At 47.7% G+C, this 562,203-nt stretch overlaps 22 protein-coding genes and 5 long non-coding RNA genes across 74 annotated transcripts; 15 read left to right on the forward strand and 12 right to left on the reverse strand.

Moving 5' to 3' along the window:
- Positions 1 to 306: 306 nt before the first annotated feature.
- On the forward strand, positions 307 to 9,330 carry LOC102084380 (C-signal). The gene is made up of 6 exons (XM_005514299.3): positions 307 to 549; positions 6,581 to 6,632; positions 6,877 to 7,064; positions 7,279 to 7,434; positions 8,273 to 8,383; positions 8,586 to 9,330. Exons 1-6 carry the CDS (start codon positions 409 to 411, stop codon positions 8,697 to 8,699), a joined length of 762 nt encoding a protein of 253 aa, XP_005514356.1. The 5' UTR covers positions 307 to 408; the 3' UTR covers positions 8,700 to 9,330.
- An 872-nt stretch (positions 9,331 to 10,202) lies between these two features.
- On the forward strand, positions 10,203 to 12,509 carry AURKAIP1 (aurora kinase A interacting protein 1). 4 transcript variants are annotated; one of them, XM_065037920.1, is made up of 4 exons: positions 10,203 to 10,237; positions 10,754 to 10,842; positions 11,350 to 11,798; positions 12,348 to 12,509. In XM_065037920.1, the coding sequence occupies exons 2-4, from the start codon at positions 10,791 to 10,793 to the stop codon at positions 12,453 to 12,455; spliced, it is 609 nt and encodes a 202-aa protein (XP_064893992.1). In that variant the 5' UTR covers positions 10,203 to 10,237; positions 10,754 to 10,790; the 3' UTR covers positions 12,456 to 12,509. The 4 variants fall into 4 exon arrangements, with proteins under 4 accessions (XP_064893992.1, XP_064893990.1, XP_013226559.2 ...); XM_065037918.1 differs by having other exon boundaries at positions 10,213 to 10,271; positions 10,752 to 10,842; XM_013371105.3 differs by having other exon boundaries at positions 10,229 to 10,292.
- Positions 12,510 to 12,727: 218 nt separating this feature from the next.
- MXRA8 (matrix remodeling associated 8) lies at positions 12,728 to 37,057 on the forward strand. Of its 2 annotated transcripts, XM_065037909.1 has the most exons (11): positions 12,728 to 15,791; positions 15,930 to 23,635; positions 27,896 to 27,916; positions 28,336 to 28,644; positions 29,170 to 29,271; positions 30,380 to 30,838; positions 34,447 to 34,605; positions 34,755 to 34,785; positions 35,218 to 35,294; positions 35,696 to 35,773; positions 36,667 to 37,057. In XM_065037909.1, the coding sequence occupies exons 2-11, from the start codon at positions 23,587 to 23,589 to the stop codon at positions 36,690 to 36,692; spliced, it is 1,311 nt and encodes a 436-aa protein (XP_064893981.1). In that variant the 5' UTR covers positions 12,728 to 15,791; positions 15,930 to 23,586; the 3' UTR covers positions 36,693 to 37,057. The 2 variants fall into 2 exon arrangements, with proteins under 2 accessions (XP_064893981.1, XP_005514354.2); XM_005514297.3 differs by having other exon boundaries at positions 12,728 to 23,635.
- Positions 31,610 to 44,856, reverse strand: LOC110355802 (uncharacterized). Its single transcript, XR_010467481.1, has 2 exons — positions 44,709 to 44,856; positions 31,610 to 39,341 (listed from the first exon to the last, which is right to left on the reverse strand). It is a non-coding gene; the product is annotated as an uncharacterized LOC110355802 (long non-coding RNA).
- Positions 44,305 to 94,230, forward strand: DVL1 (dishevelled segment polarity protein 1). Of its 3 annotated transcripts, XM_065037898.1 has the most exons (16): positions 44,305 to 44,827; positions 66,065 to 66,134; positions 70,804 to 70,925; positions 73,270 to 73,382; positions 76,458 to 76,596; positions 79,977 to 80,070; positions 80,696 to 80,765; positions 81,490 to 81,629; positions 81,953 to 82,029; positions 82,467 to 82,534; positions 83,064 to 83,213; positions 86,150 to 86,281; positions 87,034 to 87,201; positions 87,644 to 87,850; positions 88,692 to 88,738; positions 89,763 to 89,795. In XM_065037898.1, the coding sequence occupies exons 1-15, from the start codon at positions 44,658 to 44,660 to the stop codon at positions 88,700 to 88,702; spliced, it is 1,731 nt and encodes a 576-aa protein (XP_064893970.1). In that variant the 5' UTR covers positions 44,305 to 44,657; the 3' UTR covers positions 88,703 to 88,738; positions 89,763 to 89,795. The 3 variants fall into 3 exon arrangements, with proteins under 3 accessions (XP_064893970.1, XP_064893968.1, XP_064893969.1); XM_065037896.1 differs by lacking the exon at positions 88,692 to 88,738 and having other exon boundaries at positions 89,763 to 94,230; XM_065037897.1 differs by lacking the exon at positions 88,692 to 88,738 and having other exon boundaries at positions 83,064 to 83,141; positions 89,763 to 94,230.
- A 1,159-nt stretch (positions 94,231 to 95,389) lies between these two features.
- On the reverse strand, positions 95,390 to 101,525 carry TAS1R3 (taste 1 receptor member 3). The gene is made up of 6 exons (XM_013371107.3): positions 100,844 to 101,525; positions 100,030 to 100,330; positions 98,792 to 99,571; positions 98,311 to 98,514; positions 97,891 to 98,011; positions 95,390 to 97,650 (listed from the first exon to the last, which is right to left on the reverse strand). Exons 1-6 carry the CDS (start codon positions 101,020 to 101,022, stop codon positions 96,725 to 96,727), a joined length of 2,511 nt encoding a protein of 836 aa, XP_013226561.2. The 5' UTR covers positions 101,023 to 101,525; the 3' UTR covers positions 95,390 to 96,724.
- A 135-nt stretch (positions 101,526 to 101,660) lies between these two features.
- CPTP (ceramide-1-phosphate transfer protein) lies at positions 101,661 to 104,076 on the reverse strand. Its single transcript, XM_065037917.1, has 2 exons — positions 103,919 to 104,076; positions 101,661 to 103,582 (listed from the first exon to the last, which is right to left on the reverse strand). Exons 1-2 carry the CDS (start codon positions 104,047 to 104,049, stop codon positions 103,060 to 103,062), a joined length of 654 nt encoding a protein of 217 aa, XP_064893989.1. The 5' UTR covers positions 104,050 to 104,076; the 3' UTR covers positions 101,661 to 103,059.
- INTS11 (integrator complex subunit 11) lies at positions 103,941 to 113,137 on the forward strand. Of its 4 annotated transcripts, none has more exons than XM_065037904.1 (18): positions 103,941 to 104,188; positions 105,449 to 105,625; positions 106,423 to 106,520; positions 106,765 to 106,838; positions 107,036 to 107,264; positions 107,368 to 107,466; positions 107,555 to 107,589; positions 108,265 to 108,403; positions 108,865 to 108,929; positions 109,557 to 109,746; positions 110,324 to 110,407; positions 110,603 to 110,692; positions 110,910 to 111,072; positions 111,162 to 111,269; positions 111,682 to 111,743; positions 111,885 to 112,027; positions 112,115 to 112,244; positions 112,981 to 113,137. In XM_065037904.1, the coding sequence occupies exons 2-18, from the start codon at positions 105,598 to 105,600 to the stop codon at positions 113,044 to 113,046; spliced, it is 1,803 nt and encodes a 600-aa protein (XP_064893976.1). In that variant the 5' UTR covers positions 103,941 to 104,188; positions 105,449 to 105,597; the 3' UTR covers positions 113,047 to 113,137. The 4 variants fall into 4 exon arrangements, with proteins under 4 accessions (XP_064893976.1, XP_064893978.1, XP_064893977.1 ...); XM_065037906.1 differs by having other exon boundaries at positions 104,160 to 104,230; XM_065037905.1 differs by having other exon boundaries at positions 104,164 to 104,238.
- LOC135575238 (lysophosphatidic acid receptor 6-like) lies at positions 107,916 to 114,476 on the reverse strand. 2 transcript variants are annotated; one of them, XR_010467480.1, is made up of 2 exons: positions 112,912 to 114,476; positions 107,916 to 108,199 (listed from the first exon to the last, which is right to left on the reverse strand). XR_010467480.1 is itself a non-coding variant. In XM_021281799.2 (2 exons), exon 1 carries the CDS (start codon positions 114,474 to 114,476, stop codon positions 113,415 to 113,417), a length of 1,062 nt encoding a protein of 353 aa, XP_021137474.2. In that variant the 3' UTR covers positions 107,916 to 108,199; positions 113,405 to 113,414. The 2 variants fall into 2 exon arrangements, 1 of the variants encoding a protein (XP_021137474.2); XM_021281799.2 differs by having other exon boundaries at positions 113,405 to 114,476.
- PUSL1 (pseudouridine synthase like 1) lies at positions 109,849 to 136,332 on the reverse strand. The gene is made up of 10 exons (XM_065037916.1): positions 136,159 to 136,332; positions 134,994 to 135,051; positions 130,186 to 130,373; positions 125,870 to 126,019; positions 124,148 to 124,321; positions 120,909 to 120,963; positions 118,372 to 118,534; positions 116,709 to 117,674; positions 116,165 to 116,270; positions 109,849 to 114,626 (listed from the first exon to the last, which is right to left on the reverse strand). The coding sequence occupies exons 1-8, from the start codon at positions 136,215 to 136,217 to the stop codon at positions 117,601 to 117,603; spliced, it is 921 nt and encodes a 306-aa protein (XP_064893988.1). The 5' UTR covers positions 136,218 to 136,332; the 3' UTR covers positions 109,849 to 114,626; positions 116,165 to 116,270; positions 116,709 to 117,600.
- A 1,701-nt stretch (positions 136,333 to 138,033) lies between these two features.
- Positions 138,034 to 200,851, forward strand: ACAP3 (ArfGAP with coiled-coil, ankyrin repeat and PH domains 3). Of its 7 annotated transcripts, XM_065037888.1 has the most exons (27): positions 152,762 to 152,801; positions 156,862 to 156,898; positions 167,975 to 168,032; positions 170,984 to 171,103; positions 171,587 to 171,640; positions 176,335 to 176,393; positions 176,682 to 176,865; positions 177,289 to 177,333; positions 177,725 to 177,820; positions 177,919 to 177,993; positions 178,181 to 178,192; positions 184,162 to 184,274; positions 185,261 to 185,312; positions 185,543 to 185,643; positions 186,084 to 186,195; positions 186,622 to 186,830; positions 187,097 to 187,166; positions 187,294 to 187,388; positions 187,638 to 187,852; positions 188,420 to 188,524; positions 188,955 to 189,056; positions 190,593 to 190,685; positions 190,827 to 191,047; positions 191,196 to 191,305; positions 191,926 to 192,036; positions 192,151 to 192,212; positions 199,894 to 200,851. In XM_065037888.1, exons 1-27 carry the CDS (start codon positions 152,777 to 152,779, stop codon positions 200,049 to 200,051), a joined length of 2,694 nt encoding a protein of 897 aa, XP_064893960.1. In that variant the 5' UTR covers positions 152,762 to 152,776; the 3' UTR covers positions 200,052 to 200,851. The 7 variants fall into 7 exon arrangements, with proteins under 7 accessions (XP_064893962.1, XP_064893966.1, XP_064893961.1 ...); XM_065037890.1 differs by lacking the exons at positions 152,762 to 152,801; positions 156,862 to 156,898 and adding an exon at positions 138,034 to 138,477; XM_065037894.1 differs by lacking the exons at positions 152,762 to 152,801; positions 156,862 to 156,898 and adding an exon at positions 142,188 to 142,207.
- A 343-nt stretch (positions 200,852 to 201,194) lies between these two features.
- On the reverse strand, positions 201,195 to 223,767 carry SCNN1D (sodium channel epithelial 1 subunit delta). 5 transcript variants are annotated; one of them, XM_065037902.1, is made up of 14 exons: positions 222,605 to 223,767; positions 222,273 to 222,504; positions 209,255 to 209,586; positions 208,301 to 208,553; positions 207,405 to 207,598; positions 206,718 to 206,821; positions 206,163 to 206,326; positions 205,699 to 205,797; positions 205,151 to 205,268; positions 204,819 to 204,897; positions 204,223 to 204,280; positions 203,185 to 203,240; positions 202,771 to 202,846; positions 201,195 to 202,526 (listed from the first exon to the last, which is right to left on the reverse strand). In XM_065037902.1, exons 3-14 carry the CDS (start codon positions 209,569 to 209,571, stop codon positions 202,116 to 202,118), a joined length of 1,929 nt encoding a protein of 642 aa, XP_064893974.1. In that variant the 5' UTR covers positions 209,572 to 209,586; positions 222,273 to 222,504; positions 222,605 to 223,767; the 3' UTR covers positions 201,195 to 202,115. The 5 variants fall into 5 exon arrangements, with proteins under 5 accessions (XP_064893974.1, XP_064893971.1, XP_064893973.1 ...); XM_065037899.1 differs by having other exon boundaries at positions 223,624 to 223,755; XM_065037901.1 differs by lacking the exons at positions 222,273 to 222,504; positions 222,605 to 223,767 and adding an exon at positions 216,031 to 216,796.
- Positions 207,543 to 211,797, forward strand: LOC135575966 (uncharacterized). Its single transcript, XR_010467482.1, has 3 exons — positions 207,543 to 208,188; positions 210,160 to 210,233; positions 211,627 to 211,797. It is a non-coding gene; the product is annotated as an uncharacterized LOC135575966 (long non-coding RNA).
- A 1-nt stretch (position 223,768) lies between the features above and the next one.
- Positions 223,769 to 231,863, forward strand: UBE2J2 (ubiquitin conjugating enzyme E2 J2). Of its 4 annotated transcripts, XM_065037910.1 has the most exons (8): positions 223,830 to 223,994; positions 224,138 to 224,218; positions 225,493 to 225,623; positions 225,838 to 225,878; positions 226,716 to 226,818; positions 226,933 to 227,071; positions 227,551 to 227,631; positions 228,473 to 231,863. In XM_065037910.1, the coding sequence occupies exons 3-8, from the start codon at positions 225,493 to 225,495 to the stop codon at positions 228,755 to 228,757; spliced, it is 780 nt and encodes a 259-aa protein (XP_064893982.1). In that variant the 5' UTR covers positions 223,830 to 223,994; positions 224,138 to 224,218; the 3' UTR covers positions 228,758 to 231,863. The 4 variants fall into 4 exon arrangements, with proteins under 4 accessions (XP_005514350.1, XP_064893982.1, XP_021137471.1 ...); XM_005514293.4 differs by lacking the exon at positions 224,138 to 224,218 and having other exon boundaries at positions 223,769 to 223,994; XM_021281796.2 differs by lacking the exon at positions 224,138 to 224,218 and having other exon boundaries at positions 223,935 to 224,118.
- Positions 231,864 to 232,016: 153 nt separating this feature from the next.
- On the forward strand, positions 232,017 to 253,213 carry C1QTNF12 (C1q and TNF related 12). Of its 3 annotated transcripts, none has more exons than XM_065037913.1 (10): positions 232,017 to 235,100; positions 235,217 to 235,537; positions 235,850 to 236,109; positions 243,114 to 243,233; positions 243,843 to 243,954; positions 244,217 to 244,398; positions 248,348 to 248,456; positions 248,809 to 248,899; positions 250,113 to 250,191; positions 250,800 to 253,213. In XM_065037913.1, exons 3-10 carry the CDS (start codon positions 235,939 to 235,941, stop codon positions 250,896 to 250,898), a joined length of 963 nt encoding a protein of 320 aa, XP_064893985.1. In that variant the 5' UTR covers positions 232,017 to 235,100; positions 235,217 to 235,537; positions 235,850 to 235,938; the 3' UTR covers positions 250,899 to 253,213. The 3 variants fall into 3 exon arrangements, with proteins under 3 accessions (XP_064893985.1, XP_064893987.1, XP_064893984.1); XM_065037915.1 differs by having other exon boundaries at positions 235,220 to 235,537; XM_065037912.1 differs by having other exon boundaries at positions 232,017 to 235,537.
- A 33,591-nt stretch (positions 253,214 to 286,804) lies between these two features.
- B3GALT6 (beta-1,3-galactosyltransferase 6) lies at positions 286,805 to 291,214 on the reverse strand. The gene has a single exon (XM_005514366.3). It carries the CDS (start codon positions 290,894 to 290,896, stop codon positions 289,862 to 289,864), a length of 1,035 nt encoding a protein of 344 aa, XP_005514423.2. The 5' UTR covers positions 290,897 to 291,214; the 3' UTR covers positions 286,805 to 289,861.
- A 510-nt stretch (positions 291,215 to 291,724) lies between these two features.
- On the forward strand, positions 291,725 to 303,057 carry SDF4 (stromal cell derived factor 4). Its single transcript, XM_005514291.3, has 7 exons — positions 291,725 to 291,925; positions 292,259 to 292,625; positions 296,160 to 296,296; positions 296,769 to 296,882; positions 298,353 to 298,511; positions 300,082 to 300,257; positions 300,798 to 303,057. The coding sequence occupies exons 2-7, from the start codon at positions 292,318 to 292,320 to the stop codon at positions 300,972 to 300,974; spliced, it is 1,071 nt and encodes a 356-aa protein (XP_005514348.1). The 5' UTR covers positions 291,725 to 291,925; positions 292,259 to 292,317; the 3' UTR covers positions 300,975 to 303,057.
- Positions 303,058 to 303,200: 143 nt separating this feature from the next.
- On the forward strand, positions 303,201 to 310,283 carry TNFRSF4 (TNF receptor superfamily member 4). Its single transcript, XM_021281837.2, has 8 exons — positions 303,201 to 303,753; positions 303,837 to 304,042; positions 305,599 to 305,721; positions 306,000 to 306,101; positions 306,536 to 306,602; positions 307,041 to 307,270; positions 307,579 to 307,704; positions 308,340 to 310,283. Exons 1-8 carry the CDS (start codon positions 303,401 to 303,403, stop codon positions 308,405 to 308,407), a joined length of 1,275 nt encoding a protein of 424 aa, XP_021137512.2. The 5' UTR covers positions 303,201 to 303,400; the 3' UTR covers positions 308,408 to 310,283.
- Positions 310,284 to 316,431: 6,148 nt separating this feature from the next.
- On the forward strand, positions 316,432 to 322,671 carry TNFRSF18 (TNF receptor superfamily member 18). Of its 2 annotated transcripts, none has more exons than XM_021281971.2 (6): positions 316,432 to 316,920; positions 318,710 to 318,841; positions 319,355 to 319,442; positions 319,896 to 319,984; positions 320,432 to 320,572; positions 320,829 to 322,671. In XM_021281971.2, the coding sequence occupies exons 1-6, from the start codon at positions 316,746 to 316,748 to the stop codon at positions 320,966 to 320,968; spliced, it is 765 nt and encodes a 254-aa protein (XP_021137646.2). In that variant the 5' UTR covers positions 316,432 to 316,745; the 3' UTR covers positions 320,969 to 322,671. The 2 variants fall into 2 exon arrangements, with proteins under 2 accessions (XP_021137646.2, XP_021137645.2); XM_021281970.2 differs by having other exon boundaries at positions 316,449 to 316,920; positions 320,807 to 322,671.
- A 2,872-nt stretch (positions 322,672 to 325,543) lies between these two features.
- On the reverse strand, positions 325,544 to 338,641 carry TTLL10 (tubulin tyrosine ligase like 10). 7 transcript variants are annotated; one of them, XM_021281847.2, is made up of 12 exons: positions 337,912 to 338,641; positions 335,952 to 336,053; positions 335,517 to 335,682; positions 334,941 to 335,059; positions 334,739 to 334,859; positions 334,047 to 334,132; positions 333,688 to 333,859; positions 332,409 to 332,580; positions 330,648 to 330,788; positions 330,020 to 330,136; positions 326,836 to 326,929; positions 325,544 to 325,903 (listed from the first exon to the last, which is right to left on the reverse strand). In XM_021281847.2, the coding sequence occupies exons 2-12, from the start codon at positions 336,040 to 336,042 to the stop codon at positions 325,602 to 325,604; spliced, it is 1,581 nt and encodes a 526-aa protein (XP_021137522.2). In that variant the 5' UTR covers positions 336,043 to 336,053; positions 337,912 to 338,641; the 3' UTR covers positions 325,544 to 325,601. The 7 variants fall into 7 exon arrangements, with proteins under 7 accessions (XP_021137522.2, XP_021137525.2, XP_064893995.1 ...); XM_021281850.2 differs by having other exon boundaries at positions 335,961 to 336,053; positions 337,912 to 338,636; XM_065037923.1 differs by lacking the exon at positions 337,912 to 338,641 and adding an exon at positions 336,624 to 337,232.
- Positions 338,642 to 341,361: 2,720 nt separating this feature from the next.
- LOC110355826 (uncharacterized) lies at positions 341,362 to 350,753 on the forward strand. Its single transcript, XR_010467483.1, has 2 exons — positions 341,362 to 346,064; positions 347,961 to 350,753. It is a non-coding gene; the product is annotated as an uncharacterized LOC110355826 (long non-coding RNA).
- Positions 350,754 to 387,004: 36,251 nt separating this feature from the next.
- C21H1orf159 (chromosome 21 C1orf159 homolog) lies at positions 387,005 to 402,889 on the reverse strand. Of its 4 annotated transcripts, none has more exons than XM_065037933.1 (12): positions 402,822 to 402,889; positions 401,281 to 401,382; positions 400,272 to 400,400; positions 397,899 to 398,041; positions 397,659 to 397,749; positions 396,632 to 396,707; positions 395,031 to 395,135; positions 394,069 to 394,134; positions 392,971 to 393,105; positions 391,163 to 391,188; positions 390,818 to 390,848; positions 387,005 to 389,558 (listed from the first exon to the last, which is right to left on the reverse strand). In XM_065037933.1, exons 5-12 carry the CDS (start codon positions 397,728 to 397,730, stop codon positions 389,461 to 389,463), a joined length of 609 nt encoding a protein of 202 aa, XP_064894005.1. In that variant the 5' UTR covers positions 397,731 to 397,749; positions 397,899 to 398,041; positions 400,272 to 400,400; positions 401,281 to 401,382; positions 402,822 to 402,889; the 3' UTR covers positions 387,005 to 389,460. The 4 variants fall into 4 exon arrangements, with proteins under 4 accessions (XP_064894005.1, XP_064894004.1, XP_064894006.1 ...); XM_065037932.1 differs by lacking the exon at positions 402,822 to 402,889 and adding an exon at positions 402,626 to 402,758; XM_065037934.1 differs by lacking the exon at positions 400,272 to 400,400 and having other exon boundaries at positions 402,822 to 402,862.
- Positions 402,890 to 404,970: 2,081 nt separating this feature from the next.
- Positions 404,971 to 406,331, reverse strand: LOC110355832 (uncharacterized). Its single transcript, XR_002408796.2, has 2 exons — positions 406,207 to 406,331; positions 404,971 to 405,291 (listed from the first exon to the last, which is right to left on the reverse strand). It is a non-coding gene; the product is annotated as an uncharacterized LOC110355832 (long non-coding RNA).
- A 1,272-nt stretch (positions 406,332 to 407,603) lies between these two features.
- Positions 407,604 to 407,950, forward strand: LOC110355834 (uncharacterized). Its single transcript, XR_002408798.2, has 2 exons — positions 407,604 to 407,737; positions 407,815 to 407,950. It is a non-coding gene; the product is annotated as an uncharacterized LOC110355834 (long non-coding RNA).
- A 4,733-nt stretch (positions 407,951 to 412,683) lies between these two features.
- Positions 412,684 to 416,956, forward strand: RNF223 (ring finger protein 223). 2 transcript variants are annotated; one of them, XM_065037931.1, is made up of 3 exons: positions 412,785 to 412,925; positions 415,322 to 415,451; positions 415,790 to 416,833. In XM_065037931.1, the coding sequence occupies exons 2-3, from the start codon at positions 415,400 to 415,402 to the stop codon at positions 416,635 to 416,637; spliced, it is 900 nt and encodes a 299-aa protein (XP_064894003.1). In that variant the 5' UTR covers positions 412,785 to 412,925; positions 415,322 to 415,399; the 3' UTR covers positions 416,638 to 416,833. The 2 variants fall into 2 exon arrangements, with proteins under 2 accessions (XP_021137543.2, XP_064894003.1); XM_021281868.2 differs by lacking the exon at positions 415,322 to 415,451 and having other exon boundaries at positions 412,684 to 412,925; positions 415,790 to 416,956.
- A 1,786-nt stretch (positions 416,957 to 418,742) lies between these two features.
- LOC102097440 (tyrosine-protein phosphatase non-receptor type 11) lies at positions 418,743 to 454,123 on the reverse strand. Of its 6 annotated transcripts, none has more exons than XM_065037928.1 (16): positions 453,992 to 454,123; positions 434,150 to 434,272; positions 428,777 to 428,971; positions 426,333 to 426,525; positions 426,116 to 426,235; positions 425,713 to 425,826; positions 425,219 to 425,315; positions 424,548 to 424,627; positions 423,732 to 423,887; positions 423,057 to 423,188; positions 422,712 to 422,866; positions 422,116 to 422,183; positions 421,405 to 421,556; positions 421,109 to 421,209; positions 420,500 to 420,595; positions 418,743 to 420,072 (listed from the first exon to the last, which is right to left on the reverse strand). In XM_065037928.1, exons 1-15 carry the CDS (start codon positions 454,003 to 454,005, stop codon positions 420,511 to 420,513), a joined length of 1,785 nt encoding a protein of 594 aa, XP_064894000.1. In that variant the 5' UTR covers positions 454,006 to 454,123; the 3' UTR covers positions 418,743 to 420,072; positions 420,500 to 420,510. The 6 variants fall into 6 exon arrangements, with proteins under 6 accessions (XP_064894000.1, XP_064893999.1, XP_064893998.1 ...); XM_065037927.1 differs by having other exon boundaries at positions 420,476 to 420,595; XM_065037926.1 differs by lacking the exon at positions 453,992 to 454,123 and adding an exon at positions 444,430 to 444,665.
- A 2,814-nt stretch (positions 454,124 to 456,937) lies between these two features.
- AGRN (agrin) lies at positions 456,938 to 551,880 on the reverse strand. Of its 7 annotated transcripts, XM_065037940.1 has the most exons (40): positions 551,304 to 551,877; positions 544,361 to 544,622; positions 517,037 to 517,057; positions 505,897 to 505,944; positions 493,927 to 494,142; positions 492,388 to 492,612; positions 491,096 to 491,320; positions 490,753 to 490,959; positions 485,718 to 485,939; positions 484,063 to 484,257; positions 483,298 to 483,498; positions 481,819 to 481,964; positions 481,556 to 481,661; positions 480,995 to 481,108; positions 480,400 to 480,564; positions 479,898 to 480,041; positions 479,597 to 479,721; positions 479,222 to 479,327; positions 478,167 to 478,550; positions 477,901 to 478,035; positions 476,712 to 476,839; positions 474,953 to 475,067; positions 474,214 to 474,333; positions 473,612 to 473,968; positions 471,735 to 471,927; positions 470,998 to 471,213; positions 470,125 to 470,354; positions 469,390 to 469,524; positions 469,154 to 469,250; positions 468,281 to 468,445; positions 467,580 to 467,691; positions 466,780 to 466,791; positions 466,147 to 466,263; positions 465,555 to 465,744; positions 465,196 to 465,283; positions 464,558 to 464,581; positions 462,715 to 462,747; positions 461,105 to 461,329; positions 460,095 to 460,198; positions 456,938 to 459,698 (listed from the first exon to the last, which is right to left on the reverse strand). In XM_065037940.1, exons 1-40 carry the CDS (start codon positions 551,811 to 551,813, stop codon positions 459,541 to 459,543), a joined length of 6,576 nt encoding a protein of 2,191 aa, XP_064894012.1. In that variant the 5' UTR covers positions 551,814 to 551,877; the 3' UTR covers positions 456,938 to 459,540. The 7 variants fall into 7 exon arrangements, with proteins under 7 accessions (XP_064894012.1, XP_064894007.1, XP_064894009.1 ...); XM_065037935.1 differs by lacking the exons at positions 462,715 to 462,747; positions 464,558 to 464,581 and having other exon boundaries at positions 551,304 to 551,875; XM_065037937.1 differs by lacking the exons at positions 462,715 to 462,747; positions 464,558 to 464,581; positions 517,037 to 517,057 and having other exon boundaries at positions 551,304 to 551,874.
- Positions 551,881 to 562,203: the final 10,323 nt, after the last annotated feature.

Consider the following 562,203-nt stretch of genomic DNA (forward strand, 5'->3'; position numbering starts at 1 on the left):
AAATCGTTTCGTGAGCCCCCTCTTTCCTTCTGTGGGGTGGGGGATCAGGGGGCAAAGCTCAGCCCGACCCTCCCGGCTCTCGGGGCGCTCCCGGGAGCCCAAACCGCCCCGAGCCGCCCCCTCGAGGGCCGTTTCCCGCTGCAGCCGCCGGGGATCGGGAGCCGAGCCCGGGGGCTTCGGGGCTGCGGGCGGCCGGGAGGCGCTTTGGCTGCGGCCAGAGGTAGCGGGAGAGGCGCTGAGCCCAGCCCAGCTGAGCCGAGCCCAGCTGAGCCGAGCCGGGCGGGGCGGCGGGGGCGGGATCGGGGCGGCGCTACCGGCTCCGCGCCGCGCAGGTTCAAGAGCCGCGTGGGGCCGCGCCGGGAGCGGAGTGAGTTACGCTGTACCGAGCTTAACTAAGCCGAGCCCAGCATGGCCCAGCCGCGCTGCCGCTCGGTGCTCATCACCGGCTGCAGCCGGGGCATCGGGCTGGGGCTGGTGCGGGGACTTGCGGCCGCCAGCGCCTCCCCGGACTTTGTCTTTGCGACCTGTCGGTACCCCGAGAAGGCGCAGGTAACGGGCCGGGGGCGGCGGGGCTCCCCGGGCGGGGGTGCTGGCAGCCTGCGGGGAAACCGCGCATCCTCCAGAAAAGCCGCGCATCCTCTGCTCCGTGTGTGCCGGGGCGCCCCGGTACCGGCGGTGCCGGAGCTCTCGGGAGAGCAGCTTGGCTGGAGCTGCAGCCCGGAGAGCAGATCCTGGCCTGGGGGGGTGATGGGGAGGGGAAGGAAAAGGCACTTGTGGAAGCGCAGGACTGGTCGGGCATCTCCATGCCCAAGAGCAGCGAGTGTCCAGGGTGGGATGGGAGCCGGAGCTGAGCCCACCGGGGGCGGGTGGATCGGACAGAGCCAGTGCTGGGAAAGTCTCTGGGGCTGGAGGTGAAATAAGCTCGGGATTTTGCGATTCAGGCGCTTCTGTGCGCTCTCGGGAGGAGCGGAGGCAGCTGTAGCATCTCAAGCCCCCGCCAGCCGCTTCTTCCAGCCCCCAAGTTTCTTGCTATATTTGCAGCTGGAGTTGTGCATGTCCCGGCCTTCTGCGGTTTCACATGGACCTTTGAACCTTTGGGGGACAAACTGACAATGAAGGCTCTCAGTCTGCTCCCTCTGTGGCCACCAGCGTCCCCTGGTGCATCTCTGGTCTGATCCCGGCTCTCCTGGGTCGGGCAGACGCTGCCAGGGCCGCACGGCCGAACATGCAGGTATCGCCCTTTTCCTTTCCTAGCAAAGCTCTGGAGCTGCAAGAATCCAAGCTCCCAGCTCTGTGACGGTCTCAACCCCCTGCGTATTGCTGTGGGCGTTCTGTAGGAAATTATACCTAAAGCCCCATTTCTGCATCTCCCCTACTTGAAGCACAACACGGGGCTGCCTTGCAAAAGGCAAATTCCCTGGTGTGTGCAGAGGGAAACGTCTCCTACGTCTGATCCCTCTTGGTGCCTTTTACTCTTTTCAGTGATCACACCATGCTACTGATAAACAAACCGTAGCAACTTTGTTTACTACTTAGTCATGCCAAAAAGACTCTAAAAGCTGGTGCCGAAGCTCCTGGACGAGGGTGATGGTTCAGAGTTGGTCAGAAAACACCTGCGGTCTGAGCACTCGCTTCTCCGGCAGAGACTTATAAAACTGAAGGAAAAGGTCTTCATTTTGTTTCTTGTTGTCAAAACAATCTCTCCGGCACAAAAGCGCATTTAGGACGTTTCTAAATGGAATGGCTGAGTCCAGCAGGACTGAGCTGCAGTGCACAGAGCACCTTTCAGCCCCCCCAGCCCCACCTGAACAGGTATCCACTACCTTTCTGTTCGCTTTTAACTCCCCTTACGCGACCTGGCGTCTGTCCCAGGTGTATTTCCTATTAGCGATTGCACAACGGTGCGGTGCAGGAAACAGCAGAGACATCTGACCTGGTGTGCGATAGAAATCTCCCCGCTGCCTTGTTTGTTCTAAAGCTGCTTTAGCCGGTGCTGAGGGAGCTTTTTCACCAATTAGCCCTTATGTTCATCAGTGATTTCTCATTATAATAGCCTTGGATCAGTTACATGGAGAAGAAGAAAGGTTCCTTCAATAGGAAGAGCATCCTAGGAAACATTATACGGATGTATCTTAACACAATTTGAGAGGCTTTTGCATGCCAGTGCTTAAAAATCCTGAGCAAAAGAGCTGGGAAACCTGCACAAGAAGATGAAATAGCCTTCAAAGAGTGGTGTCTCCTTTTGGGGGGGGGGATGACAAAGTTTGTCCTTGGTGGATGCGGGTGGGTTTTTGTTCTTTGTAAGGACCTCCAGGCCACGTGCTGCGCGCTGGCAGGACATCAATAGAAACCCCTGCAGCCAGCTGAAAGCAGATTTCAAACAGATGCGTTTGGAAGCTCCACAAGGAAGAGAAATCTTTACGAAAGGCATTGCAGTAGTGTCCCCGGTATAATCTGCCCCGTCTGCAATGCAGGACATCGGCACAAAGCTCCCTGGCATTCTGAGGTGTGTTTGCCGCTGACCGTCCCAAAGTTCGGACCAATTTGGCAACGTTGCTTGAGTGTGGCATGGTAAGGAAAGACAAAGCTTCCATGATTTTATTTCATTTGATATTTTTTCCCCCCTAGAGATAACTTTTTGCCTTGTGGTCGCATCTTTAAAGCCCTGAGTTCCTGCACTCAGAGCCTGGTGCTGCAGCCGGGTCTTGGTGCACGTGGAATGGGCTTTGCCCACCCAGGACCTGCTTGTTGCCCGTGCAGACTGGGCTGTAAAGTCGAGCGACTTGTTCTTCCTCCACACGCCCGAGCTGTCAGCATTTGCTTTTTATCTTGACAGTGATTCGAATGATCTGATTTTGTTTCCTCCCGTTTTGCTTTGCGGTGAGCGACCACCTGAAGAATCCTCCTTAAGACGAGTGCACTGCCCTCCGCTTCCTCTCCTAGACCGGAGGGTGAACCTGGAGAACAGCAACTTTGGACAGTTCTCTTGAATTCTGCTCTCATCTGGTTTGGTAGAGCAGAATGCAGGGAGTCGGGGAAAAGGATGGGGAGAGCTTAAATGAAAAGCCTTTTAAAAATAACCTTCCGTTTTTCAGAGGAAAAGTGGCTAAATATGCTTAACTACTGGCAAATGCAGCGCTCATCTTGGGGACAACAGTCAGCAGCAATTCCCCAGTAGCTGGGCGTTATCCAAAGAGTCTCTGCTGCACAGATGACTTGCATACGGTGGATTTCTCCAAACAGACAAGAGCCCCAAAGGACCTGAATTTAGCCGGAGATGCTGGAGCAGAGTCTGGCTTTGCTTTCCTCCCCGCAGAAAGCAGCAGCTCTCCCGTCCCTCGCTAACCCTGGGATGGTGCCCAACAGCTGCAGGCGTTTGCATGTGAGTCTGCGCTGGCACAAGTTGTAATAATTTGGGTTCTTGTGCCGAGCAGCTCCTAGGTGGCCTCCCCAGAACATTTGCCTAACAAATGGGCTTTTAGATCGCACGATAACGTGCAGCAGGGCCCGTGGGCCATCGAGATAACCACTGCCCCTCCTGGAAAAGTACCGCGTGAGACTCCTCAGCCGCATTCGGGTTCTGATCTGCCTTTGCTTGGGCTGCTCCGGCACTGAGAGTGGAAGCAGCTACAGATCTCTCGCACAATAATCCTGACTCCCCGCCTTTGCGCTCCAGATGGACAAAACCACAGCACGGTTATGATCAGGCAGCCTGGATGGGCTCGAGGACCCGTCTGTAATTCTCCTCCCCACCTGCTTTTCTTTCTTGCTCTTTCTTCCCCATTAAAGGGAAAAAACTCTGACCCAAGGTCTAAGCCTGTGCCTAATGATGGTGCTGTAGAGCCCCTTTGAATTCCTGAGGTGTGGAAGGAAGAAATGGTGTTCTGGGGAAGCTGAAGGGATCCAAAGGGCCACGGTGTAAGTCTGCTCACAGTGCTTCCCGTGCTGAGCTTGGCTCTGCTGTGCTGAGCTCGGCTCTGCTAGGCTGAGCTGCCAGTGGGACCCAGGACAGGAGCATCTCTTGTTCCTCCTGTTCCCCCCCAGCCCATGTTCCCAGGTGAACGGGAAAGCGTTTGGTTCCTCTGCCAGGCTCTGGAAACCTTCCAGGGCTTAATGTGACACTGAATAGATATGGGCAAATCTGATCCATCCCATCCATCCCTGGCTTTGTCCCTTTGGGATGATGTGAAAGGAGAGTCAAGTACCTTTGCCTGACAAAGCTGCTCACAAACTACATTAGTTTGGTTGGATTGCTTCCAACTGGCCCAGTACGGCCAGGTCCTTTCCAAGAGCTGTAACCCAAGCCAATAATGCTTTCATAAAGAAAGTAAAGTAAATCTTGTTAAATGACAAAGACAACACAACGTTACTGGTTGAAATCTAGCAAAAAATATCCTGTGTACTGATGAATCTGCATCTGGAGTCTGGAGTGCCGGAGGATCTTGTTTAAACTGAAGTAGGCTGACTCCTTGTTAATCGTAATTAAAATCAGCAAGCAGGAAACAACAGATGCTAATCGGAGTTTAATTTTTTCTCGGAACCCCTTAGAGTTGATTCTCATGGGTAACTATTCAGGTGCGGAACACTTCAGAGCTGCCGTGCCAAACACCCCGTTAGGGTTGTGCTGTGGGTTTTGTTTGTCGTGTTTGTTTTTAAATGGGCTCTCACAGTACATTGACTCAAAATGACTTAACTAAAGGTGATTCAGTCTGGGATATGTTGGCTGTACCTATTGTCTTTAAATGAAACTGTGTAAACTGACACTAAAATATAAGCTGCGCTCCAAACAACAGCACCAGTGAGCTCACTTATTCTTAGGTCTGTGTTGGCATTATGGGCTGTACCGGCTCTTTTAGGCTGTGCTGGGGTCCTGCCTTCCCAGCGATTTAGCCTGTTTTTCACCTGTGTGTCCCTGGGTGCAGTGTCCCTGCGCTACTGTGTTGGCGTTAAATAAAAAGTGAGCACAAGTCTGCTGCAAAACCAACCCAACAACAAAAAAATGCTTGAAGACAACTTTGGTGTTGGGCTTTTTGTTAGTTGTGGGCTTTGCTTTGGTTTTGGTGGGGTTTTGTCTTGTTTTTAATGGAGGGGAGAGCGAGGCGTTTGAGAATTGGAGAGGTGACCACAGTGATTTATCCCTTCGGTGGGGAGTCAATAACCAGTATATACATGCACTGCAGTGATGTTTTCGGAGTTCTCTGCACATGGGAGGCTTTTGATCTCTTGGATCAAAACTACCTGGGACGGGGGAAGAGGAGAAGCAGCAGATGTGGCTGGTGGCTTGAAACAGCTGTACCCGATTGTGCTGCCATGAATCTGTCTTGGTTCTCCTCTCTGCATGTTCCTTCAAGTCACGGTAGGGAAAAGAATAGGCTTTTCTGCAAGTTTTGGGTATCCTAACTGGATTTTTCAGCTTATGTTGATATCAGGTGGAGTAACATTCTTGAAGACCAAAGTTGAGTTAGCTTTATGCCCAGGAGCTGCTTGTGAGGAACGTAAATCACTGAAGGAGGAGTCACTTGTTAACTAATTAACTAAATGGAAAAACCATTTAACTTTAAACATGATTTGCATTCAGCAATTGTAATTTCATGCTGTTTATGTTCTGGAGAATGCTTAATGCTACAGTGTTCGGAGTTCTTAATTGAACGTATTGCTTACTTCAGCAGCCTCGCAGCTGCTGTCCCTACACACAACATCTCTGGCCTTTCAGCCCCATTTAGTAGCTTGTTTCTGTCAGAGAATAAAGCAATCTGACTATAAATAAATGAACAAACCTCAAGAAGCGAGAGCACTTCTGGAGTTTATTATCAAGGAAAGGATGCTGTCAAACTCGAGTCCAGTGCACAGTCCAAAGCCATGTAATTATTGCAGACCTTGACATGGCAGAACTATTTCATGTCTGACCGTCAATAAACAAGATAGTGTGTTCTGGGCCTTTAATCTGTTCGAAACCCTCCCATTAATCTCCATCCAAAGGAAGGAACGTCTTCTATTTTCGTGCTTCTGACTTGTTCTCCTTCCTTCCCACTCCCCTCAGCAGCCTGAGCTGCGGTTGTAGATTGTCCTCAGTGGGAGAACAAACTTTCTAAACAAGCCTGGAGAGAATCCTGCGGAGTATGAACCGAGATAAAAGATGTAATGCATTATAGCCGGACAGAGGACACGGAGTTCCGAAGTGTCTCCAAGCGGCAAAGAAATACTCTTTCAGAATCAGCCCTCCTGACCCCTGTTCCCAAAGGGCTCCTGAAGAAAAGGGTTTGTTGGAGCTGGAATGTTAGTCCAGGGTCGCTCAGTCTCCTAAAGATGGCTGGGAATCTGTAACCCATCTGTTAGGTCTGGCCACAATTCCCGCTTGGCTCCACGGCACAGAAAGCGAGGTATTCCAGCTGGGACTCCCAACCCAATTTAGACACACTTTGTCCAGCACCACCACCAGTATAGTACACATTTACTCCACTTTATGCTTCTATGGCGAGGAAGTTACAGTTCTGGAGGTGCAGATCTCAAACTGTTTTATGTAATAGCTATGGAGATATATAGATATCTATGTATAACATAAATGATTTCTTCTTCCTAGGAGCTCCAGCAGCTTAGCAAGGAATACAGCAACATCAAGCTCCTCCAACTGGGTGAGTAAATGGCTTACACAGAAGTTATGTTCGACCAAGGTAAGAAAATGATCACTCTCATCTTAAAATAACACTGGGGGAATATAATCTGTGTAAAGACTTTTGTGCGTTGTCATCTCTGTGTGCTGCCTCAGTGTCCCCACTCAGACAATCGCCTTTGCTTTGGTTCAGCACGTGTTGTGTAGGGACAGATGGCATTTGAACCACACCGTTCACTGTGGCTGTTCTTGGCTCCTCCGTGCAGATGTGGTCTGTGAAAACAGCATCAAGAAAGTGGTCAAGGAAGTGGAGGAAATTGTGGGAGACAAAGGTCTGAACTGCCTGATCAACAACGCCGGCATCAACGTGGTGGCCTCCTTGGAAGAAGTCACAGCGGAGACAATGCTCACCATTTATGAAACCAACACGGTTGCCCAGCTGATGGTCACCAAGGTAAGAACTGGGAGGAATGCACTTGACCTATGGGACTATAAGAGACTTTTCCACCAGTGAGCTGGGCATGGAACTCAAGCGCTTGTCACCTTGGAACCGCACAGATACAGGTCCTAGTATCAAAGCTCTTCATAGAGCAGAACCTGAGAGTCTGGCTTGCTTGAACGGGCCAACAGCTAGCTGGCCAAATTAAAAGTAACCTTTGTTTTTACAGGCGTTTCTACCCCTCCTGAGGAAGGCGGCCCAGCTGGGCACAGGAATGGGCTGCCACAGAGCTGCCATCATCAACATGTCCTCTCTTGCTGCCTCCATGCAGCTCGTCCAGGCAAATGAGATGTTCCTCAAGGTCTATCCCTACCGGATAGCCAAGGTTTGTGGGCTTCCCCGGGCTGTGCTCGCTGGGTGGGGGCAGAACAGGGGCTTAGAGACCAATGTGAGCTGAAGATGATGCTCTGAGGTGTGCAGCACCTCCTGGGCCACACTGACACACGAACTGTTCTTGTTCTTCACGTGGGTGGAAACGGGACCTGCGAAAACTGTACATCTGGAGCATCTTAACAAATGCTCCATCGCTTCTTTGATATAGATCCATTTTGGAGGGATTTGGCATCAAGGCAAGACCTGATGCCACCCAGTTTGTGTCCTATTAGCTGTGTTCCTCTCCAGTCTGAGCAAGACAGCAGGCATGGAACACCATCAAAGGTGTGCTGACCTCTACGTGGCAATGCCAGTTAGTGAGAGGTGTTTTTAGTTTCGTTACATCCAGAGAATGAGTTTGTACAAATAGTCAAGATTAGAGACACAGTATCTCCTACACCGCCTACTCATAAGCTGTTAATGTGCTTGTTTTCCCTGTTCAGAAGTAAAAAACTAAACGTTTGTGTAGTGATCATCACAGAAAAACAGAGTCTTTATGTCAATATCCTTCCCCCCTGCTTTTCTTAGGAGTTTCAAATGCTACTTTACCTTCCATCATAACTTAGTTTCCTCTTTGGGCAGCGAGCTTACGACAATAGAGCTTTCGCAATGCTTCTCTGAACAGATATCTCTGAGGATCAAGCCCCCCTAAGTCTGGATAAGTTACTGTGATGCTTTTGCTGCCCCTTTTTGCAAGAGACAGCACGGTGGAAAGGAGGTGCCCATCAGCTTAATGCCTTGCTCAAAGTTTGCAGACCCAGCACACTAACAGGCGGTTTCCGCTCTTGCAGACTGCGCTGAACATGATCACCCGCTGTCTTGCTGCAGACTTGAAATCGGATGGAATTCTCTGTATTTCTTTGCATCCAGGCTGGCTTCAGACAGACATGGGCGGAAACATGGTGAGCAACAACTCTTTGAAAACATGGAATTATGTCTCCCTTGTTGTCCCAACCCTTGAGCAAGAACCCGCTGCACAGAACACGCTTCCACGTGCTGCAGAGGCATGAAAATACATCCCACCTGATCCTAATTGCTCCTTAAATGTATTTTATTTCTTCTGTAGGGCGTTCCCACTAATAATCTAAGCTTGCTTTGCTCCAGGCTCCCATGCAGGTGCAAGAGGCTATTCCGGGTATCCTCTCCGTTCTGGACCGTCTTGGTGAAAAAGAAAACGGCTCCTTCTTGGACTGGCAAGGGGAGACTCTGCCATGGTAGAAGCGCAGAGTTTGCTACAGAGACAACGTGTCCGTCACTATTTAACTTGTACCACTAATGTCTGTGTCTCCAGGGTTTTATTCTACACTAGTTGCAATAGCCAGTCTGATAGGCAGCCTCCGTCTAGGTGTATTTGGGAAGTGAGGTGGCTGACTCTTGCATTTGGTATCATTACTGCTCTGTTCCGATGCTTCCTGCAGATACTGCTGTGCTTGTAGTGATGGGTGTCTCCTGGACCCATCTAAAATAGATTAAAATGTGCAAGCTGAATCCAGGGAATAGCTCCTCCTCACTTCCAAAGCCAAAGTGGGGGGTCAGGTCATTTCCTTCTGCCTCAGAGTAAGGTCAGTGTCCAGTATGGTCGTTCTGCTGGAGACACGTTGCTGGAAAAGGTCCTTTGTTTTCCTTCAGCCCTGACTGAGCTGAGGCTGAAACTGCCCAGGTCTAAACGAGGTGGATTTGGTACTTTTGTAAGAAAGTCCCCGCTAACCGCGGTGTGTCCCCGGGCTGACAGCACACACGGGGCACACGCCTTGTTCCCAGTGGGTGACTAGCATCCCAATATTGGGGTGAGCATGTTGTTTTGTACATAAACCTCTAAGTGTCTTCAATAAAATCTTGTTTAAACAAATAGTCTGTTTACTAAGCTACTTCAGTTAATTTCCCTGTGTGTAGGTTTCTCTTTCCTGACCAGAGAACTGTACTTTGCAGGAAAAAACCTCTTAACCGTAGCTGTCTGCTTTGGGCTGGCTGGGTTGAACATGGTAGGGTGTACCCAAAACCGGGGCAGCCCCTTGCTCTGGTCTGAAATACCAAAAGCAGCTGGTGAAAAAGATCTCGGTGTTCTGGCTGGGGCCGGGATAAAAGCAAAAGAACCACAGTGGCTCTTTGAAGTGTGGGATTGGTTTCACCACCGCTCCCTCATGGCCGCTGAGTAGGCACTTTCATGCAGTGCCAACGCGGTGGGTTCCTGTACCCAGGGAGACGAGACAAACAGCCAAGTAGGTGGGACAGACAGACACAGGTGTGGCTGTTCCTGGACAGCAGCCACCATGAGACCTGCCCTCCGATCAGGGTGTGCGAGGGAGAGGTGTCTACCGGCTTTCTGTCATCCCCACATTGCCAGGGATATAAACTGCTCAACAAACCACGCTTCTGTGCTCAGGCCTGGTTTTAAGGATGTCCTGATGTGACTGAGCAGGTGAACAAAACGCAGCGATTTCCTACAGCTGCAAGATGTTGACATGCTATCAATGTGGCCGGCAAGGGGACAGCTCGGTTTGAACAGTTTAGTGTGAACTGAACATCAGGGGCTGCTGCGACAGGACAAGGGGCGGTGCTTTTAAACTAAAAGAGGGGACATTCAGGCTGGACGTCGGGAGGAAATGTTTTATACAGAGGCTGGTGGGACACTGGCCCAGGTTGCCCAGAGCCGCGCCTTCGCAGAGCCGGCGGGCGCCGCTGGGGGGCGCTGCCATGTGCGCGCTGCCCGGCGGCCGCCGGAAGCGGAAGTGGCGGGGCGGAGGCGGGCGGGGATGGTGAGCGATGGCGGCCGCGGGGCTGAGGGAAGGAAGGGAAGGAAGGGAAGTAAAGGTCGGGGCGCGGAGCTCCTGCGAGGCGCTGCCTCGGGAGAGGGGCGGTGGGGCGGCTGGGCGGTGGGAGGGAGCTGCCCGCAGAGCGCCGCGCTGCGGTGCGGCCCGCCTCGCCTCGCCTCGGTAGCGGCCCCTCGCTAGGCCGCTGTTCCTCTCGGCCTTTTTTCCTCACGCTTTGTGCTGTGGAAGCAACTGAGCTGTGCAGGAGTGTGCCGGTAGGGCTCGGGCGGAATTCACCTTATTTTTACACTCGGAACAGCGGAAGGTTTATTAATGAGCTGCACAGCTGCCTTAGCAGCGCTTTGGGCCGGGCCCTTGCAGTGAAATCCCACAGTGTGTTGGTAAAACGAGGAGGGTGCTTAGAGTGTGCCAGCCCAGCTCTGGGGGGTTTGGGGTTGAATTTGGAAGATTTATTTTAAACAACGTGTTTGCCTCATTGAATAAATGTTATTCTTTTAACAGTCATTACTGGTGCTGACGGGGAAAAAGGGGAATCAATATGTTAATATCGCAGCTGACTTCCCAGTTACTGAGGGCTTCACGAGTTGCAGGTAAACAGATGTTGTGTAACCCGGTTTTATTTTATTTTATTTTTTCTGGGGTAATTAGACTTACATAAATTTATTTTCCAGCATCTAGTGCAAGAGTGGTGAGGCTGTTGTTGGTTCAGTGGTTGCCAAATGTTATTATGTCTCTAATCTATTTTGTCAGTGTCTTGTAGCTCAGTTTTGACCTCTTTTTAGCTCAGGAGGAGATTCCTTAGCAGCAGGAAGGCTTTATGTAATGAACAGTTCCTTGCTATTCCAAATTGCACTCACACGGTTTACACAGTAGAGTGTTGTATAATGTAATTTTAGCAGATGGTTTTACAATAATGTAATTAAATTCAAATCAAAAAAATATTTGCTTTTGCGATGGGAATACAATTCTTGTAAGCAGCTTCTTTTATTAGATTATTCTGGCCACGGTTGCCTGGTGCTTTGAGAGCTGGGCAGAGCTTTTCTTAAGAGACTGTTTGAAAATTCTGCCTCTGAAGTGAAATTCTTTTCCTCTCCAAGGCCATTTGTTGCCAAGGGCAGCGTCTTCCTTTCCTTGCTGTCATTCCACATCTGTGCACTACAGCACGCAGCCGTCTAACAAGAGCGGAGCCCAACCTCAGCGGCGATATGCGCTGGACCCTGAACTGGAGGAGATGCTGATCCCCAGAAAACTTTCCATCAGCCCCTTGGAAAGCTGGCTGACCGTGCGGTACTCGCTGCCCAAAGCAGAAATCCCAGATGCTCAGGAAGAAGGGAGTTATGAACCTGTCCAGCGATACGACTGCCCCCCGTCTGACGAGGGAGCTGGTGTGGAGGAAGGAGAGGGGACACTTAGCAACAAAGTTCAATGTAAGAACATTTTGAAGATTCGCAGGAGGAAAATGAATCGGCACAAGTACAAGAAGCTGCTCAAGCGAAGAAAGTTTGTGCGGAGGAGGATAAAGGAGGGTCGCAAGAAGAAACGTCAGGTGAGTTCAGGGCAGAGAGAACTTTATGACCTAAATGCGTCCACTCTCAAACTGGCTTCTGTGCTGGTGTTGGGTGATGTTTTCAGGTGGAATTGATTTGGGGAAAACTTGCAGCAGCTCAGGGACCCTTAATGAGTTCAGTATTTACTGGTGTAGTAGCTTGTTCTGTTTTGTGTTTGACCTGTACATTTTGAGAAGTTGTAATTTAGGATATTTCTGTGGTTGTAAACGTATATGTGTGGTAGTTACTGGGCATAATATTTCTTGCATGACAGTAACTTGTATGGGTGATGGAGAAGAATGTTAGTGTTTGTGTGAAAGATTAATTCATGTGTCTGAGTTATATCAGGGAGATTAATTTCTTTCCTGTCTTGCCAGCATCCTCAGGTGCTTCCTATTGTTTTTTATATATATATGTCTATATCTCTATATCTTATATCTGGATTCTCACTGGGACACATAGGCCATGTCTGAATACTTGAGTGTTGCTTCTGAGCTATGTTATTGTTTTTTATTTCTTTTTTTTTTTTTTTTTATTTTCTGTTTTAGATAAAATTTGAGAAAGATTTGGAGCGCATCTGGAAAAGAGCTGGTTTGAAAAACCCTCCTGCGGGATGGCAAACACCCAAGATATTTCTGAAAAGTTCAAAGCGATAAAAACACTTGTAATAAAGTTCTAACCTGTAGTTGTAATTAAAAAATATTTAAGTACGTGGATTGCATTTAACCTTTTTCTGAGTGTGATGGAATTAGTAGGAGGAACAGTTGGTGAACAGTTTTCCAAGGGCAGACCTGAGAGCAAGATGCTTTTCTTCCCCAAAAGAATGATGTGAGGCCTTTTGTAGGTTCTGTGTGTGCGGCTCTGCTCGTTGTGTCGGTAGATGGCACTAAATTCAAAGCCTCTGAAACTCCCTGGCCATTCATGTTAGAGCAAGCTGCATCTTTTTGTCAGTATTTTAAGGAAAGGACGCACCCGCATTTAAAAATCTGTTAATCTCGTTAGTAAACTGTTGGCATTCTCAGAACTGTGGTGAAGTCCTGTAGAAATGTGTGGTTGATGCATTTTATAGGTCTCTTTTCCAGACTGTATGCTAACAGTAGGCAACTTTGATTAAAAAAATATTACAAAGACATTCCATCCTTTTCATGTTTTAAATAGGCTGCAGTTGCTTTTAACCGCGACCAGCAGGACTCTTTCATTCAGCCTCTTGTCAGGATTTCAGCCAAGGGCAGGATGTCTGGCATGAGCCTTAGAAACTCACCAAGCAGAAGAAGATTTGAGTGTTGATTCTGGCTCATAGGTTTGTTAAATATGCAGAGTGCATGTAGGTGTTTCTAAAATATCAATACGTGTTGCCTGCATGAAGATGCAGAGGTGAAAGGACCTGACCTTCAACGTCAGGTCCATGCTTTTTCTTCCATTTACTTTGGGATAGTAACTAGAACAGAGAATTATGGAGATAGTGGGAATTACAGGGCATAATCCTTCAGTACCTTGTGATGTTCCAGTACAAGTGAACCCTTGTACCATGCAATGATGGTGTTATATTAGGTACTTGTGTGGACAATTGCAAGTCTCCACGAAGTAGTTTATTACATGGTAGGCTCTATAAGTGCTAGTCCAGAGTGCAGTCTGCCAAGAGCAGCCATTACTTTTACATCTATTAGACATAATTACACAACCGTGTATAGAAGTCTGGAACTAATTTACAGAAGTGTCTGGAATCCATTCATGGTGGTTACTGCTGGTCTTAGTCATACAAAAGCTGTAGTCCTTTTTGCTGAAGAACCTCAGAGCTTGTCTCAGGATTTGTATCTTCTTCGTGGCAGATCCTGCAGAGGCTCTCTGTCTTCCCTGGGACTAATCAGATAATAGATACAGGGTTGTAGCAACTTGCTTGAGCTCTCGACCACAGGATGAGATTTTAAACTCGCTTTGCTAAACAGAGAGGATCAGAGAGAAGAAAGCTGCACCTGTTCTGTAGGGGGAGCAAGAGTACATAATACACTGTTCACAAAACTTTATTATGGGTGGCTGTTCCTCTCCAAAATACCAATGTACTTGTATATTTGGTAAATGTGCATATGTAGCTGTGGTAGCAAAACAATATAATCTGCAAACAGGAAAGGTTTGACTTTTTTTTATGGCTCTCAAAACATATAAGACTTGGAGACTTCTCCATCTCATTATTCTGCTGTTCTGAGAGGAAATGGTTGAAAGTCAGTAGGAGGTTGCTTGATGGATTTGTGTACTTTTTATTTATTATATTCTTTTTTAACATCGGAGAGAGGGCAGGGGTGATGCCTTCTCCTTTGCTGTGGAAGGAGTTCTCTGCATACCTGGAAACTCAGGTTGTTTTATGTCTGTATTATGGGAACTGTTCTTTCTTCCATCAATAAACTCAAGTAGGAGGAGTTTGTAGCCCATGGCAGGGAGTGTTTACAAGCATCTGGTACAAAACACCTTTTAGGGGGTTAATAGGACCTCGCTCCTTCTGTTACCCGACTACCATTGCCCGATAATTCCTGAGCAGAAACACTGTGTAACTTTACTCTGGTGAGCTAATACCAATATTAAATAGGACACTTTCATATTAAAAACAGTCCCAATGTTACCTGGGGTAGGTTGGTGTATGTACATTGGCTTCAGTAGCTCTGACTCGGTCCTTCAGTGGGTGTGAACCCTCGGCCCTATATTCCAAAGTTAACAAACCATGTTTGTTTGCACTCGCTGAAAATGGGGCTGAAGCGATCTTACTGCTCTTGCAAACAGCACCTGTGGATAACTAACATTACATCTTTTCTTTTGACCGTTCATGCTGTTCTGCTGTTGGCATTTCTGTCCTGACTCTGAAAACATCCTGGTTTGGGTTCGCTTGGGCTGAGCCCTGTCGGTTACCCTCCAAAAATAACAGTGCTCTGCTTAACCTGGAGCGTTGCATTTGCAGAACTGAAATGGTTTGGAAGAGTGGATTTTGCTTTGATTTTTTTAATAATAAAAATCAGTAACTGTAGCTCTTGTAGACATCTGAGGCAGCTTTAAGCAAACAGCATGCTGCTTTCCTGTGGAGGTTTCCATTCTTGCCTTTCCCTATAAGATGGAGGAACAAAACTGAAACAAGGAGCTCTGTGAGTCACAATTTAAGACGACCATCTCACTCCTGTGTCAATGCCCTGAAATAAGGCTGAATTTTTTAGTCTTGCTCACCGCATGGGCACTAATACATTTTTTGTTAATGCTACAAAACTTCTAGGAACTATAAAGCTATGAGACTTGTCCCTTACTCTCAAATGTAGGTGAAATCGGCTGTTGTGTTTCAAAATAACAGGAAGAAGGAGGAGGTTGAATGGACAGCGGGATCATTTAAATGCTTGTGCCTTGTCTCCTTAGGAAATGTGGCTAAAACTTTGTTTCAAGTAAAAAAATAATGAGAAATATTGGTCAAAAATGAGTTTTTTCACTTGTTCCGTAAACAAGATGTGGTGCTGATGAGGGACGGAGTTTTGTTGCCTTTGATATGTCCAGGTCTGGAGAAGACGCTCCCGGAGCCTCCGAGCAGCTTTGAGCACCTCAGAGCCCCAACACCACTCGCAAAGTGATGGGTGTTAAGACAAGGGTGTGGAGTCCTGAGCAAGGAGTCAACACATCAGGTAAAAACCTAACAGCTTGGAGTTTGTCAGGTTTATTTTAAGGGAATTAACATTTTGTGGCTGAGCTTTATCGCCAGCCAGTGAGGAACTGGTTAAACTTGAAGAATAAGCACTCATAGAAGAAGGTGCCAAAGGAATAAAAAGAAACAGCAGAAGAAACTCCAGCAGTTCTGGTCAGCAGTGTGACTGTGTGTGAACAGCACCGTGTTACTCACCAGCTCTGGTCCCTGGTGCTTTTGAGTCAGAGCCGTTTCCTCTATGGACAAAAGGTTTTCGCTGCTGTCAGCACCGAGTCCGTGGTGGAAGAGCCAGCGGGAGTCTGTCCAGCAGCAGAATCAGCAGGTACGTCCTGAGGGCAGAATCTGTGACCGATCACCCGGGCTTAGCCAGCCTTGATTTGGCTTCTCTGACCATCCATCTTGTTCCAGTTACAGACCAGAAGATGCTGCTGTGTATGATCTTTTCTGTTGCTTTCTCTAGGTCTGACTGGGCATCCTGCAGAGAACCCTCAGTGCCTCATTTTACGCTCTTTGTGATGTGGGAGTGTGGCCCATATTATTATTGGCATCCTGCCATCTAGGAGAACTTCTGCTGTAGGCCCAGCGGAAGGTAGGACAGCTGAATGTGTCCTACTTTCTGCTAACATCATCCGTCCCCTGGGAAGGGAAGAGGGTTGTAGCCCTCGGAAAGACAGGAAAAGCTTTTTCTCACAAGTAATTGATGCAAAAACCTGCGACTGTGAAAAGAAACTGAGCGGAAAATAACCATCTTGATATCTGCGCCTTGGGTGCAACGCCTTCTTGAGTGATTTCTAATTATGAAATAGAGCTGGGGAGGGGAAAGGAGAGCAAATAGAAATACATGTGTGTAGCTTTCAGTATAGGGACAGCTGGTTCTGGAGGAGGGCTGCCAAGCTAAAGCAATTTGGACGTTTCCGCATGGAATGATGGAGGAATGCATGTTACTGCGCTTGGTGTCATGGGGCTGCTCCCCAGCTCGGACTGGGAACTCTAAATAAGCTTTACTGTTTGTTTTTTGTTGGGTTTTGTTTTTTTTTCCCCTTTTTGAGATGGTTTGTTACCTGAGCATCCCCAGGCATGAGGGGGTTGACAGGTTCTGTGGCTCTACGGGCTTGTGCTGTTCTGCACAAATTCCGAGGGATTTCTAAAGGAGGCAAAGCAAGCAGCACCCTGTTTTCTTTAGCTCAAGTTATGGTTGCTGGAGTCCTCTTGGATTGTTCTAGAGCAAACACACAGTTTGCATAGACTACCCTTAAAAGTTGGCCAGGTTCCACGTTTGTGTGTCTAAATTTGGCAGTGGGATCATACAGCGTTCTGGAAAGCAACCTCCTTTCAGCCAAAATAGTTTTATTTTTAATGAAATGGCCTGCAAGCCTGAGGTAAATAGCGAAACTCTTGGGGAGGCAACCTTGGAGCACCCTCTGCAGAGCCAACCTGTTAATTTTCCCACTCTTTCCCAGGCATTTCTGATCTCAAGATGCTGTGCCTGGAATCCCACTGCTTAATTATTTTAGGCGGGTGCAACGGACGGGCTGCAATTAGTGTGAGGAGTGGAGTTTCCCTTCAAAAGCTCGTGGTACCCAAGCGCTGTTCCCATCGACAGAGAGACCGAAAGCTGTGGTTTGAGGCACATGCTGACGGTCAGAAAGGGGACGCAAAATGGCATCTCTCAGCTAAATGTGTCTGCTCCCCAAGTACTCCCAGAATTGTAGGTTCTTCACAGAAATAAACAGCGCTGTGTGCTTGTGGCTTAAGCTTTGCCTGTGTTGGAGAAACCTGACTTAGTGCTGCCTGGAGAACTGCTCTGGGAAAGGCTCCTTTTAGTCCTCTGAACCCAGTCAGTGCTGTTCCTGGGTGATCACTGCTCTTAATAGTTTTCTGGCATGGAAGCTTAGCAGGTTCCTTGTGAGAAAGACAAACAGAAATAGGGACAAATGCGACCCAGGTTGGCCTGTCTGGTGTCTCTTTTTTTTCTGGAATCCAGAAAGCGGATGAGTAAAGCCAGGTGGAATGTCACAGTTCCGAGCTGCTGCTTTCTCTCGCATTTTTGAAGGCAAACACACTGGCTGAGTAGCTGTTCAAAGGGGTGATTCGATCCCTCAATCATTTCCTCGTGAATCTCGGTGCCGTCTACCAGCTGCCAAATTGGAGCAGCACAAGGTGTCTGTTCCCTTGCGGGGAGCTCAAGGGGCCTGAGCGTGGGTTTGGAAAAGCGAAGAGGTTACAGAACCGCGGCTCCCGCGGGAGTGACTCAGTCCCTGCCACGGGCTGGATACCTCCTCGGTATTCAGAGTTAATTTTCAGGGATCATTTGTCCATATAAATTAGGAAGTTTTGGGGACACTCGGCTGCAAGTGGCAGCTTGTCAGGAGCCCTGAAAAAGCTTCCCAGCAACACGCGGTCGCTGGCTGCTGCTGTGAACCCTAGAGGAACATGAACACTTGTGTATACGTGCAGAGAGGCAGCTCCTGAAGTGATGATTGGTGATAACTCCAATGCAGATTTGCATGTTTTTCCAGCCCCTCAGGAACTTCGTGCTTCATGTCGTGATTTTGAGCTCGTACCTGCTATTTTTCTTTATTATTTTTTAAATTCTCGGTGTTAAAGACACTATCTCTCAGAATAGATCAGGAGATAAATAACAAAATTGAAACCAAATACAATTTTAAAGATGTAATTTCAGTGTAGTCTCCTGAAAAGAAGCAGCAGGTAGTGACAACTCGTTTGCTCTAGAGAACCAGAATACTGGAAATTCTGGGACACGAGGGGTGAAAAAGGCCATTGTAAAGTTAAAAATAAACAGGACCTTGCAAACATGGGTGAGGGAGCAGGGAAGAACATAATGTGTTTTTATGTGGTCTGTTTTTAAAGACGTTTTAATTGAAACAATCATGGCAAACTACTCAACGTTGAATCCTTTATTTTTTCCCATTTCTTATTTGTCTGATCAGGTTTTTTAGGGTGAGGACTTCGATTCCACATGTACCTTCTCTGTCACAAAGGGATCCCAATAGTGATTGGTGCCTGTGGATGTCATGAAATACAATCATCATTTTGATACTTAATGTCTGGAAAATGCTGGCTACACGTGTGGGATTCTGCCCCTGGGGCCGGCCCAGGTTCAGATGCTTTTTTGGAACAGTGCGGAATTTGATGCTGATTCAAAAGAACTTTTTACAATCAGGAGTATTTATTAATTACAGAGTTCTGACAGTGATTTTCACAGGTTATGAATGACGTGACACGTTGTATGAAGAGGCAAATCTATTCAGCACCAGAAAAACCTTCTGGTGCAGCTGTGAGGGATCTACAGAAAAGGCAAGATGAAAAGAGGAGACTCTGCAGTCTCTTTTCTTTTAATAAAAGGGTAAGCAAATTTCACCATTACCTAATGCTCTTTAGTGGCAGATTAATGGTATTTGTGGAACACACGGTTTTATGAGGAAGATTCTTAACAGGTGCAAACTGGTATAGGTCCATGGCAGTTAGTGTAAGATTGATAACCCGCTAAGTATCTGATTCTGATGATTTTTTGGGGGCACATAACTCTGTTTGGCTTTTCTCCTCACACTGAACCCAGCTCTTCGGATTTCGTGTTGTGGGTGAATTGCCAACATGCATTTTTATCTTGGAAAAATAATCTTCAGGCTTCAGTCTGGGGGAAAAAAAAAAAACAACAAACCAAACTGTGTTGGTTTCCTGGGCAATTTCTCTGTTTTTGTAACTGGTTTCTATTAATGGTTTTGAGATGAATCCCAGGAATCCGGAGCTGAGTGCTGTCCAACAGAAGGGGCTGTTTCAGTGGAGCGCCATCCGAAGATGCCTGACGGCAAGAGCTGCAGACAGGGCTCTCTGACCTTTGCCGAGGACAGCGGTGCTGGAAGAACAGAAACAGACACACACGTTAATGGTTCAGTAAGAGAGCAGCCTGCTTGGGTGCTACACCTGCACTCCGCATTCTTGCGTATCTAAGTTGCTGCTGGGCAAACTGCAAAGCTTGGTGCATTAAGCAGAAGATCAAAAACCTCTTAAGATTCCATTGAACTAAATATCTTGCATACCTGGACGTTCACGTTAATTAATTTATGCTCCAATGCCATTGGCACAGAGGGAAGTAAAGGCTTTCCAGCTGGAGATCCGAGACAGGAACAAGTTGAGGAATTGCCTGCAAAGGACAGTCCCCAAATGACATTTAATGTTCAATCCTCTTATTTCGCTTTGGGAGTGCTTGGGCACAGCCCAGCTTAGGCCATTGCAGTGACCGCTGTGCGGTGGTTTGGTGGACGTTGCTTTTCTCTTTGCTGGAAACCGGTTGTCCCTGGGGTATTATTGACTGTTGCTATGATATTTTATACCTACCCCATATAAGGGGCGTCAGGGATCTGCCATTCTCATACGCAGGGAGTGTAGATTTGCCTCTGCTGCCGGTTTGGTGATCGCAGTGGACTCCAGTGAAGTAAAACAAAGCAGAAAAACATCTGGCCAGACCCTCAGCTTGTCATTCTGAATGTGCTCTTTAGGGAAGGCAAATCAGGGGCTTTTGTGTTTATGGCAAGGGAACAAACGTTGTACTGCTGGGTCTGTGAGACGTACGCGGCGTGTTCCATCCCTGGGGTAATGACAGGCTTCGCTTGCAGCCCTGTTATTGTGGTCGCCTTTCAGTTTTGTCCTTTTAGTTCACAGCTCTTGCTGCGAGTTGGATTATTTCAGGCTTGCTTATGGGATTCATTGCAGCTGAAAGATTTATTTTAATGAGAAAAGCTTTGCAACCAAATGAAGCCTCCCGGGAAATGCACACCCTCTGGTAATTCACGTCATGCCGTGTTACGTTGCTCTTTTCCACCAGCAGGCAGCTCTGGAGGCTCCCCCAGCCACTCCAGCCCTTTCTCAGAAAGGGGGAGTGAATATGGGTGCATATTTAACCCCCGGAGTGTTACAGTTTTGTCACACTCCTGGCATGATGAGGGTTATCTGAGCAATTCCAGCTGGGATAAACGGTGTCAGTGTACACGAACCCTGAACTGCAGTACCTCTGCCTTTTTGCTGCTCTCTCCTTACAAACTTCTACCTCTGTTCATGGTTTTGGCTTTGCAGGATCCTTGCTACCTGTCAATTAGCACTCTATTCCCCAGCTGGAGCGTTCTCTACTACTTTTCAGTTGTAGGAATTAGCCTTGCTTCTGCTCATGGGTAGATGTTTTCTCCTTTGATCGTGGCAGAGTCCTATGGGTCCTGTGTTTAAAGAAGATCTAAAGAGGTTGTTGGTAATAAGCATGGAGCGTTGACAAATCATGTACATAAGGCCTTGTACTGTAATTTGTGTCTTTATGTCAACAGAGCATTAATCCTGGCATTCCTTTTTAATACATTACTTATAGCTAGGAAAATGGGGTGGAAGTGGCTAGTTCCACTCCAGCTTCCTGGGGTTTATGGTTCCCAAAATTGCAGTAAGAGGATGGAGAGTACCTCCTGCCATTAGACCTTCCCAATCTGATCCTGGCTCTGATTTTCTGGACTGGTGGCCTTCAATCCACTTTTATTGGGAGGTCTTTCAGTGCAGCCTGCAGCCACGGGAAACAGAAACGCTAAAATCAAAGAGATCGGGAAGAGGAAACTTCCTGGCAGACAGGGCTTGTCCATTCGTGTTTCCCGCTGCCTTGACTGTGCAGAATTAAAGAGTGAGCAAAAGGCAGAGAGCTGTGAAATACCCTCCTTCGTCCCTTTATCCTCTTGTTCTTTCCTTCCTGTGAGTGCTTTTCTTTAGGAGACTTCAGTAGGTTCAGCCCGAACTTGGCGTCTTTCAGTCAGGAAATAGCCCGTTCGTGACAGCAGCAACCACAGCAATCTGCATCCATCCCTGCAAGAAAACAGCCAGTAACCTCTGCACTGCCAAAGCGGGAGGCAGAAAGGTGGAAAAGCGACCCGGAATCGCAGCCTGGACGGTTCTGCTGCGGCTGAGGGAAACCAAGGGAAGCAGAGGGTGCTGGATTTGCTGTCTCTGCAATGTGAACGGCTTCTTGCCTCCCAGCCAGATGTTTTCCAGGCTCTGCTCTCATGCGGCAGCTGAACAAAAGGCTGTCAGATCTGAGCCTCTCGTCTGGCTCCCTGGCCTGACAGAGCCAGCAAAAAAGGCTCCTTCTGCCACTGGATTTCTGGCTCAGCCCCAGACCAGCGCCCCCGATGCTGTACATCAGTATTGGCTTTGTTGGGGTGCTTCAGAATGTGGCAGCAGGTTTGCAGTTTCGGGATGTGGTGCAGTAGGAGCCTTTGCATGCAGGTGGTTATAGAATTGGATTAATGCAAATATCGGAGGTTTGCAAAGACAAGGCTGTGCTTTTGCATTAAGGTTACAATTAGACTGGCCATGGGAACATTGTTGACATTGCTCAGCTGCTGAGTGTGGGAACTCGGGCTGTGAGGACCGTGTTTATCTAATTACCCACAAACTCCCCCACTTAATGTAAATGACAGAGTTAGAGTTTGCAGGGAAATTTTGTAGGGTTCTTATCTGAAGATTATTTTAGAACTTTTCACTAGAAACAAACCAGCAGTTAGCTGCATCTGGTTTGGACAACGTGAAGACCTGCTGGAGTTGACAGTAGGCTTTTTCATGGTCAAATTATGTAATAAAAATGGCTCAAGTTTCTGGGAATTTCTTTGGAAGTGTCTGGTTCTGTGCGGAGATGCTGTTCCCAGTGCCTGTGAAGGTGGTTGCCCTCTTCAGGTCAGGCTGGTAAGGTTTCAGGTGTTTAAATGATGCCATGAGGATGTGGTTTCGTTCCACGTGCTCAGCTCTGCTGTTTGAAGGAGTCTGTCCCCTCTGAGCATCCCGCAGTATCTAAAGAATTCCCCTCAAATGGAAAATCAGTGCCTGTCTCTGGTCTGCCGATGCAAACCGAGGTGATCTGAACTGCTCTGCGGGTGTTTACACATAAAGGGTATATGGAGATTTTATTTTGTGAAGCAGCGTTTGGAGCTTAAGAGTTTACCGCTTCTTTCTCTGCTGTTTGCCATCGATTATTTTCAGTAGCTGACTGCGTTAATACTCCTAATCACTGTGGGACACAGTGAAGTGGGTTAGGTAAACACAGTTAAACACATCCGCGCAGGCTGTAAGAACTGGTTGATGTAATTTAACCGTCTTTCCCTGCAGCAAAGTCAGCGTTGCTGGACGTTGCTGCTGTGTCTCGGCACCTCCATCAGCGCTGGTGTTCCCGCGTGAGGACACGGAGGACAGGAGCAGCTTCTCCGCACTCCTGGGGTTCCTCTTGGTGCCAGCCAAGCGACTACTGGAATAGTTCAGTTCTCGTACGAAGGGCTGGAAGCAGAAGTCGGAAATCTGACCCCGCTTTCCGTGTTCTGGCCTCAGCAATGGGGAACCGTGTTCCCCACATTGTAATATTCTGGGGCTTGTAGTTGCATTCTGGGCTCTTTTTGCCTGCACTGCCCTAAGCTCCCACGTATCCAGTCTTTGTCATTATTATCCTTTTGCTGAGATTGCTGCTATTAAGCCCTTGCTTACAAATCACAGGACAGAGTAAATATTGTTTTCTAGGTTGTCTTCTGAGACTTAAGCTTGAAGTGAAACCATATGAGGAGACAAAGATCAAAAAACCACCGAAGGCAACAGAATAAATCCAGTCTCAAGCAGACAGCTGGATGAGTGTCAAACAAAAGAAGGAACAGCTGGATCAAGTAAAACACAAGGAAAATTAGTTCCATCCCCAGGGGGAGGGAGCAGGATTGTTTTGCGAGCACAGAGCGATGTGGGACCAACTTACCCGATAGAACTTTTACATCAAAGTGAGGGGCAGACCAGAAGGTCCCAGAGGGAGGGGAAAGGGAAAAGTGGGTGTTGTAGTAACTGTGCAGAAGCGTTGGGGAGAGGAGGGAGGCGCAGTGCGAGCGTGGGGGAGAGCAGAGCGGGGAGGTGGGGAGCTGGAACTTCGGAGGTGGAGTAATTGTGCAGAATGTGAGCTGCTGTCCACAGCTTTCGGGATGTAAATTGATGAGGTCACAGTGTTTTCCAGTTACCAACCAAAAAAAAAAAAAGTTAAAAAAAACCAAAGTCTTCAACTTGTTTTTCAAGAGAGACGCAAACACGGAGAAGCTGAAGAAATGGAGCAGCTAGCAAAACTCCTTCTGTGGCAGATTTTGCTTCAGCAAAGTAAGCTCCTCGCTGGTCGGCATGATGTTACTTGTTTGTATTTCAGCTGCAGAGGACGGGGCCGGGTTAGCGAGAAGATTTTGAACTGCTGTCTTTGTAAGGTGGTGTTCAGGCTCCTAAGTTAGTTGTGTTTTTGCCTGTTAGGGGAGGGAATCGTGGATTTCTTTTTGGAAAGGCCGGGGGAGAGAATGGAGCAATATTTGGGATTGTGGAAGCGGTATTCCATTCAGCATGTTTGTGCAATCTATTCCTATCAGTTACCTTGATCAAAACCAATAAGTTTGAATGTGAGTACTGTAAAGCTTGCATAGTTCGATTTATGTGATCCAAGGTTATTTTATACTTTTGAAGAGGCAGAAACAGTTGTTGGGTGTGTGAGCATTCAGGATGGGGGAAGAAATTAAAGTGGTGGGTTTATTTTCCTGTCAGCATAAAGACAGAGACATAGGAATTCACGTTGGGTAAGGTGCAAGAAAGGGATGAGAACAAGTCTGACGAGCTTACAATAACAGAATGGCTTGTGCCTTTTCCTCAATCAGAGTTTTCTCTAAGAGCTGAAAGCAGATTTGGGGTCCTGAGAGCCTGAGCCCAACAGAGAAACCCCAGGAAGCCTTGGATGGCAGGAGAAGGTTTAAGGATTAATTGCAAAACCCCAGCAAATCCACACTGTCAACACTTTGGGCCCTAGGGAGGGCACCTGTAAGCAAAGAACCGATTACAGTTTAGGAACAGGATGGAGAGACTTTGTTCAGGATGCTGACAGTAGGAAATTAGGAGCGCAAGCTTTTTGGGGATCTTCACAGCCCTGTTAATGAAAAGCTGTGGGCAGGCACCTGAGCCTCCCAAAACTCCTCAGTACATAGATGGAATAAGCTGAAGAGCTCTCGGTTTGGTCCCTAATTACTCTAGTTTCCATGTCACCGCATCATCCCCAGTTTTGCGATGCCTCGAGGCATGTTTTAGGAATCGGGATCAGGGACAGAAGGGTTAAAGTGGCTCGGAAACGCGGTGTGGGTGGGTGGGTGACGCCTGGCGAAGGAGGAGAGGCCTCGGCTTGTATTTCGGAAGCACCAACCGGTCCAGCTGCTCCCCAGGGTGGTTTAGCACGTTGGAGCTCGGGGAGCACCGGGGCAGGCCCAGCAGGTCGGGATGCTGTCAGGATGCTGCAGAGCAAGGGGTAGCAGCTCAGAGTCACCTCATGTAGGGATGGATGATCTCTGACAGGCGTTTTTGAGGTGTATTTTGGACAGATAACCATCTGTGTGCCGGACAGCCCCGATGTTTGAGTCCTTCTGTCCCCACACCAATCAAGTTCCAACATAATGAGTGAAGACGGGACGGGGAGAAGGGAGGAAATCTGTTCCCTTCCCTGTTTGCTGAGATGATTCCCTTCTGGGCAGGAACCACACCCTCAAGTGTTAATGTCTGCAGGGAGGAACCGCACTGTGTTTGGAACGGCTCTGCAAACTATTCTGTGGGCCTACAGCCAGAACGAAGCACTGAAAGCAGAGAAGGGTTTATAAAGCTGAGCTAATATCCGAACTGTCTGTGAGAAAGCGAGGGCAAAGCCGGGACTGTGCGGCGGCCAAGATGGCGATTGGTTTCTTGTACAGACAGAAGGCTTTTTCCTTTCTGTCGAGGCAGCACATTCTTGCTTTTTGCTGATTTACAGGCATGTTCCTACCTGCAGTGAGAATTGGAATTGTCAGGACTAGGCGGTGAAGGGCTCTCTAGTCCTGACGTCCTTTTTGAAAGGAAAACACTCTGCTGTTGAGAAAGTTGTCCCAAGAAGCCTTTAAAAATAAACAAACGTAGAGACTTAGAGAAAAGCCCAGTTCAAAGTCTGGCTTGACCATCAGTTGCATTTGTAAGGGAAATGTTGTTTTATGGCAAGGCTTGGTCTTGTGGTCCCAGGGCAGCAGGAGCGGGTGGGGACCAGGAGGTATCCGGGTGGATCTGCATTGCTGTCTGTCTCCCTTCTTTGCATCTTTGAGACGGGCTCAGGTGTTATTCTCAGTTACTGGTCAGTGGGTTTAAAAGAAAAAGGCTACCAGAAGAAAGCCGAGCTCATTTGTGCAGCCGTCACCTTGGTGTTACTGCATCCTCAGCCATTATGGCCTCGGATGCTGGGTCAGCTCCCTGAAGAGTCAGGATGGAGCCACTGCCGTTCTCCACAAGCGTTTGGAAACAGCTTGGTAGCACCGGCTGCTGGTTTTTGCAATAATTGTGTAATGGCTCTGCAGAGACCATTAAATCCACTGCACAGACAATGGGATTGATGGGAGAAATAAGGACACACAGAGGTTTCGTGAAGAATGTGTCCTTTCTCTAGGACTCGATCATCTCCCTAATGTGAAGGTGATGTCGCTTCATTCTTTTGAAAGCAAAAGAGGCTGAGACAGACCAGGAGATGCTGGAGGTGATGTGCAAAGGAACAAAGCTGAGCTTACTCAGGCAAGCGGAGCATCAACCTCACAAACTGATGATTCAGCCCACACACCTGGTGGGTTATGGCACCTATTTCTCCAGTGACTTCTTAGTTTGTCTTTCCTGCCCAACACTACAACCTGGACTTCAGTGCTGCTTGTTGCCTGGAGAGCTCAGAGACGACGAGGTGTCTTTCAGAGCCTGAGGCTTTTACTTCTAGTTTGCCTGCACTTTTTGTGGCTGAATTCTTTACTTGAAAAGTGGATGGGATTCAAGAATGAAGAGCTGGCTCTGCCTTTTCCAAGGGATTAGGAAACACTTTTGCAGGCTGCTTTCCTCTTCCTATATTGTGGGAGCAGCAGAATACCCCTGGGATCCTGCTGAGAAGCTGAGTCTGCACACAGCATCTCGGGGGACAGCACACAGATGGCTTTTTGTTGTGTTTTTGTGGGTACATCACACAGAGAGAGGTCAAAGTGATTATCCATCACATGGAATTTGAAGTTTTAAAATGAAAGCTACAGTGAGTTCTGTGTTGACAAGTATTATGGTATTTTGAAGCTCCAGGTCCCGGAGTTCTTGTCAGTCTTTAGATTTATGATGCTGCGTTTGGGCTCGATGTTTTTTACATTAACTTGCAAAAGGAAAGGAGAAAAGTCAATGCATTCCTCTCGCTGAGCCAGGAGAGGATGTTTCTGTAGCACCAAATCAATTTGCTGTTCACGAGCCGTAACACAAGGCTCACAGACACGGCTCCTGAGCGCACAAGTCCCCATTCGCCTTGTGATATTGCGTTTTTCACTTGCCGCGGTGCAAAAACCAACTCAGACACGCGGCGTCGCGTTGTCACACTGGTGTGGGTGGGTGCTGCTGTGCTGAGAGCAGGTTGTCTGTTGGGAGACTGGCTGATTTAGTGCTGTAGAAGAGCTTTGTCTCATTCCTTTGCTGTCCTAAGCTAAATCTAAGTCTTGGCTTCCAGAGACAGAGCCTGGCAGCTTATCATATTATACTATCAGGCAGCCTATTGGGAGAGACCATCAAATGATGGCAATAAAATGTCTTGTCTATGTTGTCTTTTATATCCAGAGCAGTGCAGGCTTTGTGCATGATGTTTTTTAATTTGTGATGCTGAGATTATGAATGTAGAAAGAATAACTTACATTTGGAGCGTCTCTGAACTGGCAGTGCCACTTCTTTTTGTTCTTGGGTGTCACTGCCCAGTGTTTTGTGATAGGAAAAGGAAAGAGAGTTTATTCTCAGCCCATGCACTGTGGGTATGGTTAAAACAGCCCCAGCCTGGACTTAATTCTCTTATTCTCATTCTCTTATTCTCTTTTGAAACGCATTAATTCCAGGGCTAAAACAAAATACACCCTTTGTCTGTAGGACATTGTGCCTGTGACATTAGCAGGACAAAACATCTCATGGTGTTGCTGGAACATAGTTGGGCTTGACTGGTTAAAGAGATGAATGATGTCATTGTGTCCGGAATCCGAATCGTGATGTCAGGAGGCCTCCCAGACCCTCCTACGCCACAAGCAGGAGGGGCCGGACCAGAGGAAAGCGGGAACAAAGGAATTAGTTCACTTCTTGCAAAGTTCTTCCTGCGCAGATCTGAGTCACGGGAGCTGGAGAGAGTTGTGGTTGCGCCGCAGTAACGGCGCAGACCAGGAATGGGCTTAACCGCAATGCACGTGTTAAATAAGTCTAATAACAGAGAAGGGAGGAATAGATGCAATAATTATGGAGGAGGTGGCTGCTGACTGTTAGTGTATTTGAAGTTTTTTCTTCCTTTTATGGTCAGTAATGTTCTTTTTTTTTCTGCTTTGACAGGTTCTGTTTATTCGTATTCAGGTGAGTGATGTCTTTGCAATCTACCTGGTTTTGTCGTCATAAGAAGAAAAGAGGGACCCCAATTCCATGACTTTAAGTGAGGGTTTCATTGCTAACTTCCATAGACATGACCCATGTGTCTCTAAACTTCGATTAAACCTGGGGTAAGGATTAGGAAGAGTATGTAGGATGGGTCAGATCTATGATCCTGACAACAGACATCATGGCTGTTGCTTTCACCAAACAAAATCAGTGTTTTTAAGTAGCTTTCTGTTGTATTTCTCCACGAGAGAGCTCTACATTGATCCTGAAAGGTACTTTTATTTTGGGTGGAAGGTGTGTGGGGATTCTAGGACAGCTGAGTCCTTCCTTAGAGTCGTCTTCACATGCCATTAATCTGTAACTCTCTTTCTCTGTTGTTCTTTGCTGCTGGCTCTTAGTCCCAGCCGATGCCTCAAACCCGGAGAGCGTTGTGGTGTCGGTGTTGAACATCAGCGCCACGCTGGGCTCGCAGGCCGTCCTGCCCTGCAAGAGCTACCGCATGGTGTGGACCCAGGACCGGCTGAACGACCGGCAGCGCGTGGTGCACTGGGACGTCTACAGCACCTACTACGGAGATAACAAGATGGAGAGGTTGTGTGACATGTACTCGGCCGGGGACCAGCGCGTGTACAGCTCCTCCAACCAAGGGAGGATATTCATGCCCCAGAATGCGTTTACAGACGGCAACTTCTCCTTGGTGATCAAAGGTACTGAACGGCATCTTTGCTCCCTGTGCCCTCTGCAGAGTGGAGGGTTCATGACTGTTTTTCAGTGAAAATGGCTATTTTACTGAACATTTTCTATAAAAATGTAAGTCTAGTGAAGTTAATGAGATTCTCTGAAGCACTGCTGATAGTGAAACAATCCTGTTTTAAAAGAGAATTGGTAGCTCATTATTTGAAAGTCACTTGGGCTTCTTGCGGACCTTTGACTGTATTTCAGTTCCTGAACTCTAAACCCAAGATTGTCATTCTTCCTATGCCTGCTCTTAGCTAAACTGAAATCAGCTTTCTCTTTCTATCTGTTAATACAAATACATTCTACAGAAGAACAAATTATTAAATTAGGTGAGATGGTTCTTCTCTGTTTAGCCCTGGTGATAAGGATGGGTTAGAACGGAGTTATATAAAGACCCTTTTGCAACTACACAAGCATTTGGGAAGCAGCATAAGTGACAAAAGTCATCATTGTCTCAGTATAAAATGTTTAACGTCTCTTCCCTGTTGTACTAGATGTTGTGGAGAGTGACGAAGGCACATATTCCTGTAATCTTCACCACCACTACTGCCACTTATATGAAACTGTGAAAGTCCAGCTGGAGATCACCAAGAAAGGTGGGTGTGCTGGACAGCTCGGTGTTCCCCTCCACAGGGTCCTGCTCGGGCAGCCGGAGTCCAGTGGCCACCAGGACTCTGAATTCCCAGTGGGAATTGTGTGCTGGTTCACAGCTGGCCACAGAGAACGTGATCCTCACTGTGCTGTTTGTGATCAGGTTCCCTGACTTTCAGAAACTTCACACAATTTATGAACCTCTCTCCTTTCTTGGCATGTGTCAGTGCATGGAGCTGCTCTAGGCAGCCTAATTAGCTAATTGTCCTGTTACTGCTCCAGCAGCAGAACGTCCCTAGTAACAATCCATCGCCAGCCTGATGAGCCACACAGATCTGCCCTGTGCACTGGTTTGGGAGATTTCCCTGAGAACCCTGTAGTTAAAACCCTCCCCAAGTTACCACACCTTCACTCCAGCTCTAAAACCAAGTTTCTAAGGGCTCTTGGCAGCTGCAGCTTGTGCCACCCAGGCCACAGACGCATGGCTACCACGTCATTAAACTGACATTTGTATAACGCACAAGTGAAGCTGATTTTGATGGGAAGCTGTTGAAGGGCTGTTAGTAGAGAAGGGCATTTCTTCTGCTGCTCTTCTCGCAGCTTCCATGCTATAAAAACACCTGGGCAGGCCTGTGAGCCCCAATCCGCTCCTCTGTGTGTTGGTTCTTCTGCTATTCCTTTTCAAGAGCAAAATAAAACCCAGTGCTTCTTGAGCCTCTCCAGTAATTAGGGCATTTGTGGGTAGAAAAGCATTTCCTGCTTGGAGAATTGGGATATGGCATATTGGAGATGAAATCTGTTATTCTTGCTCCATTCTTAGTCTGTAGAGAGAATATACTTCCTGCTTTCTGAAGCAGGAGATTAACTCTCAGTTGTAAGGAAAAGAAAGTCTTGCTTAACATACAGATGTAGAAGATAAAGGTGCATTTCTTTACTAATTGCTGAAGTAAGTGTGAACAAGGCACGCGGCCCCTGTGGCACTTCAGGATCTTTGGAAGGAAAGTGTTATAGGATTGCAGGGTCTGAGAGCAGTCGTAGGTGTCCCTAAGCACAGGAAAAATGCATAAAGCTGCACTTACCAAGGTTCCACAACTTGTCTCATCTTCTCCGCAGCTGAGGATGCAAAGCAGTACTGGGATGGGGAAAAGCCGGTGATTGTCGCCCTGGAAGGCAGCACCGTGATGCTCCCCTGTGTGAACCGCAACCACATCTGGACTGAACGGCACAGCGAAGAGGAACAACAAGTGGTCCACTGGGACAGGCAGCCCCCGGGGGTTCCTCACGACCGTGCTGACCGTCTCATCGACCTGTACGCCTCCGGCGAGCGCCGTTCTTATGGACCTCTCTTCATCCGTCAGAAGATGAACATCACTGACACGGCCTTTGCCCTGGGTGACTTTTCCCTGCGGATTTCACAGCTGGAAAGCGCGGATGAAGGCACTTACTCCTGCCACCTGCACCATCACTACTGTGGCCTGCACGAGCGCAGGATCTACCAAGTCTTTGTGAAGGAGCCAGTGAGAGAGAAGAAGGTGGTGAACCTCACAACTCACAACATTGCGCCAGCCATCGGTAAGTGGCCTCTGGAGGTGATTCTCCTGATTGAGGAAGAGGTAAGTATCTACAGTTGCACCTCTGAGCTCTAAATTGCTCACTAAGCCACGGGACAGGAATATGACATGTTATCCTCCATCATCACCTCAGGAGGTCTTTGCTCCAAATGCCAAAATGTCCTTTTGTGTCCCTCTGCAGTGGTGTGTGGGGATCACTTAGTGTCAGCGGGAGGGAGTGTGGTCAAGGCAAACCTGTGTCCTGCTGAGGTGACGGTGCCACTAGACCAACGCTGAGGTTTAGTCCGTGAAGGTTTAACGCTGAGCTGCACCCAAAGTGGAGCGTCCCACCCGCCAGGGCTAATTCCCTGCTCCAGCGACATCACGTCCAGCTCCTGCTTGCTTTGCTCCAGGGCAGTTCTGCAGCCTGTTCTGCTCTGCACCCCTGACATGCCCTCAGGCAAACCAGCTGGTTTGTAACAGGCTCCCTTTCCCCGTCACTTTTATGGAACAGGAGGTGTGGGGCAGGGGTCGCTTCGGCTCTGCCTTTGCTGGTACAACACGCCACTGTTCTCACCAGCGTAGCTCGTGTTTCTCTCCCCTTTGCACGGGGGTTTAGGCTGTGCAAGGTGCCAGACTGTGCAGAATTGAGCACCAGGAATTTTCCTCCACCCTTTATATATATATATTTTTTTCTCCTTAAACCAATTTTGACATTTTCCACTGCGGTGAGCTATCATCCGACAGCCCGGCCAAACTCAAAACCATCATGCTTAGTTCAGGCAGAAAAAGGAAAATCAAAATCCCAAGTTTAATATTTTTTTAAAGTCTTTTGAATATAGCTCCTTATTAACATTTTCAAATATTTATTGGGGTTTGATATTTATTGACTGCTTAATACAGAATTTGGACGTGCTTCGTACATTTTTAAATAGGTCTATTCTTCTCTAGCAATTGGCTGTTTCAAGTCACAGAAACCTAAACCTCTCCCCTGGGACTAAGGTTGGTGTCCAGACAACCCAGGCGGGACTAAAGCGAGGTGGCTGTTGGGGCTGAGCTGCCACGGAGGCCGGGACGTCCAAATATCGGCCTTTCTGTGCTGCAGCTCAGCCCTGTCCAGATCACGTTGGAAATTAGATGGAAACTAGATCTTGTTTTCAGAGCTGCCCACCCAGGAGTTTATTCCTGTCTTTCCTGGTTGTTGCTGCCCCTAAGTTAGGCAGAACCCACAAGTAATTTAACTTACCGGGGCTGTCTTAGTTTGGCATTAGCGCCCTCGGTGCTGGAGGAACTTGCCTTCCTAGAAAAGCTGTTTCCAGCAAGAACAGCCTTAGAAGAGCTTTGTTGCCTTCGGGCAGCGAATGCTCAGCTGGGCTCAGAGCACCAAGCACAAAAATGTGCTGAATGCAGGGGAATGTGAAAGCAGCTGCGAGATCCCCAGTGCCCTTTTCCAACCCGCTGCTGCTGAGGAGCCGCTGGGACGTGCCCTGCTTGTGAACAGCAGGAAAGGCTGAGATATTTTGCCCCGTTCCATGAAAAACTCTACAGAAGTCTTCTGAGGATACAACATAAAGCAAAAATGAAACATCAGGAGATAACAAAAGCAAAGCAACGCGATTTTTCGGCACGCAGCTATAGTGTTTGTCAGAGCTCCAAAGCTGTTTCCAGACAGAAAACTTCGTCCTGTTTTGAATATGAGCGTGAGCTCAATTCTGCTCTCAGTCTCAGCAGTATCAACTAATTCAGTGCATTTTTACTCTGTGTTTACTTTGGAGCAAGTAAAAAATGGCATCTGTTGTGTTTCAGGCTTGTTGCTAAACTATTTTCAGTCCTTCGCCAGCCTTGGAAAGAAAACGGGCCACATACCCAGCACTTGTGAGCTCTGTTGGTGGAGAGCTCCACATTTGTCCCAGCAGAAGAATCAAACCCTTTGGTAAAATACTGTGAGGGCACCTCTGTTCAAAGTTGGGGTTTTTTTTTTCCCCACCGTTAGAATTTATTTTCCAGTAGTTAAACCAGATCAGGCGAGTGAATTGGATGCAGGTGGGCACGCCGTGTTGAGACGTATTGAAAGATGAGATCTTGGTTACAGAATAAACCTTCATCACCTCAGCTGAAATTCTGAGTCAACCAGTGACGCTTTGGCAAAGCACCAGCATGACGAGCATTTTTGGTATTACCTGATTAAGCCAAGGAGGCCCAAAGAGGCTGAATCTTCATATTCATTATTTGTTGTTACAGTGACCTCTCCAATGTTGACTGAAGTTTCACTCGGCTCCTACCCTATCCTGCAGTATTGTGGGAAAGCACAAAGCCAGGACTAAATGCATTGATGTTCGCTGACTTCTGGCTCAACCATCCCCTTGTGGCAGCTGCTGAAGGGGCCCTTCATAGTCCAGGGATTTGTTAAAGTACAACTGCCACATGTCCTGTTTGCAGCTTTGCAAGTGGTTTATTTGGTTTGGTATTTTTTAGCTGGGCAGTGGTGAAAAACACATGTTGGTTGTCAGCACACGGCATCCGGCAACGCCAATACAAACCAGAGCCTGTGCTGAAACCTCTCCGTTCCCTGGGACTGCTTTTAGCATTAGCAGACGATCATCTCTGGTTTCAAAGTGTTTATTTCAATCCACTGTCATCTTATTTGCTTTTATTGTTGGTAGGTTGGTGTTTTTAAATGCTGGAAACAAACTGCCTGATAAACTGGAACCAGTCACTATATCAGCAGCTCAAAAAATGTCAACGTTTCTCACATCTCGCATCTGTTCAATGGTACTGTGGCTTTTGGGATATTTTCCCCCATCTTTTCCCTTATTCTTGCCTGGTGCACTGAGAACGGTCCCTGTTGGGGCGAAGGGGTCACTTCCAGCTCTGTTTTGAAGAGAAAAACCTCCCCAGCACCGTCTGTCTTATGGGTTTGCTGGGTTTGTCTGCTGCTCTATTGCAAGCAGAGAAGTCGCTTCCTCTTTCTATGTGTAAAACATTGACCTATTTACTTGAGATCTACAAAAATGTTCCACGTAAAAGGTTTAAGTTACCCTTCCCTGTGCCGCGGAGCCGAAATACTGCTGCGCCCACAAGTGGAATGGAATCTTGGCTTTTCTTTGTGGGTTTTTATGTTATTTATTTTATTGATTTTTTTTTTTTTTCATTTTATTTAAAAGGAAACTCATTCTTTGGCATTGAAAATTCTTCCCACTCCGTAAATTATAACCCTTGGCAGGGAGAGGCTGCTTCATACTTCAGCCGTCTGGAGCCGGAGCAACGCGGTGTGTGTGTTGTAAGGGACCCAGAGGAGGGTTGTGTTACCCGCGAACGGCTCGGGGCTTCGCTTCTCTGCAATAAACAAGAACACACGGAGAGCCAGGCGGCAGCAAGGGAACGTCCAACACTCGCTGTCCGTACTTTGTGCTCTTGGGAAGTGTAACGCGCTGGTGAGGTGCACAGGCACTGACAGAGGTGCAGATTGCTGTAAATTAGGCAGATTGTTGTAAATGAGGCGCCGTTTGCCCTTCATGCAGTTCAGAAGACTTTCTCCCTGAACACACTTTTTGGGTCCACACGTGAACGTGCTTTGCTTAGGGTGCCGCTCACAATTCTCAGCCTGTTTTCCTTTGTCTCTGCCATCAGATCCAAATGTTGTCAGGGGCCACAACGTGATAAACGTGATCATCCCCGAGAGCCGGGTGCATTTCTTCCAGCAGCTGGGCTACATCCTGGCCACTCTGCTGCTCTTCGTCATCCTCCTCATCATCGTTGTCTTCATCACCCGCAAGCGCCGGCATAGAGGTAAGTGCCAGGTTTATGGGTGCCCAGCCATAAGAAGCTACAGCCATCACCACCTTTCCTTGCTTTCCATCTCCCATTTACTACAAAAATATTAACCAGCCTGGTTGGACTGGATCTGACTGCTCATTCTGCTTCTTCTCCTTGTTTAGGTTATGAATACAACGTGAAGAAACACGGAGAGTAAGTACATTTACAGGATCTGTTACCTAGAATTAGAATAAATAGAAATGAACTTATGGGCCCCAACTCTCAGCTGTCAGAGCCCAAACCAGCTGAAGATCTGGTTAATGCGAGTACAGCCATGTCAAGCATAGGCTGTTATAGTTTGTTTTTTGCTTTCCACCAGTTCTTTTGCAGCTTTAATTATTAGTGTAACGTTCCCAGGAACATACACTTGCATAATGCTTGTGTGTCAGGAAAAATCACCTGTACTTAATAGCAAATGAAATATTCTATAGATTTTTTTCAACTTTTCTCCAGGTATACAACAATTAAACACTGTAAATTGAGTTCTCTAAAGTAGTATTAGAAAAGCTGTTGTGAAAAGGTGTGGAAGGAGTCAGTTATTAAAGGATGTGACAATGCCATTTCTCACTGTTATTCCTTTTTCAGGAAGGATGTAAATCTTAAAGAATTTACAGTCGACACGACAGATCTGACTCAATACAGAAGTGAAGACATCAGACTGGGTATGCATCACCTGGGGACCATTCTCCAAACGGGGTCAAAACTCGTTATAACGGAGCCTTTTCTAAGGCTCCCGTTTGAAGTGACTTAACCTCCTGATTTTAAATGGCAGCTTTGGGAATCTCAGCTCCCAAGTCAGAGCAAGCGTGTTTAGTTTCACTTGGAGTTTTGGGGTTCTTTGACATGCACAACTGATCAGTGCCAGGTGCAAAAATGAAGTCTTAGCAGCTTTTCTTTTCCTGCCAAGTGGTTGAGCAACTCCATGAGTTGCTCCTGGAGAGCCGGGGATGCCAGACCTGCAGTACTTCAAGGAAGGGCCCATCACACGTCTGCCTTGTCTGGAAAGCTTTATTTTCTTGTAGTGTTCTAATGGCTGTCTGAATTATGCTCCTCCCTTACACAGATTACAAAAACAACATCCTGAAGGAGAAGGCTGAGCAAGCCAGAAGCTTCCCAGCGAAGAACATCGATTTAGACAAAGGTAATAATGCCCAGCTCACCCTAATTAGTGGCTGTAGGAACCTTGTGGTGGGTTGAAGGAGCGAGGAGGGGAGGACACGGCTTAGCAGTGAGCTGACCAAGCCACAGCCGACCGAGGAATGCTGAACATCATGACAAATGACAGCAGGAATGAGAGGCCAGTTCCCTTCCTTATCCTTTCATCATGGAGCCACAAGATGCAAGTAGTGATTAGGCTTTTAGAAACTTTTGGCGTGGCACAAGTAGAATTTTTCTTTATTGGAAGAAGAATGAGTGCCTGGCAGGGCTGGAATAGCTCATTCTGTGCTGGAACCTCAGAGAGATGGATCTCAAAAATGTCCTGGCATGGTGTTTGAGAAGAAAACACTGTGCAGAAGAGAGTGTTTGGAGTTGATTTAATTTATGGGTAATGGGCAGTCATTTACTTCATCCAAGAAAAGCAAATAACTCTCCCTCCCTAGGGCTGAATCTCCTTTTGCTTATCCAGTATTAATCCTGAGTATTATGCCTCAGTTTGTAGAGTTACACTTCTCTCAAGCAGTGCTGCTAAGAAGTTGTTAGGTTCCATGGCTTCTTTCGTATGAATTTAGAATATAATAAATGTGACTGAAATGATATCACAAAGGGAATGGTCTGGAGGGTCCATGAGTTGCCTCAGTCCTGTTGTTCTTGGTGCAGTTCTCATTATGTTTTGCCTACATTCTGCAGAGATGATCTGTGCAATAATTTATACACATTATATCTCACTCTGGGCTTCATGAAGAGAATATCGAAGCGTGGCTGACTGCAAATGGTCACTTGTCACTCCGTAGCCAAGTCCCTATTACAGTGTGCTGCTGTGGATGGTTTGAAATGTCTCTTTGGGTACTGACCTCCATTTCAATTTGCTTTCAGATTTCAGGAAGGAATATTGTAAATGAAGACATTCCCAAGCTGCTGGCTGGACCAGAAGCTTCAATCAAAGATAGATAAACGGAAGAGAGATGCCTTTTCTTAATATCATGTCCTTCTAGTTACCATAGATGTGTTTTTCATGTAGACTCTCTCTCCACTAAGCTCAAGGGTATTTGCAAATGCTTCTTGAAAGAGTCAGACCGTCTGTCTTGTGTGCACTTACGATGGGTTTGGGTTGCCTTTTCTTCTTCTGTTTTCCCAGTCCTCCATTCCCCTTTTCTGTCTTGATATTATTGTTGTTGGTTTTATGCATCAATGATTTTTATGAGCTGAATCAGCAGACCTTTTGCTTTGATGTTACGGCTTTAAATAAACCAACCTGCATCACTAATCTCGAGCCATCATTTTATCAGGCATTTTTCCATGTAGTGTATTCATCAGAAAAACAATAGCAAAGCCTGATTGTGATCTCTCGTGGGCTGGCATGAATCAGGAGGAGCAGTATTGTCACATAGCACTTTGCATATTCCAGGTGAGGTACAAAGAGTACGTCCCTTCACAACTGACAATGTAAATACCTCGTGTTGTGAGCAGGGAAATGTCAAAATCCTCATTTTACAGGGGCAAGGGGGGCACACAAATGACCAAGGGCAGGCTTGGGACCAGCTCTGGAGAGCTCTGGAAGCCTGACTCTGTATGTCTCACTCTGAGCCTGTTTGTTGATTTGTTTTTCAGTGCAGACCAGATCAAATTGGGCATGAGCAGCGGCTTTCAGCTGGAGTTGATGTAATGCCAGTCTCAGTTAGATCAGAGCCAGGGATATTATGGAGAGGGCTAAACTCCTGTGTGGAATCTGGAATGTGGTTTTCCTGCAGTCCCTGGGTGGATCCAGGCCACACATCAAAACAAAGGTATGATTACAGCACAGGGAGACAGATCATTAAAGAGTCGCTTCTTATGAGCAGAACAGGAGGAACAACACGTTCCACTTAATAGCCCGTCAGGAATTTCCATGGGTCAGGGTCTCAGAAGGGGAGTTGAGGAGGGAGATGAGTCTGTTGTGGATTTTGGCATTGTCGTGGGGAGCAGGCACCCCAAATAGTGGTGCTGTGGGCTGATGGGGAGTTCTCCATATGAACAGTGTGTCAAAAACTGGGAGTCAGTAATTCAGTGTTGGAACCCAAGCAGGTTAAAGCATCAGGAAAGCCAGAGCACACTGAGAGTTGTCCACAGCTCCTTGGACTGTTTGGGACATTCTGTGGCACTGCTCCCAAACCAGGGACACTTCTGCTCCTTGGGGCATGGAAGAAAAAGCCTTTCCTGCTGTTGTGTGATGGTAGCGACTTGTGTTCTTGTGTAAGGGGAAGGTGGCTGAGGATTGCCAGCCGGCTCCTCGGTGGGCCAACGAGAGTGGTGGAGGGAGGGACTGCACACGGGTTGGTGACAGAATGGGGCTGGGACAGGGTCTCGGGGTTGAGGGTGGTGGAAACCTGAAGATGAGTTTGTGTGGAACTACGTAAGGGTGATGGTGTGGTTCCAGTCTTGAACTGGTGCTCTGCTTGCGTGGGTTTCTTCCTGGGGATGGAGAATTCTGGGGTCTTTGCAGGTAAGGAAGCAGCTGTGGTCCAAGGAAAGCCACTTGGTTTACCGGCTAAACAACTGGGAGTGTGACCTGCTGCCCAATGTGGCTTGAACATCCGTACTTCAATGCAGGCTTTTTATAGGAGTGGAAAATAGACTGTGCCAGTTTTTATAGGTGTTAATACCTCTCTCTGTTACTAAGGTCTATGTTAAAGAATAAATATAGTGGGGACCCTTAGCTTTAATGCCTTCAAATGTTAAAAATATGAATAAGAGAATATAACAGTAGAGGTGGAGGTGAGCCTTCCTAAGCTACAGCTTATCTTTTAGTTTCCTTAGCCCTTCCACTGCTCTGGATGGGTGTTGTGATTTAAGTGCCTTTACCTTCACTTCAGATTCACCCCTACAAAAGAGCTCAGACTGTGCAGAGCCACGAATGGTGGTGAGGAGGGGCCGAGGTTGGGCCAGGGCCCTGTTTGCCCAGCCGGCCGTTCTGGGGCTGCCTTTGGTCAGATGGGGTTGAGATCCAAGCGCATTCCTGCAGGTGCAGGAGGCTGCGCTGGTTATTCCATCAGGGTGCAGAGTCTCGAGTCGTTGTCGTTAACGTCTCTCTCCCTCCCTTTCATGTCTGTGAGTCAAAGGTTGGAGATCTTCACTTGCCAGTTCAAATTGCTCAGCGCAGCTCATACAGACACCGGCTCAAAGTGGCGTTACTCATAAACTCCGGAGGCATTTAAATATTTTATTGGACTTCCAGGCTGCAAAATAGCTTAAGGGGAAAAAAAAATAATATGTTCTCTGAAACGAGCACTAGGAAGAGCTTTACGAGTTCCTCATCCTTGCTTTGATTACCAGTTTGAATTCGGGTGATGGTCAGACATGCCGGTATCACCCCAGGCTGATCGAGGTGATGGTCCAAGTTAAGATTATTGCCCTTGTTTCCTTCGGGACGGGCAGATGTTGTGTGGCTGGACTGAGGCTCAGAACAGTGGTTTGCAGAAGCAGCCTGCACATCCAGGCTGTGAGCTGGTACAGCGAAATCCTGGCTGAAAGAGATCCAGGCAAGTCTGCTGGATAACCCGTCGTGCTTCCGTCTGTGGAAAAAGAGAGAAAGAAAACCAAATGCTAAACTGAAGGGGTTTGTTTGCGTATTTATTAATACAGAGGAATTATCGAAGGCACTTTGACCTTAAATACTAGTGAGAAGCCCTTTAGGTCCTTTACGCATGCACTTTGTGTTCTGTCAGTCTTTGGCACTGGCATGAAGTCCACGTAGATGATTTTGCACATGAAAATGAGAAGAACCAACTTTAATTAACCACTGGGCGAGGGGCAGGGCCACTGCTTTCTGTTCCCACTCAGTGCAATTCTAGGCAGGCTGGTTTTCTCCCTCTTTCTCTCATCTCGACTTTTCTCTCCCTAATATGGGACAGTAACTGGCCTCTCATGGAGAAACTTTTTTAATGTGTGTAGCACTTTGGTAAGTGTGTTTTGCTGGAGTTATTCAAAGCCGTGTTCTCACTGTACTAATGGAATTCTGCATCTCCATAGACTTCTTTACTGTCACTTTGCCTCCTTAGAGCCTCCTTGGTTTCCTGAGATGTGCATTTTATGTTCAGTTAGTTAAAATAATAATGACCCTTAATATTTTTATACCAATTACTTCTCAGTGAGGGCGGAGAAACAAAAGTCTCTTTTAGGGTAACGTGTGGACTGCAAGCCCTTGTTGTGGGACAAGGAAAGGGTGCGTGGCAGAGACCTTAAAAGGGGTTGAAACTGAGACTAGGACTAAAAGCCCCCTTGTCAGCTCTGGGCACACTCTGCTTCCTCTCAAAAACGGGAGGACGACTTGTTCCATAAAGCTAGTTTTTCTTTTTTCTTTGTAACTGAATTAATTTTCATTATTATTGTTACTTAACTTTCACCATTTATCATTGTTGTGTAACTCTCCTAGCATTTAAGAAATAAAGGAGAATATAACAGAGTTTCAAGTGAAGGTTGATTTTATTCCTTGCTCTCTGGAGATGCTATTGAAGGTATTAGCCAGCATTAGCTAATTCTTCCCAGTAGCTGTGCAGTGTGTTTAATCTCAGAGCATTTTAAAGTGCTTGACAACGTGCAGATTGGACGCAATAAATTATTCCAGTGATCTTGATGTGGTTTCCACATGGGACATCATCATCTGACTCGGTCATGGGGCCCACAGACAAATTTTAGTGCTCCAAAAGTGGGGTATAATGACCAGGTCTGCAGCTGCAGATGGAGTTTGAACCATCTATCAGAGATGAAGCTGGTGGCTGCTGCCTAGCATACAATTCGCAGCTCCAGAAGGGAAGAGAACGTATCCTGCTGGAATAGTCAACTGCAGTTTCATACTTGGGTGCCAGCCCAAATTCCTCTTTTCCTCGCAGAACTAACACCTTGCAGAGCTCCTGCTGCACATTCTGCTCTTGGAGCGGAGGATCCGAGCTGGAGCACCAGAGTTCTCCCAGGGACACCGATGGAAACAGCTCGTGGCGCTGCTGGGATGGACGGTGCAGCTGCAAGAATCTGAAGGATCAAAGCAGGGTATGAAACTGAAAAGTGGCAAAGTGCGTTTAGCAAACTAAGATCATTGACCAGCTTGTCTAGTTCTGGTGACAGTTTTATCTCCTCTGCTACCTGGTTGGAAATCATCCTGCAGCCAGTGCCGTGCCATGTCACACCAGCTCTTTGCTCTTCCCCAGGTAACCAGAAGCATGAACATTGTCCTCTATTCTCTTTTCCCTTTCCATGCAAAGCACACAGCGCCGCATTCCTACAGACCCGTAGGACAATAACACCTTCCTCAGCTAGGGAGGTTTTTGGAAATGTCGTTGGAAATACCTTCTGTTATCCCCCAGGTTTCTTTGTATTTGAATCCGGTGGTGATGGAAGCTCTGAGGAGCTTTGCCCGGGAGGCTGGTGAGCAGATTGCTGGGCTGCAGGTCTTCTGCCTCCCTCTAGCGTTGATTTGTCTTTTAAGCTATTGGGACTGAGTTTTGCTATGACCTGACCGTGCCCAAGGTCTGCTGCACAGAGAGGAAGAACAGAAGGAATAAAACCTTGCAGATCTTTTAGACCAGATCCACCAGTAGCCTAAACCAACCTGGATTGAGTCCCGCTGAGGTTCACCAGCTTGGGGACCAGCTGCAGTGTCGTCATTTTAAGCCCATCCAAACCGTGTGGTTGTAGTTGTATCTTTCTGCTTCTCTTTCTCCAGGTGAAAGATGGTTTTGTTCTTTTACAAATAAATTCTTGCGAGTGGATAGAAAATACCCGTGAAATCTCCGAGTGGGTCCCAGCTCACAGCTTTGCTGAGCGCCACAGTGCTCAGAACGCTGGTTTGCTTTTTGTCGTGTCTTTTAAAACAAATACTTATTTGCTAAGCACCCAGAGTGTGATGAGCTTTTTGAATTCGCTGAGACAAGCGAACACCATGAGTATAATTCAAAGGATTTTTAAAAGGGCTTGGTTATCCTCTGTGTGGTAATGGAGTGCACTGCTATATAAATGAAGATAAATGGAGAGCGGCTTTTATGCCTCAGGACGCTGTCTGCTCCCTGCAGGGATCAGCGCGACCATTTGCTCCGTCAGGGAGGGCGCAGCACTAATAGCAAGAGATTTTGTGCCTTATATTTATTTTCCACTGAAGTGTTAAGGCCTGAACTCCGCAAGAAGCAAGATATTAGCCCTGACGGACCCGTGGTTTGTAAAGATGGTGTGTTCTGCATTCCTATGGCCGCTCTTTAATTGGATTAGCTGGTGGTTTGACTGCAACATGAAAGTGGGTTATCTCCTCTCTCCCGTTCTTGATGGGGACATGGAAAGCTTTGTGTGAGTCACAGACCCAGTCAGATCATCTCTGTTCCAAGGTAGTCATCTGACAATTATACAACTCGTTATATTTTCACTTGTCAAAAGTAAAAGCGAAGCTAATAGAGCAAGAACAGAGCTCCTTGCAGATACCACCCGGGTCTCTGAGGAATTCAGGAGGTCAATAAGTACGAACTGAAGAGACCAAAGGGCTGGATGTTAATATTTGGCAGAGTTTCATGCTGCAAAAACAACCTAAAGCTCAGACAACAGCTTGTACTAGAGTTGCCCTACAGTCCTGCCAAAGGAAGCCTTCCCTGTTCTTGCTCAGAGATTCGTGTGTGTGGTGGGACTGATGGATTCATACTGTACTTTCCATACCAAAGGTTCTCGTGTCTGTGCACATGAGGACAGAAAGCTGAATGCAGTTTTACAGAAACCTCCAGTACTTCTTGCCTTACTCTATCAGAATTCCAGAACTGAAAAAGTAAGCAATGACCAACCATCAGTGGCCACCACTCCTGGAAAATATTCTTGGAAATGTGCTTTGAAATGACTTAAAACAGTACATAGAATCATAGAGAAGTTAAAAAAAAAGCCAAACCCAGTACCAAATCACTAGTTATGTGATGAAGACTAAGGCTATACCTTTACTTTGCTATTTATCTTATATTGTTTGGTGGTCATACAGGCATTCAAGTTTAGCAGTGATGAGTAATATTAATGTCTGGAGATGAGCAAATCCCCAGCGTTGGAGTTGTCATTAGCTTGGGACTTTCCTCAAGAAGTATTTTTAATGAACAAAAGATTCAAAAGAAGTATTTTAATGAACAAAAGAGCGCTCTGTTCTGAAACCTTCATCTTCTTGCTGTCATTTTCCTGGCATTTCGAGAAAGAAAGGTGAACTCTTCCACAATATGTAACCTGCAAAACATGGCACTCTCTGGGCTCTGTGCTCCAAAACATACCTGTCTCACCTGGCAGCACTGAACAAGCGCTGCTGTTCGGCGAAATTCAGGAGATGATGGGTCTAAAGCTTGTTCCGTGCCAAGCACCTCAATGGGCTCTGTGCCCAACAGGCTTCCATCGCAGCAGCTTTTAAAAGCAATTTCTTCTGAGCCACAACTGCGTCTCTGCTCCCTTATTAGCATAAGCTGCGGAGAAGCCGACTGCACTGTGGAAAATTTGATGATCTGCAGAGAATCCATGAGCTCATCGCTTAAACAGGACCCGGCTCCCTTCTCGTGAAACACAAAGAATTCTTGAGGTACCTGAAACCCAGGAGTTTGCCTGTTGTTATAATGGGGGAGTGAGGTCAGTTCTCTGCCCTCCCCATCTCTCAGATAAATACATTGGAGAGAATGTATCTTGCATCTTGTAAAGACTGTTGAATTAGAATATTAAGCTTTATTAACCGAGTACACATGTAGTAACACACCCCCCTTTTCCTGTTGCTATGCGAATGGGGATCCTGACCACCTCTGTACGATGCCTGGGTGCCTGTTTCTGGAAAGTGTTTACTAATTCCTAGAAGCAGAGAGCTGCCAGCGGACTAACAGTGTTTCTGTGACCCTTGGCGGATGTTTACTCTATTTTTCTCAGGCCAAAGACTGATGATAATATGAGCAGAGCATCTTTTGTGGGTTGCCCTTAGATAAATCACCGCCGACATCAAAAGTACCCAAAGCAGCACTTCTGCACCTAAGCAGTTTGAGGGTGAAAGATGATTTTTACGGCAAGGAGCGAGCGCTCAGCACCTTCGCTCTTGCTGTTCATTCTCTTGGAAAGGACGGGACTGGTGTGATGGGGTTGGGAAAATCAGCCAGAGAGTCACGGAGCAGCGGGGCCAGCTTGCACCCAGCATCCTGAGTCACCACCGGCCGGGACCATGGCATATTTTGGGTCGGAAGGACCTTCCCAGCTCCCCCAGTGCCCCCCCTGCCATGAGCAGGGACATCTTCACCAGCTCAGGTTGCTCAGAGCCCCGTCCAGCCTGGCCTGGGATGTCTCCAGGGATGGGGCATCCACCACCTCTCTGGGATGCCGCAGAGCCGGGACGACAGCCCTGCCGAGCCCGGCCCGGTGTCCCCACGATGTGTCCCCAGTGTCCCCGGGCCGAACGGACCCGAACGGACCCGAACCCGTTCGCTGCCGCGGCAGGCGGTGGTGCCGCCACGCCGGCAGGGGGCGCTGTGCGGGATCGCGGCGGCCCCGCGGGCAGAGCGGCGGCAGGAGAGCGGCCGCCCCGGCCGCCCCGCGCCCCTCGCCCGCCCGCCCGCCCCTTCCCGCCGGCCTCGCTGCTCCGCCGGCCCGGGGACGGGGCCCCGCGGCTGCCCGAGCGCGGCGGGGCGGGCGGCGAAGCGGCGGCCGGAGGATGCAGGCGGGGCGGGCGGCGGCGGGCTGCCGTTCCCGGGTCGGGCAGCTAGAGAGCAGTGCAGGGAGCGGAATCCCGGCCGAGGAGCCCGTGCGCGGCCGCCGGGCGCTGGGAGCTCCCTTCCTGTCGGGGGCGGCTCTGGGCCGGAGGCCGTGAGAGGAGCCGAGCGGCGGCGGAGGCCCGGGCCGGCTCCCCGGCTCCCATGGCGGAGACTAAAATCATCTACCACATAGACGAGGAGGAGACCCCGTACCTGGTGAAGCTGCCCGTCCCGCCGGAGAAAGTCACTCTGGCCGATTTCAAAAATGTCCTCAGCAACCGGCCCGTGCACAGCTACAAGTTCTTCTTCAAGTCCATGGACCAGGATTTCGGGTGAGCGGCTCCGGGCCGGCGGGGCCGCGTGTGCCGGGGCGGGGGGGCGACGGTTCCTGCCCCTCCTCCCGCGCCCCTTCTGACAGCCGGGGGAGGTCTCTGTGTCTGTGTCTGTGTGTCTCTCAGCCCGGCCGGGAGGCACCTGCTCGGCTGCCGGCGCCGCCTGCCCCGGGGGTTCTGCCGCAGCCCCCGCCGGACGCGGGGCTGCGGGTGCGCGGCCCGGCCGGCACTAGGCCCCGGCGGCACCGCCGGACCAGGGGAGACGCGAGAGCCGCCGCCGGGAACATGGCGGCCCGGCCCGGCGCTGCCGCCCTCACCCCGCGGCCCGGGGGTGACAGCCCGGCCGGGTCGCCCCGAGGCGGGGAGGCCTCTCAGCTGTGCCCCGCGGCCGCTCCCGGCCCCGTGAGGCCGGGCAGGGGCGACCGGCCGGCGCTGTCACCGTGTCGGGACACGGCGTGTGGCTCCGTCGGGGTTTCTGAGGAGCCGAGGGGGGTCAGGCTGCGGCTAACGCTGGAAGGTGAAGCCTTGTTGCACAGGAAATCGGGTCGTTCTTCTGGGTCTGGTCTGGGCGTCAGTGGCCGGTGGTCAAAGGGCCGGTTCTTGGCAGGGTCTGCGCCCAGTGCTGGTGGATCCGCTCGCTGGGACAAGGGCCAGACTTTCAAACGACCTTTGTGGCCGTGTAGGCCACGTTTCCCGCTGGAACCGGGGATGTTTGACAGCGTTCTGGGCTCCGCAGGCAAGTGTGGGTTGTGTGCCACTGGGCTTGTTTACAGCCGTAATAAATAAACTGATGAACATCCATTTGACAGTTTGCCAGGCAGTAACTTTCAGAACGTATTAATCCTTTTTTGTAGCAAGTCGCTTCTCTTTGTACTCGCATCTGTCACTGGCAAGGCGATTTTACGTATTTAAATGCCTTGCCAGTAGGAAAGAGAGTGGGTTTGTGGGACATAAACTGTAAAACAACGCTATGGTCGAGGTGCAAATTTTATGTTTGGTGAAATATATCATCCCAAGCATCCTCTTACATATTGCGTAGCCTCTTTTTTATCCGTGAGACCTGAAGCCTTTAATGTTAATTGTGTTTTTATCCATGGTGGAATGTGGATATTGTTTGTTGACACGTTATTTCTTATGTGGCGAGTTGTTAGTATTGGCCTGTTACTGTAGGAGTGTTCGTGTATTGACTTCTTGTTTTTCCAGATTGTGAAATCGTTTATTTGGGAAACAACTATACAAACTGTTTGTTTTCAAAATAAGGTCTTTGAAATTGTCTACTCATAAATTGTTCTCCTTCACCCTCAAGTGACAGGGACACGTACCCTCCAGTTGTATAAATTTGTGGCGCAACCTCAATAAAGGCTGTTGGGTTTGTTGGGCCGGCGTCCGCGTTCATCCCGCTGAGACGGAGTTAGCGCTGGGAAACATAAACCGTGCTGAGACACGTTGGGCGGGCTGGGAAGATCTCGAATGCGTTTGGGCCGTTCTTGGTCTTTGAAAGGTAACGGGGTTAGTAACTGGAGTAACTCTTAGTCTCGAAACTGGGCTGAAAATCATTCTTCTTGCATTGTTTGGAAATGGAGATGATGGGAGATGAAGGGCTGCAAGTGGATGACGGCAATTAGGACCTGTAAGTTCTGTCTCTTATTTCAACAGTAGTCTCAAACGTAACTAGAGTGCATTAGGGCGGTAATGCGTTGCCTTGGCCAGCTAGAAGTGACTCTAGGTGGTGACGCTTGAAAGCCAAGGAACCGTCAGTCAGATTTGTCTTTGCTTTTGTTTGTCAACCAATTTTTTGTTTCTCTCTGAATCTTAATTACTTGTGAAAAATAGGGAATTAGGAGAAAACTCATATGAATCTTGGCTGTCTTAGCAAGTGCTAATAGTAAATATGGCCTTTTTTTCACCATCTTGTCTTCAAACTGACTTTTTTTAATTGTCGCGAATAGGTAATTATAGATGCAGCTGCCACTAACCATAACAAAATTATGTGCCTAATTTCTGCCTTATGTGCCTGAAAATGTCCTCCATGGAAATTCTTGTGTGTCCTCTAAGTGATACTTAGGCTTGAACTACAGCGACGTTTTTGGTTTAAGTGTGGTGTCCCGTGTTCTCCGCGGGGCTGCGGTTGGCGCGGTGAGCACCGCTTGGCAGGGCCCTTCGTGAATCCCAGCGCGGACAGCAGAGCTCTTCTCGCGTTAGGAGAGCCAATGTTTTCCTGGAGAAGCCAGCCATCGGGAACTGACCTCACAATGCTGCACATGTTGTTGTAATTAAGTCACAGCCTTTCCTGGATCCTGAAATAATGTCATAAATAATTGTGCTCAGAAACAGTGGATGTGTTGAATGGTTTCCAGCTGGGAAAGACGGAGTTGCTGAGGGTTGGAGTTGGGGTAGGGACACGGGGCCGTCTCAAGCCGTGTTCTGAAGTGAAGCCGTGTTTTGGGTACCTGTGCTGAGTTACCATCCTGCTTCCAGCTTTGCTCCTCGGAAGCTGCAGGAGAAGAAAGGCGTCGGAGTGGGGGATTTTTCCTTTTGAGCTTTGTTTTCAGTTTAACTTACTACTCTGCTTTGCAGTCTTAATGTTGTGCTTTAGGTAAAGCTGTGGAAAATAGATACAACGTGGAACCTTCATCTTGCTTTTCCTGTCAGCCTTACTTTGACATTAAAACACTTTTTCCTGTGCCATTTCGTTCTCAAAGGGTGACTTCTGTTCTGTCTCTTGATGGGATGGACCTGGCTTTATTCTGCAAGCCCAGGCTTTCCTGCTGGCTCCATCTGTAGGTACGACATTGGTTTTAAGATGCGGGATGTCTAACTGTTCTGAGTCTAACACTCAACCCTTGGAAGTGCTTTGTAGCTTCTATATTTGTTCCAGTCGGTGGGAAACTAAGCAGGGACATCACAGGATCAGACTCATTAATGTGATAATATCCACCAGCAATTAAATTTAGAAAAGGTGGTATCTGCCGTGTGCGTTTCGTGGCATCAGCTTGCTTGCTTACGGCAACTGATTCTTTCCTCTCAGGGGAAGAGCTCAGAGGTCACTTCCCATCACTGAGATTGTTGATTCTGAGCCATACACACCCTTGGAATAACGTATAATGCAGTTTTGTTGATTCTATGGTGACTGAAAAATGGCTGATAATGAATACATCTAAAAATAAAGCTGTAGCTTGTGATGCTGGGGCTCTTGTGGCTGAAACTCTGACAGTGGCATAAATTGTGTTGGATCCAAATGATTCATGAACCTGTGTGACAGATCCTATAAGAGGAATTCCTACCTGTCTGCTCTTAAATATTTGTTATTTTTAGAGCTTTTTTTTGTAAAATGCTGTCACTAACTTCCAAAAATACAAAATTACACATGTATGTGGTTCAGACACGTTTTAATTTTGCTGTACAATAACCTGCTTGGAGACTGTGTGCTGCTGCTTCCTCTCTGGTCAGTGCAGGGGGCTGCGCTGTGACGTGATTATAGCAGGAGAGATGCACAGGAAGGTCCGTACACATGCACCTATATAAATACACTCTCTCCTGCGTTTTTCTGGCTTCCTTTGCTCTGCCCAGTCACCACGTGGCTGGGGCAGGAGCTGCTGCTGGTGCCGCTGCTCGTGTTAAACTCTGCGATCTTTATCCACCGAATACCAGAATACGTCTGTTCTGCCATCCTTCTGGGTGAGGTTCAAGTCCTCATTCTTTCCATTGTGTGAACTAATACTCTTTTGCTTATGCTTCTTCAGGGAGTACGTTGAGGAGTGGCTTTGGAAGCATTCCTTTGGTATCAGCAAAAGAACTTCCTTTTCAACTGGACTTTTAGGTGCAGCTGTTTCTTGCACAGAAGTTTATTTTCTTGGTACTCGGTGTGTTGAAAACTAGCAAGCAATTGTGATTTAAAGCAGTAGGAATCTGGTTTGGGATCAGAATTATGGGCTGAGTGGAGCAATTTTTGATAGAAGAGTCAGAATTCAAGGGGATGTATCCATGAGGGTAGAACTAAGAAAAGCACATTTCCTGAAGATTTGTGTCCTTAACCCTCTGTATTTTCTCTGTTATCTCAGGCTGCTTTATCAGTTAGTACATATTCAGATACCCGAGGTACAGTTAGACTGAGAAAAAGACAGCAGCTTACTTGGACACGACTTTAAAAAGGGTTGTGGCTTCAACTGGTAACATAGACAGATAATTTACCATATAGATCCCTGCGAATGCCTACGGCGTGAAAATATCGTTTGGATCGCAAGTGTGGTTGAACAGATGGAGCAACAAATGCGTTTCGTTTAAAGATTTTTGTTTTCTTCTTTTTTTTTTAATCCCGTACCCTTTTTGGCCCCGTTCGCCTGTCTGTGGGCTAAAAAGGAGCGATTGCGTAACCGTCCACGTTGTGTTCGGGTCACGCTGGGCCAGCTGTTCCCAAGGATGTAAACAGGCACGGCTGAGCAAGAAAACCAATGCGAGGTGTGTTACAGCCCATGGCCGAGATCGGTGACCCTCCTGGGCTATAGCAGGACATGTGGCAGCCCGGGATTTCAGTTTGGGACCCATCCAAACCCCGCTGAAGTCACCACGAGTCTTCCCCTGAAACACACGGAACTTTGAGGCAGTTTCCAGTGAACAGTGTTTGTTCAAATGTGAAACGTGCAGTGGGAGGAGAATGCTGTATAATGAAGGCTTTCCTCAAAAAACCCACAGCTGGTGAAGTAGATTGAGGTGAGAAGATGCTTGGATTTTTATGAGTTCTTTAAGACAGTGAATAAAACTGCGTATGGGGACTCTGGCTTCCCGGTTCGGTGGGTTGGTCGTGGTTCTTTGCAGCTTTCATTCCACTCAGCAGGGTGTAAATAGTACAGAAGTCTTGGTCTGCTGTTGGTGGAGGAGCTCGAAAGTGAGGGCCAAGTTTCAGCTTGATCCCAACAAATACATCTGGAATAATATTGCGAAAATAGGGGTTACTAGAAGCAGATCTAGGCCTGAGTATCTGGATCAACAGAATTCTTGAGGCTGGAAGGGAGATTTCATTAATACCTGCAGAAAGCTGGAGTCCTGTTTTTCACAGCGGAGGCCCATGGAGAGGTGCGTAGTTAAAGCAGAAACAGAAAATAGATTAAAAAGGTATTCAGCCGCAGATTTAGGCTTGGCCTCAGCAAACTCCTTGGCCACGCTGCGGCGTAGTGCTGAATTGAGGCCTGTGTTTGCTGCTTGTCAGGTGAGAATAGCCTTTATCTCCCAGCTTTTCCCCATTTTCTCTGCTGAAATTCATAAACTTGCTGCAGACTCTGCGTCTTACTGCTTATGTTTACCCAGCCTCTTAGCACTGTGGCGCTTTTCTGTTTGCTGACATCAGAAAGCGCTATTGTAGTACAAGTAACAAAAATCTGTCCGAGAACAGCAGTCTGATAGGCCTCAAAGCTCATACTTTGTGGCCACACTAGGTTAGCTTACACATATTTTGCCAGGCTGATTTTGATAGCTGTCTACAGTACAAGTCACTGCTTATTTTAGTGTCCCAACTGTAATGTAAGAGAATATTTAAAACAACCACTTTTTCTGCTGGAACTCGAGGACCGCTCTGCTCCGAGGGTGGAGCACGGTATATTTATTAAAAGCTAACGCTATGAAAACACGCTGAAGGGATCCGTCAGGTTTGGGCTGCTTCCTGTGGCTGGTGATCTGCAGCGGGACAAGTTAGGAAAACAAGTTTACTACTGTTCGTTTAATGAACACCTCCACATAGTGCAGGCACAGTTTGGGTTTTCTTTTTTCCGCGCTCAGATAGACTTGTTTTGGCTCAAGAATACACACGCAGGCTCCACAGCTGTTGGAAACATTAACCATCTCTCTAGGATTCAGGTTCAGCAACTTACCTCTGGGCTTGCTGTGTCTCTAATTAAAATTTGCCTGTGAAGTAGTTTGAGTTGAATGGACATGGCACTGAATTGAGACTGGTTAATGCTACTTGGTCCTATAGTTATTCTTTTTTTTAGCTTGTTTGTGCCTCATGGTTCCTCTCTACTTTATCGTTCGCATTCTTTTTTGCATAAGGATTTCCCTCTAGTTTACTGAAGTCTGTAAACTACTATATTGTACTGAAGAGAAATATTTTCAGATGGAGTTTGGGGGCTAATTGTGATATCTAGGACTGTATCTTTTCTTTGGCTGTGTTATTTATAAAGAAAACAGGTGCCTCATCTTTTGCTAAATGTCCATGTTGGGTGCTTTAATGGTGTTATCACAAGGTGGTAATTAAGATAGTCCTGCGAGCAATGCTTGTGCCATTTGCAAATGAATCGTCTTCTCTGGTGGTGTTGAGTAAATGGCAGAGTCCTGTGGCCTTTGGAGATCCCTCTGCATGGAGCTAAGGAGAAGAACACGGGTAAATTCAATTTAAGCGCAGCTATTTGTTAAGAATTTTGCAAGATGTACTGTATGCAATCCCAGTTCCAAAGAACTGTTTGCAGACAAGATACACTGAGTCGGTGGATTGGGAAAGTTAAAAGGGGGAGTAAAGCATCCCTGACAATCTCTAATATCAGTTTTACTGTTTGTTTAATCTGTGCTTGTTTTTATGCACTTGGTTGGGATGCTGAATCTGGACAGATGAGAAAACTCGTCTGTTTTTCTTGTCCCGGCTAAATATGTTGTTTCTTCATAATCATTTAGGGTAGGTCTAAGTCCCAAGGAAGTTAGAGGAAAACCATTCCTGAAAATCTCCCTGTTAGTGTTCAGAAATGCAGCCTGGCCTTGCTTGTCCAAGACTTCCAAGACAGGATATTTGCCGCATTTTCCTTCTGTTCAGAGATTTAGCAGTGAGTGCAGGCAGTGTCCTTTTCTATTGGTCTGCATTGTTAGTTAGCGTACAAAGCTAGTGTTGCGGTTGGAAGCCTGATAGAAATTGAATCAAAATGTCAGTTTAAGAGCCCGTTGCTGACAATAAAATATATGGAAGTTGTAAAAATGTCCTTTCTCAATAGAAGAACACTCAGTCGGTCTTAGTCTTCAGTTCTCTAAGGACATACTTGGATTGTCCAAAGTAGTCTTGTGGAGAGTGACTCAAAGAGGTGCCTGGTAAGCACTCTGGAATTATTGTGGGATGGTCCTTGCCCTGTGAAGAAGCAGGACTGAAGAAGAATCAGCCCTGTGTTGCATGTTTGTAAGTCTAAGCCTTTATTTCTGCACTCGGCAGTGCCGGGACATCAGCTTCAAACGTGCTCAAACCTTCTTCATGTGTTACATCAACAGCCAGTTGAAGGATTTTGGAAGGTGTTTTCTCATCGTGAGCGTAGTTAGCCTAAAAATCAATGTGTTAAAACAGGCAAATTCATAAGGGGTGAGGCTCATCTGTTGACAGGAACATCTGATTTTGATTTTCATTTCCCTCCCCCCGAGTTCACGGCAGCTCCCACTGTTTTCTGACCCTCTTTTCCTTTGAGAGTATACAAACCCGAAAATTCCTCTCCTTACACACCCTCCAAAAATTGGCAGATGGATGATGTTCTTCTGCAGGAAAAAATGAAGAAGTCGTGTCTGCTCTCCAGATAACCTGCAAATCCGAGAGCTGCTTCCAGCTCTCTTCCGAGAAGATCCCTTTGGATATTAACTGGAGGTTATAATGAAGGTTCTAAGCAGAGATCATGGAGCTGGGCTGCTTTGTCACCTCGACGCTTTCTTTCAAGGGTTTCTGCTGCTTTGCGAATCTTCATTTTGCTGCTACTGCTTTGTATGTTGTTTCTGGTTTGGCAGTAGCAGAAATGCGTGTGTGTTTTGGAGCCAGGTGCTCGGTGTGGAACTGAGGAAATGTCTCTGTGGCCAAGTCGGAGATGGGAACAGGGGCTGTTCCTGAGGCCTCGTTGCTGTGGTGTCCAACCATCGGTTCATGTAACACACGGAAATCAGTGACACACAGAGATTTTAAACTGTAATTTAGTCAGACGCTTGGGCGCTTATTATTTAACTTAAATCTCAGAAGCAAATCCATTCGTATGTGTAATGTGCTCATTGCGGTTTGTCTTGCACATGGTTCCCAACAGGGGCCAGATTCAAACCGCTTCATGGTCCCTCAAAATAGTTAATGGTTAATTCTGATGGGCGTTGGGACAGACCAGTATATTTGTCCAGGTTTTGTTGGATACCAAAAGCTGTTTTGGATGGAATTGCTTCCACAGGTTCCCTTTTGTGGGGCTGCCAGTTCTCCTGAAAACAGTTTGAGATGCTCCAGGCTCTAAGACCCTGGAGCTTGGGTATGAATATGTATAGTACGTAAATGGCCCCAGATTTGGAAGCTTTTATTTGCAAGAAGAAAAGTCTTGTTGAGAGAGGACAAATGTGTGTGTTTAAGGGAAGAATGATCGTGGTGGTTTGTGGCTTCAACTCTGTGTCGGAATCAGAGCGAAGAGAAGATTTTAAGCGTCCATCATATGTACAGGAAAAGCTTTGCTGTGTGGGCTCTGCTTTTCCCATCTGATTACTGCTCGCCTTTAGCAAAGGACATTTGGATTGACCTGCCATTAGAATGCCATTTTCCAAATTAATTAAGCACCAACTCTCGGTTTAATGAGTGTGTTGGGGAAGAAGGAGGATGTTACTGGTGATTTTGCTGATGCTGCTTTGGGGTCCCAGTTTTCAGAGACGAATACTGGAGGCTTGTCCTCCAATTTCTGCTCTGGAGCTTAATCAGTTGAGACAAGCTGCTGAGCAAATACAGAGGAATTTACAGTGCTTGAGGAAGAAACGACCTAAATATTTGCCCCATGATTCTATTGTGGCGTATTTCCATCTGAAACGCAAGTAACTCAGGGAATGATCATTTTTGGTTGTTTCAGTGGCATTGGTAAGAAAAAGTATGAAAATAATTCGAGAGAATATTCAGAGCGTACAAAACATGATCTACTCCAATCAGTTCCTGGAGATAAAAATCCTCATTAAAGTAAGCGCGCAAATACTGTTTGTTAACAGCTGCGTTACTGTGGGGAACGGGGACAAGAGCTTGTATTTTAACAACTGCTGGGCCATTAAAACCAAGTGTGCATCACACAGAGTGTAAGAGGAGGAGATAGATTTGAAGGATGCCTCAAAATAAGAGTTTTGTGAATTAAATCCCATCTGAAACCTGCGATATTTCAATGACTTCTCTCGCCTTCCCTCTGCAGTGTGAAGAGCAGAATGGCTGTGGGTCGAGGCTCTGCTTTGGGATTTGAGGTCTGAGCGCAATTTTCCCTCTTCCAGCTGCTCTGTACTTGACCTTGAGTAAGCGATGTGGTCTGTGATATTAGGACCAGTTAAACTTGTACCCGGTGTAATTTATGTGCATGAGTTGTGCCTTTAGAGGAGAGTGTAAACATGTTCAAATTACATGCCTGGGAAACTTGTAAATAGGGGCTTTTATTTTTGGGTTTCAGTTCTGTTTGCTTGCTGCAGATGGGCATCAGTGCGGAGAATGGCACCTACAGAACTATAAATATATATATATATATATGTATATATATATGCAGAAGTATGACAGTGCAAGTGCACAGTATCCTTACCAGGTTTTTCTCTTCTTCTCTCTTCTCTTCTCTTCTCTTCTCTTCTCTTCTCTTCTCTCTTTCTCTTCTCTTCTCTTCTCTTCTCTTCTCTTCTCTTCTCTTCTCTTCTCTTCTCTTCTCTTCTCTTCTCTTCTCTTCTCTTCTCTTCTCTTCTCTCTCTTCTCTTCTCTTCTCTTCTCTTCTCTTCTCTTCTCTTCTCTTCTCTTCTCTTCTCTTCTCTTCTCTTCTCTTCTCTTCTCTTCTTCTCCTTTCTCCCCTCTCTGCCCATCACTTTTTGGCCATCATTGTAGAAGTTCTTTGCAACAACCAACTTCAGGGATTGTTCCATTTGCACCTGTGGAATGTTTTCCGTTGAAGTTACTGTTGCGGTTGAATTCTTGAAATTATATAAGTAAATACAGTAAATATAAGGAGCTACTAAAAGAGTGGGTTTACAAGACTTTCTGGAGCTGCCTTTTAAATATATTTCCGGTTGTAATTTATGACCTATTTTAGTTATAGACACAAGTTGAAAAAAGGTACAATAAGCAAAACTGTTCTAACTGAGCCCAGAGACTTGCCTGGTACAGCGATGAGGAGGGAGTAAGGATCCGTGACAAACCTTTTCTTTATTTGAAACAGAACATGCAAAGAAGTGTCTGACACTAATTACATTTTGCTCTTGCCGAGGAGGAAAGCTGCACGGTGATGGTGAGATATGAATGCTGCAGAAAACATGAATATTTGGGGATCTTGGGACCGACCATGTTGTTTCTAAGCAGAGGTGCTGGTTAAAGCATGGAGTTCAAGGGAGAGGTTGGATTTCTGATGTCATGGGGAAACCTGTGGGAAAACTTAGTCACTAGAGATGGTTGAGCAAGTGCGCTGGTTGTAGACACGCTCAACAAGTTCCTTATTTCAGGCTATGCAAAAATCCTCCCTGGCTGCAGTGGCACTAGAGACTAATCCTGAAATGGTGCAGAACGTGCCTTTCAAAGAGCCTGGAGTATTTGGAATAAAGGTAAACTAAGTAATGGCCCTGGAGCCCGTGTGAACGTGCAGCTGGAGCATGGTTAAGAGCTCTTTGGTGTTTATGTGTTTTGTGATGGCTCTCGCGCGATGTGTCCTGGTCAACTTCGAGCGAATATGATGAAAGTTTTCAATGCAGAGTGAATGTATTGGTTGTTCTCAGTGCTCTTTCAGGTCTCTGGCTTGTAAGAATTACCTGTAGGTGAATGAAAATCCTGTTCCTCCTGCGATATTACACCTGCAGCAGAGCGATCAAACAGTTAATGTTAAAAATCCTGCTTCTCCTGCCTTTCAAACTGTCTCAGCAGGGGTTGCATTTTGTGGTTGACATCAGCCATGCTGCTCCAGCTCCTGCTTCTTTCACATCCTGCTTTTCATCCCCCCTCCCTCCTCACTCTCTTATTCAATAAGGTTAATAAGCAAATTTGTCATCTGCTTATTTTGTCTTTGCTAACACTCCCCCCACCCTCCCGTCCAGCGCAAATGAGCATTAAGCCAGCGAATGGAAGATAATGCTGCTGTGAATTATCCTTTGCTGCAGGGCAGCTTTGCGTTCCCAGTGCTGAGTTGGCTTTGGTTTGTGTGACTAAAACCAGGCAACGCAACAAGAACTGGGATTTTTGTTCTGACAGGAGGGGCTCTGGGTGTGGAAGGGCAGTGACGGGGCTTAGGAGGCCTCTCCTCGACAGGTTCTTTTTGCTGGGGACGTCTTGGGCTGGGCCGGCTTGGCCGTGACCTGCGAGTCGCTGCGTGAATTGCGCTTGCTCTTCGCGTTTGTAAAAAGCGTCGGAGACAAATCTGCTTCTTGTTTGTGCAGCGAGGGATCCTTTGTGGAGATGGGCGGCGTGTGCCCTGAGCTTCTGGGGAGAAACCACAACTGAGGTTGCAGCCAAGCGAAAAGAAAGAAGCAGCGGGACCCGCAGCGCTGGGGCTCGGGGGGTGGAGGGGATTCCCCCGAGTTCATCAGCAGATTGGTGGCAGAACTGGGAATGGAAATCTCATCTCGTTGTTTCTAGTCTTACTTTTTAATTACTGGAGAGTTTTCCCCAGTGACTTATTTTTAATAGTCTAGAAGGCATTTATTTGTTTGTAGCTGTTTATTTTGTTCTTTAACTCTTGGGCATGTGGGTATAAATTGTAGGTGCTTGTGGAATCAACTGCACCGCTGGCAAGTAATCAGGACCTTTATTAAAGACACAGCACGGAATGGGACTGACTCCCTCTACCTGGCCCTTAAAAACTGCATTAGCTCTGAAAAACTTATTTAAATAGTCACAGAACTACGTTGACTTTTCCGTGCCAAGACTGGTGATTTTTCACATTCATTTATTCTTCAGAATATTTTGAGAACCTGACAGTGCCGCCTTTTGTTGCCGTGTTTTCTTATGGGCAGATTTCCTTTTGAAAACAGTGACTCAGGACGTGGTGGGGAGGTAATATCTGTGCTCAAAAGTTAGAACTGAGATACTGCCAAGGTGTCTTAGACTCTTTCGGATTCTGTAAAAGAGGTAGTTGCTTCATGTGTGTTTCTGATTTCCCCACCAGACAGACTGACTTTGAAAATGATTTTTGGTGGTTTATTGGATACTGGGTTTAAAAGCAACAGCTAGACCTTTGCCAGGGGATAATGTACGTGGCACGTCTTTGGGCAAGTATAAATGAGCAGTTTATGTTTCAAAATTTAATTCCCATCTCCTCCCCCCTTTTCATCCATGCTGTCTCCTTTTAACAGCTTCTTTTTCTCTCTTTAGACTCCAGGGATCAGTAATTAAGCAATCAGCCTCTGGTTGGTTGGGGAACCATTGGCAACTGCAGCAGTTACAGAGCTGCTGATCCTCCCGAGTGTCTGACACAAATGAGTGAGGACGGGAGCGCAGCTGGAAGAGAAGAATAGACAGATTACAAAACCGCGGGGACTGGGTCTCTCCTTATCTGGCTCTGCCAAACAGCAGGATATGTGTGTCAATGGAATCAGAGTTAGGAAGTGACAAAGTGGAGTTTTACTCTTGAGAGATGCTATCGGTGTCCTCCTGCAAAAATGGGATTTCGAACAGCTCCTTGAGCTTTCCAGGTTTATGGTGCAGATTGGTTGAACTGGAGCTGTTTAGACACTCTTTACTGTGTTTATAACAAAACCAGCAACAAAATCAAACCGTTTATCTGTTACTGTTATCTCTTGATGTTGGGTCAATGGGAAGTCTGACCTGTGAAAAACTGCTTTGGATTGGAGCTCAGTTGGCATCTGTGATTCAGGTGCTTGTGAACGCTACGATGTGAATTTCTATCTGACTTGGGATTTTGTGACAAGCTGGAGATCTGTTTTTCAACACCTAAACAAACTTGTAGGTCCAGTTATACTTTGAAGTGTGGGTGGAATTTATGACTAGGTCTGGCTGTAAGAGCTCTGAACCCGGCTTTTCATGATGTTGAAGTTTGTCTCGCAGCGCTGCTGTCCCAGGGAAGTGTTGGAGTTGGATCTGTGCTGTTCCTCGTGGGAGACTGAACTTGGAAGGGGTGTCGACAGGGACAACTGTATCTTGTGGTCTGGATTCCAAAATAATGTCCACAGGGAACGTCCAGGTTTGTTGAACGGCTGAGCTGGGTTCACGTTACACCCCTCCTGGGTGCCTTTGAGACTCAAAGGTTATGGGAATTGTTCATTAAATTGATCTCTGTGTATGATGCAGGACACTTTTTAAGCTTGCGCAAAGAACTGACTAATGAGGGCATTCCCATGGCTTCCCCCCAAAAAAAAAGGGAGGGGATATGCAGTCTTTTAGGCTGTAATGCCCTGGGAGAGTTGACATTTTGCGTGTGCTTTGAAGGTGAACAGAGATGGGAGTCTCCCCCTTCCCACCCGTGTTTTATAGGGGTCTGGAGGCGACAGGCGCTGTCGCACTCAGTACAACATGTGCCCAACTTGTCATGGGCAGCGAGTTGTACTTCTGGAAGCTGGAGGAGCGAACACCAAAAGACCTTATTAAAATAAACTCGATAATTTTCACCACATCAGTGACCAGAATTATGCCATTTAATTAAAACACGTCTAGACAAATAACCTAGGGGGGGAGAGATACTATCTGTAGGAAGTGTTGGAGGTTTCTGCACAGGGCCCACACTAAATAAATGTATGGATGGCTTCTTTTCTCTCTGCAGTGTCTGGAGCCTTGGAGTGCTGTAGCCAATGCTGAATAATGTGGTTGTTTCTCATGTAACCACATTGGTATTCATCTCTTCGTTAGCAATTATTTTAACCTGTCTGTAAATAAGATTTCTGTGCAGTATTGATTAAGACTTATGGTTATTTTTTGACCTAGCTTTATTATTATAATGAAGTGCTTTTAAGAGAGCACAAAAGAAACATTTCACAGAGGAATAAGAATAACTACCCGGGCACTTGGCCATTGTCAAATGTGTGCAAATACACAAAGATAAGAGACATCTGCTGTCTGTGGGCTCAGTTCTTATCGCTGCTCAATAGTTTGAATAATGGGTTGTTGCACAGTAGTCTGCTGGGATTTTGGAAAAGGACCCATGGCGCAATGGGCTGGATATCACTCGAATTTTCATAACATCCGTGGGCTGGGGGGTGGCTGTGTGATGGCAAAGAGTGTAGCTGTGTTAATTTGAATCTCGTTGGTGTGGGAAGCCCTTGAAATGGTGAGTGGCAGTGTGGGCTGGAGCGTGGCCTGGCAGCCAGAGAAGTGCCGGAGTCTGGACCGTACTGAAGTTTGGGTAATTACACTCCTGCTCGTGCCACTGCCTGAGCTGGCTGTTAGAACTAACTTGAGTTTGGATTCGGTGACTCAAAATGCTTCTCTGTCCATATTGATATTGAGCAGATGAGTTTCAGGCTTAAGCTGAGGCATCCGCACTTCTGGCTGGAGGTCCAAGAGCAGTGGCTGCAAAGTGACGCTTTTTGCATGTTGATGAATTAAAGCTATGTTGCCCCAAGACATCCTTAGGGATGATGTGAAATTTTGGGCATTCGTGAAGCTCTTAATGCTTCCCAAGTAAATTTGACAGGACTGGAAGCATAGCTCAAAGGATGTACTGTTAGAATCTCTATGTGCCGAGGGAGGCTGTATTGCTAAAATCAGTGTTCCCTTTGCACAAATACAAGTTTTCTTGGTAGTATACGGTAGGTGGAGCGGTCAATGACCTTACAAGTTGCGCAGCCTCCCTTGCTGTTCATCAATGGGGCCGAGAGCTGTTGAGAATCAGCTCAGATCACCCTGAACCTTGTCTTTCAGTTCTCAGCTTCAGGACTGGCTTGGGAACGGCGCTTGGACGGTGTTTCAGAAACCGCAGCGGCTCAGTGAGTCGGTGTGTGGCTCTCGGTGTGCGAGGTTATGACCCGACCTGAGCCTGCAGAGGCTGAGATATTCACCAGGCTGCATCTCGTGTGAATGTCGTCTCAAAGTGCTATTTTGAGAGCGTCCTGCTCTGGAGTTTTGAAGATAATTGCACCCTGGGGAAAGCAAAATCAGAGCCAGCTGTTTCAAATGGCCATTCCCCAACCAGCTCTCTTTTACAGTGTTTTTCCTAGGTTGTTTTGAAGAAGGATTTAATTTTATGGGGGCTCGTTAATATTTATTGTTTTGTAAATAAGACATTGGACTGGGACTTGGAAATCTGGGTTCGGGTTATAGTTGTGCTGACCTGGCCTTTTGTATTGTGGCTTCCTTGTCTTTTTGGCAGAGATGATGATGTATGTCTGTCCCGTGGGACAGCTGCAAGAATGGATTTACTAACACCTGTGAGACTGTAATATAATCACATCAATAATTTAGTAAATAACATGAAGGCGGAGGAAAAAGAGAAATAATAGAAAAGACAGAAAACTGTCAGTGTGGATAAAGTGCTTTGCTTGTTATGGACAGTTTGGTCAGTTCGATTCCAAACTCTTTTCACGGGAGTAGATGGTGTTGATGGAAACAAACGGTAAGGTCTTAGGACTCCAAAAGTCAACCATTTGCTTGGTTTCTCTGCGCATAATTAAGAGTAATCTTTCTTTTTCTTTTCTGCTAGGTTAGCTGATCATGGAGCGGAGGATAATACTGTGTACAATTGGGGCTATCGGTGCTGAAATCAAAATAGACTAATTTCTATGGACAGCAACTTACCAAGCCATAAATGCCTGTGTTTTAGTGGGATTTTCACACCTTGAGCATCAGCGCAACCACTGAAATATTGTTGATTAAGGAGTAGAGAAGCAAGTTGTATTCCCTATATGTCGTTGCTCTTTAACAGTCATAAATATTTTCAAGCACTTAATTGGAAGCTGCTCCTCAAAGATGCTACAAAGCGCACCCTGTTTGGAGACCCTTTCAAGACAAGGGGCAGAAGTTGTGCCGAGGGTCAGCAGCCAAACCTGAGTCTCTGAAACAGCAATGAGCCGGGTCTGGGCTGGGAGCACCGGTACCAGCTGCTTTAAAACACGTGGAACCTTTTCATGTGAGTCTCTGTGTTGGGCTGTTGCTCTTGGGAACCGCCGACAGGGCCTTCAAAGTGCTTTGGGTGCGATGCGGAGGGCTCAGCGGGGTTGCTGCGGATCAGAATCCCCCTGTTCGCAGTCGAGGCAGCTGAAACACCGGTAATTTCTGCTTGCTTCCCTTCCAGAGCGGAGCCTGAACAAATGTAATTGTCCTTGAGTCCCAGCTCATTGCTATAGTGATGCTTTAGGTTTGAAACAAAGGGCGGATTCAGGCCAATTCTAACTTCATGTGCTAAGCTTAAGTCGCTATCTGCTACAGGACCTAAATGCCAAAACTTTTCCAGTATCCTGCAGTTCTCCCAAAAGATGATAAACGATCCCTGCTGTTCCAGGGAATGGCACGGGGAACTGCTGGATGTGCCTCTGGGAATCGAGGTGCTGTGGAGAAACCAGGGAAGTTCTGTGTGCAGAACGTTTAGTGCGGTGATGAGAATCAGATGGGGCAGAGGATAGCTGGTGTGTAAACACTGGAATGCATTAACTCCTAATTGCAGACAGAACCACCGACACTGTGTTTGGATTTTTAGAAGTGTGAAGAATAACGTGAGGCAGAGGGTAGCGGCTAATTACATAAATGAAGACATAAGGGGCGGGTGTGCGTGGTGGAAGGACGGGGGGTTGACCTCGAGCAGGGCACAGGACCTGACTTCAGTGAATGGCTTTATGCAGAAGAGACATTGAACTTGTGCCGCTGATCCTCTGCAGATCACGCGGAGCCGCTGCTCAGCTGGTTTGTCGGGAGAGCCCTCGCTTCATGGCTTTATTTCTTGAAGAGGGTTTTGTTCTGCAGTTGGGTGTGTCCTATCATAATTGTGGGTAGCGTGTTCATAGTCATTTTTGACAGGTTTATGTGGGAGTTGGCGTATGGAAGCGCATAGATGGAAAGGCAAAGCATCGTCAGTGTTTATGAATAACAGCCTAAAAAGGAGAATACCGATTCCACTCTGGCCCGTGGTGTTTTGAGGAGCGATTGGCACGAGCTTTCCGTGGCGAAGCCCGCGGGTCAGCTGGGATCCCGCGGCACGTCCCTGCTCGGCGGGGTGCGGAGATCTGAGGCTTCCGCGCGTGGCAGAGAGCTGCGGATCTTTGTGCTGAGCAGGGCCCGTCGTGCTGCTCTGCGTTATGGTGCCTATCAGCTCGGCAAAAAGCTTTCTCTTCTTTCCAGAATCAACATGATATCCTAGCCAAGCCTCACCTGTAAATTCAGCGGGTGCCTTGATTTTCCTTCCTTTCTCCGGGTTGGAAGGGTGGCTGAGGGCTCTCTGTGTTGTCACCTCAGCTACTAAAGTTTTCATTCTGCATTAAAGATTCAAACTGAAATGCTAATCAGCTTCAGAAAGGTTATTTTCAGGGCTGCAGCCTTGGGTTCCAGTTTGATAGTTGCAATTTGTCGTGTGATCAGAAGGGTGAGAGTGGTGCTTTTCTTGGCGTGTCAGCTGTTTGTTGCTGGGTTTGCTGTGTGCATTCTGCAATTTAAACTGTCCTTAAAGGAACTATTTTACTTAGATTTTCCTAAAAGTGGCTGTCCTTTGTCACTTGGAAAGGAAAGGAAAAATCGCACTAATTCTGGACATGAAGTCGGTTCACAGGCATGCGTGATGCAATCAAAATGTGAGTGCAAGCAACGCTATCAAACCCGGTGTTTAATACCCAGTTGCCTAAATGCTTGTGAGTCAGAGTCATGAGAGGTTTGTGGGGTTCACTGGCAATTCTTGATACGGATCCAGCGTGTGTTCTGAGGCAGCAAACGGGTTGGCAGAGGGATGAGAGTGAGGGTGAGCCTGAAGAATCCTTGGGTTTTGGGCTAAGATCCTCTTTGGAGGAAAACAAGAAGCCAGGAGGGTAACCAGGAGTAGAAACAGGTGAGGTGTGCGGGGGTGAGCGAGGCTGCATTTGGGAAATGCACGAATACCGATTTGTGCCGAGTAGGGTGGTAGCAGAGTCGGAGGATCCAGACACAATTCCAGGAAGCCAGAGGAAGGAGGGGCTGTTGCCAGCAGTGATTGTTTCATTTAGTAATTAGTTCTTAAATCTCCTCTAAGCCAAATAAAGCAGAGGATGTGAGCTGCTGAAAACCGTTCCCCCCTCCCCTTCCCCACACATCCACACCCTTTTTTGCAGATAGTCTTTCTAAGTGAAGATGGAATTGATGTGAGATTTGATCGTAGGGAGTTTGCTCGCGGTGCGGAGCGGGTGCTGGGGGGTGTGCAGGGCTGTGGGGTCTTGTCACCATCAGTCACTGATGTGCTGGGTGACCTTGGCTGAGTTGTTCCCCTGTGTTCTTCTTTTACCTTCCTTTTTTCTGGTAGATACATTTGAAGGATGAGCTAAAGGATCCAGCTTCTTGTGCACCAAGATTTTTCTGGAGTGCAGTGAAGAGGAAAATGTCACAAGTCTCTGAACAGTGAAGAAAACCCTCTGTCTCCTTTGCAAAGGAGAATCGCGTACAGCTTTGCAAATGGCTCTGCGGATGGGTGTTTGTTTGCTTTCTTCTCCCCGACACAGGGTGGCTCATAACCCGGGTTAAGCAGAAGATTGTACGTGCTGGAATAAAACCTGCCTGCGTTCCAACCTCACCAGCAATTGCAGAGGAACCGGGTTGCCAGGAGGCAGGATGTGACCTAGGAAACAAATATCCCCTCTCTGAAGGCAAACTCTGAGGGTAGGGGGTGCGTTTCTTGGTATCAGATGGTCTTTGTTCTTATTATCAAGCAGCAAGTCCGGTAACGATTGTGTTTGAGAGCGCTGGTGTCGTAGCTCCGCAGTGGAACACGTCCGGTACCAACAGACAAACGTGGCAGAAGGTTCTGGCAGATCGAGAGCATCCCCTCTTCTTCCTCGCCGTGCTGCTTGGCTTGGGTCTGGCTTATGGATCCATCACTTAGGGCATTAAGAACTTGTATATGAGTTCCTAATGGAAGCAGACAACAGCAGAGCTCTCCCTCTGCCCTCACTTCTAAGTTCTTGTAGAACAAAAGACGTCGTCTTGAATACGAAGCTGTCCTCAGACTGAAGCATATGGCTGCAACCCTTCCCCTTCCTTTCTTGCCCTCCCTCCATTGCTTCCCCTTCCCGAGAACTGAAAGGAGCTGCGTCTTTACTACAAATAATGATTTGTAAACCAGTGATATTTGAAATTAGTGGCTGCTGCTGTCTTTGATGTTCTTGGCACTGCTGATTCCTCCCCAAAGCAAGCTGGGAATTAGTCTGTCATTCTCTTGCCTCATAGCTCAGGGCTATATTTAGTAGATCAAGTTGCAACAGATCCGAAAGTCGTTCCCTTCAGCTGCAGCAGAAGGCTCGCGCGGGGACGGAGCGCCTTGTTTTGTAAGCGGTGACTTCAGCGCTCTGCTTTTCCAGCACCAGGACACCTGAACCAGTCGGTGCGGTCGTGCAGGATGTCCTGACCGCCACCAAACGGGGCAGTTTTGGAAAGACCCCCCAGGCTTTGCTCTGCAGAGAACCTCACAATCAATGTGTTTTCATTGCTTGACTTCTGCCTAAATCTTAGAGGTTGGTGCAGAACGCCTGCATACTCTTTCTGGGGTGCAGTAAGTGGTGTGTCCTTGTGGCGGGGGGAGGAAAACAGATCCTGTCATTTAAAATGTGCAGCTCTCAAGATGAAATTATTGCAGCATCTTTATTTGCTGATCCTGCAGTTGCATCTGTGCTGAACGAGTGTTCTCTGCAGGATTCTATGGAATACGAAAGGTAATGTGTGAATTCAAGCCAGCCCGTTGGGGCTGGAGATCCATGCGAATCCTGAAACGTCTGCGCACAGTTTACAGCTCCAGAATTACAGGTCTGAGAGCCTCATTGAATTGTCAAAGGTATTTAAAGCACTGAGTGTCTGTTGGTTTCAATGGAGTTTACTCCTCATTGTCTCCTTAGAGTCCAAGTGTAAGTGACTAAAAATAATAATGAAATGACATCATCTGTTTCCTGTTGCCAAAAGGTGAAAGGAGGACAGATGCAAGTTAAATGGGTATTTTAAAGTGTTCTTCTTTCCAATGATAGGAAAGGGGTAAATTCTGTCTGATATTGTAGGGCTAGCCTTTAACAATGCGAATAAATGTGGGGAAAGAAGAGAATGTTCCTTCTTTAAAAAAATATATTCTAACATGCAAATGTAGGTATTAGTGGTGGTGGTATTTATGGCTCATTTTCCAGAAGTGAGATGGAAAGAGCCTCTTGGTCCATTTCTCTCTTCTCTTCTCTTCTCTTCTCTTCTCTTCTCTTCTCTTCTCTTCTCTTCTCTTCCCCTTCCCCTTCCCTTCCCCTTCCCCTTCCCCTTCCCCTTCCCCTTCCCCTTCCCCTTCCCCTTCCCCTTCCCCTTCCCTCTTCCCCTTCCCCTTCCCCTTCCCCTTCCCCTTCCCCTTCCCCTTCCCCTTCCCCTTCCCCTTCCCCTTCCCCTTCCCCTTCCCCTTCTCCTTCTCCTTCTCCTTCTCCTTCCCTTCTCCTTCCTGACCATTTTTCCCCCCTCATAACATGACACCGTTTCATGCATAGCCAGTTGCTTTGTGGCTATTGTGGTTTTTCTACACAGCAACAAGGAAGACAACAACATAAATAAAGGAAAATGTGGTTGAGGAACCACACATTTGTATTGAGTTTGCCAAATTGTCCCTGTTCCCGTGCTGGCGACTGGAGGCCAGGAATTCCTTTCTGTTTCAAGAGGGGCGTGTGACGGGTGAGAATGGAAGGAAAGCTGGAGCTGGTGGGGAAGGTGAGATGCTGCTCTGCTGAGCAGGAGATGAGGGTTCCATGTGAAGTTCAACCACAGCTCCTGCAGTGCCTGGGGGAAGGTGCTGTGTGTTGGCTCCAAATCCAGGCTCAGAAATGGAGATAATCGTCCTTTCTTTGGCCGACACTTGTGATCGGTGATCTCCGACACAGCGGGATTTTAATCCCCGTCAGCTCTTTAAAAATGGAGGGGAGATGTAAGACTCCGAAGTGGGGAAAATGCTTGTGATTACTTTTGTGCCACCCAATTTGGGGTGGTTGTCTGGAAAGGTGCTATTCCACCCTTTATTTTCACTTGCTCCCTCTTGTTCTAATAGTCGCGTATTTTTTAAAGACTTGCTGATACCAAGGTTTTTGTGAAAATCTGTGTTTTTCCTGGGCCATTTAAGAAAATGACTGTCCTTTCGATCTGATGTCATTTCAGACTCTGGATTTTTCTTCCTAATGTGTTGGTTTGTTTTTTCCCAGGGTGGTAAAGGAGGAGATCTCAGACGACAACGCCAAGCTCCCGTGCTTCAATGGAAGAGTGGTGTCCTGGGTACGTTGCCTCAAGTCTCTGGATGCTTTTGCCACAGCAGCGGGGTAGTTGGTACATGGATCCTGATTTTTTAGAAGTGTCTTGAATCTCAAATGACATGGAAGCAAAGGCTTAACGTTTCATTATGTCTGATTCTTTAGGTGAAGAATGAGCTCAATTTCCCTTTCTCCCGTAGGTGAAATAATGATGATGAATAGTGAAATAGTTTTTTTCTTCTCAATGCCAACCCAGGAACTCAACATACAAGGATCAGTTCGGTCAGAGCCGGTAATCAAGTCTCTAACAGTGGGAATGGTGCCGTTGCAAAGATCTAAAAGCAAAATTGAGATGTGTGCCTTAAAATGAATTGTTTCAGAGAATTAGTGCCGCAGAGCTTTCTGTGGGCGCTGAACCAGCGCGGCTCCGCACAGACTCACCAGCAAGTCCATAACGCATTAAAAACCCATTGACTGCAGCTGAGGCGGAGGCTGCGCATGTTGTTGCAGGTAGTATGGGCAGATATATCGCCTCCAAAGACCGGCCTCTTTCCTCCCTTCCCACCATCAGCTTGTTCCCAAATTTCTAAGCGCTGCCCCCAAGCGTGGGTGCAGTTTGGGGCTCTGTTAGAAATCACGCGGAGCATCTTGTGCGGATGGTGCTGACAAGGGCTCCTGCTCGCTCTGCTGAGCAATCAGCTGCAACATCTGGGGCTGACCTGCCTTATGAATTGCAAATTACTTTTTCCACACTAACACCCATAAAATTGCAGTGCTTATCTGCTTCTATTTGCTGCTAATTACTGGAGGAGTTTTATGTAAATCGTACTGTAAGTTAATTGTTTGCAGTTTCAAACCCTTTAATACCTACTCACTGGAACTTAACAGATAATTGTGTACATATATTTTAGGGCTAAAGTTGTTCTTTACCTTTTGGAAAAACTGTGTTTTGGGCAGATCTGTTTCATTTTCTGTTTCTAACATGATGTGCCTGAGCTTTCTTTGTCTCCTGTGTTATAAAATGTGCCCCAGCTGGTAGCGGACAGCTTGGGATCCTTTCACAAAACCATCTGTGATAACTGTCATCCTCACTGTAAATCACTGCAATATATATCTGTGTATTTCGCATCGAGATGATGTATTTCAATGCTCCGCACTTTCTCTGTTTAATGACATTTGAATCCTCCTGTTTGTCGTAGGTAGGAACTTTGATCCTGTCGTATGCAGGACTGATTTCCATAGAGGAAAATGTTCAAGGGGGGGATCTACGAGTCTTTAGTTGTTGCTTATTCCTGCTGCGCTGGGAACCCAATGTACAGCTAGATTAGTGTTGAATTAGAATCACTGCTCCTAATTAACTATTTAAACCTCCTCCCCACCCCTCCTGTTCTGCTTGTTTTTCTCCTCTGTGTCTTAGATCTTGCCCTTTTGCTTTCGGGGTGGTTTGTTTGTTAGGACTAAATAGTTTGGGACAGATGGCTACTACTTACTAGATTCCTTTTCAGTGGTTGACCTTGAGGTTTTGGAACAATATGGAGATTGGCATTAATTGCATGGCGTGAGTTCTTCATCTGGTAGTTATTGCTGTAAATGCATTTACACAAACGCATCTTGTGCAAAAAGCAGACGATATGCATGCGTGTTCTGCTAACACATAGACACGCATAAAACACAGGATACAGTTTTTCTCAAGGGATAATTTCTTTTGAGTTCTTTGGGACTGCTTACCCAAGTGATACCATTAGTGCATTTTTGGTGGGTTTTTTCAGGTTCAGGTCATTATTGGGCAGTTTGGACAAACAGCTTGAGCGGAAGAGAATCCATTCCCTTCAGGCTTTTGCAAAAGCTCGGAATGTTTTTGTGTGCTGTTTGCAGGGCCGGCTCCCGGTGACGCTGGGAATGTGGGAAGGATCGGCTTGTGCTTGCTGCCCAGCGGCCTCTGCCAGCAGCGCGCGGGGTCGCTTGGCTGTTATCGCGGGTTTTTAGGAAGGTTTTGCAACATCTGGGACCGATTCCCTGCGCAGCTGCTGGGCACGGGCACTGTGTGCTATTGGCTGGCACTGATGTCAGCGCCCCGTGTCACTCTCTCTCTTTTTATGTCTTTTTTTCTTCTCTATTATCTGGGTGCCAACAGATAACACTTGTCCTGTTTGTGAGCTTTTCAGACACTGTATTTGCAATTGCAGTTGAAATTGTCGAGTGGAACCGTTTAGTCTTCTACCATCTGTGATGAATCACAGATGGAATTGATGACTTCGACACCCAGACACTGAAGAAAGTCACCCTTTACCTGGCAGCCACACTTTGCTTAAAATTCTTCATTTTAACCTATTATAGCGGCTGATTTCCAGTCTATGTATCCTATATTCTCTGAGTATCCATGGTCCAAGGTTGGAGCAAACACCAAACAAATATACTGTAGTTTTCAGCAGGAAAGAAGGAGGAAGCCTAATCTACCCGGCACAGACAATTTCTCGTTACTAAAATAAACACAACATTCCTGATGGGCTTTTGCAGCCTTCGAGCAATGTGGAGTCCTCTTGCCTTTGACAGAATTCCTCATCAGCGAGTCCTTTTGTGCAGCGGGTCCTTTGGGAACAGCCTTCGCGTGGATAATGGGCTGTGTCTCTGAAGCTTGGACTTGGGATTTGAGACGCCTGTGACTTTATAGGAAGTAATTACTTTCAACTTGTAGATGAATGTGGCTGTTCTGAAGTCGCTGTTGAAAATACAAATGGCTCTTTTTGGGGTATTTCTTTAGTTATTATCAGTCCCTCACCTCTCCCCAAGCTGAGAAATACCAAGAGCTGCTGCTCTCAGTAACAGTGAGAATTTAAATATTGGAGTTCTCATGCTGGTAGACTAATAAATATGAGGGCAGAGTGCACCAGTATTCGCTCTTTCCCCTTTCCGGACTGTTTCTTGTTGTCTGGTGTCTTTAGCTGAGAACAGATTCCTGGAGCTGGCTTAATATGATACGTTTTCTCCACTTTCCAGGAAAGATTTAATAGTGAGTGCGATGGTAGCACCTCAGTTTAGAAAACCAGCGTTCAATATGAGGGGATGAACTGAACCAACAGTTGCAGTTGGTTCCACACTTCTTTATTAACTTATTCCATGTGCAGCACACAGATGACATTCCCTGGTTGGCGCTGAGCTGCAGCCCTTTGGGGTGGAACCTGCCAGCTGTTCTACAGCCACGGGCACGTTCTCCAACGCAGAACCGACACGAGGAGAGATGTGGATTGAAATGCTGCTGCCGGTCACAGCTCTGGGGAAGCTGGATGGGTGAAATACAATTATCAGGGCTGGCTGGTGGCCAGGGAGCTGGGGTTAACGCGGTTTTTCCTGCGGAAACACCCTGAGAAGTCTGTAACGCCGCAGCCCAATAGTGCGTTATCATCTCCGTTTGAAGTGCTATGATAGGGGAGAGTTGTATTCGTACCGTAGCTTGTCAAGGCAAAGGACACAGCTTATCTTAAAGGATACGTAATGATAGGATAGCTTATAGGCTACATAATGATCTACAGAATGTCACTCATTGTTGGAAGAAATGAGGAGCTCCCAGCAAATCGATGGCGTTTTGTGAGGTGTCTGGAGAAGGTCAGGGCTGCAAACTCACTGCGCAGCTGCAGCCGAGGCTGCTGTTGCGCTGTGTTAGGTGTTACATGGCCCTTTTCATCTCGCCTACACCCAGTTTCTTTTTCTCCTTTCTTCTTTTTTTGTCCCTCGGTCTTATTTTGTTAATGAAAGCACTTACACAGCGATTCCTCAGGGGATGAGCCCCGCTCAGAGATACTCTTGCACCTCCATAATGCCAACACGCTTTCTAAACACCTCCCGTTAACTTCCCCACCTGAAAGACAGAAACCTTAATTGTTATTAGGAAAGCTCATGTTATTTTTCCTTTCTTTTTTCCCCTGTTGCTCTTGCTTTGGTGATAAGAGAGTTTGAATAATGCAGCTGACTCTGCGTGGTGCTGGAGAGCTGGTTTGTCTTCGGGCGGTTCCTTTTTGACAGTCTGTGTGTGTTTGCCTTCTCATCTTTATTGTATATGCTCCTAGGAGTAAATACCCTGCATCCTGAACACCAGTCCCCTCCGATCCTCTTCCCTCTCCACCCCATCTTCAGCAGCCAGCACCTCTCTGATGATTATATTAGAATTAGTCCTTGATAAATTAACTAGTTATAGTTGGAATCTCTTATGTAGGGCTAGTTCTTCCACAGCTAACAATAGAGGAAAGCCGAGACCTTGTTTCCACGTAGTGCAAAGTAATAAACTCTATCATTATTTGGGCATTTCTTTAATTAAATACCTTCTAATCATATTGTTTAAAGAGACCTTGCAGAGTGATGAGATGTCTCAGCGGGCTGGTAATAGGATATAAACCTTTTCACCTCTGGGTCACTAGGTCAGGTCTAACTTGTGTTGTGTGTGGTCAGTGGGCTGTTGAAATCATGAGTCGTTTTTAGCTTCCTTTGGGCAAGCTTTCCCCCCCCCCCATTCTTGCCAAAACCTTCAGAATAAAGCAAGGAAAACATGGGACTAGATTAATCCATACAACACTAAGACCTTCCTTTCCTCTAACATCCCTTAGATCTCCCAGGATAGTTAGCAAAGCAGCGTCTGAGCCCCTTCCATCAGTGCAGAGGAGCCCATACGAATGTGTATAATTGTGGTTTTGTGTCGACAGCTGGTCCTGGCCGAAAGCTCCCACTCGGACACGGGCTCCCAGTGCACCGAGAGCCACGCGGACCTTCCGCCACCCATCGAGAGAACGGGCGGCATTGGGGACTCCCGGCCTCCGTCCTTCCAGTAAGAGCAAGTCGTCTTTTTTCACATTTTAAAACAAAAAACCATATTTCCTATCTGTTTCTTCCCCACGTTTCTCCCTGCTGCTCCAAACCAGCTATTTGTTTTTGTTGTTAGAAAAATAAGATACTTTCAAAGGGGAATGGGAAGAAAGAAACAAACCCTGTCGTTGTTGGAAAGAAATACATATCCTATATATCTCATTTTGAAACCCGTTGTGGAAGAGTTAAGTAGAGAGGTAGCTTTCCAGCGTGTATAGATGACAGCCTTTTATTACTGTGTTATGTATAATTATGTAGTATGCAGAGCCAGCAGGACGCTGATATCAAGAGTGAAAATTAACATGAGGAATAATGGCTCCTCCACGTGCGTACGAGCAGCTTGAAGTGCGTGTAGCCAGACTGGGAGCCATCAGATTGAATGGTAACCATGTTATTTCCCAGTACGCATGCAGAGCCCGTGTGTGTCCTCACGGTGCCTTCATTTTCATGGAATTTACACAAGGAGAATCTAAAGCAGGATCTGGTTCTAGCTGTGATCTTGGTACATGTTTGGAGAAGGAAAAGTGGTTTTATTTACCTGTTGTCACGTGTGTCCATTCCTTTCTGCGATGTCTATAGCCTGGAAGAGCCCATAGTGTCGTGTCTTTTACAGATAAATATCTTCTAGAGGGGACAAGAGATCTTGGGAAATACTATCCCTGCCCAAAGCTGTGTGTCTTCCAAGGGCTTTACTGCCCTCGTGCGTTCATAAATTCCTTGATGTTGGCTGGAGAGGCCTGTACGAGCGCAGTCACGTGCCCTGCAGATATCACTAGTGTTTAGTCTTCCCAACATACACCTACACGGAATAGCTGCAGGATCAAACTTGATCTAAAAGAATGATTACACTGGTAGTTGGGCACAAGTCTGTGTTTGGGGCTCCTCTCGCTGCTGCCAACTGCGTGTGCTCAGACCGGTGAAATTTAAGCTGTGCTGATGCACCTGCTGGAAATCTTTCTGTATCTCGTGACGTCAGGCAGCTGCAAGTTTCCAGAACTTGAATTGTGGCTGCACTTCTCTTCCGATCGCTTACAATTCTCCAGCAATTTTTGAAAGCGATGTTTCCTGGGATTTTGGGGTGGTGGCTGCAGTGTGTTAAGTGCCATTTCGATGCCTCCTTGGGTAATATTTCCCTTTAAGAGCTCAATAGTGCAACTCTGTAACTGTCACAGCTGTGATTCAGTATTGCTCTATACTCACATATCACCTCCCCTTCTGTAAGGGTGACTTGGCTTCTTGCTTCCTAAATCCCTGAGATTTGTTTTAATGACACACACACTACCAGAGATCTGTCATCTCCTGTCCTCCTCCTGCAGCGTTGATTGGGCAATTATTTATAGAAGAGCTGAGCTTGGTGGTGTGTAGTTGTACAAACAGAAATGTTGCTGAACAGCAAATAATACAAGAAATAGATGGAGCAGAGAGGTGGATTCAAGTGCCTCAGCAGTGGGAGAGCAAACAAGTCGGCTGTGAGGTTCCTTTACACCCTTTGTTAGGGTGCAAATCACCTTTTCTAGCCGGGTTTCGCCTCAGAAACTATTAATATCTAGTACTGGGAATGCTGGCAGTCATCACTGGTCACTAGATGGTGCTGCTGGGGTGTCCCAGAGCCTGGCGGGACACCCCAAATCAGGGGACTGTCACCCTCCTTCCCTTTTCAGTTGTACTGGACTGAGACAAATAATGCAAGCGTAGATGTGACAACGCTTAAATACATATACGTGCATTTCGGTAGCTTACATGTGCAGTCAGGTGTTTTCTGATTTCCCAATTTCGGTGGCGGGCATGTCAGGACATTTCGTTACTGCAAAGGCGGCGTGTGGGCGGGCAGGGGATGTTCAGCCGTCCTCCCCAAGGTCCCGCTACACCCGTGTGCTCACACACGCACCAGTTCTGGGTCCAGCTGCCACAGAAGCCCATGGCACCAGTTGGTAGTTTAATTCGCTGCATAAAATGTGCACTCCAGACTCATGGAATTCTAGGAGAAATATATTAATGATGCTGATGCTTTGGTTTAAGTATAATGATGGCCATTATGCACCTTTTTCTTGTGGCAGGTTTTTCAATGTCACGATGATACGACATGTACAAACAGCGCTGTGTATTGGGGGCTGGATATCAAACAGGTTTTCACCCTTTGGGTAGTTTTGGGGGAGCAGATCAGGCTGGGGGAGCTTGCAGGGCTGCAGCTGATCTGCGTTATAGTTCTCTGGATCCCAAACCAACGTGCTCACGACTGCAACTCTTTTTATCAAAAAGAAAGAAAGAGATGACTCCGCTGTTTCTTCCTATTTGTTCTCTAACAGCCCAAATGCTGCCAGCAGCCGGGATGGCCTGGACAATGACACGGGAACAGAGTCGGTTATTAGTCACCGGCGGGACAGACATCGACGGAGAAATAGAGAAGGGCATGAGGATGGTGAGTCCTATTTCATTTTCCCCCTTTTTCACTTAGGAAGAGCAATTTTTCTGATAACCTTTCAGAGCAACGACTACTTCTGCACAAACGCTGCGAAGAGCAGTGTGTCCGCATTCCTGTGCGCTTTCAGGGACTGGTATTATTTTAATGGAATAATTTGATGATTGCTTTGAAGCTCAGCATTTTCTAAGAGGTCTGGACGACTTACAGTGTAGTGGTGGGGAGATGAGTTTTTATGATATACAGAACTTTCTGTAGCATTAGAAGATTTGATTAGTTTGGAGAGGAATAACAAGCCCCAGTGCTGAGCTCCACGCTGTCATGGTGAGGCTGCTTCCATTACTCAGGTTTGTTAATTTAAGGTAAAACACATTATCTGGATGATGTGTTGGGAGTTTGCAGTGTAGACCACTGGGGAGTCTTAGTGTTTTAACATTGCAAGATCTGAGCCAAAACTCTCTGAAATAATTTCTGTTGTTTTCTCTAGGATCAGTGGTGGTATTTTATGCTATAGCACATTGGCTCTGAAGATCTTTTTGTATACATAAGTACACATATAAACTACAGAACTCTGTACATCAAAGTAAGCTTGTTTTTTTCATTTGTTGCCAGACAAGAATTTCCAGGCTTAATTAAGAATTAATAGGTGCCACCCATTGCATTTAAAATGGTCCAGAATATGGAGTAGTTGGGCCCAAGCGATGCCATCACAGGCTTTATTCACAGCTCCACCCACTAAAGTATTTGCCTCCAGTTAGAAAACCAGAGGTTGTATATACACTATGGGTTAGGAACAGGTGGTTTTCTGTTCATTGAACCTTTCCGACTTGTAATACCTGCCTGAGTGAAGGAAAACTCTGCGGCGGGCGGAGCAGAGAGCTGCTTCACCTGATCATGACTGCAGATTCCTTTGGGAAATCACAGGAGGAGGATCTTCTAACACTGTTGGGTTAAAAACTTCTTCCAGGAAGAATGTTAAGAGATTATTTTGTTTTTCATATTAATTTAAACTAATGCCAATACCTGTTTTGCCACTGACAGAGAGCTGGTTGTTGAATGGCTGCGCTAGGACTGAAATTAGTTCATACTTTTCCCTTTAGATAGAAATGGGATAAAATTTCCTCCTTCTCCTGTCAGTCTAAGGCAAGACCGTGTCACTCAGTCGTGCAAACATTGCCTGTCTCAACACAATTTAGGTTTCCTACCTGCAGCGGGCGATACATGTGAGCAAGAGGCGAGTTTTGTTAATGTACATAAAGCAAGGACAAGTGCTGTGTCGTTTTAATCTCATGAAATGTGCTATTTAATGTCTAGAATGTTTCTGTGGTCATAATATTTAACTTAAAAAGAAGCCAAAGCCGCCAGTGTGTTATTTTCAGTTGAAATGGGGGAACAATTCTAGGACAAGGGGGACAAGGGTGGAGGAAGGAGCGAGGTTGACAGCTGCTCCACAGCTTTCCAGGGGCAGGAGCCGTGTGCTCACTTGGCATTATGAAACGGTGGGAAATCCTCCTTTCCCTGCAGAGAGAAGAAAATGCAGTGAGAGTGTTTGATCTTGTCCTGTACAGACTTGTGTAAATAATACTGAAATTACAGCTCTGGTCGCTCAGAGGGAGTCAGGATGAGGGATCTTCACCGGAGCGCCGCGTTACTCACAGGGGTGTTCCATAGGTATGATATTATTACACAGCGTAGCCAAGACACAGGCACATCACTGCTGGCTCACCAAGGCGTACAATAACGTGTACCGCATGCTCTTTGTAACTGTTCGAGCTCATTATTGGGATAAAGTGAATGACAAAGAATTACCCACCCTGACAATGAGGATATCCCTGGATGCTCTACAAAGGGAAAGAAGTACTCGTTCCGCAAGAAAAGACGAACGGTGTATTATAGGCTTCGTTTCAAACAAGGTGAAGTGAGAAAAGGTGCTAATGAGGCATTTGGGAACTGCAGAGATGGGGACGCGTTGAGCTAAAACCTGGAGAGGTCAAGCAGAAATTTACTGCACCAAACGCCGATCGCTGTGGAACTGACAGGTTGAACAGGATGAGGTTGCACGAGGAAAGAGGTTTTACTGTGGTACCGCTGTGTGTTCTTAGTGAGGTGAATACAGTGATCCGGCTGAGAAAATGAGCCCTGTCAGCTAAGTGTGGACAAAGTGACCTTCTGTGTGTGTGCATCTCTCTCTCTCTCTCTTTCTCTATCTCTGTATTTTAAGATATTTTAATGCTTATATTGTGGAGACTACATATGCAGAGAAACAGGTTTTTTTGTATTCAAAGAAGCATTTGTATGAATTAGGGAATAAGTCTTTTCCTGCTCACCTTTCACACTTATTAGTAGCAAATGTATCTTTGGTATTAGCTTCATATAAAAGGAGTCTGAAAGAGCCGAGCTGTCAGCATGTCAGAGCTCCGCTTGCTCTCTTAAAGCAACAAAATCTTTGTTTCAACACAGAGTTTGCTTTGGGCTGAACCTCATTGTTGTGTAGCCAGCTGAAAAGTGCCCAATAATGATAATGGTCAAGAAAATCAGGCTTTAATAGGGCTGTACTGCCCAGACAAGGTGGTGCAGGTGTGGGGGCAGGAACATGTAGCGCAGTCGAGGGAAAGGTGGTTTTATGGATGAGATACTAATAGAATTAATCAAGGACCGTTGTGTAATGTTTCTGTGCTGCTGGGCCTATCCAGACCAAACTCAAATTGTCTTTTCTGCTGTACCTTTCATATGTACCTTCCTATTGACATCAGCTTCTCACAGCCATTCTAACTGATGGTGTGATACCGTTACTATCCTTGTTCATGCCGCGATTTCTGCCTTGATGCCCATGGACTGAACCACAGACAAATGCAAAAGTTGGGAAGAAGGGAGGTGGGCAGGCGGGCCAGCCAGGGCGGTTGGTTTTCCAGCTGCTAGATGAAATCACATCCTGCAAAGAGCTTGGTTTTGGCATAAAGAATCTCCCGCAGAGTTGTCCGCGCAGTCGGTGTGGATGTCGTGCTACTCACGGTGCCGTTTCTTCCTTGCGCTTCCTCTTTGCCCAGTAATAGTCCCTTTATTTTGTTTGCACAGTCCCTCGGATCAACGGCCATCCAAAACTGGACCGGCACCGCGAGCACCCTCCTGGCTACGACAGCTCTTCGACCATGATGAGCAGTGAGCTGGAGTCCAGCAGCTTCATTGACTCTGATGACGATGACAACACAAGCAGGTAGGGAGGGCAGGATAAGCCAATACATTTCTTGTATTCTAAATACTTGTTTTTAAAGCTGCAAATTCAATCAGAACTCATATTCTTCCCTTTCGTGGCTGCTTTCTCTGAACACTTTCTTTAGAGCTTTTGTTCATCCAAATGAGCTGTGAAAACCCATCGTGGATTTCTGTTAATTGTCAGAGAACAGGATTACAGATCTCTGTTGGTTCATAAAGATCTGTAGCTAAAATAAATGAGATGCAATGTGATGTTCTTAAATTCTAGCTGGAGTGGAAACAGCAAAGAACAACTAGTCCTGGAGATACTTAAACTTCTGCTATGTATACAGATTATTAACTCACTGAACTCAGCGGATCTGTTTGGTCTTGCAGTCAGTCATAGCTTAGAAACCTGTTGAAAAGCAGCAATTCCATCAAATTCTGTGCAAAGGCTGGATGTTTCCAAAAGGTTGAAAGGGTAACTAGATGTACATTTAAGAATGAGTTTCAAGAAGTTATTTTGCAGTTGCAGTGAAGTTGCCAACACCTGAAGATACAGAAAATTATCCTTCTGGGTGCTTTGTACTTCGCCTGGGTATTCATGTGCACAAAGGGCTGGCAAGATCAAATGTGAACCTGAATGCACTCCAAGCCTTCCTAAAGCCTTCAAGGCTTCTAATCCTCCTTCCCCCCAAAAAAATCAAGCCCATGGAAACAACCACCCTGCAGCTGATTTTGTTCCTTGTAAATAAATTAATCATTTCCATGGCAGCGAGATATGCAGCAGGGCAGGATTAGCACAGCCAGGGTGGCCACTGAAACGCATTATACCAGACCCAGCTAACATTTCTATATTAATAAAGTAAAGCTTCCTGCGCCTGGCCGAGAAGAAAGAGACTTTTGGAAGCTGCTGCTTTTCCTTTCCAGGCCAGGGCAGCAGCTTTTGGCAGCCGGAGCAGCTGCCAGGCCAGCCAGGCAGGCCCAGCAACTCGCTGGAATGCTCCCAGGTATGCTGGAGTCTGACGGGGACGATGTGCTGGAGCAGATGAGGGATTGTGCTGGCAGGGAGCAGTTTTCTTTAGAGGCAAATACAGGCAAATAGAAAATGGAGCACGTTCCAGATCTGCTGGAGCCAGCGGCCTGGGGAAAAAGCGGTTGAAGGGGTAAGTTTGTTTAGCAACCGCTGGTGAACTCTGGGGTCGGAACCTGCATCGTGAAGGAGATTGTATGTGAGGGAGGTGAGTGAGAGGAGAAATCAGGTGTAATGGGTGTTACTGGCATGGAATGGAAGAGGTTGTGAGGCTGAGGATGCTTTTCTAACAGCTTTATTTTATTCTAACTCAGAGCAGTGCAGCAGAGTTGGTTGGTTTCCAGTCCAGGGCTGTTCTGTTGCATATAGTTAGAAAGAATAGTTTTTAGTTTCAGTGAATTAGTTTGTTCACAAATGCTACAGGACAACACAGAAACCTTTGAGCAGCGTGAGTACAATAACTTATTCCCTTTGTTTTTCAAAGTGTGATATAATTTAACATTAGTATTATTTGTAGGTAATAGGTGGTATTTGGAGTACAGGTTGGTGTAGGGAGCCCATGGTAAACTGCACAGTAAGTCTTGTTTCTGTCTTCTGTTAAGCAAATAAAGGTGTAGCACATACGACAAGCTGTAGGAGTATTGTCAGCATCTTGCAGTTAGTATTTGCAGTTCCATGTAACTAAAGTCATTCACTGCAAAGAAAATGAATTATGTTTATTTCTTATTTAAGAAATGAAAAATTAGTTGTTTTCAAACTACATGGACAAACTTTCTTTAACAAATTGCTACCTTTTTTCCTTCCTTTAGGGAATGTGGAGTAGACAAATTATTATTATTGCTTTACAAAGCATCTCCTGTGGGATTTATTAGCCCTTCTGTCAGAAGTGCATGCAGGGTTTTGGCCAGTAGCTGGTACAGGAATTGGTAGTTACAGTTCCAGATTTGTTTTTAATCTTTGCACTTTATTTTTCCCCAAGGCTAAAATACACCGTCTTGTTTTGCTCATCAAATTGTAGTAATAACTTTTACTCATTTCTGGGGATACTTGAGAGATCAGAATGTTACTCCTCATTAGAACACATTTGAGCTGCTCTTTAGCATCCAGATGCTCCTGGAACGTGAGAGGTGCCGAGTTCAGGAACGATTCAGCAGGATAAGTTAAGGCTGTGGATTTAACAGGCATGACAAGAGGAGATGAAGTGTACCAGAGCGAGATGAAAGTACGTACAGGCTTGTCTCCTTTCTGAGAAATTGCAGAGACTGAAAGCTTTATTTTTACACAAACGCTTTTGCAGAGTGTGGGAGTCTTGCTGAAACAGGCTGTCTCCTCTTCTACTTACACACAGGCTTATTAAAGCAACTTCATTGTAATTGTCCAGCTTCTTCCAAAAAGGGATGAAACACTGAGTTAAGTGAGCTCTCCATTTATGGTTTTCTCCAGTGTAATAAGTAGTGTTTTCTAATGTTTATCTGTGTAGAAGCCGATGTGTAAGGACTCAAAACGTGTTTCTGCAGTGCCTTCCGATGGTTTTGTGCAACTGTTTAGCTCAAGAAGTTACTTCTCTGAAATATTGTCTGGCCTCTTGAACTAAACCTGGGCTGTGGCTTTTCCAAGGAACTGATTTCCATTCTTCCGGACAAATGCTGAGTAGAGTGAAACAATTACAGCAGAATTCTCACATATTATCATCTGGTAACAGATGTTCAGAGATTTGCCAGTAAGCTCTGGTTTTGCTGGCTGAATTGAAAAGGAAAATCCAAACTGTTCTCTGCTTACACAGGAATCTAAACTTTAGGTCATATGTTGAAAAGACCTCTTTATTTTTCCCGTTAAAAAGGTAAAGGCTCAGAAAACCAGGTGCTGTGGGCTGTTTCCACAGATGGAGAATTATCACATTTTGATCTCTTTTGAAAATACCACCTCTTGGCTCTTTTAGTCAATTTGCCTTGCTGGGAGGGGAAGAGGGAGTGTGTGAGGTTAACGTGCCTGAAATAGTTTTGCGAACTCAAAGAGAACGTCAAGAGCTTCACACTCTGAGCTGTTTCATCGGCCGGAATATTCAGCTCGGTATCTTGGACTCAAACACAGGATGGGATTCGCAGTGTGGAGGGTTGTAACCTCCCGACACCAACCTCCTTTTTAGGCTGCCGGTATCCAGTTTTGCTTGAGATGTTCTATTGTTCCTGCAGGTGGTTAGAACTTTGAACACAGGGACGTGGAGACTGGCACCGTTTTCCTTGTGACAGTGCCAGTTCAATTACTTGTGTCCTATAGGGCTGGATGTTTTTAATCTTGGTTAGCGCTGGAGCAGAGGAATGCAAAGGGCTCGGCTTTACAGAGTTGCGTTTGCTCTCCGTTTCCCTCAGGTTGAGTAGCTCCACCGAGCAAAGCACTTCATCCCGGCTCATACGGAAGCACAAGCGCAGGAGGAGGAAACAAAGGATGCGGCAGATTGACAGGGTAAGGTCGGCATCGTAATTTTCCGAGGAGGCGAAGGGTGTTTGAGTGCAGCGTGTGAATGAGAAGGGATCCAGAGCAGGTCTGTGATCTGAATTCACTGGGAAGGCTCCTGTGGCTCCAGCCTCCCCTGAACTCAAACATTTGCAGTTGTGCAGCACTAGAGTCAAGACTCTCTTTCCCATTCTCCTTTTACTGTTAAGCGATCGCATTTCTTGTTGTCTGTGTCCTCACCTCCCGCAGGATCACGTGTTGTTCTCTCCTCTCTTTGGGGAGGAGCTGTGGGTTTAATTCCCACTGCACTGGGCACTTCAGGATTTCCGCCTGTCAGTCACGTAGTCAGGAAGCAGAAATCATTCAATGCGAAGTTCAGCTGAGAAACCTCAATATAGGAACTTACTCCATGGATTTCGTAAACAAATCTTTGGAGAAAGTGCAGTTTGTGTTCAGGTTTTTTTTCTCCAAAGATTCTAAATGAAGAATAGTTTTGAGGAGGCCACAATGGTTTCCGGATGCCTGCCAAACAGAAACCTATTAATCAGTTCCTAATGAATTAATCCTTAATAGTTATTTTATTGTTTATTCCGAGCCCTTTAAAACCTTGGGAATTTTCTGTTGTGTGTTGCAGTCGTCTTCGTTCAGCAGCATCACCGATTCCACCATGTCCCTAAATATCATCACTGTCACACTCAACATGGGTAAGACCACAAGTGATGTTTTTTATGACGAATTTCAAGCGATACAGATGTATTTTGTCATAGTATAGTAATCTTTGGAGCCAGTAGGAAGTTCCTTGATTGGAATGAGATCAGTTGACCTCCAGGGAATGGCAGCTGCTGCTGTGCCTGGATTTTTAGTCCAGCACTGGCTAGTTCTGAGCCGTTTGCACAAGCAGATCAATATTCTTCCCGAGAAGCCCAGGGAAGAAGCTGGAACTCCAGGATATGGAGTTCTACTCTTATTTCTTGGGATGGTAAGGGCTCAGATGTTGTTCGGAGCAAGAGCAGAAGGGCGCTGGAGGTTTGTGTTTCTGCTGCTGATGCATTTCATTGTGTAGCCAGATAGAAATGTGCAGGGCTGCCAACTCAGCGCCTTTCAGTAGCACCAAATTCTTCCTGACACTCTGAGGTGTGGAAATAACATTACCTAATGCTGATTAGGTGCCTAATTCCTAGGTGTAGACATGACTTTTCAATGTCATTTCTCATGCTGATTTTTTTAATGTAACTTTTCAGTGTCCTATATGAAAAAATAATGTTATTAGCAGCATTTCCCTAGACCTGAGATAATTGTAAGTCAAACACGGCCCAGTTGACGTGTTGAGAGAACTCATGTTTCAAGACTGAAGTAGCCTGGTGTTAGCTCTTCACTATAATTCCAATCACTTTCTTTGCTTTTCTCCTCCGCTTTCTATCTGTCTAGAGAAGTACAACTTCCTGGGAATCAGCATCGTAGGACAGAGCAATGACCGGGGCGATGGTGGCATATACATCGGCTCTATAATGAAAGGAGGGGCGGTGGCAGCCGATGGCCGGATTGAACCAGGAGACATGCTGCTGCAGGTTGGTCCACATCCCAAAATATGCTCTCCTGGCTTGTATGTTGGAGGCTCATCTCAGTCGTCCCACCAGCTCCATGGACTTAGTAATCAGTTAGCAGAATTCCTTCATACTTGGAGAAATGCGTCGCAAAGACCGTTATCCCTTAAATCTGTAATCCTTTGTGAATTCTGCTGGATAGTTGGCGTGCTCTGAGAAACAATATTCCTGCAGCCGCTCAAAGGAGTGGAAATGGTTGCAAGGCAAATAAATTTGGAAATAAATACCTAAAATGTCTTTAACTTTCCTGTTGCAAAGCCTGACCTCTGCCTTTTGCAACATTTCAGGTGAACGATGTCAATTTTGAGAACATGAGCAATGACGATGCAGTACGGGTTTTACGGGAAATTGTCTCCAAACCAGGGTGAGCATCTCGCAAAATCTCTTGCTACTTATCCTCCACGTGCAGTGATTGGTATTGGGCAAACCTCAGAGAAATCAGCGTTTCAATCTCAGTAAACAGCCAGGTATCTGCTGATCTCAACTCTGAACTTCTCAGCGTAAATGGGTGAGACTGGTTCCAACGTACCAGCCAAAACCAACACAAATGAGGAGTTGCCTGGTTTCAGTAGCACTGTTTGTTTACAGGACGAGTGTTTTAATATCTCAAGAGCTGATCATTTGACAGATTTCACCAACAAGTGCTCATGATCTGTGCAAAACCAGAAACATACTGATGCTGCTTCATACTGCAAATACTTTGACAGGCATTCTCAGGGTTTGTTTCAAAGAGTTCATTGTAGCAATTAGAGCTTCTGTAGGGAAAGTTGAGTCACCCTGACCTGTTTTCTTTCTTCCCAGACCCATCAGCCTAACAGTAGCCAAATGCTGGGACCCTACTCCCAGGAGTTACTTCACCATCCCCAGGGGTGAGTCCATTTTTGTGCTCTTTGCTGGGTTCCTGAGGAGCCCTCAAGGTCTAGAATATTTTCAGCTATTTTGGCATCTAACAGATTTCCATTCCCTACAAGTTCAATACTTTTAAGTTTGGTTGTATGGTTCGTTTGCTTTTTGTTTTGGGAGGTGGGGGCAAAGCACTTGCTAGTACTGCACGTCATAGAAAAGTGAGAATCTATCTCCCTTTGTAGAATAATAGTGAAATATTATTACGGGATCGGTCGCTTCTCTCCCACAAGAGGAAATATTTCACTCCTACCGCACTTAGAGGAACAGGAGTGTCGTGGTTTTATCCTCTGAGGCTGGTGCAGCAATTGCTGGAGAAAACAAGCTACTCCTGACAAGGTGCTTTTTGTTCCCTCGTTCTGGGGCTGTTTCAGTTGTATTGTCAGAATGGTGAGGACTTGTGCATAACAAAATATTCCCTCTTTCTTTAGATTTTTGTGTTTATTGCAAATCTGATTTCATTTGTCTTTCTCTCCCTTTCTGGTTGTTCTGCAGCTGAACCGGTGAGGCCAATTGACCCCGCGGCGTGGATCTCTCATACCACAGCCATGACGGGAGCGTACCCCCGTTACGGTATGAGCCCCTCCATGAGCATCACCACATCTACCAGCTCCTCACTAACAAGCTCAATTCCCGATTCGGAAAGTAAGTCACAGTGCGGCCAGCGCAGGGCAGGCGGCTCCTGCTCGGGGCCAGCGGTGCCGAGCTGTGCGCAAATCCGACCCCAGTCCCACACACGATGAAAACGACAGCGGCCACACAACTCTTGAATGCTTTCTGACGTTTGTGATTCTGTTGGGGAGCATAAAGCCTTTTTCTCAATGTCAGAAGTAAATGCAGTGGTGTTTCGATTCAGGAAGAGGTGGCTTCTGGTCCCTTTTACAGTTACACGGCAGGCCTCCAATTTTACCCCCCCAGATAAATGTGTGAGCTTCCTCCTTCTATTCGAGATTTTTTTTGATAAATTCAAATAATTTACTTCAGATAGACGTCACTGGATAATAACGTTAGTGTATCATTTAGGAAGTCTTCCGCTGATATTCTCATAGCCTTCTTTTATATTTTTTGTACTTTTAGAAATTATTGAGCAAGGAGAAGACAAATGTAACGTCCCATGTGAAATTACAGCTAGAGTTCAGCCTTCTCTCCTGGTTTGTCTGTCTGTGGCAGTCCCTGCACTAGTTGTATCCATGTAACAAGTTGTCACGAGTCCTTATCTGGGACTTTAAAGGGCAGTTGTCCTTTTTGCAGGTGTAGTAGCTCAGTGTCCCTTTAGATAGAGGCAGCACCGCTGAAGGGAAATACACCCGCAGCAGGAAGCCAGGGAATCACTTACCCGATGACTTTATCTTGAGATGTGTTTTCAGCCTTACAGGTACTAAAGATTGTGGAATCGAATGTATCTGCTGATTGCTGTCAAACGAGAGTCTGTTACTCTGCATTCCTCTTGAACTACTCATGTATCGTGTGCCTTGATATGCAGTGATGTGATTGGGAAGTGCGGAATGCAGACGCCCTCTCAATCGTACTTTAAAAATAAAGGTTATTTGGGAGCAGAACCACGTTTCTGGAGACAGCTTCTCATTTCCGTGCCAGTGACTTCCAGCGTTTCCTCTCCTGAATGCAAGAAAATGGAGAGTACCCCAACATTAATTATCTTTTGCTTAGCACCTTCCTTCAGTTCAGTCCTATTATCCCCCCCAAAATGGCAATACTTGGCTGTGAAAGTGGAAGCAGTGAATTAACGGAGTCATCTTAGACAAGTCTGTTTCATGGTCCCTTGTTTGAAGTATTGTGAATATCTGCTGGTTCACTGGTTTTGCAGCAAGGCCAGAATAATGTAAATGGACCGAATAACCACTTTCCTTCCGACTGGCATCCTGGGCTCTCTGGGCGGAAAGTGAACTTGTGGTATCTTTGCACAGCCACCACTGCATTGGTGCTCGTGATTCAGGTAGCTGAGGTTTTGGGGCCGTACAAATCACCACCACACAGTGGGAATTATTCTGTGTTAGCTCTTTATTTTCTCAGGTGCATTTCTTCAAAAACAGGACTGTGCGAACCGAGGCAGACTGACGCATTGAATAGTAATTATTGCTTTGAAAAGTATCTCATTCTCCGGCAGTGTTCTGGCTGATGCAGGGGAATATTCTCTCGCTGTGGTTTGTGAGTGTTGGACTCGCTGCCTCAGCCGGTGCCAACTCTGCTCCTCGTTTTCTCTGCTAAAGGTCGATTTTTGCAGCCCCTGTTCTGCCGCTGCAGGATCCCTCTTTGCACCTACTGATGTCCCATTCCATGCAAGTAATTTCAAGTGTTTCAGTGTTCCTTGAAAGTCTTGCTGTTTCAAAATGCAGTCCGCTGACATTGTTGGAAAGTTCTCTTTTTCTCTTGCATGGACTTCAGAGGATTTTGAATTGAGACTTCAAACTGTTTCTGCTTAATAGTGTTCAGCCTGAGGTACTGTGTGATTTCTGGGGCCTTTTTGTTTGGGCAAAAGTGTACGGAAGTGCTGAAAGAAAGACACAGGTCAGTGGTGTTATTACATGTGGTAGGACTTTGTTTTGCTGGAGCATACACCTCTTTTATCACCAGGATCTGCTAAGGGGACAGAAATGCCACTCGAACCCAATAACCAAAGCCCTGAGGAGGAGCTTTGCGGTAGGTCTGGCAACCCAGAGCAGAGTTACGGCCCGTGCTGCTCTCAGCTCCGCGCACACCTGCAGTCAGGCCCACAGCTGAGCTCAGACTAAAGTGGGGGCGTTTTAGATGCATCTTAGGACTTTTCATATTTGTACAGCAGTAGCAGACTCAGAAAACGTTGATGAGCATTTGGCCAGTGTTGTTCTTTATATGCAGGTCTCCATGGAAACACCATTTATTGCTCCCCGCATACTTTACTTGAATATTGGTTTGTTCTGTTTTTCCCCAAACAAACATTGCTTTTTGCCACTAACCAAACTAACTTCAAAGCAAAAGCAAAATGGTAGTGTTTATTCAAATGTTGTAAGTATTTGAAACTGCATGCGTAGAGGTCTGGGATGTTTTCATGCATATTAGCAGTGCATTTTTTGAAAGAAGCATTTTCAGTTTTCATTGTTTCATGCTTGTTGGGTTGCTGGAAAAGGACAAAGTTGGTTCCCTTGTGCTGTTGAAAGGTGGGTGATACGGGGAGCCGGGAGAAGGGAAGGGAGGAGGGTTTTGGATTCCTGCTGGGGAAGGGTCTGAACTGCAAACACAGGACACGTGTGCTTGACACAGATTTTTTTTCTCCTTGGGTTTCCTTTTGTGCAAATCTCAATGCAACGAAAGAGCACAGGGCTGATCTCTGCCTGGTTTGTGAAGTCAAGACACGTAGGGACTCAGCATCTCAGTGGTTACACTGGTTGCACTGGGCACAATCTGAAGAAGTGGTATAAATTCTATAATTTATGCCATTGAGGGTGCATTTGGGAACCTTTGTGTCTTTTTTTTGCATCTGTTGGTAAAGCTGTGTCTTGAAACGCTTCATCCAAATTGGGAGCTGAGAAGCTCATTTCAGACTCAGTTCATTTCAAAGCAGCGTGTAACCTCCTTCCTTTTAGAGTTAGAAGAGTCTCCGTTAACTGTGAAGAGTGACATGGCTACTATTGTCAAGGTTATGCAGCTCCCAGACTCAGGCCTTGAAATTCGGGACAGGATGTGGTTAAAAATCACCATCTCCAATGCAGTGATAGGTAAGCACGTCAAAGGAATGCTGGGGAAAAAAGAAGAAACAGAACAGTGGCTTTTTGAAAACAGGTTGAAGAAACTATATGAACATTTTTTTCTCCTGTCTATGACCTATATTTCCCTTGATAGCTGTGACCAACTCCTCAGTGTGACAGGAAGTAATTAATAGCTCCTGTTTGAGCCTGGACAGCCAAAAATAGGGCACATTTCTCGTGCCCACACACAGCTGGTCCTTCACCTTTACTTGTTACATCTCAGGTTTTCCTCATAAGGACTTGTGGCTCTTGCAGTCTGCCCAAGTGCAGCAGAGCAGGTCCTTGTCATTCCAGTTCCAGACAGCCACGCAAGCATCTTTGTTTAAAATTACCGCCTCTTGAGGAAGATGACACTCTCAATTACTTTTGTTCTGTAAATGCCAGGTCATTTTCCTTACTGCAACTCAAAAGGGATCAAACAGTGTAACTATACAACTTTCCGTGTGCCTGTTTGCTGTCACCGTTAGTGTGGTGTTCAGCTGGATGCAAGATAACTCTTCGCTTTCTCTGTTGATGTTTGGTGTTAATTAATTTAACAGTTAGGCCAAGTTGTGAAAATAACATTTTAAGCTCTTTGCAGCAAGATTGCGGCGTATTCATATTTGCGTTCAGTACCTGGCACAGTAGCACTAGTGGGCTATGTGATAATGGGAAGATTAAAAAAAAATCACATCAGTTTGGCTGGGCTGACCCTGGGGCTGCTCTTCCTGTTCTCATTTTAGGAGCAGATGTGGTCGACTGGCTTTACACACATGTGGAAGGCTTCAAAGACCGACGGGAGGCTAGAAAATATGCCAGCAGCATGTTGAAACACGGCTACCTCAGGCACACTGTGAACAAAATCACCTTCTCGGAGCAGTGCTACTACGTCTTCGGAGACCTCTGTGGCAGTGAGTTCCCCACCTGGGAGGGCAGAGCTCATGTGTTGTCTCTTCTGTGCTCTCAGAATTTGTATGACAAGTGGGTGATAATTCCCTTTAGACTGAGCAGTGAGACCACCTGGAAGAGAAGGATGAATTCCTCGAACGGGGCGTTGTACTGAGGCTCGGGGAAGCAGGATTTATTTCTGGTGATGCCACAGGCTTCCTGCTTGGCACTCACTCTCAGCTCCCAGTCTGTAAACTGGGGATGATTCCTCCTTGATGTATGGAAGTGCTGCAAAGGTACCTTGGTGCCCAGTGGTGAATATCAAGATGACATTTCCAGTGAATTCTGGAGGCTGGGTCCCTCTAGTCCCTCACCACACTGGGTGCTGTGTCCCCATTATTAAGGCAGGAGCCAGCTGCAAGGTAAGGGTGCAATCTTCACCTTTTTTTTCCCCCTCTTTTCCAGATCTGGCTGCACTGAACCTTAACAACGGTTCTAGCGGAGCGTCGGATCAGGACACCCTTGCTCCGCTCCCGCATCCCGCTGCTCCCTGGCCATTAGGTCAAGGATACCCGTACCAGTATCCTCTGCCCCCTCCATGTTTTCCACCAGCGTACCAAGACCCAAGCTTTAGCTACGGCAGCGGCAGCGCGGGGAGCCAGCAAAGCGAAGGTAAGCTGGCTCAGCTGGTCTTTATTTCCACAGCCGTCATTCCCCCTGACCATTTGCTTGAGTTCCTTCGTACTGTCTGTGCTCCTGTCTTGTGGTTTTGGGTGCTACCTGCATGGATTTGGTGCGACCGCACTTAATCAGAACCGTTTGTGTCAGTGATGGAGTGGGTCAGCCTTTCAGCTCTGTATCGAAACTGCCAGCGATGTTTTAACTGGGTCAGTAGGACGTAAAACACGGTTATAGTTCTGCTGCAGTGCTGTTCCCCGTGCAAAACGCTGGTGGGGAACTGGAGCCGAGCTGTTTGTCACGTCCATGGTGGCATAAGCGTCTGCGCTTTGCTTACCCAGCAGCACCACACCATAAACTACTGCTTAGACAATGCTGATCAGGCCAACATTAACGACTTGATTGTCCACTATTCAACTGTTGCCCCCCTTTTTAGAGGTCAGAGCCATTGCCAACAGCGGGGCTGCAGTTGCTTGATATTACTAGAAATTAGACCATTTTATTGCTGGTGGAACAGGGATTAGAACCAATGTGCTCTTGGCTTTCTCTTCCAAACTCAGTACGAAAGGAAAATCGCTCTCTTTGCGTGAGACAAGTGTGAGGTGGTCAGACAGGTGGTTTACAGGGCTGAAACACTGCTCACAGGGAGGAGAGTCGCTTTGTCATAAATATATGACGGGGAAAATCTAATACTGCATGGATTAAAAAGCTGACCTCCTCCTTTCCTGCCCTAGGATAATCTTTCAACGCTTTCCTTGTTCTTTCTTTTGGAAACCACACTTCTGTGTTGTTTCTTGTTTGGTAACTGTTATTCCCTTGTTTTGTTCTGAGCAAGCGTTAGACTGAAGGATTCCTAGAGGAATGGCTGACTCTAGGGGATTGGTAAGCTGCAAATGCCTCCATAATGACAAATTCACAGCATGATCATTTAGACTCTTGTGACCCAAATGTTTAGCTGTATTTTTTCCTTTTTTTTTTTTTATTTTATTTTATCCTTTTAAATTGTCTTGGGCGCTGAACCCGTCTCAATGCACAGGAGTGCAATAGCGTGGCATTAACACATCCACCCATCTGGCCCGTGTCACTCTGCTGCAGCAGCTACGGAGTAAATGGCATCAGATGGGAAAATCCCGTCACCAGCCTCTTCACTGCTCTTCCCCAGAGAAATAAATCATCTCGGCTCCTAATTTATCAGTCTGATGTCATCCATATGGATTGGATTTATCCACCAGTGCCCTTCTAGTGCTCATTTACTGACAGACACTTGAGCACTGTGCCAATGTCAGTGCTGGGACACAACTGCTAGAGCTGGGTTTCTTTTATCATAGAATCACAGGATGGTTTGGGTTAGAAGGGACCTTAAAGCTCATGTAGTTCCAACCCCCCTGCCATGGACAGGGACTCTTTCCACTAGACCAGGGTGCTCAAAGCCCCATCCAGACTGAGACCATGTTCTGGTAAGCAACAGGATGGGCAGGAAGATCTAGCAAAGTTTTGGGAGATGTTGCAGTTCTGTTCAAGGCTCTGTTCCAATTTTGGTTGCTACTTTGGAGTCAAAACCCAGTTGTCTGCTGCTTCCTTCTTTCTTGTGCTGCTCCCGTCCGCAGTCGGTGGGACGCAGCGGAGCAGACGACTTTCAGCCACAAGTTCTAGGCCAGCTGCTGCTTTCACTGTGCAAGCTCCAAAGTTGTCTCTGTGTACCCGCGCATGGCACAACCTCGTCAGCCTTGTTCTCCCGACTGTCATTGCTAAAATCCCACAAACCACCAACAGCACGTTCAGGCCTGGTTTTGTCATTGTTGCCATTACAACGCTCATTCCCAAATCCGCGGGGTTTTGGTCGGAGCTGATGTGGGACGCAGTCGCGGACCTGAGCTCATTCTGCTTTTCTCTCTCGGGCTTTTAGGAAGCAAAAGCAGCGGCTCAAACCGAAGCAACAGCGAGAACAGCAGGAGGGCTCTTGGCAGAGAGAAGGACCGCAAGTCGGCTGGCAGCGGCAGCGAGTCCGACCACACCGCGCGCAGCGGCGGCAGCGCCAGCGTCGTCCGCCGGGAGAGACCCGTGAGCCAGCTCAGCCACCGGAGCCACGTCTCTGCCACCCACAGCGAGAGGAGCCACCACAGCCACCACTCGTACGGGCCGCCGGGAGTCCCACCCCTCTACAACCTCCCCAAACTGGGCTCCAAAGTGTACGGGACCAGCGGACCCCCCGGAGGACCCCCAGTAAGGGAACTGGGCTCTGTTCCCCCCGAGCTGACGGGGAGCCGGCAGTCCTTCCAGAAGGCCATGGGCAACCCTTGCGAATTCTTTGTCGACATCATGTGAGAGCAAGTGCCTTCAGACTCTGCTGGGGAAGGGCTGGGGCTGGGGGGGATCGTTTTGGGGGGGAATGGGTCAATTTGGTCATTGCTCGAACACTTAAGTGGAAGAAACTTGGCTGTCTTGCATGTCACAGCTTCCTGGTTTGCAATGGTGTTGCAGAAAAATCAACAAAACAAAACAAAAAATACAAAAAAAGCCTCCACAAAAATGAACAAAAAAATCTCCTGGGATTGTTAAATATCAGCAAATTGATGGCATCTTTTCTTCTTTTTTTTTTTTTTTCCTTCCCCTCTCGTTTTTGATTGTGAATGGCTGCTGTATATTCACATCTTAATGAGCTTTGGTAATTGTGGCACCTACTTCAGTGCAATTAGTGTCTCTTTTTTGGCTGATTCAAGGACTGTTATTTCACGTGACTTCTAAATTTCCAGTAACGCATAGGAGCACTTTGATTTTTCCCTGATTTTTCTTTTACAAGGAAAAAAACCCCGACCCGTGGCTGGTATCCGCGATGCCGACTGCATCGGTCGGCTCCGAGCAGACACGGCACAGACAGCACGTGCTTGGGAAGGAGCCTCAAACCAACTCCTGGCAGAAAGCAAAGTTGTGACTACCTTCTGCTGCGCGCTAGGGAGTATCAATCAACCTTTCTTCTCTCTTTTTTCTTTTTTTAATATATTATTCTATCGAGGGAGTGGTGGAGTCTTGCTGCTGTGTGTGTTCATTGTGCAGAGCGTGTAAAGCCGTTTCATTTCGTATCACGCCAATGACGTTGTAGCTGCGGTCTGTTCCTGGGCATTTCAGTCGCGGCCCTGCTGACAGATGTCTCTGTTTCTTCTGGTTATAACGCGCACTCGCTTACAGGTTTTAAAAGTTTTCACAGAAATAGGACAATTGCTGCTATGTGATTCTGTTAATGTAGCTGCAGCTTTTCCCTTCCGAAAGGGGTATTTATTATCCCATTCTAGCAGAGACGCAGGTAAATCCTGGCTCCCACTAGGACATGGCTCTTCGTTTTGGTCGCTTCTTTCTGCATCCTCAATTTCTGAGCAGAATCTTTCTCTTTTTTTCTGAAATAGAAACCTGAACACGTCTAATCCCAATTGCAGCATTACCCACCGTGTTCTGAACACGGATGGGCGCTGGCTGTTAGCGGAGAGGTGAGAGGGTGTTTGGAGAACAGCTCATAAATGGTACAATTAACAAATGTTTCTACCTGACACAGAGCGAGACCCAAACTAAAGCTCCTGCTGGGGAGCTTTGACTTAAGCAACTGCTGTTGTGTATCCCCAGGATTTCATTACTACGTATTTTTCGCTCTGAGGCTATGGACACTTGATAAAGTTTGTTCAGGAACCTTCTCTGATGGTTCAGAAGCTTTTTTAAAGTGTCTGGATGAGCTTTTAGGACAGGTGCTTTAAAATCAGTCTTTGCTGTATATAAGCATTTGCTTCACTGATACGAAGCCTCTTTTTGTTAACGTTCCATGCTTTATGGGTAGTGTGAATATCCGATATGAGTGTCAAAAGAGAACGTCTTTCCCACTCTATACGTAGTAGCTTCACCTTCCCTTGTCACCCTGAAAAATTACTCCTCAAACTGTCCGTTCTGTATGTCGCTCGTTCTGGTAGGATTTTCACCGCTTCTTTTGTTATGAGGGGTCTGTGTGTAAACACACCCCTTTTACAACATTCAGAGTAACGTCTGTGCTAACTGGAGACTTCAGTCTCACTTTCGGAAGGGAGCCGGGCATTGAGGAAACTGTGGTGCTCAGGCCAGATCCTCCACTTACTGCTTTCAGACAGTTTGCTTTCCAAAAGTATCCCAAAAAGCTACATAACGTTTCTGGGAGCGGTGCTCTCCTCGTCATCCGTCGGAAGGGCAAGCACAGATTGCAGAGTTGGTTCAAAAGAACAGCGCTACCTGAAGGTTGGCTGTGCAGCACTATCCTTTCCTTTCCTTTCCTTTCCTTTCCTTTCCTTTCCTTTCCTTTCCTTTCCTTTCCTTTCCTTTCCTTTCCTTTCCTTTCCCTTTCCCTTTCCCTTTCCCTTTCCCTTTCCCTTTCCCTTTCCCTTTCCCTTTCCCTTTCCCTTTCCCTTTCCCTTTCCCTTTCTCTTTCCCTTTCCCTTTCCCTTTCCCTTTCCCTTTCCCTTTCCTTTCCCCCACTAACCCAGCAAAGATGCTGAAAATGTCTTGAAAGATTGACGTTTAAAGCAATGAAAGTCAGGGTGAAATAATCCTGTAATTCTGCCGTGTCTGCAGGAGATACTGTTAAGGAGCCACTGACTTTATTGACAATCATCAGTGGTTCTAATTTTAAATCAGTTGTGGCTTTTCTGGTCTCTATTGATGTTTTTTCCTGGCCCACTTTGTCTTAAGGCAGAACTTACAGGGCTGGAGGAAAAGATGGTGATTTTCATGACATATTTACAAAAGGGATTAAAGCTGGAGGCTGAGCTTTCACCCAGGGTAAAAACCCCTTTAATTTCCTCATGTCTTTCCAAGAGTTGCAGTTGACACACCTGCTGGGTTGTGGGTTTTGTCTCGTCGTCATGCTGTTGGCAGAAACTGTTCTGTGTCTTGCTGGTCTTTGCTGCTGTGTCGAAATGACTGTGTTCTGTACTTTAGCATTTGTGGGTAACTCTGCAGTGAGGCTGACAGCCTGGAACATTGCGGTGCTGAGCAAATCCGGCGGCTAAACCCGGCCTGGACAAGCTGCACCTACAACCAGGCATCCGTTTCGGGCAAATAACGAGTGCTCTGAGTGCTAGTTGGTTAATCCTGTATCGCGTGTGGAACCTGCTGCTTACAGAGAGCAGCAGGAGAATGTAAATGACCCTCCTGTGAACAGTGCAATACGTCACGGCCACCGCGTGTACAACACGTGCTTAATTTCCTCGCCTTGTAGCGTGCGGTGGAGAGGCCGGTTCAAGTGAAAGGAAAGTTAGACCCTGAAATATCGCTAGCTCTTAATTTTCAGGAGGTTTCCCACATCCCATCCTTGGCTTCCAACACATGTGCGTGTGTCTTTGCGACAATAGGGCCGTGGGGCCCAGCTCTGCGAGTTCCTCCCAGTACTACCTGTAGAAAGAAGTGCCACCAATGCCAAGGAAGCTACTTACAATAGGGGGTACTGGGCTGGGGGGAAGAAAGTTTAAGGCAGAAGTTTTTCTCTGATGTTAATGTCGAGGAAGTGGCGCTGGCCGGGCTCTAGAACACATGGAGGAGTTGTGGGTTTGCTCTACAGGGCGTTGAAACAACCTCGTAACAAGAGCCTTTGAGTAGCTGATATTTTGATCCTGGAAGTGAGACCCTCGCCTCCCGGCTGAGCTCAGTGTTACACACACCTGCCACCAGCTTTTAACTAACAGCTATGCTTGGAAGATCGTAAAAATCCATGAGAAACCAGTTTGGGATGACGTCTCCTGTCCAAAGAGGTGGTGTCTGCAGGGGTAGTTCCCTACGCAGAATATTAACTCTGAGGAGTGAGTTTTTTTGGCAAATAGTCTTAAAAGCACTGCTACTGTCTTTTACCTCCCCATAGTAAATCCACTTGTCAAAGGTAACAGTCCCCTGGACACTTTATCCAGAGGTGTATGGGATGGCAAGCGATGATGCACAGACCTTGACTTTGGACGTGATTCGTGTTCTGTTCCAATGGGCAGTCCCGTCCTGAGACTTGACAGCTCATGAGTTGATGTAATTGTTTTTGTTTTGCATTTAACTGGATTGTAATAAGATTGACTTAAAATTATTAATTCTAATCAGTGATTAGAAATACATGTAAAGAGTTTTATGTACAGTAGAGGAACAAAGTTACATGATTTTAAATAATGAAAACCCAGACTATCACCTATTCTAGAATTGGTTCTACTCAAAGAGTGACCTCTTACTAGCATGGACTGCACTGTTCCTGTTAAATGTCTATTGCATAATTGAATTCTTTTTTGTAGATATTGTATTAAAACCCGAGTGTCTGTATAGTTAATATATAGCTGCTTATGTGTAAATGCTATTTTAAACACTAAAAAGCTTTTAATTTTATGTGATAACCGCAGTGTATGTCTTCAATTCTTTGCACTGTTTACCACGCTCAAGTTTTGTCCTCAGACAGGAGAAGATTGTTCAGAGCTCATGGCAGGCAGCTGGGACGTGTGTGATTTAATTACTGCAGGAGTGCTTCATTTACCCTGTAAATATTCACTGCTAAACTGGGTCACAGACGACTGAAGTGCAGAGACCAGACTCCTCCAGCAGGTTAATGACATCTTGGAAACATCAGAAGTGCCGTAGCTTTGAGCTAGTGACCAGTATATTGGTGCAGAAGTTGTGCTTTCCCCTTAAATTACCCCACTTCTTAATTACTGAGCTTCTCCCTCTTACAGCCTGGCAGGAGTAGGCGTGCAGGGGAGGCTGAAGGAAGTTGATGGAAATAAAAGGAAAATAAAAAGGTTGGTGCATTCATCCTGTTACAAAGACACGAGCTGGAACAAGTTTTTCCTGCCTGCACACCCAGGAGATGAAACTGCTGGTAGGAACCATCAATGTGTGCAGCTGTTCCATGTGAATATTCCCTTTTTCTGGACTCTGCTCGCATACCCCAGCAGGGACAAGCTGGGATTGTTAGGACAGCGCTTTGCAGCGTGATAGGTAAGACTTACACCACGGTGTATTCGTTACACAGCCTCCCCGCAAGGGCTGAGTTGTTCACAAAGAAAGAACAACCACAGCGTGACGAGGCACGTTCCCTTTTCACAGCTTCTACAGATCAAGCAGCAAAGGGAGAGACAAATTAACAGTCCCTATGGGCGCACCCGTTATAAACGGCACAATCTGCAGCAGGTTTATATAAAAGCCTACAAGAAATTCTTGTGAAGTTTCCCATATTCTCCCTTTCAAAGCGTGTTTTTATATGTAGGATGCAAAAAGGGCCAGCCAGCGTTATCCCAGTTGGGTGAATGTTAAATGAGCAGAATTTTGGACCCATCTGCAGCCGTTTATTGCGATGGGCTCCAGCTGAGCCAGGGTGAATTCTCTGCGGGTGACTGGAGCAGGTTGAGCTCTTTAACCAGCTGCTTTTCCCCTCTTTTCTCCCTTTTCCGTCCCACCCCGTACTTCCCTCCTAAAGCAAGAAACACCAGTGTATTGTGGCTCTAACTCTGCTGCCACGAAGAGAAGCAACAGAGATAAATTTAATTTGTCCTTCTCTATTTTTGGAATGATGAGCGAAAGTTGCTTTAATGCTTCTCTGCTATGAAAGGAGGATTTACTGCTGCAATCTCAGGCGCAACAAGTGTTCCCAAGGACTCGCTGCCGGCTCCGGAAACAAGAAGTTCAGTCTTCAGGTCAGTTTTTATTGTCTGTAATCACACCGGGGAGCGCTTTGGCCACGTTTTCACGTATTTCCTCAAATACGCCAGGAGAATTTAATTTGCAGGTATCCCAGAAATGTGGGACAGTTGGGTCTGCAATGCAGCAAAAGCCTTTTTGGTTTTGTTTTAAATATTCACTGCTTTAGATTAATTAGCAAATTCTTTGAGCTGAATTGATGAGTTAACTTCCAATAGCGTGTAGTGGGCAGATGGAGAAACTTTTATATGAGGAATGAAATAGCAATAGAGTTTTTTGGCAAAGTGAGTGGGGAAAAGAAAATGTCTTAGTGCTATAACTATAGTTACTTGGTACCGTTAGATAGGAATGTGAAACGAGGGGGAAGTTTTCACTTTGGGGTACTATTTGTTCTTGGCTATTTGCTTAATTTCAGTAACATAAAACTAGTTTTTTAGCAGTTGTATCAGAGTCCAATTGTACTTTTACCGGGTTTATGAACGGATAAGTAAGATGGCATCGGTTAGAAAGCGTTGGGTCCAGTTGTGTGTATGAATGCAGGGTGTTCTGTGCCCTTTGCAGATGAGATGGTTTCTCTCTGGGGATCTTCGTGTGGTTTTTTGAGGTGAGAGGAGCTTTTGCTGTGACTTTGGGGTATTGTGATTTGCACATTATTCACTTCCGTGCGTCTTGCCCTCATTTCCATGTTCTTTGCAAACGCACGTTAATGAAACACAAATGAGTGAATTGAAATTTGAATGGGTAATGTGCTCTTTATATCATGCATACAGCTGCCTTTACGTACTGGGGTGGATGTGGATTTTGTGACAAAGAAGTCAAGAGAAAAGTATCATTGGTTAATCACCAGGATTTCTAGTTGTGCTCTATAATCTCACACCTTTTCAGGTGATTCCCTCTGCTTTTCAAGTTATTAATCCTGTGCTGTTGAATATATTTGAAAACTCTTTTGGGTGCTGAAATGGGTGGTTAACTACAGAAAGGACGGATGGCTGGGAGCATTTTGCTTTAGTCCTGTGCTTTTGCAGCTTAAAATTTCTGGTCTTAGCACTCAGCTCACTGGATAAGGTGGTATTTTATATGGTGATTGTGCCTGGGACTGTAGCTTATAGAGTCATCATAAATAGAATTCTCCCATTTAAATACAGGCAGCTTCTATTGAGGAAGAGGAGGAGACAATGGATCTGGTTTATTGTCTGTTTATTGGGAGTCCTTCTCTGGCTCCTCCTTGATGGAATTCTGGAAATAATCCACTGTGTTCAGATCAGGCCTAAACAAGATGATGTAGCATTTAGGGATGTAGTAGGTCCCCAAGATCCCCAGACTGGTTGTCAAAACGGTCCCGATCTGGGTAACAGACCTGAGGACCGTCTTCAGCGTGGCGAAAAAAGCGACAAAGAAGATCCAGATGATGAAATAGCTGAGGACGGCGAATGTGATGCCCCTGGCGATGTTGTACGTCTTACCCACCGTCTGGACCATGAAGGTGCAGAGCAGACAGACCAGGGCCAGGCAGCCGTTGTAGCCGTGCACGAGGGCGAAGGCGACCCAGGACCGCGTGTGACACACCAGCAGCACCTCCGTGGGCAGGGACACGTAGTCGGACGCGGAATAGTCGGGTCCCAAGCGAAGGTAGAAGAAGCAGAACAAGCTCTGGGTGAGGAGGCACAAGGCGACGAGGAGCCAGGCCCGGCGCTGGGTCACCCAGCGCAAGAAGGTGGGGGCGCAGCGAGGGAATTCCGTCACCAGCGCGATCTCCAGGGACTTGATGAAGAAGGTGGAGAAGCAACCATTGAGGCAGAGGGCGTAGACCATCTGCTGCATCGCGCAAAGCTGGTCACTGGGCTTCCCTATGTAGAGGCAGCAGCTGAGAGACAGCAGCAGGAGCGAGAACAAGGCAAAGAGGCTCCGTTTGCCCCCAGAAACCTGCACGAGGGGGGTGTCGAGGTTCTTGTAGAAGAGCGCTGCTGCCCCGCCGCTCAGGGAGGCGGTCAGGGACATCAGCAGCAGCAGCGCGACTGTCAGCGGCTCGTTCCAGAACAGGTACCTGCGGCCGCGGTCGTGGCAGCGTGTGCTGCGGGCGGGCGCCCACTGGTGCTGCGGGCAGCGGGTGCAGCTGGAGCTGTCTGCGGAGGAGCAGCGAGGACACCGTCACCGCCCTGCCCCAGAGCATCCGCAGATCTCTCAACTCGGTTTCCCTTCCCCAAGAAGGATCACCGAAACATCCCAGAATTCCATCATACCCCTCTCTCCTACTCCTCGAGATAAAACTTACGTGTTGTCCTTGTGCGCTCTCAGCTCTGCGAGCTCACCGGCAGACAGACACAATACAGACAGTTAAATCCACTGGGTTTCTCAGACCTCACCTTCAGTGCTCCAGAAGGTGTTTTCTGGACAATCTGTACAGTCATAGCAGCAGAGCTGGGACCCTTTTATTTGTCTGAATTGTCCCGGTTCACAATGTCTGAAACACTCCGATGTCGGCTCCTGGGCAAAAGGAAGAATGAACATCAGCCAGACGCACCTTATCACCAAACAAACTAAGAGAAACTGGTTGTGCTGGGATCCCACCTGTGTCTGAGGCTTAGCCAGTGCTGGAAATACCTTTGTCTAGTGTTGCACAGTGCAGATGGATTAAATATTTGCAGAGGAGCAAGAAGTGGGTCCCACCCAAACCTTGCAGGAGCAGCGTGCGGGCTCGGAGCTCCTCACGAGCAGTCCTGCTGAGGCCGCAAATAACTTTACTTCATTTTGTGATCATTTATGCCTTTGCCCACTATCTTTACCTTTTGATCGGTGGTGTGAAACTGGATCTGGGACTTGTTGATGTACAAGGAATCTCCATAGTCACCTACAGGCTGATAGGTCAGCGTGCCGTTTTTCCATGACCAGAATATCAGCTTGTAGCCGGTGTTGATGCTGTGGGATTGATCAAACCTGAATCTCCGGCCGTTCACCTCGAACGGGAAGCTATTCATGAAGTGCAGCAGCTGAGGAGAAAAGGCAAATTGACAGTAAATATCGGTACAGTTGACGTTCCTGCTTGGGAGCTGTAAGCTAATGCAGCAAGCTCATTTCTGGCTGAAATCAGTTGTCCCTTACGTGGTCTAAAATTGCAGCGAGCAGCCTTCTGGCTCTATTATCTTCCGCTCTATTGTTCCAAGCCCAATTAGCAGGAGCCAGAACGCAGCCCTGCAGAGGGGTATGTGTGCAGAACGTAGAGATTGGGCCAAAAATTGCTGGTATTTTCCCCTGATCTTTCCTCACCTGCCAAGGTCTGACGGGTGCCCGGGGACACGGGGGGCGGGCGCAGCCCAGCGCGCGGTGCAGCGCGGACGCCACGCTGTAAACCGCGGTGTAAACCGGCTGTATGCGCGAGTGGCTCAGCACGGACGAGACGTTGGCCAGCGAGACGTGGTCGCACTGTTTGCAATGTGTGTCCGTCCCGTCGGGGTTCACGAGGCGGTTGGATTCGCGCGACTCCTGGCAAAATTCATCCTGCTGAACGGAGCTAAAGAGGTCGGCAACGTATTTCTGGAAGCCGGGGACTGTGCCTGCTTTCGTAATAAAGCCTAAAACTGTCCCGATGCTCTGAATGTTTGGGATGGAGGCGGGTATGTCAGACAATAGCCAGGTTTCGGTACCAATCCAGACTTTCTCGCTCAGTCCCATCCTGATGCTGTGTTCCAGCAGGGCCTGGGCTGCCTGGCTAAAGGCAAAAAGGACAATGATGTTGACTTCGCTCTTGTTAATTGTCTTAATGGTATCTTCCAGTTGCTTTTGGGCGTTGGGGTCTGCAAGGTCTGTAGGAATGAGCCCCTCAAACGCGACGCAGATGTTGTGATTTCCAGCTACGCTTACGAAGAGCCCCTGGGCTCCTCGGCCGTACTCGTTGTCGCTTCCGATGCTGCCGACCCAGTTCCATCCAAACTCGTTCAGCAGCAGGACCACGGCTTCCACCAAGCTCTTATCGCTGGGGACGGTGCGGTAGAAGGACGGGAACGACTCCGTGTTGCTGAGCCTCTCGCTGCTGGCTCCGTAGCTGACCTGCGAGCCAGAGGAGAGAGAAAGCAAAGAGTAAAGTCAAGGGAAGTGTTCATGGGCCAGATCACTCTCCACCTTCTTTGCTCAGTCTCGGCTGCATCCCAAGGTTCAGTAAGTTTAGCTCAGGGCTAAATCTTCCTGACCATTACACCTCTCTATTGCGGTTACTGAGTACTTAGTCACAGGTGTGTTTTCCTGGGATCCTCCTAGCTGTTATTCCCATTTCACGTGGGTCACAGGGAGCCTGCATTACCCCTCTGCTCTCCGGGAGGTTGGACACTCAAGTGTGTTCCAGAGGGGAGTTTAATGACCTGCCTGAGATCCCCCAGGAAACATGGCAGAGGAAAGACTGGACTCTGCGCTTTAACAGTCCTGGTTCTAAGACCTGAAGCATAGACAGTGTTGATCCAAACCCGTCCCCCGCCAAAAAGAATTCTTGCTTCTCCGGAGACTTTCTTTACCTGTGGGATCAAGAAGGAGCTGAACAGTTTGGCGGTTACGAGGCAGAGATCTGAGCTGCGTGGCCCGATGACCGCGGTGACGCGCGGCTGGTAGTCGGTGTAGTTGCAGAGGACGCCGATGCCCGTTGTGCCGTTTTGGGTCAGAAATAGCAAAGTGGGCTGCAGGGCCACCAGCGGCTCGGAGCAGGTGTCCGACACGTCGTAGCCCAGCGTCACTCCCGGGAGCAGCGACGTGGAGTTGTTGATCTGATCAATAGCGAACTTCATCCCGAGAGCCCATATCAGCCCTTCTGCAAATAACCTGCGGTAAGAGGAGGTGGAATTACGCGGTCTGTCGGTGCTGTTACAATGGGAATCGGCTTATTTCATATTCTCGAATGTTTTAGCATCCGTTGCCAAGCCAGACGTGCGTGGCACTGTCAGCAGAGCATCCGTGTCCTCATGGCCTTTGTACATTTTGTGCTGCGAGTGGAGGGGCTCTGAGCACCTTTCAAATCTAATTAATCTTGCCTGTCAGCAAATATATCCTCTGTGCATCACAGCAGAACAAACAGAGGTGTACTTCCATCAAAATGGGGTCATATGCATCTGAATTTTTACTGCGTAGTAGTAAGAACACAAAGGTATTTTCCATTTCAGGGTGATAAGGGGACGGTGCAGCTCACCAGCACCTCAGAGCTCGTCCTTGTTTCCATCTCACCTTTAACATTCACCCGTGAGACCCTCAGCTGCCATCAGGACCCACTTTTCCTTCCTCTGCCCAGCCCAAGTGACTCAATTCAACACGTACTAAGGAACCGAACGTTCCTCTTACCTTTCACACGCCACTAACGTGGGCTCGGATCGTGCCGTCAGGTTTCCCGCGTCCATTCCAAACGGGAACAAGCCCCCCAGGATATAATCCCCTGGCTTTCGGAACTGGGCCGACAGGCAGGTGGGTTTGAGCGCTGCTGCGTGAGCAAAGCTCAAGCACAGCAGCAGCTCGGGGACCATGATTTGTCTATTTTGGAGAAAACAGTTCAAAGAAACCTCCAAACGAGTGTGGGAGAGGAACCAGGGGCAGGGGATCCAGCCTCGTCCATTCTCTTTAAATACAACTTGGAAAGATTAAAATAATGGGGAATAATTTGTTTAGGAAAATGCATTGAATGTGTAACTCTGTGCTCAGTGGGCAACAGTCAAATACAACAGGCTGTGAGTGTGTGCAGTTGCAAACCACGGGTCTAATCCTGGTTTCTGTACTCAGCGAGCAGCCTTCACTTGAGCAGAGTGACCTGGACGTGGCCTGCACTGAAAGAACGTCCCAGGTTATTTTGAAACGAGCTCCAGAATGATACGTTGACGTGCCTGAACTAAAGGGTAGTGGTTAGAGACTTACACAGCAGTAATTTTTGTGTTAAATTCAAGGTCACCGCATCGTGGCGATAACCAAATCTGCCCCGGGGCGCCGCAAGAACTCGTCTGGCTGTGGCTGTTCCTGGATCGCAAGGTCAGTGATTTATTTATTCCTCAGCTACACGGCGATTCGTGGCAAGTTGTTATTGCCTGATCTAAATTCTTCTCACACTGAGCTATAACGTTATCTTTAGTTTAAAAGCTTTGGTTTAGGTACAATTTCCACAGGCCAGTAGTTTCGGTTGCAGCATGGTTTGCATTTATTCTCTCTGGTTTGAATGGCAAAGATCAAGTTCCTTTCTGACATTGTTTGTCTCATAAGAGGAATACGTTCCCCCAAGCACCACAAAGAAAACAAGCATTTACTCCTCAGAAGCATGTTCTTCACATAATTTAATGTCCAGTTAGTTTAACCTCCATGAGGTAATAGTGATTTCCTGAATAATTTAGTGTTACGTGAGGCCAAACTGCCTGAGATACAATCAGAACATGTTCCAGCCTGTGGGATTCTCCCTCTTTCTCCAAATATTCATGTCATCCTCAGCTAACAACGTAGTGCTTTTTCAGCTTTCAAAGAGCTAAGTAAATTCCATTGTGCATACTTTGGTGTGAGTATATATATATACATACACATACTGTCTATAATATACAGTCATTTGCAATAGAAGTCATAAATAAGCCTGGTAAAATAGTGACTTACAGTGCAAGTTCAGCTTTCTCCCCAGAGGGAGAAGACATTTTTGTAGGCATTTGACACATACATTTAAAATAAACCTCATAAACACGATGTAGAAGCTTGGCAGGAGAACAGATCAGGTGCAGCCTGCAGCCTTAGCTGGATATTTAGTATTTTGCAGAACACACTAAAAACTGTTCCACATCCCAAGAGGGATAAAATAGAGATTAACAGGAAGCGACACAGAAAGAAGGTCCTGCTTAATGGAACACAAAGGAAATTGGTCACTTACAGTAACAACATATGTCACCCTTTCCTTCTTTAATCCCAGGGGACACAGAATTAGCAGCAATCATCAGATAAGTGTGTGACCACAAGAAAAAGAGCTTTCAGATACACATTACTCACGATTATATTTTCCAGGTTAAAGCATAATGGAGGGAAACCCCTCCCAGATCTAATCAAGGGAACAGCTTGTAAACAAAAGTGGCAAAGTGAGCTCATGTGTCGTGTAAACGTGTTCAGGCACCACAGCTGAAAGTTGTGCTGTCCCGCAAATGGTGTAAATGCACAAAACCTGCTGAAGTTGCAGAGTTTGGCTTAAAAGTGAACCCAAAACCTCCTACTCCCAGCCTAGCTGACAGCTGAAGGTGAATCTAGGAGAAAAGAAATCCCTTAAGCATGATAAAGAATGTGTTTTTCTTATTGTCGAGCCAGGGCTCCACAGACACACAGTTATACATATATAGATACCTATTAAAAAAAAAAAGGTGCTTTTTTTTTCTGTTGTAAAGTGAGGCAACCTGAGTAGCTTTGCCAACTGCATCCTGGAAAAGGAAAGGGACAGAGTGACCAGGGACAGAGAACCAGACACTTGTGTGTTTGTGAAAACACACGGTTTTCACCTGCTTCACCCTTAATCTCTCAGAACCTGGCACGGCTCTTCCCCATCCCTCCCGTCACGGGAGGTTGAGCAGGTCGTGCTGGGCAAAGAGCTCCTGGGTGATATCGTAGACGTCACTGATGTGCGGCAGAGCCTCACCCAGCATGGCCACGGCCTCCTCGGCCGTGCCCACGTTCATCACCTCCAGGAAGGCGTTGCGGGACGGCAGCGTGCAGAACGCCACTGTGGCCGCCTTGCGAATGACCCAGGGGTGGTAGGCGGCCAGGGACGCGTTGTAGGAGTCGGTGCAGATGGTGGATGTGCGGGCGTCCTCCCCGGCGGTGCGCAGCCCCTCCAGGAAGAGCTGCAGCCAGCGCAGGGCCCGGTGCAGCCGCAGGACGGTCCGGCAGCCGGACTCGGGGTGTCCCCCGCGCTTCTGCACGTCCACCAGCCCGTTGGCCAGCTCGTACTCCACCATGGACTGCAGCGAGGCGTACCGCTCCCGCTGCTCCCCGCCGCTGTAGCCCTCCATGATCTGCACCTTGGCCACCGCGTCCTTGGTGATGAAGGAGAAGATGGTGCCCAGGCTGTGCAGGAACCTGCCGGTGGGGAGACACAGAATCGTGTTGGTTGGAAAAGCCCCTCAAGATCGAGTCCAGCCATAACCCACCCCTGGCACTGCCACATGTCCTGAGACCCTCATCTCCGTGTCTGTTCAACCCCTCCAGGGATGGTGACTCCAGCTCTGCCCTGGGCAGCCTGTTCCAATGCCCCACAGCCCTTTGGAGAAGAATTTTTCCTGATATCCAACCTCAACCTCCCCCGGCGCAACTTGAGGCCGTTTCCTCTGATCCTGTCAAATGCTACTTGGGAGAAGCGACCACCACCCTCCGTGCTACCGCCTCCCCTGGGGTCAGCGCCAGAGCAGCACCCACCGGATGAGCCCCCGCCAGCCGCTCAGGTACGGCCCCAGCAGCACCTCCCGCCGCTCGGACACGCACGTCTGGAACGCGGCGAGAACCTCCCGCAGGCTGAACGCGCCCGCAGCGCCCGCAGCGCCCGCCATGGCCGCGCACCCCCGCTCGCCTCACGTGACCCGCGGCTCCGTCAATCCGCGGCGGGCCTCGCCTCATGTGACTCAAGGCTCCACCAATCCGCGGCGGCCCCGCCCTGGCGGGCGGTTCTGAGGAGCCGGGGACGAGGCGGTGAGAGCGATGGCGGCCGGAGTGGGGCCGGGCCGGGCCGGGGTTCGCGGGTCCGGGGCCTGGGGGGTGTGTGCGGGGCGGGGTGTGCGCTCTGCTGCGGCTTGCGGGGCCGTGAGGGCCGAGGGCTGCCGGGAGCGCCGGGCCGGGGCCTCTGGGCCTGTGTGCGCCACACGCAGGTTTCCCCGTGAGGAAAGGCTGAGGGAGCTGGGGCTCTTGAGCTTGGAGGAGACTGAGGGGTGACCTCAGTGTTCCTAAATATATAAAGGGTGAGTGTCAGGAGGATGGAGCCAGGCTCTTCTCGGTGACAACCAGTGATAGGACAGGGGGCAATGGGTGCAAACTGCAACACAAGAGGTTCCACTTAAATACAAGAAGAATCTTCTTCCCAGTGAGGGTGGCAGAGCCTGGCCCAGGCTGCCCAGGGGGTTGTGGAGTCTCCTTCTGTGCAGACATTCCAACCCGCCTGGACACCTTCCTGTGTAACCTCATCTGGGTGTTCCTGCTCCATGGGGGGATTGCACTGGATGAGCTTTCCAGGGCCCTTCCAACCCCTCACACTCTGGGATTCTGTGATTCCCCGAGGGGTGGGACCGACGGGCCCAGCGGGGTCGGACCTGGACACGGGTGTTGTGGCCACTCTGAATAAATAAATAAACCGGGGAGCAGGAGCACTTTCCTCCCCTGCCTTCCCACCTGCGGGCTGGCCCAGGCTGCAGTGGTGATGATACCATAAAATCGGCAAAGTAACAGACTCGTAATCCCACATCTTAATGTTTTAAAAGTAGCATTTCTTATTTAGCACTGAGGGCGTCCTTCCGCAGGTCCCCCCACTCACCGGTTGGTCATACATGGCTTATATTGACAGAGAAATCTATATTCGTTACAGTTCTTGACAATCATTAAGGTATTCCCTGCTTATTCTAACACAAGCTGGCTGTTTACACAGTGCTAAGAAGCATCCGCATGTTTCTCAGTTACTTCTCAGTTACCTGTTTTAAAAGAATATGTTATAACTTTATGTCAACTTTAAGAACAGGGTGTGATTGCCAAGCACAAAGATTGTATGGTTATAAGGTTGGTTGATCTTTAAAGGTGCCTACCTTAATATCCTCCTAAACTATGAGTTCTATAATTCCTTATAATGCAATTTAATAATTAGAAATATAGATATCAGTGATGGTGACTACTGGAGGCAAACAGGCCTGAACTTCCAGCAGTTTTTATCCCCTGACTTGTGTTTTCTGGCTGTGTTCCCTCTAGGAAGAAGTTGGGCCTCTGCTTGAGTCTTCTGGCTGAAACACAGTTGCAATGGCGGGTGTGAAAACGGCGCAATCTGCGCTTCTTTTGGCCCCCGTTGGACTGGTTCTGGAATAATTTCCCACGCAGTTTGAGATTTAGAGTTTGTTAAAATGCCTGAAATAAAAGTCACCCCCTTGGGTAAGTCCAATCTAAAATCCTCCTGAGCTATAAGCAGTGAAAAGCTGTAGAATTTAGAATTCAGAGTAATATACTGCAATATGTGTTACATTTGTGCAGCAGCCTGACCTGGTTCTTTTCAGTTTGTCACTGTCCTCTTGTCTCAAGCAAGTAAGACTTGAACAGTCTGACAGCTCTATTTTGATTATGGGATTCATTAATAGTTACTGGTAAAAGCATTATAGTATCATATTGTAGTATTAGTTCACTTAACGGTGCTGAAGATCTAAAGGAAGCAAGTTTTTCTTTTTTGTGTTTTTTTTAAATGAGTTGCACAGAGATGCATTTGTGTCCCGAGATGGCAGAGGCTGTGCCGAGCAGAACTGCTTTATCCCAGTGGATAGTTGTCTGTCTCAGAGTGGACTTAATTAGAGCTTAATGAAGGTCTGTGCTTTCACTGAGAGGCAGAGAACCTGGGAACTTCCATGCTATTTTTTTCCAGATAAGAGATTATTTTGCTCTTACTAGAACCTGTGCAGCTGCGATTGCGCCGCAGCGGGCAGAGAACACGCGTGTCCTGCGTCTGACCTGTTGTGGGTTTGGGCACTTACTGTGGTTCTGCAGCTGGAGGCCCCGTCCTGAGCTCAGGGCTGGGGTGGTTCACATTTCCTTACCCTCTAACAGGTCTTGTTTGGCAGAAAGGATGTTGTCCTGCATCAGAAAAGGGCTTGGGAGGTTGCACGGACCTTTAAATGCTTCGTTTTTACAGATTGTAAATACTCGTAGAGATGTCTTACTTGTCTTTTTCTTGCGCCCAGGGGCTGGCCAGGACGTGGGACGCAGCTGCATCCTCGTGTCCATCGCCGGGAAGAACGTGATGCTGGACTGCGGGATGCACATGGGCTACAACGATGATGTGAGTAACAGTGGAGACACCTGAATGTTGCGTAGAGGTGTCGGACTCCTGCACGTAACTGTGACGGTGTTGCCGGCAGCTCTTGCCGCGTTGCCAACCCTGCTGCAGTCCACTGCATTATCGCAGAGTGCCTTGAGGCGCATCACAGTGTGTTTCCAGTGTTTTTGGTTGTTCATGCCATTGTTTTGTTGGATTAGTAACATAATATTATATTAATTGGCTTTGTTGCTTCATGTCTTTGCAGAGACGCTTCCCTGACTTTTCGTACATCACTCAGAACGGGAGGCTGACTGACTTTCTAGACTGCGTGATCATCAGGTGAGAACCCTTCAGAGCTCACACGGGACACGGGAAAGCTTTGTAAACCGTCCCTTGCAACCCAAACGTATTTTAAGTCCATCATTTATATTTTGTCAAGTTCCTCTATGTCATACAGTGCTTTAAAAAGCAAGATCTGAGAACCAGGCAAGCTAAATCCCCATGCAGCGTCTCTTGTATCCTTTGTGTCTTTGCAGCCACTTTCACTTGGACCATTGTGGAGCGTTACCGTATTTCAGCGAGATGGTGGGTTACGACGGGCCCATTTACATGACGCACCCCACCAAGGCCATCTGCCCCATCCTCCTGGAGGACTACAGGAAAATCACCGTGGATAAAAAAGGAGAAACCAACTTCTTCACTTCCCAAATGATTAAAGACTGCATGAAAAAAGTGGTTGCTGTGCATCTCCACCAGACCGTTCAGGTAAACGGTCGTTCCTGCGCACTCTGCAATCGGAGCAGCTGCATTGCTGTGGAAAGCAGAGGAATTTTGGTATTTTTTCTAAATGTTTGCGCTGTTTGTGCAGGTGGATGAGGAGCTGGAGATCAAGGCGTACTACGCCGGCCACGTGCTTGGAGCAGCCATGTTCCAGATCAAAGTTGGCTGCGAGTCAGTCGTGTACACTGTGAGTACTCACAAGATGTACAGATATTCCTTTTAATGGCCTGTCCCGTCACCCTGGGAATATTAATGGGTTTCTCTTCTTCCATCAGGGTGATTATAACATGACACCAGACAGACATTTAGGGTAAGTAGGAAGCTGAGTTTTTACGAGCTGTATGTATTTCTGGCAGAAAGGTTTTAGCACAGCTTCTGCTAATACTTGGGGCTTATTAGCATTGATTCTTTGTTAGCAGACATTTAACTGTGTCTTTGCTGGAAAGATAACGCAGTTTAGAATTACAAGGATGAACAGATTTACCTTGATTCTTCCAGAGAGACCTTAATGCGATCTTCTTCTCTATGCTTGTATTGATTTGTTTTTAAGACTGCATAATAATAGGATTTAGATATTTGAAATGTTTTATTGTCGTGGTGTCTTCTAAATGTATTTACTTTCTACGAGAGTGCCAATCACAAACTTTAATGTTCATTTTATTTTTACTAGCATATATATGAGAGATTTACAATTTTCATGCTATTTAGAATAACATTTTAATGCATTTAAAACAAGTAATAGACTGGAGAAGTATTGCTTTTCAAAGCCTGTAGTTTCCATTCTGCGCTGGATTAATTTAAAGCAATGAGAGGAATCCTGATGCTGCCAGAGAGCTCCTGGTGGCTTTGGACAAGCTGATGTTCACCTGTTTTCCTCTCTGCAAATGGGGACAGTGACATTTTCCACCCGTCTTTGAGACCTGCAGATAAGAAATGCCACAAACTATCAGTGGGATTGCCTTTTTAAAGATTCCTTCTGTTTTAGCGCTGCCTGGATTGATAAGTGTCGCCCGGATTTATTAATAACTGAATCCACCTACGCCACAACTATCAGAGATTCCAAACGCTGCAGAGAAAGAGATTTCTTGAAGAAAGTTCACGAGACTGTCGAAAGAGGAGGGAAGGTACGGCCTTTTCATCATCTAAGTAATGTGGGTTTTTTTCTCTGTGAAGCTCTCATTGGCTCTGTAGCGCTCTATAATTATTAATTAACTCGGGCAGCTGCGTGTGAAGCCGAAGATGTTTTTATATTCCTCACTCTGTGCTTTAAAAGAGAATATCAAACACTTAAACCATGCCAGGAAGAAAACCAAAGGACGAGTTAATGAGCCAGTGAGGGGAAGTGCTCGGCTTACAGCCTGCAAACGTGGAGCATAAAGGCAAGGCTGCCCAGCCAAGCAGATCAGTGCTTGTCAAATATCAGTGTTTGTCATCCCCAAACTGCAGACAACACATTCCTGCAGGGGGAAAGGTCGGAAAATTGGAAAGCGAGAGGGAACTGAGGGACTTGCTCAGAAATGATAACACTGCGGTACCATTCATATGCTGTTTGGGTTTCACAGACTAAATTACGCCTCAATTGCAGGTTCTTATCCCAGTTTTTGCCCTTGGACGCGCCCAGGAACTTTGCATTTTATTGGAGACTTTCTGGTGAGTGCAGGCTCTGCTGCGCAGGCGCCACCTCCTCCTGTCCCCTCCTGTTGTCCCGGCAGGTGTCTGTGATCCACCTGGTTAGCACCAGCGTTCTCATCAGTTTTCCTCTGCATGTCGGCCCATACGGGCCACTGCAGAATTACTTCTTTATTTCCCGTATATTTCCCAGTGTTCCTGACTAAGCAGTAAATGAACTGTTTTCTCTCCACATTCATTCTCTGCTCCTCCCTCAATCAATCGTCCTTTAAAATATTGGATCGCATCTTTGCCACAGTGTAAAAGAGTTTTCACGGGAGGGGGAGGAGAGATGAACAAGTATTAAACTTGTGTATAGGCATTGTGTGGAAATGTTCATTAGAATACCAAGTGATACTGCTTTTAATTACTACCCCTAGCGCTAATATTTGTATTGGAAGGAAGTTGTAGTGGGTGAGGAGAACTGGACAAAACCATCTTTGGAGTAAGTTAATGCGTAGTGTTATAGCATTATCAAAATAACTCATTTATAGCTCATTGGGAGCAGGATATGCACAAGAAAATCTTTGGCGCCTACTCAGGTTTATAGACTTGGAGTCAGGATCCTACTCAGGCCCTCACACGTATCTCAAATGTTTCTTTCTACAGGGAAAGAATGAACTTGAAGGCTCCAATTTATTTTTCCACGGGACTGACGGAGAAGGCCAATCATTATTACAAGCTCTTCATCACCTGGACTAATCAGAAAATCCGGAAAACGTTTGTGCAGAGGAACATGTTTGAATTCAAACACATCAAAGCGTTTGATCGGGCCTTTGCAGACAACCCGGGACCGATGGTAGGTGGGGGTTAAACGAGGTAAATAGCGCAGATGTGGGGTGTCAGGGGCTGGTTTCACCACACCACACATCCCTTTAATATCAACATCCCATCTCAACGCTTTTGTCTGTGTAACTATTACAGACCTTTATTTCAGTAAAGGTAAAATGCCCAGAGAGGGAAAAATAAAGATTGCATGTTCACAGTAATTTTTACAGTATATTATTTGAAGTCAGGAGACGGATCCTTTACAGCACCAGCTCTTGCTGCTGGTTTTATTTCTGAGTGGTTTCTTAGACAGTAGCTGAAAGGAATCTTGTCGAGTGTGACAGTACCACTATCAAACCCTTCAAAGTTGTTACCGGATGCTGTGGATGCTCACAACAACTTCCTAAAACACTTGTTTAATTTACATGAGAATTAGACAAGCTGGGAAAAATTAAGTAGCAAAAAATCTCCATTAAAGCTTTGATGTTTTAAGTGTGCTGTAATGTTTATGAGTGGATACCCTCCACAGGTTTAGGATATGTGTATCTTGAGTAATGGAAAAAATCCCTGTTTTCTGTGGTGGTTTTTAGTGCATTTTTCAATTCTAGGTTGTGTTTGCGACCCCTGGGATGCTTCACGCAGGACAGTCCCTCCAGATCTTCAGGAAATGGGCAGGGAATGAAAAGAACATGGTAAGAATGTGTTTCTTTGAGTGATGCTTTGTGGTGATGTGATGGTGGCATCGATACAGAAGAACAGAGGCTTCCCAGTGAATGTAAGCTGTGAAGAGCACACATTTCCATCAGTGTTTTACTGCTGTGTTTTTATGTTAACAACAGCTGTGCTACACATACAGGGTTTGTATATTTTCCTCGTTTCCTTCTCAGGTCATCATGCCCGGCTACTGCGTGCAGGGAACCGTGGGCCACAAGATTCTGAGTGGACAGCGCAAGCTGGAAATGGAAGGAAGACAAATAGTGAGTCTTATTAATATTTTCAAGTGGGAGGAACTTCAGGTGGTAAGTAGAGACCATGTACTTGTTACCGGAGTACACTGCGTACACTGAGAATGCCCAAGTAACGTTTTCTTTGGGCTAAACACAGAGGAGTTTGGGTCTGTGTGTGTGTATTCAGAAGCTACAGTGAGGCAAAGCGGTTGTGGGCTCATGAAGCTGCGCGTTGTGCTCCCTGCAGCTGGAGGTGAAGATGCAGGTGGAGTACATGTCCTTCAGCGCCCACGCCGATGCCAAGGGCATCATGCAGCTCATTCGCCAGGCTGAGCCGCGCAACGTGCTCCTGGTCCACGGCGAAGCCAAGAAAATGGAGTTTCTGAAACAGAAAATCGAGCAGGAGTTCCGTACGTATCGCGCTGGTAGTGAGGAGGGGAAGGCAGCAAAGCCTGGGCTGCAGAAATGCTCCTCCTGACGCCGTCTGTTCCCACTGCAGATGTCAACTGCTACATGCCCGCGAACGGAGAGACCACCACGATCTTCACCAACCCCAGCATTCCCGTCGACATCTCGCTGGGGCTCCTCAAGAGAGAAACAGCAACAGGTGACACATTTTTAATGAACGTATCGTCAATAATGTTTAAAAACAAGCATGGGCAGCTACCTCATTTTCTACTCATTGCCCGTTCATGATGAAAACACAGTCCGTGTGCTTTGACTGGCTTGGTCTGTGGAAACTGGAATTGCTTTTATAAACGCAATTCAAGGAAAATCTAAAGTGGTACGGGAAGAGAGGCGGCAGTTCTGTGTTCCTGAGCAGGGTCTGGTTTGTGTCCAGAGGCTTGATAGGGGTTTAAGCACCAAGTACTTTAACAGCCGGGAGAACAAAGCTGTAAAATCGTAGTCTCTGAACCTCAGCAGGGATCCAGAAATCCAGTTTATTAAGTCTGATAGCAGTGCTTGTGGGAGAGGTGAGCATGTCGTCGTTAACCGTGTCATCTCTTCCCTTGGTTTAGGTCTCTTACCAGATTCCAAGAAGCCAAAGCTGATGCACGGCACCTTAATGATGAAGGATAACGTAAGTAAAAAAGTTCTTGTGTTTGTCTGGTGTCCTCTTACTGCTGGACTTGTGCAGCGCTGAACACAACCTGCACGGAGGAACAAAACCTCAGAAGGCGCAGAGAACTGGCGTCTAAGGGCTCTGTGCTTTTCCCCGCAGAGCTTCCGCCTGGTTTCCCCCGAGCAGGCGCTGAAGGAGCTGGGACTGACGGAACATCAGCTGCGCTTCACCTGCCGCGTCCACATCCAGGATCCGCGGAAAGAACACGAGACCGTGCTCCGTGTCTACAACCACCTCAAAGGGTCAGTCTGTTCTTGGTGGACTTGAGCTTGGACTTCTTAGTGTGCGTGGCCTATCCAAAATAAATCATTTACCTTCTCTGTTACCAGGGTCCTGAAAGATTATTCCGTGCAGCATCTCCCTGACGGCTCCATAACAGTCGAGTCCATTCTTATCCAGGCCACGGCGCACTCGGAGGATCAAGGAACCAAAGTTCTGCTTGTGTCCTGGACTTACCAGGTAGGAACACTCGGAAATGGGCTTTCCAGCATCCCTGATCTTAACTCCTCACAGTCCCAACCTCTCCTACCCTGGCGGTTGCTCGGGTGCGTCTTTATCACTCCATTTTTGAAACAGGCAGATGCTGCCCTTGCCTTTATCATTTTAGGTTTAGTACAAATGGTTTTACAGGAGCTTTTGTGAATCACTTTTCTCTGGGACAACTGAACTCAAGACTCTTTAGTAACAACACTCACTACAATTACAATAACAATCACATTTGTGTTTTGAGGACACTGTAGTATCCAGGTTCTAAACTCCTGCCTGTATCACTACTCCAATGCAGAGTGTGGTATTTTACACTGTATTTCTTGGGTGTAAAAGTTAACCAACCAGCAGAAATCTCGTAACACCAATTGCTGTGAGATTAGACACTTGTTACCTTTTCTGTCTTTCAAAAGTACACATTCTAGGGCTCTATTTTGAAATGCTTTTACAGCAAGGAAATGCCGTCTTAAGTGCAAAGAAAAAAATATCAATAGTTCTTTATTGTTTCAAGGAAGAATTTCACTTTCCTGATTTTGAAAGCACACCCAGAAACGCATTTGTGTTACCGGCTGCCATTTTTGAACAGTGCAAACATCAGATTCTGCCAAACCCAAGAATTATTTCAGCTATTTCTAGGTACCTGTTGAATTTCTTGCCCCAGTGGGTAAGTGGAAGACGCGTCCATCCTGTTTCTCTGTGTTCTCTCCAGGACGAGGAGCTGGGCAGTTTTCTCACATCCCTGCTGAAAAAAGGGCTTCCCCAGAGCACGGCCTGAGCCCCAGCGCCGCTTCCAAGACACATTTTATTTTGTTTACATTGTCAATGTTTTTTCCTATTTTAATAAAGCGATTACGGCGTTTGTCCAATTACTGCAGTGATGGTCTGTATTGTTTAGCTGCGATCTTCTCACATTAGAAACCTGTCTGGGGGAGTCATTTTAAAGAGTCCTGAGGACTGTCAGAGAATACAGCTCCCCTGGTGCTGTCCCAGTTGGCTCATAAAAATACACAGCTAATAAAAATATACGGCACTTCCCTCCAGTCTTCCCTTGTGTAACACCCACTGCGTCAAAGGCACTGGTTTCCGAGGTTTGTTTTCAAATAAACAGTAGGAGAGATGAAACGTGTACTTACTTTAAGTAAATCAGTTGATGCCATCTCTGTGTTTCTTGTTTCCGTGTCTCTGGTGTAGTTTGTACACATAGGAGGTCTCCCTGTGTTTCTGGTCGTAGATCGTGTAAACCCTTTCGGACCTGAACCGGAGCCTGAGGCTGAAGCTCCAGCGCTTGCTGGAGGAGGTGAAATAATACAGGAGGGGGTTGAGGCAGCAGTTGACGCTCACGAGGGCCAGGGTGACCCTCCGCATTTTGTAGATCAAGCTGGTAAACGACTTATTCTGGATGACCCGGACTCTCATTAAAAAGTGAAGCAAGTGCGTGAGGTGATATGGGAGAAAGCACAAAGTACAGATGGCCAGGATGATGTAGATGGTGCTCAGCGCCTTCCTCTTGCGGACGCTGTGCTTGATCTGGGAGATCCTCTTGGCGATGAGCGGGTAGCTGATGAGAATGATGGAAAACGGGATCACGAACCCAAAAACCAAGGCCAGGATGTTGTAGGGAGCCATGCGGTAAGTCCAGCAGCTCGAAGGGAAGTTCTCAAAACACGCCGTCGCGTTCCTCTCGCCGCTGTTGTGCAGAGGGCCACCGAGGACCAGAGGAACCGCGACACTCAGAGCCACCACCCAGAGGGCTGCGACCACCGCCACGTAATGGGCGGCTCTGATGCGGATGTAGGTGAAGGGGTGCAGCACCGCGATGTAACGATCGACGCAAATGCAGGTGAAAAAGGCGATGCTGAGGTAGATGTTGATGTAGTACAAAGTCCCGGTGACCCTACAAGCCACGTCCCCGAAGATCCAGTTGTTTCGGTTCAGGTGGTAATGAATTTTAAAAGGCAACACGCAAACGAACAAGGTGTCCACCAGCGCCAGGTTGATCATGTAGACGTAGGAATGAGCCGTGTGCTCTGCTCTGCAGGACAGGCAGTACAGAGCCACCACGTTTTCTACCAGCCCCAGCACGAAGACGATGCTGTAGATGACAGTAAACAAGGAATACTGGAAATCCGCGTCCAAACTGGATTCTGAACTGGCATTGGCAACGGTCTCATTGGAGACTCCTCCAGGGCAGGACACACCTGCCATGATTTCTGCAGGGATTAAAGTCTTAAACCAGCCCTAACCTCAGTGGGCTCTGGAGGTTTATTTCATCTCGAGTGGGGAAGAGCTGAAGCGATGTTCAGTCTGGTGAAGCCCGTGCTTGGTGTATTTATTAACAGATGGAAAGTGCTGTTGCTGTAAAGAAAGAATAAATCATTTAAAACATGAGCATTTGAAGTTCACGCAGTAGACAGAGCATTTACTGGCCTGAAAATCATTGCGAGGTGACAGTGTTGCAGTAAGAGAGGTGGCAATTCCCCTGCTCCCACAAAAGACACGCAGTGCAGTGCAGTTTCCTCCATCAAATATCTAAAAAATAATAATAAATCTGAGCAACTAAGCCAAACACAAACACCTAAAGAGAAGCCTTAAAGGTGGTGGAGAAATTAAACCAGCTACAACAGGCACCGAGGTCCTGGAGTTGAGCCACTGACCACACAAAGACACAAAGGTTGTTGGGTGCTTTCCAAAGGAAGCGCTCAGATCACACTTCCTCCCAAGAGCGGTTTATCTAACGAAGTCAAAAGCACCCGAGATGACAATGGGAAGACGAGAAAGGAAAAATAACCAGTTTTGCTCTAAGTTGGCCAAGGACACGTCTCTGCTCACCTGGGCAAAGGGCTGTGCACAGACCAACACAACCCAGGCACGGCTCGGCCGTAACTCCACACAGCACAGGACTTGAAACAACCTTCGTTCTCAGAGTTTTGCCAGAGCAAAAGCCACTGAAAATCTCACTTTTCTAGGTTTTACCACCAGGTAAAAGCTCCACGACACACACAAGGAATTTCTGCAAATAGCACCTTAACACAAACCCATTTAAGCTCAACTACAGGAGCCGTGGAAAGGGGGGATAGTAAATCACTGCCGTGGAGTATCTTACAAGTCAGTTATAAGTTGTTCTTCTACCCAGTTCCACCCGCACTGCAGGACCCCCCGTGTACATCAGTGTGAATGAAAATATGCTCATTTTCTGCGAGAGGTAACAAGTGACAGAGCCAACAACTAAACAGCTATTTTCCAAGTCACTTTTCTCTTAGAATAACACACCATTTACTTATCTACCATTCCAAAAGCAGAGTCTGATCACATCCCAGCTCCCAGCGTTGTTTTCTTGGTTGGTTATTTTTCCTTTGAGGCGGGGAGGCTGTTGTTTCTGCCACCCAAAAAGCAGCAGCGAGTTCCTGTTCAAAGTTATTTCATTTACAAAAACACAGCAACACACACATCGAAGTTGCCACCAGATTTTGAGTTCATTAAATTATCAGAAATGTTTTCATATAAACTTAAGCTTGAGTCCTTCAACTCTGGTCAAGCGGGAGGTTTTTCTGGTTTTAAAGCGTCACTGTCACCCAAAGATCTCCCTGTGTACTGGGTGTCCAAGTGGAATCAATTGAAGAGAATTAGTGATGCAACAGCATAAAAAGGAGAGGAATTATAAATAACCCCTGATAAAAATAACAAGTATTAATGACAGACATAAAAAATGATTCAGATTAGGGGTACAGTCCGGAAACATCTACAGAAGCATCACGAGCAGGTATTTTTGCTCTATTAAATAAAAAAAGGCTGCAGCAACAGTCGGCTTGATTAACACCCCGACAGCACTAGCGTTGCTTTGGGTTCCTGCCCTGTAAGGATTCGTAATAAACTGAGTTAGAAAGCCAACTTACCAGAGCTCAGCTCATGGTCTCCTGCACAGCAGCTGCAGTTGAGTCTCCCCGGAGCGTCCTCAGACCCACGAGGTCGCGCTGAGCGGGGCTTTGGAAACACATCGCTCTGCAGAGAGAAACCACAGGAAGGAGTGAAGACGAGCGGCTGTCGCTCGGGTCCCGGGCGGAGGTGTCACCCCCCGGCTGCGCTCTCGCTTCCCCCGGCGCGGGGATGAGCCAGACTGCGCTGCCGCTCCTGTGCAGACAAACCACAGCCTAAAACTGTACGGGCACGTTCGGGTTTGATGCCACTCATGTTGAAAAATGGCAGAATGTTTCGGGTTGGAAAAGCCCCTCAAGATCATCGAGTCCACCCGTTCCCCACCCCAGCGCTGCCCCATGTCCTGAGAACCTCATGTCCGTCTGTCCAACCCTCCAGGGATGGTGACTCCAGCACTGCCCGTCCACAGGCACTCAAGAGGTCGCTAAAATTCTTCCTTTATTTATGTGAACGCGATAGTCTGTGTCACTGTGAACTGCCACTTAACAACCGACATCCCCTCACCAGGCCGAGCGGACAAACTGCCTTTCTCTGTCACTCTTCTCTCGGGGACAAAGGGGACGTTAATGACGGTGGTGCCAGGCACCTCAGCTGCACGTCGCTTCCACCACAGGACGGTGTTCAGACCAGCTGCTGTTTCTTTTGTGAACTTCAGTCAAAATCTTCATCCTCTTCCCTGTAACCTCGAATGGCCATTTTATAATCAAAACATCTGGCGTCATTCATTCACAAGAAATTAAAAACCAAAAATCACAAGTTACCCAGCGCGTAAGGAGGGAAGAGCAGGAGGTGGCGAGGAGCAAACCAGAGCCCAGCGCGAGGCCGACTCGCTCGTGGAGTCTGTCCCACCAGCCCAGGCTGTGACCACTAAAACTGGTTTTAAGTGACCTCAAGGGAACTTTGCTCTATAACACGCGGCATCTGAAGCGACGCGACTTTGTAGAAGGGAATGGGACAATGGAAAAGCCGCTCCAGCTCAGTAAGAGACGGTGAGGAGGAGGGGAAATGGACTTTCAAAGGCTGTTTCTGCAGGTGACAGCACCAAGCAGTGACGGTTGTCCCTCGCACCACGCGGTACGAGGCCGGGTCAGAGAGGAAACGCTGCGCTCTCCTCCTTTCTGAGCCTGCATCCTCCCCGCACACACAGCAAAAGGGGAAAAAACCACAATATTAAAAAACAAACCAAAAATGTCCTTCCTCCTCCTGTTTGGAACAGGTACCAGAACCTCAGAAAAAACAATAATTATAAAAAGCGGTTATCTGCAAGCAGCGTGGAGCTGTTCTTCCTTTCCCCAGAGGACAAGAACAAACGATGGGAAGATGCCTCCAGTCAATGATTTTTATTGAGACGAGCGCGTCCTGCGTGGAGAGCGCCTGGCGAACCTCCAGCGCGGCCTCAACAACGGCCCCTTGAGCCGCGGCCGCAGCCACAGAGCTGCTGCTCTCCCGGGGAAACTGGAGCCTCCAAATCTGAGCAGGGGGGAGAAATAAAACATTGATTTAGGGAAAAAGATGGAAACGAAGCCACATGAACGCACTTAAAACCTGGGGTCTTCATGTGCCACCTGGGCTCCCTCCCCACCGGCAAACCCCAACCCAGCAGCAGCAGCGGCCTCTGCAAAATTCCATGATGTCCATTTGCTACCTCCTGCAAATTTGCCCCCGAATTTACATTTTTTTAAGCTAAAAAACTTAAATAGTTTAGATCAGACGCTGCAGAATGAACAGAGCTGCCATATAAACAAAAGGATGATCTGTTCTCTGCGCTCCGGCCTGTACGATCCTCTCGTAAATACCAAGGGAGAAGCGAGTGAGCAGACAGGGATCTGCGGGCACCCAGACACCGCAGAACATTTGGTCTTTATAACATGGCACAGCACAAGAATTTATGAGAATTGAAAGTATGATTCATGTGAGACCTCAAAGTCATAGTCAGCACAACTTCTTTTTTACCACCCTGAAAGTAAGAGGAAATCTATCGGAAAAATAGAATTACACATTTTTTCCACAGCAAGCGCTGTAAACACCTCCAGAGTCTGTGGGTGTCAGCGAACAAAGTGTGAGCCACAGGTTGGACAGAACACGAAGGAAAACTGTGGGTGTTACCGCTCCCTCCAACATCTGACCTGGCTCCTACAGAAACAACGTCATTCCCATGTTCACCTACCTGCTTCATCATACTCCACGGATTTGAGGAAGAGCCCGGACGGCGGGGCCATGGCGTTGGCTGGGAAAGCCCGCGAATCTTTTATCTCCAGTAACTCCTTTATGTGCCGAGGTGTCAGCCTCCCCTGGCCAACTGCAACTAGAGCCCCGACCATTCTCCGGACCTGCAAAATACAGGGAACGTGGCTTAGGAGCTGCCCTTGTAACACTTAAAGAGATTGGGAGATTCTGTGTCCTGTGCCCGTGCTGTCAGAGCATCGTGCTGTGGGACAGCCCACGGTTACTACCGATCAATCCAGAAATCAGGGAGTTCAGTGCCCGTTGCTCAGGAAAGAACGATATCACCATGATTTCCTATCACCAGCCTGCTCCTGAACAGGGGTACATTGTTATTACTAAACCCACAGGTCCCAGAAAGCCTAATTTCTGGTGGCACCACATCTTCTAGTGACCAAAGCTGGTGGCAGGGAACAGAACTAGCAAAATCAACTTGCTGCCTTTAAGCCTTCCCTCCCTACAACTAAAGGCGTCAGTAGGAACGAGATGGGGACCCGTAACACAGCACGACCATGGAGCAGGGTCGTTCTCATCACCCGCGAGCAGAAAGCCGAGCAGAGGACGGTTTCTGTTCCAGAAACAGCAGCGCCCACGCCCCCGTCTGCGCAGGAAGCTGATGTGCGCAGAGCTGAGCTCAAGGTGGTTCTTAACACACAAGCGAGCCTGTTTCCAGCTGGGGGGCTGTGTAGGGGCTTGCTTCTCTCTCATAAGGCAAAAGAGAGAAAACAAAGGAAAAAACCCAAATAAGTAGGACAGCCCACAAGAAAGCGTCCCCCCAGTGTGGCAAACTGGCATTTTGGACACCTCTGCGTGTCACAACTTGTGTCCCTCTGCACTCGGGGGTTCCAGAACCAGCGGGTTAGCACAGATTTCACACCACGGTGCTCATGCCCCTCACATCCCGTCCTCCAGGCTCAGATTTTACCGCCAACAGCAGCACCAGCCCACGCGGGGTAAAGGGTCCAGCAGACACTGTCCTGTCTGGACACGGCCCCACTTGCACAGCCACCGTCAGTCATTCGGCCTAAATAAACATCAACTCTATTCAGGACCTTTCAAAGGCATAGCAAGCTCTCCACGAACTTAAACGTAGCGCTGTAATGAAACATCGGTCTAAGTTTCTGACCCATTAACATTTACAAAAGAATAAACCAAGGTCCACTAAGCAACCTGATCGCGTTTATATCACCGTTAAGAAGAAAGGTCCAACAAGCCCAGATATATTTATCCAAAGCCCTACACGCTCTGGTCTCAAACTGCACTGGGTTCCAAGAGCCTGTGAGCAGATGGCACGGAGAAGCAGCAGATCCCTGACATCTGTTATTTTATCCATCCCTCACTAGAGGTCATTGTGAGCTGTGACTTCAGCCTTGCTGAGCTGGTCTAAGTGCAGACTGAGATCTGAAATTGCCCTGTGTTTGGTGTCTTCCCCTTTCAGTGTGCTAGTCAGCAAAGACGTCTACATACAGCTTCTGGGGCTGTTTAACCCTTTTCTCTAACGAAACCATCCAGATGTACAGGTAACTACTCTCTGCACAATGTCACTAAGTGGCATTTCAGTTTTAATGCGCTAAATGGGTTACCGGCATTTTCCCCGTGTCACAGGAGCATCTGATGAGCTGTATATCGAGCCCTCCTCTCCAGCACGTTGTTGTTCTTCCCTTGCTCGTATCCAGACACCCACTGCCAGAGAGCTCACGGAGCATTACTTGGCACAGGATAAGAAACAAATCCGGTTTGTCAAAACAGAATAAAAAATAGCTGCTTGCCGTTGCCACAAAACACCCCCTCTCTCCTCTAAAAACAAGCCCTCTCTTGCCTGTTCTCCATCTCCAGAGTGTGACCACGGCCAGGGGAGGCAGACTGGGAACTGCCAGCTCTTTCCTAACGAGGTGAACCATTAAGCTGTGGAGAGAGTTGTCTCCCCTGAGGATACAGCGGCACAAACCCCGCTGGAGTTATTTCAAAGAAAACCAGGGGCCAGACAGCACGGCAGAGGGAGAGACCCTGCAGTCATGCCTGCGTAGCTGAATCAGGTCTTCCCATCCCTCCTTTGTGCAACGCTGAGGATCACTTCATGCTCCAAAGCCAGAAAGTAAAATTCCAGGCAGCCCTCGCTGGGCCTGGTGCCATTCAGCAGAGCAAAACCATATGTCTGTTGGTTTTTACCACTCAGGCTGCAAGGACAAAACTTGCGGAAAACAAAACTTTCCATCCTCCCACGTGGTTCTGTGATTTTGGACATTCATTTCGGACACAAACTTAGGAGATTCTGGTTCTACCAGCTCAAAGAAAGAACACAGAACCTCAGCTTTCCGATGGCATGTCCCTGTGTGTGACACGCAGCTGTGACACCATCTCTGTGACAGAGACAGCACTGCGCAGGGATGCGACATCGCTAAACCCATCAATGGTTATAGCGACAGCAGCACTTTGGTCCTTGGAGGCAAAGTGAGCGATGAACACAGCGCCAAACAGTACCTGTCGGTAAAGGAACGATCTGCTCCTGAACTTCAGCTCCCAAAACTCCAGTCCCCTGAAGAAAGAAACAAAAAAAAAGCATTTAAAATCACATTTCAAATGGCTCTTCTACCCACAAGGGAAGTATAAGTCATAGGTGAACACGAGTAGAATGAATGAGCAGCTGCACAGCCCCTAATTAACCTGAAACAGCATCGGGAGCTTTCCAACACCAGGCTGCTCGTTTGCCACGTGAACGCAGACATCTTCTGGGCAACTCCTGCCTGTTTTATATGTACCTGGTTTTACGGGGCTTGATCTTCCCCTCACCAGATCTGTCCATACAGATGCCATTTGCCAGGAAGTTTTATGGTAGTAGCCAATATTCCCCATAAGAACTCGACAGACGTTCCAACACCGACACTTGCATCCTCTGCTAAATCTTTACAAATTACTTTCTAAGTATTTTAGTGGTTTTGTTGACGTCCAAATACCAGCTCTAACTCTAAAACCCGGTGCAGACCCGTTCTCAGGAACAGCCCCACAGGGAAGAACCTCTACACACGTACAAATTAATAAAATAAATCTGATATGCATATTAGATATCTATAAAAACATACACACACACATATTGTACATCAGATATGCCAGCAGCATAAAAGGTTTTTACTTCAGGGCCTGCATCTCCAAACTTCCATGTGACCAAGCAACTCTGGAAGTCACTGATAAAAGCAACGACAAAATAACAATAAAAACTAAACAAACCAGCATCTTAAGTGCTCCTTATATCCCACAGCATCCCTACAGCAAACAAAGACAAAGGTTACCTTGCATAATCCAGAAAAGCAGCTATTCACATGCAAACCCTCTGCTGTTCTGCCTCACTACGAGCCCAGTGACCAGAGGACTATGGGGACTGGAGCACAGCTGGAACATATTGGGCTGGAGGGGCTGCTGGGAACACCTGGGCATCAAGGAAGGGATGGTGCCTGCACCACTGCCCTGGGCAGCCTGTTCCAGCCCTTTAGGGAAGAGATTATCCCAAATTTCCAACCTCACCCTCCCCTGGCGCAACTTGAGGCCGTTTCCTCTGGTCGTGGCGCTTGTTCCTGGGGAGCAGAGCCCGACATCCCCGGCTTCAAGCTCCTTTCAGGCAGTTCAGAGATCAGGTCTCCCCTCAAATATGGGCCGACATACTTGGGAAAAATATCCTGTACACTTTGTAAGAGAAGAAGATTATTTTTCTTTAAGAGTGAAACTTGCTTTTTCTTGTCAATCTCACAGCCCGTTTTGCTTACCGGCAAAAAATCCAGCTGTGTTTTTGCCCCGCTTGGCAGCACCAGCCAGCACCTTGCAATGAATAATACATATGCAGCTACCAAACAGGTGGGAGAGCAATTGCTCTCCAGGAATATGTGATGGGGGCTGAATTTCTGAACACATCCTGAGCATTCAAAAGCATTTGGTAGGGAAGGGACACGAACTCACTTCCAGTGTTGCTGAGCAACTGAGTTTGATGGAAGGAATCACTGGAACAGTCAGGCTTTGAAACAGACAAGTGGCCAATTCAGGAGGTTGGTTCAAGTTCAGAAAGGAAGGAACGAATCAGAAAGAAAAGCTGCATTATTTGACCAAGAGACCACGGTTTATCATTCTACAGATTCCTCCCTCTGAAGCAGAAAATAAATCTCCCTAGATTAGGTTAAAAAAAAAAATAAAGAAACTTATTTATAAGCTTTTCCTGCTATCCCAGCCCTTTCATTGCAGGAACAGCTCATTCTGCAAGCAATCCACATGCACTTCAGGGGTATCTGCTGTCTTATTTGCAAAATGAGCAAACAAACACAGAGCTCCATGTCTGCAACTGTTCCCAGAAGGAGAGTTTTACAGATTAAAAGTAACTAGGACACTGTAATAAAAAAAGAAACAACAAAACCCCAACACCACACCGTCTGTCACAAAGACCCAAACCCCACAGCTTCTTTTCTCTAGGTCTGAAAACTCATGGTTGTGGTTATTACTAACAAAGTATTCCAAGAGAGTTAAATGCCATTTATACGCATTGAAACTCAGCTTCTCAAAGCCATCCCCTTCAGCCTAAACATTCATTACATCAATTTATATCGACACTTTATAAAAATGACGTGCTACAAAACTCAACTTTGGATGCATGTGCCACCAAAAGCAAAAAATACTCCATCAGAAACTACCTTGATGCTTTTGATTCAGTTTTTAGGTTCTCTCTCATGAGCTTTTCTTGGCCTCGTGTGCCCAATGCTGAGCAGGAAAAGCAGGAACCAGACAAAATGGGAGGAACTGGGAAGAACTGAAAGACCAGGGTTCCTCTGAGCATACAGATCTGCCTCTGTTTCTTTTTGCAGCTCCCTTTCAGTTTTTGTGTCACTACTGCAGGCAAAACACGCCGTTCAAAGACACGGGGAAAGGAACAGTGGGCTGTTTGCAAAGTGCAGCGAGGTTCCAAAGCTTGGAGCATGGCACTTACTGTTACAGAGAGCTCAGCAGGCATTCAAATTGGGGAAAACTACAAAGAAAAGGGTTTTCTCCTCATCAGAAAGCCGGAAAATGTGGTTTGGAGACAGACAACAGCCACGTATCTGTGAAAGAAGCCAGCATGAAAGCAAAAGCCGTGTTCAGATAATAAATATCCATGATCTTTCTGGGAAAAAACTTCAGTTTCTGCTAGACAGAGAATATACCCAGCCACTTGATTTCCATACTTGCAAGACCTGGTACTGAAAGAACCTGACGCTCAACAATCCTTTGTTTATGTAATGACTGAGGAATATTGGACTTCCCTTCATCAACAGCCCCTGGGAAGACAGGAGGAGTTCCTGGTGTGAGGCGAGAGGATTTGCATAGCAGTGACCCAGGCGCTGCCCGGGTTTCTTCCTTCTATTTGCAGCCTTTAGGCAAAACCAGGACACCAGCGGGGGGAAAATAAATCCCATCCCCTGGCAGAGCTGGTCTTTAGCAACCGAAGTGCTGGAAGTACCTCACAGGTGTTGCTCTGTGCCAGATTCCATACATCAGTTTATAATATCCTATATAATAATGCACAAACTGGACCAGTTTCGCTGCCCTCCTTCCTGCTCAGGAGGGGAAGGAAAGTAATGTCCCTTCTGAGCTGTCACTGGGCAGAACGTGCTGACACCAGCACAGGACGCGGAGCACACAGGAGGCCAGTTCTCCAAGCAGCTCGGACCGAGCAGCAGCTGATCGGAGCTGATCTGGGCTCTCACCTGTGCTCGTAGTGATGGGAGAGGAGACCAGCAGAAGGCTGGATGTCCACCTGGCTGATGGTTCTGATGGGCGACTGGAGAGGCGTTTCAGAGTTCTGTGAGCGAAAGGTGCTGAAGTCGTGGGTTCCCAGCAGGAACTGTGCTGCATCCTGCATGGCCGGCACGTTCAGGGGGCTGAAATTAAACCAAGAGTTAAAGGAAAGGAGCATCAGGCACTTAGGTGGATCAAAGTCCAATTAATTGATGAGAGGCTCGAACCTGGCACGCAGATTTAACACTGCAGCATTGCAGAAACATATTTTGCAAGATGGAGTTTGTCTTGCAATAGCCCAAACCACAAACCAAGATGCCAAGCGGCCTGAGGTCTGAAGATATTCCAAAGGCCAGGCTGGAGGAGGGGTTGGCAGGCACAGGCTTTACACAAACCTTTATCCTGCTGTGCTGCTTCTAACAGTTCATTTCAAATAACTATTCAAATCGCTAAAATCCTTCACAGTATCTGGATCCTATCAACTGTAAAAGTTGTTGCCAGGTAAGAAAATATCAAACACTACGATGGTTTTCCAAACCTTGGATTTGTAACAGCCAGAAGATGAAATTAGGAAGTAACACAAATGGAATGAGTGAGAAAACTATCAGAGATGAAGCCAGTAAACCCAAGGAGATACAGAAGAAAGGGCCAAGGGTAAAACTCAGAATGTCAAGTGTCATCCAGAATTCTTCATTTGAAATATCTAGGTCTGCTCAAAATAGTCTCAAGCAAAGGAATTTATATACAGAAAAGAAAGTCAGCGATTTAATGTTAGGACAATATCACCTTTGTTCCTCTTGTAGGACAGTTGAGATTACATTTCTTTCATTACCTGCAATCACTATTCCAACAGTGGTGATGAAATTACCATAACTGGCTACAAACCTGTTCCTCTATAATGTGGAAAACTCCAGTATGTTTATCTCAGTACAACGTAAACTAAAGGACAATAACAAATTATCTTTTGGGGTTTGTTTGTTTTTCCCTCACCCACTGTTTATCAAGCCCTAAGTTTGGTTTTTTAAATGGCACTGAATTTGTTTTTCTTCCCTTGCATATACAAGCACTGATTTGTTATGACTCAGTGGCTACTCCAAGAACACAAGTGAATTCTGAGCTCGATACACTGGTTTGTTATTGTAGGGTTGCTCAGACTCATTGGCTTTCACTATTCAAACACACAAGCACTCGGGGAACGAGAGAGCAGATTTACGTGCAGCCATGTAAAATAGGTCTGGGGGAAAAAGAAAAAAGGCATTTTCATTCTTGACGGCCTGTGTGGTCACACCTAAAGCTCTGAGATTCGCATTTCTGCCCGTCTGCATCACATCAGAGCGCGGCTCCTCCAGCCAGCTGTCTGAATGGCTTTGCTGGATGAACGGGTGAGGTCGGCTGAGGAAACGCTCCTCGCTTCCACGGGGAGGAAGGTGAGGGACTCTACCCAGGGTTATGGGGCATTTGAGCAGCGCTAAGTGTGTTTATCGCAGGTACAACCAGCAGTACAATTAAAAAGAGCCGTAAGTCTCAGGTCTCTGAACACAACTCAGTGCAGCTGCACTGATTTCAATGGGGAAATCTTGTCAATATGAACAGAGAATGTGGCCTCACATGTGGAAATTACCCCCTTCCCGCTCCCCCAAATAAGCCAACCCCTTCCAGGGCGTGGATGAGGTTTAATAGAACACACTCACCCTCCCGGCGGAGCCCAGCAGAGATTCCTTTCGAACACGGGTATTTCGGAATGATGATGGCAGCCCATCAACAGCCGATAAACGTAGGTCCTCGACAGCGCCGAGAAGCGTGCGTGGAAGCTGCTGGCCACTCGGTAGGCGTTCAAAATGCTGCCGGGACAGAAGAGAATGAGTGTGATGGAGGGAAATTTCACACATTAACTCAAAGGCTTTCACCTGATCACCACATAGATGGGAAATGAAATGGATTATTTGAGAAACTGCACTTACAATTAATTAAATATTACGCTTTCCTGACCGTCAGTGACTGACCAGGGACCAAGGATTCGCACCTGTAGGATGTCACAGGCAGCTCTCAACTAGAAGAAGGCAGAAGCGCCTTGGCATCACCCCTCTCACCAAATACACGGTGAAACAGACTTTGGGTCATCTATCAACACGCTTTGGGGATGCTCACGCCATCACAAGATTGATTGGTCCTTCAGTTCAGAAATGACAACGGATAGTACTTGTTCTTTGTTGCAAAAGCACCTCCCAGCCCACCAAATTGTGCTGCATCTGGCTGAGTTCCCCCATTTTCCTCATCACACTTAAGCTGAGAAGCAGTGATTTCCCAATGCCAGCTGACTCCCTCCCTGTCCAGCTGCAGCGCACACCTTCCCAACACCTTCCCAACACCCTGCCCTCCTGCTTTTACAGAACCACGGTCCCAAACATGAGTGGGAAGGACTCCCCCAACAACAGACACCTCCGTGCTCCCTCTCCAAGGCGGCTACAGCGCATTGGAGCAGATGGAGATGGTTGAAACTGGGTCACTCCCCTCCCACCTCCCCCCACAACCTCCAAGACAAACAGGACTTTGCTGCAGCAATGAAAATAAAGGTGCATCCCGCCGTCGCCTACATTCGGTCTGTCTGAAAGCGGCAGAATGCGGCGCACAGGACGCCTCCTGGGAGATGTTTCACGTCTGCAGAAAATGGCTTTTGGGAACGTTCGTGTCTGCTCGTCTTCCACTGACTCTGGGCAGGTAACTCAAGAAGCAGCTTTCTAGGCAGCTGAACTCCCCTGTTTTTCTTCTATAAGCATCAGGGAGAATTTGCCTTGTTTCTCTAAGCCGACACCACCATTACCATCAAACGCAGACAGCCTGAAAGGCAGAAGGGAGGGTACAGAGGGAAAAACACCCCTTGTCAGAGGGGCAAAACACCCTTCCCTCTGGCAAGGGAGAAAGCACAGCTCCCCTTGGTTCTGCTCCTCCCCCAGAGCGTTATGACTGAGCTTAACCTGTCAAGCAGCAGTTTTTACTGGATTTGATTCTCCCTTATGCCAGAGTACTGGCTGCTCACCACGGTGCAGCAAGGAGTCACTACTACACCAGCATAATCCTCTGCAGGTGTCACTCTAGACAATATCTCTCTTTAGAAGGTAGTTTTTCTCCTGCCGTGTGCCTTTCTGTCTTTGGAGTTCGACATAGCGAGAAGGGACCCAAGGCAGCCAAAAAACACAACAGCATTTGGGGTCAAGTAATAGACAGAGCTATTTATTTGTTTTAAAAAGGTTGGTGCTTCGGGGATTTTTGCCAGCTCAAGCGCCGCTGGCTCACAACCCGCGACTGCCAACGCTCAGACCACAGAACAACAAATGAAAGCTGAGCCACAGGCCTCCACCGAGATCTGCAATAACAAGCCCAGGAGATTGCTGCACTGCTACAAACTCACAGCAGAAATGCAAACTACATCCCCCAGGCCTGCAATGGAGTCTGAACCCAGGACCTCCAGCCTCTTCTAAACACAGTAATATAATTATTACATTTACTTTCCTCTGTCTACATGCCTCCACAAGCATTTCATCTACCTTGAGCTTCTCTTGTTAATGCCTATGTAATTTTATTAAAGAACCATCCTTTAACTCTCTCTGATAGAGGGATTCTTTCAGAACAGCCTATTTGTGCTCACATGATTCTTCCAGGCAGGCATCCTTTCCTGCCTCTCCCAGCATTTGCTACCATAGGCTCTCTCTAGCTCAGAATGTTTTTCAAGCATTTATTCCAGCAGCTACATTTCAGGTCTTGTTAAGGTTCTATTTTTTGATAGACTGCTGGTAAATAAAGACTCTGGCATTCTTCAGCTTCTCAACAGAGCCTGAATTTCATAGGAGGTTGAAGGTAAAAAAGCCCAAAGACATCTAAGTAGAAATAGCAATGTATTAGACACAGAGATGTCTTCCAGAGGTACATCCTGCTCTCTGCACTGACAAGAGAAACTAAAGGCCAATTTGCAGGAGGTGGGAGGAACCCCAGCTCTGTCTTCTTGTCACCCGGACAGCTTTTATTGTGCGCTTACAAAACTGAAACCAGAAATAGAAGGTGCGAGTCTGCGCTATCACTGTCCCTACTTAAGTGACAGCAAAGTCCTCCTGAAGTTACTCCATCCATGCAACACACTCTGATCTTTGTGGATAATATCCTTTCGAATACGCTTTGCAAATCTAAAAGACAGATCAGTTGACAGAAGAGACCCATCACGCTATAAAGATGGTTATTATTGCTGATGATACAGTCAGCCAGATTGGAATCTTGTTTCCCTTCCAAGCTCTATTGACAATAACGTGTTCTCACAAAGATCCCTCCCTCCATCACTCCCTGCCTGCAACCACATGAAAGTGCTGAGTTTTCTCTTGGGCATTAGCAGAGAATTCTTCTTGGCAAAGTAATATTTGCAGAGGGAGGGGATGCTTGCTGAATACGCTCAGACTCATGCCCGTCACCAGGCTCCTTAATGGAAAGCAGCTGAACCATTTCTAAAAGGTTCAGCCCAAGGGAGGAAGGAGTGGAGCCGACTGCATCCTGATAGACTCTCTAACCGCTCAGGACCATATTGATTCTGTCGGAGAGATTCACCTCCTCACGTGTACCCGTCAGATCTCAGCGCGAGACCAAAATCTTTCGCTGTTTGTGAGATCCCACTGCTCCCTCCTTTTGGAGGTGCTCTCCAACTTAAAACTTCCTTCAGCAGCGATCCTGTTCGAGCTGAGAGTGATCAGTGGAGGTATCACAAAGCCAGCTATAACTATTTACCTGTACAACTACTATTAATAGTACAGAAAGCGGCGGGGTCACACCAGCAGCTTTGCTCTCCAGGACAACTTATTCCATTAAAGCCAGACAACACAACTCACAAAGGACAAGCCTAAACTCAGGGGAGAGACTGCAATTCAGCGGCTGGTGACACATAGAACAGACTCATTATTGCAGAGCTTCCCTCTGGCTGTAAAACCAGCTCGTTTTGACTCCTAAACAACTGCTTTAGTCTTTTAAGGAAGGAAATGAAAACGATGACCTACTTCATGTTCCCTGTTACCGCTAGAGCATCCAGAAAGGGTTTGACTTCCAGCGTGTATAGATTCTGACCTAGTTTTCTGTCTGAGCAAAAATAACCACCAAAACCCCACATAAGTCAAATGCTATTTCAGAATCTCTATTTTTTTTTTTTTTTAATTGACACAGCAGTCTGGAAAGAAATCATCCCCAGTCCCAGCCAACAGCAGCTGCATTAGGCTCTTTACACATATGTCAAAGAAGGTGAAAGATGTCAAGGGACAGTAACTCACAGATGTTCAGCATGCAACTCAGATAGCAAAAGAGAGAGAGGTCTGCTGTGTCCTGGCCTCTCTCTGCAGAGGAATCCAGCTGCTGCTTTAGCAGGGCAGCAGAGGAAATGGAATTGTAAGTGCAAAACCATCAATCCAATATTATCATGCTGATACTCAATCTCAGGTTTGGGATGTGTGATCTGGTTTGTTCCTGGCTGGCTGGCTGTGGGATGTGCAGTGAAAGCAGCGACATCAGTATTTGCTTTTCCTTCTGATAACCACTGTGAAGCCTTTGCTTTCAGAGGAAGACTCAACCGACTCTGCAAACTGCTAAAACACATTTTTGCAACTAAGGTGGGGGTGGAGAGAAATTTCCCTGATGGATTTCTGGGGACTGACAGTCATGCATTTCTAGTGGCAGCCAGAGAGGGGAAATGCTGTTCCCAAACCTGTCTGAGGGCTGTCAAAGCAGCTGTGAGCATCCAGGGAGAAAGGGCAGTAAAAACAATATAAACAACAGCCACTAACAGGAACTATGTGCCTCTAGTAGTGAGGCTCTCACAGAGCCTTCCTGACCTCAGATTCCAAGGATTTTACTCCCTCTTCCCCCTCTGATGACTCCCCTGGTGCTGGTTCGGAAGGGAAAGAACAGGAGATCATTGCTGCATTCCCTCCTATCTCCAACAAGCGCAAAATAAACAGATTTTGACTTGGCACCAACTCACCGGATTGGCTCAGGCTTCAGGTGGTGATTAAGACCTAGGACAAGCTGTTTCTCATTAAATATCGGCTTCCCCGGTGCCCTCTGGATGTCCAGGTGAGCAGCGTTGCAGAGCGCGTGGACGCCCGTGTCTGTTCGGCTGGAGATGTGGAACTTGATGGGAACGACAGGCCTCAGGTTCTGCGCTGCCTTCTGAAAGCCAAAATGAGACGGAGTCATGAATAGTGGACCCGCTTCGAGCTAATCAGGAAAAAACACCCTCCTCACTAACCGCACGTCTCCTTATTGCTCACACAGAGAAGCTATTGGGAGTTTTACCACAGGCTGCAAAGGGATGGGGAAGAGCCTGTTTGGGGGGCTTCTCCAGCACCAGTGGCTTCTCACCTTCTGTCCCAAAAACACCTCAAACAGAACATCCAAAAATGCCACATGAGCTTCCACACATGTCCAAAATAAAGGAAAAAATATTCATCTCCCTACTCTTTGCTTTAAATCATTGGGTGAGCGGGAAGGAGGACAGAGAATCACCCATTTAAAGGCAGACACCACCCCTGCAATCTGCTGCAAAGAACTGGGCTCAGATCTTTAAAGAGCTGCAGAACCCAAGCGTTAAAGTGATGGGAACAGCACACAGGGATGTCCGAATGACATCAGCCTGAAGGAGCTGGGGCTGCATCCTTTGCTTCCAGGGCAGGCCAAAACGGTGTAAAATATTATGGTTTATTGCTGCAGGCAGAAGTTCTTTTCCATCCATGAAGGGAGCAGGGTTGCAGAGGGCAACGTGCTTCCATTAATTGCTGAGAGCAGACAGGGAGCCAGGGGACCCGACGAGTAGTAGCGCAGCACTGATGTAATGCATTTATTAGTCCCGCTGAGAAACAGAAATACAAACAGATCTAAGAATCAAGACACAGATCTCATACAATACACCAGTATTTGAGGAGCTGACTCTGAGCTATTCCAGCAGGTACAAATAACCACCAGGCGAGCACACGACACTGACAGTCACAAAATGGAATTTCCTTATATTCGTTGCTTCCACAGTTGCATTAACACAGGACTTGGCTGATCCCCAAGAGTAGTTTTCTTCAGGAGCAAGAGCTGCCTTAATATTCAGGTGATGTCCCCCTCCCGCTAAGACCTCTGCCACAGCAAGGTTAAAGCAGAAAATGACAAATCATATTTATACCATCACAGACTTCAAGTTTATTGGAGCTAAAAGGCCCTAAAATCACACTGCAGCTGAGATGTACTTTAAAAATTAGTTAGAAAACTATTGCGACCAGATGAAACTTACTATTAACACAAGGGGAAGGACAGCGATTGAGATCCTGTAGGTTCCACATATGGATTTTGGCAGAGATTTGCTGGAGAATCCACCTGTGGCTACGATTTCTCTTCCCCTTTCCCACCTGTTCCTCTCCGCACAGCGGGGTTTTGTCCCCACACTGTTCCTGCCTTTCCTTTCTGCCCACAAACAAAGCGCTGGAAAAACAAATGAGTGAATTACCACAAGCTCCTGCTGGGAAAGTCAATAAAACCCCGCTAAATAAGTCATTAATACAGTGTCTTTTAATCAAGATGCACACACAAAAGAGAGAGAGCGAAAGAGATGCTAACACAGTTAATTAGATGCTATATATTTAAGGGTCAGGAAGTTGACTAGAAATGTTCTTTCCTGTCTCCACTCCTGAGTAGTGAACCCAGCAGTGGTCTTTATTCGATTTTAATTTGGTACCAATAGTGAATAAAATTTGAACTGCTGACTCACAAATACCTTCCAGACTCCGACTATTTGAGCAGACGGGATTCTGGGCTTTCAGAAACTTACCCTCAAAATGCAGAGGGAAGCCAGGAAAAAATGTAACTGAGCTGCAGGGGAAGGCCTGGGAAACAGAGCAAAAATGACCCCAGCCTTTTCCCCTTCCTAATCCTTCTATTTGGAGTTCATGTGTGGTTACAATGAAAATCTTTATTTATCACCCGTAAGCAGAGAGAAGCAGCCAGAAATTAAATAGTCTTCTGCAGTAGACCTCGGCTTGTGCCTCAGCAATTCATCTTAAAGAAGAAGCTGCATTTTAAGAGCAAAGTTTCTGCAAAGATCTGTTTGGGTTTTGCAGGCTCCACCCTTCCTCCACCCTCTTTTCTCATCAGGCAAAAACCAGCCAGTGAGAACATAGCGGAGTGAGGGCAGTGGGAGAAAAAGAACAGGACAGAACACGGAAAACATCCTCTTCTCTTGTTATGGGCTTGGAGAGGTTTGGCTACGGCATTCCCTTGGATCCCACACTGCATCTCATTTCCATCACTGCAGCTGAACCAAGCTGGATAATAAGAACAGTGGATCTCCTCTTCTCCATCAGCAGGAGCTGAGCACTATGGAAAGCAGACTGGAGAGGAACAGAGGATTGCAGACTCCAACTTTAATATTTCATTTACATCCCCTTCTAATTAATCTCCTTAAAGAGAGAATTTCTGGACTGCTGAGTGAGCTTGCAGCAATTCAGAAATTACCCCTTCACCTATGCAAATATATGTGTACCATCCAGATGGCCTCTGAGGTCTCAGCAGGCCTCCCAGCTGGTACCTGTTAGCACAAGCAACAGCTACTCACTTCAGCAAAAGGTGCTACACAGGAAATCCTCCTTTGCAGTAGGGACATTTGTAAGAATTGAGGCTGACGCACCAAGTTCTGCATCTCGTTAGCTTCCACAAGGAACGGGAGGGAGCCAAGTCACAGGACTCAAACTTCCCGATCTGGGGAACCAAGGTCTGGAATTTTGGTTTGGACCCATCTCTAGCAAGCTGGGCTTCCAAGTGCTTCCAGACAAATACGTTGCCTCCAAAAAAGAAAGAAAGGATTGTCTGCAAAGTTTACCCCCCTCAAAGATATTTTAAAAGCTCCTTCAAATAGCTACATCTGTCCCTGAACTAAACCAAGCCTCAATTTCCCCTAGACAGCCCCAGGGCTCTGTTACACAGCGGTGCTGTGGACTACAAGACTGTCCATGTCCCGTATGATAAAGTGCTTTATGGTGACAAAGGATTATGGACAGGCCTTCTGCTCCTGTCCAGCAATTTTACCCTGTCACACAGACACCAGCCCAGGACACGTGTAAGGTCACAGTTGTTGAAACACGAGGTGTAAACCCCACAGGTTATCTGCTTGTCTGTAACTGCAAACAACTGTCTGAACATATTTAGGATCTCATCGCAGATTTAATTTTGCCCTTCCTGGCTTTGGAAAGTTGTGAAGTTCAAGGCTGCAGAGAAATGGAAGAAGATAAATTCCTACAGGCCCCAGAAGTTTTCTATTAAAGTTACTTTAAGACTCCCCATGTGGTTCTAATAGACACAGCCCTGCTCAGCAGTGCCCAGCATCAATACCACCACATGAAAGCAAAGCACATATCCCAGAACTGGCCTGCAAAGTGCTGATACTGTGAAAAGACAACACCAAATAAGTTTATCTTTTTTTTTTTTTTTTATTCTTCTTTTTTCCTTTAATCACCCATCCTACCCATTCGCCTATTAAAACAAAGTTAGTCAGATAATGCAAAACAACTGCCGGGCTCACCCAAAGTCCGGCGCCTGGGGCTGAGACACTGGATGGTTCAGAGGATTAGATAAATGAGATAGAAAGTCCTTTGGGGCTCTTCTTTCAAGATCTGCAAAGTATTTATACACTTTCTCCACAAGGGTCTCAGGCAAGAAGCCATACAAACACACCCTGAGAACTCTTACTCAAACCGTAATTCATCACACATTCCTCCTGCAGACGGCTTAGCAAGAGCACGCAAGAACTATCACCCTCGCTCAGTAAAACCGGGCCCAGCGTGGAAACGTCTTGGCTGTTGTCACAGAGCGGCTGGGTGGGACAGCAGGTCTGCTCCCGGAGCAGCTCTTCAACAGCTCTGATCCTTCACAGGATTGTGGTTAGTGCACACCGAGCACAGACCATCATGTGCAAGCATGGTGGGTGCATCACCTTCAAACTGCTACGGTTTGTGATCTCAAGTGAGACAGTCTGACCAAAAATTAGAACACAATAACAAAAAGGTACGATCTAACCTAAAGCAAGCAGTTCCAACATCTTCAACAATCTCTTCTAAACAGGCACAAGCTTCATTTGTGATGCTTCTACGACAGGAAAGAAAAATCATGCAGCTTCCTTTTGATGGGATTCACCTGCTCTGCTCAAATAAATGCAGTTCAACAGCAGCTTGTAATTAATTACAGTTGCATTATCCAAACATCCAGGTGTGCTGAGCGTTTACGCTATGCAAGTGACGCACCATATACTCGGCAGTGTAACAGCGGCTGTTTTGCTCTCCTATTGCACACTCAGCCCAAGCCCAGACAGCACTTTGGTCCCAAAAGCCATTTTTACATCCTGGAAATCCCTGGGAGCAGCGCAGGAACAACAGCGATGACAGGATCATACCTTTTTTCCTCCAGCAATTAGAAGAACCCCAGAAGAATGGAAAGGAAGCATTCTTTTTCCTTTGGAACAGTGGATATCCTGCTGTGCTTTGTGTCTGAAAACATCTATCAGAAACATCCCCTCCCAGGAGCACACAGCATCCAGCTTCTAAATCTATAAAGGACCTAGACATGACCTAGACACAGAGCAGCTAAGCCTGCTCAGAACTGAGACAGTTCTACGAATGAGCAGAGGCAAAGCCACAGGTGCCAAAGAAGCTCACGTGCTTAATTGCCATCAGGTAATATTTTTCCTTGATAAAGCCTGTAGCTCACCAATGTGACCCTAGAAGTTTAATTTTAATGACACTACGATTAGCGAGGACCTACCTCCAAGTAATTCTGGACTCCAACTACTGACTGATCATTCGAAGTCTCCATGACGCCACTGCAGAGCAAAACAAATGCAATAATTACTGATATGTGCCAAGAGCCAAGGACTTGATACAGAGTCCACAAACACATCCAGAAGTTAACGGGAGACAGTCATCAAACTGCTATTGAGTCACCTGGATCTTTTTACAGAACTTACAAGGACCAAGCACTTTGATGAATGGACAGGAAAGGAAATGCAGCAGTTATTTGCAAGACAGGAGGATGGAAATAAAAGTCACCCTTCAAATGTTACTCTCTGGACTCGCCCTTAGATGGAGGGTGACATGTTGGGAAGGTAAGGCAGACAAATTACACTAGAAAAGAGTTTGCAGATGAAGTTATTTCGGGGCCAGTTGCAGGTCCCTTTCTTGCAGGCCCTGTGGATTTCATAAAGGAGCTAAAAGACCATGAATACAGATTGTGAATAAGTTCCTTCTCCACTGCAGAAGTCACAACCATTCCCAAAAGCTGCTGAAGTGCAGAGAGATACGTCCTGAGGCTAAACCCAACCTACCTTGTGAAGTAATTTAGGTCAGTACCCACAGTGCCACAGACCATGCACTACAAAAGAATTGTGGGTTTTGGCATATGATGGTATTATTCTGCAAAATCCTCATGAAGATAGGCACAATTCCATGAGTTGGAGATGCACAAGTTCTCCCACAGTCTTTTTTTTTTTTAATGTATAAAAGCATAGCAACACACTGGGGTGTTTAGGGCCTCAGGAAACCCAAGCTCAGCCAATTCTGCAGGTCTCTCAGCCCACACATCCCTTCACCAGCATCTCTGGAGGTTTCTGAACCACTGAGCACCGGCCACAGCACCGAGTGCCCAACAAACCACCCCCACTGCAGGAAATACAGTCACTTACCCACCCCCCCCGAGCCTGAGACCACAAGTTTCCCTTGTTCTCTGTCCTTTGATGTTTTCTCTTTGCCCATTTTATGTATTTCCTGCCCAAAATATCCCCTTAGAGACAACAGCACACAGTCTGATTCTCTGTCTGCTGTCCCCTACTCAGCCATGGATTTATCACCCAAAACACTCACCCACCCTTTCCCCAACCCCTCCTTGTAGCTCTCCCCTCACACATGGCTGACCAGGCAGCTGAGGCACCTACCTATATTTAGTGCCAAAGTACTGAAAGAACACTAGGTACCGGGTTTGGGGGGAAACCATATTTGCTCCCCACAGCCCTCCGGCGGCTAAGGGCGCCGGCGGGACCCCGGCACACACGGGCGGCCTGCCCGCCCCTCGGCGCCGAGAAGGGCAGGGCCTGGGCCGGCTTCCCGCCGGCGGCCCGCCCCGCTCCGCCCGCTTCCGCCGGCGCGCCGGCTGACGCGAGGCCGGGGATCCGGCGGTCGGAGCGGGCCGCAGGGCCGGGCCCCTCGGCGGGGGAGTCACCACGGCCGGGCTGCTCCCTGCCGGGGATTTTCCTTTTGCCTGGAAGGAAACAGTGACAGACTGAAGGTGACCCAGGCAGGGATCACCCGGGAACAAACCCCTCTCGAATCCTCGGCTGTGTGTTCTCTTCAGTTTCACTGCAAGCAGAGATTTTTCAGCAAGCGCCCGCTTTACCGTTTGCCATTAAAAACCACCTGAGCTGGTCGCCTCCTTTGTTTGTTTCTTGTCAATTTCTAAAGGAAATTGATCCCTTGGGCTGTTCCAGCGCAGTTGTGGAGGCTTTGGTTGCCCAGAGAATCATAGAGAACCATTTTGGGTGAAAAAGACCTTTAAAATCACCGAGTCCAACCCTTAACCCAGCACTTCAAATCCACCTTTAACCCACCGCTGTGGACCAACAGCACCAGCTCCTTTTCCCCTATAAACCAGTAAAAACAATCACCCAACTCATTAGCAAAACAGGGAGAGCAACAGAAAAATCCCTGCCCCCCTCGCACAAATCTGAGATCTGTTTTGAATGCAAAAATCCAACCAGCTTTCAACTCGCACAATGGCATCCAGACTCTATTATAATGAAACTGATGAGTTTCAGTTTTAAAGAGGATGGTAATTTCTAATCCCTGAGCTTGTGCACACACACACAGAGGCAGAAATATCCACACGCCTTCATCTGTGCTGGAAGAACCATAGAAAAATTGTATTGATCTGACTTTTATGAAGCAGAGGCCACAAGAGGTCACCTTGCCCCTTCTCCTGGACCAGGGTGATCAGCGAGGATAATTCCTTTTCCTCAGAACCTTCCAGTGCCTCATAATTGTGTTAAATAGGGCAGAATTTTGCTCTTGACTGTGCCTGACAAATGAAGCAGGTCAGGGAAATCAAATGGAAATGGGAAACTGGTCTAGAGGTGAATTTTAGCTGTCGTTTGTGTATGGAAATGGCACCAAACATGTCATTTCGTTGCGTTTCATCATGGTTCAGTCCACAGCTGACATAAGGTTTCATCATGACGTTTTGTCATGGACTCAGATGCCCCTGGCCCTTGTGTTCATCTGACTCTGCGTTAGGTCCGTATTACACAGGCTGCATTTTCTTAAAACATGGAGGTTTACACTTCAGGCCATTCTCCCAGTCTTTGATTCATATAGAACTTGAACAATGTGGTTTATACTGTTCTTCTGTCTGTGATGCTCGGTGGGCGCAGAGTCAGAACGAAGACCACTGTAATTAGCGTCATTTGTCCATGCCACATCACATTGCTCAGTCCTGCAGCAAACATGATCAGTTCTGCTGGACCCACAAGCGCAGATGTCTGTCTGTCTGCCTTCCTTGGGTGATTACACTGGCTTCGGAGGAGTTACTGTAGATTTAGTGCATGGCAGCAAATCCACTGCGCACAGAAAATTAAAAGCTAGATTAAGCAGTAACAGGATTGATGCCAATCCTTTTGACACTGCTGCTACAGAATCGCACCGGGACAGTTTGATGATTCTTTTTTTTCCTGCAGCGCACACAACCCCATGCCAACCCTCCGGTGCAAACGATCGGAGCTAATTGCTCAACCGCACCAATTAGCGTGGGTCGGTGCGCGCTGTCACGGCCACAAAACACAGGCGTCGGTGTGCGAGAACCCGTCCTCACCTACAAACAAAGCGGGACGCACCGCCGACCGAACGGCGAAGGGAGCCGGGGGCAGCCTGCGGGGACACGGCGACACCGCCCCTTTGCTCGGAGGGGACCCGCGAGGGGACCCGGCCCTGCGCGCCGCGGGGAGGCGGCGTTGGGCGGCGTTTGGCGGGCGGCGTTGGGCGGCGTTCGGCAGCGTCCGGCGGCGTTCGGCGGCCGCGCTCGCTCATCCCCGCCGCGGCGGCGGGCGCGGGGCGGGAGGGGGCGGGCGGGCGCTCGGCCGAGTGCGTCCTGGGGCCGCTCGGCGGGCGATGCGCTTCCTGCGCTGAGCGCTGAGCGCGGCTGCGGCCCGAGCCGGCAGGATGACGGTGGAGTTCGAGGAGTGCATCAAGGACTCGCCCCGGTTCCGGTAAGCGGCGCGGTGTCCCCCCCAAATCCCTCCACTATAATCCCCCGCCGCCCCGTCCCGGGTCGCGCAGTCCCTGCGGCGGAGCAGCGGGCGAGGGGCGCCGGCACGCTCCGCTAATCGCTTTAGGCGGCGGGGGGCCGCGGGAAGCCGGGCCGGGGGGGGAGGCGATGGGCTGCGGGGAGGAACGGCCTCCGGTGCCGCGGGAAGCGGGGGAACCGGCCCGAACGACCCCCGGTCCCCGGGCCTGCAGGCGGTGCCCTCGGTGTGCTGCATCCCGCCCCTCCCTGTCCCCCTCTCCCCCCCCTGATTTCGGACGGTTTTGCACTTGAAAAATGACTGATTGTAGCGCCCATTCGTGAACTGGCATCACCCCGTAGGGATCAGCTGGACGGTGCTGATTTAAACCGCACCAAGAGCCGGTGCTGAGAAATACGGTCATTTTTCCAGGCGACCACATTCCCATCTCTCGGAGGGTGGTTTTTTTTTTAGCGGTCTTGAAGGAATCTGGGCTCTGACAACAAAGACTCCGTCTTGCCTGTGCTGGGTTTCAATCAGGACGTTTCCCAAATGCCCAGGGCTGGAGAGGAGCCGCCACATTCTGGGTCCAGATGCTCCATTGTGCCAGGAGCATCCTGGTGTCTGGATGGGCTGTGATGTCCTGATGCTATAAAGGGCAGATCAGAGCTTCCATAAGTAACAATCTCCTGCTGCTTTCAATGCTGTGCCTGGATGGGGACAGACAGAAAGACAGACAATAGCCTGCAGAAGCAAGTTGGTAAAGGGGAAAGAGTTACCAAGGGGTCCCTCCTTCCCTGTAGACATTACTTGTCGCTCCTTCCCAGAACCTTTTTGTTTATTAAATAGAGCAGTTCGCGTCTTCCTTTAAGTGCATTTAAAAATAATTCTGATACGAAAGGCTGCCGTGGTGTGTTGCTGGGGCTGCTCGGAACTATTGCCCGTTTGTGTATGTGTGTGTGGTTGTGTACAGCTGCAGGTAACGCGAACACCTGGGCAAGAGCATCCTCTTACCCCGCATGTGCGAATCCGTAGGGCTGTGGAAAGGGTCCTCCTCCACACATTCAAATTTTAGTTGCGTGGTAAGAACCTGCTCTTTCTTGTTCCAATCCTGGTTCTGGAAGTCTGAGGGGCAGAGTCATGCGAGATGACAGGCTGGTCTCATTTGTGGGCCTGGCTGGCATTGGAATCACTGAAGTTTTTAATCAGTTAGATGCACGGACAGGTTGGCAGAAGGTACGAAGCTCCTTCGTTAAACCTCTGCTCACTTAGCATCAATTAGAATTCATCCACCCCTTCTTTTTGCCTTTTATTGACTGTCATTTTATCCTATTGTGCTGCATGTGAACTGTTCGGTGGCATCTTTCCAGAGCAGTGACTTCACTGTCCAGATGTCTCGCTCCACATGGCAGTGACCCTTTTCCTGGTGACGTCAAGATTGATTGATATGTTTATTTATTTATTTTGCCTTTGGTGTGTGAGTGTGTGTGTGTGTGTATGGGCTTCAGGCCAAGTCCCTTAGCATGCAGGCAACATCATTCTGCTCTGTCTGCTCCATCCGTAAAAACAAAACAGCTCTCAGAGCACTGTGTTGGACCTTTATCAAAAACCAGCTATTTAAGCATGGAATTATGAACTATTTCCCAAATGGCCAGACACAGTCTGCCTGTTACGGGGGGAAGAGGAGATTAGACTGGAGAAATAAGCCTCTGTATTTCAGGAGGGCTGATATATAGGTAGCAGGGGAATATATACACTATGAACACTTTGAACAGTGAGAAAATACATTAGTAGGCCCAGGGCAAAAAAGGAAAAAGAGCACAAAACAGAATTCTTCAGACTTTCTCAAAGGGTACAGATTTTAGCCTTCTTGTATACTTTTCTTCCTCCCGACTGTTTAGTTAGGTCTTCCGTTATGATTATTTGTTTGTAATATGAGAGAGAGAATCCTTATATAAGCGTAAGGCATAGAACTTCTTCCATAGTGCATGGGAATCTTACAACTGTGAAAGCTGTCGAACACCATACAAGCCAAACTATACACAAAAATACAGATAATGATGAGTTGAGAGGAGGTGGTGTGTAATCCACTTTCTCAACAGAGCCTGAGACAGGAATAGGTGAAGTCCTTTGCCATAGGAAACATCTGGAAGAGGCAGAAATTCAATCCATTTTTCCCATAGCGGTGCCTGAGCAGAACTCGCCCTCCCTTTCCTGCTGGCACCCACTGAGCCCCTTCGCACGTCCCAGCGCAGGGCTGTGCCACATTCTGCAATTGGCTTATTCCAAAAGCAGTGAGCCTTTGAGATAACCAAATCGTTTCCTTTTCATTACGTGCACCGAGAAAAAAAGCTTCCAAAAATATTGTACAGGCATCAACAAACACTGCGTCCCATAATAAGGCTACCAAACTAGTCTACTTTAGCAATCAAATCCAATTGCATGTCAAAACACTCCAAATCGGTGTACGCTCCATCCCTCGTTGCTTTTGACTTTATAGGGACCAGTTGCTACAAAGAAAACCTAAAAAAATTAGTTACTTAAATATGTATAGATCCTTAGATTGGTAGATAAGCCTTATTTCTGCAAGGCATCTTGTAGAGACGTGTATATTCAATCCCAGTAAACAAGTATAATCGCCTTGAAAGACCAGTTCTAGTGCATTTGAATGCAACCCCAACAGATACCGTGGCTTTCCTGTCCCGGCCACGCGGAGCTCCTGTTTGACTCGCAGAGCCCGGGCAATCCAGGAATAGTTGGGAATTATCCTGCTCCATGAGGATGGTCCGGAGTGGTGCCCATTGCCCTCGCACATCTCTCAAGCAGCAGCACTCGATGAGTAAATTTGGCTCCTATTTGCAAAACTGGGAGTCCTTGGGCATCCTGCTGACTCCTGGCTACCTTTGTCCCCTCCTTGCTCGGGGAAGACTTGGTGCTAAGGGACACATGGGGACATCGTTCCTCATTCTGGGCGCTTTAGGAACAATCAGGAGGACGAGGGGAAGAACAGGAACAAATTGCAGAGGTTGGAGTTTACTGTGGCACTCCCCGGGTCACAGAAAACCCCAAACGCCTCTGTGGTAATTCCCACGGGGGAGGGCAAGAAGCGGTTGTTTTCTTTACTAACATCGCTATTGTTGTTGGTGTTTACTGACCTTATTAATCGGGCTCGTTGTGGGGTCAGGGTTACCCGCTGTGGAGATGCTGTGACTGCAGCACGACAACTCGGGATGCTGGAATCTTCTCCCAAGAAGATTCTTCTTCTGTACAGAAGACCCTGTACATGCCCAGATTTTCACTCAATCACAATAAATTATAATGTAAATAACTACACCTGCAAAGAAAATGAACAGGAAAAACACTGAAATTTGGGTATTACTTGCCTATTCCTTTTTATCCCTCGATAATGTCCAAATTCTTTAAAATAATCATGATTCTTACCTTTTTTTCCCCATAGGAAAACACAGGCACATGTAGAAAATATTTTCTCTTACTGGAGTGTTTCAAACAGAGTGGGAAGAACTAAAGCCCTTGATCAAACTGATCTTGCTGAGTCTGATAACAAATCGAATTATACAAGCTTAAAGCTGGCAAAACCAGTTTTAATGCTTCCATGATGTGTGAATGCGTGGTAGCGAAGGGCTCTGCAGAACAAAACCCCAGTGGCTTCTGTGTGATCTGTGTCGGTTGACACCGCACACCATGGCAGGATGAGGTAAGCCAAGTTTATTAGCTTAAGTAACCTGGAAGCAAATTGAAATTACACCCAGGGTGGCCAAAGGAGGAATCTTCCTCTGTTTAATTTAGCAAAAAGTGCACACGCATTGATTGGAAATGGGTTTTTGTTGCACAAGGCTCCTTATGTAAGCGAGATCATTGCCGGTGGGTGCGTGGGGATGCGCCCACACAAGCTGCGCTTTGAGTCACACTGATGGGCACAATTGCCATCGCTCGCTGGTTTAGTTGCACGGGAGATCAGATATTATCACATAAGCAGCATGATACTATCCGTATCAATCATAATACCTGTCTTGATCTGTTTATTCTGTTTCTTCTCTCTTTATCACTGCACTTCTAAAGCTATTTTTTTTTCCCAAGATGGAACTGCCCAGACTTCAAAGCTGTGACTTTGCAGAGGATGATATTAAACTCTGAAATACAATCTCTCAGCCTGCTCGTGGGAGCTTTAGCTCGTCAGTTTGATGGCACAGCACAGGGACAAGGGAAATTTTGATATTTCATAATTTGGCTATTGACCATGTTACTGGAATAACATTCCTGTAACACACCTTGCTTGGTTACAGTGCGCAGCCTGTAAGGACACTTGCAAACTTTGAAATGTTTCTAGTCATCTAGCAGAGCATTTTCTGAGCTGGAAGTTGCTTGGTTTCATTTTCAGCAGCTGTTCCTCTCTGTTGTTCTGCTGGCTGGGACGTACGTGGCTACAGGGCGATGAAAATCACCTTTTTGTCAGTGATAGTCTGACATTCTCCCCTCTCCCTGGCTCTCCTGGTTCCCATGAGATGAATTTGAGGAGCTGTTCAACCTGAATTATTTTTGCAGGAGAAGTTTAATTAATACAAAGGGTAAAACTCCTGCTAGGGGTGGGAGTCAGGACTATGTGTCCTCAAAACCTTCCACAAGGATCCGTAGCCCTTGTGCTATTAGGACGGCCAGGAAAACCAAGATCAGGCATTTGCTAGTTGCTGGTTTTCTACCTGCAGTAAAGAAGGTGAGAGGGTTGGGAGTTAGATGGCAAAGCTTGCTAAAAGGAATAAAACCAAAAGTGCAATAACCCTGTGGTAATTAGACCCAGAGGTAATCCGGCTGAGAGACGCTGATGCCAGCTTATCCGTGCTGTTGAAATTATCTGTCGGAGAGTGGCCCGTTCCTCCTCGGAGAGTGCCACATGTCCTGATAATTGTGCTTTGCCGCTTTTCCCGCCACCACGCGGCGTCTCTGGATTGCAGCCCCGGTCCTCGAGGGGCTGCAGCGGCCAAGGGAGCGCGTAGGACGGGAGTTCAGTTTGCATTACTTGGCATGGCTCATTCGTGTGGACTCTGGGCAGGCTCCTGTTCATTTCCACAGCCCCTCTGTTGCATTTTCCTTAGTGAAGAGGGACAGGATGGAAGAGTCACGCTGTGTGTCTGAGTCAAGAGCCTGTGCAATAATTAACATTTGTGATGACAAACCACGCGCTTACCTTCATTTCTTTGTGCCTCCCAGAGGCAGGAGGGCAGCGCAGGCTCCTGGAGTTAAGCTGGGCTTTGTTTTGGTCTCGGTAGCATCACCAAGGCTGCTCTCCAGGCAGGAGCAGCAGTGTGGTGGAGAATCCCTTGCCCGGAGGAGCTTGGACCGTGTGTCTGGCAGCTCTCCCTGGCCGGCATCCCCTGCCAGACACTCTCTGTTAGTCCGGCTGCTTTTGGGAAGTTCCGAGCTGTCAGTAGGGCACTTCAGCTCTGACCTATAATCGCTGGATAAGGAATAAAGCGCTGTCTCATCTGCTAATGCACAGACCAGGGCATTGTAAATTCGGCTGCAGCTCCTGAGTTAGTCAGATACACACTGGGGGATCTTGCAAGTCTGTTTTGCAACTTAAACAGCATCTTCTGATTTGTAGGATACGTATCTTGGGGTACAGTGAGCCAAGAGACCCCATTCAAGTCTCATAGTGAATATATTGAGGTCAAAGACTTTCAGTTTGGTATTAGGGCTTAACAGGGTAACAGATGAACTCAGGGTGGGAAGTGTGTGCTGGATTATTCGGGGTCAGGAACAGCGTGAAGGTTGAGACCTGTAATCAGAGCTACAGGAACGACTTTGAGTCTGGATGCAGCCATCTCCAGGCTCCATTCATCCTGTCTGATACGGTTTGATGTGGCAAACGTGGTTCAGATACACGGGGCTGGTGAAAAAGCCAGTTTCCCCACCACCTGGCAATTTCTTGTAGACATTGCAAAATAAGTTTATGTTAATTCCTGCAGCTAAAAGCTCCCTGGAACTGCTCACCCTGTAATCGAAGCATCCTGAACTGCTCTGTTCTCAAGGGTGGTGGAAGAGCAGGGATGGGAGGAATAAAAATCACAAGTTCTTTGTAATCCCAGGCTTTTCTGAAGTGGCAATGGTCCCTTTAAAACTTACTTTCATAACACTATGAAATTTTAGCCATAATATTAATTTCTTTTTTGCAGCAGGAAGGCCAGTGGAACCATGAGCTTTTCTGGCTTCCTAAGCACTGGCATTACTTAAAAATACCAGGCTACTGCTAACTTTCTAAGTCTGGTTATCTGGGATAAAGAAAAGAGCCCTAGAAACAGACTTGCAGTCTGAGTTTGTTGAATTTTGGGGACAGGGCAGAATGTTTCCCTGGAGCCAAGCACGCTCGCTTGCTTGTTTGCTTTCTCCTCCACATCAGGGCTGTGCTCTGATTTTGGATGTTACACACACAGGTTCTTGGTTCTTCCCGTAATTAACGTGGTTGCTCTCTAATGCAAAACTTGCTTTATAAATGGGGCTGGAGGAAAGGAGGTGAATAAAATAAAGCAGTTTTGGCTCCATGCTGACACCATGCTGCGTTTCTACTTCTATTGCAAAGGATGAGAAAAGAGGACAGGGTTTGCTGGGGACTCTGTTCCAAGCCTAAGAAGGCTCAGAGTAGAGTCTTGAGGTGTTTCTTCTACACATGCTGGGTGGGGAGGAAAGCGGCTTTGGTCCCGTGTGTGTGAGCAGAGCCTGGGCATGCAGGTAGACCTGGCAAACCAGGTGAGACACCACCAGCACGGGGCAAAGACGTGGCGAGTAAACCGCACGTGTTGCTGCGGGAGCCGCTCGCTCCTCCTTCTCCCAAAAGAAGATAATGAGGCAGGATAATTGCGCCGACACAAACCACTTGGCAAAACGCTCTCTTCTTTTCACTTGGTGCCCTGGCTTGCTGGAGAGGGTTTGTTTTAAATGGGTGCATCTACAGATCTTTTTGAGTTTGCGTGTCTCGTTTTGCCAAGAAGATAATTCAATTCAGAGGCTTTGGTTTATAGGAAGGAAGGAAGGACTGGAAAAACAATTCATGGCAAGGTTGTGTGTGTTCTCAACAGCCTGTATGGATCCGCTGAATAACCCAACGCAGAGCAGTACATTTATAGCAGTGTGTCCACACACAACCTTGCATTCCTATTTCACCTTATCTGCAGGAGAAGTTTATTTGCTTAGGTGCCAGGGCTCTTCTGGAGGGAGCTGGAGAACATTCTGTTGCTGTGATATAGTTAAGCATCACTTAATTCACTGCGGAATAACACACACATACATGGTCTTGGAGTAAGTGTTCCAGTACAGAACTTTTGCTGGATAGAGCAAGGGAATGGCTGAAAAGCAAAGCGGCAGATTCATTACAGCGGATTAGAGGGATGATGTCAGAGCTCATGGGTGGCACGTCCCGGAGTGAAGTGCTCATTCATTCCTTAAATAAGCATAAAGTGGCACAGTCTAAACAGATTATATAATATCAGCGAGTGAGATAATCCGTTCTGCGTGTACCCAGTCCGCTTCATCACACTGCAGCGAGGCTTAATCATGCCTGCGCTCTTTATTAAATGCTACTAATAGAAACAGCATGTGTGGACATGTGTGTGGGTGCATATGTGCACATGCAGTGCTTCTAAGGGATAGACACATCCACCTGTCGATAAGGTAAGAGGATGTTTTATGGGAATAAAATTTAGCTGTATGGCCTACACATACATGCATTAGGATGCAGAGATACAGACACAGAGCTTGTAGTTGTTTCTCAGCATCCAAGCAGCTGTGCCTGTCTTTATTTAACTGTGCACAGAGGAGACTGACATATGGTTTTGTTTGCTAAACCTCTGACCGATGGGCTGAAATACACAGTATGCTACATGTGTAGGTTTTACAGATATGGTCCGCATGTATAGCTAAAGTACATCCATGGACACAGGGAGCGGCTAAAGGAGCTTTATCTGTACTCCTTTGGCAAAGGAAAATTAGGTTATGCACATATACACACTTGTGACTTGCTTTGAGGCTGTTTTATGCCCTACACTTGAGAAGAATACCAGCCTAACCATCAGCACAGTCCTGCTACATTTGCAGCATTGGGGTAATGCAGAAATCTCCGTAACTCTTGAAGAATGGCTGTTTAAGCATGTTGGCTGTTCCTGCTCCATTCTAGCTCGGTGAAACAATGCTGTTTCCCACGGCTCGGCTTCTCTTCAGAATCTCACCCCTTTGTTCTCTCTGATAAACCCAGTTTTTGGCAGGAAGGCCGGATTTGTCCCTGCACAGTGCCCCAGGATGTAGGAAATAGCAGGAGGCCCCTTTTCCTCTTCCCTTCCCCTCATTTCCCCCCCATTTCCTCCCCACTTCCCGGCTTTTCTTGCACCATCTGGAGGTTGGCGCTTGAGATGATGCTGTCAGATCTGCAGAGAACATCCTACCTGGAGGCTGGAGGAGGAGGAGGAGGCAGCAAGCTGACATTTGTAGGAAGATGCCTGCCTTAAGTGTTCGCAGTATAATAAAACCAGTTCTACCAGGTTGAGTTTAGGCTCTGGATGTGCCACTGACTCATCTGAATTCAGAGATAATGCATAAAATGATGGGATGATGCCAGACTGGTAAGCAGGACTGAGACACTGGAAAACTCCCAGCTGATATGTCATAGATGTTGATGAGATGAGAAAAGGCTTCTCTCAGAAGTCAAAATTCATCTGGCCTCACAGACTTTAATCTTTGCTTGTGTTCACCACAGTTATTCATAGTTTAATTCTCCATGCTTCTCTTTTACCTGCAGTTCTGAGCTGTGTGGGTTGAGATGAGATGTGTGAGATGCCAAGAAATCAAGAAGTGGAGGTTTCTAGGTAAATTTTCTTTGTGGAGGATGGATGTCTGTGAATCTTCCAGGGCTGGACCCTGTTGTTGTGACCCTTGACTTTGTTCTTCAGGGTTTTTTCTGCTGCTGAGCCCTGTTATGACAATGCCAGCTCTGTTCTCCCTTGCCTGGGCCACATCATTCATTACAGAGGATGTATTAATTATTACTCCAAGCAGCACTGGTCCCTGTTTCCTGCCCATTGATTCCTTCTACCTCCAGTATTTTGACTTCTTTGTGTGAGCTTGGGAATTTCCTCCTTGTAGATGAGCCTGAGCATCCTATCTCCAGACCAGGGTCCAAAATACCATTGGGAATGCACCAGGACAGTGAGGCTCATCCTGCAAGGATGATTTACGAGCTCAAAGGGCTCTGACGGTCCATCCCATGGGCACAGAGAGGAGAAAAGCAATCTGTAGCTGGTGAAAGTCCTGCTGGCTGCACTCAAAATAATAAAAATGTCCTTTTCCGCAGCTTGGTGACTGAGCCACCAATCCCTTACATGAGAACTGATTCCTCGCAACAGTTCTGTTCCCTCTGGGGAGGCGGAGGAGGAAGTCAGAGCTGGAAAAACGGGACCATAGCCAACCCTTGAGAGTAATATAATAAAGAAAAGTGAGGGATGAGTCGTGTCTAGGACACTTATATTTCCCCCAGCAAACATGCAGCACCAGCTCAACTAACAGAGCCATAAACTCTCATCCCTTTAGCCAAGGATTGTGCTACTGCTATCAGTACTCTATAGGAGAAAGACAAACCACCTTGTTTTATGGCACAGGAAGAAAACATTTGGCACTTCTAGGAGGGTGCAAGCGCTACCCAACCCTCCCAGGGCGAAGGAAGGGACAAGGACCCTTCCGTATCACCCCCAGGGTGGTCACAACCTCCAGCATTTCTGCTGCCGAGAGGGCAAGAGCTTTGCTGCGTTTGGCAGGACGCGACACAGGAAAAGCCTTTCAGACAGAGACAAAGGCAGCCCAGAGGTTGGGGAGCTCCGGTTCTGCGCCGAGGCCCAAGGGAGGGAGGGAGAAAAGGAACAAGGAGCATTTAGCGCTGAAAGAGATTCCTGCTGGGAGAGGGTGGATTGAGCTGAACCATGGGCGAGGGGAAGTCTCAACAAAGCTGCTGGAGCTTGTCCAGCCCTGGTGGTGAACGGATGCTGCTGAGTTCACTTGGGGAGAAGACAGAACCGTTTGATACAAGTGTTTTTTTGTTTTTTAATAAATCCATTTTGCTTGTGAAAGAAAGCAAACAAATGTCATCTGAGGAGTCGCATGCTCACATAATAATCTTCCTTTCTTTGGCTCAGAAAAGAATATTCCTGTGTTCGGTCATCGCTGTGCATTTTCCATATTGCCCCTAGAAAAGCTTGATGCTGACCCAGGAAGGGAGATGCTTTCTGAGGGGCAGACAAGTGATTTCTGCTCTGAAGTTGCTTAGCGAGCTGGATTGGAGCACGTAGGACGGGAAAACTGTCACTTGTGGGAAAGTGCAAATGGAAGTGCCAAGGTGGCATCTTGCAGCTGTATCATTCTTTTGCAAAAGAGATATCCAGAACAGAAAGGAAGGTAGAGAGCCAGGCACGTTACCAGCTCTCCGCAGCAGCGCTGTGCTCCGGTGAGCTGAGGGCGGCAGCTGCTGCGTGCTGGGTACCAGATGATCTTTGTCGGCCGTGTGGCTGATTCATCAGCGTTAGCGCACGTGGCCGCCCTGTGCAATGGTCTGCACGGGGAATCCATCACTTCGAGCTGCTCAGCTCAGCATTTTGGCTGAGAAATGACTTGCGGTGAGCTGAAGGGAACAAGAATGACGTTGAACAAGAAATGGGTAAAGTCCTGACTGCTCGGGCAAGCAGAGAAGCCCATTTGCCCTTGGGATGGGGCATTTTTGAAGCCAGCTGGTTTACTGTCAGTCAGGCTGTGGAATCCCCGTGATGCTGATGTTCCTTACTGGTTTTACCACGGTTTGCACAGCCGTTCCCATGTTGCTGGTCTGAAACCTCCAAAAGGGCTGTGCGGAGAAGAGACGCTTCAATACTATTCCCCGACCTGAGCTACCTGTCCTCACCGAGCCACTTTTCTGACGGGATTTTCCTTTCCATATGCACTGAAATTGCAGTATTGGAAGATCAAGGGTGCTGTGACATTGTGGGGCTGCTTCCCTTTTCTCTCAAGATTTGGGAAGCTGCTCATGTACTATGGGCAGAAGTGGGAAATAGTTTGTGGCATCTCCTGCCAGAATTTCCCCCCCGTGCTGTAATGATGAGTGGAGAAGAGTATAAACTGCTTTCTGTAGAGCATCTCCCCTCTGCTTTGTGCACGTGTTACGATCCGCAGATCGATCAGTGAGAAATCCACATGCTCAGGGTGCTGTTGTCTCCTTGAACGTTTGGCTGTGGGTTTCCAAAGAGAAGCTGAAGAGAAACCTGTTATCATGAGATACATTACATAAGGAATGCATTAAAAGAGCTAAGGGTGGATTTAATCTTTAAGCCATTAAATCCTAGAGTAATTTAGGTTGGAAGAGACCTCTGGAGGTCATCAAATCCAATGCCCTTCTCAGAGCAGGTCCAACTAGATCAGGTTGCTTTGTGCCTTGATTCTACAGCTCAGACTAGCAATCAGTGATGGGGAATTCAGAGTGTGGGGAAAGGACTTGGTAAACTCAAATAATAAATTCCTTCTTATAATTTGAAGATAAATGAGAAGCAGTACTGGAAAAAAAACCCAACCCTGTACTTATGTATATATAGCAGAGTGCATAAAAGCCGTATCTGTCATTGTATGTATCATGAAGAGAGGTGCCAGTTTTTGCTAAATATTAATGTCAATGGAGCACCATGCAACCAAAATACAAAGTCTTATTCATCTTGCTTCAAAACTCTGTCTAAACATCCACCTCCAGCCTCACAAGAGGAGGGCAAGAGCCATAAACTGACATTTAGCAGGTTTCAGACAGACACTTGGATATTTCTGGAGCTGTGTAAAATGTGCGACACGTTATGAAAGCTGTTACCAAAGCTAGAGCTAAGCCAAGCTTAGGCGCAGGAAAGGAGCTGAAGCTGATAGAATTGAGGACAAATTAATGTGTTTGAGCAATCATTAGGCTCAAAAAGGGAAAATACATTTTTTTTTAGTGGAGCCTTTGAAAAAAAACAAGTGAGAATATATCAATGAGGAGATGATGACCCTACATCTCAGCGTCATTTCAGTGTCACATCTTCAGAATCGCTGCTGTTCTACCTCAGTTTTTTACTACAGAAAACTGTTGTGTTCCCAGGATGAAAGAGCGTTGGCACATCTGCATCATGCTTATAGCCATCTGCAGGGAGATTTTAGTCAAGATTAGAAACACAGCTTATTCCATTATCCCGGAGCAAATACAGGAGACTCAAACCGCTAAAAACAGCTCTTCTATTGTCATTTCTCCATTAAGCAATTGGTCCAGTGGATCCCAAGACAGAGGCATTTTAATGATGAGTAAAATCCCCTCCACACTCCTGAGTTCACAAGAGTGACAGTAAATGAATTACTCTGTACAGAACACAACATGAACCTTAGGTAAGGTAATAAAAGCAATTAATGTATTTTTGAGAGGCTTTAAAATTACTTTCATAACCTGTTTTTGCCTGGGTTTCTCCCACTTATTAAAAACACAGCGCAGATGTGGGATTGAGCCATCAGTTTCCAGTGGGAGGAGATCAGCAGGAAAATGAATCCTATATGGTTCAGCGCCAAGGGAAGCGAGGAGATGTGCACATCTCATAGTAAGAGATGATGATCCGAGAGCAAAACGGCTGCTGGGTGCACAAAAGTGGTTAAAAAGAGGGAGCAGAAAGCATTATTGCTCCAGCAAGTGGATCAGTCTGGCGTACGGAATTAGCATCACACTTGCTATAAATAGATTTATCTAGGCCAGAATAAATCTCAGCTGTTTTGACCAGAATGACGAGTCACCTCTAAATGAAGCAGATCCTTGGAAATTTAGCTGTCCTGACCCCTCATTTCGCTCCGTTCTTCAGAGCAGAACCTCTCCCGGCCAAGGTGGAGCTGCGGCTTAGCGCTCGCCTTCTGGTTTTACTGATTCCCCATTCCCTTTCCCCAGCCCCACGGCCCATCCTTGCGTTTGGCCTTTTGCAAGTTCTCCCTCTGGATGTTATGCTTTTCTTCTGATTTATGGTTTCCTGTGGGCCCGGAGGAATGCGAGGCAGGAGTTGCGTTCCGCTTTGTCACTTCTGAGCAGAAAGGGAAACAGAGATTAGTAGCAACAGGTCTTGGTTTTTGCGGAGGTTTTGCAGGCTGATGGTGAAGCTCTAGGAAGGATCAGAGCTACCCTGTGGTGACAGACCAGAGACTAAAGTGCAGTAAATCCACAGGCTGGGCAGAAATCATGGCAGCCATTGTTCCTGTTTAGCAATAGCATAGACATAGGTGGTAACAAATGCAAAGAGCAGCCTTCTGTTTCTTAGTTCTGGTGATTTTTATTTCAGACAATCTGCCTTCTATTTCTTATTCCAGTTGATTTTTATTTTAGGCAATCTGACTGTGCAGAAACCCTCCACAAAACAGAGCAAAGACTTGGCAAGAAGGCGGAGTGAACCTTCCCTTCTGCTGCGGATCTGAGAACAAACGAGTCACCGCACAAAGAGCCTTAGAAATATGGAGATAAAGAACACAGAAAGCAGGATACTGTGTGTTATTCCTGCACATCCTCCGGGAGCATTGGTGGGTTTGTAGTGCTGCGGGATCATCCCTGTGTCTGGGATGGATGCAAAGTCCTGTTAGAGCATCACCCTGGGAGATGGTTCAGGGCACGAACTGCCAGATTGGAGCCCCTTTGGCTCTGGGTTGGGTGGAAAACTGGATTTAGGGCCTTTTGGGTTGGTTGGTGTGTCACAATCACCACGTATGAGGTTTTGGTCAGTTGTTTTCCTAGTCAGGCTTGGGTGATCTCAGTGATGGAGAATCCAGGCCCGTGGCTTGGCCTTGAGTCAGGCTCAGATCAAACCCAGGTGCTCCACCCCGCGTGATCTCTGTCTCCTTGGCCTCGTTCTTTCCAGGACATCTCATTCAGGGCTCTGCATTCTCATCTTCCCTTTGCAGTGGGATGTTGACCATATGAAAGGTGCTGACAAGACCTCCAGATCTCCTTCATAGACTTCTCAATGAGTTGTCCATGGGTCAGGATCTCTAGACACAACCTGTCTGTTATTAGAAGTCCTAAGCTCGTCCTTTGCCTTTCCTGTGCTAAGTACAGCCCAAAATTGTGCCAGGTGGCTGCATCTGTTTGAGGAGCATCCTTGGTCTGGCATGTGGTCAGCGTGTGCATGGCTGTTGGATGGCTGTTGGATGGCTGTTGGATGGATGTTGGATCACTGTTGGATGGATGTTGGATCATGGATGGATGGCCATGCTGGTGAGCACTACAGGTGGGTACCCAGCTTGGAGTTAAATCTTGCCAGCAGCTTGTATTAGCTGAACGCAGATGTGATTTTATTTAACCCAGTGCAGTTATCCTCCCTTTCTTCAAACAAGGCATGTGGTAAAATATTTCCCTTTTAGTCTGTTACAGAATTTTCAGAACAGAAATCCTCGCTGGGTGAGGGATCAGGCAGATCAATTCTATTCTTGGTTTGGGTATTGACCTTTTATTTTGACTTCTTTGGTCACATTCCCTCTCCCGTGCCTCTCTTCTGCTCTTTACCTGGCTTATCTACTTAAACTCACTGGAGGTGTGACAGTCTCCTTCTGTGACGTTATTTAATATCAAATATATAGAGTTTCAGTACACTTGGATGGTGCAGTTAGTACAGCAAGTAAAGCCAGCAATAGCATCCTTTTCTTTCCTTATATTTTCTGGGTGTGGCTTCTATATATATTTTGTAAGCATTAAGTATAATAGTAGCCAAAACAAGTACAGAAAGCATAGCCCCTGGCTTGACTAGTCATGTGAAGATATTAATAACCACGCACACAAAGGGAATGATTAAGGGCTAGGCAGCGTTCCTAATTGAATGCTTCTTCCCCATTCATGGGAGGAAGGGTGTGAAATCTTCCTGCTGCTTGCCAGCTCCTATTACAGAATCCGGTCACGAGCCCTGTTTGTGCGACAGGTTATTCTGCAACGCGGAGCCCGGTCACAGGGCAGGGCTGGGATTGCTGTGGAGCTGCCTGAGCACCTCGGGGTGCAGGTTTGCAGGAATTTATTGTCATTTTTCCCCCCAATTTTTATTGGAATGGGCTGAAAAATGGGTCAAAGAAACCTGTGCCATAGGAAATTCCAGAGTAGTTTTTCATTTGAAAGCAGTCGTTCCGTTTCCCGCTGGGTTCAGATCTTATTGTGAAACGTGGAGGTCAAAGGAGCTCAGGTTCAAAGTGCTGGAAGCAGAACGTACTGGTCCGTTTTTCCTTCCCGAATGGAATATTCCCAGTCTCAACACTGTCCCATGGAATGTTTCACTCTGATAAACCAGCACTTCCCAATGCCAAGGTGTTCTTTGAGAAAATGCTTCTGTGTCCAGAAAATTCCCAGGCAGCTCTATATTTAATGTAAAGTTCAGAGATTCCGTGCCACCCCAGGCTGCAGTGCAGTGCGTTAACTCTTGTCCCTACTGATGGCATAAGCAAAGCCTTTGATGTGTCATCCCTCCTACTCAGCCCTGAGCAGGAGAACCTGTTTCACAGGCAAAGGAAGCATTTGTTCAGACACATCAGTTCTAGCCAGTGCTTCTCAGAAGTTTCTTCAGCCTTTCCTCTCAGATTAGTGCATCGCTGTGTTATCCAGACCTTGTAAATAAGGATTGAGAGAGTTCTTCCTACAGTTCTTTGTTCAGGAATTAATCTCATTTTAGAGCTGGTGATCCAAGGCTACAGTTTTAAAGGCATTTGAGTGCCTATGGAAATCTCTTAAATCCCAATATTGAGTATACACAGGCTGAAGTATATAAAATATCTTATAAAAACAACAACAAAGGTAATTTTAGCTAGTTCTGCTGGATTTTGCACTGGAACAGAGTAGAGCCTTCAGTGTCGTGGCGATGACAAGATACAGAAGGGGAGGGTTACGTGGGTGTTTTGGTAGTTGCTGTTTGGAACAGGTATCTGGAGGGGCAGAGAGATGCACAAAGCACTGATTGACTCTGAGGGTTTGGTCGTGTAAGTCTGTCCTCACACAAAGGTCAGTGTGTTTAAAGAGTCGGAAAAGTTTAAGTTAAACCAAATTAAATAGCGTAGAACCAAACAAGAGCATTAAAATTTGCCTTTGTATATCAGTGTAGCTCCCAGTGGCTTCTGCAATGGTAACTAAATACCAGGCTGGGTTTGGGTTGTGTTTACATTTGTGGAAGCTTGCTGAATTTATTGGGCTGATGTAAATGCAGGAGGTTTAGGCTGGTGGGGGTAGAAGCGAATGGCCTAAAAGAAAACCAGAACAGTCACAAAAACAAGTCTCATTCAGTCCTGAGTTTGCTTTGTGGTTTCCTTGTGAATCAGAGAAGAAAAAGGGAGTGGGAGGAGGGGAGAGAAAAGACGTTCAGAACCTAATCCAAAACCAACCCCTTCTCTCCCCCTGGCCAATATCTCTCATATAAGACATTTGTTTCTTCTGGCAATAGCAGGAAACCTTTCCAGACATTGTCCTCTGAGAACCGCTCAGTATTTGCAGTTTAAAAATGCAGTGCACATGTAAATATGTGTGCACTGAGAAAGAAGAAAAAATAACTGTTATTGTAGCAAAAATGACAGTTTATATTAATGTTTTTTTGCCCTGAGAGTTTACACATAGGAAGTTTGGTTTCCCGATCTGCAGGGCTTTAATGCCTAAAGCAAATTAAAAGCTAATTGTGGTACAGGAGGAGCACAGTGCCCATGAAACTAATGGTGTTCCATGTCTTTATGGCTTCATGGCAAGACGGGGACTGCTCTGAAAAATAAGCTATCAGCCAGCACGTTCTTTTAAATGGCCTATGTGCTCTTATTGTTTCCCTTTAAATCCAGCGAGCTATAATGCATTAAGCAAAGGCCCATTAGTGCTGCGGAAAGATTGGGAGGGCTGGGGCACAACCTGTTTTAGTAGATATAAAAGAAAATTAATCAGCTAATACAAAGACACCTAAGAATGCCACACTGCCCGTTACCCTGGGATCTGTGGCATGGCTTGTTTTAACTGTGCTGCGTGTAAACCGGTCAATAGGATTATTTTGGAGGCCACACTAATTAAGGGATTATCCAATGAAAGTGGTAGATGCTCTCTCTGCCTTGGATAATGGGACGCTGCTCCTTCTGTGCCTGGGGTAGCGGTTCAAGGACTGCGTGTCTGATGGGAATTTGCTTTGAAGCCGCTGGTTTTAACTGGAAATGCATATGCCGAGGGGACTGGTGCATCGTGCAGAGCTGAAACATGGACACCCCATCTCCGTGTGGCTGTTTGAATGAGAGGCATTCCCAGTGAGCTAGAACTGGTCTGGAGCGACCAGCTGGAGGTTTCTGGTTTGGTAATACAAGTTGATTTGGTCCTAACTGTCCCTTCTGCTTGCAAGCTGCAAATCTGCAAATGTCATTTGGCCATTGATTTTGATGATTATGTTTAGCCTAGCAACCTTCTTCAGATTTCCCTGTTTTACCGGTATCATAGCACTTCTCTGCTTACAGGAGGGTTTGAGCAGCAGGACCAAAGACGCCTGAACCTCTAGGAGGGAGATTTTCCAAGTGGCTCAGCATGATGGGCAGAAAACACTTCAAAAGGCAGGTCACAAGTGTCAGTGCCAAGTGCCAGATAGATTCATAGAGTCATTTTGGTTGGAAAGGACCCTCAGGATCATCAAGTCCAACTGTTAACCCATGTCCCTGAGAACCTCATCTCAGGTCTGTTCAACCCTCCAGCGTTGGTGACTCCAGCACTGCCCTGGGCAGCCTGTTCCAATGCCCCACAGCCCTTTCCAAGAAGAGATTTCTCCTGATATCCAACCTAAACCTCCCCTGGAGCAACCTGCAAGTATAAAGCAAAACCCAGCGCTGAAGAGCCCAGCAAGGCTCAGCTTTGGCAGAGGGTTGGGAAATCTCGCCAGACGGGGAGAATCGTAGGGAGCTGGCCAAGGGGAACACGGCTCCAGTGTTGGGGCTGCACAATGGAGTTCCTGTGGCGGTGGCCACAAGGGAGGCCATTGTCTGCCCTCCCAAGTGTGCCCGGGCTCCACGTGCTGAGCCATTAGCAGCTCGGCTAATGAGTTCAAAATGCACCGGCAAGGCTGGGGACAAGTAGCAATCAGTGCAAGATGATACTGCTCCCGGAGAATGGGCCCTGTGTGGTTTGTCTGTTCCGGAGCTAATGGGAACAAGAGATGAAGTGTGCCTGTGTTTGTGTTCAGGAGGCCAGGGCGATATTTATCACTGCCCTTGAAGCAAAGGGACACCTGCCACTGGCAAATGAGGACGTTTCTGTGTGTGACTTTCTCGCCACAGTCCCTCTTTCTCTCTTGTTTGGCACTTCAGGCCGTCGAGGGACAAGAAGGGTTCGGAGCCAGGCCAGGTGCACCATCAATGCCCACGGTTCCCAAACCCCAACAGGCAAAGGAAGCAAAGGCACGAGCTAGTGAATCCTCCTGGAAAAACCCATTTTTGGCAGCAAGGATGGAGCCAGCGCTGGAGGATGGGCTCCCAGCTGCTGTAAATCAGCAATGCTTCACATCGGCTTTGGATGAACTCAGTCTCTGCCCTGAGAGAGAACAGAAGCACTTTCTCCCGCTTTCTCGCACTTCCTTTGCTAATCTCCCCTTGCCTCTCTGCACTGTTTTCTTGGTCCCTCTCCCCAACTTGCAGCTTCTCTTATTATTGCCAATAAATCTTTTCCCCTTCCTGTTCCCCGGCTCCCATCAATCGCTCTGCGATGCCTTCACGTTCCAGCTCGAGGCTTCAGCCGCACAAGCTCTGCATCCTCTGCATTGTGGTCGTGCATGTGTGAGAGGGTGAACGTTCAGGAGTAAGACAAAGTGTTCTCCGCAGCAATAACCGCGATAGACTAAACAAAATCTTGCACACATGTGCAGCCCAGCTCTTTCTGGTCGGATGCAGGAGGCTTGTGCAGCACAGCAGAGTCCACCCAACATCTGCCAATGGGGCTTTGTTTCCAAAATGGCTTTTCTGTGGAATTCTAGTGGGTCTACCTGCCACTCCACGCCGGTACCGGCCAGGTGCGAGGCTGCACGGTTTTGCATGAAACAGGTTTGTTTTCTAACCAAAAACCTGTTTAATCCCTATGGATGTCAGAATATTTCCCTCTGTGTTCTTACATGATGAATTCGATGTAATCAGCGACAGGGTATGCAGCCTTCATTTTCAGGGTCTAATTCATCGCTCGGCCAAATCCACCTCTCGTGCCATAGCGCTCATTCCGTTAGGTCACTGGGGGTTAGGAGTATATCATTAGTTTGTGGTATTTAATTTTTTTAAAGTTGCAGCCCTTGGTAATGTGATCACACAGGGCCCAGAGAAAACAAAGACTTAATGCTTCCAGAGAAAAGCCCAAAGGCAAATAAATAAGGATTTAGTGCTTCCTATTTTGAGATATGTCATGCATTTGAAAGTGTGTCTGCTGGAGTCACAGAGCAGTGCAGTTCCACGGGCAAGGACATCTGGGGTGTCCTCGCATGGGGCAGTGCCAGGAATGGAAGAGACACAACGGTCATGCAAACCTCCAAAATACCTCGGCCTCGGTTTTATGCCTGGTTTAATGTTTGTTTGTTTGCGTAAAAGTACAGTGAACATATTTTTATTTACATGAATTTATCAACCTGAATGTAAGCAGCTGTGGCTTGGGGCAGCAGCTCTTGTCCTCGCTCTGGCTGGGCTGGCCTGGGATGCACGGCTGCGATAGAAACTGGCTCTGTGTCTGGCATTTTGTGGGACTCCAGTTTGGTGGTGCGCACAGCCCTCGTGCTCTGCACCAAACTGCTCTTTAATGCCAAGCAATGTGGATGGAGCAAGCCTACAAAAAACAGCGAGTGCTTCACATTCCCACCTTAGCATGAGGCTCTTCCGTGTCCCACCACTGGGACAGCGAGGCACCCAGGGGTTGGAGGGCAGCAGTATGTGACATTAACTCCCTGGTTTGCTCCGGCATATCTCTGGATCTAGTTCATCCCACCGGCTATACCAGTGCAACTGGTTTTGCAAAGACGTTTCTTTACTCTGATTCCTGTTCCAGCTTAGCAAACATGTGCTGAACACGAGGTGTGTATGTGGAATCCCACTGCCTTTGGTGGGAGAGGCAGGTTTAAAACCAAGGACTTTGCATGCACGTACATGCCCCTAAACCCTCGCTGGCTCAGGGCCTTTTCCTCCAAGGCTTTGCCAGTGGAAGCCTTGATGTTAACCCACCTTTGGGAGCTTTTTCACTGGGCGGCGATTGCCATCAGAGCATAAAACAGTGCCCTGGGTGTCAGTGCACTCACACCTCTCACTGAATTGCTGCGTACGCATGTGTGGGTATTTATTTTCCCTTCCTTAGTGTTTCTGTGTGGCGCACGAGGCTATTAGGATGTTATGGACCTGTGGTGAGACCTCAAGCCCCAAAACCAAACTTTCTCCTCGGGTATCACGGTGCTACGCCAAGGATCCCGGCCAGGGGGTGTTTGTAATAAATATGGATTGGGCTGCATTCAGCCCAGGCAAGCGGGCTCCAGGCTGCTGGGTGGTTCATGCACATATTCATGCTGTGGTGGGTCCTGCGTGGTGCTGGAGCTGCAGAGGTGGCCGGGCAGGGGACATCTGCTATGCAGCAAAGCAGGGCTGCGGAGACGAGTAGCTGGAGATATCTCTATCTAATGCCTGTTCTCATCTGTCTCCATCCATCTCTCCATTCAGCTTTGTTCTTCCAGTCGCCACGCTCCTCTCTCAGCCTGAAATGCTGGATGGGACAAGTGTGGAAATAGCCCCTTTCAAGACCCTTCAAGTCTGATGGCAATTTAATTAGTGCTGCTGCTTCTCATTCATTGGACTGAGTGTGCTTCATCCGAGCACCTCGGAGTTCCTCCCTGACAGCAGCACGGCCTCTTGGCCGCCTTGCACAGAGCCAAGTGCTGTGAACTGGGGTTTCTGAGGAGCTATGGAACAAGGACCAGCACTCCAGGGAGGCAGTTGTATTCACAGGACAGCAACCCAGCGAATCCAGGTGCTGTATCCCACCTCTCCACACTTGCTGTGACCCCATAAACCCAGTAAGATGGTCCTGGGGCGTGCTTAGGGAGCATTTGATATTTAGCCTGTCTTACCTGGCTCCTCGGATGTTTATCATTTGCCACCTTTGATAAATTCCCCCAGAATAACCTGGGCACAGCAACAGAGGTGCCGGGTTCTGCCTATGGAAGCAGTCGCTGATTCATATTGTGCATGAATCTGGCACAGAAAGGGACGCATCACGCTGCTCCCCTGTGGGTTATAATGATCCTAATACAGTGCCAGGACTCTTTATGTTGGTGCAACACAGACGTCGGTTTGGGGATGGAAAAAGAGAGAATAATCTTTGGTCTGGTGTTGCTAACACCTTGGAACAGGATGGCCCTAAGAAGGGGACATCTCTGAAACTGCAGGTAGCCGTAGATTCTCTGCTTACGTGGATGCTGCTGCTTTGGAAGCCAGAGAGCAAAAGCATCACATGTGCCAGTTCCCGGCGTAATTACTCAAAATCTAGGTCAGCGTTTGCACTGTGTCGAGCATTTGTGCTCGGGAAGGCTATTGACTCGTCAGCACCGGGGACGCGTTAGCAAATCTCTGGCGATATTAACAGAAATCTGTTCGCCGTATCTTTGATCCAAAGGCCTTTGAATGCGGGGTGGTTGTCATTAAGTGGAGTTGGCTGAAAACAGCTCCGTCTTGCTTTGGGGAAGCCAAGGCAGGGAGCGACGATGAGTTATTTTTGATGACATGACTGAGCTGTTGTAAGGATACAACTCCAAGCACCGGCTCCCAGACTCCTGCTCCACGTCAGCCTAGTTAGACCCACCCTTGGAATACACTATTCCGAGGCATTAACTCCAGCTGCAGCAAGGCTTCTCTCCCGCGCTGTAAGCACAGCAGTGATATACATACCAAAGAACCAGATAAATATTTACTTTTCCTTTGTGTGAGCGCTGCAGCCAGCAGGGACCGCGCAGCTCCCTCCCCCTCTGCACACAGAGCAGGGAGCTTGCAGGGAGGCAGAAAAGGGGATAAATAACAAGGGAACAAGAGAACGCTTCCCAAGAATCTGAAGAAAGCAAATGAACCTGCTCGGAAGCTTAATAAGGGTGAGTGAGAGCGGGTAGCAGCAGGCTCAGGGGCTGATGTCTCTCTTGGTCCAGACTGGTAACAGTAAAAACAGGAACCCTCAAAAGTATCAGCAAGATGAGATTCCATCCTCCTGGTGCTAAATGTGGAGTTTTGCCGTTGTTCCACAGAAAGAGAAATGACGCTTGCACTTCGAGAACTTGCTGCTCTGAAGTTTAGGCATTACCGAAGTCTTCTATTCAACTGAGCTTGAATCTAGTTTGTGCAGCTTAATCCCAAATTAACACTTTTAGCTTTAGGCATCCCACTGCTGTGTGTGTCATTGGGGTCTGTGTAATTGTCAGGTGTGCGTGGCAGGGATGGATTAGTGCTCAGTGTAGTAAAAGGCACATTTAGCAACCGGATTTGGTGGAGATGGAGTGTGTTTGCCACATATTCTTGCTGGCTTCTGGTTGGCTTCACTCCCTGTTCTTCCCAGTTTTAGGTTGACTCTTCCAACAGGAGTCCAGTTTAAGACTGGGACCAGGACTCAGCATATAAGGCTCCGTTCATGTTTTCAGAGGGTTTCAGGAGGGGCTGAATGTGTGACGTGTGTGTTTGAAATGATGCTGAGCTGGTATTTAATGACACTGTCCAGTTTTATTACTCCTTAGAACTTCCGTCTCTAACACTATGCTGTACACTCTGCTCATTGCCTTTGGAAACCTTTGACTTAACCATCTTGTCACCAGTCCCACGTTATTTCCATGAGCAAATGCGCAAAGCCTTGCGAATCCAGCTCTCGTTTTGAAGGGGAAACCATCGCAGTGGCAGGATCCGGTTGTCATGGATACCGTCACCATGGAGCTGTTGCCATGGCGCCGTCTGCTCACATTGACACCGAGATGCAAAGCACACTTATTCTTTTGAAGAAAGGAGGAAGAGCAGTGAATACTAGAGGGCACAGAAGCTTTCAGAGGGGTATTTAGGAAGGTTAATAACTACTTTGTTTTGGAGATTTGCTGACTCTGCTGTCTGTCTGTGTCAGGTTCATTAGTTTTCTCTTTTGCATCTTGCAGTAAGAGGCAGCAGAAGGAAGTGAGACTAATGCGCTTGCTGTAGGCTCAGCCCAGCCGTATTTCACCCTGCATTGAAAGCAGCACTTTCCTCTCTTGCAAAAATTGAGTGACTACTAGTAATCAGGGCTTGGCTTTTACCCCATCGCAGTTTAAACCTCCAGAAATACTTCATCTTGCAGACGATGAGGATATGGAGGTGGAACTTGAAATCCCGTCTTCCCCGGCAGGTCCCCTTTCCTTGAAGGAACACACTCACCTTATTTTAATTTCTAGAGGGAGCCTCTGCTCCTCACAAAGGTGCTTTGGCAGCTCTTAGTGACCTTGTCAGGCTGCTGATGGTTCTGGAAGAAGGAGCTGGATGAGAAACGACTCGTGTCTGTGCCAAACCTCCTTGTGTTGTGAGGGCAGAGCTGACCCCACCAGGGCAAGCGCTGCTTTCGTTCCGTTTCAAAAAGAACGCAGGTTTAATAAATAATAATAAGAACAACTCCGCTTTGCACACCTACAGCTTCTGACTCTCTGAACGTTTGCCGCTGCTCTTTGTTAAATTCTCCAAACACTTCTGTGAGAGAGGGGAGGATTCATTTTCCGCAGTGTTTTAATAGCGATAATGGGGCACAGAGATTGCGGCGAGTGGCCTCCCGTGGGTGCTGTGGCTGTCAGGAACTGGATCCAGGGGCTCCTGTGTCCTGTCCTGAGCTCTGCAAAGCCCACGTTTCATTCCATCCCACGGCATTAAACCGACCATGAACAGCACCGCGGTGACATGTCGTGTAGGGCCCTTAGCAACCTGATTCGGAATTATATTAAACAGCGATCTGAATGCTCCAGGTGGCTGAACAACATTGGCTTTGAGCTGAAGGTGCCAGTGGCTCGCTTCCAAACACATCAGGCTCACGAGGCAGCCCTTTCCCTGGCCACAGAAGACGTTTCTGTGGAGGAGTTGTCCCTGCAAGGCATGGATTAGCTGTTTCTCTGGATTTCACAGGCATTCTTGTTGCTGCTGGCAAAGCGGGGCTTATGCACATGTGCATGCAAGCGCAAGGCGCGTTTTGTAGGAATCGCCCACTCGACATGTGGATCAGGTACAGCACAAGGTGTAAAAGCACTGCTTCACAGTATCACAGTATCTTTGGGATTGGAAGGGACCTCAAAAGCTCATCCAGTCCAATCCCCCTGCTGGAGCAGGAACGCCCAGGTGAGGTCGCACAGGAACATGTCCAGTCGGGTTTGAATGTCTGCAGAGAAGGAGACTCCACAACCCCCCTGGGCAGCCTGTTCAGTGCTCTGTCACCCTCACTGAGAAGAAGTTTCTTCTCAAATTTAAGTGGAACCTCTTGTGTTCCAGCTTGATCCCATTACCCCTTGTCCTATCATTGTTTGCCACCGAGAAGAGCCTGGCTCCATCCTCATGGCACTCACCCTTTATATATTTATAAACATTAATAAGGTCACCCCTCAGTCTCCTCTTCTCCAAACTAAAGAGCCCCAGCTCCCTCAGCCTTTCTTCATAAGGGAGGTGCTCCACTCCATTAATCATCTTTTTTGCCCTGCGCTGGACCCTCTCCAGCAGTTCCCTGTCCTTCTGGAACTTCGGATGCCATGCTCCTGTTTCATGTACAACTCGTCCAAGGCAAGGTTTGAACCCGAGCGAGCCTGCCTGCATCCGAGCCAACAGCTGGGAACAGCTGGAAACAGCTGGCCTGCAGGTTGGGCTGTTTTCAGAGTGCAAGGGCTGTGCGTCTCCTCTCCAGCTGGGGGAGAGTTTTGTGCACAGCAACACAGGCGGCTTGTGAGCTCTTTACTTGGGGTTGGGCTGGATGAGCTTTGAAGGTCACTTCCAACCCAAACCCTGCTATGATTCTATACTTGACCGGTTCAACAACCTGTAATCTGCACACAGGAAATAGCCCTGTGTTTTTCCGAACTTCGATACAGAAAATAAATCTCAGTCTGTGTATTGTTGTGCCTCAGTTTCCCTCCCGGAAAAATGATGAAAACTAAATGCACTTCCCAAAGAAAAATAAGAGCGTGTTTAAGTCAGCTTTGCGCGTTGCTTTAACAGCTGCAAGTGTAAGTAGTTGCTATTATAGCAGCTAATAATTCGCGTGACATTTTGTGTTCTTTTGTTTCTCTTCTTTGTGTAGTTGCCAGAGGTAACCAAGCATTTTTAGGTCTTTTTATTACATTTTAATAGCTAGTTTGCTGCTGGATTTCTGCCGTGCTTGCCCTCGTGTAGAACACGTGTGTGTTTGTGTGAAAGGCACTCGGTTCACAAAAAAACATGGAGAAAAAGAAATGAGAAGAATGCAGACAGAGAAATGTCTGCTGATCACGTCTAAGCTGGCTAATGACATGATACAGCTTAATGCTAAGGTTTACTAGTCGAATATGTGACTGATCTTTGCTGTAGTCAGCTTGTCACCTGAGGATCCCTGGAGTTTGCCAAACATGGATTAATCACTGAATACTCACAGTGCCACTGCAAAGCAAATGTTTATCAATTCAGCAATGGGGAAGTCAAGGCTAAAGAGATGCCTTACGTGGCAGCTAATAACAGCTTTGTTAGACCTGCTCGTTGCTCCACTCGTCATAAACCATCTGGTTTTTTAGGGCTATTACTCAGCAGAGTCAGAAGCAAATGGTGATTAATGACAGTCTAACTAAAAAAAGGGCCTTGTGGTGGACCGGTGCCCATCAGTCAGGATGTCATTGTCCCTCTGGTTTTGTCCATCCTCCTCTGCCAGCTCTGTCCTTCTAACTGCACCCCAGGCACAGCTTATGAACCGTATATCTGGGCACCCACACAGTGACATTCAGCCTGAGCTTGGAGTGATGCCAGCGATGTGATTCCTGCATCTGTTTGCCAGGGGCGCTTTCTTGCCTTGATCCCTTTTGAGATGCGGGCGATGATTCTCTTGGTGCTTGGCTGGGCCCATCCAATGGGTGTTTGGAGGGTCAGGTCACTGGAGGGGAAAGGCAGATGTGTTCTTCCCGCAGACCCTGTTCTCTGGCAGCAGTGTAGCTTATTATTCCCGTCCCCATGGGATGTAAAAATGCTTCTGGGAAGATTTTTGTCACATACAAACCATGCTTCTGAATGGCTTCTTTAAAGGACAAAGGAAAATTGACAATGCAAAACCCTCTGGACTCTTGGGAATTGCTGATTTCTCTGAGCAAGGAAGTTCAAGCCTCATGTCTCCAGTTGGAAAGGCTCTGCTTTGCACTGCACGCCGAGCGGATGAGCTCAACCAGCAGATTGTGGATTGTTTTCTCTCCCCTCATGGCAGAAATAGCCCAAGGCCTGGAAAAGCATTAGCAGGAAAAGCTCAGCACCAGGAAGCACGAAGGGCACCCAGCCAGGACATCACTACACGGCTTTTCGCTGCCCAGCAATCGGGACGTTGCGTTTTTGGGTGACGGGATTCAATTCCCTCCTGTCAGAAGCACTTGGTTTCCCAGCCAGATGCCTCCAGCATCCTCCCCATGCACCCACCACAGCTGCTGCCTCTGCCCGCGGGTTTCAGTTGGCGACAGAAATCGCAAGAGCTGTGGACACAGCAAGCATATAGATTCCATAGGGATCATATCTGCCTGCTCATCTCGCTCCTGTACCTGGGTGGGATGGAGTGGTGGAGGTGCTGGGGTGGCATTACTCATCCCCATGGAGTTAGTCCAGGTTCTCAGCTCGCTTGTGTAACTGCAAGAGTTTTGCCTTTTATCTGCGACGTGCTGGTGGAACGGTGGGAGGATTTAAATTTGGGAATAACATTGGTGGAGAATTTAGCCCAGTGTTTGTAAGTAGTTGCACTGAAACCTGGTATTTCTCCGGGGAAGCGTGATCCATGGGCTCTGCAACTGCATCACTGGGCAGCATAAGGACATTTTGAACCCCAAAAGCCTAGGGATGGACTTAGGCATGTTGTACCCTTGAAGGATGGGAAATCAGGTGTTAAAGAATCTGGTATAATCTCTTTCCCAAAGCTTTCTCCCTCTCTGGAACACATATTGGTCCTGTCCTGGCTGTGTGAAGCAGAGCCTGACAAGAGGGATCTCACATGGCTTTTAGCGCATCACCGCCTGGTTTGCAATGGAAAGGGTGGAAAAATCTTCACATTTGCTTCCTGCAATGAAGCTGGAACTCCATTACAGTCCTGGAACTGAACAGGTCCCTGAGATCGCTGTCCTTGAAACCACACGCTTGGAACCTTTTTATATCAAGTCTGTACACCAAATATAAAGCTCAAGTTTCATGCTCTCCTAGCCATGGTCAGTTATATTCATACCCTAGTGGATACCAGACCCAAAATGTCTTCGTCCTGCACACAGAGTCCAAATATATCAGCGCCTTTTCTTAGGCTGTGATAAAAATGGGGAGTAAATTATAGATGCTCTCTCCACCTCCTGGCAGGAAATTGGGTGCTCGACCGCCTTGCTACGGCAGCCGCTGGTGTCTGCAGGTTTAGCAATGGCTGCTCTCGCTTTCCTGAAATGAAAAGCATCCCCAGAAATCCCAGATCTCTTTTTTTAGCTGGTTATTATGTCCGGCTATCAGGAGCACGAAGAAACCAAGCGGAAAAATTGAATCTGGCAGTAAGAGTGCAATGCATGAAGGCACACGACTTCCAAACCCGGAGAACAAAAATAGCTGCAAGAAAAAAGTTTGCCTAAAAGAAGCTCTTTAATTATTCCTTTTCTTGCAAAAGCTTTGCCCCCGGCACAGCCGGGCTGCCATTCGTATAGGACAGCTGTATGTGTTGCAGTAAAGCTTGAGCACTGCATTATTAGAGAGAGAGAAGCTTATTTTTTTGGCTGTGTTTTCAAAGAGCCGGTAGCAGATCGATGGCGGCCAGAGCCCTGGGCATGGGGGGTTTGTACTTTGAGAATGAGTCACTGGGATTTCATTTTCGGTCCGGCTGATGCGGCGGTGAAGGAGTTTCCATTCCTGCCTGGGTTCCTGGAGGGCTGGGAGAATCCGCTGAATCCGTGTCTTAAGTCTTTACATCATTCCCCAGCACGTGCAAGTTGACGATTTTGAAGCTTATGAGGAGCACTGAGACTATTGCAAAGCTTTGAAATGCTCGTTTGTGCTGAAGGTGGCCATAACATACATACAAGTACCGTGCTGGTGGCAGAAATATAGATTTAGACCCCAGCTTTGTCACCTTTTGGGCTTTCTTCTTAAATTGGGGTTGTGAGTGTCCTCTCCTTTTGCTGAGATATCGGTATTGATTCCTGTGTCTCTAAGTCACGTCTCTCCCCTGTGCTCCTTCAGCTGGCTCGTGTTCAGTGCTGGATATTTTAAAGCCTGAGTGTGTATTTCAGGAACCAACCTTTTAAATTACGAGCCCACAAACTTAAGGAGCTCCTCACGGTGAAATTTGGGATGCATACCCCTGGTGCGTGAGGTTTACCACATCTCCAGGTGTGCGGTTAAAGAAACAGCTTTCCCCGTGTGGACGTCGTACAGCTCTGCGTAGGAACGCTCTCAGGTCTACAGCGCTGGCTGCTGGACTCCGGCCTCAAACAGTGTCATTTCATTCCACACGGCCGGGTCTGGGAATGCCGCTTGCACATGGCTGATGTCATGTTAATATTCCGCTGTGCGAGGGAGGCCCGGTGACCTTTGCAGCTGGATTCTAACCGCCTCTGACTGCCACATCTGTCCGGTGACGTGGAAAGAAAACAGATCCGATAATCACCGAGCAGATTTATCCGTATGCAAGCAAAGCCCCGCGTGTGTGAAAGAGACTTATGGGGTTCAATGACAAAAGGACCAAGATGTCTTTCTGCTTGAGGTTCAAAGGACATCATTTGCCATGTGGCTGTGCTTTGGGCAGAGTTATTAGGCTATAAAATGGGTTTTGGAGGCACTGTGCCTGGTGTGAATGGATTGCTCAGGTGTAACAATGGTTATTTCTGTTCCACTTAGCATTACTACCAATTAACAACATCACGTGCAGAATCAGAACAAGGCCACTAAGTGATTATTCTGTGTGTTAGTACCATAGCACACCCGAATTTCTCCGTGACACTGACAGAAGGCAGGATAATCTCCACCTCTTTTCCCAGCCCTGTGCAATTCATTCCTGATGAGGTGTGATCCTTCTGTCAAGTAATTAAGTCTTACATAGGAGTAGGAGTGGGAAGGATGGATCCCTCTGATCACCACCAGTACTTGTACCTTGGTCGCTATGATCTTTACTTATCTGGGACTTCCCGGCTTCTTCCCCAGTCATCACAAGCAGTCCATTAATCACTTCTTCTTGCTGTTGTCATTGCAGGGCGACCATTGATGAAGTGGAAACAGATGTTGTGGAGATAGAGGCAAAGCTTGACAAGGTAAGACGGGGCAGCTTAGCGTGATGATTTGAAGAGGGACTGATGAGTTTCTGCTTCGGAATATGACCCCGCCAACCTCCTCCGAAAATGAACCTGTCAGAAAAATAACGTATAAAACACGGGGCTTGTCAACAGGACCATGTCTCCCTCTACTGACAGGTGCCCATCAGGGCTCCTGTGTGACTGCCAGGGGACAGGAGGTCCAGACTTGGGCTCCTAATTCTGCATGATGACCTTGTTCTGGTCCTGGGTCTCAGGGATTGACGCTGCTTCTCCTGCTGTGACAAGTTATTTTGGTGCTGTCCCTTTCCCCTGTTCTCTGTCTTGCTTGTGATGTTAAGCTGCACAGTTTGGCCACCACCGTGTCAGCTCAGGGACCCCAGGAGCCCAAGGGACCAGGTTGATGCTGGTGGCCACTGCCTGATGTTCAGCCCAGCTGTGCGCCACAGCTGTAATCTACACTGGAAATACCCTCGCAGGCACCAGCTTGGCCAGTTTGCGTTTATTCTGGTGATTCTTTATGTCCAGTTGGTAGCTCGAGTCTAAGTCAGAAGCTTTATGATGGAAGGTGGCTCTTCCACCTCCACTCCTCCTGATGTCTGAGGCATCAGCCAAGTTGTTTCTAAATGAGAACAAAGAGAAATGAAGGAGAGGAGCTGGAAGGGCCGTTGGCTTTTTCTCTGCGAGGTTTCCCAAAGCTTTCAAGGGATGAAACTCCCGCATCTGATGGAGAAATGGGCTTTGTTGAAGTCACAAGCCCTAGGCAAAGCTGTGTCCTATAAAACCTATTTCCTCGTCAAGCTGCTTGAAACAGTTATCTACACAAGCTAACTAGTCTGGCGAAAGCTGGAGAGGGATTTAGGTTATCTGTTTTCCTCCAAGCTAAGGCTCTAAAGCTGAAAAATGGAGTGAAACTCTGATGCTGTCAGTGCCCTCTGTGGTTACATGACTTGGTGTGTCGGAGCAATCCTGGAGCCAGGAGAATGGCTTGGAAGTGCAGGAGTTGTTCGGGAATCTCAGCTTGTTATTTTTCAGTGCTTCGTTGCACGAGACTATTGTTTTACTGCACTCTTCACCCAAAGGAGCTCACATGCATTTGGGCTTGATTGCTGTTTCAAAGAGATTTCTTCCCTTCTGTCCCGTGCTCCGTCTCGCTCCCCTTGGGGCTGGATGGACTCAGGCACTTGTAACACAGCCCTGGCCACGGGTGTTTGCACAGACTGCGCTACAAACCGCCACGTTGCAGAATAGGCTGGGTTTCCTTTCCAGAGGATCTGTCCAAACCCCGAGTGTGTGTCTGGGCTCCAGATGTCACAGGAACTGCATCTGTTTGCTTTTCTTTTTCCTCCGGGCTTGGATGGGATAGTACGAGTCAGCTAGAATCCAATGCTGATCTGTCAAATTGCACGGACAGGAGAGGATCTGAGTGTGAAAGAGCAAAGACTGTACATACTATGTATACACAGATATACCACATGTGACTATATATATATATTTATACATTCAGATATATTTTTACACAACAGCAGACAGAGGCAAGGAAGCTTGTTCTGCAATATGCATAAAGATTAGACCCCAAAGCCTTGTGGCTGCATAAATAGAACAAGCACTAAGCCCCACACCCATGTACTGTGTGTCAGTGGGGCTTCAGCATCAACCCAAACTGGAGAGCTGCTCATTCCCAGCATGTAGGTGAGGCCAGTTGACCAGGAAAGATTCCTAATGCCATTTGTCATTAGTAAGATTCATATCCCTAAAAAACTGCTGGATTTGGAGAATGGAAAACTTCAGTTCCAAGTCTTGTTATCGGCAGCTAAAGTTCTTCACTTAGTTAAAAAGCCTAGAACAGCAATGATTTAAAGAAGCAACCAGTTTAAAAATTGTGCTCAGTGGCCAGACATTACTCTTGGGCTTTTGGTTTATGGACTTATCTTAAGTTGTTTAACGTAACCTTCTACAAGGAGCTTGGCTGAAAGGAGATAGGCCAATGGCCAGCAGTTCTGGCGAAGCTAATGCCCCAGTTCCAGGCATGCTAAGGCAGTTTTGTGTGGCTTGGAAGTCTGGGAATGTTCCCTGCAGCTGTGAAATGGTCAGAAGTGAATAAGGCTGTCTGGAGATGTGTGCCTGTGCTGCAGCAAACAGATTCCCAAGTGAGGAAGCCGCCCCGTTTTGCTGCAAGTTCCAGGTAACGTCACCAAGGCTGGTGATGGGAATCGGAGCATGTGTAGGTCGCTGGAAGTTGTTCATGTTTCTCAGAACAAAGCTCTGTCCAGATCCATCAGGCTGTTCTGAGCCACAGCCAGCCCAGAGATAGATGCTGTTGTCCCTCGCATGCACCAGCAAAGTTTCCTTGGGCTGCAGAACTGTGGGAGTTGATTCATAGTTATGTACAATCGCGATGGTTTAGCCTGCGTGTGAGGGAACATGGATTTTCACGGGCTGCACACAGCAGACGTGGCTTAAACAGCCCTTGTCAGCTGCTTTAAGGAAAATATGATACAAAACCATGCTGCGGCTCAATTCTGGCTCCCCTTTAGTCCAAAGTAAGAGCAATACAAGTCTCCACGAGCACACAGAGCTGGGCTCAGAGCCTCGGCGGTCCCAGAGAGCAGCACATTCCCAGCAGAGAGATTCTAGACATTCCACCCAGCACACGGGAGTTCTACCTCCCCCATCAATCTGTGTGATCAGGTTCCTTTTATTGCAGCCCTGATACTTCAGGATAGAGGAAAAAAAAATGGAAAAAAATTAAAAATGGGCTGCCCTGATTCATTTGTCCCCAGGGGACAGCCTGGAATTATTATTCTTAAGGGACAAGCAAAATGCCGGCAGCATCCCCGGTTCTGCCACGTGCAATCGGGGTTGCTGGTGCATCCGCACCGGGAACGTGAACGGCGTCGCGGTGCTGGCACAGGTGAAATCCAGGTGCTCACCCCCCTCTCCTCGCGCAGCTGGTGAAGCTATGCAGCGGGATGATCGAAGCGGGCAAAGCCTACATCACCACCAACAAGCACTTCGTCAGCGGGGTCCGGGACTTGTCGCAGCAGTGCAAGAAGGATGAGATGATTTCGGTAAGTCACCCCCCGGGATGGAGGATGGGACACAGTGAGGGCTGGGGAGTGTTAAGTTTGCCGATGCTGTGAATGGACCATATTACCCAAGACCCTTATACAGTATAGGTAGCCATTTAGTGTGAGATTTTATTTTTGGAGACCATCTGATGATGCAATGCTGAAAGTCAGAGCGAGATTCATTATTTGCAGAGAGAACTGGACTTTTAAGAAGCCACAGTGCTGGCAAGGTGGTTGGAATCTAGGTCAGTAAGCATCAGTTATTTAGGTAACACAGGTAACCAGCCTACACAAGCGAGTAGTGATGTGGATTTTAGCACTGAACTGGAAAGGACAGGGAGCCTGTGGCTTCAATGTCAGATATTTTGAAACGCGGGGTGGCTCTTCAGTGGCTTCATGAGGGTCTGTCGCAGATGTTGAACCCCTGGGAAGGAAGAGCAGCTGCTTCTATTCACCACCTGTTCTCTTCGCCTTGTTTTGCAGGAGTGCCTGGACAAATTTGGAGACAGTCTGCAGGAAATGATCAACTATCACATGGTAAGATGCCACTTCCTCTTGTCTTTCTGGGGGCGGATGGCAACGTCTTTCTCAAGGCGCTGGTTGATGGTGTTTGGCTTACTTGACACTGCGCAAAGGTGGGGTCTGTGAAAGGAATACACTCTGAAGCCTGGCGTTCAAATTGGTGACATTAGGAGACCAGCAGATCTGTGAATGGATCAAACTGGGAGCAAACTCCACAGGGTGTGTGTAGCTCTATGTTTAAGGGTGTCACGGGACATATTAATGCTACTGTATCTCGCTAACAGAGCCCCAGGAGTTAGAATCTGCCCTTTCTCCATCCCTAACACCCAACCACGGCACCTGCAAACCCTTGTACAAGAGAAAGGTGCTTTGTGCTTGGTGGCTTCATGCCAGACTCGCAATTTTAAGTCTGTAACTCAGTAGGAGCTTAAAGCACAAGTGTTTTAAAGAGAAGGAAGCTTCAGGGTGTCAGCACTGGACTGACCCACTTTTATACTGCGATGCCCCTGTCAAAATACATTAGGCACGATGCTCGCTTTTGGGATGCGGGTTAACCACGTGCAGCTGCAGAAGAAGCTGCATCGAGTCCATTTAATTATTTCGTGAAGCAGGTAGGGAGACTGTTTCCCAGTAAAAAAAATGACAAGGAAAAGAGGTTGTGCACACGTAGCTCTCCTGGGACTGTTAGTGTTTGGGAACAGTAAACACCTGTACAGCAGTGTTGGTGGGGAGAGAGTGAATGAGCAGCAGAGAAAAGGTGTGTTTGTGTCGAGCAGAGAAAATCCAACCCTGATTTTTCTGATGCTGCTCAAATTCCCTCTGAAAACCAGTGCTGAGGAGTACGTGCAGCCCAGCCGCGAGGTAGCAGCCCCGGCCAGAAACCTCTGGAATTGCACAATTCCGTCTGCAAGCGCCGCTGCGCCAGCTGTGCGGCTTCCCCTGCGTCCCCGCTCGCTGCCAGAAGTGGCACCTCTGGGACTGCGCTCGCCTCAGCCAACTCATAAAGCAGGAGGACCCTTCCCAGAGCTGTCACATCCCCAGCTGATGTGGTCCAGCCCTTCCCAGCCACCCCACCCTGTTCACAGGCCTGAGCTCCCGCTGCCTGTGACTCAGGGCTTGTGAAAAACAGCATTTCCCTACCACCAACTGCAGGGACAAGGGAAAAACGTGCTTAAATGCTCCCTCCCCCCGGCCTTTGGAGAGCATCCTCCTCCCCTGGTGCCCAGCAGTGTGAGTCCCTCGCTGGGAAATGGCTGTGGAATGATGACTGCGGCATTTGAGCCCTCTCGGATGGCTATTCAATTAACGGAGTTATTTTTAGTGCCTTCTGCTGTCTCCTTTGTGTGCGTGTGTGTGGATGTGTATCTTGGCTTGTCCGCGCCTGAGGATCTCAGCTATGAAGCAGTTGTCAGTGCTCGCTCTAGGAGTGTAGCCAGGACAGTATGTACAACTGGAACAAGTTAAAAAGAAGAGGAAATATTCCAAAAAAATGGGTTGGAAAAGCTTGTTCTGTAGTTTTATTGCTAGAGCACTGGGCCCAGAGATGCCCTGATTCTAGTTCAGCAGAATCCAAGCTTAAAACCCGCTTGAATGTAGAAGATGAGCAACGTCTTGGGAAACTGGCTTCCTAGGATGTTCCCTTCAGAAACGGATGCTCAGTGGTTTGAAAAAGAGCTTCCAACTGGTGATACGATGCTGACCTCTGGAGGCATCGCTGCTGTTCTCTGAGCCTGCGGGATGCTGGATCCCATCACCCCATCGGATGAGGTTCCACGTGCACGATCCATGATCCGTGGCAGGGACCGCGTTTCCAGCCGGCTGTGTGAGCAGCGGGTGGCAGGCAGGGATGCTGGCGCCTTGCAGCATCCTTCCCGCAACGCTCACCCGTGTCCTTTCACATGAGCCTGAGTGGCATGAGCTGGAATTTTCCTCCGGGGTGTCCCCTGCGATCCCTCCTCCTCACAGAGCCACGCTGGAGTGGATAAATTCTGACTGCGGCTTGCCAAGCTCTTCTGGGCTTGTCTGCAGAGAGATGCTGTGCTGTCAGCTCCCAAACCTGCGCTTGCCTCCCTCCTTCGCACCCTCCCTAAAACGGGCTGAAAGGTGTAGCGATCCGACAGACCGTTCTGTGTGAGAAAACAACTTTCTTTTTACAGCGTCTCATCGATGTAATTAAGTACATGAGCGTAACAAGCTATTCCCACAGATAAAGGAGCATAACGCTGCCGCCAGTTCTAGAGTGGTACCTGATAATTACGGGCTTTACGCAGTGTTTGGAATTAGGGCGGCGCGGAGGCTCTCATCAGTACCACTCCAGACAGCGCCGTGTTGAGCTTCATTAAGTCCCGAGCGTTCCCGGCTGCCATAAATCACCGCGGCTGCGTCACTGGGATCCTCCAGCAGCAGCAGCAGCTTGCAGGGGAGATTTAGCCGTGCTGAGCAAGCTGGGGAGCGTTTCCCGCTGACGAGAAGAAAAGCCACCCAGGCTGTGATGAGTCAGAGAGGCAGGCGGCAGATGTTGCGGGTGGAGGGTAGTGCTGGAGTTCGGGGGCAATGAGGAGGGAACTGGGGGCATGAAATGCCTAAGCCACGTGTCAAACACAGGTTTGGATTTGTCCTGTTTCCTCAGAAGTCCGTGCTGGGAAAGGGAATTGTAGGATCGGGCCTTTTGCTGCTGTCGGGTGAGCTGTGTGAGCTCCTTTCTTGCTGACCCTCCTCAGGCACAGATGTGTGTGAGTCATGGGCTGGACTTCTTGTGTCCTGGTGGAAGCTGAGAGAAAGGGTGGGGTGATATTTGGCCTGGAAAAATCTTAAAACAAGTGATTTGTTCCAAGTATGTCTGGGAAAGGAGAAAAAGCCAAGGGATGATTTTACATTTGAAGCTCTAGCGCTTAAAGCTCTATTTATTTTGTGTTGAAAATTGAATGGAAGGACCCACTTGGGGATCTTGCCTGGCAAAATTAATGAAGAAGCAATAAAAGTAGCGCTGGTAGCACAGGATGCTTCTCAGCAGAGATGCTGCTGGCAGGAAAAGTGTATTAATTACCTGGTATCCAGTGATGTTTGATTTTTCTCTACCCTGGAATCCGTTCTTCCTTGGAGTGCCCCAGAGTACTTGTCTGCAGTTGTGCGTATGACACAACACTGTCTTTTCCTTTCCCTGGTCCTCAGCAAATGTGTCATCCTGGTGGAAACCAGTGATGGAAGCGTCCCAGCTGCAGCTGCAGGTGGGGACCAGGTGGTTTTCCTGCTGCTTGCCCGTCCCTGCGCGGCGCCGTGAGCGGAGGGAAGTGCTGGCCGTGCCCGAACATCACTTGGGGAAGCTGCTCCGTGGGAAAAGCTTTAGGCCAATGCCTCTTGGAGAGAGCGAGCGGATGCCAAGAGCAGTAAATAATTTACATTGGTAAAAACACAAAGCTTGGGTGGTCTTGGGGTTTGCTTTCTTTCCCCCTTTGCTTTGCATCTGTTGGTGTTTAGGGGCCCTTCGTGCTCAGCTGGTCCTGGCGTGTTTCTTGCTTTGTCCTTGGCTGCAGCGGTGCATATAGTAAATGTGTATGGGGCTCTGCAGCCGGTGCTGCTGCTTCTGCACAGGGTGCTTTGCGTTCTGCACCTGTGGAGTGTCAGAAGCGTGACTTTGCTCGTCTCCTTGTGGGAGGTGTTGGGCAGGGAGGACATCTGTGTCTGCAGGCGTCTCCTGGCACGGGGAGGAGGCGTCAGGAACAAACCAGAGTGGTTTTGCTGGTAGATTTACTATGGGGCATGAGAAGGTTGAAGCTCGGTGACCACCTTGGAGTGGGTATCACTTGTCAGATCTCTGCAGCGCCTGGCGAGATCTTGGTCTCAGGCTGGGAATGCGCATTGTGCTTCAGTTCTGTTCTTGTGTGTCACCATCCTCCATTTTTAATTGGCAATGAATTAGATGGATCTTCCCCAAGTGAAGTCTGTTTTGCTCATGGTGGTAGCTGGTGAGCGACCTCCCTGGACGAATCTCAACACTGGAGCTTTTTAATCTTGTTTTCTCCCATTGTCTTGCTGCCGAGGGGCAGTGAGAGCGGCTCGGTGGGCACCTGGCAGCCAGACCAGGCTAAGCCACCACCTCCTCACAAAAAGCTGCTGCTTTGGGCAATGCCGGCCCTTTTGCATTGTAAATGCTCTAAGGTGACTTTTCCTGCCTCTGGGAAAAAGTTGGGAGACGGGGTGTAGACTGATGAGCTTGGGACGGAACAGACATGAGAGTAAAATGTAGAAGACTTGTAGGAACTAAGGCCCTTTACGTAATATGTTTGGACCTCTCACCATGTTCATGAGCTGGTCTGGCTGTGATGGACCCTCAGATGGTTCCCATCTCCTGAGGTCACAGTGCCCTCCTCTGGCAAAATGAGAAATTCCAAAGTGGGGTCTGTAAAGGTGACTCGTGCAAACCCTCCTCTCCTGAAGGTCTGTGGGTGGGACAGGTCTCTCTGTGATATTCGGAGCCCTGGCACAGGCTGTGGAACCTGCAGCGCCCAAATTCTGCACTCATAGGGAGTGCTGCGGCTGCAGGAAAGAACTTATTATCCATTATGACAGCCGTCAAGTAATGGACACCACCAAGCCCTGGAGCTGCTGAGTCCCTCACACTGAAGGTCCTGGAGAGCACCCATGGATCTTCTGACACCTCAATGTTTGCATGTTGCAAGAATATTTGATTTTGTTCTCTTTTCTTTCAGATCCTGTTTGACCAGGCCCAGAGGTCAGTCCGGCAGCAGCTGCACAATTTTGTGAAAGAGTGAGTACTTGTCTTCTCACTTTGGTCTTCAGTTTCTTGAGCTTCCATCGCACCTGCCCTCTGTGCACTGCAAACAGAACCACAACCTCCACACCACTGCTCGTGTCTCTAGATGTAAATGCTACTTCAAAAGTTCATATTGTGGATCATGTATTTCCGAAAGCAAATGTTAATAAATGAGTGATCACAGTGTACCTGGCTGCATCTGTCCCTGCTCTGCTGCTATCACCACTATTCTGGCTGCTTTGTAATGACAGTTCCCATCATCTCATCCTCTTTGTGTTCCAGTGACGTCCGGAAGTTCAAGGAAACCAAGAAGCAGTTTGACAAGGTGCGAGAGGACATGGAGATCTCACTGGTGAAGAACGCCCAGGCGCCGCGGCACAAGCCACACGAAGTGGAGGAGGCAACGGGCACCTTGACCATCACCAGAAAGTGTTTCCGGCACCTGGCGCTGGACTACGTGTTACAGGTCCGTGTCTGTGCCCCCAGCTCTGATTGTGGTTCCCAGTATAGAGCAAAACATCACCCACAAAATGCTGAATAATCTGCTCTAGGGAATGAAGAAGTCGAGGGACGAGACGGGGCAAGTAGGGTCTCACAGCTACATTCAGGAAGGTACTGGAGTACTAATCCGTTGGACGTTTTCTCCCCAGCCTGTAGAGAGACAGACCCTGCTTGGTGGATCTGTTGCACCTTTCAAATCTTGCAGAACATGTTTCCCTTTCTGTTGCATTTGGGTCTCACCAGCCTTTTCAGAAACACACTTTGTGGAACTGTCCGTGAATAGCTTGTGGTTTGCTGCTAGGGCTACTGCAGCAAGTTGATGCTTAATCTCTGTGCCAGACCGCTTAATGCTGCCGATGCTGAGAGCCTTGTCTTGATCCCTTCACAGATCAACGTCCTGCAGGCCAAGAAGAAGTTTGAGATCCTGGATGCGGTAAGGGCTCTCTGTTTTCTGTTTTTTGGTGACCCAATGAAGGGCAGCCCTCTCCATTGCAGGTTGCATGGGCAGACAAACCGACTTCTCGGTCTGCCCTGGTGATTCTGTCTGGGTATGCGAACGAGAGGGGAGAATAAAGGACCAGTGGGATAATCCACAGGCCGGAGCTGGAGGGGACTTTGAGGGGCGAAGGATGCTGCTTTGGGCTCGTAACGGGTGACGTGGCAGCATGGAAGGGTTTGTGAGAGGAGAAGAGGGACGTGGATCAGTTGCTCTGTGAAGGGAAAGGGTTAGACCTCAAAGAGACATGTTTGTAGGTACTAAGGGATAAGGACTTTTTGCTTTGTCCCAGAGCTTGTTGTGACCTTGCTGTCGTTTCCCTCCGCAGATGCTGTCCTTCATGCACGCCCAGTACACCTTTTTCCAGCAGGGCTACAGCCTTCTCCACGAACTGGATCCCTACATGAAGAAACTAGCCACAGAGGTGAGGGGACGGGGAGTTTGATTGACTTAACGTGCCTCAGAAACCTCGTAAACCTTCTTCCTGACTTTGGTACCTGGTGTTCTCCTCTCTGCCTTTAGCTGGACCAGCTGGTGATCGATTCTGCAGTGGAGAAGAGGGAGATGGAGCACAAACATGCCATGATCCAGCAAAGGGTGAGTCCTGGGGCTGCAGCTTGGTGCAGAGCATCGCTTTTCTCCATCAGTGCTGCTGTCTGGATCACAATGGCAACTGCCATCTGATCGTAGAGTCCTGGAATAGTTTGGGTTGGAAGGGACGTGGACTAATTTAATTTTATTTTCCTTTTCCTTCTGTTCACGGATTGCTGACCTGCCCCTGCAGACCCTCCTGCAGGTGAGTACCCACATGTAATTCTTCTGACATCTTCCTTTCTCCAAATCAGCATTTTGCTGGTATTTACTAAGCCCTGCCTTTGAAAGCAAAACAAAGAAACCTTCCCATAGCTTTAGTGCTGTAACCCGGACACTGGCGATGTCATTTTAAAGCCCAGTTTCAAGTGAGTTTGGTTTAATCCTCACCAAAGTTGTTTTCAGCCCTGTGCTAAAGTAAGATTTTGGTTCCCTCTGCTTGGGATGCACTTTGGGCACAGTACGAGGGGATTTCATATAGAAATAGCTGTTAATGGGTAGGAATCACTAAGGAGTCTGAATCTGGCAGGCGCTTGTGTGGATCAATACTGCTCACCAGGAGGAATCTTTAAGTGGCCGTTGTTTCCTCTCTCAAAAATGTCATAACCCATGAAATGGAGACGTAACCAGATTGGAAAGCTAATGACAGACACTCCCTGTGCATGTGCTCCCTTGGGTTAAGTGTTCGGAGGGAGGGGGGAATCCATTTGTGAGCTCTTGGTTCCCCCGGGACTCTGCTGGAGTGATGACTTCATTCCAGGGAACATGGAAAATCTCTCTCCAGCGCATCTCAGTTAAATCTCTTTACGTGGACTCTCAGTGGACTCTCAGGGAGTGAAGCAGAGGGCAGGTTCAAAAGCGGGAGAGAGAGCAATTACTCTTCATCAGGACACATATGCATAGAGCTGTGGCTCTCTGCGTGCATACGCTTGTAAGAGAGCTGAACATCCTTGCTGCAATTTATGATTTAAAGCTTCCTGCCCAGAGATGTTATTTGACTGTTATTCAGCTGCTCTGAGTCAGTGCTGCTCCTCCCTTTGCCATGGAGCAAGGGAGCACAGGACACATGTGAATAATGTCTTCATGCTGAGCGCAGAATACCCTCTGATCTCTTCAAAATAATTCTCACTGATACAAAAAGAGTTCCAATAAGGTCGGCAAGAGGAAAGGAAGAGTCTCAAATGTTTATTGCCGCTCATAAAAATTGAGTTATCCTCCTGTTGTGCAAAGAGAGAGGAGAGCTTCAGCGCCAAGGCTGCGGCGGCTTTTCTTCGGGCTGTGTAGAGTGCACATGTAATGGGTTTGGATGTTTCTATGCGCTCAGTCACTTCAGATGGATGCACAGAGACTTGGTGTAGGCTGGAGAAAATTTTGGGGGAATATAACACTGGAACACACAGGCCTAGAGGTTTGTTTTCCAATGCAAAATGAATAGGGAAATAGTAATGTTTAAACCTTGAAGATCTTGATCTTCCTGAATCCTTCCGCTGCACCAAAACTGACAATTCTCTGAAAGTGGAAGAACAGGGCTTTTTAAAAACAATCATTTGCAGCCCCATATCTGTTCCTCAGTGTGGAATAGTGGGAGAAGGAATTGTGCTTGGTTTGCCCGGCAAGGGAGGACAGAGTGCCAAGGCAGAGCTCTCTGCCTCATTTACTCCAGCTGGTAGATAACAAACCAGGGGCCATATGGCGCTTCAACACCCCGATTTCCGTGGCTGGAATTACCCACCAAAGCCCGGCTTTGCTCCGGGAAACCAGGGGACGCAAACCCTGCTGAAGGCAGATAAGCCCGGCTCTGTTAAGGTCAGGGAGGCATTCGGTGAGCATCCTCCTGTCAACTTTGTTGCCCGGTTTCTCCCGCTCCCTTCTGTGCCTCCCTGACAGCTGTATGGTAATTAGCCCTTGCTCTAAGCTGATTGCCTGTGAATAGGAGCAGGAGGAGGGGGGGAGCAGGTGGTCCCCAGGGGCCAGCGGATCTTCCTTCCCTAGTGCCCCTTGCTTTGACAGGAGCCAAGGGCAGAGCTTACAGCTTCCCAAAAAGGAGTAGGAGGGGTAAAGGAGAAAGGGCTTGAAGAAGAAATCCCTCCTTCCCCGCCAGCCCACGGTGCTCGGCAGAGATGCTGCTCTAGAGAGGGAGGACACGCAGCTGCTCTCTAGTCAAGAGCAGCAAAAAAACCCTCCCTTACAGCAGCAGCATGAAGATTTTCGGCAGGCTCGAGTACCTCCTGGTAAGGAAACTCCCGCAGGGTTGGGTTGATGTGGGGAGAAAGTTCAGAGGGTGCTTTTCCTTGGGGGGAAACAAGGGTTGTACCTTTAGGACCTCGCTTGCTGATGTGACCCGAAAGCAAGCTCGGCTTTATTAGTGCAGGAGAGCAGCTGCGTTGGGTGCTGTTTCTGGGTTGGAAAAGCTCTGGGGCAGGGCACAGATCTCTGCGCATCATCTGCTGACAAGCTGCAGAGCAAGGGCATCATTTGGCATTAGGAGACGCAAGAAACAAAAGGTCTGTAAATGGGATTTGGCTGGAATTGAATGAAAGCTGTCTGCACAGAGCGGAGCGGAGCTGGGGGAGTCCTCCTCCAAGTTCCATCTGCCTCTGAGGGTCTGGGACTGTACACAGTGTATACACAGCGGTAAAAATAGCCAGAAAAAGGAAAGCTTGAAATATATTCAGGCACCAGAAGCGAACAGAATGTGCGTGCACCGGTGTTTGTGTGGAAGGGGGCGTGTGTATCTTTAGGGAATGTGAATATTCATCTGAATTACACTTTTTAGCCAAACTAGTCACGTACAATTTTTAACTCACCTCCAGGAATTCTTTTCAATACATGGATGTATACATAATGTTAGAGTGTACATAATATTATTGTTCAACACTGAGCATCACTGGTTGCTTAAGAGGGCACTTTTGGATGAAAGCCTTTGTCCTCTATGAGGAAGGCATGTATCGCGTGTGGTGTTGCTTATCCTAAATGGTATTGATTGAAAATAATCTAACACGGAGTTTGGCAGTAAGATACGTTTCTCTGAATATCTAAAACCAGCTGGGCTGAAATGATTCACTGGTCATGGTTGCCTCGTTTTGATAGTGTTTTCCGTCAGTAAGAATGAAAACATTGTGCAGAAAAGGATAAGTATCATTATTTCCATGTTGGATTTACACATTGAGGGAGTAACGCCATGGCTTCTCAGGGAGGGCCATTGCCATTATGATTGTATTTTAAATAATTGTAAGGAAGTCTGGGTGTTTCAGAGGAAGGTTCTGTCTGTCCCAGCTGGGTGCTGTGCCCTTGGGGACAGGAGTGACCCTATAAACAAGGTTTCCATGGGGATGCTCTTGGGCAGGGCTCCTTGCTTGGACTCCCACCCCCAGGGGCTCCAGGCTGATCTGGGGGCATCTTCATGTTTCATATTAAGTCTGTTCACTGAAGCTGGAGGTTTATTTAATTTTATCAGCCATTTTCTCTGCATGAAATGCTCGTTTCGCAGGAAGAATTGGAAGAGTTCGGCCTCTGCAGTGCAAGCAGGGTCTGTGCACGCCATGTGGAGATGGGCAGGGGAGTCCTGACGGTGTGGGCCATGCGACAACCTTCAAACAGGGCTGGTTTTTGGGGTTTTAAATTTGTTTTGGTTCTTTTTTCATGAGTCTTTGTGGGGTTTTACTTCCCATTTGCTGGTTTGAAACCGTCCGCATGAGCGTCCCTTTTCACATCCCGATGGACGTGCCTCTTGGAATGCGTTACTTCATTGTTGCTTCAGCGGGATTCGTGTGCGCCCATGGAAACCGCTGAAATGGCATTTCTAAAGGAAAATCGGTTCCCAGGCGGCCCCGTGTGTGAACTCGGAGGGGAGGGGACAGCGGGGCTGGTGTCATTGAGCTGGTTTCTTTTTTCGGAAGACGTCCGATTTATTTCACCCGTGTGTGATCCGACGCGTCCCTGCTGTCACTACCCACGGCTGCACGTGCACTTGGAGCCAGAGCCATTTGGATCCCCATCCAAGGAAAGCTTTTCCATGTCAAACATTATTTCACATCACAGCGACAATGAGGTGCTAAATGAGGACTTAATAAATCAGCACAAACCTATTTAGAGCAGATTTTTCTACTCTGTGTACATTGCAATGATGGGAAGGATTCGTTAAACGTAGTCTATTAATATAATGCATTATAATCTCATGTATACAGCTCTGGTCGAGTTGTTCTGCCCTCAGCTGCCTTGCTGTACTTCTGTTCATATAGGAATTACGCCAGCAGAAATATGAGCAGAATTTGGCCTGGGGTTGTTTCATTAACCAAAGAGAGAACAAGGAAGAGAAACACCTTCAAATGAATACGAACACAAGCCATTCTTTCCAGCAATGTGTTTCTGTGTTTGAACATCCACGTGGTTGCTTCTCTGTAGTCTTAGTCTTGGTGGTTTTATGTTTAATTTGCTCTTGGTGCAGGTCAGAGTTCTTTCAGAGGCGAGGAACAAACTCCACATGTCCGCAGCTGTTCTGCTGGAGCCGGTCGGCTTGTGGAAAGTTGTAATAAAATAGTCTCAATGAGGTTAAATTCACACCTGGCTTGACTCCACTGCTTTTTAGTGGATTTACTCGAGTGACGCATGTGGCCCATCTGTTCCTCCTGCACTCATCACCAGTATATCCTCCTTACTCTCACACTGCGTGATTATATAAGGACAGCCGAAGAAATCGGGATATTATATTTAGACTCTCCCTCTTGTTTTTGCCTCTTCCACAAAGTGAGGCACAGCTAAGTGCTCATTTTTAAGATGCGCTCGGAAGGGTTTTGAACAAAGTCCGGATTTTTGGATGTTTGCATTGTTTCTTACAAAACAGTGCAGATTCTCATCAAATGTACCGAATTGTCACTTTAGGAGCAGCTCTACAAAAATCACGCGTTCAAACATCTACGAGATAGAGGAAAATTCCCTCTAGCCTTTGTTTGCAGTGTGCACATGGAAGACATCTGCAGAAGAGGACCCCATGGGATTCACCCTCTTACGGCAGGAAAATGCTGGACTGAGCAGACCTCTCTTAATTGGGTTGCCTTAGAGCAGTTCCTCGTGTCTAATTGGGCATCATGCTGTCTTTCCAAGGAATGACTCAATCCTGTCCCATTAGATCTCCTCCTTCTCTATCAGTATTATTCTTATGATGACACCTCCCAGGCAAGCTTGCATCTCTGAACATGAAAATAACTCATCCTAATGAGAGTGAAGTGCACGTTGCCTGGCAACGCAGCATCACCAGGGCCTTGGTGTGCTGAGCTAGGACAGGCACTTAACTTAATGGGGCTGTTTTCACCGCTGTGTCTTTGAACCAAGTGGTACAGGGAGAAATATTTGTGCTCAGGAGAGAGGAAGGCGTGGGTAGAATGCATCATTAGAGTGGAATCGGCGTGCAAAAGAAGACAATGCGCCTTAGTTCCCCAGGTTAGAGGGGAGGATCGTTGGGTTTCATGACCCAGTTTCTCTTGGGAAGAGCGCAGAGCATCGCCTGGGGAGGGGATCCCGTGTTCTGGGAGGGCAGCTGCTGTTCCCTCTGCTCTGTCTTGCTCCCCAGCTGTCAGAACCCATGGGATCTGTCTGATGAATCAGTGCCAAACCTGACAAACCCACCCTGACTGGTAGCATAGAGACCTGAGTGAGCGCAGATTGGAGGTGGCACATGATGATAGCTAATGAAAATGGAATTGATAAGTCTTCCCCTCTGGAAATTATCGTGCCTGTTTTCCTTGTGTGGAAGGGTTGGGGTTTGTTCTGTCCCTGGCCCTTTGCAGAGCAGAGAGGTGGCAGCAGCATCGCTATAGTGACTCAGTTGGCCAGTGGAAAGCACCTCTGTGGCTTTTTTTCCCATTGCAGGCTGCCTCAAATATTGGGAATTGTTAGCCCTCACCATCATAAGCTGCCTGCCTTTCTCCTTATCAGCTACCAGAGGGGGGAAATACAGCACTGACAATACTTTCCTGCAAACAATAGGGACAGATAAGTGTACCAGAATGAGGACAATTTGCATCTGCTATTCACAGTGAGGACAGACAGCTCTGCCTGAACCTTAGGATTTTGACATAGAGGGTTTTTAATTAGTGATGTTTCTATTAGGCTCATCTGTACCTCGGTCCTGCAGAGCACAGTCGTGCTGGAATCTCAGTCTCTTTCTGTTTCCAGGACTTTTCTTACGATGACTCAAAGGTGGAGTTTAATGTCGATGCCCCGAATGGCGTGGTGATGGAAGGCTACCTTTTCAAGAGAGCCAGCAACGCTTTCAAAACATGGAATCGGTGAGTAATAACTCATCTTGCATTTGACCTTTGCTCTCAGACTCTGAACACAGCTCATAGTGCCTGCACCAGGACACATTTCACTTGTGGTGAGATCTTAGCAACTGTTGTCATCCCTGGAAGGATTCCGAGCTAAGTAGTTAAAAGCTAAATAGTTAAAATAGTTGAAATGAGGTTGGTTTGATAGTTTCTGCGCATAGAGGCATTAATTTTAGGAGCATTTTGCTTGCAGGTGGAGGGAGGTGATCCTTAATCTCTACTCAGCACTGGTGAGGCCACATCTAGCTGGTGCTGAGCTTGCAAAGCCACCTACTTTGCAGGTCTTTATTGTGTTGGAGATGTACATTACTCAGTAAAAGAGGTAGATGCTGCATAGTTTATGTATGTGATAATTGTTTTTAAACAGGAAAATAATAATGCTTCGTTCTGTGAAGCAGGACATGCCATGAGTATCAAACCTGTCTATTATGGGACCGGGAGATGTGTGAGAGTGGAAATATCAGCTGTGCAGCTGGGAGCTGAGAAATGGCTTTCTGTGCAGTGACCCTGCTCTTAATAACTGATGAATATTTCATCTGGTGGGTCACTGGGAACACCAGGCACCAGTCAGGAGCCTCCACAGCTGCCAGAGACCTCAGGAAAGTGGAAGCAAAGGTTTCATGTATCTGGCCTCGCTCGATATTTGTGTTTTTAGTTTCCCTTGGGATCGTCAGTGGCTTTCATGGTTGTGCAAAAGGATTCAGACCCTTCCAGGGAGTTTCTAATGCGTGAGATCGATGCTTTTTTGATCTACATTTCCTCCTCTCACACAACAGGGGAATGATACAATATTAAGAGATCTTTTACTTGCCTATGGGATCTGTTCAAAGTAGACACCACAGCAAGGCTGTAATGTGCTGTTGTCAGGCTCTGGAATAAACAAACACTAACAAACTGCCGTTCGCTTGTTCTGATATCTGTCTGTCTGTCTGTCTGTCTGCCCTCAGGAGGTGGTTCTCCATACAGAACAGTCAGCTGGTCTACCAGAAAAAGCTAAAGGTCAGTGGGGCTACTGGGGCAGATTGGCCAGCTTGGCTGGTGTCCTGCTCCGCTGGGGACTTGGGCACCATGGGGTGGAAGGAATGGAGAGCAGAAATGGGTGATAGAATCCCAGAATGGTTTGGGTTGGAAGGGACCTTCAAAGGGACAGTGTCCGCTAAGCATTTTGGTTGGGGAAGGAGCTTTCTGATTCAAGGAGCCCACACAGCCACCTGCTCTCCCCGTTTCAGGATGTCCTCACGGTGGTGGTTGAAGACCTGCGGCTCTGCACTGTCAAGCCATGTGAAGACATAGAGAGGAGGTTTTGCTTTGAGGTCGTCTCGCCTACCAAGTAAGTTTGGTGGCTTCCCCGGGCCATCCTTTTGGTAGCTGGGCTGTACATAGAGCTGCAGGAGATGAGATTGGAGGAGATGCTGCCCTGGGCTGTTAAATGTTGGCTGGGAGGTACCATTGCCTGTGCTCCAGAATCCCTGGGAGGTTTGTCAGACGCCAGCATAAGCCAGATCTAGGCCACACATCCTGAATATACACATAGCCAGGGAATCTGTCACTTCTCAGCTCTTCAAAGCAGCTGGTGGATCTGCCTGGAGTTTTTGAAGAAGGAACATGTCTGACAGTGCAAACTTATAGGATTAGGTTTTTTCCCTTTTTCCTGTCAAACCAAGGTGCTGCCCCCATTGGAATGTCCGTGCTGAGGATGAGGTGGAACAATTTTGACCAAAACGTGTGCCCCGTCCTTTTGCTCTTTCCCACTCGTTTCTGTGCCTGCAGGAGCTGCATGCTGCAGGCGGACTCGGAGAAGCTGCGTCAGGCCTGGATTCAGGCTGTTCAAGCCAGCATCGCTTCTGCGTACCGGGAGAGTCCGGACAGCTACTACATCGAGGTGAGTGGAGACAGTCAGGAAATGTCCATAATTGTTTCTCTGAGCTTTGTTCACCAAGCAAAGCCATGCTTGCAAAGCTGGGCTATGGGAAAGGCAGGGCTTTAAATCAGCGTTGTCCTCACATCTTCACTCTCTTGCCCTTTCTCTGGATCGATGGAAATATGCTCCTGTGGGCAAAGCTTGCTCCCTGGCTGGGACAAGGGCAAGCAGGTGCTTTGCTGGACAATGGTTTGGGTGCTGCCTGTGCTCGCAGAGCAGAGTTTTGTGGCAATAAGAGAGGTTAATGAGACTTTACCTGCTCCCTTCTTGGACTAGCCCTAGCTTATTCTTCTTCAGATAACATTTCCTATCGACGCCTCTGCTATACAATGTCTGGTTCATTCTCCAGCGCTTTGCAGAATCCCAGAACCCTTTTTTCCCCTGCAGAGGCTGGACCGAACTGCTTCCCCATCAACGAGCAGCATTGATTCTGCCACCGACTCCCGGGAGCGCAGTGTGAAAGGAGAGAGCATCTTACAGAGAGTGCAGAGCATCCCCGGCAACGACCAGTGCTGCGACTGTGGGCAACCAGATCCCCGCTGGGCCAGCATCAACCTGGGCATTCTGCTGTGCATCGAGTGCTCCGGCATCCACAGGTACCAGTGATGGGTTGCAAACTCCACGAAAAAACGGTGCAGCGGGAATTACAGCTGACTGTAATGTTCGTACAGGCAGATTCCAAAGTAATTGCTTGCTGTGGTACCTGTGTGTGCAGGTACAGCTGTGTGTGCATCTCTGCTGTACCTGCATTTGCATAGATAAATACATGATAACTGGGTTGATCTTGTTCATCTTATGGTGGGTTAGAAGTTCTGTTTTGAGGCATGTAACCATTTCAGTTTCCTTCCTTTTGGATTGATAGGAGTCTGGGTGTTCACTGCTCCAAGGTCCGATCTCTCACGCTGGATTCCTGGGAGCCAGAGTTACTGAAAGTGAGTGGTGGCTTTTAACGGTGAGAGACAGATAAATGGTGGACGTGGAGGAGTCCTACTTGGTGGGGGGCTAGAGGGAAGGTGCCTCCTCACCTGAGGATTTAATTCATTCCGTCTTGTGTCGCAGCTGATGTGCGAGCTGGGGAACAGCACCATGAATCAGATTTACGAGGCGCAGTGTGAAGAGTTGGGACTGAAGAAACCAACAGCCGGGAGCTCCAGGTGAGTCTGGTCCTCACTGTTCCCTAGGGCTGAACATCTCATTCCGTTTTCAGCTATACCCCGCGCTTTAAAATGAGAGATAATTTTAGGTTTGAGAAGCTATCCCTTCTTAATATAAGCCTCAGTGATTCTTAGGACTCGAAGCTGGGTTGATAAAATGACAGAGAGCAGCTCAATCTCCTCGTGGCTGTTTGCTTTAGGTGAATCATACATCACCCTGAACCCAGCTTTATGCTTTTCTTCTCTTAGGCAGGACAAGGAAGCCTGGATCAAGGTGAAGTACGTAGAGAAGAAATTCCTGAAGAAGCTGCCGAACGGGGAGACTCTGACCGAGAGCGAGCGGAAACCTCGGCGCTGGTGCGTCAAGAAGTGCCAGAGACACAACAGCACCACGAAAGCGCCCACGGCTCGTAGAAAGTACCGTCACGAGGCTGGCAATGCGTCCCCGGCCATGCTGTCATCAGGTGGGAACCCCCTCGTCCCCATGCTCACCTTGCCCACCACCCTTTGTAGGTAACACACCTGCCCAAATAACCTGCGTGGGCCCGTCTTTCCCTGGGACCTGCAAGCCAGAGGTATAAGCAAAAATGCTGATGGACAAACCGTGTTGATGCAGGTCTTTAGAGCCATTACTTGATGTTTTCCATCTATTTAAAGAAGTTCTTGTAGCTAAATGAGATCATTACCCTCGGGTGATCCAGCTTGCTTTGTGCGCTTTCTTTCACATTCCATCTTCCTGCCATAAAAAGTTTCAAAGCCTTATATTTTTACCTGTTTATCTGTAAGACAGACCATGCTTATGAAGGGTTCTGGCTGCTCAGAATCCTTGTGGATAACTTGATCCGCAGTTTATCACCACCTATGGTCAATTATATTTTGCTGGTGTTACGTGGGAATGAGTTTGGCACTGGACACATCCGGGGTGCGTTGGATATGCAAGCTCAGCCTGGGTACATAGAGCTGTAGAACTGCATATCGTTTCGTTTGCATGCTGTTAACTCTGTGTTTCCAAATCCCTCCGTGTCAAGCAGCTGCTACGCTGGAGAGGAAGTTCCGCCGGGATTCGCTGTTCTGCCCCGATGAGCTGGACTCTCTCTTCTCCTACTTTGACACCGGCGCCGGCTCCGGCCCACGCAGTAAGTACAGAGAGAGAAACGAAGCGTCTGTGCTGCTGGCACATCCACCCGCCAGCTCTCCCAGGGCACGGGCAGAGCATCGGACCCCAGGCGAGGCGTCGGCGTCACTGCAGAGAGGGTTAACACTTCGGAAACGTGATGAGGAGTTAGTTGCACAAACCCCAACACATCGCTTTTATTACACTTATTATTATAATATCCTATCCAGTCAGTGCCTAGTGTTTGCGTTCTGATGGATGGGATTTTTTTTCCCCAACATCTTTTATTCCCAGATTTTGCATTCCATTGGCTTTTTTCTGGTTTTAGTTGTGCCTTTTAATTATATATTTTTTTTTTTGAGCAAGTCTTATTGCGGACAGCTTTTTCTTTTTTATTACTTTTTGTGTTTGTGCCGATGAACCCCCCTCACGTTCCGTCCACCTTCCTCTAGGTGCCAGCCACATCTCTATGCAGCATCCGCTAGCAGGTGGCCCCTGGAGTGGCAGTGGCATTGGTCCCGGTGGGAGCGGTACGCCGTTCCTCCTGGACGGAGGTAAGGTGACGCTCTGGCCGCTGGCAGCAAGAGACACCCACGTTTTATTTGTCCTGACCCAAGCATCAGGGGCAGTTTTGTATTTTCCTTCAGCCAAATGACTGCAACCCACACGTTGCTGATCCCTTGTGGGGAAGGACAGGCTGGCGGGTTTTTGCAAGACAAAAAGCTTCTTAGGATTTGCAGCCGTCAAATTTTCTACGTCTAGGATGAGATAAAGGATCCAATCCTGTACAGGTGGGATCTCATGGCAAATAGGGAGTAAGAAGTGTTTAAGTGAAATGCTGCACAGACCGGTCGTGTGCTCCGTTACCATCCTTAGCTGAGGAGTGGTTGCTTTTTAAAACTAACCAGCTCAGTTGCTCGTTACTGTGTGAACTGATGAGAAATATTGAAGGGTTCTGAAGATTTCACCAGCCAGGCTTTAAGGTGAAGGTGTCTTGTTCTGCTGTGGTTTTTGAGGCTCAGATCTTGAGTTCTTGCAGCCTTTCCTGCTGTTGCTCTTTGCAAACACTACTCAGATCGTATTCTGGAAATGTTTTGTCAGCTACAGCCTGGCCTGTTTTTCTTCCTAATCACAGTGGTTTGAGAGTAGGTCTTGGGGTAGATCATGGGGGTTTAAGCTCTTGAGTTGTGGGAGTAGAGACACCCTCAGCCCTTACAGCCACTGGGAAGTTAAAAGCGGCAAGAAGCCAAGTCCAGCCAGAGCATCCCTGAGGACAGAGCTGATGTGCCGTCCCTGTTCCCGCAGGGACAATTCCTGCACGTGCTTCTTCCTTCTTTTCTGTCATTTTTCTGGACTGTTTTCAGGTGCAAGTTGGGAAAGGCACATAGTTTCTCTGCCACTGACTCATTGCATGTCCTTGGGCAAGTTACTTCATCCCGTCATCACCCCATTCCTTGTGTGTAGTCGGCTGCTTTGTAACACTCAGCAGCGGAGCAGGGGAGGTTGGGAAGCACAGTGGGGAAAGGGAGGGGATGTCTGGGAAGGTGAACAAGCTAATGGTCAATACATTAAGAGTTCAGCTTGAATACACACTGGTATTATTTGGCCCAATCATGGTCCATAATCTGTCACAAGAGCGATGCATCGTGCCCCAGCAACAACTGAAAAGCTCTGGGGAGAGCATGGATAGAGTGGAAACTGAGATTTTTTTAGTGATAAAAGCAGAGTGGGTATCTTTTTTGCTTATGACACTGCTGCAAAGCTGTCGCTGCTGCTCTGCTCCCGTCCACGTCACAGATGGCAGCAAGGGCTGTGCTTGCCGCTCCAAAGTGCTGTGGTGATGCTGGAGCATCCCTGCGCAAAGGGCAGCGCGGGGACACGGACAACATAAGGCTTTTCCAGTCTTCCCGTGGGCAGTTTTACTGAGTGGAGCTAAACGGGGTATCAGTCCCCCCTCCCTCACCACCAGCGCCCGGTGCTGTGTGTGTGACGTTCCGTGCAGCCCTTTTCCCCCGTGGTCTCGACCATGCCTATTGCAGGGATGCCCTGGTATTAAAATGGGCTTGGTTTGTCTTCTGTTGGCCCTGCAGGTCTGAGCAGTGACAGCGGGCTCGGGGGGAGCACGGACGGCAGCACCGATATCCTGGTGTTTGGCTCCGTGGTGGACAGCGTGACGGAGGAAGGTGGGTGACGTGGGCTGCGGGTGGATGTGCGGGGCGGCAGGGTGGGTGGGCAGGACTCTCCGGTGCTAAGAACAACAGGGGACATAAGAAATTAGAAACACAAAGCTCTTTGGGTCATCTCCATTCTTTTCTGCCTCTTAGAGTGCGAAGTGTCGGAGGAGTCGAGCGGTGAAGCGGAGATTGAACAGGAGGCATCGGATTTGGAGGACCTGAGGGAGCTGCATCCGGGCTTGTTGATCTACAAGGCGGCGCAAGCCCGAAACCTGCCTCTCATGGCAGAGGCGCTGGCACATGGTGCTGAGATCAACTGGGTGAACGATGAAGATGAAAACAAAACTCCTCTGATTCAAGCTGTGATGGGGGTATGTTGTCCTGGTGGCTGAGAAGCCGTGTTTGGGAATGTGAGGTCTTGAGTGCACTGAAAATGGGAACTTACAGCCCAATGTGTGCTCGTGCATCCTCCCAGTACTGCTGGCTGAATGTATTTAAAATGTCCCTTTCCCTTGCTAGGGCTCCTTGATAGCCTGCGAATTCCTGCTGCAAAATGGTGCCGATGTGAACCAAAGAGATATCCGCGGCCGGGCCCCCTTGCACCACGCCACGTACCTGGGGCACACCGGGTGAGTGCTGTGCCCATCGCTCTGAGAGGCTCCATCACCCCTGGATTGCCACGCAGCGTTAACACTGAGTTAAGGGGTATCATGGAACAGTTTGGGTTGGAGGGACCTTCCCAGCTCCCCCAGTGCCCCCCTGCCATGAGCAGGGACATCTTCACCAGCTCAGGTTGCTCAGAGCCCCGTCCAGCCTGGCCTGGGATGTCTCCAGGGCTGGTTCATCCACCACCTCTCTGGCCAACCTGGGCCAGGCTCTCACCACCCTCAGGGCCAACAATTTCTTCCTCGTGTCCAGCCTGAACCTCCCTCCTTTAGTTTAAAACCAAGGTGGGTGGGGGAGCTGGGTTTTGATAAATTGGTTATTTGCAGAACATGCCTTTTTTTATATCACCTCAGCAACATCGTTGTCTTAAGGATAATTGCCCCCATACCGACAGACAGGGGGTCACTGCTGTACACTCCTTCCTCTCTCCACGCCGCTGCAGCATTTCCTGATTTATTATTATAATAAACCAATATAGGTGAAGCTGTGCCTGCCAATGATAGAAAGTGCCCTCTGCCCACTCCAGTGTGGAGCGAGGGAGCCGAAATTTCTCCTCTGATGGTTTTTTCTTTCCCTCCTGCAGTCAGGTCTGCTTGTTCCTCAAGCGAGGCGCAAACCAGCACGCGGTGGATGGCGACGGGCAGGACCCGCTCAGCATCGCTGTCCAGGCGGCCAACGCGGACATCGTCACCTTGTGAGTGCAGCCAGGGCCTCCCAGCACCCCTGTACGGCAACTCTGCCCGTAATGAGCCATCGGGGAAGGAATAACCAAACCTCTCTCCCTTCTGTTTCCTTCGTTTCACTCCAGGCTGCGTCTGGCTCGAATGAACGAAGAGATGCGAGAAGCGGAGGGTCCCTTTGGACAACCAGGTCAATATCCCAGCAACAGCCCCACTGAGCTGCAGTACAGGAAATGTATACAGGAGTTCATCAGCCTTAATATAGATGAGTGTTAGTGACAACTCCCCCACCTCCCCTTGGCCGTCTTGAACTTGGGCTGGATTTCTGGGAGCCCTGAGAAGCCCTTATCCTCGGTATATTGGTGTTTCTTGCGGATTGGTCTGTTTTTGATGCCTGCACATATAGGTTTGGGATGCACGCGGGAAGGACAAGGGCTCTTCCCTGTTAGCGTTAAGTTCTCATGCTTGACTACTGAATGGTTGATTTTCGTGGGGCATAACCACAGACCATGGCGTGTGGACTGGAGTGTGTGAAGAGTATGGGAGACTAGTTTAGCATTTAAAAAAAAAATTAATAAAAGAAAGCAAAGCAAAGGAAGCCCTCTATCACCAGGAGAAACCCACCAACAATACGATCAGACGAACACGTCTCCGCTTCAGTGTAGTTACCGTGTGCTGAGTTCTCGTCTGAACAGGTTGTTTGGGAGGGATTCTGACGTGGAGCCCGATGTCCCGGCAGCGTGACCGGCCGCCCGCTCTCTCCTGGGTCTGCTGCAGCGCCCGGGAGCTGCTGGGCCAGCTTAGAAAACTTCAGAGCTGACCCCTGAGCCAGGACCAGGCTGTTTTGTGGGGCAGAGATGTTTTGCTCCAGAAGGCACAACGCAAGGGGCAGGATTGAGAGCAATGGCGACTCATCTGAATTGCTCTCAGGACTATACCAGCTGCACTTTTCCCTTTTTGCCCACAGTGGCTAGCTGGTCAAAGCCATAGCTCACCTGCTACCGGAGCCAGGGCGCGATGTGCGCGGCGTTATGGAGGCAGCGGTGCTCGTTTATTTTTGGAGGCTGGGAGGAGCTTGTCGCTGGCGATGGGCTTTGTGTCAGGGAAGAAAAGCCACGTCCAGCTCCCAACCGACTGGCTGCACGATGCAATTTGAGTCCGGCCAGTTTGTTTCCTGGTCACTTCAGATTTCTGACTTAGCATCTCTGAGAAGGAGGCTTCGACTTGCATGTGCATCCCCCTCTGTTCCCCCCACGCATGCGAGTTGGGCATCTCAGCACCTGCCCCAGGGGCTTTTGAGTTCCCGTTCCCCAGTTCCAATAACCGCCAGGATCATCTTATTGTCTCTTTCCTTTTTCTTGTGTTATTCTTTGCTGAAGTGGGGGAATGTGTTTCTGCTTGGAGCACTTTGCTGTGTTTGTGGTCTGTGTGCTGAGGACCGTGCTGCAGCAGCTCATGGGATCCTGTCTCGGAAGGGCTTCCAGAGCACAAATACCACTGGCAGCTCGTCCTCTGGCTGGGAATCTGGGCGCCAAGCTGAAATGTGCTCCTGCAGAGCCTCTTCAGAGCTGCAGTGACATCCGAGTTGTTCAGGTGACGGTGTTGAGCCCACCTGGACACCGAGGCCGCTGGGGTCGTAGTGCCTTACGGGGAGTGCTGGGATCTTCAGGGGATCAGGAACGCAAGAAGACCAGGCAGGGTTCCCCATCCTCCTGCTTTACATCAGCAGTGATGCACAATCATATTAGTTTCATCCAGAACGTTTGACTTCTTTACTTTCTTGGGTTTTGTACCCTGGCTGCTGTCATGCTGCAGCCCATGGTGGATTAAACCGTTGCAGGTTTGTTTCTCTTGACATGATTGTGTCCTCGGACGCTGATCCAGCTCTTCACGCAAGATACTGAAGCAGCAGCGCTCAGTGTCCACCCACCCATCTGAAAGTGGAACAGTAAACTCCGCTTGGTCTCTGGTGGGGTGTCCTCTCGCTGCAGGGGACAGTCCCCGCTGCCCTAGGAAGGTGCTGTCCCCAGTTTTGCTGCAGCCAGACCGCAGTTTTCTGTCTGTGCAATCAGGGTTTTGAAGTCCATCTGTATCACTTTCTCATTCCTGCTCCCGCCGAGTGGTTCTGATCTCGGCTCCAAGTGTCTGTTGTGGATCCAAAACGGTCCCAGTGACTGTGCTGGAGCTGCTGCAGATCAGCGGCAATGCAGAGTCTGCCCTCAGGGCCTTTTGTGCTTCCCTAAGTAATAAACAGTCTCCTTCCATCCATCTTGGAAAACAAAAATGAAAGAGCTTGGCCCCATCAGCCTTTTTATCATTGGCAATACCTTTCATGGCATCATTCGGTTTCGGAGGAATGCTGGGTCTATAAATCCTTAGTTCAGAGGACAAATTATTTGAGTAGGGACTTCAGTTTGCATTTAACATGCCCTGGGTCCAAGATCTTTCTTCCCATGTGGAGGGAGAGCTGGCATCGCTGCCCACCCAGCGTTTCTCATGCAGGATTACAGGAGATTACCACTTTCCATTCGCATCGAGCTCCATCTTTTGGTCCTTTGCATTGCTCTTTGGATTGTTTTTTTCTAGTCCAAGTCACCCTAGATTTAAACTGCGCAGGGTGGTCCCTTCGCTTGTGTGTCACGGCCCCATTTGACACCTTGTCGGTCGATCCCACTTACTCTACAACAGGTAGTAGCATTACTATGAGCGTGAGCGTGGTCAGGAGCGGATCTGGAGCTGGTGTTGGGTGCTGTTGGCCAGTAAATGAGTTGCGGTGCTGAACCGATACCCAGCCAAGAACTCGCTCTGCCGCCTGCGTTAGGAACCGAGAGATCCTCTGCAATGAATTCTCTTGGATAATCCTGTCCTGTTTTACACCGATCTGCATCAATTTTGACATTTGTCAGTGCTGTTGTGTCCTCTCCTAGAAAAAGGCATTTTCGGGGGTACTTTAAAGACCTGGAAAGCGAAGTAGATGTTTCAGCACTGCCGTGGTCCTGCTCTGTTAATGAATTTCAGCATGGTCGTTGTTGAGCGATGTTTTTTTACATGTACAGCAACTTAAAACACCCCAATTGGTTTCTCCAGCGTTTTGTAAGTTAGAAATAGGACTGATGGTTTGTGTGAGCCGGGCAGAACTGCGGACGTGGCTCCCATTGGGGTCACTGATTTCACACTCGGCTCACGGGAACAAAACAAAAATCATGTACAGTTCGGTCCATTGAAGCTCAGACTCACTGCTGAAGTTCATGAACTTAAAGCGTATGTAAATACTGGTGCGAAAAGCAGTGTTTTGCAAGACAATTTATCTATTTAACATGTATTGGTACTTTATTTAGAATCAATGTATAAAGCAACTTGGTGCACTTTTCCTACATACAGTATTGGGGGGTTTTATGTTCTTTTGTTATGGATTTTGTGTTGTTTTTTTTTTTAAATCGGTGAAATTGTTAAGTATTTAATTTATTATTGACGTGCCCAGAGGACTAGTGCAATTTTTATTCAATACAGTTTGTCTGTATTTAATGTCAGGATTTTTTGGTAGTGTTGCTAGGCAATATTCTTCAAACCCTTCCACAATGTTCCTTTCTTCCCCCCACCTTTTCTCTTCTACTTCCACTGTATAGATCATGAGGCATGAAAATGCCTCTACTTTGAGATATAATCCAACACTTCAGTACATCCCGCAGTTTCTAAAGCAAAAAGGTACTCCAGGAAAACACGGCTAAGGAGGCACTTCTCAATGTTTTCTGTGTTTATCTGATTTCCTTGGTGTGTATGTGCGTGTGTGATGGAGTTTGGAGGGGAGAGTGGGGAAGTTGTACAGAAAGTTTGTTTTCATTGAACTAAATGGCCAACCAGGCTCCAGGGAAGACTGAATATTGACCGCTTCCTTTTGTTCCGTCTCGAAATACGGCCGTATTTGTGTTGTACAATCTTGTTTGAAATATCTCATGCCAAAACGACTCCGTTTTTCACTCCTCCTTTCTTTTCAAAGAGTGCGTGTGTTATTGTATGACAACGACGTGGTCGCAACCACAGTGAACATGAGATTTGCCTTTGTCTAGAAAGCAACGTGCCAGGCATTGTGAAAACATGCAAACAGACCCAAACCGTTGCCTCAGCCACACGGATTCTGTCATATTTTGAGCTATTTAAGATCTGGGTGAACATTTATATACCTGTCCTAGCTTTTATTGGACCCAAACCCTGTAACCAAGTGCCTGGACAGGTCTAGGTCTGGATTTTTGGGGTCTGCCACATGTCCCTGATTCCAAATGGGTTGCTGGCAGGTTGAAATGATATCCCCCCATGTTCCCTCTCCACCCGTCAGCCAGGGAAGCCTCAGGTTATTTCAGCATTGCTGTCTCTGAGATGGTCTCTGCAATGGGACGTTTCTTTGAGCGGTCTAGAATTGGAGGAATTTGGCAAAGATTTGGCACGCGGAGACCGCCATCAGGTAAAGCAGACCAGTGACGTCTCAGACCAGCAAAAACGGCTGTTATTTATGCAAAAGGGAAAAACCAGGACCTTCTAAAGAAATGCACTGATTAACTTTGTCCGGTGGCCACAACACGTGGTGTTCGAGCTTCTCGACCGGACCCGGACCCGCTTCTCCTCACTGCCCGAGCATCATTGCTTTCAACCAAAGACAAACGCGTTAAATGTGACATTAACCCACCGGTTAGCGGTGACAAACATTCGTGTGCGTGTGGTGCCGTTACACCAGGGGACGTGGGGGAGAAGTGGCTGAGCAGGAGGAGGGAGAGCGGTGCTGAAGAACCAAGCTGATGTTCATTGAGAATCTGAACTGTGGGTGCTGTTCCCATAGGAATGTCACTCCTATCGGTCTGCCTGCTGGTTCCTCGGCCTCGTAGGGAATTTGGGCTGGGGGATAGAAGTGGGGGTGATAACCAAAATATTTTGCAAGGCAGGAGGAGGAGCAGGTGTGTTCTAGTGCAGGAATCGGAGCGTTGGCTCCAGAAACACACAGAATCACAGGATCATTTGGGTTGGAAAAGCCCCTCAAGATTGTGTCCAGCCATAACCCACCACTGGCACTGCCCCATGTCCCGAGATCCTCATCTCCGTCTGTCTCCAGGGGTGGTGACTCCAGCACTGCCCTGGGCAGCCTGTTCCAATGCCCCACAGCCCTTTCCATGAAGAAGTTATTCCCAATATCCAATTTAACCCCCCCCGGCGCAACTTGAGGCCGTTCCCTCTGGCCCAGCCAACCTCCTCCTGCCCAAGGCCCCAGACCTTCCTATCCCAACAGCACAGAGACGTTAATTAGCCGAGCGTGGGTGATTAATAGGGTTCTGTTCCGCACTGAATGGCTGGGCTGCTGTCCCGGGGCCGACACTCGCTGTAAATACGCTATAACCTATTAACCTCCTTCACTTGCCTGCTCTCAGTACAACTTTGTAACACGTTTTTTAATTCCCCTCTTGCCCTACACAGCCTGTACTGACTGTAACTATGGAACCAGATATTCTGTATGTTATTATCTTTGTACAATTTTAAAACTGTTGCTGTGGTGTCTGCCTTTCCCCCCCCCCCCCCTTCTCTTCTATTGTCTCTTGAAACACTGTTAATAAAAATCTAGATAAACTCCTTCCCTCCTCCTTCTTTGGCTTGATTTATTTACATAGGATTTCTTGCCTTTTTGCCTGTATTAACTGGATCTAGAAAACCATCCCCTTTTAACCCGTTTTCCTTTTGCCCTGCAACCCCCAGCTTGGGTTTTATGGCAGCGAATGGGCTGGAATGGCACATAAATACTCTGCGGTTTTGGGTCTCTGTGGCAACGTGATTTCAGGGTGCTGGGGTAGGGGTGACAGGCTCAGATCACACACCCCCTCGCATTTCACGTTAATGCCTGATATGTTCTGTCCTGCCAAAGGAGACCGTGCACTAGATGAAGATATTGACTTTCCTGCACCATTTCCCACACCTCGCAGTGCGATCCTTCCTTCCCCCCGCATTGGTTCCTCTCAAACTGTTTGTCTGTGACAGCAAATAAAAGAAGGAAAGAAAGACTGGCCTGGCCTTGTGATTTATGTCCTGCTAAGCACAGAAAACAAATGCAGCTTCTGCTTTCACCTGGAGGGACAAACATCCCAATTAATGAATGCAGGTGGGCTCATTAACTCAGTGAAGGAGTTAAGTAGGAAGGATGCTTTGAAATCGTATTACAGTCATTTGGAGTTATATCTGAGTGATCCTTAACACCTCGACAGCAGACTTGGTCTAAATAAACCCTGGTGAGATGAGTCGTTATCATCATAGAAAAACCGCCTGTTTTCTATATGGTGTGTAGGCGTGGGATGGTTTTTCTCTCCCAGAGAGGGAGTGCGGTTTATTTAGGGGAGGTGGAGATGCTGGGTGATGCAGATGAAGAGTGTGGGTCACTGTGGGTCTGTCTGATGGGAGGGGACGGGGTCAGACAGGCTGCAAGGCACAAGTCCCTGGAGTGTCAGGATAAGTTCGGATTTGGATAAATTCAGGGTAAATTCAGATTGTGTGCACAGGGAGCACTGGCAGGAGCGATGGGAACGGGCTGAGCCCCAGCGGGTAAGGAGGGGCTGGGGTGACTCTAATGAGAAGCTCACAGGAAGGTCAAGTTGTTTTTGTGCCTGAAAATCGGCAGATACTGATCAAAGCCTTGCTGATGATTCTGAGCCGTTGCCACCCGTGTGTGGATAATGCTGGAAACTAAAGATTCTCAAGACGTTTTGGGTTGAAAAGAGACAATTCGCAGGGTGTGCTCGCCCATGAGCGGGGCTGGAAGGGGATGTGGTGGTGACAGAGGGACCTGTCCGAGCTGGCACGGAAGGAGCAGCTGGAGGGATGTTGGGGATGCTGGCCCAGGCAGGAGCTGCTCTCAGACATCCCCTGCAGGGTTTGTGAGCCAATATGAAGTTACACTGGGCCCTGCGGTCGACTTGGCTTTGTGGAACCAACACAAAAGACTAAAGGTGTGTGTGAATACCTGGGATCCTTCACTTATCTTTTCCCCTGTGGCTACGCGGGTTCATCACCAGGTAAAAATGAGCTGAGGCGCTCCGTCCCTGCTAAAAATTGCCCTAGAACACCAAGCAGCAAGCATACAAACAGACATACAATTAACAGGATGCGGGTGCCTAATTATCTCTAGAATTGCAGCATAAATCTGAAACCCTTCCTGCACGGAGATTCTATCACAGAACCGCTGCTGGGACGCCTGAACTCTTTGCCTCCGCTTGACTCAGCTGTCACAGAGAACTTTATTATCCGATGGTGCCTTCAACAGGTTGTTGTTTTGTTCCAGCACAGCGGGACTGATGTTGTACCTGCCACAACAAGCCCTGAAGAGTCTGCCTGCCAGAAGAAAAGCCAAACAACTAGTAAATTACCTCTGTTCCAGGCTGAAGACTGTCCCCAGCAAATTAATATCAAGCCCCGTGTTCCTGACCGCGTGGAGCTTTCGGCACAACAAAAGACATTTAAGATTCTGAGCACTCAGCTGCCAGATTTTCTCCATCCTTCAAGCCTTAAAACCTCCCCGCTGTCTCTTGGGCTTTGGGAAAAGTACCAATAATATTAAAAGGAGGAATTATCCCCAATCTGATTGTGATGCAAGAGTTTTGAGAGCAGGTTTATGGATGCGAGCTCATGAATAATGTTGTTATTAGCAAAGAATGGAGAGGCAAAGCAGAACCTCTGAGGCTACCGAGGTGGGCTCGCTCTGAGTATAGAGCTGTGTCTGATACCCAGATGAAAATGATGAGTTCCGAGTGAAAACAGCCCGATGCAGCACGCGCTGTGGGTGGGAAGCATCGAAGCAAAGCGAAAGTATCGGGACTAATGCCTCTCCCTGTGTGTTTTTGCAGGAGATGCCACGTACCTGGACATCTTCCGGGAGTTCTCGCACATGGCTTCCAACGACCCGGAGAAACTCAAGCGGAGGAGCCTCCACTTCAGCCACTCCTGCCGATTAAAACCTGAGCGGCTGAGCGGGTCTAACGGCCAAGCTGAGCTCAGCTCCTGAGCAAAGACGTTCTCGGGTTCGCCTGGTCTCGGCTTTTGCTTCCCAAGTGGGGAACAGGCGTTCTGGTGGTAATTCCAGAATCAAATGCGTTCAGACCGCAGGCTTCGGTCCCTGCCTTGCAGCACCCGAATGCGGCTTCAGGTTAATTAGGCTGATCTTGCAGCTCTCAGTGCCTTTTCTACGTCGCTATTTCTGGGAGAATCTCCCATTTCTGGGTGTATGCAAATACTCACGTTCACAATGCTGCACCAGCGCCCGTCCCTGAGATGAACTACAGGTAAGTCCTGAGCATTGAGCGTGCCAGTGAGCCTGAAGTGCTCCCAAACCCAATCTGCTGCAAAAATGTTGGTAAAACCCTTCATTTCGCTGCGTGTCACCCCTGAGGATCCCTCTACCACTGAGACATCGGGTTTAGCGTGGACCAGGCAATATAAAACCGGTTCTACGGAGACTTCACAGCAATACTGAACCAGAATCCAGGTCCGCGGCTCCCTGTCTCAGGAGGGTCGGACTCTTCTGCAAGGCATGGCTTTCAGTATTACTTTTGCCATTTTTATGTTGTTGTACACCAAAATAATAAAAGGTTATGTGTGGACTATACAGGTATAGGCACCACAACATAATCAAGTGCATTGTCAGAATTATATATGTATATATATATAAACTATGATGTGCTGAAATGTAATATATCTTCAGGTAGAAGAAATGTATTTTTTGGAAGGGCGGGAGTGAAAACAAACCCCACATGCAAACAGCACCTGTGAACTGAGAATAAAGACAGGAGCTTGTGTTTACATTCACATACATCTCCTCGTTCTTTCTGATTCTGGATCATTACAAGTCAGTGAAGCACTTTAGTATGAGAAGGTTTAAAATATCTCATTTATCTGGCAAACTGCTGCTCACACCTGCACAGGCGCTGCCGTGCAGTTTGCAGCAGGGAACACATGGGACTTTGGATTTGTACCTTGCTATGAGGATCCCACCTCTGTGTCTACAACCAAAACTCTGCTCCCAATTTGTCCCTGTTTAGGCTTCTACAGGTAAGGTCTGGACGTTTTGAAAAAGACTTTGAAGTAACAATAGGCAGTAACAAACCCAAATATTGGCTGAAGGCAAAATGAAGTCGAACTGAACTCCTGGTCATAGTCTGTATTCAGAGCATTTTATTATTTAAAAAAGTTACAAAACAAAGCTCGTTGGTTTCGTGTCAACTCCTGTTTTCTACAGAAAGTCATAAACAAGTTTATAACAGAGTAAAATGCTTCTGTGCAAACACCATCATCAAAAATAAACGTGTTATTTTATGTACACATAAGTTACTGTCAAATATTAACATTAAAACGTCTCTATTTATAAACGGACTGCAACAAAAACGCAGCATTGTTTTAATCTTCTAAATAAGTCAGATGCTTCGTCTGTGACATAAAAAAGTTATCAACCCCACTTCTCTTTCCTTTCCTCTAAGACAGAGAGTCTCGTTTGAAATAACCTGGGTGAAGTCTAAAAGCATCTCAGCAGCAGCATTCAGTGCATCGTCCTCAAAACCCAGCAGCGGTAGGTTAAGGACAGAGGGGTCGGGGACACACAGCTGTAATTAGAGCCCCCTCTCGTTATTACAGGCTCTGTCATCCTCCAGACAACACTGATACGAGCACCCGCTCCTTGGATTATTGGAAATGCTTCCAGTACCGGCCAGGCCGACGTTTTGCTGGAGTACACGTGTGAAATGTAGATGGGCCTGTCTGAAGCCACAGCCTGATTTCCTAACAAGGGTTTCAAAGTTAAAAAGCGATGAACAGGCTTTCTATGAGGATTCTATGAGTATCCCTGAGAGCAGAAGTACAGTCCTCCCCTCCCTGGATACTCGTTAGGAACAAAAGGACATGGTGTGATGCCCGAATCCGGGACACACGGATGGTTTAACGCCAAACCTGCAGGAGCAGTGTGGCGTGGAGGTGCTAACAGCTCGTGGACCCAGAACGTTTCTGGTTGTGACCTTTGTGACAGCACCTGAGTGCTGCGGGAGTTTCAATCCCCCACTTTGTGCACACAAAGGGATCCTCAGCTGTTCAGTTCCCTTTCCGAAGCGCTGTCCTGCGTGTGTCTAAATCCATTCAGCACCACGGTCGGGCAAAGCTCTGGCAATTCCACCTTGCCGGAGAACAGCTGAAGGTGCAGGTCACTGTTTTTCATGGCAACAGTCGCTCCAGCCGGGTGAGGCTGAGCAGAATCATCACCTATTCCAGCTTCTTCTTGCACAACTCGGTAGTTTTCTAAGGCCAAGCTCACGCTGGGGATGGTCGGAGTTTGAGTTACTTTCAGTGTCTTCTTTGCCCTGAAGCTTTGGTAGCAGAAGAGGAGAGACAAGACGAGTGTATCTACAAGCAGCTCGAACATTTCAACTACAGATAACACCGAGGATCCAAACCAGAGACTCCACTGGCTTCCCATGCTGGACAGAAGCAGATTCACCTGTGGAAAGAAGCAAAGGGTTGTGTTTAGCAAACCCGGATGAGCTCTGGGAACATGAAATTATTGTGTATTGCCAGCAGGTCAGTTGCCATTTGTGTGACTGCGTAAAATGTGAATTCTTTAAGTCTCTTTCTTAAGAAGAATAATCCCATCCCATCTTGGGGGCTGTAAATAATCCTCTCTCCAACCACACCCGTAACTAACGACAATTAACGATGTTTTGAGTTGATGTAGTGCAACCTACTGAGAGTAAAGGCGACTCGTTCACAGACTGGTAGTTCAGCTGCTGGTAGAAGATGGTCACCTTGGCAATATCCTTCCTGCGGGGCAGAAAGGGAGCAGTTAGCACTGGTGGGATGTCCTCGTGGCGTCACCTGCTGGAAGATACAGCTGGAATTCTGCTCTCCATTCTACCCGCTGCTTGCCAGGAAACACATTTCACCACTCACTCAACTTTCTTCCTGAAGGTGTTTAACATGAGCTTGGAAAAAACGTCACAGAAGTGACTCTGACAGTGTTGTCAGGAAAGATGGGAATTTATTGGCTGACCCTCTAGGTTTTTGTCTTGTCCTCCCTTTCCAGTCTAACATCTAGAATCCTGCACGGAGGAAGAGTTAATCCACAGTTTGAACAGCAGCACCTTCTCGCCGGGACTGACCTGTTGCTGGTGGAGTTATAGCCGTTCTGGTGCCTCAGGGCTTGGCGGACCCAGTCCTGCAGCAGAGCACAGGTTTGTTATCCGTTTAATATTATACGTGTTTAATATTTTGTAAATATACATTTCATAAGCAACAAAATGGCTATTTCAAATAATGAAAAAGGATGTAATTGATTTGTTTATAACATACAGAATCACAGAACTGGGTTGGAAAAGACCTCAGAGATCATCCAGTCCAACCCTTGGTCCAACTCTAGTCCGTTTACTAGATCATGGCACTAAGTGCCATGTCCAATCTCAGTTTAAAAACCTCCAGGGACGGCAAGTCCACCACGTCCCTGGGCAGCCATTCCAATGCCTGACCACTCTCTCTGTAAAGAATTTCTTTCTAATATCCAGCCTAAATATACTATACAGTGACAGCTATCAAGCAGTAGCTATATTTGCCAGAACAGCTAGGAAATACACGGGGATATTTTCAGTGTGTGTAGTATTCCGGTTCTTAAATGCTGCCTTTAATGACAACTCCACCAAATAATTTCCTCTTTTAAAATGTGTCAGTTGTATTTACATCTACATTATCACCTGTTTCACATGAATTAATTAGCTGGTCACACAGCGTGAATGGCCATTTAATGTCAGAACACGAGCAATGGCAAGAAGTCACCCACTGACTCACGAGTTTCCATCGCAGCCCTGCAGCTCCTCACCCACAGTCATGAGTTGTGACACCGCAACAGCCGCTGCGAGCACAACGTCAGTAACTCCATCTCGCAGGTGGGAACTGAGGCAGTGAGGTGAATTGCTTAAGGTCATGAGGAAGTTTGGATTAGAGCTGGAACTGAATGTACCTCTCGAGCACCTTAGTCTGGCATCTTAACTACAGGGTCATTCCCTTGGGCCCAGGTTTTAGACCAGTTTGATTTATTTGCCACTTCTCTTGCTGCTGAGTCATTGTTTTCACCCTTAACTTGGATGTTGCAGCAGCCACAGTAAATACAGTACCCAGCAAAGGTAGCAGTTGTTTGTATGGAGTACCTGAGACTTGGTTGATGGCCATTTCGCTGTCCCAGCTGACACCTTGTACAGCGATTCCCTGATAAGATACAAATGGAGATTACGATTTGGCATTTAAAAGTGAATACGTGAAGGAGTTTAGCAACGCTAGCTACTTGCCCAAAGCAGAAACAGCTCCTGAGAACCTTGGAAAAAGTTTTTAAGTCAGCCTAGCAAATAAAACCTGAGGTTGCCTGAAAATAGTTGAGATCAGGAGCAAAACTAGAATAGTTTCAACATCCTGACAACTTTTCTTTGATGCACTCAAAACCAAAATATTTGATATAAAGACTTATGTCTTTCCATTTTAACTTTGACCTACAATAAAAAGGTGAACCAAGAAAAGTAATATAGATTGAAAAATGACACAATTTGGCTTGAGCTTACTAAATTATTTCAGTGTGAAGAAAACCATTTCTCCTCTCTGCTGTCATGCACACACAAAGTTCTTATTTAAGCTGTCTAATGCTGTCATGTTTTTCCTTTTGCAGCACTGGGGCTCAAACATCAAACTGAAATCTGGTTCAGAAAATCCCCTGCAAGCTGGGCATTTCTTGTGCTTTAATTCTGTGACCTACCGGCAAGGTTTGGGGCACTGGTCAAAACAATTCAGGTGATGATTTCTGAGCCTGTTGTAGAGCTGGTAAAAGCAGTGACCTGGGGAAAGAAACGGGAGGAACACACTCAGAAAACGCAAGGTTACCAAAACCTCTGTCCTCGCTTGCCCTTTGCAAGCACACAGCACCCTCAGAGAGACCTGGGCTCACTATCCATGTAAATACACAGAGAGGCTGGATTCAGTGATGGGAGAAAAGCAGGAAACAGGCATAAAGAGAAGGGTGATGATCTAAGGAGTCACGTAACCAGTGAGTATTGCAGGCAGGGGTAGGAAGTAGTTTTTTGCTCTTACCCCACGCAGGCTGCTTATTGTAGTCACAGTATTGGGCACCGGGAGGCAGTGGGTAGTAGTAATAGCCACAGCCACATTTTCGAACCATTATGTGCTGAAAGCAGGAGTGCAAACAAGCCTGGAAAATAAAGTTTCACAGATTGGATAAGCCAGAAATTCTCGAGTGCGTTCCAGCTTCTACGAGACAATGTACAGATTTTGTTACTGCAAAAAGACACCAACCATTAGTAGAGCATGACGATGCAACAGGTTTTCACTTTTCATTCCTTGTCTTTACCTCTGAAAACAGTATTAAACTCAGTGAGACAGAATTTTCCCCAGCTCCCTTTTTCATTATGCCCAGTAACACCTCAGTTAAACAGCCCAAACGTCTAGAACCAAAACCACACTCCAAGTTGTAACACCCTGTTTGTGAGCTTCTTTCCAGACGGGCACGAATCTCTCTGTTCTCTCCAGCAATGAACCCTATGATTTCTAAAAGCTCCCTGGAGAGTAAGGTATGACTTGTTTGCTATCAATGTACTCTGAGTAAGCCGCTCGGACAATACCTGCAGGGTGTAGGAGTTGTTGTACAGGAGTTTAACATTCACATCACTGCCATCAGTTGTGCATTTCCCATAATTGCCACCCAGGCGATTCACCTCATCCTGTGGACACAGAAAAGAGGCTTGGGTGATTAGGAGCTTTAATTGGGTCTAGCCATCACCATCTGAACTTAACTGCACGGAGCATCCTATAAAGGACAGGAAGTGGAGTACTATATGTGAACAGCCAAGCTATAACTTGCTAATAAAATATATAAAGTCACAGGGCAAAGGTAGCATGTGGTCAGTCACTGCTCAGCTGACAAGCAGTAAATAACTCATCACATCAAAACAACTAAATCACTTCTGAATGTTCGTTCTCATCCTAATATACACATGCAGCCCCCTGCGCAGAGCTGGAATGAGATGTAAGAGGCGTAAGAGTCTTGGTGTAAAACAAATCAGGCCCCAGTGTCCTGAGGGTTTACCTGCTGAATGCCGATGGTCGTTGCGATGCCTGGTCTGATGTCAAAGCCTTCGTGCTCAAGGAACGGGGTCTGATTGTGGTTGTGTATCATGACCTTCACACCTGCTACTGTAGACAAGAGTGGGATGTGATCCTTCTGCTCAGCTCTCAGGATAAGGGAAAGTCCTGCAAACCGAGGAAAAGGGAAGCATATGAGAACTTATTTTGGGCTAAAATAGGAACACCACTATGTCTTGAATCCTCAGCACTGGTCAAATTGCTGGTTTAGCTCATGGAAGAGCCATTTTTTTTCCTTATTGATCTGGTGGTCAGAGCGGTCAGGTGGCAATTGCACCAGCCTGTTCCAAATCTGCAATAATATTCTGCTTGTTTTAAGATATGGCTGATATGGGTATCATGTACACGTGGTGAGGGAAGCAAGCAAATACAGTGAATAATTTCTGCCACCAGACTAGAAGAGAGGGCTACATATCAGTATGTATAGAAGACATATTTAATCTACAGCCAAATTATATTAACTTTAGCTCTTCTTCCCACTCTTTGCCAAATAACTCACCATAAGGAATTCCTGGTTTTGTAGCTGTCCAAAAAGAGTCTGTTCCCTTGCTGTTAAAAGTATAGCAGCTTCCAAAGACTGGGTGGTGAAAGTGAACATAGTCACTGAAATCAAGAGAGATTTTGATGGGTTTTAATCATGAGTGTAGCAATACTTTTACTTCTCTGTAGGATGTGTTGTGTGTGTACAGGACTGCCTATGGGAAAGAGTCGTTAGCTCACTGGAGACAAGGAAAAATCAGGTGCACAGCAAGTCACTGCTCAGCCAGGGTTCCAGGCAGAGCGGCAAACACATGCCTCACATTTAGAGTTCTGACTTGCTTTTCCTTCCATCAACTAGACGAAATTTTTCCCTGTGTGTTCCAATACACGCTGAACTTCCCTGGCCAAGTCGGCCTTCACATCCCAGCAGTTTCTAAGAGTTTGTGAGAAGAGCTGGGTGAACACAGGGAAAAATTTAGTCTACTTGGTGGAAGGAAAAGCAGAATGCTGATTTCTAGGTTCCTAGCCCCACACTATGACCATGTAAAGCTGTTATTTCTTTGAGTCCGACCTCCACAAGGGTTAAGCTCGGCAGTGCACCACGAGGAGCAGTGGCTGCATTGCCTGACAGTGTAGGATCCGTTTTTGTCTCCCAAGTCCCTGAGTTCTGCTGAAATCACAATTAGCGCCTCAAGAAGTAACGTACCCAGGTCTGCAGGGCTCCCCATCATACTGACAGGAGTAGACCATATCTTCTATTTGCTCCTCATGATCGGAAATGTTGATTATAACTGGTAGCTGGGACATGATATTCATGTAGTGAAATCTGTACCATTCGAGAATTGCATCCATCCCAGACGAATAGGTCTTATAGAAGCAATTCCCACCGGTGGCATTGCACTGGAAGAAAACAAGAGAGGGAGGCATTGAGCACAGCCAGGACATGACAGCCTGTTGCTGCCATTGGTTGCTGAATTTGTCACTGCCAGAAGGACTTTACAAGTGGGTGGGCTGTGCAAGATCATTGATTTTGCTTTTGTTTCACTTCACAAGAGTCCTAGTAACCAGCATAAACTGTCAGAGGCAGGGACAGGCTTTCCTGAAACATCCTCCAAACTGTCACTACACAACACTGAAACCATCTGGTTTTTCAATCATTTTTTTCAATGTACATTGTGAGAGCCTTGTCAGGGCCCTAACTGCACTATTAGGTCTTATTAGCCCTGATCAGCCTCACCTGGGACCTCCACCCACACCCTCTCCCCATTGGCCCAGAAGCATATTTAAGCCCAGCCCAGGACTTTTAGCCTGTTTGGTCTGTGCTGTGGAGCTGTTGGTGTTCTTCTGCCTCACCACAGATGCTTTTGATCCAGTGGAACAATGTCCTGGCCTCAACTTAAACCTGCCTCATCGCCAGGATCTTGCCTGATGAGCTGAACTCTTGGTTGGATGTGGCCACATCTGTGAGCTTTCCCTGCTTGCTTGCTCAGGTACGTTGGGATGGGTCCCAGTCCCCCCTGTCAGAGGGTTCCCCCCCCGCTCTGTCCTCTCTGCTCGTGTCCATAACCAGATGAAAAGCTCAAAGAGAAGGCATGCGCTTACCAGCTTGAATCCTACACTGTAATGGTTCTTCCCTGACATGTTACTGTGGTCAGGCATTCTCAAGAGGGAGAAGTTCTGGCTCAGCTTGAAACTCGATCTGCTGAGATTGCTGATGTTTGACAAGTCTTTTATATAGACATTTTTCTCGTTTATGCGGAATAAGCTGGCTGAGGTGTTGACGCCATATAAAAAAGTAATAGATTCCTCTGCCATGCGGTCCAGTTGAACCAAATGTTCGTTAACCAGTTCAAATCTGCAAGGAACAGAAGTGTTAGCTATTCGTGAGCATTCACATTTCTATTACACAAAACCACTTTATTTTATGTACCTTCACAGTACCTATGGAAAGGTCTCTGCAGACTTTGATGCCTGTGTGAGAAAAGGCAGCAATTACAGTGCCTATATTTTGCATACCTAATTTCAATAAGTTTATTAGGAGCTCCAGTAGCTTAATTTTCAGTTGCTGGATCCTCCACTAAAAACCTCAGAACTTGTAGCATCAGCTGCACAAAGTAGTCAATTAGATAATTATTCCAAGGACATCATTACCTAATTTCTCTGCTATGTAATTGGAAACCAAGCAGAATCAGCTCTAGCATGCACCACTCCAGAGATCAGTACTTTACTTAGGAATGAATACACGCAGTAGCCATGTTTTTCAGAGAAAGACTGTTTTTTATCAGGGCACAGAATCAGTTAGCAGCTTGCACCAAGTCACAAGGCAGAGTTCCCTCTATTCTGACTCAGTGCGCGAAACAAACTGCTACATGCTCTTGCACAATTCCCAACAAGATCTTATCTTAAAACCAGTTTGGAAATAACAATAGTCCTTTTCCAGCTTTGTTAGGCAGAGACTTCTCTCTGCCTCCAGCCTCCTCCAGGCTGCAGCCAGAAGGTTGCTGAACCTTCCCCTGAAGAAAACACAACTAGAGTCAAGGGGGAAGAACGAACTACCTGTATGGGTCCAGATTGCAGATGGTAATAGCTGGAAACATCTTGGGCTCTGAATGCATTGACATGGTCAGGACGACAGGGTAGGCCCAGTATTGGTTGAACATCAGTGCAAATTGCCAGTATAACATGCCAAAGCTGGCCAGAAAAAGCAGCGTCCAAAAAGCTGTTTTCATCCTATTGCTGCCCGAGCACACGAGGCGGATGGTGCCGTGGATCGTTGTGTTCTTGCAGAAGAACTCAAACATATCCTTAAAGGAATCGTAAAACTCAATCAAGCCTTCTTTCTTCTCCTCTTCTCTTGCCACTTCCTGCTCCATCCTCTATGTCTGTTTCTGTTCAGTAGGAAGGAAACAAAATAATCTTACTACCTTGTTAGAAAGACTATGGCCAGTCTCTGGACTCTGTCAGACAGGGTGCCAATGAGTTTGCCAGTAGCAAAAGCTGAAAATAACTGTGAGGTGACACTCATCATCCAGGGTTTGGACACCAGGAAGCGACAAAGAGGTCAAAAGTTCTGTGTGCTGCTGCCCTCGAGTAGCTCGAGGACTGTACCCCGCTCACATGATGACTTCTCTGTTAGTGTGTGTATGCAAAGCCCAAGTGACTAATCCACAAGTCTGCAGCCCAAGGGGTGTGTAGTTTTCTTCTTTCTAAGAACACTAAGGACCAACGGTTAACTCTGAAAGGGTGCGTCACCCTGCGTTAATACAGATCTGGAACTGATTAATGAGTGTATTGCTAGAGAAACACGCTGGCCTGTGGGCCTGAGACAAGGCTGTCTCAGAACCAGCGATATGGATTCATCCTTATGTCAAGGAACTGGGGCAAATCCAACTTTCAAGTGAATTAAAGTGGTAAATCAAGATTCAGATTCAAATTCTGCTGTATGATCTCTTATTCTGCAGAACGGAGGTAAACTGAAAATCGCCTGAGAAGAGAGGCACAACTGGAAATCAAAATCCATATCTCCTTTGTCACTGTAAGTAAAACAATTACTGTGCTACTCTAGATAATTCCAGACTTTATGCTGATGAAAGTGTGAACGTTATTTACGCTCATATGCTTTAGCCAGCCCAGACTGAGGACACCTTCCTGGGTTTTAGTACCAGTTTGGGGCATCAGACTAATGGTGACGTAGTTCCGCTTACTGAACATGACACTAAGTCGTGCAATATGTGATTTTCCAACATTACAGCACTCTGTGAATCACCCCACCTATTATGCTATTAAGAGAAGTTTACTGAGTACGACACATTGCTCTAACCTGAACTCCAAATAAAAATCAAAAAACCAAAGATATTGTTTAATAATAATACAAAACTAACTCAGAGGCTTATGTACCCCCTTTATATTTTTATAATTAAACTGAACAGTGACCATCAGATTTTAGATGTACTCGCCACTGCACAAGTACAGGAAGCCCAAGCTGATTTGTATGTTCAACCTCTATCTTATTATTTCTTTCTTGTTTGATTTAGATGAGAAAAAAGGAAAATAAGCCTGCAGTGTATGTTAAGAAATAGATTGAACGAGTCCTTGAATATGTAGGGTATTTTAAAGTAGGAATGAAATTTGTGTGAGACTAAACCAGGAAAATTTAATTTGTTCTTGTTGTATTAATCTCACTTGTCAGCCTTGCTTTAATGAGAAAGACAGGAAAAAATAGTAAAAGTTACCAGAAGTAAATGCTAAATCAAATCTCTACATAGAAAAAGTGTTTGATTTTGAATTAAAAAGCCCCCAAACCTGTAAACATTCAAACCATGGCTTTCACAGACAGTTTTCAGACATTCTGATCTGGTTTTTAAGGCTCTACAGCTAGTTAGCTCATACCATCTGAATCTGCATTCTTAAAACAACTACAAAAAACCACGATAATGCAAAATAACAGAGCGAATGTTTCAAAACACGTGTGTACAGGCAACAGAACATCCTCTCTCTACTGGTCTCCCAAATCAGCCCACCAGTAATTTCTTTAACGCAGCAATTGTACCCAGGGACTTGACAAAACGTGAGCAGCTGCCTGTCTCGTGTGTGTAAGTGCCTGGAGAGAGGCTGCAGGTGATAAGAATGTCAGTGGAAGTTTAATATATAGCAACGGCACACAAGTATATGGTCGCGTATCACAGCAACTTGATGCTCAAACCATAATAAACACTTATACGTGAATGTCATGTAGTCAATTATTTAACCACGTGTATAGGTATCTATATCTCAAGCACATATAAATATATATATATAGAGAGAGAAATACACAGCAAAACAATCAAGAGCAAATTGCAAACCACCATCCCACGGTACCTTGGCAGAAACTCTATCTCTGAGTGTTTAGAGCAGCCACTAAACTCAGCCTTCGGCTTTCTCCTCACCAGAAGGCAAGTCCTGGTCCAGAGCTCTCGGGTTTCTCCCTGCGGCATTGGAGCTGTCCAGTCTATATGGATCCAATCGATGACATCAAAAGGGGCAGGACTTGAACAGATCACGGAAATTATTCAAAGCATGATCCAGGGAACAATAGGAAGTGAATGAACTGGACTAACAAGTTAACATGAAGCTTACACTTGAGTTAAAAGTTGTTTTGAGTGGTGGTGGTGTGTCGTCTTTTTTTAATGGCTAGAATAGCTTTTTAGCCATAATTTCTACAAATACCTAGGGAGGTAACCACGGATCCTATAAGGTTCTTTCCGCATTGAACTCTCCCATCAAGGAACTACATTTCTGCCTTCTTTTCCCGGTTTCCGGAGGCTTGCATGATCACTAGTAATTGAAGCCATTAAGGTTTCCATAGGTGTGCTTGAGGAATTACATACCTTGGTGTAATCTCAAATGATCAGCTACTCAGTCTACGGCACACACAGCACTGGATTTCTTCCTGCTTCTCCAAGACTCTCATCTCTCGTGGGCTATCCCCTACTCGCTAAGGATTTAACTCTTCAGATGTTGAGGCTTGAATACACTAAATCAACCATGACACTCAATTTCGATCGGAACACCCCGGTTTTGTAACACTGCTTAGTTAAGGCTTGTGAAAATCTGCCTAAGGAACACAGAAGTAGATTTGGAATTCTGGGACTGCTAAAAGACAAGCACCTCGGATCGCTTGCATAATTAGTCCTGGCATCTGCCCAGCTGGAAAACAGCTCTGCAAGGGTTTTGCAAGAAGCTTGTTATGTGAAAATATTAATTCACTGGATACGGATAATGTTTAGAGCTCGAAATCAGACCAGCAGAGCTCCTGCCTGCCCTTTAAAATTGGCTGGAAGCAGATCTTCTGTTACACTGGCAGTTGTGAAATACTCTTGTTTGCAGAGACATTCGAAATTTCTTGTGAAATCAGATTCAAAAACAAGGGAGAAAGGACAAAGATGAAGGAAAAGGTATTAATCTGATTTTGACTGATCGCAGCCCTGTTCACATCTTTAACAATTGCTTTGTGCTGGATTTTGTTTTAGAATAACAAACCATTTAGAACCTTAATCTCAATTTTTAAAACGGTTATTCCAAAGTTCAGAATCCTACTAAACAGCTGCTATCAACATATTTTACTCTTCTTTGTCTTTGGTATTAAAAGGAAATGTCACAAAAATATTTGGAAAGTGTTTTACATTTTTAAAAGCCAGTGTTTGGGGTGTAAAAATTAAACTTCTCTTTAAAATAAGGCAATTTGCTCTTGAATGAACAGCTACAGCAGAGCTACATGTCACTGATTGATGAAGAGATTAGTTAAACTTTCATTAAAAAACTCAGAACCCCGAAAATCTAATTCTGCCACATCCATTTATTTGTCCCCCACCCTTCTTTCTCTCTTCATTCTACATTGTGCAATAGAAAATGGCAACAAAAAATCCTTGACAATTTTATTGCACAATGAGCATAAGACAAAATCTGTTGCTTCATGATGGCTGCAGGCTCAGTGCAGAGACTGCTGGCAGCACATCAGCCCTCCTGAGCCTGCCACGGATTCTTCCAGCAGGAAATGGAGAAGGACTGGACGCAGTGACAGCGCCGTCCCTCAGACAAGACACCAGTTCTGTTTGCACTTGCTGTTTGCCATCCTGGATCCTGAACTGGGAGGAGAGGGGAAGAGAATGCCTCTGCTGGTTAAAAAGTTGGTGTTTCCTTCAAAATACAGAAACAGGCTGTGGAGATAAGTCATGAGAAAGTCCTTTGGAGCTGCAAAAAGGCTATGCTATAATTATTCTCAGCAGGACAGAAAATGTTTGAGTGCCCATAGGACCGTGATGGAGGGAAGGAGTAAATATATTGCACGCCCAGTGTAGCAGCAGCAGAACTCAGTGGTTGCACACACGTTCTGCTTGCCGCAGGATGATGCCTCCCATGCTGGGAACCTTCAAACACCTTTCCATGAATTGCAATTCACTCCCCAGTTGAACTTAATGGAATCACATCCCATGAGCTGACCAAGACTTACTGTCTTGGAATCTTGTCATTTTGCTTTTAAGTTTTTACATTCCTGTTGTGTATTAAAGGAACTTTCCAAGCTCCTGACCCTCGGCTCTGCACTAACCTTCATTATCGTGCATACTCAGCACAGATGATACAGTTCTCACCCATTCTGCCGAAACAGAAATGAAAATCATGACTGTACACATGTCTTCGAATATGTGCACGTCCTAGTATCAGCACCAGCTCAGAGTAACAGCAAAAAGGTACAGAGAGTACCGTGCAGGCAGAGAGAGGAGACTTGAGCTACTTCACATGGGCAAAAGAGTTAGTGAATTAATGTTCCTTGTGCAATGGACTCTGGCACATAAGGAAATCTACCAGGCAATAATTTTTTTTATTGAATATTTCCTTACAGCTGGCATATGTGCTCTCTGCAGAGCAAATCTTTCTTTGGCTATTATCAGGCATTAAGCAGAGGAACAGCACAGACCATGTTCAGCATGTAGAATGTTCAGCCCCTAATTGCATTTGCTATTGTTACAGCCTTGAGTGAAAAAGTCACAGAGGTTAAACTGGAAAAGCTCAGTGATGCTCAAATATTAATATTCTGTCCAATCTCATTTTAAAGGGCCAGAACAAGAGCTGCTGTGCTGTCTGGGCTCCTTGTCAGAACACTGAATTGCAGTGAGGTGAGGCTGACCCGCCAGATAAAAGTGATTTTCATGTAAATCACCCTGTTTCTGGCTTACACAGGAATAACAGAGGACACTTTAGCTACTCATTCATTAACACTTTCCCAGTTGGTTGAAAATTGCACAGAGAGGCCTAAAACAAATTAGCAAACTGAAATGACACATCAAACCCCCACTTGTAGCAGCTTTCCCTGCCGCCATCCCATCCTGGAAACTTGTCTGTCATTTGCTGTCCACTAACCACACACACTTTCAGCTATTAACTTTCTCCCTTGCTCCATTTGTTTCACATCATCGTGCTCTCTCACACTTGTTTGTTTCATTATGGTCTATTATTCCTCAGCTGGCCTGTGTATTCCAAAGATTCCCAACTCTTTCTGCTATTTTGTTCTTCAGTCTGTGAGCTGAGACAAGGAGCCTTTGGCACCTGCTTCCTCTAGCACTGGAAGGGATACGGAGCACATCCTGACCCTCCTGCCTTGAGGCTTTGTAGATCTACAGTTTAATCTTGATTTGTAGCACATCTTGCTTTACTCACATTAGTAGTTCCTGCATGAATGGCGTTTATTCTCCTGGAATGCTCCAGGTTAGTCTGTCGAACCATGTTCCCACATTTGCTCTCTTTACACGAGACGCCGCATACCAACGCGGTGTTCCTCTCTGAAATCACCGTGACTTGCCACCTCTGGTTTTGTGGAACCTCCCTCCTGGTGCTTTCTTCACGGCCACTGGATGAGCCAGTCTATTCCTCCTCCCACTCCAAGGCAGCCAAACTTCTGTGGGCAACTCTAGAAAAAGGAAACTCCCAGTTTTCCTCTTTGCGTTTGCTGTGTATGGACTTGAACTGGCACGCATTGGGCTCTGCCTCCCGTATTTTTTCCTGGTTCTTACTAACCAGAACTACTTTGTCATCTTGTCAAAGCAGAACATAATTGTTTTCTCTGCTGTTCTACAAGAGAAAGAAGCAGCACTCAGAGGTGTTATGAAGCCAACTGCTTGTTCAGTCCTATGCAAGAGGCAGAACAAAAGCAGTCCCTGCCCCGGAGAGCTTTCAAACATTGCTTAACGTCTCCTTTTGATCCTGTCCCAGATGTTGCTGAACTGACTCTGATTTTTCAGGTGTTCTCCTCATCTCCTGGAATCTCTGTGGTGCAGTTGTTTTCAGCAAAATTTCTTCTGGCAATCCCAACATTCATTGCTTTGCTCGTGTGATGCTTTGAGCCACGGCTGAGGGGATTTCTATCTTGAAAGCACAGTAAGCTATGCCTGCAGAAATAGGATAGCATTGGTGTACCTCGCTCTCCCTTTTGCGCTGGTTTGCATCTCGCCAAAGCAGCTTCAGTTGCTGCAAAGGCTGCCAAACCTGCTCAAGGCAGCAGATAAACACTCCTGAACCTGTGCTGAGCTCCCTCGTCCTCTGCCTTTGGCAGCAGTGCCTGAGTTAGCAAGACGCATCCTCACAAAACCCAGAAATCGCAGCAACAAGCACATGCATATTCTGCTAGTCACCAGCCTTTTAAATATTCCTTAATTACCCCCCTTGCTATGAGGAGGCCCCACGTAACCTCTGCTTTTCATCAAGCCTCCGCCAGAGGCGCGTAGGGTTAAAAATGCAGCCTCAGTAGCAAAACGCTGCCTGCTTCCAGTATGACCAAGCGTTCATTTCCACTCACTCACCTCTCTGAGTAAGATGTCTGTAGCTGCTCCTGTCATCCCGCTGGGATATCACCTGCTTTTTTGCTTCTCTTCCTGTTCTTGTTTCTTTAGTCATAGGCCTTCATAGATGCTGTTCCACCTGTTCAGACCTGCCAGCCCCTCAGCCAGTTTCAAAGACTCACAGGCTGGCGAAATCCTGCTTGCTAGTGGATTTTTTTTGTTTTTAATCCTACTCCAGCTCAGACGTGGTATCTGCAGGAATGCTGACGCTATTAGGACTGACAGAGGTTGGAGAACACCAGTAAAAGCTTCTTGTTCCGTGGACATGCAAGAGGCAACCATCCTGGAATCACAGACACCATAAATCCATCATAAATGAAGCCCAAATCTCCCCAGGCAGTTGTCCAAGCTCCTGGTAGACAGTATGTATGGCTCCTGCCTTCTGGCAACAGGCAAGCAGATCTCCCCTGGTGTTCTCTTCCCCTCTCGGTACCCAGGAGAGAGATCGCAATGCTCGGTAGCAATTCACGGGGGTTAATCAATCCAATAACTTCAGGCTTTCCTTTTGGGAACTGGACCAGATGTCAACAAGAGGAAGAGGCTCTACAGGATGGCAGCTAGGAAGGACGGGAATGAAGAAACCGGGAACAAACTGCGCAAGGGCAAAACAGTCATTAGCAAATCAGTCACTGAAACTAGCTATTACGTGTGGCTGTGTCAGCTGTCATGCCTCTTTAGATGGATGCTTTTTGGGTTAAACTCGGGTGCAATACTAGGTTTTCCATCAGCAGCTTGTGAAGAATTCCTTCACCTTCTCACAGAACAGCTCTATCCGTGCCCGAGTCGGTAATTGCAAAATCACAGACCCAACAGCAAACACACAGACAGCTCTACACAGGCCACCAGTGCTGAGAACTTTAAAAAGCACAATAATAATCCTCTAAATGCAGGTAAACCCTCAGGGAAGCATTGTGGCTGAAGAGAAGACCTGGCTTTAAAGAGCAGATAATTTTGTAGCCTTTAAATTATGCCAAAGGCGATCCAAAACACTAGAGCAATGTAAGGATTGCAGAGATGACTTATTTTTGACTCTTTTAAAATTGCAGCAGATGATCTGGGAGACCCACGAATGTCGTTGTGCTCTGAGTCTGGTTTGGGTCTGCTTTCTCACACGGTGTACCAGTTGCCTGGTAAGCCCTAAGATTTGCTATTAATCACTTGTTTTTCATTTTTTTTCATGCCCAGGAAAGCTTTACTGGCCAAACAAAGGGTAAAAATGCTGCCATGTGACTTCCATGACCTGCGACTCACCATGAGTAACGTGCAGTGAATAGTCCACCTGAATAGCACAAATATTCCTGGTCTGACCTGTCAGTTCAGCACCAACAGAAAACCCTCCACAGAAGTCCCCAAACAACCCCTGAAAGTCAGATCAGGAATGGTTCGTAACCAAAAGGAGATAAACTCGGCTTAGTGATGTTTTCTCGCTGAATTAGAACCATATAAAACCCAAATACAGTCTACAAACTCTTCACAACATGTTTGTTCAAAGTCTACGACATGTTTGCTGGAGGGTCTCTGTTTGCCAAGGAAAAAACAACCAACCAAAATGTAACAAGAATATATTAGATTTTCCCCACCTACCAGAACCGCAAAGGCAATGGTAATAAATACAAAACTCTACCCACAGACAAGGGCAGAGTTTGCCACAACATGGGCAAAGAGAAACCAACTTGAAAGCCTTAAACTCTTGAACTTTTCTTTTGCTGTGCAATCTTGGGCAAATCTTTCTGCCTCTCTCCCTGTTGCCTCATCTCTGAAATAGAGATAATGACACTTTGCAGCATTGTTGAGAGGGTTAATTGGTGTTTGTATAAAGCTTTGGTGATGTAAGCTGCCATGTAAGCACAGTGATGACTCTTGCTTTGATACTGCTTGGTAATTGCAGGACGGGTTGTAGTCATACTGTAGTATTTAAAAATATGTTTTTAAGAGGTATTCCTAGATATCATCTGATATTTTAAGACGATCACTACTTACTCATGTATCAGACAAAGAGATGACAATTCTTTGTGCATTTAACAATCCTGCAGATACTTTCCAACAGTGTGCCATGGTGCTGCCTACATCAGACCCCACAGATTTCGGCCTCATCAAATGAGCTCCTTGCAATACAATTGCCTAACAGAAGAGATTTTCTTCTCACTTCATTGCATGCGAGGATAAGATCTTGAGATTATTTTCACTTCTAGAACCATTTGTCATAAAGATGTGTACAGATCCAGAACAGTTGTAATTTGCACTTGCTGTGCAGGTCTCCGGAACTGAATGTACATCATGAGGGCTTGTATCCTGTACCTGATATTTGTTTCTGAAATTCTCTCTCCTCTGAAAGAGAATGCATTTACCCATGGCACGGGGACTGACAGGCTCTCCGTCTGCTCCAGCCGTTCCGGTGGTGCTCAGTGCGTGCCTGTTTCTCTCCAGGGACACGAAGGAAAAACCAGATCAGAAAGTGGAGTGGGAGAGCAAGGATTTACAACTCAGGCTAAGTTTAGCAGACACTCTGTGGCGCTTAGAAATCTCTATAAGCAAATGTTTCATCACTGAAAGGCTCAATTCCTCATGTCAGCGCTGGAGACAATTCTTCTAGGTCAAGACAGAGCCATATTTGTCAAAGAAATTCAGCAAAGCAGCCCCTTCCATGAGGCTTACCTTGTAATTAACCAGAGGAAAACAAACCACTGATCACCTCAGCCAGGATCTTCCTGTTGGACTAAGTATTTTAAACAAGTAAGAAATAATATTTGGACACAAAAACTTGCTATGAAATTGCAAATGATCTCTATGAAGAATGATTATCTAGAGAGATCTGTGTAGAGATTACTTGGCTTTAAAGGAAGTTCAGCAGTAATGAAACCACAGCCATTATAAAGGCTTTTGAAGGCACAGGTCCATCTTGCAAGGTAATAGCTTAATAACATTCTAATCCCAGGCATGCTGCACTGTGGATACAAAGAGCAATGTAATCATACAAATGGCAAATACTAAAGAGCACGCGGAAGCAGTGAAAGGCTCTGAGTGAAAGCGATGAACAGCAAAGAGAAGCTGCCATGTCATACTGTTTGTCTTTGCATCTGAAGGTGATGTCATCAGAAGGCCACTGATGGCTGCGGAACAATTATCGTTTGGGAAACGTGGGACGGAGAGAGAGGTCAATGGGAACTAGATCCTGGTGATGGAGTTCCTTACCCAGTACCCGCGGGATCGAGAAGGAAGAGCATTGACCTTTCTTTCCTCTTTCTGACTCAGAAACATGCCAGAATCATTTTGCAAGTGATACCATCTCCTTGTCAATCATCGTGAAGGAGGTTACGCCTGACTTCAGCCAGGAGAGGAAACCAAAGGGAAAAAATCCCTGGTTTCAGCAAGTTTATCAGGGATTTATCAGCAAGTTCATTGGGGATTTATCAGTGCTCGGGTTAAATTGCCTGTCATTTTATTTGGGTCACCTAAGGCCGCCTGCTTGCCTGCTGCCTCTCCAATTCAGACAGTAGAAAATGAAGTAAATCACAAAAAGCATGATGCCTGGAAATATTAATCATTAATCTGGCCTATAAATGAACAGCATTGATCACTGTCATAAACACCTCCAGGATCACCATCCCCAGAGGTGTTTAAAAGATACGCAGATGAGGTTCTTAGGGACATGGTTGAGTGATAGTGTTGGATTAACGGTTGGACTCGATGATCTTGAGGGTCTCTTCCAACCAAAATGACTTGATGAGTCTAGAAGAGCAGTGATAATGGAAAACAAAGATGATGATTCATGTTTGGCACTTCCTGATGTGGAATTTCTAGTCCAGATTGCTCACAATAGGTGACACCAAGTGATTAAGTGTGAAAGCTCCCAGTAAAGCTAGATAAATAATACTGTCCTTTCTTGACACAAGACGAAAAATTAAGCTTCAAAACAATTTGTGATTTCCTCATGATCAAGAATGAATCAGTGAGACTCGGGAACCATCACAGCCCTTCCCTGAAACTCAAGATAATCACCCCTGTTGAAGCTATTTATCAACAAGTTATCAGTTTGCATTAAAAAAACGACGAGGATTAGTTTCCTAAGGAATCAAAGGGTTTGGGGGAGTTCTACAAAATAACATAGTTCTACTAGATAATAACACATTTCTGTAAGACTATGCAACAAACATGCATTATAGCGCCAAAACATTCCCTGGAGGGAAGTTACTCCACAAAAGCCACTATGGTGATTAAAGCAATAAAACCCCTCAGAAGGACAAATAAACAAAAATAAGGAGAACAAATATCTCCCAATATCTCTAAACTGCCTTTTGGCCAAAGATTAAAAGCAAGCCAACTTGGCAGCACTTTAGGAGAAAGCCAAAACAAAAAAAAACTTACCTTGTTTCATCCATCGATGAAATGGAACTACTTTTAGATAGGAAAGCAGCAAGATGTGTGAATGCAAATGACATTGCTCATCGTTTAGACATGGAAGTGATGCACCTTGTACGCACTCGGAATTGGAAGGGAATTCAGGAAGGCGGGATGTAATTACTTGAACTAAATCTGGCCAAGTCATTAGCATTACTGTCCTGTACTCTTATAAAAATATCTCTGAAGGATGATTAGTCAAGGATGTCTGAACGCGGGCTCAGACAGTGGAAAACGTGATCAGTTAGTTCTTTGTTACAGACATGACCCTGGGACAGTGATTTAGTTTCTCAGTGTCATGGTTCATCTGCACACACTGAGTTGTGCAGTCTGGTTCTCTCCTGTTCCCACTGTAATGTGGCTGTTGATAACAGGACCTGTGAAATTGCTTCCCAAGGACACATCAAACATCTTTCTGGGATACCAGAACTTTCTGCTTCATCAGCATCCCCAGTTCTGAGCAGCCTTGAGGCATGGCTGCTCTTCCAAGTGTTTTCTGTCTTTCTAGACAATCTAAACAGATGCTGGTGGCCACACTTACTGGACAAAGCGCATGCAAACACTAATTAACCCTCACTACATTCCTCGGGCTGCGTTTTCTTTCTCAAATTATTTCTTTGTCCTCCAAGGTCAGCCTCAAAATACTCATTTGACTGCAAGTGTGGAGCAGTGCATAAAGTACCACTTTCATTTGGTGGAGAAACTGAGGCAAAGAACTTACCCAAAAGCACCACAAACAGAACAAATTCTGATTGTTGTTATTTGTATCTGACCTGAAAATTTGAAATGCTTTTCTCAGAATTAAAAGAAAATTTTCTGCAACACGGAAGTCAGGCAGCTACATATTTTATAAAGAATAATACAAAAGGTCTGTGTTCACAAGCACATAAAGATGTTCTCCCGTCCTGTAACCACCCATGTGATCCTGCTGAGGGGCAACAACTCCAACCTTTATGAGATAGTGCAATGTCCCACTTGTCTCTGTCCCGGAGTTAATCGCTTTCCAAGTTAATTTAGCAGTATGCATTTATTTACTTAGTGCACTTAATGATTTAATAACATAAATTTGGAAGTTCTAGTGACTTCTTGCCCAGGTTGAAAATTTGCCTTCAAGACGTGATAGCAGTACACTAAGGATGCTTTACAGAGAGAGGAAATTCTATAGTGTGATTCATTTGCATCTTGGAAAACAACTAGGAAGAAATAAACTGCTGTGAGAAGCCTCAATCTACATTGTCATTAGTGTTGAGAATGACATTGGTGACAGAGGAATGGAATGTTAATGGCAACACACTTATGCATTAAATACTTCGGGGTTGGGGAATATTGGAGAGAATGGGAGAGGTGTAAATATGAGCTCTGGAATCCCTTCAGAGTTTCTTGGAGTCTCCAGGTTCACACGTTTCTCACGTTTCTAGACTTAGGTGAGTTAGTAGGAATTCCAGTGTAAATACAAAAAAAAACCCCAAAAAGACAAAATGGCATGGCAGATGAAAAAAAAGGTCATTGTCTCAGGTCAAAGGGTATAAAACCAGGTATGTGTTACACATGAGTTGTCGTGGGGAATTTATTAGGTGAAATACATGTAGGCTGACATAGCATTCTAATAATACCTTATATTTATACAGTGCTTTTTATCTTGAAGTATAATCATTTATTATAAAGAGGTACTGACATCACAACCATTTGTTCTTTTCCCCTTTCTTGCTGTTGATTAACCCCCACAAACCCACGGCGGGGAGTGAAGTGTGGACAAGAGCCTGTGCTACGCTGGCAAGAGACAGAAGGAAGAGTTTAAAAAGTACCTGGAATAGCAGTGCCCTCTGTTGGGACCTGGAGCGGAAGCGTGGTCATCACAGGAATCATTCCCATGGGAGACGGCGGCTTCTTCTGCAAGAGCACGAAACGTTACATCCTTTATTGCAGTCGTGTGGTCCCGGCTGCGAGTCTGTTGTGAACTTTTTGGGCAACTCAACTGGAGAATCCAACAGCACAAATTCGCTTTCACAAACATCTGAGCTGCGAATTTCAAAAGCCCTGAAAGAAAAGCATTGGGAGTGAGCAAAAAACTCCTCTCCACCAGCACACAATTCAATATATTGGTAACAACTGAAATGCCAGGACGTTAAATGCTCACCACAAATGGGTTATTTCTTAAGTCTTTTGAAGAGGAATTTTTGATTGGTTGGTGGTGGTTGTGTGTGAACAAATACAATAGGAAATACAAGCGTTCAGATTCAATACAGCTGAAACTCAAGTCTTGAGCTGGGCTCAAATCACCAAAGAGATCAGATTAGTAGAGCCCTGACAATAAAGACTGAGGTGGAATCCTTGGAGAAGGACCATGGTGACCGATGTCTCCTAAATCCCGTTCTGCACAAAGTACCTGTGAACTTGATTTCCGTGTAATTTATTCAACACGCTTATTGCAGCAAGAATGACATTAAGGCCAGGTGGAATTTTGTGTTTCACAAAACACAATACTCATGTTGTTAAAATGTTTAATCTTTTAAGCGTCTCACATGATCCCTTGAGGAAATTGCTGCGTTCAGTTGTGCGGGACAGGGAGCCAAGGGCTTTGAGGCATAAAACTCTGTGTTCCCTTCAGCGGAGCAGGATGTTGCAGGGTTGTCTCGTAAAATGATCTGGATATGCGATCCTAAATTAATACTGAACAGACACTACGTCTTCTTGTCACATTGGGCCTCCAAAGTACATGGGAGTAACTCGCTTTATTCTTCTTTAGCATTACAAATGCAAGAATATGACACAAAATGATTTGCTGTATTTTTTATGGGTCTGCTGGTGGAATCGTGGAACAAAAACTATTGACTGTGTACTGAATGACTTAAAACAGGTTTGGATTTATCCGTTTTCTGAACACGGGGAATTTGAAGAAGTGATTCAGGAGATTTCTAGCCAAAAAAAATAAAACCAAAAACCAAACACACATACAACTAACTCTTTTTCAGGAAAGAAAAAGGAGACAACCCTCAGATCCTTTCCAGGTGTAATTTTATGTAAAGTCACAGTAACTGAATGGTGATGCCAAAGCCCATCAGACCACTTCCAACCCCTGACACTCTGTGATTCTGTGTGACTTGACACTGCGACCGGACACAGGAGGCTTCCCAACGGCGCGAGCTGTCCCCTCACCCGCGGGGTCTGGTAACAGCCTCATCTGATGTAAAAGCCTCGTCTGTGGCAACAGCCTCTTCTATGGTAAACGCCCGGCTGCCCGGAGCGCCACCAGCGTCCCCCGGGCCGCCATGACGGCGAACGGGCGGAAGCGGAAGTCCCGGAAGGCGCCGCCGGCGCCGCGCAGGCTCCGCCTCGCCGGGCCGCCATCTTGGCCTGAGCCGCGCTCGCCGCAGCGGGAGGTGAGGGGGTCCGGGCCTGCCCTGCCCGCTCCTCCGGCTCCTGCGGCGCTCCCGCCCTCTCCCCGCTTCCTCCCTCCTTCCCTCGGCCTCCCGGTGCGGGCGGGTGAGGCGGTCCGGCGGCGGAGGGGCCTGCGCGAGCAGGGAGAGGTGAGCGGGGCCTGGACCGGCGGGGCGAGCGCCTGAGGGAGCTCAGGGGGGGACTGTGGGAAGGGTGTCACCCGCCCTCTGTCACCTCCTTGAGGACACCGTTCAGCTGCCCGAAGGCCGCCAGGTTCTTTCCTTTCTTCTAGGAAATTGTGTCGTCGAAATGGGGGCCCCGGGCCGCGCGTTCTGTAAATGCTGCCGGTTGTTTCCGCCTGTAAGATACAAAGGTGCTTTCAGATGAGGTTTGGGTTGGGGTTAAAACCCCCGTGACGAAGTGCTGGGAAATATTTTGATGTGTTTTTGCGGCCCGTAGCGAGGGGCGTTATGGCGAGGCCTCAGAACAAACGTATTACGTTAAAAAAGATGTGATTCAGTCCGTGTTTTGAAGTTAAAGCTGACTTTTTAAGAGAAGAAAGTTATTCATTTTATGATTTTAAGGCCTGCGACTTAAAAAGTGCGAATTCTTTCAAGGAAAAACACTGTAGGAGTATAACAATAATTTACAGACATTTTGACAAGAGCCAGATTAAACACGTTTGTTTTGAGTAGTGTCTGAATACTTGACCACATACAATTGTTGCTTGTGGTTTAAATGTTATTTTTTTAATAAGGTGTACTTGGCTGTCTGTTTGAAATAAAGAAACAGTAAGAGTTATAGGCATTTAACACACTTTTTGCATCAAATGCTGCTGTCATATTGTAAGCGTTGTCTTGTCTCTTCATACAAGCCGTTTGTAAAGTCTTTCCTCCTTGTTCTTGCCTGAATTTCCCTGTTTACAGCAAAGTCACTGGCTCAGTTTCTCTGGGGAAAGTGAGTTAAGCAGCAGTTGTTAATTGCTGTGTGTTCTGTAGGTGCATTGTGAGGGCTGTTTTGTCTCGAAAGCAGCATTGGGATTTCCTTTCTTCACACTGACTTGTCTCATTTGGGCTGGGGTCTTTGTTTACCTGGAAGAGAATGATCTGGCTCAGAAGTTCCATTCTGTAACCTCAACTGACTCTTGGGCAGCAGAGCTAATGTACAATCCTTCACCTCAAATAAGGTTACTGTGGGTTTTTTTGTTTGTTATTTATTTCAAATAACTAGATGTGTAGAAACAGCAAATAAATTAAAATCCCGGGTGAATTTACATAATAGATATTCAAACTGAATAGGGAAATTAATTACTCAAAAAGTATAAGGCCTTTAAAACAGTGTCATAATGATGTGTGCAGGACTGGTTATTCAGGGTTCAAGTGGGTTCTATAACGCAGCGTATTTTCACAATGGCGATTCACTGTAGTATATGAACAGCGGTGGTCTGGAAGGAGTGTGTTGTTTAAGATTTTCCATGGTTCTTGCCACTCAAAAGTTATGGTAACTTAATTTACAGTTAAAAAACACTTTGTAAAATAGATTTTTCAAAAATCTGCAGCTGTGTTCAATGAACCATAGTAGCTCTGCATCTCTCTATTGAAATTGTGTTTATATATATATATATATATATATTTATTTTTAAACTAGATGAGCAACAACAGTAATAAGAGAGCACCAACGACAGCGACTCAGAGACTTAAACAAGACTACCTGCGAATTAAGAAAGATCCAGTGCCTTATATCTGTGCAGAGCCCCTCCCATCCAACATCCTGGAATGGTAAGAATTGGAAGGAACTGTTTGCTTGCTTGTGGAGAGAACGAGATTTTCCAGGTCTGCAAGTCCAACTCCCTCACTCCTACAGATTGTGTGGGAATTTGGGTCTGGGAGAATTGTGAAACTTTTGTTGAAGTGCTCCTGAATCTTCATTTTTCTAGAGAATTTGAAGCCTGATTGTACGCTGACTCATACTGTTTAAATTTCTTTGTCCTAGGCACTATGTTGTCCGGGGACCTGAAATGACTCCTTATGAAGGTAAAAGTTGGCATGCAGCAAACGCGTGCCTGTGCTTTATGTTGGGATTGGCATGCCCGAGTAATTGTGTGTCTATTTGAATGGGTAAAATAGAACTGCTGTAAATAGCTCTAAAAGCTGTTAGTGCAGTTTCCAAGCTGTCCCTGACTTGGGCGATAGCGTGTTGAAAAGAGGTAGTGGTACCACTGTTAGTAATTGTTCTGTTATCAAGGATTCTAACAAACCTACATTTAGGTTAAACTAAAGGCAGATAACTTCCTATTAAGTGATTGCTAGAGGTCTTGGAGCAGATAACTCACTTTAGATAGTATGTGACAGTCAAAGACAACTTAAAAAAATCCCATTTTGTTACCACCTAATGTTCTTGGTGAACGGAGACGTTTATTCTCTTTATGGATTTCTCTGGAGAAAGTGAGGAATGTAAAAGTCTGATTAATTTGTTGTAGTCACATACTTCACAGTGTCATTTTGTGTCTCTCACAAAATGCTTTTTGAAATTGGATTCTTCATAGGATTGTATTTGTAGTTACTTGTGTTTCTAAAACTAATCCATTTGTATTAAATACACTTTGGCTGGTTTTCCTTAAATGTGTTATGGACTTGGCAACAGAAAGTGCTGTTTGTAATATGCATGTGAGGGAATTGCCTCCAAAGTGAAACTACTGTAGTTGTGGATCATTATTCCTGTGTTTTAGAGGCACAAGATAATGAGCTTGATCTCTTTAGTGTGAGGGGGAGAAGGAGAGAATTAAAGGGTTTTATTTGGCCCATTTTGAGTAGCAGCTTGGGACTTTATCTTCATGCAAAATAAGTAATTCATCTCTTTATGTAATGCAGGTGGCTATTATCATGGGAAACTAATATTCCCCAGAGAATTTCCTTTTAAACCTCCTAGTATTTATATGATTACACCTAATGGAAGGTTTAAGTGTAATACAAGGTAAGGATTTTCTTCTAACACTTCAGCAATTAACACCATTTTATCAATATGTATCATGTGTAGTCATTCTAACCGCAAAACTAAACCACGCTGTCTGTTCTTATCCCTTTGAAGGTTGTGTCTTTCAATCACCGATTTCCACCCAGACACGTGGAATCCGGCTTGGTCGGTCTCGACGATCTTGACGGGCCTTCTTAGTTTTATGGTGGAAAAGGGCCCCACACTGGGCAGCATAGAGACGTCTGAGTTCACAGTAAGTGCCAGCGCGGCACCCACCTTTCGGCAGCTTAGGGAATGTTAAACAGGACCTCAAAGTTAAACCAGCAGCAGCAGCTGGTGTTTTGGTGTCTCAGAAATGAATATGTTGTTGCCTGCTGCAGATGAATCGAGTCAACTTTATGTAGTGTATGAATGGGGAGAGGATCCCTTAGAGAATTTTAAATCTCTTTTAGTAAACAGTATGGTTAGGACTTTCTTTCTCTCTCCGTCCTTCCTCTGGAAGTGTCTGCCAAGCAGGCACATTAGTACAGAATGCCAAGCCCACAAGTGAAGAATGGAGAAGATAATTTAGGTCTAGAAATATCTGTTGTAGTGAATAATATTCACAAGTATGAAATGTTAGAAACTTAAGTTGGCTAGTGGTTTGCACTGTTCTTGTGGGAAATAATCAGCTGATGAATTAAAGCGTATTAACTTTGTATGCAACTGCTAATAACTTTTTTTCCTCCGCAGAAAAGACAGCTCGCTGCACAAAGCTTAGCATTTAACTTAAAAGATAAAGTCTTCTGTGAGCTCTTCCCTGAAGTGGTGGAGGTAAGGGAAGTCATGTGTGCAATGATTTGGTTTTCTGGTTTTCCGTTGCTCTGTGTAGATCTGTATACTAATTGTTTAGGACTGTTCCCAGACAATGGCTACTTTTGTCAATCTTGAAAGCCTTTTAAAAGGTGCTTTTGCTACATGTAGGAGTTAAAAACTTGAATCTTGAAATGGAATTCTTTTTCTGCCACACAAAGATCCCATTGTATAGGGAATCAAATGTGTATTTAGGATTGGTATCACAGCCTTGACTGATCTGCGCGTGCAGCAAACGTGGTTGTGGTCCCAATATTTTAGAATTAGATATTGTGTTTTCTTGAGTTTGAGTATGCCAGAAAATCAGAAATATTTTCTGCAGTACAGTTTTACTGGTACCTAAGTGACTGGGGAACTCTGAAGGCAATAATAGATACCTGCTGTTGTGTTCCATGCACTGGCAGATTTTTAACATGTAATACTTAACAGTCCTAATCCTTCTAAGCTTCTGTGATTGCTTTCTTCATTGTTTTAATATCTTGTGTTAAAAACAAGCTGGACATGCAAGACTTTTGATGGAAGAATTTCTTATTTCTGACAAAAGGCTTCTCAGAAAACGTACATGTGAACTACAAAAATACTTGGCCAAATGATTGTTAGTGTCAGGTACTGAAGTAGGTCACTTTGGAAGGAGCTGGGGAGTCTGTACAGCTGTGTGTAATGCAGTTAATTTAGTTTAAAGACACTGCAGTATGAAGAAGTGTACCATAGCCTTTCCCTATTCTGAAATCTTTTCAAAACATTCAGTAGCTTCATGACTTTTGCTCCCAACCATTCAGTTGTTTTTTTTTCCTTTCTCCAGGAAATCAAACAAAAACAGAAAGCACAAGAAGAGCTCAGTAACAGACCCCCATCCCTCCCTTTGCCAGATGTTGTCCCTGATGGGGAAGCACACTACGGGCAGAACGGAATCCCCCTTCTTAACGGGCACGTACCCTTGGCACCTGCCAACCATCCGGGTCTCCAACAGGCCAACCGTAACCATGGACTTTTAGGCGGAGCTTTGGCGAACTTGTTCGTTATAGTTGGTTTTGCAGCCTTTGCCTACACAGTCAAGTATGTACTGAGAAGCATAGCGCAAGAATGAGGAGGATGATGATAAAAGAAATCCAAGACCAAATTAGTGGTAGTTGCAGAATGAGTGGGACTCTTTGGGCACCTGACTGACACTGGGATAATAAATACTTGTTTTACCAAGTTGCAGGTAAAACATTGGTTGGCTCATGGGTTATTTTTGAGAAATGAAATAGTTTGGATTAGTCAGAAAACTAAAAGAAGTTCTGCTCACAGATTCTCTTGTCCTCGCTGCTGTCTACTAGTGGCTCACAAACAAGTCAAAGCATTATTGATGAGACGCTAACATTTCTAGTGCTTTGATTTTTATAGCAGTCCTCCATCTGTTATTTGAAATTTGAAAATCTTAAGGAAATAAGGCTTTTTACTTCATTGAACAATTTTTAAAATTTCACAACTTACGCATATCGTATTTTATTTTCATTAGTACAGGTGTTGAAACGATTCAAGTAGAGGTTTCATGTGGACTTGGTAAGGGTTTGGTTCATGTGAACGTTGATGCTACAGAAGATTGCTGGTTTCTTTTTTAAAATAGAATGAACATCGTCGCATATCTAGTCAGTAGTGATTAGATGAGTGGGAAGATAACACCCTGTGTGTTAAATGTGTTGTCTAAATTGTCACAATGTAATTGAAGGTTTTATTTGGGCTGCAAGAAGTGCAGTTGTCAGCCTTTAGGAATGATTAGCAAGAAAAAGCATTTGAATCAGTCTGTAGTGGGGATGCCCGTATCCAGTATCGATTTGGGTTTGTTCACTTTCAGATTTCCGTTCTGAGCGATGTGATATTTGAAAGCTGTAATACTTAATTTTGATCACAAGGTGCCACTGTTGAAAATAATAATAAAACTGCACACACCAATGGAGAGTTGATTGTGTATTCAGAAAATCTTCTCTGGATTTCTTGGACTTTGGTAAATGAAGTGACCCTAGCCCTTGGGAAGAGAAAGAGAGTCTGAAAAACAAACCAGCTTCATCAGAGTCAGCTGAATTAATCTGAAGTGTCACTAGTTGAAGTAAACCCTTAAAATCAGTTGTTCTTGCTTACTTGAAGATTTGCATAAACTTAAACCTCCATCACCACCAAAAGCCAAACCCCAAACCCTTCTAATTCACCTGAGATTCTAGAAGCTTTTTGCTTTTAGGTGTAAGTTCACCACCATTCCCCTTCAGACGATTGATGACTGAAATTCCTGTTTGCTGATGGCATTACAGGACTGTGGGTAAACACTAGAGCTCCTCGGGTAGTTCAGAAGTCTGAAATTACTTTTTTAACCAAGTTTGCTTGATTTCCCCTCCCTGCTTAGTTTTATCCAAATGCTTTGTTTCATCAGAGGCAAACTTACTGTGCCTTCTATGAGTGACAGGGATGCCTGGTCATCTGGGAAGAACACGCTCGCTGTTCGTGGCACAACAAACTGTCAGAGGGTGATAGTGGCATAAAAAGCTCTGCAAATAACTGCATAGTCTTATTTGAAGTATTGTTAAGAGCCCAAATAAATATTACCTCATGTATGTAAGAATTTTTTTGAAACTCTTTTATTTTCCCTTTCAGATTTGTTCTCTCTGTGTGTTCTTGGTATCTCGAATTATAAGGAAAACGTACTGTTAACCCATGAGCCATGCAGCTTAGAGCAGCAGTAAATGTGACCAATTCTCTGCAATAGGTAGGAATTACCCAAGCTAGCAGAACAGCTCTTTACTAAAGAAATCTTAAAGCAGTTCTTCCTGAGATAAGGAAGGGAAGGAGGAGGTGGGGTGTGAGGATGGAATTTGGAAAAGGCTGGATTTTAAAATGTATTTATAAGCCTTTGATTTTTTTCTTTTTTGTGATTTTTACCAAATCTTATTTATAACTATTTTTAATTTACCTCGTGTATGTGCTTGATCAGCTCTTTGAAAAAAAGAAGCACCAATGTATCTGTGTAGAAGCAGTTGGGTTCTGTCGGTCTGGGGCTGTGCTGGGTAGCGAGGGGGAGATGTCTTCCCTGCACTGATGGGTTTTTTGGGATGGCTTGTTAGACTGATAGTTTTTTTTTCAAAGCATATGGACCTGTTGCTGAGGCTGTTCTGCCTCATAGATCTCAGTATCATTGAGTCATGTTTGTTCTCACAATGCCTTTTATTACCATTGACGTCGCCTACAGGCAGGAGCTTATAATTGGTTGTCTGTGTCTGTCTTCTGACAAAGTTCTTTTAGCCACATAAAGGCAAAGGCAAGGAGACCTTGGGCACGGTGCGTTTGCTTCTTTTGTGGAATGTACCTAACCAAGGCAAAATAACTAGTAAAACACGGAGATGTTGAATAAAAGGCATTTTATTATGTGACAAGAAATTGGCCTTAAGCTACACCCAGGTATTTGAACGGGGGGGTCTCTTGTTTTTAGTAAGTGCCACGATTGGAAACAAAAAATTGTTGGTTAAACCCTGGACATGCTGCATCTTTTCTGAGGATTGGTTGTATTTAAAAAACAAACCAGACTTCCAATTGCCGTTTCTCTTCAGTAGCCTGGATTCAGAGAAAGACGTGACAGTCGTTTCAGGTGCTGTTTGTTGGATGCGAGGAGCAATCGCTGAATCCTTACACCTATGGCTTAACGCAATTTTGATACATCTCCTTGCCTTTGGTAACAGAAGATTATTCCCTTTTGTGTAGGTTTTACTGTTTTGTGTCAAAAGCATTTTTAATAGTATGCAGTATCTGATCTTTTTGTTACCAAAGTCATTCGCTGGAGTAAACCATTCTTTGCCATGCAAAAATATTCTCATGCCCTGAAGCAGTGCATTAATTAATGTAATAAAACGAAACGCTGCCCCTCAGTATATGATATTGGAACAAATGCCTGGCCCTTCACTCTCATGCTGCCATTCCATGGATTTCTGTAAGGTTGTTGTCACAGGCAGCAGGGAGTTTTTGCAGCTCCAATCAGAAGACATCTCAGCGGTCGCCTTTAAAGATCTCTTGAGTCTTAAAATCCAGGGTTTGTGTGTAGCCGTAACTTTTCTCCCCCTAAGATTTCAAGGTCACGGAAGTTCCTTTACTTCAAGCATGTACTGAGGAGTAGAAATGACTGCATTGTAAAGTTGTTTGTTCATAATAAATGTTCATGATAAAATTTATACTTTCTGTGGGACTGTTTTTGGGAAAGGAATCACTGGGAAGAAATCTAACTGGATATTTGTGGACTAGAAAGCAAATTGTGATTAAACTGCTCCCCCACCTCCAGGTTTCTTTTCTTTCCTGTGGTAAAACACCTCCACAAGACCTACAGGTAATAACTTGTACATCTTTTGATAATGCAGTTCCTCTCCAGAGAGATATTTGTTCTATCATGACATGTCACAACTGTCACTGCAGTGCAGTCCCTGTTTTCAGTACCTACTCCGGGGCACGTAGGAGTTGCTCTAAGATGCTGTTTCACTGTTGTTGCCAACAGTGATGATGTCTGGATGATTGGAACCTTGCTATTCCTTATAACTTGATGGAGTGGAAGTGGGGTTTTTTGCTAGAGTGACATCTGTTGGAGCTGAGCTGCATCCTTCTTAAGGCAGAAAAACCATGTTTTCAGTGAAAAAAGAGCCTGCACACACACACAAAAGGGAGGCTATTGAGCATGACTCAAAGCCTTCATGTCTTGTGTTATTGAAAAGTCTTTTCTGGGCAAGGAGTGAGGATGATTTATTAGTGTTTGCCAGGAACCTTTTCCTAGCAGTAAAAGCTTTGCCCTAACGTTATTTCACACCTCGGTCACTCCGCAGACCCCACTGCAAGAGAAACCCGATGCGTTTCAGCAAATGTTTCTGGGTTTTGCTGAAGCTCTTGGTGTTTCTGTGGGTTTGCCACGAGATGGCGAAACGATCCCGCCTGGATCCCGGCTGGGGAACGTGGGGGAGTTTGCAGAAAGCAACTGGAGTGGCCGTAAGCTCTTGGTCTGTCCTCCCAAAGCTGCTCTTTTTGTCTCCTGGTGTGTTTAGATCTGTTCTAACAGCTTTTGTATATTAACCCAGTCGACAGCTTGAGTTTATAGCAGATTAGCATTGGGAAATGGTAGATTTAAACCTCGGGGATCTGTCACGGGAGTACTCCAGACCTTGATCTGCTGTGCAGCAGGGGAGGGGGTGTCAGTGGGAATGTCTTCTGTGTTGGCTTAAAAATCATTATCTCTGCAGCAAGGCTTAGGAGTTGTTCAATATGTCCCCAATGGGCAGCTCTGGGCAAATCCTGGGTTTTGCCCTTTTGCCCTTTGGGTATTTTTCTTAGCATAGTTAGGTAAGGTCTATCTTGAGTAAAAGGTGAATTGATTGAAAGATCAAATCACTGGTTTGTTGCCTGACTATTCCGTTTCCCCTCCAGCTTCACACACACTTCTTCGAGTGTTTGCAAATGCTGTATTTGGGTTCTTGCACACAGTTCTGAAATGTAAATGTGGCTTCTTATAATATCTTCCCTACTTGAAGACTCTCTTCATGCAGAATTGGTATTGTTACATTCTTCAGTATTCCTGTTATTGCTGCAGTGGTGCAGAGCTCAGAGAATAAACTATTTGTCTCTTCAGTCGCTTTGAGATCCTTGGTTTGTTGTGCTATTAAGTGCAATGTTGGCCTATTCCTATTTTTTTTTTTTTGGTAAATGGGGTTTGAATGTTATTCGTGCATTGGCAGGACTCAGGTGCTTTGGAACTGCTGCACTGAGGATGTGAGAGCAGCACCAGCCAGGTGTGCAATTCCCTACAGATAATTCAGATGCTGAATTGGAGGTTGGAGGGGAAAAACCAACTGTGCCTGTGGTTGAAATTAGCTATGATCAGTTTGTCCTGCCGGACTGTCAAGTTATGTCGCTTTATGATTTCAAACGTAGTTAGGATTCATTTCCCCCAAATCTGAGGACGTGGCTCTTGGGACGGGGAAGGGGATGGTGCAGGCTGACGGATGCAGCCCCAAAACGCCATCGCCCCGTTCCAGCCGGGAGTGTCATTTCTTGCCGTGGTGTGTGGACCTGTCAAGCTGTTTAGCTGCAATATGACAGATTGTCCTATTAATGTGTCATCAAGTGCACTTTTACAAATTCATGGCTTGTCTACAACTAACCTGAAAAAAGAGTCTTAAGTATGAGAAGGCGCCAAAGAAAGTTAAATATTATTAACAAATAAAGTCTGCCACGTAGTTTTGATGGAATGTGAGCTAGTTGGGGGAGGGGTGATATGCTGTTAACTATTTAGCTTCTGTATAACTTCCCTTCTTACTCTCTCTTCTCTTTCCCAAACTCCATTTCTCCCAAAAAGATGCTTTAAAAAGAAAGACCTATGTTCTGCTTCTTGAGTTTGCACTCAGATTGTTCATGCCTCAGTTTCCCCAAGCCAGGGATATGACAGAGCTGATCCACGGTAAAGGGATTATTAAAGCAAATCTGGTGCTTGCTGACTGCATAAGGGAGTTCAGATTATGTGATCAACCTTTTACCATTCTTGGGCTTTCTCATGGTACCATCTCAGATAAATTTTGCATTGCTCTGTTTTGTAGAAAGAAGAGGAATATTTGTTCTGCGTGGTGGGGAACTGACAAAGATTTGCCGACTGTCCAAGTGCTTCAAGATCTCCCTTCTGAAATGCTCGTAGGAGATGTGTAACCTTTGGGTTTCTGTTCTTTTTAATAAACAGCCCACGCTCCTGTAGAGAAAGGAGCAAGCCCCCGTGGAGCCGGGCTCTGAGGAGAGCGGGGGGAGAGCGTTGTGTGGAGCAGAGCCGCTCGAGCCTGCAGCACGAGTTCCCATGTATCAACGTGTGGTGCGATGCTGAGTGCGTATTCCAAGCCACATATTTTTAGCTCTACCACACGCTCGTGTACAGTTTTACAAACTTCCCAGAAAAATGGTGATTTCTCGGAGATAATGAAGGGGAGGTACGGAACAGGGCTGAGGGGAGGGAGCAGGGAACGGGCATTGATTTAAATCTGCCTGGCACACGGGCCAGCTCCACTTATCAGTGAGTCTAATAGGAATGTGAAGAGAATAGGCTTGACAGCTCATTAGAATGTGATCCCTCCTCCTTTTTTTCCTCCTTTTTTTTTTTTTTTTTCCCTTTCTTGAAGTTGATGGAAACTCATTCAGGAAAGAAGTATTTATTTGCTGAGGTAAAGCAGAAGCTGAGGAGGGTTTTGCCAGGGTGCAGCTGAGGAAAGGAGCAGCGAGAAAAATCAGATGTGATCTACACTCAGAGGTACCTGAAATCTTGCCTAGTGCGAGGGGAGATGAGGATGAGGAAGACGTGAGATTCCACATCCTGACAGCTGCTTGCGGCATCGGGACGTACTGCTCGTCATCTCGCTAAAGAGAAGTGAAGATAAACGCAGCTAAGGAGGGTGAGAAGCTAGACTTAGGACAGCTACCTGCTCCTAATGGTCCTAGGTACATCCCCAGACTCTTTGCTTCTCCCTGTTTTAACTTCTATGATATGAGAAATTTATTTTCTCCTTAGAAGGCTGAGCACTTGGCTGAGCTGCGATGCTTTCGGCTGCTTCAGAAGAGCAGCGGCTGTAGCAACCTTGGCTTCCAGTTCCCCAGCATCTTGAAAGGAAAGGATGAGGACTTGTCACTGAGGAAAGGGAAGCATCATCCACGAGAGAATGGACGGAACACATGCAATCCTGCTTTGAACGGAACACAACGCTTCAGATGACAGAAGGCGAAATCTCCTGTTGAAGAGGAACAACGGAACAACTCCCCCAATGAATTTGTGTTGTCAGTTCCAGCCTGAGCAACTATTGCCCTGAGCAATTTGACTTCTCCAGGTTTCATAGTTGAGTGCATTTTAAACGAGTCTGAAGTCTTATTTGGGGGGGGGAGCGACACTTCAAGGTGGGTGGCAGGACTTTCCAGGGCCTCTTGTATTTATGTAAGCTTCGAGAGCCTGAATGGACTTACCTCTTTCTTCGAGTGAATCCAGATTTTCAAACAAATTTGTCTATACCATTTCCATGTGTCCTGCTTGAACAGAGACCTCTCCGGCAACCAGCGCATCCATGTGTGCTGCTCATTTGACATTGCAGAGCCCAGAGAATCATCTTTAATACTTCTAACCTTTTTAATTTTTTATTTTTATTTTTTTTAGAGAGAAGTCTGTGTCTACCCCTGTTATTGGTGGTGAAGGTTTCTGTGCTTGGACAGTGCTCTTCCTGACTTGGCCCCTCCCTTTTCAAAATGAAGGGCTGCACCTGGGTATTTGTGGCAACTTTACTGTGTCAGCAGTTTTGCCTCTTCAGAGTTATGGCAGCAAAGAGGGAGAGAAAGATGAAGAAAGAACCTAATCAGTACACAGAGCCTTTCAATGCCACCCTCTCCAACAGTGAAGAAGTGCACGGGCATCCCAAGGTAGGTGTTTATGTGTTGTCAGGGCTTGGTAGAACTTATTTCTGGCAGTAATGTGATGCTGATTCCTTTTCCCAATGATTGAGGCAACCTTGCCAAATTCTATTTGATTTTAAAGGGGAATGTTCTCCCTTTTGCCTTTGCATGTTTGATTTTCTAGCTTCCTGAAGCAAACCCTGGAATACTGCAGTGTATGATTATAATTTATCTTAGACTATGCATGACTGAAGTTCCAGTCCTATAGTAGCTGACTGAAGATATTTTGGAGTTCTCATGTATGAACACTATCCTGTTCAGAAACAACTGATTAAAAAAAGGCAAGTGGGCTATTGCAGTAAAATAATGATAGTGAAAAATTACTGTATCTCTTGCAGGCAAACCCTTTACTCTCTGGAATGTTATTCCAAAACTCTTAGGCAACAGTATAAACACCTGAGCATGCCTGAGCTTTCTTTGCACTGCACCTTTGTCATTGAAAGTTAGAGATGAGAAAAATGTTGATGTTTAAGGTGATTGTAGCTCTTGTAGGAAAGAATTTGCGATGGTGGTAATTGTGTCAGACTGTGTGTCTGATACTCAGTGGCTGTCACTGATGACTTGCTGGGCTTAGGGGGTGAATTTTGCAGGGTAGGATCCTTCCTGTTACATATTTGGGAGAATCGCCCCAGGTTGAAAGCTGCTAAGAAATTCCAGTCAATTGATCAGAGCCCCCAAATCCTTTAAGATGAAAACTTGCATTAGAATGCTTGGGAGTTGGAGAGGGGGTTATGGAATTAAAAGCAGGCCCTAGGATTAGGAGCAGGATGAATTGGGAGACTGCAACCCTGATAGAGGAGGGAGTCTCCTTATCACACAGCCCCTTCTTTCTCCCCTGCTCACACAAAAATGTCCCTTGTTTCAAATGGAGGTGACCTCTACAACATGACTTTGATCACAAGCATTAGGGATGGCAGTCACTATAGCGCTAGAGGAGCAAACCTGTCAAAAATTGAGGCATGGCAGAGGGGGCAAGTTAGAACAATTGGGCTGACATTCTAAATATCCTCTTCAATGCTATTGTGAGAGTAATTGGTTAAGGTTGGGCAAGTCTGGGAAACAGTCCTCTCTATAAAAAAGCTGGCTGCTGCACTTAAAATTATCATTAGGGGACTGTAAGCAGCTTTCTTCAGTTAATTTTTTTGTTGTGTGTTGCAATGCTCTGTCAGGACAGGTTGTGTACATGATAAATTCTTGAGGTGCTTATAATCAATCACTTTCTCCTGCTCTCTCTGGAATTGTTTCATTCTGCTTATGCAAAAGGGGCTGGAAACATATCCGGTGCAACTAAATTTTAGTCTATTCTGGAATTAATTTGGCTTGATGTGAAATGTATTGGGCCACAAGCAGAATATATTCCGATTGCAAAAGCAAGCAGAAACCGGTCCTGGTTAATTCTGATATAGTCATCCATATGTTATTGCTAGAAGAAACACAGCACTCGTTCGGAGGCTCATGGGCATTCATTAAAACAGACATTGTTTGGAAGCTGCTGTTTCTGTGTTGAAATAACTTTGCTTGAGAATATCCATGGCAAAGGTTTGGCTGCAGCAGGAGCTGTCGAGTTCCGTGCAGGCAGGTTCTGTTTAATAAGGGTAGGACGAACCCAAATCTTTTGATGTCAATGCTTATGAGCTCTGCTTGATATTCACTCCCAAATTTTGCAATGTGAACTCTTCTCCTTGGAATCTATTTGAGGCTGAAGTCCAGGCTCGGTTAAGAACTGCTTCTAGATGGCAGGGGTGACTGTATTGGATTTTATATTGATAGAGCACCTGCCCAAGCTAAGGGATTATGTCACATATACTATAAATGCAGAACGGTAAATGACAGTTGCCATTTACAGCAAACATCACGATTTATATTCGCTAAGGGAATGAGTAAAGTAATAGTAAATCTACCCTTACCTATCAAGCTACAGGAAGACTGAAAGCATTTCTTGTCGGAAGACTGATCTCTCTGAGCCTTGAAGGTGCTTCTGTGAGCACTTTTGTTTCACGAAAGGATGCCCCGCACAGGAAAGTGAACCAGCAGCAGTGTCCCGTTTCATTGCTCCACAGCGCATAACAGGAAAGATGGAATTTTCTTTGGCCTTGTACAGTAAAAATGAAGGCTGTGTTTACCTTGGAAGGCTCTGTGGCCAGCTGGTAGGTTTATCAAAGCAGGAGGAGCAGGGAATGAAATACTAGCTGAGAGCAGTGATTTTTATTCATGCTGTTGAAAAGGTAGGTGTGTTTTCCTTCTAATTAAGCAGAACAATTTGGGACAGATTTCTCTTGGGAATTGTTTTTAAATAGGAGTGGAGAAAGCTCTCCTTTAACATTCACAGGGCCTGAGTCATGGTGAAACCTCTACCTAAACCAGGGAAGCACAAGTCTCAAATCTCCCGATAAACCTGACATTTCCAAGGACGTAGGAAGTGTGTTGGTTTGTTTATTTAGAAAAAAAAAAGCGTTTCTCCAGTCTTTGCTGAGTTGCTGTCAATGTGATGTGCTTGCCAGGCACAGATGGACTAAGAGCAGAACATGACGGGGACGTGCAGAGGTTTTCATCTACTGGAGCTTCTCACTTTGTGTGTGGCTCAGGACCTGCAGCTGCCACTTGCTGGGCTCAGCTGCCCCTTTCCAGGCACAGATCTTGTCCTGCAAGTTGTGATATTTTACTGTCAGCATCCCAGTGACATTTCAGGGATGATTCGAAATCAACAAGATTTGACCTTCAGTGGCGTTTCTGCAAGAAATAGCGTAACGTTTTAAAGTTAGTTACCCACTTTGCAGCCAAGGAGTCCTTGAAAATTTCTTTCCTTTGTGATCCATCTCTGTGAAATATCCAGGACTAGGTCTCCCTGGTTTTATTACTTAAATCTCTCAGAATTATTTCTCTGGGGCCTTTTGCTTCCAGTTTAAAGCAGCAGCTGGTTCAATGACGTTGCACAAGTTGCATTCCTCCTCTGTAAAGAGATTTCACTCTCAGCCTGAAGTGTGTGATTGCACGTGTAATTGAGAAAAGTATTTGCGGGCCTGACAAGTGTTAAAGCCATGGGGGAGGCTGGACTGTGAGCTATTTGTAGCGGAAGGTGTTATCTTTCATGTCATCATTGTCAGTCTTGCTCTGGCCCATTATGAACAAGAAGGGCTATAACAAATAACATCCATTAGGCTCATTAAATTCATTATGGGCAGTTTGTGTTGAAGCGGAGGGCAGGAGCTTTTCGGGATAGCCGTTTAGAGGAGTGAAGAATAATTTTCAATCACAAAACATAGTGGGAATTTAGGTAGGAATTTCATTTCAGATTTGGCTAAGATACCAAACCTAACGCTTCTGCTCTAGGGAAAATTCTGGAGAGATCAATAAAAACCACAAGCGGTCAGGACCTTGGTTTTACATCTCATTAATAACCAAGAGTGTGTATAACTGTAAGTTGTTAGCAGCTGTCACAGGATTTTTCATGCTAAAAAGAAAAAGTGGCCTGTAACTTTTTAGCCTGTTCCAAGCAAAATACACTACTGAAATAATTTGCTTCTAATTTCATAATGAAGCTGACAATACTCTTGTTGGTGTAAATCAGGTGTAACATATAAATCGATGGATTAAAATAATTGAGGTGCTTAGTCAGGTCCATTTTGTGTCTGGCAACTCCTTCACTATTAAGCAAAGAATTCTTCAGTATAATTCCATCACAGATGGACAAACGCAGGGCAGTAACTTCAGGCAGAAAGACTGGGAACTGGCATGGTTAGGTAGACATTTTTGGACACACATCCCTGACTAACTGCAGGTGGAAAAGATGCTGTCCTCTCCCAGAATGGTAACGTGTCCCTGCTTGCTTTCCATCCTGTCCCACCCTGAGAAATGCTTTGGCGCCCCTGAGAACACTTTGAGATGCTTTTGGGTGTACAGACTTGCTCACAGGTAGCGTCGACTTATTTTCTTTTATTCATCCAGACTCCGAAACTACTTTTGTCCGTTTCCCTTTGGTTTTGAGCAGAGATGCAGACAGAATCCTTGAAGTTCAGGCAAGTTCAGATACAGTTCAGACATTTCTCAGGATCCAAACTCTGCTCCTTGACTGCAGATTGCTGCTCGCAGTTTCTTCCGTGCTGGCTGAATCTCGGCCAGCGAGCACGTGTGTCTGCGGGCAGTGCGTGCTGTTCTGGGAGGCAGGGCCAGAAGGAACCGCAGGTTCTGCTTGTGTACAACACTCTGAATTACAGCTCAACTTGTCTTTTATTGGGAGGGAAGTCAGGGAGAGAGCAGGCTAATTTCTCATCGCTGTCTTAAACAGGTTCTGAAGTGATCAGCGCCATTGTATTTGGATTCCACAATAATGTTAAAAGACGTGATTGAAAGTTCATTAAAAAATTGCTGGCAAGGCATCTGTTGCTTTTGGAGGTGCTGTTTCGAGTGTTAAGCAGTAAGCCTGATTTCACTGCAGTTAACGTGAGGATTCCTCCCGACTCCTGTAGTTGACTTTGCTCTATAAGCAGCACCCCAGGAGGGACGAGCCGCCTTTGCTGCGATTCCAACACTGTTCTCAGTCCGGACTGATACCTGAGTTGGCTGCGAGGTCTCTCTGGCTGCTGGAGGCTGCTGCTGCCAAGAAAAACAGAGGCTTGCATGCTTATTGCTGGGATTGCTCATGCATGCCATAGTAATTAAATAATAATACCACAAGGATGGAACATTCATTTTAACTGTCAATCATCCTTGTGCTGGAGAAACTGGGGAGTGCCATGGCTGTCTTGTAGAGGGATTTGTAATTCAAGCAAGTCACTGGAGAGGTATGGGATTTTTAAATAATTTTTAAAAAACTTTGGGAGTTTTTCACTTATTTTTCTGGGATGTACCATCTGGATTTCTTTTTTCTCCCTGACAAGGTGTCTGCTCTGGCCTGTTTCTGCACAGCTGGAGCTCCAGAAAGGCTGAGGACATCTGTTTGTCTTCACAGTTAATGGTCAGAGTCTGCCCACGATTGCTGGCTTCTGCTTCTAGCTGGCTTGTTTCCTCATTTTTGCAGTGGAGGGGGTTTGTGCATGTCTTGCAGCCTGGTGGAAAACAGGAATATTCGAATTGTCGCTTCCACATCTGCAGCAAATGCTGCATCCCAGTTCCTAAGACTCAGGTCTTGTGTTTGCTGTGTTCTGCAGACTCGCTTCTGAGTTCCTGCCGTGCCATCCAGCCCTTTCTGAAGGATGAATTGAGTTTATTTTCCTTTTCTCTACAACCCAGCTGTTCCTTCCCGGGTTCTGCCACAGCACTGAGGGAACACTCCATCCTGCCTCAATCAGGTGTTTCTGTTAATCAAGTTGCTTCCTTCTGTTTCATGAACTGCACTGTGACTTTCCCACAGACCAGTCACTGGGACAAAAAGACATCTCCCTCCTTTGGGCAAAGCACAGGTGGGCTCTTACCTGCTTTACATTTATGAGCTTTGTAAACTGAAATGCTCTTTAACACAGTCCTCTGCAGGTGTGACCTCACGTGGTGATGCTGCACACATCTGTTGCCAGGTGAAGCTGGGTAGGAAAGACCTGGCTTCTTCCAGCAGAAACCATTAAATCTCCATGCAACCCTGATAAATGCATTTCATGTTTGTTGTAGAAATAAGCTGCACCCTGTGTGCTGCTCTAAGAAATTTTGCCAACTTTAGGAACATTTGCCTCTGGTCTTGATGTTTACGCGTTACAACAGATGGAGAGGTTTGCACCACAGGCCTTTGACTTCTTGATTTCTGGGGAGCTGCTTGTGGTCTGCTGGCTTGCAAATCAGCTGTTGACCCGAGCTATTTGAAATAAATAGTTGTGATCGCATCAGCTCACAAATCTATGGGCAAGTGCCTTGTACTACACCCATGTGCCTGGATGTGTGCCGGAGAGAGAGCTTTCCAGGCTCGGCATCTGCTTCGGAGCACCAACATTCCTCATAACCTCAAGCTGGAACTCCAGCAGACTTCTAAGATTTACTTTTGAAACAATTTACGCGGCATGGATTTTTCAAAGCAAATCTCAGACTGTGATCTTTTCTCCTCAAAATGGGCTTGTGCTGATATTTCCAGCTATAATTTGCAATCCTCTGTCCAGTTCCTGTTGCTCTTAGACAGTGACGTAGATGAGAGTTACTGGGCCCTCAGGTCTAACTGCATTCTAGAGGTTGAGTGTTTTCTACGTGCTTCTGCGGACTGTTTGATGAAAGAGAATCTGTGCTCAGAAGTGGCACTAGAAAAAACCTCGGTGTGGTTCTCTGAGGAGTGGCGAGAGCTTTCGGGAGATAAGCGAGACAGGTAATGAGCAAACGGGGATGTGTTTGCTCACTTGGCTGTGCTGGAAGCACCTTGCAAGGTCAATGTCAAGGCTGCGGAGAGCAGAGCTGTGGTGTCTGGGCTGTGGCAGAGCTGTCTGCTGCTGTCAGACAGATAGGAGCTTGATGCCCGGGGACAAACACTTTTAGATCTGAAAAGTCCACTGTTAACTGACTTTGCTTCTGTGCTTTTTCCACACCCATCTTGTTTTCGTCCTCCTGAATGGTGATAGAGCAATATTGATTTACTGAAACTTGTAATGGTCTAGGAGTTGTTTCGAATGCCATTCAAGCCACTACTGCCTTGCGTTGCTTTCCTGCTGGAATTCTGATCCCTACCTACTCTGCCTCACCAGGAGAAGAAAAAACAGGTTTCTTGAATGAATTCTGAACGTTTACAGTGGGTTGCTTGCTTGTTTGTTTGTTTGTTTTAAAGATTTTAAGTGTCCATTGCAGGTTTTACTCTTTGGCTTTTTCATTAAGGGCTCTGAATATTTAAGTGTGGTCCATGAAACTTTGGGAGGACTTATGCTTCTATCCTCACCGTGATTGGAGGCTGATGTGTCAACAGATCGGAACCTCCACAGTCAACAGTTCATTGCTCTTGACAAGAGTTTAGTCTGGAAACTTTGCAGTCTCTGAATGCATCCGTCTTTGTTCTTGTTTCTCTTCAGATCCTAGAATCTCCGGATCCTCGAATCACAGATCCACGGCGGACCTGGATCTCCTTTGTTCACCGCCCAGATGATGGCAATACCTCAAAAAAGAGATGCAAAGGGAAAGACAAGAAATTAGTAGGTTATTGCTAAATTGCTGTCAGCTAATAAACGTGCACCGTGGCTTCCCTTCCTACTGTGATATACAAGGGGTTCTGTGTGCTCCAGCTTTTGCCTTCCTGCTCCAGAGTGCTGCATTTTCATTTGTTTGTGTTTAATTTCTCAAAGTATTTTGGAGAAGTTTGAAACAGTAAGTGCAGGTATCTCAAAGGATATATTAATCAAGAAGTAGACAAGTCATTTATTTCAAATTAATGAACTACTGATCGTCTGCTGCGTGATGCTTGCTCATGCGTGCCCTTTTAATCTGCTGCTTAGACAGTCTTGAATGCTTTTAGTGACTTCCTTTTATTTGTCAGTGAGCAGGTAGGCAGAAATGCTTCCACGCAGGTTTAGTGCAGTTTAGTTGAGGAAACAGGAACTTCCTGGAAACAATATACATCAAATATCATCGATAACACTGTTGCAGTTGCATTTTGAATAAATGGTTTCATTATTTTCTGAGAGCTCTACTGTCACACCAAGCGTTTGTGAATGCGATCGTGATGTCTGAGCAATGTCTGGTTTTGGTCTGTCAGTGCAATGGCTGGTTCTGATCCCTGTGTTTTACTTCGGTTACCTCCTTAGCGTGGCCTCGTTGGGCCCCCAGGACCCCCTGGTCCCCAGGGACCCCCAGGAGCACCTGGTGCCGAAGTCACCCGAGAAGTCCTTCTGCAGGAGTTTAAGGAGATATTAAAAGGTAAGGACTGTAAGAGCTTTGTGCATTTGTGATATGTTTCTTTCCCTGAGCACTGTGGCAAATAAAGAACTGGCTTTGCGGACGTTTACCTTAATGCATTCCCCTATCTAGAAATCAAAAATTGGAAAATAATGTTTCCCTGATGCTGCTTAGTTGAAGTTCAAGAGTTGAGTGCAGAAGTCTAATTGCACAACAAATGGCTTCATAGACCAGGCTCTTAAATTAAGCATTTATTTTCCTGTACTACTTCTTTTCTCCTCAGAAGCTGTTGAGCGTCGAGCATCCCTGGCTCTCTCAGCCCACCCCACGCAGCTGCCTCCGCTGCTGCTCCCCTTGGAGGACGTGTCGCCCCACAGGCGTGTGGAGGAGGCATTCCATTGCAAGCTCAAAGGCCAAGTCATCGTAGACAAGAAGACCCTGGTAGAACTTCAGAACTTCCAGTCGGTGAGAAGGGATTACAGACTGAATCTGGGCGACTCCACAGCAGCCGCTGTGTGTAGATCAGCTGTAGTTGTGCTCTGCAGAGCTCTGGAGGTGAAGGTGTCTCCTGGAAGGGCAAACTAATCCCAGAAGCTCCTCTCAGGCCTGGATGCTGTGAATACAGCACTACCTTGTGATTGGCACAAGTAGGATCTCCTGTGGTGGTTTCAGCACTGAAGCTCAGCTGCAGGAAGATGGACATTGAGCTTTGAGTCCCCTCCTGCCTGACAAACCCAAGAGGCAGATTTCCATCCTCTCTTGCAGCCCATCTGAATCTCATCACAGTTCTTGCTGAAGTTCTGACAGGTCTGTGCAGGAGAGGGCTGTCTCACAGGTCCAAACAACCGTCAGTCTCTTTATTTCAGTTAATGATGGACAAAGACTTGTCCACGTTTGGCATTAGTCTGAAGGATCTGGTCTTTTTTTCAGTGCACACACTGTTTAATTCCAGAGTAACCTTCAGAAGTAGAAAAATGTCAGAGGCAAGCAGAAGCCATTAGTATAGATTTGTGAGCCCAAATAAGAGCCGTCGTTTCATTAGATGGGTCAGTCCTGATGCTCAAATTCTTTACATCATGTTTTATAGAAGGCTAATAAATGTTACATGTAGGATTTTGTTGTAGTCATGCTATAATGACAAACACACCATCATGGGATGCTGTGATGGGTCATTATAATCATGGTTACAAGCAAGCTGTTGAATTTGATATTCAAATTTCTACTGACCATTTCTAAACCAGTTGCAAATAGGGTCTGAAATTGAAGTATAAATGTTAGGCAAAGTAATAACCAAAACCAAGTAGTTACTTGGTAATTCAGAGGCTTCCTTTACACTTTGGAGCCACGAAAGCGCTGAGCTTTCTTCCCATCTGCACAGAGTCCCATTTCTGAAGAATTCTGTCCAGCAGATCCTTTCCGATGGAGTAGTTTTGCAGCTGGGGCTTCTCCCAACGGCAGGACGGGAGGCGGCGGTTATGTTTTAACCAGGGTGCTTTCCTGGATCGCTCCCAGTTCCACTTGTGGCAGCCTGGTTTGACAGCACTGTGGGTGCTGGCACAGAGGCAAGATTGTACTTGAAGGATGGGCAGGGCTAGAGAGATCTGCTGCCTCATTAATTAGGAGGGGAAAATGTGAATAAAGACATCTCAGGAATCAGTGCGTAGGCTGACGCTTCCCATGCTTCGTTATCGTGTGCCTGGCTTCTTTCTAATTGCTTCTGGCCCTGAAGCTGCTGTGGGAGGGCTGGCAGGCCCCTGGATGCCAGCCTTTCATTTCAGCCTTGGGACAAGAAGTGTCTGGTTTTAGCTTGTGCCGTGATATAGGGGAATTTAGCAGGGAGGGAGGCAGTGGATGCTCTTGCAGAGATGAAAACATTGTCTTTAAACAGTCCAAGAGGGAGAGAGAGTGAGAATTCCCCTCCCTCCGTTCTGTCAGTTTAATAGTGTGAAGAAGCCAAGAGTTTGATGCTTCCCAGGGAGGTGATAGGGATTGACACTAAATCCTGGATTTGGACCTTACCCAAAGCATTTTGAGATAGTGGAAAGAACCTGTGCTGAGAAACGGTCTATTTCTTCTATGCTTTGTCATTTGAGGACGGTGTGTAATTCACCCTGACCTTGGGTTCTGAGAGAGCGTGATGGCTTTCTCCTCCTTCCACACTACATTTCCTCCAAGAACACTCCCTCCTTCTCTTCCTCTTGGTCTCACAATTTCCTTGGTATCCGGGATGAAACATGTGATACTTCTTTCCCCGTACCTCTTCCTCCGGTGTCTCATGCTTTGAGGTTTCGAACAGTTGCCTCTTGCTGGACACTAACGTGTTTGTTTGCTTCTGGTCTGCATACCGAAATAACCGTGTGTAAGTAGTTTCCCAGACAGCAATCCCCACAGTGTGTGCAGCAGATAGGTGAGTATGCTGCAAATGCAGCAGGGAGCTCCAATTGACGTGGGGTTTAACGGAATCTTTTGCCCAGAGAACCTCTCCCTGCATTGTCTTAGTTCTATGAGCAAAAGAATAACAAAGCCACAGAGGGCATGAAGAAACAGGAATGTTTTATCAGTGATAATTTACTGGTGCCTAAAATTCCCTCCCATGCTCAGCCAGTGGTTTTGGAATTATGTTGCCGATTCTGCTAAAAGCTGTAACGAGTAAGGAATGAATTAACTGTGCGGTGCAGATTTTCATATACAGAGCTTGGATCTGCTCCTTCAGTGGGGTAAATAAAAAGAGCATTACCAAAAATGATGGTGTAGGGATAGCACAAGAAGCGAATCAATGTCATTCCGTAGCCCTTGTTGTTAGGTGAGCTGTTATATTGTGTGTGTGTGTGTACAAAAAGAAAAGAGAGGCCATTTTGTGTGTATATATGTGCACACAGGCCCACATCAGTGCACGTTCACAGACACTTGGAAATCATCCTATGAAACGTAGGTGCTCTGCAGTTCACTATTACTGTTTTCCCGTTATACGCACATAATCTTATGAGAAATGCCACTGCACATGGATATATTTTCACCACCATGTGCATACATGAAGCTTTTCTAGTAAAGTTCCATGAAATTTAAGGCTACAGCTAGATTTTGGTAAATAAGGACTGGGAATTCCTTTTTTGAGCCTTCCCTGGGATTAGCTGGATAGAGGCAGGTTGGTCTTTTCACTCCTTCTATTCTACCGTGTAGTAACTCACACAAACACCACCAGACCCAAATATTTGCAGCCTTGCTGCCTTTCAAAAAGAAAGCTAAATCAATTATTCCTGGCCTGCACTGTGAAAGTGGCCAATTTCTGTCTAGGAAGAATGAGAAAGGGGAAGCATTAACTTCCTTCTGGTACTTGAACAAAGGTGTTCCACTACTCTTTAAATATTTTAGTGTAATAGCACCTGTGGCAACACTGCTACGAATTCGTTCACCGCGTCTCAGGCCCCTTTCGCCATCTAATATTGGAAAACATATTGAATTGCTCAATTACACATTTGTGCATTTTTTTAGGGACGTAGCAGTGTGCCTGCCTTTACAGAGTCAGATTTGAGCAGCTCTTCCATCCCAAAGACCAATGTGGGGCAAATCTCTCAGGACAGCATTCCCGGGAACACATTCACATTGCGCAGAATGCCCTTGCGGTGGGAGCAGAGTCTGACTAATGTGCTTTCTTGGCCCGTTGAAGCTGCTCCTGCTGCTCCCCAGCTCCAGCCAAATTCGGATCAAGCAGGCCAAAACAAACAATAAACATTTCTCGCAGAGTTTATTTTAGTCTGAGTCAGATAATCTGCTGCGAGTTTGACTTAAGGCTGCTTCCTTGTCGTGAGGAGAAGCTGCACGCTATCGCACCAGGCTTTTGCCTATTCTGTAGAATCCAAGGCGAGAACAAAATGAGACTAAATATGGAATGTGTAAGAATCCAAGCAGTTGTTCTTTAATGGTATCAAAGCCATCTGACTTAGACCTGAAGTGAGTAGAAAACCTCTGGAGACCTGTGTGAGTGTTTCTTCTGTAGTTGTGCCACAAAAACGGTGTATAAGGTTCCAGGATTTTGAGCGTGGGGACACTGCTTGGCCCCATCTTTGGGAGCAGCGGGGACATCTTGACTCAAATAAGGGGACATTTGTGTATCAGAACATCAGTGGAGGCCACTAGGACCAGCAGAGCACAGGGATGTGGTAAAAGCACAGTCTGAGTCAAGATGAGCGAGAAGGGCTGGGCAGCCAGCAAAAAGGGCATCTCTGTGCTCATAGGGGTCATTTTGCCTTTGGGCACCTAATGCTGAGAGAGCCCAGCTGGAGAGACAAGGCAGTAGCCTTGCAAATATTTTCATCTTTGTTCTCATCTGTGTAAGCTCATTCTTTGTCCCGGGCAGAGGGAATTGTTGAGAGTGCTGGAGACTTGTTCAGGGTCTGCTTTTCTTATCTTACAGCCTCTGGCCAAAGGAGCTTTTCTCCGGGGGACAGGATTAAATCTGGCAACAGGCCGTTTCACAGCACCCGTGTCTGGCATCTACCAGTTTTCAGCCAATGTCCACATTGGTGAGTGTTGTTCACAGAAGCCTTTCTGTGCAAACCAAACAAATCAACGCTCCTTATTGAGAACGAGCTTAGGGACCAAAGATATTCACGTGTGGAAGTTATGGCTTCCGTAAAAGACTTTAGAAGAAAGGAACATAATGATGTAGGACTGCATCCAAGCGGTTTTGACTGTGTTTTGTCACCAGGGCATGTGTTCAATGGTTTTAATCATTCAGTGATGAAGTATTTTATAATCCAACACCAGGAGGGTGCTTTCCTAGGAAATCACAGTGTTACTGGTGTCTCTGTTAAGCCAGACACTAGGAACAGGTGGTCTGATGTGTTGCAAACGTGCTTATATTTCTTTCCCTAGACCACAGTGAGTTGAAGAGTAAAGTCCAACTCCGAGCCAGAGATAACGTCCGAGTGCTGATCTGCATCGAATCTCTGTGCCACCGATACACGTGAGTAACTGCAGCTCCAAAGAACAGTAACCGCGCAAACCTTTTTTTCCTTAGACAGAACTGCCTCAGATGTTAATTGTCGAGGTAAAGCTCTCTGGTGTCTGACCCAGAGCTGTCCAGGGTTGCAATTTATGATTCCTTGTCCTGCAAGGCTGTTGTGAGCTGGGCAGCAGTGGGGGAACGGCAGAACCAGCACTGGTTCCTATGAGACGTCGCTCTCTCAGATGGGTGAGAGTCTGCCGGGTCTGTGGTGTGGAAGGGAGCTGGGTGGAGGGATGGGAACCTGCCTGGACAGACATTCTGCTGGCACGGGCTGAGCCGCTACCCGTGCTTGTGGAATTTCCTGGGGATGTCAGTGTACACAGCCGTTCATTTGAGGGTGCTGAAAGAGCCCGGAGGCCTTTCGGCTGAGAGACGTGGAAACTCGGAGGCAAGGAGACAGTTGGAGTAGAAGAGATTAATGGTGGGAAGTTCCCACCCGAGTTTGGCTTTTGGCAGGATATGACACACAACCGAGCTCTTCAATCGTGGCGGTGCCAGGCGGTTTGCTCCTTCTCAGCCAAATCGCCCCTACCTTTCAAGCATCTTATTTCCTCGCAAGGGGGCTGGAAACGGCACGTTTGCACTTGCAAGGTTTTGTCACCACCACTTCATGGAAAAAAGGGAGAAAAGTGGTTGGTTTTCTTGGGAAAACAACAAGTTCTGCTACCACTGGCTGGGCAGATTTCAGAACCAGCCAGGCACGGAGCTCTGTGCTTTCGTATTGCATTGGAACTGAGTTTGCATGGATTGTTCCGATTGTTGATGTCTCAGGCACCTTCTTCCACCCCGAATCATGTGCAAAGGAGCTGAGTTCTCTAAACAGAGGACGCCACGCAGAGCAGCTATCCTTATTCTTGCTACTGCATGGAATATGATGGCTATTAGAACGTGATACTAGAAAAGAACTGTGTTTGAGGGGCAATCTGGAGCTCTGCCTTGAATTTTAACTGTATGCCTTGCAGGTCTTCCTCTGGACACTATGGTGAGGACAGGGTTCTACTGTTCCCTTTTCAAGGCAGCTGCTCGAATCAAGCCCAGAGCCGCCTGTTCAGCACAGACAGGCACTAGGTCCTATTTCTAGGGAGGTCACAAGACTATTGCTGTCCCACATACGACCGTTGTGACTGCATTAGGTGTTTAACCTGTTTCTTTTTCTTCTGCTGCTGTTTAGGTCTTTGGAAGTCATTGCTGGTCTGGAAAGTAACAGCAAGATCTTCACTGTCTATGTGCACGGTTTACTGCAGCTGCAGGTGAGCCCGTGCAGGCTGGGAACCACGGGCCTGGTTTGCTTGGCAGGTTTGCAGTTATTTACTGACAAGCCTGAATTCTCACCAGGAGGTGGGGAAGCTTTTCTTAACCTTTTTTCGAAGGTTAATGAAATTAAATGCCTTACTTGGGGTCACTAGAGAGAATCTGTGGCAGGAACAGGAACAAAAGCCAGACCTGTGTTGCACATTCTGATCTTAAGCCACAGATATAACCTTCCCACTAAGAAATTACAGCAAATATCTTTTTGTTTCTCAATTCTGCCCTTGCATTGTCCAGATATCAATTGTATTTCCCATTTCACAGAAGGGAGTCTGAAACGGAGATGCCACTTGAGTAGCGACCCAGAAAGATGTTAGTGCAGGAAGGAACTAGTTAGATAATAAACCTATTTCACTATAGAAAATTTCTTCCACCAAGTCAAAGCTGCAGTAAAAATGTTTGATCAGATCCTGTTCCCAGGAGCCACAGAAAAGGGCAGGAGGCTTCTGGGTTTAGTTCACAGCAGTGAAATGCTTTGTTTCCTCCTTTTACCCTGGAATGCAGTGTCAGATGCTCTCCTCTCCTCTCCTCTCCCTCGTGTTCTCTGCAGGCTGGCCAGTACACCTCCATATTTGTGGACAACAGCGCCGGAGCTCCTGTTACCATTCAGAACGGATCTGATTTCATGGGCATGTTAATGGGCGCGTAACATCACCTACAGCGGCGTGGCAGGGAAGGATGTGAATTAGAGCCTTGCAATGTATATTTGACCGAAGAAACTTTCCTTTGACTCTTGAAGACTCCTTCCTGTAACTGTTGGCATCTTTGGAACAAGCCAAGAGCCTTTCCTGTCACACATACTGCAGCTTTGCTTGCAGAGGCTTTGCAAGATCCACACCAGTTCGTTCATATGCTTTTATAATTCAGAAACAAACTCTGTAATATTTAATTTGTGCTTCACCAGATGCTCACTGAACAATTCACCGAGATTTGGCATTTGTTACATTTATAGCGTTATTTCACAATAGCACTTGTAATCAGCATGTCTTTTGGGATTGATCATGGGGTGTCTGAGTTTGTAAATGAAGGATTGAGAAGGGAAGTAAAATACTGACTATATTGTGTGTGTTATGGAGGAAGGAGACAAGGATTTGCCAGCAAAACTGCCTTTTCAGACAGTTGTAAATGGTGCAGGCCCTCTCTCGCGTTCAGAATTGGATATGTTTGACAAGAAGCATGTTCTCAGACAGCGCCTGCTTCACAGATGGGAATCCAAGGTCTGAGCTCTCTCATTGTGGTTCTTTATCTCTAAGTATTTCTTTGATCTTATTGACGAAGCCGAATACCTCGCTGCCTGTGCAGTTTTGTTTTCATGAAGAGGCCAATGGCGCCAATTCTAGCAGGAACTCCCTGACTTGCGTTCTTATGTTTTAGTAAGATATACGTGCGGTTTTGGACGGCATCGCATAAACAGCATCCTCACAGGTGCCACGTAATCATTTGTAAAAGTGTCAAACGCGTTACACTGCCTGAAAAACACAGCGAGCGGAGCGGCCTGGGATCGGATCTGTCGCCTGTTTGGTGCTTGTTGGACTGCGGTGAAAGGAATGAAAAGGAAAGAATCCACGGGGCAAGGCTTAATTCATCGGGTGGGCAGAGGGAGCCTGTTGCAGCTCTGCCTGGAGCTTGAAGGTGCCGTCAACGATCATCCAGTGAATGCTTTCTGGATTTCTACAACTCTGCGCATGTCAGCACGTGAGGCTGAGCCCCCAGAGCAGCTTTGCCTACAGCTCCAGCCTGGAAACTCATTTTAACAAAGTAAGAGGGTGTTGGCGTTTCATGGGGTTGTTACCCAAGATGTGGTAACATCCTGGTGATTATAAAAACCCCACGCTCATTTAAATATACCTCTGTAATTTTCCCTTTCAACAGACACCCAGACCTTTAATAATTCACCTTAGCTAAAGAAATGCTTGTATAGCAGTGTCAGAAATAATAGCAAGGCCCAAAGCGGAGCCCAGATACTTGTTCATGAATGTTTGCAGCAAATAGAAGTTATCCCTTGTATAGTGTTGCAACTTTTGATCAACTACACTATCTTGGTGCAATGAAAACAAAGACTGCTGAGGGCAGCAGAAGGCACGGAAGAAATGCCACCTATTGCTGGGTCTGCTGTTTGAGTTGATCAATCCGTGATGTTTCTACAAGCTCCAGTAGCGCTGTTGGTGGGCTTGGTACGCAAAGACGTCTTATTTCGAGAGCTGTGGAAAAACCTGCTGTAAAGCAGGCACGGCCGAAACTGTTTCATCTCCATTGTAAATACCTTGAGAAAGACTCTTAAGGGATGACTAAATAGTATATTTTTTGTTTGTGAAGAACATTGAAACGATGCTTATTGGAGGAGGAAGGAGAGAGCACGGGGAATAACCAAGTAGTGCTGTTATGCAAATAAACACAGGTAAATTCAATGGGGTGCAGTTCTTCTAACTGGACCTGTGTGACTGTCTAAAATATAGCAGCTATCAGTGCTTATATATTAATTCTCGCTCTGCAATACATGCCAGAATTCCTATGGATTTTTTTTGTAGAATGTGCTTTTAAGCATCAATCGAGTGTTAGGCTGGCAGAGGGGAATCCACAGCTATTGAAAAGCAGAGCTGGGGGCAACACTGATCATTCTGGAGCTTCAGAAGATGTGTAACACACATGGATATCACTGAACCCTCTCAATGAAGGTTGGCTGTTCACACCAGGGTTTGGTGGAACAGGTGTAGTCAGGGCAAGTGGTCTAAATCCCAGCATGTATTTCTATCCCGAACTTTGTACCGTGTGAATATTTGTAATAAATCGGGCTGTTTCATGCATGACTTAGAGCAACATAATCCAGGTGTTGTGACATTCAGCATATGTTGTTGTACCTGTAGGTTTTTTTTTGAACCAAGTCTCGCTGTTCTTGGTAAATCGGAGTTAAAATATTTATTTTGTTGTAGAACTAAAAAACGTTTGTCAGAGTTTGTTTCGGGATTTGCAACTTTTTTTTTGTAATTCTTTCTTTGCTGTGTTTTATTCTCACGACCTTCTTAGGGGATGTTCTGCCTTTATACCTGCTCTCCCTTATTTTTATATAAGACGTTCTGTCCTGCCAGGTGTTTCCCCAGTGCCTCAATGTTTCAGCCAGTGCAAGATTGGCCATCTGGCAGTAAAATGGGGTGAAATGGGCTGAAATAGCCAAAAACCAAGCTGGGACCAGGGCTCTGGTGCAAGTGTTCAGAACTCCTGACTAATAAGGACACGAACCTCCTGGCTGGGCTGCGGCTGAGACAAGAACTCCAAAGCTTCTGTGCTGTTTGGAGAGCGAGGAGATTGATGGTGTGCGAAGCTCGGCCTCAATGCTCCTCTTTAGTCACACAATTTATAGCCCCGACATAATGGAGGAGCTCGGGAGGACTGAACTTCAGTATGAAGACGTTGTTTATAGCAAAATAAACCCCGTGTGCTTGAGCTGGCGGTTTAGCAGCCAAGTGTGTTAATCCTGCTCGGCGGCGATGGCTGTTTGCGGCGTGCACGGGTAGAAGCCTAAAAAGGCACAGATTAGATGGCTGTGGTTTCTTCTGGGTCCTTCGCCATCCCCATGAGCTGGGGCAGCAGGATATTTATAATATGATGGGGAAACACAAATGGTTGCTGCTTTTTTTTTCCTTTAAAATTTCTAAGCGGCTTTAGGATTTCAGGGCAGATGGAGGTGAGGAAACCGCGTCTCTTCTTACAGGAACAAGTTGCTTTCTTACCCTTATCTATGAGTCCTTCACAGAAACTTTTGCCACGGAATCACCTTCAGAAAGTTTAAAATGTGCTTGCGGTTGTAACTTGGTCCTGGTACCACACAGGAGCTCAAGAACAAGTTCTTGTGACACCCCACACGGATCAGTTAATGTACTAAAGCTTTGCTGTCTTTGCCCTGCCCTTGCTTACTCATCTCCCTCCCAGCCCTCGCTCGACCTTTGGAACAATCTACATTGAGCTTTTGGCTGTGGATACAGTTCAGATTCAGACAAAACTGATGCAAATCAGTGCGATTTTGGGGGGGTTAACACGCTGTGCTGATCTCTCTCACATGAGACTTCACTATCTGAGGTTTTGAGATCTCTCACATTAACTTTTCCTACCTGAGAGCTTCTTGCTCCTGAGATACTGACCCTGAATTTGATGCTTCATTCCCATATTGACTCTTTGGGCTGAATATTCTCAATATTGGGGCTGCATTGCTGTGGTTGCTGCTCCTCCCTGTTGCACAGGCTGCAATGGAAATACCCCAAACCACCCTAGGATGAGCGTCGACTGCTCATTTTCTGCTGAAAACGCCAGCGATTCACCCCAGAGCACGGACACGTGCTCTGGTTCAGGGCTTCACTCCAGAATTGTCTTTCAGGTGTGTTTTCTGCAGGGAATTCTGGTTAATTCCCTTGAGGGCTGCATTAGCCCTTGGATGGGCTGTTTCAGGGGCAGGAGCTGAGCAAAACTCCTTCCAAAACACCAGGTTGGCCCCTTTGCACCATCGCTCGCTCCGCAAACTGCTGCAGGCAAATCAGAGCGAAACTCCAGGCCCTGAGATCCCGGCTTCAGGAACTCTGAGTATTTTCCCTGGCTGGGAACTGACAGGTTCTGAGGTTTTAAGTTCTATTCAAATTTCAGGTTTTCTAAATGATTTTGAAGCCACACTCCAGGGGTATTTGTGCTGGATTAGCAGATCTCCTGCCTTTCCTCACCCGGAGAACAGAGCCCGGTGGGTGTAAACTCCCCTATTAACCAGCGAGCAAAACAATTTGTTTGTCATATAACAATCTTGTTATACATAGGCGTGGGTTATACATCTGCCCTGAGGACAATGATGAAACCCAACAGAGACCCTTTCCAGGTGGGCTCTGGGAGAAGCCTGCATTAGCAGCACCATGTTAGTTAAACGCTTGGTCTTCAAGGGAAACTCAAGGGTCATTTGAAAACCACTCTAAATTGGTGACTGTACTAAAAAAAGCAGGGTAAAAATCAGCCCTATATAGGCATTAATACTATGTAATATTTAAACAATAATGCCATTGCTTTGCCGTTGTAATTACTGTGATGGTGACAGCCCTAACAGCAGACTCCAAAGAGCTGAACCTGTTAAAGTTCCTTAGGAAATTAGGGAGCTGGTGACCCTGTAAAAACCAGGACTAATTACCAAGTAGACCGTGAGTCTTTATTGCTATTTGTGCTGGTTCACATCCAGAGAAAGAAAATACCAAACTCTCACTGATCACAGAGCTGATTCTCACTCGGCACCTTTATCTAATGCTCAGGTCAGGCCGGTATCAGTGAAGATTAAAAGGCCATGACATTGGGGATCCAGGTGAACTGAATTTCCTGCGGGGCAGCTGATTCCTGCAGAGCTTCTAAGGCTCAGCATTGGCTAAGGAATGACCATTGGGGAAGGGATGGGCAGGTGTTTATAATAACAGTGTTGATGAGCAGGTATTGAATCCCCATGGCGTGCAAGAGGTGCATCTGCAGGTTAGTCACATAATTTTACTGTTTGTTTGATGTTTGGGGAGGAAAAGTGTTCTCTTTTGCTATTTAGCTGATCTTTGCCTCTAGGATTTAGTGTTTATATGTGTTCTGTGCTAAGCTGTTCTGATTGAGCTGCTCTGGTGTCGATACCCTTCAGATTTTTGAGAAATACTTGACATACTCCGCTTAAAAACCAAGAGAGAAACCAGCGCCACACACAGAACAGCATTTTGTGTTGCCATAAAATCTCCCTACAGGTTTAGATTTTAAAGTTGGGGTTATTAATCTCATTTTTGAGGCGCTCGCTTGTTTGTCAGATCAACTTTGTACTTGGGCTCATTACCGCAGCTTGTTTTGGCAACAGGAGTGTTGTGCTCGCTGTTTGTTTGGCCTCAGCATTGTTTGCCTGTTTTTCCCTGGTTTCAGCATTGGTTTCTTTCTCTGCCAGCTGTTTGCTCTCCTCCAGCTCTGGAAAGGAGACTCAGCCGCCGTGATTTCTTGTGTGGGTGGCCCTGGTTGATGGGCTGGGGACATAAACAGCACCCAGAGCTCTCTTGGGAAGGAGAAAATTGGACGATTCTTGTGTATGGAACCTCCTGATGAAAACTAAGTGGTAATTTCCCTGCGAGTGGGGGGAGCATCTTCTCTGAAGCCTTTCTGGGTACCCCCCTTTACGTTGCTCCTCGTGCGTTGCCAGAGCTGTGGAAACGTGATCTCAGGAGATGATATTTCCAGTTTCAACCACAGGCAGGAGCTACTGGGAATATCATCCCTTTGAAGGGTCCAGTCTGCACTATTTTCTGTGGTTTGGATAAATCCACCTGGGCTAAAGTGGTACAATTTGGGGGCCACACAGCTGCTCTGGTTCCTCCAGCCGAGGATGCCCAGTTAGATGAGGACACTCGGTATCACTTGGGCCTGGTTCCTCACCTTGTCGTCACCTTTCACCGCAGACGCTGGAATTTCAGACCCCTGCCTACTCGATCTCATCCTCGCTCTCTTGTGTTGTCCCAGTTAATGACGGGCTATTCTAAAAACGCTGAGGGGTGTGCAGCGCTCCCCGTTTCCTCCCATCACAGCCCTGCCAAGCGATCGGAGAGGACTTTATATTCCACTTGAGTCTGTGAGAGCTTTTGAGTGCCCGAGGCAAGAAGGGGGTTAATATTCTTCGCTGCGTTAAAAGTAACTTGTTTTTTTTTTTAATCAATTAACTACTTATCTTTCACGGTCAGAAGAAGAAACTGAAGTATGTGCGACATCCACATTCTGCACATAAAAATTCCATTTTGTAATAACAAAATGTATCGGGTTACTATCCGGAGGGTGTTCCTCTTGCAATAACACACGCGTATCAGTCAGCGGGTGCCTCCGCGTCCCCGAGCATCTTGTCACTCGCAGTGATGATCTTGCGGGGCTGTCATGTGTGTTTCGATGGGTTCTTTGCACCGTGAGTGACATGGGCTGTGCAGGGTGGTCTCCCTGGATCCCCGTACCAGGAGAAATGTCCCTATTTCGATAAAAGATCACTGTTGCGAAGCCCTTGGCAGCAACTGGAGATGGGCAAGGGAGCAAACTGCAGCCAGCCCGACTCCCGCGGGGCTGGTATTTGTGGAATTGGTCTGGACTTAGAGATTTACGCTTCGCTTTAAAGAAAAATGCCAGGGAAAGGAGGGAGAGAATGTCAGACAGCGGCGCTAGACATCTCAGTGCTGGATCTCCAGCCGCTGCCCCTTGCCTCGCTCAATGGGTTACATTCTTCTTGCTTTCCCCCCTGTTCTGAACAAATAGGAGCTGGAGCCTTGGGGTATATTAGAGAGCGATAGGGATCTGCGCTGTAATGCCGTTCGGGGCTGTACCTGAGGAAGCCATTAGTTTAAAACTTGCAAGGAGCACGATCTGATAAGGGGGAAGTGGAAGGTGGATGCGGGGAGAGGAAGAGTGTTTGCGGCTGTGCCAGGTAGCGCTGCCCTTCGTGGCCATGGGACCGGCTGAACAGGAGGGAAGGGAACGGAAAACTGTCTGTGCTATGGTATTGGGGTGTGTGAGAGAACAGGACGGTCAGATACAGGTGTTTGGATGGATGGATGCTGGTCCTCCACCCGCGCTTCACCTTCCCCACCATCGCTGATGTTAAAGCTGCCTAAATGTCCGTGTTTTAATGTCAGCTTTCATCGGTTGGCGTAAAACAATAGGAAGGGTTAAGCGTTACTGGTTTAAGGCCTCATGTGAAAACAAGGTGCCATCCAGAGCCAACCCGTTGTCAAACAGCACCCTGGATGCTCCCGGACGAGGCGTCTCCATCCCCAGGGCTGCAGTGGATCTGCTCTCGCTGTGCCAGGACATCCAGCCCTGGCTGCAGGAGCTGGGCTGCGGGTCGCGTTTCCAGCCCTGAGGGCTTGGAACCAGCGCCGTGTTCATCTCCAGGAGGGTCAGTTCCAAACGAGCTCTGTCTCCACTGGACCACTGAGACCAGTGTCCTCCTTCCAGCTGGCCCGGTTAACCCCAGGCATTGCTCTTGCTCTCGTGCCCAGTGGAATCACACAGGCATTTGGGGTCATCAGGAATGTGCTGTTTTGACTCTGAAAACTCAGCGGGAGGATTTGCTAAAGACACAGCGCACTTGTATCAGGACCAACAGAAAAACCAAGGAGGTGTGGGGGGAATGGAAAAAATGACTGTTTCCTACTGCAGCCAGGTTCCTGCTTCTCGTGTCCTTGTGCTGCTGGCAGCCTTGCAGGGGACTGCAGCCACAATTAATGACCCTAACGAAGCAGCCGTGCGTGGCACGGAGCCCGTGCTTGCTTATGTTGAGTCTCCCTTGCGTTGTGTCTCCAACAGGAGCTATAATGGGCTCTATATGCTGATAAAGTCACTGGTTCTCCTTTGGCTTAAGTGGCAAAAAGGAGCCATAGTGTCCTGTCCCCCTATTGTGTTTTGTCCCTCAGTGGAAGTCACTGACCTTGGCCTTGACCTCAGCATCTGCTTTTGGTCACTCATGGGGACACAGCGGTTTTGCTATGTTTCCACTTTGGGGCTTTCCTATGGCCTCGGTATTGCGATGCTAAAATGGCTTTTTTTGGGGTGTTTGGCTTTGCTCCGTGCTGTGTGGGCTCCACTTTGGACCAGGGGTTGGTTGCTGCACCCCCTGCTTCCCTGCACAGTCTCATCCCATTAACAGTCATGGGAGGTGGGATGCCCGGGGTCAGCTCTGTTTGTTTGGTGATTTCAGGCGGACCATTAAACTTTCTAGATGGCTGCTCGTTGTTGTTTTGTTTGGTTTCGTGATCCTTTCTGGCGGGGAAAGGGAAGGACAGCGTCAGGCTGGCTTGTGGGACCTTCCAAAGGGTGTGATTTCCCAATGGGAATCTGGGCAGCAGGAGATGCAATGAGAGAGCGAGGGGGGAATGAAGCGAGGAAATTAAATGCCATTATTCAACTAGCTCTCAGCCCAGGGAATTACTGCACCTTCCTTGATCTTTGAACTCACTAGCGTGACTTTTGGTGAAGTCTGTGCGCATTGACGGTCCCTCTCCCACACCGATACAGACGAAAAGGCTTGAAACAAGATATCGTCCCTCCCCTGGAAGGTCACACGATGGATACTGATGTCTTGGGTTGCAATAAAGAGTTTGAGATCAGCTTATTCTACTGGAGCAGGACACAAGGGAATGAAAGGCCAAATAACCTCTGTAAATCTCCTTTGGAGGGATGCTGGAGGATGCTGGGTGTTTGGATGGATGGATAAGGACACACGAATGATGGGGGCAACAGGGAACGTGCCTCTCGCTGCTCCTGTCCCCGTTATTGGTGACCAGGATGCTCAGAGGAAACAGACGTAAAGCGATTAGTGATCCCTCCTGATGAGGCTTTGCCAGAGGATTCAGAACAAAGTTCCCGATCTGATCCTATACTTCCAAGCCTGATTTCACTCTCAGCTGTATTTATTTATCTCTTTTTCCCCTGGGGGTTCTCTGCTGCTTTCCTGCAAACACACCCCTCCTAGAAAGAAACAGCCTCCATCTCTCCACGGGCTGCTTGTCTTGGATTATCTCATAGGGCAAGCAGTGTGTTACGATTAGATAGGAATATAAAGAAGTGTGTGGAGAGAGGAGCGGCAGGGCAGATGATAATGAAACACATGGAAATCTTATCTTGGAGAAATAACCCTGCAGGAGGCGGTTCCCACCTTTTGGTTTACAAATATAGCGAGAGGAGAGAAAACACCCTCATCAGCAACCAAACAGTGAAACATTCCTGCCCCGAAAAGCAAATTACAAAAGAAACTGTGAAAGTAAAACAACCCCAAGTGACATTTACACCCAACTGGGAAGAGATCAGGAAATCTGAATCTACTCCCCGCTCTATTTTTGTTGCCAGTGGAAGCTGCTTAACACAAACCCGTACCAGAGCTGGAATAGCAGCCAGTGAAAGGGGAGCTGCTTACTCACTGACAGGGCTGCAAATTTATATTCCATTATTTAGCTGGCACAAAAAGCCCCTTTTCCTGCAACTAATGAGCTGCCTGGCGCTCCTCGGGGCTTCAATTACGCACCTGTACAAGTATTTGCCAAATCAGCACCTCATGGAGGAGAATCAATGAAGGATACATAAAACATGGTCCTTTAAATAATCATTTTGGGGGTGTTTTCTGTTGCCTTGCTCGTAAAGCCGAAGCGTTTATACTCTAACGAGTGTTACCTTCATTTCAGCCGAGCCTTATGGCCCAAGAGTATTTGCTTTGGGTAGAAACTGCATATGCCGAGGGGGAATTTCTGAAACAAATAAATTTGTGTAATTCTGGCTGCTTTTGGCTTTCATTGGCTCCAATAAAAACAGAAGGTGATTTCTTAAGCACCTTTTTTAAAAGCTTGAACTACTCTCGAAGAGCGTACCAGGTTGATATGTTGATACTATGGGGCGTCTGAAGCTGTTAAGTAAAACCTGCTCTTCATTCAGGAGAAATGTAAGAAGCTACAAACATATTTATTGTTGAAATAACTCCTGTTCTGACCAAGTTACAGTAAGATGGTGCCTTCATGAAACAAGTGAGCAAGTGAACAACTTTCATTCTAATATACATCAGTAATATTGCATGTTATTTTGTATTATTGTGTCGGTATGACGTTATATGAAAACAACCTAAAGCTGGGTTATTAATTTACGCTCTATATTGGGAATGGAGCTGGTGCGGCACCAAGCTGTTAGTATAGGAAAATAATGGATTTTCGGGTGCTCGAGGCCCATACTTATCTAAGAATGTGAAGCTGAATGATGAAGACATAACTCGACCTATAACCCAGCCTATAACTCGACCTATAGCCACCATGCTTTGCCAGGTCCCCTTGGACGGGGTAGCAGAACAGGCTTTGTAAAGGTACGAGCAATAACTCAGAGTATCATGTCAGGGAGATTCAAGACCAGAAGGTGCAGGTGACCCAGCTCTGTGAGCAGCCAACAGAGCCAGTTTGGTCATAATAAGCCTGCAGGTATTATTTGGTGCTGCTCCATCCGTGGGGCTGTGGATGTGCCCATCTCCCCGGCTCGGGCCCGGCCGCTCCAGGATACAGCGTTTGGTGCAGGAGGGATCACACGGACGGCGTGGCAGGAGGAGGAACGAGAATGAAAATAGTCTCTTTTCCAAACCAACATCGTCAAGGGAAAAAAAAACCAAATTGCAGCGTCTGCAGAGAAGCCCTTGAGGACAAAGATGGGAACAGGGTTGGGCAATGCAACAAATAGACCGTTTTTCATCACGATCTCATAATTGCTGTCTTGTTCCCAGTCTGCTCTTGTGATAGACTCTGCAATACCCACTGGGGACTCTCTTAGGACACGGCGCTGTGAGCCAGAACCTCATTTTAGCGTTATACCAGGGAAACTATGCTAGGCAAACTGGAGCCGCGGAGTCAAGTTTGGATCCAAAGGTTTTTTGTTTTTTGGCTCCAGAAGCCCAGAGCAGGAATGTAAATTGTCTTTGCAGAAGTATGTCAATTTTGGTGCCAAAGGGGTTTTTTTGTGTTTCTCTGTTTTCCGTTTGATATCATCTCTGTCTGGCACCTCCGCAGCAGGTGCTTCCCGGGATGACCTGGGGCGCGGAGGAACAGCACAAACACCGGCTGAGCCCAGCTCGGGAGTTCTTGCACAACGGGATGTGTTGCTGCCTTCTCGTAGTCCTGGGGACCGCCTCCCGGCGCTCTGCTCCCACCACAAATGGATTTTGCAGGAAGGTTGGCTGCTCCTGCCTCCTCTACCCCTTCCCAAACCAAGCGGCTGCATCGCAGCCAGTGCCCCCGAGGGATCAATCTCTATTGCTCGCTATGAGTCACTCTTGCAAACTCTGCGTTCCGAGCCTTGCTGATCGATCTGCTGCAGTAACAAAGTGCTCAGAGGAGTCTGAGATATAGATCTGCCCCTTTTTGGGAGAAGCTTGCCCCTCCCTTTGGGGTACCTGACCAAAATCACTGGGGATGCACCATGGTGGTGCACAACAGAACCTTGTGGGGGATCTGGCAGGGGATTGAATGAGGTGTTGGTGTCCCGGGGTGTGTGATCGGGGTCTCCTGTAGCTGCGAGATCAGTGATTTCATTGGCGATCGTGGGCGTTTGGAGGGGGAAAAGTTCCCGCCTGAAGCTCAGCTGTTGTGTTGGCTGAATATTCGCTGTGCGGGTTTGTACCTCGGTCTCTGCTGGTTCTCCGTCACGAGGGGGATTCAGATGCTCATTTGAGCAGTTAGCAGAAATCAGGGGAATCTGGTAAGAGTTCTTCAGGCTTTGGGTTCACTGTCATATTTGTCTGGATGCAGAAAAAGGAATGAGAGCAGTCTGGAGCATCAACCACAGCCAAAGGCGGGCCTGGGAGATGCATTTGTAGTAGGATGAAACTTTACGTATCGTTGTGTTCATCTAGCTGTGACGGCAGATTTGACACACTAAGTTGGGAAGGTCTGGAAGGGACTTGGTTCAGCTAAAGCCAACTTGGTTTTGTGGGTGTTTTTCTGATCTGGAAGTGTTTGAATCCACTAGGGCTTAAAATAAGCTGGGATCAAATCACTGAGTGCCCCAATGCTCCCCGGAACTTTCAAGGCAAACGAGGAGTTTCAATCAGGTTCCCAACCAAGGGAGCGTGTTCCTACCCTGCCTTTAATTGTTATTGTTTGAGAGAGCAGATGAAATTGTTTTCATGATGGGACAAGGATCCTCCCTTTCTCACCCACTTCCAGGGCCACGTTTGATACCAAACTCTGAAGGAAAGATTACAAAATAAGCAAATAAATATCCTGGAAGATATGATTAAACAGCAGCCTTCTGGTAATTTACCAGGCAGATCGCTAACCTGGTTCCATCCTCTCTGAGCTAATGCGGCCTGACAGGCGATTGTTTCAGCTAATTCAAGGTGACAGTCACTGCAGCCTCTGATGTGAAAGGCTGATGTGTTGTCCTCTAACGTACCTTTGCGAATAAAGCAGTAAGAAGGTAGTTTAAACAAGAGAGCAGAAGATATCTTGTGCAAGGCGTCTTCTTCCATCCTCAGCACTTCACTTTCTGCTTTTCATCCCCAAATCCCAGAGCATCTCACCTTTGTAACTACTCTGGCCAGTTCTTGCTCCGGTTAACAGTTCCCAATGAGCAACAGAACTGGTTCCAGTTTCATTTCTAGCCACATTCAGCTCTGTTTTGTGCTCTTACCTACCTAAATCCTGCAAGAACAGCCCAACTATTGAATTTAACCTGGGAGAGGTGGTGCTTTCCCAACTGAAGTCAAGCCAACCTGGGTGAAAGAACCATCCTCAGTTGGGGATTTGGAGCGATGGGCCAGTGTGGCAAGGGAAATCCGAATTTCCCTCTGTGGGTGTCTGAACTCAAGGGAAATCAGGATTACCCCTCTCCTGCTTACAGGTAAAATGTAAATGTAAAATGCCTTGGAATCGTAACGTGAGATGTGATGGAAATGAATGGTGATATAACATTGAAAGAATGTTTCTGTTAGCTAGAAGCAATTTTGCTGTGCTTTGTTTTGTTTTAAGCAGACACAGCCCCGAGTGAAACCTTTTAATGTGACGCGAAGGAGTGTGGAGAATTAGTCATTTATATTAAAAAAACCAGGCAGGATGTAGCTTTGCAGCAAGGTGTGAGGATGGCATGGATAGAACTGCAGGGTTACAAGTGGACAGGTGGATTGTTGCACTGTCATAACGTTTGGCTGGAGGAATTTTAAGGGAAAAGAGTGTCATGGTTATCCCCAACATGCACATAATAACTACATGGAGTTCCGTGCTGAAAGAAGCAGCAGCGCCTCGCTTAATGTCTTAATTACCCCATGCGAGATAAAAATGCATTTAGCCATGCAAAGCAGGAGGCTGTTTAGAGAGGAGACGGAGATCAAGGAGTTCAGAGAGCGGAGACACAGCTGCAAATGGAGACAGAGGGGCCGCGTTTAACCGCAGTGATTCCCGAGGGGCAGGGAGAGAATGGGGGGGAGGGAAGAAGAGACTAATTGTTGCTTTTGCTCTGTACCTTTCTCCTGGGCTCCCACAGCGTTTGGTGTCCCTGGCTTCCCCTCCCTCGCAGCCAGACAAATTGGAGCTCATTAAGCATCCTCCCCCGGTTGCCCGGGCGCCAGGGCTGGCAGGGCCGCGGTGGCTGAGGAGCGATGCTGACAGGGGATCTGCCTGACGCTGAGTGACAGCGCTGGGCCGCGCCACGGGAGGCACCACAGCTGCTTTTCTTTGCAGAAGAGACAGTCTTGGGTGTTTTTGCAGACGATGTGCTTGGTAAATTAAAGGAACCTGGAGCAGAAGCGCTGTGCTCCTGTTCTTGTGCTGGGAAGACAGAAAATCCTCTTGAGCCCACACAGGGGAAGAGTTTGGCATGAAGAGTCTCGGGAAGCACTGTGACACCATCTCTGTGCTGGGGTGTCCACTGTTATTACTCAGAGCTAAAACGTGAATGCAGGATGGAAGTGTCAAGGAGAAACATCAGAGATGCTGCTCCAGGCATCCTGGGCTTATTGTAGAACAGTTTGGGTTGAAGGGACTTTCAAAGCTCCCCCAGTGCCCCCCCTGCCATGAGCAGGGACATCTGCACCAGCTCAGGTTGCTCAGAGCCCCGTCCAGCCTGGCCTGGGATGTCACCAGGGATGGTTCATCCACCACCTCTCTGGCCAACCTGGGCCAGGCTCTCACCGCCCTCAGGGCCAACAATTTCTTCCTCATCTGGCCTGAATCTCCCTCCTTTAGTTCAAAACCATCACCCCTTGTCCTATCGCAACCAGCCCTGCTCAAAAGTGTCTTCCCTTTGGCATTGCTGGAGGACAAAGTTGTAGCTCTGTGAGTGTAATAACAGGCTTATTCCAGTGAGGCTGAGGATAATAATTAGCCTGTTGATTCTGGGGGCCGTGCCGTGGCCTGACCATTTGCTTTCCTGTGATGAGTGACCAGTTGATTATGATCAGTGCTGACAGCCACTGCTAGGCTAACAACCCACAAGGATGTTTGGTTTAGCCTGTGTTCTGCAGTAGCCAACGTCCACTGCCCCTGCCATTTATTTTGCCTTTTTTTTCTGTAATTGCTAGGTAATTCTCACAGAAAAAGGGCCTGGGCTATTTTCCTGGCAGACCAAAACTATCTTTTTCATCATAGAAACTGAGCCTGAGCAGCAACACGATTTGCTTTGCTCTGAAACCATATGGACTGTGGAGAAGAGTGTCAGGGGGGACTGTAGTTGTTCGTACGGGTTGTTCTGACCCTGCTGGGGAATCAAACACCACAAATAAGCATCTATGAGATATTGGAAAATTAGGTTTGTGGTCTAATACGCGTGAGGCATCACAGCCACCAGAAAAAAATGCATTTCAGTCGTTGATTTTAAAGCTTCTGTGGAGCATCTATGTAAGGTCCTGCTTGTATTTAGCAGCTAAGCAGATCCTGATTCAGAAAGGGAGTGTTATGACCCAGTGAGCGGGGGGGGTGCTGTGGGATTGGGTTTCCTCTGCGTGAGGAGCAGCTGATTCGATAACCCTGCGATGCGCTTTGATAGTGCAGCGGTGCAGAGAAATGATGGAACAAGCCTTGCAGCAGAAACCAGCTGAACTGACTGTAAGAACATACATTATTTTTGGATGGTGGTCCACAATTAGGAGTTCCCAAATTACTCCAAAAACTGTGCATTGGACATTTGTCGGATTTTTATGACAAGTTTGGGGAATAAAGGAACAGAGCAGCACGTGGCGGCTGTCACAAGTGGAGGAATAGGCACTGTTCTCTTTGTTCGGTGGTGTTTTCCTCCACGTGTGTTGGTTTTCTCACTGTCACCAGCTTGTGCTCTTTTCTCACTTTGATCTTCAGATCAAAGAGCAGAAGGGGGTAAAATGTAAGGGGGACAGGCAAGGGCAGGGGGAGAATTGATCACAGAACCGTAGACTTCCCAACAAATATCCCAGGAAGAATAAAAAGAGAAAGGAAAAATGAAAAGCAAAAATAGAAGCAGAGGGGAAAGAGTGAAGGTGACACACGAGTCCCCCATGGAAACTGAGGCAAGATCTCAGTTAGGAAGTGATCTGGTGAAGAATCATAGAACAGTTTGGGTTGAAGGGACCCAACCCGTGCCATGAGCAGGGACATCTTCACCCAGACCACGCACCAACACCTTTCTGGACGAGAGACACGTTTTTCTTTCTGACGTGGGCTCTGAACACGGTTGTGCCTTCACGTCCTTGTCCTGGTACTTTCAGATATATCTGAGACTGTGCATAAAAGTGCACATAGCTCTTGGGAACATAAAGATTCTATTCTTTCCACCTTCATCCTGAAGGAGCAGCTTTCGCCTCATGATCTGTAGAATGAAAGCAAAGCATGTGAGCTGGGTAGCCGTGAAACGCAGGGGTTTTAGAAATACTGTTCGTTTTTTCCATTGTATCTACTAAAGACAGTGCCTTTCCAGCCCTGACTGTGGGCACAGAGCCAGGACATATCATGAATTAAAATAATAAAAACAACTTTCACTGGGAGAGTTTGTTCCCTTCGAGTTCTGCAAATCCCTCCCTCTCTTCTCTTGTAAATAGCTTTAATACACCGCAGGCGCCAGATCACTTGACCTAGGTTAGCCTGTGAACCGGGATGCTTTCTGCTCGGCTGCGTAGGCAGGAGCCGGGGTTTTTCACTCCCATTCTCTGCCTGTCAATCCAGGTAATAGTCAAAGGGCCTTATCTGAAATGCATTAGACTTTCAGCGAATCGTCTGGGCTCCGGGCCCTGGGTGCTGAAGGCACTCGTGCGTGTGATGTGCACAAGAGGCGAGACGGTAGCTTTTAACACCCCCTTGCCTCATCTCTGTTCTTGGCTCGGGTTCAGCGAGTCTCCACCGTCTGCCAGCAAAAAAACATATATCCCTTTGGGTTTAAATCCGTAGGCAGAGTTAACTGATTGGCTGCAAGATGCTGCTTTGAGGGCGCTGAACACTCAGCACCCACTTTTGAGGCTATTTTACCTAATATAGGAGAATTATTTTGGAGACATAGGAAAAGAAAGCAAACATGGGGAAAGGAGACGGTATGTGACCTGAGCAGTTTGAAGCATCAATGCTGGGAAAAGTCTGAGAGTGAGGATTTTGAGCGGTGCTTGAGGGTCTGCAGGAGTCTTATCTAGAACTGCAGAGGGGTTATAAGGCTTCATTCAAAATGGTTAAAGCCAGAAATCAGACCACGTGTTTTGACCTGTTGCATAAACCAGAGCTTTCCCTTCTTATAGCCACGGCCAGCCTGCAGCTCGAGGTTTAACTGGAGTGCGTATCCAGAGAATCCACTTTCTCTTGAACTGACAGCTTCCAGGGGTTTTACCCTCTCTCCTTGTTCCAAAAACCTTCTAGCTGACGGATATGGACAGTAAATATTGAAGCGCTTTCCCCCAGCAGATGTCAGAGCATGATAGTCGTATCTTTTTTGCTAATTGATGTGATCCCTCTTGTGCACGGCTAGGAGGGGAACGCTTTCCAGTGGTCCCAATAGCTGCAAGACAGAAAGAAACCTTAAAGGCATGGGTGAGAGCACAGCTCTTGCTCAGACTGCAAATCTTCCAAGGGATTAGGGTTTTACTTCAAATAGAGGAATGTAAATGTGTCTGGCTCCATAGTGGCTGGAAATTTCTCGCTGGAGCCAACGTTGGGCCATACTTGGCGGTGCCGAGACGTTTGTTTGCCCACCCTGGTTGGACTACGGCTCTCGGGCTGGAAAATGTTAAACTGGGCTGTGCGTGCTCGCGGTGTCATAAAGCAGATTTGGGAGTGGGGGGGAAGCTTAGGAGGAGGAACTGGATGTAGGTGATTAGTCTGCAGTGCATGCGGAGGATGGGAAGCCGAGGGAGAAGCCGGGTTCGTTTAGTCTGACTGCAAGGCTGGGAGTCTGCGCTTGTCTATTTTCCACTCTGTGATGCGCTATGGGAGATAAAAATGATCATTCCAGTTCTTGACAAAGGGAAACCTAAATTTCTCATATAACCGTGCCCAGCGGGTGGCAAGAAATGGGGTAGAATGGCAAGCAGAAGCTATTTATTCAGGAATAAATCAAGAAAACCTTACTCTAAGCAGTGTCTCCTTTCCCTTTTTGCAAGAGCTCTAGGGTCAAGTTGTTATTTAGCCTCTTTCCAGCAGAATCTTCCCCTAACTCATGGTGAGCACCAAAGCATCTTTCCCTCCCGACCCTCGCTGTCCTTTCCAAAGAAACACGTTCAGCCTGGGGCTTTGACAGGCTCAGCGCTTTAGCCCTCAATGGCAGTTTGTATTTACGTAAGTGGAACACTAATATTTACTTAAGATTATACCGTATTTTTCATGACTGAAGGGAAGATTATGCTGCATGCTTTTTATATTTAAGAGGTGGGGAAGAGGGACCAGGACCACGGCTCGACTGAGGGACCAGGGGCTGTTCTGCTTTGCATTAAGTATGAAAATTAGAGCAGGAGGGTGACGGGGACCAGAAACAAAGTCGTGTGAAAGCAGTGGAGATGCATGCTAACCCCATTCCTTGGGAAATACAACGTGAAGAGGGGAAACCTCTGGCTAGTTTAGACTCCCCAGTTTGGTACAGGGACCTAGTCTAGTTTTGCAAGACAGTCACAGAGATCCCAGATCTCATCTGCTGCTCTATAGATTAGGAATCACCTGCAATAACTTATTTTGTCCCATATATTGTTGGTAAAAAACAGTTTGGGTGACAGGTGTGGATGCGGGGATCAAATACGCCTGTGTATTCACTGACACCCCAAAACTGGAAAGCGCTGATTTATACCAAATGAGTATCTGATGACATACAGGGGAATACCAATAATTTTGTTAATTAACAGTATCTCAGCATTTATGTTTGATAACAATATACTACAAGTTATCTATTGATATATAATTGTAATATATTATAGTAAAACAACTAAAAAGAGCTGTAGAAATTTTAGAACAGTAAGTGCTTGTAACTCAGATACAAACATCATTAACCCAGACATCACCAATAAATGCCACATTTTGAATAAACTGACAGCAAGCATTCCTTCCCAAAGTTAAAAATATGTTTTGAAATCTACCCAGTACTACTTTAAATAACATTTATATAATATAAGAGAGGAAATTCCCATATGCTGAATGATGCTGATATAACTTTGTTCCAGGCAAAGGCAGGAAATCCAATGGTAAGCCTGAAATTCTACACTGAGCCTCTCTTTCTGTTGTACCTCAACAGTAACGTGTATTGTACAAGTAACAGCTACCTAGACGTAGACTTGATGGGAGGTTCTGAGTCTCTTTTGAAACTGAAATGAGTGGGAAACCGCAATGTAATCCCCTGGCATTCAGTGTCTTGCATCTTTTTAGCATCTGGGCCTTGGTTCTTCACTTCAGGCTGAGCACGGACCTTTTGTCATTTGCCATCACAGGGTGACGGACCTTACAAAAGGTCTATCTTTGCTCTGTCACGCGAAGGCAACCAAAACATCTTTATTCCTTCTTCCTGGCCTGTAACAAAGCAAAAAGCTCCATTTTAACCATTCCCACCATCCAGGCAGAACTGGTTGCCAGGACAAGTGGTGGTGTCACCACAGACACCTTCTCCGCAGGTCTCACCACTTGGGGAGCTGGACCTTCCAAAGCCACCGTTGCCATCTGCAAATGTAACCACAGGCACAAAGGAATAAGCTGCAATAACAGAAAAGAAAAGAGAGGCTGGGCAGCTGTTCCTTCAGGAGCGAGGCCCTGGTGTTTTTCCTTGTGAAGCGTTTTCCTTGCCCACACAAAGACACTGATGACATTACCACCGGGTAGTAGCAGCGCCTGAAAACCATTGGGAAGAAACTAGGGATAGGAAAGCCCAGGCTGGTGTGTTTCTCCAGAGACCACACATGTGCTTTATTTATGAAGCAAAGAAACAAAACCTGAGTTGTCTGTCTTTTATATTAAAAAAAAATATAAAATAAAATACCTGAATAACAGAACTGTGTGGTCTGGCAGCGCCTCCGTATCCTTTGCTTAACTTACCGGAGAAACAAACACAACCTGCTTGAATTTTTATCACTTCACTCACATTTCTCTGCTGTTTAAGCTCTTGAGTAAGCCTGCAAAAGGAGGACAGCCTTGTGACCAGTGACTGCAATAGTCTGGGTTCTAGTAGGACTGATAAAGGACAATAAATGGTTTCAATTGTCAGAGGGACAATCATTAATATATTTTTTTTAATTGGCCTTGGTCGTATTTTGGGTGGTTTTGATTAGCCAAGCTCAGCTACTAAGCACCTGTCCAAAGCCTGTCTGGCCGTGGAAAAGTGAGTTAAATGGTTTGGCTGTGCCAGCCAACACTTTGCTGGTGAAACGAGGTGCTCAGGCCAGCACTGGCGCTTCTAGAAAGGAGAACGGTCCAGGACTATCTGCATTTATCACTCTGCAGGCTCTCCGGTCTCACTCCCTGGCATTTACTTACAGCTGTTTGATGCCTCCCCAAACAAATCATTTGAGCCCAAGAGGAGGGCAGCTCTTCCCTCAGACCATCTGCAGACAAACAAATGCAGCTACATGGGAACACTGTAATGAGTTTAGAGCTTGAAGTTCGGTGAAGCTCCCCAAAATCTGCATGCTTTTCTGACCTGAGCTGTACGTGTCTGCGAAAATAAGCCAGAAAGCTTGCGAAAGCTACAAGGTGGCTTTCAACTTATCCAGTATTTCTCCTTTCATTCCATCCATAAGATAACTTAGGAAGAACATTTCCAGAGCTTGGACCTTAAGGGTGAAGGTCTTAAGAAACAAAAGCTGTGGCTGAACATCCCCCACTTCAGAGATGTTCTAGAAATGTCCGAAGATAAATGATTAATAGAGGGGGCAGGGGGGAAATCTCTGCAATTCATTGTCGCTCCCAGAAAGTGTCTCGGTGAGGCTCATCTTATTCCTTCTTGCTCCATTTGAAATCTTTCATGTCTGTTTGGCTTCTGACACCCAGTTGTGCTGAGAACAACTCTTCTGGGTTCATCAAGCTGAAGGCAGTATAAATAAAAGTGAAATTAAATCTGTTGTGTGCAAAGCCAAGATACACCACATAAGACTCCTGTTCATGCTGGCGTGTGCGAATTAGTGAACTGCATCCACACAAATATACGTGTACAAGGCCAGACTTGAGAGTATCTCAGTCCAATTTGGATTTTAGGGCTAACGCAGCTGAGGTTGGAGTCAAACCAGGTCAGAGCCAAAATTACAAGCCAGCAAATACTGTTTGGGAGCTTGTGTGCTGAAGCGAGCTTGTGCCTTTGCCCATGAGCTTGTGTGGTTCTGTGGTGGCCCGAGTTATGATTTCAGAAAGGACAGAGAATAAGTAGCTGAGAATGAATAGTGTTATTTTTCCACAGCTCATTAAGCCTCTAATAAGTGACTCGCTGTGTTGCTTTTGGGAGGATGCTCTGTGGTTGCTGAGGAGAGGATGGTTAATGTGTTTATTTGTGTGTTGCAGTTTGGAAAATTGCTTAAGTTGTATTTTATTTTGGTTTTTGACTGTTTGGGTCAGAGCTGACAGCAGAGGCTGCCGGGGCTGATGAAGGGGAAGGCAGGCAGCAGGGAAAAGGGTTTTCCCCTCTCTGTTATACAGAGACATACAGACCCAACCCCTACCTCACCTTGCACAGAACCTTTATGCCCCACGTACCAGAGGCCTCCTCCTTGTTTTCTGATGGGAGATATGAGGGAAACAGCCTGGCTGGGTTGAAGGCAGCTTCCCTTAGGTGTATTTTCTACCTAAACTGTTTGATTCCTCCTCTGATAGCAGTGCTACCTGTACAGATACAAACTGAATCAAAAGCTGTGGCCTCTAAGACTCAAATAAGGGCAAACATGATGTGTTTGTGCTGGAGTTCATGCTGCACTGCCTCTAAAACTGCAGAGATGAGGTATCAATGTCAGTGTAGAAATTAAATCCACTGGAGCACACCCTCAGTTTTCTGTCTGGCTTTTACATGGTAGGAGAGGAAACCAACAGAGTCCTTGCTGCATCCCTCCAAGCCCATGTCAGCACACCCAAGCGCTATCTTTGACATCTCAGCATCCAGGATGTCTAAAACACAGTTCCCATCCCACTGCATGGGTATTGTCCAAGTCACTTTCCTCCCCAATGACATTTAAGAGCTGCAAAGCGGTTCCACAGCACACAAACCTCTAATAGGAAAAATCGCAGACTCCAGAGACACATGCAAAACTAAGCAGTGTGTCCTTCTGGGACACTTTCCTCTTCCAAAATACCCTGCAGATGTTAATGGTTACCCCGTTACAGAGAGGCTGGTCCCCCTGTTTTGCAGAGCCTGAAGCTGAGCTATTCAGTGGGTCAAATGATGCTGCCGGTAGGGTTGATGTCTTCTCATCCTCAGCCTTTCTGCATCCTGCATTCGAGCAGATGTACAAGCCAACTTCTTGGCAGCATAAAGCAACGTATGAAATCAGCCTTTTTACTGTCAAATTCGCCAGTATTTCATGGCATAATGAAGTTAATTGACTCAGTAGACCTGCAATTTCACACATAACAACTCACACGTTACTAAGCAAACAACAGTAATTCAGGAGCTGCAGTTTTTACAAAATGAGATCATGTCCATTCCATTTCTAACACAGCATTTCTGTTCGGTACTGACCTGACGCATAGGTGAAAGCAGTTTGCTTGTTTTACACCATTTTCACAAAGAGCTGGGACTAACCAGGGCTCAGTGTGGAGGTGAAATGTTTCCAAGAACAGGCAAAGACAACGGGTTCAATCCTAAAACTTCGACCAAAAGCCTGTGCAGCCTACTCAGAATTGTCCACAATTGTGCACAAGGCCTAGGAAACGGTTTTATCTTCAAAGCAGAGTTGATGTGGAACTGTAGTACTAACAACTCTCATTTATCTGGAGATATTGGCTTTTCCTCAGAGCTCTGAAGTCTGGAATAATGGGATGATGTGGTCCATTCAATATTCATTTAAAACATAAGTATTGACCATACCTGGTAAAATAGTTATATGTTAATACAGCTATTTGAGTTCACATCCCTAAGCTAACAAACCATCGCAGCAGACATGATGTGAACGTAAAGAAAGCAGGCAGAGTACAACCTATGAGGCCACATCCTAGTAAGACTTGCTTCTCTTCAACTGGGAACCAGCACCTTGCTTCTGGCTGGTTATCAGTGCATGGTCCAAATGTCCTTTCTGACAGGACAATGGAAATTGGGCGATAAAACGATAAACTTCAAGTTTGCCTGGAGAGAAGTTTTCCATCACATGAGGGAATGCGGTGGTGTTTACCACCGAGAGAGGACTGCAGGCCAGTTGGACACAGAGTTCAGTGTCAAAAGATGATGGAGAACTGAGCACCATTTATGGAGGCTTTGAAAGGAATAAACAGGAAAGCAAATGTCAGAGTGGGAAGGAATTTGCCTTCAAAATGGATGGCCTCCAAAGGCATCTACTCACAGTCTAACCATGATAATGATTTATTGTCTCCTTTGGGCTGGCTTGAACCTCGCTTGAGTGCCAAATGCAGATTATAGGTCTGCCTTGCCCCAGGGAAGACACGGTAGAAAATACAGACTTGCAGGGGAGATGCCAAGCAGGGAAAAAGCAGAGGAAAGGGGCTGGTTTTGCCAGGTATGGATCTTTGTCTTCCCCACTTCAATCCCAAATGGCTTGTAAACCGATTCTTGGTGGCCTTCAGCAAACTGTGGGCAAATTGCTCTTAAAACCAAAGGAGTGCGACCATGCAAAGGCTGCATCCCTCCATCGTCGGGAAATTAAAACCACCTTTAAAGGTAAAACGGTGCCATTTCATTGAGCGGTTGTGGGGGGAGTTTGGGCACTAAAGATAATTCATTCACTTGTTGTAACTACTAAGTTCTAGGAACTTCTCCCATACATGTGTTTGCATCAGCAGTAAAAATCAACAGCTGTTGATCCCCTTGGAAGGGAAATGTGGCAAAATAACGAGGTATTGGGAATTCAGTGTTGTCAGAACAGTATTTCCAACTTATCTCATGCAGTGGTTATTACCACAGACTTGTTACTAATGGAGAGACAAGACTTTGTAGAAATGTCTGGGGAAGGGGGCAAACCATCCTGAGTTCTCTGAATAAGAAAATGGTTCATATTTCTATCATATAAATCCCAGTGTGGTCACATAGATGTGGTTGCCTACCAATATCTCATGCTTAAAAGCATATATTAATGCTATACTATGCTTAAAAGCTTAATATTAATAGTAGAAAGAGAAAAGGTCCAGCAAAGACTAAGAGGTATAATCGGAAGTCTAGAACCATGTTTTATAAAGACAGGTTAAATAGATTATAACCATTCTGCTTGGAGAAATGTTAATGAAGGGGACAATAAGAGTCTACAAAATCAAATAAAGCACAGAGGAGGAATAAGGTAGACGCAATTTCTTGTGATCTGTGGCAAAGGAGTGTGCAGACCCCAGAACTAGACTGTTTCCCCACATTGTCATTTGTTGACAAGAGGATTTTGGAGATGTAGCCAACACCCTCAGAGAACCGAGTGGGTGAAGCACGTAAGCCTGGCTTTGCGCAAAGTGAATCAAGATGACATTCATTCCAGGAAATTTGTTTTCATTCACGGGAGAATTTAATTAGCCATGGAAGGAACTCTAATTATGCTTAAGAAAAAAGTCTTGGGATACATGTGACTGAGAGCCAGTCATTTTCTATTGTTTCGAAAGTAAACACTGGAGGCCCAGGCAATTTTTAGATCATCCGAGTTACAACAAAAATAACAAAGATGGAGAAAGTTGATTCAAACTTTTAAAAAAGGCAGCAAAGTGCTTCCCGTGAGCATGGTGCCTGCATCTCCTGGCAAGCACACACTTGCCAACCAAAGTACAACTTCACCATGTTTGAAAGAAACCGTGATGGGTTCTACTCTAGTGATTTCCTTGGGGCGGTCCCTTGGGAATGCGGGTCAAGCTTTTGCTTTCTATCTCCTTTTATTTGAAAGCAGCTATTCCTTGGCCAGCAAATGGGCCAGACCCATAAAATGAGCAGGCGTTGGAGATCTGAGGATGCTGGAGAGAGTGCAGATTGCTACACATTAAAACACTTGAGTCTTTATAATGAGATTAGACTGAATTTACTTTAAATAGAATAACCAAAGTCTGGGCTCCTCTTCTGTTTTCCTGGCCTCACAATGCACTTGCCTCATTGCCACCTATAACCCTCCAAAAATTAAGACTTAAGACTCCAGAAGAGTGATATTGCATTAAAGATATACCGCAACATTCAGGCTAATTCCTAGGGCTCGACAACCCTGCCCAGGGCAAGTCGCTTTGCTTTCCAGGGCCTCAGTGTTTTCTTCTGTAACTGAGGCAGAAGAAACCCTGACTTGCCTACAGATGTGCATGTGAGGCTTAATGAGGCTTGATTAATGTTATCAAAGCACTTTGAGATCCCTGGTAGGATAAGAAGCTTCCCAAATGCCAAACAAGTGCTCTTTCCAGATGAGTTAGGTCTAACTCAATCCCCGTGAGAGCACACAGATGGTATTTCCCTCGGTAATGCTGTTGGATTTTGGCTACGAGGAGGGAGCTCTTTGGTTCTTGGCTACAGAATCACGTAAGACAAACATCCTGAGGCTGGTGACCATCTGGAAGACTCTGATTAGTGGTAACATCTGCCTTTAGTCTCTGGACACCAGATGGCAGAAAATGACTTGGTGCCCTGTCCAGGAAACCCAGCCTAGCCCAGAAGATCTGTTCTTCTAGTAGGTAAAGCAATATTTTTAAGTCTATGGCTCTGTAGTGTGTGCTACGGGGTTCTGTGAAGGGCTGTGATATCACCCAAGGGGAGAAGACTTAGAACATGGGGCAATTAACTCGCTTCAATAGCACTGAAACAACCTTAGGACGTGTGCAGGAGACAAGCACCTACACAAACATCTTTTCCTCTTTGGCTTTCCCAGTTTTGGGTTAGAGCTTTATAAAGCGATGGGTGCATTAACCTCTGGAGCAAGAGGACATTTGAAAAACTCTGAGTTAAGAGCAAAGAACATTTCTTAACAAATTTGGTGGCCTTTTTTAAGCAGATAAAAAATAAACCAGAGCGGCTGATTAAAGTCAAGGTTCAGATAGAAAGCAGGTAGTTTTTAGAGTGCAGGTAGTGGATTCTCACACTGCTGTATTGTTCGAGTAGTTTTCTGTATCGCTGTGTTACTTTTATCTTACTGTAGTTTGCAGATTTTGGAAGGAAAGAGACTGGTTGATTTTCTGTGGATTTGCTCAGCACCTAATGCAGCAGTGGCCATAGTAATAATAGACAATACAAGAAGAAAGAGCGAACACGTTAGAGGAACTCTACTAAAACTATGAGATGAAATGTAGCTATTTACAGTCCGCACAGCCCTTTCTTCTGTATCAGCTCTCCGAGACCCAATCCTAAGATGCATTCATCAGGTGTCACCTTCCATTAATGGGCTTTGGATTAATTAGTCAATGATCCTTTTCATTAATTATTGATCCCATTGGACCAGGCCTTTCGGAAGCAGGTGACAATGAACACGAAGAGGGATCCTTGGTGGCAGCTCTGTGTTAACTGAGATTTGGCAGCTCCCGGATCGGCCCGACGCGGCTGGAGCTTTTCCAGGCCCCGAAAATTGATGCTTTCAGGCAGATTGGATGGGAGCTGACCACCCACCCTCACCGCGCTTTATTTACACAGGAACAGTAATCCGGATCGCCTCAGCGAGGGTGTGCGCAGGCAGACATACATACACGCATGCGTCGTCTGTGCTTCCTTAACCTCTTCATGGCCATTGTGGCTCTAGTCCTGTGTCTTAGTGTCGGAAACCCAGGGAAATAATCCTGCTACGGCACTGCTGAGAGTGCGGGGAAATGCAAAAGATCTGGAGGTTTTATTCTATCAGACCGGGGGATATTGGGGATTCTGCACTGCCCGATTTTAGGACATTCAGTGTGGCAGGAGTCTCACTAGCTCAGCGCTATTTCAAATTTCCCTTCTCTGTGAGATCTGTAAGATTTCAGTGCTGATGAAGTCGGACTTCAAACCAGATTCAAATGTGACCTCAAACCCTGAAACAAACCTCAGCCCATCTGGCTCTCAGTCAAGAGGAGCACATATTTCATTTATTTTGGCCAATTTCTGCTTTGAACAGTGACCTCCACCCAGTTCTCAGCAACCTCGCTTGTGAGCTCTTTGCAAGCCTGGCTGCAGGTAAACACAGCAGAGACTGGAATCACAACCTGATTTTGCTCCTCCTCGGTGTTTAATCACAACCCCTCCTTTTCGAAAAGCCTTTATGCTGTACATAGTGGGGTGTCTTTGCAAACTGAATTTTTGTACTGTGGCCACATCGAAACCTCTGTATTTTTTATTCCCTCGCATCTGCTTATGAGATGGAACTGAGAGTAAACCTGTTCCCAATTAAAAACACACCAGTGCCCTCATACGTGAGAAATGTGCATTACTGGCTGCACAGGGGAAACTCCTACAAGATTTTATGGGGTCTTCTTTCTCAGCACGACCTGATGGTTCAGGCTTCTTTTCCATGCTCAAATTCCCATCTCTTATATTCCTTTTCTCCTCTATTTTGAAATGAGAAGAGCTTCTTTCCGTGCTCACTGCAGAGCTGGATGCTGACAAGAAGGAGCTGAGTGCTTTACACTTTGGACAACTCTTCATCACATCCATGGGCTTTGCTGTGTTCAGGCAGGTATTATCTTGTCCCCTCTTCGACTATAATTCTTGCAACCGTAACAACACAGAGAAAGTGGTTGTTCTCAAGTTGTGTGTTCTGTTGTGGCTTTTTGTTTATCTTGTGGGCTCTTAAAAACCAGTTTGCGTACGTCGCTGTTATTCCATCCTTCGTCTGCAAGCCCGTGGCCCTGTGCAGGGGATTCAAAACCACAGATGAGTGTAGGAAATGAATGTATAAAGCAGCGCATTAGCGTGGCGCCTGCCAGCAGTGCCATGAGGACACAGGGGACACCGCCTGTCCCCGTCCCACCCTAAACCCCACTGGAAAGGGTTTAAGTCACTGTTGGAAGGTTCTTCATCTTGGCCTCCGAATCCACCTCTGCAGAAGGTTTGGCCAAGTGGCATCGTAAAATCTGAGAGGGAAAAAAGCACCCGAGGTTTGGTGACTGCGGGATGATGTGTTTTCATGCTCTCCGTTGTTTTACAGCTCTTGCAAGTATGTACGCAGGAGAAAAAAATAAACCAATTGGTTTCACTTCGTGCAGGGGAGTTGCTCAAAAACTCAGCTGGACTGCAAAGAGGATCAATCGCTTCTGCTTGTCGGCAGAGGAAATAGCGAATCACACACTGATCTGTTCCCTCAGCGCCCAAACTCCTTCAGTTAACAAATTATTTCTTACCAAAGATAGTCCCCCATGTGCTTGCAAAATCAATTTGTGTCCAGCGTACGGAGTAACAAAATTGTTCTTATTTTACTCCTGGTTACAGTGAGATCCCAGGTCAGCATCACATCCACTGAAGCCTTTAGACCTGAGGAGAGCTCAGCCCAGCGCAGGATTAGGCCCAGCACGCACCATCTAGGCTGACCTAGGCTGCAATTCCCTGCTTGGTGATGCAGGTCCCAGCCCTGTGTGGGTTGGGCTCCCACTGAACATTGCTGTAACGTTGTCTTTGTTGGCTTAATTTTCTAATAACATATTTCACTGAGCGATGCAGCCAGACTGGAGCCATAACCCAGAACAGCAGCTGGCATGAAAAACTCTACTGTATTTCTGACACTGGGGTCTTTTATAGACGGGGTATCATGGTTTCAGCACCAGTGCAATTGCAACCGAGTATTAAATATCCCAATTAGTGCAATTCACAGTTATCGACAATGCTGTTTTCTTTCTAACATTGACCGAGAACAAGAAGATGTCCTGTGCGAATCTGAAAGCTTCAGGAGGAGGAGGTGTTTATCACCGGGATGCTCCGGGGTTTAACGTATGGATCTCCAAAGCTCCTGTGGGGCAGTGCATAGGCAACACATGAGTTTTCTTAGGTATAGAATAGACTCATCAGCCTAATCCACCATCTCAGAGGGGCGGCTGTGGAGCAACAGGTATTGTGGCAAATGGGATTTTTTGGGCTCCGGCTTGCAAACAGCAGAGCTGCGAAATGAGAAGTCAGTTGGCCGAGTTGGAATACATTTGCTCAGCAGAAATCTGTATCTACTGCTTTAGCACCCACACAAGCCTCCGCACGCATTCATTCTGCATTTCCACCTGCTTTGTGGAAATGACAAGAAGAAAGCTCTGAAAGATTATTGAGCACACGCTGCCAGTGAGATGCAGGGTTGGCTTCTGCAGGGTTGACTCCCAAGGATCAACGAGAAATGGTCAATGATAAATGATCATTTTTATCCCCGTTTCTATCTTTTTGTGTGTGTGTTTGTTTTCTCCACCTTCAGTATCTTCCTTTCTAAAGCCAGAGGGAAAGGACCCAGCTGCAAAAAGACGCTGGATTTCAAGAGTCAAAAAACAGTAAAAAAAATCATAACTGCCTTTTAAATAAACATCAGTGTTACTGATCCCATTGTTTATGACTCTCCGTTCCAGCCCATTTCACTGACAAAAGCCAAGTGAAATTAGCGTTTGATGCCTGCAAAGCCATGGAAAGCCATAGGCCTCCCATGAAAGGGGAAGCGAGGAATAAACAGACTGATTGCACGGCAGAACTTGCGTGTCGGCTTAGAAAGAAATCAGTGAATCACAGGTTGTTTTCAGTGGGGAGAAGAAAAATCACATTCTGGGTAACCCAAGGAACGGGGACGCTGGGACAATCCAAGACGTCAGGGCTGTTGTGCAGCGCAAGGAGACCTGAGATAAATGGAAGGAGCTCCCTTTAGCTCCAGTGTGCCTGGAATAACTGGTCTGGTGCTTCTAATCCTGTCTGCAAGGACAGGTCCTTCCAACTATCAATACATTTTTAGCTGTTCTGTAATATCTCTGAGCCTGTCTTCTTTTCTTGACTCCGAATAATCCCTCTCCCAGCCCCTGTTAACTCAGCCTCTTGCAATTCCCCAACCAAGGAATCTGCAGCCACGTCCAACCTGCTCCTGGTTCGTGCCTGCTCTTTGCTAGCGGTTCTTCAAAACTGCACTTCTTGGGTCACAAAGGAATCCCTGGTCAATCTGGACCTTGGCCTGAATGTGGAAAGGGAACGCGGTGGGAAGAAAGGGCCTTTGATGTCTTATTTCATCTGCACGGTGTGGAGAGCCAAGTGCTTTAGAATAAACAAGGTGTCAGAGGCAGGCGAGCGATGGACGTTTCCCAAGCGTTCCCCTGCCTGCTGATGCAATCTCTGGTCTTGCACGTGCCCTGGCTAAGGCTGAGCTCTGCAAGGACGAGTAGAGGCAGACGTGCTGTCAATCTGGGATCACTGACATTGGAAGGGACCTCAAGAGGTCTCTAGACCAAACTACTGCTCAAAGCTTTGGGGACAGACCAAGTTACTCAAGGCTTTACCCAGCTGGGTTTTGAAAACCTATATAGCTGAAAACTACACAACCTCTCTGGGCAAGATGTTCCGATAACTGACTGTTTGCATGATGAAAAAGGTTTCATTTAGTCCAGTTTGAGCCTCTCTGATTTCAACGTGTCCATTGCCTCTTGTCCTCCTGCCATACACCACTGTGAAGAGCCTGGATCTGTCTTCTTGGTAACTTCTCACAGGTTTTGTAAGCTTGATATTAACCCCCCCCCACAACTCTTCTTCTTCTGGGATCCTTGGACAGGGATTTATAGACACATGGCAGGTTTTCTAAGAGCAAATGGAGAAGAAAGCTGTTGCTGGTGCCCTGTAATGAGGATAAAGTTCCTCTTATCACAGCTGGAATTAAAATCAAGGTCATTTTACCTCTTCAAGTTCCTCCTTTTCATCTCAGTCCTTCTCCAAACAGGCATCTGTCTCCTTGTGAGTGACCCCAGCCCTTAGGACAGCTGGGACAGCATCCCTGTCTAGTGGCCGATTCCACCCTGTTGCAATATTGATGTATTTCTTGCTGGTTTTCGCTCTTTGGGACCCTGCAGCTTCCTGATCGCTGCATTTCGTTTGTCTCAGGTTTTAGAATTTATTTCGGTGACTCCAGTCCTGATGTCTGAGAGGGGCTGAAAATAGTAACTCAGTCTGATCTTATCTGCAGCTATTAGAGACTTCAATTATGTCCTCCCGGGACTATCTGTTACTCCTAAGAAATGAGATCTTGCTTATTGTTTTCTTACCCCTCTCCCTATCCTCATAAACCTTCCAGCTATGAGTTTTGCTTTGATGAAGCTTTTTGGGAGCGAGATTGGAGTTTTATAAAGTGTAAGATAATAAGGCGTTTCCATAAGTCCAGCTATGCCTGGATCCCAAAGGCCTTGGACAGCTTTGCTCTGAGAAAAGGTAATGTTATTATCAATTTACTGAGGGAGAAACTGAGGCATGGAGTACTTTTCAGTTTCATTTTGAGAACTATTTCCACGGGGTTCTGTTGGAATAACAGTTACATGGCACATTAGGAACTCAGGGCAACCCCACCAAACATCTCACTAACCAGGGGTCCCTGTGAAAGGGCGATTGGGAATGGTAAATGAAACTAGAATAGCTCTAACTTTTTAAACCTCTTGTGCACAGCACCTCAGATTTGGGACAATCCTCATATGGCTGGAGATTCCTTTAACATTCTTACAGTCAAACTCAGCAGGAATTGTTTTTAGGAAGGGACACAGGGCAGAATTCACGGAGAAGCCACAAGAGACCGGCTGCGAATTAGGGCTGAGACACATGGAAATATTGCACACGCAAACATGCAGTGTGTAAATGTCTAAAGAACTGCAACAGATACAGAAATTCACCTAAATCTGTGTTAGGTCCTGGACTCCTTCATGGGTCCTGGCCTGGAGCTCAGCACGGCGCATTTACAGCACACAGAACGCTCGTTTTCTTGAGGTCATGACGTGGAAAGAAAGACAAATATATTAGACAAGATAAGATCAGAAAGATTAGACCCCAAACTCCAGTTCTTAGCACCTCAGTTGCTGGGATGTTTGCAATCAAGATCTACTATCTCTGGCTTGAGTCCTTCGCTAAAGTAAATACTTAAAGTAAATATTTGTAACTCTTGCGGCTGGGATCTGTTCTGGATAAATGTTTTTGCAGTGTCTTGCGCTACGATGCTTCAAAGCCAACTGGAGCCATTTGGCAGCACCCCACATCAGTTGATCACTGGCAACACCAACCACCTCTCCAAAGACAGTGTTATTAATTTTTCAGCCCCTTCTGTTGCTCATGTACTCACTTTGTCGCTCATGTACTCACTTTGCACTAGAGGCTCCTCGTGTGGAGCTTCTCTACTCATCCGACACTTCAGATTCCAATCCTGCACATCTAGAAGTAAACAGATGACGTAGCAGGACTCGCGTTCCCTGGGTCTTGGCTGTCAAGCAAAGCAGGGGGTGATCTGGACCACCAGAAGATGGGGCTTGTGGCCTTAGGTGACTGGATGTCCTTTGGCTGTGCCAGGCAGGGGCGATGGCCTCGGCATCTCCAAAATCCAGAATGAGGTGGGTGTGCAGGCTTGTGGCTTTTCGACTTTTCATCAAAACATGAATCAGCGTTGAGATTTTTCCACTTTTCTTTTTTCCCTATGTTTCCATCAAACCCGATAACAAAGAGGAGAGGATGTGGAAAGTATGACTGGATTTTATGCAATGTTTGTGACCTGGGTATAAAAGGTGTGAAAGCTCAACAACAGCGCTGAATGAGACCAGAGCTGGATCAGTCGATACCCACCATGGCAGAAATTAATATTCCCGCATTACAGACTGATCCGAATGGGACCCCGGGCAGGGCTGGAACCACCTTGGGACATGGAATAGAATCCTAGATTTAATTTGGTTGGGAGAGACCCTCAAGATCATCAAGTCCAACCGTTAACTCCTAGATTCAATCAGTGCATTGATCATTTTTAATAGGTTTCATTTCTACCTATTTTCAACACGAAAGTTCAAGGAGGAGTCACACACAGACATTTTTTGGAACTGAATTCTTCCTTGATTATTTGGGGGGAAAGATTCCCTTAAAAACCCTCAATTTGACAACTCAAATCACTTGTATCTTCAGCTGATCAAACCACAGAAAATCTTGACGCGGGGGGGACGCGCTGACTGGGTTTGGGTTTGTTTGGCTTGTTCTATAGTGGCCACTGCATTCAAAAGCTGTTTTCCTTCCACCTGCCAGCCCTCCCCCAACAACAACAAAGCCCTTTGATGTAACATTTTGGGCCAGTTTAACCACAAACAGACAAGGAAGAATCATCCAGAGATTTTGGCAAATCATAGCTGCATTTTTTCCATAACAGGCACAGTTAATGATCTTTCCATAATCCCCAGTTCTTGCAGCTCCCAGATGGTGTCTGAGCTTCACTGACCCAAATGAAGATCATCATTTTTAGTTAGTTTGCTTTCTGCGTTTTTTGGGGGGGTATCTGTGGGCTCCTACAAATTTTTGGCTTTAAAACCTATGTGTGCATTATCAGTGACTAATTACAAGGAAAACTATGTTGGCTCCATCCTCAATAATACCTTCAGAATTCCGTTTCTGAATAGGAAAACGTTTCTCCTTTTCTTCCCGATCATCCATTAAGTCTGTGTTAAGCAGCAGATGCTTATTAGAGAACACAGATTTTGTCATAAACAACTGTCTTTGGATGCCGCTTAAATTCCTGCTTTGATTTTTTAACCCAAGAAACACGTCCCGTTATTTGCTCTTCAAGGCACGTAGTGACATCTGGTGACCGAACCGCATAGAGCGAGAAAACAGGAAAATAGCGCATTCCAAATAACCACCTTGATTCGGTAACAAATCTGAAAGTTAATTTGAAGTATTTATGAAAAAAAAAACGAAGTCTTATTATAAATGCATCCTTACCGTGACTTTCTCAGTGTGTAGATGCTGAGATGTCTCTGATTTCAGTGGAACAGCAGCAAAAAACATTGTGTTCCAATCTTATTTCAAGTTTGAATAGATCTTCATAGTGGTTTTAAGTTATTAATGCACTGGCGAAGCGTGTTTATTGCTTCTCTGTGCTTCCACCTCAGCAAATACATCAACAGAAATACTTAATACTGAGCAGGTAAGTTAAATGCTCACTATGGGCTACATAAGATGCACCTTTTGCTCTCTGCTTAGGAACTGACCTATATGCTAATAATATATTGAATTTGCCAAAGCTTTCCTTGCGTCAGAGGGGACCGTGACACTTTGATGTTAAAAGGGAAAACTACAGAATGTACTTTTTACAAACACCTCCAAGAAAAGTCCGAGCAGGTAATTGAGAACTGTTAGTGAGAACCAGGACAGTGCTGACCCGAAGTAACGTGGGCTTACCCAGAATCCTCTTGCGCGTTTGGGGTCAAATAATGGGTTTATTTACCTAAACCAGAATGTTTCTCTGGACCAGGGCTCAAAATGTGCTTCCAAGGTCTGGGCAGCAGCAGCAAGAACACGCTTGTTTTATAAAGAAGGGGCCACCTCCCATCAGCAGAAAGTCCCGATTAAGCGGAATCTTCGAGGCACAGAGAAGCCTTTTTTGGGGTATTTTTCCTCTCAATAGGGCACTTTCGTTTTCAAGAGGCCCGGCAGCCCTTGTGAGAGCAGCTGATGTGGAGCAGGGGTTACTGTGGCGAGGGCGATCACACCCCCGCTCCTCGTCTTGAAAAAGCCTCCGGGAGGGCTTTTCCAGCTCCTGGTGCTGGAAGGGACAATGGGCTTGTGGCACGGGTGAGTGGCACCCACGCTGTGCTGCAGCAGCGGGTGTGGTAACTCGTGCACTGGGGTGTAGAGGTTGTCACCTTTTACTAGTTAGACTCTCACCTATTGCCACTGTCTCATACCGTTGCTGACCATGGTCTGGACCAGAAACAGAGCTTGTCTGAAGACTGTAGCAACTCAGACGGACTGTCTGCCCTGAACCGTGGCTGTTCGGGTTTCTGGCTGCAGGGAGTGCCAGAGCCTGCTGCTGCCGGGTGAGGATGGCCAGCATCCCACCCGTGTGAGGGGTGAGCAGGTGCAAGACCTGCTCTACATGGCTGCAAAGCTTAAGGAGGAGATTGAGACACTGAGGACCATCAGGGAGCGTGAAAAGGAAATCGAGTGGTGGAGTAACTCCCTGGTGTGCCACTCAGAGAGGCTCCAGGGGATACTCCCCAAAAGGTGATGAACCCCTTGCCCTGTCAGGCAGAGGGAGAAGACCTGAGACAGCCCCTGGCTTGTCGCTGTTGGACAGAGGTAGGGGACAGAACAGATGACGAGGGTTGGAAGCGAGTTCCAGTTTGGGACAGGAATTAGCAGAGCTCCTTTGGAGAGCTTTAAACTAGGCTCAAAGGGGGATGGGGTGGTAGCTGGGCTTGCATCAGTGGCACATCACTCTAGAGTTGAAGGCTGGGAGGCCTCCCATACCCCTGGGGTGAAATGGGTGTGCTCAGCTCGCTCTCTGAAATGCCTGCACACCAATGCGTGCAGCGTGGGGAATAAGCAGGAGTTAGAAACCTGTGTTAGGGCAGGAGATTATGACCTAGTGGCAATTACGGAGACACGGTGGGACAGCACACGTGACTGGCATGTGGTCGTGGGTGGCTGTGTCCTGTTCAGGAAAGACAGGCCAGCCAGGCGTGCTGGTGGAGTTGCTCTTTATGTGACAGAGCAACTACAATGTATTGAGTATTGTCCAGGCACGGATGAGGAGCGAGACGAGAGTCTATGGGTGAACGTTAAGGGGCAGGCTGGCAAGGGTGATCCTATTGTGGGTGTCTATTATAGGCCACCAGATCAGGGTGAGGAAGTTGACAATGCCTCTACAGAGAGCTGGGAGCAGCCTCACAGTCACAGGCCCTGGTTGTGCTGGGGGATTTGAACTTCCCTGATGTTTGCTGGAAGGACTGCTCGGCCGGCCAGCCACAGTCTAGGAGGTCCAGTTCTGGGCCCCTCAGTTCCAGCAGGACAGGGAACTGCTGGAGAGAGTCCAGCGCAGCCACCAAGATGCTGAAGGGAGTGGAGCATCTCCCGTGTGAGGAAAGGCTGAGGGAGCTGGGGCTCTGGAGCTGGACAAGAGGAGACTGAGGGGTGACCTCATTCATGGTTACAGATATCTAAAGGGTGAGTGTCAGGAGGATGGAGCCAGGCTCTTCTCGGTGACAACCAGTGATAGGACAAGGGGCAATGGGTTCAAACTGGAACACAGGAGGTTCCACTTAAATATGAGAAGAAACTTATTCATGGTGAGGGTGGCAGAGCCTGGCCCAGGCTGCCCAGGGGGTTGTGGAGTCTCCTTCTGTGCAGACATTCCAACCCGCCTGGACACCTTCCTGTGTAACCTCATCTGGGTGTTCCTGCTCCATGGGGGGACTGCACTGGATGAGCTTTCCAGGGCCCTTCAACCCCTCACATTCTGGGATTCCGTGAAATAATCCCCCAAAGCGCAATAGTGTTACAGATCAACTCCATGCTAGTCCAGAATGGAGAAAGATTGGAAATCAGCAGAAACACTGTTAAAGAAAGAAGCTCAACATATCGCTAAGAGTGGATACAATAACACTTCTTGTTCTGATATAATTGTTTTTCAAGAGACAAAGATGACACCATAGTTTTCAAGTACAAAACCATCATAAACTAGTGAGATGACGTCAGGAAATACAGAACCTGGTCCTGAGAAGCTACAAAAACCAGCCTTCAATTCCTGCTTTTAAAACACTCAAATCTGTACATTGTTCAAAATGGGCTTTATATTTTGCTTTAGACAAAATGGACTTGAAAATGAAATTTGGCTGGAGATGTTAAGTTCTAAAACTTTAGTGACTCACTTCTGGAATAGACTTTCGCAATTATTCAGAACATTAACAAGGCTTTCACACGCAAGTTCTTTCTAGTAAAATAGAAAATAAAAATAATCCTGTGCTTGCTAATGTTTTTCTAGGCTTTTCCATACAACATATGGGATGTCTGCTCTCCTAAATGATTCCATTTGCTCTTACAATATGCAAAAAAGTCTTAAAACCTTTTATTTTTGTGGAATTCCTCAGTTAACGAGGATTGAGATCTAAGCGCTGTGTTTCCAGGAAGGGGACGTCTACCAAGAAAACTAAAATCATTCACCGAAGGACACGAATCTGTCAAATCTTCTGTGTTAATTTGTTTTGCAACAAGGGCAAAACATGGGGAACCTCCAAGAAAAAGGGTTTAATGAAGCAACATCCAGGTACGAGGAATTCTGAGCAATCACCATCATTTCCCAACTCCACCTCGTAACATCAGACCCTGGTGGGCACCGGGCCCTGTGGCTCTGAATTCCAGGGTTTCCACTCTCTTCCCGACACTCGTATGAGAAATTCATCAAGAGAATCGCTTAATTATCAAGTATTTGTACACAAACGTTTTCCATGGGGTCAAATATCAAAGGGGGATCCAGCATTTTGCAGCTGTTGATTTTGCCAGCAAGGAAAAACGCTTTTTTGGGGGCGAGGATGGGAGTTGTGGGTACGGAGAGTCCAAGTCGGCGTTGTAAATGATTTCCATAGCGCAGTTATTGATAAAATGGATAAGAAGCACATTCTGACCAGCTTGAGAGACACAAAGCGGAGGTTTGATCTGCAGTACCTTAAATAACAGCTTCTACACCCAGAAATCCAAGCTCTGCTTGATACATAATTCTCATGGATGTTACAGAACCTCCTCAAACAAATTCAAAATGACATTGAACTATCTTATTTTTCCTATACATAATACGTTTTCAATAATTATAAATAAATACATTACAAGCATGTAATCACCTATATACACACAATACTAGTGAACCCCAAATGGCAACGAGATGGGTTTTTAAAATGCTAAAATCAATTTAAATTTCCTGTAATCTTGTTAAATTCTTGTTCTGGAATAGCAGACCTTGCTGAAAAGAGCATCTGCTTATCTGTTGATACAGAAGCGTGCGTTAGAATGGACACATGCTAACATAACTCATTTTTTCAGTATCTTCCTTGGTTTTAGAAGATTTGTTCACGACTTCAACATGGAGAATTATCATCCTCTGCAGAAGACTTTTCCTAATCCTCAATAAATTAATCAAAACGAGAAGAATAACAAAAACCACTCGACTCCTTTGGTATGTACTGCTAACTGGCTAATTTAAGAAGCAAAAATACCGAGACATTGGCACCTCTTCTTTATTTTTGTCTTTGCAATGAGTCTGTTCCTGCAGGTGGGAGGGACGGAATGAAATGGTATGAAAGTGCAGTGTGCAACACACAGTAAAACTGAGAATTAAGAATGCCCTTCAGGCATAAAAGCAAAAACTCTGCTTCTACCGCAAGATCCGCAGCTGACAAAGGTTTCTGGAAGTCAGTAGCTCTGTATTAACACTGGGAAAAAAGTATTTCTGTGTATTAGAGCAGCTGCCATTTAAAAGCATTTGAGTTATAGGCTTACCTAAAGGTTTGAAGATAAATAATGCAATGAAATTGTCTAAGTCATCCATTCTATGGCCAAGGATGTCCTGCCTGTGTTTCCTGTTCAATATTAACCTGCCGCCGACAAGCTCTGTCTGAACTGGAGTTATTTGTAGTGTAGACAGGATTAAGGGACATTCATTGACGTATCACTTGAGCAATTAACTTACATCTCCTGTAAAATGAGTTTTAGTTCCGCTCTGAGCTGCAGTTGGAGAAGAGGAACCCGCACAGTTCAGCTTTGGGGATCCCAGTGACTGCTGGGGGATTAAATCTCCTTAAATCACAATGTAGGTCCTGAACAGAGAGACAAAGTTCTCTTCAAACAGGAATTTGGGGGGGACACCTCTGCACAGCAGCTGCAGGCTCACTTTGTAGCGTAACTATCTGCCTCCAAAATAACATATTCTATATCTCCCAAATACCGTAGCTTATTCACCTTTCTAAATCCAGACTTACTCCATAGCTGCCGGATATTTTATGTACATTATGTCCTGAAAACAGGAAAAATCCTAGAGATGAGTTAAACAGAAGGTAATAATTTCGTTCTCGTGAACTGGAGCACTCGCCAGAGAACAGACTGACTCTCCCTCCCTTAACACGAATATCCAGGTCAAATTCTTCCCTTTACTTGACCACCGGTGTCAATAACCAGGCACCTGCTCCCACCCGCAACAGTGGCTCATTTGCAGCCCCGCCAGAACCTTTAGACCTTGCCAAACTGACACTCTTTCCTTGCCAAGAAATAAACAGCAAATGCTGGTTTCACAATCTGCCCCACCATAGAGACCTGCTGCGATCTCTAGCAGAATAAATCTTGGAATCTGTTAAAGATCTTCCAGCAACTTTTCATCCAAGTTATCTCCCCCAAATTTTCTCTACTATCCATATTTTGCAACGTGTTATCCTGCCATATGAGCCTTTCCTTGCTTTTTGTCACTTTTTTTTTTTTAAGCATCTCTACATCATCCCACGTCAACAGCTCTTAGGAGTTTCAGGGTTCCGTTGATCATGACGTAACGAATCGTGCAAAATCTTTTTGAATAACTTTGAAGCCCTTGCTACTGGGATTCTCCCCAAGTAACAGTAACCGAGCTCACAGCGTCCACCAACACTCCGCCTGTTCCCCGGCCTCTCAGGGGATTCCATCCTTCCTCTGGCAGCACTGTGAAGGAGGCACTCCCCAGTCGTACATGTAGGAAAGCCTGAGCTTAACCTCCTCCTTACAGAGCTTTCCTTCTTTAGCCAGCGTCTGGTGCTTTTCCAGCATGTCCTCGATGCTTTGCTTATGAGTTACTATGTACTTATTGTTGCACCCTCGGGACTTGTACTCGGTGTCGAAACGAGGGTCGTGCACCCTCTTCACGTCGATGGGGGCCAGCCAGACCCCCAGGGACACATCTTCGCTCTGCCACATGTTCAGGTAGTCCCTGCTGAGGCGCAAATAGCGCACCAGATCTGCAGAAATCACGTACCCGCCGCCCAGGGCGTAGGGCAGGTAGTAGTCACAGAGCACCCAGGCGCTCTCTTTCCACTTGCCGCCGGATTTCACTCGGCCGCGGCCGGAGAAGAAGCCCCAGTAGAGGCGCCGCGGCTCCTTGGCCCTCAGCTCCTCCACCAGCACATCCAAGCGCACGAAGGTGTCGTCGTCGGCTTTGAGGGCGAACTGGAAGTCCAGGTGTTGATCCAGCCAGACGTAGGCAGCCAGGACTTTGGCGGTCAGGTTCTCGTAGGAGTCGCGCAGCTCGGGCAGCAGCAGGAGGTCCCTGTGCCGGCTCTGCTCCAGCTCCAGGCTCCGCAGCTCCTCGGCGCCCAGCCCGGCCGTGCCCACCACGAAGCGGCTCCAGATGCCGTCGTGAGGAGGGCGTCCGGCGGCCGACAGCCACGTGCTGCGGATGATGCTGCGCCGCTCGCTGTACTTGGGCCCGCTGGTGACCAGCACGGCCAGGAAGGCGGTTTCCTCAGGGGAAGGTGGCGGGGCGGCCGGGGGGTGCGGCCCACGGGGTGGTGGGACCGCGGGCTGCTGATGCGGGAGCCCGCGGGGCGCGGGCAGTGGCCGCAGCCCCTCCGAGGTGCACTTGGCCAGGTAGAGCAGGACGGCGCCGAACAGCGAGAGGCCGCCCAGGCCCAGGGCCGTCTTGTGGCGGCACAACAGGCGCAGCAGCTTCATGGCCGCAGGGCCTCGGCGGGGCGAGGAGGCCTCGGCCCGCCCACCGCAGCTTTAGGCGGGAACGGCGTACAGCCGCCGAGAGGGGTCAAGATTCCTGCGGGAAGCCCTCACCGCGCTTCCCCGTCCCTCAGAGGTGGTTTCATGTCTCCTCCTGGACTTTTTCCTCCCTTCTCCTCGGGGAAGCGGCTTGGGGCGGGATGAGGAGCGGCTCCCTGCCTACCTGCTGGGCCTCCGCCGTGGGCCCGGTGGGTCCCGCCGCTCCGCTCGCCGCCTGCCGTGTGGGGGAAGCGGGGAGAGGCGGGGCCGCGCCCTGCGCCACGTGACCGCACACGGCGGCGACTCGCGGTGGCCATCTTAGAGCAGGGCAGCGAGGGCGAAACGCCGCCATTTTGGTTCCGGGCGCGGCGTGTCGCGCCGGTCGCGGTTTTGGGTCACGATAAAGGGAAATCGCGACAGCTGCCGTTTCAGCCTCGGGAGGGCCTGCGGCTGGCTGTGCCTCTAAGCCTCATGGTAGCTTTGGTGCCGCCTCTTCGTGGCACAGTAGAACACATCAGCCGTGTGGTGTGGTTTCATAGGGAAAACAGCCGCTGTTGTGATTTTATAGGGATTGCTAGTGGCGTCTTACGGACAAAAGGCAGAATTTAGGGGCTCCCAAGCGTGTTCACGTTTTCAGCACCCGGAGTTTCCCTTTTTTAACGGGTTACGCCAACCGCCAGGTCCTGGCAGCTGCGACGGATCTGCCAGGACCCGCTGGGAGGGAAAATGGCTGCCGCATGCCCCTGCCCTACTCCAAGATGGCCGCTCCGCGCCCCTCACGCACGCACGGCGTTGTGACGCACTTCCTGCGCCGCGCTCGCCCGGTTCCTGTCCTCCCTCCGCCGGTTCCTGCGCGGCGGGAGCGGGTCCGGGGTCGGGTCTGTGAGGGACAGCGAGGCCCGGACGGGCCTCCCGGCGGCCGGTCACCGTTCTCAGGGGCTCCGTCCTCGGGTTCCGCAGGGAAGGGGCATAGCGAGCGCCCCGGGGCTGTCGGTGAGTGAGTGCGGCCTGTCCTGGAGCGCTGGGTTGGGCTCTCAGCGAGTGTTTGGGCGTTTGGGTTTCAGTTCTCATTTCCTGCCGTGACGCCTGAAGAGCGTTTCCAGAGCAGAACTAGGCCATTTAAAGCATCTTGTCTTTCAAAGCGTTCGAAAGAGGCCACAGCTGTGCAGGCTGGAAACTTACTCTTTTGTATTTATTATTTATCAGGCTTTTTTACTCTTTCACCACAAACACTCCTGTGTCTGTGTAGGTTCTGACTTTTAGGAGATGTTTTATTAGTGGTATAAAGTTCTAGAGTTTAACTTGCGTGTGCTTTCTCCTCTTTAGGTCATTTAATCCATTCACAGCAACTTAATCAGCTGACACTTTGAATAAAAAGGGAAAAAATGATGTCAAGACAGGCCTTCCTCTGCGGTTTGGGGTCTCTGTACTTGTCCCTTCTGTTTGTATTTCTCCTAATGGATGTTTACGCGAGGCCCGCAAATAATTCAGCCCTCAAAGAAAAGGCAGCTGACAGTAAAGATGAGAACGAGATCTTGCCCCCAGATCACTTGAATGGGGTCAAGATGGAGATGGACGGACACCTTAACAAAGAATTCCATCAGGAGGTTTTTCTGGGCAAAGAGATGGAAGAGTTTGAGGAAGATTCAGAACCCAGAAAAAACAGGAAGAAGCTCATGGTCATCTTTTCAAAGTAAGTTAAGAGCACAGCCCCTCTCTCTGATTTCAGAGTAAAATTTGCACGTTTTTTTTTTCTGTAATAATTAAAAAACTTAATGATGAGGAGCTAGATAAGGTTTGTGTCAGCTCATAAACTGTCAGATGTTTGGAGGTCAGTAAATAGGATGGAAGTCCAAATCCAGCCGTACTTTTTGGACACAAGGTGGCAGAATTTGCTTTAGTTTCGTTTTTGTAACTGAGGATTAATTCTGTTAGGACAGCTTAAGTTACATTGCTGCTCTTAATGCCGGTGATGGTGTGGGGATGCACATATGCTTGAGGTAAAATGAGAAGGCTTAACAAAGCTTTTGTTCTGCAAGCTTTTCATTAACAGGGAAAAATATCAATAAGGACGTGGGATTTTCTTTCTGGTGTTCTGTGTAGAGGCAGCTAAAGGAATAGGCAAACTAGAGTGTGTATTTCATTTAGAGTAGACGCCTTTATTATTATGTCTGCTATTCAGACCACTTCATTGCTGGAATATATACAGATATTACGATTATGCTTAGAAGGTTTCATTTTCTTTATTGCTGTATGTTTAGTAGAAACGTTCGACTCGTGGTTAGTAAATTGTCTTTCACAAATTGCAAACTCCGTTTCTGCCTGTTTGTGGGTTGTCTTAGGAGGCGTAAAGCAATTGGATTCAAGATCAACTTGACTCAGATACTTACTTAAAATTACACTCTGTTGGCTGATCAGGTTAGGAAAGCTTTCTGAGGAATTTGTTCTAGACCTGCTCTTAAAGGCTGGGTGTAAAGATAAATACCATGAACCTCTGAACACCAGGGTAAGTCACAGGTTTCCAGATGCTTTGGAAACATTTTATTTCAAGACATAAAGAAAACACACGACGTGTTTTTCATCAATGACAGTTGAGGTTTTACAGCTTGCCCGCATGATATCAAAAAATCCATTAAAACCATCCAGTATTACTGAAAATCAAGTTGAAACATAGAAGAAAAGCTCCCCAAACTGTGTTTTTCTAGGCAAGGAGGTGGATGTGACTGAAGTCATTTCACTGGCCTACAGAAGTTGTTTGAACAAGTATTTCCACTTTCCCCTGTGAAATTTAGCACGGTGCAGAAAATCCTGGTCGCGGTTTGTGAAGTCTTCATTTCCTGCCCAGGGCAAGTGCTCAGGTATCTTCAGATCAAGAAAGTCTGAGAGAGGAGCTTACTTGGCATCCTTTCTTCTTCTAATTGCAAAAAAAAAGCCCCACTTGCTGTAGTCTCCGTTTAAATAGTTCAAATTTTCCTAGAATCTAAAGCAAATTTGTCTGCTGTCTGGTGTAGTTCAGGTTGTGTAGGTGTGTGTTGCTGGGAAAGGAGGAGGAAGGATATTGAAAACCATCGAGTGTATTTATGGTAACGTGGGTTTTGCCAAATCAATGGCGGTTAAGCTGGAATTCCATCTCGTGAGCCTTGTCTCTAAGGGCCCGTTGTCTTGTAAACTAAATTACACGTACTGAGCAGAGCTGATAAATTCAAGCACAGAACAAATGTGTACTTTCCTGAGCTAGAAGGGCAATAAATAGGATGTTTTTACCTTTCTCCCCAGTTACAATGTGATTTAGCTGGAAAGTACTGCTTGGAAATAGTAACTTGGCTCGCTTTGATCTAAGGAAACCAGAATGTTAAATGTTGAAGGGGAAAATGCTTCGTTTTCCCTTCTTGATTTTGGCAGCACCTGTTCCATCTCAAACCCCACGTATTTTCACCTGGTGCCACGTGACCGTTTTATTGGTCGTGCCATCGATACTGAAAAATTGCTGATACCGTGCGTGTGTATGTGGAAAGTTGTGATACAATATTTAAAACCACTAATGCTGCATTTCTTAATATAGCGAAATGTTGCAGAAGATCAGGTTCTGAGGTTATTTGGCTTAAGCTTTTAACATTTAGCTGACATTTAAAGGCAAATCACATATTTAATAATTTGAGTTTCAATGCTAACACTTCAGTGCTGTTAAGGCAGTGATGCTAACAGATAAAAAAGCCGGAACTGAGCTGGGGGTTTTTGTTGTTGTTTTCTTTGTTGTGTTTTCTTTTAACTGAACAAGAGTGGGTTTGGTATGCTTTAAATAGAATCTTCCCTCCTAAAACGTTAGTGATGTCTTTTCAGTTTTAAACAGTGTTTTATCTTTTTTTGAATAAATACTTAATGATATGCTCAAAAAACCCCTGAAAGCGTCATGGTTTTGGTTTTGTGTTTGTTCTTCAAGTGTAATTTTTGTATTAACTTTTTAAATGAAATAAGCATTAATAGGATTGATGCTTTGGCGGTGTATCTTAATACACAAAAGCAGTATTTGTGGTTCATCAGGGAGAACAGCGGATTGTCAGATTGGACATTTGCTGCTAATTTTAATCAGGTAGAGAAAGTTTAATTCTGAAGCTCAATAGCACTGAGTACAAACATCCTTTGACAAAGCAGAGTGAGCCTGGTAACTCAAACCTACTGGGGAACAAATGCATGTGCAGAACTTTTAAATGTGTTAACAATTAACTACCTGAAGGGAAGTTCTAGCCAGGTGGGGATTGGTCTCTTCTCCCAGGCAGTCGGCAATAGGACAAGGGGCCATGGGCTTAAACTCTACCAGGGGAAATTTAGGCTGGATATTAGAAAGAAATTCTTTACAGAGAGAGTGGTCAGGCATTGGAATGGCTGCCCAGGGAGGTGCTGGACTCGCCGTCCCTAGAGGTTTTTAAACTGAGATTGGACATGGCACTTAGTGCCGTGATCTAGTAAACGGACTAGAGTTGGACCAAGGGTTGGACTTGATGATCTCTGAGGTCTTTTCCAACCCAGTCGATTCTGTGATTCTGTGATTAAAAACTATCAGCTGTAACGTGTTCCAAGAGATCAAGGTTGGTTTTTTTTTCTGCTTACAACAGTCAAAGTATTAAATAGTTGGAGTGTCTTTGCACCAAGGGTATTGACATTATGTTTTCAGTGGTCGTGACAGTTGTGATACGATCTAGACAGACACAGGGAGGCGGCTCATCAGTAACTGCAGAGAGCTGGGAAGGTCAAGGTAAAAAGGATTTGAAGAGAGAAACTGAGAGGGGGTTCATGGTTTGAGAGGATGTTGGACAAGACATTTTTCTAAGTAGTGAAAGTCTGCAGCAGCCGGCAGTCCCGAACCCGGGGGAAATGAGCTGATGGGCCGTGAGTGATGTACTCATGGTTTCCTCTGCTTTAAAAAGTTACTCCAAAACATAATATTGCGATGAGTTCCAGCAAAGTGAAGCACAGCTGAATGTTTTTCACTGAGTAGTAACCTAGATATTGTAGTTACTTAAATTTAATTATGGAATAAATTACTAACTTGCTTACTCTTTAGTTCAATGAATGTACTACTTCTCACAGAGGTTTATAAATTCACTCTTTTCTGTAGCAACCCATGTTTGTTATTTTTGAATAATCAGTTGAGAAGCTGAAAAATACACCACATGTCCCCCTGACCTCGATCCTCGAATCTAATCCTCTTTTTGCTCTTCATCCATAGGGTGGATGTAAATAATGATAAAAAGATAGGTGCTAAAGAGATGCAGCGCTGGATCATGGAAAAGACAGATGAACATTTCCAGGAAGCTGTGGAAGAGAACAAAATGCACTTCCGAGCTGTGGACCCCGATGGTGATGGTAAGATGAACAATTCCTCCGTCTCCTGATGGCGTCTAAACTGGGTATTTGCCAAACCTACTGGCTGCTCTTTGGATGTGCTGTGACGAGATCCACGTTCCTTTGGGCTGTGTGTAATCACGACAGGTTTGATCCATACAGAAGACAAAAGAGCAAAGAAGTGATGTGCTCCGGTCAGCTTTGTAGTTCTGTATCCATTATTTCCTTGCAGTCAGAGGAAGTTGTAACAAGTGGCTCTGCCAGAGTTGGGATGGGGACAGCGACATTAATAGGTTATTTTCACAAGGCTTATCTGGGCTAAAGCGACATAGAAAAGTGAATTGGGTGATAGTTCTCATATTGACATTCATAAAGCTTAGTGTGATGGTTATAGTCTTAAACTAAAAGATTTTAGCACGTACTGTTTTAATTAACGTGACCCAATTTGTCATTAAGCATACTGTCGTGGCTGAGATGTTGCTCTTTCCTACAGGCCATGTGTCCTGGGATGAATATAAAATTAAATTTTTGGCGAGTAAGGGATTTAATGAAAAAGAGGTTGCAGAGAAGATCAAAAACAATGAAGAGCTCAAAATAGATGAAGAAAGTAAGTGCAGACTGTTGGTGTGTGTGTTGGCTTTTCTTTTACTTTCCTAAAACCTGAAAGTCGAAACTGTTCTTAATATAAGAAAAAAATCGAGGAGGGGTGTGTGTGCTACCACTGTTGTTTGAATAGGTGCGTGCTTGGGCACTGCAAAGTGTGTTAAAAGTTAATAGCAGATGGTTGCCTAACAATTGTTTCATGTTGCGTTTAAGTTCTCTCTAGAGAGATTAATTCCTTAGGTTAGTGAGATTGATCATTTCTTCCGTGTTACGTTTGAAACCTTCATTTGAATCTGGCTTGGTGTAAACACGGCAAGTCCAGACACTAATCTCCCCTCTTCCCCCCTCCAGAAGTGTTTAAATTTACTGTTAAGTAAAACGTGAAGCCTTTGCCTTTCCTTGCAGGAATTAGTCATTTAAAAGTAGGTTATGTTACATTTTCCGTTTATCAAAAAGCAACTAAAATGCAAATGTGTCTTTGAATTTTCTGGCAGGGAAAACACCTGTGCAGGGTGTTGGATGGCGGTGTGGTTAACTGCAGTTTACGGGAATGCTCATCAGATAAAAGATTTGCTGAATAAGGAAAGTGCGTACAGAATAGTTTTTCTACCTAGGTACCAAGCCTTGTTTGGGAAAATCAAATTAGTTATCTACCGCTTCCTGAGGATGAGAGGCACAACTCATGTTCATACCCCAGTGCAGTGTCAAAATGCTCTTTTTCGGTCTGTATAATAAAACACAACTGAACGTGCAGGTCTTTGGGCATGTTCTGAGTCTTGCTCAGAAGCACAGTGCAGTTTGGCCAAAACTAGGGACACGACTTTGTTTAACTTACACAGACAACGACGGTTTCAACTGGTGACAGTTGAGTTTCATGTAAAACTGAGTAAGAAAGGAAGGCAAAGGGAGATTGACCTGTGGCTTCCAACATTTGAGGCTGGCTACACTGCAAAAACATAAGCAAATGATTTCTTCTGCATTTATTTGTGTCCTTGGTGTAACTAAACATTGGCATTTGCAGACTTGCCCTGAGATTCATATGAAGACTCTGAAGGATTTCTTTACTCTTCACAAAAAAACGTTCTCTGAAGACTTAACTCATCATTGCAACTGGCAGTGCAGAAATGTAGATGTGACCCTGGGTTTGGTTTCTTCTCCTTGTAACTCAGCAACCAGAAGCTTACAGGAGCTGTTTAAGACAGTTTATTAAATAAATATATTATCTTTATTTTCATTTCCTCATCTCAGTTCAGTTGTTTGGTGAAAGGATATTTCCTAATGTTGCAGCACAAACTAGGTGAAACTAATAGCGGTTTGGTTCCCCTCCGCACCTGCTTTCCCTGGGAGCTGGACTGTAAAATAGCAGATTCATAGGTCACCCTTGTCTAAACAGTTGAGTAACAGGGGAAGGTATATTTTAAGAACTTTAAATAGGTTGAACATGAGAGCTTAAATGTTTTTCTTAAATTTCTAGCACAGGAAGTTTTAGATAACCTGAAGGATCGGTGGTACCAAGCTGACAACCCACCTCCTGATTCCCTGTTGAATGAAGAAGAATTCTTGTCCTTTCTTCATCCAGAGCATAGTAGGGGGATGCTGAAGTTCATGGTGAAAGAAATCATCCGCGATTTGGGTATGCCATTTGAAAATGTGTTTCTTGGCTGTGGTTTACTGCCGAACCATTTTGTTGGGTTGACGTTGTCAGGTCATTGCACTGTCATTGTCTGAAGTGTTGGCGCATCTTACTTGCTCTGTTCTACACACCTTCTACTGTCATCAGTAAGAAAAAACCAGTTTGTTAGTGCAAATGCTGGAATCTCTGCGGAGTTGTCTGTGCGCCTCTCAAGACTAAATTTGGTGTCTGATTGTTAAATGAACAGCAGAAAATGGTATGTGAGAAAGATATTCTGAATCCAACACCTGACGCTGCTTCACACTGAAGTGCATTGCAGGGTCGCTGTAGCAATGGTAGAAAAGGTTTGATTATTAGAAGGGGGGTGGTCAGTAGGTCAGAGAGGTTCTCCTGCCCCTCTGCTCTGCCCTGGGGAGACCACACCTGGAATATTGTGTCCAGTTGTGGCCCCTCAGTTCCAGCAGGACAGGGAACTGCTGCAGAGAGTCCAGCGCAGCCACCAAGATGCTGAAGGGAGTGGAGCATCTCCCGTGTGAGGAAAGGCTGAGGGAGCTGGGGCTCTGGAGCTGGACAAGAGGAGACTGAGGGGGGACTCATTCATGGTTACAGATATCTAAAGGGTGAGTGTCAGGAGGATGGAGCCAGGCTCTTCTCGGTGACAACCAGTGACAGGACAAGGGGTAATGGGTTCAAACTGGAACACAAGAGGTTCCACTTAAATCTGCGAAGAAACTTCTTCTCAGTGAGGGTGGCAGAGCCTGGCCCAGGCTGCCCAGGGGGGTTGTGGAGTCTCCTTCTGTGCAGACATTCCAACCCGCCTGGACACCTTCCTGTGTAACCTCATCTGGGTGTTCCTGCTCCATGGGGGGATTGCACTGGATGAGCTTTCCAGGGCCCTTTCAATCCCTCACATTCTGTGATTCTGTGATTAATAGTAAAATATGATAAAATATGTTAATGTTGTGTGAGGAGGGCATTAATTGCTTTGTACTTCCCCGGTACAGCAACTGTGTAAGAATTGTGACATACAGTCATCAAAGTGGAAAAAAATGGTTGAGGTTTCTAAGAAAATAATGTATTTTTTTAAATTCATAGGTATTGATACACACGGGGTTTTTTCTGTTGAGTCAGTTCTGATGCATATTTAAAACTGCTGGAGCACCTGAATTAAAAAAAAAAAGATAATTATGACTTTGCTAGTTGTTAGTTAATAAATATGAAGAGTTTCCAGCACACTGTCTTTTATGGGGGTTAATTTACCCAAATGCCAATACCAGGGAAAGCTGGGTGCAGCCGTAAGAAAACAATTAAAAAGGAAACAAAAAAAGCCCAGCTTGCCATATGGCGTGTCTTTCAGGACCAGTACCATTCTTTTTGCCTATTAGTGTATGACTGTATGTTTTCTAACACACATTGTGTATACATTGTGTTGACACACATCGTGTATACCATAGTACATCGAGTTTTCCGCTAACCAAATGTACCCGTGACACCTCTGACATGAAAGAATTTCCCATTTTTAATGGGCATTAAGCAAATCCTTTTCAGTTACTGTGTATTCCTGTTGTAGATCAAGACGGAGATAAGAAACTCACCCTGTCAGAGTTCATTTCGTTACCTGTTGGAACTGTAGAGAACCAACAAGCTCAAGATATTGATGACGACTGGGTGAAAGACAGAAGGAAGGAATTTGAGGAGGTCATTGATGCCAACCACGATGGCATTGTCACAATGGAAGAGCTGGAGGTGAGTGTTCCTTAAATACTTGCAGTGTTTTTAAAACTGACTTTACAGAACAATAGTACAACCCCAAGTTTTTTAGCCTTTGCAGATGGTTGTTACGCTTTTTATTAAAAAGGAGGGGGAGTTTTCGTAGCGTAACTGTTATTCGCAGGGATGCTTTTAGGGTTTTTTTGTCGCTTAGACACTCGTAGGGATTTGGAGTGCATGAAAGCAAGTCACAGGCTTCATTAGGTGCGTGGTTAATGAGACAATGAGTCATACTTTCAGTTACACCAGGAGTAACTGCCAACCTATTATTCATTCAAGAAAAAAAACCAACCCAAAATAAAGCAAACCAAAAAAATCCCAATGGCCAACAAACATGGAGCCCCGATGGCCTAGAAAATAGCTGAGATTGCCTGTCTTTCGGAGGTTTGGTTTGGGTTTTTTTTAATAAATATTATTTTCAGGTGTTGGTCTCATAATTGCTGACTTACGTATAGCTAAGGTTCCTAATTCTGATGAGTGCTTAGTGGCTGAAAATCATCTTCTTTTTTGTTTTAGGAATATATGGATCCCATGAATGAATACAATGCCCTAAATGAAGCGAAACAAATGATAGCGGTAGCAGATGAAAATCAAAACCATCACTTGGAGCTGGAGGAGATCCTGAAATACAGCGAGTACTTCACAGGCAGCAAACTTATGGACTACGCACGGAACGTCCACGAGGAGTTCTGACCCCGCGCTCCTGCCCGGGGCTCAGAAGCACTTTCTTGCTTTTGAAAAGACAAAATCCAACTCCCAAACAGACAGGAAGTTCCTTTGCTGCTATCTGTGTCATATGCCTACGGTGTGTTGTCCTACACGTAAAAAACCTTCCGTCCATATGCAGGATCTACAGCTCTGCCTTCGGTATGAGGGGAAAAAGAATGGCCCGTAAATAATGGCACAGGTTCTGGACTACATGGTTTGTACAGTTAATTCAGCTGAAGTTTCAGCTGCTTTTGGCTCGTTATGTTTGATGGAGGCTTCTTAACTATTTAACTCTTCTTGCTGCCCTTATAGCTGCTGACCCGTGGAAATCACAATTAAAACTGAAAGATGTTGGGTTTTGTAATAAAGGGGATTGCGGTTCAAATACTTGTATTCTGACCTCATGAGAATATCCATACATAGACTGATTGGCTGATCTTCCCATATTTTTTTCTCAATGCATCTCAAACTACTATAATTGTGTGTTATTGGGAATTTAATACAAGTTCTTCCTCCATCGCTGAACTATTTTTGGGAGCTGTGGGGAAGAACTTATTGTAAAAGTGACAAAGAAAACTGGTTGTGGTGTGACAGGTTCTGTGCTTGCTGCAGTGGGCATGGGAGAGATCCCAGATTGCTTGTCTTAAAAAGTCCAGTTTCATTCTAAAACAATAGGGAAGGTTTCTTTGAGGACTTAAATATGTTGCACAGAGCAATGGGGTTCACCCAGGTGTATGATTACTACGTAACTAAAATTCATTGTTAAAACTAGTATAATTACCTGCCTCTCCGCAAATTAACGACACTGATGAACTCATGAATGATGAAGGCTTTGCTTTTGAGCTGCTTTTGCCAGGGCAATGTACAGTCAGCACTTGGAAAGCTCGTTAATACGGCTGGTTTGGGGTAATCTCTGAAAGCATCTTGCAACTCAAGGGTCACATCCACTACTAAAACAGAAAACTTCTTCTTACTCCGGTTCCATCCTCACTGTAAAAAACCCTCTTTCTGAAGGGTGGCCTGAAAAAGCAAGTGAGATGTTATATTTGATTAAATTTATTCTCTTAATATAATGTAAATATAAGTATTGTTGTCTCTTTCTGTTCCAGTATTCCCTCCCTCCCTCCTTTTTTGTTGTGGAATGCCTTGTCTCAGAGTCTTTTTATGCCCTTAAATCTTTTTTCATTAAATACTTGTCTCCACGCTTTGGAAATATTGCTGGGTTTAGGTCTGTCAGTGAGTGGGAAAAAATATCAGCTCTTCAGAATTCTATTGATTTTTGAAAGAACTGCAAGAGAGGGATCAATTCAGTTGATAATCTCATGTTAAAATGAGTTTAGAGTTTGAGTGGGCAAGTTCTGTCTTGTCACACCTGATGATTAGAAGGCAAGTGTAGCTGAAATATGATGGTGACATTTGGAAATGTATCTGTCAATAGAGGCAAAGATTATGCACACACAGCCTTAGTTTAATATTCTGATAACATGAGCATGGAATCTCTTGAGAAATACACAGTATTTAGCCAGCAACTGCAAAAATAGTCAAGTATGTACTGTTGTTGCAGTATCTGCCACACGCCTGATAAATCTGAAGCTTGAGGAACAACTGTGAGAACTGAACTTTTAATGTATGGAGCATGGAGCTGTGCACCTTAATGTGTTTTCTTTTTCCTTGCCAGAAATCAGGATCACATTTTAACTAAGAGCTGTCAGGACTGCAGGGTGAGATCTGGAGGTACACGACATTATTCCTGTCTTGGAATTTTAGAAGTTCAAACTATTCTAGTTTGTCCGTAGTCTTATTTATTTTAAAAACAGATTCTTAAAGCATTTTCTATGCACTCAATCTTTCTCAGATTCTTGCAGGTCCTTTCCCATAGGGGAACCCTCACTTGCCTGTGATCCCTAAGGAGCAGAGTCACTATTTCTGCAGGTTAATTCACTTCTGAATGTTCTGCTGTCCCAAACAACCCTCCTTTGCATTTAGATGTAAGTTGACTGTAGATCTGCTGTGTCTGGGAGGTCTGGCTGTGTTTTTTAACAGAAATAAACCATATTTGATTACTGTAGGATGTCTTTTTTACTTGGGCCTTTACGTAAGAGTCACTCAAGTCTCTTAGAGCTGGAAGATCTAAAATTGAGATCCCAGATGAATTGTTGCTGGCTGGCACAACTGGGTGGAGGTTCCTCCGGGGCGTTGGATTCCAGAGCTAATGTGCTTCTGCAGAACAAAGTACTCAGTGTCTGGTATGTGAATATTGCAGCTTTTGCTTTCAGAAAGCGCACCTGTGCTGGAAGCCTTTGTTTCTGTGCCAGCAAGTGGCAGAGGTGACACAAAGCCTCTGCTTTGGGGTCACTTGTCTTCAGTGGCGATGCAGTGGTCTTGACATTGAGCTGAAACGGAGACTGCAAATGCTTCTCGAGCTTTTGCTGGCTCTTCAGGTCAATGCCAAGTTGACCGATCTGTCTGTGCTTCACCTTTTAAGGAGCAAACCAACGTGGGCTGCCTTTCATTTTACCCGTGACTCTCATCGTAAAGGCTTTTGGGAGTTACCTCTGTGTTGCTTTAATCCTCCTCTTTACAGTAACAAGGCTCAGCTCATTCTCCTGGCGTTCAAGGCTCATGCTTTAACGCTGCGTAGGGAGGGATGGACCCGACTGGAGCCGCTCTGCTTTAAGGATAGAAACCTCAGGATTCTTTGCAGCCTGCTGTCTTCCTGCCTACGAAGATTTGAGTTGCGATCTGCAGAAAATAAGTTTGTGAGGTGCGGGAAAAAGGATGGGGGCGTGGAGCACATGCTGGGAATTTCCCAGCACTGACATATGAATTTGTTCTGCTCACCGGCAGTGCAGAAACGCTTCTCCAGGAGTTCGCCACCATCAGAATTCTACTGGGACAGCAGGGCTGCATTATGGTAGCTGTAGGTTTCTACTTGCATTTTCCTACAGTTTTGTTCTTGCTGCTGGCAGTCGTTATTACTTATTGCTTAGGATTGAAATGCAAAGAACATCAATATCCTTTCGGTGAAAAATGCTGCAACGACTGTGCCCCTGGTAAGTGATTTTCACTGGGTGTTGGTTGTACTTGTTTGCTGTAATATCTGTCAGTTAATAATCCACAGGTGGTAAAACCAGCTTGATGGAAATATCATTCAAAATCAATTGATAAGGAGGCTTTGCTATCAGTTTAGACTGAAGAAGATTATTTCTATAACATACTAAATTTAGGAATCCTCTTTGAAAGGGTTACATGTTCTTCAACTTGTTTTGTGTGGCTCAGCTTCCCCACTGCGGCTGGGCCGTTTGCATCGTATTAGCTGAGAAAAGACAGTCGCGTTTCTGTTAGTGCCCTTTACTGATCACACAAAGCAGCTCAGAGACCTTGCATAATAACGGAAAACCTTAGGTAATTAATTCTGTCGCTAAACAGGGGTTTTAAGCTTTCTTCTGTGGCAGGGTTTAGACTAACGACTTGGTTGCTTTTGAAGGGAAAAGATTGATTCACAGGCAGATTAGCAAAGCGTAACGTGAAGAAAATGTTTGTTTCCTCCCTTCTTATCGCAGAAATGCAATGAGTCTGAATTCTGGGGTTTGCATGCACAGGGGTGTTTTATTCCACAATCTGAATGTCTCTGAAAGCTTCGCGGTGTTGAGAAGCACAAATGCAGAATAATATCAAGCCTCAAATGCTTTAACGTCTGGGATTTCATCATAGAAATGACTTAGTGGTGAAGAGTAACCACAATTTGCAGGTAATATTGCTCTTGAAGGGACAATCCTCTTAACAGAAGGGATTATTTTTAGTACTAATTGTGGTTTTAGTACTCACTGCTCACCTACAGAATGGGAAGATGGAGAACCCAAATGAAAGCAGCAGTCTGTGAGCGTAGGGATGTATTTAAGCTCAATGTGTGAAAGCCGTAGTCATTAAAGCTGTCGATGGTTCCTGTGCTGTATGGAGAGAAGCTGGTGTGTCACGGTTTAGGAAATGGAGCTGGAAACCTCTTTGGTGTTGGGTGCCCATATGGATATATATCAATACAACCGGGTTATTTCATGCCTAGTGGGCTTCCAGAATGCCAGCAGGAAGATGCTACGAACATTTATCCTTGACTGCATCACTAGTGAATTTTCTGCAAACCTGAGCAGCAGCATCTTTTGTACCTGTTTGGGGTAACTTTGGGTTAACTTGCGTGATTTATCTCATAAGGGCGGGCAGGATTTGTCATAAAGCCATTATATTGCACTGGAGATCAGACCTACTGCTATGCTAAAACTTGCATTTTTTTTCTTTATCTGTGACACTGGCTGCAAACAATGTCTAAACCAGACGAAAAGGTGGTCTGGAGGAGTGATATTTGGGGTCTGCTGGGAGAATCATTTGGGGCATCACCTCAGCTCGCAGCCCTGCTAGCCCATTTTCACTGCTGGATCTCCAGTGATGCTGTGGGTCAGAACTCGTAGGGATTCTGGCACGTCTCAGTGTTTTCAGCCAGAGTTGTAAGTGGAACCATCACTTTCCGGACACACTTTCATTCTAATGCACGAAATGAAGAGGGTTTCTTTCTGATAGCGATCAGCTTCTCCTTCTCACGCGGTCTCTGATTCAGGTGAAAGGATGAAAGACCGCTGCACGGCCACAGCAGACACGGTCTGCGTCCCCTGCCAGGACCAGTTCTTCAGCAGCGAGCACCACCACAGCTTCTGCAACAGCTGCACCATCTGCCAGACCTGTGAGTCAGCTGCAGGGCAGTCGTTTCTTGATATGAATTTGAGGGGCAATCAATCTGCGTGGGCTTTCTTACCCTTACGTGTTCCTCAAAGGCTGATGTCGTAAAATCTGTGGCCATGTCCAAAGACTGGGTTGGCATTTTGGTAGCTGATACCTCCAGGCTGCTGCTGCTGGAATTGTTAATAAACTGTTGTTTCTACAGACGGGCACCGAGTAATCGATTCTGTTTCTTTCTTACTCCTCGTCTCTCACTTGCCCTTTGTTCTGTTGTTGCTCTAGGGAAGGGGAGCGTGGAGCTGAAGAAGTGCGAGAAGACTTCTGACAGGCTTTGCATGTGTCGTGCTGGTTACATGCCCGTTGCCGGACATAAACCGGGAAGCGGTGAGTTAGTGACGTGTCAGACTCTCCAGACTCTTCCCTCCGCTTCAAATGGGGTGGTTGTTATTTCTGGTGTAAAAGCTGTTGTCATTTGTCTCCTTGATATCTCCACACAAGTGTTATAGCAGGGTAGTTGTGCAAACTGTTGCTCTGCGATTCCTGAGCTGTCCAAAATCTTAATGCTCTCCTCGTTAATACCCATAATCAGCCAGCAGAGAAAAGGGGAAACCTTGCTGGCTGCAGACTAAAATGACCCACTGAGCGTGTTGTGTTACTTCTGACCCAATGACTGTGGTTTTCAGAGCCTATGGGGGTTTTGTTGGGTCTGTTCTATAGACTAGACCACTACTATGATAATTAGTATAATTACTGTGTAGCTGTTGTTCAATTATTTTGCTAACTGAACTCAAATTCTGCCTCTTTTTTGTTTTTTCCAGTATGCACACCGTGTCCAGAAGGGTCTTATTCCACAGGGAGAAATGAGAACTGCCAGCCTTGGACCAAGTATGTATTGCTGATCCTGACATGTTCAGAGCCGCATTTTGGCTTTACTTGAGCAATCCGCCTGATTTGAAGTGTCCGTCTGCCTGCTGCCCTTTCTCTCTTCAGCTCTGCCAACAGCAGTATTCTCAGCCTTTTTGTTTTTTGAAGGTTGGGATGTTTTGTTTCTGTAGCAAAAGGTTCTCTTGTTAAATGCAGCTGTGCCTCAAAGCTCTTACATGTACAGATGCTAAGAAAAACAGTAGGTTGTTTTTTTCCAGTGATAACTTTGATTAGCTTACTTGTTCTTCACATACCTGTAGAACCCAGGAAAGGTGAAACCCAAGTTTATATTTTTAAAACAAGGGTTATAATGTTCACTCACTTGTTTCACTGAGATCACTTATAAAGTCATTACTGCGACTGTTTGAACCACCACACTAATTTATTTTACATCTCTAGCTGCAGCGTTCTTGGGAAAACTACTCTTCGACCGGGGACAAAAACAGCTGATGCTGTTTGCAGCAACCACGTCCCGCAGGCAGCGACCTCCCCGAGCGCAACTCCTGCTTCCAATCTCTCCACCACTGCCCACAGCATTAACACGTCTACTGTGAAGTTCTCACTGTCCAGACCCAGCGTGGTCCCTTTCCTTTGCTCGGATACCAACAGCCCCGCAGCGACTAACTGGGGTAAGGAGAGGGAACGGCCACTCTTGTCTCTCTGTTTACTAAGAGCTGCTTAGGAATTTTCACATAAAATGGGTATCATTTGAAATGCAATCACACTGTTTCTCTGTATTTTACACAGTCTTTCAGTGAGACATGTGCAGGATTCTGGATTTCTCACTAGTCTGGGACTTCTAGGCTTTGTGGTTCATGGGACTTAGTGAATTCTAGGTTCCTGCTTTTGAAGCTGAAAAGCCATAAAACTCCAGCCAGAACCAGGAATCTTTTCTTGCATATTCTTATTTTTTCTTTTGTTTTTTTTTTTCCCCCAGGGTCTTTATCACTGATCCTCATTTGTCTGATATTGCTCATGGTGAGTGGAATGTCCATCCTCCTGTTGATTATCCAAGCAGCTAAAAAAGGGACCAAGAGGAAGCCTTGTAAAAACAACCATCAGGGTGAGTTTCTGTTGGTGGGGGGAAACATATTGGAAAGAGAATAATCAGCGCCCCCTATCTGAACTTTGATAATTGTTTCAACCATAATTCAGTCTACCTGGTGAAGCAGCACAGTGCCATCTGCAGTTCATACCAGTGGTTTATCCTCTAGTTAGTCCTGATGCACTGGAGGTTGTGGTGTCCCAAGTTTGTGTTCCTATAGAACATGCCATGCAGAAGGAGTCTCTCTCTCTTTCTTCCATTTTTAACTCCTTCTAGCTTTTTACCACCTTGGTCCTTGCAAAAATGATATAATGATTTTGTGTGGGGATTTTGACTTGGTGCAAAGAAGATTCAGAATCATCTTTTAAAGAGTATATTGTGAACTTTTTTGCTTACATAGAAGTGAATTGTCTTGAAGTGTCTCCTGCAAACCCAGGGCTCTTGAGTCAGCCCACAGCTGCCTCACGTTCCATTCACACAGCAATGGTAAAGTCTATTTTCACTATTCCCTATACTTGGTGTTTCCTGACACTGACTAGGAAGACAAGCACTGACCCAATGTCACTCATAGGTGTCATCCATGAAACCAGAAACGTTCCCTTTTCCTGCCCCTTCTACTCTGTACAGTATTTGTTTTATTATCTGTCTTTCAGAAAGGAGCTTTCGAATTCCTATCCAGGAGGAACACGTCGACTCCAATTCCAGTCTCATCAAAAACTGACTCTGCATTATGTTGCTGTTCCCTGCGTTTCTGAGCCAATTGATTGTAACAAGTAATGAAACAGAACATTCTGTGGCTATAAAGACGTGGGTATCTGTAACTGTTTAATTGCACTTCAGTTCCCATGGGTCTTGTTGAGCGGCCCCTTTGGCATGAGGACCCATGGGAGCAGCTGTTCTTGGTGGAATCGTGTGATTATTTCTCTTAGGGTGACCCTGTGTTGCCAGGACTGAGAGGACGTTGTCCTCTGTGCATTTCTAGCCAATTCTGTATGTAGTCATAGGAATTTGTCTCTTCTCAGTGCAGGAATCTCCAGCGTTTCAGTCTGGTTCCCAAATGAACTTTCCTCTCTCCTGATGGACCCAGCCAGCTTCCTTTGTGCTTCTATTTATACAGGTTATTTGTTCTTGGTCACGCTGAGTGGTGTGTGTCAGCTGTACCTCCCGAGGCAGTTGTCATCGCCGCTAACTCTCGTGCTGGCCATGCACCGGAATTGCACCTGAATTCTGGTGCAGGCCATTAAGTCACTGTTGAGAGATGGTGACTCAACGCCACTTCTCTCTTTTCTGCGTTTCTTCAGACACTGAGAAAAACACAAGATATTCAGCAGTGTCCCCATTGTCAGGCCAACGAATGGAATCAGTCATGATCACCAGGTAGCTCCAGATCTCCAAGTGTTTGGGGTTCTCCATGGAGATCTTCACATGTGTGGAAAACAGAATATGTGGGTAGCCAGAAGGCAAAGGGAATGGTGATTTCTGATTAGAACGTTATTAGTGGAAACTGCAGTTCAAAATGGGGGTAGAGAACCACTTGTCTGCACTGTAAACTTCTGAGGTTGCCACGTCTGACTGACGTTTCACCCGTGAGCCCGGCGCAGCCAACACGCCGTGCGCTTCCTCGTGCTGGACGTCCCGTTGTGCCAAAATACCGGCGTGGCTGTCATCGGCAAGTCGAGCTGGAACATCTCTGCTGCAAAGCTGCTCAGCTTAAACCACTTTGGTGAGACTCGATTGCTTGCTGTGGGTGTAGGGAGAAACCCACAGGCACGTTCGGTTCCAGACAGTGTCTGGATTTGGGGGAAGTCTGTTTATGTCTTGGGTTTAAGAGCATCTACATGAACACTTAGGGGTTTTTTCCTGCCGATAAATGATGATTTTGTGATGGTTTAGAAGAGTATCTCCGTAGATGTTCTCTGTTGCTGACAGCAAGAGCTGACTTCTTAACCCAGTGCTGACTGTCTGGGCCTTCAGGGGTTGTGTTTGAGCAAAGATTGTGGATAGATGCCTCAAATATGCTCTGACAATTCATCCCCATGATCAGCTTGTGCATGCTGGAGCCTGCACTCAGGACTGGAGGAGTGTTCTTGATTTGGACTCTGTGCAGTTAAAATACCCGAGTTGGTTGCCCGTGCGCTGTATGAAATGAATTTTACTTCTGTAACATTTTTTTCCACGAGTTAATGGGTCTGTAGTTTTGGAAAGCATTCAAGTTTCAGATAGCAAGTTTAAAATCTAATGGGTCTGAGAGCAACCTGGAGTGTAATTGTGCATAGCTTTTGATGTAATTTAAATACCTCAGTGTAAAAGTTCAAGAAGGGGTAAACTTGAAAGTTCTAGAAGTGTTTTTCCTCAGTAAATAACTCATTAGAAATGGGTATTTTATGTACACAGCGCCAATATGCAACAGGGAATGTATTCAAGAGCACAACTGGTGTCTAGAAACATGTTTTTAAACATATGTTTTCTTATATGTTATACATATGGTGTACTTAGCGATGATTTCCTATTTTGAAGCGCATATACAATGTATATAAACGTTTGTATTATATACGAGATGTCATAGTGACTTATTGAAATAAATGGTGGTGGAGGCACCTGTATGTTGTGTGTGACCGGAGGGTCCAAGCGAGCACAGAGCTCGCCCGGTGTGCGCGGTTCTCACGGCAAGCAGGGTCACCAAATGGCCGGTGCTGTGGGTTGGCAGGGTTTGGGTTCTGCCTTGCCCTGTGTTCCCGTGCGACCGAAGGAAACTGCGCGTGGTGTTTTGTCTGTAAGTCTGCCCTGGCAGCCGTTCCCACCTGAGTTTCTGGGATGTTGAAGGTGATGAGGCTCAGCCCCTTTGGAAACACTGTCATGAATGTGAACACAGATGTGCTGTGGTCTAGACGGTGTCATCTTGCGGTGAACTGGATGGCAAAGCGCAGCGGATCAGTCTCAGAAACCCATTCCAGGGAGCACCCAACGCATTCTCAGAAACGACGCTTATCGAGCTCGTCACCTCAGAGCCAATAAAGCAAAGCGCCGTGTTTCCACGTAACTGCGTGAGGTGCCGATAACTAACGAGCTGTTGGAGGTCGTGGGCTGGAGGATGAGAACGCAGATAAGCTGTTGGCTTTCCAGACGTGGCCTCATCACCTGTTTCTACGAATCTGACTTATTTTCTGCCCTCTGGCAGCTGCACAGGAAGATGCCCGAGTGCTCTGTGGTTTTGTGCCTTCCTCCAGCCTCCCGAATAGGAGATTCCCCACAAACCAGGGCATGGATGGTTCCCCGTGCCTGCGGGAGGGACCGATGCTGGCCTTGCAAGCAGAGGTAGGGTAGCTCAGGACAAGTTGCATTTGCTCCTCAGCATCTGGAGAACCCAAGACAGATAATTCAGCATCCTGTGTGGCCAAAGGTCTTTCCCAGCGAGACTTGCAGGCTATAATTACTGTTTATCTGCTAACACATATCTGTGTTGCTGTGGAACTGCATCCACTCCCTGTGCGGAGATGTATAATCCCATCAGAGGAGTTAAACCACAATAACATTTGATAGGAGTTGGAGGCACTTATGCTTTGATTTTTTTGAGGATTTGGGTGTTGGTAGATTGCCAGTTTAAATATATTAATGTACACAAAGGAATAACGGGGTTTTTTTTGTTGCCATGTTCAGTCTTGTCGGTCTTCTGTGTAAAACCTGCTTGGATCTTTTTGTTCCAGTCCTCCCTAAAGTGGCAAAAACTAGTTAAAAATAGGCAGAGAATCTTGAACAAATTGGCGCTGCCTTCTGCCCACGCTTGCGTTCCTACGGCCAGAAATGAAACTTCCCCTTCTCAAAGGTGCGGGCTGCTGTCACAGAGGAAGTTCCTGCTTTTGAACCATTCGAATTTCCCCTTTTTCAGGCCCTTGAGAAAGAGTTGATGTTGTGCAGCTTCGTCTAAGCTGATAAAGATAGGGCTGTGCTGGAAACTTTTTCCAGTGTAATATACCTGAGGTGTCAGACTTTTTATTCTGCAAACCAGTGCTAACTCTGGTGTTAGTGTGAACTGCATTGGCGTTTAGACTACTTGGGAAACCTATATGATTTGGACATTAAATACATCTTGGTTGCCATGGAGCCACTTAAGCCACAAAAACCAGGTGGAAACCCAAACAAAACCCCAACCCTTCTTGTCTTTGGGCTTCCTATCCATGATATTTTTCCCCCGCGTATGAGGCCGTCATGTTTGGCTGCCCGGAGTGTTAACAAGGCTATTGGTTTTGAATGGAGGCTTGTTTTGCTAATTACATTGCTGCATTCGATTTTGGAGAAGAATTAGGACAAGGAAAGATGATATTTGAGAGCCACGTTGGAAAAAACGTATATAAATGAGTTGGGTTTTGCAGTTCTTGAACACTCCTTTCTGATCTTGTAGCTCTTGAATGCTCCTTTCAGACTGTAGATTTAGCAGATAACATGTTTCTGTAGTTGTTATAATCTATAAAAAAACCACACCGCAGGTCCATAAATTTATGCTTTTTATGTTCACTTCCTCCCTTGTCTTTTTCTTTTGTTGGTTTTCCCCTACCAGTACATGACAAGTTTCTGCATGGCTGCGCAGATCCTTTATCTCCTACGTCTTCTCTTCACATGCTCCTGTGACTTTGAAGAGCATCGCGGTGACTCAGGTTTGCCATGAAGAAAGGTCACACCTGCTGCTCTGACGCGGCGTGGGGAAGGAAACACACTGCTCAGTAGCGTCAGGGACTTGGGGATTTTACCTCTGTCTGGTTTGGTTTCCCTCTGAAATGTCAGTTTGTTGCTCCCCGGTCTCCGCTCCGTTGGGATTGTCCGCAAGGAGTCACCGCTTGAGGTGGCCGAGATGTGCAAACGTCCCTGAGGTGGCGGGGACACTCGTTCCGTGGGCTCCAGGGCTCTGATGTGCTGCAGGGTTCTTGCTCAAAAGAAGCATCCAGGTGTCTTTGCAAAACCTGGATTGTTTTGGGGTGAGAATTGAACTTGCTTCAGGAACCCACATGTGGCATTACGAGTCACGTTTCATGTGTGGTTTGACTCCTGTGCCCTGAGCTGTACCAGGCAGGGTGTGCAGGGTGGTAACTCTGCCTGGGTGACAAAAGAGGGCGGGCGAGATGGGCTCCACAAGCACCCCAAGATCTGGAAACCATGGGGCAGCCAGTCCTGCTCTCTTCAGAAACCCAAGCCTGGCCTAAAGCTCAGCAGAGCTCAAAGGAACACAACGATTTCATCTTCTAGTTTCAGGCTGCAGATAAATTGTTTGTCCTTAATATATATATATATGTTTTAACTTATTTTTTAGTGTTCCTCTGTGCTTTCTGCAGCCCATCAGAGCTGCTGTTCTACCACAGGTTCCCTGGTGCGGCAAATCACCTTGTGTGGGTAGCACCTTTTATAGCTGTCATGACATAGTACAGGGCTCTTTACTCAAAGACCGACTGATAGTTGTTTCCCAAGAGCACAGACAAGATCCGTACAACAGTACGGGGATCCTGCAGCTAGCAATGGAGTGGGGTGAGAATGACTTATGAGGTGGAGCTTACATGGCAATTTATACATCGACCAAACTATCATTAGTCATTCAGAAATTACGTAGATTTCATGTGAACCACCTCTTACTTGCAATGGAACCATATGGTTTCTTTGGTCACCCATTGTGGGTAATCAGCAAAATCTCAATGTCAGGAAACTGAATACTCTCCTGGGTAACATTGACGTTAAGGCCAAGGGATGTCAGCAAAGCCACTGGACTTGCAAGAGCTAATTACGTGCTTGAGCAGTAGTTATGCTCATTTGTTGTTGTTGTTGTTTTCTTTTTTCCCTTTGTTCTTTCCAAAAGGTTCGTGATTTGGACAGTTCAGCAAACTGGTGACTCCAGTGGCCCCAAGCAAAAGGAAAGTGTAAGATGAAGCTCCTGGTGATGCGTATAATGCTCAGCTCCTGGTGATGCGTATAATGCTCAGCTCCTGGTGATGTGTATAATGCTCAGCTCCCGGCTGGGTGGCCTTAAGGTGGGAAAAAGTAGAATTCACAGCCAGTTTTGTAAATACTCTCAGGAATGTGTGCCCTGAAGGCAGGGGTGCAAGTTGCTCCATTGGTACTCTTCAATGGGTGGAAGAATCCACTGATTCTTCCTTCCAATCTGATTCTTGAGCACTCCATGTATAATTGAGCACTTCAGATCTTACTAATGAGCACAAAGTCATTAAATAAGGTGACATATGTCTGTTTCTCCATCTGCACAGTAATTGTATTTTACATTACCCTTGCAGTGTTCTGTGTGCAGGCCAAGGTAGCACAGAGGAGGGAGAAGTTTTAGATCTGTAACCTCTTTTCTTCTGTTCCATCACTCTGTGCACTTGTGTTTCAGCATTAATCTGCCCTGAGCTTATTTGTGGGTATGGGAAGATGTAACTGGAAGAGAGTCCCTTCTTCTGTGGGTTATAGGAGGGGGAACTGTTGCTTATTGATGACTGAAATAGGCATTTTTTTCTACCAATAAGTGCAGAGAGAGCTGGAAACCATATGGAATCCGGCGGCAACATGGAACTGGGTGGCACTGACGGACATCACCTGCAGGACTGAGCAGGAAAGGGTTTGCTGGATGAAACGTCACTACCTGACATCAGGGACACGTAAGGTCAGCTTTAAAAAGCCCCAAAAGCCCCAAAGATCTTAAAGCCAGATAGACAAGTTGTCTCTGAAAGGTCACTGCTGACTCGAGAGATTTAGATGTGGCGCGTACAACTCTTGCCTGTGATCTGACTGTGAATGTTCCATCATCTGGCAGCACCTGTGCGCAACCGCACTGCTTGAGCGAGAATGAAAACACTTAGAGATCAGTTCAGAAAAAGACAACTTTCAAAAGAAGATAGAGGGAAATAAATGATTAGTTGCTATTCCGATAAACAGCGGGTATCAGGTATCACATACACCAATCGCCTGCAGCCTTTGCCAGGTGTAGGATCCCTCGTGTACCACCTGCCAGTTGTCTTGGTGGGAGTTTTGGAGGTTCTTTCTCTATTGCTGTGTTCATGATGCTGTTTAAGAGCCTGACTGATGTTCATATTTGGTATTCAGACAGTGCTAGTGAGTAACGTCCATCTCTGAGCTTCAGGCGAATGGCCAGTTCCTCCATTGGGAACCAGTACTTGTCCTTGTCCTTTCCGATAGGCACAGTGCTGCCTGTCACTGCTGCTACACTTCTAAGGATGAAGAATAAAGCATTGGGACACTAAGCGTGGTGTCTAACTTAGAGACCAGGTGTTCTACCCCTGAAGTCTGTTGGTTATAGGATTACCCATTCCAGCTATTGCTGGGAGGAACAGTTCTTGTTACCAAGGCAGGAATTCTGGCCACAGGCACAGTAAGTGGGGAAGCTTCGTGTGCTCCAGCTGCTCCTTGCCCCGTGTTGTGACGAGGAGTGTTTTCAAATGGGATTGCAGCCAGCACGCCCTGGGGTCAGTCTTAACGTAACCACGTCGTAAGGGTCGTGAAACGAATTCTCATTATTCCTATAAAAGCCAGGGGTAATAAAAATACCCTCGAGTTGGTCAGAGCTTGTGTGCAACTCAGAAATCGTTATAAGTAACGGGTCTGCGGACTGTTCAGCGGCAGAGCGGTACGGGCTGTGCTGGCGTGCAGAGCTGTGTGGGAAGAGGAGGGGATGTCCTGTGTGGTAGGAGCACAAAGTAGGAGGCTTTTAGTTTTCGAAACTTAACAGTTGGCCTTCTAGGGGCATTACGTGGGAAAACTGTTGGCAAAGACCTGTGTATTTCGCCTGTTCGCAGCCAATTTGCACATCAGCTTTTGATAGAAAGGCTTCATCTAGCACATCTCGGAGCCCAAGCAGCTGTGCATTGGACGTTTTTAGAACTAGAAGAGTCTCTTGCGTACCAAAGCTATCTGATTGTTTCCAAGCTGTGACAGGAACACAGGGGGATCCCTGGGTAGACCAAAGACCAAGTGAAAAGTGTGTTGACTGACATACCCTGTGGGTCCATAGGTGAATCTTTAGGAAGAAAGTTTAGAGGAGTGATGGTGTCTATGTGGGGAGTTCATTCAGCTTCATTGGCTGCTATTAAACTAAGGAATTAACTGAGGAAAGCAAGCAAGCTGTCTACATGTAAAGCAGAGATGGAAGTTCACATATGTGTCTGTGTAAGGCAAGACATTTGGGAATTGAAACCCAGCAGCAGGTAACAGCTCTGTGCCTATGTGCAGTTTTATTTTCTTGCCTAAATCCCAAGAGCCTGGGGGTCAGAGGGGCTGTTTCTGTCTCTAAAGAGCCCATTGTAGTCACGTTCAGTTTTGGTACCAGGGCTGATCTTGCAGCCTCCAGGGAAGACAATGTTCTTTCTCTTGATTTCATGGTGTCCATATGGAATTATATCACCTCTGGAAAATAATTCAAGAGTCTCTTGGTCTAGAGTGAGAGAGGCTGAAAACAATTAACAGAAGCAGAAAATCTGAGTGGATGGTTCAACACTATACCTTGCAATCTGAGAATTAAATCCTTGAAGGTTTCTAAATTCTTAGGAACTCTAAGAATGAAATAGTTTGAGAGTGCTGAGGCTCACATGCTAATTTAATCCCAGAATCCCAGAATGTGAGGGGTTGAAGGGCCCTGGAAAGCTCATCCAGTGCAATCCCCCCATGGAGCAGGAACACCCGGATGAGGTTACACAGGAAGGTGTCCAGGCGGGTTGGAATGTCTGCAGAGTAGAAGACTCCACAACCTCCCTGGGCAGCCTGTTAATTTGCATTAATTTTCAATATCGACTTGCAAAATCCTTTGAAAAATCAGATTACATGACGCTCCATGTTGCCCTCAACCTGCTGACCTCTCATGAGAGTCACTGGCTCGTGGTTGCTGAGCTCTGCTGTTCGAAGAATCTGATGATGTAAAAAGAAATATCCTCCCCGCCCCTCGAGAAGCAGGAAGAGTGCAGCCACAAAAAGCGGGGTGCCCTCCGCAGCGGCGGGAGGAAGAGCACCTCTGTAGGGAAGCCCTGATACAAGCCCACCCTCGCGTGCTTTCGGGCTGCGCAGCTCAAGACATGACGGAGCGGAGGAACAGGGTCGCTCGCGTCAGGGTTCGAGCTTGTTTGCTGCTGCTGGCGTGTCTGTGGCTGTGGCCACAGCAAAGCCTGGGGACAGCGTGCCAGGATGGGGAGCTGAGGATAATCCGTAAAGACGAAAAGAAATGCTGCCCCAAGTGCAACTCAGCCGCGGGTAAGGGAATGATGTGTCTGTTTTCTTTCTGTTTGTCAGTATTGCCTTGTGCCAACCAGGGTGATCAAGTGTGGAAGAGGGGTGTGTGTGTATGCAAACGTATCTTGAGTAACAAAACAAACTGGCAAGGGCTTCCCTCCTGCCCCTTAAATTCACAACGTGCCTTGGCTGTAAACTTCAGAGTGGACTCATGTTTCAGGTTTGTTATGTGCTCATACTTGTCATTCTGTAGTGGGAAAGGGAAAGCTGAGTTTCTGTGGCTTCGTCTTGCTCACAATGAAAGAAGATGTTCACTTAATGCTGATTCTGAGCCCTGGCTCCATTCAAACATGGTTTCAGAGGTTGCCTGTGCCCTTGGGACCTCAGAGGGAATCCAGGGAGTGATGCTCTTGGTGAGGATGCCCTTTGCAGTTTGTCCTTTGCAGTTTGCTGTCCCCGAGAGCAGGAAGCATCACCCTTCAGGTGCTCTGCTCAGCTGAGCTGTGCTTGTCCCAGGGCTCCATGAACAGCAAGGTGATCAGTACTTTCAGCAGCCTGTTCTAACCTGTGTCCTTGCCTGACCTGAGGCTGGTGGTGAGATGATAACGGGTTCTCGTAAGTAAAATTAAGATGCTCAAGGTGGAACAAGTGAGATGCAGGACTGACTGGGTGACGCTTCTGTGCCTGTTGGGCTGAAGGACAGAACAAGTGATTCTAACAACCCTTCCATGGTCCCAGGTGCAATCAAACTGTTCTTCCTGCTTTAGTGGGAGACAGAGCTGAACAGGACGCAACATGCATCTTGTTGATATGACCCACAGTGAGGAATACACCTTTTTTCTCTCTGTTTGTCCTGAAACAGGGTTGCTGCAGGTTTCTAGCCAGCGTGGCAGTGTTGTTGTCCCATGGGTTAACAACAGGACTGGCCGAGAAGTTGAATCTTTCATAGAATCATAGAACAGTTTGGGTTGGAAGGGACCTCCACAGCTCATCCAGTCCAACCCCTGCCATGAGCAGGGACATCCGTAGGTGGACAGCAAGAGTCCTCAGTCGTGTGGACACCCCAGGGGATTTCCCTTCCCACTGAGATAAAGTCACTCAGGACGAGGTAGGAGAGTCATTGGTTGGGGGGATCAACTCCAGACTCACCTGCTCGTGATACACAGGAGAAAAAGCATCCCTGAGCTGTTTCATTTTTGCCACCAGACTTCATTAAGTTCTGGAGGCTGGTGGGTGGAGGAAGATGTGGGCAGTTCCCTGGTGGCCCTGTAAATTCCGTCACCGACCTCAGGAAATCATCTTTGCTTGATCTTTGCTGCTCGCTGTGGGTTTTTAAATACACCATTGACCTTGGCAGCATTCCCCTCTGTATTTTTTTGGTTGAACAGCACTTTTCCCTAACCTGCTTCCAACTGCCTGGCGCTGTTTACTGCTTGGACCAGTATATGTGATCAGTACTTTGTTTTCATGAACCCAGCAGCCTCTCAGAATTATAGGTGATATTATTGGAGTGTAGGCAAGTTCACAACAGAACTCTTCTAGAAAGAGAAGGATGGGGTAGGAAGGGTGCTGGCTTTATGGCTTGGATTGAGACCCACTTCTGCCAACAGAGTTTAGCAAGCAGGTACTGGTGGAAATTTCCATACGCTAGACTTTATCCAGTATACATGGGGGTGACATCCTCCTGGTATCCATTTTTTTTCCAGCAGAGCACAGTAAAGAAGTATTCCACCTGTGTCAGCCAGTTAAGCCAAACGTTAATTTTTGGCCTCCATGGCAAGGCCAGGTCTAAGTTCTTTCTTCTTGGCAGGAGACAACCCATGTCAAGACATCACGGACCAGGACTGCAGATGCCGCCAGGGTTACAGCTGCACCGATCGTTCCTGTGGCTACTGCACAAAACTGCCCGAATGTGCGGAGGGCGAGGAGCTGGTTAAGCGCGGTAACTAAAGTCTAAAAGGCAGAGTTCAGTATAAGTGTCTGGCTGAGCAGCAGGCAGTCATCTTCGCTTATTATAACCTGCTTTTGGGAAGGCTCACGATGCGGAGAGAAGTGCCATTTGTACCCTGGCCTCTGACTAAAACCTCTGCGTCCCTATTTTGTAATTCTTCCCTTCCTAAATTGGAAATATTCGCTCTCCTGCTCAGCCTTGCAGTATCGCTTTTCGTCCAAGCTGCTACAACTCTCAGTAGAAAGCTCTTTTATTCTGTGTTACCTATTAACTTCATGCCTGCTGCTGTCAGATGGAATTTTCTATACCTCTTCCCCAAGGAGCCCACCCATATGTGTCCCAAAATGCAAAAAGGTGGCAAGAATTGTGTAGAACTGTTTCTCCGGGGGGTGATTGATAATGCAGAAAGAGCGCAGAGGGAATGCATCGTGCTTTAGTCTGTTCTATCCCCATCTTTCTGTGAAGCTACTGATCACTAATAATTCCTGTTCTCTTTTCTTCCAGGCACTATAGACCTAACGTTCGAATGTAAACCCTGTGAGATAGGAACCTATTCCAACGTTAAGAACGGCTGGTGCCGAAACTGGACTGAGTATGTATTTATTGACACTTCGGAAACTTTGGAAACAAATGTTTAGGAAATTAGGAAATAAAATGTTTAGGAAATTAGGAAATAAAATTGAATCAAAGACAAGATACCCAGTGAGATTAAATGATTATTTTTAAAACTCAGCAATAGATGGTATTTCTCTCTCCATTTGGCTTTATAAATAGTAGGTCTCAAAGCAGAATTCAAGACAAACTGCTGTGTGTTCAACCTTCTTCCAAGTCCAGCTCAAACTGATTCAAAATTGTTCCAAATAGGGGTATCGATTGAAACAAAGAGGCTAAAAATTGTGCATAGAAACAATTGTGATGTAGTGTTATCTTGGTTTAACTGCACTGCTATAAAAGAGAAAAAGGAGACAAGTTGTGGAAGGAGCCAAGAAGAGGAATGGAGGGGAAGGCAGGAACACTCTAAATGTGACTCTTGTTCTTCTTTTAGTTGTGAAAGATCTGGGTTTCTCACAATCAAGCAAGGCAACAGCACACATAACGCAGTGTGTGGTTTCCCTGGTAAAGATTTGGAGCAAGGTACCTTCTCACAATAATTTGTTTCTTTGAGTCTATAACTTTTCTCTGCTTCTTCAGTTGGTGACTTGCTGTGTAGTTATCACCCAGAGTTCGCTATCGTGAAAATTTGCTTTGAATATTACTGGTGTGTTTCTTGCAATATTAATACAGGTAGATCTAACGGGCAAAGATTCCACCATTAAAGCACTGTCGGTAATAAAGGCAGAGAAAAGCCCAACAACTGTCCTTAAACAGAGCGCACTTACTGGGCAAATTATCAGTTTTCCGTTGAACTGCGCTTGCTAGATCTGCATCTCAGTTTTATTGTTAATACCCACACTGTTTTTTTCTTCCTTGGAAAATTATTGTCCACGGAAGGAGGAAATTAATCTCAATTTCCTTGCCTTTCCTTTAACAATAGTCTGTGTGTGTGGTTTCTTCATCTTTAATAAATACATTTAATTGCAGCTCCGATGACGACTGACTCTCTCTACACCACCATCCTGGCCATCCTTACTGCAGTGGCCGTGTTTGTTCTCATCCTGCTCACCTTCCTCTTGCATTTCTGCATATGGACCCTGAAGAAAGAGAAATACCCCGCAGTTGACGGTAAGTTCACCTTTGTGCGCTTTTGGGTGGCTTTTCAGAGCCAGAATGGAATAAATCAAGTAGAATGAATAGAGTAAATGCGGATTTACTCTCTGACTTCGGGTGGGTTGGTTTCACTAAGGTGCATCACCTGCATCTTGGTCCTTTCCTCCAGAGAGGGGACGTGTTGGTGAAGACCAGGGGCAGCTCACAGACCTCTTGTATGTGCGGTGCTTTTGCTTGTTCTCACTGCAGATCTGGAACATCACTTCTCTAGGCTGCCTCTGGCTCGACAACTCTCACACCAGAGGGAAGAGTCCTGCAGCTGCCAGTTTCCAGAAGAAGAACATGGAGACAAAACACCCGAGGAGAAGTCTTGCTACTTCCACACCCAGAGCCCGCAGTGAAAAGAGATGAATTGGGATGTACTGGAGAATGGGGAGATGAGCTCAGCTTTAAGCAAAAAAAAAAAAACAAAGGGAGGGACTGGGTGTGTAAAGCATCATTATATACATTATTATATCATTTATTTTCCTTCTCTTCTGTAACTCAGCAATCCTGGGTACTGAATACTGAGTTACAACAGGTTGACTTCTGAAAGGGTCAAATGATCACGCCGTCTACAGAAAGATGTTTAATGGTCTCTTCACCAGAGTTTATAGAGTAGGAAAAAACAGCGGAAAGCAGAGAAAAGCCCAACATTTCTTCTCGATGCTTTTTAATCAGCAGAACATCTGCTGGTGTATCCTAGTGTAGCTCCAGTGACTTGATCAGCAGCTGAAAGGTATTCTCCTTACTGAAAATTGTACTACGGAGGATATTTTTACATGTTAGATTAACGCTTTTTCAGTCTTATAGAGCTCTAACATGGCTGGAATTAACTGTCTTGCCTGAATTTAAAGGGGCAGCATTTTAGCTGGAGTTGGTTGCTTTGTGTGACTTGACACTGATTTCAAATAAGAATTTAGCCTGTGGCTTCAACTAGTTGAAACTTGCCTTTTTTATATGATTATTTTCGCATTCTGTGACTGCAGTAATAGATTGAAAGCTCTGGATTCCTTCTGGGGAAAGCTGCTTGGAGCAGACTCTTCAATGACTAGATCAGCTCTGGGTAGAAATGCGGTTTGACTCAGCCTTCACATGGAAGGTTATAAATATGTTGCCGTGCAGCCATTACATCAGCCTCCTCGCAATTCCTTACGGATAACGCAGCCAGCACAGGGCTCCTAAATTAAATCCTAACAGAATAATGACATTTCTGCTAATCACCTTACTGAATACTCAGAGGGGATTATTCCGAGTTGGAACACCGTGCTGGTTTAAGTAGGGCTCTGTGACATTACAATGGCTGCGGAGCAGAAGTTAGTGCGTCCCCAGATGTGTTGCAAAAGCCGAAGAAGTGGGACAGTGTTGCGGTTTAATCCATGGCAGCTGATTCCCACGCGGCCACTCGCTCACTCCCCGCGCTGGGATGGGGGAGAGAATGGGAAGAGTCACACTGAGAAAACTCATGGGTTGAGATAAACACAATATTTTGTGTTTCCAGTGCAAATCCCAAACTTGGCCCCGCACTTTCTAGCTGCTATGAAGAACATTCACTCTATCCCACCCTTACGCCTTACCTTCATGTAGAATAGGAGCAGTGGTATTTCTCAATACGGAAAGGATGTTATGCATGTAATTAGTACTTTCAATGTATTTTTGCCTTCTTTGATGCTCTTACTGTTAATTCTTGTGTTACTGACAGCTTTTCCTGTCCGTATCCCCACGTGAAATTCACTTTTCAGAGGGTGAGTTTTCCTCTGTTGCTTTGGGAATGGTGCAGATTCTTAATTGGGGTGCCCTGCAGATTCAGCCAGGGAAGGGTGGAAGCATTGGTCTGGATTAAGTAGGATACATTTGTTAAAGTGTGAGACTGTCTCTGCCTTATCAGCAGTTTTGCTGTGGGATTTAACATACTCAGAAGACAAAACACTGGCTACTAAAGACCCTTCTTACTGCTCCTTCCATGTTGGTGTGTTTATTCTCAGCTCTGTCTCGACCCTTCTTGCTTTTTAATGTTTTCAACAAGATTTCCCATTGTGACCTTTCATAAAGGTAAAATAAACTTGCACACTGAACGAAGCGCCTGTGTGATATAACTAAGCAAATCGGGAAGGAGAGGTTTTGTTCTTTAGGTTGTCGCAGTGTTCTTGAGCACACTGAGTTTCATTTCCCAATTCCCTTCCCCTCTCCCACAGAACTATTTCAGCAATGGACCCCTGACATGGTGCTTGTGTCATTTAATTTTAGATCTGTGCACTTGCACTTTTTTCTCCCTTTTTAAGCAAGTGGCTTAGCATTTCCTGGCTGGGGCTAAACCATCTTTTCCGCTACCGAAATAGCAGGAAACTGCGACTGATCATTTTTTTCCGTTCCTGATGACGGCAGAAAAGCAGCAACATTTTTTTGGGGAAAAAAAAATCAGCAGAGCTACTATTTGAGGAATGAAAGATTGGAGTGTCTGGTGGAAATTTGTGCCCCTGGCAACGTGTGGCAAATCTTGGGGAGGTTTTTAAGGCATCCTGGACAGCAGGGTGACCGTGAGCCAGCACTGGGCCCTTGTGGCCAGGAAGCCAATGGTACCTGGGGTGGGTTAGAAGGGGGTGGTCAGTAGGTCAGAGAGGTTCTCCTGCCCCTCTGCTCTGCCCTGGGGAGACCACATCTGGAATATTGTGTCCAGTTGTGGCCCCTCAGTTCCAGCAGGACAGGGAACTGCTGCAGAGAGTCCAGCGCAGCCACCAAGATGCTGATGGGAGTGGAGCATCTCCCGTGTGAGGAAAGGCTGAGGGAGCTGGGGCTCTGGAGCTGGACAAGAGGAGACTGAGGGGTGACCGCATTCATGGTTACAGATATATGAAGGGTGAGTGTCAGGAGGATGGAGCCAGGCTCTTCTCGGTGACAACCAGTGATAGGATAAGGGGCAATGGGTTCAAGCTGGAACACAAGAGGTTTCACTTAAATTTGAGAAGAAACTTCTTCCTGGTGAGGGTGGCAGAGCCTGGCCCAGGCTGCCCAGGGGGGTTGTGGAGTCTCCTTCTGTGCAGACATTCCAACCCGCCTGGACACCTTCCTGTGTAACCTCATCTGGGTGTTCCTGCTCCATGGGGGGATTGCACTGCATGAGCTTTCCAGGTCCCTTCCAATCCCTGACATTGATTCTGTGATTCTGAGCTGTGGGTGTTGAATATTCGATGCTGCTGCCAGATAATACTTGAACATGTTGAGCAGAGATGAATTATTCATTGGAAACTTGCAGAAGTGGTGTTTTGGGTTTGTTTGCCCGCCTTGGAGAGCAGTTCCACCTCCTGCTCACCCAACCCCCTGACTGTACAGCGGCTTCTTGATGGGAAAAGCAACCAATTTCCTGACTTCTCAAAGCTCCAGTTCAGAGGGAAAAACCCCACGTGTGAATCATTTAAGCCCTGGAGAATTTCGGTGAAAGAGCAGTCCTTTGCATCAAAGAAAACGAAAGCTATTGGCTCAGAACAGCAAGCTGGTAAGAAAACCCTGGGTAGAAGTTTCCATTCCGAGAAAACGATGGCTTCATTTTATCAGGATGCAGCCACCGCAATATTTGAGTCAGATCACGGCTGAATTTTCAGCTCAAATCCCAGAGTTTCTGGGGTTTTCAGGTTCTGATTTGAACAGCGGGCTGATCTCTGTATGGACTGTAGGTTAAACAAGGCTCCTCCCTCAAATCATTTACATCTCATGAAATGTCTATAACAAGATTTTATTTTTGCTTGACTTTTTTTTATTGTTGTTTCCCAAGGAAAGGGAAATTAAGCCATTGTGTGATTACACACCTGTTTCCCCAAATAACTTCCCAACTTCTTGCCCGGTTTCAGCCCAGCCTGGCAGAGATCCTCAGTTCTTAAAAGCACCAGGAAAAGACACTCGGAATTTCTGGTGCTTCTTGGAGATTTTATCTTCTTCTAAAATTGTTGGAAAAGTAAGTTGTATGTTTGCATGGGCAGTGTCATCCTGCCACCTGGTGACCCTGGTGGATGTTGCAGCGAGTCCCTTGTGTGATAGTTTGAGTCATAAACTCTTTATTTTGTGACTGTAACTAAAAGGATTATTTTTAAAAACTAATATAGCAGAACGAACACTAATTTTTCTAATATCTCTCATGAGCACAGTGTTGCAAATTACGTGCAGCAAGTTTAGTTGCTGTAGCCTAGAACAGCATCCTCCAGCACCACGACTGTTCATGTAACGTGACAACGGTTGTTCTCATTTTCTGCGGCTTTCCTATAATTTTTGGATATAGTTTTACTTTCTGCAGAAGAACTAAACGCTTCTAGAAATAACTACAGGTCCTCCAGTCAAGGTTGATACCTGTGGGTAGAACTAAATACTTCTAAAGGTAATAACTACAGGTCCTCCAGTTGAGGTTGGTACCTATGGGTAGAACTAAATACTTCTAAAGGTAATAACTACAGGTCCTCCAGCTGAGGTTGATACCTATGGGTAGAACTAAATACTTCTAAAGGTAATAACTACAGGTCCTCCAGCTGAGGTTGGTACCTATGGGTAGAACTAAATACTTCTAAAGGTAATAACTACAGGTCCTCCAGTTGAGGTTGGTACCTATGGGTAGAACTAAATACTTCTAAAGGTAATAACTACAGGTCCTCCAGTCAAGGTTGATACCTATGGGTAGAACTAAATACTTCTAAAGGTAATAACTACAGGTCCTCCAGTTGAGGTTGGTACCTATGGGTAGAACTAAATACTTCTAAAGGTAATAACTACAGGTCCTCCAGCTGAGGTTGATACCTATGGGTAGAACTAAATACTTCTAAAGGTAATAACTACAGGTCCTCCAGTTGAGGTTGGTACCTATGGGTAGAACTAAATACTTCTAGAGGTAATAACTACATGTCCCCCAGTCGAGGTTGATACCTGTTGGTTTAGATATGATGGAAATTAGCCAGACACTCAGAGCGCAATCAAGTTTATCTTTTATTTGTATGTCTTCCGAGCTCGTGGAATCCTTCTCTCTTCAGAGGGTTTTCCCATGGAAGAGCTGCACGTGTGGTACAGTTAGGACAGTTTGTTGACAGTTCTTTCTGGAATCTTTCCTTCTAGAATGATGAAGTTTCTTGGAAGAATTCCTGGGGGCTTTTGGGGGGCTGGTCCCGGCCGTGCGGGGCCGCAGAAACCTGCCCATGTACGGAGCGGTCCGGAGCGGCCGCCTCATCTCTGCAGCATCCTCGTGATACAGCAGCACAAAGCGGCAAAGAGTCTCCAAGGGCAAAACACGCCGGCCTTTGAGGCACTTGTGGAAAACCTCCAGAACCAGATCTGGAAAAGAAGATGCAGTTGTGAGATGGTCCAAACCACTCCTAACAATAAAATCCATCCGAGTTTTCACAAAGTTGTGTGCGCGTGGGGAGGAGGAAGATGGGGGAGAGGTGGTTTCCAACCTATGATCTGTGTCGACTATTACTATTAAGACAATTTAAAAACAACTCAAACATTAAACTATTCTTGCGTTTGCTTCAGCTCCACTGGAAACATTTAAGGAGATTGGTAGGAAAAATATTGCTAAACTGCTTGCAATGCAATATAGGATATGAATACACCCCAAAATGAACATACATATGCACAGGAAGGTAACTACACATGTACATAAGCATTAGTAGGGTATTGCTAATACCTTGCGTACAGACACTTTACTGCTTCATACATGGATTTGCTGTGATATCACTGTAAGAGGGGAAAGAGGTTTTGGTCCTCCAGGCAGAACCAGTTCTGGTTTGTGTATATCAGACCATGTAAGGGTTTTTTCAGTCTTTGCATAGTCCACACCAGGGTTGGCAGCTCTGCTGGTGCAGCACAGTGGGACATGCTAAACACACTATAGAATGCTGCAAAAACCAGCTTAAATTCCTGCGCATCCAGAACAACAGGCATGAGAAAAACCTGCAGGTCCAGTTCATAGGGTTGTGTATTAAGATTTAGCCTTTTGTACTTAAATTTATAAGAAAATATTCTTTAAAATAATTATGACTGAATAATTAAACACTTATTTCTTTCTAATGGTTCGTGGCTAAAGAGACTGTAGCTTGTCTAGGTCTGCATGGATCAGGATTTTTAATGCCTTCTAAATCGCTTATGAACTCAGCAGTGAGATATCTTTATTTAAAGGCTGGTTCGGACCTAGAGCTGATAGAAAGCAGAGTCTTGCCTCTGACGAGCAATGCAATGACGTGATTTCTGCTGCTGGCCATTACCGAGGCTCTCGTGGACCACGGCGGGGATGGTGTCGCTCAGGGCTCTGCAGCCGGTGTGCAGAGCGGGGTTTGCATTCATCTCCAAAAGCCAGACCTAGGAAAGACGGGTACAAATCAGGAATCGCAGCTGGAGTCAGAGCGATGCCCTTTACTGACCTGGTGAACACCTTGAGAGGTGGGAGTGCTGATAAATCCCATAACACAGAATTCAGGTGGGGCAGAATTCTCATAGGGAGTGGAGGAATTAGACGAAATCCCTTTTTGCACACAAACTTATTTGAGAACGACTCTATGTGTTATTTTGTGTCTCCAGCTGATGCTCTTTAGATTAACTCCTGCTCTATAAAGGTACCGTGTTTTTTAACATACCAGTTTCCATAACAGTGTCTCATTGAGCTTTTTGAATAGCTCAAAGTTATAAGGAATCTTGGAATCATTTTGATTTGAGGTGGACATGGCATCAAAATGAAGCAAACTCGGTGCTGAGTTCTCAATGAACCCTTAGCCTCAGTTTCCTGGGGAAGCTTTAGATTCAGCCTTTTAGAAGCCATCTAAAATACTAGTTTTACAAAACTACATCAGTCTCATCTCCGTTTCCCTTTGAAATACCAAGTTCTGAAGCTACAAGCCACAAAATGTGATGGTCCAGTTGCAAATCCATGTGAAACCAACCAACTTGTGCGTAATTCTGTTTACTGTTTATTTTCCCCATAGCAAGAGAAATTCATCTGTTCACTTTCTGCCTCCGCCATATGGTGCTGCATCTTGTATAGAACACATGTAGGAACTATTCTGTGATTTGTAAGGAAAGGATGTTTAATCGAAGGATGGATGTTTAATCAGGTGACAGCCCCAGGAGAATTTTACTCCCTTTTAATTGTTTGTTAAACATAATTATAAAATTATTGCTTTTCTGAAGCAGCAGCGAGTTTGATTGTAAGTACCTGAGAAATGAAGTTGGGTAGGTTTTAGCTACATGACAGCCTTCACTTGGCACTTTATTTTGCTGAGAATAAAATACGACAGTAATTTTCACTCATTTGAAATACTTTATTAAACAAATGAAAAGCTGGTGAGGGCGGTGAAATGTCTTTATTTTCCTAGAGAACTGGACTAGCTGCTCAAACCTTGTTTGCAGATGCCAACAGAGGGCACCTCGGCTACGTACATTTTTCTTGGCAAACTCATTCTCGTGAGTCTTCTTTTTCCTATTAAAAGTCCATAAGATTTTGTGCTGACAGACAAACTCAATGAACATTCATAACTGTCTTGATGAGGTTTTGATGTTTTCTCCTTTGAAACAAAGTGCCATGTTCCCCGTGACATCTATCAGGCTCTTCATTGTCCATGTCCCCGCTATTGTGCTGTCTGAATGTCTTTTATGTGTTTTATATGCTCTGAACCCTCTCAACAACCAGGGCAAGTTAACAAACGTCCTCAGCTCTATTTCAGGAAGAGCAGAGAGAATAAGGTCTGGATGAATACCCATAACTTTCATAGGAATTTCATGTAGAATGCAGGTGCCTTGCTCGAAATTTCCTTGCAAAAATACAACAAAGAAAGGAAACCAAAAGCTGGAATGTCTGTTCTTGGCTTCCTTACCATGGACTGTTCCTTTTCTTCAGATTTTCGACCCTGAGCGCCCTGTGGTTGGGTCAGAAACGCTGCTCGGGCTGGTTCTTGGGGATTCCATGGTTTCTGTTCCTTGAACAACACGCCTACTGTGGCCAGATCCTGCACCACACCGGGGCTGAGGCCTCATTTCTTATTTGTATGGTTCTAGACACAGCATCAGCATCTGCTCAATGCTTTTATTATCCTCTAGTTCGGTCACCATTGTGGTCTCGTTGCTGTAGAACCATCCTCATAGCAGCAGTTCAGGGTCTTTCAAAGGAGCGTTGGGTGATGGGATGTGCTGATTTGGTGGGTGGCAGACAGAGACCTGTCACAAGGGCATTTTCCCAGCTGATGCAGGTGGATATAAGAGATTTTTGGGTGCAGGAAATCCACGATAGAGCCAGAGTTTTCTTCTGCTTCTGATCAAAAAGTATTTAGTTCATTTAACTTTGCGGCTCTTTGCTGGAGCAAAACATCCTGTTGGGGTCTCAGGGAGGACGGGGACACTGGTCCACGTTCCCAGAGGCTTCAAGGGATCTGACAGCCAAGCCCGTGTCCAGAAACCCTCATCATTCTTATAGACAATACTCACCAACAAACAGATTTTGTTTACGTGTCTGTATGTAAAACACCCAGGGACGCAATGGGCTTTAAACACTGTTGGTTTTATCTAGCCAAGTAGGAATTAGCACGACAGAGCGATACTGGATCCTCTGTCCTACTCCCGGTTTGCACAGCCAAGGCTTTGCATGCCAGTTGCAAAAGACAATTCCCCCTGAAATCCGAGAAGCACCAGTTTCTGTGTCTCTGCCATTTACTCTCCCTTCCTGCACAAAGGACGTTATTGTTTGGGTGCCGTGCCCGCTGCTGAGCGTTAATTCCATTCTTTCAGAGGGTTTGCTGTTCCCGCTGCCCTTTGCTGGAATATGTTTGAGCTCCTTTCTGCTTTGCTAACAGCAGAATCCGCCAGATGGTTTTCTGTTCTTAGGGCAGGTGTTTTTGCAGGGCTGTGCTGCCCTCAGAGCACCTCAAACACTGAATTTAACATTTCCCTTCCTTCTTTTCTTGTCTGCGTTTCATTCACTCTCTGTGATTTGTGATTCTAACAGATTTTACAGACTTGCTGCGCTGACCTGTTGCTAAATGGTGAACATGGAGTGGAGATGGGGATGCTGGTGCTGATTTCTGAATGGTGAACATGGAGTGGAGATGGGGATGCTGGTGCTGATTTCTGAATGGTGAACATGGAGTGGAGATGGGGATGCTGGTGCTGATTTCTGAATCGATCATGACCAATTCTTCGGAATGGGAAGGGTGAGTTGCCTTTGACAGATACTCAGCTAGTGAAAATTGGTATACTCAATGTGATGTTCAAGGCATCACACACTGATTTATGCTGGTTGACCATCTGGCATGTTTTAGGAGAAAGAAAAAACTGAACGGGTGTTAAAATTGCCATATTTCCCACCAGAAACTCCATGTGAAAATTCTGCCCACTCTGCTATACTGTTGGCATTAGAAATTCGGCCAATACCGTACTTAGTATTTGACAATATCGTATTCGTACCTTGAAGTTTTCATCGATCAGAAAGTCGCAGCCGATGAGATCGAAGTAGCCCAGTTTGCGGTCCAGTTTGTGCTTGGCTGCCAGGAAGCACTGCAGCATGATCTGCTGCATCCTCTTCTGAAATGGACACACACAGAGGGGGTTACTGGTAACCGCGAATTCTAAGGAGTCGCTGGATGTCGGAGGTTTAGAGATGTTTTCTCCCCCTGCCTCCAGCGAGCTCCTCTCTACACTGGTCTTATGTCTCCTCCGTGATCAGAGAAGATCTAAGGCTCTGACATGATTTTCATGTGGCAAAATCAGACAGAAAGTGGAGAGCTCTTTAATTTTTAATGCAGGACCACAGCACCGGGCCAGGAATGTGAAGACCGTAATTGCATTTTTATAGTTAGCATTTACATCCACACTCTCTTTCTCAGCAGTTCACCCATTTTATTACAACTGAACTCTTCTTGTCTTCACCTTGGTGCTTGGAATCTGCAGATAAATGGTTACCATGGGACCATCAATACCTTCTAACTCGGTGTATGTGTTTTCCCTGGGGGCTTCTGTGAACTGATGGGTTTTCTCCCTATTTCTGCCACCCTAATTGGGCAGCCCAGCACACCGAACGCTTGCTGGCACTCACAGTAAACACGGTGAAAACCCAGTCTTTGGGGAGGCCACCGTTTTTTCCAAACTTCTCATTAACGTAGCTGTTGAAGTGCTCCATCCGCCACACTGTCTCGTCTTTCAGCTGGCTGTACAGGGAATTCTTCTTCTGCATGTACTGAGAGGTGGGGAACAGAGCAAAGAGGGGATTAGATTTCTGGTAGTGAAGAGTGACTGCGAACCAGCTTGTGTGGCAGATACCCCACAGCCCAGAGATGTTTTTAAAGTCATAGTCATGATATTCTTTGGACTAAATCAGGTTGCAGTGTCTTATCTGCCTAGTGCTGTCCTAGAGGAGAGTCTCCCTGGGAGAGATGGAGGGAGGGATGGATGGATGGATGGAGGGATGGATGGATGAATAGATGGAGGGATGGATGGATGAATAGATGGAGGGATGGATGGATGAATAGATGGAGGGATGGATCTGCAGAGGAAACCACGGTGAGGGCTTCTCTCTTCCACTGTCTCATTAACCCCTATGTCAGCTGGAGTTTATCAATAATGGGGTGTTCACATTGTTCAACCAAAGCCAAATTCCCCCTTCCCTGTGAACAGCTGGGCATGGCTGCAGCTCCATTGGTGGGACAGTTACCATGAGGTGGGAGAGTTTCAGTGATGCTGTCCCTGCTGCCTTTTGGAAATACTGTAGGAAAATACCTGATTCCTGGTGGGATGAAAGGTAGGAAGGGAATGAGAGCAGAATCAAGTGTAATTTGAAAAAGCCTGGCCTGTTACCAGCTGCTCCTGTAAATCTAGTTTCCCTCCTCCCAGCAGCAACCCAGATAATTTCTGTTCTGCTGGTAAACACCTGTCCTTTGTTTAACATCACTTGTGCCATGGGATCCTACCCCGGCACCTGAATTCCCGGGTGGAAAGCTCTCTAGCTGAGCAAACAAACCATGCCAGGAAAACAAGTGTGTACTGATAATAGCATATATTGCAGGGAGCAGCTCTGATCTGCTGCCCCGAGTTGCATTGCTGCAGGAACCATAAAAGTCCAAGCAAAGTGGGTTTGTCTGATACCTCTGTAATATAAATTTCGTTAGTTCTCGGAACACTGCATTATGCTGGGAGAAGGGCTTCACAAGCAAACTGTTTTCTTCCTTATGATTCTTTCAATTCTCTTTCATCAGGGCCGGTTCTAATGACTGAAGGGCCTCATTGGAAGTAAAAACTCAGGCAGAGCTGAGCAAGGAAGGTTTCTCTTTTGTATGGGAAGAGATGTATAAGGGTACAAGGCAGGATGGTCTCATTCTGTTAGAGCTCTCGCTTTAGAAGCGAGACAAGCAAAGATGGAGATTTAAGAATGCTGGTTCTTGAAGAACCCATCTGCATCTGACATCATTATGACTGTTGCATTTAAGCACAACAGGATCAGCAAAATCCTCCGCCGAGATTAAGGCTCCTTTGTGCTAGGTAGCTGCAATCGAGGCTTCTCGCCCTAAGAAGCTTATGATGTACAGATAAATGAGAGAATAACGGCAGGAAACAGAGGCCCAGGGAGAGAACTGGTCAGGATAAGCAGCGAACTGGTCCATGGCAGAGAGCAGAACCTGATCCGATTCTGCTCCCGTTCAGCCTCATTGCTGTGTCTGACTTAAACCTACGTCCATTGCCTGGGTGCAGGGATTTTGTGCATGAGGAATTTATTTTTAGCCTTTTCAAAGTCTCTTTTTTTCCTTCCCATCTCTGTCAGCCACGTCCTCTCCTTCTTCTGAACGAAACGCACTTATTTTACCTGGTTGGTCAGATGAACAGTCAGATCATCAGAAGCCGCATCATAATTGACACAGGTCAGCCGGACATAACCCTGGGCGAAAAATAACACGTACGGGGCCGTGCAGGCGATGAGGAGGAAGGAGCGGACATCGAACTTCTTCCCTTCCAGGAGCAGCGGCTGGTGAATGTACCTGCCAGGGCAGAATGACAACAGATGTCACCTACATGTCACCGTGATACAAGACAATTCAGAGCTCACACCAAGCCCTGCAGCCGTTCATTTAAATCACGGAATTGAGCTGTTTGTCCCTTTTTTAACGCTGTTTTTAAGGGAGTGGCAGCAGAGGGCGCATCTAGGAGAGGATAAACATGCCCAGAACAGCTCCTTTGGGGAGGAACAGAAGCTGTGCCAGTCTGGGGGGCAGGAGGTAATTAAAGATTTACTAATATTTACTGGAGAATATACAGAGTTTATGTCTGAACACAAAGAGCCCTTCATACAGCACCAATGCTTTTATTGCCAGAGTGATGCAACCCGGGATTGTTTCCCTCTATCATCAAAGGTCGCTGTATGTCCGTAGAAATAACAAGGATATGCTGTTAAAACAATCAATGCCAACAGCAGATTTCAAAGCAATATGGAGCCTTGTTCTTCAGAGTGTTGTTTCCTTCTTTTTTCTGCTGTTCTTCTCCTTTACAAAACATTCTGGTGATTACAGGGTCTATATTCTACAAAGAAGAACCTGCATGTTTGCTTTATTCGTGCAAGGAATAAAAAATAAACCAACCCCAACCCAAAGTTTTAGCAACCATTGGCCACTGCCTATTGATTGAGGTCTAGACTTTTGCAGCATTGAGGCAGAGAATATATTTGAGAGGCTTTTTTAGATTGCATGGAACAGATATTGCAGCTGTACAATTTGTAACATGCTGCCTTTGTCTAAGGAGCTGGGATAACGTCTAATTCAAATTGCTTTGCACCAGGTTTTACATATAGAGCTGTGTGTACTTATGTATAGAGCTGCAGCATCTGGCCTTTTGAAAGTCATCCTGAAATTTCCAGACAGAGGTAAACTCGGATCTTTCTGATGACAAAGATCTACCTTGAAATGGGTGAAGCGCAGATGCGAGACAGACTAACCAGAGAAACCTCCTCTGTCCCACAGAATGGAGTCTCACAGGTCGATGAGATGTGGGGCAACCACATTAAATACCTAGGGAACAATTCAGCTCCCTGTGGCCGGTCTGCTTAATCAAGCACACTACTTGCATGTTAATTCTCAGGCTTTCATTCCTACCTTTGCACTATTCTTGCCTGGGGAAACTTGTAGGGCATCTTCTTGCTGAGCAGATGTTCCTCAGTGCTGAGGAGCTTGGCTTGGAGGGTATGGACAGCAGTTGCGTTCTTGAGCAGGAAAATTCCTCGTCCTTGGTTGGAGCAACTCGGTTTGCAGATCCATATCTGTTCTTCTGCAGAGAGGACAGCTCTGTTACAGTAACGTGTGTGGTACGAAGCTGCTCACGTGAACATTTGTGTGTGTATGTACATACAAGTGCTTATAGATACCAATTATTATCACTGCATATACTTTGATGAACATTTCAGAGGATCGCGTAGCTATTTAAATTGATTGCCACCATGATTAAGACAGCTCACCTTTACAAAGCCCAAAAAAGGCATTTCTCTCGTCTTTTAAGTCCAGGCGAAAAGATTCTGGGAAGAATTCTTCCATCTTCAGTAACCTATGGGAGAATCAAATCCAGATTGAAAACCCCATCCAACATGTTCATTCCTCTGCTGCTTTCGGAAAGGACGATTGCAAGGAGGAACTTCAGAGATGGTTTTTTTTTTCCCTGCTTGTGTGTTTCTTGTATGTTCTTCCTGAGCTACCTCATCCTATAAACTTTCAAGAATGTATGTTAACCTTAAGGCGCTCTTCATGCACTCAATGTTTTTGAGGTGGCTGAAGGGAACCATGGTATGGGATTGCCATTTGATTTTTGGTATATCCAAAATAAAGGAGAAGAAACAGCAATAATCTTATATTTACATTGTCTAGGGCACAAGAAGTAGGGCGATGTACCCAAAAGTGGGGAATGACTGTGACCGTTGTTTTTGGGGAACCTGGCACTCTTGTAAGTCCAGACATAGAGAAAGAAGAAATTCTGCCTCTGATGTTTGTACTTCTGGAAGAAAAGTGATTTTTCTAGAAGATAAGAAAGAAATAAAACCCCATATACTTTATATCCTGTGCTGTTACACATCCAGAAGAAACTGGTCCGTTGTTTATGTGTTCTCACTTTCTGTTGGCGTTTCTGGTCAAGGTCCAAAGAGCTGAGGTCTCTTACTTGGCATTAGAGCTCCGGCTGATCTTTTTTGTTGTCCGCTCTTGCTCTCTCAGGCAGCACAAAAGCCCAATCTTACTGGTGAGGACTCCGTTGTTGGGAATCTGGTAGAGAAGCTGTTCACCTGCAGGAGAACAAAAAATAGTCCCAAGTTCTCGAGTTTTTCCCACTCCCTCTCCCACCCGGGGCCCACGGGCACCTCTACCTTCTTTGAAACGGCAATAGGTCTTTCGGGACTTGGTTTCGCACCATTTCAGAGCATAATCCTCTCTTCTGTCGTCATAGATCCGCTGCCAGCCTCTGCTCTGGCAATAGATGCTCACTCTGCATAGAGAAAACCAAACAGCAAAGTATTAACCCTCTTATTAACAAACATTTAATTAGCTCCTATCCCTTGAACTCCTAATAAATAAACAGAACTTCTGATCTGACAGTTTTTCTTGGACATAAATCTGTTCTTATTTTTTGCTTGTTTGACATTTAGCACAACAGAATGTTGATCAACAACAGTGGTTCCCAGCTCTAGTGCTGACAGCCCCAACAGAGAAACTGTCATTAAACAAATACGAGTATTTTGTTTCTGTACAAAGATATAGTGGTTTGCTGCTTTGCCACGGCTGGCCTTCCAGTGGATACTTTCCATTGGAATTTTCTTTAAATGGTTCCCACTCCAAAAAGGCAGCAAATCAAAGGAAAATTATGAGGCCAATGGATAATATTGCTTGACTTCATATAAGGCCATACTACTTTTTATATGAGTCTGCTGAGAGGACCTACTTACAGCTCAGCTCCATTGGATCCACCAATATAAAAATATGGTCCTGGTCCCACTGGTGCTTTTTGTGTCTCTTCTTCTGGCTGTTTTTCTTGAGGACGTGCCTCACCATCTGTTCCGTTCTCACTAGGCTTGGCTCTGTCAAGCTCCACTTCAGAGCTGGTACAAGTAGCTGCAAAATTGGAAACTGAGAAACTTCAGATGACCTGGGATCTCCATAAAATCCATAGCTAGGAAGGCGGCTGTTGCAGAAGAACATTCTGTAAGGTAAGGGCCTGCTTTATTTTGAATACAGTTGCTGGTAAAGGACCTCAAAAGGGCAAACCATACATTTTCAGATGTGGCATCTGATGCACTGTTGTCATCAGCCTCAACACCATCGCTGGATTTACCATCTATTGGTCTTTTTTGGCAAGAAAGTTCTGTTGGCTGGTAACTCACCAGACTCACCTCTGGCAGCTGAGGAGGATCCAGCCCCTTGTTGCGTCATGGATGGGGTGTCCTCTTTCCTCCTGGTTGGCACAAAAGCCATCTCTGCCTGGCCTGCAAAAGGGAACGGCATCGTCAGCCCGAGCCGTGGGTGAGCTGAGAAAATCCATAAGGTGTATCTTTCTCTCTGTTATCATTTTCTCTCTTGATCATAGGTGCCATTTTTCACCATCTGCTGAAGTTTCTTCATTTCTTCAGAATCTTTATCTTGACATAGTTCTTTAGCTGGGAATATAGAGGCTCTACTTTCTATCCACGGCTTCTAATTCACTCAAAATATCATTATACAGGGGCAAATAGCTGTTTAGCTTAGAAGTTGGCACTGCTGTCGTTAGATGATAAAAAATGGCTTCAGAATTGGAGTGAGAAATCTCTCTGTACCACATCTTCAAGGGGATTAGAGAGGCATTCTGTACAGCCACAGCTTCATGCCTTTTCGCCCCTTCATTCCGGGGTTAACCCCATATCTTAAGCTAACAAAAAGAAGTAATAGAAATTCTAACCTTGGCTGGGGAGTTTCTAAATACTTCCACAGAGCCTTAGCTGCTCTCTGCCCTGCCTCCCATTAGCAGAACTTGCTCTTGACTCCTAGTCAGGCCATAACCAGCTTCTAAAGGGACAAACCATCGCGTGACCGAGCAGGTTTTGCTCCGGGAGAGCTGTAGGTTGGTTGCTGGAGATCGGTGGGTTCGCAACAGCAAGTGAAGGCTCAGGAGCCAAACCGGCTTCTGCTTTATACATGGAGATTCCGTTTGGGAGGGTCAGAAATCCTTCAGCGCTACAGACGCGGGCTGGTCCCCTGGCAACAGCTGCCTGGCTACTGCCGGGGATCGCGCTGGGGTTCTGCTGCTAAAAATGCGTGTTCTTAGATAAAGCCGCCCCACGGCAGCTGTGAGCAAATCACTGCATGTGTCTCAGAGCAGAATCGACTAACAGGAACACAGGAAAATCAGTTTTCAGAGCCTGCTGGCTGGCACGTTGCTGCTCCCTTGAGTGTTAGAGGTTCACCTCTGCTGGAGGCACCCCCGCTGCTCGTTCTGCTCCAGATAGCAAAGCCCAATTTCATTCTTGATCACTAACAGATTAAAGAGATGAAAATATATCTATTCAATATAATATATTATATGAATGTAATATATATTAATATATAATGCAGTTTTCCTTTCCGAGACTGAATTTGCAAAGCTCAGGACTTTGTTAGTGCCGAGTGCTGGAGCTGATCCAGGAGTCTGAGAATTCGAGGATGAGCACAGAAAAGAAACAACTCCCTATTTTTGGGTGTTTCCGCAAAACTTCATTCTTACCAAATGAAGCGGATCCATTGCCAGTTCTACGACTATTCCAAACATTTCAAGACTTTGACAAATCGCTGTTTCCATAGCAGCCTCTCCTCCCTCACGTTTTTGTTTTTATTAGACCATTTGCTACCAGAGTGTATTGAAAAGGAGCTAAAACAATGGGACCTTGATTTTTGTTTTTAGTCAGCCACTGTGTGCTCCCAAACTAGAAATAATAAAGGATTTTGACACTTACGGAGCCTCAGTCAAAAATATAAAGATAGAAAGGCCTATTTATGTAGCCTTAAGTACAGATTTTTCTGTCCTTGAGATGCAGGAGTAAAAAATAAGGTGTGTTTTTGAATGACCTCAGCTGGATATGCACAAAGAGTAGATCATCTCCAGGGTTAACCTCAGAAGATAAAGTTTGGGAAGGTCTGTGCTTAATTTCAAGCTCTCACGCTTCCAGCTGCAGACACAACAGGTTGATTATTGACCTAGACACTAAAAGAAAAGACGAGATGTTAAGGAGAGAGATCCCCTTGCAGTGAACACACACAGCTCCTCACGGTTCAAACTACGAGGGAGTGAAAATGAAAACCCAGCAGTGTTTTCTGGTGCGGTAACTCCCCCACCTAAAAGCGAAGGGAAAAGTCAATGGCGGGTGGAACTTGGCTGCGATTCGACCTCTCCGGGTTGGCCCTGTGTCCTCCAGTGTGGCCGAGTTGATGTGAATGCCCTGGCACTGCTCCCTGGGGACACTGTGACCTTCCAGAACGTTCTCTGGGTTTTCCTGGTGGATCACAATGCCTGGGATCAGCTCCAGGCCTTGTGAACCTTGCGTTACCTTCACCCTCCCCGGGTGACCTCCCATGGCCAACCCACCCAACCTCACCTCCCCGGCCCCGTGTCGCAACCGCCGGGCTGCAAATACTCTCGGCAAACGTTACACCCTCTAGGAAATATTGCCTCATTGTCGGGGAAGGGGAGAGGCTGGTTACGGAGTTGAAGGAGGCGTTTCATTCACACATTAATATGTGCTCTTCAGGTTTCCTCTGCGTGCTGAGAACTGAGATGTTCCTTGGAGAATTACCAGAGTTAGATGTGTATTTGCCCTTGTGTTTTGAGATACTAACACAAGCTATTTTAAATGCATTTTTGACTCTTACTTCCTCCCCCTTTTTGTCTTGGAATCTCTGGTAATTCAAAGAATGCCACAAGTTTTCCTTTGTCGGGAGGAGCTGGAAGGGACGTTCCCCACCTCTTTACATGACGCCTGCATGGCCTCTAAAAACCAAGTTTTGCAGAATTTGGCCAATAGGTTTAAAAGTCATTAGAATAAGAAATGACAAAGTGACTGTGTGATCCTAATTATCTCGGAAAACCAGGCTCAGAAAATAACATGCAATAGAAAAGAATGTGTGTTATCAGCACAAGTAAAGCACCAGAAAGCACCATCTCCCCTTGATCGTGCAGGAAAGATGCTGTGAGGTCAGGAAAACTCATATACTCCTCTAGACTTTGTTTTCTCACTTCTATGGCAGAAAAAAACCCCTAATATTTACATGTTGTGGACTTTAACAATAACGGATAATTATTAATTGCTTTGATATGTTTATTAAACAACGCGGATTTGAGGTGCGGTCCCCACCCAGTATCAAGCTGCAGTCATGGCTTGTGGAGTTTTATTTCAGCCATAAAGGGAAGGAATGGGCAGCACGATGTGTATCAGCGTTCCCAGAGCAGCTTATCAGCCAGACCCGCGGAAATTAATGATTAAACCCAAATTCTGAAACAAAGGCAGGAGGAGACAAACCCTCTGGGTTCAAACATGGAACCTCATTCTTTCTTTGGCTGGCTGCTGGGTTCGCACCGAGGCTGCTCAAAAGCACCGGTTGTGGAAGGTTCGGCACAAACGCCCGTTTCATGTAAACCCGTCAGGCTGTACCGACACGTGTCCTCTTTCAAAAATATTTCCTTGCAGGATCCGCAGCTGCTCAAGCCTTGACCTGCTTCTCGGGTGCCTCCGGGGCTCCGAAATGATGCGATCTGCCCTCCTTGGGAAGGTGAGAGGGATTCCCAACCGCCTTCAGAAATGAATTTCTGATGAAAACTAGCATTCCAATAGTCTAAGGGCAAACTGCGGCAACGGCTTCAGTGGAGCTTTGTGGCAGTCAGGTTGCGGTGGGATACGCATCGCTCCGGTTATTTCTTCCTGTACCTTGTGAGCTCCTCAAACCCTGACGGGGCCCCATCTGCTGCTCCGAGTTGCTGGCAGCATTTCACAGTTCCAAAAAACAGTTGCTTCACCGTGTCAGATGGGGCCAAATTTTCATGCATATTGTCAATCACGTTTTGCATAACCCACACAGACCATCCCATGGAGCTGTGCTGCTATTTGTATTACTTTTCCCTGCAGACTTCACCATTTATTTGGCTGTCTGCAGGTGCGGAACGAGCCCCTCGCAGTGCTCCAGAACTTAGCTTCTCTCTTGGCTACTCAATTAGTATCTGCCAGTTCAACTCCTTGTAATGTAAGTGGACAGTGTGGGCTCAGCTGAGACCTTCGTTTCACTAAATAATAATAAAAGCTCATTGTGATTTTGGCAGCATCGACTTGCAATAGATTTAGACTGCTTATTCAAGCCTGTTAATTCTATTTTTTAAAAAAACATTCCTCATTTTGGTGGCTTTTTACAGACAGATCTCGCTTCTGTCTCCATGAGCTACCTGCACCAAATCCTCATCCCTTACTGGAAAGGAACAATCAGCAATGAATAACCACACAGCTCGGCGACAGAAGAACCCGTCTTTGATTTATCAAGTTCATGAAAACGCCCTGAAGGGCTGGGCGGGTATCGCGAAACGTCTGACGGTTGCAGCTCTGGCCTCGAATGGCCTCAGCGACATCGGCTCTCAAATACGGAAAGAACTATTAACTCCGCGTTCCATTTCCGCAGGAGCAGGATCTCACCGCTGCTCATGCGGTACTTCTGCAGCGAGTTGCACCTCGCAGTGTAAACGGAAACAGGTAATATTATTTGCATACATACAGCTGGAATCGCTGCTGATCTCTCCAGCTGAACCTACAGCATTTACTGGCAAAAATAGCAAATTTTTCCGGCAGCGGCAGAGTTTTGACAATAGTACCTGTGAGCAGAAGTAGCTGAACTAATAACAGTATATCAAAGGAGCCACTGGAGGTGTAAACAGGAAAAAGATTGGGGTATTCTCTGAAAACAACAGGAATGAGGGACACGGCAGGCACACACTTGCATTTCTCTGAAACCCGCCTAAAAATGCCACGTACAGTGTGTATATGTCACATACAGCATGCACGTCACATACAGTGTGCATATGTCATGTACAGTGTGTATATACCACGTACAGAGTGTATATGTCACATACAGTGTGCATATGTCACGTACAGTGTGTATAAGTCATGTACAGTGTGTATATGGCATGTACAGTGTGTATATGTCACATAGTGTGTATATGTCACGTACAGTGTGTATGTCACGTACAGTGTGCATATGTCATGTACAGTGTCTATATGTCATGTACAATGTGTATATGTCACATACAGCATGTATATGTCACATACAGTGTGTATATGTAATGTACAGTGTGTATATGTCACATACGGTGTGTATATGTCACATATGGTGTGTATATGTCACATACAGTGTGTATATACTGAGCCTTTGCAGATGGGGAACTTTCACCCAGGGTTTAGTGCTGACTGACACCACAAAACGCCTCCCGAGAGTTCAAACCCCACATCCCTGCTATTCCAAGAGCTTCAGCAGCACTGCTTTAATTTTTACAACCACGAGCAAGTGTAAAACCTCCAGGTCGCTGACAATTCCAGCAGCGAGGGCCTGAAAATTCACAACGGGGACATTTCTGGGGGCTGGGGAATGTGGCACAAGCTGGGCAGGAGCTGCAGAGCAGCAGCTGGGGGTGAGGAGCAGCTGAAGGGGTTTGCTCATCACTGATGGGAGTGGAGCCACCTGCCCAGGGATGAGGGTTCTGCTCAGCCCCCACCAGCAGCCACTCCTGAGGAGCTTCCCAGGTAAGAAATATGTATTTTTTAAATCATTTTGATCTGTCGCAGTCATAACTTGGGGCTGGGGGATCGGTTTGTTGTGCAAACCCTCCTGGGGGGTTTGGTACCCGGTTCCTGCCTCCCTGTGCTCAGCATCTTCCTCCGACACTGAGACGGTTCCTTCTCCTGCTCGGTGGGGAGCAGGAGGGGTTTTTGCCACTCTGTTTTATTTTCCTGCTCCGTTCCAGAGCACGGACTCACAAATGCTCATAGTGATGTGAATTGGGAGGTGGCAAAGGACAGGGACTGAGGCTGGGAGGAGGAAGAGTAAACCTCCTACTGTTTATTTAGCTGCCAGGTTAGTGTAATATTGGAAGAAATAAAGGAAAAAAAACCTGAACACACCCCCCCCCCAAAAAAAAATAGCCTCAAAAACCAAAATAAAACACATCCCCATGCCCCTTATCCAGACAAAGGGCAGGAAAATGACAGCAGGGAATGGGAGAACTCTCAGCCCCACCATAGTCATGCCTAAGACTTCTAAATTGCAGCTATGGGAGAAATCCAATTTAAATAATAATGAGAGAAATGCAGGCTGTGTCCAGTTCACTTTGTTCACCACACAGCCGCAGTGAGCTCAGACTTTTCCTAGTCTTCGCTTGCTGCTTTTTAAACTGTACTTATAGGCAGCTCCTTTGTTCCCAGGCAGGTCTAAAATGCCCCTGGTTTCAGGACCTGTTCTCAGGGAGTTAAAGGCCAAAGGCAATTGGTCTGCGAGATGCGGATGTTATTAACCCATCCCTGTTTGCTTCCAGCTTTCCCTTTATTCCATGCTACGTGGGTTTTTTCCCCGGCTCTGTGTGTGTCTATTGAACGGACAGGCCCACGAACAGCAGAGAGTGAATAACGAGTCAGGAATCCCAGCGGGGCTGGTTAAAGTGGGTTTTGCTATGCAAATAAAATTAGCAATCCAAATGAGCCCATTTCTCCTCGGTTTTTGCTTCTCCTCTCCCTGGTTTTGCCTCCCAGTCGAAGGGACAGAGATAATGGTTTAATGTCTTCTATTAAGTGATTTGCATTTGGACACCAGGATTACAACAGAGTATTTGTCAAATATCAGATCCCCTTGGTTCCTCCCCACAACTCTTTTAAGACAATATCTGGAAAAAAGAAATCCTGTTGCCTTGAAAAACTTAGTTTGATAGAACTCTGCCTTATAATTAAGCAGCTTCTTTAATACTTAAATCCACCTTTGTTGAGTAAAAGGATTGAATTATGTGTTGGTAGTTTCTACAGTGAAAATGCCTTGAACTTTGCTCTGAATCGGTTGTGCCAGGAGCCGCTTGTTCCATTTACTGCCCTGGGAGCCGACTCCACCTTTCCTTGCCGAAAATAAACCCACAAAGGAATATGAAATGAGCTTCTCCAGAGCAGAAGTTTCTTAAGGGGGACACACGTTATATTTTTGTAGCCGTCTACACCACATTTAGGGCTGGTGTTTCGAGGATGTAAAGGGCATCCATACCATACTGAGAACAGTCCTTGCTATTGATTGTAGTTCCATCATAATTAAAGGTGATATGAAGCGCTTGAACACGGTGGAGCTTTTATTGCTTTGTGGTGCCTAATACAGCATTTAGAATAGTTCGAGCTGGTTTCCCCCCTAAATGATCTGATTTGTACAAAATATTAAGGAAACATTTTTTCTTTATATTTGCTCAGCTCCCTGTTAGAAATCCCTCATTTATTTTCATTTGTTTTCAAAACTGGCGATTATAGGAGGGGAAAGGAGGTGCTGAACCTCTTTATAAACCTATATGTTGCTATGCCAGTGCGTTAAACTTTAATATCAGTACGTTAAAGCCCAATAAAAGGGTGATTACTGGGAGTCTACAATGAAGTCTTTGATTCTTCTGCAACAGTTTGGACAAGTTATTTTTAGTGTGTGCCTGTGTTTTCCCAATTTTAATACACGGCAATTTGATTGCAATGCTGTCCTCAGCTGATGGTTGTGAAGAGTTTGGGGGAGATGGGGACAGGTTAATGGGTGGTGACATTATGACAGCAAACGAAGCCAATTCTGACCCCCCCCGGTGCATCCAGAATATTCGTGTATTTGAGGGCACAAACTGCAGGCTGGTAAAAGCGTATTTAATTTAGTTCTTGAATTTAACTTTAGGAGAACCTGCAATCACCTCAGAATGTTCAGCATGTTGAAATAAGGACTTAAAGGATTTCTTTTTCTCCGAAGCCTTTTCACAATTTTAAAGCCAGTGTTTGTCACTGCTTTTGTGAAGTTTTCAGTACCAAAATATTTTATGTCTAAGATTAATAGTTTGCCCTATATCTTTTGGCCCAAATACAATTAATTAATAACTATTTACTGAAGTAAATGTGGCTTATTTCCTTCCCTCTGTGTTCTTCAGAGGCGGGGGCTGGTTTAGGATGGATCATAGGAGGGTATTCAAGTCAGTCTCCTTGGTGTGTTACAGGCTACAGATCAGGAAAACAAATCACATTAAAAATATAAATATATATATATTTATTATATATTTTATATATACATTATATATATATTTATTGTGTATATATCTTTTAAATATAAATGTATATTTTTATATATATATATGTTGAGGAGCTAAAAGTGAGAGTTTAACACTATGAGAGACAGCAGCTCCTGGCTTGTATAAGGACCATTTTTTCTGGATAAAATGGGGGTTTTTTACATAGGAACATATTGATAAATTCCTCCCAGCCCCAACACACACGAGGGCAGATCCTTGGTGTAGAAATCAAGGGCATTTCACAGAATAGCTTCAATGTGAGCTGGTTTCAGTCTCGTGAGTCTGGCTGGAAGTTTATGAGTGGGGTGAGAAGGTGACTTCCCATCAGCATCAACCGGAGCTGCAGTTCAGCTCCATAGAGGCACAAACCCTTTGGATAACTGGTCAGAAACCGTGTCAGCCCAACACGGTCCATGGGAAGCAACTGCAGCTGTATCAGTGCCCCATCGCATCCGAATTAGAGGAGAACACCCCGAGGAGCTGCTGGTACCCAGACACAATTATTGCTCGTGGGCAGTAATTATGAGACCGAATACAAGCACCAGGGAATATTGTTTACTCGGTTTAAACACACAGAAAGGTTTATTGCTTCCAAATAAATTCAACTCAGAGCTGGGTTGAGATTCAAATCTTTTATTAAATATACAGCTAATATGACTAAAATTAATAACATAAGCTCTAAGGCAGTGAAGCAGCACATTGAATAGCATGGAAGGTATAAAAATGTATTTATACAGCGGCAGATAGTGAAATGCTCTTCCTGCTTCTAAAAAGAAAACAATCTTTCTGTATGTGTTTATTCCACACATGGATTTTAGTGATAAAAACAGTGACAGTAGAATATTCATCAGAATAATTACAGCAAGAATATGTGAATACAGCATTAAGGACTAGAGTCATATCTGCATTTTTTTGCCTTCTCTGAGCATGTTTTATGCATACCTATCCTTTCAAATTGGCTGCATAGGACAGCTCACAGGATTTGTTTTATTATTACCAATTTACCCAATAACACATTTTAATAAAAGTCACGTAGGTCTTGTTTTCACTTCTTTTAAAAATAATCAGTAAAGGGTAGTGCTGCTGAAAGGTCAAACTTGTTTCATTTCAAGAAACGCCACAACTCACAAAACCCCCTTGATCGTGTTGAGCATCTTGGTAATAGAAACAGTGAAGCTTCCAATAAGAGACTGTAGGTTCTGTTAAACCCAAAGGGTGTTGGACAATGAGGCTTTTAGAGGAATGGAATCCAACAGCTGATGTTCGGGGATAGCACAGGTAAAAGATCAAATGTAGTGGCCTAATAACTTGATGAGACATTGCAATATACCAAAAGGCTCCGTAAAATAATTGTACCTTCCTAAAAGACGTGCTAGTGTGAGTCATTCTAACCAGGACGTAGATCCCGTCTTCACCATCGGGGCAATTCGGGGCAAGACCATTTCCTAACTGGGAAATTCCTGACAGTTCAGTGGGACGTGGTTGATGGAGTGAACCGTGTTATCTTCATTCTCACGCCTCAGGGCAAGAGGATGCTCATCCGCTGAGCTCAGGAATATGTTTGATTGTGCTGCTGTATTGCACAAGGAGGGATGTTGGATTGAGAAACCCAACAATGGCACAGGCCATTGCTGCTGCTCAGGGTGGGGAGGATAAAGGCCTCTGAAAGGACTTTTCTGTCAGTATAAAAATAAATTAGACCTCATTTGAAAGTACAACGTAGCCACAGTGTTGGGTTAATGGTTGGACTTGGCGATCTTACAGGGTTTTTTCCAAGCAAAATGATTCTATGAACAGGGTGCATTGACCTGTTGCTGAATTTAGCTGGTTTAGATCTACAGTGTCTTCCTCAAAGCTGCCGGGTTGTCATGTCTGCACCCACCAAATTTCGGGAAAATCAGACAACAGGTCCAAAAGTGACCACCATACAGATAGCTGGTGAGTGCAGGAGCCTGGGTTCTTAGTTCAGAAAATAGATCTTGACCTACCTACATATTATGGACGTGCAAGCTCTTGACTTTGCTTGTCTCTCTCTATACTTTGCAGGCATTACCGCATGGGTTCGGGTGTTAACAAGACAAAAACGGAAGCAGTGCAGGTGAATAAGCCTTCCAGATAAGCCCACGCTCCAGTGAGAAGGCCCAGCCATCAGACTTCATGGATTCTTCTGACAACGGCAAGTTTATTTTTTCCTCCATATTTCTGCCAAGACGAAGATTTTTGCCGATGCGATTGACGGCATTACCAGACAGTATTAGACAAAAATAGCTAGATCTAACTTTGCCTGGTAAGACAGCAATCAGCAGGCACTTGGGCTAGAGGAAACCACCAACATTTAAGGACTTTTTCCAGATCCAGGACTAAAAAGACAGGGCAGGAAAAGGCTGGGGGCCTCTCCCTTCGCTACAGCAATAACCAGTAAATATTTAACTTGAAATACATGCTGATTATGGGGTGGTACAATTATGAAAACACAAGTTTCCAGTTCACTGGTATGCGAGCTTAAGAAAATTGCCAAGAACTGTAACTTACCACCAGCTCTGTGCCCCGATTCCCTCTTGCTGTGAAATAGCCCCGGCAATAGCAGCACAGCGAGGCTGCGCTCCGAACGTTGTCCCCTTATCAGTATTGAACTCCTCTCCATGAGACAACTTGTGTAGAATTAAGTCTGATGCAGCCCAGAGCTCAGCCAGCTCTGAAACCACCTCAGGATCAGAACTGCCTGGGGAATCGCTCTCCCGTGGAACTGATTTAAGAGAGATGGAAATCAGCAGGAGAAGGGGAGGGAGACAAAGATATTGAGGCAGAAGGGGGTTTTTCTGGGTTGCCCCTGGCTCTCATGACTAACTGTGAGACAAGACTGATCGGACGTTTTCCTAAGCCACATCATCCCTGCTCTCCATTTCTTGTAATATTTTTAAGGTGACGTTCCCGTGCCTGCTCTGGGTGTCCAATTAGAATTATCTTTTATTTTTAATATACTCCACTCCATCCAAGATTAGGACCCACACTTTGTTTAAGTGCAGATAGATGGGAGGTAGGTGTGCGCTCCAATTCATCTTATTTAAACGCTCGTTAAAAGCCAATTTGCAGAGTCACTCACATTTCACACCATTTCCTCCACCCCTGGTGAATCAGTTACTGATTAACGCAGACGCTAATCACCAAAGAACGCTTCTCTGCTTCTTCCTTCTCTCTCCTGTTTTCCTGGGAGTTATTCAGGTTAAAGCTCCTTTCAAGCTGTCCACATTAGAGTGGAAACAAATTTAAGTTATGTACTAAATGGTTCATTTTTCCTACGGTTCCTCTATGACCTAGTAGTTTTGTTAAAGAATCATAAGCCCGGCTTACTGCAAAGGGCTGAAAAAAGCGTTTAGAGATCTCCAGTGATAAATGCAGAATTTGCTCGTGTTGCTGTTCCAGCTCTAGTTTGGAGTGAGCGAGGGGATTAGCACTAAGTTGAGGATGAGGAAAATGCTCTGGTGCTGTGTTTCAAACACAAATCAATACTTGGAATCGATTGAGAGATGTGGGGCGAGCAGTGTGTGGTCAGAGTGTGCACGTGTAATGTTGCCTTATATTAATATTTCCCCCAGAAAGGAGCTGAAAACAGATGGGTACAACAGCAAAGCATCAGTACAAGGTCTGTGCACCATTCCACCTCATTAGATCCCAAAGAGCGCTAAAACTCTATGGTCTTTCAGAAGTGCAGGCAGCATGGACGCTCCTTGTGTAAGGATGAATCTCAGCTTGGACGGTTAATGGGCGCTGATATTAATTATTATCCACTGCAGATGCACCAGGTTGTCTGCAAAATACTGACTTGGATTTATCTGTCAAGGAGCCGCAGGGTAAGCAAAGTCTGTACATGCAGTTCAGGCAGGAGACATTAAATATCACTAGAGGAAGGCAAGAATCACACCTAATTTAGTCTGCAAATTTGGCCTGCAAACAGATGCTTTATTTTAGGTATGTGAGAGATTCCAGAATCTGCTCACAGAATAAAATCCTTAATGCAGCCAGCAATATCACCACTAGCAGTGTTGAAACTTGTGCTTTTTTACCGAAGCAGATGGAGCCGGACTATCTGGCTGAAACGATGGGCCGGGAGATAATCCCCTTGCAGGATGGGATCTCAAGAACTTGCTCCTCTGCCACCCCAGGAAACTTGTTTAAATCTGACTCCTGTATCATTTGAGAGAAGTACTTATTTCCTTAAGGAGTCCCAGCTTCTCATCAGAACCTTACGCTCGATGCAGCAATGTCCTTCTAGGTGAGTAGCTACGCAATTAAAATGAATTATTGTGCGGTGGTGGCTCTTCATGTTCTTCTGCTGGGTTGGGTAGAGCATGCAGTAGCTGTTCCTTGCCTGGGTTAAATTCCTTTGTTTCTTAATGGAATGATCAGAGTGATTAACCCACCTGTTCTATGAGCCTCTAACAGGGCAGGGTATAAGGTTGGAAGTTCAAAAGCCGTTCAACCATGGAGGTTTAATTGAACTGTAAGTGGGAAGAATGACCTTTCCAACAGTATCCTGCCCCAACCACCTTTCACAGCCAAGCACGGTGACCTACAGGCAAAATGTCAGCCTCCTGGACAAGAAACGTGTCACGCAAATACATCCCAAACCCACGTTCGGAGATGGGAAAAAATGCACGTTGTACGGCAGAGTTGGTCCTGTCTCACCTCCACAGCAAGATCAAGGTTGGGTAGCACCTAACGGAGCCATTTCCAGTGACCTGGAAGTATTTATAATTATAGGTCTTTACTATATCTAAAAATACTTGTGAATATGACAGCCAGCATCCTTACCCTCTCGTCCAAATGCTCCACTTTGGCCTAAATTGTTGTACAATGTCTTTCTGTGGGAGCTTCTCTCGATGCATGGTGGTGTTTGGTTCACCCTTTAAACATCGTTACCAGACAGTGTTAGAGTAGATCCAAAAAATCCAGCACTGTCTAGTAAGATGCCCACAGAGGACCATGGTCTGTCCAGCAGTTGTAGAAGTGAAGCATCTTATTAATGATTCCAAATTCTTCAGGATGTCAGTGTTCCATAAAAACTAACAGAAATGGTTTTAGAAGGATTATCTCACATCGCTACGTGTAAATAATTTACCAAACATGCTATGGGCAGAAGGAAGACATTTGATATTAAATGATAGCTTGAAAATCATGGTGGGTTTCAGGAGACAGAGATAGGATAAAAAGTTGATTTCATAAATATCTAAAATAGAAACATAAGGTTAAGTTCTATTTAAACATTATGTAAAAGCAGTAAGAGTTCCTGCATTTAGTTTCTTGGCTTCCTCACAAAAATACCAACTGATTCAAGCCTTTCCAACCAATTGAAAACACATACTAAGAATGGGTATATAAAGAAAACAGCACTAAGGGCACAAAAAAGCGACAAAGATGGCCTAGCATGTAACACAGTTAGTTGCTTTTACAACAAATACTTTATTGCATTGGCTTTAGTTTAAGGGATGCAGACAAATGGGAGTCTTAAATAAAAGTGACAGTGGCAAGAGACTTTGGTGTACAGTTGTTAGGCAGTAATGTGATGAAGCATGGTGAGTATGTCATTATAAAGATGTTAAGGTAGTTGGCTTTGTTTCCTGCCTTTTTTATTTTTCAGAAGAAGGGGAAGGTTGCTGTAGAACATCACGCAACAGAGAAGGGGAAAATCCAGCACCTGCTTCTCAGCCTTGAGCGTTTCCTTGTCCCAGAGCTCGGTGCCACCCTAAGGGGGACCCCAGATTTCTGACCTTCCCATTTCCCTTCCCTCACTCCTTATTTTTGGTCTCATGTCTTGGGGCCTCTCACTGTGTGAGGGTTGCAGAGAGCTCTGATCCGAGCTATACCGTGCGGGTAATGTTATACGGCATGTAATATTTATTATGGCCATAAGATACTCCTAAGTCTTTGTGGATCCAGCACAGTATTTCACATGGTATATACACAACCTTCCTATCAAACTAAACCATAAAGGAATATATTTCATCCAAGCTGCACTTCAATTAATCATTCACTGAACAGTTCAGAACAGGGTTCAAGGAAACAACCAACGTTCTCCGTGCAATAATTAAAACCCCCATATATTAATACCAGTGAGAGATCCCGGGGGGTAGGGAGCAGGATATTGTTGCATTTTGGTGCTTAACACCTGGCAGGTGCAGTGAAACACCTGCCGTGTGTCAGATAAAGACATTTAGCAGCAACAACACCCCTTCTCAGTGACAGCCCTTCAGAAATAATCATTTACAGTTCCCTAAATATCAGATAACTGGAGTGTAACTTCCCGTCTTGTTTTAATTATCAGTAAAGAACAAAAAGCCTCCACGAACCATTGAAGACAACGTTCTCCCCTCCACTAAGTCCCGTCAGACTGAGCTGGTTCTTTCACACTGACTTTAAGTCGTATAATTGATTCAGGAAAAGGAACCTCATAGAATAGAATAAGAATCAAGCCCATTGTATTTTAAAATGTATCATAATATTAGTCCACTAAAATAAAGAAAACAATCAAAGGGAATGGGAGTTAAGTTTCGTTCTCTCTGTTCCCCTCAAAAAAGTGACAAATTGATGTAAAAAATGATGGGGAAAATAATTTATACATTATATAAGAGTTCAAAGATGGAAAATAGATGGCTTTGCTATGAGAGCCTTCTCCTGGAGAAGTCCAGAAGAACCGCTGTGGAGAGGAAAGCGTAAGAACAAGAGCAAAGCTGAGAGAGCAAACCCACTCTTGATTTCGGCAGCCTAGTTCTTATATTATATTTAGATGAAAAAGTATCTTGATTTTGAGATAAAATTATGCACAAGAAAACTCAAATGTTCCATTTCAATAAAGTGTTTACTTCCATTCTCAGGGAAGTTACCATTGTTTAAAAATAAAGAAAAAGAATGTGTTTGAAGAAAATACCTACATTCATCCTACTGCTACAAAGCTTAACAGTTTCATTTGAATACATTCTATTGTTGAAGCATCAAACGTTCTCTGTTCCACAATCTGCACCACTTTCTATTTACAGGCTCACTTTATTTTATCATTCTAAAATAAGGACAAGATTTTCTTGTGTTTGCTTTTACCCTTTATTCTGGAACCCAAGCCATTTAATTTTAAATATACTTATGCTTGGGGAGATTGGACAATCAAGCATGGATTTCTCTACTGGCCGCTACCCTCTGCTCCCAAATTCGCTGTTGAACTTTCCCACGTTGTACACGAAACACCATAATCATCATTACCAGGCAGTATTAGAAAGACAGAAAACATCCAATGCTGCCCAGTAAGATGGTAATGGCATCTCAGGATCATGGTTTACAAACAGCAGATACACCACAAGCTAGAAAAACCGACTGTCTAGAGTAGGAAAATTATCAACAATTATCAAACACTATTCATACGGAGAGGAGGAAGCAACAATGTCCTGAAAAATTACCCGGGTCAGACCTAAAACAAATGGAACTAGACCATTGATAGAGAGAAAAGTGCAGAATCCCAGGCCAGAAACACCAGACTTACAACCACACTTTTAGTTTACAAGCTACATTTCCTTTGACCCGGTATTTCTGAGGCCATCCCAAAGATGCCATAAGGGCGATTCAAGGCGATTGCCATTTAATTTCAGATGCACTGGGAAGCGACCCAACATCATTGGCATCATCCTGCTGGTTTCCAATGGTGCAGGGATATTTCAGCCTGGTGCAAAGTGTTTCCATCTGTGGCCCAGCTAGAAGGTGACACCTCCTGATTTTACAAGCATGAGAGAAAAACTCTCCTAGAAAAATACCCTAAGCTACCAAATAATTCCCCTAAGGCATCAAGTAGCGCATCTTCCCCTGCACCACTTTCTTACTATTAGAACCTTTCAACAATTTCAGAGCTGTTGCACTGCCCTAGATGCACATACGAGCCAAAAAAACTGTACATAAATGCCACAAACTAATGCTTGAAAGGTATAAAACCCAAATCTTGCCAAGAGATTCAACAGGAGACCTCTTTCTGTGTCCAGAATGCACAAAAGCGGTGCAGCGGTACCTAGGGAACAGTATTATACCATCTCTCATAGCCCTCCTGTTCGCCAGAAGTGGAGAACACCTAAAATAAAGAGATATTACAATAGGAAAGGAAAGCATTGGTTCTTTCTACAACAGGTGTAGGCAAAAAGGAAAGTCAAAAGGGATAAGAAAGGAGGAATTTCTTTAGGGACTTTTAAGAAGTTGTTTACCCTCCTGACTTTGACACATTTTGTGACAGAATAAAAAAGATGTTGAGGTCAAATTGGCTCTAAGCTTGAGCTCTCACTAGAAATGCCCTTCCTCCTACTAATCCTGCTTGGAAGGTCCAAGTTTCTTCCATAAAGCAAGGTGAGTATGTTATGTGGGTTCAGCACCAATAAGCCACAAGGTACATGAAGGGGACGATGGTCATTTTCCACCAGCACTACCCACAAACCCTCAGCTGTGTGTTCAGGCAATTCCCCAACGAGAACACCATTGTCCGGCTTCATTTAAAGCTCATTCATTCCTTAACTTGCCTTTTGCGATCGCGAACAAAAGGCTGAGGAATCTATGAGGGGTGTGTGGCTACAAACACACCTGCTCTGAAAGAAATGAAATTGGATCAACCAATTCCCTTCACACACACCAAGAGAAAGGGGGGGGTGGGGAAAGTACCAGGCTGTATTAAATTCACTGCAGAAAGGTGAAAGGCCTCAGTGTATTATTCAATTTCTTACATCTCCTTATAGGAACGGGAAAACACCTGCAATCTCCACACCAGAAATCAGAGTATTTAATGTGGGTGATGATGGTTGGGCCAATTCCATCCCCACAGCTGGTGAGGATACAAAACCAAGTCACCATGGCAGGTGGATCTGCCAAGGGCAGGGTTTGACTCACAGGTATGACCTCAAGAAGACAATACTCTAATATTACACAGTCCTTCCTCCACATCTTGACCCTCAACAGAACCATCCTCCAAAATTCTGGTGCATCAGGGCTCCTGAAAGGCCTGGCATTGACCATGGCCTTGGAAACATCCTCCAAATCTGTCTGCAGTGACAATACAGATTTATTTACTGGTTTACAGTGTGTTGAGAGAGTATGGTTAGCATACCCTGGACTGACTTCTAGAAAAGCCAGAAGACTTAGTCAACCAGGAGAACCTGCATGTGGAGCTAAAACCCAACAAAACATCAACAAAACAAACAAAAAACACACCAAACAACACCAAAACCAACCAAAGAACCCCCCCAGCTCTGCAAAGGTTTCATTTCTAAGCTGGGAAACGGTAACATGCCACAGCGCTTACAAAAGCACATATTTCTTAGCTGCATAATGCAGTTCTAGTACACGACCCTACCTTGCTGCTGTGTTAATCATTATTGAACCTGACAATGGCCGCTGAATGTTCTTTTCAAGACTTTGCATGGCTCGGGGCCCACCCATCAGCGCTGGGCCATGAAATTGTGTCTTTTGCCAGAAAAAATAAACCAAAACAAAAAAAAACACCCCAAAACAAACCACAACCCCCCCCCCCAGACTAAACCGAACCACACAAAAGAATCTAACATCTTAACAGTCAAAAAACTGTACAATAGTTTCCAAGAAGACCTAAGGCCTCCATGGGGCTATTTCTGGAACTCTTCTAAAGCTATTCCATTCCAATAATAATAATAATCTGCTTGCTTTGCCTAAGTGCTCTCAGTAAATGAGAAAGAAAAGAGCCTTTATGTCATTGTCTGTACAGTCCCACAGCTCTTTAACTTCTTTTCCCCTTAGGACCATAGGAGATACTTTATATATAAACCAAGAAGTTTCAGAAGTCAACTACACGTAACGAATTCAGGGGAGACTCGCGCTACACACAAAAATGTGGCAATTTTGTCTTTATATTGGCAGGTAAAAGACTAACACCAAACCTTGATCTCACGACAAAGAATCGCCCCAATTCTTTACTACAGGAGCTGCCAAGAATTTCATAAAGGGAGGAAGGTTTTGCTTGGTGTTCCCCGAGAAGGTCACTCAGAGACAAAGACACAACCAAATAATCAACCCACTGTAGCCACCTGCCATTGCAGTGACAAACCCAAGGCACAAACCCCCCCGAAACACACAGCACACCAGAAACATTAATTATGGGCCCTATTAACCAGCTCAACCCGCATGAAGACGAGTCAAATGGAAGAACTGACTTTTAACACACACATTTCCCCGATGAATCCTCATTTCACACCCCAATAGTCATTCCAAATCTTTTGCTTTTTTAATACTAAATCCCACATGTTTGTTCAGCAAATAGAAATAGTTTGGTAGAAACCGATTGCATGCTTATTGCCCATTGGTCTAATAAACAATTTGGGTGCGTTTATTATGTCTGGTTTGAGTAAGGCTTATTTAATACCTAGCAAGCACATGAATAATTAGTATTTACCCCCAAAAAAAAGAGAGGAAAAAGAACAATAAAAAAGCAAAGTATCCGACCACCGTGCTGCTTACATTACCATTGCCAGTGAAATATGCAGGCCTGAGATTGAGGAGAATTTCTGGTTCCATAGGAGATGGCACTTACTTTTAATACACACAAGACAAGTGTGGCAACAGCACACAATTAGAAGCAATTAAATGCTTTGTCTGGAGAGAATAACACTGAGTTGTTATGGCAGAAGCAGGACAAGCCTAAGTTACATTAAAAAATACATCTCCAAGCGCATTAATCCAGCATATAGGTAATATATTGAGAAATAAACCCTTTTTTTCACCTCCTCCTCCTCCCCAAAGAGTATTTCAAGGGTAGGCCTGTAAAAAGGGGACCTGCACTTCATCACCCCCCGAATCTTTCAAAAGTGGCAAGTCAAGAGGAAAAGGAGTGAAAGAGGCAGGAGAAGAAGGGAACCGTGGAAGAGGGTGGTTATAGCCTTACCGTTGTGAGACCTCATGGCACAAAACGCTAAATAAAACACACAACGCAAATAAAACCCCAAATTGACCACCAAAACCCCCCAAGCGCCCCGACTTGTCTCCCCAGCCCTTGTGTTGAGTTTTCTCCGGCTGGTCGGTACCCATGAAATATAAAACCACCCTCATGGTCGCCCAGGTTACCGACTTCATTTAGTTAATCATCACCATTATTACCGATGTTCGGGCCTTGAGAAAAAAGGAAAGAATGACTGAAGAGGAGTGGAAAACAAGGAACTTAAATGAACCCCACCCCCACTTTTTTGTTTTAACAGCACTAGTAATTAGCTTTATACTTATATTACCTTCCTTCCTCCTCCCCTCTTCTACTTCCTTATGAGCCTCCTCCTGTCCCCTCTCAAGTGCAAGGACAAAGTCCCAGCAACCTTAAAGCAATTTGGGATCAATTCTCCTGCAAGTGGGACTCCAGAAATGCCCATTTTTTTACCCAGGTAGCTGCAGGTCTGGAAAAGAATGGGGTAAAAAAATAACTCCTTAGTTAACCCATAGGGCTGAGCCTTAATCAATAGTCAACGGCGGGGAAAAAGAACAAAGGATGTGAAACTCAAGCCTTTGTATCTTGGAGTTTCATCAGATAAAAGCTGGACCTGGGGTTTGAAAGGCCAGGCTTATTTGAAAGCTTAAAAGCATCGATGCAGACTAAGTTCTGTTGGAGAGTTCAGGCTGCTTATTGATTCGTGATTACTTCTGCCAAAACCTGAGATTAAACCAAAGGCCCTAAAACTGATTTGTTTGACTTCAATGACAGATCCATTAAACGAAAAACTAATTAAAGCGAAATGTGCATCCCAACTGTAAAATGTCATTTCCTCGATCCACCTCCCTCTGCCCAAAACACAATGAGAACGTTCTAATTAACTTGTTTTGCAAACAAAATGTCTATCAATGAACATCTGATTGCACTTACGTTCTATGCCCAGTGTGAATTTTTGTGATTTTAAATCTCATTATGGACCTTTTCAGTAGAAATGCAGAAAGTTATCGCTTCAGCCTTCCTCCATGGGTTTCAGACTAAGGACACCAAGAAAACCCTGTTTCCTACACTCACAACCATCAAAGTTTTCAGACTATCATGTTGAAACACTTTTCAAACACTATAATTAACTGGGGTATATTTTAAGGTGTCCTTTCATTCATTTCGAGTCTGATTCAATTAAAAGCACTGTTTCCAGGAGCATTTTTCTTATTTTTCTAATAGAAAGAACTAATACTCAGTATTTACACAGCCACATACAGCAGGAAAACGGTGCCACCAGAACTCACACTCACTCACTGCATGGACATTTCATTGTGTTTAAAACAGGATCAGGCTCCAGACCTGCCCAGTAAAACCAGTAGAAGAATTTAGCCCCTGCTCCATTTGAAACACCAAACAGCATCACTATATCTGGCATTTATACCATTTTCTACAGTTCTGTAGCATTTTGGTTGCCTGAATTTAGTGGCACTTATACCGGTGTCCTTTTAGCCGCCCGAATTCTCATTCGGTAACAATTTATAACAATGATTCAGCAGTTAAATTAATTGATTTCGAGAGCAATTTGGACACCCGCAAAGCAAAGGTGTTTTCTGAAGTCTCGACACTAACCACACTCACATTGCCAAGCTGCAAAAGAAGTTCGAATTAAAAAAGGTATCAACATAAGTTTTAAAAGACCGAGACCATTCCTGAACTTAAAAAGTCAAAAGTAAATGTTTAGTTCTGCCAATAAAACCTTTTATCTGGCTTAAGTGTTCTGGTGTGTCACCCAGACAGTACAACACTGGTTTTTGTTATTAATGCTGCTCTCTGAGATTCAAGCAAGCACAAACTAACCTTCTGTTACAAAGCAGTCTAGAATAAAGCAAAATCATCTTTAAAACATACTTGTTTCAATTAAAAAGTTGTCAGCTGAATTTAGATGCTTGCAATTACAAGAAGGAAATATCAGCAATTAACCTGAGGGGGTAAATAAACTTGCAATATTTCACGCATCCCTGTCAATTGTATTTCAGAAAAGAGCTATTGAAGACCTTCTTGAAACAAAATAAATCCAACAGCATTTAGACCAGGACAAGCTCTGCCTCCTTGTTTCTGAAAAGTTAGATGCTCTGCAAAGATTTCGGCCGAAAGCTGCGATTATTTCGAGCTTTGCGCCTGGCAGAACTTTCTAGAAGGTTGTTTTCCTGAAGGGGTGGAGGGAAGGAGCGAGCAAACATTTTCTGCTGACTCCCTCAGTGTCTACAAAGCCACCTGATGCCTTTTCCTCCACCTGGGTACAAAACCTGGCTCACAAAACACCTCTCACGCTCATCCCCAATTAGCACATCAACGGCATCACCTCCCAGCCGCCAACATTAGAGAACACAACAAGGGGCTTTTTTAGCTACCTCGATCTTCCAGTCTGAGAAAGCGGCTCGGCTGTCGCTTCCAACCCACAACTAGACTTCGCACTTCAAAAAAACACATTAAAAATGAAGTAAAGCGCTTTGTTTTGTCTTCTGTCTCTTTGGTGTCCGACCAGTCGGCACAAGTAGGGGCCGGTCGGGGCTGGCACGGGGAGCTCCGCACCACAACGAGCACGAGACTGGGGAGAAGGCTTAATTATCCTCATTTTGTCATGCACACACACACACGCAAAAAGCCTCGGGTAAGAAAAGAATAAACAAAACGAACCCAAAATGGCTCCTCCACGCCAAGAGCGGAAGCCGAGGAGTGAAGCAGGAAAAGATCTTCCCTTGGCTTATACTTAGTTTAAACAAAAGTGGTGGTTGAAAAGGTCTAAATCTGTTCCCTTCACTGCCAGGGCCCTATCTGAGGAATCGATCTTGGCTCCAAAGCAGCAGAGAAACTAAAACTAGAGGATTAGGCATCTTGCAATAAAATGCATTAAAATGCCAGTTAATTTAAAAACTAATTGAAAAATGGCGATCATTACGCAGGAAAGGAAAAAGGAGACAATAACATACTTGCGTTTAGAAAAAGGTTCTGCTGTTAGGACCGAAGCTGGATCCTCTTTGAAGTGCAAGGATTCTCTTTTGAGAAAGCTCTCTTAAATTTCATATTTCTTTTATTTTTGAGGCACAACAAACCTTTTCCAAAGGCGCCTTTTTTCTTCCTCCAAGCTCCCCGTGACATCTCGGTGAAACTCGCTTTCCCCCACCGGCTCCCTCCTATTCACCGTCTTGGTTCTGCTTCTACCTGCCCTGACTGGTTTGGCTGGTTGTAAAATGAACGTTTGAATTCATGTGCTGTTCTCCCTTCCCCCATAACTCCGAGCAGACAAAACCTGATACGTACAACAAAACCCTCTTTAATCTACCTGGGGAAAGGAGGAGGAAGAGAAAAGAGGACAGAGTCCTATAGAAAGTTAAGTTAGGAGGGGAATATTGATGAAGAAGTTACAAAAGGCATTAAAGAAGTCATTCTTCACGCTAATTAAATCACTTTTTACCACAGTACCTGGATGCTATGGCTTACCAGGACCATGAACACACACACACGCAAGCAACTTCAGTGCTGGAAGCACAACCACCTTCTCCCAAACCAAGGCCATCGGCAACAAAAAGGACGGAACGATCGTCAGGACGGAGCTCACAAGAGTTTTCATCTTCCCATCTTTCCGCGTCCTGGAAAAGACGAACTTGGAGCGAGAGGCTTTCGCAGCGAAACAAATGAAGGCAAAAATATAACTGTACCTGAAAAAACAACACACTTCTCAACGGTGTTAGGTTACTGAAAGAAAACCAAAATTTTAGGGAAAAAAAAATAAAAAGAAAGCAAAGGATTAAAGCGCGCGTGGTTTTCTTCGCAGCCCAGAGCGATGTTGCTTGTTTAAGCTGGAATTGAGAAGAGACGGCGGGTGTCTAAGGCTCGTCTTACATGTAGCCCGGCACCCCTCCCCGCGCAGGTGCATTCCTCACCTCCAGCCAATCTCCTGCCCTTCACCTCCTCACAGGTGTGTCCTCGGCTTTCGGGAGCGGCCACGGCAGAACCCATCGCTGCTCATTGGGAACGGGCCTCTCCAGGGGCTTGCCGGGCCCCCAGCTCTAACAAAGAATGAATTATTTACCCAGCGTGCATTCAGATTTATCCCACAGAACCTCTCACTCTCCTGCTTAAGGTTTGCGTAAGAGTGGAGGTCCATGGGCGAGCAGTTCTGGATGAAGGCACGCTCTTCTCTCGCTTTAAAAATCAACCTCCAGACCTTTTTCTATTGCAAACCAATTTCCACCTGCCCACCATCCCGCAACCACCATCTGGCCGAGCTGATATTTTAAAAGCCAACCTGAATATGAATCCTGTTGAATTCGAGATCATTTAAATGGAACTCTCCTAGGTCATCCAACCTGCAGGGACATTGATGGGTCAGTGATCACTTTTCCAAACAAAAGATGTGACATCTACAGTGAGAATCTAAGGCACAGAGGCAAGGCCTTGCTGAAGGGCACGCATACGGTTTGTTGGTAGATTCACAAAAGCTGATTTATCATCCAGTCTTGACACACAACATAGTTTCATAAATGAATAAAAAGTCCAGCCAGAACTCAGGTGTCCTGATATACAAGCTAACAAGAGCAAAGGCCTACAACTGGATTCCTACGTCCATTCATGGGCACTATGATAGAGATTACGATGATTACAGGACACTTCAGCCCAGATATTTCAGTGTTTACCCCTAGATTAGTCAGGTAGAAATACCATTTTTGATGCGGACATTGGGAAGACTGAAAAAAGTCCCTTATTGCGGCTACATCACTTACTATAATGAGCCATGCTCCTCTTTCCCTGCACAAAATGCTGCTTGGGTGTCAATAAGTGGAGTCTCTTCAATGACATGATGTGGAAAGGGGTTCAGACAGGAGCGATGCTCAGTTCTGAGCATGCTTAGGAACAGAGTGTTTAAAATAAAAGACAGCAAAATTGGAACCATGGCTTTCTAAATACTGTTTGCATCCCCCTTCAAGGAAGTTTTCAGAAAATTCTAATCAGTGTCATGAAAAAGGAAAAACAAGTGAAATGTTTTCTCCTTGTTATGAAGGAAGCGCACTCATATTTCCCATGAAAGATGCAGCTAATGAAACAACAAATTATCATGTTAATTAGCCCAACTGGCAGAAGAATTCCCCTCAGACACAACTTATCCCCATAACTAACTGAAGAGAAACCTTGGAAACCTTTAGTTGCAACAGACTGATTTCTCCTGCAGGGGTATGACACAGTTTGCAGTTCAATTATACCATCAGCTGTGCTTCAGAGCAAGCTGGTTCTTTCCTTTTCATCTCCAACTTGCTAGAGCTGTAGCTTCAAGACACAAATTATTCCCTGGGACGAGTCTAACCCACAGTATTTTGGAGAAGTTTATGCCTGAAATAACCGAATCTGCATTTGTGTACCCCCAAGTTAACAAACAGCTTTCCAAATCCAGGGTTTCTGTGTGATGCTGGAGTGACATCGGCCACAGCGTCGGTGTAAAATCCTGGTGCCGGTGTCCTATGCTTCCTAAAAGATGAGCTCTCATTGATCTTTCCCACTGTGTCTTGACAGTGATTCAACACCCAAATGAATAAAACCAGCACCAATCTGTTGGCATATGCTGCAACACCAGCCAGTATTGCAATATAGAATAGGCCAGGCCACCTGGACACTTAGGATGTTTATTTGAGATTTTAACCTATTTGGACATCAACTGCTTTTTTTTTTTTCATGTGTTATATATAACGCAACAGAAGCCTAAGCCATAAAATACCTACTGGTGCAATGATGTATTTATGCTGAAGGCATTGGCTCCACACGTTATAAAGCTCCATGAAATACAGCAGAGAAGACCTTATTATGTATTTTTCATCTTTGAAAAGTTTAATATGTGACTTACTACACTTAAGACTGAAATGTTCATTTCTGCGGTTATCAAAACAATTCAGCTCTATCTGGGCCATCAACACCAAATCGCCACATTAATAACCCTTCCTCAGGTAAACGCAGATAAGCTAAAGCAAACAAAAACCTTTTCCAAATGGCAGTTGGGCAAAAACTGCAGGATTTAACCCAAGAATCACAGAATCATAGAATCAACTGGGTTGGAAAAGACCTCAGAGATAATCAGGTCCAACCCTTGGTCCAACTCCAGTCCATTGACTAGATCATGGCACTAAGTAAATACAAATATACAACACTATGTATATACAAATATACAACAGATTCGGGTTAGAAGAACTAGTGTTGTTCAACGCTGTGTTACAGGGCACTTAGTGACTAGTACCCACTATTCTATTTTTACAATACAAACATCAGGGGTTAGGCTGGCATTGAATTAAAAACCGGGATGAGAAACTGTGAAGAAGGACAAAAAGCCAAACCAACCCAGTCCCAGTTAACATAACCGCACCACAGGATGTCACTGACACCAACATTTTGGTAGGAAGCAAATGACCAAAAGAAAACACTGAACGTGGCTTTAGGAGAATGCTCGTGGCTTTTGAATGGATAGAGAGAGAAATTATGCAAACGCTGCTGGCCACACTGTTTGAATGTAGAAAACAAACATCTCCTATCAACAAATAATTTCACAGCCATGCTTTGTGGCGGCTCAGCTAAGCTCCTATTGAGCAGTTCTCCAGAACAGGCTACAAACTGCCCTGTGTTTCTGGCCCAGCATTACAATTCTTTGTTCCTGGGGTGGCTCTGCAGGGGGGTCACACCAGTGCAGGTCCATAAAGGTGTTTATTTCTTTCATCCCAGGGCTATAGCCATTCCTATCGCTTCCTGCATCACCTCAACCTCTTTCATCTTCTTACCCGCACTCAGCAACTCATTGCACAACCTATCGAGTCAAAGGCGTGAGATTAAACGTGCGGAATCCTTCGCCCTCGTTTATTTGTGTAGCGAGACCCCGCGCTCCTTAAGCCGGCACCTGGGACAACCCCAGCAGCAGCACGCGCTGCCAGGATGACTAAATCCTGTGCAGATGGGCGAGTCCACTCAAGGGTTGGCTGATACGTGAAACCCAACTTGTGTTTGCGAGAGCAAAGTTCAGCTCAAGGCAGCACCTGTCAGGTCAGGAACAGGAGTCAGAGCAGGACTAACCTCCCATGTCTTAACAAGCTCAGCGAGCAGAGGAGGAGGGGAGAAGCCTCCTGCTCTTTGCGGCGTTCGGAGCGGTACAATAACCCACAGGGGTGGTTTGCACGCAACCAGTCCCCAGCTAAAACACGTTTTGCCAGTGTTAGTGTGTAAGGTCACAGGTATGTTTCACTGTTTCTTTACCGCTTCGCATATGACACAAGCGGTGAGCAGGTAAGTCAGACTAATCTGTGTTTATTTGAACACCGAAAGAAAGTTTTAGAATTTTGCAAGCCTTACCTTCTCTTTGCCCCTCTCTTTGCAAATCTGCAAGCTTAAGGCCAGCCATCCAATCTGCCAGACTTAAGTTATGTTTGCATAGGGCACAAGCTGTCGAACAAGCTAAAGGTAAAATATTAGACACACAAACCCCACAGCGACATGGCATTGAAGAGAGCCCCAGGGGACGCCACCAGCTGGCCCATTAATCCATGCACAACACCCTGGAAGGGGCCTGGTTTGCAGCGTTGTGTTTCTCTGGTCACAGCTAGAACTGCTTCTGCTTCAATCAGAGCAAAAAGAGCCTAATGACAGCGTATTGAAAATGGTGCTAAGTCCAGTTTCTGAATGAAACACGGCTCAAAATGAGGCAATGAAACCGAGCCTCAGATGACGATGGTCTAGCTTTTCTGCTCACCTTTTAAATGGATTCAGCACATGAGTTTTGCGAATCCAATTTAACAAGCCTTCCTTGAGACCTTGCTTGCAGAGATGCTGAGCAACAGCCCTCCTAAAGTCAATCAAAACACCACATCTCCTTCCTATCACCAGAATTTCAACCCCATATTGGAATTGAAGCCCATTCTGTGGTCACCAGCAGGTCCCAGCCAGCCCCATCTTCCTCGGGGGTAAAATTAAAGGGGGTCACTGAGCTCCCAAACAATGATCAGGACGTTTCCACCTTTTCCTTCTGGAGTTGCCTGTGCTCAAGGGCAGCCGTTTGGCATCTGGGTTTGCCTGACCTCCCACCTGCCTCCTCCCCATTCGGACACAGTGGAGTGAAAAGAAAGAGGGAAAAAATAAAGAGGGGGGCAGGAGGAACAAAGTCTTTCATCTTCATAGGAGCAAGATTTCAGATCTAAAGACCTGGGGCTCTCAGCTGCTTTAAATTGAGGGTTGTGGCTGCCAAATGCCAATCTGAAGCTACATATTAGTTTTCATCCAATCCTGTGTTGTTCAGGCCGTGGCTTTTCTTGCCCTTTATTTCCTTTCAGATCAGTTAAGTGGAAGCAGGTGTTTTCCTACCCTGTTAATCTCGGGTACATTCAGACAGGCCCAGCAACTGCTCCCGTGTTCCAGGCAGGTAAATGGAGCCAGGACCCCATTGATGGGGATAGTACCGTGTTAATGGCTCCCAACAGCAGCCCTGCTACAGGTTTCTCCTTTTGCAGTTTCATGTTGTGCTGTTTCCCTCTTCACAGTTCACCCTTACACAGACCTTTGTTCTTAAAACGAGGGTTTCTAAAGTGAAGGGAGGTTTTGAGCTGCCCTGGGAAGCTCTGATAGTGAATCCACTTGTGGAACATGGCAGGGTCTGAATGCAACGCTAACGAAGATCGTGGCAATAATACTGTCTTGTTGTGTTATTCCATAGCCCTAGAGATGATCAATCCAGCAGAGCTCATTTAACACACAATTTCACAAAGCACAATTGTGCTTATTTTAGCAGCACAAATTTGCAAATGCCACCAGCCCCCAGATTTTAAGCTTTACAGACAGACCCCAGAAAAAGATCTAATCTAATCTAATCACAAAGCCCTTTCCTGCAGTTGAACAGATGCATTGTCTTTCAAAGCCGTGCAGCCCCGATTCGTGCTAGGTTTTAGATTTTAAGATGCTTTGGCGGCTGACGAACCAGTTCTTTGTGCTCAGAGCTGCTGGAATGGAACATGAGTTCAGCAGAGCTGCTGGGTGAGTGTAGTTAGGCTGGTACCAGACCACAGACTGGCCAAGTCATCTGGTCAAGTTCTGCACTAAACAAGTGCTGCAACAGGGCCTGGACTTGTGAACCTGCAAAAGGTTGTGTGGACGTACCCACAGTACCAGTCTAAATAAAGGCAATAGCTGAGAATACCACGGTATTTTGCTGGAATGACTGACCGACCTTTCCGAACACATTGGCACATAATAAAGGTAAAGAAAGGCAGACTGAGAGAAAAGCCAGTTAGCTAAGATCATAAGAATGGCTTATGCGCTATTTGCCTACCAAGAATTAGCAGCAACACCACTTTTCCACCTGTTACTCCAGCAAAGAACCTCTAAACATTAATCCAGTTTTCTTCTCCCCACCCACAAAAGATATCGTTTTATTAGGACATACACTATTCCCTTTCCCTTTAGACCTGCTTAATATGTAATCAGGAACCTATCAGGCAACCAAGTAGCATTGACGACATCTCTGCCCATACCGGGTTGGTTTCAACTCTAAGACACGCTCGCCGGTTCAGAGCTCTTCCCTAATGGCATCGCGTGACGGGGCAAACGCGGCCCTGACTTCACCACCGGCTCGTGCCAGGAGGGAGGATGAACGGGAGAGTCAGCACTTCAGTGTCACCTCCAAAGTGCAGCTCGTCGTGCAGAATTAATGGCATGCAGGTCTGTGAATCACCAGTTCACGGTTCACCTCCGTGAGCAGGTTTCTTCCTCCCTCTACCCCTCCCATCGCACTTCCATTGCATGTTGTAACAGCTTTAGATGTACCTGTTGCTCCAAAACCTGCACCTGGGAAGCTGATGACTCCACGGAGGGAAAACAACCTAAGAGCAAAACCACCCAATCCACAGCGTGATCCGGGGCTTAACTCTGACCCTCAAGTTAGATCCAGCATCAACTCTTAAGTTTGATCCTCTACAAAAGTACAAAATGACACAGGAAAGGAAATGGTTAAAGATATAGTTCACTGCAGCCCAATTTCAACGTTTCTATATTAAGTAAATAAAGCCAACATAAAATTCAGGTCAGGAACTATTTGTTCAGGGTCAGGTGACTTCAACTCGGCTAATCAGCCAGACACACCTTACCTTTTGAACAATCTCCCACGTTAGATCTGCAGTTAAAAACAGGTTTGCTGCAGATCAAGTCAGTGAATTACTGCACAAACACCCACAAAAACTAGAACAATGGGCATAATTTGCACTCCTGAAAGCATGCGAGCTCCAGATTACAGTAAGAGCAGGGACACACCAACTATAGAGTAGGCAATGAGTAGACAAGATCCATGGAACAGCCGCGTCTTGCAGGTAGAAAGGGAGCAGCCAGAACAGCACAAAGAACAGGGCCTTTGAAATGGTCTTCAACACAGAAATGGGACGGCATGTAGCAGAAAGGTATTAAAAAATCAGTTTACGGGTAACACACACAGGAACCAAAGAGCATCTGTAAAACATAGATGATTTAATCTCTAAACGATATTACTTTATGAGTATGCGGCAATTTCTGTAAGGGTTGGGCATGGGTCACCGTATTCCAGGGTGGCATTTTGCTCTAAGAAACGTACATCTGTTAAACCTGAGAGCATCTCAGAGCCGTGAGACTGTCCTGTGGTACGGAACGGCTCAGCTTTCCTTCGCAGCGTGGTCACTTGTGTGCCCAGCAGGGTCTGTGTCCAAACTGCTCCAAAGAACCCACCCAATACCAAATACCAAAGACTTCCCCCAATACCAAATACCTTTACTATTCAGGTGGCACAGGCAGGGGCTTTAAGTTATGAATGTTCAAGAACATCAAGCCCAGATGCTGTTTTGTGGCAGGTGATGAAACTTCTTAGAGTTTGTCAGGAGCCTGATGTGAATTTTGAGCTGAATCTACCTTTAATGTAAAAAAGAGATTGGGGAAGACCTGCTTTTTCTTGAGAAATCCACCTTTTCAACGGCGCGTATCCCTTCAGTCTACAGGACATGAGACACATTCACGCCGTGTCATTTTCCCATTTACCTGATGGAGCGATGTTCCTGTTCAGCTCCATGAGATGAGGTGGTGTCCGTGTCCCTTCCTGTATGGATATATGTTCCTCCTGTATTTGAATGCCGGAGTCAGGGTGTGTCAGAGCCACCTGCTTGAAAACAAATGTCAGGAATTACTCATTCAAATCGCAGGTGGCGAGGATGTGGGCGACGGTAAGCGTGCAACTGCAAAGGAGACGCCAGGCTTATACAAAGTCACATTACTACCTCGTGCAGTATAAATATATGCAAAGGACAAGAAGATATTAGCATTACCTCATGCCAGCAAGCGGCAGGACTGGTAGGAGATCAGTAGTCAGCACAGGAAATGGTTTTTTTTGGAAAAAAATCCTAATTATGGCCTTTCTCTCCCACTCTATGCTGCGCTGCACTGTAATTATATGAACAAAGCTGAAAAGGGGGCCGTTTCCTCAAAAAAGAAGTTGTGATACAGACACAGAGAGCACGAACAGCGCGAGCAGTGCCCAAGCTCAGAGACGAGACAGACCAAACCAGCGAGAAGGATATGGTGGCATCCTATCTCTCTCTTTCTCTCCATGGCAGCCACTTTTGCTTTTCTAGACATTCTTTAAAACCATGCCTAGATTATTTTTGCATAGTTTACAAAGCCTCCATGCAGATTTTCGCATCTTGCCCGTCTCCAAAAGCCACCCAGCGCCCCAGTGCCCACGTCCCACCCCTGGGGCTGATTAACCCACAATAATTGGTCTCAGAAGGACCAGAAATGGCTCCAACTTGCACCGGGTTGCAAGGTGTGGGCACAGAGGAAATTAACACCGACTCTTTTTTCCATCCCAGTGAATAATGTGATTACTGGGCAGGGAGAGGAGGAAGGGAGAAGGGCTGAGCCTTACATCAGCCACGAGATCAACTTTTATCTGTTTTTCTCCCTTTTAAAACAAACCATTAAATTCACAGCCTCTACCACACAAACATACATCACAGCAGCTTATATATACGTGTGTATATAAATAGATATATCTAATTCTTTTTCCACTGAACCTGGTGGGAGTGCTAACAATTCGGTGTGACTCAACAGATATTTGGGAGGTCCAGATCAGGAGAACGTTCTGAATTGACTCTGAATTTCCTGGTTTCCGTTCCAACTCCGAACAAAGCAATCGCCTCCATCTCAAACGTACCTCACTTATAAAAACCCAGCGAGTCAGAACACGTCGCCGTCTCCCTTGGCACCCTCCGAGGTGGCCCCTGCAGAAAGGGCACCCAGCACCGTTCCCAGCAGAACCCAGTACACCCTGAGTCATCCCTCCCACCAGAACACTTGGTAGGAAAGGGTGTTGGCCAAGCGGGAAGGTCCGGGGATGAGTCATTCCCAAATAAAACCGTGCCCAGATAACCTGGGCCTGGCCTTGCTGAGCTTGGTTCGTTAGACAAGCTCTGTGCTGCTGCTCCTCCCATCTGATTCCTTTTTGAAAACGGGCGACTAATGGCAGAAACTATTGAATTGAATTGACTGAACGCAAGAGGTTTTAAAACTGGGAGTCAAGAGACAACAAGTTGCATTTAAAGAGCGCGGGATCATTATAATGAAAATAACTGCAATAAAAAGGATGAAGAGTAGGAGAAAAACTAAATATTTGCCACCCAGGCAGATAAAATCAGATTCTGGCAGTTTTGCTCCAATAATTTCACGATATTCAGCATTGTAAGCATTATTAGCGCTTACAAACATCCTCCTGGTCCATGTACCCAATTTACAAAAGAGGTCCCGAGGTCCTGCCCTTTGCTGCACAGAATTTGGTGTGCGGGGGCAGGGGATGAAGCAGGTGACACCCCAAGGTCCCCCTGTCCTTTTGGTCATTCCTTCCCTGCCTCTCTGACCACTTCCCTGCTTTGTTGGTTTGCAATCGCTTATTGCACCAGCCGACCTGACCCTTCCAAGCACAGAATCTACCACTTGTTAGGCACATTTTGCTTTGCTGTACGTGAGCTGATGGCAACGTCTAAATCACCAATAATGCCGCTGATGAATGAGTTTGCCAAGAGAAGAATTCCCATTGCCACAGGAGCTGTAAATGGGGTCACCAAGGGGACTGTATTTTTCTCTGGCTCTTCTCTTTGCAATGCCCTGAGATTATTACATTTTATTTGTAATCGTTTCCGTAAGGCTCACGCTGCAGGATTATTAAAACATCATGAAATATGGAGATTTCTCCTTCACCGCTTCACCTGATTCCCCATTTTCATCAAAATGTGGAAGTAGGACCAATAAATTGTAACTCATTAGGCTCTTATTCTTTTTAACCAATTGCTGATAATTTTCACTCAGTCAGGAAATTGGCCCAATAGCTCAGTTTATCAGTATATTAAAAGTATTCTAATTTTCCTATTCATCCAGCACTTATAATTGTATATCCAGTGAAAAAGCTTGTGTATGTTACCTGTAAAGAAATCCCATTTTCAACCTGTTGTCCCAATGACATGGTATCTTACAACACTTTAATTCCTTAAGAAAAGTGAAAAATACCAGTTTATAAAATAAATAAAAAAAAATACATAAATTACCAATTTATGCTCCATTTTTTTTTTATGCTGCTGAAAGGGTTAAAAACTTCCTGAATTTAGTCCATAATGGTGAAAAATGCATCTTGGGACTCCTATATTGTTTTTCACAGCATCCCTGATTTTGGGAGATGCTGGAAAGGTTCATATCTTAGAATGTCAGCCCTAGGGCATGAAATCATCACGACGTGTGTTTAGGAACTGAACCCTCCTTCAAATCAATGATGTAAACTCTGAAATGCCTTAAAACCCAGCATATGGGCTTTGATCGCTTTTACAAATAGAACCTGAGTTTCTAAATCACTTGGACGCTTGAAAATCAGACTGAACATGAACGTGATTGATGGTGATGTTTTCAAGTTGCTGATTCAAACGGCTACTCCAGATGAAAAAGGGATTTCTATTTGCAGCAAACCGGAGGGATAAGCTTGAAGAAAAGGGCCATAAAACAAATGAACACGGGGCCTCCGGGCATCGGCTCAAAACATTTCATTCCTTTGAGATGAGGCACCTTTGGGGAAGCAGAAGCAGCAAAACAAATGACAGATGGAAGCCAAAGGATGCAAATGATGAAAGAAGAACGCTGTAAAAAAGTTAGTGTTTGAGGGCTGGGTTTTTGGTTTGTACATTATCCAATTCCCCATGCAGAACACGACTTCACACAAGTCCAACTAAGCATTTAGGTGAAATGATTATTTTTTTCCCTTTCCTTTCCTTTTTCCAGGATATATCGGATAGGGATCTTTTCACCACAGGATGGGGAATGCCCTGCAGCTCTCCCAGTGTGAGGCACAGAAGCCCAAAGGGTTCAATTCAGAAATCCAGAGACTCTTCAGGCTCATCCTGAAGGAAACCGAGTCCCTGCAGATGAGCAGCACCAGGATGGTGCTAGGCACGGAGAATACACCTTTCTACACCATCTCTATGCAGAAACAGGCAGAAAGCTGCTTTTTCCCTAATAAACTATCTGCCTCCGCTCAGAGAGGACTGACAGTCCAATTTATTCTCGCATCCTCTGTCACAGCATTAAATCCTTTGACACAGGGTGGAAAAGGCACAACCCGATGTTAAACTGGCCGGGAGGTGGGATGGGCGGTTAAAAGCGAACCTGCAGCCCAAGGAAGTATCGGGTGACAGCGTTGTGAATCACCGACAAAAAAATGCAGATTGCAGCCTCAAAAACTGAAAAATAAAAGGGCAACAAACAACAACAAGACGCCACCTAAGACGGAGTTTCAGAGTGCAGAAGGCATCTCTTTATTCAGACTGACTAATAAATAAATCTCTTAAGCAATGCACTTAGCTGCGGTTGGTTATGTCATCTCTTGCTGCTTCTATAACTCATTAACCTGCAGCTTATCTCTGCAACCCTTTCTGTGCCCTGAGTGCCAGGCAGCCCGTTCTCCCACAACATCCCTGGGGCCGCGGGCGCTGAGCCAGAGCAGCCCTGGCTGTGCCAGTGTACAGGACACCCCCAAACCCTCCTCAGGGGTCCCATCACTCTGAACCCCCTGCCCAGCACCCCGAGTTACACCGTTCCCGGCCGGTGACCCCGTAGTGAAGCAGAAGGTGCTCAAATGGTTCAAAAGCTGCAGCAAAAATATGCAAAGAAAGAGTAAAAGCAAAGCTTTGGAGTATAAGCGTGGAACAGAAACAACAAATCTGCATCAGCGGGGGAGCCCCCCTGCCTACAAAGCCATTAATTCAGGTTAGTTTACGTCTGGTAGAAGCCAGCGCTGCTCTCCCACAGCACCCAAGTCCAGAGTTACAGCGCCCAGCCCAGGAGATAAGACACTTCCTAAGTGCTTCTTGAAATAATGGTGTAGCTAAAGATGGTTTAATTTGTTGTTGTTGCTGTTGTTGGCCTAAGCACCGACCCAAACATGATATAGTTTGTTCAGGAACCTCCACTGATGCAACCACCCCAAACACCCCTGGTCTTCCAGCCTCTGCCTTTACAACACACCCAGCGATCACAAATTATTACCCTTAAGAACCTCAGTTAAAAGACATTTAGATGAGGTTCTTAGGGACATGGGTTAGTGCTGGAGTTCGGTTATGGTTGAACTCAATGATCCTGAGGGTCTCTCCCAACTGAAATGATTCTATGATCCTAACATCGTTTCTGCATCCTTAATTGTGGAGAACAGCACGGCCCTTCAAAGTGACAAAGTCTGTTCCTAATTCTGGGAGACAGTGAGAAGGGAACAATATAGAGGCAGAGACTGATTCTTCAGTAATAATTAATAATAATAATAATAATAATAATAAAGTGCAAAATAGTAGGCTCAGTTTCTTTCCAAATTAGAAGATAAACTGTGGCAACAGGTCACGACTCAGTGGTCCTTCCCTGTACTGGTAGGACTGGAAGCAACACTGGGGCCTGGCTGGAATTTCAGGGAGGGTTTGTGTGAAAGGAACAAATGTTTCTGTCTCAGAACTTGCAGAATTATATGCTTCTTTTACGGGGGATCATGGGAGGAACAGGGAAACGGGAAGACAGGTAACAGGAAGAAACGAGCATCATCCACAACTGATATAAGATGGAGCTTTGTGGCATTCAGGAGCGTTTTACTTGTTTAGTTTCTCTGGAGTTCTTTTTAAACACCTTGAGCATTTGTTCCATTATATTCGGACTATTTTCATATTAAAACAAATATTGCTGTGCGCATGCCTTCATTTGCAAATAAAATCAGAGCTACGGCATGTGACAGAAGGAAGCTGTGATTCGAGGCTGCGCTATTCAAATCACCTTTTGGTTATGAAATGCTGATCACTGAGCTTAGATTAGTTCTGATGGGAGCTGTTGATGTTCTGTTGCCATTTGTTCCAGGTATTGTCTTTGTTTCAGAGACACTTGACAGGATACTAATGTTTAGTTATGCAAAGTGTGCCCTTATTTCCAATGTTAATTATTAGAGGCACTGATTTGTTCAATGACGTCTCAGAGCGAAGTTAGAGGAAGATATTAACAAAAAGGCAAATAAAATGTGAGATCTGTGTTCCCTCACTGAAGGTAAAAGTTAATCTCTTTGTCCCATGAGTTTAAAAGTATTCTGTTTCAGTCTTTAAATGTTTGAATGCGGCAGAAATAATCACCGCTTGCTCCTCAGAAATAATCGCAATATTTCACAGGTCCTAATCCAGCTTTTCCTTGGAAACGGCTATTGATTGATTCCAATGGCCCAACGCAACAGCATCACAAGAACAAAAATAACCAAACATCTGGCTCCATTCTGAAAGAGCGCACATGGGAAAGTGAACCTCAGTAAATCAGGTGCTGTTAACTCCACTGCTACAACAAACTGCAGCAAAGGGAACGATTTAATAACCGAATCTTCAACTCCCGTCATCGGGGAGAGCCCAGAGCACAGGACCCTGGAAAGGGCTGGGGGAGCAGGATGGAGCCCACCCATGGATGTGGTTTTATCCCGTTTCTGGATCTCTGTCCGCAGCAACTCAGGAGTTAACCAACCGTAGGCGCCTGCACCTTTTCTTTGCCTTGGATTCGCACCAAGTTTGAGTCATCACGTTCAAACAGGAGAAAAAAAACACACAAAGCTTCATATTCTGCAAAGGGCATTCCCATAGCAGGGCACTTTTCAGTTCTTACCGGGGAAAAGAGCCTTTTTGGGTTAAGGTGGGGACATTCCTGTCTCTTCCTATGTAGGAAAAACAAGATTTATTCAGAGCACTAAATAACCACAAACACAAATCAGGTGTCTAAATAAGACAGGACCTCCCAATAGATTGTGTCGTATCTGCCTCTACAGATTTAGCTTTTCTGTAGCTCCATTAAACTCGTGCTGTAGGTGGGACGGAGGGTTTTTATAGTAGCAGGCTATTGAAGGCACGTAAGGAATGCAGGGTGTAAACAGATTAGATCTTTTCCCCCTCTTAAAGAAAGACCCAGATTTTTTTCCCTTCCCTCTGAAGTTTTAGAAGTTTAAATGAAACACCCGCGTGTGTTGCTCAAGTGCAGCCTGTCCTGGGTCCGGGACTCAAAGCCAACAATTCACAGGTTTTTCCTGTTTAATCAGGGGTTGTGCAGGATCTCAACTGAGCTTTGGAACCGGATCCACAGGCACTTTGGGTTGAACTGGTAAAATCAAATAAATTGACCCACAGCGCGTTAACCCCTCACATTGTTATTTCACCCTATTAAAGTGTTTACCTTACAATTAGCAATGAAATCCACTGGTCATGTCTCCACTGACCGAACTGTCCTACTGGATAAATTACAGCCAAGGGCCAGGTTTGCGTCTGGAGTCAGTCTGGATAATTCTAGGAATCTTTCTCAACAGAAGCTCCATCCATTGACCCCTGGCCTCAGTTATATTAACTATTTCACTCGTGATTCAAATAACATTCTTAGGAAAGCAATGGCAGGACGGGGATGCATGAATCACTACAGAATGATTGACCCATCCTCTATTTCCTGTCGGTACCGTACTCCTTTCATTGTTTTATTGAAGGTTCACATTCAAATATCTCACTGCCTTTCCCAAATTAGGACGGCCAAAGGTTTGGCCCTTTGCATGTGATATGTGGGATTTTTTCTTTCATTTTTATACCGCAATTCTAAGGCTACGTTCCCATCCAGAGGCAGTCGGGCTTGGGCCAAGCTGGAGATGTTCATCAAGGAGAAACCAAGGACTAGTGCATGATAAACACATGTACGGTATAAACCTCCCATTCAGAGATGCACTGGAACCACACCAGATGGAAAACTGGAAGTTAAATTTCTTAGCTAATTGATCCAAACATTAAACTTGAGACTAACTATAGCATCCTTTTATGAACAACACTATGAGCTGAAGACAGTGGCCAATGAGTGAATAAGTCTGATGTGATTAACTAACTCTTCTGAAAGCTTAACCCACTAAGAAAGATCATTAGCACATATATTGAAAGCAAAGCAATTGCCTGGAAAAATCAAATATGTACCTAATGAGTTAGAATATTAACAGAAATCTGGGGAATTATAACGGTAGTAAAATCAAAGGTTTCATCTGAAGAACCTCATTATCATAAGTTTTGAACTACGTTCATGTTGCTCCTTTGCACATTCAACAGCACTTGACATTAAGTAGTGAATAAGTATTAATTAAAATTCCATCCTAATCAGGGCAAGAAGGTTAAAGACTATCCTGTCTTCACAGCTCATCTTTAAAAAACCCTAAGAATTGCTGCAAACTCTAAAAGGGGAAAGATTTCAAGTGTGTATCCTGGTAGTGGAGACTGGAAAAAGAAACTGCGAAACCTTCCTTCACTTTTCCCCTCTCTGTGTACGACTGGGGTAAATTTTAAGCCCACATCAGTTGTCCAAAGTGAAGTTTTACCCCCTGCAGCTGGATCTGGCCCCGTACAGCCAGAATTGCTGATGCCACCCTCATTGTTACCAGCCCGGTTCAACCCAAGGCCATAGCACTAAAGAGAAAGGTCAGGACAGCCACGGGCAGGTTGTAGCACAACCGGCCCCAAAACGACACAAAGAGACCCAGAAATACAAGAGCACATGGGAAAGAAAAAGTAGAATTCAAAAAGTCCTGCAAATCCAGCACATCATTGCTATACGCTTTCATTTTCAAAATAAACACACACAATAGATAGCAATAAGCAAAAAGCCCTGGCTGCTTTGGCATCGTGATTTGGCTCTGCAAACGGAGACCTGTGGAACAACAGGAAACTTCAGTGCATGAGTTTCCCTGTAAAAAAAGTTCTTATCTCTTTATCTAACAAAGCCCAGAAAAAATTTACAGACATGCACAGAGACCCTAAAGGATGGGAAAGACAGACCCTTGGTCTTTGGACACTGAAATACATGGTGACTGTTCTATAGGGCTCTCCAGGGCAATCTGAAGGGACCTTAGGGCTTCATTTCTTTTTTCCAGTTGCCCCAGTGTTTGGCAGCACATCAGCAGTGGCTGCAAATTATCGCTGCTCTGTTCTTTCCCATGATTGCATTTCAAGCCCAAACCCACGTTTGCCTCCTGCATTCTGCTACAGTATTAACCTGAATTTGCAATGTATAATATCTAGCTTTGCTAGGGTTTCATGTCTTTTAAAAACAAAATGAAATAAAATCATTACCCTTCCCCACAGAAGGACATTCGTAGCCATATAAAAGTATCCTGTAAAACAAGAAAATAGTACCTAGTTGCTTCATGTTCAGCCAGCAAGCTGGAAATACTACAGCTTAACCTCTGCATGCATTTTACATCTGCCTAAGAACTGTGGCACTCTATCCAGCCCCATTTTTAGCTCATCAGAAAGAACAGAGGTTTTGTGTCAGGCCTTCTTTGGGGGGAGATTCGGTGCAGACCTGTTTCCACACAACCACAGCCGGGTAAACCTCCTGATTTCACCGCTACCACTCGTACAACAAACCTGAGATCGGTAACAAGCCAACAACACAAGATCACATCTCCAAGTAAATAGCCAAGATACGATGACAGACAGTATCAATCCCTACAGATCCCTGTCTTTAATAAGAAATAAATATAAGTGGTTTGTCTTTTGCTTGCACTGGTAATGTCCTTCCTGCTTCCCAAGCAACCGGAGCATTTTCAGAAAGCATCAGAAGGCTGGGAAGTGACTTGCAGTAGCTCTTTTAACGCACAAGTCAGCAACAAGAATCACCTTGCTCCTAATCACCGTCTCAAGGAGTCACCTTGGACCAGAGAACCGTTGCCATTCAGCCTTAATTAAATTGACTTGAGTGTCTCAAAGATAAGAAATTTTTACCCTTTTGCTCCCAAACCACTGCATCCAAACATTGCAAAGCACAACTACAACTGTCCCTCAAGCAAATTCTTCATTAAGAGAAGATAAAGTCCAACCACTTACTTGTTCTCTCCAGTCCACGTCAAACGCAAAGAAAAAATCACAGCACCAAAACAACATCATCTACCTTCATTTGGCATTGTTTGCATGAAGGTAAAAGCGTCAAATATCAGCTCTAAGTTCGCACAATATGTTATTAAGCAAAGGAAAAACGAGGTGGAAGATGAGCACCCCGATGGAATCTCAGAACGGTAGATTTATTCCACCAAGTGCTTTTCAGTGCGTGTTATCTCAGCCTTGGCTAAGCAAGAGAATGCTGGTGAAAATCTTTGCCTGGTACAGTCCGGAGCCTCTGCTTCACAGGCCAGGAATTCTACATTGAATAATTTTTAACTTCAGCTCTGGGAGGAAAAACAGGATCTCAGACACTCTTGTCTGCTTGATGAGGTTTGCTTTATTTATTCAATGGGAAGATTGCTGCTAATTGGGGGCGGGTGGGGGGACATGCACTATCCCTCCCAGCTGCTGCCCTGGGGTGGAGGGAGCAGGGGGAAGAGCTTAGCACAAAGATGATGAACTTTTTTGGGAAAATGAAGAGATAACCACATAGCTGAGAGACTGTGTCTTTCACAAACTGTAGATTATGTGATTTCCTAGTTAATTCCTTTTATAAAAACATACATAATTTTACTGATCTCTGGCTGATACGACCCAACCCACTCAGAACTGCTAAAACAACAGTAGTTGGCAATTGTAATCAACTCCATTACGTCAGGTTACCTCTGTAAAGGGCCGGCTGCGATTCAGGCCCCACAGTGCCAGGCACACGACCAACACAAACCAGGAGAGTCTACCTTAAGTCACAAAATAGATATGCAAAACTCTCGGGCAGGAAACGAAGGGACAAGTCACCTCAGTTATCCATCAAACAAGTGGCAGAGCTGGGAACAGACTCCATCTCCTGAGCGGAACCCAGACAACGAACAGATCAGATTTTCAGACGGACTGTTGTCAAAATAACTTTGTGTAATGTGAGTTATTCAAGCCCTTTTCCATCTGGCAAAGCGCATTGGGAAATGGAGAAATATGCAGAGCAAATGGCATCGTTGGTACAACCAAACCAAGGAGCTGCTTCATCCCAGGTCTGTGCTCATTCCACTGGTCTATGATGTTTCTAGGTGATGTTTTACGTCTTCCAGAAGTCCTGGGCAAACAATCACAACCCATGTACAACAGAATTGAATACTTTAAGAATCTATTTCATCGTCCCCATTTCTGGCCTCAAGGACACTTGACCATCCTTCTGGACGTCAATTCTCCCAACAAAGCCCAGCACAGAAACACATGCAGACACACCAAACCACAAACCTGACAATGCCAACTGAGTCCCACCGCAAATATCTCGGTCCTTTCATGAGGCACTATGTTATTATTGTGGATGTCATTGTTATACCCGGGTTTGATGGCTTTTCTTCAGTCCAGCAGCTGCCCTTTCCACCCTGAAAGAGGTGGAGTTAGTAATGTAGTTGTTGAGCACCTGCACAATTAAAGCTTCATCAAAACAGGCATTTGAAATCACTGGCTCTGTTGATTACATGTTGTTAGACCAGAAAAATCAGGTGAATAAAGCCTCTCTGGTTTGTTCCCATCTTGCTCTCTATAGTGAACCAACAGAACACATGTAACCCAGTAAATCGAAGTGTTTGTCCTCATTAGTGAACTGTAAATGTAGAATCGCCAGATATATTTCAGAGAAGAGGAAACATTATCTTAAAACAAGTCGTCAATGCTCTTAACTCCAAAGAATGTTTCTGTAGACCTGTTGTCACACACATCATTGATTGCACAACACGGTTCAGCAAACACCCATCTAGGATGTATAAACAGATACGTGTGTAGTTATAACACAGACTGATGGGTTTCGTTGTTTAACTGCTCCAAAAGAATAAAAGCAAGAACCTGGATGAACAAAACCTGTGGAACCTCCCAGGTGGATGAAGCAGTGGTTCTGGAAAGGGAATGGGTAAAAACATGCGGATATTGGGTATGTGGCAGATGAAGTGACTTACAGCTCTTGTGTTTGCAGGATGGGGATGAGGGTTTGGTTCTAAACTCGGGTACAGACTTTGTCTAATGAGCAAGCTGCTCACTGTAATGGCAAATGGGTGTCATCAAGTGAGAGTCTAATAAATGCTCCAGAAAAGTCCAGCCAGCCCAAGAAGAGATGGGAACCATTCTTTTCTAAGCACTCAGCACCACAGTTACAGATACATAATGTGTAGAAATAGGATTTGGCCAAAGCACAAATGAAATAGAAGAGTTAAGAGAATAAGTAGTTTCCATCTCAAACACAGTAGTAGCGGAAACATCAACATTTGAGCCTACAGAGAGTTTTTATACATTTAAAAAGTTATTTTCTATTAGTATTGAAGAGTGACTTCAAAGACGCTCTCGCATGCAAGTACAGGCAAATGTTCACAGTTCGGCCCAATGAAAACAGCAAAGATTTACCATCTAAATCCGAAAACAACAGACTTCCCCAAACTCGACTTCCTGATAGCCATTAAAATTTGCATCAACTGAAAATAAAGGCCTGTTGGGCAGGGCTGAAAGACCGGCTGGCCTGTTTTCTTTGTTGTGTTTTTTTTTCAGGTAGACAAACAACAGCACGAATAACAACATACAGAAAGCACTGAAACAGAGCACCTGCAAAACATCCGTGAGTGACGCTGCTGGATGTGAACCCGATCACGCCCGCAGCCGGCCGGCTCAGCATCGCACACACGGGCGCTGCTGCAGCAGATGCTGCCCGGAGCGATTGGAAACGATCGCTAAGCAACACCCGTCCCCGCAGGTCCAAAGTCACAGCTCACCTCCCCACCCACGCGGGGGATGAAGGACAAACGCCTTGTGTTGCTTTTCTGGATGCGGAAGGCATGGAAGTGTTTAAAATCATGCTAAATTACAGGAGGTGAACCTTCCCCGTAGGTGTGTCCCTGAGCAGGGCTGCTAGTGCAGCACCAGACAGGGAAACTTCACTCTGGAAAAAACAGGATCATCGAATATTTTGGGTTGGAGGGACCTTCCCAGCTCCCCCAGTCCAACCTGCCATGGGCAGGGACATCTGCACCAGCTCAGGTTGCTCAGCCACAGGGCCCCGTCTGTGTCCAGCTGTGTTGCTCCCAGCGGGGAAGAGCCAGCGATGGGGGCTTCGTTGCCAACTTGAAGGGAACCTTCTCTCTGCACCCTGCACCCAAGGGAGGGGAGAAGAAACAGATGATGAGCAACCTTAGAGGAACATCCCAGAGCTGCCCTCTGCTTTATGCTACATCCAGACACTGGGCACCATCAGCCCTTCTCCACCTGTGGAGAATCATGGAGTGGTTTGGGCTGAAGGGACCTTCCCAGCTCCCCCAGTGCCACCCCTGCCATGAGCAGGGACATCTTCACCAGCTCAGGTTGCTCAGAGCCCCGTCCAGCCTGGCCTGGGATGTCTCCAGGGATGGTTCATCCACCACCTCTCTGGCCAACCTGGGCCAGGCTCTCACCACGCTCAACAGCAACAATCTAATCCTCATGTCCAGCCTGAATCTCCCTCCTTCAGTTTAAAACCATCACCCCCTGTCCTGTGGCAAGAGGCCCTGCTAAAACTTGTAAAAGTCATTTTCCACCACTTTATCATCCAGCCAGGCTGGTTTGCCCTGGGGTGATGCTCCTGCGGCTGATGCAACGAGCCATCCGAGCCCTAAAGCTGCTCAGGATTACAGCGAAATCCAAGCAGGTCCACCTTTGTCTGCGGATTCCTCACATTAAGCATAGTTCACATTCACCACCAGGTTTGTACAGCTCGCACCAGAGAATTTATTTATTAAATGTGCCTTCTCAGTTACTCTCTTCATCTTAAATGCATTCATGTGCCAATAAAACATCCCTTCCCAGCAATCCTCATGTCACAAGAAAACCTCAGAGCTGTATTTGTACAACACTATCCCTTCCAAAGCAAACAGACACCATCAAACTGCAGCAGGCATTTCATATTGAGACGCATCAATAAAATGTGATTTATAGCAATGTCACAGGAACGTTTTGTACTTATCAAGCTCAAGATAAGATAGGAGGCATTGAGAAAGGCTCATTAAAGCACAGTCTGGCAGTCAGCACAGTAACGAACTTGCTTTTCAAAGCTTATTAGCAGAGAGGCAACCGGTATAAATGAGCAGCTTGCGGGAGTAGGTGTGCGTTGAGAGGGGAGGATTAACCTGCTGCTGATGATTGTACGAGAACTTTGGTTACGACACAATTTCTGCGTTCAAAAATCCACTTATTTTATGATCCTGAAATATTCAAAAGCTCCTATGAGGAGAAGCGCTCTCCATGCTCCTCCCATTCATATCTATTTCTAGTTCAAAGTTTAATCAGACTGGCTTTGTCTCCCACAGGACTGCCTTGAAAGCACTTGTATTTTTTAGGACCACATGAACACAACACAGAAACGGCACCAAATTACCTGCCTGTGTTTAGCTTCCTAAATTGCTACTAGTCTGTGTTTGCCATCCACCACCAAGTGTCCCGACATCAGAAACTTTGACCAAGTAGCAACACTGACTAATAAAACATCTCTTGGAACACAGGTCCTCCCGCTCCGCTCACCCCAGCGCACTGTTGGGAAGTCAAGTTCCTCCTGGGCACCAGGTCTTGCATTCGAACCCCCCCAGGCGGCCAAAGCTCAGGGAGCTCCGGCTCTCTGCAAAAGGACAATTAAAACACAGGAATAAAGGAGAGGAGAGGGGGAGATGCGGCCTTTTTACGGCAAAAAGCCAAAGTGTTTATGGGAGAGGCAGAACTGGTGAAAGCAGCAGCATGGAACATGGAAGGTCTTGATCAGAGAAAGCCAAGACCTACCATATAGAACACAAAGGGAACAATAGTCATTATTCTTACTGATAGCAGCAAAGCGGCAAGGACTACTCCACTACTAGACAATAATAAAACCAGCTCACAGAATTGACTTGCATATTCACACATCTCTCTACAAAGTTCTATTTTTGCATTCCCTCTCAAGGCTCATTAATACCCAGTGAAATAAAAACACCTTTCAAATAGCTAACATCACCAACGAAGAGAACAGCGTAAGTAAAGTAACGCATCTTCTGCTGTCTATGATGCTATTACAGTAGAGGAAACCCTAATGTGTTTTTTTTCAGTATTTTCAGAGTTAAATCCTTGAGGTTTGGGACATTCACTTACAAGCGGCTTCACTTTCATCCCTCCGTCCTCTGACTTCTGCCCCTTCAGCCTTTTCCTTCCCTTCCCTTCCCTTCCCAAACCATCCTTATCATTACCTTCCTATTTTTGAGGGTGCATTAAGATAAGGCAAACAGATAAGTGACCTCACCCACACCGATTTACTCACATAATCTGATCATTTACTCCCATTAGAACACAAAATACTTCAGTCCCTCCATCCTGTTTAACCCAACTTGTAAAGTAAATATTTGCCTGGTGGTAGCTCCTATTGCTGAGGGCCCTGGGACGGTACACAAAAGACATCAATAAACAGATCAGTCTTCATCTTGCTTTAATTTGGAAGTGGTCTGCAAATGTAAAAGCACCACCAAAGTCAGCACAAGAGAAATTAAAGCACGGGAGCCGCGTACCTAAGAACACGGGGGTTTTCACCTCTTGAAATCTTTGGAATCAAGGCTGGGTGTCTATAGGAAGGCAAATCCTAATGCAAGTGGAAGGTAAGTGGGTATCGTTCATTTTGCAGTAGAGCAACACCGGGCTCTCCGGTCCATTTGGAGAACGTATCAATATCTCAGCATCTCATATTCAATATATATTTGGGTGGCCGTACCTGGAAACTGGTCTTGAAGTTACAGAGCAAGTCAATAAGCCAAATTGACACAGGGTGGGAGTTCTGGATTTTCAAAAGCCAAACCTGACACCACAGAGGAGTTGAGGTTATTGTGCTGGTAACTTCTGAAACGAACCCGAGACAGCAGCCACTTGGGACAGGGGAAAAATCTCCTCCTGTTTGCACCAGCAGACAAACATCCCTGTTTAAGCAAAGTGCTTGGGGAAAAAGGCAGCAACTCCAGACAAAAATACCTTTTAAGAGGCTTTAAAGTCCGTTTTATGTCTGCTTGCAATTGGGAGGAATAGTAATGAATGCGGAGTGATTAGCCAACATCCATATCCATAAAGGCAAAACGCAGAGTGAAACAACTGGTGAAACTTTGCTGCTTTACATTACGTTACTTGAGCTTGATAATAATTTGCCAAAACTCGGTCTTAGATCTTTAAATCAGCATATGGTAGGGAAAGGAGAGTGAAAAGCAAAATGGTTATGCCCAGCGCTATATGCAGAGGAGGCTTTGTCTGATCGGAGCAGAGAGGCTGCAAAATGTAAACATCGTAATTAAGGCACTCATTCTAATTGCAGGCAGTTAATTGTACTGTATACTGCTTAATTGAGCCATGTTCAAGCCCCACGTTATTACAGCCTCCCGACAGATCGCTGGAGTTGACTTGGGGAGAGCTGTTTATCCCCTCGCTTGTTCATTACTCTGACTTTTAGGAATCCTCTATTTCCACATCAGCTTTTCCATTCTCGTTCAGCTCCCACCGCTACGCTCTCCAACATGAGAACAACTTAGAAAGCTAAAGGAAAGCGTCCGTGGGGTTGAGAAAACAGATGTGAAATGGGATTTGCAGGAATGTTGAAATGAATGGTGCTGTATTTTCCTTTTTTCTGAGCAGTCTGATACACTACACAGCACTGAAATCAAAAATACGTTCTATATTGATTTGCTTCCATCCCCATGCTCGGCTGAATAAAAATGCAGTTCTAGCAGCTCTTCAGTAACTTATATTCACCTTTAGTGCTGGTGGGGCAGATATTCCCACCACAGGGAACACAGACTCATAAACCACAGCCACATTCCCCTGGGTGCGCTCACACTGTGACCAACCCCGGGGTCTCAGGGCTCTGCCAAAATGTAGGAGCCTTCAAGCCAATGGTGTTATCGAGAATTAAAATTTGTTTCGAAAACCAGCACTGGAGATAATGAAGGTTCCATCAGAGAGCAGTTCAGACGCTCGTCTCCCTCTTGGAATGAGATAAAGCACTTTCCCCGCTGAATCTGAAGTGGGAATGTGGATAATTCATGAAATTACACGCTCGGTTCATCTTAATCACTGTTCAGCTCTGAGCCTCCTGAAAGGATCTTTACCTGTAGAACCAGATTAGCACTTGCTGTGTTATCTGAGGGCAGCACATGCCTTGAATTAGATTTTCAAATATTATCTCCCCACTTGTTCTCTCTGTTATATTTTCCATTTGAGAATTTCTCATGAAGCGAAAGACTTTTGACAGGTTGCAGACTAAAATTATATACGACGTTAGGGCTTTTTCTTTCCTCATTCAACATAAAGCCCTTCTCCCATCATCAAGAGAGATAATAAGATTCTATTTACCACTCTCTCTCTTAATCAGAAATAAATTTTCTTTCTGAAAGGGTATTGTAGAATGAGGAAATAATCTGCACTGAAAAACAAAGCAACCACCGTTATTTTAGATCTGTGGTGTGCATGTTCAGAATTATTCACAGCCAAGCCAATTAAAATGTCAACGACTTCTGCTGCACGGATTCTTGGTCTGCTGTAAAAACGTAACCTGGAGACTACTGTTCACACAGCCTGATTTCTTTTGGATGTTTAATACTTTGCATCCTGTCATTTCAGTGCTGTGAGGTGCTATGATGTGGAAATCCTCAGCTCTGGAGCAGCACCCAGCACATTCCAAAGCCAAACTCACCATCCTCTTTCTTTAATAACTTCCGCACTGGCAAAACTCCACCAGCTGCTTCTACTTTGGCTTTAAAGGAGCAAACGGACAATGGGATTTTGGCGAGGAATCCATCAGGCTGGTGCGCACACACTTCACCACGGAGCTGGGGCTGGTTTAGGATTCATCCTGCAGATGTGCAACAATCAGATGGTGCCGAGTACCACAAGGTGTCACTCATTCACCACTTACCATTAGCCCAGGAATGAGTCGCCTCTTGAGGGCAGGCGAAGTTGTGACAAGGAGCAGTATTTTAAGGAAGGGTGCACCAGAACATGACATATAAGATCTCTATTTTACTCAACGGTGATGATAGATACCCTGGTTCTTTCTGAACTACAGCTCAAAAACTTTTTGTGCCATCAGAAGGATGCTAAACTTGGTCAAATCCCCACCAAGAACCCCTTAAAACAATATTGGAAGTATTGGGTGTAGCTGACCAGAGTTAGTACTGACTGAAAATAAGAACAACCTCATAAAAACATGGAAGCCTGAGCTTTCAGAAAAAGCTGCTGTGAAACTTTGGCATGTCCAGCAAAAATTATGATGCAAATCAAGACAAATAAGCATAGAAGGAAAGTGCTATATTGCATGGCTTCCTTTGAAGTAGCCTCTGCTAGGGAAGTTTGATTTATCCTCTAAAGCCTGTTAGCAGGATATATTAAAACTGCACCGTTTGCACTAATGGATGAAAACCGGCGAAGCTGCCTTGATGCTCTTTGAGAGGAAAAAGCTCCGATAGCTGATCTCTGCCAATTACAACTCAGTTCGACATCCTCAGAAGTTTACCAAGGAGACGTATTAAATGCAGATACTTTGGGCAGGAACTTTAGGGAAATGGAGAAAACCTCTTTCAACTTCACAAGTGAAGTTTTTGACCAGCGCCTGCAGCAGCCGGGCACTGGGGCAACATTCCTTTAGTGCTCTCATTGCTCCTGTACAACCGGTTCCTATCGCATCCTCCCCTCCGCCTTTAGTGCTCCCACCGCACTCGTTAGAAACACTGCACAGCAACTCCATCAGGCGCTGGAGTGCATTAAGCTCTGATTAGCGACTGCCTTCTCCTTCCCCTGCAGACAAAGGATCCTCACCTAAGTGGCTCCCGCTCTTGGGCCGCCTGGTGTTTTTCAGCAAGCGCTGCCCAAGGGGTGTTTAGAGCACGAAGCCTTTGACAAGCCTCTGTTTGAGCACGTAGCATAATGCCAGCTTTGTCCGACAGAACAGGCTTTTATTTCTTCCTGCGTATGAATGTGACCGCGGGACTGCACCTCCCAGGAAAAGCAGAGCTCTCCAACACCGAGAAGCAGAAAAGAGCCCCTGTTATGTGTTTGCAGAACAATGGGGAAGGGTGGAGCGACAGCCATGCGAACATCAAATAAAAGGCAACCTCTGCTCTACAATCCGCCCCACCTCCTGCTGCACAGATGAAAGATGCACCAGCTCGGGGAGGAACGGCTGTGTAACGGGTGGAAGGAATGGGAACGGCTGTGTAACGGGTGGAAGAAACGGGAACGGCTGTGTAACGGGTGGAGGGAACGGCTGTGTAACGGGTGGAAGGAAGGGTCCCGAGCCCTCCTACTGCCCACCCAACGCCAAAGGAGAGCAGGACGGAGCCCTGAGGTCTGAGCACACAATCCATCTTCTGCTGAACAGACACTGGAAATCACAACAGCTGGGGTGTAAGATTGTGTGGAGAAGAAGTCTCTTGCTCTGTAAAAACGGGAATTAGCTCTCTTTCACAAACCTAAGGAAAAAACATGCTGCACAAAGTCAATACTCAACACCCGCCTTCCATAGAAATGCAGGGTTGGACTATGACACATATTGGAGACAGACCTGGCAATCGGTATCAGCCTGCAGCTTGGACTTTAAAAGAAAGAGACACCAAACTTATGTGCACAAAAAAACCTAAGTGGCGCAAACTACGATCACTAGAATCGGTTTCTTGCACACGTCACAGCTTTTACACACTCAGCATCACAGCCTCCCTATAGCTTTCATGTCAGGTGAACATGATGAAAGGGCCTTTCCCTTTAGTTACACTAAACACCCTCAGTACCAGAAGCTTTTCAGAGAACTTGCTCCTTAGATGGGCACAAACAAGTGATCGCACACCCCCGTGTCTGCCCACCCGCCCTTTTAGGCACATTGTTCTCAAAGCCCGAGAACCGCAGGTCTGGCTGGGTCGTGATGTTGCTGCGACAGGACGGGTCCTGTTTCCACACTGGTCACAACCAGCTTCTTGTTTACTTGTGTAAGTCAGAGGTTATAAAGCAAGCACTTATCTCTCCAAGCCATCATTGTTAAAGAAAATTCATTCAAGAAGTGACGCAGTTGCAAAGTGTTTAAAAGGTAAACAAGAGCGAGTATCTCCAGCCATCTCTTCCCTGGGATTTAGCTGTAAAATGTGTTTTCTGGCTGATTTAGCTCTTTTAACAAGAGGAGCATTCTTAGAAACAAGTCATGAGTGAGAGCACTTGTGAGTGGGACCGGCATTGGCTTTGAGCTATATTTAGTTAGATACTATGACAGCACAGAAGAGTTTTTCCTCCAAGGGGGGCAGAAACTGCCCTTCCAGCACATTTTCAGTTCAGTATTTACCAATTTGCTTCTCCACGAGGACTCTTGGAACTAAGTTTTGTTTTGAAGAGGCAAAATTCTCATCCACCTCCTCGTCTTTAGAAGGTGCAGTTTTAGCAAAGCACAGATAGCCCACGGAAAGTGTGCGAGGCACAAAGGGGATCCTGGAGCTGGTATGAATCATGACTTTAATAAACAAAACTTCAAACAGTTTGACAATTGCTGCAAATAGGTTTTGAAGGAAATGGAAGCCTCCAGTACCAAGATTTTGAGTAGAATCTAATGTTTGGGTCACACAGTTCAAGTGACAGCCACTATGAGATACCTAACTGGATAGAATGCTATTAAAACAAAAATAGGCAGGGGACTTGTTCTTAACTGTAATAATTAGCTTGAAAAGTCAGTGATTTACTCATGAAATTCCTTAGGGGAGAGTGAGAGCTTTCCAGAGGTCACGGCCCTGGACTTTGTGTCACCCAGCAATAAAGAGCTGCGAGGTGCGCTGTAAAACAGTCCCCCAGGAATATACACCTTGTCTTCAAACAATATTTACTGAGATGCTGGTAAAAGCAAGAATAATCAGCCAGATAGCGCCTGAGGCAGCAGGAACCGCATCGTGCAGGACAGGGGCCGGGTGGTGATGAAAGGCAGCTTAAATTGTTCCTTGGTTTAGTGGTAAAGCTGAAAACCATCAGCCTCTGCTCACCTGGGCTTTGGGCCATGTTTGCAGCAGCTGCTCACAAACCGAGAGTGCTGAATTTCACTACCGGTATTTCAGACCACGCGGCTCAGCATCCCAAGTTCCTTCGGCTCAGCTCCCGTTATTATGGATTGGTTTGGTAACTGGAGTTAAGAACAAGACACATTTATAAGAAATAAGGACACTAAGAGCACCACATTCTCAGGGAGGGAAGGGAAAGAAGAATAAGAACACACCTTTAAAATGAATCAGAGGTCAGATATAGGGAGATATCCAAACCCCCAGAACCAAGACCATCATCATCATCACTTCAATCAATAAATTATCCTGATTATCTCAACTTCTGGTACTTTTGGCACTGATGATCACCTTCCTCTTTTAGAATTTTCTTGCTACTCCTGCTCTTTTCCTTGAAATCAATTCAAGTAAATTAAATTCTGCCATTTACTGAAGCTACATTCCCTGCCAAAGAGTGATTTTCACACCACTACAGGTAAGACCATTGTGGACTTTAACTCCAGTTCTGGTGGAGGTAACACACCATATGAGCTGCAACAAGGATCTGCTCTGGGTGCTCGTTTTGCCCCTTTCATTCTGTGTGTGCAAAGGAAACACACGAACGACCTTCCAGAGTCATTACAAAAAAAGCTCAAATATGTTTATTTTGGCACAATTTAAAAATATACAAATACATTAAATATCAGGGTTCATTAAAGCCAAATTTTAAAATATATATAGTTATGTTTTATTATTTTGAGGGGAGATGGAAACAAACCCACCACATTCTATATTCAATTTGACAGTGCAAACGAACGAGAAACTGTTTAGACCAGGAATCCGCTGTGTCCGACAGCAATAACAAAAGCTTAACAGCTCCTGAAACACACAAGAAGAGTAAAAATATCCGCTGTATTTCAAAGAGTTGGCTGGGAGGGGAAGAGAGATGTTAGCATGGAGAAAAACTCCACTGCACAGACATTGGAGCAATAGATGCTCGACTTGAAACTCAGTTACAATCCACACCTCAGGATAAGAAAGGGTTCAGACAGCCCAACGACATGAGTGATCCGCCAATAATTTATGTGTAGAAAGAATATATTAGCAACTAAGCATACAAGAAAGCACGATCATTGCCGGCTTGGCAAGCAGGAGCTCCCTGCTTCCAAAAGGTGCAGTTTCTTGGCATTGTTTGCATAGTTACTCCTTTTCCTTAGCGGTTGGGAAAATATTCAGCAACTAAGTAGAGGAAAAACCTATGACCTCCAGACACGATTTCTACCTGTGGGAAGTCGCAGCAGCACGGAGATAAAAAGACATCGAAACGACAGAAACTCAACTGCCACCTCCTGAACTGGGAACACACGAACGACAAAGCACATTTCATCTTGAAAGCCGAAGGGTCTCAAAACGCCATCGTGTGCTGTCTTCAGTTTGGCCCAGTAGAACGAACAAATCTATTTATCATTAGAATAGATCTTAAGTTTCTTCATACAGCAATTTTTTTTGGCACAGGGGTCTCTTCACGGTTTGTTCTTTCTCCCCAGTCTTGCCCTGGCTGGTTTGGATGCTACAAGAGTTCTCAAAAAAGTAAATACAACCGCACCGAAAATTACATAAAAGCAGGTCTGGTCAATAAGACAAATATATCTCCTCCCATGCCAGTTCTCATCTTTCAGCTTTGAATAAGCTTTTAACCACAGGGAAAAGGGAATCTGGATCACAAGGCTTGGACTCTCCATATGGGTGTCACGTCAGCTCAAGACAGATTTGTTCACATTTTCCCAAAAAAAGAGAACCGACTGTTCCAGTTTCTGTTCGTGCCAGGGGCTGCTGCTCAAGAGCTTCCAAGTACTTTATTTTAGGAGCACAGACCCGTAAAGCAGTTGCCAGCTGAACCAAACCAGGCGATAGCAATGCAGGTAGGTGGGAATGCACGAGCTGCATAGTTAGAATTTCACATATGGTGACAGTGACACTTCCACCGATTTAGCAACCGCAGGTTTTGCCCTTGTTTCCCAGTCACCCACTCCTGTGCCTGAACCACTGTGCCCATTACGGTGATACCTGTGTTCAGAGTCAACCGCACCAGGGAAAAGAAAATTGGTGAAGGATAATCCAGTGAAAAACAATTATTTAACAGCTATGGCACCAGGTGGGCAAGAACAAGCATCTGAGGGTGGGGATGGCACTTTCAGCAAGGAAATACTGGTTAGGCTCTGTCATAAGGTGCTGGCCTGCAGATGGCAGGCGCGTTAACCAAGGGCTTGACCAAAGAAACCCCTTATTGCATTGGCAGAAATGTTGGTTTCCCTTCAACTGCCGTGTCAAGGGAAGGATGCTCGGAGACAGCCTTTGCAGGACAGACATCGCAGTCTATCTTTTCCATAGACTGCTTTTAAAACAATTGGAAAAGCTTCCCAACAAATTCCCACACTTGGAATCAGACCCATACTGACCGCAGCCTTCAAAGCACCAAGAACCACAGCATGTGGAGAGCGGGTCTGGATTCACAGTTAAAAACCAGGGTCAGCTACGTCACAGGCTGAAGAGGATGCTCCAGGAGGCATCTTTTTTTTGCTTCAAAAGGAGACCGCATGTTAAGTATTGTTATATTGTCCTACGACATTAAAGCACTTAGTGTTGGCATCGACAAGTGGGTCCTTCGACAAGTCCGCGTCCTAGAGTAACCCCAGGATTTTGTGTTGGGTTCAGCACTGAGACGTTCAGCTCTGGGGACATACGACACATCACAACACGGGAAGAAGAGCTCGCCAAAAACTGGCAGCCTACCAAAGAAAGGCAGATTCTTTCAAGACTTTGAAACTCATCATTTGTAGGAGACAAATGAGACCACAGAGCTGCAATAGTGCGTTTCAAGAATCACCAAAGCGGTTCATCCAACTGGACGGAGCCTGTGCATCTCTGCATTAGTTCATTTTTCTGTTAACTTTTGGCACAAACGCTTTGACACGGTGATTTGGCTTGTGTTTAGGTCGGCTGCTTTCCTGGCACTTCAGTGAATTCAGAAAGAGAAGTTTCTTGGACACTGTGCACACTTCTCAAGTCCCCAGGCAAGAATGAAGGTTAAACGTTGCTGACCCTGGTTTCGGAAGGAGGGATCATAGCAGCAGATGCAGACGTGACGAGCGACCGTTCCCGTCTGACGTATCGCGGCTTCCGAACTGCAACGGTGGGCACAGAAACATCATTAGCACATGCTCTAGAACCATGTCTGTATCGTTCATTCATAACACCACATGCCAGCCAATAATTCCCGAGTGACCCAAGTCATTCTGGAGCTTAAAGAGAAGAAAACCTAAAGAAAACACACAAAAAAGCCCCAAAACAAACCACGAAGACCCTACATAGAGCTGGTGTAGCAAAAATCCACACAGAAGCTTTTTAAACAAGCTTCTAACAGCCTAATCAATAAAACACTCTTTACCAAGTGTCATTTCCATTATTTGCAAGTGCTTACAGTAGATGAAGCTTTCCAGTTTCAGCCCTAACAAAACCCTCACAATTGTACTTTTCTTTTTTTAAACAGACATATAATATAAGGTAAGGGAACGAAGACTTTTCACATGCAGCACTGGCTGTTGGTTTAACAGCCAGACCAAAAAAATGTTTAAAAGTTAAAGACTGCATTGATAAAAATGACATTTTAATCATACCATCTTGATTAAGAAGGCCTCTGCATACATGAGAAGAGAGGCCAGAAATTTTGCTGAGCTCAAAAGGCCATTATTTCTTAAGTTCTTGGAAGATTTGGTTTGTCTCACCTTTAAGTCAGTCGTTGTTTTGAAAGTACATGGAGCTAGCATAGAGACAAGAGATTTGACTGTATTGCCTTGGCCAAATACATTTCCGCCCAAGTTTCACATGTATTAAAAACTCACCTTGCCAAAACCAGCCAACCTAAAACACCCCACACAAAAGCAAAAGGGCATATTCCAAATGATCTGTGTTATTTGTTCCGAGAAGCTGATAAGCTTCAAATGAGCAAGCCTGAAGATGAGCCAACTCAGCACTGTCAGGAAGATTCCGATCCTGAAAATAGGTCGCAGACTGAATAATTTATTTTTGAGCACTTATGAAAAAATATTGCATCTACTTGTAAGGCCTCTATTAGGATAGAGAAGCTGAAGATCTATTTTAGGAGCTGTCAAAGATCTATTTTAACATACAGTACTCCATCAATACTGCATAGCTACATTAATTAAAGCAATAAATCCTATCAAAAAGGTCTACCAGACAGATCTCATTAGATTTCCGTCCCCTCAACGGATCCCACACTGAGTTTTCCAGTTGTTTTGACTTGCTGTGTGTTCTCATTACCCACTTTGAAATCGTTTGCTTGCTTTTCAATAACGAGATGCACAAAAGGAAAGGCAACAGGTGAAATATTTGCAGCAGCATGACCAAGAGAACAGTTCCTCACCTGAAGAAGCTGGGGGAGGTATCATGGATGCCTGTGTAACACAAGAACCATCATGTCAAACAAAGCACCGTTTGTCTTCACACTCTCTCATTAAAACATTTCAGGGTTCCAATCATATTTACTGTGTTCCTAGTCCTTCTTGGAGAAAGCAGCTCAATAGAATCCATACAATCAGTATTTAGCTTTCACCTTTTTTTCCAGTTTGGACAAAAACATCTTTTCTCTTTATTTCAGTCTCTCATACATCAGATTAAGTAGCTCCCTAGTGAACTGTTAAAAACAAATTATTGTATACTCGATGTTTTAGGTTTGCTTGTTCCTATTGGAAGGATGGAATTTACTTACTGTTTCACTAGGCTGGAGAACAGATGCTAAAAGAGAGAGAGAGAGAAAGAGACACTAACCATCAGTAATGTAGGCAGCTCAAACTGCTAATTTTCTAAAAATATGTGTTCAACAGAATAGTTCTATTGTTAAAATAATAGTTTTGTCACAGAGACTACCAAACCAGATCAGAACAGGCAGAAATCACGTTAGTCAAACACATCATCTGTAGGAATCTCGTTGGAGATAAAGGGTTGCAAAGGCCTCCAAAAATGATTTATTTGGCTTTCAAAGAAAGTAGCCACAGCAGTATCTCCGTAAAATGAAGAAGCTTCAGTAGGAAAAACGGCACTTTGAGCCAAGTACCAGAAAAAGTACAATCAGAAAACAAGCGAGCAGTGAAAGATGCAGCCCCTTAATGCAAGAGCTCGCTGCCTTTATCGGCCACGCGGCCACCGTCACCCACGCAGAATGAAAGCTGACGTGACAACAGCCAGAGGAATGTTTCTAGTGCTTCTTCAAAGGAGGCCACGGATGAATCCTGCCGACCAGAGGGAGCCCCCAGTTCAAACTGGGAGCCAGATGAGAAGCACCGAGGCCTCGATCGACATGTGTGTCCCGCCAGCCTCGAAACGTCACCGCGCGACAGCTCCTGACCCACCTCAACACCCAAGGAGAAGCTTGTGCTGAGTAAATTTACTCAACGACATGTGCAAAAGCAACTCAGAGGTTCCAATACAACCATTGTGATTAGGACACCAGTGGTTCCTGTGGCACCGGCCAACTTAGACCTTAGGGAGCTACTGCTTTATATTTTTATATGAAATGTCACCACAGAGATTGGAAATGCGACGTGCCATGAAGTGACTATGACTAGATAGATTTTGAGCCAAATAATGGCACTGTATTGCTCCCCACCCCCCTCTTTGTCTCTTTTTAAGCTTATTTCTATAGCAACAGTCCAGCTTGAGCTTGGGTCCTGTAAGACACGAATTAAAATAACAGGAGGTGTATTTGTTTAGCAGACCCAACCAGTAAAGCGTTTTCTTTCAACAGAAGGAGCTCTAATGCAGCAAACGCTGCGCTGGAGACGGTGGGAATCATTCAAAGGGACTGCATAGAAGGGGTGAGATAGTGATAAATCAGCCCCAGTTTCACGCAAAACACTGGGTAAAATGGAGACATCACCTTCCACACCCTTCACTCATCACCTCCAGAAACTGAAAACCAATAAACAGTGGACACATGGAAAAACTTCAGAGAAACTGAAGCAGCTGGAAGAGCCAGATGTCTACACCACATCTGGGTGCCCTATGGCTGAGCACGTCCCTTGTGTTCCGTGCCCAGTTTCTATGGAATCACTTTGGCATGAAGTCAGGTCACCGCACTTCAGTTACACGGCTTCATTTCTCAGCGGCAAAATGGCAAAAATAAAGAATAAATTTCATTATTAAAAAATAAATTGAAGTGTGTTTGCTTTAAAAAAAATAATAATAAGGCAGTTAGTCCTTCCAAGCCCCAGTAAATCCTGCATTTCGTGGGCAAACACAGTGCAATGTGTCGTGCGACAATAAGGAACCTCAAATTCCATTCCCTTTCTCCTGCTGCTGTGTAATATGCACCAAAGCACATGTAGACTGAGACCAGAAAATGAGTGTGAACACACAGCAGGACACCATTTTTCATTAGTTTGCATTGCTTTGGATGATCAGAAGAGACAGCGGTAGCTACATTAACTCAGTACACTGACAGAAAGAAATTTTGAAAATTAAGAAACGGAGTATCAACCAAAATTTTAGAGATTAAATAGACAATTGGAGGTATTTTACCTTTGTTTCTTCTGTAGAAAATATTAGGAAGTTTATTGGCACGTTTGAGGTAGAAGAAAAAAGCAACAGACAGAATTAGGAATAAACTGATGAAAAATGTCCCTAAGATGAGAGAGGCTGCCACTCCCGGGCCCCCTGTACAAAAACAGCAAAATAAAGAGAGAGAGAGACAAGACCATTAATCATTAGATATTTCTTCTAATATAGGGGTTAAATAAAAGCTAAAGACCAACTTCCCGATATTCACAGGACAAAAAAAAAGGGTTTTTTTTGCTTGGGGGTTTTTGTTTGTGTTTTTAAAATATACAGACAGACCTGCTGAAACATTTGCAAAGATCCTTCAATAATCATTTCATCGCATGAACAACCTCCCCATCCCCACCTGCCAGATGGCAGGAAAGCCACCATCTCTACTTTTCCAAAAACAGACACAATTTTTTAATCCATTGTCATGGTTCTTTTATGTAACTTTCAAAACCCAGCACTCAACAGTAATATTGTTCTTCTATTCCTTAAATGAGGTGTCCTAAAGCTAGAACTTGTCAAGAGACGACACACCACTGGTAGAGAATACACAGTACTATGATCCCAAAGAGTAAATATCTTAAGAAACAAAAGGTTTCTTATGATCTTGTTGCAGACAGAAGGCTGTGCTGCCATCCAGAGACCTGGACAGGCTGGAGAGTTGGGCAGGGAAAAATTCAATGAAATATAACAAGGGCAAGTGTAGAGTCTTGAATCTGGGCAGGAACAACCCCAGGTTCCAGTCTAAGTTGGGGAATGACCTATTAGAGAGCAGCGTAGGGGAAAGGGACCTGGGGGTCCTGGGGACAGCAGGGTGACCATGAGCCAGCACTGGGCCCTTGTGGCCAGGAAGCCAATGGTACCTGGGGTGGGTTAGAAGGGGGTGGTCAGTAGGTCAGAGAGGTTCTCCTGCCCCTCTGCTCTGCCCTGGGGAGACCACACCTGGAATATTGTGTCCAGTTGTGGCCCCTCAGTTCCAGCAGGACAGGGAACCTGTTTCAAATGTCACAAAGGGGCTGGTAGGCAGCAAATAATCACAAAGACTGAACTCAATGGTTATTTGTATTTACTCACCTACGTTCTGCAAGAAAGGAGTTACGGTGCTGATGTTCATTTGGAAATTCATTCCTCTGATCCCAGCTGTAATCAAAAAGAATTTTTAAGTTAAAATCTGACAAGAACTACAGATTTGTTGAACATCTCAGTAAAAGGCCATTATACTTCTCAGTAATTATTTGAAGTTGTGTAAGAATTCTGATTTCTCACATAAAAAAAATAAAATCATTCTTTATATCACTTTTGAGAATTCCAAAAAAAAGGAAGCCAACAAGTATCATAATTTGTCGAAAAAGAAAAAAATTTACTAGTGCATTTCCCGAAACTTAGATCAAGTTTCTTATCTCTTGCATTAAAAATATTAACAAGGAATTGAGTGGTTCTCACCTCTCAAACAAAGCACATGTACAGAATTAACCCAGCCTTCTTAATATGGATTTTTCAAAGAACTCAAGCACAGTCTGAGCCATTTTGTGCTTTGGAGAAGTCCCCAGCAAACGCCCACAGCAAACCCCTTTTTCTTACAATAGATTAAAACAGCCACAAAATTCAGTATTCACTGTATGTTTGATACAGGCCCAGCCCTGTAAGTTTAATCATTTTGCTGTATAGTACTTTTTATTTTAAGAACTTACATTGGACAGATTTTTTTGATGTTGCATTTGGCTTTGCAGATTAGGTGCTCTAATATATATAAGATTTTGATGCATTTTCCCTTCCTAGACTGTGTAATGGTTCCACCGCACTCCGCACAGTTTCTGCAAACTAAACTTCAAAGATTCCACAGGTTATGTTGCCTGTTCAAAAGCTTCAAGTTATATTGGGACTTTGGAAAATGTTGAAGTTTTAGAAGGGAGGGATGGCAAAATTATCTGCAACATTTGGTGCCTTCTTGAAGAGTCTTTGCTGGGCCTCACGTGCAAGAAGAGACGGTGGTACCAAAAACACCCATGAAAATAAAGGGATGGTAAATGACTCACTGCTTCTGCATTCGGTCAGGTTGTAAACAGAGGAAACAGGAAGGGTTTCATTTTTGCATTTAATGCAGCTGCTACTGCCATCCTCATTCCATCGCCTGTAACAACCTGCAGAATTAGAACAACAGAGGTTTGAAAACAGCAAAAGCGACACTGAAGGTATTTCCTACTCCTCAGAAAGAGGCAACAGAAATTCCCTCCGTTTGGTTACAAGCATCTCCTGCTTCCTATTATATTACATGAGTAGTAAGGTTTCATTTCAAGGTGTTTATTGCAGGAAAGATATAATCTTTCAAGTGCCGAAAAGGAGAAAGACTTACAAGCAAACAACTCCCAGAGGGCAATTTCAACAGAGCTCCATTCACTGCTTCACATGTTTTAGCTGTGAGAAAAATGGGAAGCGTCTGACAACCTGGAACTACCCTCAGCAACTCTAAAAAAGCAGCAGAACCTGTGTCCCTGCTCCATGGGGGGATTGCATTGGATGAGCTTTCCAGGTCCCTTCCAACCCCTGACATTCTGGGATTCTGTGATGAAGATGAGGATGTTCCTATTAGATCACATTACAGTCTACATTTAAAGGAAAAACAAACTTACTGTGCTGGCTAAAAACCAGCTCTGTAGAGCCCTGAACCAAACTGGTATCAATTATCCCATAAAACAAACCATGAGTAAGGTGCTGATTGGAAAACAGCTCTGCTGCTGGGTTTTCCTTGGAGAGAAGCAGCACATTCAATGCCCACAGTGATAAATTAGACCTGACATTTAATCCAAACACAAACAGAGCCGATGTAAGAGCAAAGGCTTCCTACAGGAACAGGCAGGAAGCATCAAAGCCCTTATCTGCCAAAGATATTGCTAGATTATCAGTTATAATAATGTTTAAGAGAACACAATCCCATAACTTGGAGACGATCGTTTATACCATATCTGAGGTCATTTAGAAGCAAAACCGAATGCATTTAATGGAGCAACAGTTAAGAGAGGCTAACGAAGCAGTGAAAATAGAGTGAAAATACGCTTAAAATGCTTTAACAGTCGTCATGAGGATATGACTGAAGCCAGAAGTGGACCCCAAGTTTTCAGTCGCTAAATCTCTTGTTACTGTGGGCTCTGGTTTTACTCTCTAATTTTAAATAGAATGGCATTAAAAAAGAAACCCTTTTGCTACTGCTGGAGAGTGCCAAAAGAACTTTTAAACTCCATTTAGAAGAAAACAACTCTACACATATGGCATAAGGAAGAATGAGACATCCTGTGCTAACCAGACAACACTGAAGTTCTTAATGCGCCCTTAGATACACATCACGGCATTTTTGCTTTTTATGCTTATTATATGGGCTTTTAAGCAATTACAATAGCTTTTACATAATCCATCTGCAGACTACATAAAAAAGTTAAGAATAACCTTATTAATGGTTGTCTATTCTCCTCACCATGCAAGAACAACATTCGTGAGTCATAAGCAGCATCACCTTGTGTATAAAGGAAGAAAGACTTCAGTACGTACACGTTTCACTTCCCAATTAATCACACACTGTATTTTAGTATTAACTGTCAAAACCTATCTGGAAGTTTATTAAATAATGACACACTATCTATACCTGGACTGCACTGGTTGGTGACTGGACAGGAACTGTTGGAATCCAACATATCCACACAGCATTCTGTTTCTGAAACCTAAGAAAAGAAGTTACATCATATTTCTGAAGTTTATTAAAAGGCTTCACAAAAGCTCAGCCTTCAGAGAACGTAGAGGAATAAGCAGTAACTGGCGTTAAAACTTGCTGCAACGTTTTCTTTTTGCATTAAGCAACTTCACAAAGAGAGAACGAGCTGCCTGTATTGCAAGTGACAACATCTACACGCGGCAGAGGAATCCGGCACAACTACAAAAGCTTCTTCCTTCAACATTTCATATAAAAGAATAACTTTGCACACCTTGGAGGCACGTCGTTTATTTTTATTATTATTATTATTTTTATTTTATTATTATTATTTATTTTTATTATTATTATTATTAAAGCCAGTTTCAAAACTATTTACAAGTGAGAGAAACGAGATCAGGAGAAGTGGTCAAATCTGAAAACAGTGGGCTGAGTTCACAATGTTAGTGCATCATGTAGACGTAGGCTACAGTGAAGAACCAGAAGATCTAGACATTACATGCTTAAGGCCAGTTTCTTCAATTAAAAGTTTTGTTGCTGAAACACTCCTGCAAGCAGAATTTTACTCTCTGACCTTTTTCTGTGACTTGAAGCAGCATTTGCTCCAGAGCTTCTCTGTCATTTGAAAAAGGAACTTTTGGGTACCCGTGTTTTGGATTGTTCATAGTTAAACTGCCAAGCAGTTTGAAAAGTGGGTTTTTTTATCATCAGAGTGCTTTTTCCACATGGTGTGAAGCGCTATCAGTTGCATCCCTGCTAGCCTGCAAGCACAAGCCTAGGAAGAATTCGATGCTTTAATAGGCAATCAGCCATCACAGCAAATCGACCCGCTGTAAAAGTTTCAGTTAATGACTGCTAGCAGTATAGGTCATTTCTATTGAATTAGAAAGCCTGCAACGTGAGAGGAAAATAATCTGATCCTTCTCTTTTTATAGCATAAAAAAAAAAAATGTGAAGTACCTACCAAAGTTTCAGTAGATTTGCTGGCAACTTCTGCCACCAGTCTAGTTAAGAGAAGGACACACAGCATCTCCATAGCCAGGAAAGACGTGGGGCTAATAACAGGGAAATAAATTAGAATGTCTTATTAACAACAGAGAAGTTATGCTTTCCCTTTGTTAAGGAACTTTTGCCAACACATTCCTTTATTTGGATGCAAAGGCCTTTAAATGAAATACGCCGGGGGGGAGGAGGAGTGACTTACCTTGGTTCAAGATACAAATTTGAGACATTCAGAATTTTCCCTCTAGCCGCAGGTTTCTGGCAGACGGTGGTTGCTAAGAAACAAAGAGCCTTATCAGTCTGCTCCAAAGTGGGCCACGCAGAGACCTATTCCACACCCAGCATCTGAAAAAGAGAGAATAAAACCAAATCGATGCGATTGCACCGGAGCGGGTCCCGCCTGGCACGGCCGCTGATAAGCCGCCCGCAGTCGCGGCGCTGAGCTCTGATGAGTTTGTGTCAGGACAGAGAGCACATGGCGCTTTGAAAAGGCAATAGTGCAATTAATTTCTCCCGTGACAGCACAGTCATGAAGCATTAATGAAGTCTGTGGGTTAATAAGCAGTATTTCTGGGTTGCCTAAGAACAGACCTTCCCAATGAGGAACAAATTGTGGCCACTCTGCTGTGAGATTTGCTTTTCTCACCCTCCGCTTTTGCCGCGTAACTCCACACATAACCTAAAATTTCTCACATTAAATTGCTTGGATAAACTAAAATGTGCTATGTCATGATGGATCTTTGTTTTTCAGACACTCCCTATGTCAATATTATTATATCTGCCTATTCCATATCGAATATAATGTCGGAAGCCATACCCAGTTCTCAGAACTACTGCACCTGCAGCCGGGTAGCGCCAGGAAAACAGGCTGGCATATTATAAATAAAACATGGGGACAGACCAAAGCTTAATAAGAGGAAAGTGTCTGAAAGAAAGCCTTGAACTTTAAGGGAAAATCCCTTCAGGGACTCATTTCACAAACTGAAATTCGTTACTATTTTTGTTAAATAAAAACCCAGTGGATGCGCTTTAAATGACTGCAAAATATCTAACGTGACTCTTGGCAAGTTGTTTCTCTGAAGAACAAAATCATTGAGCAGCTCCTGATTAATTTCCATTCATTATTTTAAAACCCCTTACCTGAGCCTGTTGCCTCAAGTTCAAAAGAAGGTTAGTTCAGCTTGCTGGGCAAACTGATTATTATTCCCTGCTATCAGCTGAGAGCTCCGAGATCAAGGACTGAACATCTTGAAAACCAAACCCCAGTCTTGCTGCTACAACTAATTTGTACAGTTAGCGAGGATCCGGGCAGAGCACAAAAAGCTTGCGCTGTCATGATACCTTCCAATTTAAGCCTAACGATGGATGTCAAGTCCGTCAGCGTGAAGCTGCAGCATCCGTGATTTCATCAGTTCATATTTACACACATGTAAATAAAGTGACACCGATGCTGAAGGGAAAAGCGGCCGATGTGTGCGATGCCCAAGGCAGCCCAGCGGGTCTGACCTTAAAACAACCCCCAGGACATGTGTATTTTAAATGAATACACACAGAGTTTGCCTTCGTACTCATCAGTTCTCTACAATCTATCTTTAGAAATGAGATATTGCTTCTTGGCTGAGAGAGGGAAAAGAGTATAGAGTCAGTAAAGACATGTACTGATAAATTCTTTATCATTTTGGATGCTACACACTGATTTTTGTCAATACCCAATTATTACAATATCTGTGAGTACTAAGAAAAGGCAGATGAAAAAGACATTTGTTTAAACAAGTGTATTCTTGTTATCTAGAAAAATATTCATTTTCAGGAACAAGTCATGCTAAGCAAGAAAGTACTTGTGAAACCAGCCACTTCTAAGTGCCCGAATCTCCCCTTCGTGAATGCAAACAGCATAAGCTCAATATTGGCCGTATTTCCATTCCTGAAATAAATGAAGCTACTAATCAACAATACCGGTGCATTTATGGGCAGACATTTGTTCCCAGCCACTGGTGATTCTAACAAACGAGAACATCTGCCCTGCAGCTGTTCCAGTAGAACTAGGACACGAGATCTATTTGCCCTCAAATCATCAGCCAATATTTTTTATTTCTGTGAGAGGGACACAATATCTAAGCTTTATTTTTGTATATATATGTATGTGTACCTATATATCTGATGTCGTTTGGTTGTTTTAACTGCAGGAAAATGAAAACAGAGGTGAACAAGCTGCTTTACAGCTTCCAAACATACTACACATGTGTTATATTTACTCAGTTTACATTTTACTGCAGGTCCCAGAACCACTTCTTTACATTCTCTATCAGCCAGTAAAAATTAGAAGCCTATTACCATAATATATAAATAATATGTCTGAATGAGGCATACATTCAAGCCATGAAAGTAATGCTAAATATCTACTTTTTTTGAGGGTAATGCCCATGAAAGATATCAGAGAGACTTAATATTCTTTACATGTACTAATACGAAAAACACCTATAGTGTTCCTAAAGCCTGGTTGTCACACACCTCAACAAGGTCAGAAAGAGCTTGTGATGAGTAAGTCAAAGGATAAACCAAGTGTGGAACTTACGAACAAGATGGTTAATTCAAGCAGGGATTTGCACTGTTAATTGGTCTCCTCGTACAAAACCGCGGAAGTAACGCAGCTCATTTCACTGCTTCCCAGCCGCAAGTCAATCCCAACCATTCTGTTGCCAACCTGAACAATATTTTACAGCATCATTTTAATTTTAGAAAGAAAAAAGCCCCAGGGCCTCCAAGACATTCAGAATAAATGAATATTAACCAAGCTTCTGAATAAGGTAGCTGAAGTTTTAGCTTTTAAATTAAGTACATTCATTTGATCAGCATCAGACACCCACAGCAAAACAATTTACAAACCTGTGGAATATGTTTCATGTTTGGCAGAGTTTTCTCTCTTTGGATTATGGAAAAGAAGATAATGTCATGTACAAACTAGAGCCCAAATTAGGAATATTTACGCTCAAGATGCCAACACAGTTTTGAGAACAGAGATGTTTTAATTAAAGCAAGTATTTCACACCAGAGCTTCACATTTGAAGCAACTCTCAAATCACTGTCAACTTGCATCTCAAGTGCCACAATACACATAAGCTGAACACGGCAGGATTCACTATGTGAATTCTTCCTCTGGTTGCTTTTAAAAAAAGCACAGAAACAACTCACGAACACTAAGACGACCTTTTCCTCCCACTCTTAGAAGCGAGTGTGCTTTAATGCATCTTCACATCTACATTTTCCATACGTATAGCTGTGTATCTATTACTCCCGTTGCATTATCAGTATCTTTCTTGCTTCAAGTGTTGCTGGAGCGCTGTTTGAGCAAGGTAATTTTTTCAGGTACATGGAAAAAGACGACAGCAAAAAGAAACACCGCCGAAATTGCAGGTAGTTTCATAATTCACTCAGCAGATGAGAGTTTGAAACTATATCACACTCATTCTGCTGCCAAAGGCTTCTTAATTCTGACATGACCTTGAATTAGTCACGATAAAATGGAAAGGTCAAAATACAGCCTGACAAACAACAGAATTGCCAAGGCCTAAACTCTCACTCACCAGCTCCTTCAGAGGCACGAACGAGAACGCGGCATCTTAACGCTTGTGGTGTGTAGTTTACTGCTAATTTCTCACTGATGCTGCAGCTGTTTCACAATAAACCTGCACAGTAGGAAGAACAGATACGGATTGTGCTTAGAATCAGCTTTTATAAATCAAAGCTGAAGGAGGACTTGTTTTTCCAGCTTTCCGTGAAAGGAGCTGCTATCTCTACCCTGACATCAAGATGATTGTGTAACGTGCCAGCAACCAACAATTAAAACCACACACCTTCTGCTTGAGACAATGAGGATACCTGCTGCAAGGTAAACTTTGCTTCAAAAGCAGTTACATACCTGCAACACGCCTAGAGCAAACACTAGTTAATACCAATATAGAGTGTTCAGTCAACAAAAAATTGGCAGTAACACACTCTGCGGTCATTGCAGCCTTAAAAACTGAGGGCAGAAATGAATATTGGTGTGATTTGGTCGCTATACGCAACAGGGAAAGATGCTTTGGACTCAACAAATGCATGGCCTGGTTAGGGTTGGGTTTTTTCCCCTTAAACAGTGGGGAAAAAACCCCAAAAAACAGTGTTCTAGATGTGCCCCATCCCTGAGACATCCCAGGCCAGGCTGGACGGGGCTCTGAGCACCCTGAGCTGGTGCAGATGTCCCTGCTCATGGCAGGGGGGGCACTGGGGGAGCTGGGAAGGTCCTTCAACCCAAATTACTTTATATTCTATATCTATATATTTGCATTAAGTTTACGCAGAAGAAAAACACCAAATCAAAGCCCAAAAAAACCCAACAAACACCCATAACCCTAATAAGTCTCAGATTGCCAAAACCTGTAGCAAATTGAGTGTGTTTATTAGGAAAACAAAACAAAATAAATATATCCAAAGTTGTATTCAGAGAGAGAGACGATTCGTTTCCAGAGGCATATGGAGAACACGGTGCTTCACCATCACACGAACCGGGAGCCTTAAAAAGCTGGACAAGGGGGGACTGGGGTGACTGTCCCCGGTTCACCCCCCACGCCAAGCCCGCCCGGGGGGACCCGCTGTCCCCTCCCCGGTAAACACGCTGGTGCCGCCGCTGCCCACTGCTCGGGGCCGGTCCCAACCCCCGTCTGCACCCCGGGACGCCCCAGGGCACCGCGGGGCACAGGCCGCTCCGCGCCCCACAGCGCCGGCCGGGCCCGCTGCCGCCCCGGGCTCGCCTCACCTGCCCGCCGGCGCCTCCCCCGCCCCAACAATGGGGCCACGCCCGGGGACTCGCCGCCCTCCGTCCCTCCCGCCGCCCCGCACCGCTGGTCCGCCGCCGGGTGGAACGAACCAACCAAGCGGCCGCCACCCTACCTGAGGAAGGAACCTCCAGGCAGCACCGGCGGCAGGTTCCCTTTCGTACCCCCCGCCCTCCGGCGGCGCCCTGCCCGCTCCTTCCCGCGGCTCCCTGGGAGTTGTAGTTCCCGCTCTGCCCGGTGACGCTTAGATTCCCCGAAAGGGCCGCTCTCTCGGAACTACAAATCCCGGCATCCTCCGCGTCGCGTCCTACCTGCGCCCTCCTCCGCGCAGGTAAATCCCCTCCCTCAGCCCGGTGCCGGAGCGCTCCGGTGCGCGGTGCCTCCTGGGAAATGGAGTCCGGCACCCTGAGGCCACGCGAGGAGCGGGCGGGTCCCGGAACTGCGACTCCCGGCGTGCCCCGCGCGGGAGCCGCCATTTTAGGCGTTGCTTGGCAACGGGGACGCCCCGGGAGCACGAAGGCGCAGGTGGGCGGGAGGCGAAGGCCTCGCCTCGAGTTTTCTGCCAAGAGTGGGGAAAGAATTAAATATTTCATTAAAAAAGTGTCAGGACAGGGGACACAAGGAGGCTACAGCATGTCCGAACTCCTCCCATGCCTTTCCACATGACACAAATCCTTTGGTATCACCTGCTTGCCCCATCCTGTCAGCAGCTGTCTGACAAGCATCAGTATTTCAGAGGAAAAAAAAAGGAAGAAAAAGTAAAGAAAGGAAGCTCTGAGGAATGTGTCTAACAGGGAGACACCCACCTCAGGGCTGCTTATCTAAACATACTCGGATACCATCACATCTCAGCCCAATTAACAACTGCTGAAATGTGGCAGAAAGAGCAGGATCTCTCTGCAAAACTTGAAACTTGAGGCAAGATAAAAGCTGCACTTCTGAACTGAAATCTACACCTTCATGCAACAGAAGTTACCTGCTGCTGCCATCGTGGACCGTTTGTAAAGTCTGCTTGCCATCCCAACGGGGGCAGGAAAGCTTCAGCCTTTTCTCTTTCTAATGGGCTTTAAATGAGAAAAGTCTGCTGGTAGATTTGCACATTAAGGACAAGCTCAAAAGCTTTCTGTTTTTAAGAAGAATACACACGTTATTGGTAAAATGTGTAACAGGACTCATACAATGTGTACCAGGTGGGAAATGATCCTCCTTTTCACAAGAACATTTGCCCATCCTGGAAGATTCCCTGGCTGGCAAACACCTGGGCAATCAAGCAGGAATTTATTGCTCTTGAGCAGATATAACCTACGTAACAGAAATAAAAACCATCGGTTTCCTTGTCAAGAGAATCACTGCTAGGACCGACATCATTTTATGGTCTGCCTGTAATATTCCTGTTAACTGGGGAAACACCTTGAGATATTCCCCACACACCCAACAACTGTATTAGCGGTGTAATGTAAAACCATTCCTTCCTGTTCATCCCACAGTGCAAACCTTTTCATTTAAGCTATTTTGTGAGTCTGTGTTTAGATACACTAGCTGAAATTCAAAGTTTTATCCTGAGAAATACAGCTGGAAAGAACTGGAGATAAAAGCACATAAGAGCGAAAGGCAGTTCAAGAGAATTTGATCAAGTGTTCATAAAAATATTGCATTTAAACTGAATTTGTTCCCCTTAAAAAAACCAAATATAAACAAAATAAACCAAAAGCCCCCCGGACAGTAAGGTCAGAAGCAGACAGCATTGCTCCTGTTGATAGCAAACCTTCTTTCTGTTCAAAATATGGAAATCAATGCTCTGTAACTGTGTTTACTGTAAAAACCATTGCCACACTCCCACCGATAATGTGCTGCTGTGCTTGTGGTTCTATTAGCAGCAGCGGGAAAGCGAGGAGTCATTGTACAATTACCGCTTATCAGACGGCTCAATGGCTTTGCCTGGGTAATTACACAAATTGTGAGTGTACAAGTAAAGAGCAGAAGCTTGAAATCTCCTGCTTTGCACAGTGCTTTTCAACATCTTCTGTTGTTTTTTTTTTCCTCTAATGGGGGTGTAGAGTCACATATGGAGAATTCCCATACGGGAGAAAATAGCTTTGTTTTTCTTAGCTAAATACTGATAGGTAAATACCAAGGAAATAATCGACACGTTCTCAGATATCCGCAAACCACAGATTAGGTACCACAGGCAGGGCAAGATTATTCTGCAAGGGGCTGTTATTATTACTACGGCTTGCCTTTCTTTTTTCCTTTAACCTGTTCCTGTGCTGCATGTGCATAAGGACGGGCAGCCTCCCCAATTCTAGAGCTGCCCCACCACTTTGCAGCACATATATATTTAAATTTGACGTTTCTACTCGTTTGCATCAGATGTTTCGCCGTCGGGCACCAGCTGCAGGTCGACACCAGACTCACGGCACGCAAATTAAAACCAGAGAAGATCCCAGTGCTTTCAATATGTGGGGTACATGGTCACATTTATACAGAGGCGACTTATCTTTTGCACCAAAGAACGGAGGCTCAGGCACATCTGAGCAATTATCAGAGCAGCACAAGGTCAAAAAGCTGGGAGGAAAATCACCCTGCTCCCCCAAAAAACTGCTTTATCTGGATTTATCACAAATCAATGCATTCGTCCTTTATCAGCACCTCCTTCACGTCTGTGCTCTGTTTGCAGAAAAATCAGCTCACAATTCAACGCTTCCAGGTTTTCCAGAGTGAGAACGAGCACTAAAGGTTCTTGGAGGGAGCGAACTCGGCTTCAGGGCTTTGCAAAAGGACCTGGGAGGAAAGTCAAGCAAAGAATAAATCAAGACGCAACAAAACACTTGGTTCCCTCGGCCTTTCGCAGCATTCAAAAGATGGATTGTTTCTGAAAATAAATATATATATATATTACAGCACAGGAAGTAACAAGGAAACAAGATTTGCGCAACAGGATTTCCTGCCAGGAGCTTCTGTCGCGGCCACCGAAACGCGGTAATTTGGTGGCTCTGCTGCCTGCAGGAATATGAGCTTTCTGCCATTTATTAAGCTGTCCCTGGGGGCTCAGCTTTTCCGTTCCTGAGCGAGCAGTTAACGCTCTGTAAATACATCTCTCACATCCAGGAAATTCACAGCATACTTCAAAAGGCACGCACCGAGCTGCCCAAAGAGGAAGGAGTCGGGCGCCTTTTTTTCTTTATTATTGCTTTTATGAAAGTAAGTCAGCCCCTTCGTCTTTGAGAACAGCAGCACATGATGTTCAACCTCAGATCTGTATCTCTGCGTCTCTCCATTAAAGCTCAAGGCAATTTTTCTCAGAGCTGAAAGCTTAACAGAATTTGTCTAGAAAAAGCTATTATGTCTTCCTACAAACCCTCACTTTCTCATTCCCAGACTCTCCCACAAATTCAGCTTTAAGCCGTTGTCTTGAATAACGGGAGAAATCCATCGCCGCCTTTAAAACTTTATATTTTGATTTAAATTACTTCAGCTTCAGGCTTATAGAATATAACCTGTTCACTAGGCTGAGTTACCCGATACACACACTAGAAATGAAATTATCTTTGAAAAAGTCAGTCATGACAACCTTGCGCGATATTTGCTGCGTGACGTAACTTACATAAAGCAGAATTCACCCCCAGCCTCCATCCTGCAGTTCACAGTCTGTCAGGTGACACATTAATGGGCATCAAAATTATAATTACAACTCACTTTCTTCCAGTTAATCTCCCAGTGTTTGATTAGCACTGTCCTATCTTCAGTTCATGGAAGAAAAAGGCAAGAAAGGAAGAAGAAGAAACCCTTCCCAGCATTGAACTTTCCCATTTATACTCCAGTCCTCCACAATTAACACCTACTCAGTGGGCACAGGTTTAGGAGCTTGTAATCTGGAATGTTTTTAACCCCGTGCTTGCCTTATGTCGAGCAAAAGATACAACGATTTCACTCCTTTCCCTCCTCTTTAACAGTTATTAAATCTCTCATTCCATACCTCCAGTTTGCTGGGTCCAGAAGCAATCTGCGTCATCCCCACACACAGCAGGGTTTAAATACATTGTTCACAGTAAATACAAATAAAGAAGGAACATAAACAAACAAAAGTATCTGAATGTTGATAAAGATTCTACCAAAAAATAAATAGATAGACCCAGGGAAAAAGCATAAACAAGAATAGGGCAAAGCGGTAAAATGCAATAAAAAAGTAAGGAATTCATCTGCCAGTTTATGCAAATGTGTGTTTAACCCTTTAGAGGATGAAACTGAATGCTCACCCTCGTGTTATTTTTAGCGTTTTGCCTCCAGAACTGAGGATGGGATGAGTGATGGGGACGGTATATTCTAATCACGGCTCTGGGGACACTGCTGCTTGTCCCCATCCTACACGGTGCACCAGTACAGCCACCGCGAGCACTGGGAACCCAGATCCCCAAACCAGTCTGCTCCTCATTCCCCACCACAGTGTCCCTTGGTGTCCCTTCCCCATGGCCCAGGGACACGGGAGGGGTGTGGCAGCGCGTGTTTCTCCAGGGCCAGGTAATGTGCATCCTCAGGTAATGTGCATCCTCAGGTAATGTGCATCCTCTGCATCCTCGTGGGCACAGGACGTGGGCAGAGGGACCAGCAAATTTCCAGGTGCCCACTCATGACTGGAAAATCTTCCTATACAATACCAGAATATATTACAATTACTACAATATATTACAATTACCACAATATGCTACAATACTGGCACTTGTGACGTCCCGCTCACTGGATGCGCTCAGAACATCATCTTTAGGGCAAAAATAGTTTAAAGTGCCCCAGCACCCAGCGCAGGATTAAAGAGCTCTCTTACAACTGGCCACATTGTGTTATAAACAAAAAAGCAGTTGTATTTTCGTTTCCTGGGGGTTTGTGCTTTGGGGAGGCGAGCATGGGATCAAAATCCAGAATGGAAGCGCCTCCATACAAAAAGGAGTTTCCTAAATAAAAGATGCTTGGGGCTTGTCGTGTTTGAGCTCTTATGAACAGCTTTTCTTTTCCTTTTGCTTCCACTATAAATGCTACAGGGCCAAGCCAAAGCTTTCTGCGAGTCTTGGAGCTCAGCACCCGTGAGCACCACAGGTACAAAATGAAACCGACCGCACTCTCTGTTACTAATAATAAAACTAAGCAGGATGTTCCGTAGTTTAAAGAAAAACCATGGAGATGACCTGTCTCTCCTGTAAATGCTTCATCTGTCTTTTCTGCAGTGATTCGGTTGGTAAGTGGTGCAGCACCATCTATCCCACTGATCAGGCAACAAGATCTTATTTTTATGACATTGCAGTCTGTTCACAGGACTATAATTCTCCTATCAACTCGGCACTGTGATTGCACTGCATTTGGAACATGAAAGGAGCAGGATTGCTGGCTGAGGAAGGCAGCTGAATGGCATCCGAACTGCTTCAAGAACACTTAAAATAAATATGAGCAATGCATGAAATGAAAAGTATATAGCAAAAAAAAAGTTACAGTATCTTTTGTTGGAGAATTCCCTGTTATAAAAAATAGAAAAGAAAAAAAATGAAGCAAGAAATGGAAAAACAAATCTTGAGAAACTGCAGCCCCATATTCCCACTTCCCTCCAGAGATGACAGACCTGTCAGGATTTAACTTTCCTTCTGTAAAGAGAGTGCAAGGAAGTTAATAGGAATAGTCACTGATGTATCAGTTGGCATATTAAGGGATTTTTTTAAGCAAATATTAAGTTTAATCTAAATTCCAACTCAGAGTGTGACCGCAGAGAACTCTGTCCTTTATTGCCACTGACATCAGACCCTTTTTGAAGTGACCTGATGGGATGTGCTGGAATTCAGGGCTGGTGCAGCAGAAAATGCCCCTGGGCAGGTGCATCAGCATCCCGACATCCCCATCCTGCCGAAATGTGCTCTTATGGGGACAAACACCCAGATGCTCCATAGATGCAAGTGGAGCTGAACCCATTCACACCTGGAAGGGGAGAGTTCAGCCAGAAGAGGGCAGGTGGCTGGTGACACGGGGAAAAGTCAGCGGGGAGGAGAAGCGCAATGTCCCTGCAGCCATTCATTCACTCCTCGGCTCTGACATCACCGCCCATTGCCCAAGTTTGTCTTGTCACCTCACTGGCCAGGAAGTGAGTAATCCTGCGGAACGTGGCCTCTGTGGGACAACCACGAGAGCATCAGCAACGTGGTGCTGAGAACTTGGGAACATTGCCCTTCGCCTCGCTTCCACTGCCATCTCCTCAAGTCCTGCTTGTAGTGACCCCCATCAGCAACGTGCTATGACTGTATCTACACCTGGATAACCCACTCTAGTGATGGCAACGACCGCTGTTTTATGGATTAATGGGAACAGCATCCCCTTTTTGTCTCAGGAGAGTAACCACTGTGGTTCCTGTGCACTTTGCATCTCAACTCCAGCTGCACTTGAGCCACTTACACCGTCAAAAGGGGCTGTTGCTGCAGTTCTTGGGAACACCGAATGACCCTTCTACTAGGTTCACTCCTTTTACCAGCTGCATTGTGAAAATGAAAGAGCTGCCACACTCACTGAATACTTCCAAGGACCTCAATTCTGGTGTGATTTACTCTGAGCCACTGTTTATGAGTGTCAATATCAAACTTTCCTTGCAAGCCACTATAGAAGCAGCATAGACATCTGGAAAGCCAACAGTCTCCCAGGTGTGGTATCACAGGTCACCAATGACTGATAGACCACAGTGTAGCCATTGGTCCGAGTCACTTACTCCTTCAGAAACGATAGGCTAGGGAAAAAAAATAAGACCTGACCTTATGTCCAGGGAATGGATGCTATTCTTGCTATTTGAGAGTGTAGCCGCGAGTGGCTGAATCACACAGCCTCGAACCGCTGGAGAGTAATCGTCACATGAGTAATAGGGGATCAGGAAAATTGCTATGCAGCATCTCTCCGTGTAATGATTATTTAATCATGGTGCTTTCCTGGTGACTACCGGAAATGAAGAACAGTGCCAAGTTAGGTGCCAGGCGGATCCAGAGTCTGAATGACATTAAACTACAGAGGCACATGGTTCCACAACTTGAGCTTGGCTTAGTCAGTAAAGATGGGCATCACTTAGAGGACAGGAGTCACCTGAGGGGCTCAGTCTGTGGCTCTAACAGGAACAGTTTTTCTCTAAATCTGTATCAAGTGAACATTTTCTGGTGGTGTTTCCCACCCCATCACCTGTTCAACGTCTCACCCCTCTGCTCTGGTAAGTCACCCTGCCATGCTAAGGGACACAGCTCGCCCAGGCACAGAGGTCACAGCAGCATTTCTCAATGGTGTCTGGGCGTCCCCTGCTCCACAAAACTTCCCCGACTGTAAAATGAGATAACGTCCCTGATAAACCGTGATTACTGGAAGGCTCAGTTCACTATGTCTGCAAAGTGCCTTGAGATTGTCTGATAGAAACAGTTAGGGAAGGATAAAACATAATTATATCAGAAGTATCCCCCAGTGAGTTCCCATCTGGTTTATCTGATGGCTCACCAAGGCTCTTTCCTGCCGGTACATAAATGTACTTTGGAATTTAAATAGCCCAGTCTGGCCATAGGTGCAAACAACTGCAACAACGATAAGACTTCCCAGCGAACACCTGCACGTGAAGCCGGACAAATAAAAGAGTTCCATGAGCTAGCATGGGAAACATCACCTAATGGTGCTGTTTACCACCACAGAGCATTAATTGCCTGGAGCCTTTGGCTCTGAGGAACACTGTAGGACCGAAAAGCGATGCTCAGTCTAAGCCCAAGAATTGTTTGCCAGGAAAACTCGGGCAGTCTCACCGCTGCTTCTGCGTCTGATTAACAGGTGATGACAACGCAAGGTGAAGAGCTCAGCTGCTGAGCTGGTCCTGTGCCAAAAGTCACAGAAACTGGTGTGTATGTGTGTGTCTTCACTGGTTTCAGTAGTTTGAGAGCAGGCAGGTGAATGTTTGGGCTGATTCAAAACGTAGTCTATGTAGCATCCTCCTGCTCCACAGGAATCCATGGAAATTAAGTGTCTTGCTCAAGGTCACAGTGCTTGTACCAGAGATCTGTATCTGCTACATCTCACTCCAGTGTTTCAGTCGTTTCATCTCATCTCCATTCCTGCATGGCTTAGCAAAAATCAATTTTCAAACCAGGTGTGCAGGTGTAATGAGGCTTCCAGGAAACAGCAGTGTGAATAAACTGTTTCTACTTAGCACCACTGTTCCTTTACGTGCAAACATGCAAGTACGTGCTCCCACTACCGTTCCCAGCTCCTGGGATCCACCCCCGACCAGCTGCAGCTCCTGACATGCCCAGTCCGTTCCTCCCAGCAGAAGACAAGAATAACAGTGAGCCTCCCACTCACTTTTGGAAGCCAAGCCCCGCTTGTCACCCCAGGACACTGCCAGGTCCCAGCACGCTTGGTCCCTTGCACATCCACAGCATCCTCGCCACGTGGGATGTGTGGGGCAGCCCAGTTTGCCCCAGGCTCTCGTCTCCTGGGTTGGACTCAACCCATCCCATCTACCAGGGATGTTGAGGCTGATGAGAACCCACATCTGTCTTTAGAGCATGATCAAAAACTCTATTAGTGCAGCCCCATTGATGACCAGAGGAGAGGGCTCAGCAGGACCCAAAACAAGGACTTTTGTTCCTCGGTGTGTTCCCAAACACAACATAGTATGTTACTGAAATGTTGTTAATTTTGAGCCCAGTCTACCAAAGCGCTTATGCAAGTGACTAAGTGAGCAAGACTTCTAAAAATCCGATTTACATCCATTCATCAAGCGTCCTGCCGTGTCAGCTGCGGACAGTGTTTGCTCCCAGCCCAGCTCATCCCTCAGCAACCACATAAATAGATGGAGGAGAACACTGTGCTGGTATTGCCTGCTCCATCTAGGGTATGGATTGTTAATCCTATGGTATATGCGCATTCTGCAGAGGGATCTATACCCTTCACATGCAGATCTGGGAAAGTTTAGTCTTAACCTGCATTTTCAATTGAGGTGTTTTTCTTCTAGAGTCACCCGTGGAGCTCATGGTGAACCAACTGGAGGGATGATGCTCTAGCCCAGATCCTTCTAGCTCTGGAAGGACGAGGGAACCTTAGTTTTAACCCTAAAACTGATTTAAAACTTTGGTTCTCTTATTCTTAAAAGACTCCTTTTGGATTCCTTCTCATTGGAACTCAACAGTGTGACCTGAAGCAGTGGAACATGGAAATGAAAGCAAGTTTTATGTCACCACCACTAAAGTCTGTGGGGTTTAGACACTCGTCTGTCCCAAGAGACGAATACAGTTCTGTACATTTTTAGAGTGTAGCTTCTCAACCATTTATTAAAAAGGTGCTTCCTGATACCATTCTGAAAAAATCCACCGACCACCTGGTGTTTGTTTGAGAAACTGAACTAAGAAATGTAGTATTTACAACAAATAAGAACTAGACTCAATTCTGAATGTTTGTCTGTTACTTTCCCTCCCTCCCCTTTGTTTCCTTGTCTGCACAAGTGTAAATGTAATAGTTCTTTTTCCTGGATCATGGCCTGATGCCCTTTGAACCACAAAAGGTTTGCAGGTCAAATAATATTTATCTGTCAACTACTACCCAAAACTGCGAAGAATGAAATTCCTTTTCTGCGAGAAACCCCACAGGATTCTTTCGAACAACCATATGGGAGCTTGAAGCAGACAGATATATAGCGTGGTTTAATTAAGTTATAAACAGCTTTCAAACTTAGGCTGGGTTTTTGTACAGCAACAATTTGTTTCTCAAGCAATCACAAGAGATTTGACTGTCAGAATCTTGTTTCTGCTGTTCATCTAAGGCACTTTCAAATTATTTGTCCTTCATGAAGGACCAAGAGGGTATTAACCACAACTTTTAGGTGTCCTGAAATGTTCTTCTTGCTGCCCCGTGAAAACGTGGCCGGTGCATCTGCACAAACTGGTGCAAATTGCAAGCTGGGCCAGATTATGTAGAGCAATTAAAAAGAAACAACCACCAAACCTCAAAGCCAGTCGAAGAACCGTATTTACCAGAAAGCAGAAAGCTTTACCCAGCCCAGAAGTGAGGAAACACACATTTCTCACATCCCTTCCCCAGGGCAGGTGTCCTCGGCCGCGATTGCTTATCAGCAGCGATCCAGTCTGCCCAGTTCGTCCCAGGAACCGGCTGGAGCGGGAGGAGTGATTCAGTGGTGATGGGGAAGGGCAGGTGGAGCAGGTAAATCACCTCTGGACAGGAAGGTATAAAAGATACTGGAATTACAGCGGCGGGGCCACTCGCGCCCGGGGAGCTGGTGGAGGCTCCAGCTCCAACACCAGAAGGCGGCTTGTAAATAAAACAGACCCTGAGCCTCAGCTCGTCCTCTGGAGAGAAGACTCTTCAGGGGCAGAAATCAAGAGCCCAGAACATGCTTTTCTCCTTCTAAACAGGTATTTATAGACTTCAATCTGCCCTACACCTCTGGAATTGCTGTGTGTTCAGTTGCTCTGAGTTAAAGATACGAGTGGGGAATTGTATTACAGAGCAGTGCTGGCGCTGCCTTAACGGAGTGTTCTCTTTAATCTGGTTTTATGGTGTGGAAAGGTGTTTTCTAGCACTTGTTGGGAAGGAAAAAGTACTTAACCACTTAGTTTTAAAGCTGAGCTTGTGTGTCTGTCCTGAATGGTTTAGTTATTTACTGATGTTTGCGAAGTTTCTGGAAAGCCCAAGTAAATAAGCTGGGGAAGCAAGGTGGGTAGCTGAGGAAATGCTGTGTGACCAGGGAGGTCTGAATAGCTGATTATATTGTATTAAATTATACATATATCTATATATCTATATATATAGATATATATAGTGGAGTTAAAAATCAACAAAACAAAACAAAGACCAAACCCAACCAAATAAAAACCACAAACAAAATGGCAAAACAACAGAAAAGCAAACGAGAAAGCCAGCCAAACCCCAACTAATTCTATTGAGATTCCACACTGTGTGTCTTCCTCAGGCTCCCCAGATTTAGGGACTGGCTCTCATTAATCCTACAGCACTAATGCCCAAGAGAATTCTTGGTCCCATGTGACACCAAAATGTTGATAAAAACAAGCAGACTCTAAATTTGTTAAAAATAACAGGCATCTATAGCATCACAATCGTTTCTAGCAGAGGGAAAAGCTTGTAGCTTCATTTAAAAGCAACTGTTGTGAGTAAACTTCCTCAAGTTTGCTATCAAAATATTGCTGTTGCTGTAGTTATGTTATAGACTAGTAAAAGCCCCAAGAAAACAGCCTTTTCACGCAGGTTATGAAATCACAGTTTGCATAAGCAAATGTCGGTCTTTCTGAGGTTACCTTCTGCAACTGGTTTTGCTGCTTGTCATTTCTGGCTACAAAGGACAGGGTGCAGGGGATGGAGTTGTACAAAACAGAAGATTTAGGAAAAAAAACCCAAACAAAACCCCAAGTACACAACAAAAAACCCCAAACCAAACAAACCAAGGGGGTTCTCTAATCTCTGTGCCAAACTGGGTTTGGATTTGTAATTCATCAGCACCAGCCAGCTCGTGCTAAAACACGCATGGTGAGCTGTGGCCAGAAATAAATACAGTAAAAAAACATTAGGACTTGCTGAAAATGGTAGATAGTGTGTGACAAAGTGTAACGTGAGGAGAGGCTTCACCAACACGTCTTAATTTAAAATAAGAGGAAAAAATAAAGAAGGTTCCTAAAGTTGGTGTCAGCCCTGGCAATGCCAGATGTGGTGTGAGATAATTCTTCATTCTTAAATTATGGAGACTTTCCTTTTTTTGTGCAATGTGAGGAATATGCAGTTTTTCTGATACCTTAAACTAGCTTTTTATGCCAAGGAGTGGAGCCTTTAGCCCATGCTGAGCCTCTGCTGGCTTGGATGGAAACCTATAATTACAGCAGCAACCTGAACATTTCTGGCTTGTCACGGGCACATCTCCCAACACAAAGAATCAAGCCCAGCGAGTTGGGTGACACAGCCTAAAAACAATGTACCCCGGGCGCACAGCACTGGGGCCAGCACTGGGAATTTCCTCCAGCCAAACACTTGCCTTGAGGTCAGAGCACTCGACAGCCGAAAAATCGTGTATCTGCCTATCAGAACGTGTGCAGAGCTGCACGCCCAGCCTGGGATAAGTAGAATTAAAGGTAATGCTCGTGTTAGGCTGGAGCAATTTGTAAACTAATTAGGTGGAGATGGCGTATTGGCCGTTCAACTCAAGGCTCGTGGTTGCATGCCACAAGAAAGCAGAAAGCACAAGGCTGGGACTCCTCCAGGGCTGAAGAGAAGGAAGAAGCGTCCGGAGCAATAAGGAAACGGTGTGAATTCCCCGTGCTCTGGCACCAAGGCCGTTTCCTCCAACGTCGCTTTTCTTGCTGTTTCAGGATGACAAGACAAAGATGCTTCTCATGCTGCTTGGGGGCTGAGGATGAAATGAACTTTGTGAGATAATAGTGTTTCCTCACCTGCCTTGGCTTCTCCTGGGACATGGGGGAGATCAGGTCCCACCAAAAGCAGGCAGCATCCTTGGGTGGGACCTCAGCGGCCTGCTAGGCGTAGAATCATACAATTACAGAATCACAGAGTTATAGAATCACAGAATGCCCTGAGATAGAAGGGACCCAGCAGGATCATCAAGCCCAACTCCTGTCCCTGCACAGGACAACCCCAAAATTCACACCATGTGTCCGAGTGCATTGTCCAACTGCTTCTTGAATCCTTGTGCTGTGACTGATTGAAGGCACAAAGCCCAATACACCAAAGAAGAGATTCACCCCCGTGCTGCCTCCACAACTGAGTAGTGTTGTCTGTCTCTTAGGCCTTGCTCATGCTGCCACCATAATCTCTGAGTGCCTCCTCCTAATATTCTACCATAGCGAGGTCCCTACGTGACCTCATGGAGTCTTCTGCTCTCCTCCCTGCTCAGGTCTCGGGGAGCACCACCTGGGGTAGGTTTTCCGTCGTGTTTTATTTCTGCCCAGAGGGAGGCATGGACGGGGGCAGACTGCGCCCATCTGTATCGCCGTGGTGGTTCTGGTGACGAGGCTTTGGCTGGATGGCGGAGCTCTGCTGGTTGCTTGCTTCTTTGCAGGATGTTTAACTTCACCTTTGGTACGCAGCTTTGAACAGGCTCCCTGTGTCACTCTCACCTCTAGCAGGGATCTCTTCCAGGCTCAGGATGCAGTGGAAGCCATGAACTCGCTCTTTTTAAGGGGATAAACGTAGGCGTGGTGATGGGTGTCCTCACATTGTTTAAAATGAAGGCTGTGGTTTTCTTCTCTTCCAGAGTCTCCCAGGGCTCTGTTTGTTTCCCGGGGCTCCGTCATGTCGTGTTTCACGCAGCTGTGGCACTCCAGCACGCCAGACTCTCCCACCAGCCCGACCCCTGCGTCTCCACGAGAAATCCCCATCCCCATCAGCCCCATCGTCATCACCTCCCCAGGAGATGGCAAGAGGAAGGCGAGGTCCCCAACCGACAAGCCCGGCTCTCCAAACCCAACATCTCCAAAGCCAACCTCCCCCGTTGAGTGTTCCATTTGCTTCAACACCTACGACAACACCTTCAAGACACCCAAGCTGCTCCAGTGCTCCCATGTTTTCTGCCTGGAGTGCGTGGCCCGCCTGAGCACAGGTTTGCCCCCAAACCAGCCCGAGGACCAGCTCCCCTGCCCCTTCTGCAGGCAGCTGACCAGCATCCCTATGGAAGGTGCCCCAGCCCTCGAGACCAGCAAGGAGCTCCTTGCCACGTTGCCCCCCGAACTCCAGCAAGAGAAGGTGCTCTGGATGGAAGGGACCAAGCTGTGCTGCCGTCAGTCATCCGACGACCCTGAGAACCCAGACTCCTGCATCTCCATTGACGTCGCCATGAGCAAGCCGGAGAGCCCCGATGCCCCCCCGGCGGGGTTAGCCGGGCGGCTGTCCCGCTGCGACATGTGTGACGACTGGAAACGCATCGTCCTCCTCTCCGCCTTGATCATCATCCTGTTCTGCATCATCCTGTGGCCGGTGCAGTGCGCCCTGAAGACGGGGAACCTCCGCTGCTTCACCAGGACTGTCGCCATGAGCCGCCCGGAGTACCTCCCCCCAAAACACACCACGGCAGCGACACCCGTGACACAACTCCCTTTTCAGTAGCTTCCATTGGGCTGCTGTCGGGACATCCCTTGGTTTGCTGGCAGACCCTGCGCTCCTTCTCGTGCCTGAAGCTCCAACAAACACATCCACCTCCAGGAGCTTGGCCCAAATCCTCGCCCGCCAACCTGTCTCCAAGTCCAGGAACGCTCAGGAGCTGCCTCAGCAGCTGCTGCCAACCTCGCCATGGAAACCAGAGCCTCAAAGACAACAGAGAGGTTTCAAGGACCGTTCGCCATGCACCGCCTTGGCTGCATCCCAGATGACAGTGGGTGTAGCTCCGTAACTCCCTCAGGGAATAAAAGGCTATTTTTTTGGCAAACCGAAGGATCTACATGATTATTCCTAAGAGGAGCTGGGATTGGGAGGGTAAAGATATATCAAAATCATATTAAGCAGGTGAAAATTAACGTTATTCCACATGCTTGAGACGTTTCTGTCGCATTATTTGATGTTGGAGGTGTAAGTGCTGCCTCCTGCTGACAAAACGTGGATCTACCACAGCTACTCACCTGAGCTGTTCTACCATCCTGAGCAGCTTTTGAACAGTAGCCTTTCTACTTGTTTTTCCAAATAAGGTGCTTAAAAAAAATCACTCATCCCTACCTGGAAGGTGATTTTGAACTCGGGGGTGAGCTCTGTCAGGCACATGGACACACGGACACATCAGCAAACTCCACTTGTCCTTCTCACATCAAACTGTTGCCAAAACAACAGAAGTTCAATCTTTTGACAGCTTTACCCTCCTAATCTTAAAATGTGTCAGTATTAAGACACAGGCCAGTTGCTTACACTATATTTTTATTTAACGCAGTGATCTTCTGACAGTGATTAACAAAAGCCTTCATGATGAAGGCGGCTTACAATTAAATGTTTTCTATTCAAACACGTGGATGTAAGACAGTATTGTATGCAAGTACCATATGTGTATGTATTAAATTATGTTTTATACAATACAAAGTGTCAATTTGAAGCAATTACTCCACATTTCCCTCCTTACTTGCGGTTGGAGGTGTCCACTGAGCAGCTCTGATCCAGCTGCAGTCACAGCAGGTATCACATCTGGGCTGTGTCCCATGCATCAGCTCTCCCTGTGCTGTACACTCCTACACACACGGACACCGTTACCCTGTAAATTCGTACTTACTACCATCTAGGTGGTGTTGTCCCAGGTGCAAATTCCCTCTGTGTTTACCCGATTTGACCTGAAAAATGAAAAGCTGCAAAGATTGCTCATCTTTTGCTTCTTCCCAGTCGGATGAAAGACACTTTCAGTCTCCCTTTCCGGAAAAAAGCTAACTTGAAATAGGAAAAAAAGGCAAAGCAACGGCAGAAATAACTCAAGTCTGTTGCTATGCAAAACTTCTGTGGAAAGGTGCTGCGTGTGCCGTATCTGCAACAGCTTTGTCGTTGAGCTGCAGGCTGGGATTATCTGCAGAAACCAGTGGGATTAGCTGCAAAAAACTACTCCAGGCACCGTAATGACTTCTGCCCAAGTCACTGGGCTTGACAGGGTTCTCACTGGTATCATCCTGTCCCTGCCGATACCATCACAGCACCAATTTCAGTGCGTTCTTGGAAAAAGTGACTCGCTTTTTAAGACTTAAGGCAGAGAAGGCACTTCCATTTCACCCGAGGTGTGCTTGGGACTGAGCCCAGCAAATAGACACTGGTAGAGATGAAGTGATTTGTCACTGCAGCTTTGTTATCATTCGACTCCTGCTGATGAGACCTAAGGGCAGGGGAGAGGGAAATAACAGCTTCAGCCTTATAAAATCTATTGTTACAGGGACAAACAGGCCACAGAGACATTCCCACAGTTCCAACTGCTCCCAGTAGCCTGTCACAGCATCCTCGTGAGGTTTGTCCCTCTGCGCTTCCCATTGTCACCATGGGCTTGGAAACAAAGGCTGAAGGTTTAGATAACAGGCAGCTGAACCTCTCAAAGTCAAAAGGAAGAGTCAATGTGAGTGAAAACAGGGCCCTGAACAGCAGCATTTGGTGATGGGAGACATTGAGGATGCCCTGCTGTCCACACCATCAGTCACTTTCCCAAAAAGCAAACGACTTAAAATTAAAGGAGGAAAAAAAAATTAATAAAAAAAGCCTTGAGAATATTCAACGTTTATTAAAAGTGCAATAAAGATAAACAGTCCTCCTGTCCACACGACAAGGGACAGACAGACCAGCCAGGAAATACAGCCAAGATATGTCATTGTGCTTTAGTTCAGCCCCTTCTGCTCAGCGCTTGGAACCAGCACCCCAGGCACTAATACCCGACTGTGCAAAGGGCGGCGAGTCCATCCAGCCCCAGGGGTGCTCGGGGGGTTCAGGCACCAGCAGTGGGACCCCACAGACCCCACCTCCAGCCACCAGAGTCCTGCAGAAAGGGCTTCTTTGGCAGGACTAACCGCAGGCTTTAGGGCTGGATCAGCGGGAAGCACCACCAGTCACAAGTCAGGACTGATCAGAGCTGGAATACTCAGCAACACACTCATCTTCACGGCACTGGTCAACTCACAAACACTCCTACAACTCAGCAGACACAACACGCGCCTCGTCATAGAGCTGCAGGGTGAAAAAAGAAGCCACGCAGCAAGGTAAAGGCAGAGCTGCAGCGAGCTTAGAGGGGCCCGGCTCTAAAAAGTCCAGCCTAGATTGGTATGAGGCTGTTACTCACTAGGGCTGGCTAAAAGCACCTCAGCACCCATCAGCTGCGTGGGATTTCCTGTAGCCCAACAACCGCACCAAGATGGAGATGTTAATCTCTGTCTCAATTCTGCTACAGAACCCCGGTGCGGAGCGGTTATCAGGCTCACACACACACATCTGCTGTCCTACGAGGATTACTCGGTGCCTTTGGTGGGGTTGCATAGAAATCTAGAACTGGTACAGCCAAAAGGAAGCATGAGAAGAACTACGGAGGTGCAAATCCCCGGTGTGGGCAGCGTTCTGCATTCCTCACCCTCGCAGGCAGCAAAGTTACTCCAGGATTCAGCCTAAAAACGCTTCTAGCTTAGAAATGATCGACCTCATGAAAACATCAGTGTACTAACATTTTACAAAACGCAACCCTGGGAAAGCTCCTAAGCAAAGTCACCTCCGCTCCTTCTTAACAATTTGTGTGTAAAAATTAAGAATCTTAAATTAAAAAAAAACCAAGAAAAATATTGATACTGAGCCTTGATGCCCTAACGAATGTCCAGAGGCACTTCCACATAAATATCAACCTACTGACACAGGGGAGAATGGGGGAAGATCCTCTCATGAATAAGTTAGGTCAGGGCAGGTTCTTAAGGCGCGGACTCTGTTTCTTGCAGTCGATTTCTTTCTTCCTCGCTGAATCCAAGGTGCTCGGGGAAGGCAAGACGGGCAACACAATGAAATCTCATCCTCAACTGCAGAACTTGGAAAGGGTGGACGTAAACACTGTAAATCCTGCGTTCCAAGACAAGAATGGACAAGGACGGTGTGGTTTGTAACCTGGCAGAGAGCTGAGACCCTCCTAGTGTGCGAGGTCTCTGCTGCGTATTTGCGTACGTAGCGCAGGCTGGTTCTCAAATCCCACTGTTTTCTGACATAACAGCCCAAAAAGCACATCTCCCCCCTTACCCACTATTGGTAATATATTAAATGTGTTTCCCCATTGAAATCTCATTCCCTCAGTTCTCCCATCAGCATCTTTAGGTTCCATCCCCTCTCCTAGAAGCTCAGCTGCTGTCCCTGGGCAAAGCCACAGGGATGTACATAAGCTGAGCTGAAGAGGAGCTGGGCTCCTCTGGAGCTGAGCGATGTAAACAGCCTGTGGTGACACTCAGGTCACCGAGGGACACGTTCCTACCTGCACAGCCGCTGCACAGCTCACCTCCTGCTCCTTTATCGCCCGGTGTTACTCATCCCTGAAACCTTTGGGCTTTTGATGTTCAGGTTCTCGTAGACGGAAGCCGACTCATCATCAGCCCTGGCAAGAAAGGAAGCCTTGTCATGACCAGCATCACTGCTCTGGATCCCTTCCCAGAGGCAGGTGGGAGTGGGTAATGGCCCAGCCGAGTTCCCTTTTGCCCTCCCCAGCCGTGTAGACAAGACGACATCGGGTTATGTGCTGGTCTCAGTCCCAGTTTTCTCTTGCTCTGGCTGGGCCACCCCTCCTGGGCTCACATACAGAATCATTTTGGTTGGAAAAGACCCTCAAGATCATCGACTCCAACTGTTACCCCACCCCATGTCCCTGAGAACCTCATCTCCGCATGTTTTAAACCCCTCCAGGGATGGTGGCTCCACCACTGCCCTGTTCCAATGCCCAACAACCCTCTCTGGGTTTCTGATATTTAGCCATCCCCATCTGATAGCCAACAACTGGGCAGGTTTTGGGCATGGGAGCAGAAGGCTGGCAAGGGATAAATCCCAGGGCTTTTGCTCAAGCTGTTCTCTCTATTGCTACAGAAATTCTCAGCCCTGGCAGAGTTCAGCTTACACAGGCTGGGTCCGCGGGGACAGGGGCTGCCCTTTGGCTCTGCCTTTTTCCATAGGAACGTATCCGATATTCAAGTAGTCTCGCTCCTTCCTTTTATTCCTCTGAAAGAGAAAGCAAAGACAATAACATCCCACTCAAAGCAGATATAGGAGAAAGCCTTAGAGGACCCCACATGCCAATGTGCGAGCAGGGGGTTTATTTCCATGTGTTCAAGGCAATATTTGAGTTCTAGGGAGAAGGTAGAAGTGGTTTTTGGTGTGGACCAGGTTCTGCCCTTGCATTCCCAATCAACTCACCTGTTCTTCTTCCAGCCTCTTCTGCTCGGCCTCGATGTATTGCTGAACAGCCATGTAAACGAACTTGTACTGTGCCTCGGTCTGCACCATGCCCGACCGCTGCCTGCGCACCATCTGGATCGTCTTGGGGATGTCGATATCGCAGTCCAGACCTGCTCTCAGGAGCGAGAAGATGAGGTTTAGGGAGCGGGAATGCACTTGAAAAGATGTATTCCTAAGATAACATAGAAAGCTTTCGGCACTTTGCCGCACAAAGTGTCGGCGAATCCCCAGAATATGGTGAAAGGATTTGGTGTATGTGTGTGCCTAGGACATTTTCTTAATTTTTTCTTGTTTTATCCTTACTAGAGCACCTTGGATTGAGAATGGCTGAGGAGGCTCCACCTGCCCCAAGGCTCCTGCATCAGCCTCAGACATTCCATGGAATGCTCCACAACAGCTCTAGAATCCCAGGAAGGGTGACAGCCCTTCTGCACAGAAGGGTTTGGGGGAATCATTGCTAAAAGGGCTCTGAAGTTACACCCTTACTCAACCCGTTCATTCCCCCCTGCTCAGTAAAACAGGGTTGTCCAGGTGACCTTGAAATCCTGGCCCCACTGATGCCAATGAGAAGAGACCAGGTCCCCAGTGCTTGCACAAGAACAGGGTTATCCCATAACCAGTCAGAGCAAGGCGAATGGTGAAAGCCACGAAACAGACAGGGAGACATACCTTGCCTGTGAATAATATCCACCAGAATATCTATCACTATGATGGTGCCTGTGCGTCCTATTCCAGCACTGGAAAAAGAAAAGAAAATAAAAATTACAGGAAGAAACATACCCCAGAGTTATTCAGCTCGGCTCCCACACTCCTCTGCACGCCTGGTCTGTCCTGGGCAGATTTGGAATGGTTGCTTTAAGATAAGCCCAGCCTGAAGATGAGCCTTAGGAGATCAGAGCCTAGCAGGCTGCATCAGAGCTGCCAGCCCCAGAGCAGGATTGAAGCACTGGAACAGGCTGCCCAGGGCAGTGCTGGAGTCACCATCCCTGGAGGGTTGGACAGATGGGGAAGAGGTTCTCAGGACAAGGGGCAGTGCCAGGGTGGGTTATGGTTTGACTCGATGATCTTGAGGGTCTTTTCCAACCAAAATGATTCTATACTTTTCCCTGTGCTATCACCAGTGAGGCTCTGGAGAAGGGCTCTGTTTTCCCACGTGCACATCCCACCATCATCTCAAGTGATGATGCAGCTGCAGGTGTAACAAAACCAAAACAAACACACATCTTTATCACCCATCCCACCGCTGGCAGCCCAGCTGTTTGTACCTGCAGTGCACTATGATGGGCCCCGTGTCTGGAATGCTTCGCTGTGCCCGATTCACTTGGTCCAGAAAGCTCAGCACCCCTCCCGGCTCGTTGGGCACCCCGTGGTCTGGCCAGCTGAAATACTGATAGTGCTTCACCAGCCTCGGGCGCTCATCCTGCAGGGAGTAGAGACCTGCTCAGAAAAACCCTGCTCCTCCTTCCTTTCTTTTCATCAAAACTGGGACAAAGTGGCCCGGAAATTAAGCAGTGGGATCATTAAATGAAAAAACAAAACAAGACAAAAGGAGGAGGCACAGGTGAGTCCCAGGGGCTCCCAGCACAGCGAACAGATGGCAGAGGACTCACCCTGTCCGTCCGCGAGATCTCCAGCTCCCGGAGGTAGTAGCCTTGGGCCTCACGTTCGCTCACGTTTCTCACACAAATGCACCCGTATTCCTTGGTGCAACCCTTGTCTGGCCAGTAACGGAAACATTTGTTCTGCAGAAATATCAAATAACTGCTCGTTAGTTGAGACTAAAGAGCTGGAGGACAAATCCCTGAACATCTTGCCCAGGGATGCTGCTGCATTCCAAGGGTACGTAGCCCCCGGTGTTCAGTCCCAGTTTAAAGGAGAGCCGTGCACACAGAGCATTCCCTTTGAACTGGGGAGGCACTGGTAAGGGTCATTCCTATAGGAAGGACCTGACGCCTAAGGGAACCTCCCTCCTCGGCCAGACCCAGCCTTTTGTAGGCATTGCTTTGGCAAAGGAATAGTCTTGCCCCACAGCATCTGAGCTGTTCGTCTTGTCACTCCCTGTTAGGTCCACTTCTGAGGTTTAACTCATTACTGATCCTACTTCACATTTTAATACAAGCCCCCAAAAACTACCCAGCTCGGTGGACATAGCAGCTGCTGCATCACCCTCTTAGTTTTCAAGGCCTGGCTTTAGAACTAGTTCTTGCCTCCAGCCAAAGAGGCTGGAACAAGAAGAAGAAGCAGGTAACGTTCAGGCTTGGGGACAGCGCCCGACAAGTGCTCACCCTGCCCCGCTCCACCTCCTTGGTGGTCATGACAATGACGTGGCTGTTCTCTTGGTACACCATGGCCCAGAAGTCGTTCACCGTTGTCTGCAGGCAGCCCTGGGTGGCTATATAGACCTTGCAGTGCTCCGAGTTCCTTCCATCTTCAGGGATGCTCTAAGGACCAAAGGAGAGGAGCAAAAAATAAGCCAGCGATGTGAGGAACCGAGAATTGCTGCAGTGCAGCGAAGTCAGTGCACTTTGCCACGCAGGGTTTCTGGGCTGGCTGATTTTCCTCTGTTTCTCAGACCTTTGGACACTAAATGCTCTCATCGCCAGCTTCAAGAGTCTCCAGCAAAATGGTCTGCCTGCCCCTCGGGACCTTCACACTGAGCTGTAACGCATTATTGCACAACGACTCTTGCCAGCAGGCAGCTGCAGGTGGACGTGGCTGGAATGAAGCCACCTTGAAGGTTTCTCAAAGGCGGGTGCTTAAGTGCTGGAGCAGCATTGCTGGAAATACAACTTCCAGCAGCTCTTATCTTACAGAAGACAATTATAATTTGACCTGAGAGATAATGGTCAATGGGACAGGGGCTGGGTCAGTCCCCTAGGACCTTCTCAGTAGATAAGGCGAGGAGGGGATTGAGATAAACTCTTAGACAGCAATAAACAGGACATGGTAGAATGGGATAGAGTAGAAAAATGCAGTGTTTGGCCTGGAGTCAGTGAAAGATGCTGGTCCTGACAGGCCAGACTTTACACCATCATTGCACTTCCCCACCAGGAGAAGACAGACAGACCGACTTGACACCATGTCTTCCCTTTCCCGAGTACCTTGATATAGTTGGCATTGATGTAGTCCGACCCAGGCACGCTCTCATCCGCGTCTCGGAGGGCCACGCGCGTGGTGTCAACTGCAGGAGAGTCCGGAACGAAGACGGGAGTGAGTGACACAGCGGGGCCGGGACGGGCTTTGCTGCAGGGCGGTCACTGGGAGCCCCAGCAAGGGCTCCCACAAGGCTCTTACTATGAAAACACATGAGTAACGACTGCAAGAGAGGGTGAAAAATGCTCCCCTACTGATCTTAGCAGTAATCCACACTACCCGTCCCACAGCTGCGTTGTCAGTCTAGTAACCTGGATGGGTATTAGTGATACACAGAGTTGCAGACTAACCTGAGCTCAAGCTTTCCAGTATTGCTTTTGTAGGCTCCAGCTCTGGCTCCATATGACTTCTGAACTATACTGATGCTTATTTAGACTCACAGCACAAGGAGAGGAGCCCAATTTACCCATTTTCCCATGCAAAAGGGGAAGGACCAGGTGAGAAAGGGGATGGAGATGGCCATGGACTAACTGGACCACTCCACTGGGACATTTACACCCCTTTCCAGCTGAGCTATGATCAGAAAGCTCTGCAGGGTTAACTACCCCCACAGAAAATTGTGGTAAAAAAAAAGAAACAATAAAAAAACCAAGCCCAAAAGTATTCAGTGTCTCCTTACAGGGAAGGATGTTCTTGTAGCGATTCTTTGCCTTATTCTCTGGTCGCTGTCCCTCCTTCCTGGGGTAGAGGAGCTTGCACTCCTGCTGCTGCAGCATCTGTGGAGCAGAGGACACAAGAACAAACTGTTCTGGGCAGATAAGGAGGGTCAGAGGCAAAGGAAGGGCTCTTCTGACAAGCTGCTTGGCTTCCTAACACTGAGAAGAACAGAGGGAGTGTCAGCAGGAAGGGAGAGGGAGCCAAGAAGCAGCTTGATGAGGTAATGGGGGAGAAGGCAGAAATCCCTGCAGGGAACAAAGGATACGCAGTTCTAGAAAGAGGATGGAGAAAAAGCCTCAGACATGAGAAAAAGCAACGAAAAAAAGGACCAGGACGCAACTTAGTTGAACACAGAAAATGGGAAAAGGAGCAATAGCATCGAGGTCAGTGCTGGAAAAGCACGACACTGCCATGCAAATGTGATATTGTGGGAGGGAGCAGAGGAGCATCCTGTACCTCAAACTCTTCCCAGAAGCCTTGCTTGGCCTTCTCGCTGTGATCTGCCATTTTGTTCAGCTCCTTCACTCTGTTTTCAATGTTGGCGGCGTTGATGCGTGTGGCGTTGAATGGCTGGAAGGCAGAAGAGGGCAGAATAAAGATCACTTTGGGTAACAGAAAGGCAGAGAACTTCCCCTTGAAAAAACAGTTCTTGAACCCCTGATTCCTGGGGGGTATTGGCAGGAGTTGGGTCCATTCCTGAGGTCTCGAGTGTGGGACCAGGGACCTTTCTGGCAAGTGTGAGCCTGGACCAACATGACAAGCAGCCACTGGGATGTTTTGGGGACAAGGAGATCTGTGCATTCCCCCAGGAACATGGGCAAGCCCAGAGCCAACAGATATACATTAGAGCAGCTATTACCTGCTTCAGGTGAACCACCGCTCCAGATTTCTCCACCATGGGGTTCTTCTTATAGTGCTCCACCAGGTCCGTGAGGGTGTCAAACCTCTCTCCTCCCCCCACATCGTACTTTTCTTCTGGCTATAGGACAGAACGACAAAACCAGAGTGAGACAGGAACGCCCAGCTCCCAGCTGGGCCACCCATCACCAGCTGGGCACGGACAGCATGTTTCCCACCTGGTAGTGGATCATCACGTGGGTGACGTGAGGTTTCCGATCCCCAGTCTCCATCTTATCCTCGTTCGTCAGCACCGACAAGACGAAGTCTCCAGGTTTGCTCTGGCTCTCCCGCACCAGAAAGCTGCCAGGTTTCCCCTTCTCCGTCAGAAGCTTCTCTGCCTCCTTGCCAGTGAGGTGCCCATGGTACCATCTGAGGAGCATCAATGGGGAGCAAGGTCAGCTTGGAAACACGCAGGACAAGAGCTACGCTCAGTGCTTGGGCTGGCCTTCATGGGAAACCCATTTCTAGGCTCCCAACCTGGTGTGACACCAACTTGATTTATTTTAGAGACAGTCCCCGGTGACGTTCCTCCAGCACGTTGCAGTGCCGCGTCAATACCGCAGCCTGAGGCTGGAAGCATCAGGACTTTGTTCAATCCTCCAGCCAAACGTGAAATGGCATCAGTATATTAAACTGCCACGTGATGTACGACAAGCACTGTCACCTAGTGACAGGGCTCCCACGAAGCTGTAAGAAACATGATTCTAGCAGGTCTTACTTGAAGGTGGCTATGTTTCCCTTTATTTTTTCTTAATATGGAATTAAAAGCAGAATGCTTGGAGTCAGCAGGCTGTGGCCAGAACAGACACAGCATGGACAACACAAGATGCTTTGACCCAATTTGAGAAGGATTTTCAGAAGGGTCCTCCAGCCCTGCGCACTGGCCAGCAGTGATTCTACCATGCAGAGGCTTGTGCCCAGCTCTTCCCAAGCCCCCCGGCACGGCCGTGAGCTGCTCCACCTCTCCATCTGTGTACATCTTGCTCACACGTGCCCCTGTTTCTCCATCTAATCTCTCCTAATCCTTTCTCTTGCTCTGCTGACACACTGACACAGTGAGACGCAGGCTGGCTGTGCACCGGCTGGCTCAGAATGCTGCAGCAGCCTGGCCATGATCCCTTGGGGTTAAGTGCACAATAATCTGCTTGTTCCTGCACAAACCCTCTGCAGCTCCAATGCAGCATCTCCCACACCCCTGCACTACCCAGAGCAGGTGTGCTTCATGGGTTAGCACCCTGCTACAGCCTTCCAGAGAGACCAATAACAGTTGGGAGGGAAGCAGAGGTTCTTTTTGCATCCAAGCCTTCGATCCCCATGCTCCACCAACACCCAGCAGCGGCTCTGGGCAGATGCCACCAGTCCCAATTTGAGGACGCTGGTTCCTGGCCTGCCGGCCGAGCTGCCAAAAATTCAGAGAGGCCCAAAATAACCTTCCTGGGGGGACACAAGGGCAGCGTGTCACATCTCGGCAACTTCATCCCAGAGGATGAAGTTTATAGAGCAGCTGTAGGTGATGTTGTGCCTTTCGAGTCATGCTGCAAAGGCGGCTGCGTCAATCTGAGCGAGAAGATCTCTCAAGAGGAAAACTCCTTCCCCATCATCATTTCATCTATTCCCCATTGCCATTTCAGAATCAGGAATCAGAGCCTTTTTCCCCCTCTCCCCCCGATGCCACCAGATGTGTGGTCTGGAGCAGAAATCTGCATGGAGCCGCCTTGTCAAGCCAGACGTTCCTTGGCAGGAGAAGAGGGGGAAACCCAGCTGAAGGGGGTTTTTCCACTTTTCCAGAGTATTCTGCTAACGGGAGCAGCTGCCCGGCCGCTTTCCACACTGGAAGGAGCCAAGAAAACATCCCTGGCAAGAAGGGAGCACATGAGCTGAAGGGACTTCCCAGCCGGTTCACATGAGGGCAATGAGGGGGAGCTCCTCTGCTCCATTTCAGGAACTGAGACTGGTCACAGCTTCGCCTTCTCCTGGTTGCTAAAGTCAGAGTAACCAAGGAACTGCTTTAGCATCACCAGCCATTCCCCTCTCCACCTACCGTGTGACGCTGGGGAAACTGAGGGAGAGGAAAAGGGGGAAAAAAGGGTCATTGGAGTGTCACAGAGGAAGGGGAGACAAAAAGGTCACTAATCGGCTGGTGGAAATATCCTGAAGTAGCCCAAGGCAAAGCACGTCTGGGAGCGATTCTGCCATCCCCATCCCTGCAAGACATCAGCGTGGTGCTGCCAGGACGGGCGGCAGTTATGGAATCAGATGGGATGGGGGAAGAATTTCTTTCCAGGGCGTTTGTACCCAGCATTATGCAGGCAGACAAGCCACCTGCATGTGGTTTTGTTTCTTTTGAAACCAAAGCTGTGGGTTAGAGCTTTCTCTCTTATCAGCGCACACCGATGCTGAGCAAGCGTCAGCTTCTGGGCCTGGCCAACGTTATCTGGGCAGCTCGGGAACCATGTCCCAGCGACGTGCAGCTTTGGGGTCAGGAAAGCTAAATCACACCCAAACATACCCTGTTTTGGGCTCCTTTCCAAACCCAGGCCAGGCACAGCTGTGGGGTCTGAGAAATTTGGGAAGACAATGTCACCGTCACCAAAAAACGCTGTTAGAGAGCATTCCTTACCTCTCCGAGGTGGGGTCCTGGCAGTTGAGGGGGTACTTGAGCTCGATGACGTTGCTGTTCTTCTCCCGCAGCAGCCCCTGCTGCTCCGTGTAGTACTGCACCAGCTCGGCGAGCGTGGCAAACTTCTCCCCTCCATACAGGTCGTAGTAATCCCCCGTGTTCTGGATCTTGATGTGTGTCACCTCATCGTTTCTTCTGCAGAAGGAAGGTCAAACAAGAGTGAGAGAGAAAGGGAACCCGCAGCTGCCTCCTGAACACCACTGACCTCCTCAAGCACTCCGTTCATCCCAATGCTGTTTGTGCTGACCATAATTCTGTAGAAAGGATGGATGCTCCTTGGCCAAGGTTGCTCAGACAAGAACTGACTCATACTTTACAAGCTGCCAGAATAATTCCTCGTCTGCCATCCCTTCCACTCCCTACACCACTCACCCTCTTGGTTGGATGAGGCTCTGGCCTTAGTGTGGCTTACAATGAACAGTTTTCTATGCCCAGGGCTACTCACTATCATCTAAACACTTAAAATAAAATAATAATTAAAACAATCACAAAAACCAATATATTGCACAGTGCTTGCAAATCCTATAAATTGTACCAAAAGGGTTAATGCTTTCCCCTCTCCAGCGGTGCCCCTGGGAATATGTCTGGGTGCCTATATCAGCATCTTCCTCACCCCAGCAAAGCCCAGAAGCAGCTTAATGGCATTTTAAAGGCACTTAGCAGCAGCCCCCCAGAGCCAGGGAGACATGACTGGAAGCCTGTTGGTTGATGGACCAGCTGGGTCAGAGAGAGATTCGTAAATCTGGGCAAATTTCTCGTTCTTTACCGTGGGGAGCTGCTCCCAGCCCCTCTCCATTTGTTGCCAAAGCAACCGTGACAGTGAGACGCAGGATGCGGGAGGTGGTACAGGCGCTGGACCAGGTCAGACACAACAGCCATTGCGTGGGGTGGGGAATTAGAAAAGCTACAGCAGCCCATGCACAAGGGTAAACGGCAGGAAGAGCTCTGGGGCTGTCAGGAGTGGGACTGTCCCCATTTTTGTTCTCTTTCTGCGACGCTGTGGGAAAACAGATATTTAGATGGTGTTGGATTTGTAGCCTTAGCTCCTCAAAATAATCTGTTTAGGTTTATTGGGCTGTAGGTACCATCAACCTCAGAGTCTGGATCCTGCTTGATTTCAGAGACAGGTTAAGATCTGGCCCTCAAACGCAAGCGGTGACAAAAGGTTCTGTCTGCCTTAGTTATTGTTGATTCAGTGGCAACAACCACCCGAGTATGAACAGAGACGGCACCCACAGTATTGCCATCATCCCACATTAATAGCAAAACAAAAACAGCAACAGGCTGACAAACAGGCCTGAGGTGTGAAAATCTGCATCTGGATCCTGAACAGTCACAATACACCTTGACAACGAGGACCTGGAGACAGAACAAAATCCTCTGTAATAAAGTCTCTAATAAAGGAAACTGATGAGCGGCACTTCTGGGTATTTAGAGGCACAGTTAACCCTTGGTGGGACATCAGGTAAGCACAGTTCTGTCCTGCCACGCCATCTCCAGCTGTGCTGTGGGCAGAGACTTCAAAGTTTGGCAATATTCGCAGCATTTGCATCTGGGGTATGAGCAGAACTCACTAGATGGGAATGCAAACTGGCTGTGAAACTCCCACCCCAGCCAGCGCTGCCATGACAAGAGGAGCTGGCACATGAAGTGCTCTGGCCATTCACACCAGCTGGACAACAAGAGCCTTTGTGCAGCACAGAAGGAAGCAGACAAAATGGTGGTTTTGCCACTCAAAAGCTCCCTTCTTTCCCCAGCTCCATCCCCACACCCCAACCCCACCACTGACCTACAAAGGCTCAGTTCACAGACCCAGCCCTGAGGCCTTTGGGCACTTCAGGGATGAAAAGCAGGGAGATAATCAGGGTCATTTATCCCACCAACCCTCAAGGTCATGCTGAACACAAACGGCATTGATCCATCCCCATTTCCTTCCCCTTTTCTTCTCTTCAAGCTCCCGTCACCTCCACAGCCCTGAGTGGTCAGACAAGAGACAGTTGCCTCTGTTCCGAGCTGAGCTTCTTCACCCTATCAGTACAATTCCTTAATATCCAGGAGGGTTTCTTGATCCAAAATATCCCAGCTTGTGACTCCGTGTCCATCCTGAAGTGACCACCAGTGTGGACGCAGTCGGCTCTTCTTCGCAATAGAACATTGTCAATACGAAGACGACCCACAAAAACCCCAAACAGACACTTTCTTTGTCACTGAAGGCAGAAGAACCACTTCAAATGTCAGAGATACATTCGCCTGACACATCTCCAAAAGTCTGTTTCGGCCATGTGCTTTTTCTGACTCTGTCAGACAGAGAAAGCCTCAAAATCCACAACATGCATTTATGACCCCTCTGACAAGTTGCAAAAAGCAACCCAAAAAACCCCAAATGTTCTCTAGGGGGAAAAAAAAGAAACAAAAAAGTCCAGTTCCATATAGGAATGCTCAATGGAAATGTTAACAGGGAAACAAACATAATCCATTCATTACCCATCTCATGTCTCATGTGGCTTGCCTCTTATGAGCTGAAAAACAAACCCCAGGAAGACTTGTTGCTGTAATGGTGAAGAGGAGGAGGAGGAGGAGGAGAAGAAGAAGAAGAAGAAGAAGAGGAGGAGGAGAAGAAGAAGAAAAGGAGGAGGAGGAGAAGGAGAAGAGGAGGAGGAGAAGGAGAAGAGGAGGAGGAGAAGGAGAAGAGGAGGAGGAGAAGGAGAAGAGGAGGAGGAGAAGGAGAAGAGGAGGAGGAGAAGGAGAAGAGGAGGAGGAGAAGGAGAAGAGGAGGAGGAGAAGGAGAAGAGGAGGAGGAGAAGGAGAAGAGGAGGAGGAGAGAAAGCAGCCACAGAGTTTCATGGAAACCTCATAATTTCTGCAATATTATTTCCTAGCCTCTCCTCAGGGACACGGATCTGGACACACACCAGCACACGGTCACTTGCTGTGTGGTCTGGTCAGCCAAAATTCCATCAACTGCTTTTCTTCTCAGCCCACATCCTCTCTGTAATTCAATGGAGCTGCTTTTCCCCTCACCAGCTTTCTAAGACCCTTGAAGAAGCTGCAGGGGAGGCTGAAAGAAGGAGGAAGAGGTTTCTGTTGTTTTCCTAAAGGTTCTTTCTCCCACTGACACCTCTATTTAAGGTGTTCTACTGTTAGATATCTCTACTGTTTCCGTTGAAAACCTTTTAATTCTCAGAAAATGAAAAAAATACATATATAGTCCTGTCCAGTTCAGAAGTAAAGTAAAATAAAATAATCTCTGTCAGGATCCAATTCTAGGTGAGAATAACAACACATTGTTCTCTGTGTGTAAGGTAACAGGGAATAGGGAAAACAGGGGGGGAAGACAGCACAGAAATTTCCAGCTGTCACAGCACAGAAAGCTATGCATCCTATCAGCTCTTGCAGCTCTGATTCCCAAGAACATTCATATTGGGGCCATCAACAGAGTGAAAAGAGCATGTTATTCAGATCATGTGTAAGAAAACTGATTTACTTAACCTGTGAATATGTCCAAGCAAGTTTCCTATTGCTAAGACCACGAGACAACCCTCGCCTCAAGTTATGGAACAGAGATGGGAAGAGTAAGGACGGAGCAAGAACTCAAGGGTAAAAGAAGCCTATGGAATAATTATTTCCTTGTCTTCAATTCATGATGGGTCAAAACTCAACACATCGTCTCTAAGCTTGTGTGTCACGTTTAACGTGCTTTCCTGGAAACACGGTATGTGTCACAGCTCTGGCTTACTCAGAACTGTGAGCGCTGGTCAGACTTTCCACTGAGTTACAATCTGTTGGTATCGTTCAATACCACAATATTAAGGCATGCCACATCGCTCTGCCCTTAACTTGCATCTCATTACTGCAAGGTATGCGTTCATTCATTAAGGGTATTAATTGGCTTGATCTTCTGGTCAAAACCATCCTGTTATTAAACTGCAACACAAAGGCCTTCCTGCAGTAGGAAGTGGTCTAGAGCCCCTCCAATAATCTGAAACTCCCTTGTTCCTCCCCTGTGCTTTCTGCCACAGAGAAAGCAGAAATGGGTAAAGAAATAACAGCAATAATAAAACTGTTGTGGAGTCCACAGCTGTTCCATGGGAGGCCAAACTTTCATCCATTCAGCCTCAACACATGCTGGATGCAAGAGGGGAGGCCATTGACCATCACCATCCCTGGTGGGGTTGAAGAGATGCAGAGATGAGGTTCCCAGGGACATGGGGTAGTGCTGAGGGTGGGTTAACTGTTGGACTTTATGATCATGAGAGGCTTTTCCAACCAAAATTATGTTTTCCATGACCAGCAAAGGTAGAAGGCATCAAACCCCATTAGACACACACGTGGCCTTTGGGACAGAGACAAGGGAAGAAAACGATGCAAACTTGTGGACTGACTGCAGGCACCGATGCAGGTGTGGGAACTGGCTCTCCCAGCAAAGCAATTAATTTATCCTGCGATTTCAGGTAATTACATCGCTAGCTGGGTATCTTTCCACAGTGTTGCACAGCCACAACCTGCGTCTGCTTGCACGCTGCTGTCAGCGCTTCGCTTTACGATCAGACAACACTCTGACTCACAAAATGACATGAAAAGAGACATGAAGCTCGCATGAATATAACCCCCATTTTCCATGTACTGCCTTGCTGTCAGAGCTTGCTCAAGGCAGCTCTCCACCACTGCGTTGATTTTCCATCCTAATTAGAAGCACTTCCTGCCTCTCTCATTAACTCACAGCCATTTCTCATTGCAAGATTACTGGGGAGATGGTGGAGTTGGATCCAAACGCTTCCCATCCAGCTAAAGCACATGGAAAAATGGACTTTTCCCCTTGTGCTCTTTCTCCACAGCATGAAGAGCTGTTGAAGAGGCAAAAGCTTGGACTGCTGGGTTGTGTTTCCCAACACAAAAGGAACCATTTAAAATTAATGAAGTAGCTGCAAAACCCCATTCTTGCCAAGCTAAGAAATGGCTGTACTTGGCAGAGAGAAGAGCAGGTTCAAGTCCAATGACAACTGCAAGGGGGGAAGAAACAATGCTGAGAAGAGGTGGGGTGCGGAGGTGCTTGTGTCCTGCAAAATGCTCTGTCTGTGCTGCCATTTGCACAAAGTTTCTCTAAACTTGGTCAAAGGATTTATAAACTCACTGGAGTTTTCTAAACAAAACGAAGGGTTGTTTAAACTCAACAGAAGCCACCACAAAACAGCAGAGGTCTGTGTTACTAGTGGCTGGAGAAACCTTTGCTGTTTCCCTGCAAGGTACCAGCTGGATGATGCTCAGTGAAGGTTCAGGCTTTGAATGTACAACCTATTTTCTGCTGTCGCTTACCGGACAGAGAGGGTGAAATCTCCAGGGTTGCTCTTGCTGGGCCGGGCCAAAAAACTGCCATGGACACCCCTGGTCAGGAGCAACTTCTCCGCCTCAATTCCGCTGATGTTGGGATGAAACCACCTGCAAAGAGCAAACGTGACATGTAAAAAACAGAAAAAACCCTGTAATATCCAGGGCACTAAACCTCTTGTTCTCCCCAGCACAAGCCTCAGGGCTTTGGTCTCTCCCAAAGAAGGGATGCTCAGAGCTGGAGAGAAGAAAGGTTTTCCTTTGAAGCTCCATCTGGGAAGGAAAGGAACGCTCCGATCTGCAACACGCCATGGCAGCGATGGGCTACAAGAGGATTTCTTAACAAACACAGCGACAAATGCATATTCCAGGCTCTCCCTCTTTGCCCAACAACCCTGCTCCAGCCAAGCTTGGATGCTCCAACTACAGGACGCAGCAGAAAAGACAAAGAGAAGAGCGTCACCCTAAGGGGAAAAATGTTGCGTCATACTGTGCGCTCCTTTAATGTAATCTTTGTAGTTTTAAGTGTCATCAACCCACCTGCTGACCTCATTTCTGATGCTATCAGTCTCGGTTTTCTTGATGGAATTGCAAGAACCGGTGTTTCCCCAGCCTTTAACACGGACTAAATATGCGTAATAGATCAATGGTTTCCCATGTGGCACCGGTTTTACGGCTTGATTTTTCAGAAGCCGCTTAAAAAATGCACTTTCCAAATGCCAGGCTCTTCTGAGTAATCTCACAAGCCACACAGAGAGCATCCCAAACCTGGTTCTGAAAATATTGCTCAGGTTTAGATCACGCTCCAGCAGACAATTTCCACATGGGGCTGCTGAAATATTTGTCATGAGCAAAGAGGAGACGATGAGCCACTGTGTGATAACAAAGATAACTTATTGTTTCTGGGCAAGGGAATAAGCTGCACACTCTAAATTCCCTCCAGAGTAAAGGGTGATGTTGTAAGAGTTCCGACACAGGCAGGCAGGTCTGCGGCTGAACAAACCACTCAAAACCGCAAGATTTAGGGTTTCCCAAGCAAAGCGCAATGAGGGTTCTCAAGAACATAGCTGGAAATATTTAGCGAGCCGGTTTCTTGTACGCAGTTGTCTGTGGACGGGATTAGCTAACGTGTCATCCCCAAAAAGGGCTTGCAAGATTATCTCCGTCATTGCAGAGAAACGCGTAGCCCCGTGTCTCGCCGAGCACCCACTTTAGGAAATACACCCAAAGACTAAATCTACAAACGTAAGCAGACGCACACTCATTAGAGTGTGTTTGTCTCCGAAATACACAGAGAAAAGGTCACAAAACGTCACCATGTCACCATCTCCTCCACAAGTTGGGATTTCCTCCCTCCCACCACAAGCCAAACAGTTTTGATTAAAAGATCCTAGGATTCTGGAGGAGGAGAGGTCTGTTAGGGAAGGGCCGTGGAAAGAACCGGTAAACAGGAATCTCCAAGCCTTGTATTCCCGACATCGCGAGAGTGGCACTTCCATCAATCCCTTGTCTGCAGGACCAGCACTTAAACCGAGCCGCAAAACCACTCCTGGCACGGGAACCGCCGCCGCTAATGGAGCTTAATGGAGCCCGGGGACAACGTGGGGCTGCCAAAGGCCACACATCACGATTGTGCCGAGTGCCTAATGGCAATAAAACCAGCACAAGATTGCTGGCCAGGAGGAAAAACCTAAGGAAATATGTCTGGTTTAACAGGGAAATGAGGTGCTGGAGGCACCAGGAACAAAAGGGTTTTATGTCCAGCCTCCCTCCATGTGCAAGGACGGGTGTTTGGAACGGGAGGACCACAACCCTTTCGATTTGCATCAGTCCCTCTTCAGCATCTTTTTCTCAGTGAAATATTGAGAGGGAGCAGCAGGAACCACTTAAAACCACTCAAGAGTGGGACAGCAATGTTTAACAACAGTTTCCCCTTTATTAGGGGAAAATTTGGTGCTCTGTTAACTTCCGTGTTGTCTTTGTGTCACTAAACAGAAACCTGGATGCTAAATGCCCTTAACGGCTCCCGCTGCTTGGACAGGAACCAACCCATACACGCACAGAGTGCTTGGTATTTAGCTTGTGAGCAGCATAAACAATGAGCTGAGGGGAAAAGCTTTGCAGCCCTCACAAACAGAAGAGGGAGGAAAGTCAACTTCCAAATTAAAATATGAATAGAAAAAAGGGAAAAAGCCCTCTGAAAGCACAGTCACCTCTTCCATGGATTTCTAGAACAAACAAAACCTCCTTGCACACAGCTCATTGTCGGAGTACGGACCCACGGGCTGACCTTGAGCCAGCAAAGACACCACAGCCTTGTGGCACGAAAAGGGTATTTTTCCAATTCAAGGTCATCTCCGTTTAGGAGTTCTGGTCCTGAAATGGAGCACTTACTCCCTGCCCGGACTACTTGGGAATTTGCGAAAACATGAGGTTTGTTGTGGTGCACGTCAACTCCTCGTGCGGCTCCCAGAGCTGCAAAGGGCTCAAAAGCCACCTCTCCCACTCACAGGGTGCTCTGGCACTTCTATTTCCAGATCCCAGCTCACTCCCTGGTCATGTAAACAGTATGAAATAAAATTCATAACAAGTATCATGAAACTATAAAAATAATTGACCCAACAAACTCTTTGCCTGGAGAAGGTTGCCCCAACCTTCTCTCTCAGTCACACCAAGAACTTGCCTGATCTAAAGCTCTCTGAAACTTCATATTTGGGTGAAGGCAAAACTGTTCATTTTTTTCCTTTAGTTTTTTTAATCAACACAGCTTATTTTTCTCCTGACCTGGTGTAAGCTGTACTTGCAGCAAGCTTCTTCAGAGCTGCTTATCATTATGGTTTTTTGTTGGTAAGCAAAAGCAACGCACAACAGAGCAGACAAGAAGAAAGCACCAACCCACACATCACATATCTCACTTAACAGCAATATGAAAGACCTGCAAACAGCCCTTAGCCCCACAAGCTCCAGATGTGCATCGGGGGAGCAAGAACCACTCGCTTGCAAGTGAACCCTGGGCTTTGAATCCCAGCTTTTGGGCTCCCAGATCGTTTATAGGAAGATCTGCAATATTCTGGGGAGGAAAACAAATAAAGAGGACCCAAACTAGACCCCCAGCATTAGAAAAACAAACCAGAATGCACATTATGAATATCACACCGTTGTTTTGATGTCAGCAAATGTCACATGTTACCATGCAGCAGGTCATTTGCCAACCGCTCAGTCATTGGTGCTTTTTGCAGAACTGAGTCACCCCTAAAGAATCGCTTGAAATAAAAGCGGGGATCTAACAACTTTTCGTCTCTACCGCTACAAGTAAATATACACCGGCTACTTCAGGCAATCCTGCTTTCCTGCAGAGAAATTGCATTTTCCTTCCATCGTTCTAAGATAACATTTAAATTAAAAAGCCACCTGCAAGTGCCCTTCAGGAACCAAAGGCAGCAACTAAAGCTACACAAAGAGATTTATTGAAATAAACAGAGAGAATGGCTTCAAACCAGGCCCTGGGGTGGGCGCAACCTTCTGGCAGGAGCTCTGCAAAAGGAAACCTTTCCCCGTGCTAAAAATTAGCAAATACTTTCTCTTTAATTACTAAAGAGTCGTCTTTTCCATATACTATTACTCATTTCCTCCCTAACAGAAGCAGGAATGCTTTCTTCTGCTGGAATGCATCCTTGTGCTCCTGTCTTGGGATAAAACACTACGAATAATTGAGCAACACCCGTTACACCCTCAGAAATGTATAAAACGAGGCTTTTTAAAAAGCCTCACTGGGAATCTCGGTGTTCTGAACAGCTCCAGCAAACAGCCCACGGACAAAAAGCACCACACCTGAAATGATGCTGCTGGAGTTATCCAGAGGCCACTGGCATTTGGGAAGGAGGGTGCCAGCATCCCATCCACCAGCAAATGAACTCGTGAAAGATTACTGAGGTATCACACAGGGACACAGCTCCCAGCTGACCCTTACAGAGCTGTGCTGGGGCTTAAGGTCCTTTAAACCTATACGTAAACAATACAATTCCAAAGTGAGGTCCCAAAGGAGATGGAAGTTACTCCAGGTCACCACCTTTTCTTTTTCCTTTCAAGGAAGGTCCAACGTGCATCTTGCATAGAAGAGAAAGCTGCTGGTTGAACACACTGGCTGCTGAGACTCATGGAGCAGCAGACACGGGATGTCCACCCCAGAATAGTGCACACGTGAGTCACCACTGAAGACTTAATCATAGAATGGTTTGGGTTGAAGGGACCTTCCCAGCTCCCCCAGTGCCCCCCCTGCCATGAGCAGGGACATCTTCACCAGCTCAGGTTGCTCAGAGCCCCGTCCAGCCTGGCCTGGGATGTCTCAGGGATGGTTCATCTACCACCTCTCTGGCCAACCTGGGCCAGGCTCTCACCACCCTCAGGGTTAAAAGGAATTGCCACGGGGTTTGGGAACAACGTGTCCCCAGGGTCTTACCATGCTCATTTTGGGGCATCCCCAAAAGCCAGCACCAGGTGCACACTTATTGCACCCCCTCTGGTTTGAAGGCAAATTTAGCCCAATGTCAGCAAGCCAATTTGGAGCATTTGTGACGGTAAATCGTCTTTCTTTGTTAGGCTTGGAGAGGATGAAAGCAAACGTGGCTCAAGAGACGCCGCCGCCTACGCACTTCGTGTGTGGTTAGAGCTGTTCGGTTCAACACAAACTCCAACCCAGCGAGATGAGGTGGTTCAAGAAACTGGAAAAGGGGGAGGAGAGGACCAACTGCCACCAGACTTTGCTTCTGCCATGAGCAGGGGTCGGCACTCAGAGGAGATGCTGTCGATAGGAGGCTGATGGGTTTATGATTCCACAGCCAGAGATGCCCCGTCCCCACCGCTGCGAAGGATGCAGACCCTGCCTGTGGAGACAGCCAAGCAAATACAATAAACAAGCAAAGCTCCTTCCAGCAGCAAAACAAGGAGGCTGCCCCGTGGGAGCAGGCGTGACGTGGGGCAAGTGCTTTGCAAGGCTAAGTTTCCTATTCGGCAAACTGGAAGAGCATCTTCAGAGCTGCTTAAAGGATCCAGGCACTTATTATCTGTTTACAGTGAATATAAAGACCCATGAGTTTGTGTTTGCACACAAGAGATGTTCCTTTAGATGCTAAGCAGCATCTGAGCTGTCTGACAGCATCTGAGCTGTCACAAAGCAGCTGGAGCAGAAGCAAAGTGGGACAGGAACAGTTCACTCTCTGTAAGGTCATTAATCCTTAGAACGGGCCTAGTAGGTGCAAATTTCTGGGCTGAGTTAACATTGTTGTCCTATTCCTGTGAGAAACCTCTGATATGGACAAAGAACACCCATGAATTAGTGTTCTGGCTTGGATAAACAGCTCTTCTTTTTGAAGGAGATTGACTTAGACCCTGCTGCCCCTGGGAACCAAAAGGAACAGTGGGATTAGGGGAATATCATGCCCACGCACTCAGCAAAGCTGCTTTGGCCTCGGCTGCCTAGCATCTTGGCCAAGGTACCTGGTTACAGCAGCAAACCCAGAACAAACAGCAGTATTTAGACCCATTTGTTCGAGGGATGCTGCCTGCCAAAGAGACCAGAATCCATCACACCCACTGGTTTCCACGAGGAATGAAAAAGGCGCTCCCCACTTGCACGTTTGGGGCTTTCTGCAGATGATTCAGGTTCTTGAGTGTGGTAAAACACGGGCCCAGGCTGCCCAGAGTGTGAAACAGCCTCGGCAGCAGCAGCGAAACCTCCGCCTACATCCCTGCCCATCAGACGATGCCCTTCGCGAACGGCGGCAGCGTCCCCAACGCTCCCCCGCGTCACATTCGAAGAGGGGGGTTTAATTCACCGCCCACGTTCTGGTTTGAAACTCAAGACACCACACTCAGAAACAGTTTCATATGTAGCCCTTCAGAAAAGCTTCTCCATCCATGTCGCTCGCAAGGCAGCGCCCTGGGGAGAGCAGTTTCAGTTGCAGAAACCGGGTTTAGACTGAGATTAGCAGTGGCCTCTGACTACATGGGTAAAATCAGTTTTCTGAGGTTTTTTTCGCCATTTAATCCCAGTTTCAATGCTGCCCCTGGAGAGCTGGAGGAAGGTGGCTGGACAGACCCAGACACAGCAGCAAATCACTCCAGGAACCTCACAAAAGGCTCTTTCCTGCAGGTCTTACAAAAATAAGAGCAGCCAACACCCTCCTGGCAGGGAGCTGGTGCAGACAGTTTCCATTTCCCAGCTCTGGAGCCTCAGTTGGCATTAATTGTTAATTAATATAAATCCACATCTGCCCTATCTCCCTGACACACGCAAGATTCTGCACTCATCGAGTCCCGATGATTCAGTCCCTTTATCCAAATTATTCCAGTCCGTGCTTGCCATTGGCACGCCATGCTCTTTCCATGTGTTGTCCTATTCATTCATCTTCTGAGCCATCCCCTCCATCTCCCAAAAGCAGCAACACATTTGTGATCTGCCACAGCCTCTTAGCAAAGGGTTCCAGGTTGGTTAGGCATCAGAGGAATGATTTTTCCTAAGAAATGAGATGGCTTGTTAAATCTGGCTGACATCAGAACAGAGAGAAACCCCTCCAAGGACAAATGCCACAAAACAAGTCACATAAATAGCACCAATTCCTCAGCCTGAGACGGCTGCACGGGCCAGCCCATCACCCAGAGGACCTGCCGTCTCGCTGGGGTCCCAGCCTCTCTGCTTTGCAAAGTCAGCTGCTCTGCTTCCACGTGAAACTGCTAAAATCAGCATTTTGACCGATGCTCTTTCCACTTCAGAAACAGACCCTGCTCTTTTCTCATATCGCACCAATCCGACCGAAGCGCACAGCTGCAGGATGCCCTCCTGCATCTCTAGAGCCCTGATGGGCTCTTAAGCATGGAGATGAGCAGCTACACCATCCACGACAGCGATGTTCCAGCTGTGTGCAGGAAACTTTCCGTCACTAACTTGGCTGCTGTGTACCCAAAACACAATCTGGACAGATAAAGATCATAGAATCATAGAACAGTTTGGGTTGAAGGGACCTTATCAGCTCCCCCAGTGCCACCCCTGCCATGAGCAGGGACATCTTCACCAGCTCAGGTTGCTCAGAGCCCCGTCCAGCCTGGCCTGGGATGTCTCCAGGGATGGTTTATCCACCACCTCTCTGGCCAACCTGGGCCAGGCTCTCATCACCCTCAGGGGCAACAATTTCTCCCTCGTGTCCAGCCTGAATCTCCCTCCTTTAGTTTAAAACCATCACACTCCTTGTCCTATCACAACAGGCCCTGCTAAAAGATACGGTCCATGATACAGGTTCACTTCTCTCAAAAAGGCTACAATCTAAAATGCCAAGAGTCTAAATGCAATCGCATGGTCACCTGTTATCTCTCTGGGGAAACCCAAGACTATCAATCAGGTCATCAGCTCCAAAAAATAGCCATTTCTAGATGAAAAAACAGAAAACTTCAAATGCAGGCACTTCCTTTGTGGAGAACACTTCTACTCACAGCGCACAGCACACGATTTTCACTCTGTGTTAGGGAAGCCTGGGTGAACTTTACAGAGAAAAGGTCACTTTCTAACCCTTCTCGCTAGATACCCAGCATGACAGATTTGCTATGGGGAGGGAAAAAAGAAAAAGAGATATAAGACTGAGACATTAATATTTTTCCTTTTGACCAAAACGAGCACTTGCCAGGTGGGAGGCTGTGACACAAAACACAAAGCTGAGTACCTTCCTACAGATGCTGGTGCCTCCACAGCCCATCAGTGCATCTTTTCTGCATCCCTGTTCAGCATCTCATGAAAAAGCAGGGACCTTCGGCACACAAGCTACCCCATTTTCTATAATATTCATTCTTTATTATTTCTGATGCTCATTTAGTCACACACCTGTTTTGACGGCATTTCTACCTGGATTTTTCCGCTCTAGTTTTAGAACTGGAGCTCACCCCCGTTTCAGGAAAGACAGAGGAAGATCAGGTTTAAAGGGAGAAGAGCTCACAGGAGATGCTGATTTCACAGCGACTTGTCTCAGTGATGCTTCCAGCAGCCAAGGTCAGTCTAGACCATACCCAGGCTGAAGCCTGATCCCCCCCTCCCGCACACACGTTAAGCCAGAACTTCTGTAGGCTCAGCCTATCGTCGGGACTTCCTCACAGCCCATCCCACAGCGCTGATATGGAAAAACCTCCTTCACCATCACGTCTTGCACTCGTCAGATAAACACCCTGCAGTGACAAGGAAAGGAAACCATGGCCAAATTTAAGCTCCAGGACACAAAGCACAACACAAGACCCAAGCTGCTGGGAAATAAAGACACAAATTTTGCCCAATAATCCTCAGTTTCCACAGAATGGGAGAGGCAGAGCGAGGTGTATCTGGCCAACAAGCATTTCAACACCGGTTACACTCACCTGCACCAGCAGCAAAGCGGCTGCTGGGGCTCTTCCAATTGCCCAGAGGATTTACACCCATATTCCCTTAATTAAAAAAAGGTGTAACTAAGTCCCTCAAGCTGTTTTGAATGCATCAGACACAAAGGTGTGCGAGTTTATTATTTTCAGCAGCAGCTTCCAAATTTTCTGAATTAATTCTCCGAATCAGACTTACATTTGAATCGGCCTTTTCTACTCAAAGGGTAGAGTAGAAACCTCAGCCAGAGGAGGAGCTACTGGTCCCAAAAAGTCTAATAGTGGGAGAAATCTCTTCTGAACTCCCTCCGTTCATGGAAGTTTACTGGCCTGTATATTACAGACGGTTTTGGTCTCATAAAACAAGTTAAAATTAAATTGCGGGCCCACCTGCCAGACAGTTGGGGCATTAAAAATACATATTGCCAAGCAGCACCGAAACCAGCCCAGCTGTTGTCTGACTGACAGGCTTCCTCCCGGAGCTGAAAAGCTATTTGTTTAGCTGCTTTGCTATGATCCAGCGAAGCAGAACACACCCCGGGACCAGAAACGGAGAAAACAGCCGTTTCTGCCAAACGTGAGGGAAACGCATTGAAATGAGGGTGGGGGAAAAGCCCTGGGATGCTCTTGAGATGTGAGGGAATGTCAACCGCCAACAACTTTCATTATGTGAATCCCTGCAGAGCAGCCCACGCCCGCGGAAGGAAGGAAGGAAGGAAGGAAAACCCAAGGCATGCTCCGCATTACGCTCCATGGCAAAGAGCCACGGCCACTTGCACAACGATCCCTTTGCATTTAACAAGCCCGGTTCCTGCCCCGGATCCATTCCCTGCTGTTCTTCACACATGCGCTTGCAAACGGGTGGTTTCGCGCTCCTTCCCATGCTCCAGCAGAGCCTTTCACGTACAGCTGCTTTTATTCTTCACACCCCCAATAACCCCCAAGCTATCCAAACTGCCCTTCTGGCTAAATGTCGGTATTTCGTGCACTTTGTACATACCTACAAAATTCAACTCGAGGTGTCCAGCACCTTGAAATTACAGTTCTCCAACATGGGCAAACTAGTTATCAGCAGCCAAAAGCATGCTCAGCTAGAGACACAGCAAGTGAAATGGAGATAAGTGAGTAACTATCAACACGGCGTCGCCAACAAGGTAACGCAAGATATAAATCTAATAACGTCACAAAATAACATACTGCTCGCAGCAGGGATAACCTCTCCCGGGCTGCAGTCAGCACCAAAAGCCTCTTTGGTAATCGCATTAACAATAATCATATAAACGAAACTGCGAACGCTCTGTTTGCCAGTGCTGAAGCCAGCACAAGGAGAAAGTCACCAGCACCCTGAGCTGCAGAGTCATCTGAAGGGGAGTTTCCACTGGAGAATCTTGCACTTCTGCAGAGAATTTTCTAATCTGTAGCTAAGGAGCACTGTTAATCACTATTCCCACACTAATAGCGCCCACACCTCCACAGGTGACCTCTGTTATTAGCTCACACATTCCCATAGCACAAGTGGAACCTTTCTGAGCAATAACTACACAGACGATCTCCCCTTTGCTTTGCTCCCACTCAGAAATACCAGCTTTGGTTAAAAATAGCAGCCAGACACACACGGAACAGATATCCTACCTCACCATAACTGGCCAAGGCTCCTGACCCGGCAGAGAGATTCGTTAGTCCACAGAAACCACAGGCCAGCCCAAAGGGCTGTGGGATTCAGAGGATGCAGGAGGTGGGGAGAGCTCGCTCTAGGATGCGAAAGGCAGTTTGCTGCCCGGTAGGAACGTCCCAGCCTCCAGCATCCTTTAGGAGGGTTGGCCAAGGTGGTGGAGCCTGGAAAGTTTCAAGCGAAGAAGTGACAGCTCGTTATTTACCAAAAAACAGCCCGGCTTATTCTGGAAGGGAGTGGGGGTGGAGAGAAGAAAAGGAAGTCATCTCGTTCTCTTATCGGTGCAAAGCCGGCAGCTGTGAATTGAGAGTTTAGGAGGGGACTGGGGAGGGTAACCACCACGTGATGATGCCTGTCTGTCAGTTTATGGGCAGCCGAAGCTAAAGAAAAGAGAAAGAATGGCGAATGGGTGAAGTTATATTCCATGGAGCTCACTTCTTATGAAATCTTCCAGCTCCATGTGCAGCAGCCAGGGAGATTTCTGCTCCAGAACTTCAGCACTGAGCAACTGCTGAAACAGCCATCATAGAATCACAGAATGGTTTGGGTTGAAGGGACCTTCCCAGCTCCCCCAGTGCCACCCCTGCCATGAGCAGGGACATCTTCACCAGCTCAGGTTGCTCAGAGCCCCGTCCAGCCTGGCCGGGGATGTCATTGTCACCTTCAGCATCGTCTCGGGGATCTGGGCTCTGCTCCTACAAGGAACAGACTGTCACGCTTCTCTGGGAGAAACCTTTGAGATACTCAGAAACATCTTTGCATCCCTTGCTTGCTTTTTTGCTTTCCTAATCCCAGCCACTTCACACCAGTGCCTAAAGTCAGATGGCCCAAGCATCTAAACATGTCCAGGGTTTAATGTGGAGAAACAGCAAGGTTTAGAGGGAGAGATAACATCTTTTATTGGATCAGATAATATGATTGGAAAATGCAGACAAGCTTTCAGGCACACAGACCTTTTCTCAGGCCACCTCTGAGCAGAAAGAACTTGTGTCCTCAGTCCTGCAAGAAGACAAAGGCTGTGGTGTCAGACAACTCCAAACGAAGCCTAAAACCATAACCGAGCTCCCTCTCTTGGCTCAGTGAGCTGGGGAGGAACCACAACACCCAGTCCCAGCAAACCTGGGCCATTAAAGCCCTGCAGCTGGCCAAATAGCTCATTCCTGCCTCGTTCTTAGCATCCTTGCATCACCAGCTTCATGCAGGAGGAGAAACAAGAGCTCAGAGGCTGTCCCCTTGTGTAAATATACATCAGTCAAGGTATTAAATGGCTGGGAATGTGGCTGCTTCTGCAATCCTGAGTATTTAGTCCATTATCCCGCAGTCACTTAGCACAATTATGGTTGCTTTGCGGCTGGCCTTTAACGTGCCAACAGAGCAGCTGAGGCACAGAGGAGATTAGAGATCAGCAACAGTCCCGACCGCAAAGCCGAGTGCTTCCCATCCCACCGCAGCGAGCTGGGAAACACTGGGCAGCACTGGGGGGACTGGGAGGTGACGAGCACAGAGCTGGGTCTCATTTTATGGTTTGTCCCCACCAAGGTGGCTTCTCCTCCTGCTGAAGGAGGAAGAGCAGCTGAAGGAGGATGCTCACTTCCAAACAAAAGCTAAGAACCCCAGAGGGAGACTCGGAGCAAACCAGCAATGGGATTCCTGCTCGTGGAAAAGACCCAGGCAGCCCTCCAGCTTCTCCCTTTGCTCCCCATGTGCCTGATGCAGCTGGTGGGATCATCCCACAGAATAACGAGGTGCTGGGGGTGGGCTCAGTGGCAAGGCAATAATACACCCCATCTTCCCTTAGTTCGGTTTAGCACCACCTCTGCACGCTCTGCTGTTCGTGCTGCACCTGCTCGATGGGTAAAAAAAGGACATGTCCAGACTACAGGCAGAGTTTCAACGTTTTCTAGGTTAACGGCTGTAAGACATCTGTTCAGCCAGAACCTCTCGTCCTTACTTTGTAATGCCAGCGCCGTAGCATCCGTGACAATGTCACCACCCTCAACATATGCCATCCTGCAGAGCAGCCACCAAATGGTACCCCAAAGGAGCAACGCTCCTGCCATGGTTTTCAGGGGGTTTGGTGAGATTCCAGTGCTCAGAAACAACCAACTCTTGCTCCGATTTGGAGTGAACACGGGCATCACACACCACAGAGATGTCAGAGTCAGGAATATCAAAAGCCTTAAAGCACCAGAGAGGGTTTAGCGCGGCCGTTCTGCACCGGGCTGAGCTGGCTCGGGGCTCCTGGCACTGCTTTTTCATCCTTTCATCATTTCTCTGGGTCATTCCCCAAGCCCGGCAGTGTTGCTTTTAGTAATATTGCAAGTCTTGGAGAAGCAATCCTAAACCATGGCTCGTGGCCAACCCTGCACAGAACTTACAGGTGCAGGAAGGCTCAGCAGCCTCTTTTTCTGGGATATTTCTGCATAGAAACCAGTGTTGCACTAGCAGGAAAAAAGGACTCTACACAGCAATGAAGCCTCAAAAGTATTATTTCCTGTGTCTGGGAAGGGCATTGCTTGGAACTGGCACTTGTGCTTGTATTCTAGGGCTAAGAGAGCTCAAGATGGATTTTGTACTGAGATTACCCTAACAGCCAACAGGCAAACTCTGCCCAATACACTCAACAAACTATCCACAGAACGAAACCACATCCTCCCTCTGTGTCATCGTTCCAAGGCTGAAAGCGACACTGAGCGACAAGCCACGTTCTGCCAAGGAAGAGCCGAACCGCCGTCTGACAATCACGGACATCAGCAATTTCACAACTGGACCTGGACTTTCCTTTACTGCCAATGTGCAAACCTGCGCTTTAAAACATCCCCCAGTTTGCTACTTAAGGTTCGGATGCTTTTCCTCGCTCGTGCAGGCAAACGGCACTGCCTGCCAATGGCCAGACATCAGAGATGCCAGAGATAACAGCTGCAATGATACAGCAAAAAGGGGGGAAAAAAAGTAGGTTACACTGTGCTGGCTCTGTGGAGCTGTGTCTTCCCTTCCCGCAGAACATAAATCCTATACGTATTTAGATATACTGCCCACAAGCCTTGGAGCAAACTAACATGGGAGTAAAATGCTTCCATGTTGCACTTTATTCCTCTGGGCCTGGATGAGCCAACCTGTCCAAAGCATGTGGGAAGAGACCACATAAAATATCAATAATATCAATCCCAGGGCTGGGAGGAGAACGCTGAACAGGAAGCCATCTCTGCTTTCTTCTGCATCACTGATGTCAAAAGTCTTCCTGTCTACTCAGCACTGGAGAAAAATCTCTAATTAATAGAGATTTAATTAAATAACCTCCAAGGTGCTGGGTGAATGGAAAGCTGGACAAGGTGCAGGTCCAGTGGTTGCACCTCTGTGACCCATGGCAGCCCCTGGCCAAAGTGTCCTCCATGCTTGGTTTATGGCCCTTTGCTCCATCTGCTGGTTAGAAAGTTTTGAAAGCTGCGTAGAGCAAACGTGCTGCTCCCTTGCATGGCTTGTAGAGGACCTTCCGTCTAAACACAAGGAGAAACTTCTTGACTTCGAGGGTGGCAGAGCCCTGGCCCAGGCTACCCAGGGCGGTGTGGAGTCTCCTCCTCTGGAGATATTCAAACCCACCTGGATGCGACCCTGTGTGATCTGCTCTGGTAAGCCTGCGTTAGCAGCTGGGTTGGACTGGGGGATCTACAGTAGTTGGACTGGAGGATCACCAGTGGTTGGGCTAGGGGATCTACAGTGGTTGGAGTGGATGACCACCAGGGGTTGGAGTGGATTGACCACCAGGGGTTGGAGTGGATTGACCACCAGGGGTCCCTTCCAAGCCCCCAACTCAACACAGTCAAAGAGCCCAGGAGATCCCACAGTTAACCAGACGCTCCCTCATCCAGCAGCTCCAAGTACCACAATGAAATAAATTCATAATCAGAGCAACAAGGAAGCAAGGCAAGAGCAGAACCTTATACGAGAGGGACCAGACAGGTGGCCTTATGCTCCAGCATCTTGGCTTTCCCTCCCACTTGGCAGCAGGGCTGGCAGGAGCAGAGGACATTCCTGCTGTGTCCCCCCTACCCTGCCACGCCACCTTCGCCTGCCACGATCCGCCGCGGCATCACGTGCGTTCTTGCTGAGCCCAGAAATCCTCGGCTTTCGGGATTATATAACCGGACGAGCTAATTAAAAATGGGGAGGTTTATTTCAGACCCGGGCAGGGTGACAAGATGAAAATATAGCCCACGGCAGGCCTATGTCCCCTTTGAAGAGTCGCCAAGGCTATTTTTTACCTAGATACATCATGAAGAATTGGAGAGAAAAAAAAATACCATGGCTATATTTAGAATTTAATCAGTGGCAGGGCTTGTTACACCTTTTAGAGGGGAGACTGATGGAAATATTTTAGGAGGGTGCGAGGAAGGGAGGAACAAACAAATAAACAAAACACCCCCAAAAACACACGCCAAGGACAAATATAGCCCTGGCAACCACCTTAATGGTGGGGATGCTGCTCAAGGGTGTGAAGGGGGATTTTTTTGTTGGTTTGGGATTAAACCTTTGTCACCTTCCCACCCTCTCGAAATCGCCAAGGCCAAACAACGTGTCCTGAGGGATGGGGTCTCATCTGCCCACGGTGAGTATTCACAGTTATCCCAATTTCCAAGGCTGTTCAACTGTCCAGCCCCCTTGGTCACGGGCTGTGGAGGGGGACGTCGAGTCACAGCAAACCCTGTCTAGTTACCCTGGAGGTACCATCTCGCAGAGATGGCGATATTGCTAATTGCTTACTCACACTGTGAGCAGGTCCTGCCTCAGTTTCTCCAAGGGGAGCTGTAGGACAGAGCCCCCCGGTCCTTCCGAAGCCAGAAAGCCCAATATCCCCAGTCCCGCACTCCCAGCCCACCTGACAGATGCTTTGACTGCAGCTGGATTACAGTGACAACCCTTCCGCGTGGGACCTGCCCAGGACACCCGTGACAGCCCCAGCACCTGCGGCAGGAGAGCAGCAGCTCCGTGAGCCCGCGAGGAGATGTCGAAGTGGACATCTCTTCCAACTACACCCCCTGCAAGCAGGCAGAGGTCTTTGGAGAGCAACACTGATACAGGCGGCAGCAGAAGCTATTTGCAGGGGAAAAAAAAAAAAAGCAGTATATACAGGAAGCACACAGTTCCTGATTTCCAGCCTGCTTTAATGCGAAGAATTTCCTTCTTCCCCTCAGACTCGCGCAGGAAGCCTGCAAACAGACCAGCCCCATAATCTGATTAAGCCCCATCCTACGCACGTTTCCTGGAACATGCAATTGGGCTGCAGAGGCCACTTTCTGTCCCTCGTAGGGCAGCAAGTGCAGCCCTGCCCAAGCCACTGCTTGGGGTGCAGGCAGTGAAAAAGCAACAGAATAAACCCATTTGTACAGCAGCCTTAGGAGCATTTCTCCCCCCCTGCCAGCACCTCCTCAGAGGGCATGAGTTCCTTTTTAGCTTGGAAATAGGTATTAGCTCCATTCATCCCTCAGGGCAGGGTGGTGGATGCTCCATCCCTGGAGACATCCCAGGCCAGGCTGGACCGGGCTCTGAGCAACCTGAGCTGGTGAAGATGTCCCTGCTCATGGCAGGGGTGGCACTGGGGGAGCTGGGAAGGTCCCTTCAACCCAAACTATTCCATGACTCTCAGGTTCCTGAGAAGAACCATCTCCTAGAAAACCAATTAATTTAAACCCTGCTGGAAGCAGCACCAAAAGGAGCTGCAGTACCACCTGGCCGCAGGGAGAACTCGCCCTCGATACAGCTTTGGCAGTAGGAGCTGGACGACTGGCTTCGCCTTCGGTGTGCTCTGCCTTACCCTGCCGCTGCAGACGGCGAGGAATTCTCCTTGGCAGCCCGCAAAAGAGATACAGCTGCAGCCGAGAAATGTGTTCCAGGGCTGAGAGCGCTTCATTTGTCTTGGGATTGTAATGAAAGCGGCTCACGCTGCCTTGGGGGAAACCGTGGGATGCTGGATGGCCTGGTCCAGAAGCCTCGCCTAGGCAAAGCTATTGAACAAGGCTATTAACCATTATTATTACCTCACTGGAATAGGAGAGAGAGCAGTATATTTATGCATTTCGTGACCTGCAGCAAGGAACTTGCCCTCTTTGGATATAAACAGTATGCTGGGGGCTTGTAATTGAAGTGTAATTTAAGTTGCTGCCCATATTATCACCCTCATTTATCATAGTAAAGCCTGGTGAAAAAGCATGTCTGCTCCTTTCACTAACAGAGCATTTCCCATCTCTCACCTCCCATCCTGTCAAGGCAGCACGTGTATATACAGGTTTGCATATAAGCCTTTGAGCTCTGATTCTCCCATCAGAGCCTGTGCCCAAAGTCATGTCTGAAGTGCTACCTGAAGAGATGAACAGCTCGCCAAAAATGGCCAGAGGACATTTCTGAGTTTACAGGGACAGAGCAGCCGTGGCCTTGAGCAACAACAACATCCACAATCATCCTTGTTCCAGCCACCGCTGCCCCAAGCTCTGCCCACGATGTGGCCTTGAGGAATATCCAAGATGCCAAAACACTGACCTGCTTTTGCTTCCTGGACCAGAAATTACCACATCCCCACCACCACCCAAGTTGCCAGAATAAGCAGCTATTGCAAACACTTAAGGTCCGTGTTTGCTTTTGGATCCGGCGCAGGAAGCGCGTGTTTTCTCGCTGGGAAAGGGAGTGGGGAAGCTGGGACCACAGGCTGCCCCTGGGACTGGTATTATCTTTCCTGCCACTGCAGCAGCAGATGCTCAAGGCTGGAGAGCAAGGTTTCAGGATAGAGCCGGGTGCATTTGATGGCTCAGATGAGCAGCAATGTGGCCTGCACAAGCATGGTAAAACATCTTGGAGAAATCACACCCAGGGCTCTGGGCAATCCCAATATATCAGCCACACTGGAGCAGCCGCTGCATCCCACCCGCTGCCTGCAGCAGCCCTGCTAACGCTCGTAATTACAAGCGATCTGGGATTTCAAAGGGAACCACCCACAACGTGCCATAAAATCAGTGTGGACAGAGTAATTCAGCTAAGCAGTAAACTAGATTTTTAGAAGGTTTGTTTGAACGCAGGGAATAAGTTGTCGAGCACATGTTCTCAGCGCTGGCTGTGGGACATCGCTCAGCAGCTGTGTCAAAGCTGGTACAGAAATTAAGTGTTTCACCAGGGTACCAATCCCCCCCAACAGCATCATTGCACCCAAGCAGACATAAGCATCAAAGCAAAGGAGGCTGCAGTTACTCTTAGATACCCAACTTCTCGCTGTACCAAAAACCCCACGATTTCTCTGTCCTTGCTGTGGTCGGTACATCCCTGACCTCCAAACCCTTCCCGCAGTTGAGAGGTCACATGCCAGTAAAGCTGGGAGAGGGAAAGAAACGCTCATTCTTTCAACAACTTGTTTCTAAGAAATAATGCAATAATGCCCTGGCAGCAGCTTGGAGCTCAGTGTTTGCAACAGCTTTGTGGTTTAGGCTGATGGCGACAAACTTGTATAACTTCTACACCAGGGCTTCACTGTCCCTGACGACCAGCATCCCCCAGTCCTCAATACCTCTCCCCGCCACGAGGAGAGCTTACCAAACACATCAAACACCCAGAAAGAGGTTTATTTTGCCTTCCACATGCCTTGCTTGAAAAGAATTAGCACATATGGGTATCCTAGGTGTCCTAGGGTAAAGCTGTTCCTCACCCCATCTCCTCCCAGTCTGTCCCCAGACACTCGCATGCAAGGAGGAGCGGCATTAAGCCGTGCCCAGCGCTCAGCATTGGTTTTACTGGTCACAGCGCTCAGATAAGCCTGCGCTTCCCGTGAGAGCATCGGTTGTTAAGAGACACGTGCTTATCCAAACAGCTCTCGCGCTGGCAGTGTCACAGCCCAGGAGGAGGAGTGACGGCAAAAAATAACCTTTGGGTGATTAGATATGTCAGCGTTTCACTGCGCCTGCTCCTGAAGCCATTCCCCCAATTCAGACATCTGTATCACTATCAACTTGCCGCCAAGCCAGGGAAGAAAGGGATGCAGCATCCTTCGGTCCCAGAGATCCCTGATTGCATCCATCAGCGCATCCTCCCTTGCAGCCATGGGACAGTGCTGCAGTTTTATTTCACAGTGGCGCTGCCCTCTTCAAAGAGACGAACCAGTGTCTCGTTTGGGACTGAGCTACTGAGAAATCACTTCCCCACAGATCCCCCTGCTTTGCAGGACTCTGTTTGAGCACAACAAAACAACTGCATGCTGGCTTTCAGCAGCTCCACACACAGCCTTTGTAAATCAGCACGAAAGCCTTTTAATGCCAAAGTGCCCTTAATTCCAAGGGTTCCCACACAAGCCCAAGTTACCTGCAGAAAGGATGCAGGTATGATGCTGGCAGGATGCAAGGATGGGGACAACTGATGCCGGGAGCAATCAACCCCCAGCACAAAAGCTGATCCTCACGGGTCTGAGCCCTTTGCAGCAGCAGCACAACTGGCCTTCTCAGGACTCCTGCATGGGCTACGCTGGGAGCAGCGTTACGACCATGTTGCTGTCTATAGCCGTCTGCTGCCCTCGGGAACTGCCCGACAGGGTGGAGCGAGCAAGATATAGGCAGTGTAGACAAATATTGACTTGCCTGTGGGCACAGAGGGCACTACCAGAGCTGAGAATGAAATCCAGAGGCCCCAAGTCCCAGCTTCTCTGCTTTGTACTCCATCAGCAAGCATAGTTTATAACTGCAAAGATGAACACAGCCTCTTCCTAAACTTCCGCACGCTTTGAACCAGACACTCACAAAACGCAGCTCAGCGCTTCAACAGAAGAGACAAACAGCGGATGACAAAAGGAGACCCAAACCACCATAAACCAACCAAGCCTCTGCATCTTGACATTGCAGGAAGGCACGGAGGACCATGTGGAGTTAGTACATGTTCAGGAGGTGGCTGTGGAAACCCCACTCATGACCTGCCTGTGTTCGGTCCCGTATCAACACCCCGCAAGCGCTCCCTGTCCTGTAACCGATCCCATTTCTCAGCTTGAAGTGACCGTCAGCTGTACGGCTGTTCCCTGGTCACCACCCTCCTCGAGGCTTTTTCAAAACACACTTGACTTCTAACAGCAACAAACGCTTTTTCAGGTCACCTTAAGGCTGTCCCTGTGAAAGAACAGGCGAGAACCATGAACCCCCAAACCAGCTACTAAGAAACCCCTCTGCACGGTGAGCTGGGCATCCGACCCGGCTGCTAAACGTGAACGAGAGCGTGGCCTGGGTGGACATTTACCCCTCCTGAGGCCACAGCAGAGAAGGAAGAACCACGAAGGCACCATGTCCCTAAGTCACACAGTCTGAGAAAGAGACTGAAGAGCTTTGGAACAAGCCGGGGGAGGCACCACCAACACACCAGATGCACTTAAGTATCTGTTTTTTTTCAGCTTACAGCCCACAAAGATATTGCAAGCAAGTTTTAAAGCTCGGTCCCGTTTTGGCATCCCCCTCTTCAGCATCTCTAGTGTAGATAACAAGTTACCGAACCCAGTGAGACAAGATGCTTTAAGGCTGCAGCGTTCTCCCGCAAAGGGGACGACCCCAAAGAGCCCCGGGGACAGGGTGTGTGGGACAAGGGCTGCGACTTCAGCACAGCCACCACCGAACCTCCCGCTCCTCCCCACGCCTCCAGCCCGGCCCCGGAGCCGCGGGGAATGGGGGGGAGGTCGGAGCCGGTACCGGAGCAAGCGGCGTCCGGTGGGTCGGGTCGGATCCGGCGGGTCGGGTCGGGTCGGGTCCGGCTCTTACCTGCGGGAGGTCATGGCTCCGCGGAAGCTCCGCGCAGCGGCCCCGGCCCCGCTCCGACTGCCCGCACCGGCGGGGCCGCTGGGCCCGGGGCCGCCGGGGAAACCCCTCCCTGTGACGCGAGGGAATCCCCGCCCTCCGCCCCGCCCACTCGTGTCCCACCGCCCCCGGCCCGGCCCCGCCCTGAGCCCCGATCCGGCCGTTCAAAGGCACGGGCACAGCGGTGGGATCCGAGCAAGGAACATGGGACAATTCCCCTTCTCCTGCACCCCCAGGCTGGGAAGCGTGTACTCCACGCGTGGAGCATCCACGCTCCCCTCTAGGCAGCTGCGCAGCACCCGAGTCTTGCAGCATGAGGAGGTTTAGAATCACATAGTCGTTTTGGTTGGAAAAGACCCTCAAGATCACCGAGTCCAACTATTAAGCCACCCCTGGCACTACCCCGTGGCCCTGAGAACCTCATCTCCGTCTGTCCAACCCTCCAGTGATGGTGACTCCGCCACTACCCTGGGCAGCCTGTTCCAATGCCCCACAGCCCTTTTGTGAATAAATTATCCCAAATTTCCAACCTCAACCTCCCCTGGTGCAACCTGAGGCCATTTCCTCTGCTCCTGGTGCTTGTTCCTGGGGAGCAGAGCCCGACCCCCCTGGCTCCAAGCTCCTTTAGGCAGTTCAGAGATCAGAAGGTCTCCCCTCAGCTCCTGTTCTCCAGCTGAACCCCCCAGGTCCCTCAGCCGCTCCCATCACACTTGTGCACCAGCCCCTTCACACCATAGGCACCCAACGTGCTTTATACAAATAGAGCACGTTTTGCCATCTGAAGTGTAAATTCTGAGGCCTTTAACAAACCCAGGTCAAATATATGTTGCTTCACTTAAAAGACAGAAATTAACCTAAAGAAATGCTCTGAATCTGGCACCTTTCATGAATGCTGGGTGAGAAAACAAAGCCAGCTGTCCAAGAGAGAGAAAAAGCCGGGATACAGCCAGCAAGCCCCCCCCTCAGTCTACCCGTAGCGGCAAAAATAGCAGTTTTATAACTATAATAAGACTCAGCGAATTCCATGTCTATTCGGGGAATACCCAGCGAGCTGGCAGCAGGAGCCAGCTCATTTCTCAGCGAGGAGGGCTGGCGGGTTGCAGAGCTGTCCTGCGTGCCACCGCATTGCTCACGGGGCAACGGGGACCGCAGAGGCCAAATAGCAACCCTGGTAACAATGACCCCTGTCCTCTCCTGCCTTGTTTCCCCTGCCATCGAGGCTCCTTGTTACTGGGACCTCCTTTAGGAGCACTGAGACTTCATTGTGAGAGAGCAAACTGTGACTTCTGTGTGAGGGGAACAAGGGAACAAGACCCTTTCTCATGCACATGGTCAGGGAGGGGTTGCTGTTCAGCTACTTGGTTAAATACAGATGGAAAGGAAGCTCCTGGAACAGATGTATTGGTTTCTAGACTATGCAACTGGGACACTGGTGAAAACGGTCCTGCAAGATCTTGTTGTGTTGGAATCTCCTGTCCATTGCAGAGCATTTCTAGGGGGAAAGAACAGTGAGAAGGCTCCTGGGGAGGCATAAGATTCATCTTGCAATTAACAGAGCGTGTGCCTGGGCTGGCTGAGACTGTCTGGATGCAACTGCCTTCTCCTTTTTGACGATATCGCCCGCTCGCCTTTGCTCCCCGGGTGCGCAGGCTGATGTGCACGTGGTGTGTGAGCGATGAGCAGGCTCGGCTCGGAGCAAGGGCTGCCAGAAAGCGTGGCCAGGCCATTCCTCTGAGTCACGCTTGCTGCCTGCCCAAGCGTGCCCCCAGTGCGGCTCCTGTCCATCTTTCCTTCCTCTTCCCCCTCATCATGGGTTTTTCCAGCCTGTAGTAAAAAAAAACCCACAACCCATCCAGCTGCCAGAGCTCAGCTTTTCCTTCTGGCCCAGGCACCAAGAGCTTTTTCTCCTCCTGCTTTGCAGCAAAGCTGGCAAAACGCCTGTGCAAGAGGTACCGACTTTGCAAGTCCGTGCCTGTCGTGGCACAATAAGGTCATTGTCAAGCAGACGCTGCACCATGAGGCCGATCTTGAGCAAAACGCGGCCCCGGTCGCGAGTTGTGCAACCCCTGTGGCTGCTCAAACACTGGCCTCATTGTTCCCCATCGTGAGTCTCCGGCGTCTCGTTGTCCATTGAAAAGCCGGTTCCTACAGACGAGCCATCAGATGTGCATCATCGCCAGAGAGCAAAATGACTCGGTTTGCTAAATTAGCCGCCTGCCAAATGGCAGGAAACCCACGTTCTTCTCTCACTTCACAGTGCTTGGATGAACACGAGCTCTCGATTGAACAGAATTCTCCACCTCCCACCTTCTTTTCTCGCAGAAAGATGAAGCGGCAGAGCTCAGCGAGCTGGGGCTCTGGCCAGGTGGAAATGCCCCATTAGGAAGACTCGTTTAGCACAGGAACACAGACACTGATACATCTCAAACCACATCCTGCTCAAGCGCTTGTGGCTGATTTTCCATGGCTCCTCAGCTCACAAAGGGTAAAACCCGAGGCAAACTGCTGCCATCGGTGACATGGATGGCATAGAAGCATCACTTTGGTTTTGCTGACATGTCATGATGTCGATGGAATAAAAACCCTCTTTTGCAAAATAGTAGAGGTGATAAAAGCAAAGAAGGGTAAGCTGGTGGATATTTGAATATATGAAATTATTCAGAGCGCAATTGGCCACAAAGGAGGGGAAGACAAGACACAGGAGTGTTCCACCTGCAAACATGGGGTTGGCATTTGTAAAGGAGCTGCATTTAGAGAACGCAGCAGGGATTTGCATAAGCTGCTCTGGTTCTAGGGGAGATGGAGATACTCGTTTGACTTCACACAGCACCTGCCTGGGACACAAACACCCGCGAGCAAGTGAGCGGCACAGAGAGAATCAAAAAAACCAACAGGCCCCTTAAAAACATATTCAATAGTTTTCAAACTTTATTTCATGGTGATTGACGAAAGACACAAGTTAGTAATGGTTATATCATGCTGCTCCTCTACTGTGCATTGCCCTTCAGAATTCATACAGCAGTTCACAACGGTCATTAATTTACCCTATAAATGAAGCCACATGGACATCTTTTTAAAAAAAAAAAAAAAAAATAACAGGGAAAAAACCCAAATTCAATGTATTTTCTTTTTGTATACACATGTTATAAATGCTATTAAAAATAAAGCCGAAGTTAAGTGCACAGCCCCTAGGGAGCACTGCTGAATCTGACCTTGGTTCAGGATGCTTGATGACGAGGACGCAAGGTCCTGTTTTAAGGCATTTCCAAGCCCCAGCAAAAGCAGACAGAGGTTTTTTTAGGTGGTTGGTTGTTTTTTGCAGTGACCCTGGCTTCATTTCAGTGGCATTTTAGAAAATTAGCAGCTTCCTCTACGCTTGCCCCTTTCCCTTCAGACCTGGCACAGCCAGCTACAATTCATGTTCCCAAAGCACCGATCGTGGGTCTCGCGCTTTCCTCCCAACCCACAAATCAAATATCCAGCAGCGTCCATCCCTTTCACAGCACAGTCACAGCACTCCCCACCAGGACCACAATTTATATACAGTTGTCACTTAAAATGTGGTATTTGCCACACATGCACCTCAGAGGCTCCAACCCACAGGGGCCAGAAATACATAACCATTGGCGGAATGTCCATAGATTAGGCATAGAGGGAGTGGGGAGAGATTTCCTTTAATTTAATATAAAAAAAAGAAACCCGAGTGGTTTTACACCACGTTTGTTACATCCGTGTTCAGAGCTCACCCTGAGAAAGGCAATTTGACTTCTTGCGGCTCAAAATTTAGCGCCGAGAAGGAACATTTTTAAAGGGCGCGCTACTCCGTGAAGATGCGCTACAAAGCGTGCTAGAAAATTACGGCAAAACTGCAAAATGCTGGCACTCGGGATATTAATGAACACCTGATAGCTGGTGGGATCCTTCAGGTTAATTCTGTACGCTCCATAAAGCGGGTTTCACACAGTGCCAGCTGCCATCGCAGGTGGGACAGGGACACATCACAGGGGTGGAAAGGGACAGAGATGCTGCACAGCATCAGTAAATTCTTCCCATGGAGAAGGAAGCTGAAGGGAGGGGGGTCATTTCTATCACAGCTGCAATCCCTTTGTTCTGCTTATAGGATTTTCAGTGTTTGCACCCCACAAGTGTGTGGGTTGACAGGCACTCGCAAACACACATACATTCATTTAGAAGCGCACATACTGGCTTTGTAACTGGCACCACAGTATTTGCTTTCAAGATTTGCACGGAGGAAGAAAATACTTAAAAAACAACCCTCCTCCCAAACGCTGACTCTCACCCCATTCCCATTTCATCTGTTGCTGCTGGGTTGGAAACATCAGAGGAGCTTTGATCGCGGTGTGGAAGACCCTGCATTGCACCAGGCATCGCAAAAATGTGAAGTCAAAGGTAACATTCCCATTATTCATCATGGGAGAGGCTCTAACACCAGCTGTAGAGATTCACGTGCTGGGTCCCAAGTGTCCTCATGGGAGACAGGGGGCAAGTCATGCCCAGAGGCCGCAAAACGGACATGGGTCATGGAAGGACATGGGACCTAATCCCTGTGCCCTCGCAGAGGGAGAACATTTCCAGCTCTTGGAGACGTGCTGCAAGTTCTGGGGACACAGGAGCTCTTGGGAAGAGCAGCCAGGGCACAAGCAGGTGGGTAGGACACGTCTGGATAAACACAAAGCATGGAAATGAGATTTCACAGCTGCTTCTGCACACGTCCAAGAGGAGGAGGAGGAGGAGGAGAGCCAACCGGGAAATCCAGATTGGCACCCCTGGAACCTCTCAGTCCAGCAAACAGTCATAAGACAACCAAAGAGCAATGCTTTTCTGCCTGCTCAGAGCAGACCTTGGTCTCTCTTCCAGTGCATGGCATCCCTGATTTTAACAGAGCATAAAGGAGGAAAGCACTTGAGATTCTTACACACATAAATTATAGTGAGAGGAAGGAGGGGAGGAGGGAGATGGGGTGAAGACAGGGCCAGGACAAGGCTTGGCAGTGCCCAAGCAGGGTGACAATTCCTGCTGCTGGTGGTCACGTCCCTGCTCGGCCACCACGGCAGAGGCGGCTTTGGAGCCGGGAATGAGATGGGAAGGTGGTGGATCCATGAAGGCCACACATCTCGCCAGCACCAGCATCCTTTTCCCCCACAGGTGTGAACAACAACCCAAGAACACAAGTAAGGAGCGGGAAAAATAACCCCCCAAAAAAAAGAAGCTTCAAGTATGAATAAGATTTACAACGCGGGTGTGATGGGGAAGTTCTTCTGTCACTTCTTGGAGACTTGGTTCAAGGTTTGTTCTTTGTCACTGCTGTTTGATTAGAGTCTGACTGACCTGGATAGACTGCAACCAAACAAATAACCCAAAAGAAAAGGTGTTTCCTCCCCTCCCTTTCCCCCCTCCCCCCAAAATATAAAAAGCAATAAGTTTACAAAAATAGAAAATAATTACAGCAATAGGTGGGAGGGAGGGAGGGAGAAGGAAGGGTCTCTGGGGGTCTATTTGGCTGAGCAGTGTAATATCGTGGGGTTGTTTAAAGCGTCCTCCACCAGGTGCAGTTCTTGGCGGTCGACAATCACGTCCCGTATGCAGCCGATGAAGCCAGTGCTGTAGGCTTTGGGCAGCTTGTGAGCCACGCTCAGCTTCTCCATCCCCCCTGCAAGAGAAAGCGCAGACGGTCTGTGCAAATACCGCTGGGAATTCCTCCTCAACAGTGGGGAAAAGCCTCTTTCTGGCCTGTATTTATTTTTGTTTAAATCAGAAAAGCACCAAGTCTAACCAATACACGCAAGTTGACCTGCAGACACTTAGAACGGTAACTAGAATTCTAAAATACCAACTTCACTCCCACGGAGACTATGCCCAAATTTAAACTGAATTTTGTTTCGGTTACTGCGATGTCAACTAGGGCACAATAAGGCCCCTGAAATTCTGCAGGGCTGATTACAAAGATGTCCCGTTGAAACACGTGAGGGAGCGTCAGCGTCCTATCTGCAGCTCTGAGCCCTCGGCAAGGGGCACAGGGCAGGTTCTGTCCCCCAGCCCCACTCACCCAGCCACAGGGCCCCGTCTGTGTCCAGCTGTGTTGCTCCGAGCGGGGAAGAGCCAGCGATGGGGGCTTCGTTGCCAACTTGAAGGGAACCTTCTCTCTGCACCCTGCACCCAAGGGAGGGGAGAAGAAACAGATGATGAGCAACCTTAGAGGAACATCCCAGAGCTGCCCTCTGCTTTATGCTACATCCAGACACTGGGCACCATCAGCCCTTCTCCACCTGGGGAGAATCATGGAGTGGTTTGGGCTGAAGGGACCTTCCCAGCTCCCCCAGTGCCACCCCTGCCATGAGCAGGGACATCTTCACCAGCTCAGGTTGCTCAGAGCCCCGTCCAGCCTGGCCTGGGATGTCTCCAGGGATGGTTCATCCACCACCTCTCTGGCCAACCTGGGCCAGGCTCTCACCACCCTCAGGGGCAACAATTTCTTCATCATGTCCAGCCTGAAGCTCCCTCCTTTAGTTTAAAACCATCACCCCTTGTCCTATGCCAATGGGCCCTGCTAATAAGTCTGTCCCCATCTTTCTTATCAGCCCTTTTTAAGCACTGGAAGAGAAGTGGGGACCAGAGTGGTCCTTGGTGCATCACCCCCCAGGAAACACCACGCAGGTGGGGTCCAGCATCCCCCCACATCCCCAGCCCCATCACCCATCCTTCCTCCAGCCCCAGGGCAGCGATCCCCGGCACGCTGGCCATGCAACCCGCTCGCCACTCCCACCATCAATAAAAATAAAAAAGGGACATCTCAGGCTCAACAGGGACAGAATGTCAAACCCTCAGCTAGCTAAAATAAAAGGCACGAAGCTCTCATACCTCCTCGAGCGTGCCCCTTTGACATTTCCCGGAGTGTCACAACACGCACCCCTCCGACGCGGCACTGCCCACATGCCTCTCCTCTATTCTTATCCAAGTGACCCTTGAGGACCCTTGGGGACGGCCGTGACTCAGGCTCTTCAGCTCACATTTTGGCCATCCCAGAGCAACCCGCCACGGTTCTGCTCCCCTTCACACCTGTACGCTTTGATGTGAATCCACTGGTTGGTGTTGATGGGGACAGTGGATCGCAGGACGACTGGTTTGGAGCCCAGGTCGTAGATCATTTGGACGAAGCCGTCCACTATGGCCAGGGCGATGTAGTCCGATCGCTCCAGCCCCTTCCCGCTCCACAGAATCAGCCCCTGGGTGGCTTCTGTTTTGATGCTGAGTTCGAAGTGGTTTGACTGCAAAGCCTTCTCGCTGCGCATGGAGATGGGAGTTGGGGAGAAGACAGAGAAAAGTTAAAAACATGGCTAGAAAAGCAACAGGCAGCCAGTCGGCTCCTCCATCCCCAGCCAACTAGCTCACCTGCTGAGGATAACACCTTCAGCCAACCCCTGGCATCTATGCATAGGGTCCCAGTCCCTACCTGCTGCCTTTGCAATACCCCAGGTGTGCTCAGAAAGCCTGGTGCATGGCGGAGGGAGCAGATGGAAAGCTCTGAACCAGGGCACAGAACCAAAGAAACGTCCCTCTGGAGGTCTCTAACCCGGCTCCATCGCTAGATGGGGGCAGATGTGGCTCTGCCCAGCTGAGCTGGGCAACACCAGGACTGGAGCTTGTCCATCCTCCTGCTGACCCGAGCAGGGGCTGCACGGTTCTCCTGGGGAGGACATGTTTTCCCCAACACCCAGCTTGAACCTCCAATGCCTGGGGCTACCATCCCTTGCTTCTGCCCTCCATGGAGCACAACGTTCAGACACAACAACCTGGGCCAGATGTGACACAAGCCATGGTTTTGCCTCCTCATAGCAGGTGCTGAAGGAAGAGACCTGGTACGTGGGCTGGGGAACGCGAGGCGGCTGGCCCCGATCTGGCCAGCAGAAGGCTTGTCCCCACAGAACTGCCTTCGGTTTGGGAGAGGCCAGAACAAAGAGGGTTTTGTTGGCCAGGTCAGGAGTTGTTCAGCAGCAGCTCAGCTGGGTCAACCCCATCTCACTGCCCTGCTGGCAGGTGTCTGAGGTGCCACCAGGGCTGGGACACCTGGGGACCCCCACTGCCCACGTGCCATCACCACACAGCCACCAGCCCCGCAGGCATTTGCTCTGACACTGCCTCTGCTTGAGCAAAATCCAACAGGAACCCAAGGCTGGGGACTGTGAGGTGATGAGGACCCCGTATCTTGAAGGGGATGGAGACTGTCCAGAGAGGCAGAAAGCCAAGGGAGGGTTGAAATAAGTACAGGATTTCCCCCACATTTCGAGCCCCATCTTTGCTCAGTCCCTTTTGGAAGATGCAAACATCTTTGGCAACAGGTGACATTGCCACCACTCTCTTGGGATGCTCCGGGACATGCTGCTGACACATATAGACCAGACAACACAGACAGCTTTTTACTCCCAAGGGACACTGCATCCAAAGGGCTGGACAAGGGCTGTTCTGCCAAGGTAACCCTGTCTGGGTCCTCCAGGAGTGAGGGACCGGTCTTCCTCCATCTTTACCTTCACCATCTGCAGAGCTGTATCCCTTATAAATAAAAAGCCGCAGATACGGACACACACAGAACACACACAGAGACAGAGACGAGCCGAGGCAGCAACAGCAGAGCACAAGACACAAGAGCCGAAAGCCCGGCACAGACTCACCTGGGCTCCGCGGGATAGTCCAGCGCGTCGGGACTTAGATGCGGGAAGAAAGGGGAGCATGCGATAAGCGCAGGAGAGCAGAGGAGACCCTTCCTCCCCCCCGCCCCGCTCAGCACCCCAAGCTGAGAAAACCACCTGGCACGAGCAGGAAACCTCAGCCACTGTCCTCGGGACTGGGTTTTTCAAGCCAGCAAGACAAGTTTGCAAGCTTTTGCTTAGCCAGGGTGAGCACTCTAACACTGGAGGGAATACAGGGAACGCAGGGGCTCTGCAATGCTCTCCTGCATCCAGACGCGAGGAAGAAATTTTGGATGCTGAGGGTGGTGAGAGCCTGGCCCAGGTTGGCCAGAGAGGTGGTAGATGAACCATCCCTGGAGACATCCCAGGCCAGGCTGGACGGGGCTCTGAGCAACCTGAGCTGGTGAAGATGTCCCTGCTCATGGCAGGGGGGAAACTGGATGAGTTTGGAAGGTCCTTTCAACTCAATCTATTCTGTGATTCTATGACTATCAGTGTTCCTTTCCCAGCAGACCTGCAGGCAGGTCTCAGGCTGGTTCTTTGGGATGCTGCAGAATGGGCTCCATCTCGGCAGATACCTGAACGGACACGTAAAGGCTCTGAGTCAGCCTTGGGGTGCGCATGGAGAAGGGGAAACCCAGGAGTTCAGCTGTGCTGCTGGCGCTGCCTGCGAGCCTGACGCGCTACGGGCCTGGCATTACAATCCGCTTGAACTAGATGTATATATAAAAACATACGGTCGAATAAAATGTACGGGCATGTCACAGCCAGCAGAGCCCAGAACAAGCAGAACGTTAGTCCTGCCCAAGGCACACCCCGGTGTCTGGCTGGAGGCAGAAAAAGCTACTTTTTATGGGCAGTCCAGTGGGTCCCTCGGCCCTGGCAGGGCTGGTGGGTGCTGCTGCCAAACCCCAGCGGAGGGAGCTGGGGAGAAGTGCTGAGCTCCCTTGCAGGATGGGGCATGCAGAGCCAAAATAGGCTAGGAATGGTGACCTTCCCTTCGCAGAGCGCTAGGAGAGACAGGACATGAAAGTACGGGCTCATTGCAGGGACATGGCTCGTGTCTGTGCAGAGGGACAGCTGGGGATGCTGCTCCATGGCAGCTACAAGTCTCCCACTGCTGGAGGACACTGTGCAGCCTAGGAGGATGTTTGGCTCCTAAAAAACCCTTTCCAAAACACCAGAGCAACCCAGAGCCAACCCAAAGTGTTGTGAACGTGCAGCTAAGGGGCTCTGTGGCTCCCCAGGTGTTGACATGCACACATGCACGCAACTCAGGCCCCCCAGCCTCTGGCTTGCAGAACATGAGGTGAAATGGGGATGTGACAGGTAGGTATCACCCAAACTCTCCCCCGCGCAGTGGGGAATAGAGCTGCACGAAGCAGCGCTTCTCCTCCGCTCCTGCCACTCAGCAAAACAGAAACGCTGTAAATCCTGCCAAAGGGAAGAAGCCCAAGAGGAGAGGTGGTGGATGCCCCATCCCTGGAGACATCCCAGGCCAGGCCGGATGGGGCTCTGAGCAACCTGAGCTGGTGAAGATGTCCCTGCTCATGGCAGGGGTGGCACTGGGGGAGCTGGGAAGGTCCCTTCAACCCAAACTATTCTATGATTCTTTGATTCTATGATTTGGGCCCCTGTACAGCTGCCAGAGCTGGGTCAGTTCCTGTGTCTCCATCACCCTGCCCATGGCAGACCCTGGGGAAAGTGCCCCTGTTCCTCCTCAAACACATGCCCTGGGGTGGGCTGGTGGTCAGGGTGGCAATGGGAGACGTGGTGGGGGACAGATGGCTGCAGGGAGGATCTGCAGAGGGAGAACTGTACTTACGCAGGGATCTCATTGGTGAGGTGGCTTGAAAACAAAGAAACAAGGACATTGAGAAGAGACAGACAGACAGAGACCGACGAACAACAGCTTGACACAGACGCTCTCCCCAGACAAGGTGTTAGCGGGGAATCCAAGAGTGTACAAAGCAGATGGATGGAGCCTAAATCCAATACCCTGCCCCTTGCTGCACAAACAGCCCCAGGGACAATGCAGCTGGCAGACAGGTGTGGATTAAACCACAGGCAGAGCAACCTCTTCCCCAGCCCACAACCTGTTCCTGAGCACACAGGTATAGAAAAGCACCATCCAGAAGCAAGGCCACATGAACCATCTCCATGGGGAGCACTTGGCCAACTCCATCCCACTCCAAACCAGACCGTGCTAACCCCAAAAGTGGCCCACATGCTGCAGAATGAAGAGTATCCAGCCCTGAAGTTGGCCAGGCACTGATGTTGTGGGGAAAACCCTCTCTTAATAGGTAATTTTAGAGGTAAGGGCTGGAAGCAAGTGCTCATGAGCACAGTTTGCCCTGACCCTCTTTGAGACCTGCACTTGGACTCCTTCAGCCCCAGCTCTTGCTCCTGCTAACAGCCCTGACTCCTTGTTTTGACCTCGGTTCAGCTCAGCAGCCACGTTACCTCTTTGTCACGGCATTGTGGTACTCCATGTACGTCCTGCCATCAAACGCAATGGCCTCTGCATCACCGGCAGCCTTCTCAATGATCACTGCAGGTGGAAAAAAGGAGAGCTGTCAGGCAACATAACATGACCTGCCCATCCATGGAGACTAGGAACCCCCACTTTACACGAAGCATTCGTAAGAGCATTCTCTGATTCACAGCTGCACAACAGCCTGCAAATGCCACAGCTTCTTTCTCCTGCATCCCTCCCAGCAGCCACAACGAGGACAAGATGCTGTCACCAGCAGCATCATCCAAGCCATTTAATTGCCACTGGCTGGTGGGTGAGGGTCTGTGTCCTGCCCACGCAGCCTCACCTTTCTCGCAGTGCGCCCCGGAGAAGCCCCTCTGGCAGGAACACTCGTAGCTCTCGAGCCGGGGGCTGCAGGTGCCTCCGTTCTGGCAAGGGTTGGGCTTCTGGGTGCAGGGGTGGCCTCGGAAGGTGGAGATCTCGATGGCACTGCGGATGTTCTGCTCCTTCAGCACCGGCACCCCCTTGACCGAGATCTGCCAGGTGGAAGCAAGAGGATGCAGAGGAGTCACCGTCCCAGCTCTCTGTGGGGGGACAGAGCACCCTCGGGGGGGCAGGGGAGGTGGAAATCCAGCCCCAAGCCCCATGTGTTCCTGTGATGCAACTCCACCTCCCACCACTGCCACTTTTCAGCTGGTTGTGGCCCCCAGCTGCTGGGACAACCCCCTCCCAGGCTCATCCTTGCTCTCCTCCAGTGATGCTGGTGGAGATGAACCATCTCCCAGTGCAACGTTGGTGCAGATGAACCATCTCCCAGTGCAGTGTTGGTGCAGATGAACCACCTCCCAGTGCAACGTTGGTGCAGATGAACCATCTCCCAGTGCAACGTTGGTGCAGATGAACCATCTCCCAAAGAACCACCTGCCCCAGGACCTTACCCTCTGCACAGCTCCATCGAAGCTGGTGGAGATGGCAGCTGCTCGAGCCAGCTTGCTGAAATCAGGGGCTCCTCCCACGTAAAATGGCTCCTTCAAGTTCAGGAAGGTGTGAGGCACCTGGGGAGGAGAGGGGAGATTGTAAGATGGAGAATTTGTCTGGCTATCCCTAAACTGCAAGCTGAGCACTTGGCCCAGCTCTGTGGGGCTTCATGTAGCCCCGAAAACTAAGTGAACAAATATTGTTTTAGTCTCCCAAGGTGATTCTTCAGGCACAGGGTTCTCTGGGCACAGAACCGGGGTGATGCCCCCTCCTGAGTGTCCGGGGGGAACCCCAAGGCACAGTGGTGAGGCGAGGATGTGGTTATATGGACCACTAGCTAATGCTTTGTGGAGTTAACACAAGGAACATGACCGGATTAATCGAAATGCTTCCGCAACGAAATGTAACAACCGGTTGGAAATGAATGATGGGAGAGGAAACGAGTGTCTCTAATCTACAGAGATCCTAAAGCTGCTTGGTCAGACGGGAAGGGGAGTGGGTGAAACACTGAGATCTGGATGGAAAATGAAAAAAAAGAACAATGTGCCAATGGCAGATGAGATGGAGGTGCAGTGGGTTGTACTTATCTTTACCTTACGGGATTTCTGGGATCCAGACAGCAGGGAAGGGTAAAAATACAAATGAAAATCAAAGGGAGAGAGAAAAAGAGAGAGAGAGAAAGAGAAAAGGGAGATCAGTGGGTAATGTTGTAACACACAGGGCTGCAAGACCATGGTTGCAACCAGCACCCGGGGTGGCCAGGGCAGGGAAAGGGGCTGCAGGAGGTGACAGGAGGGGACGCTGCCACCCTGGGGTGACCTTTGACTGGAGAGAAGCTGGAAAAGACGAGAGTGAGGGGAGGAAGAAATCCCTTCTTTTGCAGGATTGCTGTGTAATCTCGATGCTGTGCTTCCAGGTGGATCTTAAGGATAAGCTCAGCAGCAATTGGGGCTTTTCCTGCATTTTCAGCTTCCCTGCTTGAGGGGTGGATGCAAGGAAGGGCTTCCCTTGGCTGCAAGGGTGCCTGTGTACTGGTCCCAGTACAGGGAGGCTTGAAAAGCTGCACAAAGGTGTGTGTGTGTGTGTGTGCATGTGTGCAAGGGGGGCTCGAACAAATGCATCCCCAAGACCAAGGCCCCAGGAATCAGGGATGCGTGTCGCTGGCGAAGGGGCTGCAGCTCTGTGAGCGGTGCTGGGGGATGAGAAGGCAGGAAGAGCTGGAAGATGTGTCCTACAGCACCAGCAGAGCAGCTACGAGGGGCTGGCAAGATCTTGCCCGTTCCTCCTGCACCCTAAGTCATGCACCATAGGGGTTAAAAGCCCAAGAGTCTGAGAACTTCTCAGAAGCTCAGGGCTGGAAGCCCCAAGAGCTCTCTCTGGTCCATCGACTTACCGGCGACTCTCCCATCACCCTCTCGCCATTGTTGATCCTCATGACGCCTTTGCGCCCGTTCCTCTCCAACAAGACGCTTATCCAGGTGTTGAGGGGAACCGGCTCTTTGCTCCTGGTGGTGAGAAGGGAGGAGAAGACACGTGGGTGAGAGATCTGCTCTCAACACCTGCAAATGCAGCGCTGGAGACCTCCCCTGCGCAACGTGGGCTGCCCAGGCCACCGTGGCTTGAGTAGCTGGGGCTTCCCCAGCTCACGGATTCACTGACATCCCAGAATTAGCCTGGGGAAGGGGCACAAGCCAAGGCAGACCCAGCTCTTCCCCATCCCACAACTGACCAAGAGCCATCTCTGCAAACAGCTGAGGCCACTAGGAAGCCTGTCCCCAATCATAGCATCATTTTGGCTGGAAAAGCCCCTCAAGATCATCGATCCCAACCATTAACCCAACCCTGGCACTAACCCACGTCCCTGAGAACCTCATCTCTGTGTCTGTTCAACCCCTCCAGGGATGGTGACTCCACCACCGCCCTGGGCATCCTGTTCCAATGCCCAACAGCCCCCTCCAGGGAGAAATTTTTCCGTATTCCTTATGGTTTTCTGGTGATGGGAACTCAAAGCTAGCGCTGGACACTGACAGCCACCACTGTCCCTCTCCTGCCCCTGCTGTCACCACCACCCTGAGGAGCAGGTCCCCATCCTACCTGAGCACAGCTGCCCCTTTGCCCAGGTCATATCTGTACTCCAGGTAACCATCATGTAAAGCCAGAGAGACAAAGTCCCCTTTGCCATCTGTCTTCTGGCCGTTGTAGAAGATCATGCCGCTGGGATTCTTGGCCAGAAACACGACTTCTATGGACATTTTGTCCCTGAGGAGAGAAGGATTATGGATACCCTCCAATCCAGCTGCCCACGTACTCTCTTCCTCTGTGTCCCAAGCCCTGGGAAGACCTCTGCCAGCATGGGATGTGCTATGGCAGGGAGATGCCACCCCTGTGGGACACCTTTGCCAGGTAAGAGATACACCTGCCGCGGTCAGGATACCACTTTGTGGTGCTTGCTGTTGTTGGGGCATGGTGATGCTGGACAAAACCTCCAGCAGACGAAAGGGACAATCTCTAAGGTCAGCCAGCATGTGACAGGTGAGGCTTAGAACACGAGGTAGAATCATAGAATAGAATAGAATCATAGAATCATTTCATTTGGAAGAGACCCTCAGGATCATCAAGTCCAACCATAACCCAACTCTAGCACTAACCCGTGTCCCTAAGAACCTCATCTAAACACTTTTTAAACCTCTCCAGGGATGGTGACTCCACCGCTTCCCTGGGCAACCTGTTCCAATGCATGACAACCTTTTCCGGGAAGAATTTTTTCCTAATATCCAATCTAAATCTCCCCTGGGGCAACTTGAGGCCACTTCCTCTCGTCCTATCACTTGCTACTTGGGAGAAGAGACCGACACCCTCCATGCTACAACCTCCTTTCAGGCAGTTGTAGACAGCGATAAGGTCTCCCCAAATCAGATGATGCAGGTGATGCATTCACCCACCACTCTCCTGATCCCTGGAACTTACTGCAGGTCAGGAACAAAGCTCTGCAGCCCATTCAGCTCCAGGTAGGAGAAGCCATTGAACTCGGGGAGGAAGGGCACGGTGTGGTCCTGCTCGGTCACTGGGTATAAACAAGGGAACGGTGAGGAAGAGGAGACACAACAGCCGGAGCCACAGCAGGCGAAGCCTCCTGGACCCCCCGGCTGGGAGAAATCAGCATCCGCAGTTTCACCCCCTCCCCAGCTCCGCTCCCGTCCCACCTCGCTCGCAGAAGTCCCCTTCCCGGCCCATGGGACAGGCGCACAGGGCCCCCCCCTCCGGCAGCACCAGGCAGGTGGCAGAGACGTGGCAGGGAGATGGGTCGCAGGGGTTCCTCTCGTCAGCACACGTGGGGCCTGCAGCAGAAAAAGCACCTTGTCAGGTCAGCGGCTCAAACCAACAACCACTGGGCACAACTCAGCCGGAGTGTCTCTGGTGTCCCCTGATGCCCTGCCAGCCTTTGGCTCCTGTCTCAGGTTGGGTTCCCAAGAAGCCACCCCGCAGTGGAACCCGCAAATGGCAGATGATGCCCTGGCCAGTCTAGGCAACCTAAAATGCAAGGGGAAATTTATTTTGTGCATGAGAACGAACAGATCCTGGCCCTTTTCTGCATATAGAATAATCACGGAATCATTTTATTTGAGGAAGAGATCCTCAAAATCATCGAGTCCATCCATTAACCCAACCCTGGCACCAACCCGTGTCCCCAAGAACCTCATCTCTCTGGCTGTTAAACCCCTCCAGGGATGGAGACCCTTCACCAGCTCCGTTGCCCTTCTCTGAACTTGCTCCAGCACCTCAAAGTCTTTCTTGTGAGGGGCCCAAAACTGAGCCCAGGATTCTTCCTCCAGCCCACGTCCCTCCCCACTGCAGCTCATCATATCAGCCCCAGAGGCTCTGGGACCCCTCAGGGGGATCAGGCCCCCCAGCAATGTTCTGCAGCCCCCTCCCCGTACCGGTGTAGGTGTGGAGACACTCGCAGTGGAACATCTCTGCCTCCTTGACGTGGCAGATGCCCCCATGGTGACAGGGGTTGGGGTGACAGGGGTCGTTGCCGCACTCGCCCACCCCGCTGCCATACAGCACGTCGCTGCCTTTCTCCCGCAGGTCGTACATCTGGTTGTTGACATCCAGGAGGCGGATGCAGCCCTTCAGACCCGTCGTAACTGTGGTCCGATCTGCCACCCTGTGGGGACAGAGGACAAGGTGGGTGGGGGTTTTGTCCCCGAGGACAAAAACACAGAGGGTCTCGGAGCATCTGGGTCAGGCTGTGCTCATGAACAGGGTGCTAAGAGCCTCCCCGCTCCACAACATTCACCCAGACACCACCTGGAGCAGGGATGCAGCCACTATGGATGCTCTGCCTGCAGCAGATCACAGAATCACAGAATCATTTTGGTTGGAAAAGCCCCTCAGGATCATCGAGTTCAACTATAATCCAACCCTGGCACTGCTCCATGTCCCTGAGAACCTCAGCTCTGCATCTGTTCAACCGCTCCAGGGATGGTGACTCCAGCACTGCCCTGGGCAGCCTGCTCCAATGCCCCACAGCCCTTTGGGGAAGAAATTTTTCCTAAATCCAACCTCAAACTCCCCTGGCGCAACTTGAGGCCATCTCCTTTTGTCTTATCATTTGTTCCTTGGAAGCAGAGCCTGACCCCCCTGGCTCCAAGATCCTTTCAGGCAGTTCAGAGATCAGAAGGTCTCCCCTCAGCTCCTGTTCTCCAGCTGAATCCCCCAGCTCCCTCAGCCGCTCCCATCACACTTGTGCTCCAGCCCCTTCCCTTCCCCGAACTCTCCCAGCACCAGGACCGCGCCCCAGCACTCACGCCGCCATCTGATCCTCCGGCACTCCCCCGATGAAGAGGTCGGTGTCGAGGTTGAGCCCGTCGGTGCCGGTGGGGCTCTCCCCGCTGACATGGGGCTCCCCGTCCACGGACAGCACGCCGCTGCGCCGGTTGCGGTTCACCACCAACTGGTGCCACCTGCCAGGCTCAACGCGGACCTTGCTGGTGATGATGCCTGTGCCAGAGCCGGTGTTAAACCTGGAGGAGAGGAAGGGGAGGCTCGTGTCTGTGTCACCCTGCAGAAAGGTGGCATCTGTACCATGGCATGGGGGCTGCTGTGTACCAGGGAGCCCCCATCCCTCCCCACCAGAACTAATCAGGACTTTGCAGTCTCCAGAGGTCTCCACCTCACCTCATTTTGAATCTGCACCTTTGGCTTTTGGAACGGGGGAAAATAAAATCATTTCAGCTCAGATTTCTGGGGCCTTTCTCCCTTTCTTTCCCCCCGCCAGCATTTCTTTTCCCAGCAGTGCCAAAAAAAGACCTCTCACTTGCTGGGAAAAAAAAAAAATCAACTTCCCACACCTTTTAGATTTTCAATTTCAAACTGAAATAAGTGAATTAACTCTGTTGAGAAGTATCCCTTTAACACTGGAAAAAAATGCAGCTCCTTTTCTTGTTAATTGGATGCTACTGTTTCTTAGCCTGCACATTCGAGCCCAGCATCCTCCCGCTGTTCTGCAAGGACCGTTCTGCTCCTCGTCCTCCACAGCACCCACCTGAGCTCCACGAAGCCGCCGACCAGCGCCAGGGAGATGAAGTCTTTGCCGCGGTTCTGGCCGTTGTAGAGCAGCAGCCCGCTGAGCTCCACCGTGCGGAACTCCATGGCGATGCGCACCGTGTGGTACGCCTTCATCATCTTGAAGGCCAGGTAGGACTTGCCACCGAAGCTGGGGATGAAGTACCTGATAGCTGCAAGAGCCAGGGGTGAGAGGAGGGAAGAGGGGATGGAAGAGGAGCCCAGGGAGCAGATAAAAGCCTGACATGGGCCTGTGGACACTCTCCTACATGTGCAAGCAAAGAGAGCTCTTGTGAAAGGGTAGAAAGAAGCTCCAGTGCAGTTATCCCCAGTCACCGCCTCCTAGACACACATACCAGCAGCAACCAACCCGTCTCGTGTTGGCATGCCCCCCAAATATTGCTCCCGGGCTTTAGAGATCTGCGGTATTGCTCCCCAGTGCTTGGCTTTCCTGGTGTCCCAGTCAGCCCCTCCAAGGACCAGTGCTGCTGGTCCTCTCCATGCCCAGTGCCACATCCCCTGTGCCCCACGCTGAGCTCTGCTGCACACACAGCTCCTCCCGGCTCCGCTTCCCTGCTCCTCAGATAATTTTTATCTGTTCTCCCAGGATCCCACATGACAGATTTGCATTCATTACCCCAGGCTTTTATTTATTGCAGCTGAGATCTTCCAAGGGATCTAATAAAATGAACAGGACGAGACACCCGCATCCAGTTCCAGCTTTGAGTGCTCCAACTTAAGGCTTTAGGGACAAAGCTTTTCAGGTATAAGCGCTCACAACCAGCCCAGAGCACACCAGTGACACCAGTGGGAGCTCCCAGTAAATACCAACAGCTGTGGTGAAGCCGGCTGCCAGCCTGCAGCTGTTTGCTAAGCAGCTCTGAGCACCAGGGAGCAGAGAATTATCAGGACACAACTCCTTGTGTTTGAGGGGACAGATAGTACCTGCCTCTCCGCTATTCTAACCAGCGGTCACCAGCTGCGGGAGCTGTGAGTGACAATGCCACAAGCTGAGATGAAAACGCAGATCACAATCCCGATGCTTCAGGGCACTGGTGTATCAGAAGTGCAGCCAGCAAGAAGCTGCTCCTGAACCTTCTTACCCTGCAGCACAGTTTATGTACAACCTGTTCTTGGCTGAGCTAAGAAACACCGTTAAATGGAGCCCTGCAGAACCTCCTGCTGGGTGTGCATGTATCACCAACCAGTCCAAGATGTCTGCTGAAGTACAGATGGACACTGGATGGGTCACACTGTGCAAAGCCTCAGCCCTGGTTTTGCCCAGCAGCACAGGCTTTGGGAGAACAGGTCAGAAAAGGGGCAGCTGCAAAGCAAAGGTTCCCAGGGGTGTCCCCACAGCATCCTCAGCTGGAGCCTCCAGGTGGAACCCAAAGTTCCAAGAGATGTGGTTCACCTGTCTGTGCTGTCCCTGCTCTCGCCATCCTATGGCTGTGAGCTCTGCTACCAGCATCATAGAATCAGGGAACAGTTTGGTTGGAAGGACTTTCCAAGCTCCACTAGTCCCACCTGCCATGAGCAGGGACATCTTCACCAGCTCAGGTTGCTCAGAGCCCCATCCAGCCTGGCCAGGGATGGTTCATCCACCACCTCTCTGGCCAACCTGGGCCAGGGCTTCTTCCTCATGTCCAGCCTGAATCTCCCTCCTTTAGTTTAAAACCATCACCCCTTGTCCTATCACAACAAGCCCTGCTCAAAAGTCTGTCCCCATCTATCTTATTGGCCCATTTAAGTACAGAAAGGCCACAATAAGGTCTCCCCAGAGGCTTCTCCTCTTCTCCAGGCTGAACACCCCAGCTCCCCCTGCAGACCCATGCCCAGCAGCCCACGGGCACATACGTTTCTCGCAGACGGCTCCTCCTTTGCCTGCCGGGCAGCTGCAGGTGAATTCCTTCCCATCGTCCTCGCAGGTGCCGCCGTGCAGGCAGGGGTGGGAGTCGCAGGGCCGGGCGGGTTTCTTGGTGACGGGTGGCAGGCGGGTGGGCTTCCTGCGGGTGGTGGCCGGCAGGGTGGACGGGGGTCTCCTGGTGCTCACGGCGACTGCCACCTTACTGCTGGCTCGGCCGGCGGCATCCGGGCGCAGGACATGGACTGTGGTGGCAGCGGCGGCCGTGGTGTACCGGCGGGTGGTGGCGGGGGCCATGGTGGTGGCCGTAGTTGTGGTGACAGTCGTGGTGAAGAGCCTGGGGATCCAGTCTGAAACACAGCGAAAAGTGGGTGGAAACTGATGCTTTGCAACCCTCTCTGGGGACAGGGAAAGCCACTGGGGTTTTTGGGGTGAGATGGCAGCAGAAAGGCTCAGATGGATGGTTCTCCCAGGCTACAGTGGACTCAAAAACCCAAGGGCCCTCTCTCATCTGCTCCCTGGTCCCCAGGGCTCCTGCAGGACCAGAGGAGCCAGCCTCCTTGTTTGAAAGCCTCAAACAAGAGAGAGGGCTCACCAAAGTCCATGAACTTGACATGTTCCTGCTGGGGCTTCTTCACCAGAATGGTCTTCTTCTTGGAAGCTTTGATCTGCCTCAGCAGGGCCCCTTGGACATCAGCTGCCGTGTAGGAAGTGGCTGATCGTAGCCAGGGGAAAGAAGAAAGGCAAGAGTGAAGATGCAGACCTGCCTGGCAGTTCCCCCCTCATGACCTCCCCATGATGGACCCACATTTATAGAATCATTTTGGTTGGAAACGACCTTTAAGATCATCAAGTCCAACCATTAACTCAGCACTGCCAAGTCCACCACTACCCCATGTCCCTGAGAACCTCATCTCAATGTCTGTCTGTTCAACCCCTCCAGGGATGGTGACTCTACCACTGCCCTGGGCAGCCTGTTCCAATGCCCAACAGCCCTTTGGGGAAGAAATCATTCCCAAGATCCAACTCCAACCTCCCCTGGTGCAACTTGAGGCCATTTCTTCCTGTCCTATCACTTGTTACACGGGAGAAATAACAGCTGCTCCCCATCAGACTTGTGCTCCAGCCCCTCACCAGCTCCATTGCCCTTATCTGAACTCACTCCAGTAATTATTATTCCTTTCCTTAGAAAAATGCTTCCAGGCACCAGCTTAGGGTGCAGCTCCTCCCATCTGTTGATTCTGCTGGAGGGAACACATATCCCCAGCAAATTTTAATAAGGTTCTTCTGTGTTCATTTCTGCACGTGTGTTTCAGCACCGAGAAGGCTCTTACCTGGGTCAAAGTGGGACTCCACGATGACACGGACAGCGCTGCTCTGCCCCAGGTCTCGGACACGGATGCTCTTGAAATCCTTCTTCACGTCGGAGTTGCGGAAAAGCTCATCCAGCTAGTTCAGTCGGAGGTGAAGGAGGAAAGATAAACCAATTAACGGGGACATCCTGGGACATGGGCCCTTTTGGTAAAAGATCTTGAGTCTCAGTGACTCCTGAGCTATCCCCATTGTAGCTGTGGAGAAGAGCAGAACAGAGCCAGACCACAGACACCTCGCAGTTCATGCAAGGATTTTCTATTGTATGGCAGCTAAGTCTTACTGATCTCTTCTAAAGCTGCATAAACCTGCTTAGGCCCTTTGGAAAATCCCATAAGGCACCGTTCTGCATCTTTAAGTACCCGACTGCCTTTTAAAACTTGGCTCTCAGGCATTGCAGGATTTGTCTGAAGTCACATGAAGGTGACAGTGACAGTCCGAGGCTTACAGCGAGTCAGTTAAAACTGACTGATGGTCCTGTGGTACAATCTTCCCCTATAAATTCAGGTATAATGATCTCAGAGGGGTAAAGAAGCATCACTCCTGCCTTCTCAGAGGGAAAAATGGATGAACCAGTGAATGAAGCTTTTATATGCGTGTTTGGATCCTCAGATAGAAGCCACTGCCGTATCGGGAAATATTGCTATTGTGATACCGAACTGCGTGGACCATATGGTCCATATGCCAGGCACACATCTGCTTATACAACTGTACTTGCCAACTTCTAAATACAGCTTGGAACAAGCTCTAAATATGTTAATCTCCTTGCGATGATGCTTTGTATTTGCTGTGCCACGCTACAGTATAATGTTGCTATCCCCACCCAGCACTTCCTTGGCAGGTCCATATGTACACATACATACACAGATGTACACATTGCCACGCAAAGTCCGCCTCCTCCAAGAGCTGGCAATGCAGAGGGGTTCTCCTGAAGGGTGGGAGACTGGATTTACACCAGCAGCTTCCCAGCTCGTGTGGCTGAACTGGAGGGGCAAAGGGGTTTTGGACACGTTTTTGTCTAAGGGTTTTTAATAGAGATAAGGACACTTTGGGAAATCCAGGGTGTTAAGGCAGGACCTTTTGTCTGAACAGCCCCACCACCAAGATCAAGCTGGAAAATTGATAATTTTTGAGCCGGTGCACAATAAATGATGGAACCCACTGACACAGCACGTGATAGAGGTCAGTAACGCACATAGATGGGAGAAATTCAGAGGGAACCTCCTTGACAGAGCTGGTGCATCATCTCCTTCCACTCCATGGAAATACTGGCCCTGGCAATAAACCATGTTTGCTCCTAATATGGAGCAATGCTCCTCCAAAGCACTTGACACATTTTGCAGGTAGGTATCTGTGCTCTCAGGGCCTCCCCAAAAGCCATCGCAAACAAAAAGGCAAAGCAGCAGGAAATGCAAAAATGTGGTTTCCATGGTGAGACATCAGGAACGGTGCTCAGAAATGTGACAGCCCTTGGTCCCTGTTTTGGTGGGGTGGCTGGAAGGAGCTCAGCGGGCAGGAGAATGCGTGAGAATAGGACTGTGCTTCTGGAAGTGAATATTTGGGGTTTAGTCACCTGTCCAGCACAGACAGTGGGCAGGGTCCTCTCTCCTTTCACCAAGGCCAGAAGAGTCCTAACCAGACCCAGGAGTTGGACATGATGATCCTTGTGGGTTCCTTCCAACTCAGGACATTCTACGAATCTATGAAACACAAAGGACTCACCGCACTTTCGATGCTCCTGGCCGTCTCGCCAAAGAGCTCTGACTTGGGGTCAGCCATCTCAGGGGTGTAGAACAGCTCCTGGCCTTCCACCTCCTCCAAGATGAGGACTCCTTGGAAGACTTTGGTAGCTATGGGAGGGAGGGCAGACAAGACAAACGCCTTTAGTGGGCTGGTGGGCAAGGGGACAGACGTGTGGCTGGGAGCGTTGGAGTCCCTGGGGTTGTAAAGGGGGATGGCAGTGTGCGGGTAGTGCCAGTGTTGGGGTTAGTCTGGATGGGTCTGCGCCATGGGGGATTAGTATCAAGAGGGTGCTGGAGCAGATGGCAAAGACCAGGCTGGAGATGGCAGCTTTTACCAGACGGTTTCCTCTGAGCTCCGGCCCGGAGAGCAGCCCCCCTGCTCCGGCTGAGTAACGAGAGAAAGACGTTAAACAGAGCACATAGTCAACACAGCAGGATCGGACACGGGCATGCAAACAGGGGGAGAAACGTGGACTCTAGACAAGAAGACCTGTGTTGGGAGAGGGAAGCAGGGACCCTGCTCGCGAACAGCCTTACAAAACCAAACCGAAGCTGCAAGAGGGACCCAAGGCATGATTCCCTTCCAGGGAGCTACAGGAGGGCAGAGGCAGCGACAGAAAGATCCCTGCTGTCCTTTCATGGGTTAAAAGGAGAACGCAGTGTTCAGAGGAAAAGGGGATGTCCTGCTGGAAACCCCAAGGAACAGGGACAGTTAAGAAGGACCTCAGTGAGGAAACACCTGGGAGACAGCCCCAGAGCAACAACGTAACTAGATGCATATACCAGGCAACCTGACCAACACAGGTGGCTCTGTGTTTCCTCAACACGGACTGTGAGCGGACAAGACAGATCCCACCAAAGTCACGAGAGCCACGTGCACCCCCGGGAACCACAGCATGAGCCGGAGGAGCTCAGAGTCCCCAGGAATTGGTCCTGGTCTGCCCAGCTCCCTTTACAGCCATCAACATGGATAAAATGGGAATCCAAGCAATTCCCGCATCCCCCCAGTGCAGCCGTCAGCTCTGCAGAAGCCTGAGCAAAACACTGGCCGAACAGTTGTAGAAGTCAAGGAAGAAAGCGGTCACCTAAGTGAAGAGAACTGCAGAACACAAGAGCTCAGTGTGACTCCTGACCGCCCAAAGGGAGCCCAGCCCCGAGGACAAACTCACCTGGACAGTTGCTGCCTTCGGCATCAGCAGCCGCCGTCTTGCCGTCCGAGCAGCATCCCAACGGCGTGTTGTAACACGTCGCCCTCTCGATGGCTGGGGTGGATGTTACCTGGTTTTCCTCCACCTCCTCTTCCCCTGCAAGGCATTAAGGGGAGCATCCACCAGCAGGAGGCAAGAGAACAAGCCTGAGACACAGCTTCATCTCATCCTGACACACAGGGGGTGGTTCAGCCCACGACCTGCCGAGACCAAGAAGCACAACTCACCAGCAGAACCTGCCCCGCTCGACTCCTGGTCTCCACTGGCGCCCATCTCTTGGTCTCCGCTCCCTTCTGCGCTGCCTGACTCAGCGTAGGCCGGCTGGCTGGTGGCCAGGACCACCGGTGCGGTGGAGAGCGGCCGGACCGTGGTCTGAGATGCCCCGTGGGTCACCCACGGTGTGGTGGCTGGTCTGGCAGTCGTGATGCGCCTCGTTGTAGGGTGACCTCTTTCTGTAGGCTTGGCTTCCAACAGCAGGGAGGTGGTAGCCAGCTCGGTGGGTTCTGGAGCCCGGGTGGTGAACCGCAATGGTGGAGGAAGGATTAATTTGTCCAAGGGCAGCGTGGGCAGTGGTGTGGGTGGTGCGGTGTGGCTTGTGTGAGTGATGGACTCTGAAAGGAGCAGGAAGGTGGAGTGGGTAAGGAGGGACAGGTCTGGGAAAGGCTGCCCATGAGACTGGGAAGGATGTTGCAATCCCTCAGGCACTTGCCTAGAGCAATGCATCTGCTCTGCCATGAGGGGTCACAGCACAGTCATAGAATCAGAGAACAGTTTGTGTTGAAGGGACCTCCTCAGCTCCCCCATTGCCCCCCCTGCCATGAGCAGGGACATCTTCACCAGCTCAGGGTGCTCAGAGCCCCGTCCAGCCTGGCCTGGGATGTCTCCAGGGATGGTTCATCCACTACCTCTCTGGCCAACCTGGGCCAGGGTTTCTTCCTCATGTCCAGCCTGAATCTCCCTCCTCTAGTTTAAAACCCCTTGTCCAATCACAACAGGTCCTGCTCAAAAGTCTGTCCCCAGCTTTCTTATTGGCCCCTTTTAAGCATGGAAAGGCTGCAATAAGGTCTCTCCCGAGCTTCTCTTCTTCAGCTGAACATCCCAACTCTCTCAGCCTGTCCCACAGCAGAGCTGTTCCAGCCCTGGATCATTTCTGTGGCTCCTCTGGACCTTCTCCAACAGGTCCATGTCTGTCCTATGCTGAGGAACCACAGATGAAGGCACCTAGACCCGGGTTCAGTGTCACAGCAGAGAGCTGGAACTGTCCCCAGCCGTGGACACTCACCATGGCACTGCCCCATGTGCTTCACCGTGATGACCTGCCCCTGCCGACAGGCGATGGTCTGCAGCTGGCACTGGTCCCCATAGGTGACACCATCAGAGCCACACACCTGGGAGGCAGAGGGGAAACGTGAGCTGCACCCCAAGCCCTGGGCAAAATCAAGGGGTGTCTAAATGCTGGGTGGCTTTGCAGGGGTCCCTCCCAGGCAATGTTCTGCACAGAGGGACCTGAGCAGCTCAGAGGTGCCAGATGGGGCACATCTACGACTTGCACTTCACCATCCCCCATGCACAGAAGATGGAGAACATCAGATATCAGACTCTGCACCAGCCCAATGCAGCTGAGCTCGGCACACATCGCCGGGCACACCCTGCAAACCTTGGTCATGTTGGCCTCCGAGCAGAGCGGGGACGGACACTCGCAGTGGGCAAAGCCGTTGACTTCCACGCACGAGGCCCCAAACTCACAGCTCATTTCCTCGCAGGATTTTGGGGCTGACGGGTCTGGGTTAGGGAGAGAAAGGGGAAGAGATGAGCAACAAAGCACGTACTAAACCCAAGCCCCTCTCCCCTCCCAAGGGGTCCTGGCTCCCTAGAGAGCCGGTGTGATGCCCTGCAGCAGTACCCAGCACCCATTCCTCCATTCCCCACACAATCCCTCCAGTACGTGGCTCCCTCACCTTTCTCACAGCCAGTCATGCCCAGTTTGCTGCCATTGGGGCACTGGTTGCATTTCATGCCGGTGATCCCCGTCTTGCAGGAGCACAGTCCAGTCATCTGCTCGCAGTCGTCGCGCACGGAGCCCACCGGGTCACAGTTACAGGCTGGGTAAGACGGGGAAAAAAGACACTGTTTAGCTGGTGGATTTGTGGAGCCAAGAGCAGACTCACTCAGGTCCCCCAGCAATCCAAGAAAAGTGGAGAAAGGTCCAGGGGAGGAAAATCACAGAAACACTTTGGTTGGAAGAGACCTCAAGAGTGACTCCAACCATAACCCACCCCTGGCACTACCCCATGTCCCTGAGAACTTCATCTCCACGTCTGTTCAACCCCTCCAGGGATGGTGACTCCACCACTGCCCTGGGCAGCCTGTTCCAATGCCCCACAACCCTTTCCATGAAGAAAGGGCTCCTGGGGAGCCATAAGGGACAAGAGGTGACAGCCCAGCCCTGCCGACACTCACGCGTGCAGCCGCTCTTGCCGTCGGTGACGATGCCACGGAAATTCCAGAAGCCAGGCTCGCAGCGGTCGCACTTCAGCCCCCCCACGCCGGGTTTGCAGGAGCACTGCCCCGTCGTGGGGTCGCAGGCTCCTCCGTAGGAGCCATAGGGGTTGCACTGGCAGGTACCTGTGAGAGAAAACGTGAGGCTGAGTCCTGACCAAGTCAGCCTGGGGACACTGGGGGCTTCATCAGGGCAATGGAAGCGATTGCGGAGTCACCAAGATGCTTGGCCAGGGCAGGAGGAGAATCCAGCAGCTGCTCTCAACTCTCCTCCTCTGACCCAGCTACAAGGGAGAACTAAACCTTCAGGGATTAACCCGCTTGGCTTTGCCATCATCAAGAGCTCACCTCTCATTAACATCAAAGGGGGAGGAAGCTATTAGAAGCTTATTATTAATTCATTAATTAGGAGCTTGATGGAGGGAAACGATGCAACGATAGAGAGACGCTCCCTTTATCCGCAGGGAGCAGGAGAAAGGGGACACGGGGCAGAGCCTTTTAAGACTGGGAGGTCATCCTTGGAGGTCCCTCAGGTGGGGACACAATATTCACTCACTTGGGCATCCGGCTGCGCCCACTCCAAGTGCCAAGGTCACGTTGTCTGGGCAGCATCCGTAGATGGTCTGGCTGCAGTGCACAACCAGGAGAGGCGGTGGAGTGGTGGCGAGGGCTGCAGAGGAAGGCAGAGAGGGACAGGTTGTCTTTGTGTCACAGGGCAGTGTTGCAAACGTGCGGATGGAGCAGCCAGCAGCGTCCCTGCAAAACCACGCGGTCCTTGCAGAGATGCTGGGAAGAGGTGATGAAGTGATGTCCTATCCTCGGTCAGGGAAAGCACAGGGCATAAAACCAGAATCATAGAACAGAATCATAGAATCACTTTGGTTGGAAGAGACCCTCAAGGTCATCGAGTCCAAGCATTAATCCAACACTGTCACTAACCCATGTCCCTGAGAACCTCATCTATGATACAACGGGGTTGAGCAAACCAACAGACACTGCTGTGTCCTTGGAGAGCATTTTCTTGCTTAGCCCCAGGGAAAGGACATGTGCTGCTGCAAGGAACCAGCCTGGGGACCATGACACCAACACACAGCTTGTGCCAGCCGGGGGAACTCACCGCGGCAGGCTCCTTGGGTAGTGACATAGAGATCCTGACGTTTTTCACACCGTGTCTTCTTCAGCTCACACTCATTGGTGTAGGTGACACCATCGGAGCCACACACCTGCCAGGACAGGGAAGGGAAGGGCTCAGAGCAGCCCCTGGCACAGGATGCAGGTTCCCTACCCGTGGGGTACCCTGGAAGCATGTGGGAAGGTCCCCAGGGAGAAGAGGGATGTGAGAACTGCAGAAAGTAGCCCAGAACAGCTCAGCCTCCTCACCGGGCTGCGTGGCACCGCCAGGCAGGTGAAGTCACAGACACAGCGGTCGTCCTCTGCATCCTCGTCCCACCAGCCTCCGTACTGCCGGCACCGGTCCTGCTCACACTCGCTCCCATCCCCGGAGCCAGAGCCCCCTGAGCCGCACTCTGGAGAAGGAGAGATGGTGGTAGAGAAAGAGGCTCAAAATCCAGCATGGCAAAATTCGGGGGAAGCAGAGGGGATGGGGACGAATCCGTCTTCATGACCCAAGGCTGCATCCTGGACATGGGATGCAGCTCACGGCTGCACAGACCCATCCAAATCACAGTAGATTTAACCTCTTCAGCACAGGCAACCCCAGAATCCTGAGCCCACATCCAGGGTGTTTCAAAGAAATGGATCCCCAAGATCCCCAGACATTAGACCCTGTGGCCTTCTTCTTGCGGTTATACGTCAAAGACCATGTTTTTGTGCCACCGTTAGCAACTAATCAAATGCCCTCAAAACCAGAATCACAGCAGATGTGACCTCAGTGGATAAATACAATTTAAGAGGCATTTGGGACCGATCAACTACCTCGATGTTGTCCATACAGCAGGTGGAGGGAACGTTTATGTAAAGGTTCCTAGAACTTGATAATTCTTTAAACCATTTGTAAATTTTTGTGCAATTGTAGCATGTTGCCATTGTGAAATCTACTGCTTTAAAACTGGGTCCATCTTTTTGAAACACCCTGTATGTTGGGATGCTTAAGCCTGGAGCACAGAGAAGATGCCTCTCCCTTGGAGAAAGCGGAGTGTCCCACTGCTGTCACAAGACAAGGAACAGCTTAACTCCAGGCTTTGATCCCAGTCCTTCCCCTCCTCCTGCCCTCCCAAGCCCAGAGCAGCGGGGAGATTGCTGCTGCTACCATAAACATGGAAATCAGAGCAGAGGAAGGGATGTGGTTTGGGTTTAATCTGAAGTTCAGTTAGGCAGATGTTCTTAACAATCTCTAAACTCTGTCCCTAGCCTGGCTGCCTCTCTATAAGATGCTCAGAGCTCAGTATGATGAGCTCAGATGCTCAGTAAGAGAGAGATGTGGCTGATTTCAAAGGCTTCTTAAAGGGGAAGGGGGGAGAAGGAAAACCTGGCCCTTTTTATTGAGTGATCAAAGGCTGGGATTTGGCACTACACAGAGAATTATTTAAGATCTTTTCCCAGAGGGACACCAACCTGAAATTCCCCAAGGAGGGCTGTGATCAAACACTATGTTATGTCTTCCCCTCTCCCTCAGCTCTGTCATAGCACTCGCATCCTTCCCAGCTAAACTACACATGCAACGAGCCAGAGAACCTCAGCTCGCCAGGTGGACACTGAGTCCTCCTCCGCTTGGATTCAGCCAGCGTTAACCCACAGCTTTCCCCCTACAGTGGAAAAACTCAGCAGGTTCTTAGTTCTCAGCCTGGCCAAGCCAGGTACAGCAAACCCCACATGGTTGGAGGAATGGTGACAACCTACCGTCCTCACACGGCCCCGTCCTGGCCACCTCGATGCTCTTCTTCTGCTGGCACGAGGCTACTTGCAGCTCGCACGGGTTGTCGTAGGTGAGGCCATCGCTGCCGCAGACGCGAGCGAGGGGCTGTCGCTCGCAGCGGGGACACACGCACTGCCCGGCCACGCAGCGGCTGCCGAAGGAGCAGACGGTGCTGCCGCAGGACTCTGGGCACAGAGGAACCACAGTGAGTTCATAGGATCACAGAATCATTGTGGTTGAAAAGCCCCTCAAGATCATCAAGTCCAACCATTACCCACCCCTGGCACTGCCCCATGTCCCTGAGAACCTCATCTCCATGTCTGTTCAACCCCTCCAGGGATGGTGACTTCACCACTGCTCTGGGCAGCCTGTTCCAGCACCTGACAACCCAGACCCAGCTGGAGGTTTTATGAGGCTCCAAAGCATTGCTTTTACTGAAGCATTTGTCCTAATGAAGAACCAAGGCAGGGCTTTTAATTCATTAAGAAATTAGCACAGACAGTTCCCTGTGCTGGGGAGTGGGGAGGAAACACATGAGCAAAGACAAATTAACCCCAGGGGATGGAGCGAAGGGAAAGCTACTGAGATGAACTGTGTGATCAAATAAACCATCGATGCTTTCAGTTCTGTTTTTAACCCAATTTCTTTGCTTGGCTCAATGGACATCCACCCAATTTCTTTGCATCCTGCCTCCGAAATGCAACCAGCAGGAGTGACATGAGGGAAGAAGGGGACCTTGCTAGACTCACTGCAGTCTCCTTGGGCAGCCACCAAGATGTTGGTTTGCTGTGTGCATGCCCGGACGTGGAGCTCGCACTCGCTGCCGTACGTGTTGCCGTCGGTGCCGCAGACGGGCTGGGAGGAGGGGACGCACTCAGTGGGACACACGCACCTTCCCGTCTCCGCCTCGCAGATGGCCCCAAACTGGCACTTGCCACAACGGTCTGTGCAGATAAAGGACAAAACCAGTAGATTAAAACAGCAGGTCAGGTGAGCATCGCTGTGTGATGAAGTGTCCAAAATTCCGTGGAGACATCCCAGGCCAGGCTGGACGGGGCTCTGAGCAACCTGAGCTGGTGAAGATGTCCCTGCTCATGGCAGGGGGGGCACTGGGGGAGCTCTGAAGGTCCCTTCAACCCAAACTATTCTGTGATTCTATGATAAATAAAACCCACTGCAACCTTCTCCCGCAGGTTGAGCCCCTGGGGACACCAGGGCACAGAGCAAGGGATGAGCTGAGGGATGCAGGAGGAGGCAGAAAGGCAATAACTCAATAACTACTTGTAAAAGCTGTCAGGGCTGGGAGTAACCATGATGAAATGTCACCAGAGCTGCATGTCCTTATAGCTAAATAGAAGGCGGGAGAGAGCATGGGGCTGAGAACTAGGAGGAGCAATAAATCAGCCCTGGCTGTGGAGGAGGAGCGCAGCATCCCGGCTCCCCGGGGAGAGGCGGCAGGATTCGCACATGGCAGAAGCGGTCAGCCTGGAAAGGGATATTGTCTTACCCTGGTTTATCAGGGTGCCAGTAGTGCTGGATGCACATATTAATGTAACAGGGCACCAGTTCCCCAGCGGGATGCTCAGTCTGCTGCAAACACAGGCACACAGGCTCAGGACAAAGACATTTATCTTTGCACTAACTCACTTGCAAAGCAGCTCTCACTCATGGCAGGAGAGAACGGGCCCCAGCCAGCACACCTCCTGATTCCTGGGTATTTAGGGATTCATGGCTTCGCTTTCTCTTTCAAACACCTCTCTTCCCTTCCCTTCCCTTCCCTGCCATTCAATTTGTGAAGAATTTGGCTCAAAGATGATTCTTCTTTTTCACACGGCAGCTGCTGCCTTAGCATGGGGGAGGGAAGACGCAACAACCCCCTGCGCGGTTTGTGCAGACGGTTGGCCAGGAGGTTTCTATCTACAGCACAAATCCTGCAGCCATGTGTGAGTCCAGCCATTAACCCAACACTGTCACTATGTCCCTGAGAACCTCAGTTCTGCATCTTTTACACCCTCCAGGGATGGTGACTCCAGCACTGCCCTGGGCAGCCTGTTCCAATGCCTCACAGCCCTTTGGGGAAGAAATTGTCCCCAGGATTCAACCTCACCCTCCCCTGGCGCAACTTGAGGCCGTTTCCTCTGCTCCTGGTGCTTGTTCCTGGGGAGCAGAGCCCGACCCCTCCGGCTCCAAGCTCCTTTAGGCAGTTCAGAGACCAGAAGGTCTCCCCTCAGCTCCTGTTCTCCAGCTGAACCCCCCAGGTCCCTCAGCCGCTCCCATCACACTTGTGCTCCAGCCCCTTCCCTTCTCTGAACTCACTCCAGCACCTCAAGGGCTTTTTTTTTTGTTCAGAAATTCTATTCCCTAACATGAGGAAGATGAGGGACCCGCCACGACGCGCTCTTACCACAGGGCCCCTTGTGTTTGACCTTGATCTCTCTCTTGAGGACACAAGCCATGGAGTCCAGTTCACAGGGGTTGCCGTAGGTGCGGTTGTCGGTGCCGCAGACGGGGTCGTAGCGGCCCTGGCAGACCTGCTGGCACTCGCACACGGCCTCCTGGTTCTTCACCACGCAGGTGGCCCCGAATGTGCACTCCACGCTCAGGCAGGGGCTGGGGGTGCCCAGGTCTACAGAGGGGACAGGAGAGAAGAGGCACCGGGTTCAGCCCAACACTTGCCCAGGGCATGGTGCACAGCGATGCATGCTGGCATCCCCAGCCTCAGCCCCACGTCTGCATCCTCCTCGCCACAGCAAACACACCCAAAGCTCCTGGCCCTGGCCCCTGCACCCTCCATGCCACCCCGGCATGCCCGGCTCAGCATCGGCCCCCATGCGTGGCAGAGGGTAGGGATGGGCAGCAGGCATGAGATTTTCTCCCTGCACAGCACCAAGTCTCCTGCCTCTTCTCCTCCATCCCACCCCAGTTACATTCTGGCCAGAAGTGGGATCATCCCCGTGGGTTTTTGCACCAAACCCTGGGTCTCCCGAGCAACAAGAACAAGCGCCATGTGCTGAAGCAGGACACACAGGCTGAGACATTTGTTCCCGGGCAGCAGTGGTGCCACCAGCCTGCCTGTGAGGTGGGGTCTGAACAAGCAGCTCTATGGCAGAAGGCAGGAGGCAGCAGAAAACAACCTCAGTGTGGGTCTGAGCACCTCCAGGACACTTGGTGCCTCCAGGACACTTGGTGAATCATCACGCAGCACCCAGCACCAGCTGCTGAACCCTTCATAGCCAAAAAGCCCACACAGGGATAGTTCCCTTCACTGGGGGCCACATCCTCAGAATCACAGTCCCCTGAACAGCTCATCCTAAAACGTGGCTGGAGAGGACACCTCATTTGGCTTCACCACACAGCTGGTCTCGCTCCTGCTCCCTTCCCCTCCTCTTGCAAGCTGGTTGAGAAAAGCCAGCGAACTGCTGCATGGCAGGATGAAGAGACCTGGTGTCCTTGCTTTGTCCCCATCCTCGGACATCTGGGTCCCCGCAGCTCCCCGGGGATGGGGAATGTCCCCAGCATGGGCTGCAGGCTGAGAGTCCCCTCTGCTCACAAACCAGAGCTGCTAAATCAACGTCAGCCAAGCAGGTGGCACCTTCCCTGCGAGATGCCCCGCAGTGCCGAGGGGAGCAGCCAACCGTGATGGTGACGGCAAAGAGAAAAGGCTGCGTGTCCTGCAACAGCCCTGCATGTCCCACTCGGTCCCCAGCCCGCTTGCTGAAGGCCTGGCATGTCCCTCCAGCAATGTCCCCACCACTCAGAAGCCAATGCAGAAGTGGCTATGCAGTTGGGGAGAGACCCCTGCAACCCCTTCTTGTGACTCCAGACAAAAGCCCTGGGGACCTGGGGCAAGGAAAGGACACGGATTTAACCCGTGCGGAACGCTGACGAGGACACATGACAACACGGAGGTGGGGAACAGATAATGCGGCCAAGGCGAGATGGATGCAACAGGCAGACAACACCAAACAGCGAGGCAAGCACAGCTGAGTGTGGTGGGAAAGACAAAGCACTCCGGAGCTTGCTGGTGGGGCATGGGGAATTAACTGGGGCAACTGGTCCATCTTCCTGCCCTGCCAGGACCAAGGTGGCTCTACCTGCAGAGCAAGAGCAAGGTCTGAGCTCTCAGGAGTCTGGCTGCATGCTGTCAACCATGGAGAAAACGGCCTGTAGCAAGGCTGAATTTTGGATTCAGCTCTTTGGGAAGCACCTGCCAAGTTAAAACTTAGAGCCAAGGGTCTGCGAAGGAAGAGGTGGGCAGTTCAGGCACATGGCTGGTACTTTGACCCAGTTGTTTCACCTCTGTCCTCAGTGTCCCTGCAGCTCAAGAGTTTATAAGCAGCTCCTAAGGACCAGGAGCTGCTCCCTGCTGTGCTCAGCTCTGCGATGCTGCTTGCACATCCTGCCTGCACTTCACCTAAACCATCCAAAGCATCTATACCATAATCATGTCCCTCAAACACAAGGAGACACATGCTGGCATGGGGAAAGAAAGCACTTCTGCTGCACACAGGCAGTAAGGATGCGATGGCCAGGCACAAAGCAAATCCAATTTGTTCATCTGCAACCCGAATTCATGCTCTTGTCTTGGGGAGCAGTGGTGGAGAGGGCAGGGAGGTTTTGGCACCAATTTTCACAAGGGTGGATACAATGAGGACCTTAGGCTGGGCTGTGATCAAGACCTGCCTTGATTCCAGGCCCTTCTTCATCTTTTAAGCAGGGAAATGAAGGCACAGAGCAAGCAAAATGCTCGTTCTGCACCCTGATTCAAGGGCATGATCCCTCACCTGAATCCTAACCCAGCCCTGGGGACATGGAGCTCTCCCACAAGCCTCGCCTGGTGATGCCCATGGGGAAGAGGCTCTGGAGCTGCTTTGTAACACATCACACCCCATCCATCTGCACCCATGACACCCAGCGGGCTCTGGCACCAGTTCCATGCTGAAATAGGGAATTATTCCTCGTGAAGAACCACATCTGAGCACAGACAGCTGTGCAGTGCTTCCAAAAGGCACAGAGGGTGCTTCGCTGGACATGTGGGGGAAGCTGCGATCCCTGCAGAGCCCCTGCCCTCTGAAATTGCACAGACAAGCATGACACACATTACAGAGAGCAAAGGGACAAGCATGACAGTCTCAGACAGGCAGAAGTCTCTGGGAAGGAGGAGGTGGGGAAGAAAAAGGGGTTAGTTGGGAGCAAAAGGAGAGGTGAGATCAACTGGGAGCAGTCCAGAGTGATGGGTCAGCCCAAGAGGGGCTTGTGAAGGAGCCGGGGCAGGGGAGTCACAGCACCCACCTCTGCTCCCACCCTCATCTGCCACAGCAAGCATCAGACCAGACCCCACTGCACCGCAAGGCGTTTCCATTCCAGCAGGAATTGTTTGGGATGGGAGCAAAACCAGGGCAATGTCTCCATCCCAGGGGGGCTCTCAAGCAAAACGAGAGGAGGAGGGAGCAGTGAGGAGAGGCCAGGGCTGGCGCTGGCCACGGAGAAGGGGAGAAAGCCGACCTCCTAGCAGAGATGTCCAGGTAGGGAGCAGAAGGGTGCTGCGAGGACACAATTCCTTCCTCCAAACAGGCAACGCTGTAAAACACAAGACACAGACGAAAAAGGAAAGAGAGAGAAAGAGAGACAGCGGAGGGAGAAAGAAAACAGAGAGAAGCAGAGAGGAAGAGACAGATGCAACTCCAGACACCTTCCCTCCACTTCCTGGCCACTTCGCTCTCACCCCATCCTTCTTTCTCTGCTGCCCCATCACAGTGTCAAAGTAGAGAAAGATTATAAACAAGGCCTGGACTGTTTTGTTTGGCTTTGCCTCCTTTGCCTTGCTGCTGGAAAAGCCAGCGGCAGAGCTCAGAGTTCATTAGACAGGTGAGAGATTAAATCACTGCGACCACGCTAAAGGCTTTTCCTTCATCTCCTTCCCTTCCCCAGCTCTGACCATCTCCTGCATCCTCACAGCAGAGCCATCGATGAACCCTCCACGCTCGCTGCTCTGGGTTCTGGCTGCAGACAGAGAAGTTCTGCCTTAACACACAGGCTGGGCACACAACATCACCACCCTGGCCCCACTTCTGAATTCGCTTTCCAGCTCACACGGAGTCTGAACTGGTGACACAGAGGACATGCTTTCTTCCCAAAGGGTAGCACTGAGCTCAGAGATGCTTTCTTAAGCTGATGGGGAGGCAAAGGCTTGTTCACCCCCCGTGCTGGCTTGCTGCAGGGTGTTCTGGAGCTGCCATGGACTTTAAAACCCTGGGCTTTGGCAGACAGAGCCCCAGCTTTGATTTACCTCCCCCAGGTGCCAGGCAGGGTTTGCTGGTTGCCATCCAGCACCAGCTCCCGGTGACACTGGGGGACAGAGGACAAAAGTGCTTCTGTTGTCCTCCCTGTAGGGAGCACTTGGGGAACCAACTTCTCATCGTTCAACCACCAGCAACACAGTGAAACGGACAATTAAAAGAAATAACAGCTGTGATTATGTCGAGTGTGATTTTGGGAGCCTGACAAACGGTTTTCAAGCAGCTGGGCCTGGCAGCATGAAAAACCTACTGCAGGAGCACAAAGCCAACAAAACAAACCCACAGCACGGAGCTTCAATTCCAAGTAATTCAAAAGGTTTGATACATCTGATACCTTATCAAACATCAGCTTAAAATAATAGGGAACAGTCCTCGATCTAGTAAAAACCAATTCAAGCTGAAATGAGCAGTTCTTCCAACTCATACAAATCAATCCAGTGTTTAACCTCCCTCATTTTTCCGTGCAGTAATTTTAAAATTGGACATTCCCGACATCATGGGGACCCAAAGCCCCATCCTATCATATCAGCCTGAAAAAAGCATCCATTGCAAAGGTCAAAAGCTTCTCCCAGAGACGAGACAAAGCCACGGCGAGACCTCCGGAGAGCAGGAGCGCTGGGCAGAGATCCTGGTGGAGAGAACCTGGAGCCGAGAGAAGCGTGTGGGCATGGGGGAGCATGGAAGGAGCTGGGGACTGGCACTACCCTGGGAGCAGAAATGGATGGTGTGGGCTGCACGGGAACCACGTGGGGTGAACGTGCACGTGGCCATGAATGAGAGAAATCGGCTGGATGTCACGCTTGGGTATGGTTTAAACAGGAATTGTTCTTCACTGTGTTATTGAGCACATCAGACAAAGACAAGACCAAGGAGGAAGACACGCACAGACACACACACACAAGGACTGCTGGAAGGAATAGAACAGGGAGGAGCAGATATTCGGGGCTGGAGAGAGCCTGTGGCTTGCTCAGATGGTGGCACCCAGCCACCACTTACCTGCAGTGTCCCCGTGTCACAGCCAGCATGGAAGGGACTGACACAAGCTGGGCTTAAAGTGGCTGCTGGGGCTGGGAAGTGGGAGGTGTGGGGGTACCAGTGTCCTCGCGGGGGTACCAGTGTCCCAGCGGCACCAGCGCTTACCACAGGGTCCGCTGTGCTTTACTGGGATGGCAGCTTTCTGGTGGCACTCAGCTTTCTGGCGCTCGCAGTCGTTGCTGTAGGTGCGGCTGTCGCGGGCGCAGACGGGCCGGTAGGAGCCGTCGCAATTGATGCGGTCACAGGAGCAGCGAGCGGTGCCACGGCGGTTCAGGCAGACGGCGTTGAACTTGCACTCATCTCTACATTTGTCTGGGAGGATGGAGGAGAGCAATGCTCACACCCACCGCGGGGACAGGGGTTACATTGCCAAAAGCACGGAATGGAGCAGCAGGGGAGGTCAGGAAACTGAATTTTCCTGCTCCCCAGAAAGCAGGGAGGTACTTACCCTGGTGCTGGCACTGCCCTGAACGCACCTTCTGGATCTCCAGTCCCCGGATGGCCCCCGAGCGCCCCATCACACACTCGTTGTCGTAAGTCACCCCGTCGTCACCGCACACCGGCTCTCGCTTTGGGGGACAGTTCTCGGGGCGGGGGAGCAGCTCTGCCCTCCGGGTGCGGGGGTTCACCCGGCAAACGCGATTCATGTCGTTGAGGACGCCTTTACACGGGTCTGCGAAGGGAGAGGGTGCAGAGTCAGAAAAGATACGTCCTGTCCTCCTTCTCCCAGCTGGCCCCAGGAGCCTTGGACCTGTCACAGTAGCACCCAATGTGTGCTTATCACTTCATAGAATAATTCAGGTTGGAAGGGACCTTCAAAGCTCATCTCGGTGTCTGTCCAACCCCTGAGGGATGGCGACTCCACCACTGCCCTGAGTAGCCTGTTCCGATGCTTCACAACCCCGATGAGGATATTCGAGATGTTCTCTGCCTGCACCGTTCATCCTCAGACCTTGCAGCCTTCCAGTATCTCCAGGTTCGACAGCTCAGCTGCTCAACCCAGACCACCTGCATTTCTGCTGCCGCCCGGCTAAAATCAGGAGCTCAAAGCCTCCTCTCTGCCCCAGAAACCAGGAGCATCCAGCGTGACGTTTTGCACCTCAACCTCACGCCCATCTCACCCTACTTGGGACTGAACAGTGACAGCGCAATTAAAGCTTCCCCAGGTTTGCAGACTACTCCAACACCCTCCACGGGGACAAACACCATGCTGGCACAAGTCCTGGCTGATCTCATGCTTTTCCTAATTAATACAGTTGCTTTTAATTACAAGTATCCCCAGCCATCATTAAGCCAAAGAGGAGGACATCCTCGGAGCGGCAGGGCTGTGTTTGCACTCTGGGATCTCTGCCTGTTGGGCTCCTTTAATTAGAAGTTGCTGCCTGCCACCAGCCCGGGGACACCGTCGAGCAGGAGGATTCTTGCCAAAAAACCTGCAGCCGGGGAAACTCCAGCCAGGGGGAAACGGCAGGAGGTGGTGGCACAGATGTTGCAACTGCTTTTTCAGGTCAATGGGTCCTGAATAGAAATGCCCAGAGCCAAATGCCGCCAGGGGAAGCACTGGCTTGGTCTGAATTTCAAAGGTCGTCACTCACAAACTGACCTTTTTCTGCCCAGCTTGTGTTTTTGGCATGCGAGCAAGTTCTTCACCCCAACCCTTGATGTTTCCCGCTGGTCTGCCCTCGTTATTCCCAACATGGGAGGAAACGTTTTTAAAGCAACGTCCCCCGGGGGACTCACCACAGGCGCCGTCAAACTTCTTGAAAACGTTCTCCTGCTTGTCGCAGGCGTGCTTGTTGAGCTCGCACAGGCTGCGGTAGTCCCGGCCGTCGCTGCCGCACACCGTGCTCTCGGGAACGCCGCTGCAGGACGACGGGCAGACGCACTTGGCTGACTGACCATCGGTGGAGCGGACGCAGGTGCTGCCAAAACTGCAGGTCACCTCAGCACAGGGGTCCTTGGAGCCTGGGGAGAAGAGGGGACGTAGCAGAAGGGTGACACATTGGCTCCTGTGACACCCTCTGCTTCTTGATCTTCTTAGGGGATAAGTAAGCCCGACACACCGCGATATCAACCCAGACAGCCCTCGTTCCTCTGAGTGCCCAAAAATGTACATGATCATAGAATCATAGAACAGTTTGGGTTGGAAATACCTTCCCAGCTCCCCCAGTGCCACTCCTGCCATGAGCAGGGACGTCTGCACCAGCTCAGGGTGCTCAGAGCCCCGTCCAGCCTGGCCTGGGATGTCTCCAGGGACGGTTCATCCACCACCTCTCTGGCCAACCTGGGTCAGGCTCTCACCACCCTTCCAGGGCAAAAATTCCTTCCTCACACCCAGCCTGAATCGCCCCTCTTTTAGTTTAAAACCATCACCCCTGGTTCTTTCACAACAGCCCTGCTAAATCCTACAATATCAATGGACGCCCGTACCCCAGTGCCCTGGAGCAGCGAGCTCATCCGCCCCAATGTCTGCAGGGGCTGGAGGATCAGCCACAAACCCCAGGACAAGGGGAAGGGAGCTCAGTCCCCAGCTGGCCCTTCAGGCAGAGCCCATCCTTTTCTAAACCTCCCAGCCCTGTACACGCTCCCCAAAAGCCTCTAGCTTTAGCAAACGTGCAAAATAAGGGTTTTCAAAGCACCTCCTGCAAACCATAATTAGAGGAAGAGCTCAAGCAGTAATTTCCTCACTGATGGGGAAGAGCCAAAATTTATTTGCCAGCTTTTATTTTTTCCTTTTTTATCTTTTATTTGTTACTTCTTTATGATTATTATTTTAGATAAATCACTCAGCGCTCTCTCCCCTCTGACAAGAGCCCCAGCAGGAGTTGCTGGGTGCAGATTTATTGCCAGTCAGAGCGCCGCAGGAGAGAAAGGTCAAGTTAATTTACTCTGAGATGAGGAGACTGGGGCCTCATTTACACAGCTCCTCGCTCACAGCTGGTGAATGCCAAGCTGGGGAAGGGCTTTCATGAGCCCACCAGCCTCTGCATACGCCTGGTCCCCCCAAATCCACCTTCAAGCCGTGGCAGATGGGACCTGCTCTGGCAGTGAGATCAGAGAACCATTATGGTTGGAATAGACCCTCAAGATCATCAAGTCATAGAACAGTTTGGGTTGAAGGGACCTTCAAAGCTCAACCAGTGCCACCCCTGCCATGAGCAGGGACATCTTCACCAGCTCAGGTTGCTCAGAGCCCCGTCCAGCCTGGCCTGGGATGTCTCCAGGGATGGTTCATCTACCACCTCTCTGGCCAACATGGGTCAGGCTCTCACCACTCACCACACGGTCCCTTGCTGATGACTTTGATCCGTCTCTGCTGGTTGCACTGGGCTTTCTCCAGCTCACACTCATTGCTGTAGGTGGAATAATCGGAGCCACAGACGGGAGCCACCACGATGGGACACGCTGTCTTCTTGCAGACACAGGAGGCCTGGGAAGGGTCGGTAGAGCTTCTCTCGCATACCGCCCCGAACCCGCACAGCATCCCTCGGCAGGCTGCGGGCACAGACATGGAGAGATGGGTGAGCTGTGGCTGCTCCTCTGCAGACAGGAGGGGTGCAGCCCATAGAATCATTTTGGTAGGAAAAGACCCTCAAGATCATCGAGTCCAACCATTAACCCACCCCTGGCACTACTCCGTGTCCCTGAGAACCTCATCTCCATCTGTTCAATCCTCCAGGGATGGTGACTCCACCACTGCCCTGAGCAACCTGTTACAACACCCGACAGCCCTTTGGGGAAGAAATTGTTCCCAAGATCCAACCTCAACCTCCCCTGGTGCAACTTGAGGCCATTTCCTCTCACCCTGGCACTTGTTACTTGGGAGAAGAGACCAACACCCTCTATGCTACAACCTCCTTTCAGGTAGTGGTAGAGAGCAAATAAATATTTATGCTGGCAGCTGAAACTGGGAGGTCAAGGACCAGCTCATAAGCCTCCAGCCCCGCCACAGACATGGAGCAGCATCCCCACAACTCTATAAAGCACTTGCTCTGCCCATGGCCCGTCTGCTCAAGCCTCTGGGGGTCCTCCACAACATAAGGTGTTTTCTCATCACTAGCAAGACGAAGGAAAGCCCAGGAATGGAGAAGAAAACATCCTCACCTGTCCCAGTGTGGGACAGATCACCCCGCGTGCACACGCTGCTTTATTCATTGCCGTTTATGCAAAGCAGCCAGACCACGTGGCTGGTGTCTCTCTAAGAGAGATGCACAAACCTCTTTATCACATCCACTAATCAGAGCAGCCAGCATGGACCAGTTCAGCATCTGAATTGCTAATGTGGTAGGAAATGAAATTCTACGGTTGAGGGAGGAAGGAGGACAGGTGTCCCCAGACTGAGCGGTCTGCAGGTGAGGCAGCGAGAGCACGAAACGCCAGAGCTTTCTGTGCAGTGGTCACAGCCCAACACTCACAGCACGCACCGCTGGGCAGGTACGTGTGCACAATCACACAGGAGTGCACTGCACAGCCCTGCATGCACAGCCGCTGCATGTGTGCACACCTGCTGCCCCACTCCGCATGCACACTTGCATGCCCCGCCCTGCACACACACCTGCTGACCCGCCCTGCACACACACCTGCTGCACGCACACCTGCTGCACTGCCCTGCATGCACAGCTGCTGCTGCACCCTGCAGGCACACCTGCATGCCCCGCCCTGCATGCACACCTGCTGCCCCACCCTCCACAGACACCTGCATGCCCCGCCCTGCATGCACACCTGCTGCACGCACACCTGCTGCACTGTTCTGCATGCACACCTGCTGCCCTGCCCAGCATGCACACCTGCTGCCCCGCCCTGCAAGCACACCTGCATGCTCCGCCCTGCATGCACACCTGCTGCAGCACCTTGCATGCACACCTGCATGTCCTGCCCTGCGTACATACCTGCTGCCCCGCCCTGCACGCACACCCGCTGCAGCACCCTGCATGCACACCTGCATGCCCCGCCCTGCACGCACACCCGCTGCAGCACCCTGCATGCACACCTGCATGCCCCGCCCTTCACGCACAGCCGCTGCACCAAGCGCCGTCCCTGCACCTGCCCACAAGCACCTCCCGCCCCCCCCGCGCACACCTGTCCGCCCCGTGCTCTCCCACACACACAGCACACCTTATACACGGAGCCTGACCTACATAATGACAGAGAAGTCATAAAAGGCAAAATAAAACGCTCGACAGCGACTCATTTACACTTCAATTCCCGGGCGTTTGCCTTTGACTGCCGTGAGATTTGGAGCTCATATGCACAGCAACAATGAGCCACTAAGAGACTAATATCACCAAATAAAAAAGAACTCTCTTTCTCTCCTGCCCAATATCTAAAAGCAATTCATCATTTTTATGAAGCGCTCTGGATAGTCTCTCCTGCTCTTTCTCTCTCTCCTTTTTTTTTTTTAATGCAGATGAGCCTGTTGAGCTCTGAGATTAGAGGATGCCGGGGAGCTGCGCAAGTGAGAAATGTGAAATGCAGGACAAGCGACGATTCATCCCGTTCCCAAGGCGCAGGTGTGGGGAGCAGGAATATAACTGTGTAAGCGCATAATCTGCTGCCAGTCACAGGGGAGGCGGCGATGGAGCCACTGTAGGGATCAGCCCCACCGAAGGGAAGGACAGGGACAGCTCTCTCCCTCTTGAGCTCTTCTGTTCTCGTCTTTTGCAGCCAAACACAGAGCAGGAGCCGCACACATCCAAGGCGAAGGCTTCAAAGCCGACTCAGGTCTGGTCCCACTCAAACTTTGCAGTGAGACCAAATTCAGGACAGCACCAAGCACTTCAAAAACCCAGTCCTAAGATGCTTGTTGCTATTTTGGGGTACATTTCCTTCCCATCCACCTCATGTACCAACAGCACTTTTGCCTTTGGTCCCCTGCCGCCCATCTGTCACACCTCAATGTCTCTGTTGCTGATTGTGCCCATTCCCTGGTCACCAATGTGGGATCTCTCAACGTTTTGCTTCCAAACTGCCTACAAAGCACATGGCCGGGCTGAGCAGCGAGGTCAGAGAGCAAGCTGGATCTAAAGCAAAGCTCAGCTTTAGTTAAATCATCCTAAGGCTGCAGGGCTGGGGCACAGCGAGGCATCTGGCAAACAATGAGAGCAGCACTTGTCTGGAGCGGAGAAAAGCGACAGCGAGGAGCTGACCTTTCCCAAACCTCGGGAGCCGCTGAGGATGAAGGAGAGAAACAGCTCAAGTGAGGTGTCTGCACAGCACTCGAGCGAGCCGTGCAGAACAAAAGGGAGGGCTTGGGCTTATTGTAACCATGCTGAATGCCAGCCAAGCCTCTCCGTGTCTCTTAGCAGCACTGGAGCAGAAACAGGATAATAAATAACAACAAATAATAATACGAAGAAGAATTTAAAAGTGCACTTGCTGGAGAGGAGGGGAAAAGCAAAAGGTGTTGCTACAAGTAATTAATGATAACGTACTTCCTGCCACACAGAGTCAGCGGACAAAGCATCTCCTCTCCCTCAGCAGCCTCTTGCAAAAGCAAGAAAGGCTTTTAGAAGAGATCAAGGCAAGAGCAACGACCTGCCTGGGTTCAGAGCATCGCTGAGAGCTGAAAACGGGCTGGGGAGAGTGAGAACCAGGGTTGCAGAGCTCCTTACTGTGGTCTGAAGAGCTGCTGGCATCCATCAGAACCCAGCCCCTCCTGCCCGTTGCGCCAGGTGTAACGACACCGCTTTGGATCCAAACCTCCCACCCTGTCCCCAACACCTCCTCAGGCAGCCCCTAATTAGCAGCACGGAGGGAGCAGGATGCTTCGTTACCAGGGAAGCCCCTGCCAAGGTTCAGCACCGCGTTTCCCCAAGCGGACGCAGGTGGCTGGTGCTCCAGGGCAGATGGCACCAGCTCCACCTTCCTCGCACCCAACGGTGCCTCCAGATGCCCCAGAATAGCTGGGAGGACAGCTGAGAATAGGACAGGTCTGGGGGGCTGCCAGGGGGAACCAGGCCCACCAGCAGAACAGCTACAAGCCACCGAGGCTTCTCTTCTCCCCTGCTATTTCAAGCCAGAATACTGAAGCCTAAAACAATTCCCGCATTTTAGCACGGATGCAGAACTGCAATGTGCGAAGTATATAAGCTGGGAGGGAAAGCAGCTTTGCAAGAGGTAGAAAAGCTTTCATAAAAGGTAGAAAAAGGTATTATAAAATCTTTAGGCACAATTCTCTGCAATCCTTTAAAAGCAATAAGAATGTTACAAAGTGATAATGATCATTACACATATATTTGTATGAGTCTGTCTATTTTTACCCTTTGGAATAAAAGTATATTTCATGCAATCTTTTTTTTTTTCCTTCTAAATTGTTTGAAGATTATTTTTCTCCTATACCATATGTCATATCCATCCCAGCCTCCTGGACCGGAGCAGTGAGGACAGGGAGGATGAAGAGCAGCTTCTGCTTCCAGTTCCAATTCCTCATCCAGTTCTGCGCCTCGGTTCTCCCATTTACAAAGAAATGCGGGTAATAACAATCACCAAACCCTCCCTGTCAGTAGGTAAATAGCTCAATATAAGTAGTAGGGATTAATAACAAGCTGGCTTCATCAAGTGCTTTGAGATCTTGAGGTGAAGAGCTCTATCTAATAAGCCCCAAGCATTCACATTAAAGTGTTTCTCCAGCTTAATAACAATAATCATAAAATGTAATGTCAAAATTGCTCTTTTCCACTGTACAGAGGAGAAAAAAACCCGCTACCAGAGCAGCTTCCTGATGGCTTATTGCCCCCACCAGCCAGTCCTGCGCTCCCCAGAGCATCCCAGCACCCAGAGCAGCACCCGAGAGGGGCTCCACGCACACAGACCCTTCCCCAAACCTCTGCCAAGGGAGGAGGTGGAGGAGGAAGGCCCTGAACACCCACAGAGGAGGGCGATGCTGGGAAAATATATAGGTGATATCTGATAGCTCCCTCTGACCGGCCAGAAGGTGTGTTTGCCGGCCTGGACCTGCTCCCCATCCCAGATGAATCCATCCCTTCTTCGAATAGGCTGAGTAAAACCATTGGAAAAGCACGGCCAGGAAGCTGATGACAGCTCATGGGTGGGATGTACCTGCGTTCATGGCTTGAGGTGTCTCCAGGGACAGGAGAGAGGAAGGGATAACAACACACAACAGCTCTGGACAGAGCCACAAATCCCTGCAGTGAGGGATGGAGAGGGACAGACGGACACTTGCCAGCAGCCCAGCCAGCTCAGGGCAACCTGCACCTCTAGGGACCTGCTGGTAGCCAATCCCACACGGGCCCCACCACACCAGCCTAAGCAAGCCCAGCCTGTACGGGAGGACCCTGCTGATGCACAAGGCGGGGATGGCAGCAAAGAGCCGGGCAGAGCTGCACCGGGGGCTTCTTTGTGCGGAAAGGGCAGAGGGACACGCGAGGACCAGAGATGTGTGACAGGACGGCGATGGCCAGCATTAATTCTGCATGAGCGCGAGGTGCCCGTTGCCATAGAGACCGGTTAGGCTGGCGCTCCAGCCTAACAGGCTCTCGCCTGTGCACATTGACTCCTCTTCCCGAACCCACCCTCCCTGCCATCAATATTAATTGCATCAGCTCAGGGCTTCCTCGTTGGAGGGGGAAGGAGCCGTCTGCCCTGCTCCAAGGGGCTGGGAGAGCCACCTGTCCCCACAACATGGGACAGTGACCATGCAATGCCACCGAGGTGGATCTAGAAAGCTGCAGCCAGCCTCATGGAGCAGCGGTTTAGCCACAGAGCTGAGCAAATCTCTGGCCCCCGGGGCCACCAGAACCTCTTCAGAACAAGTCCTCAAACCACTTAGTTTTCAAGCCAACATATTCTAAGGATAGAAGGTCCTTAAGAAGCTGAAAGAATGGTTTGCATCCACCATTCACTTTGGGAGCCTCTGTGATGCTCCAGCTCTCCAAGGACCTTGCGTGTGCAACTCTACACACGACGGAGACCTTTGTGGTGGTTCAGCACCCCTGAACACACCCTGCACAGCGAGGGGAAGCCCAGAAATGTGGTCAGCACCAGCCACAGCCTTTTGCAGCCCAGTTGCCTAAAAAAAGTCCTCTTATCTTCTAAAATAGACCAGAAGTAGTCTCTAGCAAAGTGTCAGCACCGCAGTGTGTCCCCATTCAGGGGTGACACTGGGGATGCCAGCAGCACAAGCCAAGGCAGACAAGGGAGGAGCGGGAGGAAAAATGACTATGTGGCCTATAATTGGGGTTCAGGGGTGGGTGGGCTGCAAGGAGAAAGGTTGATCAGCTGGAATATCTAAAAGCAAAGCCAGCTGGAGATGGTAGCAAGCGAGGCGAAGGTGTCGCCGGGGGCTGGGTGGAGCAGGGAGGAGTTGAAAGCATCAGTGTTCTCGGGTCTGAAACATCAAAGTCACTCTTGCAAATCAAACACCATCTTAAAAGACTCCCTCATTAATCTGTCATGAGTCCCCTGCGAGAGCGGCTCTGAGCAGACTGTCACGGCTCCCGGTCACTGGAAGAATCCATCAACCTCCATCAGAGAGGAGCCGTTTGGAAACGTGCTCCGTGAGGGATGCGAGCAAGCAGCAGCAGGTTCTGCCTGCACCCCCCAGCACACACAGGCCCCCCAGCCCCGCCACCGAGCAGCAATCTGCAATCCACCCTGCAGCAAAACCCCCAAAACTCAGCACACCACAAGCACACCCAGATGGGACAGCGGCCCGGACGTTGCCCACGCGAGGGCAAGAAAAAGAAATGATGCTTGGACTGTTTTAACTTGATCCCACGTGTCTGCAGAGGCCACGCTCTGCAAAAACTGTGTTTACAAATTGGGGAGATGAGAGAGCTCAGCAAGGCAAGGTGGGTAGGCAGGCTCTGGATGCCTGGGGGGAATGAGGGCTCCTCCCCAGCAGATCCAGAACCAGCACGTCTCCCATTGCACATCCAAAACCAGCACGTCTCCCATTGCTGACTTGTCCCAAGCTGCCAGGCACTCTGCAAGGTCCACTTGGGCTCTTTGCAAGGGTCTTGCTCACACCCCAGGGGTCTCATCCAGCTTCACACCTCCTGCTGTCTTTGCTCCCCCTCTGCACTTTGGACCAAGTATTAAGTGTTGTGACAGAGCGCTGCCCAGCACATGTGTAATATGTGCGGCCACACAGCTACAGCTGCTCCTGTTCTCAGCAACTGCTTGCCTGCCGCAAAAACGAGTCCTTGTGTCACCGTGGCCTGCGGGCATGTTCCAACAAAAACAACATTCCCTTGGCAAGAACCGCTCTGCCGCAACACAGCACCAGGCTGGAGTTCTGCACTGAGGGTGGTGAGAGCCTGGCCCAGGTTGGCCAGAGAGGTGGTGGATGAACCATCCCTGGAGACATCCCAGGCCAGGCTGGACGGGGCTCTGAGCAACCTGAGCTGGTGAAGATGTCCCTGCTCATGGCAGGGGGGGCACTGGGGGAGCTGGGAAGGTCCCTTCAACCCAAACCATTCTATGATTTGCAGTGACCTAACTCCAGAGCTGGCGGTGATGTACCAGCTCTCTCTGAAAGGTATCATGTACCAACTTCAGCAAGACACAGCCAATGGGAAGAGAAGACAAAGCAAAGTAAATGCTGTTTCTTTGTCACAACACCAGAAGGATAGTCCTGGGAGAGATGTAAAGTGAGGCAAGCTTGGGGATCTGCAGACTTAGCAAGAACCTGATCCAGGGGAAAACAAGAACACCTTAGCAGTTCTCCCATCTCCTCCTCCTCCAACACTTGAGCCACGTAACATGAAAGTGCATAAATTGAACCCCAAGAAAAAGCTCAAACCTCACTGTAAATGGAGAAGAAAATGCTCTCAAGAGATCAAAAGTGCTGTCTAATAACTGCTGCTACCTCACCTACCGCTCAGCTTTTGAAGAGCTATGTTTAGCATCTCTCTTCTCTCCGGAGCTGGCTGGGCTGAAGCACAATTTGCTGCGGTGCTCAGGGTGCGGAGCCCAGGCAGGGAACCCATCACTGTGCTGTAGGCGTGGGGCAAACACATGGGGATGAAACTCCACGAGCAGTCCCCAGCCTTGGCTCCCGAGCTGTTACTGCCATACGATAGCAATATGAGCAAGAAAAAAGGAAGAGGAAGCCAAAGATGTGTTATGGTGAGTTCTCTGGGGCAGCTATGGGACCGCCATATGGGAGGCGTGAATTGCCCGGGATTTTGGGGGCAAAAATCCCCAGGTTCCTGAGGTGGCAGCGGGTACAAGCACCGTACCAGCTTGTCTGTGCTGCAATGAAGTCTCAAAGAAAGAGCAGGCAATGTGTAATTAAAAGGGAGCAGCTGCTGAGCAGCCTGGTACAGAAATTTCACCTTGCGCAGAGAGAGCGATTTTTTCCTTGTTCCGTGATGTGTGACAAGACTCCTCACCACGCTCCGATGCTCCCGGTCCCTTCTCGCTCAGGAATATCAGCCTCAGCCCACTTGTCACCGGCTGGCACAGAATCCCCGTCACAGCATGACAGGGTCCCCCAGTGCCAGGCGGTGGGGTGCAAGGTGTTGGGGAGAGCGGTGGAGTGTTGGAGAGCAAGGGCATCGTTCCTCAGCACAACACCCAAACATACACCCCTCCAAAGAATCACAACAGTTTGGGTTGAAGGGACCTTCCAAGCTCATCTAGTCCAACCCCTGCCATGGGCAGGGACATCTTCACCAGCTCAGGTTGCTTTAGAAAAGCAGAAAAGCACAGGTGTGAAAAAGGAGAGCACTCGTGGCTGTCTCTCTCATGGCAGACGATGCTGGACCTGACCAAAAAACATAAGAGGATGCTGGAAAGAGGGCACATCCAGCAGGCAGGTGGCAAGCCATGCCCAGGACTGAGAGCGCTGTAGGATTAATCCGCTAACCGATTTCCTATGCAGAATTGAAAAGCCACCTGCACCAGCATTTTCTCTGCCTAACCCCCATAACGGGGCCAGTTTCTGCAAATCCTGTAATTTATGGGGTGCCAGGCAGAAGAAAGCATTTTTCCAATATTTAATTTCTCAGATGTCCTCATCCCGTGTACCGCTGCTGCTTTTATGCATCCATAAATTAGCATTTAGCGCTGCTCCCTTGGCCAGGTGCAATGGGTTGGGCCAGCATCACCCTACCCATGCTTGCCAAAAAGAAATGGGTGTCCAGCCCCTCTCAGCCTTCTCAGATGGTTCCAAACCCAGCAGAGAGAGGATCCACAGCTGGTTGGTGCCATTAACACATCTGCAAAGGTGCAGACCTCGCTAATGACCTTCTGCACCCCTGCGAAGCTCCCGGAGGAGGAGGGTGGTGGGAAGAGGGGGATGATGGGGACCTGACCCCAAAAATCCCAGTGCCTCATCCTATCGATCCACCTGAGCATCCGGCCTGGCTTCAGGGCTGCAAGAAGATTTATTGCTCTCCCTGCCCTCCGCAGAGCAAACAACAAAACCCATCTTCACTCCCCCAAGGGACACTGCAAACAAACACAAATCAAACCCTCTCCTCACAGACCTGCAAGAGCAAGGAGAGGAGGGACCCTCCCAAATCCTCCCCCACCGTTTATCTCACCCCAGGGGATCTGGGAAGGCACAGGCCACCCTGCTGGCCCCCTGAACCGCACCTGCCGAACCCCCTTCTGCAGAGCATTTCTGCCCTGGGGGGACACAGCTGAGCCAACATCCACCCCCTCAAGAGACAGGAAAATTAGGCAACACAGGCCAGTCCCTCAGCTTGGGAAAAGGCAACAGCCATAGAGCACTGCATTTAAGAAAGCCAGGCTTAAGACCCTATAGAGCTTAAGTCCATACAGAGCTTAACTAATCCGCTGCCCAGCTGCGGGAATGCCAGCGGCGCAGGGGATATAGGAGAAAGCAGTGAATTAATAGCATTAATGACCTTGTTTCAAAATGAAGCAGAGGCCACTCTATAAATCAATGTGTGGCTCAAGAGTTTTCTAAGGTAGAAATGGGTATGAGGCTAAAAGGAAGAGATAAAGAGCACGCCAGCGCTAATTGCAAAGTCTGTCGCCTCCAGCATCGCCGGAGCACCAGGGCAGCGGCCGTGGCCCCGGCACTGTTTCCATAGGCAGGACAGGTCTTTGCAGAAAAGATGCCCGAGGTGTGGGATGCCGCTTCCTTCGGACAAAACCCCAAGGTCTGACACTGCCAGGGCAGGCGATGATTTCTGTCTTGCTTTCCAGTAGCATTTAGAAGGGACAAGGACCACAGCAAACCTTCCAATAGACGGCAAGCCACTATGTCCCACCAAAGCCACCCTGAGAGCAAAGCTCTTCCCCCTGCTCCCCTCTGCCACAAAACGCTCCCCAAAAAGTGATGCAAGACATTGGCACCATATTAGACACGCAAAATGAGGCACCTCGTTTGACAGCCCACCAAGGGTGGTAGTTTTCCATCTCCCGTGAGGACCAGAGATCTTTTGAAGTATGTCATCTGGATGGGCTGGGCTGCTCATATTTTGGAGCCCTAAGCTAGGAGTTACACCTACGTTCATTTTTATTTTTGTTTTGGATGTCTCCTCTGGTCCAATTATAGATTAATCACATTTTATCTAGCATCCGTTTCTCCCCCGCCTCCTTCCCCACCCCCATCAGAGAAGGAAAGAAAGAAGGAAAGAAAGAAACATGTTATTAATTGGCTGCTGTTTTCTGCTGGGTTCTTATCTGTGCACATGAAACTGGGGAGGCTGGGGAAGGTACTGAGCAGCCTGCCAGCAGAAAGCAGGGCATTTTAAGCCTGATTTTCAGAGAAAAACAAAGCTCCTGTGATGACATTATCTGAGAGTGTACTCGCCTGCCTGCATCCAACAGCTTTTAAAGCCATTGACTGATAACATGGCCTGAAAAACCAAAATTCCTCCAGGTCTGTGAAAACAGAAGGGTTGACGAAGGCCAGAGAAGAGGTGCGAGGTGCTGATGAGTAGCTGCTCATCAGACACCAGGGAACCTGCAGGATTCAGAGGATGGGAAAGCAAGGGCTGTGGTAGAACTCCAGAGAATTTGCATTTCCACCCCCTTTCTGGCCAGGACAGTGGAAATACCCGATGTCCAGCTGAACACCAGCTTCCATTTTGCTCTTGATGCTGATAAAGCTGAAACCTTTTGCCAGTTGGAGCGCTAGCCCAGCAGGGTTTTTGGTAGTGTTTACACAGCGTTAGCAGCTGACTGATCCAAGGCTGGATGGCCTGGGATGATTCAACTTTGGTTGCACAGCAGCAGCAGTAATTTCATGAACAGCAGCCCAGCAACCTCTGCCAGCCTCCAAAATCACCTCTCCCCAAGTCGCTCAGCCCGTGTCCCGAACACTTGGACCAAAGAGATTCCAACCTGCTTTGTGACCATTGAACCTCCCACTGCCACGGGCCAGCGCAACCCACTCCGATCCTTTCCCAGCAAGACCAAGCCTTGCTAAGCCAGCAGAGAGTCCCGGGGAAATTCCGCGTTCACATTGCTCCTGACCAGCCGTCTGTCCCCGCCTGCTCTGCAGGCAGGGTGGAGGGTGACAGGTTCAACGTCTGCTGCCCAGGTCACAACAAGGTGCTGCCTCCAGCTCCAGGAGCCACAGGCTGAACTGAGTCACCTCCCTCCCCATCCTCCCCTGGGTTGCTCTGATGCTACATCAAAAAAACAGAGGGACCACAGGAGGTGGAATGTTGCTTCTGGCTATTGCCTCATGCCAACAGCCCTTCTCCTTCTCGCTGTCCTTCCTTCACTTGTCACTGCCACACATGCCATTTTTGCCTTTTTGTTTGTTTTTCCTCTGTGCAAGCCTTTCTGCACCTCCTTCTGCTTCCCCCTTCCTTTTGCCAAAATCCAGGAAAACCCTTTGGGGACAAACACAGAATAACCACTGCTGCTTTTAGGGACAAAGTCCCTTTCTCCAGTCCCCTCCCTTCCACATTCTCCGCAAGTGAACCAGTAAAGCTCTACAAACATCTGGAGCACGTGGAAAATCCCAGCTCCCTTTCTAGCCCTCCTCCGCCTCCACCACTGCTGCTGGGAAAACCCTCTGCAGAGAAAGCGGCTCCTGCGCATCCCGGGGACAACAAGGGACAGGAGGGACCATCACTCTGCCCTTCCTCCTCATCCCAGAGTGACACGGTTCTGCATCCCCGGGGCGGGGACAAGAGCGTGATGTATCACTGCTCTGGGCACAGAGAGCAGCCAGTCAGCTGCAAAAATAGATCACTGGGTCAGGAGGTTTTGCTCCGCCACCAGCTGCGGGAAGCACGAGAAGCTCAAGCGATTTGCTCTCGAGTGCGCGCCGAGCGCAGGAACTGACGATGTACTCACCATCTCGCGGCGTTGGCGGTGTCTGAGTAAAGTAACTATTGGGCTTGTCTGCAAAGAAACAAAAAGAGGTCTATCAGCAGTTCCCTTTTGCATGCTCACTCCTTCCTCCTCCCCCCAGCCCTCTGTCCGCAGCTCCCCAGCAGCTTTTGGGTCTCCATTTCATTCCTCCAGCATATGTGCCCTGCAAAAAAAGGCACCAGTTCCCAGGAGGTCCCACAGCAAGAAGGGAGCAGCAGCCCGGGCTCTCCCCTGGTATTGATGGAGCATCTCTGGCTGGGGTTCTGGCAGCAGCATGTCCTGCCTGGCAGGGCTGGGGCTTGTCTCAGCCCATTGTGTGCCATTTAACCCGGGCTGCAATGCGAATCACCCTATTTATCACATCTCACACATGCACCCACCTGGGCACTGACTCATTGGGGTGGGTGGGACAGCAGCAGGAACGCTGCAGCCACCCAGGTGAGAAGGCAAATTGGGAGCAGGTATCAAAGGAAGGTGGCACTGCCTCCCACCAGCCAGCCCCCTGCATTTTGGGTAACCCCTGATTAAGCAGAGGGGCAAGAAGAGTTCTGCAGACCCTGGGAAACACCCCAAAATCAGCACCAAATTGCACTCTGCTCTCTACTAAGTGAGGTGCCCAGGGCAGCACAGCCAGGCTGTGGCAGAGGGCACATAATTCCTTCCCAGCCATTACCTGGGCCCTGCTCCCAACAGTGCTTTTTAAACGCGTTTGTGTATTTTGCAGTTTTACACAGCTTTTTTTCTAATCACATACACCCCAAGGGAAGCAGTGCATCCCAAAGCCAGGCAGGAGGATTTGCCTGCCCTCTAAAGGTTTTTCTCACAGCGGGCGTTTGGCACTTTCCAGCATCAAGGAGGTGAAAGACGCTGCTGCACGGCCAAGTTTTCCTCCCCAGGCTGTGCCTAGAGAAAGCCAGGCTGGGAGGGCAAGCACCTGAGCAAGGATGAGGCAACACAGCACCCAGAGCAGCCAGCAATACATGGATGTACCCACACCCAAGCCACATCAGGATCGGATCAACAGCTTAACCTCAGGGAAAACTCCTCCGTCTTGCTCCAACCCTCTGCTGATCCTTCAGGGCAAGAGATGAGTATAGAAAGCAGGGATCCTGGAGCAACTTAGGAGACACATCTCATATAGTGACAAGGCCCTAAGGGTTTAGCAGTTTGGAACAAGGGAGCAGCAGAAGCCCCTGACCAGGGTAGGACCATCTTTAGCCCTGCCAAGACCCCCAGCTCACAAGCAGACTGCCTGCATCCCCCCAGGATCATCACCCACACTCAGACCTCGTGCAGCAGGTTGGGAGACACCATATTTCAGGGAGGAGAGGGAACAGGACACAGGGGGATCTGGCACAGCTCGGAGCCCGAGCGCATCACACATGGTGAGGAGCTGGGGCTGGTGCCCGCACACCCACCTTCTCAGCTCCGCTCTGCGCTTCTGGCCCAACGGCATCTCAGGGAAAACAGGGCAAGAGCTGCAGAGCTGGCTGTCACCTCCCCAGCTTGTCCCCAGGCAGCAGCAGATGAGGGATGAGCGCCTGGGTGCAGGGCGTTGGGAGGGATGCCCCCGCATATCAGAGCCCCAGATACCCTAAAACCCCTGCCTCTCCCTCCCCTGCTCCTCCCCACGCGCCCAGGGACACCTACAGTTGTTGAGGAAGAGCAGGACGGCAAATCCCAGTGTGGAGGTGGCCAGGAGGATGAGGCAGATGTTGCAGGGGATCATGAAATACCGCACCACCAAGGAGACCTTGTGCTGGTACAGCCGGTCCCGCTCCAAGGCCCCTGGCGCCATGGGGTATTGGCAAGCCGTCATGCTCGACCGTCACGCTGCTGGACAAAGCTCAACCTGCTGTCGACCCATCCAAGGCAGAGGAGCCACAAAGGTTCACATAGATCCTCTTCCCCAATCCCCAGTCGTGTCTGGTAGCCACAAGATCTAAGTTTTCCCAGAGGTTCCCATCCTCTGCTCACATGAGGGCAGGATGAGCCAAGGGGACTTTCAGGAGCAAGAGTTTGTCCCCACATCTGTCATCTCAGAGACAGAGCCTAGGGGTGAGGTCCGAGCCCGCTCCAGAGGGACACGCACAGTCCTGTGCTCAGCAATCCCTCTTCCAGCCTGGGAGGTGTCAATCTACACCTGCCTGCAGAAAACAAACTGAACAACCCCCGGCAAAAGTGCTGAGAGCTCAAGTTGTGCGGCCAAACCCACCAGGACAGAGACAAGTCGCTACGGGTGTGGGAACAGTGGGAGCTGCAGCAGCACCATGTGCCGGCTCCCGAGAGCAGGGCTGGGACGAAGACGGGACCAGCATGGGACCCCGCTCAGGCTCACAGCCTCGGCAACATCTGTATCCTCTTGACAGGGATGCTACGGGAGGTCTCGCCGTCCCGGCGGTGCAGCAGCCGCCTCCCGGCTCCACACCAGCGTTGCTTCAGGAATGCTGAGCTTCCTCCGCTCTCCAAGCGTCTCCTCCAGGGCAGGTGCTCCCACTCTCACCGGCTTCTGACCCTCCGGAGCAGGTCCCTGCACCTGAGTGCTGCTCAGTCGATCCACACCCCAGGCAAGGGCAGGTGCTCCCCCTTCCACACTGAAGCTCCTTTCACAGCCACAGCACATCCATCCCCGTTGGGCTCCGCTTTCCTCCAGTGCAGCCGGTACACAGCGCTCCTCTGCTGCCGCAAACGGGGCTCCGGCTCTCCAGCCCCTTCCCAGCCCTCCAAAGGGGCCACAGCCCGGCTTCTCCCCCCGGGCTGGCGGAGAGCAACGCTGCCTAGCGTGGGCACCTCCACGGTGGTGGCCGGGACAGGCCAGGTCCCCTCCTCACGCCGCTGTGACATGCCAGTCCTGCCCGGAGAGGTTCCAGCTCCCCGCGGAGCCTGGCATGGAGAGACGCGGGTGGTCGCGGTGGGTGGGTGGGTGCAGCTCGGAGCTCTAATTCCAGCGCCCGACGTTGGCCCCACTCGCGGTGGAAGCTCCGCGCAGCATCACACAACGGAGCCGGGAGGAACGAAGCCCCCGCAGCCGCCGGAGCGCCCGCCCCACGCCCCCAAGTTTCCCCGCCCGCTCCTCTGCCCCGGGGGGGTCGGTGTGTCCCCCCCGCCTCTCTGCACCGGCTCCACGCCCTGTCGAGCCCCGGGCAAGCGGGAGGGGGGAGCGGGCGAGCCCCTCCCGAGCGCTCCGTGGCCAACAAAGGGGCGGAGAAGGCGAACGGGCGCGGCGCAGACAAAGAGCAGGAGGCGGCGGGGGTCGCGCTGCCCCCTCGGGACCTGTGCGCAGGCGGGGCGGGACCCCCATCCCGGGGTGGGGAAGCCCCTTTCTCCCCGCCCCGCCGGCCCATTCGCCCACTCGAGTTGCTGAGAGGCGGGGAAAGTCCTGGCGCCTTCCCCAGCATCGCCCCTCCTGCAGGGGACGAGACCCCCGGGGACAGCGGCAGAGCCACGCAAGGAGCAGGAGCTCCGGGGGGAGCAGAGCACAGAGGGAGTCATAGAATCATAGAATAGTTTGGGTTGGAACCTTCCCAGCTCCCCCAGTGCCACCCCTGCCATGAGCAGGGACATCTGCACCAGCCCAGGTTGCTCAGAGCCTCGTCCAGCCTGGCCTGAGATGTCTCCAGGGATGGTTCATCTACCACCTCTCTGGCCAACCTGGGCCAGGCTCTCACCACCCTCAGGAGCAACAATTTATTCCTCATGTCTGGCCTGAATCTCCCCTCCTTTGCATCCCTGGAAAAACACACGGCTCCCCATGACCTGTTTCCCTGCCCACGGCGTCACACATCCAGAGCACCATGACCTGCCACCTCAGTTCTAAGGCACCATGGTCCTTAGCAAAGAGGCTGAGCTCTTCCTCACCATGGGGGAAGCAAACAGCTCTGGAGACAATGAACAAAACCCTGTGAGAGGAAGGCCCGCTGGTTACAGAGCCACAGGAACTCAAGTCTGGGCTGACAAGATGACCTTTGAACATCCCTTCCAACCCAAGCTATTCTACAATTCTACACAGCCCTGCAGTTTCAGAAGCTGCTTTATTGTCCAAGCCATGGGACAGGAGGACCCTTGTGGCCTCTTCTGCCCCCCAGGCGCTGCAGAAAGGCTGGCTGTACTCTGCGTGTCAAGCGCAAGGCGAAGAAGTTGTCCTCAAACACCCATGATGCGCTCATGGAGACGCGGCAGCGGGTAACTCCGCTGTGGTTAAACTGGGAAGCTCATTACAGAGAAACTGCTTTAAGTTCCTCCTATGTTCCCCTGCTCAGCACTGACCGAGCAGCTGCTGCAGCCAGAAAGGGAAGCAGAGCTTCCTCCTGGCCATCACCGGCACACGCATGGGGGCTGCGCAGCCCCCCCTTCCTGGGGGGGTACCCAACTGTTTGGACAGCATCATTCCCACCACCCACTCCTCCAAACGCAATAATAACCCTCGCTGGCAGCACACACCCTCCCAGCCCCAGCCTGCTGCCTCTCCCTCCCTCCCTCACCTTGGCAAATTCACCTGGAGCCCCAGGGACACAAACACTAGAGCCGAATCCACCCACTCTCCCCTGCAGCGGGGAGATGCAGGGGAGGCTGGGTGGTCCTTCAGCAGAGCATCTCAGGCACCACGGGTCTCCTGGTGGGATTGACACAAGCTGCCCTACCGCACCACAATCCCTTTCTGTCGGAGATGTGGGCTGGGAGCATCCCGAGCATCCCAGCACCACAGGTGCAACTTGCCAAGGTGCAGTACAGGGAAGAAGTAAAATAGAGAATGGATGAAAGAAATCCAAGTCACGTCCCAGACGTTGCTCCTCTTTAAACCTGCATCGCTCCCTCCCCTCCTTGGGGACTCGCAGAATATGATCCCAGATCGCTGCGAGGCACGGGCTGCGTCCTAACCAGAGAGCCCACATGAGCAGGGTGCCTGATGGCCCCATGTCCGAGCAGCGAGGCAGACTGGCATGCACTCCAGGTGCCATTCTCCTCCCGACACACACAGGAGCTGCAAAGAGACCCTGAGAGCCCAAAAATGCCAGGAGGACTCAGCAGGAAACACCCTGCTGAGCCATCTCTCCCAAGCAGAGCCCTGCTAGGAACCCATCTCAGGAACATCCTCAGTGTTCCTGGGAGAGGGCTGCCGAGCCAGCTGGAAAAGTGCTCCGACCCTCTATTTTTCCCTCAAAGGGCAAGTTTAGGTTCCCTGCCACTGCTGCCCCATCTCCAGTACCCTCCCCAGCTATTGCAGCCCTCTGGGAATTGCTGGAGCATCACACAAGAAGCCAAGACCTTCTTAAAAATGCAAAGCGAGTGTTCTGGTCCTCTCCTTTGCTTGGTCACCGTGTGGCCACCTTGGCTTGGTTCTGCATCCTCCTGCTCTGCCCGGCAACCCCCGCACATGCAGGCTAAGGCCAAAGCCTTGCCTTCGCATAAAGAAAGAGGAAAAAATCCCCAAAGGGAAGCAAGGACATTTACATCCTCCTGTGTGCATGTTTACACATGCAAATCAGCAACCGCACAGTTCTCCCTTTCTTCCCAGGTCTGCGAGGACTCTGTCCCCTCCAGCATTTTGGGGGCCACTTCTAGGGGCAGCACCGCCTTGGATCTGAACAGCCTTTGTGTCCTGGAGGAGGCTGGTTCAACTGCATGGGCAGATCAGCTCATCACCCTCTTGGGAGAGATAAAACACTTGTGCCTTTGCCCCTTGTGGGTCTTTATAATCAGAAGGGCCATTTGCGCTGGTCCATCCACCACTCATCATCTCTGCTCTAGGCAACACGAACAGCACTTCTCCCTTTTCTCCTCCTCCTTGGGCTGGAAGCAGCTCGGTTGCAGCTGCAGGTGCTCGGAGGAGAGCCAGCCTCAGCAGGGAGCAAGAGGCAGAAAGTCACCAGATCTGCCAGAAAAGAAGAGGGAGGGACAGGGGACATGGGGCCAATTTAACATCCTCAGACACAGCTGCTGCTCCAAGGCAAGAAAACATTATCTTTGAGCTCATCCGTATTCCCCGCTGCCCCGTTTTCTAAATGAAAATGTTCGATGCATTAAGGCCTCCGTGTGGTCACCAGCCAGTTTAAAGCCTGGTGCCATTAATGGGTTTATTTCGGGGCTTTCACAGCGAGGATGTCACAGCTGCTGCCAAAAAGCAGCAGACAGGCAGAAGGGGCTGGGTGCAGCTGGCTGTGCTCAGCCTGGCAGGAGGGTGGGTTCATCCTCTTGCTTCTGAAGCAGGAGACACGTTCTCCACCTCTCAGCACATCAGCGCTGGGAGCAGCACAGCCCATGTCCTGCATCCCTGCGCTGACCTCCAATTTGGGAGGTTCACGAGCATCTTGTGGTTTCCTGCACCCCTGAGCCACCAGTTACTTGGGAAGAGATAACACCAGCAGGAGACACCATTTTCATTGCCTTCACATTTCTGCCTACCAGATACCAGCCTGCGACACCAAAAAAAACCTCAGTGCTACTTTGGGATCTGACTGACAGCTGTCAATCTGTCCCTCCTCACCGAGCTAGAGACCTCACAGAAGCCCCTAGCTCCTGCTGTTGCCAAGCTGATTCCCCACCTGGCTCCCTTCTCGCTAATCCTGTTTGGCAGGGAGCTAATTGGGATTTATCTGACAGCACCCAATGCCTAGAGAGCCATTTTGTGCTTCCTCAGGGGAGGGGGAAGAGGAGGAGGAGGAGGAGAGAGCCTGCAGAAGGCATTTGCACATCTTCTCTTCCCTATCCCCTCCTGCAGTTTTACAGGCTAATTACCAGCATTACAGAGAAAGGAGCAGGAGGGGGAGAAAGTGGGGATTTTAATTATTTCATTTAACACTTGGCAGGACCCAGCTTGACTCCTGCTGAGCAGCGCTTGGAAATAAAGAGCTTTTAAACCCTATCAATGGGAGACAGGGGGAGCGGGAGATGGGGCTGGGGTGGCCAGCCTGGCAGCGAAGTTGCTGTGTGTGCTGGGAGTGGAAAGGGCTGTTAATTCACACCGTTAATTCACACCCTTCATAATAAACAGCTGTGCCAGGCAGCGCTGGACAAGGGGTGCCTGGCTGCCTCCTCTGAAGAGGGGGATTTTCCCACTTAATGACTTTGTCCTGAGCAGCCCCCTCCTACCATGCAGCACTGGACCACACGGCTGTTTTCCAGACACACTTAGGGATGCCCAAGCGTGGAGCATTGCAACGGGCCACGTGTGTCACCCTGGGGAATACAAGTCACCCTTTCCCGGCACCACAAGCACTTCTGGAGCTGGCAGTCTGTGCGCATGCTGTATTGCAACTGCAAGACAGCCCCTCCATTAACAGATGTGCCCCCTGACATCACACAAAGCATCTCTTCCACCTGTATGCAACGGAGAGTGGGCTTTACAGTCTCTCTGCCTCCCTCCTTCAAAAAGAAAAAGATAAAACAAGGTTTGCACACAGAGCACGGTGTTCAGGTATAAAAGGACAAGACTGCTGCCCAAAAGCAGACACGCAGCAAAGAAAAAGCAACCCAGGGGCGATGCATCTGAGTGCTAAGCCACACAGCTCCCCGCTGTTCCGGCTAAGTCCCCTTTGCGCAGCCCTGTCACCCTCTGCCTTTGCAAAGGTGATTCTCCTCCACGGCTCCCAGGAGAACCCACTGTGCTGTCAGAACAGCTGCCCCATGCAGGACTCGCATTTGGGAGCGATGCTGAGAACAGCAGCCGGGCTGGAGAGAGTGTCCCAGGGTGATGCTGGGACAGGGACCCCTGCAGCCTGTCCCCTTGGGTGTGCGGGATGGGGTACGTGCCGCGGTACAGCCCCAATCCTGCTGCACGGAGAGGAGATGCTCCCGGAGCTGCAGCCAGGCTCCTCCGGCAGGCTCGCACTGCCACCTGCTGCTGTCACCAGCCCTCCGCGCTGCCAAAACGCCGGCTCAGAGCTGAGCTGCAGGGTCACCGCATCTCCACCGGCATGGAGGGGACGGTGTTAGAGCAAGACGAGGGTGATGAGGGAGGGCAGCCTCTCCTCTACTGGGGGATAAATAGATCCTGGGGCACTTCAGGGGCTACAGGCTGTCCTGAACTTACACTATCCTGTGGCTACTGTTTGCCCAAGAGCCTTGCCTGACTACTGGAGTGGCTGAGAGAGAATCATACAATCTTTTTGGTTGGAAAAGACCCTCAAGATCGAGTCCAACTATTACCCCACCCCTGGTACTACCCTATGTCCCCGAGAACCTCATCTCCATGTCTGTTCAACCCCTCCAGGGATGGTGACTCCACCACTGCCCTGGGCAGCCTGTTCCAATGCCTGACAGCCCTTATAGTGAAAAAAACATCCAAGCCTTCAGCCTCTCCATGTGCTAATTAAGCTGGCTGAGCTGTAAGGCATTACTTCTGCCAACTCTCTTCCAAATGCACACCAGTTGCTTTGCAAGCTCATGTAAACTTGTTCATGTGCAAAGAGGGCGTGAGGATCAGCTGGTGTTACAGAGCTCCTCGAGGATATGATAACATGGAGGTGGGTGGAAACAGGAAAAAAAACAGCGGAAAACAAATGATGAAACAAAGCTACAGCACATTTCTGGAGCAAACACCCAGCAGGCTAAAAGTGGCCTCTATTCCTGGCACTCTGGATACCTTCCCACCGAGAAAGCAACTGTCACCGGAGCGGTTCCAGACAACAAATGACATCCTTTGGCAATGGGGCAGGGGTATGTCTCATACTGGCTCTGCCCAAAAACACAGCACTGGTTGGAATTATGGTGCTGCCAGTAACCTCGTACGGACCTGAGAGTCCTAAAAACACGTCAGCAGAGCCCAACTAGTGAGAAAAGACAATAATGCCAGTGAGAACAAGGTGTGCAGAGAGCAGGAAAGCAGAGGTACCTCACTGGAACACCTCAGTTCCCACCCGCCCCACCAAGGAACGGCCGTTCCTGCATCCTGAGAGCAGAAGCATCTTTGCCACGCCAGCTGTACAAAGTGCTGCAGGTAGAGGGAGCGCTGGGAGCGATATTTCGGAAAGGACCCACCAACCTGCAGCCAGAGCTGCTCTGGAGAGCAGAAGCCGAATGCCAATGCCACCCAGCAACCTCTGCCACCCTCTCCCAGACGGGGCTCCCCAGGGAGCAGCTTTTGTGCCAATGTTACCAGCACCGCATCAACCATTGCCCAGAAGAAGAGCAGAATGTCCTCAGCTCGGTTTATGCATCTCAGGGCTGAGCAGAGGCAGAATTACCCAGCAGAGGATGCTGTTGGCTTGAACAGCTTCTCTCCTTGCTCCTCCTGGACCCAGAGAGGGTCCAGGGCAGGAGTGGGCAGCTTTCAATAATGCTTGTACAATATATCCCTCTGTTCCCTCTCCAGCGCCTTTGAAGCAAGGGCAGGTTTCCAAGCAAACCCTCAGCCTACCCCTCCTGATCTGCACAATACAGTCTATACATTATAGATAATAAGAAGCACAGAACAGGGAAGGAACACAGCAGCAATATCTTTACACAGCTCACCAGCCCCAGCTGCTCCAGCCCTGGTGTCACCCCCTTTTCCTCGGTTCAGTGGGGTTCGACACAGCCAATCCAATGCCTGGACCAAGCCCAGCTGAGCTGCCGCAGCTCCGTCCTACCCTACATCAACCAAAAAGCCAGCTGCTTATCCAACTACACATGTGAGTCAGCAGTGAACCTAAAGGTTTTAAAATCATAGAATAGTTTGGGTTGAAGGGACCTTCCCAGCTCCCCAGTGCCACCCCTGCCATGAGCAGGGACATCTGCACCAGCTCAGGTTGCTCAGAGCCCCGTCCAGCCTGGCCTGGGATGTCTCCAGGGATGGTTCATCCACCACCTCTCTGGCCAACCTGGGCCAGGCTCTCACCACCCTCAGGGCCAACAATTTCTTCCTCATGTCCAGCCTGAATTTCCCCTCCTTTAGTTTAGAGGTGAGCACAGAGCAGGCAGAAGAGCAGCCCCGGAGTCAAACACGGTGCAGAGAAGCGTTTTGATACCTCTGCATACAGGTCTGCCTGTACAAGTGGGAAACAGCTGCCTGTCCATGGGAAACATGGACCTGGGACCTTCAGCCCCAGCAGGGTGGCTGCACAGGGAGATGCCACGTTTGTCCCGTGTCCTCCAGCCTGAGCCACTGTGGATGTGCACAAAGGTTTGTGCACATGGGGGAAAGCATGAGATGAACCGCCAGCCCCAACCACATGCAAAACGCCTTCCTTACATATGCTCCACATCCACAGCCACCAAACAAAGGATCTGGCCACGGGGATGCCGGGATTCCCAGCGCTGGGGATGACAGGGATGTGGGCACCCAGCCAGCCCGCAGCCACGTACACCCTCGCCCGCTCCAGGCTGTTCTCTTCAGTCGGGACATGCACGTGGTTTGTTCTAATGACTGGGATTCACTGTTTAAAACAACTGTCCATGCAGACAACAGCTGAAGAAGAGATGAGGCACTGCTGACAGGGCGCAGGGCAGGCGAGGGGACCAGAGGGCAGGGACAGGGACGCCTTGGGGACTTTGACCTGTGCCCATATTTCACTTGGTTTTGCTAGAAAGATGCCCAGAAGAATTGTCTGCAGCATGTTCGCACCACAGCTCAGCCAGGAGCCTGTGCCCTCGTTCATTAATTACATCAGGTAACGCCACAACCCGACCCCCCGGCCAAGTTAACAAGTCAACCCATCCGTTTTATTTCCAGTATAAGCTGGGACTCCCCCCCACCCTCCTCAGGTAGCTGGTGAAGGTGAGAGGCTGAGGATGGAGTGGGACATGAGACAAGCACTATGTGACAAGTGTCCTTAGATCACAGTTTGGCACCCACAGCACTCCGGGGCTTGGTGACACAGCAGCTGTCACTTTGTGCAAGGACAGGAACAACCCAATTGATCCCAGGCAACAACGTCAGGCTGGGGAACGAGGAGGTAGAGGCGAGAGCGGTTCTTCAAACTGTGATCTAAATGCAATAGCTCCCTTGGAGGTGAGCACACACTCTGCAGCCAAGAGGCCAAGGGGATGGGTGTGCTGGTACCCACCTCCAGGAGGTTTCTATTGCTCCAGCACATCCTGGGTGGATGGAAGAATGACACGGACTAGCCAGCGAGTCTGATGGTCTGATGGTGGATGGAAAAAATGGTTTGTTGTTTTTTTTTTTGCATGACACACCACCACTTACCAGCAAGAAGCTTCCTATGTTCTTTAGAAAGCAGGGGAGGGAGAGGAGAGAAAGGAGAGAACAAAAGTTAGAAACAAGAAAACAGGCAGCTAACCCAAAGATTTCCTGCCCTCCCCCAAGCCCCCTCCTCCAATGCTCAGTTATCGACACCACCTTGGGCAGCTTCCAGCCATCTCTGCCAGCAATTTTCAGGCACTGGCTCCCAAATCACCCCAGAAGATCATGGCCAGGTTGGTGGCCTTCTAAGCCATTGATTTAAACATGTTTTCATGGCACAACGAGCTCCCAAACCTACAGATACCCAGAAAACTGCAGAAGCCTGAAGTTACTGATGATATTGTACACTGCAACAGCCCAAATCACACAGCAAGGGAGAAACAGAGACCCTCAGAACCAGAACACTAAATATGTGCAAACAACAGCAAAAACCCCATCAAGAACATCTCAGCACTGACAGCTATCAGCCACACAACACACACACGCTGGATTAGATACCACAGTTGATTTGATCCTCAGAGGAGTCTAAACTCTTTCCTTACAAGGATGGCTACAGGAGATCCTGGAAAACATATAAGAACAAGTGCAGCCAAAGACTTGGAAGCCAAGATGCATTAACTGTTAGACTTCAGGGGTGGTCTTGTCAATAGGTGATTTTCTGAGACCACACTCACAGTTTGGAAGTGAGCCATGCCACATTCCCAGTACAGCCTACCAAGAACCAGGTATTTCCCATTTGACTCAAAGAGGTTCATCCTTTCCCACTGCAGCTCAAGACCTCCTATCCAAATGCATCACCTGGGCCAGAACCACTTTTGGAATGTAGGAAACCAGAGCACAAGCTGAAAACAAGGTCCCCAATACACACGATGAAAGAGGAGGTTAACAGTTAAACAGCTGAGCATTTTAATAGTTGTTATTGAGCACAGCTTATTTATCTGCGAGCAACCTATGGCAGCATAGAAGTCCTGTAACCATTATAGCATCTGTTCTGGATGCCTATGGAAAAAGGAGCTGTGCTCTCAGCCAGGTCTGTGTCCCTCCTAGTGTCAAATGCAGCTCTTAACCTCTCTTTTCTATTCCACCCATAGCACTCTGCCTCCTCACAGGACCACAATTGACTACAAAAAAGCTACTTCACGGTGCTGTGGACCAATCTTAGCGGGCAACACCATCACTGCTATTTTCTGTCACTCGTTCAGGATTGGGAGTTTTTGTCCTCTGCATGGAGAGGCACTTCAAACACCAGGTTCCCTTCTAGTAATGCAGTCTGGGGAACCATGAGATGTGTTGGTGAAGGAACCTCTGGGCTCTCTGGTCCACCATTCCACACACCAGATAATTAAATAGATAGTTAATAGCAGGATGGAATTTGGAGTACGTGGTGCTTCTTGTGTGCTTTCCTAAGGCTGGACTGTCAAAAGCTGCTGAAAGAAGACGGACACAGAGCCCCAGGGAAAGCACGGCCAGACGGGTGGAATGCAAGGGATGGAGTGGGAGATATAGCAGAGGAAACAGAGGAGGAGGAAGGCAAGGATGCAGCTGGAACACAGAGCATCACCTGCTGCCCTGGTACCCAGGCTGCCTCCCCCATGCTCCACACATCACATTAGGAGCAGCTCTCACAACAGGCTGTGGGACACGAGTAATGTGACACTGTGAAGAGTCCCGACAGCTCACCCAGACTACAAGGGGGAAAAAAACAAAGTGAGTATTGAGGGCTGGAGACGGCCCCATGCCAAGGAAGTGACGTGCAGCCTTCTCCATTGGCAACCAGGAGCCCTCTCCACTATAAGCTGTTGGGAGATGTGGAGAAGAAAGAAAAAAGGGAAAAAACAGCTTAAAAATATCCCAGAGCAGTGCAGTTATTTTGGGATTTTAATTTATAAAAAGAGGAAGAAAAACAGAAGTGAAAGCCAAGACCCCATGGCCAGCTCTGATGCAGATGAAATATTTGTCTGGCTGCAGCGCTCCCGCACTCCCTCCCTTTGCTCTGAAGCCTCCAAAATAAAATGAAGCATATTGTGCTATCTCCATCACATCCTTTTGTTACCTGGCAGAAGAGATGGCTCTTCTGGGCCCCTGGACAGCATGGTCTGGGGTTGTGTTTGAAGCAGAGGCATAGACTTTGATACTGCCAGTGTGCAGGGAGGGATCAGGGGCTTTTCCTGGGGTGTTCAGGTACAACGAGGGGTGCTTGGTTGGGGTTTGACTCCATCACTATCCCTCACGAAGAAAAGGATGTGAATGCCAGTGTGGGACACAGACAGTCCCCGCACAGACAGTCATGAGGGGTTGTGTATTTTGGAGGACGTCGCTGTTGAGCAGGGGAAACCTCAGGTCCCTGTCTGTGCTGTGCGGGTGTGAGACAGCTCACCCAGCTCAGCGTGGTTCCCTCGGGGACGGTGGCAGTGAGCAAGTGTCCCTGGCACAGCGCTCGGTCACACACCATTTACTGCGCACGCAGCACCCCTCACCCAACTGCTCCGCAGCAGGCGGGTCCCTCGGCTGTTGGCACAAGTGGCACAAACCTGGCACCCCTGGAACACACCCCTGACACCCCTGGGAGCCCCCCAGCAGAACATCATGTCACGCCACGTCAACTAGTGCACGCAGGATAAGTGACATGCCCAAGGCCATGGAGAGAGAAACTGTGGCAGAGGTATTTTGTGCACAGAGCAGAGGGCGAGCTGGAAGCAAAGACCTCATTCTCACATGCAGAAGCACAGCATTCCCAAAGCAGCACCTTTTCTTTAAGGTTTGCACCTCCTGCGGGGAGGTGCAAACGGGGTGTGGAGACCCGCAGGGTCCAGCTAGGGCTTTGTGCTGGGTAATAAAGCATCACTGCCTGCTTGATAGAGACTGAAGCTTTGATATACAGAGACCAAAACCTGATGTACCTTGGGATCAAAATGGCAGCTGAAAAGGAAAACCAGGAGGAGGGAGATAAAGAGAGGGTGAAGTTGCTTGACCAAGACCCCCGCAGTCAGTGCTGCAGCCCTTGAGAAACAGGAATTTCAGCTTTGTAGCATCAGGGCAAGAGATGCGAGTGCTGCTCCAAGCCCAAATCCCATCTGACTGCAGAACAACATGGGATGAGGGCTGGGTGGAGAGCAGTGTCCCTGTGAGTGCTGCTGGCTCTAGTTTATGGTGGGACAGCATCCCAGAAGGGTTAAGGGACTTGCAATGCACCCACTCAGGCTGACGTTGTCACAGCAAGACTGAACACTTGACCCCATGGAGCCAGAAGTCACTTGTGACTCATGGAGGAGAAGGCAGCCCAGATCCTGTCTGCTGAGCACCAGCCACCCACGGAACGCGGCTCCATCGCCAAACCCCCGCAGCTGCAGACCCAGCACCCTCCCACGCACCCCGACCTGCCGAGCTCCCATTCCAAGCCCCTTCTTCCCAAGGCTCGGGAGGTCACACCATTCTGGTGGGGTGCACACGTTCTCCCTCTCGTATTGAGAACAAAAGTGTAATTGAGATAAGTAACCCCAGAGCCTGACCCGCTTTTCAACTCCAGCAAATTTCCCTGGGCTTTGATTTTCGCCCCCCCTTCATCGTGCTGCCGCTCAATGAAGCAGCTGTTAACATCAAGAGGGGGAAAATAAGTTTATTTTACTATATTTTAAATAAAACAGAAAAGAAAGGAGAGCGGGAGGCTCTGTTCCAAGGTCAGACACTTGACTGCAGAGAATTTTCCTGGATAGAAACACAGTGGGAGCAGGGGAATGCACTTGAGTTTGCACAGCAGCAATGCAAAGCAGGATGCTGGTGCTTGTGCTACACCTGGGGACAAAGCAGATCGACCTCTCTGAGCACCTAGTACACGCTTTTTTAGCCATTTTTTTTTGAGCCGCTACGTCATGAAAAGCGCTACTTCTGAGAAGCCACATGCGACTTGGACCCAAGTCACCCAAGCCAGCTGTTGCAAGGCCAGAACTATCATCTCCTGTTTAACAGCTCAGTTCCTGAGATGCTTGGACCAACGCAGATCATTTCCCAGCAGCTCGGGTCAGAAGAACTCACCAAAGCAAGCTGTTCTCTGGGAAAAAAACAACCTCTCCTTGGAGATCCCAACTTGAAAAGGAGACCCTTGAGTTGCCTTTGCAGAAAAACTATGAATCAAATAAGGGCTCAACCCCAAGGCACTAAGCATGGAAGAGGGTTTAATCTGCAAATTTTCCTTTAATGCAGGAGCCCACTGCGTGCCATGGAAGGGAATGGGGTGGATATTGTCCACCTGCACGCCCTCCGTCAGCCAGATGATGGTGCAACCACGGGAGGATGCTGGACCACCTGCAGAACCAGAAGCAGACAGCGAAGGGCCAGGAGGGATCCCTGGTGGACCCCAGGAACCAAACCACATGGTGTTTTCTGTGCCATCACCCCGATAAACCAGTCAGCGAGATCCAGGTTGGACTGTCTCATTCCCAAGGAAACCAGGCGAGGGTTTCCCACGCCACCTTCCCGCTGCTCGGCGCACAAAAGCAACACACACATTTCCTGAAAGCCCCCTCTCCCCGACCCTCCCGACTGCTTTTCTCCGCACCCCGCTCCACGGCCACGCTCTGCTCTGAGATAACACGGCACTCGGCTGCCAAAACCAGCAGCCGGAGGGGCCCGGGATCCACACAAATCTGCATTCAAACAAAGACCTGATCTGAATGGGCAGAAACAGGAGATGAAGCCCCGTGGCTCGGGTTTATCTAATGTGTGTAAGACCAGTGTGGGGCGTCTGGAAGAGCTCCGGGACTGCGCACCAAGGACCCACTGGAAGCCAAGGGCACACAGGTACTTGCCTCCCAGACACAGATGGAGACAAGAGCCTGGGAAAAGTCAGAAAAGCCAGAATTTCCATCAATTTAACATTAAATCCCTACAGAAAGAAATTAAACTCAAGCAATCACACACTAAATAAGATAAAAATGAAATTTTTCTCCATTTTCTTTGCTGCTGGCACTTAATTGAGAATTTTCCTCAAGTCTGGGGCATCCAGCCGTCTCTGCTCTTGGAAATTACACACTAATTAAACACATTACACTGGCTCTCAAAAACATATCAATCAATTGGCATGTGATCAGCACCCAACAATTGCTGCTGCTGCAACTCACCCTCCCTGGAGAGGAGGGTTTTTTTGGTGCTAATTGTTTTAGTGTGGCGAGATGGGTGCTAACGAGATGGGTGCTAACAAACAGCCCAGCTGCCACCCTGGGTGCTGCCGAAGGGTGAAGGGGAGGCAGGGATTTTTCCCCAACCTCGGAAGAACCATCCCCAAAACGCAGCCAGAATTGAAACCAGATGTGTAGGAAGCGTCTCATTAGCAGTAATTGCTTTGCAAGGATTTGAGGTTTCCCCTCCGTGCCACCACCAAACACGCTTTTAAGAAGCTGCTGTGGGTTGGGTACCAGGATGGCGCTGGTTGGGTGGGAGGAAAACTAGAAAAAACAACCCAGAGGGCAGAGTCTCAACTACACTAACATTTCTATTGAAGACAGGGAAAGTTTATTCAGGCTGGGCTGGCTATGAGTGGCAGAGGATTCACCACTTGGGCAGATTAAGCTGAAAAAACTGAGCATCTCAAACCGTCTTCCCTGCACATGGCTCATCACAGCCAAATGATTCGTGAAATAACCTCATGATTAGCTCCCTTGCACCCTCCCTGCTTTTGTAAGGGGGAAAACGAGACACGAGACCCTCCAGAAACTCATCTCCTTCCCCACAACTCGAGGGTCTGTCAGGGATTCAGCTCCCCAGCCATTCCCGCTCATCATTTGACCTATGGAGTGATTTTTATCCTTGGATTACAGGGAAACAGAACAAATCAGAGCCACAAATAAAATCAGGTCAGTCAGGTCCTTGCACAGAACTTCGGAGCTGTTTCTGTTCCCTGGAAAAGCGAGACCCAAAACAAGGCAGAATAATCATGAGCCGCCTCAGGGGCTGAATGGGACCCGAGACCCTCGGACATCAAGGACTACTATTTTCTCCATGTTGCACAAGTTCCCCACATCAGATGCCAACGTACCTCCTACTCATTTTCTTAACCCCCCCTTTCTTCTTCTGCTGAATTTTAACTTCTTCAAATAAAATCACAGATGGAATCTCTGATTTCTAGCCAACAATCTTCACCATTCTGCACCAGCTCTGACCACCCCTGCCCTGAGCAGGGACATCTGCACCAGCTCAGGTTGCTCAGAGCCCCGTCCAGCCTGGCCTGGGATGTCTCCAGGGATGGTTCATCCACCACCTCTCTGGCCAACCTGGGCCAGGCTCTCCCCACCCTCAGTGTCAAAAAATTATTGCTAAAAATCCGCTTTCTATAGAGCGATGGGTGAGTCCGTGCTCTAAGCAACGTCCCTGTCCTGACAACAGGGGTGCACGAGGGACCCCAGACCCAGCAGGGTGACACTCCCCAGAGCAGACCGTGACTCTAGGACCACTCTTCCCCTGCATATCCCTCTCCAGACAAAGGACTCAGTCTTTGCCAGACACAAACTAACTGTAAGAGAGTGGAAGAGCCATTCGAGTGTCAAAAGAGGAGCAGACACCCGCATTATTTTTGGTGAGAGCAGTATAATTGAGACCCTGCAAATCTCCCCTTCTCCTTGGGCTCCTTTCCCAAGTCCCTTCAGCATGTGGCATCCCCTCTCCCCTCCCAACGCCAACAGAGCTCAAATCGCAGTCTCCAGGCCCTAAGACAATAGCTGCTTATGTTCTAAACCCAGTGCTGCTTTCTGGGAAGAGAGCCAGGCCTGGCAGCTCTCAGCAGCAGGGAATCAAAGACGTGTTTGTGCTACGGAGCCCCTCTGCACCCGTGGGGCACCCTCAAAGGGAGGCAAGGCATCAGCCTGCTGGGGAGCCGAAACCGAAATGCGGACAGATGCCCGGGGTTTAGCGAGAAAGACCACAGGGCCAAGATAGAAGGAAGCGCCTTGTTCGAATGAGCAAAATGTGCAACCCTTGGGTACCAGCAGATGCGGAGCATCCCCTACGCGAGAGCTGAGAGCCAAGGATGCTGCCGGAGTCAGTGGGAATCGAGGATGCTCTGAGTGGCAGAGAAAGGGAACAATCCGCACCGGGAGCAAGCTGCGTATCATAGAATCACAGAACGGTTTGGGTTGGAAGGGACCTGCTGCCCAGGATGGATACTGACCCCCCCATGCCCTTGACAAGTGCTCCACCGGGCTCTTTTGGTACCTCCACCATGCCCCAGGCAACACATAAGTCATTTCCAAGTATCCTACTCAGCACTGCTGTCAGATGCAATAATCAACACCAGTGTCTTTAAAATGTCCATGTTTCACTGCAATGGTACAAAATGCAAATCAATTAATCGGGTGGGGGAAAAAGTGGCCTCTTATTTTCCGTTCTTTTTATGAAGCTTTAAAGTTGCTTTTCGACTGTCCTGAATAATTGAAATTAACATGAAAATTTAAAGTCTTTCAAGATTTCATTAAAATTCATTCTCTTTCCCTTCGGAGAATTGTCATTGCCAGAGTCTCATGTAGGGCAGAGAGCACAAGCAGCTGCCTCTGTTCACAGTATTTAACTCCATTCTCTCTGGCTAAAAAAAACCCAAACCCTTTTAATTGTTTAATTGAGACCCTGCAATAACATCCTTCACTGCTCCCCATCATCAGCCTGCTAATCCCAGTCCCACCCGCTTCTAGCGCAAATGCTGCATTTACCACCCTGACTTCAACCCATTTCAGCTCCACCATCTCCCCGCTGCTCCTCCAGTCCCAGTAGACCCCAGCCGAAATGTGCCTTCTCGAGAGCATCTGCAATGCAGGAGGGGTGGCCCTTAGTTAGGCCACCAGATAATCGAATGCACACAAGGAAAACAGCCAAGACCAGGAAAAAAAAATTAAAGCTAAAGCTGGTGTTAGTGCTCTTAAAATGATGCTGTGGGTATTAAACCTTATTGGGCTTTTCTGTAGCCCCGGGAGCTGCTGGTTGCTCTCCCAGCACGGCTGGGCTCCAGAGCCCAGGTTTCCCATTAAATCACAGCACCAGACTGGAGGCACTGTCACCAATTAAGTGTTATAACCTTCGGCAGAGGTCTCCTAATTTACCCCACTTGACCAACTGACCCTGAAGGTTTCGAACAGCCTCCATAAACCCGATTGATCTTTGCGCAGGTCAAACCCATGTGTGTTTTGTTTCCAGAAGTTATCAGGGAGTGGGAATACTGTACTTGCACCGACCATTAACCTCACACTTTCCTTTCAAGCAATAGCTGACCCTTTTCTCCTCTTGGTAAAGGAACAAGCAAGCACTTCAGAACAGACATATGCTAAAAAAACCCCTCCCAGCAGCAATACTAGCACAGAGCATTAATTTTTCCATGCACCCAGCAGGACATCTCCCACTACCACAGCATCTTCTGGACCAGGAGTGGCAAATCATAACAAATTTATAGTTCTTTCCAGGTACATTATGTACTGCAGCAAAATCCAAGAGACAGATGCCAGGCTGAAGAAGAGTCTCTAGCTGCAAAATGCTGTGAGCAAACAGGGCTATTATACGGGATCATTAGCACAAAGGGAAACAGGCTGGGAGACAGCATGGCACAAAATTCCACAGCCAGGTAAAGCAGGATTACAGAGGCAGCAGCCAGGCGCTCCGAGCAAACAAGTTTTGGGCCAGCAACAGGGAAAAAAAGCCCCAACAAAATAAACCTCATTAAAAACCGCCTCCCTGCTACTTCTCTAAGCCATCTCGCTGCTGGTGGCACAAAGCAAAAGCCTGACAGTATCCAATGGTACCATCTCTCTTCTGCTTCAGTCCTGCAGCTCTCAGCATCTCCTCTAACATGCTCTCCTGCAGAAATTCTGCAGAACTGGAAAGGTTCAGCATCATTCCTGCCTGCAGAAGGGCCAGGAAGACAAACGGGGGTCTCTTCCGTGACCACGGAGCGTTAGTGGTCCTAGCAGGATGCTGAGAAGGCCAAGATTTATGTTATTTATTTATATGTATACATAGATATATATATACACACACAGATATATATATAGATATATATAGATAGATAGATTTTTTAATTAGAAGGTTTAAAATTAAACAGAGAAAAAAGGTCCAGCCCAGCTACAAGGGACCTTGTAGATGTGTGAACTGTCTGATCCGAGTCAGCCGCCTCCCACGCACACGTTCGCTGCCCCCTTGAAGCCCTAAGTTCCCATCACACAAAACATCCTTGTGTGTCAAGACCAAAGGCGTTCCCAGCCTCCCCTGCCCCGCTTTCAGGCCAAGAAAGGAGAGAAACGCTGTTCTTACCTAGTGATGAATAATCCAGAATCCGTGTGGGAGAGGACAGCACATGCAAAAAGACCCAAACCACACCAAACCAACAAAAACCAAAGCAAAACCAGTGGGTCAGACCAGAGTGAACTCTGCTCTGCCCTGCTCCTGGCCATGGAAAATATAAACTAAAGGAGAGGGGATTCAGGCTAAATGTGAGGAAGAAATCTCTTACAATGAGGCTGGTAGATGGATTGAGCCTTTCACTCCATTTTAACATCAGGTCCTAAGCTGAGGTGCCATTCTTGCAGCTTTCCCTCCTTGGTGAATGAGATACCCATCCAAGAGGATGCTGAGACTGAAATGCAAGTTTGAGGTGCTCTAAAATCCCCTTTAAGATCAGCACGGTGGACAGTACAGAGAACAGGTAGAAAAAAATCCTGATATAAACCGCCTGGCAGGGGTTTGGGAGCAGCAGGGCAGGGGAAAGCGGAGCCACATACCCACTGCACATACCCTGGCTCCTGGGCATCCCTCCCAAAGCCGTGAGGCCAAAAGGGCAGCGAGAGCCCGGCAGAGCCGGGGAACAGCAGCAAAACAGCTGCTGCCAAGGCTCCCGCCAGCGAGGGTTGCCAAGGCTGCTGGGCTCTGTATATGCAGCAACAAGCTTTGAAGTCAGGGCAGAGGAATGTGCCCTGCTCCTCCGCGCCAAGGCGGGGGGACCGCGATCCCGTGGCCACCTCCGCTCTTCACCTGCCACCAGCCTGGGACCCTCCCTATGGCACATGAGTCCAAAGGGACCCACAAGGACCACGTAGTCCAGCTCTTCTCCCTGCATAGGACAACCCCAAAATCCACACCAGGAAGCGGGGATCCACGCTCCATCGTGCCTTTAGCAGGGACAAAGAAACGATAGAGCGTCTTGCCCTCTAAGCACTTGTTTCCCAGGAGTGTTGTCTTGGAACAGCACCCACCAGCCTGGCCAGATCACACCACTTGTCCCATGACTCCAGGTGACACCTCTCCCCAATCCAGCCCCAAAATCCTCTTGTCTTTAAGCTGCTCTGACTTTAAGGTGAGAGAGCCTGCTGCACACATCCTTTATTGATTGAGGGCATGGGCTCCTTTTGAGTGAATTCCAACCAATTTTGGATGTTGATTGCCACGTAGGCAGCTTTCTGCCTATAAACAATTATTCCTGTATTTTGACACCCCCATAGTGTAGTCAGACCATCTGTCTGAACTGCAAGGCTGTTAACCAGTGCTAAACTGCCATTAGCTGCAGCTGCAGAGCCAGCACTAGGATTGGTTTGGAACAACCACTGAACCCCCAAAACGCACACGCAAGTTAAGATGCGGTTCAAATGAGCCGTCAGAGCCGATTTTCTGTCTCTTATGGGTATTAAGAGCTGTGCAGACCCCACAGCCTCACCATGCAGCTTCCCCAGCTGGGTCTTTGCTCATCCCATTGACCAAAACGCCCATGTAGTGAAGCCAATGGGTTCCCACCCCAGTTAGGAACAGCATCCAGCGTGACACCCAAATCTCCCACGCCTTACGCAGACGTGATTCCTGTAAACCAGGGATCATTTATCATACATTCCAGGGCAAAGAATGTAACACGTTAAGATGTAAGACGTGCAAGATTTACTGTGAAGGGAAAGCCTTTAATCTGAGGCAAAGCTTCAAGCAAGCACCAGCTCCTTTCAACTCTGTCCTCATCTGTCGCTCAGGAGGAGCGAGGCAGCAAGGATGAGGTTTACAAGACAGTGCAAATTCCCAGCCCCAAAAACTGCTGTGAGGCTGCTGATCATACATGCTGGAGTCAGAAGGGGACATGTGTGTACCCTCAGATACAATCATAGAGTCCTTTTGGTTGGAGAAGCCCCTCAAGATCATCGAGTCCAACCATTAACCCACCCTTGGCACTACCTCACGTCCCTGAGACCTCATCTCTGCATCTGCTTGACCCCTCCAGGGATGGTGACTCCACCACTATGCGGGGCAGCCTATTCTGGGCTTTATTTGGTAAAAACTGCAGGAGGGATTTCTGCTTTCTCCAGGGTAAAACGTTATTTGCTCAAAGGGGAGAGCAACAGCCCTTGTCTTGGTGCCTGGTTGTGCTGCAGCACTCGCTGCTGTGCTTGTGTTGGAACGGCAGATGTGCAGATCTCGGTGCTCTTTGGGGTGAAGCACGAGGAATCCATCTCTTTTCAACAGGGTTTTGTAGCAGCATGGGCAAATTGGCTTGGACAGGACACGATCCTTCCATTTGCGGGTGAAAGTGATGCTGATGGTAGGTAGAAATAGCTTGGAGATTTGTCAGTGGATGGAACTTTGGTTGCCTGGGAGCATCTCTGCCTTGGATTCAAACTAGGGGGGGCACCTCAGCTGAACTGCTCCTAAATTCTGCCTTCATCCCCAGATCCCTCCTGACACCAGCTGATCTACTTTGTCCTTCTCCGCCTCATGAGAACCCCTGCCCGCTGAGCTCAGCGCTGCTGGCTGGGACCCAGTTCCCAGCCACCGAAGCAGGAGGGAATGTGAAGAAACCCAGGCTGGAATTGTTTTTCTAGACTGATAATTTCTCCCAGACAGCTCTCCGTCAGACTCCTAGCCAGCTGGACTTGCACTTTCTTTGCCCGAGGGAGTCTTTTCTAGACTTTGCAAAGGCCTTGCGGAGGTGCAGCCTCCCTTGAGGCTGTGAGCGATGTTTTCAGCAGCGTCCCATCGTGCATCATTTAAATGCTGTGAAGCCAGAAGAGAGCAGGACAGGATGGGTGGGAGAAGCTGGCTGTGACTCCAGGGTGTGCGGATGCTGATGTATGACCTTGCAAAAGCTGGGAGCATCCTCTGCTGGGAACAGTCCTGCTGGTGGGAGCACAGGGTGTGCAGTGTTGCCTTCTGCATCATGTGCATCTGCTCAGAACTCAACTTGACATCATGGAACAGTTTGGGTTGAAGGGACCTTCCCAGCTCCCCCAGTGCCACCCCTGCCATGAGCAGGGACATCTTCACCAGCTCAGGTTGCTCAGAGCCCCGTCCAGCCTGGCCTGGGATGTCTCAGGAATGGTTCATCCACCACCTCTCTGGCCAACCTGGGCCAGCGTTTTACCTTCCTTGTTGTAAAAAATTTCTTCCTTGTGTTCACCCACTGTTGTGCAGCGCTGGGTTCCCACGTGCTCAAAGGGAGCTGCTTGTGCTGCGTTAGTCTCTGCAGGAAGAGAAATGTGTGATAAGCGCTTTTTTCTTCCCCAAAGCGAGGATGCTGGACGGACAGCCAAAGCGTGGGAACCCTTCGCTGAAGCGCTGCCCCGGATCTCAGTCCCCTGGGGGGAGGATGAAGGGAAACAGCCATGTGGGCTGGAGCTCCTGCCCTGTGAACCCAGCCAGTGAGTCCGCAGCCCCCGGGGACCCTCTGGCCATTGCATCTGTCACGATAAGAGAAAGCGCCGCTCCGGGGCTGCTGTTTTTTCCTAGCAGGGTCTGATGGCTGGCTGGCTCCTTCGCACATATTCTGTGCCTTTTGCTCCGCTTTCCAGCGGGGGTTTTTCCTCCCCCACCGCAGAGGGCTGACCCCGTGCGTGCAGATTTGAAAGGTCTCTGTTGCAGAGGACGGCGCTTCCTGCACTGCCACGGGTCTGTTTGTCCGTGCAGAGGGACCAAGAGTTTCTCATCAGTTTCTTATCTTTGCACAAATCAGTGAAAGCATCAGATCCCTCTGATATGGGGTATAAACCCAGATGTGCTTGCTTTCTACTTACTAGAGCTGCTTCTGGAGGTGGGAGCATCCCTCTCGCATCCCCAGGTTTGGAGGTTTGTCCAGGACTCCATCAGTATCTTTAAGGCTGTTGGGGGTGATTGCTCAGGACCCCTCAGGACAGGTAGAAGTGAAGTGGGCACTTGCTCTGGCGGAATCTCTTGCTCAACCAGCCGCGTACTTCCCCAAAATAAGTGGGTGGGAAAAATCCAGCCTTTGATGTTCCACTGAGCGGCTTCAAAACAAAAGATGGACTACGGGAGATAAAAACACCAAACAAACTTCGCAACGGGATATATCCGGTAGATAAAGCGGGAAAAAATTCCATTTCCACGGAAGGCAGCCTGCATGTGGTCCAGGGAATAACCAAACGGCAGCTGTTTTCCACTGCCTTTTGTGGACGTCGCACCAGGTGGTACAAACGGCCCCAAAACAGCATTAGGGCTCCAGGAAAAGCCACCCTGACAGAGCTGCTCCCTGCACGCATGCTCAGCATGTGCGTGTTCTGCACAAACCGGCTTCCCCGCAGCCTTATCTCAGCCTGCCCGGAGAACAAGAGCCTTTGCTGGGTACCTGCAGCTGGACGTTCTCCAGCTCATTCACACGGGCAGCACACAGAAGTAAACAGGTTGAAAAACCTTATCTGAAAAACGGTAGCAACGTGGGTTTCAGTCCTGGAAAGCAGAATCAATGACAGAGCAGCACAGACCAAAGAAGCCGTGCCTGCTCGATCTAGAGGAGCAGCATCAGAGGGGAGAGGCGCTCAACTGCTTCCAAGTACATCAATAGTTTCCACCACATTTTTGTAGCCATTTCCCCGCTTTTTGCCATCTTTGCAGCCAGAGCATTGAGAAGTCTAACCAGTTTGGCTCCATCTTCCAGTAGCGCGGACCACGACACGCTCCCAGACAGCAGAGCAAGGCGAGGAAGGTGTTTGCACCACCACCACGCTGCAGCCAGGCGTTCGCTGGGCTGACAGGGCAGCTTCACAAAGCTGCTTTTCTTCCCAGCTCCAGCAGACCCACAGTTACCCCCTCCCTGCTTCCTCTCCCCATCCTCTTCCCCCTGAAAAGAACCCCAGAGCTCAACACTGAGCCCAGCACATGGGGCTTTGCTGCTGCAAAGCTCAGCTTAAGGCAGCAGGGAGGGAAGAAAGGGATAACGAGTGACTCATTTGCAGTCTGGCAGTGCCACCTCTGCTAGTTAAGGTGCAACCACCACATCTACGCAGCAATTAAAACACATAAAACTAGTGGAAAAGGAAGTTTTTAACAACATTACCAGCTGACTTGGACCTTGCAATTCTTCTGCCTTGAGTGACAGCACAGTCCGGAGGTAAAGGTGAGCACGTGAACCACCCAACCTGAAAGATTTGGTCCAAGCAGTGGAGCAGAGCCCCAGCCAACAAGCAGGAGACCTGGCCAAATAGGTGATTGATTCTCCTTTTGAAGGGCTCTGAGGAACCTGAGCTGGTGAAGTTGTCCCTGCTCATGGCAGGGGTGGCACTGGATGAGCTTTTAAGGTCCCTTCCAACCCAAACTATTTTAAGATTCTATAAACTCTTCTCATAAAATCAGAATTCTGGGGGAAGTACCTCTAGGACCATGGGGCACTCCTTCAGCATCCTTCAAGGAAACTCTCTCCATCCCTACTATTCCACCAAGCAAAACAGAGCTCGTTCCGAGAGCTAAATATATGCCTGCGTCCCCAGGGCTTGCTGACAAACCCTGGCAACAAGGCTGCAGGAACCCTGATAATATTGTAGGATTTGCCCAGCCCTCTAAGAATAACTGTGTTGCCTATGAGAACATCGCAGAAATTAGCTCCCTCCTGCCCACGACACCCCTGGTACCACACAGGAGCCAGGTCCCCGCTTGCTCTGGGGCAGGCACTGGAAGAACATGGATTTGCTGACTGGTTCAGCATTGCCTCAAATGGAAAATTGCCTTTTTTTTTTCTCCTTCCCTACAGGATTAGAAGTTTCACCCTCCGCTTCCTGCGAAGAACAGTGCAGCGCTGTGCCTGGCACAAGCCCGCCTGAGTGTCAGTGGAAAATAACCAGCAGTTCTCTCTCCATTTAGTGATTAAAACCTTTCTGATGCAGGAAGGAAGGGGAACTCTGCGGGAAGTGCGTGCACACAGGGCGTCGCACTTGTGCTCTTCAGGCGTGAACTGCTAAGCTGGAGAAGTGAGAGCCCCATATTTTCACAATGAGGGTGGTGAGAGCCTGGCCCAGGTTGGCCAGAGAGGTGGTGGATGAACCATCCCTGGAGACATCCCAGGCCAGGCTGGACAGGGCTCTGAGCAACCTGAGCTGGTGAAGATGTCCCTGCTCATGGCAGGGGGGACACTGGGGAAGCTTTAAGGTCCCTTCAACCCAAACTATTCTGTGATTCTATGAACTCTGTTTCCCCAGCCATACCAGCTCCCCACACCTTCTGTGGAGGGAGAATAGCTCCCAGCCTCACAGCACCCAAACAAGTCCACACAAGCAGCCCCTGGCCAGGCAGGGATACCAGCTGCTTTCCAGCACCTTCACACCCAAACCACCAGACCCAGTTTGCACCAGTTTGCCCTTCCCCAGCCCAGCCTCCCTAGAATTCCCCTCTCACGTCCTCCGACAAGCTCTGGCATTGCCCGAATTCTCTCCGAGAGGCACCAGCGCTGCGGGAAAGCTCCTGGAAGCGCTCTGAGCATCCAGGGGCTCCCAGGGGAGGCATAGCTGGCATTCCAGGCTGGCAGAGCCCTGCCGCACATAATCCACCTGACCAGGGCACATGCCAGAACAGGTTACGCAAACAGAGCGCACGCACGACACAAGAGAGGATTTGGGCAGAGAAAGGGGGGAAGAAATGCTGGAGAAGGAGTTGTATTGTTGTACGCATTTAAGGGTCCTCAAGCCAAAGCCTTGCAGCTGGGATGCAGAGCACCCGGAGCCTTCCAGCTCTCCACTAGCAAATCAGTGTGACAAACATTTGTCCTTTCTGCGCACTGCAAAGGGATAAAAAGAAGAGATTCAACCTCATCTGTTTGTCTTGCCGAAGGTCCGTGAGATGCACAAATGGAGAGAGACTGTTCTCACAGCATTGTCCATGCACTGTGACCACAAGGCAGGACACAGGCTCAAATGGGACTCACCAGGATGCTGTTGCATCCTCCTTCCTCCTGACTTGCAGCATGGAGCAGAGCAGGGAGAGGTACCCTGGGGACAGAGCGCTGCCCATGGCCCCCACAGCCAAGCAAGCACTCACCCCAAAATCCGCATGGGACTGGAGAAAGAGCAGCAGCTACTCAAGCAAGTTTTTGCAGCACAGGGACTTGCCCAGCCTTGCGCTGAGGAAGCCACATGCCGAACAGCGAGCGGCCGAGCGTGCACACACATGCAGCCTGCAGCCTCCTCCCAGTAGGGAGCACTGGGGGGGACTGGGGTTACAGCACTGCAAACAAACCCCTTGCTCCCGAATCCCTGCATCCCTCCGCTGCACTGGTATTTCAGCCACAAGACAAAGACAGCAAGAAACTCCTGCAAATTTAGGTCCTTGTGCCCCTTTGTGCTTAGCCTGGGACAAGATTAAGGCAGCAACCGCGCTCAAAAAAGCAGGAGCGCTCACCTAGACGGAGCTCGAATGGCTCCTCGTGACAGAGTTTCCCCATGCAACTGCCAGGAGCTCCCACTGATCCTAGTTTATCTCTTAGATAAACAGCATCAGTTAAAACAATTTGCCCGGGGATTTTATCGCTACATAAACAGACGGCCCAGTGTAACAAGGAAAGCTGAGAGAGAAACTGATTGTAAGCAGGAGATGGACAAATAAAACAGATGTTTTGTCAATGGCTGACTCCCCAAGAGCACAACGGCCCCAAATGAAGCTACAGCCCACCCCAGGCCAAGCTCTCGCCAACCCCAAGCCACACGAATGGTTTCTACAGCCCAGCTGAGGGGATTTGCTTGGGTAATAACTGCGGAAAATAACTCAATTCTGACCCCATAGCCCTATTCATTAGTGAAGCTTTCAGCTAGCAACAGAATGAGATCAGGGACAGAAAAAGGATCCAGCCTGAAGGAATTCCAGGCACTGAATATTCTCTGGCAATCACGTCCTAGCATCTAAAAATCAGCATGTGTCCTCTTCTACCAAGACAGCCACCAAGAGAAAGGTGGCACTGCTTAGCATCACAGGGAGCAGAGAATCACAGAATCATTTTGGTTGGAAAAGACCCTCGAGATCATCGAGTCCAACTGTTACTCCAGGCCTGGCACTGCCCCATGTCCCTGAGAAGCTCATCACTGTCTGTTCAACCCCTCCAGGGATGGTGACTCCAGCACTGCCCTGGACAGCCTGTTCCAATGCCCCACAGCCCTTTGGGGAAGAAATTGTCCCCAGGATCCAACCTCACCCTCCCCTGGCGCAACTTGAGGCTGTTTCCTCTGCTCCTGGTGCTTGTTCCTGTGGGGCAGAGCCCGACCCCTCCAGCTCCAAGCTCCTTTAGGCAGTTATTTGGGGAATAAGTTATTCCTAAGATCCAACCTCAGCCTCCCCTGGTGCAACTTGAGTCCATTTCCTCTTATCCTATTGCTTGTTCCTTGGGAGAAGGGACCGACCCCCCTGGCTCCAACCTCCCTTTGGGTACTTGTAGAGAGTGAGGTGTCCCCTCAGCCTCCTTTTCTCCAGGCTGGGGACACCATGCTCCCCATGCCGCCCCGTTCTGCAGACCCCACCAGGCAGGCCTCCTCCTGCCAGCCTACCTGCCAGAGCTATGCCTGGAATGCCGTCCCTGGCCGCTCGCCCGGCCGCTGCCCGTCAGCACAGGAGTGGATTAAGGTTTATCGGCAGAAAGGTGCAAGCGGGAAGGTCGGTACCACCAGCACGCAGCGCCCAGACAAGCCCAGGAAAGCACCTCTCTGCTGGGCTGGTGGCACAGAGGGACAGGGAAACATTTCTGTGTCCGTACCCATCGCTGCCGGCTGCTTCTCAAGCCATGAAAATCAGGAATATCCCTTTGGGGCTGTGCTGTCCCAGGTGGGAAGCCAGGATCCAGCTTGCCTTATGCAGCCAGAGGATTCACTCACATCACATTTACACCCTCACCACCTCTTCTTCAGGACTGATGCATCCTTTGTAATGCAGCTATTTCTTGATTTGACAGAAGTACTTAAAGGCCTGAGCTGACCTAAGGCCCTAGAGCATTGTTTTTTTTCCCAGAAACAGAGTGAGATATGGTGCCTTCTTGGCCAAGGAGAACAGCTTCGGAGCCAAGACAATCACAATTTGGCAGCTGAATGAGAGCTGGCAAGCGATGTATTGGTTGATTTTCCTCCTCCCTTCCCTCCGGTGACTTCTCTTCTGCAGTTTGGGGGTTCGGGAGTGCTGCAAGTGCTGAAAGGCCACAACTTACTCAACTCTTTGGTTACCAAAGCTGAGCATCTGGCAGGTTCTGTTCTGGTAGGAGTGAAGATGCACCCAGCCAGGTTTGAGGCTTTGGGGAGAATCCTCCACCTGCAACAAACACTGACACAGCATGAGAGGTTGGGGAGAAGTTTAAAACCTCATTTTCAGAACATTCATCCAGCTTTAGATGGGAGCTTTAGTTCAACACCACACAGCACAAACACAACACTTGCTTCTACCAGAATTCCCAGCTTAGACCTGTCCCACCATATTATGCTGCCTATTTATGCTACTTGCACCTTCCTGCCCTGGAAGTGTTCTGTATTGAAACTGGTCAGCTTGCTGCAGAGGTGCAAAGCCTACTCTGAAGACAGGGAGAAAAGGGAAAGGGGAGCAGGGAGCTCTGGCTGAGCAGCTGTGTCTCAAAGGAAGCTGCATTTGTGGCACTTATGCTAGAAGGAAGATGGGAACTGGCTCCAACCATGCTGTCTCTAGCTAAAAAGCTGAGGAATTCCAATTTCAATGCCTCTTCTATCTGCTTACTCCTCCAGATCAGCAGGGATTCTGGGATTTTATTCAGGCAGAGAAAAGAACAAGCCAAGGTGTAACATCCAAGAGCAGTTTTGGCAGATCACCCCAGCACCAAGCGTGCAGCACTCCCATTCCCTGTCTGCTCACTGAGCAAACTGGGACAATATTGCCATTCACTTACCATACCTGTCCCAGTCTACAGAAATGCAGACAGCACCTGGGGGAGTTAAATGGCTTGTTAACATGGGAAAGTTGCTTTAAAGCCCTTAAAGGAAAAGCAACCACTCTGTTCTCCATCAAATTCTGAGCCTCTGAACTTCCTTCTCTCCCCAGTAGGAGCAGTTTGGATGAGACCAATTCCAACCCTGCACGTCTGAAGGGATTTTCAAGCCTGTCTCCATGCTGGTCTGTCCCTGCTCACCTGAAACACACAACAGAAGACTAAAAACCCAAAGAGACCAGACACCTAGAAGTGCAGACGTCAGCAAAACCTCCCTTGGCCTTTTTCCTGTTCCCCTTGTTTTAATTGAGTATCACCCACAAATCAAAGATGCTGAGGCACAGCCAGTCCTCCAGTTCACTTAAGCTAATTAGCATCCCTGCAACACAGAGAGAGCACAGTGGGCTAATATTAGATGGAAGACGCACTTACAGTCCATCAGGATGACACAACATCCTCTAGGAGCGTGCAGTTCTCTCCCAACATACACTACTACTCAGAGCTAAAAAATGGGATAGAAAGAGGCAGTCGGTCATGGAAGATGTTAAAGTTTGTTTTCTGAATCTGGAGAGGGGCAGCAGAGCCATTTTAACCTGCTTTCCTTCTCCTGAAAGCCCAAGATGAGATACTGAAATAATAATAGGAATTAATAAGGCTGGGATCTGGTCAAGGCATAAGAATTCATACAGAGGTATTGGTCAGCTCAAGGTCTCAGCTGCAAAGGTGATGGATGTCATTTATAAAGCAACCAAGCAAGAGAAAGTGGGTGAGATGCTGGGTGGGAATCCTGTTGGAATAGGACTGGACATGGGATGAGCCAAGGAAATAGAATTTAGAAGGAAATAAGAAAACGTGGTTCAAAACCTTACACATCCTTATTCACTTTGCAGTTCGTACTGCAGCCAGGCTGAAATTAGCCAAATTGGGTATGAATTATTGAAAGCACTAGAGTCCCATTTCCTTTGCTAATCAAAGAAAATTATTCCAGGGAGCTGAAAATGTGGGAAGAGAAGCGGTTTTTCAAGGCAAAAAAGAAAAAGGCGCTGCTAGAGTGGCTTTTGTAGGGAGGAAGCAGCTTGCAGAGCATCAACCACCTCCGCCAACCCACAGCCCACCGGGGAGAGGAGGGTCCATCCAGTGCCGGGGTGCGGGGCCACACAGCACATCAAAGAGCTCTCCTGCTCCTGGAAGTCATCCCAGAGGAATGCAGGATCTGTGCTGAGGGTTTAATAAGATAAACAGACCCAAGTCCCACTCCCGGGTAAGGATTAAGCACTGAGCAAGCCCAGGCGGGTGCTGGCAACACTGGCAGGCGCCCGGCAGCTCTGCCGGGCAGAGTCCCACGGGGATGACGGGCAAAGGCTGGTGCTGCCCATCGCCTCCACACTGCCCATCGTCACACTGCAGTTTCAGGCAGCCTAAGGCTGGGACAGGTCACTTCTGCCCTCCCCACCAGCAAAGCCCAGATCCTGGGCTCTGTTTGGGAACCAGATGAGTCCCGAGCTGTTTTTCTTGCACCCCTTCTGCTGAGACAGCTTCTGTGGATCATAGAATCATAGAACAGTTTGGGTTGGAAGGAACCTTCCCAACTCCCCCAGTGCCACCCCTGCCATGAGCAGGGACATCTTCATCAGCTCAGGTTGCTCAGAGCCCCGTCCAGCCTGGCCTGGGATGTCTCCAGAGTTGGAGCATCCACCACCTCTCTGAGCCACTAATATGGATACCTGGCCTGACCTGTGCACCCTCATGCAACAGCTCTCACCAGAAAGAATTCGAGACAAGCAACATGAGCCTTGAACAAAGGGAGAGCATCACCCGCCTCGAGCAGCAGGAACCAGCAATTTTGCAAACAAAAACAGAGAGTCGAGTTCTGCCCCTGCCAGAAAGGGGGAGCCACTCAGTCCTAGGTGGCCGCAAATTGGTTACAGCATGAAAATGATCTAGATTGATACCTGGGGCTGCCTGGCTGCATTCTGCAAGCAGCCACACCTGTATATTTAATTTACACTTCCAGCCCATGAAGTGTGACAGGGCAAACTGCTCCCTCCCATGTTTGATGCTGCACAAAGCGTTACAGAGCAGACAGGGAAAGGGGTGGCAGGGGAGGTTTGGAGAGAAGCAGTTATACCAAAGCAACACCTTTTATTACAGATTTGTGGCCTGGTGACACTGTGACCAAAAGCAACAGTCGGTGTGTTAAGGCTCACACAGCACAGGCTGTCTGCAAATCCTCTCTGATCTCCAAATCTGATCTCTGGCACAGGAGCTAAAGCAGCGTGTGCCCAGGTATTGTTCAGGCTCCCAAACTCTCACCCAGCTGGAGGAGGGGGGGTTGCTCACAACACCCCGTTTTACATGCTGGCTGCAGGGCAGGGGGTGTCAGGGAGAGGCAATGGGACAGGAAAGCTGCACCCGAGTCCTGCTTTGCGACAGGTTATTGAGGAGTCAGAACAACAGCTCTGCAAAGCCAAAGGATGCGAAGAGGATGGAGGAGATGCCCGAATCCCAGATCTGCAGACGTTCACTTCAGGAGATGCTCAGAGAGAGAGATTCAAAGCCAGCCTTGTCAACAGGAACAGCGATGCCTGCCAGGAGGAAACATTGCTCCCCGCTGCCCCGGGGGAGCAGCAGCCCCCGCAGTGGGATTTCCTCCCTGCAACAGCACCAAAGGCTTCTCAAGCCCACAGAGCAGCTATCTGCAGCAACCCCCACCTGGGAGCACCACAACACAGCTCTCATGACGTCCCCAGAGCCAGGCTGGTGCTGTGCGAGCATCCTGCAGCGGGAGGCACCAAAAGGATGCTGCAGGGACAGGGGAATGTTTCAGACTGGTTCTCTGTGGGAACTCACAGTATCTTTCCCACTCTCATGTCCCTTCTCTTCTCCATCCTTCTATCCACATCTGCACATCAAGGATAAAATGGGGAGAATGCAGCTTCACTGTGCACCCCCGCCAGCCAAGAGGTGACAGGTGATGCACTAGGCTAGACACAAGGAGGAAATTTTCTACAACGAGTGGGGTAAAATATGGGAACAGGTTGGCCAGAGAGGTGGTGGATGAACCATCCCTGGAGACATCCCAGGCCAGGCTGGACAGGGCTCTGAGCCACCTGGGCTGGTGAAGATGTCCCTGCTCATGGCAGGGTTGGCACTGGGGGAGCTGGGAAGGTCCCTTCCAACTAATCTATTCTGTGATTCTATGATCCCAGCCTCAGACCAGCACCAACCAGTACAACTGGAAAACACAGGGCAGAAGGATGCGCAGAGCCTGCCAGAGCCTCCAGCAGCTGCTCCCTTCTGCAGCACAGCAGACAGCAAACCACCGTCCTCCCCCGAGTTATTAGAGCAGCAAACAAAGGAAAAGCAGAACCAAAAGCACATGGCCAGGGCCCAGCACTTGTCATTACTGCACCACCAAGAGATTTGCCGTCTGTGCTGCTGAGCAAGGAACCCCAGCCCATCCCGCGGAGAAATGCAGCAGGATGTGCCAGAGCGGGAAGCGGGGCCAAAGGAGCCTTCCCAGACCAGTAGCCTCCCACACCAGATTAAAATTCCTCCGGAATTTGCTAAACAAATCGACTTTCTCAGCTCCTGCCATAAAACCCATGGGATGTTTTGCATTACTACCAGTAATGGAGGGAGGAAACAGACCCTTAAGCTTGGCCCATCACAGGACCCCCGTGCTCGCAGTGGTGCTGCCTCCTGCAAACGCTGGTCCAGGCTGGTTTCTGCAGCATCAGCCGCAGTACCTGCCCCATCTGTGCCTAAAGTGACAACTACATCCCTGCTCTCCTGGAGGGGACATCTGCTCCAGCCCCAGCAGCCACAGACGGACCCCCAGGAGTGTTCAGTGCTCGATTCTCCCAGTTTACTATGTCTTACAGCTGCTGGGTAACACTCTCACCCTCCCGAGATGGAGGTGTTGATGCTGTTCTCATTATCTGCAATGTAAAACAGAGCCAAGAAGAGGAGGGAAGGAATAAAAAACAACCTTCTTTAAGAAACCCACACATTAACCCTCTTCCAGCCCCCTCCCTCGCCTGTTCTGAAGCACAATGAAATGCCAGGGATGGATGAAAGAGAAATAGCTACAGGGGTGGAGAAGGGCTGCAGAGAGAACAGAGCAGGGGAAGTGACCACAGCCCTAAAAAAATCACCTAACACAGCTCCATGCCAGCGATTTCCTTGCTGAGAGGAGCCCACTGTGCATGCCTTACAGCCTCTGTAAGGAGCCTGAAAGGCAAATTTTGCATGGGCTGGTTTACAAGAACAAAACGTCTCAGTTCTGTGGAGGCAGAGACCTAAAAAAGAAAGAAGGGACAGAATAAAGTGAAAACAAAACAGAATGGACAGTGTAACTTAGCGGGAGATGCTTTCAAAGCAGTTCCGCTCCCAAGTAGACGTGGGAGAGAACACGGGAGGATTGAGGCTGCAGGGTTGGATGTAATTCTTCTGTGGGAACAATGAATAGGATCGTCACAGAGAATCAATTTCCATAAGAGCCAAGTGGCATTTCTGCACATCTGGAGCATCTGCAGCCCCCAAAGCAGGCAGATCCATCCTTACCAAAAGGCTTAACCACCCCTTGGACTTGGTTCATGGGCCCTATTTTCCATGTCACCCGAGAAGCTGAGGTGACACCACACCAGTTAAAGCACAGAGCAGGAGTTTCCTGAAGATGTGTTGGACACGCTGCTCCAGGACAAGGGTCTCAAGGCCACCAGCAGGACCTGCTGTCACAATGGCGTGTGCTTTCTGTACTCAACATTACAGGCTTCACTACACACTGTACTTGTAAGTCCAACATACACAGCTTTCCCCAGGAGGTTCCAAGTCCACAATCTCCAAAGCAGCCTCAACTGGGGCAATTGCACCAGCGTCAATGCAAATCACCCCACAGCAAGGCACTATTTAAAAGGAGCCCCGGGTTCTCATTAACCAAAGCACTAAACAAAGGCTTAATCTGAACTTCCTTCCACCCAGACAGCTCAGTGTGGAGTCACCATGCAGCCCCTCCCACACCATACACACACACACACACAGAAATCTTGATTTTCTTCAAGTGCAGTTGCGATCAAAGTGAAATACGAGACACACACACAGACCAAAGCTCTCTCGGGGATTAGTCAGCTGTTGAACTCCAGCAGAACGTGCTTGATGGTGTTATCAAGGAGTGGAAAGCATCGCACGGAGCCGCCGCGACACCCCAACTCCATCCGTCTTCATGCACAAATACCGCAAGGCTCATTTTTTTGCCCAAGAAGCCTCAGCCAGTCCAAACTTGTGTCCCAGAGCTGCTCCTCTCCCATTCTGCACCAAAAACACCTCCCTCCGGGCACCCCCAGCACTGAACCAGTTTGCAGAGCTTCACTGAAGCCTTGTATTTTGACTACAGCTGGCCAAAGCATTCTTACTGCAATTAAGTGTAATCAAAACACGCTGTTTTCACTCTAACCTGAGCTGTTTCACAGAGATGCCCCTGTCTGAACTCCTCTCTTACACAGGAAAGATTTTGATGTCTAGGATTTCTCCAAGCTGGAGCCACAGGAGATGAAGATACTCAAAACATTCGTGTTTTTCCACTCAGCTGCCACCATTCTTCCAATTCTTTCTGCAAAAGCACTCAGAAGTTTGTTTTTTAAACTCAAAGTGCAGCAAGGAGCAGCATTCTGGGCAGCTTTGCTTTGAACCCTCCTGTGGGGAAGCTGATGGGAAACAAGTCCTGGAGCTAAGTTCTCAGACTCAGAAATGGTTCCCAGGGTGGCAGGAGCTGGTTCTCAGAAGCCAGCAAGGCTGGGGGAGCCAAAAGGGACTCGCACAGAACTCAGGAAGGGCTTGAGCTTTGGTAGAGCTTGAGGGATGCTGAGGGTTTGAGGATCAATTTGTTCCATGCACTCTACAGCAAACCATCCAGCATATAGACTACTCATGCAACAACCAGCCTTCCAAGAGGTGGGAAGAAGAAAAGCGAGTGCACCGGATACAAAAAGCAAGGTGGGTTTCTCAAGGCAAGGGAAAGAGCTGCCAAGTCAGTTGGATGCCAAAATAAGAATCACTGCATCTCCCCCAAGCAACACTTTTTAACCGATTAGTAACTCTAGGATGCTTTGGGTTTTTTGGTCATTCCTCAGCAGCGCTATCTGGACAGGTCTCCACCAGTTTAGAGCAATCAGGTCCAACGCACCCAGAAAGTTGTCTGGGGGCTGTTTTCCAGCCCTTTCCATTCCCCGTCTCCCCAGACCAGTGTGCTGGACCAGAGGCACCAGCATCCCAAGAGCATCCTGGCGAGCCGTCAGGGAGAGGGGACTAATTAGATAAAGAAAGCAAGCTATGCAGCAAGTGATTTGCAGAGAAGAGGGGAGTCCCAGAAAGAATCATCAGGAAAGGTTAACATAGCACGGAGGAAGTATAAACCCACCTATAACCTGCAATTGAAGCACACAGTAAAGAGATCATTTAGACATGCCCAGCTTTGGCACTTTCAAGTCCCTTGCACAACAGCAAAAGGCAAAAATGGGTCTCAATGATAAATACTACATTAATCTGTAGTATTAGGAAGAAAACTTGATTCTCTCATCATCTCCTATGGGCCTTAAGGGACAAGGGCCTTCAGCACAAATGGGAAGCACCTTGCTCAGCCACCCCGTTTCACATCCAGCATGTGCAAAAGGAGCGTGCCAGAGAGCACAGCCAAGTAGGTGAAGACAGAACCCTTTCCAATGTTTGCTCAGGTTTAACAAAAGCACACACAGGCTTTCTCCTCCCTCCCTCTCCACTAGGTGCAAGGATGGAGCAGGACTCATACCTTTCAAGTGCAATACAGAACAAATATATAGGCAGAAAACCTCCTGTGTTGCTCCCTCTTACAAAAACCACTCGAGACGGGGGCCTCTTGTGAGCCACTTTGCTGAACTAGCTCTCTCTCAGACCAAAAGTTCGGTCATTTACCCCTGTCAGCATTCCCAGCTGGGAAAAAAAAAGGGGTTATGGCCTCTGCTCTGCACGTCCAAAGGGAGGAGGGAGCCGGTCTGCACGTTTATTTGTTGTCTGTGCAGAATTCCCGCATTCCTTCCCTTGTTTACCCATCTGCTCTCAGGACACGCTCAGACCCCAGCAAATGGCTTTTGGGGCACCACGTTCCCCCGTGAGCTCGGAGCTCTTGCTGGAACATGGGACAAGCACAAAGGGGAAAGAGAAAAGCCAGAAAATGGGTTATTACAGAAGGATGTTTTCAAGGTGGTTTGGCAACAAGTAGAAGAAATGCCAGTTCTCTGCCAATCTGCTCTCCACAGAGGGACGTGTCCATGCCTGGAGGTCTCAGACCCTATTAAAGAGCACATACATACTGTTTACCCCTCTGATTTTCCCCACAGAAATGTTTTTACACCCCCAACAGCACCAGTAACTCAGCCACGGGCAAGTTAGCACTCCTCACATTGTCCCACAGACCATGTCCCACGGTCCCCACGTTGAGCATCACTGTGGTACACACGTATGCCATGAGCACAACATCACAACCCTCCTCATCTGTGCAATTTTGGGAGCAGACACAAAGACTCCAGCAAGATTTATGTGTAAGGGATACAGGGCTTTCCCACGACGATATAAAAACGCAACTCGCATACCCCAAAATCACTCAGTTCCTCGACTTGGTCTTGACTTCATTACACCGTGGAGAAGCTTTATCTCTAAGCAGAACTCAACTGGCTTCTCAGATCCCTGCACAAGTCCACAAGTAAGGAGGCTCTGAGACAGAGGAAGCTGGAGTGACTACCATGAAGGGCAGACCTTCACCACAGGGTTAACTCATCAGCTCTAAACCTATGGGCAAACCTAACTCAGGTGTGAGGAGCCTAAACTCCCTGGGAAGCACCTTGCAAGACTTGCAGTGGGGATGTTCCCAACCACATTTGCAGAGGGAACTGAGAAGCTGCATCGAATCTTGAGAAAAAAATGACATCAGATAACTTTGCTTGGCTGTACTTTGGCTGCAAGGGCTGCCTTTGACAACAAGGTCAATGCCAGACACTGTCCCCGTGATAAGCACAACCCTACCCCAGCCACGTGTGGATCAGCAGGACGCACTGATCCGCCTCATCACCAGCGGGATCATTTGCCCATCAATCATTTACAAGCCAAGAACACCCTGGGAAAAGCCCAGCGGGCAGGTCCAGCCTCACCTTCCACACAGTGCTCCACCTCCTCCAGGTTCCGCAGCGTGATGCGCATCAGGCTGGAGTTCAGCATCAGCTCGTTGCGATGCGCCGGCCACATGTACTGCGGGGCTGGGTTGACGAAGAAAATCCGTGTGTCCCCGGTTGAGACTTGGTTGTCACAGATTAGCGGGTCCCCAAAGCCACCGATAACCACCTTGTTCCCACCATCCAGGAGGATCTCGTGCGTGACGATGTCTTTGCCTTTCAGGTATCGCCAGACTCTCACCTTGAATGAGAAGGAGCACGTGAGACCATTTCACAGCCACCAACAACCAGCACTTTCTGGCCACATTAACTTTTATCACGTTGTCACAAGATGCACAGAGGCGGTTCAGGCTGGCAAAGCTTTCCAGCAGACCTAATTTCATTAGCCAGCCCTCCAAAAGCACAAAATGTGTGGGTAGCAAAGACTACAGCACACACGGGTGTTTCTTTCCTTTGTTCAGGCAAAAATAATGTCCCCAGAGCCTCTATGGCACAGCTCAGACCAGGACAGCTGCTCAAGAGTTTCCTTGACAGAAGGAGAAGCCTCTGCTGCTGTTTTGCCTCTGCTGTAAATGACCAGTAAGCCAGAAAATGAGCTAATCAACCTTTTTTCCCTAATATTGTTCTAACCTTTATGCCCACACCAGCCATTTCAGCTGCCACACACCAGCTATGGCAGGGAACGCTGCTCTCCAACAGGGACACTGCACTTGGCCAGGGGAAGCTGGCAGAGACTCAACCAGGGCAAATATTAATTAAAAAAGAAATTCAGAACTGACCTCGTCTTGCCCATTACTAAGAAAGAATTCAAACTGATAGCGAGAGATCCATTCCTGGACTGGATGCTTGGATAGAAGTGACATCCAACTCACTTGCCACGTACATGAGCTGTGACCCCATCACCTGCAGATACAGGCCATGGGGTCAGGGATATGATTCCAGCCCTACCAGAGGAATCCCCATTCCACTCTCCGGCAGCATCATTTGAGGTGACAGACTGCAGCTGGTACAGTTCTGACTCACAACAAAATCTCAGTGGTGAAATGGATTAGGGGAGAATAAACCACTTCTGAATAATAAATTTTAAAAAGCTTTGAAAACACATAATAATAATAATCATCATAAAGCTTTGAAGGCAACATTAAATGGCTGGAAGCCCCCAACCCTGGAAGGCAGCACACCTAAACAAATGTCTGTCCATCCATGGGGGATGCTCTGAACAGGCAGGAGGAGGCAGGTGGGCTGGCTGGATGGAAGAAGGGAACCTCCTGGCTCTAAGCACCAGCACATCGGGAAGGCAAAACACAAAGCAGATAATATTGGTTGTAGAAATATCAAAGACAACTTATGTTCCCATAAATGACTAAAGAAAACCTTTGCCTTAGCAGACTGGATCTGCTAAGATACACGGAGGATTTGGCAGGAGGAGCCTGTTTCCCTTTACTCATCCAAACTTCTTGAAGAAAAATAAGCCGTGGCCACAAGAGCTGGTCCCGCTCCCCCCGGCCCGCTGCCAGCGGTTCTAGAGAAAACTCCCTAAACCTCAGTGCTGGCTCAACCCCCTGCCCAAAAAAGGCCAGATCTGCACACAACTTCAAGCCAACCCCTCTCCTAAAGAAACACCCACACGGAAGGGAAGAAGCAGCCCTAAAAATGAATCTTTAGTGCACACGGGACAGCAGAGACATGTTCCCAAGTCAGAAATCCTCTTCTGTGATTCCATTGCAGGGGAAACGTGATGCAAAATTGAGTTGCATGGAATAGAAATGGCTCTGAGAGGCGCCTGAGGGTGCAGCGGGGAGTGAGGGTGGCTGCTGCAGCGCGTGGGTATCGCCGTGACCACAGGCATCCCTGGCCTGGCACCACCAGCATCTCCTCCCAGCCCGAGTGCCCCGTCACCTGCATTCCCCAGCCCTCTTCACCGCCTCGAGAGCACTCCAGCACACCGCGCCAAGCACCGAAAATGGGCAGCAAGGGGGTGGCTCGGAGATAAGGGCCTCTCCATCCCGTCTCTGAAACAGGCACACATGTACAGGCTGCAAGAACACAAGAAAGGATGCTCATGTGCACAGGGCTCTTGGTGGGCATTGAAGTGGCAGACAGTTGTTTGCACTACAGCTTCAATGCTTGACATAAGGGAACCTGTGGCAATTGAGGAGGAAAGCGCAGAGCAGATACCATCCCACTCTAGAGTAAACCATTTTTATAGTTATCTGCAGGTCACTGGCCTCTGCCCTGCACAGCCCTTCAGGTGCACTGCGTTCCCCTTCTTTGAGACCATTCAGACAGCAAGATGCTTATTCTTCACCAAATATCCCCATCTTGTGACTACAGAAGACGCACGCAAAGATCTGACGGTGCAAAGTTCGAATAAGAGGGTTAAAACATGCTGAGGGTGTGCAAGTTTTATGATCTTTAATCGTGTAATTATTTGAAGCCTTAACTCCAGAATTTCATGGGTGAGCTCAGCAGTTTCTCAGTCCTGATCAAGAGGCTTTGAGGCCCACGGTGATCTCGAGCCAAACTCCATGTGACAACGAGGTGCTGGGACAAGGCAACTGGGCCATTCCCACTGTGCCAGGAGTGACCAGGCTGGGGGGACACCCCCCTGCTCAGTTTTTCTCCAGGCTAAACAGCCCCAAGCCCAAGAAGAGATGCTGAGGAAGCAATGCCTCCAAAGCCACATCCACAGCCTATTCCAGCCCTGGAAGAAGCCTGCTGGAAATGTCAACTGCTCGGTTGTGCACAGCCCTGTCAGCCTGAGCTCTTTTCTTGAGAGAGATGGCAGCCACCCAGCGAACAGAGGGAGCTTCAGATGGCAGGGACGGGGAGCTGCGACAGGCGGCTTCCCCCCCTTCTGATCTCGCCGGAATCCCGCTATCGACACAGAGACATCTGCTCCACCACGTGCCGGTGGTGCCACCCGAGGAAGCCCCTTCCAAGAGCCACCCTGGGGCCACCTGCGAGCGCGGCGAGATGAGGAGGCAGGGTGCGAAGGAGCACAGCTTGCCCGGCTTTAGCGCAAGCCTGAGCTAACGCAAACCTCCTGCTTGCCCAGCCGGGACCAGCTGTTTCTCCAGCGTTTCGCAGCAGCGCGGCTCCCTGTGGTTGTGATTCTACTCCGTAGTCAAGTCAAGACACCTTCCTCCAGCCCCACCTCCTCCTCCTCCAGCCGCAGGGCAGGCGCTGTGAGGTGCACAAGCAAACCAGGGTGAAAGAATAAGAACTAGGAACACAAAGGAGACAAAAGGAAAAAAAAATACTAATAAAAATACGGGAGTCAGGCAGAGAGCACAGCCTGAGGGTTGTGCTGAAAGGTGGCATTTTCACAGCTAGGTCTAAGGGGGGAGAAAGGCTGAAGTCTACCCCCTCTTTCTGAAGCAGATGGTAATTTGAGTTAATTAGCATGGCTGTTCTAGTCATAGACCTCAGAGCCAGGCCACAGCATTCACAAGCAACATCAGAGTCCACCAGCCTTCTCCCCACCCTTCTCCTCTATAATGAATGGATGTAAAGGCACCAAAGACCAGGCAATTACCTGTAGGGCATCCCATTCATCATCACACACAATTAAGACTTTGTCACTGCTGACTCACCGGATCATCAAGGATTGGGGGAAGAAAAGGTTGAGAGAGAGAGGAAAAAAATTCGTCTGGAACCTAGTTCCAAGAGGTCCTTTCCATAAAGCAGACTCACTCTTTTGCCAATGAGCACATAAAACACTGGATTAAGACCATTTTACAAGGCTCCTGGCAGCTACGGGGAGGCAGAGTAAGAACAGTGAAGACTTTATTTAAGCAGATCCTTTCAAGGGTATATTTTAAATGCAGCACAAAACCAGAAAGTAAAAGGATTTTCCACTATGCCATGGGGGTCCATCCCACCGCAGGGAATGGGACCACCTGGACAGAGACAGGCGAATTCCTACCAGGAAGATGCTTTGAGAAATGCCAACCTTGGTCTTGCAAGGAGAAAAATGAGATGTTGGAGCACAGTTTCCTTGGGACGGGAGCTCTTATTCTGCACAGAAGTATTATGAAAAGGGTCACCACTAGATTTCGGCAGTTCCTAAAGATAAAGGGCACCAGCCAAATGCTTCCCTCCCCAGCACATTGTCCCTCTCCCCTCGTTTGTCGCTCTCTGTGCCTTTCCTTGGATGGAACCCTTTTCCTCAGAACTAGCAAAGCACCAAACCCACCTCCCCCAGTCACTTCCACACCCATCCCTGGCTGGAAAACAGCCGTTACCCCCCAAAATACAGGCTCTATTGTTTGGAACAGGATCCACATCCTCTTCCAACACTTCCTATAGCTCATATAGAACCTGTGCTTGTCCTATAAATAGTTCTCTTCATAAATATCAGGTCATACCAAAATAATGCACATGAGGGGACTCAAAAGCAGGAAGGGATGGTGCCAACACATGGGCTGTAAATGGGAGGTACAGCAGCACTGCAAGACTGGGAAGAGCACAGAGACACCTCCACTCCCATGTCAAATCCCTCGGGAAAGCGGCACGTCAAACGGTTTCAATTTTGAGGATTCTGTCAGCCTGCTCTTCCTTATTATTCCTCTCCTCCAGTAGCAAACGAGGCTGGTAGTTATTTAAGACTGTTTATCTAACATTAACTTCACATTTTTCCTGAGTTGTAATGTGCTTATCTTCCTCTATCAAAGGCTTCACCTGGGAGGGTTTAGAGTTTAACTAGAAGAACAATACACTAGTGCGGCACTTGCAGATATTCACATGCCTGCTCCCTCGCAGACCACCCAGCACCAATAATACTCGCTATTTTGGGTGTGGGCTCTCAGGAACTCCTACCACACACTTGGCCCTTGCCTTCCCTCTTCAGATAAAGAGCAACCTGACAAGAGATAACTGTGGTATTTGGAAGTAACCCCAGGGCCTAAGGAACGGTTCCTGGAGCACGACAGCGAGGAAGCAGACACGGGTTTTCTCACTAATAAGATCCTTTCTGCACTTGGGCTTATTCCAGCTCCACAAGTCAGGTTTAATGCCCAAAATGCCTTTTTAGAATCTAGGTGCTTGATAAAGAAACCACCAAACCAACCCAAAATGCGCGAATGTCTAACCCTGCGACCCAGCATCAGCAGAATCCACAGCAATTTCAATACTTGGAGAGATCTTAGAGGGAAACAAGCACCAGCTGCTGCAAAACTTCACATTTACAAGTCACAAGCGCTACATCCTGCCAAGTCACAGGAGAGATTTATCTGCTTTCAGGTCCTTAAGACACCTCAAATCCCATTTCAGAGCTTTTTTCCTGCAAACACACCATTTAAAATTACACAGAAAAGAGTGATGTGTAGGTAACGGGACCAAAGAACCACTGCTCTAAGGAAATTGCTCAATGTCACAGCATGACCGGGAGAGCCAGCAGCAGTGCCACAGTGAGATAAGATGGGATGGGCATTTCCATCCAAGGCCAGAGAGGTTTTTCTCCTTTCAGTTTCTTTTACAGGACTGGAAAGGTGTCTTGGGAGCATGTGAAGGCATTCAGTTGCTGTTACCACAGTAGCACTCAGCAGAAGCAACACCCCACAGTTAACTCTGAAGCAGCACAAGTCTTCTCCACAGCATTTTTGGAGATGGCTCAGGGAAAGGCAGGTACAAGATTCTCTTCCCAAGCTGAGCAAAGCAAACTGTTTCAAATACAGACACCACCTGCAGACCAGGTGCCTCCCGAGCTACTCTTATTACTCCGGACATGATTGCACCCTTTCAAAGGCAGAGCTGCTGAGCAAGCAGGTTTCTCATCATAGGAGCACTGGCCCAGAGTCCTGCTCCGATGCAGCAAGATGAAGCCTGGATTTTACACTAGCCAGACACCTTGCTGCGTGTCCGCAGTGGGAGAAAAGAGACTCGTTTCCTAAATGAGCACTTTTGCCTTGTCACTAAGCCACGCTTGACCACCTCCTCCCTTCCGAGGTGGCCCACATCCATCCAGCCATATGTGCCCCAAGCTGCCGCAGGACACCGCCTGCTCATAGCAGCTTATTAGTTTTCTACATAGCACCCGGGATGTGTCAGACGCTTTGCAAACATACGGTCTCTGCACTAGCCCGGAGGGTCCGTGATCTAATTTACCAGAGCAGGGTACAGATTGTACCATGCAGCATCGCAAGGGGCAGAGCCACGGGAGCAAGTGTAAAGCAGCAGGCACCAGCTGGACAGACAGAAACTGTTCAACTAGTTTATTGGGCTGAGAGATGCTCCAGAACAGAGGTATAAAGTTAACCTCCCTCTGCACCAGCAGACCTCTCCCACCACACACTGCTGCACATCACCCCAGGCCCTGCTTAGCACTAACCGCAGTATTTTTGTAAGAATGAAGCAGAAAAGAGGATGGGGAGAAAGGGAAAAAGCAATGTAGCAGCGTGTCCTCACAAGTGAGATTCCTGCCCCGGGAAGGGTTAAGCCATACAGCACGTTTTCTGACAACCAGGCGGATGGTATTTCAGGTTGCTCAGTACTTTACCGTCTCTCAGCTTAGGGGGGAGGAAAAAAAAAAACATAGCCAGAGGCCAGATTCGTAGTTAAACAATAGCTTGAGCTAGAAAGAACTCAAGATGCTGCTAAAGTAAACAGGGAGCTAAGAAGCTCCGAACACCTTCCCCAGCAGCCTAAACCCAGCTGGAGAAAGTTGGGAGTCAGCTCCACATGATGCAAAGGAGGGAAATGCCCATAAAAAGCAACCTTGCGAGATTCCCCTCGCCACAGCTGCGGGCAGCTCTAAGCGAGGAGAGACTCCGCAGTCTAAAAATACATAATTACACACCAAAGCTCCAGCGTGTACAATAAAAACCACATGCGCCCGCCCGAGAAAGCGCCTGGTTGGGGGCTGAAAGTTTCCCTGCTGTTGTCTACCCCCCCGCACCTTCCCCAAACCCCCCCAAATTACCTTGCAGGAGTAGGTGTGGTGGACGGGGTCCACGTTCATGATCTCCTCCACCGTCCCCGTCAGCACCACGTTGGCCTCCTCCTCCCTCCGCTCCAGCTCCCGTTCGGGGCAGGTCGCCCCACCACCGCTGCCTCCCAGTCCCAGTAAGCCCAGTAGCGCCAGTAGCAGCGCCCGGCCGCCCGGCGCTCGCCCCGCCATGGCCCGCCGGCCGCGGCGGTTCGGCCCGGCCCCGCTCCCGGCTCCCGGGGCTCCCCGACGGCGCGGGTAGACAAAGCGGCCCCACTCGCAGGCAGGGCTGGCGCAGAGAAAAAGGGCTACTTTTGTTCCGAGGAGGTGAAAAGGAGGAAAGAAAGAGAGGGAGGGAGGCGGGGAGGGGAGTGCAGGGGAGGGGAGAAGGAAGAAAATCCCAAGAGGAGGAGGAGGAGGAGATATCTCTCCCCCGGAGCCGCGGCCGGGGAGAAGCGCTCGGTCCTCAGCCTTGCCCCTGTAAGAAAGCCCGCAGATTTGCATGCAATCTGAATTGCTGATAAGGAGGGAGCGGGGGTAGGGAAGAGGAGGGAGGGAGGCAGCCAGCCCTGCTGCCGGCTCTTATTGCGGAGCTGCCGCGGACGCCACCCCCAGGAAAGGGAGAGCTCGCATCAGGTTAATGGATAATCAGCGCGCCAACGTGAGGAGACTTTTAAAGGTGTAGGGACCGCTGAGAGCAGCAGCCGGCTCTGCTGCCCACCCCCCTTGCTCGGCAGCTGCTGCCCCGGCCCCCGCCCCGGCTCTGTCCCGGGGTCCCGGAGCCCGCACCCGCGGGGATGCGCAGGGATGCAGCTTGGTGCAGCTGCAGGGGGGAACCGGCGCTTCCCCGCTTCCCTCCTTGCACCCTCAGCCCACCCTTGGCATCGCCTTCTGGGGTTCCTGCCAGGGCTGCTCCCCTTTTCCCTCTGGGCAAACTGAGGCTCGGGATGGCCCTTGCTCCGAGTGCCACATCCCAAGACAAACAGACTCACCCGCGCCTGGTCCATCACCAGGGGAAGATGATGCTCAGGGCTGCCCATACTTTGTCCCACGCAGGGCAAAGCCACCCCCGCAGGGAATGGCCTGTGTCTGCCCCTGGAGCACAGTGACCTCCTGCCCTGGCTTTCTCCAGGGACTGGACGGCAGTTTTCCAGATGTCACGTGCAATTACTGCAAATATAAAATGAAAAGTTAAGTGGCACCAGGGGAGGGATATTGTTTCTCTCCTCCATAAATTAGCCATCCTCCAGAGGCGTTTTACAAGGCTGTTTTACTTGATGGCCCTAAACAAGTCACGTTTGTGACCCAGGGCCAAGCGAGCGAGTTGTGAAGTTTAACCACGCAGATGCCACGGTGCCAGCAGAGCACACAACGTGCCCCATGTGATCTCTGATGAGCACCTTTCAATCCACAGCAGCATCCTGCATCATTAGGCTCTGCAGATGACCCTCCATCCTGTTCGTCCTCTGAGCGCTCAGCAGTTCTATTTGTGCTGTTTGCCCCTGCAATTGTGTATGTGCCAATCCTTTTTCTGTGCCCTGGAACACAAATAGAAATTAACTACAAGATAGGAATAAATGAATCTTACTGAGTGTTCCAAATGTGGTCCAAGCCTACCTTCTACCCTGAAGAGGACAAAATACCAGAGATCACATAAATCTGTCTGGAGATATCACAACTGCTGTGGGTTTTGCAGGGAAGGCATTCTGTGCATATTCTGCCTTAAACCATGCACTTGGCATTTCCACGCTGACTTTGTTCTCAACACTGAGGCTGTTCTTATAAACCGCGCATCCTCTCCCAGGCCCCCTCCTGCTCAAAGCTTCAGTTTCTGTCCCTTAAAACTTAAGTTCTTGGTTCGGCATCGAAGGAAGGCTGCCTGTTCACAAGCACGCAGTATTGAACCATCTTAGTGAGGACATTAGAGAGGTGATTTTCAGAAGAAAGTGGCTCCCAATGCACTCAGGTCTGCAGGAAATCTGGCTTCACCTAGCCGGGCTTAACTCTTCTGAACCTGCCTGTCTGCTGTGCCACCCTGGAGAAAGCCCCAGGAGAAGGAATGTGTCCCCTTGGTCACCCCTGCCAAGAAGAAGGTGCCACAGGGCAAAAAGACACAAAGCAGGAACAAACAATGTCAGATTTTCCACCAGTGCCAACTGAAAAACTTCACCAAAATGAGTGGTTTCTGGATGAGGGGCGAGGGAGCAGCGTTCAGCAATGCAAATCCAGGCTCCGCAGTCGTCACTGTTACACAGCGGAGATTTAGCACAAAGGACTTCATTATTACATGGCTGCTATTACAAACTTAAGCAATCAGCTAAAAATATTTCAGTGCCTGGCAGATTATTTTTGCTATTTTAATTATTAATTTTTACTGTATTCCTCGAGCGCTGCTCAACTGTAAATCACAGAAAAACCTCAGTTCAAGGTGGAAGAAACCAGCTCCAACATTTTGCTCTCACACTTTGCAAAGAGAATTATTTACACTGTGTTTGTACTATTTTCTGTTTGTTAGTTCTCTCCTTCTAGCCCCACCCTGCCATCTGCTTTCAGAGCTGTGAAGAGAAAAATGGATTTCACAGGCTTTTCTGATGTATCTACCCCTATACGGCCAGTTCTTCGAGTGGATTTACTCAGCCTTGCAGGTTTTCTGGTTAGAGGATCTCAACTTTCCTTTCCATGTGCAGGTTTCATAAAGTTAACAAGGAGAAAGCAGTTGGTTTGTTCAGAGGACACCAGCAAAACACAAGCGAAGAAGCAGAGTCACTCCAAGCATCTCTCTTAGGGACAACCAGCACATTTCTGCATGGTTTGCCCTGCTCCAACACCACCGTGTTGAACCGTCACACCAGGAAGAGAAACTGGCCAAGAAACCGATGGTACTGTGGGAAAACTGAGACAAAAATATTTGGCAAATCAGTGCACAAAGTAAATAAACTACACAACTGACAAAAATACATCACTGGGGTTTGTCTTTGGCTCTTTACAAGACAGAAATTGTGAACCCAGGGCTCGCAAAAACTTCCCTTGAACTAAGCTTAGAATTAAGTGGCTCAGTCTCTGGAAAATCAAGAGATCTTGGAGCTGATGAGGACTTATGGCCTGTTTGCTTTCTGACACATCTGCATTTGGGTGGCATTTCCAATATTTGTTTGCAGGAGGGGCCTCAAATGTCAAGAGAGAGGAGGGAAGTCTGTGATACTTTCGCTGAGGTGGTTACAGCAGCCAGCGGTTCCATCAAAACCCTCTGGTGCTGTGAGACCATTGCCAGAGCTGCCCAGAGAGGTGGTAGATGAACCATCCCTGGAGACATCCCAGGCCAGGCTGAACGGGGCTCTGAGCAACCTGAGCTGGTGAAGAGGGTGGACACTGGATGGGCTTTGAAGGTCCCTTCAACCCAAACTGTTCTATGATTCTATGATTCTAGTGCGGGCTGACTGAGCAGCGCTGACCTTTGGACACCTGTTGAAGCCCCAGCCCTCAACAAGCTCTGGCGATGTCCGCGGCATTTCTTCCACATGTGAAGTTCAGTGCCTGGGTAAGGCTTTGCCTGATCAGGGCTCTTCCCTCCAGCAGCAGCAGCTGTCACATTTTTGACAGGACTGTAATTTTTTTCACATCCTTTGAAGTTTTTTTTTTCCAATTTTAACAACTCATGGCACAGGCAAATGAGCTTCTTTTAGGTTGGGCTGAGTAACTCTGCAAAGGTCTCTCATTTATTACGAGTTATTGCCTCCTTGGAATGACTGTACAGCCACTCCTGCTGCACTCAGCAGTTTCAAGCCAGCATCTCTCCACCATTTGACCCTGAAACACTTTCCTTTCCAAGATATTTCTTATCAGAGCTCTCAGCCAAGGCTATCACAAGTGTCATACCCTCATTCTCCAGCTGCTTCCCTTGGTGGGGCCGTAGTGTCTGTGGGTGCTCGGTGCTTACTGAGAGAAAAATACTTTAAGGTGTATAGGTCAGGTATCCGAAAGTCACAGCAACCACAGGATGAGTAACCATAGAGTAAATACCCCCGTCTGCTCACCTCCGAGTACGGCGAGAGGCCGAGCGCTCCGTTCACACCGGGACGTCGCAGCAGGAAACCCTCAAGATTTTAGGCCAAGCCTTCAAAGCAAATAAAAGACCTGTGCGAATACCCTGGCAAAGCAAACCAGCCCTGACGTTAATCAGAAATACTTCCCCAGGGGTTAACAAAACAAAACTGTCCTCATTCCTGCTTGGGCTGGTCCCCGATTTCTTCACCGGTTGCCTCTACGCCCCAGCGGCTGGTTTTTCTGCTCTGGGGTTCTCCATCTCTGATAAGCTCCATGACATGTTTTAATGTGTGTTGTGTTTTTTTCCCCCCCTCCCCTCTTTTCTCTTTTAAGTTAATCCCTCTCGGTGGTTTCTGACATTGTCAAATGGCTTTTGTGTACTGTCAGAAAAATCTCTTGATGTAGCTACAGAGCAGCTGCTAACAAGTTGCCCCTGGGATCCTGCATCTAGGAGGCTGTCTGCCTGGATAATGATTTTCAAATAAGTAAATCTATTAATGAGATCTCGGTGGGAGCAGGGCCGGAGGACCCACACGGGAGGGTTTTGTGCCACAGCGGCCCCTGGCAGGTTGGTTTTGGCCACGATGGGGGTTGCGGCATCACAAGGTGGGTCACAGAGATGCTGTCCCTGTGCTGCAGTGAGACCGCGAGCCTTTCGGATCAGCGTGGCAGCGACCCGCACCGTCCTTTCCCTTCACTTCCAGCAGGAAAACAGGGAACAAAGGGGGATCTGGGACATGCTCTAGGTAAGATTCAAGAAGTCAATCTCTCCTTCCCCAAGTCAGAGTGGCAGCCTTAATACTGAGTTAAAAATTCAGGGCTAGTCTTTGGGGTTCGTCAGTTTTACCCCAAGGTTTAGGAGCAAGAGGATCTGAGCTTTTCTCAGCAGCATGAGCCTAAACCCACAGCTTTAAAACAGGAAAGCATGATGAGATTTGCACTTATTCATGCTACAAGAGTATCAAAACCCAAACCACTGAGTGTTACAAGCACTGTGATGTAACGACAGGTTACAAGGGACAGGCTTCCAGCTCACAAAGATAGGCTCAGCTTAGCATTGCGAGAGGGAAAGGGTATTGGCACAGAGCGTGCACACACTCACAGGTGTCATCTTGTTGTAGTTTCAGTGCCCATGAACATCCAGCATGGTTTAGGACTTAACTTAGCAACCTCTCAGCTTGGAGGCAAAAGCATCCGGTGAACCACAATGACTCTTTTAATCTTAAAAAAAAAAAAAAAAAAGAAAGAAAAAGAAAGAAAAAGAGAAAGAGTAACAAGCAAAAAGAAAGAAGCAGAAAGAAAATTCAGCGTGAACTTCAGGGCAAATGATCCTCCATTATCAAATCCCATCTTAAAAAGTGCACGGGGCTAATTGAATTACTCTTGCTGGATTTCTATGTAGCCATGAAGGCTTCTTAATGTGGATTGATAGCATAAATCTGTTCTCCATTGAGGAAAAAAGTGAATGCTGGCCCCTGACATCTATCTTTCTTTCCAGAAATCCCATCTAACTGGACGTCTCCCTAGGCCACTTCCAAGAGAAAGATGTCTCTATCCATTACCCCTGACACGCAGCAGCAAAAGGAAGTGAGGTCCGTTCACATCTAATTACTCCCACTCCCGGATTTATTACAATCATGCCAGGATTAATTGAGAAAGTAAAAATGCTTAGCTGGGGGATCAATCTTCCCCGAGTTACTTACCTTGTCACTCGCTAATAACTGTAAAATAAAAATGCCCCTCTTCGCTGCATCTCAGCAAATGGATTTCTATAATACATCGCTAGGAATCTTTAAAAGGCATTTGAAAGCAGTAAGGAGACAAATTGGATTAGCTGGAGAGAAAGTGCAACCAAAGCATTTTTTTTTTTTTCATTACCATAAAGCAAGAATTTCAGCTCTGCGATGCTCAGGTGGTGATGCAGAGACAGCGCTTTGGCCACAGAGACTGCGGGGGGATGAAGAATATTCTGAGTGAAACACAAAGAGTCTTTCCTGGTTTAGAGACAGAGCTGGTTTTGACACCAGAGACCCTTAGGGAGGGTTTTTTTGCCCACCTGAAACTGGATGTACCCAGTCGCTGCTCTCATCTTGCCCACGTCCCACCCATGTGTTGTCCCAATGTGTCCTTAGGAACCAGGGAAGCTCTTTGGGTTTGGATCTAGCTAAAAAGGCCTGTTTTCCCCCATTTTGCCACCTTACCTCAAGGCAGCTTGAAGGATGTTCATATTGAAATCGAACCTCTCTCCCTGTCAAATTTGGCCCAACCTTTACATGCTGAGCCAGCATCCCTGGCACTGGCAGCATCACAAAAACGCCCGGCTTTTGGTAGCCCGCCTTTAACCGAAAGCATCGAGGGTGCTGGGAAACAGAACTGGAGCTGAAAGAGAAGAGATTAAGATTCAGGACATGCAGAGATTGGGCTTTTTTTCCTTTCCCCGCTTTTTTCCAAGCAGCAAGGAGCCAAGATTTTAGCACTGGGTTAGAGGCCCCTTGACAACCCCTGCAAAGTGGCTGGTGGGTCGGGGCTGCCGCCCGGCTCCTCTCCATTGGGATCCCCCAACAAAAGGGCTGGAATGCCCAGAGATGGGCAGGGAGGGATGGAGCCCTCCTGGGTTGTGGTTTCACACTCCCCTTATACCCATTTCGTAGTTAAAGACAGGATTTATTGGAGCAGACTCACAGGGAGATAGAGGCTTTTGTGTTGAACTTTATCCAAAACAGTTAATGCAGCTGCTGCTGTTGCCATTAGCTTGGGAAAGAAAGAAAGAAAGAAAAAGACATTGAAACTATCAGCTCTTAAAAGATTTCTTCTTCTATTTGAAAATCAATTTCTTAGTGCACGCACGTAGAATGACCAGGAAATATTTCATCCTCTGGGTGCCAAGCTGAGAGAGGCAGCACTGGGGCGATGCCGCCTCTTGCATCCCCAAACGCTCGGCCCTGCATTCATTATTCTGCACACACACCCGGAGCAGGGACGAGCTGAGTTAACCTTTTGCTGCCTGTTCTTCCACAGCAAAGTGAAGGGATAATGTGATGATGCTGAGAGAGGGCAGGACCACCCAGCCCACGGGCAAGTCACTGCCCTTCTCTGCCTTACCTTTCCCTGGTGAAAACTGGAGATAATATCGAGGACACTGTCCTAGCAAAGGTCAAGGAGAGGCTGTGGCTTTGTGTGAGTCTCGATGGCCCATCGAGGGCAGGCAGGGCAGGCAGCATCCCCCCCAGGCAGAGCTGCAGGCAGGGCTGTCCTGCTTCACTCCCTGCCATACTAGTTTTTCAAATCGAGTGAGATCCCAAACACCACTTGACATCCTTCCCCATCAAATATTTATTTGAGTTTGCAGGTCACGGACTGAGCCCTGTGAACCCGTGCCCAGCTTAACACCTCCTGACTTAATTCAGGTCACACAGGAGATGAGGATGCTGTCTGCCTCCTGGCCAGGGGATGGGCAGGCTGGTGGTAGGAATCCCTCCCCAGCAATGTAGCAGCCCAGGTTTTGAGTCCTCAGGCAAAGCCCAGCCGCACCTGGAGCACATTGCCAAGCCATCGCCAGCTGCAGGTCCTGCTGTGCTCAGCAATGATGGTGGGGAAAATCAGCCAGCTCTCCAAGTGCTCCCGGCCAGCTGGCATCTAATGGACTCTACAAAATCCTCCTTTCCCCAGATCCGTCTATTGGATGCATTACAAAGAGCTGAATCCAAATAAAAGGCTTAGTGTCATCAAACAGTGACAAGGGAAGGAGAGAAAAATAATTAGGCACACACACCTGAGCAAAAGGGGAGGGTCAGCATCATGCCATGTATGGGGTTGGAGCAGGAGTGACAGATGGACACAGCGCTCCCAAAATACTGCAGTTTTTGGGAGCTGAACTCCCTTTAATACCTTTCTGTTCACAGCTGCTCTGTGAAGCATCTTCTGCACAGTCATATGTGTTCTTATCAGTTTGGGAAGCACTGGCCACACCAAGTGACTGGCCCAAAGTGATAAAGGATGCTTGAGGCACAGCATCAACTAGAAAGATGCCTTCTCCTCCGGCCTTCTTTATTGATCCAGTTGGAGTTGAGGAGAACATGGCAGGGAGAGGGATGCAGGTCTGGGTACAGAATTCCCTTTTCCCACCCCAGAAGCTGCTGCAGCCATGCGGGGAGGGGCCACGTTCCTCCCCCTGGCCGGGCGAGTGGATGCTCGGCCATGGGGCGACTGCGGTAAAAAATTCCAGGCAAGGTACCGCCTTCCTGCCAAGACACCTCAGCTTGCTGCAGGGAGCAGGAGGCGAGCCAAGGAGCCCAGCACAGCAGGGCTGGGGACGGAGCCTCCATATATTGTGTCATCTGCTTAGGGCTTGTCAGGGGATCCACATCCTGAGTCCCTTTGGCAGCGACAGGCAGAGCCTTTCAATTAAACAAAGTGCTTCAATGAATTGCCGCCTCATCCATTAGGCTCATCTGACTCAGGCTCTTGCAGACTGTCTGCTCTCCCGTTGCACTTCATTTGGGAAATTGGTTTCTGTGTAAAAAAGCAGAAAGGAAGAGGAGAGGATGAAGTCCAAGCAAGGGGAAAGAAATGACCCCACCATGACAAACCAAACCTTGCAGCTCCAGGTAGGCTGGGGTTTGAGCTCTTGGACAGCAGAGGAAGCTCGTGGTAGACTGGTGCGATGTTCGTGTTGGTGGGAAAACTGGGTGATGTTTGCAGTCAGGGAGACAAACGCTGGTGATGCTTATGGCAGGGTCCAAGTGACCACACATGTGAAGAGCGACTCGCCCCCTCGGTGGGTTCCTAAGCCTCGCTGCTCTCAAATCAGCTGGCTGCTGCAGAAAAACCAAGTCCCGTTCTTTCCCTGTAGTCATAAAAGTTTTCTTTGTTAGGCAATAGCTGGAAAACAGCTGCTCCCGAGCCGAGGGCTTGTTCAGACACATAATCCTGGCAAAGCAGCCAGGCCGTTCAGCAGGGTGAATAGCTCTGTGCAAAGATCTTTAAACTGAGCAGCTCCTCATGCCCTGGCTGTGTCAGTGTGCCCGTGTTATCGGCTGCCAGACTGGGGGCAGCTGGGACAGTGGGTGCATTCACATCCCAGGGGACCAGGCAGCTCCAGTGCTGGGGACACTCCTGACCCAGCACCACGGGGAAACCAGCAGCCTCTGTCAGTGACCGCTGGGACCTGCTGGGAGATGGCAAGGGTGGAAATTCGGGCAGGAAGAAGGCCCTGGTGAACAGAGCTGCTCTGTGTCTGGGGCTGGATGAGCTGATTGCAGCTGCCGGAGTTCTGCTCCCACTAAAAGGAGGTATCCCAGCTCTTCTTGTCCTTTTCCAGCGCTGTAAAGAATGTTAGAATAATGGAATCATTTCAGTTGGAAAAGACCCTCAAGATCATCAAGTCCAAACGTTAACCCAACCCTGGCACTGCCCCATGTCCTGAGAACCTCATCTCAGGTCTACTCAACCCCTCCAGGGATGGTGACTCCACCACTGCCCTGGGCAGCCTGTTCCAATGCCCGAGAAATTGTTCCTAATATCCAATCTAAACCTCCCCTGATGCTACTTGAGGCCATTTCCTTTCATCCTATGGAATAGGAATAGGAATAGGAATAGGAATAGGAATAGGAATAGGAATAGGAATAGGATGCAGCATTGCAGAGCTGTCAGACCTGGGGCTGACCCTACCTCATTGACCAGATGGTCAATAAGGTAAAACTGAAGTAAAACATTCCAAAATAGTGCAGAAATGGACCAGAGACAGACGTTTTAAGTCCAGAGGCTTTGGTGCAGGGGAGGTAAGAGAGGTTAATTGGTCTTGTTGCTCTTGGGTTAGTAGTTCAAATCAACAACCAGGCCTGGGACCAGCCGTTTGCCCAGGGCTTGCTTATAGTCTAGTCATGCAGGATTTGTTGCAGGCAACTTCCTCTCTTTTGGCTTTATAATTCAGTCGGTCAAATCCACTTTTGGAAACCATTAGTGCCCTGGATATCTCCACAGTGAGCAGGAGGTGTCTCCCTCATGGATGCTGAGAGACCTTGTTTTCATGAGGACCTTCTACTTCATTCCTCTCCTGGCCAGGGAGCTGGTTCCACCAAAGGTGGGTCCCTCTCACAAGTGGTATCCCTGGGTCAGCCAATACCACATCCATTCTTTACCTTTTCCACAAAACTGGAAGAAAATCAAGGCTGAATTTGCAGAAGTGAGGCAGGAAAAGAATGTTCAATTAAGAACACAATATAAGCAGGGCTGACCCAGGAGAATTAATACAGCTAAAGTAAAAGGCTGGCTTGAGGCTTTGGCAGCAGGAAAGCTTCTCTGAAATGAAATGTCATAAAGCTTTACCAAGTGGGGAACAATAATAGCGCCAAGATGCAGTACTTAGATATTACTCACTGACTGAGTTATTGACTGGCTATTGCAGCGCGGCCTCAGCAGTAGAAACGAGGAAATCAGGTCCTCAGTAATTAACATGCAGACACAGGGGGAAATTCAGGAGAGGAGAAAGGAACAGGCAGGACAGGAGTGTTGGTCTCTACCTCAGCGGCTCACCACAGAGCAGCACGCAATGCCAAAGGGTGTTCAAGAGAATCTCAGCCTGTCCCCTGCGAGCAAAGCCCATGGCAAGCACAAGTGGCTCAGATCTTTCTCCAGCGCTGCAGGATTCTCGGGGACAGGTGACACAGAGTGCACAGAGGCAGCTTAATGACTCTTGTCCTGGTTTTGCTTTGGGCTGACGAGACCCAGACATTGGAGTAACACTGGTGTTGCGCTGCCTTGTTGGAGAGAAGGGCACAGCCCTTCACGTAGCACCCAGTCCTGCTCCCTTCCCGCAGACAGGAGGTGGCTTTTCCAGCTCCAGTGCCCG

This window comes from Columba livia, chromosome 21 (assembly GCF_036013475.1).
Source record: "Columba livia isolate bColLiv1 breed racing homer chromosome 21, bColLiv1.pat.W.v2, whole genome shotgun sequence".
In the NCBI taxonomy this organism is placed as follows: Eukaryota; Metazoa; Chordata; class Aves; order Columbiformes; family Columbidae; genus Columba; species Columba livia.

Coding starts and splice junctions, on each gene's coding strand:
- LOC102084380 (XM_005514299.3), top strand. CDS start 409: ATGGCCCAGCCGCGCTGCCGCTCGGTGCTCATCACCGGCTGCAGCCGG. Junction 6,633..6,876: donor CATCAAGCTCCTCCAACTGG/GTGAGTAAATGG, acceptor TCCTCCGTGCAG/ATGTGGTCTGTGAAAACAGC. Junction 7,435..8,272: donor ATCCCTACCGGATAGCCAAG/GTTTGTGGGCTT, acceptor CCGCTCTTGCAG/ACTGCGCTGAACATGATCAC.
- AURKAIP1 (XM_065037920.1), top strand. CDS start 10,791: ATGTTAATATCGCAGCTGACTTCCCAGTTACTGAGGGCTTCACGAGTT. Junction 10,843..11,349: donor GAGGGCTTCACGAGTTGCAG/GTAAACAGATGT, acceptor TTCCTCTCCAAG/GCCATTTGTTGCCAAGGGCA. Junction 11,799..12,347: donor GTCGCAAGAAGAAACGTCAG/GTGAGTTCAGGG, acceptor TTTCTGTTTTAG/ATAAAATTTGAGAAAGATTT.
- MXRA8 (XM_005514297.3), top strand. CDS start 23,587: ATGGAGCAGCTAGCAAAACTCCTTCTGTGGCAGATTTTGCTTCAGCAA. Junction 35,295..35,695: donor AAGTGAAGACATCAGACTGG/GTATGCATCACC, acceptor TCCCTTACACAG/ATTACAAAAACAACATCCTG. Junction 35,774..36,666: donor GAACATCGATTTAGACAAAG/GTAATAATGCCC, acceptor ATTTGCTTTCAG/ATTTCAGGAAGGAATATTGT.
- DVL1 (XM_065037896.1), top strand. CDS start 44,658: ATGGCGGAGACTAAAATCATCTACCACATAGACGAGGAGGAGACCCCG. Junction 81,630..81,952: donor CAGGAGACATGCTGCTGCAG/GTTGGTCCACAT, acceptor GCAACATTTCAG/GTGAACGATGTCAATTTTGA. Junction 86,282..87,033: donor CATCTCCAATGCAGTGATAG/GTAAGCACGTCA, acceptor TTCTCATTTTAG/GAGCAGATGTGGTCGACTGG.
- TAS1R3 (XM_013371107.3), bottom strand. CDS start 101,022: ATGGTCCCCGAGCTGCTGCTGTGCTTGAGCTTTGCTCACGCAGCAGCG. Junction 99,572..100,029: donor GCTCCTTCTTGATCCCACAG/GTAAAGAAAGTC, acceptor TCTGGCTCGCAG/GTCAGCTACGGAGCCAGCAG. Junction 98,012..98,310: donor TTCACACCACCGATCAAAAG/GTAAAGATAGTG, acceptor CCTTTTGCCCAG/GAGCCGACATCGGAGTGTTT.
- CPTP (XM_065037917.1), bottom strand. CDS start 104,049: ATGGCGGGCGCTGCGGGCGCTGCGGGCGCGTTCAGCCTGCGGGAGGTT. Junction 103,583..103,918: donor GGCTGGCGGGGGCTCATCCG/GTGGGTGCTGCT, acceptor CCCCACCGGCAG/GTTCCTGCACAGCCTGGGCA.
- INTS11 (XM_065037904.1), top strand. CDS start 105,598: ATGCCTGAAATAAAAGTCACCCCCTTGG. Junction 111,073..111,161: donor GAAAATCGAGCAGGAGTTCC/GTACGTATCGCG, acceptor TTCCCACTGCAG/ATGTCAACTGCTACATGCCC. Junction 112,028..112,114: donor GTCTACAACCACCTCAAAGG/GTCAGTCTGTTC, acceptor CTCTGTTACCAG/GGTCCTGAAAGATTATTCCG.
- LOC135575238 (XM_021281799.2), bottom strand. CDS start 114,476: ATGGCAGGTGTGTCCTGCCCTGGAGGAGTCTCCAATGAGACCGTTGCC.
- PUSL1 (XM_065037916.1), bottom strand. CDS start 136,217: ATGGTTTCCCCCCAAACCCGGTACCTAGTGTTCTTTCAGTACTTTGGC. Junction 124,322..125,869: donor TGCTGGGCTCCGCCGGGAGG/GTGAGTGTGTTC, acceptor GTTTAATTTCAG/CCCCCTGAACGTGCCGGCCA. Junction 117,675..118,371: donor CGTGGAGTATGATGAAGCAG/GTAGGTGAACAT, acceptor CCCCCTGCTCAG/ATTTGGAGGCTCCAGTTTCC.
- ACAP3 (XM_065037888.1), top strand. CDS start 152,777: ATGGCCATGCTGGTGAGCACTACAG. Junction 152,802..156,861: donor CATGCTGGTGAGCACTACAG/GTGGGTACCCAG, acceptor TTGGCACTTCAG/GCCGTCGAGGGACAAGAAGG. Junction 177,334..177,724: donor AGTTTGAGATCCTGGATGCG/GTAAGGGCTCTC, acceptor TTCCCTCCGCAG/ATGCTGTCCTTCATGCACGC.
- SCNN1D (XM_065037902.1), bottom strand. CDS start 209,571: ATGGAGCAGGAAGTGGCAAGAGAAGAGGAGAAGAAAGAAGGCTTGATT. Junction 203,241..204,222: donor GGCCATCAACCAAGTCTCAG/GTACTCCATACA, acceptor GCTCTGCTGCAG/GACTGGGTCCGCCAAGCCCT. Junction 202,847..203,184: donor TATAACTCCACCAGCAACAG/GTCAGTCCCGGC, acceptor TCTGCCCCGCAG/GAAGGATATTGCCAAGGTGA.
- UBE2J2 (XM_005514293.4), top strand. CDS start 225,493: ATGAGCAACAACAGTAATAAGAGAGCACCAACGACAGCGACTCAGAGA. Junction 227,072..227,550: donor TAGAGACGTCTGAGTTCACA/GTAAGTGCCAGC, acceptor TTTCCTCCGCAG/AAAAGACAGCTCGCTGCACA. Junction 227,632..228,472: donor TCTTCCCTGAAGTGGTGGAG/GTAAGGGAAGTC, acceptor TCCTTTCTCCAG/GAAATCAAACAAAAACAGAA.
- C1QTNF12 (XM_065037912.1), top strand. CDS start 235,939: ATGAAGGGCTGCACCTGGGTATTTGTGGCAACTTTACTGTGTCAGCAG. Junction 236,110..243,113: donor AAGTGCACGGGCATCCCAAG/GTAGGTGTTTAT, acceptor GTTTCTCTTCAG/ATCCTAGAATCTCCGGATCC. Junction 243,955..244,216: donor GTTTAAGGAGATATTAAAAG/GTAAGGACTGTA, acceptor TTTTCTCCTCAG/AAGCTGTTGAGCGTCGAGCA.
- B3GALT6 (XM_005514366.3), bottom strand. CDS start 290,896: ATGAAGCTGCTGCGCCTGTTGTGCCGCCACAAGACGGCCCTGGGCCTG.
- SDF4 (XM_005514291.3), top strand. CDS start 292,318: ATGATGTCAAGACAGGCCTTCCTCTGCGGTTTGGGGTCTCTGTACTTG. Junction 292,626..296,159: donor CTCATGGTCATCTTTTCAAA/GTAAGTTAAGAG, acceptor CTTCATCCATAG/GGTGGATGTAAATAATGATA. Junction 298,512..300,081: donor AGAAATCATCCGCGATTTGG/GTATGCCATTTG, acceptor TTCCTGTTGTAG/ATCAAGACGGAGATAAGAAA.
- TNFRSF4 (XM_021281837.2), top strand. CDS start 303,401: ATGCTTCTCGAGCTTTTGCTGGCTCTTCAGGTCAATGCCAAGTTGACC. Junction 305,722..305,999: donor CTGCACCATCTGCCAGACCT/GTGAGTCAGCTG, acceptor TTGTTGCTCTAG/GGAAGGGGAGCGTGGAGCTG. Junction 307,271..307,578: donor CCCCGCAGCGACTAACTGGG/GTAAGGAGAGGG, acceptor TTTTTCCCCCAG/GGTCTTTATCACTGATCCTC.
- TNFRSF18 (XM_021281970.2), top strand. CDS start 316,746: ATGACGGAGCGGAGGAACAGGGTCGCTCGCGTCAGGGTTCGAGCTTGT. Junction 316,921..318,709: donor CAAGTGCAACTCAGCCGCGG/GTAAGGGAATGA, acceptor TCTTCTTGGCAG/GAGACAACCCATGTCAAGAC. Junction 319,443..319,895: donor TGGTGCCGAAACTGGACTGA/GTATGTATTTAT, acceptor TTCTTCTTTTAG/TTGTGAAAGATCTGGGTTTC.
- TTLL10 (XM_021281847.2), bottom strand. CDS start 336,042: ATGGCTTTTGTGCCAACCAGGAGGAAAGAGGACACCCCATCCATGACG. Junction 335,683..335,951: donor AGCTGCCAGAGGTGAGTCTG/GTGAGTTACCAG, acceptor CCAATTTTGCAG/CTACTTGTACCAGCTCTGAA. Junction 334,860..334,940: donor CTATTGCCGTTTCAAAGAAG/GTAGAGGTGCCC, acceptor GTTCTCCTGCAG/GTGAACAGCTTCTCTACCAG.
- C21H1orf159 (XM_065037933.1), bottom strand. CDS start 397,730: ATGGAGATGCTGTGTGTCCTTCTCTTAACTAGACTGGTGGCAGAAGTT. Junction 391,189..392,970: donor TTTCTACAGAAGAAACAAAG/GTAAAATACCTC, acceptor TCTCTCTTTTAG/CATCTGTTCTCCAGCCTAGT. Junction 390,849..391,162: donor TTCTCCAGCCTAGTGAAACA/GTAAGTAAATTC, acceptor TGTGTTACACAG/GCATCCATGATACCTCCCCC.
- RNF223 (XM_065037931.1), top strand. CDS start 415,400: ATGGAGTCTTCTGCTCTCCTCCCTGCTCAGGTCTCGGGGAGCACCACC. Junction 415,452..415,789: donor CTCGGGGAGCACCACCTGGG/GTAGGTTTTCCG, acceptor CTTCTCTTCCAG/AGTCTCCCAGGGCTCTGTTT.
- LOC102097440 (XM_065037926.1), bottom strand. CDS start 444,650: ATGGAATATAACTTCACCCATTCGCCATTCTTTCTCTTTTCTTTAGCT. Junction 434,273..444,429: donor ATAAGCCGGGCTGTTTTTTG/GTAAATAACGAG, acceptor TGCTCTTTGCAG/GTGGTTTCATCCCAACATCA. Junction 423,189..423,731: donor AGGAGGTGGAGCGGGGCAGG/GTGAGCACTTGT, acceptor ATATTTCTGCAG/AACAAATGTTTCCGTTACTG.
- AGRN (XM_065037940.1), bottom strand. CDS start 551,813: ATGCAAATCTGCGGGCTTTCTTACAGGGGCAAGGCTGAGGACCGAGCG. Junction 479,722..479,897: donor CATGACTGGCTGTGAGAAAG/GTGAGGGAGCCA, acceptor TCCCTAACCCAG/ACCCGTCAGCCCCAAAATCC. Junction 474,334..474,952: donor GGAGTCCCACTTTGACCCAG/GTAAGAGCCTTC, acceptor GGCTACGATCAG/CCACTTCCTACACGGCAGCT.